A 530640-nucleotide genomic window follows, 5' to 3' on the forward strand; every position below is an offset into this window, starting at 1 on the left:
AACCGAGCGCTCAGCAATGGCACAGACCAGGGCAGCCTTGAAGACAAGAAGTCCATGTTGCTGAAGCCCATGCATAGCCTCTACCACTGACACTGTGGCTACTGTGTTGACAAGTCCATTCAGCAAGCACCGGGCTGGCTGGAGACAAAAGACAACTGGCATCTACAGAGTAAGCCATCTCGAACATCCTAGTGTCAAGAAGTTCTTCTGCAGAGGAGAATTTCTGCTGAGCATTTCATGAATGCAAGAGGGATTAGAGGAAAGAAATCTAGGGAGTATTTGCTTTTTATCTATTTTTAAAAGATTTTATTTATTTATTTATCACAGAGAGAGAGCACACAGGCAGGGGGAGCAGTGGGGGGAGGGAGAAGCAGGTTCCCCGCTGAGCAGGGAGCCCGACGTGGGGTCCCATCCTAGGACACTTGGGATCATGACCTGAGCCAAAGGCAGGTGTCTAACCAACTGAGCTACACAGGCATCCCAATTTTTAATCTATTTTTAAAATTCTTACTTTATTTATTCCTATTTTAGAATTCTTTTTATCTGTTTTTTAACAATTCTTAGTAATAAGAAATAGTCACATATCATTCCTATGACCAAAAATAAATTTTCATGAATTAACTATGGTAAAACCTTCCTGAGATGTGATTATCACATTCACCATGCTACGTGATGACCATGCCTACTATTTGTCATTTCTGTCAAAAGGCTCTGCCACCCCCACAGAGATTATAGCTCTCACTCCAAATGAGGCCCTATCCGTCAGCATTCTCAGCCTAGAAAGGGCAGCCAGTGGAGTGCTTTTTAAAGACTCTCATACTTCCTTCACAAACCCATTCCTTGTGGCAAAATTAAACTGAGGGTCTTTTGGAATCTATCAGGGGGCCTATGAGGGGCCCACAGGAAGTTTGCATGACAGATGGAACCCCGCCCTTCTATACCTAAAATTTTTTATCCTTTCTTTTAGACCAAATTCTTTCTGGCTTTTCAGTGTTATTTGGGACAGGCCAGCTCAGTGCCTTGTTGGAAGTGTGGCTGACTGCCTAAGGAACCACAGTGGCTGCAAGCACAATCTTATTACTTTGGCTTAGTCTGAAAATTCCATTTCCATTTTCCTAGTCAAGAACCCTCAAATGCATTCTGCCAATATTCCTCCCAAACGAGCAAATTCCTATCATTCTTGTGGATGTTAACACTCAACTATGGATGTGCCACAACTGAAAACTGTTTCAGATAAATCTAGGAGTTTGGGGTTCTCTAAGGCTTGGTTTCTGTCATATATCGCTATTCAAGTTGTCAAGACCCCTCTCCTCCCTAATCCAGCTTAACCTACCATTCATGTAAAATACATGGCCAGGTATTTGAATTCAAGTACTCAGGTAATTTACCAAACCACAGAATCAATCTTCATATTAGGTTTTCAGATACCTCAGCACTATGACTATAAGCTAGAAAAGACTTTTTTCCAGACCATCCCATAAAGGCTTGAATGTCATTCTACTAGGGCAACATTTTTGCAATTTGAGCACATCATCTGCTTGCTTTAAATCATCCATGCCATTAAAAGCATCCATCAGGGTTGAATCACCCCTCTTCCCCTTTAAATTGGTCTACGGCAATAGTTATCTGGTTCCCCAGAACTTCCTCTTCAGGGAGCACACAGTCTAATACGACCATACACGATAAGTTGATTAGCTATTTTGCCATTTCATAGTACAGAATGCTACCTTATCATCCCAGAATATGAAAGGAAGTCTCCGCCTTTTGCCTGATCTCTACATTATTACCATTTCCCTGAAGCTGTGTTACCCTCAATCCTCTCTCTGGAACCACTAGACAGTAAACTCCATGGAGGGACTATGTCTGTCTTATTAATCAGTATATCCCCAGCATCTAGGCTGTATCTGACACATAGTAGGCACCTAGTTAATATTTAACAAACTCATTAATAAAACGAAATGTCAATTCCTCTAAGAAATGTTATTATAGTGCTTATTACATGTTTTTCCTTCTGGGTTGAGTCTCTTAATACAGAAACCTATCTTGATCTTGGGATTATAGATTTGAGCCCCATGTTAGGTATAGAGATTATTTTTTTAAAAAGAAACAGAGGGGCCTGGGTGGCTCAGTTGGTTAAGTGTCCAACTCTTGATTTCAGCTCAGGTCATGATCTCAGGGTAGTGGGATCAAGCCCAAGTAGGGTTCTGTGCTAAGTGTGGAGCCTGCTTGGGACTCTCTCTCTCACCCTCTGCCACATTCTCTCTCTCAAATAAATAAATAAATCTTTAAAAAAAAGAAAAAAAATAACAGAAACCTAATAACAAAGACATCTAGTAAACTAGTAACAGAGGTACAGGAAAGACTTCAAACAATGCATATAATAAAACCACTGTCTCTACTACCACCATCAAAAGAGATACTGTGAAATAACTGAGAGCTTAAAAACACGGAAAAGCTGAAACAGCTTACGTTGCTAACACCTGCAGAACTGGTCTCCTAAGAGATAAACAAATTACTTTCATCCCTACCCAAAAAAAAAAAAAAAGCCCTTTTGGAAACAGCCTCTATTTCTTTTTATATCATTATAATAAAAGAAATTCCTTCAAATTTAAACTCATTAGGTATGAATGGGTATTCTTCATAAACATAACCATTACATCTGAAAATGTTAAGAGGCTGGCTTTTAATAATCCATGTACTTGTTAGGGCAAATCAATTCAATGAAGTTTCTGTTTTTCTAATATCAGAGATTTTCCAGGAGAGGAGTGTAGGTAATTTTAGTGCAAAGAGAGATTTGATGGGGGGAAAAAAAAACATGCTTGGATTGGGGCAATGTGATAATCAGAGTACGTTAGCACTACACAGTATGAAGGAGAGGGAAAGCAGGTAAGAACAGCAAAAGGATGCTAAGGACAAAATACCCCAATTTACAAACCACCTCCAGTTGCATCAAGACTTAGAACAAAAAAATCTTTTCCTCTTGTTTCTGCACCTCACCACTTCCTTTGTCTCCAGTTAGTGCTGCTGTTTATCTGCTTCTAAAGGAGGGGTCACAGGAAGGATTCTGAGAGGCTTCTTTTGAACATGAACTCCACTAAATACGACTACTATGCTGTTCGATTTTCTTACAGTCAGAAAACTGTGCATACCCAAGGCTCCGACTGGTACTACTGAGGCAACAATGAACTTTCTGCCACTTTGGAAGGTCTAGAATTCTCAGAAAAGCCTTGTGATGATTTCAACACCTGAATAAATTACCTGACAGAGAGCTAAGAACAATTCAGTGAGCATATGGAACATAAAACTAATTAGCCTGGCTCAAGGGGAAAAAAAAAATCACTGACACAACCAAACACTTTAATTAATTATCATATTGCCAATCTATAAAAATATGGTAGCTTTTACTCTTAAAAAAATAAAAGTTCCACTGAATTAGAACCAGTTCGTTGAATTTGTGACTGCTTTAATTTTATCACTTTTTGAGAAAGTTTGTATAAACTTACCCTTTCGTTTTATGATGGGCAGATTATAACACAGACTATTTGCCATGATTTAGTGTACGCTGTCTTTTTTTTTTCAATATTTTATTCATTTATTTTTCAGAGAGAGAGATAGAGAGCACAAGTGGGGGAGCGTCAGGCAGAGGGAGAAGCAGGCTCCCTGCTGAGCAGAGAGCTTGATGTGGGGCTCCATCCCAGGACCCTGGGATCATGACCTGAGCCAAAGGCAGATGTTTAACTGACTGAGCCACCCAGGCAACCCATCACGTCCTGTCTTTTCATTTTCTTTTTAGTCTATGGACAGTTGGTTAATCATAAAAACAGATCTCAACCCAGAAATCATTCTCAACTTCTTTCCTTCTGATAGAAAAATAGTTTGCATTTCTCCATCAGGAAACCAATGTTTGGAGGAAATGTGGAGTAGCTAAAAAAGTCACTTTGTTCTTATATTTTTTTTAAAAAGGCTAAAAGTGAAAGGAAAATGGCAATCACTATTTCCTTAATTCCTCTATATGGTTTGACTAACTTTTAGTAACCACAGCTCCTATGTTCAGTACAGATTAAAGGAAACCTTATATGTATATAGGCCACTTTAACTTTTCAGGGGATATAAATTCTATCAGGAATAAAATGTGGATTTAATCTTTACTTGAATCTCTGTGTTTCCCATAAAAAGAAATCACCAGGCACTGCATAGAAGAAGACCTGAAGACATGAACATATATATCATATCTGTGATGAGGAAACTGGGCGGGCAACCATTGTGGGTTTCTAGGTTCCCTCAACGAGCCAACTAGTATCTTTAAAGTTCTCTTTCAACCTGAGCTACCTGCCATCACCTCTATACAGCACTTCAAACTCTAGACATCACTTTCTCCTTTGAGCTTCCTTTGCCTAAATAAGACCCTTTTTTGGACATTTTCTGTTCTTGGTAAGATAGAGCGCTTTTTCTCAGATCACCCCATCCCAAGGGGAAGGTGGGATCACAGTAAGTCTCCCTACACTATAGGTCTCTGACACTGACTCCGCCTCCACAGGCATATGAAGAGGCAGTTTCTCTGCTGAACGGCTCTGGGTGCCCCAACCGCTGGTTCATGGATGCTCTACAGAAAGAGCTGCCTGGTTACCTGTTTGCCGGAGACATTGTACTCTTCTGCTAATGGTTTTCCCCGGTGCTGCTAATGAACCAAACAGGGGCCAGGCTACCATGCCCACTGATGGCTCTACAGCTACTGGGACCCACCAACAGGGACCAGTGCTGATGGAACTGCCAGCATCTGTGCCATGGATCCTGTCCTTTGACCATTCCAAAGCCTGGCCACTAATGCTGCTGACGTTTCTGCTGTTGGTGATACAGCCACTGTAATTTGTACACCATTTTTCTCTTTAGCTACCACGTTTTATCATTGTGAGTTGCAAAGCCGTGCCATAGAACTATATGCAGAAGCCTCCGCTATACTCAAACCATTTTTCTGCTACAGTGCGAGCTGACCGTCCTTAAATCAAATATGGGCTCCTGAAAAGTCTTCTTTTTTTAAAATAATTACACATTTACTCTGCCTTTTTAGGAAAAACTTAATTCCTCTCCAGTTGATTAAAATTTTAAAAAAGCTCTTCTTTATTGAAGAGTGCTATGTAATGATAATAGATGTAGTAGGAATAATAAAATCAGAAAATCACTGTTTGATAACCCCCACCATCCAATAAAATAATTGATTCAGACAACAATTACCAGTGGGTGACAAAAAAAATTAGCAAATGAAACAAATACAGCAAAATGCTAGCACTTACTGAATTAAGTAGTGGGTCAATTCTTTCAATGTTCCATGTGATTGAAAGTTTTTCAGTAAAAAGTTGGGGCAAGGGTAAAAGTCTCCCTTGATTTACAGTGAGGTGGGTCTCTTTCACGAGGATTGGTATTGCCTTAGGTACAAAACCCTGGAGTCAGTTAGGCATGCCCAAGATATACTGACTTCCACGGTAAACACACTTTAAGCCTTGAGCTAAGAACCCAGCTAGGCTGACTCATAATTTTGGTCCAGATGCCTCTTTCCCATCCTCTCAGTTCTGCTTCAGAGCTATTTCCACTTCCCATGTGTTTTAAGAGCAACGCCTGAAAACAAATATGAGTCTACAACCGCAAAGTCACAACAGAGGGCACGCCGGAACCATCTGGGAAGCTTTATCAAAGTACACGCATTCAGAGCCTGACCCTTTGAAGTTTCAGTTCACTAGTTCTTGGGTGGGGCCCAGGCATATGATTTTGAAAAAGTCTCCAGATAACTCTGCTATGACTCTCTGAAACAGAGAGGTGTTTCTTTGAAACTATACGTAGGCTTTTACCTGAAGAATCTATATACAGGAGAAGGGATAGGGGCAGATTTAGAAATGGAAAAGATAAATATCAAATTAGGAAGCCCAGAAAGTTCAAATTATTGGTGTGGTAGTCATTAATGCTGCTCACTGATGTCTAATTCTCCTCTTTCCTGAACCTCCAAAACGGCACTTTCCCCTTCTTACTTAAAGTTGGACCCCAGGGGGCGCCTGGGTGGCTCAGTGGGTTAAAGCCTCTGCCTTCAGTTCAGGTCATGATCCCAAGGTCCTGGGATAGAGCCCTGCATCAGGCTCTCTGCTCAGCAGGGAGCCTGCTTCCTCCTCTTTCTCTCTGCCTGCCTCTCTGCCTATTTGTGATCTCTGTCAAATAAATAAAATATTTTAAAAAAAATAATTAAAAAAAAATAAAGTTGGACCCGGCCATGTTACTGGCTTTGGCCCATGAAATAGAAACAGTAGTGTCACGTGTCACTCCCAAGCAGATGTCTTCAAGACATAGTACACAAGTCACCACATCCCTTTTTCCTGCCTTGGTGATGGTGGAAGTGTGTCAAGATGGATTAAAGGAGATAACTGGGTAAAACAATATGATTTCTGGCATATAACAGGTATTTAAGACACAGTATCTATTATATTTCAGTAGCTAATATGTCACTCCTTGGCCTCTCCTATAAATGGAGACTAAGCAGTATGGGAAAAGATAAAAAAAATAAATACTTGTCATGATCTATGTGAATTCAGTACCGTAAAAAGATAGGTAAGACAAATACAATAATCAATCCTACATTACTATGCTTACATTACTTAATAGCCAGTGTTGACTTCTTAAAATGGGTTTTTGAAAATAAAGATACAGTGTATCAGCAAATGACACCTATAAAATGCCCAAGGATGTAATAACTGCATCCAGGAGCTCCAAGGCCATTATGTCTCAAGGTCCAAGAAAAAAAAAGACTTCAAGGGTAGTGAAAGATATTTTCTGCTCAACTAGTCACAAATGATACACAGGGATTGATATAGTTCAATAAACTGATGTTCATATATTAGTTGATAAACTATATAATACCATATTTGATGTGAAAGTCTTTGCTCTGGGTCTTCTACGTGTTTATTTAACTTCCCCTTTTCTTCTGCTTCCTTATGTAATAACATAAGAGTACAAGTACAGATTTTCTACATAGACAATATTCTGCAAATGAAGAGTTCTATTTTCTCCCCAATCTGCACACCTTTGACTTCCTTTTCTTGTCTTATTCCATTAGCTAGGGCTTCCAGTATGATGTTGAAAATGAGGGATGATGAGCGTCATCCTTGACTTGTTCCTGATCTTAGAAGGAAAGCTTCATGTTTTTCACCATTAAGCATACTGTTCGCCTTAGGCTTTTGTACATCTTCCTTACTAAGTTAAGGAAGTTCGCCTCAATTCCTAGTTTACTGAGAGTTCTTATGATGAATGACTATTGGGTTTTGCCAAATCCTTTTTTTGATCTACTGATATAATTTTGTGATTTTTCTTCTTAAGTCTGTTGATGTAAGAGATTATATTAACTGATTTCCAAATGTTGAACCATTTTACATATAGCTGTGTGTGTGTGTGTGTGTGTGTGTGTGTGTGTATTTTTTTTTTTTTTGAGAGAGAGAGAGAGAGAGAGAGAGAGCATACATATGGTGGGGGGCAGGGCAGAAGGAAAGGGAGAGACAAAATCTTAAGCAGGCTCCATGTTCAGCATGGAGAGCAATGCAGAGTTCAATCCCACAACCCTGAGATCATGACCTGAGCTGAAATCAGGAGTTGGATACTCAACTGACTAAGCCACCCAAGCACCCATTCTTTTTATACCTAGGCCTGGTATTTTAGGTCATGCCTTCTATTTTAGGTCATTTATTATCAGTTCAATTTCTTCAGTGGACATAGGTGTATTGAGATTGTCTATTACATGACATTTTGATAGGAAGAGTTCATTCCATCCCTTTTGTTAAGATCTTTCAGGGACTTCATATTTACCTTCTAAGTTTGGCATGTACCTTTTAGTCTGCTGTCATCTCTTAACATTCCAACTTTCTGAATATCTTACTACTCTTACTACTTGCATTTTCCACAAAATATCAAGCTCTGTCATATGCCTATGTATGCATAAGGACTTTTCTGTGTTCCTAAAGTATACTTTTCTAATTTGTATTTATCCTACTAAACTCAGCTTTCCATAGAAGCCTTTCCTGATATCTCCTGGTAATTTACGTGCCCCATTCATCTTATACAATAGAAAAATGAAATTGTTCTTTAAAATTATAAGGAAAAAACCAAGAGTTTAAAGTTATTTGAAATTTTCAATGTAATTAAGATGTACAATGAAATAAACTATAAAATACTGGTTGTAGATTGTTTCCTTTATAAATTCAGTATCAAAGACAGATAGACACATTTTGACACAGCATATCAACAATGATATAAACACCGAACAATAAAATATCATTTCAAGATAAACGTTAAGTATATATCAAGACTGAAGGCAAACTCTAGTACTCATTTAGGTATACTTAGATGCTTAGATATATCACTTTCTTAGAAGTGTTTGTATATGAAACATTTGAGTCTTTTTGTTTATTTTTATTTTTCTGAATGGTTAACAGCTTAAACTCTTGAGTTATAAAGACTTGGGGTAGACACCAAATTACATTCTGTGAGACCTTGGGCAAGTGATTAAACCATCTCAATTTCCTTATGAGATAAAAATAAATAGTAACTAGTGGCGATGGTAATATTACTTGAATTATTTAAAATAATGTCATTATATAGGCCTCTCTTTCCCTCACGTACGGTGTTTGAAAAAAATTTGTTTTACCATGAGTCCTAGTACCCTGCAAATAATAACCCATTGAACCCCTCCTCCAACACCATTTTTCCTTACTCTTTTTTATAATTGCCAAAACAGTAGAATATGGGCTAGATGGAGCAACATTTCAAGTAGAGTAATCATTCTGAGTCAGAAACTTTCCTCTTAGTCGTTTTTAAAAATAAATCATGTCTAGAAAAATAATTGCTCATAATTATAGGTCCCCTAGACACACTTTGTAGGGAAACATAAATGGTTTTGAGTATTTCAGAGATGTGGATGTGAGAAGACAGGTAAGACAAAGATTTGGATCACCATCCTCATATGTGATATTATGTGCTAAAATGTGTTCTCTGAAAGTCCATACATTGAAGTCCTAACCCCCAGGACCTCAGAATGTGACTGTATTTGAACAGGGTCTTCCCCCCACCCTTCCTACCCTTTTTTTCTTTTTCTTTACCTTTTTTTTTTTTTTTTTTTAAGACAGGGTCTTTAAGGAGGTAATTAAGGTAACATGACGTCATTAGGGTGGGTCCTAATCCAACATAACAGGTGTCCTTGTAAGAAGAGGAAATCTGGATACAGATGCATACAGAGAGAAGATAATGTAAAAACATAGGAAGAAGATGGTACTTACAAGTCAAGGAGAGAGGCCTGGAACAGATTCTTCCCTCAGGCTCCTTAGAAGAAACCACCTCTGCTGACTCTTGATCTTGGACTTCTCACCTCCAGACTGTAAGAAAAATAAACTCTGTTATTTATTTATTTATTTATTTATTTATTTATTTATTATTTAAAGATTTTATTTATTTATTTGACAGAGAGAGACACAGGAAATACCTGCAGGGGGAGTGGGAGAGGGAGAAGGAGGCTTCCCATCAGGAAGGGAGCCCAATGTGGGACTCAGTCCCAAGACCCAGGGATCATGACCTGAGCTGAAGCCAGCCAGCTGAACCTAACAACTGAGCCCCCCAGGTGCCCCTAAACTTCTTTTACTTAAGCCATCCAGCTTGTGGTACCTTGTTGTGTAAGCCCTAGCAAGCTAATACCTGTAGAAAGGATTACTATAGCATATGCTCTACGAGGGAGGGAATTTTTGCCCTTTTTTGTTCATTGATGTATCCTAAGTACCTAAAGCAATGCCTGGCATATAATAGGTGCTCAGCAAATATTTGCTAAGTGAACTTCTTAATAAATAAAAGCAGATTAATAAAATCCTTCCTATAGATGCTCCGTTAAATACCATCAATGTTTCAGTAATACTTTTTATTCTCATAATACTTGAGAACCTGAACTCAATGCTCTTACCAACTCTATGTTTAATTGGTCTGCTGCCACAGCCCAGATATATAAAATCCTCTGGTGAAACTCTTGGTATGATTCAATTCCAGGAATAATTTCTTATAGACAAGAGCTAATAAGATTAAAAAATGCTGCTGCAATACAATACATGTGAATTAGTCCACATAGAGAAACAGACCAAACTTGTTAGTCCCATCCTGGGGAAAATACCACAGACAGACGGAACTTGCTGGTATTTGCTGTTCCCTGAAAAGGATCTGACTAGCTGATTTCACTAAAGCCATCGAGAACAGCCTGGATTCACAATTTAAAGGAAAAAATAAATAAGGATCCTCCTGTTGTTTTCATTAAAGCATGTCTTGTGTGGATACAGGAAAAAGACAGATTAAATTTCCTCTGACTTATTCAATTATATGACTTCATGGTGCATGTAAGTCTTTAAACCAAATCCATGTCTTAATATCATCACTATCACCATCAATCGATACTTAGTATAGTTCCCTGAATATGCTAGGGAAATAACAGCAAAATAAAACATAAAAGAAATATGGCGTCTATATTCTCATTCTAACTTATATGCACATATCCTTTAATAACAACTGAAACAAAAAAGTTACCAAAATTATAATAGTTCTTGATGTGGGGAACAAAGGCAAAAGAAAAAGTTAAATTTCTTTACAATTTACAGTTCATGACAAGTCCTTTGGATTGGCAGAGTGACCTTCCTCTAGAAACTCAACTGCTTTTATGTTAATACTCTGCTAAAGGCAAAAAACAACCCTCAATTAACATTATTCCAACCTAGGGGCACCTGGGTGGCTCAGTTGGTTAAGTGACCGCCTTTGGCTCAGGTCATGATCCTGGAATTATGGGACTGAGTCCCACATTGAGTCCCACATCCGGCTCCCAGCTCTGCGGGGAATCTGCTTCTCCCTTTGACCTTCTCCCCTCTCATGCTCTCTCTCACTCACTCTCTCTCTTAAATAAATAAATAAAATCTTAAAAAAACAAAACAAACATTATCCCAACCTCCAGGACCCTATAAGTATACTTCAACATATAAAAATTCCTTTGGGAACTTCCTTTTATCTTAACTCCCCCAAGATAAATGTTAGCAAGCATCCTCCAAGCATATGGCCCATTGATATACATCTGAAGGGTCTCATGACTAAGATTTTACTAGACAGTAATAAATGACCTTTTCCTAACAAGAGCTAGCCCCCTTGAGGTCCTAGAAACCTTGCTTCCAAAATTCCCTAGAGACTTGCACACACACACTATAGAGACTTACGCTATCCCTAACCACCTCCTGACTTGAAAGTATATAATCAGTCCCCCATCAGAACCCTAGTGCAGCTCTTTCTGCCCACTGGGTCCTGTCCCTGTTTTTTAATAACACCATCTTTTTGCACCAAAGACAGCTGAAGAATTCTTTCTTGACCATCAACTTCAAATCTCAACATCTTTCCTACATCACATTTATAAAGAATATGCATGAGAAAGCCAGAACACACTAGTTTCATGGGCAGACAAAATTCAGCATTTTAAAATCAAAATGTGGAAACATCATCCAGAAGATAACTTAAAAATCAAGTCAAAACTTTTTCTTAGTTCTCAGTCAGTGCTTGGGCCAGGAATTAGCTCCCCAACTGATGCAATCTGAAACCAAAGCCAAGAAGTGTTTACCTAAGTCTTTGTCCCAAAGGGAGAGAAGCTTCTTTTCTAAGTCTCTAGGAGTGATGCTGCTGGGATTGCTTTGAGACTTGAGCAAATGTAGCAAGTAGGAGTACAAACATCAAAATCACTTTGAAACACTTCCTTTTCCAGCAAAGTGAAAGCCAGATAGCTTTTCATGATATGCAATGTGTAATCAAGCCCTCCTCTACTGAAGGATTTAATTAGCTGGTGGTGCATTTGCTCCTTTTTCCTGGGAACCACAGCATAAACAGGAAGTACATGCCTCTGGGGCTTATTGGTTGCGGAATGGAAAAAATGAAGCTGTGGATTCTCTCAAAGATGATTTAGAGAGGAAGAATCATTAAATTACTGTACTCCTCTCCTTATCTTCTCCAGGAGGCTTATAAACCAAACGAATGCACAAGCTGTACTCCACAGGCAGGAAAATACAAACAGTTCTTTGCCCTTGTGTGACGGGAAGTCAACTTTACAGCTCTGTGTCAGGTTTTTATCACATACTCGGGTCTGCATCCCAGAGCAAAGATGATCAGCCACTGTCTTAACACCTGTTAGAACCGTGTGTGCTCCAGTTTCCATCCTGACAGCCACAAGGCTCTGGAGCTAAAATCAGAAAGTCGATCATTTCATATTAACCAAACACCACAGTGTTAGGTATTAAAGAACCAAACGCTGAGCCTATTAAAAAGAAGAACAATGTATTCCCCACAAGGGAGATCCTTGTGTTAACCGACTAGCTCGGCAGCTTGACTGCAGTGGTGGTTTTTCCCATCTACCCATGTGATACAAGGGCACAGAACTACACACAGACCTTGGGCTGCTGTCCATGTCCAGGCTTTGATAACTTACTAGTGAAGTAAGTTTGAACTATTGGGGGAAAGTGGGTTGAGGGTACCTCTCTGCACACTCTTTGCAACTTCTTGTGATATCTGCACTTATTTCGAAATAAAATGTTTTTAAAAGTGGACCTTCGGGGCACCTGGGTGGCTCAGTGGGCTAAAGCCTCTGCCTTCCGCTCAGGTCATGATCCCAGGATCCTGGGATCGAGCCCCACATTGGGCTCTCTGCTCAGCAGGGAGCCTGCTTCCTCCTCTCTCTCTGCCTGCCTCTGCCTACTTGTGATCTCTTGCTCTCTGTCAAATAAATAAATAAAATCTAAAATAAATAAATAAATAAAAGGTGGACCTTCTTGGGTACATCAACATACTTTGAACACTTCGCACTTGGACAAGTCATGGAGAATACAACATAGCCTGCCTGGTTTCAAGTGTAAGGCTTCGGCCGCCACCCAACACAGGGCTTGGGGCTGGGAATACCCTTTTGGATGCTTTGCCTGGGACTCCCTTTCCGACCTGCCCTGTCTCAAATTTAGGTCACACCTCAACGCCCACCTCCTCAGGGAGGCCTTCTCTGCGCCCCCTAACTAAAGTCGGTGCCCTCTGCTCTTCTGGGTACCTCGGTTCCTTCACCGTGTTCTTCGTGCTCTTCGTACGTGTAAAGATCTGGTAGTTAGTCGCCTGTCTCGCCCCTCGCCTATGAGCTCCATGAGGACTGGCCCCGCGTCTGCCCCCGCGCGCGCCGGAGGCTGGTGGCAGGTGCACGGAGTTTGTTGAATAAACGCGCCTCACTGGGATTCACTCCCTCCGGCTCGAGGGCGTCGCGTCGCTTCCTCCCCTTCGCACCCACTGACCCTCTCAGCCCCTGCGGCCCTCAGCCACACACAGGTGCCCCTTCGCCTCCTCGCCTCCCCTCGGACCCCACCAGCCCAGGGAGGGCGCCATTTTCCTCATACTCGTCTGCCCTGCTCTCGCTCGCGAGCACCTTCTCCTCAGGTCACCTCCTCAGCCCCCTCCTCAATATCTCCCCGCTCCCGGGTGCCCGCCCCTCCCTTCCGGTGCCGCCGCGGGGCCGGGACCCCAGCCTGGTGCCTCCCAGCCCTTCGGACCACGCCCCTCAGACCAGCGGGGTCGCGCGGGAGGCGCGCACCCCGCGGCCGCTCCGGAGGGGCGGGGGTGGGCGGGGAAAGGGGGCGTGTCCCTTATAGTCGTGGGCGTCGATTGGCCGGGCCGCGGGCAGGGGGCGGGACTGCAGCCTGGGTCTCGGCCCTGATCTCCGCCTGGGATCTCCGCGGCTCATTCTTCGCGGAAGCCGCCTCGGCGTGGTTGGTAAGGACCGGAGAGCGACGCCTCAGGCTCGGGCAGCATGGCTGAGAAGCGGCACACAGGAGACGCCGAAGCCCGGCGGCTCCCCGACTCCTTCAGGGGTGAGCCCCGCGCCGTCACCCACCTCCCCTAACCCTCCCCCTCGGGAACTAGCCGCAGCCCGGGTGTCCCAGGCTCGCCTCCGTCGCTTTTAAGCCGTGCGACCGCCGCTTTAAGCTTCGGTGACGCTGAAAATCGTGAATTCTCTTCCGCGGGCTGGGGTCCGTTTGAGGGATGTTAGGGTGCAGAGTGCACAGAGGCTTGCCTGGCACACGGGGGACGCACCCGCTGCAGGGCACGTTTCCAATACCAGAGCCATGGCAGGGGCTCGCGTGCTCCAGCGCTTGCCAGATGCCAGGCCCTGTGCCAGGGCTGTGCGTTCCTTATCTCGTAGCATGCGGGCGGGCAAGATGTGTAAGTGACTCACGGCCAGTGACGCAAACCTGCACCCCACACTCAGGACCCTGGGTCTTCCTGTCGCGCGACTCCCCCCTCCACCCCAATCCCCTCCAGCCAGCCTTTGCCCAGAGCGACTACCCCTTCTCCGGAACTGGAAAGAACTCCTGCCCCCCAGCCCCACCCCTGGCCTATTTCACATTAAGAAGCAAGACTGACCTGGGAGGTTTTGCCCTCCCCCCGCCCCTCACACATAGTAAGCTGTGTTTGTGCAAGAAAAGAAGAAAGTCTCTTTTCGGTATTCTTCCCTCTCTCTTCCCAGCTTCACCTTCTGCCGTTTTCTGCCCCCTCTTGACTCCCTTTGTCCTAGGGACCTCGCCTCTGGGGCTTTTGTTTCTCACTGGGAATTCTTTTAAGTATTCCCACCCTAGCGGGGCCTTCCCTGCTGTAATGGCAGAAACCTTGAGTGGTTCAGTGTTGTTGCCCTGGGAAGGAGCTAGTACCCTTGAGAAGGCTATCATCTTGAACCTTTATTGGCTAACTCCTTGGGGGTGAGAGTGGGGTTCCAATAGAGAGAGGTGACAATCCTCCCCCGGGGTGCTGAGTCCCTCCCAGGGGCTCTTAGTGATCCAAAGGAATTATTTCTAAGGATGGAATTTCAGACAGGCTGACATAGAGAATAACAGTTTAGGGGGGGAAGGGTGAGCTTTTCCAGCACCCCCACAAAGAACATGATATTGGACTTAACTGTTCTGACTAGTTGTAAAGCCAGCCTTGTCCACCCATCCAAGTGCCATTTCCGTTGCCCAGCGATCCTTCCCAAGAGCATTCCAAGCATTGTCTGTCACTTTTCTCTGCTAAGCACATTGGAGAGTTACTTTCCCAAATCAGTAGTGTAACGGGAAGGATGTATTTGAAGAAACCGAGGAAAAAGAGGTTGAATTACTTCAGAGTCACAGTTTATAACTAATGGAGCCATACTTTATATTGGGTTTTAGCTGACCCTAAAGCTTGGAGTCCACCTCTTTTGTAGTTGATTGTCATATCCTAGATGGGAAGGGAGGTGGGATACTTTCCTCTGTGCTCTGTCTGACCTTTTGGTGGGAGACAGAGGGACTATGAGGATAGTTACTAGCAGTTTGGTGAAAGCAGTGGGAAATCTGTTTGTAGATGTTCTTTGGGAATATGCATGATCTTTATTTATACTTAATATCCCTTTAGTTGGTTTTTCATGGTTATAGACCAGTTCTCACTTCTAAGTTCTTTTTCTTGGCTCTATGATTACCTTTTTTTTTTTTTAGACAGAATTTTTTTTCAGACTCTAATGAAAACTGCATCTTCCTCAGAAAATTATATATAAAACAAAATTTTGCTTAGTCTAGGTCACTTTTTTATTTTTAATATAAACTTTTGAGATCCAGCACTGGTGGAAAGCCATTACTAGAATTTGTTAAATAGAATTTAGTGAGTGCCTGCTATAGGTCAAACACAGCCTAAGTGCTTTACAAACATGATCTAATTGCAGTCTTCTAACAGCTCCACAAGGAAAACATTATCCACCATTTTACAGCTAGGAAACTGGGGCTTGGAATAGAAAAATCACACATGTGTGCCTCGGAGCCAGGTTTCAAACCCAGGCTATGTGATTTTCCATTTTCCCTACCCTAGAGCTATCTTCAAAATGTGTACCCAAGAGAGGACCTTCTCAGACATTGGTACTTCAATGAAGGTGAGAGACCACGAGGAAAGCCCAAAGGAATCTAACTTCAATCCAGACCTCTTGAATAAGACATCTCCAGAAGGCTGCTTCTGGGGGAGGCAGTGGAATATAAAAGCCCAAACTCTGTCCTTTTGTGATTTTGCTGACAATTAGTCTCAGGAATATAAATAGGACCAAACCTAGAGCAAGAGCCAGTGCATTCACTTTGTAATGAAATAGTGCAGGTGGATTGCAAAGAAATGTATTATTATAATTAAGAGACATGTCAACAGAATGTATCCCTTTGGGACAATGCCTGAAAATAAGCAGAATCAAGGGACTGATTTGTTTATTTCAGTTGTTACAGCTGATCAGATTGGGGAGAGTTTTGTAACTTCTTTAATAATTAATCTGAGTTAAACCATCAATGGTCATAAATTAACTCAAACCAATGACCAAGTCTAGTAAAGCTGGTGTGTGTGTGTGTGTGTGTGTGTGTGTGTGTGTGTGTATCATGACAATACATTGTTAAGTGTGGAAAGAAAGAGGTTAGAGATTACAGTCAGTGGAGAAAAGGAAGTATGTGTCAATTCTCCTTTCTCCATTCTTATTGAATGTCTGTCTATACTCTGAGACTTGTAAAGAAACTTAAACCCCAGGCATTTAGCCTGACATTTCAGTAGATTAGTCTCTGAAGATGCTGGCAATAAAGTCTGTTGTAAAGTATCAGTGAAAATCATACCAACTTTGTCCAGTTATAAACACACTTATGATAAGATGGTTTAGTGTAGTGAAACAAGAGTGGAATTGAGAATTCAAGGATCTGAATTGAGATCTCAATACCATCCCTTACTACCTGGGTCACCTTGGGTTAAGTCTCAGCCTCGCAAGCCAATTCCTCGTCTCTGTCCTGGGTATAATCTTACCGGCGGTAACTGTCTCCCAAGGTTTTAAGAATCAAATGAGGAAATTTACGTAAATGTACTTTTGAAACATTAAAATGTCAACTATTCAATCGGAGAAAGACAGCTATCATATGATCTCCCTGACATGAAGAAGTGGAGATGCAACATGTAGGAAAAGAATAAATGAAACAAGATGGGATTGGGAGGAGGACAAACCATAAGAGACTATTAATCTCAGAAAACAAACTGAGGGTTGCCAGGGGAGAGGGGTAGGGAGAGGGTGGTTGGGTTATGGACATTGGGGAGGGTATGTGCTATGGTGAGTACTGTGAAGTGTATAAACCTGGTGATTCATAGACCTGTATCCCTGGGGCTAATAATACATTATATGTTTATTTAAAAATATTTTTTTAATTAAAAAAAATGTCAACTATTGAGGTAAATCATTAATGGGGAAAACAAAGAATGAAGTTAACAATGACTATTGAGAAAATGTAGTAATTATGCAGGGAGTTTAAATTTATGGGCAAAAAGTTGTATGAAAGGGGCGCCTGGGTGGCTCAGTGGGTTAAGCTGCTGCCTTCAGCTCAGGTCATGATCCCAGGTCCTGGGATCAAGCCTCTCATCGGGCTCTCTGCTCAGTGGGGAGCCTGCTTCCTCCTCTCTCTCTGCCTGCCTCTCTGCCTGCTTGTGATCTCTCTCTGTCAAATAAATAAATAAAATCTTTAAAAAAAAAAAAAAAGTTGTATGAAAGATGGTCCAAGATGGTTTAGAACTTTATTGTCCTGCTCAGATGTAGTCTGTTTCTCCTCTAGAGATAGAGTCCCCAGGCAGATTGTTAGTCTTGATATTTTCTCAGCAGCGTTTGGGTCCCAGAAGGCAATTTGCTTACTAAAAAGTTTATGCCTATACACTGTATCAATATGATCTTTGAGTTGTAATAAAAAATAACGCTGCTATTTATTGAACACTTCCTGAGTGTCAAGTTCTTCTCATTGATTTTTATATGAGACAAGTATTGTTCTTTTCCCTTATATTACTCCTGAGCAAAGTTAGTGGTAGAAATGGAATCTGACCCCAGAGCCCCAAGCTCTTACCTACTGCTTAGCTTCTTGATGTCAGTTGAAGAACTGTACTTCTACCTGCCCCCCAACACATACACACACATTTTTTGTTTGTTTGTTTTTAAGATTTTATTTATTTTTATTTATTTTGACAGAGAGAGATCACAAGCAGGCAGAGAGGCAGACAGAGAGAGAGAGAAACAGGCTTCCTCCTGAGCAGAGAGCCCAATGCGGGACTCGATCCCAGGACCCTGAGATCATGACCTGAGCAGAAGGCAGAGGCTCAACCCACTGAGCCACCGAGGCGCCCCCCCACACACCTTTTTTTAAAAGGAAGCTCGATGCCCAATGTGGAGCTTGAATTCATGACCCTGAGATCAAGAGTCCCATGTTCTACCAACCAAGCCAGCCAGGCACCCACAATTTTTAGATAAAGTGATGTTGCCCTCCAAAGACTTTAATGAGAAAAACTCAATTGTAGATACTTTTAAGACGTCCAAGTAAAGGAGCTGGAGGGAAGAAGAAAAAAAAAAAAACCAACGGAAGAAGTAGGAGGGTTTTGTTCTCTTAATATGTTTCAAGTCTAGTCTAAATTTAATTCACTTAATAGCATTATGAAATTGTTTTTCTCCAGTTTTTCTGAATATAACTGTTACTGTCTTTCCGGCTATGGGCGATAGTCAGCCCATACATACTCATTCTGACAACTGCTTTGGGACAGAGAATGATTCTGAACTGTATTCAACAATTATTTACTTGGCAGATGGTTTTTGAGTACCTGTTATACTCTAGATGTCTACCGTATTAGCTCATCTACTCTTCACATTTAACCCTCTCAGGAGGTACTCCTATTAGCCCTATTTTTAAATGAGTAGATTAAGCACAGAATTAAGAAACTTTCACAAGATCATACAGATAATAAATGGCAGAGCCAGCTTTGAAGCCATCATGCCATGTTGTATTAAGAAGATCAAAATCTGGGGCGCCTGGCTGGCTCCATTAAGAGTCTGCCTTTGGCTCAGGTCATGATCCCGGGGTCCTGGGATAGAGCCTTGCATTGGGCTTTTTGCTCAGCGGGGATCCTGCTTCTCCCTCTCCCACTCTTCCTGCTTGTGTTCTGTCTCTCTCGGTCAAGTAAATAAATAAAATCTTAAAAAAAAAAATCAAAATCTATGAAGAAGACGGACCTTGAATAGGATAATTATAAGTACCTTGAATAGGATAATTATAAGTACGATAAATGTTTTTTAGAAATGGTTAAGTGAAAAAAGAAGGAAAGAAAGAAAGGAAGGAAGAGAAAAAGAAAGAGTGAGTTAAATGCTGTAGGCAATTTGGAGAGGGGGCCTCTTTAAGACTCAGGGGGTTCAAATTTAAAATTACTCATGACACCCTCACCTCTTTTTCCTCCTGTTTTATGACTAGAACTCTCGAATGAAGAAAAGCTACAGAAAATCCCCAAGATACTTGGGAAAGAAAATATTCACACTTACCTAATTTCCTTATAATCTTTTCAAGCTAGGCAAAGGACTCCCTTTATTTCAATTTGCATTGGAACTCTTTCTTGAATGGATCTGGCCATGCCCTTTTTCTAATATCTCATGGTAAACACATTTTGTGATTGAGATCTGAAAATACTTATCCAGTATCAGTCCTTTTGATCCAGTATTTGTAGGCATAGATGGTTTATAATACGGAGGGAAAAGGTACTCTCTCTGGCCTTGGTTTTTAACTTGATACCATCTGGCCTTTAGCCACTCCAGCCCAGAGGCTAATTTCTTCCCTAGAGGTTTAAGGATAAGGGCATTCGAAGAATTAGAAACCATGCCTAATTAAAATAATCATTTGAAAGACGGATTATAGTGTGCCCTTGTCTGCTTTGAAAGCCTCCGCACAAACGAATGCAAATTGTAATCTCTCCAAACTGTAATCTCTCCGAGTAAATGCCAACATTTTTTTTCAACATACACATATTGAGCCCCTACTGTGTGCTAATCTGAACCCCTCTCTCCCTCCATATGTTTTTCTCTCTGTAGTGTGCTGCTTCATTTTTGTTTCTCTCTTCACTTTTTTCCTCCATTTTTCTTCTTTTCCTTTTCTTCTATTGTTTCCTTCCCTTCCTTGTCTTTTTTATTTATTTATTTATTTTTGAAGATTTTATTTATCTTAGTGAGAGAGAGAACACGAATGGGGCAGGGAGGAGCAGAGGGAGAAGGAAAAATAATCAGAAATATGATATCCTGAATATTTATGCCTTTCAGAAAAATTCAAAAATTGCCAAGATCTTTCATTTCAACCTACTGTTGTTGATCCTTAAATGGTGCTGTTAGGACCATGCTGTTAGCATGTTTTTGAGACCAAATTCCCAGCCCTCTTATCTCCACCCCAACAGCACTGTTCTTGGCAGTGCATGAAGACGGAAAGTGCTTCACTTGTGTTCCAGGAAAGGGGAAGGAAAAGCTTGTCCTTAAATGTTGCTGTTCAGGCATTGCAACAATCCTTGGGCTCATCTTTTTCTTTTTGTGTGTATTAATGCAAATGAAACTTGAGTTAGATTTTCAGATATTATGTAAGACCTTTCTGGCCTTTCCCTGAAGAGGAAATCTAATCTTCTGAACTTTAGAACAAAATCTCAATGATAAATAGAATTTATTATTGCACATGATTTCCAGCAGCGTCAAGTTCAGTAGACCTTTAAGTAAGTCAGCTGATACTGTATCATTAACAATGTAGTGCTCTGAAATTATGCCTGTGCTACTCTCTTGAAAAGATTATTTTACTGCTTTTTTGGAAGCTAACCCAACAAAAATTACCATACAACTTGTTTTGTTTCATTTGTTTCATGGTTTTGTTTGTTTTCTTCTGTCTCAGCTCAGGAAGTCTTTTGCTTTATTACTCGGGGACTCCAGGAGGAATATTTCATACTTACTTTACAGATATTTGTGAATATTAGAAAGATAGTATGTAAGGAATCCACTTGTGGCTGACATGTGATAGACATTCAATAAATGGCTATTATTAGTCATAATTAAAGGCACTGCCAGAGTGTAAGAAATAATGTAAGAATTATACAATTTCATCTTTTCATCAAAATTAGTTTACGCAATAAAAATGGATGGAAATTTTACTAAGCATATATGCAATGCAGCAGAATTTCTATTTGAGAAAATTGGACATAACATAAATGTTCACTAGGTTCATGGAACAGTGGACTATTATTCAACCTTTTTTTTTATTAAATTGATCTATTTATTTTCAGAAAAACAGTATTCATTATTTTTTCACCACACCCAGTGCTCCATGCAATCCGTGCCCTCTATAATACCCACCACCTGGTACCCTGACCTCCCATCCCCCCGCCAACTTCAAACCCCTCAGATTGTTTTTCAGAGTCCATAGTCTCTCATGATTCACCTCCCCTTCCAATTTACCCCAACTCCCTTCTCCTCTCTAACACCCCTTGTCCTCCATGATATTTGTTATGCTCCACAAATAAGTGAAACCATATGATAATTGACTCTCTCTGCTTGACTTATTTCACTCAGCATAATCTCTTCCAGACCTGTCCTTATTCAACCTTTAATAATAAAGAATATGACGTGAAAAGATGTTCACAGTATAAGGGGAAAGCAGATTTAAAATTATTATATATACTATTATTTCATTTAAAAAAAAAGGATACAAAAGGTTTAGAGGATACATAGCAAGGCAGAAAAGTCATCGCCATCTAGAGATAAGGGAAGTATAGATAATTTTTCTTCTCTAATTTCTTTAGCTATAATTTCTAATTTTTATAGAAACAAGTTTGCTTTTACAATAAGAGGGAAAAAAGCAGTGTTTTTTTAAAAACATTGTCAGTTCCGGAGTGCCTGGGTGGCTCAGTGGGTTAGGTCTCTGCCTTCGCCTCAGGTCATGATCCCAGGGTCCTAGGATCAAGCCCTACATCGGGCTCTGCGCAGCAGGGAGCCTGCTTCCCCTGCTCTCTCTGCCCGTCTCTCTGTGTACTTGTGATCGCTGTCTGTCAAATAAATAAATAAATAATCTTTAAAAACATTGTCAGTTCCCTGGAGATAAGCCCAGTTTGAATATTGAGTTAAAAAGTGTTGATACATACACTCATACCCATTTTCAAAACTTCGCTTTAGTTAGTTAAAAATTTGATGCAGGGGCGCCTGGGTGGCTCAGTGGGTTAAAGCCTCTGCCTTCGGCTCAGGTCATGATCCCAGGGTCCTGGGATCGAGCCCCACATCAGGCTCTCCGCTCCTTGGGGAGCCTGCTTTCTCCTCTCTCTCTCTGCCCACCTCTCTGCCTACTTGTGATCTCTGTCTGTCAAATAAATAAATAAAATCTTTAAAAAAAAAAAAAATTTGATGCAGTTTTCAGAAGAGTTGGTAGTAAAAGAAAAAAAATTAACTGCAGCCAAGTAGTTTACAACCCAGTGTCATGGGATCCCTTATCTTTCAGAGTGTTCCCACGCAGCGGTATCAACCAGAATATCTCAGGAATGCTGGGTCCTCGTTATTGCCTTTTTATCACATCCAACTGGTAGGGCGGATCCAGTCTTCCAGGTAGTGAATTGAGAAACTTGGAAGAAATGAACATGAAATTTGGGGGAGTAACTGAGAATTTCTGAAGGGTTCGCTAATATCCTGGTGAAGCTGAAGCCTCACCTCTCAGAGGAGTGTGATTTGTGTACCTTTCAGAGTTCTAACCAGATGGGGAAGAATTTCCAGGCTTGAGAAGGGGCTAGTTTAGGCACTAGAATGGTATGAAGTGGTGCCATCCCCAGTGTATGCGCTGATTATTTCTAGCTGAGCATTTGAGATGCGAAAGACCAAGCCCAGTTTTTAGGATCTCCACTTCATTTCTTGTTACTCTTTGTTTGTAATCACATGTAATCCCATGTAATCACGGTGGAAACTGAGGGCACGTACACGTATGCACATGCAACCCATGAGAAAAGACTGGGCTGGGATAAAAGAAATATAGGAAACATCACTGCCCTCAGAGAGTTTATAGTCTAATATGTTCAGGACAGAGAGCTGTGAAATTTGCCTGGGAACACGAGGCTTGGGGCAGTATTTTAGAAGGCACCAAATGCTGTCAGAAAAGTATTTGTGGCCAGTCTGTTCCTTGTTTGGAATCTGCTCCACTTTGGAAGCCTAGACCTGAGCCTGGCCACCAGCCTGTTTTGCTATAAATAGGCACAGCTGGAAATAGGAGGCCTTCCTCCATAGGAATATCAGATTTCATTCTCCAAACTCCTACCATGTTCTCCCAGTTTGGATACTGTATTGGGAAAGTGCTCCAAACACGAAATCTTCTTTCATGAGGTTTTTTTTTTTTTTTTTTTTTTTTAATTCAGAGGCAAAGGACAGAAGGAATGACTTGATTTAGAACGTGGGCTCTGGGGTAGGATGACCTGTGTTTGAATCCCGGGTCCTCCTCCACCCTGTGGTCTTGGGAAAGCTTTGTTGCTTCAGTTACCTCACTTGTAAAATGGAGTTAAAAATACTTGGGGCACCTGGGTGGCTCAGCTGGTTAAGTGTCTGTCATTGGCTCAGGTCATGATCCCTGGGTCCTGGGATCGAGCCTCGCATCGGGCTTTCTGTTCAGTGGGGAGTCTGCTTCTCTCTCTCCCTCAGCCTCTCCCCCTGCTAGTGTTCTCTCTCCCTGTCTCACAAATAAACAAAATCTTAAAAAAAAATTAACTTCAACTTAACTTACAAAGAAAGAGTAAATGAGATAGGCATCTCGAGTAATTGAACACAGTGCCTACGACATATCGTCTACCAGAGGTGCTGGGATTATCATCAGTTGTAATAATGCCTGAGGGAGCCTTCTGCACAGGCCGCTTCTGCACAGGTCCGTGCTTGGAATATCCTCTCAGTAGATACATCGATGACCCCACAAACTATAGTTTAGAAACCTCCGGGAGATTAACTTAGAACACTTTTATTCATTTATGCATAGGACCTTTACCTCACAATGTGACGCAGGACCAGAAAACCATTAAGTCATCTGTAGCATTTCTGGTCTTGCATCCTGCATTTCAGAGCCCTTGATCTGGGTGCCACCTTGTGTCCCTCTTCTCCCAGGCTCTCAGCTTCAACTCTGCTTATTTCTTGGCCTTCTGTAGATTCAAAGGCCTGTCTCGCTGCCATCCTTGCCCTTCCAAGCCGTAACCATTGCCCAGCCTGCCTCCTCCCCTCTAGCCCTTCTCCCTCTCATTACCAAGACTGTTCCTGGAAATACTGCAGAAGCTTTCTGTGATTCATAAGGAAAGTGATAGTATCCCTGGGCGTTCTCCGTCCCTCTGCCCTCCACAGACAGGAAACAGACAGACACTGGGTACAGAAAGTGCAAAACATAACCCGGAAGTGAAGGGGGTTTCTCAGGATTGTAGGGAAAGGCAGTCCCTGGACCAGCCGCTCACACCACCTAAGAGAGCAAGTCCAGACACACTCCAAGAGATACTGTCTTCGAAGAGGAAGTTGGTAGAACACCTGACCCTTATGAGAGGAGATTTAGACCACTGATAAGAAGTTTGAGGTTGAATCAATGCATGCATTAAAAACTAAGCAAAGGGAAAAAGCAAGACGTTGGAGAAAAAAACAAAAAGTTGCATGGGACAGAAACATGAATCAGACATCCTAACCTGGCTTAGCATTGAATCGCATTTACATATTCATGAAGTGTAAAATTTGATAATGATCTAACCAAAATGATGATATAATTAGAAGGATGGGCATATTTATGGAGTGGGGGAGAAGCTAAATCCTCTTCCATCGTGGAAAGTCAATAAGTAATGCTCAAAATGGAGAAAGCAACAAGTGACAAAACAAGCATATTATTTAGAAACAGAGAAGTATAGACCAAAATACTCAGCCAACAGAGCAGTTGCCTTTGAGGAAAGAAATATTGGAAGAGGTAAGTGGGGGACTGCTCTCTTTTTGTATTAATCTTGGAGAACTTTGGGACTTTTTAAACTTTGTGCACGTGTAGCTGATAAAAAATTAGAACAGAAAAAGTATAGATGCAGGGCACCTGGGGGACTGTTGGTTAAGCATCTGTCCTCAGCTCAGGTCATGATCTCAGGGTCCTGGGATCGAGCGCAATGGTGGGCTCCCTGCTCCGTGGGGAGTCTGCTTCTCCCTCCCTCTGGCCCATCTTGTTCACTCTCTCTCCTCTGTCTCAAATAAATAGATAATTTTCTTTTAAGCACAGATGCATAGCAACAAAGGCTAAAAAAATAAGGTGAGAATAATAGAAGGGAGAGAAATAGTTCACAGAATTTATTTATAAAAATGTGTGTGGTTTGGAAGAATATTCATCATCTCTGGATCGACTAATCCCACTCCCACACCCGTCCCGCTGAAATTCTTGCAGTGTGGTGTGTATTATTACCTTCCTAGTAAGACAAGAGCTATTTCATGTTGCAGGAACGGAAGCAATTAGAAAAGCCAGACTATGTGTAAAGATGTTTGTGATACAAACATCTTTACACATAGTGTGTCTAAGCATCCGGGAAAAGGGTAATAAAGTATGGTTGGTGCACATGCCAGAGGAAATCACTCGCAGTTTGCCTTAGTTCATCTGTGCCCTCAGTTTAAATGCTCTTTGCCTTCCGTCCCCACCCTTTTGGTACCTTCCTTAACCGTTATATCCTTCCAGACATGCGTCTGACAACCGCCACAGTCCCCTACCCGCCCTACCCCACTGTCACCTCTGTCCCAGCTATGTAAGTTACTCCCATTCTGTGTTTCCAAAATGCTCTACAGTCTGTGTCGACACTCACCACCTAATGTTGTAATGATCTGTCTGTCTTGCCTGAGACAGGCAAGACCTTCCTGAGAGCCGGGATTGGGTCTTACTTTTACCATGTCAGTGCAGAGCACAAGGCATAATAAACGTTTGCAGGATAAAAAATAATGTGGGAAATCCTTATCATGTTCAGTAGATGAGAAAAAGTAGCCCCTGTTCTTCAGGGTTGTTACAAGGATTAGATGGGGAAATCCAGGGAACACAGTAGAATTCTAGGCATCGGTGAGTTCCGTGGACAGAGGAGGAAGGTGGTGGGAGTCTGCTATTAACAATGACAAGAGATGTGTATTTTTTGTTTTCACAGATAGCCCCAGTACAGGCCTTGGACCTTGTGGCTGGATTTTGGTGGCTGTCTCGTTCTTGTTCACTGTTATAACTTTCCCCATCTCGGTATGGATGTGCATAAAGGTAATAAAGAAGACGTCACTTGCATCTGCCAAGGGGTCAGCCCCTCACTACATAAGCCCCCCGTTGTGTGTATCTGTGTAGAAAAGAGAGAGAGAGGAGAGAGAGAGAGACCTGCTGGCCTGAATCCCTTTTCCTTCATCTCTCCCTTGGAAATTTCCCTCTAGTCACCTGTTGTAATGGAATCTGGGGACTTCTTTCAGCCATGGTCCAGGCAGCCCATCTCATAGGTTAGAGGAAGGATCCCTATCGGAAATGTTCCAAAGTTGGGGGTTTGGGGTGGTCCTGTCCAGAGTCAAGACACTGAGGACTGGCTGCTGGCTCCATTGTTCACTGTGTGACCTTTGTCGAAGTAGCAACACCCACTTCACAGGGCCATGGCGAGGATTAAAGAATGTCTCTAAACATACTTATCCCAATGCCTGGCATATGGCAAGGACCCCCCAGTTGCTGGTTATTTTTTCCATAAAGTCATTAGTACTTTGATAAATGACTATCATTTACATATTCCTAAGAAGGGAAAATATGCTCCAAGAATTTTCAGATAATTTTATAATTATAATTTAAGGAGTCAGGAGATAAACTGTGGGAAATTTAGTCGTTTTTATTTCTTGTCTTTATTACCAGGGCATGAGTAACTGAGTGAGGATGTTAACAGCTGAGGAGTGGAGTTATGGATTTGCTCCTATATACTACTCTGTACTTCCCAAATTTTATACAGTGAAATATCTATTGCTTTTATAATCACTTAAAAAAATAGTAAATACATATCCTGCTTGGTGTAATTCAGCATCAAACATGTTATTTATAGATACTGTATGGATTTTATTTTATTTAAGTTTTATGTGTTTAAGAAATCCCCTACGCCCAACAGGAGGCTCAAACTCATGACCCCAAGATCAAGGGTCGCATGCCCTAAAGACCGAGCCAGGCAGGCACCCTGATACTGTTCAGACTTTAGAGAAAAAAACAACACAGAGGCATCTAATCTGTTTAGAACAGAATATATATTTAACAAGCTGCCTATAAATACATAGTGTATATAAAGATTTGTACTCCTCATGTTTAATTATTATTTGTGTTTTTCATCTAGATCATAAAAGAATATGAACGAGCCATCATCTTTAGACTGGGTCGCATTTTACAAGGAGGAGCCAAAGGACCTGGTCAGTACTAGAATTCTGGGTCGTTGGCCTGGAGACCGAAGTTCTTCCTCTTGTTGATGTGGATTCCCTTACGTGGGTCCCTTCTCTGTTGACGTAGAAAAGAGTGCCTGTAACAGAAGCCGTGTGACAATAGCAGTGGGGCTGGCCAGTCTTGCTACAATTGCCCTTTCCTTCCCTGGGCTCCCCTCCCCTTCCCATCCCCGCCGATAAGATTGTGTTAAGCCAAGAAGAGCCACAACTGTGGAAGCTTGAGCATAGAATTCCTACTCACTAAAGGCTTTCTAGATCTTACTCTCTATGCCTTAGTTCTGGCAAACTTCCCTTCAGCCCCTACTGTATTCCAGGCTCTGGGAATTCAAGGGAGACTAAAACATAGCTCCTGCCCTCAAGGAGCTTGCCGTCTAGTGGACACCAAAAAGGAAGCAGTTACAATCCCGTGTGATAAGTACCATGACCAAGTCACTGCAGATAGCTGTGGAAACCCAGAGACAGGTGACGGACCCCACCTAGGAGGATGAGACCAGGCTTTGGAGGTGATGACAGCTTGGCTGAGTCTTGAGGCATGGAGAGGTGTTGGCCAGAGGGGCGGTATTCCCAGTAGAAATGGCAACATGGGCAGCATGATGTCGAGGGGGATATGGTGGGCCCAGGGAGGGAAAGGCCTGCAGGGGGCTCGGCCCAGCATGAGCATGGAGCTCGAGGAGAGGGGAGTGGCCGGAGAAGGGCACCGGGGCAGGCCATGCAGGACCTTATGTGGCATATTCAGGGGTTCGTGTGCTGAGAAAACGGGACAAAGGAGAGAATCCGGAAGATGCAGAAAGACATGGGAAGGATCGTGTTGGTCTAAGTAAAGACCAGATGGCCAGTGGTGGCGGAGTCAGGAGATGACGTCACGGGCCTCAGTGGCAGCATTTAGGAGGCACAAGGGAGCAGGAGGCTGGCATTCCTGGCATCTGGCTCGTGCACTGAGACGACCTGGCCTCTTTCCGTTGATTCCTTTGATTCTGTTAGGGTGAAGGGATGAGGCCCCAGTGTCTCTCGATAACGTTCTGTGTTTCTTTGTTGCAGGTTTGTTTTTTATTCTCCCCTGCACGGACAGCTTCATCAAGGTGGACATGAGGACCATTTCATTTGACATTCCTCCTCAGGAGGTAAGGTGGTCTTATGCCGTTGATAACAGATGTCATGTGTGAAAGTCGCTGGCCATGAGAGCAGCACAGAATAGGGTGGTGAGAGCATGGGTGTAGAGCCTGTCTGCTTGTCACCATTTTCCAGCTGTGTGCCTTTGAGCAAGTTCCTTAACCTCTCTGTGCCTTAGTTTCATCATCTGTAAAATTAGAGGTTAGAATCGTAGGACCTACTTTTGGGGACAGGGGAGAGAGAGCACACGTGAGCATGAGCCAGCAATGGGGACGGGTAGAAGGGTTCGATCCCAGGACCGAGATCATGACCTGAGCCGAAGGCAGACACTTCACTGACTGGGCCACCCATGCATCCCTAGTAGAACCTACTTCAGAAGTTCTTGTGAGGACTACCTGAGACCTTACACGTATAGTGCTTAGGCCAGTGGCTAATAAATTGTTAAGTGCCTACGTGTTTATTATTACCAAGGGTAGCCTCGTGTTAGCATTACTGTATCTGTCATCCCTTTTCCTACTGCACTTCTCTGCTGTAGGTTTCTGATACGAAATCCAGCGTAGCGCAACATTCTTCTTAAGGTTCTTCATTTTATTCTAGATACAGAATTAGGAGCTGCTCATTTGGCTTTTTAGATAAAGCATATAATGTTTTGGAATAGTCATACTCCATGCTCTTTCAAACTACTTTGTGAGGAGTATCACAGTTGAAACTCACAGCAGGATCCTTGAAAAGCACATAACTGCCGTGGGGCAAAGGGCTTCCACCAGACCAGAGTGGCAGAGCCAGGAGCGACGCTCAGCCCCTTGGGTTCCTCGCCAAATGCGTGTCCCGCAGCTCCGTGCTAAACGCACCCGACGCTCGGGTTCACTCCCTCGTGGCCTTTGACGGTGAGGGCCACCCTGGGCCACGTGTCCGGGGAGGCGTCGTCACCGAGGCTGATAGATAGCCTGGAAACAGGATGAAGGGACGGGCGGAAGAAGAGTGCCAAGTGTTTCCTGGCTAGAAGCCAGGTGCACCGCAGGCTGCTGGAGTCTGGCTCGGTCGCCTTCTCTTGGCCTCGAACCCAGGAACCGGCGTAGGAACCTCCTTGCTGGTGCCAATCCAGACAGGGGCTGAGGTCAGACTTCATCATCCATGTGCATGGAGGGACGCCGGCAGTCACCGTTACCCACGAGAACGGGGCTAAGAGCTGTGCTGTGTTCTCTGCACGTTTTCCCATCTTTCAGAGAAGACGGACCCTCAGAAGGAGCCTCTCGCAGGGTAGCTGGGAGTCCTGAGGCTCCGTCTGTAAATGCTGCAGACATCCGGCGGGCTTGCTGTAAGCTGCTGCCTTCCAGCGGCTCCCTCCTCTCCTGGGAGCCGCTGAGCCTGCAGCCGAATGGAACGTGGCAAGCCGTCCTTCTTCCGACCCCCTTGAACATAATATGAAGGAAGAGAAGTACCCTGCCAAAGATTAACAGTAGGCAGAGAGGCTGCAGCTTTAGAAAGCTCTAGCTGTGGCAGTTGCAGGGGCAAGAGCCTGTTCAGAAATGATAAGCGTTTGCCGATCATAGCGTGGGAAATCATTAATTTGCACGCCAATGTGGTAATACACTATTAGAAGTATTTTTAGATTATCAGAAAAAGAGAGGTGACTGCTTTCCTTCCTGACAGGACAGAAGAGCAATGCACACCACTGCCATTACTACCCACCCGTTACACAGCCCTTTACACTCCCAAAAGAGTCTCGTTCGGCTGGATCTTCAACTTCAATGCAATTTGCCAGCAGTATGCGCAGAATGGGACTGTGTTATTAGCCCCATCTCACAGATGAGGACTCTGTGGGACTGGCAGGCTAAGAGCCTCACTGGAGATGACCAAGCAGGTCCAGGAGGCACGGCTCAGGTCTCCTGACCCTCCTTCGCACACTCTGCCACAATCACTGTGTTCCTAGGATCACGTTTCAGTTCCTCGCTCCTTGATTCACTACCTGCTCTGTCTCCGGCACTCTGCCAGTGCGAGAGACAGCAGAGACAAGGTGCCCTAGAGAAACGCACGGTCCATTAGAGAAGCCATGAGGTCGACCGGCAGCACAGTCGCTGCGGTGAGGTGCAGGGGGGATCGTGGCTTGCCCTGCCTCGTTAGGGGAGTTTCACAGAGGAAAAGAGCTGTGTCTTGGATGATGTGTCATCATGTGCCAATCTGCTGGTGTGAGGGAGAGGAGAGGACATCCAAGTGGGGTGGGGACACCTGCACGAAGGCCTGGGACACAACACAATGCGTGTGGGACCTCCACCTTCTCCAGTGTGGCAGGTGTGCAGCAGGGAGCGGGAAGGAGTGAGACCAGTGGCCCGCTGTCAGAGGACCTCAAAACCAAACTAAGGAGCTGCCTGGAAGGGGCTGGGAAGAAGCCCGGACGCATGATGTCCTGGAAAGCATTTTTATGTAGCATGCTATAAAATTTATTTCTACCCTCACCTCTCCCTATAACAATAGTCCCCATTCCTTTTGTGTTTGACTTCACTGTGCTGCCTTCGAGAGTTAACCCAGCCTAGGTTCTGCCCCAGCGCCGGGCTATGTCTTGCGTGATGCGTCCGCCCTTGCACATGCTCACGCCCCCTCGGGAAATGAGTTCTTCTTGTAAGACGTAGTTCAAGTACTGCCCTGCCACCGACAGCTGTCCCTCCTTCTTTCTGCCACGGCTTCCTTGATTTCCCGCCCTCTCGGAAAGCACCGTGCCTGCTGCTGAGTGGTGTCTCAGAATTTGTTGAATGATTGAATTAGCGAATAAGTGAATGTATTTTACTAAAATTCCAAAGGCATAGTTAGCTTTCGGATGCTGCGTTGTCTTAGTCCCTTCAGGCGGCTCTAACCAAATCCCACACACTGGGTGGCTTATAAACCACTGAAAGGTATTGTTCACCCCATCGGAGGCTGGAATCCAAGGTCAGGGTGCAAGTGGGCTCAGCGCCTGGACGAGGCACTGCTTCCTCATTCATAGATGACCATGAGGGCTCAACCCTCATGACCCAAGCATGCCCCAAAGGCCCCACCTCCTAATGTCTGATGCCATCATGTGAGTGGTTAGGTTTCAGTGTCCGAACTTGGAGGGCACACTATACTCTGTCAAGAACACTTACTACAGAAAATTGGCTGGTATCTTAAGATGTTCTAGAGAACAACACTGCTTACAGTTCTCGTAAAGAATGAGTCGGTGGGCAGGTGTGAAATGGCATCCATCCTGTTACAGATCCTCACCAAGGACTCGGTGACCATCAGTGTGGACGGCGTAGTCTATTACCGCGTGCAGAACGCCACCCTTGCCGTGGCAAATATCACCAACGCCGACTCAGCAACCCGTTTGTTGGCACAAACAACTCTGAGAAACGTCCTAGGCACCAAGAACCTTTCCCAGATCCTCTCTGACAGAGAAGAAATCGCACACAACATGCAGGTAAGGCCATGAGTCACCAGAAATACCGAGATGTCGCCAGAGGGTTAGCGGTTGTTTGACAACTTTTGACTCATTCCGATCAGGAGAATCACTGACTGGCCTTTTTCTCTTCACTGAAGCTCGCTGGAAGGAGTATTTTTCACACAAAGATCTCATGGCTTAACAGCTCAGTTGCATAATTTTTTTTTTATTCCCTTCCACGTAGGGTTCCCCTCAGAATTAGCATTAACCTTTTTCATTTAGCGTAATAGTTCTGAGGCCATTCTGCAAGAAAGTGCGGGTGTCATTAACGCTTTGTTCTCTGCATGAGACCCATGACTTCCCTTGTAACTCATATGCATCCCGAGCTTTCTAGAGTCATAGATTATGAATTAAACCTGGCTAGTCCAAAAAAGATAAAGGACTAAAATCCGAGATCTTGTTATTTATCAATGTCATCGTGTATCAAATCTGTGACCTTAACCTGATGCCCACAACCACCACAGCAAACAGAAAGGAAGGTTTCATTCCTCCCGTTGCAAAGGGACCCTGATGAAGCAAAAAGATGTACTGTGACTTAATCACGTTAGATCAGGAGCCAGCGGGCCACCTGTTTTTATTAGTAAAGTGTGGTCAGGATACAGACATACACACTGGTTTATATATTATCCACGGCTGGTTTTGACCCACAATGGCACAGTTTAAGAGTTGCAGGGAAGACTGAAAATAGACAACCACTGTCTGGCCCTTTGAGGGAAAGCTTGCCAACCCCTGCATGAGCTTCTTTAAGAGAACCAGGATCAGCTCCCCAGTCCCCACAGAGGAGACCTAACCTCTCCCCCAGACCTCCGCCAGCGCCTTGTCCACTCCCCAGCCCAGTGGTCTGTCCTCGGCCGCTGGGCAGGGCTGAGCCTTCTTTGCTGGCCTTCTCTCTTCCGAACAGTGTACCCTGGATGACGCCACTGATGACTGGGGAATAAAGGTGGAGCGCGTGGAAATTAAGGACGTGAAGCTGCCCGTGCAGCTCCAGAGAGCCATGGCCGCAGAGGCAGAGGCATCCCGGGAGGCCCGCGCCAAGGTAGACTTGCTGTCTGCTCTGGTCTTGTCTCTTTTTTCTTTTTTCTTTCCTTTCCTTTTCTTTTCTTTTCTCTAGTTTTCTCTTTCTTTCTTTATCTCTTTTCCATACTTTGTTTTTCCTATTGAGTTTTCTTCTTAGTTACAAAACAGCAAAACCACAGTTGTTACAAAAATGGAAATAATCCTAAAGTGTATGTCAAGGTGAAAGCCTTCCTCTTGCTTCTGAGTCACATGCCCCCAGGGGCCACGGCTCCTGGCAGCTTAGTGTGTATACTGGCGCTTTCCCTGATGAGGGTGTTTGACTGCTGGCCTGTTTGTTTTACGAAAGTAGGCTCGTACCATGCCTATTCTCTGCTTTGCTTGCTTCACTGCACAACATCCTGTGAGCCCGGTGGTGTGTGCAGAGCCACTCAGTCTTCTGTGACCGCGTCTCCCATACCCTACGTTCCCAGACCCCCACTAAGCACAAATTAACAGTTCTGAGTTCAGAGCAACTGGGTATTCCCGCCAGTGTGCTCACCATCTGTTCCTTCCTATTTTGTTTCTTTCAAAGCTTTTATTTTTTTTCTAAGTCATCTCTACACCCAGCGTGCGGCTCAAACTCGCAACCCTGAGGTCAAGAGTCGTACGCTCTACTGACTGAGCCAGCCAGGCACCCCTCCTTCCCTATTTTTGTCTTCTCTTTCATTCTCTTTCTCAGGCTCTTCTTCCTTCTTACTGTTCCCTCTTCCTCTCTGTCCTTTTAACTTTTTTTCGCTCCTCTTTCTTTGATGTCTGCCTCCCCCCTCTTCCTTGGTCATCCCCATCCCTGCCCACCTCGGCAGCCTGCATGGTGGGGGCCCCCATGAGCGGTGTCGAGGAAATGTCTATTCATCTAATCTGGGAAAGAGGATTTCTGGAGCTAATATAGAAGCACACAGGGATAGCTTGCCAAACCCAAGGCTGGGAAGCAGACTCAAGTCTCCAGAGTTGGAGCCCAGGACCACATTGCGCTCAAGACCAAAGGGAGCTAATCATTCTACCCCTTGGACCCCACCTCACTGCTGACAGCTTGAGAGCAGGGTGTCTCTCAAGTTTCCATACCTCCCTGGTTGAACACTAAAGGGGACAGACCAGCCTTGATTCCAGATTCACAGCAGGGAGATCTTTGGTCAAAGTTTAGTCAAAAGGGCAAAGTCAGATGTTCATAAGCTCCCACAGCCCCTTGTGCAGATATGAGTGATGGAGGAAGAGGGTCAGTTGACATAAGAGGGCTTGCTGTGGACTTGACAGATCTCCCAAGATGCAAGGAGCAAACCAGTCTGTTGTTATGTTGGAAAATAGTGGCAGCTGGAGAGAACTGGCTAAGCACAGAACCCTAACCTTCTAGTAGGAAGCCTTTAAGATGTAAGTCAGGTGCTATAATTTCTTAGCCAACACCAAATAGAGTAGTAGCTCCTTTGACAGACTATGCCCAGAATTTTCTACTGACCAGGATTGCTAGGTTTTCCCAACGTGATAACTAATGCTTCTGAGGACAGCTGGTAATGCTGCGGAAGCCTCAAGGGCTCGCTCTCACAGTCATCACCCTGAGAAGACTAAGTGGTACTTCCGGTAACATTAAAGATGCCCTACTGTGTGCTAATAAGTATTTTGAAAATTAGGAACTGCTTTTATCTAGAATATGTCATTAACCAACAGCCCTGTTTCCAAGCCACATAGGCGACTTAGAATGTCAGAGCCTGAAATGTCCTTAGAGGTTATATCTTCTGGAGGCGACAAATAACCTGGCCCCGATGCTGCTTCTCCCACCTCCTATTCCCCTGCTGGTAATTAACTGCAGCACTGTTTTCCACTGAGCTTAGACTTGACCTCAGACTCCCGCTATTGCCCTCCAGGTAACAAGCCTCAACTACTTGGAATGGGCTCTAAAAATGAAATTTATTTGCCATCCCACGGTTCAGATGAAGAAAATTGAAGCCCAGAAAATTTCTGTGGTTTCCTCAAGGTCACAGGGTTGATGAGTGACCACAGAAATGAGAACTCCCCTCTGTTTCTCACTGCCTCCTTTGGACTTCCCGTGATGGGTTTGGTTGTCTGCAGGTGTTCTCACGAGCGAGGAAGGAAGTTCCCTGATAACAATGGGAAGAGACAGAGGAAGCCCGTTAGAATGCTGAGTAACTGTGCTCCCACTTAGATGAGACTGTAGGGACCATCTAGACTATTCTAGTGGACCTGGGCTATGCCTGTCTTTAAGATTAGGGTGAGCACATAGAATTACAAGGAGTCTCTCCTTTCTGTAAAATAAAATAACCCTGCAACCACCATAAGGCCAAAAATTCAAAATCATATATTCATGTTCTCATGGAAAATAGGGAGTCTGTTTCAATATGTAAATATGTATGTAAACTGGGAAATATGTTATCTGGGAAAGAAAAGGGTAGGAGAGCCTCTAGACTGAGAGACTTCAGAGAGAAATTCCTCAAGTTAATTAGCCATCAGGGAAATGCAAATTCAGATCCCATGCAGATGCCATGCTAGATATCCACCAGAATGGTTTAAAAAAGAAAGAAAGAAAGAAAAGAACCGAGTGTGGGGGAGGGAGGACCTGGTGCTCCGATTTTGTTAGCGAGACTGGAAATTTGGAAATTTGGAAATTTACAGTCTCTCTGGAAGAGAGACTTTGGAAAGCCCTCTGGCAGTGTGTATCCAACAGAAATGCACTCACGTGTTTACCAAAAGTCATGCGCTGGAGTGTTCACAGCAGCATTTTGTAGTACCCCGAACTGGAAACTGCCCATGTGTCCCTTGCCGTTGAATGGATAGAGTTTGCTTTATTCATGCAGAGGAGCACCAGGCAATGAAGAGAGTGAACGGAACATGGTTTGAGAGAAAGGAGCCCGGCACGAAAGAGGAGAGATTGTCCCGCAAGCTTGGCTGTATCTTAGTCAAACCTCTTTGTCAAGTGTGTAGACTAGCTCCGATTGACTTGAATGTAGTACCTTTCCCGCTTGCATCCTTCCTGATTTCCTTTCTCACGCCTCTGAAAAGAATGTCTGGCACGTGCTTTCAGGCTCATATTCCCGGGGCCTCGTCTTCCATTAATTGAGAGGGGGGAGTGCAGGAACGCAGAGTCCCCTTTCTCTGCCCTTCCCCGCCTGGCCCGCCCCAGCTCTGGAAGGAGAGACCACAGTACCAGCCTCACAGGCCTGAAAATGCCCAACTCTCACATGATGGATCAAGCGATAGGGAGTGTTGATCAGCATGGGGCTGCCCCACGAGCAGCTGGCTCTGCTCTCTGAGGTCCCATTCACAGCATCTATGCCGCCAGTGTTTAGACAATACGGCGTGCCCAGCCTGGTAGGTCCGGCTGCCCCGCCAAGAGACTGTGTGTTGGCCAGTAGTGGGAGATGAGGTAGCTTTACAGTTGGTCCATGTCCAGACCAGGGGGGGAAAAAGTGCCTAACTGGTCATCTGAGATGATATGGAAAAACCCATGTCATCTGTCCTCGGGGCCGAGCTCCGTTTTGCATTCTGTACGTACAGTGCCTGCCTTAGAGCACGGTTACGTGAGGCACTTGGCATGTACCTGGCTTCTGCCCCTTCTCACAGACCCAAGTAAGACCTCCTGATAAGCTGAGATTTTTATCCTCTAAACTGAGTGCCTTCTCTTGGTAATACGACATCTGATATCCCCCATCTAACCCAATGGGACCACCCAGGCACCCAAATCTAGAAACCCGGGGCCCTGCCTCAGTTCCTCTCCCTTCCTATGCCCAGTCAGCCTCCATGCTGCTGACTGTCCTCCTGAAGAGCCCCCCAGCCCCTTCCTCCCTCCATCCCCGCTACCGGCAAATCTCCCTGGTCACTCCGAGGCTGTCCCACTGGCCCCTCACCGAGTCTCCCCATCCGTCCCCAGGCATCTGTCAGCCTGTCCTCTCCAGCTAGACCTGGTGAGGTTCCTGCTGGAAACTTCAGCAGCTTCCCACTGCCTACAGCCTGCAGACCAAGCACCCCCGCCTCCCCTCGGCCTCACACCATATTCAGCCACTTACGTTTTTCTGGAATACACCAGCTTTTTTAAAATATACCACAGTATCTCTTCATGTGTGCTGCCTGAAGTATTCTTCAACTTTGTCCAAAGAGCAAAGCTTTTGCCCTGTCCTGTTCAACTTACTTACCTCACCACCTCACCTGCAAAAACTGCTTTCCCCTGAGCGCTGGCACCGAGCCTCGCACCCACCTCTGTCAACATTTGTCACACTGGAACAAAGCATCCAATTTCCCTGTCTGTGTCCCCTGCTTGACCAGGTGCTGAAGGAGGCGAGGGCATCCACCCTCTACCCCTAGCTCCTGCCCAGGGCTTGACCCCTAACGTGGCCCCCAACAGTAACGGTGTAAGTAATCATAACTCCACTGGTCCTAAGACCATTGCTTTGGATCCTGATTCTCACGGAAGTATTAGGAACCATGAATATTTTGAGATCCGTGTGCGAATATCCTAGTGGAACTGCCCAGTGAAGCTTGAGGATCCCGGTATCTTCAGCCCTCTTCTCGGAGGATCATGAAGTGAAAGGAACTGCCTTGATTTGGCTTCAGCTTTCTGTCTTCCTCACAGTGGCCCAAGGAGGCAGGTGCTCTCGCATTTTAAGAATAAGAAACCAGAGCTCAGGATGTTAAATTATCCCTGTGAGGACACTCAGCTGGTAAGGCTTTTGGTTTGAGATTGGCATGAAAGCCCATCTCATTCCCAAGCCTCCCCACTGCCCAGTGATGTTCAAGCTCTTATGCTCATTGAACCTCTCGAAGAATCTGGAAAAACTGTATGGTCCCATCACACATTTTAAATAGACCTGTAAAAATTTTTATTTGAATTGATACACTTGGCTGAGCATAATTATCCCTGGTTATGTTTTAAATATCGACATTTCACACTAAAACTGTGAACATCATTCTTTTAAAGGTACCCAGTGAAATTCAAATGACATAATTACTCCACCATCTATTTAAAATACTTAAATAAGGTTTTCGTGGTCAGGCACATTTTACTGTCCCTTCTTCTCCTTGAACTTCTGGTTCCACTCCGCCTCCTCCACGGATTTCTTTTCCTAATATGATATATTTTGTAAAGAGTCATTTTATTACTGTACCGCAACACATTTAGTATTGAAGTTAAAACTATTATAAAAAATTTCCCATGACTACAAGCAAGGCATTTAAATGTTTCAGAATGTCTTCTCAGTAATTTTTTTTTTTTTTTAACTAGAAATGCTTCTCTTAACAAGACAAAGAATTTAAGTCTTCATAGCCGGCTGTCACTTATTGCCAAAAGACTAAACATCAATTCCAGTCTTAACTTTTCATTTTTATAGATATAAGGAGTCAGAACTTTTGTTTACATAAATAAGTGGGTAGAAATGGAAGTTTTGTTGCAAGTCACGCATGCAATTCTTTGCACTGCCTCAACATTTATGTGCTAAAAAAAAACATCATACACCATCTTCATTAAAAAAATATATATATATTAAAGATTTATTTGAGACAGAGAGAGCCCATAAGCAGAGGGAGCTCGAGGGAGAGGGAGAAGCAGACTCCCTGCTGGGCAGGGACGGGGGGTGGGGGGGCAGTCTCCAGGCTCGATCCCAGGACCCTGAGATAGGAAGGCAGATGCTCAACTGACTGAGCCGCCCAGGCGCCGCTCAAGAAGTATTTTTAATGGTCATCCACTTTCAGTTCTGTAAGGTTCTCTTCCTTTTTTAGCAATCAAAGAACTGGAAATCCATTTTACTTGGAAAAGGATTCGTATCCAGTCATTGGTCACTCTCCCAACCTCTAAACGGTATTTCGAATTGTCTCTTGTCTGGTCCCCTGAAGCGTGTGAGAAAGGTCAGAGTAGAAGAGGATGTCTTGACCTCAGGCCCGTACTTGGGCAAATCAGATAGAGGATAAAGGACGTATGCAAACTGGGTAACTGGAAATCGATTTCTTAAAACCGTTTTTTCTCGGCCCTGCAAGGGTGAGTATACCTACCCAGGTTTGAAGACTGCTGTTTGAACACTTCCTTTTTCTCCATTTTACCCACTCCCCGGTCCTGTCGCGTAGGTCATTGCTGCCGAGGGAGAAATGAACGCATCCAGGGCTCTGAAAGAAGCTTCCATGGTCATCACCGAGTCTCCGGCAGCCCTCCAGCTGCGGTACCTCCAGACGCTGACCACCATCGCTGCTGAGAAAAACTCCACGATCGTCTTCCCCCTGCCCATAGACATGTTGCAAGGCATCATGGGGGCAAAACAGTGAGCCTCGGAGGCCAATGCAAAGATGTGCCCTTCCTTTCCAGGGTAGAGTGGGGACCAAATCAGCCCTTAACCTGTGAGGAGAGAGGAGGGCGGGATCTCGGCTCTCCTTCCGCTCTTTCCCTTCCCATATGTTGACTGCAAGGTTCTTAGAATGTGTAGTGATCCTAGCAACAGAGGAAGATTGTTAGCTTGTAAATACTGAGAAAGAGGAATGCAGGGAGGGGACTGGTGATTTAAAAGAGATAATTTCCTACTCCTTAAAATATTTAAAAGTTCATATATTTAGATCATCATGTAATAGGTTAAATCCCCTGTCTTTTGACTTTTCACTGGGTCATTCTGCACCCTCTATCTGCAGCCAGTCCAAAGGCAAGTAAATAGGTTATAACCACCACTTGACACCCTGGCTGGACAAATGCTTTGCAGAAAGCAGAGACCTTAGGCTACGACCAGCTTCTCTGGGCCACACGTGCCTTACTTTCGGGGAATCTTAAGGAAACATTCCTGCCATCCGCTCTCTTTCGAATCCCAGGCGGTGCTTCGAAATAACCCTCTGTCTCAAGGAGGCATTTTCTTGCCTGTACCTTTCAATACTGGAAGAGATGGTCAAGATCAGTGAGAAAGATGATCTTAACCCTTGAAAGACTTTTAAATCCACTGTCACAAAGATCTTTTAAGAATAATATGTTTTTTTTCTTTTTTTGGCTCGAAGCTTCTTTGAGCCTCTCTATGACCAAATGAGTCCTCTGTGCTCTTTCAAACCAGCTACATACTTGTCACAAAAGTGCTTTTTTCTCACTTTTGCCTATTTTCCTATATCAGGTTCTCAACAGTTTCTGATTTTTTAAACGACACTTTCTCTAAGTTCTATGGGCAACTGTTTATATACCCATTCGAATAGCTTGAGGACTAATACTTTTTAAAAAAATGTCTTCAGAAAGCCATTCTATTTTACTGTCTGCATGCTATTAACTCTTGTACACTGTGAAATATGTTGGCCACCAGTCCTGTTCATTAAATACTGTAAGGAATTCACAATATATTGGGCACATAATAGCCAATGAGCTTGGCAAGACACTGTCAAACTTAGGATATATATACAGATCTAGGTCTCTTCTATTCGTGGAATCCTTTCTTCATCACCAAGGTCAATGCTGAAAGAGGAAGTGGTCAGCCCCTCTGGACCACAGTTGCTCATTTTGCAGTAATAGGGAGCACCTTCAGTTTCGCAAATGGGGTGAATCTGAGCCACCTGGCATTCTTCCTGTTGGCCTGAAAACCCGGCTGGTGACATTCCTCCTCGAGGCTCTGAATTCACCTAGAGAAGTCTTCCCTGCCCAGAGCTCAGCCTGCATGTCCGTCCTTAGCTAGATCACTGTCAGTCCCACACCAGGAGTGTCCCCTCCTCAATCGCCCATGTCCAAGCTTATTTTAGGAAACCTTGAGCCCATGTATCCAGGTTCCAAGCTGAGTTTGATTAAGTGTATATGGAGCATTTTGACTTGGAACTCAAGTTACTCATTTTAAATAATGCTCTTCTCTCTTTGGTGAGGTTGCAACCCAGGAGGGCCAGGAAACAACTCCATACCCTGGCTGAAAATCTCTTCTCGGGTTCAGGGTAACCGTGCTTTCTGTTCCTGGAGTTTCCCTATTTGCAGAAACCAGTCTTCACCTCTCTGCCTTGTGGATTCATAGCCCAACAGGGTGGGATTAAATTGCTTGAGAGGGAGGGAGCATAAAAGGGGTCTCTAGGCTGAGTGTCGGTGTGAGAGGTTTTTCCACATGGCCTCCCTTTCCAATGCTGTACATAACAATAAAGTGTGCACTTTTACTCATTTTCTTTGGGTGAAAGAGTCTGCCTGCATTTAGTGTGTTGTGGATTTCATTTTTCAGAAGTGGCCCAGGAGATCCTCCTGTCCTGGGCCAGCTGCGTTGGCTTCTTGGTGTGCTTTTCATGGGCCAAAAAAGGAGGAGAGCTTACAATTGTCCATCTGTCTTTCTTGTCTAGGCTCCCTCTGGTGCACCTGCCCCCACACTTTCCCTGGGGAGTTTGAGATCCATGGACACCCTAAACCCATCACTAGTTTAATTTCCCTTTGCTTTAATCCAAACAGGACAGGACCTCCTGTCACCCAGTGGTCTGCCTCATCCCCACTGCTTTGCACACTGTCCAGCCCCAAGTGCACAACCAATACCTCCTGACCAGCCCAAGGCTGGACACGGGATTCAAATCCAGGCCAGCCTCTTCGGTGCCTGTCATGGTCCATCACAACGACACACACATTGTAGGTGACAAGACACAAGGTCACTTTTTTTTTTTTTTAAAGATTTATTTATTTATTTATTTGACAGAGATCACAAGTAGGCAGAGAGGCAGGCAGAGAGAGGGGGGAAAGCAGGCTCCCTGCTGAGCAGAGAGCCCAATGTGGGACTCGATCCCAGGACCCTGAGACCATGACCCGAGCCGAAGGCAGAGGCTTTAACCCACTGAGCCACCCAGGCGCCCACAAGGTCACTTTTTTGAGGGCAAAAATTGTTAGGAAGAGAAACTATGTGGTCGATGCGATTGTGTTCTCAATTCATCATTTTGCCTTTGAGAGAGAAATATGAAGTCCAGATGACTCCATTGCCTTAGGCAACTTCCTTTTTCCGAGCACAGTGGAACTCTGTCAAAAGACCACAGCCAGCAATAAACTCAAATTGGCCAATAAACCACCTTGAATGGCAGTAGAGGAAGTGAATTCAGGGACAGGTCCACTTGCAATTTGTCTTCCCACAAGTATCCAGGATGTGAGCTGGCTTTTCTAGACAGGCCTCCACCTGCCTCTTAGAGAAGGTTCTAGAAGTTCCAGGTAAAAATGCTGCTTTTGTTCCAGGAATCTGCTTTTGTCAAGTTAATCACTTTGTGAAAGTAACCCTTTGGGGTGAGGCAGGAGTTACAAGATCAGGTCCCAACCCCTTAGCATGGCAGTTGAGGTGCCCTGGGCCCTGCCCACCTCTCAGATGGGAGGCCTAGCCCTCCCCAGCTGTTCCAGCCCTACTGGCTGCTGTCTGTTTCTGAGCACGATGTTCTCCCTCAGCACTCCCACTGTATCTGCTGCAGTCTGCCTGCGAGGCAAGACTTCCCCACCTGCCTCACCTGGAAAATTCCTTCTCCACTCCCCTTGTCAGTCTGTGTCTGCAATGAATCACAATCTCTGGAGGTAGGGCCCCCGGGGCATCTGTGATTTTAAAAAGCTCCCTGGGCAATCTGAGTGAGCCCCAGCTCTGGAAATGGTAGCGTAAACACACACACCCTTCCTACCACAGAAACCTTCACACTGGTCTCTGTTCCACAATCCCAGGCATGGGAGTCTCATTCTGGAGGAGCAGGTGGCACAGAACAAAATGGGGAGGAAACGTGAGGAGAAAAGACCAGAAGGATAGAAGAGAGGAAAAGGGATCTGTTTCACAGCAGTTTCTTGCTCTGGTTTGGAACACCCACAGAGAAGGAGCTCACGGGAAAGTCTAAAAGGGACTTTGTGACACCTTAAGCGGGAGCAGAGATTCAGAGCCCTGGGGGACAAAGTGGGGCACAGAGCAAGTCTACAGCTTTGGGAGCCTCAGGGGCACCTTCTGTGACAGTAACTTCAGTAGCTGAGATTTCTCCAAATAGCTTTGGGGCAGCAGAATGACTCAAGGAAGGCAGAAGCAGCCAGGAAGATGCAGGCAGATTAGTTACAGGGTCCGACGGCTGGAAGAACGCACCCTGTCTGGGCTCCTAGGCAGTGAATGCAAATGGCTAAGGCCCCAGCTGCTGGCTTTGAACTCTGTCCCCACATGTGCACCAAAGGCACACCTCCCGATGACAGAGTGGAGTGGGGAGATAAGACACCGGCTGCTCCTGGGGGAGCGCAGCTCCTACCCTGGCTGGGACTGTGGCTCAGGTACACTCCAAGTCAAACAGGTACTTGCACGCCTGTGTCCACAGTGGTCTTCTTCACAACAGCCGGAACGTGGAAATGACCTGAGTGCCCATCATGGACGCATGGATAAACCAAACGTGGTGTATACACACAACAGGCTAGTATTCAGCCACAAAAAGGAATGAAGTTGTGATGTTTGCTACAAAACATATGAATCTTGGAAACATGCTGCTAAGTGCGACATGCCAGACACAGAGGGCAAACTTTGTACAGGAAAAGGCAAATTCATGGAGTCTGAAAGTCAAATAAAGGTTACCACTAGAGAGGAGGGGGGAACAGGAGTCACTGTGTAACGGGCACGCCATGTACATTGGGGACATGAAAAAGGTTTGGATACAGATTGTGGTGATGACCTCACAACACTGTAAACGTGTTTGATGTCATTGGATGCCGCTTACGAATGGTCGAAATGAGTATTATATGTAGTTTATACCACAGTAAAAAATAACAAAAATGGGACCATATGATTTTAAAAGTTTTTTTTTTTAGGGGGGATGGGGGATTGTTTTGGGGATTTTTGTTGGTTTTCCTTGCATTCAGGCATTCCCTGACTGCTCTGGCAGGCTTCCCCAGACTGTTTGGCCATCTGGGATGGGCCCCTCCCGATTCCCTTCCACGCAGGCCAGTCCCCTGGACCCATCTCCATGCATGTTCCACCTCATCCTGGCGTCAGCTTCTCGAAGGTCCAGGATTCACACTCAGGGTGAAGGAAGCTCATTCACCGGAGCCAAGGCCCCGGTGAGGCCCCCTCCCTGGGCACCCCCAGGAATCCCAGGACATAGGCAGCCACAGAAGGCTCACGTACTTCCGAAAACTTTTATTGAATTCGATTTCCCAAAAGCACAGATACTTGAGACAATTTTGCGAGGACCCTGACTTTTTGCGTGGCTGTTTTTGGCTACAGTAAAAACACACTCACACACACCAGAGCGGCCGTGCTCGCTGTAAGGTCTCCGATAGATGGACTGTTAGAAAAGGCACTGACGGGGGAGAGGGGTGGGGCCTGTCTTTCCTCAGGCCGCCAGTTCGGCCATGGCCCTGTCCAAGGGGTCCACAGACCAGTAGTTGTCATCCCAGCCGAGGAACCAGCCCACGAAGGACGGAGGCTCGAAGCCTTGCTTCACGACGGTGATGGGGGTCCGCCTGTCGCGATTGGCTGGGTCCGTCTCGATATAACGCTTAGCTGTAGAGAGACACGTGCAGGGAAAGGAAACCCCAGAAATCCTTAGTGCCCCCACAGGGAGAGGGGCTTCAGGGCAGGAATTGCCTAACGTGGCTTCTGGTCTTCCTGTCCCTGCACTAGATGCCACCATCCCTTAAGGGCAATGACCCCACGTGGCTCCTCCACCACCGTGCCCGTGAACCCCGGAAGACACAGGGTGACAGTTCAACTTCCTGCTTCACGAAGTTTATATCATGTCTCAGTCTCGCTCTCCTCTTTGGGGAAATACTAATGAACCAGCTTAAGGGCCCCAACTGCCAAATCAGATGTGGTCAGCTAGCAGGGCTCTGGTCAGAAACTCCCCAGCCCCATGCGGGAAGCTGCTCCCACCGCACCACAGGACACAGACCCACAGGCACATTCGGTCCTCACCAGAGCTCAATGCTTCTGTCTTCTCCTCTTCTTGGGAATCCTTTCCAACCCAGACAAAGACCTAGAGAGAGGTGTGAGATGAGAGGGGGTGTGAGGGTCCCAACCACAGGGAGGGGCCGGGGGCCGGACACAGGACACGGGCTGCCTCTAACAGAGTCCACAGAGCAGCACTGGGAGGCTTTGGAACCAGGTCTGCCAACTGACGGCCTACCGGCATGCTTTGCTGGCCACCGCCATCACATGCCGGTCGACGGTGTCTCTTCAGACAAGTTTAATTCCCAGCTTACATTAACGTCTGGACTTCCCAGTTCTCTTGAAAACCTGGAGGATCTGGCAACCAGGGGGCTTCACCTCCGCGTGGATGAAGCTGAGGGACAGCAGTTCCAGGTTGCCTCAGGCTCCAGCAGCCCGTGCCCCCCTCCCTCACCAACACCAACACCGAGCAGGAGCCTCGGGCGCGAGTCTGAGATCCCGCTCCACAAGTGCACGAATGGTCCCTCTATGGGCACCGATTTGCTCGGCAAGGGAGCGGCCAAACACATCTCTCCCAGCAAATACGCCTGAGCCTGCTCTGTGCCGTTTCTGTGTGTCTGGGCCACGCAGATCTGAGGCTTAGAAAAATACCAGGTTTGAGCTTGAGTACAAATTTTCTAATACAAACATTTTTATGCCCATCCAACATTTTTATTTTATTATTATTTTTTTAAGATTTTATTTATTTATTTGACAGAGAGAAATCACAAGTAGACAGAGAGGCAGGCAGAGAGAGAGAGAGAGGGAACAGGCTCCCTGCTGAGCAGAGAGCCGGATGCGGGACTCGATCCCAGGGCTCCGAGATCATGACCCGAGCCGAAGGCAGCGGCTTAACCCACTGAGCCACCCCGGCACCCCACCCATCTAACATATTTTAAAGAGCACCTGTCATTGACACACGGACATTAGGCAACAAAACATGGGGCTTGACTTCTCTCACTCATCTACAGAGGCGTCCCCTGCTCAACCAGAAGCCCCTTCACGGCAGGGAGTGTGTCTGTTTCACACCCACATGGGCTTCCAGCATTGTTCCTGGAAGACGGGCGCGCGCAGGAAAGGGGGGCTCAGTGAATGAACGAGCAGAGGAGCGGACAGATTACGGAGCCAGTGGAGCCATCGCTCACCACAGCTGGGGGCTCAAGCTGTGAGCACTCCAGCCCTCGCCTTCTAACTGGGCCATCCAGGAAGCACAGGCAGAGGGGAGACACACCTTTAGGGCTGCCTCCTAGAACTCGGATAGCTCTGATGGGAAGGGTTACTCACTGCCATCTCCCATGAGCATGTAAGCCCCACGAGGGCAGGGGAATGCCTGCTTTATGTACTGCTGTATCCCCAGCACCTAGAGCAGTGTCGGGCACGAAGCAGGGCTCAGTTAACACCGGCTGACCGAATGAACGGCACCGTCCCCTGCCAGTCTCACCCAACAGTCCTCCCTAGGAGAAGCAGCAGAGAGCTCAGAGCCCTCTAGAACAGGAGATGCACTCCGAAACTTCTGGGTGTCACTCTGTGGACAGCTGATGCCTGTGTCTGATATGCTAACTTCAAACTTCTTGATCAATAGATTTAAAGTAAGCGTTCACACTCCCCTACGGTCTGAGAGAGGATGCTGGTCATCTGACTTGCATTTATAGGGTGCCCTGGAGTTTGTAGATCTTATCTACACCTCATTTTATTGAATTAAGCAGAGTAGGTACCATCACTCCCATTCTACAGAGGCAGAAATGGAGGCCCAGAAGGGGGAAGGGTGTTTCCAGAAACACCCGGCAAACTGATCGTCGAGCTGGAAGTGTAGCGCCTCCCACTCCCTCAGCCCAGACAGCCTACACCTTCTGTCCTTCACCCACCTGGTCCCAGGTGTCCAGGAGCATGACGTCATCTGTGGCCAGGTCTTCCTGCATGAGCTCGCCAGGAACCTCTTCGATCTGGGAAGGAACAGAAGGGGTCAGGGACCGCGCACCAGGCCCTGGCATTCCCTCCGCTGGCTCGGCGCACTCGGTCTGCGCTCAGGAGGGAGATGCTCCAGCCTAGAGGGGATCCTCCCTCCCTGCTGTGCCCTCGAGGGCTGCCCCACCGCCACCCCGCTGCTGGCACCACACTCCTGGGAAGCCTGACTCCCGACGGGGAAGCAGAGGCAGAGACCCCTGCGGGGGCTCACCACAAAACGGCCGATCTTGTTGGAGCAGGCAAAGAGACGAGGAGGGTGGGCGTCCATCTTCTTGTCCTTCAGTCTTGGGGACGTGCGGTAGGCGGCCTTCCCGCCCAGGGCCTCCCAGAAGCTGTCTGTGAGGGGAGGCCGCGGCAGTTGGCCTCCCGGACACCACCTCCCCACAGTGCCGCTCATCAGATCCCGCAAACCTGCCCTAGAACGACCCACTGGTCTCAACCCTCCTCCACCCTAAACTCCCAGGGGGCCAGAGAGGGATGGGGCCTGAGGGAACCTGAAGGTGATGAAACAGAGACCGGAGAGCCAACCTGGCCCTACGCACACAGCCAGGACTACCTCTGGCTTCCAAATGACGCCAGCACTGCAGGCTGGGGATAATTATCTTTGCTCAACAACGGGGTGACAGAGGCTCAGAGAGGGTAAGCAACTCACCCAGCATCACACAGCTACTAAGTGGTAAAGCCAAGGTACAAATCCTATCTGACTCTATCCACCCCCCACCAACCCCGTTCTTTCCACTACACCTGCTCTGTCCACATTTGGCTACTGAAGTTCATTAAAATTAATTATCATTAAACATTAAGTTCCTCATTCTCATCGATTCCCAGCAGCCACATTTCAAGCGCTCAGGAGCCAATGTGACAAGCGGCCACCATATTGGCCCGGGCAGGGGTGAACATGTCCAGCCTCTCAGAAAGTCCCACTGGGCAGTAACAGTTATAGACTGAGCTGCCCCTCCCCATTTCTACTGAGCATCAGGCGGGAAGGAATGGGCTCAGAGCAAGAGAAGAGAGACTGAGGGCCGGCATAAAGATATTCCCACCTACGTTCTGGAAACAGAGCAGGTTTCTGGTAATTCTGTCCTCGGAGACTCTGAGGATTAGAAGAGACAGCTGTCCTCCTCCTGCCGTGAGCTTCTACTCCTGCCTGTCTTTCAAGGCTTCCTAGCAAGTGACCACCTCCTCCAGCAGCCTTCCTTGAATGCCCCAGCCCCCACTGAGCTCTCCTTTCTCTTAGCTCCTAAAGGCCTCCCTCTCACTGACCATAGCCCTCATTTGAATTCAACCTGCTTTTCTTGGACACACCTTCGGGGGCAGGCACTAGAAGAGGCGAGGATCTCAAGGGCCCCCCAGGCAGAAAGAAGGGAGGGAACCTAAGAGCTACAGTCCCCAGAGAACACCAGACCCCTCCACCCCCGACTCCTACCTGGCTCACTGCCTTCTGCCACCTGCACAGGTTGGGCCCGCAGTACCCTGAGCAGCTCCTGGGCCCCCGTCTTCTCCGCCTCGCTGGCTCCTGCACCCACCCACAGGTAGGCGGCCGACGGCGTTTTCAGGACAAAGGCATCGTTGGAGTTCAGCGCACCAGCCTTAGGAATAATCTGGGAAGGCAGCACTCAATTAATCAGAAACCAGACAGAAAGCCTTCAGCCCGCTCCTTACTATCCAGGAGACCCTGCAGCAGGACCAGCTCTTAGCTGGAGACCTGGAAGAGCACCCCCATCACAGCTGAGGGCACAGAGTTTCGACAGTGGGGGGTTTCGTTGATTCCCATGATTCACTAATGTGCTGTGGCTCAACATAGTCATTCTAGAATTCTGGGTTGCATTAACAGAAGTTGAGTGCCCAGAACAAAGGAGGGGATAGTCCCATTCTCCTCTAGGCTTCTCTGACCATCCTACAGGATTATGTTCAGGTCTGCACCTTCCATCATAAAAGGGATGGTAGCCATGTGGCATGAAATCAGGAAGTGTCCCCACGGGGAAGAACGGACTACCTCTTAGGCCGTAAGCTTCCCATTATGAAAGGTATGCAAGAAGCCCCAGGCATCCTTGAGACAAGAGGAAGTCTAAGACATACAATTCTGCTTCCCAGGCCAGGGAAGTTACAAAAAAGCTGCCTCTTAACCCCTGACCCCAAAGCCCCTGCCCCCAACCAGTCCTGTGCTCAGACATCTACTCATCAAGCATGGGAGGTTTCAAGCAGGCCAATCCCTCCTGGGGTCCAGGGCCTGGGCCTCACCTCAACGGCTCTGGTGGCTCCGGAGCTGCTGGCCCGGACCTGGAAGAGGCGGGTACTGGCAGGGGCCGTCTGACCGCCCTCGCGGGATGTGCCGCCCTTGTAGATGATCATAGGTTTCCCACCAAACAGGCTCATGAGGTGGGCGGGCTCCTTGCCTTGGACCACACGGCTCTGGCAGGACAACAAGACAGCAAGTCAGGAAGGAGAGCAGGGGCATCCGTGCTTCTGTGTGGCAGCAAGCTCACGCCCCCACCCCAGCAGTGTGGCCTAGGCGCTTCCTCCAGACCAGGCCAGCACGCTGGTGTCTGCACGCCCAGCACACAGGAGCTAGGCGGGAACAAGGGGGGTTCCCGGAAAGCTGGAGACAGCACCACTGCCTCATGGCCCCCAGGCACTGCCTTGGCTGCTCTCCCCTCCCATGAGGACCTGTCTTACTGACCCTGAGTCAAGTCCAAGAATGAAAGAACCCATGTTTGCAAATATTCCCTTAAATAGAAACCCCTGGGTTGTTCGTGGACATTCTTTCAGAATGGTGACGTCAACCCAGGGCATGAAAGATGGCAGAGTGGTAAGAATAGAGTTTTCTAGATATGGAGAGACCCCTCTTGCCCAGCCAGAGGAACCTACTAAACCCATAAGTCCCTTCACATCACATTTACCATGGAACAGTATCCTCTTCTGCTCAGGATTAAAGTCAATCCTCACCATGGCTTCTGGGTGGTCTGGTCCCTCTGAGCACCTCTTGAGACTTCTCTCATGGCATTCTGTCCCTTGTTCTACTGCTCAATGTCCCCACCCATCTCAGGGCCTTTGCATATACTCTTCCCTCTGCCTATAATATGCCTGCCCAACTCCTACTTACTTCTTAGGTCCCAGCAGAAAAGTACCTTCCTAAGGAGGTCCTTGTCTAATCCAGTTAGATCCTATCTGGGATCTGTATGTCCTTACACTTTACATGTATGTAACAGGGGACTATTATGGGCCAGGCATGGCTCTAAATGTTTTACCGATATTAACTCTTCATCCACATGGCAATCCTGGGCAGAGAGAGGATGCTTTGAGACTACACAGGCACAGAGAGGCTAAGTGACTTGTCCATGGTCACCCAGAGGTGAGACAGGATTCAACCCACAGGAGGCTGGCTCCACGTCTGCCCTCTGCCTGCACCACCATGCTGCCTCTCCAGCTCCTCTCTCCGTGTTGCAGTCTGTGATCACACATTTATTTGCCTGAGTGTCTGCTGAACACCTGTCTCCCCCCCAGACTGCAAACCGCATTGGCACAGGGGCGCCCCCGGCTGCAGATGGTGTCAGGCACCCCGCTGCATGAATGTGTGTGGGACCAGTGGATGGAGAGCCCCATAGAGGAGGGACCCAACGGACGAGGTGCAGGGTGGGGCCCAGTGGGGCATCAGGCTGGTCTCACCTGCACAGGGGACCCTCCAAGCTCCTCATCCAGCTGGGCGGTCAGGATGGCAGATGCAGCGACCTCATCCTGCGTGGACTGGGCACCTTGCCTGGAAGAGGAAGCTATGTTCAGCACCAAGATTCGCACAGAACCCAAGAGTGTCTTCTTGGCCCTGGGCCAAACCCACAAGTCTGCAGATTACAGGTAGTGAAACTGACAGGGAAGTGGATTCTCTCAAGAGCTGCCAGTGCCAGGAACCAAACCCACATGCCACATCCCCAGCTCAGCCTCTGGCCTTCTTCTGAGATCTGAGCAAAACCAACGGTCTCCCTTATCTTAAATGTGTCCTGCAGACCGGCCCGTGGGCTCATCTCAGGCTGGGCAGCCACAAGGGAAGGTGCCCTGAGATGCCAAGGTGGAGAAAGGTGGCCAGGACATTTCTTAGGGGGGAGAAGCAGGTCAGAAGAGCAAGAAGGGCACGAGCCCTTTGCGGGAAAAGACATCAGTACTTAGCCTCCCGTGAACCTGCTCAGAGCAGTCTGCACAGATGTCCACCAAAGGACCCACGGTGCTCGCCCTAAGAGGGCGGACTTGGCAGGGGCTTGGCTTTCCGCCCCACCTTTTCCTATACTGTCCAAACTCATAACTAACAGTGTTATCTGTAGAAGCAAACAAAATCTGACAAATCAAGGTGCTGATGTAGCTGCTGTTTTTAAAAAAAAAAATGCCGCCTTCTAAATTGTGTACATGTATGGATTACCTACTCAAAAAAAAAAATTATTTGAAGCTGCTTTTAAAAGTCTGACTTTGTCACATAGAGAGGCATTCTACAAAATAACCAACCGGCACTCTTTCCAAGTACCAAGGCCTTGAGAAAAAAGACTGAGGAGCTTTCATAGATTAGGACATGGGGATTCGTCTCTAAGGAGGCATGATGACTAAGAGCCATGTGGGATCCTGGGTTAGATCCTAGGCCAGAAAGAAGACGTGAGTGGGGTGACTGGTGAAATCCAAGTGAGGTCTACAGATTGGTAAATAGTATTGCACGCAATCTTAACTCCTTGGTTTTGATCACTGTACTGTGGTTAGGGAGGGAGATGCGTAATGGGTACATGGAAATTGTACCACTTTTGCACCTTTTCAGGAAGCCTCAAGTTATTTCAAAACAAAAAATTTAAAGAGGAAGACATTCAACCATCATCATAAAGTTTTGAGATAGTACAGCAAGAGAAACACACGCTAAAAATATACTAAGATGCTGTCTTATCTACAGTAAGGTTGACAAAGATCCAAAAGTTTGAAAACACAGTCCACCCGCGAGGCTGTGGGGAAACAGACACTCACTTGTGCCGCTGGGAACGTAAAGTGCTACAAAGTCCATCTATGGAAACTGGGCACCATCTATCAAAATGACAAGTGCATTTAGTCTTTGACTCAGCAATCTCACTTCTGGGAACTTACCCTACAGACATTTCTCTACACATTCAAAATGATATTTGTTTAAAGGTCACTAATCATAGCAATGCTTGTAATAGCAAAAGACTGGAATCAATCCAAGTATGCACTAGCAGGGAATCTGTCAAACAAGTGACAGTGTAGCGACACAACATAATATTATGCAGCTGTAAAAGGGGAAAAAAAAAAAAGACCAAGGAAGTACCCTAGGTACTGACATGGGTCGATCTCCAGGAAGTACAAAGTGAAAAAAACCAAAGTGCAAGACAATATACACAGGGTGCTGTCCTTTGAAGGACAGGGAAGGGAGGGAGCTAGCAATACAGTCCTAGTTGCAGGAAGAATTACCGGGAGCATATAGAACAAAATGAATGAAAGCTGTTACGCATGGAGGCGTGGGGACTGGAGAATCGGGTGAAGGGGATGGGGTGGGAACACGATTTCTCAGATGCCTTTTTATTTTGTCTCGATTTTTGAATGACGTGAATGCACTGCCCATTTGAATGGAATTCAAATAATTTTTAATTAGAAGACACGGGGGAGGAGAATGGCCCTAGGTATAGCACTTGGCGTGGAACTGTGGGAGGAGCTTCTGTTTGCTTCTCCCTGTTCACTGCACCTCCTACAAGGGTCATGTGCTATTTTTGGAAGCATGGTTTAAATGCTGTTTCAAGAAATAAGACAAGTGGTGTCACCCTGTAGATAGGAGGGCCCCCCGCCCCACAGTGTGGTCATTCCACCGCAGGCCTGTCAGCCCCATGACATGCTCGGGGCCCAGGTGGAGCCCCCCGCCCCCACCACATGCCTCACCAGTTGTAGATGATCTGTCCCTGACGGTTGCCGTGACGGTAGTTGTACAGAATGATGTAACTGTCCCCGCCATAGAACTGCCCATACGTGGAGGGGTCCACGGGCACTTTGTTGGAGCCTTCGATTCTCCAGATCTGCCAAGACAAGGCTGGGCTCAGACGCGGTAGAGTCCCCCCACCCCCGCCCCCCAACTCAGGCCAGCGGGGGAACCGCAGTGCGGTGGGTCGGGGTTATACAACAGGACAAGCTTTTTATACGTGGCTCCACTGGGGCTCAGGCTGAACCCCAAGAATTTGCCCCCATCACAGAGCCACTAGGATTCAAACCCCGGATCCTTACATGATGCCCCCACCCCACCCCCTAGCTCCCCCTCGGAGGGGTCAGCACAGCACAGGGAACTGCACAGTGGTACTGAGAACGTGCTTTCGGGGAGGGTAACACAGTGAGTGCCCACCTCCATGTGTCCTGAGATCAAGTGAGTTTACTCAAGGCAGTCTTGCACAGCACCTGGCACAGGGTGGCAGCCACTTAGCGGGAAGCTACTCTCATTTTAGAATTATGATTGAGGTGATTACTAATGATAGGGTTATCTGTAACGTTCGTGAGTTATCTGGATTTTACAGATCACCTCCAGAAGCAGAGGCATCCCTAGGTGACTTCTGAATGACCCTGCTGGCAGGTCTCTTCCCAGAGCCCTGGTGAGCTTTCCCCAAGCGGTCATGAGGTCCTGCAGCGCCACCTGGTGGTACCACAGAGACACTGAGCCCTCCAAGACCAAGATTCTCTGGACCTTGAAAATTCTAGGTTGAGGGAGTGGGATTAAACCCCATTTCTACAGGTGAGAAGAGTGAGGCTCAGAGAGGGCGCTCAGCCAGGTTGCCAGAGCTCTTTCCACTGGCGCTACCCGGAACATTTTGCACTGCATCCTTCCCTCCCACTGAATTAGTGCATGAGTGAACAAGTGATAATAATATCAGTGACAAAAGCAAGAATAAATAAAAATGAACACTTTTGCTGCTTCTAGCATGTGGAATGGAAACAAACAAACGAACAAGTAGACTCTACTTCATAAACATCTCTGAACCCCAGCCCCCACCTCTCCATCTTCACCGTGACCTTCACCGTGACCAGCCCAGGCTGTCATCTCTCGTCTACACTATTACAACAATCTCCTCAGGGGATCTCAACCTTCATTTTCCTGCCTCGAATCCATTTTCACAGCAAGTTTCAAAAGCACAAAACTGAGCTTGTTGCCTGTCTGCTTTTAAAGCAAGAAAACCCTCACTTGCACCTATTGGTTAGGGGATCAAGTCCACAGTCCTGGATGTGGCATTCAAGGCTTTTTCTTGAGGATGCAGCAGCCCTAGGCTCTTGGGACAGTTCCCTGCCTGGAATACCCATCATTCTTCCTTTCTTGCAGCAAACTTCGACCCACCCTCTGGGGCCCAACCGAAGTGTCCCCAGCTCTGTGAAGATTGCCCCAACTACCCCACCCCTTTTGCCCTTTCTCTGTTCCCATAATCTGTGTGCTCGCCTCCAATCTTCCACTGACTGCACAGGTCTGAGCAATCAGCTGTGGCTGTGCTTACACCAGGCACTCCTGCCAGCAGGGGGAGGTCTGAGACACTTGGGCCAGGGCCTGGCAAACAGCAGGTGCTCGGGGTATGTTGGCTGTGAAAATTAACTAAGGCAAAAGAATCCTACCCACCAAGACTGGGGTCAAAACCTCATAGAGGAAGGACCTCAGGGAAGCAGGAGGCAACGCATGAGCCAGAGATGCCTGGGAGGGAGCCTGGGAGGGGCCTGGACACACGCACCCAACCCCCCAGGCACCTGTTTCTGGCCTGTGCCATCGTCATCCATGCCGTGCTGGGCTGCCATGGCCGTGGATGTGTGCAGGGTGGCAGCATCGAAGGGCACACGCTCCACATTGGCGATGTGGCTGGAGAGGTAGGCCAAGCCTGGGCCGTCTGTCTGGTCTGGGTCCCGCCAGTTCTTGAAGAACTGCTTGAACAGTGGCGTCTCGCCACCCTCAGGAAGGACAGAGACCTGGACAAGAGAGGGAAAAGCAGGATGGGGCTGGGCTCAGGTCCCCCTGAGGACAGGGGCCTCCTGGCACAGGTCCTCAGGGCAGACTCAGACACCCAGTCCACACTGAGCAGGGGGAGACACCCACCCCATCCCAGCCCCGCCCCAGCTGAACTAGACCCAACTTCACTGTGCCGCTTGGCCCTGAGACTCACCTGGGTCTGCCTGGGGTAGTCCATCTTGGAGATGAAGTCAGAGGCCGTTTTGAGGGCAGCCTTCCTCTCCTCTGTGTTGGCCTGCCTGCCTGTGGGGGATGGGGGATGAGGCACCCAGAGTCAGTGCTATGTCCTAACGTCCAATGGTCCAGGAGAAGCAGTAGCCCAACCACCCTCGGGGCTGAAGACAGGCCAGCCCAGACCCCACCCCCAAGATGGCCACTCCAAGAGCCCCTGGGGGGTCCACCTGGGGGTCCTAACTGATGACAGTAACCACACCAACAGTTGTGGTCCATTTACGAAGCATGCACTCTGTGCTCAGAACTGTGCAAAGCTGATTTTATTTAATCCACGCAACAACCCTCTGTGAGAAAGATCATTATCATCCTGTCCCATTGACATAAAAGAAAACCAAGGTCTTAGAGAGGTTAGGTGACTTAGCCAAGGCCATACAGCATGGGGGAAAGCTGTGATAAAATTCTGAAGCCCACACACCACATCCTTGGGCCCCCTTCTTGCCCCAGTCCATCTGTCTGCAGTGGGGGACCTCCTCCCGCTCTCCAGTCTGAAGTTCACCCCGACCCTGAGAGCCTCCCCATGCCTACACATTTCCTGGACAGCAGGTGCCAGCCCCCAGTCCCCAGCTTTCTTATAGCCAATGCCGAGGGGTCCAAATATTAATAATAATAATAATAATAATAATAATAGCAGCTACAATTGCTCAATCTCTCTCCCCCTCTGCCCTCCTCTGCACCTGCTTCTGTCCTCCTCCCTGGACTAACGGTAGAGCATCCAAGCAGGATGCCGATGGGCCCTCTCAGAAACATCCGGGCCAATGTTTTACAAGAGCCTCTGACAATCAGTCCCACAAGACATTCCCTACAGATTCCACGAACCTCTAGCATATCATTTCCCAAATAAAAACCAAATCACTTTCATGAAAAGCCCCAAAATACATTAGCAAGTTTAAGGCTCTTAAAAGTCCTGCAGTCAACAAGCCTATTACCAGTGTTGCCCATGAACTTATCTGACCAAAGATCTATACACTTTTTTTTTTCTTCACATGATGCCAATTAGCCTCTGAGAGAACTGGTATTGTAACATACTTGGGAAACACTGTTTTTGGCCCAAATGGGACATCTACCCGGAGAGGGTAAGCCAAGTGCCCAAGATCACAAAGCAAGTCAGTTGCAAAGCCAGGGTTTCAAAACAAGACTCAACTTCTGTTCCAGAGCCTGCCATGCCCCAGGACACCATCAACACCCACTCTAGCCTCCCAGGGCTGCAGGACTCCCACCGAGGGCCTGGAAGCTGGTCAGAGACCCCTCTCCTTTCCCCAGTACCTTTCCAGACAAAGATTTTGCCATCTCTGCCATGGTCCAGGATGAAGCAGTCCTCGGACCTCAAGGCCCCCTGGGCGAAGGGGTTCTCATCAGCCACGAGGGAGACCGACATGGTGCCGGCACCATTGGAGACCTGAGGGGACGAGGCACAGGAACATGTGTGACCTCCACCACTTTAGCCTGCCCAGGCAGGACCCCCAAGCTGACACGTGGGTGGCCCACATCCCAGCTGCCACCTCAACCAACACGGGAGAGTAGGAGCCAGACCCACTTCCCCAAGCTCTGAGGCACACTCAGGTTTCCCTTCCCCGTTTCTGTTTGCCGCAGCCATACCTGTGACCCCCATACCCATGTAATGGGGAAACTGCACAGAAAGGGAAGGGGGTGCAGGTAGCATAGATCTGTATAGTTGGCCGAGGAGACAGCCAATCTCATTAGTTAAAAAAAAAAAAAAAAAGTTGGGACGCCTGGGTGACTCATTCAGTTCAGTGTCTGCCTTCAGCTCAGGTCATAATCCCAGGGTCCTGGGATCAAGTCCTGCGTCGGGCTCCTGGCTCAGCAGGGAGCCTGCGTCTCCCTCTCCCGCTGCTCCTCCCACTGCTTGTGTTCTCTCTCTCTCTCTTTGACAAATACATAAAATCTTTAGAAAAGAAGAAGAAGAAGAATATAAATGCAGATGCGTGTGGTGTCCTGGATTGGAATCGGGAACAAGAAACTGGGGAAACCCAAATCAAGTCTGTCGTTTAGTTAATAGTGTTGAACCACCGTCAACTTCCTAGTGTTGACAGATGTCTCTGGTTATGATAAAATGTTAAGGAGAAGCTGGATGAAGGGTATGTGGAACCCTCTGTCCTATCTTTGCAATTTCTCTGCAAACCCTTAGATTATTCCAAAATGAAAAGCTTTCACGAAATTAAAATGAATCTGTGCCACGCTAGTCAAAACCCAAAACACTGACAATCTCCAGTGTTGACAAGGTTCCCAGCAATCTGGGAGCCCTTCCAGAGTGCAGTTTAATAATGTATCAGAACTTTAAGTAACAAACGTTCTACATTTACTGAGTATTTACTACAGGCCGTTCTGAGCAATTTGTACAACTTAATAACTTATGTCATTACAGAACTCCTTTGATCCTTGCAGCAAAGCTATGATAGTTCTACTTGTATCCCCTTTTTATTCACAAGGAAACCAGGGCACAGAGAGGTGCACAGCGAGAAAGCCAGACCTGGGATTCAAAGCCAGGCAATCTGACTCTGGAACCAGCTTTTTCAATCACTGACTTATTATTCAGGCTTTAACCCAAAAAATCCATGACTGGGAACTTGCTCTAAGGCCATACTCAGCACAGGTGCACCGAGAGGGACTGTGCGCAATCAATAAAGGTGGAAACATTCTAGTGGCCATCAGTGTCTGCTGAGATTCTGACATTCAGAAAATAGAATACAAGAGAGCTACTACAAAGGACCAGTTAGATCGCCGTGCTAGAAAGATTCCTGGCCACGCTGAGAGGGGAAAAGAAGGTCACAGAAAAGCATGAATACTTTGGATCCATTTCTATCAAACAGAGATGGAAAAGTGTGTAATTAGATACAAAAAGATGTAATCTGGACCTTCTTTCACCAAAATGATAGCCGTGTAACCATGGTAACCCTTAAAAAAGGATGCGGGAGAGGCTGGTGTTTTAAAAATTGAGTTTCATTACTTTTATAATTAAAACATTTAAAAAATAGCACTTGTTATCTTAAACTATTGAAATTGCATTGACATTAATTTTCTTTTTATGTTCTGGAGTATTGCTTACTATTTTCTTCATGAATGTACATTTCTTTCTTTTTTTTTTTTTAGATTCTATTTATTTACTTGACAGAGAGAGAGAGAGAACACAAGTAGGCAGAGAGGCAGGCAGAGAGAGAGGAGGAAGCAAGCTCCCTGCTGAGCAGAGAGCCCGATGCGGGGCTCGATCCCAGGACTCTGGGATCATGACCTGAGCCGAAGGCAGAGGCTTAACCCACTGAGCCACCCAGGCACCCCATGAATGTACATTTCTTTACAATCAGAATAAAAATCAATGTGTTTTTTCCTTGGAGGTGATGGAAATCTGCACCCCCTTTTGTTGTAACCTTACCACAAAAAAGCCAAGGGCTTGACATGAGCATCATGGGCTAGGCTTCCACCCAGTGCTCAGCCATGAGGCCAGAGTTCCTCAGCTCAAGCTCAGCCTGAGTTTTTAAAATCACAAGAAATAAATTATAAAGAAAGTAACTACACACACACAGGCATGTCCCCATTTCTGTAGTATTTCCCCAAGTATTTTCCTAAATCAGTCTTCTCTGTGGACTCCTAGAAATCTTCCAAAGTTGACCTTACTCTCCTACCCCCATTTTCCAGTGAGGAAACTGAGACCTAGAGAAAAACTATGTGCCACCCAAGACCTCACAGATGAGCAGGATGTGACTGTGTCTACAGTTGATCAAATTCTCTTATTCCTGGCGCAGGAAAGCAGAGGAAGTAGACAGATGTCTGCTAGAGACACGTGGGAGCCAAGCCCCCCAGACCAAGGGCACTGCCCACGGCAGTAGAGCTCGGGAAGACCAAGTCTCCCGCCTCCCTGTCCTGGCCCCACGCCCAGGGAACAGAGCAGTGGAGGCTCACCTTGTAGAGTTTGGCCAGCTTGCGGTTGGCTGCGTCCTCCTTGGCCGTGTCCTCCGTACCTGCAGGCAGAGCTGGCTTGGGGCCCAGCACCTGCAGGAGATGAGGGTGGAAGAAAGCATGGCGTGATCTCCCGGTGGGTCACAGGGGGTGGCCTGGGCTCCTCAGACAGCTCCCTCCCCAGGCAGGCGGGGACCCCCGCAGGCGTCCACCATGACCCTCCACTAAGGGCAAGATGCCCTCCAGACATGTCCTACATCTTTTCACGTGCCTCCTACATGTGGGTCTCATCTAGAGCTACCCGTCAAGTCCTTCCCTCCCTGTTGCCTTCAGATACCCACTCTCCCACTTCTTCCCAGGCTTTCTTGGAGTGACAAACACCTCCCTCCACATGCCTTTACATGATCCCACTTAAAGCTCACACCCATGAGGCGCCGATGACCACTTTCACTTTACCGAGGAGGAACCTCAAGTCCAGAGAGCTCAAGTAACTTGCACAAACAGCTATGGGGGGGCTAAGCCAGAACTTGAACCTGGATCCCTGTGATTTCTCAGCCTATTTTCACTCCTCCATTCTGGGCTACTCCAGAGTCAACAGCCCCAGTTATGGCCCCTTCCAAGCCATGGCTGGTATCCAGCCTCTTCCCCACAACAGCCTTCTGCTCTTCCTAAAAACTGGAACTCAACGCCCCCAGACAAGTAGGAGCCAAAGGGCATAGAGCAGTGCTCACAGTCTCCTCCTTTTCCTGGTGAATTCTGCCTCTATTGATATGTCCTCAAAGAACAATGGCTGGCAATGCCATCCTGCATTTGCCTCAATGGGCCATAAATCACTAGGAATGATCCGAAGAGGAAAGCAGGGATTGGGTTAGTTGTCTCTTTCCCATCTGGCTGCAGGACCAGGATTGCTCTCAAGAGATGCCACAACCCTCCTCCTCAGTTCCGTGGAGGACCTAGCCTTTCCAGCTGGAGGGTGCGGCTCACAATCGCAGCAGGCGCCAGGCCCTGGGATTCCAGCCCCACCTCTCAGGGGAGTCTGGGAGTTGCCGGGGGAAGCTGCTCTTCCCCACTCTCTGAGGAGTTCCAGCTTAGTGGAAAAACAACTTCGCCTCCTGATTGCCTAACCCACAGAGGGACAAAAGGGGCAGCCCAGATCTGCGCTAGGCCCCACCCTGCACCCCTCGGGTATGGCTGTGCGTACCTGGAGCATCGCCTCAGGCTCAGCACCCTCCTCCGACACGTGCACTCGCGCCCGGCCACTGCGCTCGTTGTCCCGGATGCCCTTGGACACCTGTGTGGCCTTCAGCCTCTCAAATCGGTTGCTGTTGGAGCCGCACCACTGGTAGATGTCCTGTAAGACAGGGACCCTGCATCAGGCAACGCCCCAGCCTCCCATCAGCCCCACCCAATGGCGCGGCAAGGAGGGGACTACGCACAGTGGGCGTGATCCGTGTGTGCCAGCATGTGCGAGTACACAGCTTGGAATGTGTTTCACACACAGAATGTGCATAAAAATGCCCGCCGGCTGGTGGGAGCCGAAATTGTCACAACCACGTCGGAAAACCCTTCGGCTGCAGCTCCTAGAGCTCGGCATACAGCTATGCTGTGACAGTACCCCTCGCACAGGCGCACTCCATGTGCCCCCCGAGACCCACGGGAGAACACTGGGGGAGCACGTCTGGAGTTGCCTCGAAGGAGAAACCAAGTGCCCAGAACAACAAAAGCATAGATAAATAGGGGCACACCAGCCCAGTTCAAGGTGACGCAGCAAAGAGAATGGACCATCTGTGAGCAGATGCCGTAGGATAGAGCTCAGAAACAGAATGTTGGTCAGAAGTCGTCAGAAGAATGATTCCGGGGGCACCTGGGTGGCTCAGTGGGTTAAAACCTCTGCCTTCGGCTCAGGTCATGATCTCAGGGTCTTGGGATCGAGCCCCACATCGGGCTCTCTGCTCAGCAGGAGGCCTGCTTCCCCCTCTCTCTCTGCCTGCCTCTCTGCCTACTTGTGATCTCTCTCTCTCTCTGTCAAAATAAATAAATAAAATCTAAAAAAAAAAAAAAAAAAAAAAGAATGATTCCGTGCACATCCAGTTCAGAAGCAGGTGGAACCCTGCTATGCGGCTCAGAGTTCGGGAGGATGGATGCCCGTGGGCTTGAAGGGACTGGATGGGGACAGGGGAGGACTTCCGTGAGCTCATGACCTTCTGTGTCTTGATCCGGGTGTTGGCTACACCTGAGTGGGAATCCCACTCAGGATTCACACGCTCTTTTGTGGACCTATTATACTTTACTAAAAAGCTTGTGCTCAATATATTTGCCTCTGTTTGCATGGACATCACAGCACGAACCCAAACGAGGGGGCGGTGGAATGTCTGGCCACGCCCATTTGCTGGGAGGAGTGCATGTGGATGGCAGGAATGGGTACAAAGCATCACACGTCCGTAAGCTGGGCTGGGGTAAGTGCACCCCACACACATCACCATGCATGAGTGTGCATGTCCTTGAACAGCACTCCCAAGTCTGTGTGTGCAGACACTCATCATGGTACGTGTGTCTGCATCTGGTGGGCAAGAGCCGATAGATCTGGCACACGCCTGTGTCTGTGAGCGACTATGTGTAAAAAGGTCCATGAGATGTGCATAGGAACACAAGATGTTGGGGAATCTAGCCGCCGGTCGGAGTCTGAGTACACTGCACACAAGGTCTGTGCACCTGAGTGTGACAGGCTTGAGTGTGCCCACAGGGGAGTCTACACAGGCTGGGTGCCTCTGTCCTCTGGTCTCTGCAAGTGTGTCAGACTCATGCACAGAACACGTGTCCACACAGGGGCTGTTGTTCCCAGGGCTTGCTGGCCCCCGTCTTTGCGTGTCCCCCTCCCCAGAGTGGGGCCCGGCCATGCCAGAAGCATCTCAGGGGCCCCTGGGAAAGGGAAAGGGAAAGGAGGGGGGACTCACGTTGCCCAGGTCCAAGATGAAGCAGTCACCATTGTTGAAGCTCTCCCAGGACACGGGCACCTCGGTGGCTCGGACCACACGCCGCCCTTTGACCTGGAAGAGTCTCTGCACCACTACTTCATTGGGCACCACGTGCTTGAATCCTGACGCCACGCCTCCTTTCTGTTGAGTCAAGCAGACAGCCGTCAGTCCAGGGCAGCCGGGTCCAGGGAAGCAGATATGGGGGAGAGGGGCAAACTGAAGGAAATTCTGGCTTGCGGACCGGCGGCCTTCCGGCAGATTCCCTGGATGGATTCTACCTGCTGCCAGCCCTCTGAATCTCATGCTTTAGAAACAAAGACCCTTGGGTCCACTTGCCTGAATTGAAAAGCTACAGACAGTCCTTTCTCAACACCAGCATTTCCCAAGAAATGTTCTAAGAACTTTGGCCCTCCAAGTTATTCTGCAAGGAAAGGGCTGCAGGATGCCTGAAGCAAGGGGAGTGCTTCTTACTGGCTCCCAGACTATTCACAACGCACGTCAGCCTAAACAGTCTCTGAGAAGTCCTACGGTAAAGCAATGGCTTGTCTTTTGTTTAATACAACATTTTCCGACCTACGGAATCAAGAACTGGTTTCTCTACCACATCCTGCCTGCAGCTCCCGTGTTCTGCAAAACCATTTTGAGAAATGCTAATCCCAAGCTTTCCCATCCTTCCAGGCTCTCCAGGAAGATGCCTCCAACCCACGCCCCCCTACTCCCTACAACCTACACCACTGGACTGTAGCAAGTCGTGCCCACCTGGGCCTTCAGGGGCAGCTCTGGGTCAAGTACAGAGCACCGATCTCAGGGTCAAGTCCCACCCTGCCACTAGCGTGCTGGGTGACTCTGGGTAAGTCTCTTCCCCTCTCTGAGCCTCTCCTTTCTGTAATGGGGACAGAAATGCCTGCTCTGCCACTCTCTGCAGGGGCCATAAGTCCTAGGGAAGGGGCCTTCAGCAGGCCTGCCCTACTCTGGTCAAAACTGCCCTGGGCTCAGGAGAAACCAAGTAAAAGGGCCTGGCTTTCTCACCAGTGGTCCCCAGCCCCAGTATGACAAGTCAGAGATGACAAGGTCCTTACAGAGCTTCCCATTTTCCTCGTGGCAAACTGAAGCCCAAAGATGAGAAGGGACTCGCTCAAGGGCAGTCAGCAAGTGCATGGCAAAGCTCAGGCGGAAATGTCACCTCCCATACCCAGGCTGGCTCCACGTACCATGGGGGTGGAGGCGGAAGGGCTCTCGCCAAGGCCAGAAATGTGGCCTCCCCATCCAGGCCCCTTTCTGCCACTTCACTTTGCAGCACAAAGGAGTGAGTTTAAATTGGGCTCTTATTATGCCTATACACGGTAAGCAATATAGAAGTGCCGGTGCAGTGACGATGCCCACGATGCTGGGCATTCTGCACACACCATCTGTGAGGAAGGTGTCCTTATCCCCATCTTACAGATGAGGAAAGCGGAGTCCAGAAATGAAGGGACTTACCCAAGAGCTCACAGCTAGTGCATGATGGAGCTAGGATTCGAACCCAGGTGTGACTGAATCTATATGGCCCACATTCTTCCCCCAACATCAGGTTTTCTTAGAGCAAAGTTAACTAGGGTCACCCAGGACAGAAGGCAGAAACAAGCCACCGCTCAGAGCAAAGTGGGTCCAGTAGAAGCGTGGTTTCCCGCATTATGAGTGAAGCGCCCCCTGGTGCCCTTTCTTGGTAGCAGCACAAGATCTTTCAAGAGCATTTCCTTAGGCTGAGCCGGGCTGCCCAAGGTGTTCACAGATGCTTTCCCTCCACCCTGTTTCATGGGCCCTCTTGCTGGGGGGTAGGTGAGGAAGGGCAGCTGAGGAAGAAGATGCAAAGCCCTGCACTCACCTGGTAATGACCACAGAGGCTGCCACTTAATAAGCCCGTCCCCGGGAAGGGGGCACCTACTTGCACCTGCTTTACATACATGCGATTGGGTCCTCACAACAAGCCCCTAAGGGAGGGACCCTCATTACCTCACTTCACAGACTAGAAAACTGAGATCCAAAGAGGTTATTCAGGTTAGCCCAGGGTCCCAGCTAGTTGGTGGCAGTACTTTCAAGTTCGCCCCTCCAGGGACCCAGCCTTGCCCATCTACCAGCCCAGGTACTCCTTAGTGTCCGTAGACAGCCCTGACCCAAGGACTTTGTTGGGCCGGAGGTAAACAGGCAGCAGATCTGAAAAGCTTCCCAAAAGATGCTGGAAGGACACACCAACCATTTCCATGGATTCCTCAGAGGTGAGGAAATGGGGCCATGGCAGAAGAGAAAAGCCCTTAACTCTTTTATATACGCTTCTGAACTATTCCACTTGTTCAAGCATGCTTTTGTTATTTAAAAATAGAAACTTTTTTTAAAAAAACCAGAAAAGCATTTTATGTCATAAATCTCGGTTTCAACAAATTCTCTGTATGTGAATTTATAAAGTGAAAGGATGCCTGATATTTCATGACTGTGGACATGAATCTCCTGATTAATTAACTTCCCAATCTAGGAAATTAGACTTGGAAACACGAACAGAAAGATAAAAGCAAGCTCTTGGAAGACATTAGTAGATCTACAAGTACAGGGGGTGGAGATTTTCACTGTAATCTTTAGAACTGGTTGTTGTTCTATATGGTCTAATTATTAGATAGGCGGAGACTGGCATCACATTACTTGAACAAAATTCAACAGATGGTCTTAAAAGTCACTTTCCAAATTAAAGTGATGAAATAGGGGACCTGGGTGGCTCAGTGGGTTAAGCCGCTGCCTTCGGCTCAGGTCATGATCTCGGAGTCCTGGGATCGAGTCCCGCATCAGGCTCTCTGCTCAGCATGCAGCCTGCTTCCTCCTCTCTCTCTGCCTACTTGTGATCTCTCTCTGTCAAATAAATAAATAAAATCTTTAAAAAAATAAAAAAAAGTGATGAAATATATATATCAATATGCATATATTGATATATAAAATATATATAGAGAGAGAGTTCCCTATCTATACATGAATATACATAGTTATATGCTCATAGAGAAACATTACCCATTTGGTGTTGGTCTGGATCCAGGATATATATTATATATATACACAGATATATATAATTTTTGTGTATATATATACACATCTGTAAAGTTGAATTTGGTGTCTATCTTTAAAAGTAGAATCATGGAGAGCTTTTACTTTCTAAAACCTGTATTTCTATAATGTTTGACACTTTACACAAAGCTTGTACTACTCTTGTAGTCAGAGAAAGAAAAAAAAAGCTACAAAGTTTTACATTTCTTAAAATATTTAACTGTTTATAAAACAAAGAAAAATGTTTTGATTGGGGCTGGTCCCCTCCACCCCCTAAACTCTGGGCTCCTTATCTAAGAGATGGAAGGGAGGCTCGAAAGGGCTCGGTGGGGCCCGGGGCTTCTCTGACTCAGCTCAGCCCAGATTCTGTTTGAACAAAGGGTTTCATATAACGCAGCCACAAGGGGTCCCTCGGGTTCTGTCTGAGAGGGGGAGGAAGGGGAAGAGGAGGAAAGATGGACAGACTCTAGAAAGTGCGGTACTTTTAAGGATTGGGGGGTTGCAGAACAAGAGGGGCCAGGCCCTATGACAGCCCTTTCTAGTGGCTCCTGTCCCCTCCCTGCCACTTCTCACACCCCGAGGGCAGAATCGGTTCTGAGGAGCAGGCTTTCACAGGAACAAGTCTTGCGTGACAAGCTCCACTCCTTGGGGATCTATAATTGATGAGGGCGCCAGGCCAAGAACTTTAGGCCTGCCAAGTGCGGGGGCAGCTGGAGGACTTGCAGAAGGTGGAAAACAGGACCAGCTTTGGACCTCCCATTTCCACCAGGAGGAGCCTGGGCCTTTCAGGACTGAAGCCCCAGATCCGGTTCCAGATGCTCCCTGGAGGCTGCCCCAGAGTATGGCCCAAGAACATCCTGGAGAAAGCACCAGAGGGCAGAGGCGGCTTGCTACCCATGCAGATTCCTAGGCCCCATCTGCACAAAGATCAGAGACCAGGGAGGCTCAAAACATCTGCTCAGAGCCCCTCTGTGCTAGGCCCTTCACACTGAATCCCAGCTCCGGCTTTCACAAGCTCTGTAAACTGCTAACCTGGTTCAGAGACGAGCGGCTCTGTCCACACAGCAGCAACAATAAACACGCACAGTTGTGACAGGCACGATAAGCCTGTGAGAGCACTCCGCCACAGGCATCCGGCTGGCCCGAAGCCTCAGAGCAGTGAGAAGCGGTAGCCTTGGGTCCTGATCCTCAATCTCCCTGACTCCTTGTCAAGTGCTCTTGCCACTTCCTGCCCTAAGGACTGCAAAAAGGCCTGGTCCTTCTCCAGCTCTGGGGCCTGGGTCCCAACCTTCTCACCTCCTCTTCTTAATATACCAAGGCCTCATAAAGGAAGAAGGCGGAGCTGGACAGCTCAGCAGGAGGCTGCGGGTACGGATCAACTGGCAGACAAGGGGCGCTAGGGAGGCCCCAGGGCATCCAGCCCAGCTTCACCCAGCCCAGGCCCCAAGTCCCTGTTCCCAGAACACACCCTGCTGTTTGCTATCTCCGTCTCCCAGTGCTTTCCCGTTATCCAATCCCCTGTGTCTCACATGAGCAGGCCCTGTTCACACCCTGTTGGCACAGAGGACCCTAAGGCCCAGAGAGGGACGATGACTTCCCTAAGGTCACACAGCACATCAACAGCACAGGTGGGGCTTCACCTCTGTAGGAGAACCCGGCTCATGAGAGGCAGAGTGGTGTACTGGAAAGAATGCTGGGAGTCAGGAGATCTTGGTTCTCTAGTTCTGGCTCTGGAACTGACTTGCTGTGTGACCCTGCACCAGTTGCTTAACCTCTCTGTGCCTCAGTTTCCCTCCCTACCTTCCAATAAGATTTTTGGACTCTGACATTAAGGCCCATGTGGCTTTCAAAGCTTAGGATCCCCTCCCTATCCTGACCAAAGAGAACCACTGCTTTGGAAACCTGTGGCTTTCCCTGAGCCCTTTTATTTCCCAACTACCCTTTATCAAATCCTCTCTCCAGGCCTGAAGGGCAGGTACAACAGGCTCTCGTGTAACCAGAGAGGAAAGGGAGGCTCTCAGAGATGCCAAGTGGCTGCCCTGTCACAGCATATCAGGGCAGAGCCTCTCAGGGCTCCTAGCTCGGCTTTGCTTAGCACCACCTGGCTGAGGGTTGCTGGCGAAAAGCTCTGTGTTGACTCAGACTCATCAGGGTTCAAGTTCAAGGGGGATTCTAATGAGGAAGGTGGTCAAGGGTGCCCTTTCAAAAGCCTAACGTGCGGCCTTCTGTAGGCAGGGCCTAAGCACTAGTGGGTGCTGGAACAGGACCTGCTGGGAAAGCAATAGGCTGGGTCCCCACCCCTCGCTTCTGGGGTTAGGAAGACAATCCTGTGAAGTGATGAATTTTCTTCTCCCCATTTTAAGGTAAGAATCAGAAGCTCAAAGAGGCAGTGTGATTTGTCCACGGTCACAAAGTGAGGAAAGTCCAGCATTCAAACCCAGGACGAGCCAGCTCCAAAAGCCAAGCTCCGACCCATCTGCCACCCCACCCCACGAGGCTGAGAGATGGGTGGACCTAAGCGAGCTCTGCCATTGGTGCCTCTGTCCCTAATACCCGGGACCTACCTTGTACTTGAGGCCAGACTTGAAGTAGCCCAGGAAGGTGGCCGACTCGAAGCCCTGGACCTCACGGTGCTGCACGGCCCGGCCATTCAGGTAGTCATCCAACTGCACGGTGAAGATGGCGGCAGCCCCGCTCTCGTCCTGGCTGCACTCATTGCCTGGGGGGCCCCAGAGCAGTGTGAGCCTGGCTTCCCCAAAAGCGGTCCCAAACTCCCAAGGAAGAAGAGTCCAGAGCCCCCTTCTCTGGCCTGGCTAGAGAAGCTGGGCAAGCCCCTGCCTTCTGTGGGCCTCAGCTGACCCATCTGTATGATGGGGCAGTCAGGGCTGGACTGCATGGTCTGTAAGAGTCCTCTCAGCTCTGACACGTCCCCCATAGTCACCAAGCACTCGCTCCCCCACACTTACTCTCAGACCTCTAGGCGTGAAGTCGGGCCCAGGACCAGTGGTTCAATTCACAGATTAGGAAAGTGAGGCACAGGGGGGCGGGGGGAGGAGACAGGATTTATGTCCCAGCAGAGGCTCCTGACTCTGAAGGGCAAACTGACTGGGACTGAGCCAGGGAAGTTGGCCCCAGCTCTGAGCACCACGGGAACGTCTCGAACCCTCAGACACTCTCGTGAGGTCATGTGTTGTCACCACGTCCCCTCTACAGAGCTTCTGAGTGACCTGCCGGAGGGCAGAGCTGGCGTCTGACCTGGAACAGGCTGGCTCTGGAGTCTCGGGACACCACTAGCCAAGGGGCTGGCACACTTCTGATGCCCGGCGGTCGCTCAGTTCCCGCGGACGCTTCCTGGGGACCCTGCACTTTATAGGGGAGGGGGCGGCCTCACCGAGCCAGTAGTGGAGGTCATACTGCAGATTCCCATTCCTCAACTGCACCGTCTTCAGGATGACGTAGGCGTCGCCTGTGAAGAAGTCTCCATAGAGGTTGGGGGGCACGGGCACCAGGTCAAACTTCTCCACGCGCCAGATCTGCAGGCCGGGCTCCTTCCCCGCCTTGAGGAACTCGGGGTGTTCTACCACCATGCTGCTGGGCTGGAAGAGATGGGCGGAGCCTGAGTGGGGGCCGGGGCCTGAGTGGGGGCCGGGGCCCCAGGGCACGAGGGAGGGTGGTTTCCAGCCCCAAGAGCGTCTCACTTGAGCCTCTGACTCTCCCCGCCCCTGAGGCAAGTCTATCCCTGTCTCTGAGAGTGAGCAAACAGGGCAGAGTTTAGGCTCCAGACCCTGTCCCTGACCAGAGTCTGTCTCGCCTCCTCAGCTCACTGGTGATGGAGGGACAGAAGGCTCTACCTTCCTTCTCCCTCCCTTTCTTAGTGCCAATTGGATGGGGCAGCTGAGGCATGGAGAGGTGAAGTGATTCTGCCCCGGACCCCCAGCTAGGAAGTGGTAGCGCAGGAACTGCCCACAAGATCCAAGAGCATAAACTCTGGAGCCATAGGGAGACCCCCTCAGATGGCAAAGGTAAATCTGGGGGTTCCCAGGGGTTCAGCATGTTCCCTTCCAGCATCCTCAGCGGCTCTTAGAATTAGAAGGGTCCTCAGAGAGCTCATTATCCAACCCCATGCTGCAGATCTGGAAATTGAGGCCCATACAGGGGAGGGGACTGGCCCAAGGTCACACAGCCTGTTTGCTTTTTGCTCTTTGGAAGATTTCCCACGTCCCACCCATGTCCCCGTCACAGTCCCAAGAAGGGCCTAGACCGAGCCCAAGTGGCCTCCTGCGCTGTCTGCCTCCTCCCTCCTGCCCCCCCACCAACATCCCACCCCCAATTCCATTTCTTGGAAAAGGTGGAGAGGAGGCAGCCAGGGTCTGTAGGAGCCTGTTGGAGAGGAGGTGGTCAAGGAGGGGGGAAAGGCCGTCCGACATGCACAGGGGCTAGAGATGGAGCGGAGCAGGATGGTTAGCCTGGAGCCAGAGCGCAGAAGTCAGCAGGCACAGGTCACCTCGGGCCGGAAGAGGGATCTAAGGGAAACCAGATGGGGAGAACTTGGGCAGAGGGTGGAGAAACACAAAAGGAAAACAGGAGAGAGAAGGAGAAACCAGACAGGGCAGACATATCAGGGAAGGGAGAATACATAGAGTAATGACGATAAAGCAGACAGGGGTGAGGTCATACAAAAAAGCAGGGGGGAGACACTGGAGAGGGAAAAAAGGTATCAGACGAGAAAGAAGAACATGAAATGAAAGAAAAAAATCAGAGGAGGGGTCCCAGGACAAGACACATCCTTGTGACTAAACCTCTCTGTTGCCTGGGAGCAGGAGAGCTCTGGTTGGCTTGAGAAATCAGGGTAAGTGACCACCCTGCACACTTCCACTGCGGAGGCTCCTTGGCCGTGGGCCTAACAAATCTGTAATCATAAACCATGCAGTGGTCCCTGACTCTGCTATTTCCGACTTCCTGCTCCCTACTTCAGCCCACTCATGACGGACCCCAGGCCTGAGCCAATGCTGAGATGGGAGTCTAAGCCCTGAGGCTTTATAAATACCAAAGAACTATTTTGTTTCCACTACTGGTTACTGCATATAGTTTTGTCCGTTTCTATGGGAAGGCAACTCAGTACATTCTCTGCAAGTTATTCACAGACTGTCAGGGCCAGGAGAGATCCTAGAGACAAGCCTCTCGTGGTTCACACTGTTGGGGAAGGGAAGCGACTCATCCATGGTCACTCTGCCGTCTGGTAACAGAGCAGGGACCCCAGCTTCCAATTCCACGCTGGGTGCCGGCCTCCCTCATGTGGCACACTCAGGATCAGCAGTCACTGTCAAAGGCTCCACCCTCAGGCTGTTCAAGATCCTAAAGTGTCTTCTGAAACATCAGAGATTAAATGTTGTTCAAGACCAAAAAAAAAATCAGAAAGAAGAGAGAAATCAGGCAGAGGGAAAAAGAGAAATCAAGAGGCGGCGATGAGTAGGAAATCAAAAGGCAAAGGCTAGGAAACAAGAAACCCGGCCAAGGTGAGGTTAGCCTCTAGGGAGGGAAACAGCCAGGCGCCCTAAGGTTCCCACCCCCAATTCACAGGAGCCCCGGAAGCAGCAAGAGATACTTACAAAGCAACAAAACAGTTTTTCCATTCTAGACCTGAATTACTCCCCTTTTCCTAGCGCTGTATCTGCAAGAACTTACAATAGAGAGTTACTCCGGGAGCCCCCGGGCCCCCCGGGCACTCACCCGCGCCTGGGACACCCGCCCCTGGGTCGCCCGTGCCTGGACCGTCCCACGCGACGCCGTGGCCGCGAGAGCTGGCGACAGCGCGCCCAGCGCCAGCGCGCAGAGCAGCACGGGCACAGAGTGGTGCCGGGCCATGGCAGCGCCGGAGGCAGAAGACCCCAGTCCGCAGCCTCGGTCTCTCGGTCACCGACCCTATATAGCCGCCGGCCCTTCCCACTCGACCCGGGGACCGCCCCTCAGAGAGGGCGCGGGCCTGGAGGGGCGGGGATCTGGCCTGGAGGTTGGAGACGTTGAGGATCCAACCCGGACCGACCCGACTGGGCGTGGCTGTCCCTTCATCCCTGCTCCGGGGGCGGCAAGACCAAGCAAAGGGCCTGACAACAGCAGGCGCCAACGCAATGCACACTAAAGGGGTGCGTGCAGGTAGGAAAGGCAGAAAGCCCAGCTCAGCCTCCTGTGTGCCCCACACAAGCCCGTTCCCCTCTCTGCACCTAATATCTCCAGCAAAAATATAAAAAACTGGTTTCGAAGGCTTTCCACATATCATATTAAGGCTGATAGCACCTCACCTCCTTTACAGGTAGGCACTATGGACAGCCCCGTTTTACAAAGGGAAAAACTAAGGGTAGAATGGTCAAGTCAAGCAACTTGCACACAACTAGGAAATGATGCAGCCAAGATCTGAACCCAGGTAGTCCCGGGTGGAACCCGGGCAGCAAGCAGCTGCCCCCAGCCAGGGGCAGGAGTGCAGGGGGCTTGCAATCACTGCTCCAGTGAGCAAGACTCCAGAGGGAGAGGCAGACCTCTGGGCTCCTGAGACTGCAGGTGCTAATTTACTCCAGACTGCTTCTTTCCTTCTTTTTAAACAGTTTGTTTTTATTTTTTTAAGACTTTATTCATTTATTTGGGGGAGTGGCAGAGGGACAAACAGACTCCCTGAGCCCGGAGCCCAACACAGGCAGGACCTCAAGATCAAGCCGAAGTCAGACGCTTAACCGACAGCCACCCAGGTGCCCCAACAGTTTTTATTTTATTTATTTATTTTGTAAGATTTTATTTATTTATTTGACAGACACAGATCACAAGTAGGCAGAGAGGCAGGCAGAGAGAGAGGAGGAAGCAGGCTCCCTGCCCGATGCGGGGCTTGACCCCAGGACCCTGGGATCATGACCTGAGCCGAAGTCAGAGGCTTTAACCCACTGAGCCACCCAGGCACCCCAACAGTTTTTATTTTAAAAAGGTTTTATTTTGGGGCACCTGGGTGGCTCAGTGGGTTAAGCCTCTTCCTTCGTCTCAGGTCATGATCTCAGGGTCCTGGGATTGAGCCCTACATTGGGCTCTGCTTCACAGGGAGCCTGCTTCCCCCTCTCTCTCTATGCCTGCCTCTCTGCCTACTTGTGATTTCTTTCTCTGTATCGGATAAATAAATAAAATCTTTAAAAAATAAATAAACAAAAAGTTTTATTTTTATCACAACTTAAATTCACCTATTTGTACAAAGTTGTTCCCTCTCTACTCTACTCAGTTCTCCCCAGGAGCAACCTATTCTATCTACGTCCTTTAGCTGATGCTTTTGGACTTACCCTCCTGTCTTAAATACCAAGTGCTTGCTGGTTCTTGCAGTTGTTGGTAGTGGTTCTGTGGGTTTCTGTGGTTCCCCACCCCCCCAGAGGCAGAGGTCTTTTTTCAGTTCCAGATCTTATCTATTAGCTGCCCTGGGGAAGACAGGGATTTAAGTCTCTTCCCCACTCCAAGGCTCCCTTCCCAACCCTCCACTGTCTCCAGTGTTGTGTTAGAACAAATACTGTTCCAGGTCGAGGACACCTGCCTCCCACCTCCACCAACCCCTCTCTCCTCCCTCTGACCCCTCCGCTGGATCCACTTCTCGTTCCAAGTTCTCTTTCCATCCTCTCTCCCAAAAGCCTAGTGCTAAGACAGGAAGCAAACTGAGGAGCTGGAGACTTGGGTTTGACCCCCACCTCCACTGTGCCTCAGTCTCCTCATCTACTAAATGGGTATAATAGTTGCTGAGGATCAAATCAGCCTGTAGGTATGAAAATGGCCTCGTCTGCAACTCGGTAAATGGGGGTTCCTGTCCCCATTCTCCCCAAGCTGTGGTCACCTCTCCTGGCTCATCCTGAAGACCAGCTTCTATCGAATCAGGCTGAAGTTTGCCCTGCACCACCCCCAACTTCCTCCCACGTGAGAGTGTCTGTGGGTCAGATAAAGAGCTAAGGGAACACACAGAAAGAAGGCAATTCAGACTGTAGGGATTACAAGGAAGCTTCATGATAGAAAGGACTTGTGACCTAGGCCTCAAAGGACAAGGAGGAGGGAGATTGAGAATAAAAGACATTCTAGGAGGGGGGAACCGCATGGGCAAAGGGCAAGCAAACACAGGCCACATCCAGTGGGTAAGGAGGGGTCCAGCCTAAAACACAGGGAGCAAGGAGAGATGAGGGGGTGGCAGGAGTCACAGCAGCCCGTGTGTCCCGCTGGAGTCTGAACATCATCTCGGTGTCCGTGGGGAGTCCCAGGGAGGTGCCCGAGGTCTCGGGGCTGCGTGCCTAGGCCTGGGCTGGCAGAGTCTGCATTCAGAGCTCTTCTCTCTTGCTAGGGATTTGGAAGATTATAAAAACCCCACAGTTCCTATAAGCTCTTGCCGTAAGCATAAACCGGTTTCACCTCTCTGGATAGCAATTTAGCTCCCCGAATTCAAGGAAGACACAATGCAACAAAGTTCCACTTCCTTCAGTATTACTTACAAAAAAACACCAAAATATACGCGGCGCAAGGACGTTCACTGAAGCATTGTTTGAAGGAAACTGGAAAGGACCCTAGTGTCCCGGTTCAATAAATTATGGAGCCTCCATACAATGGACCGCTTTGCAGCTGTGAAGGAAGAATGAGCTGGATCTGACTGTGCCTGCCACACAGTAGGGAGGCAGGAAGCAATGAGAAACCTCTAAGTGCAAAAGGCCAACTGTATGAGGACCAGCATCTGGCTCCTCTCCTCTTTTTGGTAAGGGTTCCATTTCTGCACGCATCCTTAAAAAGTCAAGGAGGGGAAACCCCAAACTGTCCAGGAAGATTGCTTGAAAGGCACAAAGGGGGAGAGTTTCACCTGCGAATACGGCCGTGGCAGCCTGAGGCTGGAGGGAACGCCCAGATCACGGTCATCGGCCCGCGAGGACACCCAAGGGTGACGAGAACATTCTAACACTGGAAAATGGTGACAAATTGCAGACTCAGAAAATCTACCAAAAACCAGAGTACCGAATGCTTACAATGGACGAATTGTCATGGTATATAACTTACCTCTCAACGTACTTGCCTGGAAATAAAATGAGCTGCAGGGCTTGAAATAATTTACAAGAATGCATGCATCCATGGTCGTTGGGTTTTTTTCTCTTTTTAAGAAGAAATAATACCATTCGAAATAGACTTCAAGTGATGCCTGCTCATTAGACAGCTTGGAAAACACAAACAAAGTAGGAAGAAGAAATTTCCTCACCCTCCCAGTCCCCAGAGTGAAAGTGAGTCGGCAGCTGGCCTAGCTGAGCTGTCCTTCTGGAGCAGTGTGGTCCCAACCTGGCCGGCGGGTGATTCACAGAGGGCTGCTGTGGCTTGGCCTTGGCCCCGGGGGTCACTGACCACCAGCCCAGGGTCCCTGCCCTCCCCCACACCAGGTTACTGATTACAAAGGCCCTGCAGCTTTGCTTGTCACATAGCTTGGGGATCCTGGGTCCTGAGCCTCGGAGACCTGGCGAAGAGACCCTGGCCCTTTCCCCCTGGGGTGCCCAGAGCCTGGAAATTCTTGCTACCAGACAGTGGCGTGTGTGGGCTGTGATGGGGCACCAAGGCTTTACGCGGCTCCCCGCCCAGGGAGGATGCCTGAGTTCGAGACAGCAGGGGGATCGGAGTGCAAAAGAAAGGCCCCTCGGTAAAAAGGAAGAGGCGCAAGTGCTAGGCCTACCTCTGCCACTGATTTCTTGGGTGACTTTGGATAAGTCCCTGTCCCTGTCCACATGCCCCATGCAGTAGGACAGCATGCTGTGACTCTGAGATGCATTCCCAGAGACTGGCTGTGCGACCACATCCAGAAGCTGCATATCTGTGAGCCTCAGGGTTCCCATCTGTAAAACAGGTGCACTGGCAGGGGTCACGTCTACGGGACCCTCTGATTCAGACAGGCCAGGGCTCCTGACCTGCAGAAGGAGACACTACCGTCACCGATGCCCCCTCACTTCCGGGTCTAGAATCTCTGGGAGAAGAGAGGGAGGGAAGCGGTGGGGGAGGGGCAACACCAAGTCTCCTCAGCAACCAGGGGAAACAGGCATTCAAGTCCCCATATTACAGACTCAGGGAGCTTTAGTCACTGGCTCAGGGACACTCAGCTGGAAGGAGGCACTGCTGAGATTCCAACACAAGCCTGGCCGGCTCTAGTCCCCAAGAACTGTCTGGGGGGATCAAGCAGGACCGCCTGCCACCATCCGGCCCCAGGCAGGGAGCAACGTTTCCAGATAAAGGGCCCTAAACCAGTCTGTAAACCAGCCAAGCCCAGGCCCGGCCTGGCAGCCAAGAGTCTCTGAGGCAGCCAACCCCTACCCCCACCTCCAACACACACACACCTTCCAGACTGGGGCAGGAGGTCACAGGAAGGCCCTCTGGGCCTCCACATACCTGCGTGAGTACCTGGGACAAAGGCACGTCCTAGGAAGACCCCCCGCTGTGGCCCCTGAACTAAGGAGAGACTGAGGCACCCGGACTCTGAGCCACTCCCAGGCACTCAGGTCAGGCGTGGTTTCTTTGAGTGGGGGGTGGGGTGCAGGCTCTGCCACCACCTGTCCTGTGAGCCCTAATCCCTGTTCTCCTCTGGAACTAAGACATCTCCCCGACCCTCGATCTTGGCTGCTCCTGGCTCCCCACCACTGCCCTGTACCCACTGGACAGCTTTTCAGTGTCTGCCACCCGAAGGGGCCCGTGTCCCTCCCCTGCAGTTGGACCCCCTCTGGTCAGCTCCGGCCCTACTCCCTCTCCTTCTGTGACCTTAGGCTTGTCTTCGTGTCTCTCTGGGGCGTCTCAAGGCAGCTAGCAGAGACTGGAGGAGGCGACCTCACCCTCCGCCCCCGGCCACCATGTACAAAAGGCCCTTGGCTGGGCCTGGAAGACACCACCCTGTTCTTTTCTCTTCACCGAACACTGCCGTCCCTGACTTCTCTGGCGGCCGGCCACTCATGGGAAGCCCTCTCTCCCAGAGCTTGTTTGCCTCTGGCTCGGGGCTGTTCTCTGGGTCCTCCTGGGAACCCCCGCCCCTCTAGCCCTGGATTTTGCTAATTGGAACAATAGTCAGTAAACAGAGAAGCCGGTTATGAAACCCAGCGAAACTGGACAGGGCCTCAGTGCGATGTGCGGAGCCTGTGGACTTGAAAGCCCACAGGTTTCAGAACCTGGGAAATTCCGCTCCTGGGATCGGGGCCTCAGTCTCCTTATCTCTAGAATGGGAGAATGATACCAATCTCGAGGAGAAGCGAGGAGGCCCAAAGGCCTGGCACACAGGAGGAGCTCTGCAAAAGTCAGCATCCTGAACTGAAGCCTTGGCTCCGCACGTACACACGCGGAAGAGGAACGTGGCAGGGCGGGAGAGAGGTTACAGATTCCACAGTTGAGATTCTTGAGTTGAGGTCAGAGTTGTGTGACCCAGAGCAAGTTACCCTCTCTTCGGAGCCTGGGGTCAGCCGTCTGTAAACAGGGATAAGTGGGGCCCATTGAAAGGGTGGCTGGGAGCTCTGGAGCCCGGCGGCTGGCGGGAGGTACCCAGAAGAGGAGTCGTTAGCTGCAAGGTTCACTAGTCCATCCTCTTTGTAGATAATGACACCAAGAAGAAGAGTGTCATTTCTCGGGCGCCTGGGTGGCTCAGTGGGTTAAGCCGCTGCCTTCGGCTCAGGTCATGATCTCAGGGTCCTAGGATTGAGTCCCATATCGGGCTCTTGCTCAGCGGGGAGCCTGCTTCTCTCTCTCTCTCTCTCTCTGCCTGCCTCTCCATCTGCTTATGATATCTCTCTGTCAAATAAATAAATAAAATCTTTAAAAAAAAAAAAAAAAAAGAGTGTCATTTCTCGGAGTCTCACAGCTAGTACCTGGCCAGGCTCCCCTAGAACCCAGGTCTCGGCTCCCAGATCAGAGTTGAGCCCTGAGCCCAGGACAGGACAGGGTCCCCTGGAAGAGCCAGCTGGACCTCCGCCTTGGCCCCATCTACCCCGGGTGTGGATAGCTGCTGGGGAGATGGCCAGTAGAGCTTGGCTGAAGCCACATCCAAGAGGCCAACTATCCCAGGGACCGAAGCCACTGGCCCTTTCCCAGTTTCCGGAGGTAGCCCCACCTAGTGCCGAGAGCCAGCCAGGACAGGACATTGAGAGGGGGCCTGGCCCCACCACTTCCTGACCCTGTGCCCTGGAAGCAGCCAGATTTGGCCATGGCTGCAAGCCCAGCACCCTTCCTGCCAAAGGGTCCACTTTGTAGTCTGTCTCCCCTTCTCTGGGGGAAGAGCTGGCCCTCCGAGGCTTGGCAGGCCAGAGGCTGGGGCTGTAAACCGTGGCAAAAGCTACGTTCCAGCCCTTCGGGCACCCTGCAGCCCACTAATAGGGGACACAGGGCACAAACACAAATTAGCAGCAAGATAAAGAGGCCCAGTTACAGGCATTGTAGCTGCGGCACCAGTAGAAGATGGGGACCCAGTCTCCATCTGCAAACAGCTGGGGAGGCAGGGTCTATGAAGCCCAAACCAGAGCCAGAATGAGCAGAAGCCATGGGAAGCAGCTCTCTGTTCCACAGAGGAAAGGCTTTCCAAGAAGGAGAAAAACAATGGGTATGATTGTGGAAAGAGCTCCTGCCAGGAAAATGTGGGTGTAAATCCCTGACCTAGTGCTTCCTAGCTGTGTGGCTTTCAGCGGGTTGCTTCTGCTCTCTGGGCCTCAATCTCCTCATCTGTAAAATGGGGATTATAATACCTTCTTCCTAGGGTTGCTCTGAGAATTTAGTACAGTAAAATATATGTGGGGCTTCGCCAAAGTGTTTGGCATAGGGTATGCAACTATAAAGAAAGCTTTGGTTACTGTTTGCTGGGAGTTGGGTGAATTATCTCTCTGAGACTAAAGTTCCTTGTGTATAAAACTGGAGTAAAAATACCTTTCTTAGGGCACCTGGGTAGCTCAGTGGGTTGAGCCCCTGCTTTTGGCTCAGGTCATGATCTCAGGGTCCTGGGATCGAGCCCCACATCGGCTCTCTGCTCAGCAGGGAGCCTGCTTCCTCCTCTCTCTCTGTCCAATAAATAAATAAATAAAATATTTTAAAAAAATACATTTCTCAAAGGCAAGTGGAGGGGACTGAATGAGACCATAAATGGGGAAGATCCTAGGACTATGGCTGGTATAAAATAAATGTTCAAAAAATGCCACTTCCTTTCCCCTCTTCTAGAGAGGTAATGAGCTGCCCAGTGGTCACCCAGCCAAGAGGACTCAGGTGACAAAGTGAACCAGCTCATCTCTAAGGACCCTTTGGGCCCTGGGGCTCTAGGATTCTGAGAGAAACAGGAAAGGCAAAACTGTTTGTGCCATTTCCCCAAAGTCCCCTCCTGCCTATCTAGGGAACAAGCCTATCCTTCACCAGGACCCACCAAGCATGTTAGAAGCTCCCAAGGCCAACAAACATCATGGTGGGAACAGCGACAACAGGACATCAGAATATAGTGACATGTCCCTCCTGCCGCAGGCTCCAAATGAAGCCCTTCTCTGTCCCTGAGCTCTGCACAGCCAACTATGGCCAAGACCCCCGTGCTGGGCTCTGGCAAGAAGATCGAGCCCATCTACCTGGGTATCAGTCTGCACCTTGCAGGCAGAACTCTTGAGAAACACAAAGGGGGTGGCTGTGGGTCAGAGGAAAATGACAGAGTCCAGGAGAAGGGACCAAGCCCCCAGGAGCTCAGGATACCAAGAATGACCCACAGGATGAAGGACACACAACCTTCCAACAAAGGGGACACAAAGCAATGTCCTGTGTGAGTGTGAACACAGCCTAAATCCCTACTGCAAGGGGCGCTTAGGCAAGTGGCCTTTGTGCAATGCATTAACTTCCTCTTCTAGAAAATGGGGTGGTGATTCCTACCCTGTGGGGTGTCTGGGAGGATTGAAGGAGCCCCTGGCACTGCGCCTGGCACACAGCAGGTGCTCAATAACCAGAACATCCAAAGACAAACTCCCAGCATATATGCAGGCCCTAGACACATTGGAGACCTTCATCTCTGTGTCCTGGCAAGCAGAACAGGAGAGGGCTGGCGGTGCTCAGCCAAGGCCCAGAGACCCAGAAAGGCTGCTGGTACCAAGCATGGGGCAGCATCTCAGGAGAGGGCCTCCAGCCAGCACCTAAAGAGTCCACCCTGACTTCCAGCCCCTCCATGAGTCTCTCCTTATGACACCCTGCCTTCTTCTCTGGTCTGTCCCCACAGCAAAGAACTAGGCCTCTGGAATCACCATCTGATCCCAGTCCTATCACTCAGGACCCGGTGACCCTGAGAAAGTGACTCAACCTCTCTGAGCCTGTGTCCTTGGGTATACAGAGTGGACAGGTGAGAACTCATGGGCTTGCCAAAACTTGATACGAGTAGAAGTCAGTTATGGAAAAACTGCAAAGCCTATGACGTGATTAGAGATTCTTTGCAAAATACCTCAAACTTTGACCTGCAACAGAACTACCAGAGATTCAAAGATATTTTTTACTATTACTAATCCTTTTAATTTCAATCTTTTTTTTTTTTTTTTTTTAAGTAGTTTCCCCTCTTAAACATAAACAGAGGTAGAACAGTGGAATGCTTTTGTTCTCTTCCCGGCTCAGAAAATAATCATGACCAGCTGGAAGAATGAAACAAGATCCAGCACACAAAACCCAGAGCCTAGCCCACAGGAAGGCTCCGAAATGGGGGACCATCTTCTCTCCCTGGGGGTGTTTCCAGCTTCATCTATACCCAGGCACCTATCCTGTGACCAGCATCCTCCTGCAGGGGTCTGGCCCTCTGGGGGCTTGGGGAACCCGCTGTGACACTGAGCCTAACCAGAGTCATCCCACTGAGATGTTTTTTTACAGAAGGGCTGAGGCCAGAGGGGAAGTGCTCAACCCCCCCGAGCTCCTGGCTTCACATGCACTTCCCTCCCCCACGGCCCAGAACTGTCCTGCTTCAGGGTCTCCATCTTTCCCCTGCCTTCCACACTCCCATGATCCATGGAGTCTAGCCTCTTCTCTGCCTCTGCATGACCCTGGGCAAGCTCCTGCCTCTCTGAGCTTCAGTCTCCTCATCAGGCAACTGGGGCTCGAGTGCAGACCATACAACATAAGACCGTGCGCACCAGATGCCAGAGGGCTCAGGAAATACTAGCCTAGAGTCACAGCCTCCTCCGGACACTCGCAGACCCTCCACCACTCCAGCAGCAGCTGGTGGCTATCTGCTTCTCAGCCCCAGCAGCTGTGCGTGCTCTCTCCCCTAAGCCCCCGGAATGCAGACGTGCCTGCAGCCAGCACCGGCAGGCAGCCCGGGAGGGGAGCAGGGGAGAGGAAGGCTTAGAGGAAAATTACCCGGCTCTGGCCTAGCCAATGCTGGCCCTCACAGCTTACCTCCCAGAGAAGGGATCTAGGGGTCTGGCAGGCTCTTTCTGAGTCATGGTCTGTCTTGGCCCCAAGCCTTGACCCCTGTCTGAGCTCGTAGGGTGGTAGAGGGTACCCTGAGCCCCACTTGTCCGGGACACTCCCACTCTTTGGCAGCGAAAGAGACAGGGAGGAGGAGGCAAAAAAACAGACAGGCCTTTGTGAGAGGAGCAAATTGGCTCCTGCTGCTTTGTGCTGAAGCCCCAGGCAGACATGGAAAGGGTCCTTCTGAGACCCGGGAGCCTGTCCCGTTGCTGTATCTCAAGCCCTCTACCCTGGCTACCATGTCCCAGCATCATACACACCACATTCTCCATGCCCCACAGCAGCCCTGTGTTCCTCATGCCTTGTCCTGCATGTGTACCCCGATGCGTGGGGTGTGGACTGGGACCCAGGTCACTTCGACCGTACGTCGTGCTCCATGAACTTCTGTGTTCGATCCTCTGTTGTATGTACCATCTTTTGAAAAACGAGGTTCTGTCCCATGAAAGTGTGTGCCACAAACTTTGAGCCAGGCCCACGAACAGCCTCCCTCACTCCGTGCTGTGATTTCAGTCCGATTCCCAGCCCTTCCATCCATTACCCGAGCGACCTGAGAGCAGTCGCCTCTGCTCTCGGTGCCTCAGTATCTTTGGCTGTGAAATGGAAATGATATTAACACTCACCGCGTAAGAGTTGTTGTGGGAATTGAAGGAGATCATGCATTTAAACAGCTTAGCCCAGCACAGTGCACAGAGTCAACACAGTGTTTGCTAACACTGTTACAAGAACACCCAGGCATCTGTACTACCTCCTGTATGCTCCCCGCCGGGCTCCCACATCCCTGGCTCATACAAGGCATCAGACCTTCTACCACATTAGGGAAATTCAAACAATAAGGTACAAGAAGGCTATGATTTTCCCCTCTCCTACGGAGGAGAAATCCAAGGCTCAGAGAGGGGCAATAATCTGCCTGAGGTCACACAGCCAGAAGGAGTGAAGCTGGGAGGGGCACACACAGGTCCAAGCACCCAAAGGGACAGAAAGTAGATTAGTGATGGACCCCAGTGTGTGTGTGTGTGTGTGTGTGTGTGTGTGTGGACTGCCAGCAAGCAGGCAGAGGCATCATTCAGCAAGGATTTGGGGCGATGAAAATATCCTCAAACTGGATAGTGATAATGGTGGCTTAACTCTGAAAAATTCACTAAAAGTCATTGAATTAACTAAAACAGGTAAATTATGTGTATGCAAATTACGTGTAAATTTACTTTGACAACTGATGTATATTGGACTTCCAAAAAGCTGTGTTTTTTGTTGTTGTTTTTTTTAAAGCCCATGTACTTCCCGTGCACCATTCTGTCCAAGCATGCAGCAAGAAAAGGGACTCTCCTTGAATTAGGAGGGTGGTCAAGCAAAGGCTTAGCAACCGCTCCGAGGCCCAGCCAGGGAGAGCCTTGCACTGCAAGGTTCCCAAACACCTCTGCAGCCCAGGTGTGCAGCACAGTCACCTGGGGAGCTCCAGGAAACGTGGATTCCCAGGCTCCACGCCCAGCCTCTGAATCGATAGGTTAGGGTGGGGCCCGGGCACCTGGGATTCTGAGGCTCAGCCTGGAATGGGAGCCCTCATCATAGCCCAGCATCTCCTTTCATACTTGGGGAAACAGAGGCCAGGCAGGACTGGGGACTTATCAGACCTAGTGGATCAAGCAGTGGGAAAGCTGGGGCTGGAGCTGGGGGGGCCCCTTCTTGTCCTTTCTCTCGTTTCCCTCCTCTTCCCTGGCCCTCTGCCTCCTGGTGACTCACGGCTCTGAGTCAGACTGTGGCACCACAGAGTAAATTTCTCAGGAAAAACAATCCCCAAACAAAGCCTCCCCTGATCTGGGGAACAGAATAGGCCCAGGAGGCTAAAAGAGGGCGGGGAGAAGGACATAAGCTGGAGGTGGAGGCCAGGACCCCACGACCTGGGGCCTATTGACCACTGACTTGCATGGGGCCCTAGAGACGGCGCTTCCCTGCCCTGAGCCTCCGTTTCCCCACCCGTAAGTAACACCTACTACTGCACATAGAGGCTTATTGTGGACACGCAACACGGTAAGTATTTATAAGCTTTCTCTTGTTGATAACACTTTCCCCAAACCCACGGCTAGCATCATTCCGTTTCACAGGCAGGGAAACTAAGGTGCAGAGGGGTTTATCCAAGGTCGCACAGTTAGGAAGTGCAGAGAGGTGTCTGCATCTAGGCCTGTGTAAGTCGGAGGTCTTCTTCTCATGCCCACACCCCTTGAAAACACACCTACTGCTGCATCAGCACGCAGCTCATAGCTAATCAAACACAAGGCGGATGGCCACTGTGGCTTCCCCACCACAAATACCTGCCTCCTCGTGCCTTTGCTCCTGGCCCTGCAGGGAGCGCACATGAACTCGAGAAATCATCCAGTGGCTCTGGGCAGCAGGAGCGCAGGGCAGGTAGCATCCGGGACCCAAAGAGCCTTACAGCAGGACAAGTACAAGAACAAAGGGAGGTTTTTCTCTGGGGAACTGGGAACCGGCAAGTCAGGAGGAAGGAATAGCAAAGGCAGAGGCTCCAAGGCGTGACCCACATAGAGCGATGAGGACACTGGAGAGGTGTGGCTGGGGAAGGGGTCTGACTGCCATGAGTCCGGGCCAGTCCCAGACGGTAGGGAGAACAGGATGCCAGCTGATGTCTGCTCTGTAGCCGGCCTGGCTGGTGGAAGTTCTACGGGTCGGGAGTTGGGACTTCCCCTGGATCCCCTTCTTGGAGCAGGCTTCAGGGACCACCTCAGATCCCCTGCTACTCACCCACAGGTCAGACTCGCCCCCCAGGGCCTCTTCCTCGGCCATAGCTGGGCTGGGCAGAGAGCAGGCGGGCCTCTCCTTCCCAAGTCAACCTAATCACACAGGCCTATAAATAGAACCCTGTGGCTTAGTCCAAAATAGCTATGCCAGGCTCAGCTCCGCAGCCCTCACATGGGCACACACGGTTCCGGAAATGGTCCTTGACACACTGACCCATTAAAAACCAAAATGTCCTCAGGAAACTATTGTTTCACGCTCTAATTCACTTTCTCAAACATGAGGCAGTTGGCTGGGGAGAAAAGCCCACCCAACTACTGCTGATGTTTGGAGATGGCCCCTGTAAGCCCTCTCTGCTTCCTACTCTCTGGGGACCCTGAGCAAGCGACTACTCTCTATAGGCCTCAGTTTCCCCAAATGTAACTAGGTGTTTGGATGATTTTCTCTGGGCCTGTCTAGCCAGGATACTCCCTGGAAGTGTCTGAGAGAGCTCCTAGGCCCAAAATGCCCATTCCATTATTACCCCTTCCTCCATCGACTTAGGGATTTTTTTTTTTTTAATTATCAGCATTTAAAAAGTGAGAATTGCAAGAGGGAGAAATGAACAGGTCTGAGCCCTGCTACTGAAGGGCTAGGTGACCTTAGATGAGTCACTGTCTCTCTCTGAGCCCCAGATTCCTCAGCCATAAGAGTAAAGGTGCTAGTGGGATCAATACAGATTTGCGGCCATAGAGGACTCCCCAGGGGGCAGGTTATAACACGGATGGGGCTGTTACCAACCAACAGGGAAATAAACATAACTGAGCTATCAGTCTACAACAGGCTTGTGCTTACGACTTTATTTCCCCATCAGCTATCCGCAGCAGCCCTGGATCACCCCCATTTTCACAGCTGAGTAAACAGAGGCTAAGGGATTAAGGGATGAGAATAGCAAGTCAGAGCCAGAGTGACGTTTCAGGCTCAGACCTGTTGCCTCTAATGTCCAAGATGTAACTGCAGGGGGCTCAGAAGTGCCGACCAACGGGCACATAACCCAACAAGGGCAGGGGACAGAAAGGGGATAAGAGTATTTTACTGTGTGTGCACAGGTGGGTGGGTGAGTGGGAGTGGCCAGGTTTCACCCAGTGACACTCGTTCTCTCCAACCAGTTTACAATGTTGACCCTGCCCTGTGCCCTCCTCTCCACCTCCCACCTGTTCTCAGCTCCCACTGTGCAAATCAGTCCTCAGCTCAAAGCCCGTCCATGGCTCCCTGGCACCTAGAGGACTGAGACCCAGCATCTCCAGCCACTCCCCACCTCAGCCCCACACTCCTGCTTTAGCCACACTGCTCATCAGTCTCTAAGCACAGTGGCTCCAGGTGGCCTTTGCACAGGTGACTCCTTTGCACATGTGACACATGACATGTGTCCCAGTGCCCCCTCAGCCCAGTGCTTGGCGTAGAGTAGGAAAAGCCTTCCCTGACTCCTGGAGACCCTGTCCTCATCCCAGAGCACTCTGGGCCTCAGCCCCCACAAATGAGATGGGATCTAACTCACCTCCCCTCTGAAGTGCAGGAGTTCGGCAAAGGTTTGCGAGGTAAATGAAAAGACACAAAGAGGAGAGAGAATGCTGGAAAGTGCACATTTCCCAGGACTGACCAATACCAAGCCAGAAAGCCTCTACTGAGGCAGTGTTAGGACACCACGCTGTGGAAGAGCCAAAAATTACACCCTCGATGCAGATCACAGAGTGGGACCTACGCCAGCTCTTTCAAGGGCTCCCCCTAATAATGTGATCTGCGCAGGTCTCTCTCCTGCTTTCAAACGTCCAGCGGTGCCCCAGTGGTTTAGGATAAAATCGGAACTCGGACTAAGGCCCCTAAGGGTCTGCGTGCCTGGGGTACTGCTCCGTCTCTAGGGCCTTCCACAGTCATGGTCACACTCCTCTCTTCCAGTTCCTCCCGCGGTCACGCTCCTCTGTTCCTGTTCCTCCACGACCACACGCAACGTCCCACCTCACAACCACGTGTCCGTGCTGTTCCCTCTGCCTAGGGACTCCCTTCCCTGCTCATACAGCCACCTGCCGTCCCCTCTCCAGGTCTGGGCTTTCTCAGGGAGGCCTCAGTCCTGTGTCGGGTCCAGATGCCACCACGCCCACCCAACTCCACGTGCTATTAGAACCCTAGTCATCTCCTGCTCAGCCGAGGAACGGGTGATCTTTTATGTGTGTCACGGCTGACTGCTGTAAGTCGCAACACTGCACGCCCATGAGGGTTGGGAAAATCCTGCTCTTTGCTGATGCTCCAACACTGGTTCCAGGCCCAGGTATCTGGCGACGCACACACGACTGAGTGAATGAGCAAAGGAGCAAATGAACCTATAGGAGTAATGCAAGACCAGAAGGTGGTGAGAATCCTGGTGAATGTCGGAGGCAGGAAGACAGGGCCCTAAGAAAATCAGAGCAGTGGGAGATCAGCTGGGGGGCAGCCTCCCAGAGCAACAAGGAGCGAGCACTTTCAGAAGGAGAAGGTATTCATGCTCCAGCAGGTGGTACAGGAGACCTGAGGGCGTGCCATCGGATTTTGACACGTCGGAGGTCCCTGGGGCCCCCCGTTGAACCCCAGTTCAGCAGAGGTGGGCATGAGATGGGATGCACTGCAGGGGGACAGCAGTTGAAGGGGGTGGGGTAGCAAAGCTCTCATTAACAGGTACTCAGCTGGGCCCGAGCCAGCCTGGCCCCGGCAGGGTCTGCAGAAGTGGGGAAGACAGAAGACAGGTCCCTGTGTCCTTGCTGCCAAAAGCATCGGCAGAGTGTAACACTCTTTGGTGACAGATCACTTTGAGGCAATTCAGCTCTGGCTGAACTGTCAGGGCTTTGGCCACAAAGCAGGAGCATTAGAACCAAGACTGGCCCCAGATCCCTTCCTTCTGGACAGCATTACCCTTAGGGCACAGCTGGAGTGGGCCAAGCACATCTCTACACCTAGCCAGCCTTCTAGGAATCCCTGGGTTTGTAGACAAACCGCTCCCGAGACCATCAAAAGGCCCCTGCTTCTAAGCTCTGGGAAAGAGGAACAGCTCCGAGGAGGGTCACCACCCAAAGCCAGCTGGGCCACAACAGATGAGTAAACCCTAGAGTCATTCAGCCCCTTCTCCTTTTGGCCCCCAAGGGTGATGTCATGGGCTGGAGGGGTGTTTTCCAGGTTCTCCATACAGTTGCTGTTAGAAATTCACTTCTGCTCCGGGCATTGGAGGCTGGTTTTTTCCCTGGTAGTAATCCTTCCCACTTCGCAGCTCACAAAGCTCTTGAGCATCTGTGAGCTCATACAGTCCTCATGACAACCTTGTTAGGTGGGTGGAAGACCAATATACCCATTTTATAGGCGAAGAAACTGAGGCCTAAGCCGGGCCATGAAGTGGGTCCCCTGCTTCCAGCCCAGAACGCCGCACACCTGCCCCCTGTGTGTCAGCCTCCTACAGCGGGTCACCTGTGAGTCTGATAGTCAGGGGGGCCCCAACCTGCCAGCTGTCCCAGGTGGGTATGACTCATCCACCTGCCCTGTGACTCACACAGCTCGGCTACTCCTCCAATGGTCAACAAGCCTGGAGACTTGGCAGCCACAGCCCAGCTTTTTCTCATCTCTCCAAAGCCTCTGGGGAGAATTCCTGGACCTCCAAGGAATCCACCCTCTTACAGAAGAGCTAACAAAGTCCTTAAGAGGGAAAACAACTTCCCTACAGCCACACAGTGAGAGCACAGCACAGCGAGGAGAGGGGCCCAGGCGCCCTGGCACCCAGCCCACCCTTGCTTCTTCCCCACAGGATCACCCTCTCCCAGTCTCCCTCGAAAGGGAGGGTGAGGAACAAATGAGGCAATGAGCATTAACGGACTCTGGGCTTTACTACAGAAGCCTCAGGGATGCCCTCTGAATCCACGGTGGTGACAAGCAGCTGCTTCCACTGTCTCCTCCAGACGCCTCTGGGAAGCCAGAGCTGGGTTTAGGAGGACTCAGAGGTATCTGCTCTGCTCCACCTACCTTGCAGGGCTGTGAGGGGAAGAGGGCTGCTCCGTGTGGAGGTGCTGGGACCACGGCAGAGGCACAGGAAAGGCGGTTATCTGCACCACCTGTAAATAAAGGGCCAAGAATCTCAACATCAGGTGCTCAAGGTCATTTGGTCAAATCCCCAGGTGATACTTCCACTCGTCCCCAGCAGCCATCACCACAGTCACATGGTCTCTACTTGCACACTCCAAGCAACAGGGCACTCACTTCTTGCCCAGGCTGTAAGACCTTCTGTTGAAGAGTTTAGCTGATTGAAAGAACTGGCCTTAGGATGGGCTAAAATCTCTCTCCCTACGCCTTACACCCACTGGTTCTAGCTCTATCTGCTCAGATCCCCCAGAATAGGTCTGTCATCCTGTTTCTAATGGCTCCTTAGAGAGAAAGACAGTGATCTTGGGCCCCTCAAGTCTTCTACAAGTTGTGCACCCTCTTCCTTCCAACTTTTCCTGAGACCAGGTATCTGGTTCCCTCAACCCCTTCCCTGATCAGCTCCAAATGAATCTTGTCCCTACTGACAGCACAAGACCCAAAATTTGACTTTCAGGCGAACTCTATCCAGGACAGGGCAAGCAAACGCTCACCTCCATCATTCTAGACATCATGCCTTTATTAATCCAACCAAAAATCCCATTTGTATGTAAGGCAACCCCAGCGAACATCTGAATTTAGCTTATGGTCCACTTTAGAGGTATGATTCTGGATTCTGAAGTTAGACAAAATGACCCCTCATTTAACTAAGTGCATAACTTGATCAGGTTACTTCACCCTGAGTCTCCGATTCCTTCTCTGTACAAGAAGGATTATGTCAGAACCTATTCCATAGGTTATTATAAGGATTAAATGAGATAAGATATGTCAGGGATTTTGAATAGCATATATGTTTACTCTATTGTTAATTAAACCCCTAAACCTTTTTTCTAGAAATGGTATTTTTCTCATTCTGTACTTGGGCAATTTGGGGACCCAAGCTGTTTACATGCCTGTGCATTGCCCTACCATTGTAAGACCCTATTATTATTATCTGGCAGCAGGTCTTTCTCTCATCAGGCTGTGAGCTCTGCCAGTTTGCTCTGCCTCTGAAATCTGGTCCTGGCACATGAGGTGGCAAACAGCAGGACCAGTGGATTTATATGCTAGATGAGTGAACGAAGGACCAGCCACAGTGGCCCCACAGTGGATTGTGCATCCCAGCCCTTTGGCCCCCTGCCTTTCAGGGAGAAACTGGATGTTCACCCTTCCTCACTCCCCAGAGCCCCAGTCATCCACATTCAAGGGTCAGCTAAGCAAGCTGGCTCCTACCTACACTGGAAAATTCTCTGCCCAGACCAGCTTCTCTAAGCCAAGAAGAGAGTCCAAGATCCCAAATGCAGTGTGGCCCTATAGGCTGCGGGGATTAATATACCAATGAGCCCTGTTCTCAGCTGACAGCCAACGGCCCAGGCATTCCCAGTGCATTTCTGCATTGTGAGTGGCATACACAGCAAAGCAGGGGATCTGAAAAAGAGGCTGGTGTCCACGCCACCTCCGTGGGCCTTCCTCCGAGAGTTCTGCCTGGAATTTCCTGGTTCCACGGGGTAGATCAAAGCAGAGTTGGGTTGTATTGTGTTCCTGCAAGTGACTAATGACCTCTCAGTTTCTGTTAACTGTGTGAGGACAAGCCATTGAAATCCAGCCTGCTTCTCCTGTACACACCTCCAAACCACACCCTCATCCTCACTGGGGGTGCTACATTTCTTCCCGAATGTAATGTGCTCCTCCCCTCGTGTTCCCCATCTCAGCAACAGCAGGATCAACCACCAAACACAGCCCCGGCCAGATCAGACACCAGGGCACCACCCTCCTCCACCTCCCCTACTCTGTCACTCATGCCTTTAACACCACCTCCTCTGGCCCTGCTGGTTCTACTCAAGTGCATCCTCTTGTCCCCACCCCACTGCCAACATCCAGGTCCAGGTACCACCACCCATCATCTGGGCTTGGTTCCTAATTGGTCTCCCCCACCCCCCCTCTCTCCTACGGTGCGAGCCCCGACCACATCACTCCTCTGCTCAGACTACCATGATTCCCATGGCAGAGCCCCAAAGATAAAGTCCAAGGTCCTCAGGGAACTTGTCAATGTCCTTCACAATCTGCCGCTGCCGGTCCCATGAGCTTCAGCCTCTTCAGTTCTTGTCTTCTGCCCACACCCCTCCAAGCCCCAGCCCTACAAAGCTGCACTCTGCCCCCTGAGTCTGCATGTAATCTACACACAGAGTCTTGTCTGTTCTAGAACTCTCTTCCAACCCTATTCTTCATTTCTCCTTCCACTCATGATCAAGCCCAGTTTCCTCCAGGAAGCTTGCTCTAGCCTCCCCTCCCACATAGGGTGAGCTCCTCTGAGCCCCCACAGGCCTCTAGTCTTCCCTCTCACACTGGATTACAGTTTGATTCCCAGTTAGCTTCCCCCATTAGACTAAGATCTGCTCCCATCTGCGCCTAGCTTAGGGCTGGGGCCACCACAGCTCAAGAGTCACCAAAGGAAGAAGCTAGTAAATCACATGTATGCACACATGCATATACACGTGTGCACACGAGTAAACATATTCATGCACGTGTGCACATTCAGACAGCTAAAAGTGCAGGTGCTGCCACCTATGGGCAAAAAGAGCATTACACTCTTCCCCCAGCTCTGGAAGGGAGGAGGCCGGGAGATGCAAATTCAGCTGCGTTCTTCATTAACTCCCGCTAACTCCAAGTTGCTCTGTTTTCCATTCTGGACCTTAAGGCTGCAGCAACTTAAAAACAAGGTCCACAAACCACTGACTCTAGTCCACCGCCCACATGCTCCAGAGGGAGCCTTCAAGAGAGATGTTTCCTTCCAGCACTCACCATCCTAGTCTGGGGCCCTCGGGGCGCCTGTTTACTGAATTATATCTTAGAGAAGGGGAGAAGGCACAGTCTGTTAGCGCTGTCCACCAGTGTAGAGGCTGGCCTTTGGGTAGAGCACTCCCTGTTGGTGGTATTGTGCAAGTCACCAGGAACCCCATATGTCTAGGTGGCTGAAGAGGAGCTTTCTGCCCTGGGGGTAGGGGTAGGGGTAGGGGTGGGGGGGGGGAGGCTGAAGCCAGAAGTGTTTCTCTCCTAAAAGACTGCTCGCTGCATCATGGCAGGACTTTCAGATTTGGTGGGAGAAACACGGTATCAGCCTAGCAATCCCAGAAGGGTTCAAATGGCCACCCCAACAACAACACTGCTTTTCTGATCACTACCAGGATTGAACTCTTTACAGACAGCCTGTCTCATACTCATGATACTCTGCCAGGCAGATAGCATGGTTCCTATTTTGTGAAGGGAGGATACAAGCTCAGAGAGGTGAAGTAATGTGCTCAGAGTCACACAGCTAAGATGTCTGCCCAGTTCCCACCAAGGCAGGCTGCCTTCCCGACTTCTTGGTCTCGCTAAATTTTAGGCATTAAGGCTAGGTCTCTTGCATAAAGAAGCACACAAAGCTTTGGTTACTCTAGATCGGGGTTAGCAAACTTTTACTGTAAAGGACCAGTTAGTAAATATGTTAGGTTTTGCAGGCCCCATACCGTGTCTGTTGCATAGCCTTCCTTGTTTGGTTTTAGGTTTGGGGTTTTGGGGAGTTTTCTTGTTGGGGTTTCTTGTGTTTTTTTTTACAAATTGTAAAACAATGTAAAAATGACTCTTAGCTCAGAGGCATACAATCACAGGCTGTGATACAATATAGCCTCCCCAGAACTGTAGTTTGCAGCCTACAGACTCGAGAAAAGAATGTCTATAATCTTAAGTATAAAAACTTCTGATGGAAATAGTTAAGATGAATGCAAGTGTTTCTCCTGCTTCAGATGGCTTCCTGCTGAGTTGCTCTCTCCTCAAGAAGGGCTCTACCTCGCTCTGCAATTAGGCAGCAAAATATTTCAAGGGCTGTTCAGATTCTAGAAACTCAGCTGTGGACTAAACAGTTTGACTCTGCACAGAGAACAAAAGCGAGAGGCAAATTCGATGGGTGGAAAGAACCTCTGCCATGAGACATTAAAAGATATAGGCTCTGGTCTGGGCCCTTCACAAGGGATTTATTTATTTATTTATTTTTAATTTTTTTTTTTTTTTAAGATTTTATCTATTTATTTGACAGACAAAGATCAGAGGCAGGCAGAGACGGAGGGGAGAAACAGGCTCCCTGCCGAGCAGAGAGCCCAATGAGAGGCTCCATCCCAGGACCCTGAGATCATGACCCGAGCTGGCTTAACCCACTGAGCCACCCAGGCGCCCCCCTCACAAGGGATTTAGAATCTTACTGTGCAAAGTGTGGTCCCTGACCCAGCAACTTCTGCTTTACCTGGGACCTCATCAGAAATGCAGAGCCTCAGGCCCCATTCCAGACCTAGTTAACCAGAACCTGAACTTTCACAAAATGCCCTGGTGATCTGTGTTCACAGTAAGTTTGAGATCTGCCAGAATATCTTGCACGTCCAACTGCAAGAAAGGGTTTAAAGACATCTTTCTTTATGTCATAGTGTTAAGTCTCTGATCTATCATCTGCACTAGGGACTCAAAAAGCACCCCGTTTTGGACCATAGCCTGCAATTGGATCTTTAAATTAAACCTTTGGCTGGCAGAAAAGTAGGAGGAGGAGAACCAAAGAAGGTGCCACGCCCCCATTTCACAGTGGCAGTGGGGGAGAGGGGCAAGTCAGAGGGGGAAATGGCTTTCCCAAACCATGCTGCCAAGGAAAACAAGAGGCCTGACCACGATCAAGTTGCTTCATCTTCCCAGGCCTTGGGTTTAATAAATGAACTCTCATTTGGGTTTAGATGAGAACTTTTGAAATCTCACCAGTGGTGGACTAGCAACCGGGGACTCGCTATGTGTTTTACAACAATTGTTGTCTCTGGGCCCGAGTCTCCCTGAACGTGAAGTAAAGGGTGGGGCCGGGGAATTCCCAAGGTCTACCTGTAATCTAGAAACCATTTCCAGGCAAAAAGGCAGTGAGGAGCAGAGCCTTCTGCTGATGGTCACCACAGTCCCACCGAGGTCCCAGGGCTGATAACACCAAGTCAAGCCCGACCATCGTAAGCGTGGAGGCAGAGCAGTGACCTGACTCAAGTTCAAGGTCATATAGCAAGTCCCAGGCAGAAACTGGAAATGAGAACAGGCTTCTCTCTGCTTCCTCAGTCTGGAACTATAATTGTTATCCTTATCGACGCCGTACTGTGCAGATGTATTTCCTAAATAAAAGACTGAAGTACAATGTTCTGGGGAAATGGTCCCTGTGCCTTCTAGTAAAACAGCTAGAACTTTGATAATCAGCCTTTGGTGCTGCATCAAGAAGGCTGCTGCCCTCATGAAAGGCTGGTGGGAGTAAGAGTTGCTGTGGCCTTCTAGGCTGCAATTTGACAAAATGCTGCAAAAGCTGTAAAATGCATCATTTTGACCCAGTAACTCCATTTCTTGGGCTCTCTTTTAGGAAATAATGAAAGAAGACTAATTTATACATGAGGATGTTCATCACAGCATTATTTATAAGCTGCCTAAATGCCTGCTAACAGATGAAAGTGAACCATGGTATATTCCCACTTAGATACAACAGAGGGATGAAAAAGCAGGTTGGCACATATCATTTTAATAATAAAAAATAAAATTTCTTTTCTTTTCCACAACTAAAATGCATTATTTCATTTCTTTAATCCCCTGGACTATAAGAATGAAAGATTTTAAATAGAAATAGACATGTATTTATCTACTTAGGTAGAGAATACTTCTCAAACTCTTCTAAAAGTTAAATGTACAGTCCTTAATAACATGAGAAAATATTTATGTCCTCATGCTGGAAAAAAAGTCAGAATAGAAAAATTATAAAAGTGATATGACCACAATTATATAGGGGTAAAAAAAAAAAATGTGCTGCAAATGTCAGGAAGGAAATGCCTCCAAATGTTAGCAGGGATTATCTCACATTGGCAGAATTATGGACAGCTCTTATTTTTTTATTTGCTAAATTTCCTTATCTTAAGCATTCGTTATACTTAGAAAAGGAAGGGGGAGGGGGAAAGCCCTTGGAGGAAAGGAGGAAAAAGCACCCCATTTCTCATGAGCATGTCACCCATCCCACTTAGCCACTCCCCCAAAATCAACTAGTATGTATTGTGTGAGGGCCCAGGCTCACCATCTCACTTACAGAAAGGAGATTAAGAGCCAGGCCTCACCCTGAAGGCTCACATATACCGTCTAGCCTTTGCTTGGCAAATAAGCCAGACCCAGATGATATCCTCCTTGAGGCTGGAACATAATAATGCTATTTGTTTAATCAGTGTAGCAAGATAAATGAATCCACTCCCATTGGTGTGGCTCCTTCACTGAGTTCCCTGAGACCCTATGACTGAAACCATTTCTGGACCCCCCTGGGAAAGAGCAGGTTTCAGGGATCCTATTATCCCTTAGTCTAAGCACTGAATGCAAGAGGAACAAGAGGTTCCTTCTGAGGCAGAACAAGCAAGGCCCCATTAGGGCCTAGGATAGGGAGCCAGGAAGGAACCTAAATGGCCTCGAGGCCCCTAGGAGCTCCCACCTCGACTTGACCTTCCTCATCGACAGCTTAGAACCCATCACGACAACCTCAGGGCTATTGTGAGGTCAAAGAAAAGAAGGTAAATCACTATGTCTCTCTAGGCTGAGCCTCAGTTTCCTTGTCTGTGAAATGGAGTCAGTATCTCTTCCCTCACAGGGCTGGGAAAAGACTAAACAAGACAGTGAACACACACAGCAAGCTTGCTTCCTACAGTGGCCATGATTCTTACTGCTTGTAAGCGGGGAATAAGACCCATAAATGACTCTCAGGCTTCAACTTCCTTTTCTGCACTGTGGAGCTAACAATTGAGGCCACAGAGACCAAAGTCATGAACAATAGCTGCATCTCCAGCTGGTGCTGGTGGAGGTTAAACCTAACGACTGCTATGGGCTCACTTTGAGGTCCACATTCATGTGTTGAGCACAAAGCCCTCTGACTCAGAGACCATCAGAGCCAGCAAAGCCTGATATTATCCTGCCCACCCTCTAGTGCAGGGTGGACCCTGGGGCCCAGAGAAAGACATGCATTAGGACAAGTCACCCAGTACTTTGTCAGTGGCAAAACCAGGACCTAAGTCCAGGCCTTCCGCTCCCCAGCCTTGCCCACCCCGCCTACTGATTTTCTCTTTTCTGCCCTCAAATTGCTGATGTGGTCCCAGGGCAGGGCAGGGGAGAGCAAGCATATGGTAGGGGAGTGTGGGGTGGGAGGGGGGCAGGGACGACAGCAGGAACCCAGCATGCCTGTGGTCTACAAACTCACAAACCACATCAGGCTGAAATATGACACACGCTCACTCAGTTGAAAGGGAGGAGAGAGTTGTATTTAACATACCCGGGCTGCCTAAAAACTGCTCTCTCCCTTTCCCCTCCTGAAAAATGCATACCTCCTGGGACCTGCTTTTCCTTGTTTCTGCCAAAGGGCAGGGAGATGGTCCTGGCTGGGACCCCAACTCACGGAGTGACCTAGGGCGAGGGATCTTGTGTTTTCTCAGCCTTGAAACAGAGGGGAGACAGACGGACCTATTCTCTGGTGTCCTGTTGATAGCAGAGAAAAGGATGAGTTTCCCAACAGTCCTGCTGGGAGGCCCTTCGGATCTCTCTGATGCAGGGCTGAGCTCTGCAAGCTATGCACACAGCCACCATGAACACCCCAGCAGTCTCAGTATGCCAGGACTACAAGGAAACTTCAGGGTAAAATTCAGGGATGAAGAGCCAGGCTCTGTAATCAAAACTCCAGAAAGCGGGAGCCATCATCTTATAACGACAAAACCGGAGGCACGTTATTTAGACTCAGGTCCCTCATCTGCAAAAGGGGAAATAGTAATGCCTATCTCAGAAGAACACTTGTGAGAAATCAAGGGAATAATCAATGTCCCCATGATTGGAATACTAAAAGGTAGCTTTTTGTTATAATCATGCCAGCCAACATCACCCCCATTTTACAGATGAGGAAACAGAGGCCCAGAAAGCCAGGACTTGCCAAAGGTCACTTAGAAGAACTAAGGCTGCAAAATCACTCCCAAATCAGTGCTTCTAATTCCTCTAAGGCCTGTGGTTTCTCCTAAGTAAATACACACACTCAGAGGCTGTAAACACAGACTGTAAAGTTTGCTTGAAGAAAACCAGAGACCAAAGCCTCAGCAAAAGACTAAAGATCATGTAGAGAGATCATTGCAATAACCTACCTGGCAACTTATTATTTTTTTTTTTTTAAAGAGTCCAACATGGGTCTTGAACTCATAACCCTGAGATTAGGACCCGAGCTGAAATCAAAACCTAGGCTGAGATCAAGAGTTGGACGTTTAACTGACTGAGCCACCCAGGAGCCCCTGCCTGGCCACTTCTCAAGAAAGACCCAAATCACCCACAGCAGTAGCAGGAAAGTGACCGATGGCACTAGATGGCTAAGAAGCACAACACATCCAATCAACAGCTCTCGCCCATCCCGGATTGCTGAAGTGCACACACGGCTACGAACAATGGCTACCTCTGGAGAAAGAAGAAGGTCTGGAGGCATGACGTTTACACAACACTCTTCTTTGTGTTTGAACTTTAACAATATTTTTTCTCACTTCAAAAATAAGAAAAAAGAAAAAACAACTAACACTGCAAAAACTCAAAATAATTTAGCAGCCTTATCCAGCAGCTATGAGCCTATTGTTTGCTTTTCAGCGAAATTTATGGCAGGTTCTGAGACCTTTGGCTGGGCTTCCAGAATCTGCAACTCTGATCCACGCGGGTGGCCACTGCTCTGGTTCAGACCTGCACTCTCTTTCACTTGGATCATGCAACACCCTCCTCCGGATGCCCCTGCCTCTAGCTTGCCCGCTCCGATGCATTCCCTATATCAGCCACCAGATTAGTGAGAGTTTTTATCCTTGTTCCGCTCAAAACCTTTCTCTGCTTCTCATTGCCTTCAGGATAAAGTCCAAACCCTTGGTTTACAATCTTTATTTAGTCTCAATTTCTACAGCTGCACCCTTCCCTCATGGCCATTCTAGCCATGGACTGCTCAAGAAACCACAGTACCTTTGCATAAACTGTTCCTGTTTCTCAGAATGTCTTTTCCCTCAACCCCCTTACCTTCTGAGAACTTCCTACTTATTTCTGTGGTTGGGGTGGCCCAGACATAGTCACCCCTTTATGGGTTGATATAACTCTGTATTGAATGATTGTGTCGATCACTATGGATGGGAAGTATCTTGAGGATAGAGGGCTTTGTCCTCCTTGAGGCTTTTGGGCCCTCACAGAGCAAGGCACAGAACAGAGGCCCAGGCAAGTGTTGAACCAAGGAAGGAGAGAAGGAAGGAAATGCCCTGAGAAGCAAACCCTACAGCCTCCCCACCCACCCCCAGCTGCCTGCTTTCCTATGTTCATGTTAGCCTGTAATAAAAATAAAAAAAATAAAAAAAATTATGGAAATTTCTGGAGTAAAGTTTCCTTTCCTGATTCACACGGAAACCTTGCTTGCTGCTGTGTAACTCCCCCCGGGTGCCAACCCAAGCTCCCCGGCTGTTTACAATTTCCCTGGCATTTATAAATAGCAAGGCCTCAGAAAGGAAAATGGAATTTCAAAGGAGCTGGATGCTGCCTGACCTCCCATCCAATCCTTCCTCCTCTGCTCTAAGCCCCTTCCCCTTCACATCCCCAAGAAACACCAACCAGCACCCCCCAAATGTGTGGGAGGGGAGGGGCGCAGATGTCTTAATGAATGGAACACTCAAGAAAGAACAAAAAGCCCCACCAGCTAGAAGGACTCTGCCAAAGGCAAACTGGAACTGGGTCCCAGCCCTGCCCCTTCGTCACTGTGTGACTGAGCCCGTCACAAGCTCTCCAGGCCCTGCCGTTCTCCGAGCTGCGGAATGGTCACTGTAAAATGCGGTGCAGCCAGCGGTCCCAGTGCGTGGGTAAGAAATGTGGTCCTGGGAGAACAGGCCATACAGGATTAAGTCCTCGGAAAGTGTCTAGGAGCGGAGGTAAAGCAGAGGCTCCTCCCCCGAGGCCGAGACTTCCACGAAGCCCGAGTTACCCCCAGGACAGCCCTAAATGCCTTTGGCTCTTCAGAGTTCTGGGTGTTTTAAAGATACCCTCTCCGCTCTGCTTAAGGGCGGGATAAAGGGTGAGTGTATGTCTGGTCAGATGAAGGGCTACAATAGAAGCCAATGTCCCCTGTCCTCCCGAAGGCTCCCCCATCTTCCAAAAACTTGGGCTTGCCCCTGGCCACCGCCCAGAGCAGCCGGCCTGCACTGGACCAGGGGGACACTGCTGTGACCAGATTCGGGGGGGGGCGGTGATTAGTCCCCAGAAGAGACAGGCGCCCAAGGGAGAAAAGGAGAATCCAATCACTGTCGTCAACTCGGAGAGAAGTTTCCGTGTGAGTCAGAGAAAGGCACGTACTCTGCAGGGCCGAGGAGGAGAAGGCACCTTCACGGAACAAATGCAAGCAGATTTCAGACGAGTACAAGGAAGAAGTTTCTAACAGTTCTGGGCCCCAAAAGAGGAAGGAGGTGGAGGGCTCCTCATCGCCCGGCAGAGCAGGCAAAGGCATTATTACCTTGGAGTCAAGGATCCGCTGAGCAGACTCCCCGACGGAGCCACCGCCCAACCCGCGGACACGCAGCTACCTGCAAGCCCGGGTGGGGTACACCGAGCGCGGGGGTGACCCCGAGCCCAGTTCCCTCACCGGCGGGGGCGGGGTCAAGGCTAGCTCAGGTGCTAGCAACATAGCGGGGCCTGTAGGTGGAGGCCCGACCCCCTTCCTCCCCTGCCCTAGACCCCCAATCCAACCCTTCTGGTCCCCCGGAAGACCAGCAAGGTGAGGGAGGAAGCCCCTCTCCAGCGATGCCCAGCTGCAGGGACGAGCTCCAGACGCGGGCTGGCTCTCACCGCGGGGCAGGGAGAAGAAGGACCCAGATGCCCGGGATCCCCAAGATGTCCGGGGCTGCGGCCGCCCCCGTCCCCTACCTGCTGCTGAGGCGCTGGCGACGGCGGCTGCTGGGTCCAGCTGCGCTCAGCTGGTTCCGGACCGCGGGGCGGGGGCTCTGCGGTCGCTCCGACGCGGTGGGCAGGGCGCGGGCGGGAGCCGCCCTCGGGGCGGGGCGGGCCGGCCGGGCCGAGGGGGGCGGGGTGGGGGTGGGGAGGAGCGGCGGCCCCTGCCCGCAGGCTGCTGGGAGGACGACGACTCGTCTCCGGGCTGGCATTCGTCGAGGGCACCCTGTGTCTCTTTACCAGACGCCTCGCTACCTCCCCGCAAAGAAGGCACCCGGCCCTTCTAGGAATAAACCGAGTCTCGGAGCAAGGAGAGAAGATCTGCAGGAGGGTGGGGGGGTGGGGTGGGGGAGAGACCCCGGGAGCTCCCGGGCTGGCTGGGCTGAGCTGGGGCCAAAGAGCTCAGTTGGGGTGGGCAGCGTGCCACGCTCAGCTGGGATCCACCGAGGCAGATTTCAGCTTCAGTGAGTTAGGACTTCAGGAGGCAAAGCCCCCCTCAGGGGAGCGCGAAAGGGGCTACCCGCAAAAGCAGGGGAGGTGTGCAGGCGGCAGCTAGACCCACTGGACCAAATGAAAGAGAAAGTTTCCCAACTTCATTCAGAATGAAAGAACAAGAAATGCCAGGCGCATCCCTGTCCCTAAAACAGAAACTAAAGGGGCTTTGGAGTCAAATGGCCTTGGTGGGAAGTCTTGACACTTAATCAGTCCTGTAACTTGGGGCAAGTGACTTAATATTGGCAAAGTGTCATTTCCTCATTTGTTAAGTGGATATAATAATTGCCTCTTCATGGGGCTGTTGGGAAGACACAAGGACTCTCAGCACAGTGGCCTGTTCTGTGGATTCTCCATAAATGGAAGTTCTTAGCCAGTGTGATGCCAGATATTATTTTAGGTGATGGAAGAAATCCACATTGTCCAGAAGATGAGTGCAAAGTCACTTTTAAACAAATGCAGTATTCTCTTCATCTCAACAGCATCTCACATGTGTTGGAGAAACAGCCACGTGTGATGGCACAGGACGGCCTCCAGTAGTCCTGCTGCAAAGATGGGTTTTCCCAGGCCTCTCTCAGTGGCTCTGTGGCTCCAGGTGGGGAGGACTCCCAGAGCAGGAAACTGGACCAGATGACCACGATGTCTGTTCCCAGCCTGGTGCTAGCAGCAGCCCCATGTTCAGCTGGGAATACCTCCTTCTCACACAAGGTAAAATGTACGAAGTCAGTAATTGCCAGGTTCTGGGGATTGGAGCAGGAAAAGGTAGCATTCAAGGAGCAGAGGACCCAGGAGCACCATACTCACTTCCTGGTCTTTCCTTCTTTTTTTCTTTTGGTTTTTCCATTGAGTAGCAGCCAGGGAAGCCACACAGCCAGGGGAATCCCAGCTCAGCTCTTCCACTCACTCCCGCCTCCCTTTCTAAAACCCAAGTAATTACAGGAACCATTCTCTGGACACCTCTGGGTGTCTGGGTGTCTGTCTGGACATGCTCATGGGCTACCAACATTTATCCTCACCTCCCCACCCATACCCCAACCCCCAGGTAGATGTTACCAGGTCCAGTTTTCAGATGAGGGGGCCAAGGCACCTTTGGTCAAGAGAGATGGTTAAGTAGCTCTCCCAAGTTCACACAAGTAACAACAAACACACCTGAGTCCTTGGTCTTTCTCCTTTGCTCAATGTCCGATGTCATACGCTGACACCTTTCCTGGCTTGGGAAACTCTACTCAGTCCTACTTTCCCTAAGAACTGAAGCAGGGCGCTCACCCCAAAGAAAGGCTACACTCTCCCTCTGACATTCTCTGATTTTTCCAGAGGCTGCCTATGGCCCCCTGGGAGGCCGGTGAGGAGAAAGGCAAAAACACACGATTCGGCTCTGAGCTCTTTGATTATAAAACCTGGCACACACATGCCCCAGATTTGCCTAGTGTATCATTTTCAACGCCAGCAGCTTCTTTCTGGCCAAGAAGGGTAAACCTCTGAATCTGTGTCTCCACTGAACTGGAAAATATCAGATTGAGATGAAGGGTATTACAGAGAACATCTGGTCCAAGCCCCCACTAAAGAAATGGGGAAACTGAGGCCAACGGAGCACAGGTTAACAGAGCACATATAATCCTCTTAATTGCTCTACTTGGTACTGGAGAAGCACGTGAGCACAAGCTGCCCCCAGAAATAAAGAGATATTATGAGCATGATGCCAATGATGACAAGTAATACTTCAACTGGAGGGCCACGCAGATGCCTAGTGCTTTGCCTGGCAGACATTCACAGCTGGTCAGGATAGATCTTGGCCTGACCTTTTAGTCAAGGCCAAGTTGCAAAGGATGCTAAGAAGTCTCCTCTGCCTTGGTATCTTCTTTCTTTAAAAAAAAAATTATTTATTTGAGAAAGAGAGTGTGAGAGAGAGACAGCAGGAGAGGGGGTAGCGTCAGAGGGAGAAGCAGACTCCCCACTGAGTGGGGAGCCTGATGCAGGACTCAATCCTGGGACTCCAGAATCATGATCTGAGCAAAAGGCACACGCTTAAGCGACTGAGCCACCCAGGTGCCCCTCTGCCTTGGTATCTTATTCTCATTTCTTTCTAGACTCCTATTTGTACTCCTGTCTCCACTGGCTATGGGCATTAGTGAGGCCTTTTTTGCTCTAGATCCTCACCTTCAGAGTGAAGACCTTCTTGTTTTGGATAATATGATCTCCTCTCATGGAAGAACTTTGAGGTACCCTTTTGCCAGAAGACTGCCTCCCCCATCCTCCAGGAGTGGGGAGGGGGGAAACAAAACCCACCACCTGGGCTGTACAGTGGATAATTTGGGGTTGTTGATCCCCCTTGGATGCCTCTCCCCATCCACAGGAGTGGCCCTCACTTGGCATCTATGTTTATATACTATCCACCCCACACCAAACACAGTTGATAGTATTAGTAGACACCAGAACCAAGCAGGACTATCAGAATTTGGAAATAAAGTTTGGGATAGGGTGATTATGGTGAATTAACTGGGCCTGTGAGGGCTAGCCATCTCTGGAGGCTAAGACCGCCATTTTGAGGTGACCACCTTCCACAGAGAAAGCCAGTGAGGCCCACACGAAAAGGCAGGATGGATGTGAGTAAATCAGTGTGGAGAAACTCAGAGAGGAGAAGGTTGGATTGTCCAGGGAAGATTTTGGGATCCACTAGGGTTCTTTTGCAGACCTCTCCTGATGCTAGCCTCAGAAAAGTAAGTTATTAGGACAAGCATTTATTGAGCACTGAATGCTTTCTAGCAGGTTCCTAGAAGCAGAGCACAAGATCAGGAATTTGTGCAAGCGAATGACTGAAGAGTGCTCTTGGGGATCCTGCAGTATCCCAAAGAGACCTTAGGGCACGATGTAGCTGGGCCTCGGGGTCAGCCTGGATGTTGGCCTGAGCACACAGAGTACCTGGAAAGTGCTTTGACTCCATCGCCCGTCGGCTCATCTGCTTCATTGTTCTGCTTCCAATCGGACAAGCATCTCTGCTTTCCACAAAATGGCTTTTACCAGCAGGGAGCTGGAATCTTTGTCTGTGGCCCACAGGCTAACTTGGGTCACATGCCTACCCTTTATCCAGTGACTCCAGCCAGAGAGAAAGGCTCATATTGCACAAACCTGGCTGCTCCCACTGTAACCTGCAGATGGAGAGAAAGGGGGAGGGAGAGCCAGGCAGAGAAGATAGGATCACTAGACAGAGGACTCAGCGGGGCTTGAAAGGCTGGAAAGAGTTAAGACAGGAGGTAAGGAATGGGATGGGATCTTCTGCTCTGGGCACAGAATAAGCAAAGGTATGGCGGACGGAGGAAGACAAGCCTGGAAGAAGGGAAGAAGCCTGGGTCCCTCCAGTAATGTGCTAGAGCTAGCTTCAATCAGCTCCCCTAGCTAGCTGTTAAGTGTCCAGGAATTTTGACAACTGGTTGTTAAACGCAACCTGTCCGCAGCTGCACACAGCTGGCCCGGTGACCGGTGTCATAATAAAATTAAAACTATAACTACCAGGTTTGGGGTGCTTACTGGTCACATTATGCCAATTTATTATGTCAATTAAGCCTATAGCTACCTCCAAGTTAGGTATAATCTTCAATTTTTCAAATACATTAAACAGGCTCAGAAAAGATAAGCAACTTGCTTATGTTTCTTCAGTTGAGTGAGTAGGTCTGGAATCCAAGTCCAGGTGTGTCTCCAAACCCCAGGTTCTTTCTATAGCCAAATAGAAGAAGGTCAAGAGGAAGGTGAGGCTTCCTCCAGGCTTCCCATTCAGGATCAGGAATTATTTAATTTCATCTTGATCAGATGCGGGCCTGATGTTGGGCCCCTCCCTACAACACTTCATATAATGCTTTATGACAACGCACTATTTCTATGGACGGTATCTGGAGTTGTTTAAGAAATGTAGATTGAGAAGAAGGATTATAAACTGCTGTGCTTCAGAAATAAGAAGTATTTCATAAAACCCCGTACACACATACACACACCCATACTACAAAAAAAAAAAAAATCTTTGAGGCAGTGCTATTTTTGTATTCTTTCATGTACCCACAGAAGAAGTTCATGTTCTGTGTTTTTTCCTTACTTATTATTTACTTACTGCTTTTTTGAGTACGAGTTATGTGCCAAGCCCTGCGTTTAGGGCTAAGGGCATAGAGATGAATCAGCCATAGACTCAACCCTTACAGGGCCTGTGGCCAAGGAAACAGACAATTACAATAGGGTGTTATAGGAACTATGATAGAGGAAGCTCAGGTAGGGTTGGAAGGAGGCTGGGGGTTGCAGACAGGGTCCAAGAAGACTGCAAATAAGGAGATGGGCCAGGCCTTGTAGGACACCTCCCAGGGCTTCAGCTTCTTCGTCTGATAACTGAGTCCACCTCCAGGAGTTGTAGAAAAATGAAATTATCCATGTCCACCATTTGCTGCATAAAAAGGGCTCTGTAAACAGTAACTGGTATCATTACGGGAACCCCATAGTAAAGGCACAGAGATGCTTAGGATGAGTGAGCATGCGCTAGCATGTCTGGAACACAGGGTACTTGCTCTGAGTTCGAGAAGATGGAACCAGGCAGCAAGAGGCCAGCAGCACTCACAGGAGCCTGCCCCAGGCACTCCCTCCCTGGACACTAACCGCAAATTCCTCAGATTGAAACTATTCTCATTCCCAGTTCTGAGAGGGAGAGATCGAGGCTCAGAGAGGTGAAGTCACTTGTTTACGTTGCACAGCTGGGAAACGGCAGTGGTGGGATGAGAACTGAGATTTCACTCCAAAGCCAATCTCCCGTGTGGGACTGAGAGCGTGCCAGGCAGAAGGGATGGGGCACTGGGAAGCTGTCCGAGGCTCTCATGCAGGAGACGGACACTGTTGGGGCCAGCTCAAGAAGAAGTTTCCATGGAAGGGGACAGGGGCCCACTGGCCCCACAGCCCGAGCTGGCCAGGGATTTAGCAGAAGAGCTGGCTTTTGTTCTAGATGAATCAGCCCAGCTGTTTCTGAAAGCCCAGCCCCACTCTTCTGGGCTCAACGGACCAGAAGGCATTCAGCTGTCCCCGCAGGTCACCAGTGGGGTGGGAGGGGGCAGTACTCTGTCCACTGGACTGCACCATTTACAGAGAGTTATATTATCACAACACGAAACAATGGGCTTTTTTTTTTTTTTTTTTAATCTTATTCTGCATCTCCGGCCACAAGTTGTAGTGGAAACACAATCAGGCCAGCAAAGCATTACCTTCTTTGGAACACGGAGAAGCTAAAAAAAAAAAACAAAAAACAAACAAACAAAATGAAAACCACCCATAATAGCTGATTGGAGTATTGGATTAAGGTTTTAGTCAAAAGCTGGCCTGGGTCCTCCACTCTGTGCCTCCTCCTTTCCCTTCTCCCTATTCTGTTGTGTTTCTCTTCTTCTCCCCGGGGCCCCTTCCTCCCTCTCCTCTTCTTTCTCACCACGATTACTGCACTGGCAGCACTTTGCTAGAATCCAAAGAGCATTGCCTGGGGAATTCAGGCACCTGAGTTCACTCCCTGTCCTACCTTCTTCTTGCAGAATGGTCCAGGGCAAGGCACTCACTCCTCTGGGCCTCCATGATCCCATCTGCAAACTGGGATGGTGGAAGTAACAACCCCCACCCCAGGAGGGGTTAGACCTGGCTCACAAAACCAGGGATTTTTCAGCCCCTCCTTCTGCTGCACTGGCCCCAGGGAGAGCTGGAGGGCATCTGCCTCCTAAGATCTAGTAAACTGTCCTTCACAGTTAGGTCCAATCACTCTACCTTGTCTCATCTCACATCTGCCATTTCTAGACATTCACATCTGACATTCAGACACTCACAGTGCAAATGTAATCATTTCATTTCTTTGTTTTCCAAATCAAAGCCACAGACTTGAGAAACCCAGGTTTCTCAAGTGTTTCCCTGATGGAGCTTTTCGCTCCTCCTGAATGTTCCCAAATTCCAAGACGGAAGCGCCCCAGCAGGGACAGGCTCAGCCCACATCCACAGCAAGCAGTAGTCTGGAGTTCTGCTTGCTCCCTGGTGCACCGTCTTGCTATTTTACCCCAACCTCAGACAAATGACCCTGCAGATCCAGGTCCCTGGGCAGGTGCCAGGGACCTCCATGAGCTGTCCCGCTGCCTCACTGCTTAGCCCAGAAACACACTCAAGTTTCTCCTACAAGTTACTCCTACAGCCATCCTACGAGGTCCAGGCCTGCCAGTCTCCATACCACAATCTGTCTGCAGACTCGCCCTTAGGGAATTCCAACGTCCCTCTTTTTTTTCCTCCAAATGCCCTGTGTGTCCCCCTTCAAGGATGAGGGAGCAACCTTCGGGCAACTAAAGGTGAATTACCCCAAGAGGACTTTTAAGTTCCTTTTTCTCTAGCAATGAAAAAAGAAAAACAGTTACATCTTCAGCAAGCAACTTATGAACCTCTTTTATTTTTTATTTATTTATTTATTTTTAATATTTTATATATTTGACAGAGAGAAATCACAACTAGGCAGAGAGGCAGGCAGAGAGAGAAGGAAGCAGGTTCTCTGCTGAGCAGAGAGCCCGATGCGGGGCGACCCTGGGATCATGACCTGAGCTGAAGGCAGAGGCTTTAACCCACTGAGCCACCCAGGTGCCCCTATGAACCTCTTTTAAAGTATACAATGGAATCATGGCATGAAATACAATAGGTTTGGTTTTCTGGAACCCATGGAAAGCTACAGGAATCTTATGTGGCAAGGGCCATGGTTTGGAGAGTTTTACATTTTGTCCCCATCCCGACAAATACCAGCTTCGTCTGCCTGGCACTGGCGGCCACATAGACCTGGCCTTGCTTTGTCTCTCTGGCTTCGTCTCATCTCCTCCCCCCTCTGCCAATGAATCACGGGCTGCTCTCCCAGTCTGAGTGGATCCTACCTTCTGTCAGCAAAATCTCAGTTCTCTCTCTTGGGACGGCCCATCTCCACGATCCCCCCTTTGACTCTTTCCTACATGTACAGAGTCGGTTTGGAGGGACCCTCCTTGGCAAAGCCTTCCCTGACTGCTCTGGGCTGTATCATCTTAGCTGACCCTGCTGGCTCCCACAGTCCCCTGTGATGTGTCCATCAGAGCACCATCTGGAAAATCTGTCCCGTTATTCTTCATCCCAGAGCACTGCTTAATCCCCTTATAAATGATGGTTATTTTTAATTGTTTAATTACCAGATTGTTTACTGTCTCCCCCATTAGACTGTGAGCTCCTTGAGGACAGGGCAGACAGCTCATTCTCTTCTTGCCTGTGAAAGTGCCCAGCACAGCAGCCTGGACAGAGCAAACCCTCACTGCACACTCACCGGATTGAAGTGAAATGGCACTCGTGACACTGTGTTCTAATTTCTAGCCCTACCAACAAACCCCTCATGGGCAGGGACCAAGTGTGGCTGGCCCTTTTCTCTTTGTTTCCAGCACAGAACTTGGCACATGACAGGTTAGTAAATGTGGCATGAATGAATGAATGAATGAATGAGTGAAATGAGCGAAATTAGTTAAAAAGACTAACATAAAGGCAGGGTGAACAAATGATCAAATGAAGGAATTCCAAATAACTTTTCTGAAACAACCAATTGATAGCTGTTACTTTCACTGTTGGAAATAAATATACGTTTCCTCTCTTGATTCTGTTCACTAGTACTGTTGGAAAAAAAAAATCATAATGGAGTCGGTCAAGGCTAACCTTTAAAAAACAATCACCACAGAAATCCAATGACTGGAGCAGCCTCTTAATGAATAGACAAGACACTGATATCAATTTACATTAATTAGTAAGGCTAAGATGCCCTCTTAAAATGTCTGCTTCCTTAACCTTCTAGATTTGTATCAAATGTCACCCCTTAGCTTTTCCAAGTTTCATATTTAAAAGAAAAAAATTATTCCCTATAACAACACTGATGTGTATGTGTGTGGAAGAGGGGGGACCTACTGTTTCTTCTCTACTATTCCCACAGACCTTCACTTCTGAAACCAAATGTGAGGGGTTTTCCCCACACTGACCAATTCTGTGATGCCAGGTGGGTGTCCTACAATCCAGTTCAGGTCTGATACTGTCTGGAGATAGCATTAGAGCCTACCCGCAGGTTAGGGTTCGTTTCCACAAAACTGTCCCCTCCCCACTTCGGATGCCAAATGCTAGCATAGGTCTCCAGGCTGTAAACTCAAGGTTCCTACCACCCCATTCTCAGGTTCGATAACTTACTAGACCGGCTCACAGAACTCAGGAAAACAGTTGACTTACTAGGTTACCAGTTCCTTAGAAAGGAGACAACTCAGGAGCACCCAGATAAAGGCTTGCATAGAGCCAACGGTGGAGGAAGGATAAGGAGCGTCCATGCCCTCCCGAAGCACTAAGCTCTCAGCACCTCCGTGTATTCAGCAAACTGTAAGCACCCCGAACCCCACAGTGCAGGAATTTTAATGGAGACCTTATCATGTGAACACAATCAATTATTAACTCAGTCTCTAGTCCTTCTCCACCCTTCAGGGGCTGGTGGGGTGGGGATGAAAGTTCCAAGTTTCTACTCATGCCTTGGTCTTTCTGGTGACCAGCCCCCACCTGAGGCTCTCTAGGAGCCCACCAAGAATCTCCTCCTTAGAACAATAGATGCTCCTATGGACTGGGGAATTCCAAGGGACTTAGGAGCCCTGCATCAGAAACTAGGGTCAAAGAACACATATTAGAACAAAAGATGTTCTTAGCACCTCTATCACTTAGGAAATTACAAAGGTTTTTAGATCCCTGGCCAGAAGCCAGGAACAAAGACCAAAATATATATTACTTGTTATGTCCCCATATCACAGTGTTTGTTCCATAACCTATGTATATTTAAATGCTCATGATATTAAAAATACAGCAATGACTTAAAATGTCTTCAATATAGTCTTTAGTTTGGGGGCATCTGGGTGGCTCCGTCGGTGAAGTGGCCTGCCCATGATTTTGGCTCAGGTCATGATCTCAGGGTGGTGGGATCAGAATCTGAGCTCAGCACGGAGTCTGTTTGTCCCTCTCCCTCCCCCTCTGCTCCCCACTGCGCCCCCCCCCCCGCCCCTGGCATGTACACACTCTCTCTCTTCTTTCTAAAATAGATAAATAGGGGCACCTGGGTGGCTCAGTTGGCTCAGTTGGTTAAGCATCTGCCTTGGGCTTGGGTCATGATCCCAGGGTCCTGGAATTGAGCCCCATGTTGGGCTCCTTGCTCAGCAGGGAGCCTGCTTCTCCTTCTGCCCCTCCCCTCCACTTTCTCTCTCTCTCTCAAATAAACAAAAAAAAAAATCTTCAAAAATAAATAAATAAATAAATAAATAAAATCTTAAAATATACATATAGTCTTCAGTTTTAATTAAAGTAGCCATATTTCCTCCGCTTTCCTAAAGTCAGAACTCGGCAACTGATACAGGAATGACAATAATCAGAAACTTAAGCTCAGGATGTTCTAGAATTTTCTAGATGGGAAGTCCGCACACCCACAGTTATTTCTCTTTTTACATAGCTGTGACCACCATCTCTAAATGATCATACGCACAGCCTTCTTCCACCTTATTAGATTATTTAGCAAATGTTTTCCCTTATTGTGATATATTCTTTATTTTCTCCTCTAGAAAAAATCATCTAACCTCCTCACCCTCACCTGTAATCAGCTGTAATCACTTCCTCTCTTACCACACCTCGCCAGGGCTCTGGAGAGTTCAGTGGATGGGAGGAGGCTTTCTGGCAGGTGAGAGGGAACACTCTGGAGTCACACACCTTCATGGAACCCTGGTTCTGCCACTTGCTTGTTGTGCCACCTTGGGCAGCCTCCTTGTCATCTGGACCCTCAGTGTTCCCATCTGTAAACTGGAAATAATAGTGCCTTATGCATAGGTGGCGTAAGGATTCACTGGGTTTTAAAAAATGCACGTGTGATTAGTCATCCAGTGCCTGGCACACAGTGGCTCTTAATAAGCAAGAGCTGCTGTCATTATTGCTATCACCCTTTCTCTACTTTGCTTTTCCATGGCATTCATCCACCATCATTACATAACTGTCACCAAATGGTTTCCAGTTCTTTTCTCTTAGAGGTAAGGCTATCAGTACATCCTCAGGTAGACCACCTCCCCGCCCCCCGCCCTCCGCAATGATCTCTTCAGATTACAGTGCCAGGAAGAGCCAGCATGGCCGCCCAGCTGCTTCCTCTCACTGCCTGGTGAGCTCCTGATTCTGTTCAAGCCTCACCTTCGCGAGGCCTTCTCTGACCCCCGGAGGGTGAATCTCCCTGGCCCCACTTCACCTCGAACATACCACTCCTTCACAAGGCCTCTCCCTCCAACCCAATTTCCACCCGGCCCCAGAGGACTTTCCTAGGAAGACATGCCCAGCACTGCGTAGGAAAACAGTGGCTAGCGAGAGTGGTAACTGGCACAAGCCCACAGATGGGCAAGTGGAATAGTTATCATTCTCTTTGAGCCAGTGGTTCCACAGCTAGGAATTTCTTTTAACAGGTGTGCTCCGAAAATGTGCAAAATGGTATGGGTACAGGGTTCTCAGGGCAGTGTTCCCTACAGTAGCAAAAAAGCTTGAAATCAGCTACCCGTCTGCCTGTCGAGGATTATGTAAATAAATTATGTAATATGCAGTCACTGGAATATCATTCCCAAACTATACCTTTAAGTGAAAAAAAAAAAAAATGGTACAAATCAACACGCATGGAATGCCAGCACGTATGTGTGAAGAATAATAAGGAAGAGAAAGAACAGACAGAAGTGTTTGCTTGAACTTAAATAAAATACTTTATAAGTATACATAAGAAACTGGTGATGTGGGTCGCCTCTGGGGAGACTGATAGATGATGGATGGCGCTTAGAGGAGATTTTCTGTGTATACCTATTGTGGCCTTTGAATTTCTTTCTTTTTCTTTTTTTTAAGATTTTATTTATTTATTTGACAGACAGAGATCACAAGTAGGCAGAGAGGCAGGCAGAGAGAGACAGGGAAGCAGGCTCCCTGCTGAGCAGAGAGCCTGATTTGGGACTCGATCCCAGGACGCTGGGATCATGACCCGAGCTGAAGGCAGAGGCCTTAACCCACTGAGCCACCCAGGCGCCCCTGGCCTTTGAATTTCTAAACCATGTAAATCATCATCTGTTCAAAGTAATAACAATAACAAAGAAAACACAGGTTGTGAGACACAAAAATATTGCTAGATGAGCTTGTTACTAAAGAGATAGAAGAATTCACCTCCTGCAGAAAATTGCTCTTAGGTTGAGGAAAAAGCCTTATAAGGGCCTTCCTGTTGTGCCCAGAGCCCAGTCTGGAGGGGAAAGGTTAAAATCACTAGATAGTAAAGGATGACCTCTTCAGGTGAAGAGGTAGTTCTGATTTGAAGCAAATCTTGACCCAAGGAAACTGGAGTCTGGGGGCACTGGGAACTGGGGGAGAGAAAAGGAAAGAAAAAGGTCTAAATAAGAATAAGAAATAAGAATGGACGACCCTCAGGGCTGAGATGGCCCCCCCTCATGGTGTGAGGTTGAAAGCCTTTAGGGCCAGTGACTTGTTTTAGGGGGAGCCAAATCTTTCTCTTGTATGAGTGGCAGGGTGGGAAAGCTCAGGCTGGCTTAGAACCAAGCCAGGATGTAGCTGCCTCCCTTTCTTTGTCTCTAACTATTTTCTCTCCTGTTATGCAGCTTCTATGTTGAGTCCTCCCCACCCTTAAGAATAGAGAAATCTTTTCCCTTTTTGGTCTGTTTGTATCAATTGCTGATGACCTAGGCTGTAGACTTAATAGATCATCCACTCTTCTGTTAAAGAACTAGACAGCAGGAACTAGAACAGAGAAAGAAGGAAGGACTATGGAGGAGCCCAAAGGGAGAATGCAAGATTTAGAGATCAGAGGATTGGAGGAAGGGAAGAAAGTGACGGGGGAGTTTGCCACAAGTTCCCCCACTGGTCTGGTTGCTGATCCGGGCCAGTTTACTAAAAAGGAGGAAGACCCAAAGATCAGTTGAGGCAGGTGAATGGAACCAGCAAGGAAGGTTTCAAGGGACGTTGTTTGAGCATCAAGGAGCAAGGCAAGCGCAGAGGCGTTATCACAGATCACTCAGCTATGACCAGAGAGAGGACCTCCTGTTGCCCACACCAAACTGGCCTATGCATGTTGTTTCCGTGTGGGCAGCCAGTGGAAGGAGCACTCCATTAGCATCGGTAACTCACTGGATGCTTGCCTACCCATACCGTATGATTTCGACAGACATGAACCTGCTCACTTACTCCGGGTGACAGATACCTACATCATGCCCCAGGACAAAATCTATAAGCCCAAAGCAAGTAATGAGACCCTGGACTCAGTGGTGTGGTAACAAGAAAGCTCTGGACATCTGCCCTAGGTGGTTGAAGGAGAAAAAGAAAAGTGGGAGCTAAACTGAATGAGCTCAAACCATTCTGAGATGGGACAGTGGTTAATGACACTGTGGGCTCTACATGAAGGGGACGATCTGGACAGCACTCTGGCAGATCTCACAATGCTAATCACCAGCCTATCAACTTTTAAGGGCTACCCTCTACCTCTAGGGTAAATTCCAAATTTCTCAGCCTAGTGTATCAGGATAGGCGAACTTCTGCTGCAGTAACAAATAAACCCCCAAATCCTAATGGCTTCACACAACAAAAGTTTATTTCTTGGTCATGGTACATATCCCATGCATGTGCCCCACACAATCCCTCAAGAAGCTAGACTGATTGAGAAGCCACCATCCTACAGCTGCACCACTTGGAACAAATGGCCTCCCAGTCACTGTGGCAAGGCAGGAAGGCTAAGGGAGAACGTGCCTTTTTTTTTTTTTAAGATATTATTATTTTTTAAAGATTTTATGTATTTATTTGACAGAGAGTGAGATCACAAGTAGGCAGAGAGGCAGGCAGACAGAGGGGAAGGAGACTCCCTGGAGCCCAATGCGGGGTTCTATCCAAGCACCCTGAGATCATGACCTGAGCCAAAGGCAGACACTTAACTGACTGAACCACCCAGGCACCCCAAGATTATTTTTATTCATTTGACAGTGAGAGAGAGAGAGAGCTCGCACAAGTAGACAGAGCAGCAGCCAGAGGGAGAAGAAGAAGCAGGTTCCCCGCTGAGCAAGGAGCCCGATGTGGGGCTTGATACCAGGACCCTGGGATCATGACCCAAACCCAAGGCAGCTGCTTAACTGAGTGAGCCACCCAGGCACCCCAGAACTTGCTTTTTTAAATACTTTAGTCCAGAACTGCCATGTGTGACTTCCATTTACAGCCCACTGGTAAACCTAGTCACGTGGTTCTCTCCAAGTGCAAGAAGACCTGGAGATATTGGGGTGGAATTTTCTCTCAGCTTCCCAGCACGTCCTTGAAGCATGCAGCCCCATACCTTTGCTTAGTATGCAGGTTCCTGAATATAAAATGCCGCTTTCCCTGCTTCCCCATCTGCCAACATTCTACTTCTCCTTTTCAGCCCAGCTCAAATGCTACCTTCTCCATTCCTGATCCCTCAGGAATACAGTTAATTGACCCTTCTCAGTTCTGCCACATCTATTTTTATATACTTCCCTTAGCACTTAGGGTCCGTGGGACGGACTTCCTGGCATGTTTTGCAGCGCCTGGTACATTATGGGCACAAGACAAATATTGGTTGAATAAATGCTTTTTATTTAGAACTTTTCAGACAATAATTTAATTGTATGTCTTTCTCCACACCCATCCACCCACTCACAATAGGTTGTGAACTCTGGTTGATACAGACTAAACTTAACTTTTTAAAATTTTTTATATGTTTTTTAAAGATTTTATTTATTTCAGAGAGAGAGAGAGAGTGAACACTAGAGAGAAAGAGCAAACATGAGAGGGTGGGCAGAGGGAGAGGGAGAAGCAGGCTCCCCACTGAGCAGGGAGCCCATTGTGGGGCTCTATCCCAGGACTCTGGGATTGTGACCTAGAGGCAGACATTTAACCAACTGGGCCACCCAGGCGCCACAGAGACTAAACTTAATTTATCTCCACTCCCCCGTTACCTACCAACACTGGGAATGTTTCCAGCAAATTTTTTGGAGAGAATTGACCAATTTGTCCTATACTTAATTTTGAATAATGAATTTAAAAATAATTGCAAATAGGTCTTTTAAAAAATGAGCATCTGCTATGTGTATGCTATCCTTCAATTTAAAAAGTTACTCTAAAAAACGAACACTGGGGTTGCCTAGGTGGCTCAGTCTGTTGGGGGTCTGAATGACTCTTGGTTTCAACTCAGGTCATAATCTCATCATGGTTGTGGGATGAGCCCTGAGTCTGGCTCTGAGCTCATTGTAGAGTCAACTTCAGATTCTTTCTCCCTCTGCCTCCCCTCTGACCTCCCCGTGATCTCTCTTTCTCTCTATAAAAGAAATAAACAAAATCTTTAAAAAATAAAAAAACAACAGTGATGAGCAAAAAAAGGAAGTATTCAGAGAGTAAATTGCACAAACACTTCCAGATAGACACTTCCAGAAGGTTCGATCATTGTAACAGCATCTGTAGACAACAGTACTGAAGTCCCTTTGGGATCAGTAACATTGCCTGGAGCCAGCTAAAGCAAAAGGGAACCCAAGTGTAGAAACATGCTTGTCTCAGGATCAGGTGCAATCAGGTACCTGAGTGCTGGGGGAGCACGCACATCCCTCTTTCCTTCTTTCGTCTCTGCTTCTCTTTGAGCATATACTTCATTATTCTCACTCCCTAAAAATCAGCTTTTTCTCCTTCTCAGCCACTGGAACCATCAAGCAACAGCTAGCTATCTACTGGCCAACTCCTTTCCAGAAGGCAGGGGCTCCATCCAATTTCAAGACCCTGGGGAAGGGCTCTGATTGGCCCAGCGTGATCACGTGCCCAGCTGGCCCAATCGCGACCGCAGCAGGGTGGAGAGTTCCCCCACCATCCCCACATCCTGGGGCTATTTCTCACCCTGACCTTCTACATAGACTTACCAAACACCCGAAAACCGGGCCTGGGAAGAAAAAGCTGTTGCTGCCCACCTAAAATCAGGAAAAGGGAGAAGAAGCATTCTTGAGAAATTTGTTTCACGGAGAGATAACATAATAAATATAAATGTATAGTCTGAAAAGAATGAGTGAGAAGGACACATGATTGAGGAAGGAACTACAATGGCAGGAACCACTTAGAGTTGCTGTTATCCCCCAAATCTCTTGTGAAATAGCTCTCTGGCCCCCCAGTTCCGTTGCCTCAGGTCTTAACTTACCATCTTAGGTCTGAACTGTTGCAACAGCTTAACTGTGCTCAGTGCCTCCTGATCATTCACCACACCAGCTTCCAAATGCTCTTTCTTTAAATGACTTGGGATCCTGTCATTTCCCTGCTTAAAACCCTTCGGTGGCCCCCATCACCTTCCAAACCTCCTAGCACAGACTTCCCTGGTCTAGCACCAGCTTCATCCCACTCCCCTTCCCTAGACACCATCACTCCTCGCCAGCTCAGTGCGTTCCTATCTTCTCAAGCATTTACTCTCTCTCTCTGGTCCCTCTGCTCAGGGTGCCCTTCTCCTCCCATTACTTCTGCCTGGTGATGCTACTTACCCTCAGGGTCCAGTTAAATGTCTTCCCTCCCTCTGTGATGGCTCCACGTTGTGTCTCTTTTTTAGCTCTGGAGACATCTGTCTCCTCCACTCTGTTCTTTCAAAGCGCTAACCATGTCTCATTTATCTTCAAATCCCCAGTTCCAAGCCTAGAGCCTGAGTCATAGTAGAAATCAACACATGCGCATAGAAAGATGTAAGGAGAGAAGGAGGGAGAAGGGAAGGGAAGGAAGGGAAGAGAAAGGGCTAGAGGACGGACAGCGGGAAGGAGGAAGGGAGGAGGGAAGGATTAGGGTCTTGTTTTCTCCTCTATGACCTTGTTTTCTCCTCTGTGACCAACTTGGACAGGTTAGGGCCCTTCTCTGAGACTCCATTGCCTCCTTTATAAAATCACATCTATTCTACCTAACTCATGGGCTTATTGGAGATCAAGTAAGAAAAGAATGGAGAGGCACTTCATTTCTATGCAAACGTTCATTCATTATTATTAATTGGCTGTCGTGTAGTATTTATTCTCCTAACTACCTAAAGACTGCAGTGTTAGTGGACCAACTTTGTTGGTCAGGGCTCCCTTGCAGGGGTAGGAGTCAGGGTTAGTGAGGTAGATTTGGTTATGTTTATCAGTGACTTATTGCCAGAATCTTGTGAATCAAGTGGTGCTGACACTGTGATTCACTAGGATCACAATGTAACAAGTGAGTTAATTTGATGCCAGTATTCTATTTAGGATCACGTTCATACTTATTAAATCTTGGGTCCTGATTTTAATGAAAAACAAGGAATAGCCATAGCCACTGACCATTACTAATGATTTAACTCGAACAAATCTCTACCTACTTCTCACTCAAGATTCTGGATCAGTTTAGTGGGAAAGTGGCTTGAGCTGGATGCTGCAATGGGAGATGATGAAAAACTGCTTCGGTTTGCAACTACTTATCCATGGGAATCAGGATTTTCTCAATACTGTGCAACCAGAATAGAAGGCAGGAGGAAATTAGAAGCTGCACAGATGGAAGGCTCCAGCTGTCATGCTGCAGTTGTCTAGTAGACCAGGTGGGGCCCGATGGTGTGGTAGGAAATAGAACAATGTGGGACAAATGTTGGATGGTGGTGTGGCAAGGGTTCTCTTAGGTGGGAGTGAAGAGATACTTGAGTGCTAGTACAGCCCCTTCCCGCCCCTGCTACCCCAAGGCCATGGCTTGAGCACCTGTGGCCTGGCTGGTTCCTAACTCCCTGGGGACTATACTGGCCACTGAACTTGAGCTTGCCTCTGTGAGTACCCAGGAGCAGCAGAAAGCCAAGTCTTCTCACTTGTATCCTTGTCACATGCAGTCTTCTGCATTGCTAATTTGCTTTAGTCAACCGAAGTAAAGCCTGTCCAAGTCATCATTCTCACCCATCTCTATACTCCCTCTAAACTTCATGATCTGGCCTGACTCAACCAGATACCTTTTGTCCGTCTGCCCAGATACTTCCCACCCCACACCTCTGGGAATTGTTCTTGCCACCCCCTCCATTCACGGGAACACCACGGAAAAAACAGGATCAGCCATTTTGCACACACCTTGGACTCTGGCCATGATTAACCTAGAATTAGGCCCTTCCTCTTGGATAGGACAGCCTCAGCTTCTGGACCAATCAAACCCTTCCTCCAGAGTTTTTGGAACAGGGTCTGGCGGGGTGGGGGGAAGGGATCAGCCTCTATCTGGATAACTGAACTTGGGTGTGTAAAACCAGAAACTATGAATGTGCACGTGTTCTATGGTGTTGACTGGAAAATGAAGAAAGCTGGTCTGTGACGTGATAGAGCAGTGAGATTCGAGATGGAGACAGAATACTGCCAGAACTTTAGATTCTGAACTATGTTTCTCCTGCATCTCAGTGGCATTTCTGTGCTAGAATTCCATGAGATTGCCCTGAATGCCCAAAATAAATCTCCAAATCTTGCTAAGCTAAGCCAAGTTTTCTATTAGTTGCAGACAAAGAAGTCTCATGTATATACATTGAGAAACTCCAATTTCAGTTTTCTTCCCTCAAAACTTCCTCATTTCCTCACTAACTAGCTTTATAATTAGCCAGTTTAACAAATTTGAATTTATGCAAATGAAATATCTATCAGTCAATTTGGATGCTTCTGACTTCAGGCTTGCATGCTTATGGTCACACGATGGTCCTTTTTTAGTATGAAAAAATTTTTTTAAATCACTTAAAAATAGAAAGAGTAGTATAATGACTCCAACCTACTCATCACCCAGCACTCACAGCTATCACTACATAGTCATTCTGAATCATCTACACATTCACATGTATTTCCCCTCCCCTCAGATTATCCTGAGGCAAGTCCTCGACAAGGCATTATTTCTTCTGTAAAATATTTCAGCACATATCTCTAAAAGATACAAACTCTTTTTTTTAAAAAGTAGTCTCCTAGCTTTGCACAGTGGCAGTATTGTAGCCAATGAGGTTTATCCGAGGTGCAATTATTGCTAATTGATTATTGCTAATTAAAAAGTATTCTCCACAATATCACAATCACAGCTGAAAATATTGACAGTCATTTCCTAGTGCCACCAAATTTGCAAAAAGGTCCTTTCCTGATTGTCTTAAAAATGTGTCATTTTGCTAATTTATATTATTTTTAGTGATTATAGCAAGGAAATGTATATTTCCTCTAAAGATAAAAGGCATAACATATTCATACTGATAATTTCAATTGAAGTGGAGATCTATAGTTTTCATTCAACCTCACCAATCCTAATCTGTATTCATATGTCAAATTTCTCAGTTCTCAAGGATACCAACATACTTATTTTTAAATCCCATAATATGTATATCTTTCCATCTTTGGATATATCCCTCTAGGGGATATATCTCTTTAGGGATACAGAGTCAACTGATAGTGATTTATAGTCACTCAAAGTCATTCTGTGTGGTTATGTCATCCACTGAATGCACAAGTAGGATCATTTTTGTTTCATTTTACTTTAAATTTCTAAGGATTTTTAATTTAATTTTGTTGTAATTATATAAAAACTTACATGGCTCCTGAGTTAAATCTACAAAACAATGTATATTTTTTTAAAGATTTTTTTTTTAATTTGACAGAGAGAGAGAGAGATCACAAGCAGGCAGAGGCAGGCAGAGAGAGGAGGGGGAAGCAGGCTCCCCTCGAGCAGAGAGCCCGATGTGGGGCTGGATCCCAGGACCCCGAGATCATGACCCGAGCCGAAGGTAGCGGCCCAACCCACTGAGCCACCCAGGTGCCCTTGTATATTTTTTTAAAGTCTGGGTTCTACCTTATCCTTTCCTCTCTAATCACTCTCTCTGCAATAATAGTGTCATATTAAATTTTTATAGCTTCTTCTTTTATTTGTAGTTAAATGATTACATACTCTATACTTTATTTTCTTAAATTTCTCTTTTTACTTAAAAATATATCCTGGACATCACACCATAGTCATAGAGAATTTTTTTATTCCTTGGTACAGCTCCATAACACTCCATTTGGGGATTGTACCATAGTTCATTCTATTAGTCTTTTATTTCTTTCTTTAAAAAAAAATATATATATATATACTTTTTAATTCTTAAGTTATCTCTACACCCAACTTGGGGCTCAAACTCACAACCCTGAGATCAAGAGTCTAATGTTCCTCCGACTGAGCCAGCCAGGTGCCCTCAATTAGTCTCCTATTGATGGACATTTGGGTTGTTTCCAGTCTCTTGCAACTACAAACAGAGCTGCATGGATAGCCTAGTACAAACATCTTTTTGCATTTTTTGTCAGGGTATCTCTGTGATAGATTTCTAGAAGTGGGTTTGCTATATTGCTGCTCACCTATCAGAATGACTAAAATTAAGAGAGAAAAAATGTCATACTGAATGCTGATGAGGATGGGAAGCAACTGGAACTTTTCTACATTACTAACGGGAGTACGAAATGGTAAGGTCACCTTGAAAAACAGTTTGGTAGTCCCTTTGGAAATTCAGTATACATTTACAATACAACCTAGCAATCCCTTTCTTATATATTGACTTGAGAGAAATGAAAACTTATATTCACACAAAACTTGTCAGTACCTGAACATTTATAGGGGCTTTATTCATAATTGCCAAGGACTGGTAGCAACTCAAGTGTCTTTCACCTCGTGGGTAAGTTGGGATACATCTCTAAAGTCCAATGCCACCCAGCAATAAAAGGAATAGACTACTGGTTCACCACAACATCGACGAATTTCAAATGTATTAATTTAAGACAAAGGAGCCAGATCTAAAAAGCTACAAACCCCATGATTCTATTTATATGACAGTCTCTCAAAGGCCATACTAGAGGGGCAGAAAATAGATCAGCAATTGCCAGGCGCTGAGGTGAGGGGATAGTTCGACCACTACGGGGCACCACAAAGGAATTTCTGAGGTTGAAGGAACTGCTGCGCATCTTGTCTGTGGTGGTAGTCACACAACTGTATGTGTCTGACAAAACTCACATAATTGTACACTATAAAGAGTTAATTTTATATGTAAATTATACCTCAATAAACTGAGGTAAAAAAAATAAATACATGCACAGGTAATTTTGCTAATTAGTGCCAAAATCCCCTCTGTGGTAGAATGACTAATGGCTCCCACACATATTTCGGTCCTAATTCCAGTAACCTGTGGATGTTACCTTATAAGGCAAACAGGATTTTGCAGACATATTAAGAATCTTGAGATAAAGAGAGTATCCTGGCTTATGCAGGTAAACCCTAAATGCAATCCTAAGTGTCCTCACAAAAAAAAAAAAAAAAAAACAGGCAGAGGGACGTTTCACCCTGGCGAAGGCCGTGTGAAGACAGAGCAGAGATTTGCTAGACTGCTGGCCTTAAAGATGGAGGAAGGAGCGATGTGCCAAGGAATTCAAGGAATGAAACTCTGGAAGGTGGAAAAGACACGGAAACAGAATCTCCGCTGGACCCTCCAGAGGGAGCGGAGCTCTATTAACACCTTGGTTTCAGCCCAGTGAGATTTCTGACCTCCCAGAACTTTAAGAGGATAGTCTGTGTTGTTATAAGTCACCACGTTTGTGATTATTTGTTACCATGACAGCTAAAGACTAATACCCTCCATGGTGATTATACTATTTTTGTAGCCCCACCAAAAGTGCAGGGATGGGGGCGCCTGGGTGGCTCAGTGGGTTAAGCCTCTGCCTTTGGCACAGGTCATGATCTCAGGGTCCTGGGATTGAGCCCCACATCGGGTTCTCTGCTCCAGGGGGAGCCTGCTTCCTCCTCTCTCTCTGCCTACTTGTGATCTCTGTCAAATAAATAAATAAAATACTATTTTTTAAAAAAGGGCAGGGATGTCCTTTATTTAAGAATGAGGAGAATTTTCCCAGAGGTCCCAGAGCAGCCACGCCAGGACATCTCATTGTCCAGAATTGTGTCACATGGTCTTTCCTAAACCAATCACTGGCAAGAATGATCGAACTTCCTCCTACCCCTTGGCATAAGGCTGCAGCATTCTCTCCTGAGCCACACAGTTGCCTACTTCTGACCAACACCAGGGTTCTGCCCTCAAGGAAGGAGAGGGCTATAGATTTGGGTTGGCCACCAATGGTACCTACCTCAAAAATCATTTGCAGAAGGGCAGCTGGTTGGTTCAGTCAGTAGTGAATATGACTCTTGAGATTAGGGTTGTGAGTTCCAGCCTAATGTTGGGTGTAGAGACTACTTAAAAATAAAATCTTAAAAAATTTTTTTTTGCAGAAAAAGAAAACCCCTCTGTTCAATACACATTTTACAGGAATTTTTAAAAAAGTTTTTATTTATTTATTTGAGAGAGAAAGAGCGTGCTCAAACACAAGGCAGGGAAGGGCTGAGGGGGAGGGAGAGAGAATCTTGGGCAGAATCCATGTGGTGCACAAGCTCAAAGTAGGGCTTGATCCCATGACCCTGAGATCACAACCTGAAAGCCGAAACCAAGAGTTGGATGCTTAACCAACTGAGCCACCCAAGCGCCCCCATTTTGTAAGAATTTAAAAATCTAACTGGAGTAGATTCTCTGAGAGGCCATTAGCTGCACCTGATGCCCTGGCCCAACCAGGGTTTTCCTCTGTTTGACACCATATGGCTTTGCCTTCCTCTCTCCTCTTTTTTCCGAGGGTGCAGGGCCCAGCTGAACTCTGGTTGTGAGTCACCAAGGTTATATAAGGCCCTGTGAACAGAGCCTGTCTTCCAGAAAAATGTCCTACGTGCAATACGAACTCAAGTCCTATTAAGGGAATCTTGTTTTCTTCCTGTTTTAGCTTTTCTCTGATATAGTATCCTAGACTTTCAGAGCTGCAAATGCCCTTAGAGGTAGTAGTAGTAGTAGTAATAATAATAACAATAAGAAGAAGAAGAATTGCAATTACAACAGCTACCAGTTATCAAGCATTTATTATGTTTTAAGCACTTTGTATTTATGATCACATTTAATCCTCAGGTCTTCTTGGTGAATTATCATCCCCATCTGATAGATTTTGAAACCCAGGAAAAGAAAGGGTGAATTATTCGAAGCTAATGCTGGCACCAGGGTTCAAACTGAGATCTGTAAAGACTCCAAAGTTTTTTCTCTCAAACTCACAAAGTCCAAAGCCGTCCATTCTACAGATGGGAAGTGAACACTTAGAGTCAAAGGGTGGAGAAAAGGGAGGCACTGGGAGGCACAGGCATCTTGTTCAGTTAACGTGACCCAGGCTCACATTAACTTTTCTCACACTACCACAGGAACCAGTATTTACCAATCATCATGTAACGGAGTTTAATAAGAGAAAAGGTGTTTGGGTTTGTTCTGTTTTGTTTTGTTTTTTTCAAAATGAGAGTAACTATGATTGTCACATTGATCCAACATCATTGGAGGGTAAAACAAATTTTTAAATCACAGTTACAACATGAAGAGTGCCTTACAGTTTATAAAACACTTTCAAATACTTTGTCTCATATGATCCTTGCTACAGATCTCTGGAGGAGGAAAATATGATTATTCCACTTCACAGAGGAGGAAATTAAGAGCCCCCAAAGGTTATATTACTTGCCTGACATCTCCAAGATCATTCAGTGTTAGAGCCAGAATCAAAATTTGGGGCCTGTTCCTTGGGAGGGAGCTTGCTGGCAATGAGGGTCTGACATTTTCCTATGAATTTTAGGCTCTTCTTTTCAAGTATAAAAACATTAAGATTTTGATTGGCTGAGGTGATTTTTTTTTTTAGCTGAGATTTTTACACTGCATAAATCAACTTGATGAGAAATGACATCTTTAAAATCTCAAGTCTTCCCATCCTTAATTTTTTTATGCCTCTGAGTAGAATCTAATGTTTTGTTTTGTTTTGTTTTGTTTCTTAATAGAGACCATTTGCACTTTTGCTGAGTTTTTCCTTTACAAACTGCCTTGGTAGCTGATTTGAATAGCATCTTCAATTCTGTTACACTTTTTTTTATTAATTATTTTTATTGACATATAATGTATTATTTGCCCCAGGGGTACAGGTCTGAGAATCATCAGGCTTATACACTTCACAACACTCACCATTTCACATACCCTCCCCAGTGTCCATAACCCAACCACCCTCTCCATACCCCCCTCCCCCCAGCAACCCTCAATTTGTTTTGTGAGATTTAAGAGTCTCTTATGGTTTGTCTCCCTCCCGATCCCCTCTTGTTTCATTTTTTCCTTCCCGGCCCTCCAAACCCCAGACTCTGCCTCTCAAATTCCTCCTATCAGGGAGATCATATGATAATTGTCTTTCTCCGACTGACTTATTTCACTCAGCATAATGCCCTCTAGTTTCAGGGCACCTGGGTGGCTCAGTGGGTTAAAGCCTCTGCCTTCAGCTTGGGTCATGATCCCAGGACCCTGGGATCGAGCCCCGCATCCAACTCTCTGCTCAGTGGGGAACCTGCTTTAATCCTCTCTCTCTGCCTGCCTCTCTGCCTGCTTGTGAACTCTGTCTGTCAAATAAATAAATAAAATCTTTAAAAAAAATACCCTCTAGTTTCATCCATGTCATTGCAAATGGCAAAATTTCATTTCTTTTGATGGCTGCATAGTATTCCTATCTATCTATATCTATCTATCTATTTATCTATCTATCTATCTATCTGTCTATATACCACATCTTCTTATCCATTCATCTTTTGATAGACATCTAGGTTCTTTCCATAGTTTGGCTACTGTGGACAGTGTTGCTATAAACATTCAGGTGCATGTGTCCCTTCGGATCACCACATTTGTATCTTTAAGGTAAATACCCAGTAGTGTGATTGCTGGGTTGTAGAGTAGCTCTATTCTCAACTTTTTGAGGAACCTCCATGCTGTTTTCCGGAGTGGTTGCACCAGCTTACATTCCCACCAAGAGTGTAGGAGGGTTCCCCTTTCTCCTCATCCTTGCCAGCATCTGTCATTTCCTGACTTGTTAATTTTAGCTATTCTGACTGGAGTGAAGTGGTATCTCATTGTGGTTTTGATTTGTATTTCCCCGATGCTGAGTGATGTGGAGCACTTTTTCACGTGTCTATTGGCCATCTGGATGTCTTCTTTGCAGAAATGTCTGTTCATGTTCTCTGTCCATTTCTTGATTGGATTATTTGTTCTTTGGATGTTGAGTTTGATCAGTTCTTTATAGATTTTTGATACTAGCCCTTTATCTGATATGTCATTTGCAAATATCTTCTCCCATTCTGTCAGTTGTCTTTTGGTTTTGTTGACTCTTTCCTTTGCTGTGTAAAAACCTTTGATCTTGATGAAGTCCCAATAGTTGATTTTTGACCTTCCTTCCATTGTCTTCGGTGATGTTTCTAGGAAGAACTTGCTACAGCTGAGGATGAAGAGATTATTGCCTGTATTCTAAAGGATTTTGATTGATTCCTGTCTCACATTGAGGTCTTTCATCCATTATTAGTCTAGTTTTGTGTGTGGTGTAAGGAAATGGTTCAGTTTCATTTTTTTGCATGTGGCTGTCCAATTTTCCCAACAGCATTTGTTGAAGAGACTGTCTTTTTTCCATTGGACATTCTTTCCTGCTTTGTTGAAGATTAGTTGACCATAGAGGTGAGAGTCTATTTCTGGGCTCTCTATTCTGTTCCATTGATCTATATGTTTCTGTGTCAGTTGTTATGCTTTCTTGTAGTTGATTTTTTTTTTAAAGATTTTATTTATTTATTTGACAGAGAGAAATCACAAGTAGATGGAGAGACAGGCAGAGAGAGAGAGGGGGAAGCAGGCTCCCCGCCGAGCAGAGAGCCCGATGTGGGACTCGATCCCAGGACCCTGAGATCATGACCTGAGCCGAAGGCAGCAGCCCAACCCACCGAGCCACCCAGGCGCCCAACTTCTAGTTGATTTTTATTACATGATTTTTATTTCCATTTAGTAACTTGATACTTGGTTGAACATTCTTGTTTCTTTTTTTTTTTTAAAGATTTTATTTATTTATTTGACAGAGAGAGATTACAAGTAGGCAGAGAGGCAGGCAGAGAGAGAGAGAGGAGGAAGCAGGCTCCCTGCTGAGCAGAGAGCCCGATGCGGGACTCGATCCCCGGACGCGAGATCATGACCTGAGCCGAAGGCAGCGGCTTAACCCACCGAGGCACCCAGGTGCCCCAACATTCTTGTTTCTAAGAGCTTTTCTTGATCTCTACTTCTAAGGATAGAATTATTCCAAATGCAAATTATTAAAAAAACAAAAAACAAAAAACCCAAAACCTGTTCTCCTGATTCCACCATGAGCACTCCTTTTATCACATGACACTGCATTTTTCCAGAGCCCTGCATTTTCCAGATGACTAAATGGCTCCTTTAAGTGCCAAAATATTTAGAAATATAACTGCCTGAGCTGAAAAATCTTTCTCAAATGAATTACAATGTGTAGCAAACAGCTGTGGTTTTGCCTGCACAACACATCATTTCCCCCATTTTTTAGAAGCTACTCCTCTCTTTCTTTTGGGGAACAGTCCCTCCTGCAATCCGTGAGGTCCTGCCAAGACTGTCCATCACCCAATCTAATCCACATGGCCCTAAAGAGGCCCTGCTTCCACCACAGGCTGACCCAACTGACTCGTCTAAGAATTGGTATCCTGAGAGAAGGAACACCTGGCATGAAGGCCATTGGAATAAAGTCATTGAGAAGGCAGGCCCTAAAGAGATATTCATGAGTTTTTCCCTGGAGTTGTCCAGATTTCTATCCTTCCCAAAGCCTGTTTGTTCAAGTTCTCCTTTGGTTCTAGGAGCTACCCAATATCCTTCCTGTACATTCTCTTTGTTTGCTCAAGTTTGCTTCTATTACAAATGGTACAGGTATGGGTGCCCAAGAATCGGTTACAGACAATCATCCTGCTGCGGGTTGAATTGTGTTTCCTGCCCACGCCTACCAGAAAGAAAGAAAGAAAGAAAGAAAGAAAGAAAGAAAGAAAGACAGGAAGGACATTTTAACAACAGCGTTTCCAAACATGATCTTATTTGGAAATAGGGTCTCTCCAGAGGCAATCAAGCTCAAAATAAGTTCAGAGGGTAGACCCCAATCCAACATGGCTGGTGTCCCTAATAAGAGAAGATTGGAACACAGAGATAGGCACATGTAAAAGGAAGACAATATGGAGACACACAGGGAGCAGGCCATATCAAGACAGAGAATTAGAGTGATGTATCTCTAAGGCAAAACAAACAAACAAACAAACAAACAAACAAACAAAAACAACCCTCCCGGCACTGGCCAGAAGCTAGGAAAGAGATATAAAGAATAGCTCCTTCCTAGCACCTTTAGAGGGAGTATGGCCCTTCCAAACGGGTTGACTTCAGAGTTCTGGCCTCCAGAATGTGAGACAATGTATTTCTCAAGTTTCTGGTACTTTGTCCTGGCAGACCGAGAAAACATATACTGATCCTCAAGGAAATATAGACCATTTCTAATGATGTATGGCAGATTGCTAGGTGCTCACCAAAACGCTTCCCCCCTTTTTTGCCTACAAGTATCCTTCTAGCCAGGCACATCACTGCCTCACTGGATCATCTTTGCCAGTTTGCCCTGTGGTCAGAGTGTCCTTGTATCTAACTTCTCCCCAGTGGGATGTAAGTGACAGTGATATGTGGCATTGCTGGGTCTGAGCTCTAAGATATCTACCAAGACTCCCTCAATCTTTTTTTTTTTTTTTTTTAAGATCTTGTTTATTTATTTGAGAGGGAGAGAGCGTGTGCAAGCAGGAGCAGAGCAGGAGGAAAAGGGAGAGGGAAAGAATCTCAAGCAGACCCTGAACTGAGCCCAGAGCCCGACTTGGGGCTTCATCTCACAACCCTGAGATCATGACCTGAGCCAAAACCAAGAGTTGGATGCTAAACCAATTGAGCCACCCATGCAGCCCAAGTCACCTCCACTCTTTCCTTTCTTGCCAATTAGAACCAAGATGCAAGGGGCGCCTGGATGGCTCAGTGGGTTAAAGCCTCTGCCTTCAGCTCAGTTCATGATCCCAGGTTCCTGGGATTGAGCACCACATTGGGCTCTCTGCTCAGCAGGGAGCCTGCTTTCCCCCTTTCTTTCTCTGCCTGCCTCTCTGCCTACCTGTGATCTCTCATTCTCTCTCTCTCTTTCTGCCAAATAAATAAATAAAATCTAAAAAAAAAAGAAAGAAAGAAAGAAAGAAAGAAAGAAAAGAACCAGCTCAGCTCAGCTCCATAACCATAGATCCATCAGAGCTAAAGCTAAGCTCCCAATAAAAAGAAAAAGTAGAGCAGGCCTATTTCCCCTTGAAGTGAGTGGTCCAGAGCTGACATGCAACCCAGTGGGAATCCTGCCGTATTCCAGAATGGGAACTAGTGGTAGCTCATGGAACAGTGACCAAGCAAATAATCTCTTTTGGTCTCTTGGGGATTTCTTTTTTTTTTTTAAGTGTGAGTCCATTTATATAAAATATCCAGACTTTTTTCTCTTGGGACTTTTTACAAGCTGAAGCCAAACTCTCAGCAACCTAAAAGGGAGATGCATGATACTAAAACCGGCAAGGAGTCTGCTTCCAAAGGCATTAGGTATCTTCAACTGAGAGAATGACAAGCTCAAGTCTTAAGATGTATGCCACATGGCACAGCCTGACATTCAGAACATTTCTGCAGCCAAGTGAAAAATCTTTCATCAGAGTCATGGGCTTAAGACAGCTGGAAGCCAAACTCAGATTCTGGGAGTTGCTGAGTGTCAATGTCAGATGACCACGTGATTTTGCCAGGTTTCTTTCATGAAAAGATGCAGTTATCTGGAGGTCGGAGAATCCGAACCTACTAACTGTCTTCTGTCTGCAGTCTTTCCTATGTACTCCTCTTCTCTTGGAGAAGGAAGCTCACACTTTCCCTCATGCCTGATGCCTGCCTGTTGCTCAGCCAATAATTAAATCCATCTGGAGCAAGTGAATTGTTCTTACAGGAATATTTTACATTTATTTTTTATTTGGATTTGCTTTCCCAGTACTTTTTGGCTCTGCCATCACCATAGCCAATGGGCTTCTGGAAAGCTTTTCACCCAGTCATGGCATGACACTACCTCTTATTAAGGAATTCACTTCACAGCAAAAGTGGGAATGGCCTAATGCCCACAGGATTCATTGTCTGCCTAACGGATCCTGCCCATGACCCAGGACAGCTGACCTTAAACAACACTAGGATGGCTCACAGGAGCCACTGGGAGATAACTGCTTGCCCTCATGTGGAAGTGATCCATACTCCAAGTCCTTATTCCATATGTGATGCTGTTTCCCTGTGTCTCTCTCTTTCCAGGACACAGAGGGTGGGCAGGTACTGTTAATAGTCTCCCAGTAGCCTTTATCTAATGTAGTACCACTGATACCTGGCTGCATGACCACCCAAAGTTAAGACATCTGCCAGCCTTTTTGATCACTTTCCCTCCCTCCATCAAGCTCTCAACTGAATTGACTGGAAGTCTGATACCCACTGAAGTTATGGGTTTGGGTTTTGGGTTTTGGCAAATGCCAGTCTTCTTCCCTCTTAGAAACAGTCAAAATAAAAAGCTTCTGCATAGTGAAGGAAACAGTCAACAAAACTAAAAGAATGGGAGAAGATATTTACAAATGACCTATCTGATAAAGGATTAGTAGCCATAATAGATAAAGAATTTATATAACTCAACACCAAAAAGCCTAAATAATCCAGTTAACAGATGGGCAGAAGACTTGAACAGATACTTCTCCAAGGAAGACATACAGATGGACAACAGACACATGAAAAGATGCTCAGCAGCACTCATCATCAGGGAAATGCAAATTAAAACCACAGTGAGATACCCCCTCACACCTGTCAGAATGGCTAATATCAAAAACACAAGAAACAATGTCAGTAAGGACGTAAAGAAAAAGCGACCCTCTTGCACTGTGGGTAGGAATGAAAACTGGGGCAGCCACTGTGGAAAACAGTATGGAGGGTCCTCAAAAAATTAAAAAGAGAACTCCTACAATCCAGTAATTGCACTATGGGTCATTTACCCAAAGAATACAAAATCACTAATTCCAAAGGATATATGCACCCCTTATGTTTATTGCAGCATTATTTATAATAGCCAAACTATGGAAGCAGCCCAAGTGTCCATCAAGAGATGGATGGATAAAGAAGACATGGTGCATATATACACAATGGAATATTACTTGGCCAGAAAAAGAATGAAATCTTGCCATTTGCAACAATATAAATGGAGCTAGAGAGTATAATGCTAAGTGAAATAAGTCAGTCAGAGAAAGACAAATCCCATGATTTCATTTGTGTGGAATTTAAGAAACAAAACAAAGAAAGGGGAGAGAAGAGAGAGGGAGAGACAACCCAAGAAACAGACACTTAATTATAGAGAACAAACTGATGGTTGCCAGAGGGAAGGTGGATGGGCTGACTGGTGAACGAGGTGAAGGGGATTAAGAGTACACTGATCATGACGAGCACTGAGCAATGTACGGAATTGTTGAATCACCACATTGGACACCTGAAATTAATATAACACTGTATGTTAACTACATTGGAATTAAAACAAAAAACTTAATAACATTCTGAAAAATAATAAAATAAATAAAATAAATAACCCCACAAAACAGTGTCTTAGGTAGCCTGCAGTTTCAAAGAGCTTATCTTATCGGCATTCTCAGTTGAGGTATTTGATTTTGGGCTGGCTTGGATCTTGGCTACCTTCACCTAGTTATTGTTTCAAGTGTAGAAGTCTATGGTAGATAATGTCAGCCTAATACTCACAAATTATCTTGAGGATAGAAAAAAAGGCAAAAAAAAAAAAAAACCCCAAAAAACAAAAAACCCAAAGCTTCCTGCTCTCCTCCCAATGACCTTCTCCATGGAAGGAATGTTATTATGCTGTTGATCATGTTCTTTTCCTTTCATAGGGTCCTGTAGCTTTGTAGAATACTGTTATATTCTCACTTGCTCTTGTAAAAATCTATGACCTAAAGGAAAGAGGACAGGCCTGAACGTCTGGCAGAGCTGGATGGAATCCCTGCTTTGCTGCTCAGTGGCTCTGAATTGCCAATTAATCATGTGTTAAAGGAGGGGTACAATAACGTTTACCCTTTGCTTTTTTTTTTTTTTTTAAGATTTTATTTATTTATTTGACAGACGGAGATCACAGGTAGGCAGAGAGGCAGGCAGAGAGAGAGGAGGAAGCAGGCTCCCTGCAAAGCAGAGAGCCTGATGCGGGGCTTGAGCCCAGGACCCTGGGATCACGACCTGATGCCAATGACAGCATTGTTGGTGAAGCTAGCTTTCATGTATTTAAAATAGATGTGTCAGACACTAGACTAAGCTGTCCCTATGAATAAACCTATTTTACAGGTGGAAGAGTCTGGGATTCAACAAGGTGAAGTAACTTGCCTAAAGACAAACACAAGGGCAGAATCTGCCTGGGTCTTAAAGGAAAACTTTGTTCTTTCTGACTCCAAAATCTATGCTCTTATTCCCCAAATTATAACTTCCTCAATAAATAAAATACCCTTGGAATGTGTTGCTAAGTGTCTAAGTTCAAAGGTATGATGCAAATGTTTTCATCTCATTAGGCAAGCTCTGTGTGCAGTCTGCTTAAGATTTTTTTTTTAAAGATTTTATTTATTCATTTGACACAGAGAGATCACAAGCAGGCAGAGAGGCAGGCAGAGAGAGAGAGAGGAGGAAGCAGGCTCCCTGCTGAGCAGACAGCCCGATGCGGGACTCGATCCCAGGACCCTGAGATCATGACCTGAGCCGAAGGCAGCGGCTTAACCCACTGAGCCACCCAGGCGCCCGAGTCTGCTAAAGATTTAACTGGCTTTGGGATCATTTACATGTCTTGATAAAGTCTTTTCTGTGTTATAGCAATGTCTGGCCTATCAGGTAACTACTTTCCTAGAAATTTGGAATTGAAAGTCCTGAGCTTGATTAGGATCTCACAAAAACTGTGAGGTGGCAAGCCACTTCACCTCTCTGGGCCTTCTTTTTTTCCTATTTAAAAAAGGGTAGGGGCGCCTGGGTGGCTCAGGGGGTTAGGCCTTTGCCTTCTGCTCAGGTCACCGGAGTTCTGGGATCAAGCCTCATATCAGGCTCCCTGCTCTGTGGAGAGCTTGCCTCTCTGCCTGCTTGTGGTCTCTCTCTGTCAAATAAATAAAAAAATTAAAAATTTAAAAAATAAATAAATAAATAAAATTTTAAAAAGGTAAAGCAGACCGAGAATACCTTCTTGTGCCACAAAGCAAAGCAAGTGCTAAAAGCTATTGGGACCTATCACAGCACACAGGAGCTGCCTCCATGCAGTTCCCACTGGTCAAATCTGGGACAATTTGAACATCAAAATGAATAATGGTGATAAAGGACTGCTACACATTAAATAAAAAAGTAATCCATAAGTGCATAACAACACTCTAATAAAAAAAAAAGACAAAATAAGCTCTCTCTATTTGAATGGAGAGAGTTCTACTATATAGAAGATTGTCAGCTAATAAGTGTAAAAGAAATTAGGAAATCATCATTTTGTAATCACCATAGTAATAATCGATCCAGGTAAGATCATGCATGGATGTGAAAAACCATTGGTGAAAAATTGTTGGGGAATGGAGGAGTAGTCACATAGTTTAAAGTATCTCCCCAGAAATCACTTATTAATTCCAGAAAGAAAATGCACCTTTACAATGAAAACCATCTCGTGGACACCACATTAACCAAGTTGTGTAAGAAAAACTCCGCTGAGTCCCGTATGTCTCCTTTAGGACTCACACTGAACACTTCTCACATTTCTGGCCACCAAATGGCGGGATGGTGGGTGGGGTGGGGGGTGGTTTCACACCAGAAATTCTCTGTAACACTGGTTGGGTATTCTACAATTTAACTAGGATGAACTTTTGTCTGGGATGTGAGAATTGGAATTCTCGAGCTGGGAATGCCTTGCCCAGGCTTCAGTCACACTGGCCTTCCTTTGGTTTCTCTAGGTAACTCTGGTCCACCTTGTTCAGGCTGCTCCAGAGTTTTCCTCAGCTCCAACCAATCTACTTTCCCCCAATCCCTCAGATCCCTTCCCCAGAGGCCTTTCCTGAACATCCCCAAGGCTCCTGCTGCATTCTGGGGTTCTTTTCTCCAAAGCTCTGCTTCTGCCATAGAGTATTCATTTTTGCAAAATTATCTGTTCCATGGCCAGTGTCACCGTTAGACTATAAACTCCAATAGGAAGAGAACTGCTTCTCTCACATTCACACTGGTTTTCCCGGCACCTGCACGGTGTCCAGCATGCACAGGGATGAAATAAACACTGTTGAATGAATGAATTGATGAGTCCAGGAAATCTCTGTCGGTTCTCAGAGAAGGAAATGGGAAGGGAACACACACATTTTTTTTTAATTGTCTAATAAGTGCCAGGCTCTGTGCCAGGTCGTCTACATCTATCATCTTATTGATTCCTCAGAGACACTAGGAGATGTGGTTATCACTAGCCCCATTTTAGAAATGAAGAGATAAGGGATGTCGCACATCCTGCCAATGGACTGACAAATGCCAGCAGAGACAGGATTCAAATCTAGTGTGGTTTTTTGCAAAGATGCCCCCATAGCGCCCTTCATGCCTATACCCTTGTCTGACGCTTTTCCACAGATTTTGAACATATCACTGGAAATCAGAAAGAGCAAGAAGGCAGTCCTAACAACCATGCCTACATTGAGGAAAAATGCCTTTGTCCAAGCCACATTCACAGGCATTATCTTTTTCTGTCTTATAACGGGTCCAACAGTTGGTAAATGCCTACGTGATTTCTGATGTGCATTCTTTGTTTAAAAAAGTGGGATCTTGTGTACATTCTCCTTTTGTCTTTCAAACTCATTTGTGGTGGTTTGTTGTTGATTTCGCTACGCAGATGTTTTAAAGCATTTAGTAGTTAAATTTGTTACACCTTTCTTTAGGATTTGTTTTTATAAATCATAGAACTAAAAAAAAGTAAGTCATAGAACTAATTTATTCATATTTTTCCTATAGTGTACTTACTGATTTTACCTTTTTCTTAAAAGATTTTATTTATTTATTTGAGAGACAGAGTGCACACATGAGCCAGAGGGAGGGGCAGAGGGAAAAGGAGAAGCAGGGAGCTAGACTTAGGGTTCAATGTTAGGACTTGGATCATGACTTGAGCCAAAGGCAAAGGCTTAACCAACTGAGCTGCTCAGGCACCCCAGCTTCTTTTTTTTCTACATTTAAGTGTTTGGTCCATTTGTAGTAAGGTAGGAATTCAGGTTTTTTGTGTTTTTTTTTTTTTTTTTTCCCAAATGGCCTACCGAATTATACCATCTCCATTGACTGACTAACCCAAAGGATTTACTTCTGATGCGTCCCCGTCACCCTCTCTGGCATTCAGACGAAAACCAACACTGGTGTCAGGGAGGTTCATAAGAAAGGCTGTATTTATTCCTGAAAGAAATCAGAAATCCTGAGGATAGTCCCAGGACCACTCCTGACTCACAGGATGGCCTTGGACAGGTCCTTTCCTCACTCTGAGTTCAAAACTGTATGCTAAGGGGTCAAAGAGACAGAGAGTGCAAAGTGATCTCTGACACTGATCATTGTCCATCTAAAAGAGTCCTGAAGAATTCTTGCCTTAAAAAGAAGTGTCAATTAAAATAACACTAAGAAACTTTTTTTCCTCTTTTTTTTTTTTTTTAACATCTATCAGACAGGCAAATACTGAAAAGATTGATGTACTTACTCATTGTTGGCAAAGATGTAGGAGAAAATACACTCTCCCAAGTTGGCTGCTAATGGGAGTGTAAATTGATTCCCCTTTTTGGAGGGCAATTTGGCCACAAAATGCACATATTCTTGAACCCAGCTATTCCACTTGGAGGAATTCTGAAAAGTAGAAAATGAGATAAAGATATTCACTGAAATATTCATCATTGAGAAAAAAAAAAAACAACAACTGGAAACAACCCAAGTGTCCATCAATCAGAAGTTGGATAAATGATAATATACTGTCATAGTTAAGGGTGTTAAAAAGAAAACTGCATGCCCAAAACAGTCAGTGATGCTCGGACATGTCACCAATCTGGGGCTTAGTACCTAATCTCATTGTGGCCTTGACCTCCCCCAGAGATAGTCCTAACTGGTCAGTCAAGAATCGTATGGTTGGGGTGCCTGGGTGGCTCAGTGGTTTAAGCCTCTGCCTTTGGTTCAGGTCATGATCCCAGGGTCCTGGGATCAAGCCCCACATTGGGCTCTCTGCTCAGCAGGGAGCCTGCTTCCTCCTCTCTCTCTGCCTGCCTCTCTGCCTACTTGTGATCTCTGTCTGTCAAATAAATAAATAAAATAAATAAAATAAATAAAATCTTAAAAAAAAAAAAAAAGAATCGTATGGTCAGCACCAATAAGGTAATCTGTCACATCTCTCCATCCCCAAAACAAGATGAAGTAATCCACCTAATAAGACCCTCTTGTCCTCAAAGGAAGGTGACCTCACCCAAAATAATCCTTTCCTCTGTTTATGACTTCCTTGCCCTGCATTTAACAACCTTTCCCTTTCTGTCTTCCTTTGGAGAGCCCTTCTACTTGCTAGATGTGAAGCTGCCCAATTCATGGATCAACTCATAAAGCTAATTCAGTCTTTAAAATTTACTTGGTTGAACTTTTGTTCTTTTTTTTTCCCAAGATTATTTATTTATTTATTTGACAGAGAGATCACAAGTAGGCAGAGAGGCAGGCAGAGGGAGGGGGAGACAGGCTCACCACTGAGCAGAGAGCCTGATGCGGGGCTCGATGCGGGACTCAATGCCAGGCTCAAACCTAGGATCCTGAGATTATGACCTGAGCCGAAGGCAGAGGCTTTAGCCACCCACTGAGCCACCTAGGTGCCCCTGAACTTTTATTCTTTAACAGGAGTTTGAATTCTGGCTTCCCCACTTCCTAGCTGTGTGACATTGTGACTTAACATGTCTGTATCTGAGTTTTCTCATTAGTAAAAATGATGTGACAATAGAGTCTACCTCATAGTCTTGTTGTGAGGGTTAAATGAGGTAATACTATAAAAGCACTTAAAACAGTGTCTGGCACATAGTGAGCACCCCCAACATATGAGCTATTATAACCAAAATATATGTTTAGGTGAAAATTTTGTAAGTTTTTTGAGTGTTGTTTCCATGACATGTTGGGTGTTATCTTTGGGGGTTACCTGACTTTACAGAGGTCTGAATCTTTCACTGTCTTTAACCAGACTATTTCACAACCCTGTAAGTTACAGAAAAGTGATGGTAATACAAATTATTCTTGCTTGCAGAAACGCAAATTGATCTTGTCCTGTAAATGTACAGTTTAAGAGAAAATTCCACATACCACTTTATTGCCCTAAAGACAATAACTTTATTGCCCTAAAGATAATAACTAATGCAAAGTTATTATCCAGATCTATATGTAGATCCAGATCTCGATATATATGATTCTCCTTTGAAATGGTTTTAGTTTACTACTGGTTCTTTTATTAATTTTGAGTTAAATAAAATCTTTGACAAGTGTTCCTTTTATATTTGTATGAGTCATAATATTGCCTTTAAAAAAATTGTAACAGTATTTCTAGTCTGATCCTCTCCTCATTATAAAGATACATGTCTTTTTATTTTTAGAGAAAGCCTGGAAGGATGTACACAAAAATGTTTATGAAGAATATCTCAGGGAGGGGGGCACCTGGCTGGCTCAGTAGGTGGAGTGTACAACTCTTGAACTCAGGGCTGTGAGTTTGAGTCCCATGTTGGTTGTCGAGGTTATTTAAAAATAAAATCTTGGGAAAAAAAAAAAAAAGAATGTCTCAGACAGGGGTAGGTAAATAATATTTCAGTTGACTCTGAGTCTCTTCTTTATACATTTCTATAATGTCCAAACATTTCTATATTGTCCAAACATTTTCATGCAGAACATCTGTTTTATAGCATGTTAAAAAAATTCTTCTTTTTAAAAGACAAAACAGAAAATTCTCCTGCTGGAACCAGTCATTTGGGAAGGGAGGAGAGTTGTAAGAGGTCAAGTGAGAACAGCTTCCTCACTGTAGGAGCAGGTATTGAGGGGCACCTGGGTGGCTCAGTGGGTTAAAGCCTCTGCCTTCAGCTCAGGTCATGATCCCAGAGTCCTGGGATCGAGCCCCGCATCAGGCTCTCTGCTCCACGGAAAGTCTGCTTCCTCCTCTCTCTCTGCCTGCCTCCCTGCCTACTTGTGATCTCTGTCTTCAAATAAATAAATAAATAAATCTTTTAAAAAAATAAAATAAAATAGGAGTAGTTATGAGGTAAGGAAACCCCTTGGCAAGTGAAGAGACCAGCTTGGTCCCCAGCAGACCCTTTTTTCCTGAGATAGAACACATGGGCCACAAACCATCTGAAGTGGCAAAGTCTCAAAGTCTTCTTCGTGGCTGGCCTGCGGGTGGTCAAGTCTGAGGCTTGGACCTCACTGCTGGCTCTTTCAGGCTCTTTGATCTTGAACTGGTCAATTAATTCAGCCTCAAGCCACAGCCGACAGAAAATCAGCCCTGGAAGAGACTCTGACCCCTTCTTAACACTGATAGGAAAACAAACCTGGGGAGGGGAGGGAAACAGCAAAGTCACAAAGCAAATTAAGGATCATTCTAGTACTAGGACCCCAGCATCCCAAGTCCTGGCCCAATGAGCTTCTACCTCACCAGATTGGACTGATGGTGAAGGGACTCCAATGTTAAGCCAAGAAGACTGGCCCATAAAGAGTGGGCATGTTGAACAGAACAAGCCAGGGCCAAGGTCACTGCAAGAGCTGGGCTTTAGGAGGAGTATTTATATACAATTGGGTTTGGGGGTGGGGTAGGGTGTTAGCATACCCCTCCCCATCTGGGGGCTGGGCCAGGCAAGGGAGGCTACTCTTGTGATCTAAGACTTTACAGACCTTTAATAAATTGCCATTGCAAAGCTGCCTGCCATTTAAATTGCAGTCAAGGGGAAAATTGGCTGCACTTTTTTTTTTTTTTTTGAGGAAAAACAGTGTTAGGAGACATTTGTTATGTGAAGAGAGATGGAGATTCCCCTTGAAATGGAGCCCTTTAGGATAGTAAGGCAGCATAAAGGAAGGGTTAGGCTCCTGGTGGGTCTGGAGTATTGTGATGTCAAGGGGCTTTTCTTGGGGCTGGAGCTGGACTGGGGTAAGGGGCCTCTCCTCATAGTCCCTGCCAAGAACTGGGGAGAGAGCCGTCACCCCCCTGCCGGCCCCACCACCTCTGGGACCAAGGAGGCCAGGCCAGGCAGTGGACTCTGGCATCCAATCTTAAGTTCCTCATTATTATGTGCAGTGTTCCCCAGCCTTGAGGCCCAAAATTGCACAATTTTGCCATTTCAGTGAACTACTTACACTACTATTTACTTGGTATTTTTCTGTAAGTCTATTCACTTTTAATAACAAGGACATTTATATGGCAACATGGATGGGAAATCAACATCATTTCCATAAAAATGAATAGAAGGAAAACAAAACAGTGTGATTAAATTCTAGCTAGATACTGTTGCCTGCTTTCTCTTTGTTAAAAAGGGAGATTGGCACATGTTAGAGAAGTTTTACAAGGAAATCAGATACTATGAGAGCTTTCCTGAATTTAATCAGAGGGAATGGAAGATAACGGAAAATAGAGTAACTGCCTTACAATGTGGTTGTTATTTTTTTCAAAGATTTCCTTATTTATTTGAGAGAGAAAGAGAGAGAGAGAGAGAGAGAGAGCGAGCACGCGCACGCGCGCGTGTGTGTGTGGCGCGCGTGTGCGCGGGCATGTTGGGGGTGGAGGGGCAGAGAGAGAGGGAGAGAGAATTTCCAGCAGAGTCCCTACTGAGCACAGAGCCCAATGTGGGGCTCAATGCCACCACCCTGAGATCATGTATGGTTCAGTTACTTAATGCCTTCGTGTAAAACAGCTTCAGTGAGGTGTGGTTCCTCCACTATACTAGCCCTACTTTAGAAAATGCTGTGGACAGGACCCTGTTCTCCCAAAACTAGCTGAGTGACCTTGGGAAAGCTCCTCTACCTCTCTGAACACCCACAAAAGGGGTATGTTTGTAGAAATGAATCCAGAGGTTTCTGTAAGAGATAGTAGTGGTGATAATGATAAGGATGGTAAGGATGCTATCAGGGAGGCATTCATAAAACTCCTTAAGCTAGTGTTTGGTGTGTTTTGGGGAACTGAGTTAGTAGTCTGGGTCTCTGCTTGAGCAAAGAAGAGCAAAGAGAAGAGCTGCAGGCCACTGGGTCTGCAGAAACGATCTACCCAGCAGGATGGATTTGTGGAAAATGGAAGTGCTCCCTGGGTTCTCAGAAATGTCAAGGAAGTGAAACTGAATAAGGATATTGGACTTCTCGTGGTCATGCGGGATGGATGTTCGGACAGCACCAGCGGAGTACTAAGGCGAAGGATAACTGCTTAATGCCAACCAGTGAGGAGCTAAGTATTATGATTACTGTCCTCCATTTGACATAAAGGAAAATGAGACTCTATAACATTAGGCGACTGCCAGAAAATTCACAGCAGACCTATGCTCCAGGCCTTCATTCTTTTCAATATTTCAACAAATGTTCTGAATATGCCCTGGGTCAGGGCAGAGATGGGATAGATACACACATTAAAAAATAAAAGGAAGGGGCGCCTGGGTGGCTCAGTCGTTAAGCGTCTGCCTTTGGCTCAGCTTGGGATCCCAGGGTCCTGGGATCCAGCCTTGTATCGGGCTCCCTATTTGGCAGGAAGCCTGCTTCTCCCTCTCCCCCACCCCCTGCTTGTGTTCCCTCTTGTGCGCTTGCGCTCTCTCTCTCTCTGTCAAATAAATAAATAAATAAATAAATAAATAAATAAAATCTTTTTAAAAATGAGGATTTGCAAAACAAAGCAGAAAATATGATCTTATTTATGTAAAATTAAAAACAGTGAAGCTATATCTTCATGAATATGCACCCACATATAAAGGCTTAGAAATAGATCTGGTAGGGACACCTGGGTGGCTCAGTTGGTTGAGCATCTGCCTTTGGCTTGGGTCATGATCCGGGGGTCCTGAGATCGAGCCCCACATCAGGTTCCTTGTTCAGTGGGAAGTCTGCTTCTCCCTCTGCCTGTCTCTCTCTTTCTCTCTCCCTCTCTGACAAGTAAATAAAGTCTTCAAACAAAACAAAACAAATAGGAAATAGATCTGGTAGCAGTGTTAACCATTGGGTGGAGGCAGGTAGGGAAACAGGGAGTTTAGCTTTACCTGGATTGTTTGAGGTACTAGTAGTAGTAATAGTAGTAGTAATAATAATAAATTTCTATATTATTTGGGTTACTAAAAAATTTTTTTAAACAACAGTCATGGGCTGAATTGCGTCCTAGCCCCAATTATATGTTGGAAGTCCTAACATCAGTACCTCAGAATGTGGCTGGTTTTGGAAATAAGATGTTTAAGAGGTAATTAAGCTAAAATGAGGTTATTGGGAAGGGCTCTAATCCAACATGACTAGTGTTCTTACAGGCAGAGGAAATCTGGGACACAGACACACACAGGGAAGAACACGTGAAGACACAGGGAGAAAATGGGCATCTATGAACCAAGGAAAGAGGCCTCAGAAGAAACCAACGCCCTCATACCTTGACCTTAAACTTCCAGTCCCCAGAATTGTGAGAAATAAATCTCTGATGTTTAAGCCACCCAGTCTGGGATGTTTGTTATGGCATATGCTAATGAAAAAAAATATTCAATGACACCTGTTCACAATGGTAAGGCCGGTTTTATTCTGGACTATAGCGTTAGGTATAGGGGCTGTGATGGCAGTGGGAAAGAGAGATGGGCTCAACTCCAAGCATAGCATTGGCTACTAGGAATTTGTTGCCAGGGAGTAGTGGGGGTCAGGGGATGGAAAATTACTAAGAGGAAACATCAGGGATGGGGTTGAGGGTAGGTACTGGCTAAATTGACCTAAGAGAATTTTAACTGAAGACAGACCTGGTGTTTGGACATAACTTGATGCATGGTGGAGGACAAGGAATCTGGTCAGACAGTGAGGGTGATCAGGTCTCAAGAGATGGGGGTTCTTGCTAAAATCATTAAGCAGGGTTCTTGCAAAAACTGGATTCTGTAAGGGAATGCACAGGTGGGTCTAGGAGAAGGTTCGAGAGGCTAACTAAAGTTTGCTCAAGCAAAGAATTTTTGTCACTGCTCCAGCAAACTAATACAACTACCAAGGTAAGTTCCTGACTTCCAGGAGCTCCTAGCCTTGTGGTAGAAGCAGCTAGTAGTACAACCCCACTATGATACCAGAAAGCTGGGGAAGGTGCTACAAATGCAGAAGTAAGGTAGCACAGAACCCCAGGGTGGGAGGACCCTACTGGGTCTGCAGGTTTCATGGAGGAAGTGGCTTTTAAGCTGAGCCTTGAATGATGAATAGCAGAGAGAACCCAGGGGTGGGTTGTTGTGGGTGGGGAATGGGAAAGATGGGGACTGTTTCTGGAGGAAACACGTTAAGCGAAGACCTGGTAGGGAAGGTTTGTTCTGGGTCTGGTTAAGATGGGGGAGTTACACCTGAGCACAGGTTTTCCAAGAGGACCAGGAGGATGTAGCTGGAAGTATTCTCTGGAAGGTGCCATCGTCCACTGTTGGCCTTCATGGAGGGAGTAATATCATATATTTGCTTTGTAGGAAGACCACCCTGACAATCCATGAGCCAGGGATTGAAAAGTGATGGTCCGAGCACCTTCTGTGGAGCACTTTCAGTCAGGTCCACAGAAAAGTTTTGTTTGACTCAAACTGTTCTAACAGTCAACAGATTATAAATAATTAATTTGAACAAGTCAATCAATAATTTATTAATATAATTTGAATGTATATATTTAAAATAATATTACATAATTGTATATGAACAAATGAAATAAAATCTTATAATCACATTAATATATTGATATGTAAATTATAGATGTCAGTAAGTTGGAAGAGCTCATAAAATTTCAAATTTTTTGAAAATCTTTTAATAAATCGTGGGTTGAACCATGTTTGCACACAAGGTATGTTGCAGTCCTAACCTTTGGTTACCTGTGAATTTGACCTAATCTGGAAATACAGTCTTTGCAGATGCCATTAAGATGAGGTCATGCTGGAGCAGGAGAGCCCTTTAATCCAGAATGAACTGTCTTTATACAAGAATAAGGGACATGGACACATCAGAGGGAGAATGCCATGTAGATGATGACAGAGGCAGAGATCGGAATGATGTAGCTTCAAGCCAAGGAAGAGGAAGGATTCAAGGCCACCACCAGAAGCTGGAAGAGGCGAAGAAGGATTCAGCCCACTATCAGGGGGTGCAAGGCCCTGCCAACATCTTGATTTCAGATTCCTAACGCCCAGAACTGTGGGAGAACACATTTCTGCTGTTTTAAACTCCCCAGTGTGTGGTAGTTTGTGACAGTCGCTGTAGGAAACATACAATAAGGAACCCGTGTGCTCTCCTAGCAACAGTTGGCCAGAATCCCCTCCAAGGTGTCATCACCCATTCCTCCTAAGGTGCAGAGTAGCAACAGCTCAGGAGAGAGAGGAGGAGGCCTCAACTGATGTACTAGCAATGGGGAGTGAAAAGGTTTGTTCTTAGAAATGGCCATTCTTAGGCACCTGGGTGGCTCAGTGGGTTAAAGCCTCTGCTTTGGCTCAGGTCATGGTCTCAGGGTCTTGGGATCAAGCCCCACATTGGGCTCTCTGCTCAGCAGGGAGCCTGCTTCCTCCTCTCTCCCTGCCTGCCACTTTGCCTACTTATAATCTCTGTCTATCAAATAAATAAATAAAATCTTAAAAAATAAATGGCCATTCTTTACTTTGTGGAAGGGCATAAAGTAATATTTATTATTATTACATACAATAGATTCTCTTTTATATCATTACCATGAGTCAGGTCCAATGCTGAGGGCTTTTTTTTTTTTTTTAAGATTTTATTTATTTGAGAGGGTGAGCATGACCAGGTGGGGAGGGGCAGAGGGAAAGGGGGAGAGAGAAGCAGGCTTCCCACCAAGCAGGGAGCCCAGTGCAGGGTTCCATCCTAGGACCTTGGGATCATGACCTGAGCTGAAGGCAGACACTTAACCAGGCAGACACTTAACTGACTGAGACTCCAGGTGCCCTGCTGAGGGCTTTTATATGTTGTACCACTTCATCCTCCCCACAATATTATATAAAATCCGCACTCTACAAATGAGAACACAAGGTTTGGAAAGGTTACACAGCTAGAACTACTATTACCTACTAGGTGCTAGATCCTGAACGAAGCCTTTTATGTGGGAGCTCACTGAATCCTCGCAACACCCTTGGAGGTAGATACCATTAGTAACTCCAACTATTCCCCTCTACCCTGTCGAGATGAGGAAAGTGAGGCACAACAGGTTGAGTAACTTGCCCCAGTTAGTCACCACTGCAGCTGGATGATGGAGATGGCACTCCGTGTTTCTCTCTGATCCACAGCTCTTGCTCTATAAAGGTGCGGACTTCCTGGTTGTCTTTCATTCATTTGCTCATTGATGAATGCTTTTGCGTCTTACTCGTATTTGAAGGGGGCAGCTGGGTGTAGCCGAGAGAGCACAGGCTCAAGTGCTCAGAGACCTGGGTCCCCGTCTAGCCTGGGCTTCAGGTTCCCCATCTGTGAGATACGGGGATTCTACTGGTCAATCTTGAAGGTCCTTCTTGCACCAAGAGTCTATATTTCTGTGATTCCCCACCTTTGGGAAGAAGTTACCCATCATTAGTACAACGGCTGAGGATGCGAACTCATTTGCCAATGTCTCAGCAAAATGGCAGAGCCGGGATTTTAATCCAAGGGCACCTGACTCCAAAAGCCTCTCCACTTCCTCCTGGGTTCGGAAAAGAAAGGAACTAAAACAGAGAGAGAGGACATACTGCTGCCAAACCAGATCCATGTGAGCAACAGAACTGGGACCGATGTCCAAAGCCCAGGAGTTCTGATGGGGGAGCTGGCCTGGCGCGGGCCTGTTACACCCTCTTGTGGAGCTCGTCTGCAATGCTCTGGCCTGCCAGCTTTTTCCTTCTGATACCAGAATAGACGTAGGAAACCAGGAAGCAGGCAGTAGTCGTCCCAAGAGATCTGAGAACCAGTGACCCCAGCTATTCTCCTAAAACAAAGACTGAAGGATCTGTCATTTAGTGAAGCCCAGCTGCCCTATGTTCATTTATTGATGAAGCAGATTATTTGCTGCTTCTGTTTTTACGTCTTGTACATACTTGTATCAGGTACAAACAGTAATCCAATAGAAATGGTACCTTTCGTCCTTAGCTCGGGGTGATGGGTGATTTAATGAGGGTGATTAAACCTATCAAACCCAGAATACATATGAAGGCAAGAAAGAATTCTTCCTTCATACACCCTTTTCTCTGCCTTCTCTCCAATATCTGCATGGGAAAAGAATGTTGGGCAAGATTGGAGAATGAGATAAAGACTTTTAAGTATAATCATTAAAATTATGTCTGTCTGCCCTCAACAGTTTCACATGCATCACAGATATTGTGTTCTGGGGATTATTATTATTTTTTAAGATTTTATTTATTTATTTGACTGACAAAGATCACAAGTGGGCAGAGAGGCAGACAGAGAGAGAGAGAGAGGAGGAAGCAGGCTCCCCCGAAGTGGGGCTTGATCCCAGAGCCCTGAGATCATGACCTGAGTCGAAGGCAGAGGTTTTAACCACTGAGCCACCCAGGCACCCCTGTTCTGGGGATTCTAAAATAAGTAAATCCTCACCTATGCTGAGGTGCAGTGAGGGAATAGTACCTCTCCCCACAGTTGAAGCCAGAGGCAGTGTCCAGAATCAGGCTTGAAGGCTGCAGGGATGTCCTCCAGGAGCGATCGGACACCCTGGCCACCCAAGAAGGGTGAGACGGGGGGGGGGGGGTTTATGGTGGAGAGGAACTTTAGATATATTTCTAAGCTTCTCAACAATCCAATAAACTAGGGGCTACCATACCTATCATACAGATGAGGAAACTAAGGCCCAGAGAGATTAAGAAGCTTGCCTAAATCTGAGAGCTAATAGGCTGTGGAGTTGGGATCTAAATCTTGGCAAAGCGATAGATTAGCAATCCAGAGTCTGGTTTCTAGTCCAGGTCTGAACCTGTTTGCTGAGTGACTGTTGTGCAAGTCAGTTAACATCTCAGGTCTCTGTTTTCTCCTCTGCTTAATGGAGGTTTGGCTAAAAAGGTGTCCATAGACCCCTCCTGGTCTGCCAATATAAGAGTCCGAGCAGAAAAACAGGAAGGGGACCCCAAGGGGCTCTGATGGATGGGAGGAGAGAGCAGCTCAAGTCCAAGTGCAAGTTTTCCTCACTGTATTTAGTATTAGTCACTGAAGAATGAATCACTGGTGAGTGAATGCCTTGTTAATTGTGATGTGGGATCACTCCTGAATGGATCTCACAGCTTTCTCAGTAAGAGGAACTTCTGGGACCTCAGATTCCCTTATGCAGCAGATTTTAAAGTTTTAAACAGAAGTACCATCCAGAAAAACCTTCCAAAAACTAACCGCTATGTGAGTTTTTTTGGGAGGAGGGGTTACTTAAAGAGGGGATTGTCAGGGGATAGAGCCTACCTCCTTGGACCTCAGAGTATGCCAGGGAGGCTCAAATAGGTGGGCTCCAGCCTCCCTCCATCCCCTCCCAAAATGTGTGTGTTTGGGGTGGTACAGCAGGCATAGGAAAGGGAAGGCTCAACCCATTTTGCCCTGGGCCCTACTCCAGTCAGTCTTTCAGATCACCTGAGCCAGCAGCTGCCTGGTTCCCATTCTTCCTCTCTTCTTTCTCTCTCCCAATTATTTCTTATTATTCAGCAGAAACCCTTCTGATCTCCGTTGAATGCCATGAGAGCAGATAAAGTTCTTCCTTGCCCAGTTTACATGGAGAAGCTGCTGCAGGAGCTCTTCATTGGCCCTCAGACATCATACTGGCAGCTACAGTTTCCCGTGGGTTTATTCATTACCAAGCACTTGGCAAAGAGCTTTGCATGCTTTACCTCATTTTCTCTTCACAACTATCAGCGGAATTAGACACTCCTGTTTCCTCCTTTTGGAGGCAAGGAAATGAAGAATTAGAGACTTTACGGAATCTGTCCAAAGACACAGAGCTCCTCAGCGGCCAGGCTGGGGCTCAAATTCAATTACAGTGTTGGATAATTTCCGACCTGTCAGTGTGGATCCTTCTTATGTTTTTTTGGCTGTGTTATGGTTGTTTCCTCCGTTATTTCTAAGCCCTGCTCTGTGTTCACCATGGATGGTAGAGGGGAACCCCTTCTTCTCCAGTCTGGGTTTCAATGGGGAAGGGTTTTTTCTAAGCACATTTCCTGCTTTCTCTCCCTGCTTCATGCATTCCTGGGTAGATGAGGAACTGCTTCCTTTGGTAAATCTGAGAACACCTGGTTGTGCTCAACTCAGCATTAATTCATTGTCATCCTTATTGGGAGGGAGTTGTTCCTGGGGCTCTGCCCCCTGTCAGCTGTGGGAGCTGTCCTGGTCCTTGCAGCCGGGTTCTAGGATTCACGATTCGTGGTGCCCTTCAGCTACCAGCCCTGAAAGTTTCTTCTCCAACCTGGTTTACTGTCACTAGTAAAGGTGATCTTTATTGGCTCCCCTCTGCTTTTTTTTTTTTTTTTTTTTAAGATTTTACTTATTTATTTGACAGACAGAGATCACAAGTAGGCAGAGAGGCAGGCAGAGAGAGACAGGGAAGCAGGCTCCCTGCTGAGCAGGCAGCCTGATGTGGGGCTCTATCCCAGGACCCTGGGATCATGACCTGAGCTGAAGGCAGAGGCTTTAACCCACTGAGCCACTCAGGCGCCCTTCCCCTCTGCTTTTGTTTAATGTCCTAACTTGGTTCAGAATGCAGGCAAAGCAAATGGAATGCCATTTGCTCAGTGTCCTTCAGAGAGCCCAAAAGGGGCATCCTGGAGGCATTAAACTGATGGGAAAATTTCGTGGTCTGCTGCTGGTTCCAATCCTTACCTTGGTTGAGTTCAGAGTGTAACTCCAACTTCCCCAGGCTTCGAGCTCTCATGGCTGCCCCCTCCTAAGCAAAAGGTGGTGTGGCCGAAATGGCTAGTTGTTTCTCTGTATCTGTTTTTTTCTCCCTCTATTAATTCTAATTAATTCTCTCCAGTATCTCTTGCAGGCTAGGGGTGGCCATGAGACTCATCAATGCAATGTGAAGAGAAGTGATGAGAAAAACTTCTGGGTCATATATTAAAGGGAAGTCCCTTACTAATCACTTCTTTTCTTCCCTTCCACTGGCTAGAATGGAACATGATGGTGGCAGCTGAAGGAAGTATTTTGAACCATGAGATAGAAGCTATGATTTTGGGGTGGCAGTGCAACAACCAAGGAAGAGCTTAAAAACTGCCACCTTCAAGCTGCCACATCTGCCCTTGACTACCTCTCCAGACTTCTTAGTGAGAGAGCAGTAAACCTCTGTCATCTGAACCCACATATCCTAACTAACACAGGCAGGAACCCAAGAATTTGCTTCCCAATTTTGGGAAGGGGTGGAGGGATCTGGCACCTGATTCCCACGTATGAGGGAATCAATGAATGTGGGGGAGGATGGAAAGACTGGACATTTGTTGCGTGCTTAGTGTATTTCAGATACCGTGCCTGACACTTTCAGCCACACTTTCTCAGTCGATCTGAAAGACAATTCCGTTGGGTTACATTTAGCATTCCATTATGTAGTTGAGGCTCAGAGAAATGAAGTAACTTGACTACGATCACATAGCTGAAGGCAGAGGCTTTAACCCACTGAGCCACCCAGGCACCCCAAAATCCCAGTTCTTGACAGGACCTGCCAAAATCTGTGGCATGGTGACAGTCACCATCACTTTGATACACTTGGGTCACATCACACATGCTTTTAACTTATGCTATTTCAACTAAATGTGAAGGTCAACAAAGCAACAAAGAAAATTTAAATACTACTCTGTATGTGATAAAAGAGCTGAATCTGTGAAACTGCATTATGTTAAATGTTTGCTAGAAATGGAGCTAAAGTCACTGCAGATCTCAAAACCGTATTCTTTCATCTACGGCATGCCACTTACTCACCCACCCAACGTAGCACGACACAATGCAATCTCACCCCTGTTGGAGGACAACCCTCTGTGGGTCTCTTCCGTTTCTGCACATCTTGTGAGCAGAGGCACCGACTGTCCTTTGCCCCACACTGTTTTTTCAAAGGTGTTTGTTTAGCAAACAGCCTTCGAAATTAGAGATAGTTTCCCTCGGAGCAAAGAACAGAAATGCTTACTCTCCACTATGAAAGAGTTGGTTTCCTTAAGCCCAGAGTTCCTTTACTGTTGTGTGTTCAGACAGCCAGAATGGAGGCAAAAGCGTTGATGTTCATGCTGCATGCAGTGCTGTGGAGAATATAGCCCCTTGTCTCTGACCCAGAAGTTTCATGTCTTCTGCTTCTATCCACGAAACTACATTATGTTAAATTTTTAGCTTGCAACTCAGGTAAAATCCCAGTTCTTTTTTTTTTTTTTTTAAGATTTTATTTATTTATTTGACAGACAGAGATGATAAGCAGGCAGAGAGGCAGGCAGAGAGAGAGGGGGGAAGCAGGCTCCCTGCTGAGCAGAAAGCCCGATGTGGGGCTCGATCTCAGGACCCTGGGATCATGACCTGAGCTGAAGGCAGAGGCTTTAACCCACTGAGCCACCCAGGCACCCCAAAATCCCAGTTCTTGACAGGACCTGCCAAAATCTGTGGCACGGTGACAGTCACCATCACTTTGATACACTTGGGTCACATCACACATGCTTTTAACTTACGTTATTTCAACTAAATGTGAAGGTCAACAAAGCAACAAAGAAAATTTAAATACTACTCTGTATGTGATAAAAGAGCTGAATCTGTTAATTTCTTAGTAGATCTCAGTTTTCATGTAGACCTCATGGTGTGCTCATTTGGCCACAATGATTCTAAAGTCTGAAGATGCACATTTTTTTCATGTAACATGGTCTCTAATTCCAAACCACCCACTTCTTCTGGCCACCAGTCGAAGAGATGGCTATCAGATCTGACACTAGGGGAAAACTAAGAGATGATCAGTCAGTCTCTGGTGTGGAACTTTCTTGAGAAATTTTAAGTACACTTTTCATCTTATATAATTTTGCTGTTGTTAACTTTAGAAGTCATGCCCTAATAAGCTGTAATGCCAGAGGATTATATTTTGGGGGGGCTGGTACAAAGTGGATGGGTATGTCAGAGGAGAGACAATTTAAACGGTCACAATGTTTCTTCTACAACTAAGTAGAACACATACTGTATCCTTATATTTATGCATCATTCTTCTTTTGTATCATGGATTTGCATCTAATCCTTTCTTCTACCCAGAGACTAAAGAGTCTTATGCACTTGATTTTTACTTCTCTGTCAATCTGCTACATCTTGAAGTTCATCAATTGCTATTTTTTTGGGGGGGGTGATGCAGTAATATTTTTTGATTGCTAGTTTTTACTTAATTGAATTATGTATCATTGGAGAGTAACCAACTAAACTTAAAAATACATTAGGCTTTTAAATTAGGTAGCACATGTACACAGTAATAAAATTCAGAGTATAAATTGTGCTGGTTTTGCTGTATCTCCAATATTACCCAGGAATTGGAATATCAGTATTTTAATATCTGGTTCTGGAATGGTGGCAACTCCAAAACCACTAGATAAAAAGGGGGTAAATGTATGGGGGGGGATCTATAATCCAAGATATGACTATGAATGAAAAATCTAAAATAAATGAGTAAAATTAATGAATGAAATTAAGTCTTTAATACCAATAAGGAGATTAACTTTTGGTTTAAATAAACACCACAGATAGGTCTGAAAATAACTTCAAATTTCTAGCCTTTGGAAAAGGCTAACGATAGGAAAACATCCATTTTTTACAAAAGAAATTATAAACAGGTAAAAATGTAACAAGAATGAGTAGATACGACAAAGCATCAGTACCTGGAGCGATCTCTTTCATCTCCCTAGTAATGGATGACCTCGCATACATTTGCTTTATCTTCCAGCTGACTGCCAGCATGTGTCATTTATGCCACATCCCGAGGATGAACGTCTCTTTGCTGCACTCCAATCTAGGACTGAGAAATCAAGGTATGTGTGGGTTGGTGTGGCAGTTTCAGGCCTTCCCCTTCTAGAGCCCTCCATCATGCCATCCAAAGCCCCCTGCCATGTGGTCTCTCTCGTGTTTTCCTTTGCCAAGGATACAATGGGGCAGAGCATATCAGTTAGTCCAATGCCCAAACGGATATGGGGGTGGTGGTGGTGTCAGTCTCCTCTTTCTATAGGCACACCCAATCTTCACTAGTGATTCTCCTGGAGTCTTCTCCCTTGCCTCTAGGAAGTGATACAATCCCCCATGGAGAGAGAGGAAGGGACGAGTCTTTCTATGACATTGTTCTTTCCTGAAGCCTGACTTCCCTCTCAACTATCCATTCTTTCCACTGATCAGTGGTGATGGTTTGTCTGTGGGGAGAGGGAGTGGGAATGGTGGAGTGGAGGTAGAGGTTGGTGGAAGGGCTGGTTTCTCGAACAATGACTCCTCAAATGTTCTCCTGGAAGATAGCTAGTTCCAGTCACTGGCAGTGGGTTCCTTATGGACTTTAAGAGTTTCAGAGTTGGGCCTCAGCAGCAGTTTCAGGACAGTAGGAAAAATCCCCCTCAATGTCCGTTTCCACAAATATATATATCCTACCCCCCCACCTTCTTTCATAGTTTAACAGATGTTGACATACTATTTACTTTCCTTTTTCTTGTTGTTTTCACTTGAAGTATTTCTTAGAGTACCGAAACACACTCACATGCCTTGGTCTTTAATTGCTGCACATATCCTACAGTATGGATGTATTAAAATGTATTACAATAGCTCTCTAGTGATCGTTTGTGTCTAGTCTTCTACAAACAGTGCTGCACTCAATATTTTGTGTATCCATCTCTTTTCATATAAGTAGTCTTTAAAAAAAGTTAACTAGAACCCTGATAGGCATCCAATGGACAGTTCTAATTATGCTGCAATTGGGCACACACAATCTCTCCTTCAAAAATTGTGTGACTTATTATAAGAAGTGACCATTTCTATAGTCTTCAACTGTACTGCTTAGCATGAATAGGCACATCTCATGCACAACAATGTTTCTCTTCAACGCTGCATTCCAGGGTAATGTCTTCCACATAGATTAAGTAACAATCAGGGATCTACACCTAAACTGCTACAAGTGGAAATAATTTGCATCTAATCTTTTAGATTAGAATGGTGTTTATGAATGCGTACTCTAAAGTCACATGTGCCTGAATTCGAGTCCCAGCACTGCCAATTTTTATGTCTTTTATAAAGTCTTCGACCTATATGACATATTTTTCTTATTCATAAAATGGGGCAAATACAGCATTGACTTCATGGGGGATGATATAGAGATTAAACAAGAAAGTATTCATCATTCTTAGGCCAGTTCCTGTTTCACAGTAGGTGTTCAATAAGCATTAGCTAGGTTTCAATTCAGGTGACAACTGAATATACAGAAACTTCCTAGTCAGACCTAAACTCACAGCTGGGCAAATAATGGCAATTGGTTCACAGCTTTCTTTTTTATTTGGCATAGGCAAATTTCTTGATTTCAGAGATGTTAAATTATGACCATAAAGAAACTATACTTATTGGAATTAAAGGATATAGGAATAGAAGTATAGAGCTATAGGGCTGGAAGGGATTTCCATTTAACCTTATATTGGATTATTATGTAATAGCCATCCCTATGTATTAAAAACTTATATGTCAAGCATTTTGAGTATATAATAAAATAATGAGGTATCATTATCCTCATTTTGCAGAAAAGACTGTGGATCTGAGAAATCAAGTGACATGCCCAATGGTGAATCATTAGTAAGTTGAAGATCAAGGATTCACACCCAATTCTTTCTGAAAATAAGAGATTTGTAAACTACCATACACTTTTCAAAGAAATCTCACTTACTTAAGGCAAAGCTAGCTTATGAAAGCTCTTCAGTGCCGAGAGAGAGAGTCTGAACTTCATTTTGGTGGACTGAGGGAGGGCAGTCCTATTCATTAGACACAACAAACACAGTCCCTGGGGCCCTGCAATAGTTTTAGGGACTCACAAAAATGTTTTAAGTGCTTTCAAAGTCGGAAAAGAAAGATGAACTTATGGGTTAAAGAAAATGTTTTGCTGTAGAACATTAATATATTCATCTCTATGCCAATTTAGTTGTAAAATATGAACTATATGTGTATCAATATAAATATTAGATATATATATATTCTCCACAAACACAAGGCCAAAGTGTCAAGGTTCCACGAAAGTCAAAGCTGCCTTGTGCTGAGATGCTCTTAACTTTCTGGGAGAATGCAACGGCAGACTGAGTTGGAAGAGCAGAGGACTGGTGGGAGGTGGTTAAATTGTGAAAAATGCCTTCACGATTTTTTTGCTCCCATCAAAGAGAGGTTATAAAGGACAGAAATGAAACACTGTAAGTGCCACGTTCTAGCTGCATGATCGTGGACTCGTGACTGGATCAACATAAGCCTCAGTATCGCCATTGATAAAATGGGGATAAGCCCCTCCTGGGATTGTTGGACAGGGACAGCGAGCCTCGTTCACCTCTGTGTACGAATCGCTCAAAACATACCTGTTGAGTGAACGCAGTAAATGTGTGCTTAGCATTGTGGCCAGTGTAGCACAAGCGTCCAGTAAGCAGTATTTGCTGGCATTAAAAATAGTAAAAAGTCCACAAAGTAACAACCCCAACCCTTTGAGACCCAGTCGTACTTCAGCAAGCTCCACGCAAACCTGCGCAGTAACTTCCCTCGGCGGCGAGCACGCGACGGCGCTTGCGCATAGGCGCTCTCCTCCGCCCCTACAGGCGCCACCGCCAGTGGGGCGGGCCTCGGCGGCGGCGCGACGAGTCCAGAGGGAAGGGCTGAGGAAGGGGCGTGACTAGCGGGCCGGGGCCCGGCCACCCTCTTCCGGGCTCCGCCAGCTGCGCGCGCATTCTCCTCCCCCCTCGCTTCTTTTGTGGTCCGGCCCATTGCGAGGGTGACAGGAAACCCTGTGCAGGGAGCGCCGCCATCTTGGACCTGCCCGAGGAAGATCCTGAGGGAGCCGCAGGAGCAGTCGCTGCTGCCGCCGCTACTACCGCCAGTGCGTCTGCACCTCCTCCGCCAGCCCGCTACCTGCCGGGGCCTCGGCCGACCGCCCCCGCCCTTCTCCCGCTGCGCCTGCACTCCTCTTCCTCGTCCTGACGCCCCCCTCCCGCCCGGAAAGCTGCCCAGCCACCAGCAACCCCCCAGGTAAGCCGGGCCCTCCGCAGTGTCCGTCCGACCGAGACCTCCTCGTCCGGCTCTCCGGGGGCCGGCGTGCGGACGACGGCGAGCTGGGCGGCGGGCGGGTGGCGCCGCAGGACAGGCCCTGCCAGGCCGCGGCGAGCCGCGGGTCGGCGGTGGGCGCCGCGGCGCCGGGCCTGACGGGACTCCCGTGCGGGGGCGGGGGTATCCCCGCGCTGCGTTCGCCCAGCGGAGAGCTCCGGGGCGTGCGGGGAAGGGTGTGTTCTGCCTCGCCTTCCCCGCCTCCTCGGCCGGGCTGGGCTGACAGACACCTTCCGCAGGCCCCTCTCGTCCCTGCCGTTCTGGCGGCTGCAGACCACCCCCGCGGTATTTATCCACGCGAGGCACGGCGCCTCGCAGCCCACGAGCCCAGACGTGGCACTCCCCGTCCCGTAGGCCGCGTCTGCCCGGAGTACAAAAGACAGCCCCTCGCTGCCTCGCCGGCATCTTGGAGGAGCTCCGGTGTCCTTGTCGCTGTGGGTAGACTGTGGACTTGGGCTGGCGAAAGGGTCCGTGCTGGCGAGGTTCTGCTTTGGGTGAGGCCCTGCGAGGCCTGTGACATCCTATAAGGCGTCGAGCTTAGGTAGCATGGGGAAGCGGTGAAGAAGACGGAAAGTTTTTTTGGCATTTCTAGAATTTAAGGGAAGAAGGCAAAGCAGGCGTTTGTTTTGATGGGTTGCGCCTTGCCGTGAGCCAGGCGCGGATTTGGCTGTCCTCACCGCGGTGCTTCCTGCTAAGCCTAGCCCTTGGTGATAAGTCAAGTCACCTGCACTTTACAAGTGAGGAAACTGAGGCTGGAAGTTGCGATGTGACTGGCTAATGATGGTCCGGACACGCTGGCCTCTCCCACACTTGCCTCGTGTTTCTCGGCTGCACTCAAGTTAGGCCAGTGTCCCAGGCGTGACCACTTAAACTGTACTTACAGCTTAATTCCTCTTTCCCTGTGTTTCCGTGGGATGACAACTGACGACTCCTTTGTAACTCAAAGTCTGTAGTGTCAGCTGCTCCACTGCCGGTCCTCATTCTCCCAGCCCCAGAGGAGAGGTGGCAAGATTTTCATTTCCCATTGGAAGAAGAAACGGGGCTTCCCAGAAGGCAAGTGCTTTTCTGGTGGTTCCACAAAAGTGTTAGAGCCCACTTGAACCCTTGCAAAGTTTACTGTCACGAATGTCTTTTCTTATATGTGGTAATTGAACACAGACTTGACCCTGCAGATATCTAGCTCCCATTCCCTCTTCCCCCAGCACTTTCCGAAATTTGTCTTCAGAGTTCTGCTTGGGCCCTTTTATTTGTTCATGCCTTAAGTCATGTGTAGTTAAGAGTTCTGGAGGGTTCCTACTCCAGTACTGCCACTTTCTAGTTTGAATGACCTTAAAGCAAGTTACTTAGCCTCTCCGAGTCGGTGTCCTTATCTATACAGGGAATAATTGTACCTACATTTTAGAATTGTTTTGAGGATTAAATAGGATTAAAAAACCCTTAGCACGTTGCTTGGCATTTAGTTAAGTACCCCATTGTCTGTAACAGTGCCAGGCATGTAGTGAATGTTTAATTTTTGTTGAACAAAGAGGAGCATGGCTTCAGAGAGTTGGACAGTTAGACCTGGGCCTTAGTCTTTTTTCCCTTGGTAGTGTATGACTGCGGATATCTCAAGTCTCTGAGTTGGTTTTCTTACCTGTATAATGAGTTTTTACTATTAAAGATTGTTTATAAAATAGGTGGCATGTATTAGGCACTCAATAAATGTTAATTGTTGTAAAGATGGAAGACCCTTTTAGATTCTAATAACCTAAAAAATTCCTTGAAATTAAAGCTACATTTTAAAAAGTTTTTGCTTTTTATATTTCATGTTAAACTTTATTGTGGCATACTTCAACTGTGCAACAGAGTTTGGAGTGTTTTAAAGCTAATCTTTATCAGTATTAAATATCTTTGCATAATCTTATTAAGATTTTGTACTGTTGGAGTAAACTTTTGATTAAGGCAAATATGTTAAAATAGGACTACTGAGAGATGTTTGTTTCTTTCTTTTAAAGCTTGAAACAGTTTTGTGTGGTTAAAAGTAACAGACATGGTTGGAGACAGCAGGGTACAAATAGAGGTATGGAAGATAGGGTACTTTTAAAACATTTTATGTTCTAGATAGTTTTAAACATATACAAAATAGAGTGGTAGAATGAGGCTTCATATACTCATCAGCCAGTATCAACAGTGATCAGTCTTGTTCATCAATATACACCTTAACCCTTTCCACCAAATTATTTTAAAGCAAATTTCAGACATGATACTACATCAGGAAAATTTTTGATATTACTAACCTTTCAACGCTAGGAGTAAGTACAGGGTTGTGTTTTTTTCCTTTAAGTACTTTCATTCTGTGAACAGAGGTGAAGTATTGGAGTACTACTTTTTCATAGCACAGCCATCATAACAGGGAAATTTTGTGATTTTCTTAACATAGTAAGTAATCCAGTTCTTTTTCTTATATTAATTTATGTAAAAGTGTGACATTGAATGTCTTGTCAAAAGTGAGTTTTTTAGAAGTGGGTGTCAGAAATGGATGGGTTATTTTCAGAGGTTGCATTACTGTTGAGGAAATTGACCATTCATTTAGATTAGATTAGATTATTAGAATAACTAATAAAGTTTTGTGTCCACTGACTGACAAATCAAGTAGCAATCCACGTTAGACAGTTTGTAAGCAAATCTTTGTTTAAACTCTTTCTGTTCTTAAGTTTCATGAAGACAGGAATAATGCATTTTTTTATTATTATTTTTGATCATTACTATATTGTCAAAGCCTAACCCAAGAGTTTGCGCTTAGTAAATGTTCAACAAATATTTTTGTATTGGAATCACAAGAGCAGTCTATCTTGATTCTGGTGTTTATTACAAAATGTCTTACATGTAACAAAAACAAAAAACCAAGCTTACTAATTTTAACAATGAAGATCAGATTTTAAATCACCTGGAATATTTTGTGGGTTGTTTTTGTCTTGTGTTGTCTTGAATAAGTTATGTAAAAATTACATGGAAATGTCATATGTCCTAAGGAGAAGAATAAAATAGCTGTAAAACAGTTGTGAAAGGATTAGTCAGACATAGTGCATAAGTTAACACAGTAAAAAGCCAAGCTCTAAAAGAAAAGAAAAAAATACTGTCAATTATTGGAGTGGTTTCTTTTTTGTTTTTTTTTTTTTTTTTTGAGGCTGATCATATGATTAACTTCATATGTTGTTCCCTGTTATTGTAAATGTGGAAGTTACGTTGAAAGTATTATGAATGGGAGTTTTTTGGATTTTTTTAAATTCTTTTTTTCTTTGAGATTTATTTATTGTAAAGAGCGTGCACAAATGCGAGATGGGGAAGGGCCAGAGGGAGAGAATTCTCAAGCAGATTCCCTGTTGAGTGTGGAGCCCCACTCAGGGCTCCATCCCAAGACCCTGAGATAACCTGAGCCAAAATCCAGAGTGGACTGCTTAACTGACTGAGCCCCCCAGGCACTGCTTGTTTTTGTTTTTCTTTTCTTTTCTTTTTTTTTTTTTTAAAGATTTTATTTATTTATTTGACAGATCACAAGTAGGCAGAGAGGCAGGCAGAGAGAGAGAGAGAGGAGGAAGCAGGCTCCCCGCTGAGCAGAGAGCCTGATGTGGGGCTCGATCCCAGGACCCTGAGATCATGACCTGAGCCGAAGGCAGCGGCTTAACCCACTGAGCCACCCAGGCACCCCTGTTTTTGTTTTTCTTAAATTTGTTTTGTATTAGAATTATATATAAAAATGCTTTAAAAATATTTAAGTTATTTTCTCGGGGCGCCTGGGTGGCTCAGTGGGTTAAGCCGCTGCCTTCGGCTCAGGTCATGATCTCAGGGTCCTGGGATCGAGCCCCACATCAGGCTCTTTGCTCAGCGGGGAGCCTGCTTCCTCCTCTCTCTCTGCCTGCCTCTCTGCCTGCTTGTGATCTCTCTCTGTCAAATAAATAAATAAAATCTTTAAAAAAAATTTATTTTTTTTACTACTTTGACTACTTTAGAAAATTAGCAGTGAATATAGTATATGCTTATCCTGTTAGTGCAGTGTTATAAAGAAAGTTAATAATTCCTTCCTATCCTTTTTCTGCTCACAGTCCATGTATTCATTTTTCACTGTTTGGTGTGTCTCCTTCCATATTATCTATATACAAGATTGAGAGAGAGACTGGGTGTATGTGTGTGTGTGTGTATTTAAAAATGAGAGAAGCTATTGCATAAAATTCTGTCAACTTTTTTTTCACTTAAAATCATGGATATATTTTCAGGTTAATACATTTATATCTAAATGGTTTTGAACTAAATGCATATTATTTCATCATAATAATAACCACTCAGATGCCCCTGTTTCTTCAGTTTTTATTTGGACTTAGTGATAGTAACTGCAGAGTTGTGAGAATTAAGTAAGAATTGTATGTAGGGAAAAGTAGTGCTGATCATTTCAGTTATTAGTATTGAAACCTCAATTTCTTCAGTCATTTCCCTGTTAGATTGTAGATTGATTGTTTTCCAGTTTTTGTTTTTTTGTGGGTTTTTTGTTTTATTTTGTTTGTAAAAATGCTATATTAGATCCACTTGGACCTATAACGTTATGGATTGAAGATTTTGTATCTGTGGGCTACTTTTTCATCAGAGGGTGATTTGGATTATCTTTAAGATTTTAAAATGCATTGTTTACCTCCTAAAAATGTGGCAGTTCGTAAGCAGATTGTATGAAAGTGCTTTAGCCTTCATCTCTGTCTGCACATTTCAAATCCAGTCATTTATATGTCTGTATCTGTTTAACTGTGTGGAGACCATGCAATTTTATTTTGGGGGCAACAGTGATTAGTATTTAATGTGCATTTAGTAACCATGTAGAGCTCTGTGTATGGGTCTGCAAATAGGTCCATCATTTTGTTCAGTGTAAAACACACTGCAGAGTTGTATATCGTAGCATACCCCATTTTTAAATTTATTCCTAACCTCGATGGTGGTGTGTTTCTTGTGTTCAAGAGTTAATGCTAATCTCGAAAAATCCTTTGTTAAGGCAGTATTAGGCATAGTTAATATTTAAAGGGGCCACACAACAATCATCAGTGTTCAGTGTGCATTTAGTAATCATTTCTCTTGACAGCCAGAAAGTTCAGAGCTAAGTTTTACACATGCACATGTAAAACTATAATTGTAAATATTTAGTGTAATTATTCTCCATTTTCCTTCGATTTTGATTTTTTGGTCCTATCGGTCCACGTGTGTGTGTGTCATTCTACATATATATGCCTTTAATAAGCTACCTTAGATAGAGAAAATCATGTTCTTTGGAATCGGACCTGGGTTCAAGTTCTAGCTCTGCCATTTACTATTTTGTAACACAGGCCAAATTAGTTAATTTCTCCAAACCTCAATTTCTTCAGGTTTTTTGGGGGCTTTTAAAAAGATTGATTCATTCATTCATTCATTCATTCATTCATTTATTCAAGAGAGAGAGAACAAGTGGGAGAACCAAGCAGAGGGAGTAGCAGAGGGAGAAGCAGGCTCCCCACTGAGCAGGAAGCCCAGTGTGGGGTTTGATCCCAGGATCCTAGGATCATGACCTGAGCTGAAAGCAAATGCTTAACCAACTGAACCACCCAGGTGCCCCTGTTTCTTCAGTTTTTTTACATGGACTTAATGATAATAACTCTGCAGAGTTGTGAGAATTAAGTAAGAATTGTATGTAGGGAAAAGTAGTGCTGATCAGCTCATGGTTTACTCTCAACAAGTGTTACCTTCAAAAACTTTTTTGTAAGTAGATATAATTTGGATTAATGTAATTATTTATCCATATCTGTAAATCCTGATTACAACATATCACCTGAATATAATTTTTTTAATACTACTTAGAGTATTAAATTAGAACAAGGTGAGTGAACTGAGAAAGGTTTGTGTTCCTAAGTACCATGAAAGGACTTCATGGTGCATCTTATAATTATGGGGGAGGCTGGATGATATAGTGGATAAGAGGGATTCTCTGTAGTTAAAACAGTCTTAGGTCCATTATAGCTCTGTGACCTGGGCATGGTTACTTACCTGTTGAGTCTTCATCTGTAAAATGAGGATTATACTCACTGTTTTATAAGGCTGTAGTAGTAAGAATTAATTGAAATTGCATGTGAAGTGTTTATTAGTACATTGCCTGGAGAATATTAAGTGCCCAATAAATGGTAACTGTAACAATTGTTTGTTACTAGTTTACAGGTTGTTCATCTTGTATTTAACCAAGCTTACTGTCTGAAAGTGGTACTCATAAGGAAGTCAGAGGCATTGAATCTTAGCTGCCTATGAATTTTATTCTCATGCTTTTGTAACACATGGGGAATACATTTTAATCACACCAGCAGTTGTGCACAAGTTACAGAATATTATTAAGGTTTTTTAATTAGTGGAGATGGTACTGTTAGAATGGACTCATGTTTTCAGAGTGTTTGAACTATACCAATGGTTTTTGCCCCTGTTCCCCCCTTTATGACTTTTGATTAAAGCAGAAGCATCCTTAAGTAATAGTGGCCAAACTTTTTTCCCCTTCCAAAGCTAGTTAAAAAGTACATTCTTCACTTCAACAGTGGTGTGTTTCATTCATGTTCAAGAAATGATGTTGAGAAATTCTTTTTTAGAACAATATTAAGCCTAGTTAATATTTAAAAGGGGCAACTTGAGGGACGCCTGTGTGGCTCAGTTGGTTAAGCGATTGCCTTCGCCTCAGATCATGATCCTGGAATCCTAGGACTGAGTCCCGCATCAGGCTCCCTGCTTAATGGAGTCTGCTTCTCCCTCTAACTCTACCCCCTCTCATGCTCGCTCTCTTTCTCTCTCTCATTCTCTCTCTCAAATAAACAGAATCTTTAAAAAAAAATAAAATGGGCCACTTGAATATAGTTTTACTGCAAATACCTAATTTTGAGTGAATGTAACCAATAAAGTCTGGGAGTATATTTAAACCTAGCTTGTATCTAAGCTTATAATAAGAGAGGGAGGGCCTGTTGTGTTAGTGGCTACAGTGCTGGACGCTTCTGCCTTCATTGTCTACTGAAATTAAGTTTGAGTAGCTTTCCTTTTTTTTTTTTTTAATTTAAAGATTGTATTTATTAGAGAGTGAGCAGGCACACGCATGAGAAGGGGGGAGGGGAGAGGGAGAAGCAGGTTCCCTGCTGAGCAAGAAGCCAGACCTGGGACTCAGGGCTTGATCCCACAGACTCAGGGATCATGACCTGAGGGGAAGGCAGATGCTTAACCAATTGAGCCACCTAGGCATCCCAGTAGCTTTCTTTTTTAACTTTGCTTTTAGGGTTCATTTTTAAGAAACTTGAACCAGAAAATTGTGTGGTGAGGTGAAGACAGGGCACTGTATTTATTCTGTGAAAGTGATCATTCTCTTTTATTTGGGAATAGTTTATGCTAATTAGTGCTTGGTAATTTAAAAAAATGTTTTAAAATTAGTCATCTTGTAGATATTTAATGAATGCTGTGTCATAATTAGCAAGTACACAAATTAATACAACTGGAATTGGCTTTTAATTTCATGATTAGCCTTTAGAGCATTTCAGTGAGAAATTAGGGTTGTAGAGGCCTTGGTTTTTTTTTTTATTATTTTTTTTTTTTTTGAAGATTTTATTTTAGAGAGAAAGAGCAAGATAGAGTGAGCACGAGTAAGGGGGAGGCGCAAAGGGAGAGGGAGAAGCAAGATCCCTACTGAGCAGAGAGCCTGAGGTGGGTTTCCATCCTAGGACGCTGGGATCAAGACCTGAGCCAAAGCAGACATTTAACCAACTAAGCCACCCAGGTGCCCTGTGGTTTTGGTTTTAACAATAAAATGGAAGGAAGCAAAGTGTATATAGCTACAACTTTGAGTAAGAAGAGAGAGAGGAATGGGAAAGTCAGAAGGGGAAGAGCATGAAAGGAACAGTAATTTCAAGGTGAATAAACGATTACTTTTCCCCAAGTTTGAGTGGGAAAAGAGGAGCTTAAAAAAGGAGCTAAAAATTAATTACAGGGTTCTGGAAGAATGCAGGAAGAATCCTTAAAAAAGGAGCTAAAAATTAATTACAGGATTCTGGAAGAATGCAGGAAGAATGAAAAAAATATTTTTATTGTGAAAGATTATTCTTTTCCTTGTGTTTAGGATCTGGTTTAGAGATTTGGTGAATAGTCTACACCAATTTTAGCCTCAGGACCACATTTATTCTTAATAAGCTTTGAGTCCCCAGTGTCTGCAAAAAGGGAAACAAGTTATTACGTTGTTCAGATTCAGTTAACTAGAAAAACTCCCTTCCTGAACGAACTGGTTAAGGGAGTTTTCAGTGATGATGAAGATGGATTATCAAAGTGCTAGAACATTTCAAGCTGGAATGGGTAGTAGGGCATCCACTTCGGTTAAATGTAATCCTTACAGTTAAGTGGCTATATTATGTTAAGTTAAGACTATATTGTGTGAACAACTTTCCTTTCCCTGATAACAATAATTCACTTATTTTATTTATTTATTTATTTTTAAGATTTTATTTATTTATTTGACAGACAGAGATCACAAGTAGGCAGAGAGGCAGGCAGAGAGAGAGAGAAAGGGCTGTGGAGCAGAGAGCCCGATGTGGGGCTCCATCCCAGGACGCTGAGATCATGACCGGAGCCGAAGGCAGCGGCTTAACCCACTGAGCCACCCAGGCGCCCCAGTTCACTTATTTTAAATACATACTTTTTCTATAGGTTAAATTTTATTATATGGTAATTTTGTTAGTCTTAGAAAAAAAATTTCCGCCATCGTTACCTTATCTGGCTTGTATAATGTAACAATTGCCCATAACAGTAAAAATCATATTTTAAAAATTGGAAACCAATTTTTTTAAAAAATGGGGTCAAATCTTTGTGTGTGGGCATGTGCACATGCAAAATTTTTATCTTTCCTTAAACCGAAAACTGGTTTGACTAGAATAAATGTTACTTGAAGTTACTACCATTACTACATTTTACCTCTTGTTTCTCTAGCACCTAGCACAGTGTCTGACACATTCACGGCATTCATTTGAATAAATTGGAGAGTTTTTTTTTTTATGTTGTTAAAAGTAGAGAGAAATAAGAATTATTTAGGTTAAGTATACCCGAGGGCAAAGAGTAGGCTGGGATCTTTCTGAATATTGTCTAATATATAAACTTGCAGATTTGACAACCATAAGTTGTATTTTATGCCATTATTTTAGCTTTTAGAATAGTATATAGTAGGCATTTGATACATTGTTAATCTTAAGATCCTGTATTAGGTTGAACCTAATTGAAATTGCAAATAATTGACTTTTTAAAAAGTCAGTAGGAACAACAGTTTCATGTGGTTTTTTTATCTAATTCTGACTGTAATTTGGTTTGGAAATAGTTGGACTGGTCTTTTTTTTGGATGTTGTGCTAACTATGATTTAAAGTGGAGTAAAAAAGTTACTTTTTATAACTTTTAAGAGTTTTATGTGTTTGTAAGTTAGTGGTTACTTTTTATAACATTCTTTTGTAAAATCAGAGTTCTGAACAAGTTGGCCATTAGTAATTTACTGGATCAGTTAACAGGAGTGGGGACTTCAAAGGAGGAAGACTTTATAATGATATTTATCTCAAATATATAAAGATTTCATTGTTTGAAATTTTCCATAGTAACTTTTCTTACTGGATATTCCCTAAAGAGAAATAATGGAATTGTTCTGATATAATGGTTTCTGATATTTCTATGGATAACACACGAGAATGTTAATGTTCATCCAGGAGAATTTGTGCATTTGATCAGTTTGGAAAATGCAGTTTTACTCTGGCTTATTGTAATCAATATTTTGTTTATAATCAGTATGCTGTATTTTATATATCTTTTAAAAACTGGCAGTGACCAACTGGAGAACTTGTGTATATCCTTCTGAAGTAACACAGTTTTCTTTGTTTTTAGTGCCACCATGGCAACTGCACCATACAACTACTCTTACATCTTTAAATATATTATTATTGGTAAGTTTATTTAATTTATGCTCTTGCTCTACAAAGAAAGTTAATATACAAAATATTTATATACTAATGCTTAACATACCACTCCAGAAGAGTGAGTGTTTTTTGTTGTTATTTTTTTAACTGCAAAATTAAAGCTCCTTTATTTTTGTGGTAGCGATGTACTTTTTGTATTGTGGCCCTGGATACTTCTGTAGTACACTGATGGGTACCTTTTGAAGTGATATTGATTGTTCTTGAGGGCTGCCTGAAAGCTTGTTAATCCTGGAAGTGGTACTAATTTCCTAGGAGCACTGATAACTTTTCAAAAATACCATGAAAACCCTTGGAGCCACCTGGATTCCAAAAATTGATAGAGAACATTGAGTCAGAGTAGTTGTGTAATATACATAAAATATAATACTGGTGGTTTTTCTGCTAAGTTTCAAGATGTTGCTCAAATTAAAAGATAAGATTGTTTACCCAGGTGTAGTTGTAAGAGTTTGGTTGGAAGTACACATACTTTTCAGTTAATTCTTCATATTAGAACAGTTTGATGTAATGGTGGGCTCAGTACTTCCTTGATGAAGGGTTAAATGCCTATGTAGTACAGTTAGAGAGAACATCTGTTACGGATTTCATATAATGCACATGCTTATCTTTTGTGGAATTTTTTTTTTTTAAGATTTTATTTATTTGACAGACAGCGATCGCAAGTAGGCAGAGAGGCAGGCAGAGAGAGAGAGAGAGAGAGGGAAGCAGGCTCCCTGCTGAGCAGAGAGCCTGGTTGCGGGGCTGATCCCAGGACCCTGAGATCATGACCTGAGGCAGAGGATTAACCCACTGAGCCACCCAGGCTGTAAGAAATACAGGGAATATAAGAATATAAGAAGAGATAGATGGGATCTAGTCAATCAGACTTCCAAAACTTACTATTTTTGCTTGTTACATGCTGCCCTGTTTGTTGTGTCCTTATGTCTTTTGCTTTTATGCATGAATTAAGGGGGAAAAAACAATACAAAACTTTGAAACAGTTCAAAGTAAAAAATGCTTCTCTTAACAACAGTTTCTTTGTTAAAAAGCACTTCCCAGCTGATAGTTACTTGCTAACATAATTTATAATTTAATTCTGTCACTGCTGAAGATTGGGAATAATCAGTTTGTACATCACAGTGAAAAGTGACATGTAGGATTTTTCGAACTCATCTTTTCAAGTGTCCCAGAAATTTGTGATGTGATATAGTAGGGGGTATAGCAATCATTACATATAATTATGAGTATAAAATTGAGAAATGTAATTGGCAATTGAAACTTTTCTTTCTTTTTAAACAGGAGATATGGGAGTAGGAAAATCTTGCTTACTTCATCAATTTACAGAAAAAAAATGTAAGTTCACAATAAGGTTAAGTAATAAATTTATACTCACTTTCCTACCTTTTAAAAAGTGTCATTTTCATTACGCTCCATGCATTTGATAATAACTTTTCTGCATATATACATTTTTGTCTTTAGGGAGGGAATTTTTTTTAAATAGAAGCATATAAAATGAAATACACCTGCATGTATAGAGTGTTAATTTATATACCATATATAATTTGAGTTACTTGTTTAGGTTTTTTTGGTGGTAGAAAATTTTTAAAAATTATAATGTCAAATTTAAATAATATTTTCTCTGACTCTCCATTTTGGAAATTTGCTGCATATGTCACTTGTTAACTAAATAATAATAGATTGGAAATATTTAAATGAAATTCTTTTTATATCAAGACTGGTTGATTAATATTTGAAGTATAACTCTGTCTTGGGGAGGAGACCATGTTATTTTATGTAACTGATAGGCTAAATATAGTTGAAACTAATTTTATGGCTTTTTTTTTTCTTAATGTAAATTTTATGACATCGCCAACAGTCTGTGTATTCTTGTACCAGAGAATAATAGGTTTAGGTTTTCAATGGCCTAATTATAAGGAAAGGACTAATAAACTTGTCCTGTTGGATTGGAATTATGTAACTTGCCAGTATGTAATTTTAAGTATATATTAAATGTGTTTTTCTTTGAGATACTGATAATATTTTTCAGGAGAAAAATTTGACAACTTCTAAAGTCTTAAAGCCATTGATTGTTTTGTTATATGTTAAATAGCATAATGTTGGTGTTACGAAGAACTTACTAAAAATCTTGAATTAGCAGATTCTTTTAGTCCAGGGATCAGTAAATAATAGCGTGTGGGTCAAATCCAGTTACTGCCTGTTTTTGTAAATAAAGTTTTATTACAATACAACTATGTTCATTTTACTTAGAGTCTTTGGCTGCTTTTGTGCTTCAGCAGTAGAGTTCAGTAGTTGTGGTTTTGGCTACAAAACGTAACTATTTATTATTTGGTCCTTTACAGAAGTATACTGACCCCTGTTCTAGTGCAGTCAGATTCGACTTCTGTGTTTTTGCTAATATTTTTTCAGTGCTAGCTTCGTCCACATACAGCCTACAAGCATTAATATGTTATTTAATAATCCAGTGGCTCTTCTCCTTGCTGGTCTTAATCTGAAGCTTTCTGGAAGTTAGATTATTATATGTCTTTTTTCTCTCTAACAGTTATGGCTGATTGTCCTCACACAATTGGTGTTGAATTTGGTACAAGAATAATTGAAGTTAGTGGCCAAAAAATCAAACTGCAGATTTGGGATACAGCAGGACAGGAGAGGTTTAGGGCTGTTACACGAAGCTACTACAGAGGAGCTGCGGGAGCACTTATGGTGTATGATATTACTAGGTAAGAGATTAATACTTTTCCAAACTTCATACTTGAGAAAAATCTGCTTTAGGCACTGTGGTTTGGTGTGTGTGTGTGTGTGTGTGTGTTTATTGATTTAGACATTCTTAGTTTGTGATTGTGTGATTTTAAATGAGCTTATTTGAAGCTTACGGTTATTTCTCTACACTGTTGTGTAAGACTTGATGTAACATGTTGATTTCCTTTTCTGAAAGTGAATATGACTGAAGAAAAGCTTTAGGAGATGCTGGTGGAGCTAATAGAAGAATACTATTCTGAAAAGCAGCATCAGTTCAATTATATGAGGTGAAATAATATTTTATACCAAAGTTTGTTCTTTTCACTTCAGTAGAAAGCAAACAAGTCTTGAGGAGTTAACTCTATTCAGTCTCTGGTGTTAAAGTTGACACCTTTTCAAAATAAGGTCAGGGAAGGAATTAAGTAGTTTTGCTAATGCAACATGGTAGACTGTAAAAAGTTCTTATGCTTGCATCTGAAGGTGTTTGAGGTATTTGTTCATTTACTTAAATTCTTTTTTGTTCTAAAATGAATTAAAATGGTTTATAGTACTTCATGCAGCAGGATTAAATTTATTTCAGCTTGGCTATTTTGGGAAACTGAAAGCACTTGATAAAAAGTAAAAAAACTGGACCGTAAATATTTGGCTTCAGAAAACAGGGAAAATTGTGCCACTTCATTAAACTGTGCTAAGCTGGAAAATGAACTGGATCACCTTTCATATTAATGCAAATGCCAGCTTAAAGCAGTGTGCCTCTTGTCTTGCTTTTTTGGGTGAGGTAGGGATGGGTGAGTAGGGCCAAAGGGACTTTCAAGCATATTTCCTTTTGAGAAATGGTTTATACTGTTTTCTCTTGAAGAGTCATGATACAGTGTACATTAACATATTAACATCCTGAGAAGTTCTGCATTAATGAAATTCTTTAACTTAGTTTAGTGTTTCTTAAGCTTATTTTATTAACACACTTTGGGAAATGTGGACTTAGAATGAAGACAGTGGCAGATTATAATTATAGTGCTTGAAGTTCATTGAGTTCCAGAATTGGTTAATCTCACAGCAAAACAGAGCAAAATAGCCTTAATGCTCTTCTGAATAGGCGAGCAACTGGTCACATGATTTCTTGTAAATAGTTTTGTGGGAAGATTATTAAAGACCTGGCCTTCTGTGCAGGACATCCTAATAAGGGATGCATTCCTGAAGACTTTGCATAATTAAAAACTCCATTGCTGATAAATTTAAATGTGGTGATGTGTCTTTAAGAGTGTAACAGTCTAAAGTGTTGTAGTTTGTTTTGCTTTGTGCAAGTGTGCTTGTGTCCCCCCCCTCCATGTTTACTGATAATACAGTTGACATATAAGATTGTGTAAGTTTAAGGTCCAGGGTGATGATTTGATACATGTGTATGGTTTGCTTTTAAACATAACCTTTTAAGCGTAGTAAATACTTCTGGTAAAAGTTGTGTCTCTCTGAATCTTCAAAAGTACTTCTGGTGGGAGCACCCCAAATGTCCATTAACTAAGGGATAGATAAACAAATGGGTATACTCATACAGTGAAGTATAATCTGACCATTAAAAGGAAAGACTCTCTGATACATGCTATATACAGTGGATGAATCTTGAAGACATTTTGCTAAGTGAAGGAAGCCACATGTTGTATGACTGCATTTATATGAAATAGCCAGAATAGGCCAATTCAGAGACAGAAAGTGGATTTCCGTGGTGTGGAGATTGAGTGCTAATGGGTGCAGTGTTTCTTTTGGGGTTGATAAAAATGTTCTAGAATTAGATACGAGTGATCACTGCACAACTTTGGTATAAATACCAAAAACCACTACATTGTATACTTTAAAAGGATGAGCTTTGTGGTAAATTCATTATATCCCAATAAAATTTTACTGAAAAAAAAGTACTGCACACTTTAGACAGGTGCTTTATTAATATTTCACAGTGACACTGATGTTGTATCCATAACATTGATATTTTTTCTTTTTTTTCTATTCTTCTTCACATTTTAAAAACTTGAAAGTTCTACTTTAATAATACCTTTATTCCTGGCATTAACTGTAATTGTTACAGGATACTTCCTAAATTGACAACATAGCTTATCATGGCAGTTTGTTTGGCTCTATCAGTTGTTTGATAAGTCATTTTACATGGCAAAGTTAGGGATATTTTTTACTTTTTTTTTTTAAGCACTCTTGCCACTAATTAATGAGTATTGGCATGTTGCTATAGTTAAATAGATCTGAAATTATGGTGAATTTTAAGTAAATAACAATTACCTAAGAAATTAGTAGCAGAGGTTATGGGCATATCTAAATAGTAACAGTTTATATGGTCTTGATACTTAAAAAGGATATAGATTTTTCTGTTTACCAAAGTGGTGGCAGTTTGTAATTCATTCTTGCTGCCAGCTTTGACATTTTAAAATTTATCAAAATAAGTATTAATGTTTTGGGATTTGTACTGTGTAAGTTTTTGTGCACAAAGTAGGATAAATCTGTTGTGTTAAAGCAAGGTATGCTAGTAACTACAGATTTGGAACAGTAAAATGATAAGACTTGTGCTTTTAAAAAATATTTGAGTATTAGAAGATTTTACCTAGAAAATTTTAAAACATTGGGAAAATGTTTTGATTTGACCCCCTTTTTTTTAAACGGTTAGGTGGTGTTTTGTGTATAACATAAGTTAGCACAGTGAAAAGAAAACCGTACAACTTCTTTTTAGTCTCTACTGGGAAAGGATTAAATGTTTGGAAAATCCAACTTTATATTGGTACTGGCAGCTGGAGTTCATGGAATATATTCACAAGACTAAATTTGAAACATTTTGAGGACACTATGTGCATAAAGAAAGAGTTCAAGGCCTGGCTCTGAAATGCATTTAAATCTTTGCGAGCTTCTGTTTTCTCACCTGTTAAATGAATAAGATGGATTAATGTTTTGTGAATGTATATAAATCAAACATTTTTAACTTTCAAAATTTTATTTGACCCCTTTGGTAAAGTCTGATAAATACTTATATTCTATGTACTGTATATAATATTACAAATTATTTGGATTTGCTTGTCCTCTTTGGGCCTATTTGGCTAGTGCAAATGAGCCTACGAGCTTCTAAACTCTTGCTTGGAGAAATAGGGCAGTCTGAATCTCAGAATGATTTAGGTACTAGTAAATAAGAATAAAAAGTTAGAATAAACTTATTTTGTTATCTGGGGGCTTGGATTTCCAGTCAAATACATTAAGTGCCATTTTAAAGCTGGTTTTTATGTTGTCATAGTTAACTTTCTCTTGGAAGAAAGGTGAGTTTTATATCAGTGTATAGTAGTGTGAACATCTTGGTTTCTAATACCAGACAGATGCAAATATGTTTGTCAGTGAACATATTCGCTAGACATTTTGATATTATTTCTCCCATTTTGTGATTGAAAATATGGATGATTTTTAAAAATCCTAGTTTTTACTTCAGATTAGAAATTCTTAATTCAGAATTGTTTCCATTAATTTTCTGTGTTTTTCCTTGCCCACTGTTTATGAATGTGCCTTTAAATGTAAACAGTTTACTTCTGTATATAATTAGCAAAGTTGTTAGATAATGATTTATTTATTTAAAATAATAGATTTGGCTAGACTTCTGGAAAGTGTGGGTTTACATTCCACAGTCAGTTTTTGATGAAAGGGAATATTATAAATATTTATTTGAAATTCCTTTTTAAAAAAATTGAAATGACAATTGTATGTGGAAGTCACAAATGTAAACTTTAATTTTTGCAGAAGAAGTACATATAATCACTTAAGCAGCTGGTTGACAGATGCAAGGAATCTCACCAATCCAAATACTGTAAGTTGAATAACATCTATTATATAGAAAATGTAAGATCTGTGCTAACCCCAGAAGAAGAGTGGTTTGCTAGTAGGATTTTTGTATAAGAGTACCAAGAGAAGATAGCATTTTTTTTTCAGTACTAATTACCCCAGGTTTTGCATCTTACATGTGGTGTTTGTTCATGTTTGTGGTTTTAAAAAAAAAAAGTTATGAATGGGGTGATGTTCTCATGTCAGGTGAAGACAGTGAAATCTGAAAACAATCAGTTTAAAAGGGATCTGCATTTATTTCATTAAATGTTACCGTTGGAAGAAACTGGGCAAAGTATAAGTGGTCTCTGTTATTTCTTAACAACTGCTTGTGTATTTACAGTTATCTCAGTAAAATTTCAGTTAAAAACAAAGAGTTCTGCATGCTTTAAAAAAATTAGTTTAAAAATTTTTTTCTTTTTACAAAAACATCTCAACTATATTGTAATAAATTAAAAAAAATTAAAAAGCCATTGTGCTATATTTTCCAAATGAAAATTTAAAAAATTTGTTTTTAAATGAAAATACAGATTAGTTTCTTCGCCAGACTGAGAAGATATTTATTGAGATTTTATTTATTTATTTTTTAGAGAGTTTATTTATTTGACAGACAGAGATCACAACTAGGCTGAGAGAGAGAGGGAAGCAGGCTCCCTGCTGAGCAGAGAGCCCGATGTGGGGCTCAATCCCAAGACCCTGGGGTTCATGACCTGAGCTTAACCCACTGAGCCACCCAGGTGCCCCAATTTATTGAGATTTTAAAGGCCAACCAACATGCTAGACTTTATAGTATTCAAAGATAAATGTGGTCCTTGGCCCACAAAATGTTACAGTCTAGTAAGGGGATAGCTGTGTGTATACAAATAACTGCTGAAAAGCAGAGTGAGATATGAGGTAGAAATAGAGCTGCTGGTATGTGCATTGCTCTAAGTACCCAGGATAAGCAGTGCCGTCTGGAGAAACCAGCTTTACAGAGAAAGGTATGTTTGCATTGGGACTATAGAGGTGAGTAAGGTTTTAATAAATGCTTAAGGGGGCATTCCAGGAACAAGCAAGGGAAGGTACTTAGGTGTGACTGACTGAGCTTCTTCAGAGCAAGGCCTGTGTCTCACTTAGCTTTGTACTCCACTATTGAGCAGAAGTCTGATTCAATAAGTAGGTAATCAGTGGTAAGATTGGCTTTTATCAGCGAACAGCAATAAATTGTACTGAAAGTTAACATGATTTGCCTTTTTTTTTTTTTTAAAGATTTATTTATTTTAGAGAGAGAGCCTGAGCAGGGATGGGGGAGAGGGATAGAGAATCCTAAAGCAAGCTCCCAGCTGAGTGTGGAGCCTGACTCCGGGGTCTCTATCCCATGACCCCAAGATCATGACCTGAGCCGAAATCCAGATCCAGCCACTTAGCAGACTGAGCCAACCAGGTGCCCCAAAGTGGTTTGCCATTTATGCTAGGGACTGTGCCTGGAACTTTCATATCCATTATCCCCTTAAACCCACTGTACGTATATGTACAGACCTATAGATGAACATTCATAGTAGCTTTATTTACAGTAGCCAAAAATTGGAAAAAACCTAGATGATCATCAGGAGGTGAATTGTTAAAACAATCTGGTACATTTGTACTGTAAGATACTCCTCAGCTACAAAAATCGGAAACAACCCAGATGGTCATTAGGAGGTGAATTGTTAAACACTCAGTGGTACATTCATACTGTAAAATACTCCTCAGCTACACAAAGAAATGAACTATTGATACATACAGCAATTTAGATGGATATCAGGGGCATTTCACTCATTACACATGAGTGAAAAAAGTTAATCTCAAAAAATTACATACTGTATGATTCCATTTATGAAACATTCTCAAAAAGACAGAATTGTGGAAGAGAACAGATGTGTTGTTGCCAGAGGTTAGCAAATGGGGGTGAAGGATATGAGTGCTGTGCCTCAACTAGAAAGGGCACAAAGCAGTTCCTTTCTAGTGATGGAACAGTTCTGTGTACTAATTGTGGTGATATAAATCTATATCTGCAGTAAGTTTGCATAGAACCACACACACACACACACACACACGAGTGTGTACAACTGGTAAAATCTGACTAAGGACATAGATTGCACCAATGTCAGTTTTCTGGTTTTGAGTCTGTAAGATGCTACTATTAAGGAAGCTTAGTGAAAGGTATATAGTAAAGCTCTGTTCTATAGATATTTCAAAAAAAATGTTAAGAAGCAAACAAAACTCATTGTAGAAGGCCCTTAGAGGAGCATAATGACAAATTAGCCATGTCTTTCCTGCCTCATTTATGCCTCTTCAAATTTTACCAGATCTTCAAAGGAAAGTGTTAGGGAGGAAGATCTTTACCCTTCAAGATTCTTCTGGCTTATCTAAGAAATTAATTGACAGAGTTGTTACAAGTTTCTGGAGATTGAGTCCACCCCTCTTCCTCATACTGAGAGGGAAACACCCTTACAAATGGAGATTTTTCTTACAGATGTAAAGGTCTCTTAAAGGGTAACTTCTGGGTTTTCAGAGCTTTACTTGTGTCTTCTGCTTAAAAATAAGCCAGCTTAAGATAAATATTCCAAAGAGGATATTTTGGGATGGCAAAATTTGCTCCCCTACAGAAGAAAATCTCTTAACATCCAGCTCGAATGTTACGATTTCTGTAACATTGCCTTCAGTTTCTATGTAGAAATTGCATATTTTCCCATTTTGTTGGTGTATTTTGTACCTCTGTCTAGTTAGCATGCCACTTTTATGTCTCCTTTCAGGCTGACGGGAAGCACAGCTTGGAAGTTATTAAGAAATTGGGAGAGAAGGCAGTGTTTCCATTCAGCAAATGTCTAAAAATTTTTTAAATTATCTTTTAAAAACTGCTTTATTGAGATAATTAACATAATTTACCCATTTAAAGTGTGCAGTTCAGTGTTGTTGTTTTTTTTTTTTTAATTTATTATTGAAGTATAGTTGACATTTGTTTTGAGTACCTGCCATCTAATGGCCCTGGAGTAGGTCATTGTGATTTTACCAGCCTTGATTTAAAAAAACAAAATTGGGGGCACCTGGGTGGCTCAGTGGGTTAAAGCCTCTGCCTTCGGCTCAGGTCATGATCCCAGGGTCCTGGGATCGAGCCCCGTGTCGGGCTCTCTGCTCCGCAGGGAGCCTGCTTCCTCCCCCCTCTCTCTCTCTGCCTGCCTCTCTGCCTACTTGTGATTTCTCTCTCTCTGTCAAATAAATAAAATCTTTAAAAAAAAAAAACGGATTCCCTTTTTCATGTGTTCTTACCTTATCCTTTAAAGGACTAGCAGACTTCATGTGAAAGTGCCTTTCCCTCCTCATTGGGCCTTTGTCCTCACTGATTGAAGAATGCTCACGTTTGTTACGCTGCTTAAGTGTTCTTGTTCAAGGTTTACATTCAGATTACAATGGTTCTTCAGCTCTTTGGACATCATTTTTAAGGAGTAGGAGAGTTAGGGGCTACAGTTTCACATGAGGAAAAGTTAATGGTAGAAATCACTTTTGGTTGAAACCATCCATTCCTACAGTATCAACATCTGGATTATCACATCTGTTGGGAAGGGAAAGGAGGGGGAATCACGAATTGGTATCAGATAAGCTTGTATGTAGACAGAGACAGTTTATCCATAATGCCCTACCCGCGGTCCCCAGAAACCACCATAAAGATCAAAAAGCTCTATTTCCCTAAGGCTGCAAACTTTTTTCTTAGAGCTTTGTAGAGCTGCCTTTAACTTTGGCCTGACTTCACTTACATAAATGATTCCAGAGTAGGTGTATGTATATGTGATATTTTGCCTTGGATTTGAACTTGTTTGCATGTGGGTCCCCCCACCACCTCCTCCCACCACCACTGTTCCCCATGGAACGCAGACCTTTGTTTTCAGTTGCTACAAACTTAGTCCTTCTCCAGGGCTAGTGTAAAGACAGTGTTTGAAGGTCATAGTTTGGGTTTTCTCCCTCGGTTCTAAAGTCCTTCTAAACCACTGACTCCCTGAGTGACCTTTGACAAGTCCCATTGCCTGATTTGATCACTAATTTTCTTACCAGTAGCCCGAAGGAGTTGAACTGGTAGTTTAACTTTTTGAGGGTCCCAGAGACACTCAAAAATCAGATGAAAACCATGAGCCTTTTCTTCCAGCGAAATGTTCTTTTTTATAGCATTCTGTGCTTAATTTCAGTGTATTCACAGATTTCCTGGAGCTTGTGCATGGACCTTTTAGTAATCTTACTCAGATAAATCATAACCTTTGGCCTAGACCAGGGTGTTCCTCATGGGCTGTATTGTTTTTGAATGGCTTGCAAGCTAAGAATGGATTTTACATTTTTAGAAGGTTATTTAAAAGAAAAAGTTAAGGGGCGCCTGGGTGGCTCAGTGGGTTAAGCCTCTGCCTTCAGCTCAGGTCATGATCCCAGGGTCCTGGGATCGAGCCCCGCATCAGGCTCTCTGCTCAGCAGGGAGCCTGCTTCCTCCTCTCTCTCTGCCTGCCTCTCTGCCTACTTGTGATCTCTCTGCCTGTCAAATAAATAAATAAATAAAATCTTTTGAAAAAAAAAAATAAAAGAAAAAGTTAAGAAGTATGTGCAAAGAGACCATTTGAGCTCCACAGACGTGAAATATATACTCTTTGCCTATATAGAAAGTTTGTCAGCCCATGGCCTAGGTAATTGCTGACCTCCCTCCTAATAGTACTGATTTCGTGATTCTCCTTATCTATGTGCTGGATGATTGCTGGTGCTTGGTTTCCTTTTTAGGCCTATATGTTTTTTTCTATCAAAATTTTTGGATTTCAGAATTTTCATGGTTGATTTTAAATGGTTGCTTTTGTTTTAATATGTCTTTCTTTTGGTCACAAATTAGGTAATAATTCTCATAGGAAATAAAGCAGATTTGGAGGCACAAAGAGATGTTACATATGAAGAAGCCAAACAGTTTGCTGAAGAAAATGGTGGGTTTAAGACTTTTAATGGCTTTTTGGGGGTCATTCATGGGAGGGGTGGCATTTTGATACTGCAGACTATTTGACACTTTTCTTTTAATGCCAACTACTTAAATCTCAAGAATGAAGAAGTAAAGTATGGGGGTAGTGCAAGTATTTAATGACAAATGTTAAGACTCCCCTCATCTCAAACCTAACATACTGTTTCATAAAAGACTATGGTAGGAGTACTGATAGCTGATAGGAAACCCTAATTCAAATGTTATTGGAGAAAATGTCCTTTTGAGTTCATTTGAAATGTCTTAATTATAGTCTGAATTTTAATTTTTAGGTTTATTGTTCCTTGAAGCAAGTGCAAAAACGTAAGTATGACTAAAATTAATCATTTTCATTTACATTCAGTTACATTCAAACTTCTCAAAGTAGAACCATACATGTCGAAAATGTATAATGTATTTGCTTACATATAATAATACATGTATGTGTGATGTTTATTGTGGGAAGACAGTTAAGCAGGCATCCCTTTGCTTCCTGTTTCACATTTCAAAGATAATAGTTTTTGCTACTTTATCTAAAAGATTGTACTGTGATTATTCCCCTGGTAAACCAGGTTAATAAATGAAACTGTGTTAGCATTCCAGAAGTGCTTGACTTTCACAATGGAGGTTGAATTTGGCATCTTGGACTCAAGCTTGGGTATTCTGTGCATTTAGTACTTCCGATTACAAAGCATGGCTTAAGGAAACAATGTCTAAGAATAATCAGAAACATAATTGATGTTTTCTAATTGTTACTCCATGTCCATTATCAAACCCCAGGATTTAAGTCAGAGTTCTTTATTTATTAAGTCAGAAATTCCTTGCTGGGTGAGAAGCTAGCCCCTTTTGGTTTAGCTTCAGCCATGTTATTAGTACTAAGAGAACTGAAATGAGACCATGGTCGAGCACAAATATGTCACCGTCACAAAATTAAAAAATATAGTTGATGCTTAGCTAATCAGACCATACAAATCCTGGAATCTCACTTGTTTGGAATACCTTCTTGCTATTACAAAAATGGCCTGTCCTCACTTTTCCTTATATATTAATATATGACATTTTAATGATTATAACACATTCAGTTATCCAAATAGGGTTTATAGAAATAGCTGTTAGTATCTTGTTTATATGCTTTCCACAGAAAATATTTCCCCATGTTGTTCTCTTAGCTCAGTCTTTTGGTAATCTTTTATTAGATGACAGTGGCTAAGTTGAAGATATCATGGCAGTTGACTAAAGGTTAGCAAAAGGTCAGTGTATAATGCCTTATCCTTTGTAGAAAGCTGTGATTCTCCAATAAAGTTGTCATTTGCCTCTTAGGGGAGAGAATGTAGAAGATGCTTTCCTTGAGGCTGCCAAGAAAATCTATCAGAACATTCAGGATGGAAGCCTGGATCTGAATGCTGCCGAGTCTGGTGTACAGCACAAACCTTCAGCCCCACAGGGAGGCCGGCTAACCAGTGAACCCCAACCCCAGAGAGAAGGCTGTGGCTGCTAGTGACCTCTTTGCCGTCGCTCCCATTTGACCTTTCACCTCTGTCTGTTGGAAGCAGTACTTTTTACTGCCTCATTGTCTTCTGTACATCTTACTGGGTTTAATTAAAAAAAAAAAAAAAGAAAAAACAACTCTGTTGTAAAAACAGTTTAACACAATACTAAACTGCTAAAACAACTAGATGTAATCAGGTTATCAAAAGGCAAGTAGAGTAATAAATCTCTCCTGCATGGTAAATCTAGACTTTTTTTTCCCCTTGATTGTCCTCGTGATAGATATGTCACCAGTACATGATTTAAACTGAGCACTGATGCTGGACTTAAATGATTTTTATCCTTCCTTTTTTTTTTTTTTTTTTTTTGGGCAAGGCTTTGTCTTACTGTATGGTTTAATTTGAGGATATCTTAAGCCTTTCTCCCCATCTTTAACTGTTCAAGTATGTCTGTTGTAACCAATAAGTTTATTGCTGTGAAATGACTTCTGATAGAGAATGGGTTCTATAACTGCTTTTTTTTTTGTTGGATAAATTTCCTGTTGCGTGGGTGGCATCTTTCTCGTGGAGGTTTGCTTCTGTCTTAGCCTTGCACAGGGAAAATATCCATTTATCTTTTCTCTTGTGCTTAATTAATAGCTTTATCTTTTTTTTTATGCCATTTTATCCTTTTCTCTTTAGCAGAAAGTAAATATGTATAAAATTTGAAGGAACCGAACTAACAATACATTCTGTGTATATTATTTTAATGAAGAAAATAAATTGATTACTGGCATTGGAACAGTATAAAATACCAGTTTGTACAGTATGACCTATATGTGACCATGTTACTCCCTTCCATTTCACACAAGGAAATACACAACTGCAGTTCACAAGTAATACTGGCTCCACCCTCTGGTGCTGGCAGCGTTTGGGGACATTATGCTGGAAAGAGCTCCTGTAGCGTGAGAGGATTAACACTAGCAGATTCTGTTCCATCTTTGCACTGTGGCTTACCTGCTGATTTTCTTAACTGTTCTTGTGCAATCGACAATGTGCTAACCTGCTTTTCTCTTTGTAAACATTTTGCATTACAGGCTGCATTTCTTGCCTTACTGTATAGAAAAAGAAAAAAGGCTGGGTTTATTATTGCACATTTTAAGCTTTTATACCTTTATCTTCTTGGAATGGTGAGATTGTGTACCGGACAGTCAGAACCACAGGTCTGCTGTTAAGGGATTTTAAATTGTGCATTTTTAACACTACAGTGAAGTAATTTAGGATACCCTTGTGTTCTTAGTATGAGGGGCTATTTTATGTCCTGTTGGCATAAGTTGTTTTGTAAAAGGGAAAGTGTTTCTAACGGTGTTTCAGTGTTTGTGCTGATACAAAGTAAGTTATTACTTTGCACTAGGTGGTTTGGCCACTGAAAGAATACTGTATTGCAAGGGAAACAATCTCTTTAGACAACAGACTTATGTTTTACCAAGTTCTTTACTTCTTTCCATTGATTTCTGATTCAGTTTATGGTCCAGATGGAGAATTGAAGCTATTTGAAGTAGGATAGGTAAACCTTACTATATTCTATAAAATCATTCAGCTCAACTGCTGTGTTTAAAATACACATTTTAAATCCCTCTTTACAGACACTAAAGTGAAAATAAAAAATACAGCTTTCTGGGTTGTAAACATGTGGTAGTACTGGAGTATTGTATAGTCAATGTTAAATAAAAGCCAAAACTGGAATGTGCAGAAAATAGGATTTGGTTAATTTGTGGACTCATCTTTATTTTTGTCTTTGTTTAACTTTTTAAAAAACAAGATTCCTGGAGTAGATTGGTACGTTCTGTTAAAGACTTACAGTGACCCATTTTGCTTACCCTGTTGCTTCACAAGGGACTCGCCCAGGGACCATGACCTGCTGGTGTGTGTATATATTTACAAAAAAACAAACCAACCACCCATTGGGATATAAGGTAGCAATCACAAACTAAAGACTGCGGCTTGTTTAGGTGCAATACCCTGATTCCCAAAGTTAGTTACAGTGGGTCTTAATTGTTTTTGTGACAGGATTTATTCAGACTGCTGTACTCTTCATTTGATGTAACAAAATGCTATTAATCTAAATATTTGTAAATAAAGTACCTGTATCTAGATTAAATTAAAATGGTTTGCATTATTTTCTGAACTACAATAGGATTTCATATTTTTTTCAGGCAAACAATTATTTGGCAGAAGTTGCCAGTTTTTATTGGCGAATTGTCCTTACTATATGAAGAGAAGTCTACATATATAGCATATAACTCACATGACTCAGTAATTGACTTAGTTTTGTCCTTGTATTTGGATCACCCTTGCAGTGTTTTCAGTCAACCTTTTTCAGTGTGAGATCAGCACACTTGGTGCCTGATAGTGTTCTCCCTTGACTGTACTTGGGGCCAAATTCTGTTGTTTGCATGTGTAATCCCCTGTAATAAACTTGGGTGCTCAAAAATAGAAGAGCAAATTGTCCTATTGTAACATGCATGTGCCAGACACTGGGAAGTACACTTTGGAGAGAATGTGAAGTTCTTTTAATCTTTCATCAATGAGAGTTTACTACATGTGGGGTCACCTGCTTCTGTGGGTTACTTGTTAACCTTGCACCTGTGTGGAGGCCCTCTTGATTAGTAAATTGGTGCTCAGACATTCCAGTGCAATGTTCAAGTGTTTCATGGATAGATAATAAAATGTTCGATGCAGTAAACTTGATTAAAAAAATTTTTTTTTGGTGGTAATGTTCACATAATACTGGATATAGTAAAGTTTCTTTGGAAAGAGGTCTTTTGGAACCAGGTGTTTGGTTTCACATATTAATTACCTCCCCAATTCCAAACTATAGTTTTGAGAACTTATTTGCTCACATATCTGTTGTTTCAGGTGTGATCTTTCTATATAGATGTGTGGTTTAGGTCACTCCCCCTTACACAGAAGATCAAATGATTACCTTCCATTCCTGTCAACAGGGGAATAGGGTTCATGTGGCAGTTTAGAAAGAAGATATTTTACCCTCACTCAGCACATGGACAGAATGGGGAAAAGTGTCCCTAAGGGATTTCAGTAATTGTGCAGAGGCCTGACTTTTCAGCATTTTGCTAAGGCCTGTGAAAATGAAATAAGAGAATGTTAAATACAAAAGATACACACCAAATCCAATTTTTATTTGGAAGTAGATACTTCTAGAACTTACTGTGTGTTAAATTTTATGCCACTTCCATTGCCTTTAGTGTAATTCTGTTTATCCCATATCTTAATTAATGGTCCAGGTCTGACCAAATTCTTGGGTCTATAACCCTCCTTGGGGTAGAGAGGGATGGTTGCACCACACCATACTGTATGGTTATGGTTCATAAGCTGTCTGCGGGCCTAAAAACAGGCCTTGGGAGTATTTTAAAACCTGTAACATGTAGTTTCATACTTCCCTTACTCATGAGAAGAAGTCTACTGCCACACAGTCTTTTGTGACAGTTGCTATTGTTTTTAGAGAAATAATGTATTTGTAGATCATGAAGGAGAGCCATTAATTACAGTAGTTCAAAGATTTAAAAGTCAAACACAATTTGAATTTACCACTGGGTCAGATTCTGCTAATTTTCCATCAAAGAATATTTTGGTTGAGGAAAAGCACCTCAGGTATAGTAGTTTTATAAACGATATTTCCATGTGGTGTATGTTCATTGACAGGTACAACAAACTTCAATCTCTGGGCCAAAGATGGAGAGCCATTTGGAAATTGCTGTTCTCTTGGAACGCAGGTAAACGTTTGATGGCTTTACTGTAGATCTATGAAATGAAAAGTCAGATGACAGACTATTTTATCTTTTATTTTCATATGAAAATAGATTTTAAACAAAATCCAAAAATAAAATTTGACACTATAAATGAAAGGCTTGAGTACATTCTTTTTCTTTGTAGCTATAGATTTAAACCAGTTTGTAGCCTCAAATTTACAATTATAATCACTGGTTTTATGGCAATACATTTCAAAGCTAAAAAAAACAAACCCCCAGCCATCCAGGTTTAAACTGTATACAACTCTTCCCATATGTACATGTGATTTACAAAAACCCCAGCGTTCACAGCATGTGAGCTAAGCTATAGTGGAGGTGCAGTGCTGGAGGTCCCCGCATCTGGAGCAAAACCAAGCGGCCTTCCAGTTCATGGTGAGGTAGTAGAGAAGGGATTTCCTCCCAAGAGTTCCTCACCCGGCTGAGCAGTTCTTTTCCTGCAGAAACAAAGAGGATGCCTTCTTGGAACAGTAAAAACAAGTCTTCAGTGAACAGAACTAAGTGACAGCTCATGATGGCTAACAGGTAAAATACGTATTTGAGTACCTCTCTGGAAAAATACTTGGGAGATGAGCCACTGTACAAAATTATTCAAGAGTAAAATTAAGGGGCGTCTGGGTGGCTCAGTGAGTTAAAGCCTCTGCCTTTAGCTCAGGTCATGATCCCAAGGTTCTGGGATCGAGCCCTGCATCAGGCTCTCTGCTCAGCAGGGAGCCTGCTGCCTCCTCCCTCTTGTGCCTGTCTCTCTGCCTACTTGTGACCTCTGTCAAATAAATAAAATCTTTAAAAAAAAAAAGTAAAAAATCTACTGGACTGTAAGATAAGCTAGAATTCAGGATATTCCAACTGAAAGTGGTAGTTAAGAGAACTCTGTAACATGTACCCTGCAAGCAGGAAGCTGGGGATGGCATCAGTGTCGGTAACTGTCTAGTAATTGTGACGGACCTTGTAGAACTTGGAAGGAGCTCTGAAAAGAAGGGAGATGAAAACACAGCTCAGAAGCCAGCCCCTAACTCCAGCCTAGTTTAAGCTTTCATCTCTTAAACCTGGATTATGACCTCAGACTCCAAAAGAATTCTAGCAGACCTCCCCCTACCTGCTGCGTCTCTAACACCACCATTACTCTCCTGCATCCCGAGCGCCTGAACTCTTCAGGCTGTCACCCCAAGCTGATAGCTAAACCTGGCACCCAAATCCCCATGTACTCCTCTTCCACGACTGTGGGCTGTCTCATCTCTAAACCCACCTTCTTTGCAATACTCAGTGCCTCCTGATACTCTTAAGACCTGCCCTGAGGTTCATGATGGTTTTGGCCTGTGCCTGATTTGGTCCCACCATAGAAGGTTTTAAGGTAATCACATTCAAATCTTGGATCTGCTGCTGCTGAGCTGTGTGCCTACAAAAGAGGCAGCTCTTTCTCAACATTCCTCGTGGCTCAGCTATATGCTATCCTGCTCTGTGGTAGTGACAGATGAGCCCCGAAGTCCTGGTTTCATCTTCTGCTGTGACATTTTTCATTTTACACAATTTCTTCATCTAGTAAAGGCATACTTCCTACCTCCTAGGATACAAAGACTACATGAGATAATACATGTAAAGTGCTTATTAATACACACAGACACTAAAAAATGGTAGCTATTATCTATCTCTGGGTCCCTACTGACCGATTCCCTGAGTCTATTTCATGTTCCTCCTAAACGTTAACCTTCTCAAGGTCTCACACAGAAAGGCTCTGTGAACTTTAGGGGTTGTAGACACCCTGTGCTAAGAGGTTTGAGTTCAAACTTTTGCTGAGGAAGAATAGAAGGCACAGCCAGGCATCCTTTCCTGAGATGCAGGGAGATGGACAAACTAAACTAAGAGACTAAACTGTAACTAAACTAAACTAAACTAACAGACTAAACTACAGACTAAACTGTAAACTAAGCATTTGCAGCCTAAATGCTCTACGGATGGAGTAGAGAACAAGGAAATCCAGCAATGGAGCTCATCAGGAGAATTCCCTATATCCCTGACGGCTCATCCAGCCTCCAATTTCAGGCCATTCCCTAAGCCATCACCTTGTCCTCTTCCTAGATCTACCAACCACTCCATTCCATTTTCCTAGGGACCAGTTTTGAAAGCAAATCTGTCTTCAGTTTTCCAGAGACCTGAAGGTGGCATTTGTGGCATTCTGAGTCTCCACTATATAGATTAGGGACCCTAAATTTAGCTTCTTATGTTTACAACAGCACGTACTCTTACCTGGCTTGGTCCAGGTTGAGAGTCCTCAGCCAGGGAAGATTCCAACTGAGACAGACCAGGTGACGATGTGGAGTCTCTAGAAGTGCTGGTGACCAATTCCCCTAAAGCATCCACTTGTCTTCTCAAGCTGTGTAACGTGCCCTCTGTCTGCCGCTTCCCCTTAATTAGCACTTCTGCTTGCTTGGACATACAGTGTCGAAGCTGGGCCTGAAAGCATTATGGTAAAATTTAGGGTTTTACACAGAAGAAATGAACTCCATAGCTTCCTCATGCTTAACACTGATGGGCCGATCTGATTATCATAAAGTAGGAATGGCTGCTGAAAATGCCTTTGTCCTAAAAAAATATATAAACGTAGAAGGTGCTGCTGGCTTCTCTCTGTGCGTAGAACTTGTACCATGCTGTGCTGTCATTAACTGGGCCTTCCGCTCAGTTCTCTCCCTTACAACAATACTTAGGATTTCTGCATCCCTGGCCTCCCCGTTAAATTATGATTCCTTCTCTCCCTTTCCTGCCCAGACTTAGCAGAAGACTGGTTTATACTTGATATCTTCAGTGCCTCTCACAGTGCATTCAGTCTTCAACCCCACGCTACTTTCTGGCTTGCCCCCCTGCTGTTTCTTTCAAAGGATTCTCTGCAAGTCTACAGCAGTTCTGTCCAACAGAACTTTCTGTGATGATGGGAATGTTCTGTATCTGTGCTGTCAAATATAGCAGCCACTCAATAGTGGCTATGGAGTCCCTAAAACTGTGGCAACTGAAGAACTTTTAACCTAATAGAATTCATTTACATTTAAGTAGCCACATGTGGCTGGAAGCTGTTGGATGTCAAGGACCTCCACTCCCTCAACACAGTGCATGGCTCCCTCCCAGTTCATGCTGTGTATGAAGCCTTTCTCCAAACACATTCTGCCCTCTCATTCTATCTTCCTTTCCTTTTTCCAATTCCCACCTGTAGTGTTAACCCCCAAATCTTTAGGTCAATGCTGATCGCTAAATCCTAGACTCTCTGAAAGCTGCCTATGGAGAGATTGGCCCTGGATGTCTCACAGGCCTCAAGACTCCACATGTTCTGAGCCAAACAACTTTCTGACACCCAAAGCCTATCTTTCCCCCAACCACTGGTCTATGAGCCTCTTGTTTATCACTGTATCTCTATTTTCTGTCCCAGGTCCTTAGGTTCTGTCAGTTTTAGCTGAGGCAAAGAAGCATTACCCAGAACACTGGGCTTAACTCCACAATTCATGGTTTGAATGCTAACCCCTGCCACTTACTGTGTGATGCCAACTTCTCTAAGCTTCCGCCATGTAATCTAGAAAGCTGCTCATGCCGTAACAGAGGGAATGGCAGCAGTATGTCGTGATAAGCAATTTCCCACTGTCCTCAACATGCCAACCATCTCATACTGTACTGTTTTAAAGGGCAACCTTGAGTCGATCTTCACGGTGACGCAGTCTCTCTCGGAGTGCTTCTCCACGCCAGTGTTCATCCTTTTTCAGAGGGAAAGGGAAACATCAGCGTCCCCAAACGTTGCTAGCCTTTCCCTCCTCCCGCCTTCCCCAAGTTCCACATGTATTTTTCAGCTTATCTGGGGGGAGGTGGGAACAAATTATCCTATAGCAAAGCCCAAAGAGCAGCAGGATATATACTTACCATTATGTGAGTCTGGGAAAAATTCAATTTTTCTTCAAAAGGTGATGGTCTCTCACTCACAGTGAATGGAAAGTTCTCTTTCAAGCTTTCTAACCCTCCTTCTAGGTTTTCATTCCTTTCCAAAATAGCCTCCAGATCTGCTGGTAGTTCTGGGAGAAACTGGTTGAGATTCCTCAGGCTTGTTCTGATTTCATCTTTCACCTCACATTTAAGTGTTCGCATTGCGTCACTGATTTCCATCTGTCTTCTTTCCAGATCTTTTTGGTTTGTCATCTGAAGAGTGAGAATCAGATTCGAGTGGGTAATGTTTGGGACCTACTTGGAATTGAAATGCTTAATGTGTCATGTACTTATGGAACTTTCCACGTAGGATTAGACTCTCCCAGTCTAAGTGTGAACTGCTCTGAGCCTGGTTACACCACAGGGTATCAGAGGTTTCTGCTGGGTCATTTCTTCCTTCCTAGGCATTTGGGTCTTCTAGACTTGTTTCTGACGTAAAATCTAACATTTCAACACAGCTCTTTGGAACATGATAAAATTTCATGCTGAAGAACTGCTATTTTTCTTTCAAAAACATAAGATGCTGAACTTAAGGGGATTTTAAAAGGACATTTTGAACAAATGCTTTTCTCTTATAGAGGTGCATTTCTAAATTTTAAGACTAAAAAAACAGATTTGATTTAAAGGACATTCTTATAATCAGCTTTCATAATTTCTAAAAAGAAATACTCCTATTAAAAGAGCTACTTAAGAAACAAAAACTGCCCAATGGGGAGTGAGCATGTCTACCGGGCCTTCTCTGTTTCGGGCGGCCAGCAGGGGCTCCTGGGCACGCACCTGTTTCTTGAGCTCTGTGTACTCATGCTGCATCTGGTTGAGCTCCTTCATCAGGCGCCTGGCCCGCTCGTGGTTGTCCTGGGCCACCTGTTCGATTGTCGCCATCTCTTTCTGCATGCAGCTGTTCTCCTGCTTTTGCTCCTAGTGCAGGAGGAAGGACACGGCTGGGCTCTGGCACATGGAGCTGTGCACTGCTGCCTTACACACTCACTAGCTCTGTAAGTCCGTTTCCCATTGGGGTTCTAGCTGTAACGTGGGGATAACACTGCCGGCCTTTAGAGGCTGTGGTAGAGCTATAGTACATAGGTGGTCAGAGTCTTTTATCTGTTAGCCCAAAGTCTGAATCATAGCTCTGCAACATTACCTTTGATAATATGTTCCTTTCCTTTCCTGAGCCTCCATTACTGCAACAGGAACAACAGTCATCCTCACAGAGTTACCCGGAGGATGAAAATCTAGACCCCTCCATGTTATCTTTACAGTCATGCTGCTGATCACTAGTGGTAAGCGTGTCACCCTCTGGGAAACACCCATTTCCCACTGTCTGGGAAACACACACCCATTCACATACATCAGCTCCTCCAGAGGGTGTCAGAAAATCCATTCCTGTGACAGTCTCTACCACTGCCCAACTGCCTCCACCCAAAATAGATTTCTGTGGACTTAGAGTATCCCCTCCCCCCCATTTTTTAAAAAAGATTTTTATTTGACAGAGAAAAACAGTGAGAGAAGGAACACAAGCAGGGGGAGTAGGAGAGGGAGAAGCAGGCCTCCCACCAAGTAGGGAGCTCAATGCGGGGCTCAGTCCCAGAACCCTGAGATCATGACCTGAGCTGAAGGCAGCCGCCTAACGACTGAGGCATTCGGGCACCCCTCACCTCCCCAAATTTTATCCCAAATAGATTTCAGGGATAAAAGCATGGCAGATTGATCTCCTTGGTTTAAGGAAAATTAAAGCTAATCTGACTAAAAAGGGCAGGATGAGAAAAATCTGTGAGCAGTGACTGCAGATGGGCAAACATGTTAAGCCGTTTCCCCCCCAGAATGCTGCAGCCCCTGTCAGTGGAGGTGTGAGCTGCGGCTCCTTGCTGAGAGTGCTCTCTGCTTCGTGTTGACACTGTCTGTTCGGCTTCTCGAGGGCGACAGCCCACTATCAGCTTCAAGATCACACTGTGCATCAATACACACAAAACAGCTGAGTTAGGAACTGGGCTGCCAGGTAATTTGTTTTCTCCACACCAAAGCAGCGTTTTAGTCTAAAAATGTAAATGTGGTGCTTCCTCATGAGCTGTCAGGGCAGTGGGTACTCACCAGAAGGTTCTTCTCCAGCTGGCTCCGCTGGATCTTCAGTGCTTCCTTCAGGCTGGCAACCTGCTTCTCGGCTTTCTTTCTTTCTGTCAAGAACTGGTTCCGTAAGAGGCTGAAGTCTGCCCTCATAGAGTCTGTCTCTTTCTGGAGAGCCTGCAGCTCACTTGACTTTTCCAGTAACTGCTGTTCCCGTTCTGAAAGCTGCCGTTCTGAAATGAGCATTTTTAGTAGTTTGGGTGGAGGCCCTGGTCCAGCTATGGGCAGGTAGGGAAATGCCACTCACTCGGGCATCACTGGATCTTCCGAATCCCCCCGACCCACATCCGAGGCCCAGGTAAAAGCCCTCACGAAGGTGCCTCCTGACAAAACTGGGCCCTAGAGGGTTGAATCCCAAAGTGACAGACAGCTATTGTCTTCCCTTTATCAGGGACCAGTGAGAGCAAACAGCAATCCTGAGGGGCAGGAGACATGGAAATAGATGGCTGAAGTGCTTCTTATAAACCCGGGTTTTAATAAAGGGAGTGCACACATACTTCTCCTTCACGGGAGGCAGCGTGGTGGAAACAACACGGGATCTGGAGTGGCATAAGCCCTATATTATACAGGAGAAGCCTACTTCTGGTGTTCCATGAGAATCTTATATGCAAATGCATAGTGCACATTAAGTACTCAACAAATGATGCTTACAAAGAACAACGACAGTTAAAATAGATTTTTCTACCCACACTCTGGAGTAACACCCTGTCCAGATTTCACTTTCACATGTCAGGTGTGGTCAGACTCAACACATATGTTAGTTAAGTTTCATTTTCACAATGAAATGGCTGGTCTAGGGCACCTGGGTGGCTCATTCGGTTAAGCGTCTGCCTTCAGTTCAGGTCATGATCCCAGAGTCCTGGGGTGGAGTCCTGTATGGGGCTACCTGCTCAGCAGGGAGCCTGCTTCTCCCTCTGCTTGTGCTGTGTCTCTCTCAAATAAATAAAATCTTTAAAAGAAAAAAGAAAATAAAGAAGCGGCTGGTCTGGATGTAATCAAGAGTTGGGGAGGAAGGAGTAATAACCCTTCCACCAAGTTCACCAGAGAACATTTTCTGACCATTGTTAAACCCTGAAGCCTAAGAAAGAAAAAAATCACTTATTGCTGTGGGAACTATCATTTACCCTGGATTTCCATGTCATTGTCATTGATACATGGCTCAAGAGAGCACAAACAGACCCAAAAGCAAATACCTGTATTTTGGTACCATTCACTATGACAAATTTGGACACAAGTAGAACTGTTGATAATTGTTTTTTGATTGGGCGAGATGAAATGGATCATCATTTCCAAAGCTCAAAACAGCGTTCTTCACAGAAAGCCTTCAGAGTGCCTTCTAGAACTTCTTTGCCTTAACATCTCTCTGCCTTGAGGCACCATTCTTGAAGTAGGCAGTATGGTCGGATAAAAAGACCACACAGTCTCAGGATCAACTCCCATCTCCATAAAGACAAATGCCTTGTATCTCTGAACCTGTTGTCACCTCTCCTGGGGCTAGCAGGATCCAACGGGGCATCTCCTTGCCACTCTGCACCTCCTGACCCCTTCTGGGCCGTGGCCGGGCTCAGGGTTTCCTCTACACACCTGGCAAGACAACCAGTGCCGCCCCCCTCCCAAAGCGCCGTATTTGGGAACACATACTGGTCTGGGAGAGCGTTTTCTCCAGGGTCTCGCTGCTCCTCTCCTCTTCCTGCAAGGTCCTCACACGCTCCTCAGCCAAGAGCAGCTTTGAGAGCACCTGGTCCAGCTTGCCTTTCTGCTCGCCCAACTCCCTTTCCAGCTGCTGCTGCTGCTCCTTCAGAGCCACTTTACTGGCTTCTAACTTTTTTTCTTCACATTCTCGCTCTTTCTGGAGTCTCTGAAACATCTTAATAGAGAACAAACAGTCATAATATAACAAATACAGTATATCCCAGATGAGGGAACCTTCGCGGACGCTAGCCAGGTTCCAGCTCCAGAGAAAGCAGGAAACAGCCCAGTGAGAGACAGTGAGTTCCCTTTACAGAGGTGATCGTGCTGGGACTGGAAAACTATCTGGCCACCACGCGAGGAAAGGATTCATGCGGCCGGTGGCATGGGGCCAGCAAGATTCTTTACAGGACCCGTGTTCTGTGGTCTTAATGGTCCCAATATTAATACCGAGAGAGCAAAACGCTGGTGTAAAATCCTCCTGGTTACACAGGGCGGTTAAGGGAAGTAGTCCTATGGGCGATCCTTCACAGCTTCGGCCGGGAGAAGCTCACCCAAGTGACAAAGTGTTTTTTCTGTAAAATCATAAATGTGTGGTACCATTTCTTGCTGGGCTAGCTTAGCCTTGTTTTCTTCAATCTCGTTCCGAAGCTCTTGAAGCTGTTGCTGCTTTGTCTCCCCTTCTTTGCGGCAGTCTTCAGTCTTCTTCATCCACTCACCGATACCCTTCTCGAGCCTGGTCTGTTCACTGAGCAGCATGTCCTTACGCTGGGTGCTGTGAAGCACATCCTTTACGGGAAAGAACAAATGGAAACTATTAACAAAGCCATCTGCCCTAGGGCTGGCAAATGCCCCTCCTGAGATCCAGCAAGTCTGACAAAATAAACATGAAAGTCCCACATCATTTATTCTCTCAACAAACTTATTTAAAGCACCCAGGATGCAATTCAATCATCAGCTTTCCTCTTTTTAGTGTCTAAGAAGAGGACAGAAGATGTCCCAACCTAAGAGACCCAGTTCTTCTGAACTTCAGCTGCTTCATCACTGAGGTGGGAATAAACAACACCCACTTCACAAGATTGCTAAGAAGATTAAGGAGCGCTGTGACTAAGGCTTAATTCTCATTGAAAATAAACCTAAAGTCATGGTTTTGTTACTATTTGAAATATTTATGTGGGTTGAAAAGCTCAGAAAATAATTTCTTATTTATGCAAGGAATCCAAATTAAACTTTTTGGAGAAATTTATTATATATATATTTTTTTTTAGAAATTTACTGTATTTTCAACAACACAGAAAATACTCATTAGAGCCTACTGTGTAAGAATTTTTTAAAGATGGACTACTTCAAGTTTTACATCTTAGATTACTAAAGACAGATGGAAGAAATCAGATGTCCAATCCAACCCCTGGTTTACATAGTGGAAACTGAGGCCCAGAACTTGCTTGAGGCTCTCTGAAACCGAAATTACTGCACTATTCTCATAGGATGACAATTATCTTTAAGACTATCCAAAGTAAAAGGGTCAAGAATCAGCTTTACTGAACATCTGACAAGATGGAGGCCCAGGTACTCTGAAATTGGCAGTTACCCTGCTGCTCAGAGTAACCAAATCTGAGCCAAGCTGTGTGGGCCTTATCTTTGCCAAGAGTAAGAGATGGTCCATCTGGTGCCTGAAGCCCCTAAAGGGGCTGGCTGAGCGTTTTAGGCTCTGTTCTAGCTACCATCTTCCTTATTATCTTTGAGTAAAACTTTGAAAATAAATGAGAAAACCACTGCTCTGCATCAAAAGTTTCGTGTATATGTGTTTGTGTCTTAAAAATGGCCCTATGGAACCTGCTGGTATGAAAAGGAACCAACCTACTTGATTTGACTTTTATTTTAACCAATTGTCTGCATACCTTCAGGATACTACTAGAAGATTACATTTGTTAAACTTACCTGTTTCGCTAGGTTCAAATGGTCTTGGACATCCGCTAGTTCCTTCTGTAGTGAGTTTACGGCTTCTTGTTTTTCTACAGAAATAACATTTACATAATATAAATACACTTGTATGCATTTCCCCAATTCCCATCAGCCCCCAAAAAAGTAGAGTGGAAGTGAATATAAACTCATTTCTGTTAAGTGTATGGCTATGCATTTACTTGTCAAAAGGTCAAAAGAATGAGTTAATATGCACAACCTATATCTGGGCTTGGAGCTCAGGTTTTTAGATTTACATGTTCAAAACCTCATCATAAAAAAATGTATAGTTAATACCTAGTGTTGACAACGTGCATGGTTTAAAAATGAACACCTTCTACATTGCTGGGAGAAATGTAATTTGGTACAATCTTAAAGGGAGATAATTTGGGAATAGATTTTATATGTGTGCTGGCTTTGTCACTTGCTAGCTCTATGACCTTGAGGAAATCACAGAAAACTAAGCTTACATTTTCTCCTCTGTAAATGGGTGAAAGAGTTTCTATCATAAAAATGTTATAAGGATTAAATGAAATGCACATAAAATACTTGAATCGTGTCTGAGACACAGTAAGTGCTTAACAAGTATAAATACGTTGTTAGCTAGACTTATTTAGTAATTTCTAATCATGGATGTTTAACAAAGTTTTGATAATAAAGGTATTATCTGCATCTTTCTTTTTTGTTTTAAAATTACACACACACACACACACACACACACACCCCAAGGAAAAATCTGGAAGGATATTCACCACACTGTTAATAGGAATTACCTCTGAGGGGTGAGTCATTTTTATTTCATCTTTTTGCGTGTTTTTAAATTGTTCTTTAAGGAACATGAACTATTTTTTTTAAAACAGCATTACTGAGATATAATTCACATACCAAGCATTTCACCCATTTTACAGTGTGCAATTCATTGGCTTTAAGTATATTCACAAAGTCAAGCAAACATCACTACAATCTAATTTTAGAACATTTCTGTCACTTCTAAAATAAATCCCATGCCCATTAGCATGAATTATTTCTATAATAAGAAAAGGAAACAAAGAAGAACCCTTGAGGTGGGACCAAGGGGCAAAGATGGTTTCCATCTCGAATGGACAAGTGTTGGACAGCCTGGGTCAGTCCCCATGGAGATGATCTTTGGTAACAGATTCCTTCTGAGGAATAGCTGAGTTCTGGTTTTGTTTTTCAAGACTGCTTCAGCAAGAGGTGAAAAAGAGAAGAGGCTATGGAAACCCCTCTGATTCCAGACATGCTGATGGAAGAGAGCCAGCAGGAAAGCCTCCCAGAAGAATGGGCCTCGTCCTCCCCCAATGGCTGGTGGATGAGGAAGGTCACTGTCTGCTCTAAGAAGCAAACAACTGAACAGACACATTCATGGCAGAGGGCTGACCATGCTGGACTGACTGTGTACGCCTCAACAAGGACAGCTCTGTGTCCTCACAGATGAGTGAGGGCGCGCTGGGAGTTCCCCACCCAGGGATCCGGCGTGGCTGACGTGCAGCTCCATACATGCACATATGTGTGTCCCTATCTTCTCTGCATAGTTTGCAAAAGTATTAATATAGTTTTAATAAGGAAATATTTTTAGGTTACAAAACCTGACTTCTCTTTGTATAATTAAACTCCAAATCTGGAAGAAAATAAAAGGTTGTCTATTCAGAGAAAAGAAAAGAAAAGAAAACCTAACCAAAGGAAGGACACCCTCCCCTCCCCGGCCACCGCGGAGGGGCAGCTTCATACCTTGTAGCTGCTGCTGCACTGCTCCCAAGTCTTTATGCAGTGAGAGCTTCTCTCTGTTAAGTTGGTCTAGCTCCTGCTGCAGCTTTCTGACATCCAATTCCAATCTTTCTAAGTTTGCCTGCTCCATTCTGCTATCGTCTTCTGCAGCTGCTAAAACCCTACCGCGCAAGCAGAGTAAGTGAGACTATCGAACATAAAAGGTCCAGCCGCACACAAGACACAGCCAAGGAACATTGTTATCCTTTCACTGGATGGTTATAGACTATGAATGATTATAAACCTTAACACTCTTCTGGGGCGCCTGGGTGGCTCAGTGTGTTAAGTCGCTGCCTTCAGCTCGGGTCATGATCTTGGGGTCCTGGGATCAAGCCCCGCGTTGGGCTCTCCCCTCAGTGGGGAGCCTGCTTCCCTTCCTCTCTCTCTGCCTGCCTTTCTGCCTACTTGTGATCTCTGTCAAATAAATAAATAAATAATCTTAAAAAAAAAAATCTTAACACTCTTCAACTCATTTCCAAAAGACATCTTATTTTCAGCTTTCTAAAACACGAGGTTTTTTGAAAAGTGACTCACTAAAGTTTTATAAAAATCAGAATAACAACAAGGACAACACTCAGAATTCCCCAAATCTCACAATTAAAATAGATGGCTAGCTTCTGATAAGTGAGAAAACAGGAAACACAACTGTGCGATAGGATTTGTCCAAAAAACAGATGTACACGAGCCGGCTTTCTTTTACACGACCAGAGTCCTATAGTGTAGGCTGGTTTCTGTCTGGCTTCTGTCACTGAGAGGAGTCACTGTGAGGTGCACCCATGTTGCTGTGTGTGTCAGTACTGCATTTCCTTCTCTCTCTCTTTTTTTAAAGATATTTATTTATTTATTTATTTGAGAGAGAGAGAGAAAGAATGAGAGGGGAGAAGGTCAGAGGGAGAAGCAAACTCCCCATGGAGCTGGGACCCCCCGATGCGGGACTCGATCCCAGGACTCCAGGATCATGACCTGAGCCGAAGGCAGTTGTTTAACCAACTGAGCCACCCAGGTGACCCCTGCATTCCCTTCTTATTGCCAAATAGTACTCCAGGATATGTTTACACAGTCATTTGTCTAGCCATTCACCAGCTGATGGACATTTAGGTTGGTTCCAGGTTTTGGCTGTTTTAAATAAAGCTTCTATGAACATTAAAGTACATCATTCTTTGTATGTACACACACTTTCACTTCTCATGAATAAATATCGAGGAGTAGAATGGTAGCTCTTCTGGCCAATATATGTAAGAGTTTTTAAGTAACTGCCAAATTATTCTCCAAAGTGGTCTAGCATTTTTACACTTCCACCAACTGTGTATGAAAGTTCCATGTCATTTGGTATGATCAGTCTTTAATTTTAGCCTTTCTAATAGGTACATAGTGTTATCTCATCGTGGTTTTAATTTGCATCTTCCTAATGGTTAATGATGAGGAACATCTTTTTTATGTATTTATTTGCCATCCATTCATCTTCTTAAGTGAAATGTCTGCTCAAATCTTTTGCCCATTTAAAAAACTGGATTGTTTGTTTTCTCATTATTGAGTTATGAGTTCTTTGTATATACATGCTCTGGGTACAAGTCCTTTTTTGAAAATACATGGTTGCAAAGATTCTTCTCCCAGTCTGTGACATGTCTTTTCATTATCTTGACAGTGTTTGAGAAGTTTTGATTTTGATGATGTTCAATTTTACCAATTTATTCTTTTATGGACCATGCTTTGGAAGTCCTATCTAGGAAATTCTGCCTAACCCAAGGTCACAAAGGTTTTTTTCCTATGTTTTCTCCTAGAAGTTTTAAATATTTAGGTTTCACACATTTATGTTTATGGTCCATTTTGAGGTAATTTTTATGAATATGGGTGTGGGCTGAAGTTCATTTTTGGGGTTTTGAATATGCAATCATTTCAGCAATATTTTTTGAAAAGACCATCTCTCCTCTACTGAAAAAGATGCCTTTGCATCTTTATCAAAACCATTTGTCCACACATCTGTGCACTTACTTTTGGACTTTCTATTCTGTTCCACTGATTGCTTTTTCTGTCTTTATACCAGTATCATAGTGTTTTGATCACTATGGCTGTATACTGAGTTTTGAAGTCAGGTAGTGTTAGCCCTAAACTTTTGTTCTTCACGGTTGTTTTGGTGTCATAGCTAAAGTTTTAGATCCTATTCCATGTCCATCCTGTGTATTTCCACATGAATTTCAGAACCTGATTGTCAATTTCTATTTTGAAAGCCTGTTGGGATTTTGACTGGGATTGTTCTGAATCTATAGATAGGTTTGAGGAGAACCGAATCTTAACAATATTGCCTTTCCACCCACAAACAGGTATTCTCTCCACTCAGCTACATTTTCTAGCATTTGTTATTTTACCTTAAAAAATCCACAACAAGTTATTTTAAAATGTGCTTTGGAAAAAGAAAAGCCCAAAAGGAAATCCACCCAAAAATGCTGTTGGTGAGCTGTACTGTGATACTGAGTTCGTGGAGTACTTTCTTTTCTCCATTTCCATTCCCTTCTTATAGTGTGTTTATTATGCTTTAGTCTTCAGGAAGGGATCTGGCAAGCTTATTGGGTTTTGCTCTCACCGTTTAGTCTGTGCCAACTTCTTTTCCCAGCTATCCTGTTTTTCTTCAAGATCTTCCCTTTCTTTGCACAGAGACTCAATACACGACTGTAATGCTCGGGTCTCGGCAGTCATCCGCTCTACTTCCCGTCTGTCCCTCTCGAGGAGCTGCTTCTGCCACTCTATCTCCCCTTTCTGTTGCACGGCTGTCTGCTGCAGATTCTCTAACACCAGTCTCTCCTAAAACAGATAAAAGCGGACTCACACATGCTCAAGAGAAAGACTGCAATTGGCTAAGGGTAAAACGGCTTTGTTTATTACCTCTAGCACTTCAACCCGAGTTTTCTCTAACTCAGACACCTTTTGGTCATGCTGTAGCTTCAAACCTTGCAGCTCATTGTTTTCAAGTTGCAACATGTCCAGAATATTCTTTAGTTCTAAGAGAAACAGAGCATGAGCCATGCTATTAAATGTAGTTGAAAACATTTACAAAATAAAACAGAAAATAATGCTGTTGATACAAGAAACAATAGGTCATCAAAACATATCTATTATGCTGAATTAACGGAGTTAATTGTGTTTTTAAAAAGATTTTATTTACCTGAAAGAGAGAAGGCGAAAGAGAGAGAGAGAGAGAGCCGTGCGCACAAAAGGGGATAGGAGCAGAGGGAGAAACAGACTCCTCATTGAGCAGGGAGTCTAGAAGCACAGCTCGATCTCAGGACCCTGAGACTATGACCTGAGCCAAAGTCAGAGGCTTATCCAACTGAGCCACTGAGGCAAGCTGGAGCTAACTGTTTAATGGAAAAAAAAAAAAAATCCCTTTAAATATTGCTAAACATTAACTTATTAAATTTTGTTAAAAACATTTTAACAAAAACATTAACAAAGTTCTAGTTTCCAGAGCAATTACCTCATCTAAATGAATTTTAGTCAAAATAAATGGGTAAAATGTTAAAATACATAAGCTGAGATTCGAATAACAATTTTTTACTTTTTAAAAAATATTTATTTATTTGACAGAAAAAGATCACAAGTAGGCAGAGAGGCAGGCAGAGAGAGAGGAAGGGAAGCAGGCTCCCTGCTGAGCAGAGAGCCTGATGCGGGGCTTGATCCCAGAACCTTGGGATCATGACCTGGGACGAAGGCAGAGGCTTTAACCCACTGAGCCACCCAGTCGCCCCCAACAATTTTTTATCTTTTAAAATAAAGATTTTCAAAAAAATATATAGATTTTCAAGTATTAACTCTCTTCTCTGATTATACAGATATTTGCTCACTGTGGAAAATTTCAAGAAAAAAAGAAACAAATGAAAACCCATTATTATCCCACCATCCAAAGATAATCACTACAGCAATAGCAATTTGATTTATTTCCTTCCAGGAGTGTGTGCACACACATGCACATAACTTCCAAATAAATTGGAATTATACTCTATATCCAGTTTTACATCTATTTTTTCAGTCTTCATTCCGTAAATTGGAATTATGCTCTATATTCAGTTTTACATCTATTCTTTCAGTCTTCCCATCAGCATTTTTTGCATGCCATTAAATGTTGAAAATATGGCTTTTAGATTGGCCAAATTTCCAAATTTCATTATAAATTTTGCTGCAAGTAACCAACTCAGGTAGCTTAATTTGTGAAACAAGGAAATCAAGTGTTACTAAGTAAATACAATACTGCTGCAAGGTATATAAATGCTTCCTTTCTCTCAGTAACTAGAAATGGGCTACATGGTTCAATAGGCATGAATTTTCAGATTTGAAACATTGCAGGATTGGCCCAATTTTCTCTGTCAAATAGCCTGTTAAGTGTTCTTCCTTCTCCACACCCTGGTCAGTAATTATAATGACTACTGTGCTCTTAAATAAACTTTATCAGTAAGCTTTGAATGGCAGAAAATACTGTATTCCTTTTACAATACTGCTTTTCTTTGCTCATCTAAAACAAAGCTGAACTTTAAAAGAAGTTTATTCCACCATTTGTATTTTTTTCTGTGATCTCGAATAGAGATATTTCCAAACTCCAACTTTATATGATTGCTTTCCTTTAAACTTACCAGTTTTATGTTTAGACATTTGTCCTAAAACTACCTGAAGATTTTCTTCCTCTTTTTCAATTTCCTGCTTTATGAATGCAAGTTGAGTTTTTTTTTCACTAATCTGGACATTCAGTTCTCCTTTCTGAAAACTGAGTTCTTCCAGAAGAGATTTTACTTCCTGTGCCAAAAAAAAAAAAAAAGTCAACTCCACTTTACAAAATTATGAATAGAAATTACCCTGAAATCAATTTTTTTATTAACTATCTCATTTCATAAAAATTCTAATCTGGAAACAAGTTCAGTTTTGCCTTTTATATCAAGAAGAGCACTGTATTCTATTTTACACCAACATATTTCTGTATAATAGAAGAAAGTAAGTCACACATTACCTTCATTTAAAATGCATAAGCAGTATTGACTCTGTGTAAGGCAATTTGTCATAGAAAGAAAAGGCTGAATCTGGTACATCTCCTGCCCTCAGGAGTCTGAACACCTTGAGGAGATTTAGGCAAGGAGTACAAACATGATCATGAAAGCCTAAGATGCCCTAGGAAATGTGCAGAGTGCCCCCAAACTCAGGAGACAGAGAAAACTCCTTCCAAGGTAAAGGAAAAGTCAGGGAAGTCTTCTTAGAGGCATATCAAGCTGAACCATGAAAAATGGGTAGGATCTGAACATTCACAAAAAAATTCCTGGAGAAGAAATGGTATGAGAAAAGGCACAGTGGCAGAGGGAGCTACCCACACAGCCAGAGCCCAGATACGTAACACCACATCAAACTGATGCTACAGAAGGGTCCAGATTCAGAAATTTATATTTGCATTTGGAGGGGAAACCAATGAAATCTCAGAATAAATCTCCAACATCATCCTAGGACTCTTAAGAAAATCTAGTGAAAAACACACCCGAATGTGATTGCACTTCTCAGTTACTTCGGATTCTCCCAGTCTCAGAGCTTCCTGGAGGTCAGCTTTGGCCTGGACCAGGCTATCCTGGAGGAGATGCAGCTCTTCCTTTTTATGCCCTACCTGCCTGTCCAAGATGGCCATCTCCTGCTGCTGACCCGACACCTGCATTAAAGAAAAGGGAAGAATGCAAAGCTTGTCAAAGGCCATGCAACCTTCAGGGCTTGCTATGATGGAGAATATCCAGTCCAGCTAACGGTCGTGGGGGAAATTAGGAACTAGCCTAATTGTAATTATCCCAGCTACATGAGTCAGGAGGGCCAGGCCAGGGGTTCATGCACAAAATGCCTGATAAAGATCCTGAGCTCATCTACATAAAAGCACTCAAAGCACAGCAAAAATAACAATATAATAATAATAATGATTATCCCTCAGCTTATGGTTTTCAAAACACATGTCTATACCTTATTCCATTTAACAACTACCTTGGCAATGGAAGTCAGGCAGGGATTTTAAAAACTCATTTTGTAAATTAAGAAAAAATTATTTACAATTTTAAGGATAGTACACACGTATTTATTTAAAAAGCAGAAAATGCAGACATGTGAAAGGAAGAAAACAGAAGATATTCATAATGCCTCCTTATCAGATGACTGATTTGTACTTTGATATAGACTAAAAATACAAGCACAAGTGTTCATAAGCACATTTAGCGTAAGTGATCTCAGGGCGCATCCTGCTTTGGGGCTTGCTTCCTTCACTCAATAACATATTCTATTGATTTGGGATCCAAATGTGGATTGGACTCTACTTTTTTTTTTTTTTTCAAGATTTTATTTATTTATTTGAAAGACAGAGATCACAAGCAGTCAGAGAGAGAGGGAAGCAGGCTCCCCGCTGAGCAGAGAGCCCGACGTGGGGCTCGATTCCTGGACCTTGAGATTATAACCTGAGCTGAAGGCAGAGGCTTATCTCACTGAGCCACCCAGGTGCCCCTGGACTCTACTCTTTTTTTTTTTTTTTTAAGATTTTATTTATTTATTTGACAGAGAGCACAAGTAGGCAGAGAGGCGGGCACAGAGAGAAGGGGAAGCAGGCTCCTGGCTGAGCAGAGAGCCCGACGTGGGGCTCGATCCCAGGACCCTGAGATCATGATCTAAGCCAAAGGCAGAGGTTTAACCCACTGAGCCACCCAGGTACCCCTGGACTCCACTCTTAATCACTAAAAGATACAGCCTCATTTGTGCTTTATATTTTCTTTTGTATTTTCCAGTCTTTTCTACAATCGAACAGGCATCACTTTTTATAATCATACATTATGATGTGGGTTTCAAAGCAGCACAAGCTGGTTTTTCAAGGCATCTGTTTCCCTACCTGCCTCCTCAGCTTTTCCAGCTCAGCCTTCTTGGCCTGCAGGAGGCTCTCGGACTCTTGAAGGACCTGCAGGTGGTGATCCTCACTGTGCTGCGCGGTCTCGATGTCCTTCTGCAGCTTCTGCAGCCTGCAAACACCAGCAGCAGCACTAGAGCGGGGCCGAAGGGAGGCTGGACCCCCAGCGCCGTCTTCCGGCTCGAGCCCCGTGTGCCCAACAGGGGCTGTACTTACTCTCCCGTCAGGACCTCCTTCTTCTTGTTGAGACACTGGAAATCTGAATCTTTTGCTGCCACAACTTCATTTATTTCTTTCAAGATTTCCTCCTGCTCCATTTTGTGCTGCTCCAAATCCTTTGTGTCAGCCTGGAGCAACCTAAAACACACTGCCTTATTCTCCAAGGCCCCTTAGACTTAACCAGCCAGTTACCATAAGGCGATTATTAGCCTGTCAGAACCAAACTTCTCATCTCACTGAACAGCTGAGGGACTCCACCTACCTGAGCTGCTGGTCGGCTTTGACAAGGTTAACAGCGGTTTCCTGGGCTCTCTTTTCTAACTCCTCAGCATCTTTCTCAGTTTGCAATAAATTTTTCTTGGCATCGGCGAATTTCTCAATGGCATTTTTTGTCTAAAAAAGACACAGTCATTGAAAGCAATTCAGTCACCATTCTCCCTCACAGCTATTGTGGTATAATCTGGTACAACTCTTTCAGAAAACAAGGCAAGACAAGAAGACCGGTAAAGATGTTCATTCACGCTTCTCCAATTCTCAGAAAAGAATTCAGGAGTCAAAACTACTGCACAAAAATACTCACTGTAGATTGGTATACGACCTGACAAAAAATGGATTTAGTAAATGACAACACATCAACACAACAGAGTACTGTGTAGCCTTTAAAATGACAACATAGCAACAAAAGTTGATATTATTATGTTGGCTGAAAAAAGTTCTTTTAAAAGGTACACTACTCTAAGAGCAGCTATGTAAAATTATATCTGTGCCCACAAAGACAAAAGGGCTACCCAAAAGAGAAACAGTCCCTTGAGGGTAGGGAGGCAGTGAATCTTTTTACTTAAAAATAGTCTGTATAGGGACGCCTGGATGGCTCAGTTGGTTGAGCGTCTGCCATCGGCTCAGGTCATGATCCCAGGGTCCCAGGATTGAGCCCCACATCGGGCTCCCTGCTCGGTGGGGAGTCTGCTTCTCTCTCTGTTTGCCGCTCTCCCCATGCTTGTGCTCACTCTCTCTCTTTGACAAATAAATAAAATCTTAAAAAAAAATAACCTATTATTAGGCTATTTTTTTACTTAAAAATATCTCCCAATTAAGTGACAACAAACGGATTTTATCAATATTCCCTCCTCTTAGAGATTATTGCTGTACTGTATTATCATGCTAAATAAAACCTCACTGACTTAAAGACAAACACAAATACTAAATATTTTTATTGAAGTATTTAAAGATCTTCCTATAAAAGATTTGGCAAAACCAGATTTAAAAAAAAAAATCAACTTGGTTTCCTTTCTCTGTCTAAAATAAGAGGCTTAAAACAATGTCACCACAGGTCCAAAAATAGTGTTTGGTTTGCACTTGGCTGAGCAGTGACTCACCTTCAGGCAGAAAGCTCCAGTTCTGCAGTTGCATTAAACTCATAGGCGGATGTTAAACTAGTCTACTAAATATCCCGTGTGGATGAAAAGGGTTGGCAAGCTCCTAAACAGCTAGATATATATATTTTTTCATTTAAAACCAATCAACATATAGTGCACTATTAGGTTCATCAGTTGCACACAGCCCCCTGCTCATCACATCACTGCCCTCCTGAACGCCCGTCACCCGGTTTCCCCATCCCTGTCCTCCTCTCCCTTCCAGCAACCCTCAGTTTGTTCCTTAGAGCTAAGAGTCTCTCGTGGTTTGTCTCCTCTTTGATTTCATCTTATTTGATTTTTACCCCCTTTGCCTTTGTTCACCTGTTTTGTTTCTTAAATTCCATATGAGTGAAATCATCTGATATTTGTCTTTTTCTGACTGACTTATTTCACTTAGGGTAACACCCTCTAGTTCTAACCACGTCATTGCAAATGGTTAAAAGACCTCATTTTTGATGGCTGAGTAATATTCCACGGTATCAGACAGCACATCTTTCCCCATTCATAACAGCCAGATATTTCACTGTCCTTCCTTCCACGCCAGAGCTGGTTCCTATCAGTTTCATCAGCAAAGCACTGGACAAAATGCACTACATGCTCCAGAAAGTCACATTTCTAAGTAGTTTTTGGTCTGTTTCTAGGTTAAGTTTTAACACACCTGGCATCTTTACAAAACACATCACCTTCTCCCACCCTCCTCCCCCTTAAGAAGCTGCCTCCCTGAGTCATTTTGGGAGGCTGAAGGGGAAAGAGCTCACCAGCCTCGGTTCACTTACTACCTGTCAACTACCAATAGCTTTAACATTCTTTTATATACCAGTGGTAAATTCTTCTCTAATCCTGCTCAGGCCCATGTTCTCTCACGATCATGTAACGTGTGACAGAAGAAGGAACTGGTCATCTGAAAAGTCACCAGGATGTTTTCCCATTCTTATTAAAGCCATCACTCACAGAATTTCTTTAATAAATCCTTCATTACAGTCCCCAGGTATTAGATTTCTATTCATTTAAATCTGTCCATGTTGAAATAACAACATACAAATGGTAGTTCCTGAAATGCTCCATGTGGGTCTGGGACTTCTACACTCTGGAATTCTCCTCAGACTAAGAAAGGTCTCTTGGTGAAGCAGAACTTCAGCTGTGTGCCCCTGGGCTGGCTACCAGCCTCCCTGCGCCGCCTTGCTGAACTGAGCTAACCACCACCTTGCAGGATGCCAGGGAAGTTAAAGGAAGCGGCATTCATCAAACAGCCAGTGTGTGGCCGGGACAGAGCCCCAGTGACGGGGAGCTCCCTTCTCCCCTTGATTTCCCCCTGTGCTGTAGTCTCAAGAACACGACCTCAGACCAAAACATACTTGACTTTGCAATGTCCACTTGGAGAACAAAGTAATAGTAGGAAGAAGTCTTCTGAGATAACACTGCTATTTTAGAATATAAGACTGACCTATTTAATACACAGAGCTAGCTGAGCCCAAACAATTTTAAAAGACACACACAGGATAAGGAAGTAGGGTGTGTCAGGAACTCAATGACTTGAGCAGCATTCAATATGCTACTTCACTTAGGGGTGCCTGGATGGCTCAGTCAGTTAAGCTGCCTTTGGCTGAAGTCACAACCCCAGGATCCTGGGATCTAGCCCCACATCTGGCTCCCTGCTCAGTGGGGAATCTGCTTCTTTCTCCCGCTCGCTCTGTTGCGCCCCCAACACTCTTGCTTCCTCTCTCCCATTCTCTCTAAAATAAATAAAAATCTTTTAAAAAACATGCTACTTCATTTAACCCTTACTGAACAGCTTTCCTATTCTCGGCCTGACAGATGAGGAGTGCAAAGCTGGGGACTTAGGGGGCTGATGCAAATTCTCACAGCTTTAACAGCGGCCTGAAACCCGTCTGCCTCGGGGGACCGTGTTCTGGTCTGTTTTCTTCCTAGTCCTTCATGCCGCCAACAGTAAGCTGCCTCACCCCAGACCACAACAGAACATACTTTCTCTCTCGTGCACGAAAGTTCCGTTTCGGCCTCCGCCAGCAGCCGGTCGGCTTCCCTGAGCTCTGCGCGGCGCTTCAGAAGGGTCCTCTCGAGGCACTCAATTTCATCGACAATATCTTCATGGTGTTTGAGTGACTTCTCTGTTTCTAGTTCATTCACAAGACTTTCAACATTTCCATCAATGAAGTCTCTAAAAAATCATATGCCCACACATTAAGACACTTTAAATGCGGACGATAGAGACCCTTGTAGCCTGATAAGAAGACGTATGATGATTTTCTAATTTCATATGAGAAGCAGTGGGAGAGACAGCTGCGTTTGACTACGTTCAAGGCCTATGTTTACACTTTCATTCAACATGGTATGCTGTTGGGGGTGACTGGGTGGCCCAGTCGGGTAAGTGTCAGACACCTGATTGTGGCTCTGGTCGTGATCTCAGGGTGGTGAGATCAAGCCCCGTGTCGGGCTTCGTCCTCAGTGTGGAGTCTCCATGAGAGTCTCACTCTCCCTCATCCTCCCTCATCCTCTGCCCCTCCCCCTGCTCTTGCATGCATTCACAATCTTTCTAAAAAGTATCTTTAAAAAAAAAACCAATGGTACACTGTTCACTGTTGGCAGTAAGTACACAATATGTATGAAGTATGATGTAGTTGTTTCATCTTTTTTGACTCGTCTTTATTTTGGTCAGCACTTCTCAAGACAATGTTGATATTTCTATTCTTCTGTGGTATAAAAATAAAACTATTATCATACTAGTCATCCATTCCCTTCAAACTGTCTGTCAAGTCATAGCTCATCAGCTGCCTCAAAGATGACCTAATTTTGTGATTTACTCTGTTCTGCTAGAGTAAAATTATAGTGACAGTATTTGACAAATCAGAAAGCAAGACACAGGACTCACTAACTCAAGGCTAATATGTCAAAATTATTTGCAAATGGAAACCGTGACAGAAAAACATGCAAATGAATTCATCAACATTAACAAATTCTTTCTCTTTAAATGAAGACACACAGATGATCTTTATAGTCTTCTTTGGACATTTTTGTGTTATCCAAATTCTTTAAAATGATCATTTAATATACTTTTAAAACTAGGAGAAAGGGTAGTTATCCCGCTGCCTTATTTCCTTCCTCAAAAAAACCTCACAATAAAAACCCTCTACCCTATCACATACCTACAAAAGTAACAGCATAATCATCTTTGAAAACTTCAGACATCTAGTCCCCATCTTTTCTTGGTGTGACCCCTGCTTTTCCCTGCCAGGTCTATTAGCCAGTCACATGTGAGCTCCTAGAAGGCAGAGATCACAGCTCACTCACCTTGGCGACCTCCACAGATCTCTCCCCAACCTTGGTGCCTGGGCCAGTCTGGCTTACACGACAAAAAACTGGGGAACAATCATAACTCATGGACTACTGCAGAAGATGGGCTTCTACCTATCTGATGCACTCAGCAGATACTGCATCTGTTAACGGGCCCTGTGCCAGATGCCAGGGCACAAGGAGGGAAGCCCAGCCATTACCCTCCTGGGCTCCTCACAGCATGGCATCAACAGTACTACGCCCAACGTCGCCAGCCCCAAACTGCGGGAGTCAGAGATGAGAAAGGCTTTGTGTGAGAGATGGAATCCCTGACCTTCACCTGGAAAGACAGGGTGGGGTTAGGCGCAGACAGAGAAAGCATTTTAGGCAAGGACATATGGGAGTCAGGAGAAGATGTGGTGTCTGAGGAACCCACAGAAAAGCAGACAGCGTGTGTGGGAGAGAAGGTAAGAGACAGGCAGGGTTCAGATCTGGAGGGTGGGGTGCATTGTGTTGGGACTGCATCACATGGGAGAGTGGCATGCTCAGATCTAAGCTACATCGAGGGTAGAATGGAGAGGCTTGACACAGAAGGCCAATGTGGAAGCTATTACAACAACCAAGGATGACATGATTAAAGGCCAAGGCAGCAGTGATTAAAGAAGGGGACTGGCTTGACAGCTCTTTGTGTATATTTGTAGGACCTGGACACCAACCAGTGGCTTGGGAAAGTGCAGAAAGAGGAGCTAAGGACACTGGGCATGTTTTTAGCCAGAGTAACTGGGGAGGGTGGATGGCCGTGCCATTCCCCAAGAGGGCCTACAGGAAGAGCTGATTGGGATTACTGGCCAAGAGAACTCAGACTTGCACTGCCCCCCCTGGGAGTCGCCTCGAGGCTACTACTTTAATTGAAATTCAACTCTATTCCTCACTTCCATTAGCCACATTTCAAGGGCTCAACAGGCACATGTTGCTAGTGACCACTGTTCCAGACAGCATAGATCTGCAGCATTTCCACGATCACAGAAAGTTCTACTGGACAACACTGATTTAGGTTATCTTAATGAGCCAATATCACAGTTGGAATATACATAAAAATTGGAATCATAAAATAAATCATAAAAAATAAAATGGAATCATAAAAATAAAATGGCTAATAATTACTTTCGCTGTTGATGTTGCTGGATAGTTCTATGTAATTCTTCTACTTCATACTCTAAGTCTTTCTTCTCTTGCAAAAGACCATCAATATTACGGTGCAGTTCTTCCAGTTCTTTCTCCGAGTGCCGCTTAGATGCTCTCATGCACGGTTCCTGTTTCTCAGATTTTAAATGCTGCATTATGTCTTCTAATTTAGAAACTTCATTCTCCTGAACAAAGAAAAAAAAGCAGTACTGAGAACATCACTTGATGTTTCTCTTCTTTCCTGCCAAAAGCTGCAATTAACTGTGCTCAAGATGCTACCTACAACAAGAAAACGGTGGTAGCTTCTAGGACTTCAATGTGAGAAGAAACATTAAGTCAGGCCAATTTTCCACATACCACAGAAGAAACTGATGCAGAGAGCTTTTAACTTCCCCATCGGCCCAACTATGGTTGATACACATTCCCCAAGCACCTCTTACACATAATCTCTATCTCCAGAGGACAGCAAGTAGCAGAAGAGAGAGACATAGGTCTCTCCCTCCTCTGGGCCCGGGGAGGGGAGCTGTCTGGAAGGCTGCCCAGAGGGAGAGGTTTTTTGCCTGTGTTTTGAAGAATAAAGGACATGGGGAAGACCTAAGCTGAAGGAAGAACACGCAAATGCAAAGAGGTCTAGGAGGGCACGTGAGAAACTACAGGACATCTGGGCACTGCTCGCGGGTAACAGAACCAGCTTAAGAGGGGATCAATCACATGCCAAGCCGACTGCACTGCTGTAAACACATAAACACATGTGCGCTGAGACTCTGCAGGCCTACGTGGGTGACTAATGTTTGAACCACGTGAGCACCTGCAGGCCCCTGGCAACCAGCCTGACCGATTGTTTGTTCTGGTCCTTGTCTTCCTCTCAATCTCCTGGTAGGAAAAGGAAAATCTAAAGAGCTCTAAGTTTCTTGAGTTTGAAGGAGGAGTTTGTAGTGCATTTTACTTCTTTAGAACCATAGAGTTAACAAAGCAAGCTAGGCATTAGCAAGTAATCTAGCCTTAGAATTACTAGTAATCTAGCCTAACAAAATGAAATACACTAAAAATTTATGCAGTTAGGTCAACTAGACTGTCTACAAATGTTAAGAAATGTTATGCAGTCATAAAAATGCTGCTTAAAAACATTTGTAAAACCATGGGGAGGGAGAGCGCCTGGGTGGCTCGGTCCTTAAGCATCTGCCTTCGGCTCAGGTCATGATCCCAGGGTCCTGGGATGGAGCCCTACATCGGACTCCCTACTCAGCGGGAAGCCTGCTTTTCCCTCTCCCACTCCCCCTGCTTGTGTTCCCTCTCTTGCTAGGTCTCTCTGTCAAATAAAATCTTTTAAAAACCACGGGGAAATGCCTGTAATGTTAAGTGGGAAAAACAAAAAGCTAAGAATTATGAAAAAAAAAAAATCATGAATCTCACCACCCAGAGATAATCCCCACAACCTTGCTGCTCATACGTGTGAATACGCAAGCACATACATGTGGATGCATGTCCAGGTGCGAGGACATGTGTGTACAAGCACAGGCACTACTATGTGAATATACTTCCATGTACACATCAGTACTTGTCCTAGAAAATATAAAATAAGCTCTCCAAAAATGGTTAATTTCTGGACTGAAAGCATTTTTTGTTATAAGATGATTAAACAAAGCATTTGCAGACTGGCCTGGTATCCTAACTCTTGTCCAGAAGAGTATGTTAATAGGAGAATGCTTACTCCATCCTAAACACAAATCTTATGAACACATTTGGGACATAATCTGTTCATAAATAGGTCAAATCATTACATATATACCCTTATTCAGTCTCCTGTGGAAGCAGTGTGGACAGGGGATCCTGTGTCTTTCCACTTACCAAGTTATGGTGTTCCGGGACGTTGCAATGCAGCACCCCCATGGGGATGAGAGGTACAGAGAAGTGGGGAGGTGGAGGCCCATACACGATGGGAGCCCCAGCGGGAGGTGGGCCATAAACAACAGTGCCGGGGCTGAGAGGTTGGCTACTGCTGGGCAAGGGAGGAGGGGGCGCATATAGGGCCGTGCCCTGCGGTACAGGCGAACCGTCGGGAAACACAGTGTACATCATGTATCCATGAGGAGGTACAAATGGGTGGTCCTCTCGGTCCTCTAGCTCGCTCTCTTCCTGGCTATCTCCTCCGCTGTCTGCATCTTGAAAGAAATAAACGGAAGAGTGTTTTACCCCATGGCTTATTAGATAAACAAATTTAGCAGAGAATGGCAGCATTTAGGCCCAAATCCCCAAGATGCGAGAATGAAATTTTGCAAAAAAGGTCAAAGCGGTTTTGAAAAGTTGATCAAAACAGGGATTCATATATTTTCAGTGGCTGAAAATTGAGTTTTTCTTATGTCTATCTGTTAATTTCCTTTTTTTGGGGGGGTTCTTCATTCATTCATCTATTCTGCAACCATTCGGGTGCCTGCTTCAGGCTATAGAAGAGACCAACAGAGATACAGAAAGGAGCAGTGAGACCCACAGCTCTCAGCACTCACCACGATCATGATGCATGGCCCTCTAAGCTGCTGGCTCTCCTGGTTATCTCCCTGACAGGCAAGATCTACATTTATCACTGCTGACACACAGCCTAGCACACAGCAGGCACTCGATAAATAACTCCTGAATAAACACATTCTCCGAAGGTGGCATTCCCCTTTTACACTCAACAGTCTCAGAGGAGCGGAACACTCTGCCTAGGATCACGCAGCTAGCCACTGCAAGAGCGAGGACTGACTCCCACGTCTGACTCTTCCTCTCGGAGCTTCAGAAGATGGACCTGTAACCCTTCATTTTAGCCGAGCTAACCACCACCATGACACAAGAATGGCGGCACCTGCCATGGCCCAGGAGTGCAGGCGAGGCAGCATGGAGGAAGGCTCCATAGAGGAGTGTTGTTTGCGGGCCTGAATCTTGTTGAAGGTTGAGCAGGAATAGATTAGGAGAGGAAGGAAGGACATTCTTTATTTTTTCTTTTTTTAAGATTTTATTTATTTATTTGACAGAGAGAGAGAGATCACAAGTAGGCAGAGAGGCAGGTAGAGAGAGAGGGGGAAGCAGGCTCCCTGCTTAGCAGAGAGCCCGATGTGGGGCTCGATCCCAGGACTCAGAGAAAATGATCCGAGCCTAAGGCAGAGGCTTACCCTACTGAGCCACCCAGGCGCCCCAAGGAAGGACCTTCTACTAAACAAGTTTAAAACAGGGAGGTGAGCGGCACACGGCATGCTGTGGGGATCTTAGGCAGCTGGGGTGGCTGACTTCAGGACAGTAATGGGAAGTGAGACAAGAGGTCACTGGCCAAGGCCCAGCACAGAAGGTCATGCAGAGTAAGCTAAGGAGTCTGGCTTGTGTCTTATGGATTTCAGGGAACCAATACAAGAGACACGCAACTTCCCTTCTGTGATTTAACTTACCTCTATTTGAAAACGATTTATGTAACCCACTCCTGATGGGAGAATACACCCAGTATCCCGAAACAGGTGGAGGCCCACTGTCCTCTTTTCCATCCTGCTGTCCATGACGTGCTTTTCCAACAGGAGTTGAGGCTGTACACTTTAGGCCGACACCAGAGTCCTTGGTGGCCTGGGAACTGTGGCTGGAAACCTAAAATAGATGATAGAAGAGCCCATTATTTATCAGAAATGAAAAGGCTGAGTTGGAGAACAAAGTTGAGATGTGGCAAAGTTGAGAAAGAACTGGTTTCTTTTCATAGACTCTGATTCTCATTTTTCAGACAGAAGACAAACATGATTACCCAGTCAAGTCAGATAAATGGCCTGAGTGTGGCCTCTCTGCGCCAGTACTCATCTTTCCTGGGGGCTTCTCCCCTTTTGCCTTGTTCTTGATGGCCCACCAACAAAGACCAAGGAAACCAGTGAATTTTCAAGGCCATCTGGGATATTAGTCTCCTGCTGTCTTGACGGCCCACCAATGAAGGCCAAGGAAACGAGTGAATTTTCAAGGCCATCTGGGATATTAATCTCCTGCTGTCCTGGGAGCCTGGCGTGGGCCAAGAGGCTCTACTCCGCCACCCTCCCTCCCTTCCAGTCATAAACAGGTCTGCTTCCCAAACCCTCGGCCAGCTCAGCCTTACCACGTTACATCTAACCTACACAGATTCCACCTCCAACCATGGTTGTCAAGGCTGTCTGGATTCTGGTTAAGTCAACACAGCCCTGGGATCCTAGCATGTCAGCCCCTTCCCCCTGACTGTTGCCTGCCAGCTGATCCTAGCAGGGTGTCACCCAGCCCCTCTGCTCTGGATGTGGGCCACTTACTGTCCTCTCCTCACTTTCAAGCCCCAAACCTTGGCTTTTTGTCTCCTGAACATCCCTCAGTGCCATCTCTTCTCCAGCTCCACTGCTCTAGCTCCGGCTTCTGTCCCTCACAGAATGAGTTCACATAGCGCCCCTGCACCGCCCTGCCCTGCCCCAAGTTCACCCACCGCAATTCGGGCTCCCACACTCAGCCCAATTACTCCTCCTAAACTACGCCTCTGATCACAGTACACACAGCCTCAGTCCCCAAGGTCTCCATAAGTCAGTGCAAGAGATTTTGAGGCCCTTTTCAAAAGCATGAGCCCAATCTACTTTTCCAGACTCACCTTTCACTGTTCCCATCCAACCGTCCAGCCCCACAAGGCTACTCACCACAGCTAAACCAACTCCCCCCTCCATACCTTCCTCCCTCCTAAAAGGCCACCCCTTGAGGGTTAAGTGCCAACGTCGTGACTGTGTGTGATGCCTTCTTTCCTGAACTTCCTCACTGAGGGATCCCTAACACTTCTCTATACCAGAGCACACAGGTCAAGTCTGTTGTCACGTGCATGCCACTGTGGTAATCACACAGGTGTACCTGTCTCCCCACCAGTGCATGAACTCTTGGAGAGAAAGGGCTAGACCATTCCTCACGGCACACCCTCCCCACCCCACATAGCACCTGACCTAGATTTCAGTGAACACAGAATGAAACGTCAGCTAAAATCAAATGAAATCCAGGCACCCAGTTTTCTATCAGATTCTGCACAATTTTATACCCATTTCCAACAGGGTGACCGGGCTCGTCACCTTACCCCCTTGCAGTATCTTCTATCAGGCACCCACAACATGCTACCTGAGCAGGAATGGGCAATGGCAATACTCTTGAGAAGGCCCTATTTTCACCTCAAATATTAAGGACCCTTAAGAACCTCAATGCATTAGCTTAGACATATTATTCTTGACACCTTCTTCACAAATTGGGAGAAGAGAGCATTGTCACATTTCCTTCAAGAAAATTCAGTATACACTCCCAGCATCACAGACGTCCTACTTTTGATGATGATGGTGGTGGCATAAAGTACCAGTAGCCTCGTCTTTTGAAAGGATCTGTCATGCTGCTGATGTAATCATTCTGATGAGAAACCTCACGTCGAAGTTCGGCAATTTCTTCCAAAACATTTTCAAAGCTTCCTTTGTTATCTGCGAAGGAATGCCGGTCTGTGAAATTGGGCATGAAGTCATCTATTTCACGTACACGAGTGATGCCATGGCAGCCAATGACTTTGATCAGCTCCTCAAAGCTGACTTTTCAGCCTGTCCCATGGTAGTTTAAGTATTTGCTAACACTTAAAGAGGACAAATAAACCCCTCTGTTGTTCATTTATAAACTGAACCAGAGAAAGAAAACAGATCTGTAAACATTGTTTCTTTTGAAAATTCAAAAAATCTCTGGTCTCATTGTAATCAAGTTTCTTAAAACTCCACTTACATAAAGTGTTTTTTAAATTCTTTGCTTTTATTCATTAAGCTAATTATCACAGCTTGTAAAGCAAGCATGGAATTGATCTATCTCAGTTAAAATAAATTTGCTATGGTGAAAAACAAACGGGATGATCTTTTTTTTTTTAACGTGATTTGACTTGATTTTAGAACAACTACCCAAATCAAAGCCCGATACTTTACCAGCCCCGGTGAGGTCCAGTAAATTCCGCAGCCTTGCTATCTCTGTCCTTTGTCTCTCCATTGTCTCATTGAGCTTCTCCATCTCCGCCACCTGTGAGTGCGCTCCTCCAGTGCCGACATCTATTTTCTCCATCTGATTTTGATACTGTTAAAATATCACATACACAAAGTTGTCCACGAATACTCTTTCCCAGATGCATTTATCCTTGCAACTCGATTTAATACTTCTAGAACTTTTACCCATGCTTTCCTCATAAGGATGCCACGTCACTCCATGTATTGAAATCGCACTCTGCCTGGCACGCTTCCAAATTCTCTGAGCGGTCACCTCCGCTACTTTTGTCTTTTAGGAACCGACACAGGCCCATACAGAGGAGATCTCAGAGACTTGGCACTGACCTGCTCCTCTTTATCTCTGAGAAGGTTCTGCAGGAGTTCGATCTCTGCTTCCGCTCGGGTCAGATCCCTGGCCGCTTGCGCTGCCTTTCTGCTGAACCTCTCAGTCTCCTGCAGCTCCTACTGGGACAGAGGTAGGGGAAAGGCAGCACAGCTGTCATTCGCTGTCTTCTTCAAGTCTCCCCTCCTCTCAGATCGACTTCTTTGTTCTCGCCCAATTGCCAGGCTGGCTACCCCATGTGTGTGTGGCACTGGGTCCCACCCTGTCCTGCGCTGTTCCCATCACTTGGCAGCCTGTTCCACCCCTCCATGGGGCCAGGTGGCCGGGGGGGCTGCATCAGAAAGAGCCAGAGCTAACTTCTTCTTCATTAATCTCCAGTCTTCCATGACTGGGGACTCTCTGGACTCCCATTATTAACTTGTCTCTCCTATGAACTATCATCTTCATCTCAGGAGCATCTGTACCCTTCAAACTGCTGGAGACAGCATTGCAGTCAGAAGGCAGAATAGCCCAAGAGGTCACTATTATCTGAGTGCACAAGATGAAAAGTCTGGGGTTCAGAAGAATGACAAGGCCAGCCTTTGAAACCTTGGTTCAGGTGTGTACGCACACCCATCTCCTGAGGCAGAGCTCTACACTCTGAGGTGGGGAGAGTATGTTTCATTTGATGGTTCCTGTCAGGGCTCAGGAAAGGGCAGGACCCAAGGCAGGGCTGTGATGAAATACAATCCATAGGTCTGACGGGAGATAGACAACTTTCCAGTGGTTTCTAAGATAACCAAAGTCTATAACAAAAGAGCAATAATACAAGTGGCTAGGTTTTGGGGCAGCAGTGCCTGTGGAAGCTTGTTTTAGACACGTGGACTCACCTCTGCTCGTTCCTGGTTAATTTTCATCACAGTTCCATGAAGGGACTTGAGCTGGTCTTTGGCAACGGTGAGCTCAGCCGTGGCTAGCTTATCTGAGGCGGCCACGGCTTTCTTTAGTTTCTTCAATTCTCTGTCTAAACCAAGAAACCGTTCCTGAGACTTGGCATCTTCAAGTTTCTTCTAAAATAAAAGAAACATTAAACTCATGAACTCATTTAGACTCATGAACAGTGAGTCATTCGGCAGCAGTGAATGAAGACACAAGCTCCATGAGGGCAGGGACTCTGGTCACTACTACCCAGCCCACACCTAGAATATCTGGCACAAAGGAGGTACTCCATAAATAGTCATTGACTGAATGAATAAATAAAATCAACTAAAAATTGTGTGGTAAACTTAGAATGAAATCAGTCTTCTTAGTCAAGAACCATAAGCGATCAATCACAGATTCATTTACTCATTGGAAAACCATTTACTGGTACCATCACCAAGTGATGGACCAGACCCTTGTGACTGCTGAGTCAGGCCCTGGGAGATGGTGGTAAGTAAAGCAGACTGGGCTACTGCCCTCAAGGAGCTTATGAGAGACAGATAATAAACATACGCTCAGACAAATATATAACAAAATGGTGGCTAGTAACTATCAAGGGACAGAACAGGGTACTTTTTGAGAGAACAGCAAGAAAAATGGAGATTGGTGGGGAGGGGCAGTCAGAGAGAAGGATGGAGAAGCGTGGTCCAGGAGAGGGAATGGCATGTGGGAAGGCTAGGAGAACTTGGCATTTTTGAGGAACTGAAAGAAGGAGCCTGGTGAAAACAGGAGGGAGCAGATAGAGGTAAATCTTGTCAGGCCTCATAGGCTTAAGAATTTAGGTATTTTTCATAAAAACTACAGAAGTTCCTGAGAGGAGGGAAATGGCTGGGTAGGGGACAGGGGACTAACAAGAGTCAATGCCTGTTTCTGAAAGAGCACGGTGGTGGCTCTGTGGAGCAGGCTCATTGGTGGGAGCGGGAGCTCGGTCAGGTGGCCGTACCAGTTGTTCAGAAGAGAGATGATGGCTAGACTGGGGTGGTGGTGGCATCAGAGAAGGAAAAAAGGAACTATATTCCAGATATATTTTGGGGACAGATACAATAGGACTCGGGAACTGAAAGGTTCTTGGTCAAGTATGAAGCAAGTCACTCGCTGGGGCTAGGAGAAGGGAGTGACAAGGTATGAAACGGTGGAGCACAGGAGAGTGAACTGACCAGAGAGAAGGGTAACGCTGCCCATTTGAGGTTGATGACCAAGAGATTATAATGATACCGTATGCCTGGGTGGGTGACATTTTTCTGCAGAAATGCTCAGCATGGGTATCAGTGCAAAGAAAGCATATAGCTGCAGTTCTGTCAGGCAAGTGAGACAGGAAAAAAGGACAACGGATTTGAGGATATTTGCAAAATTGGCTATAGTGGGGGGCCACGGAATTTAGGTCGGGCGATGACGAGGAAGGTGGACAGGAAAGCCTAATAGACAGAAAAGGTAGGGCTCATGCCCTGGAGTTGTCCATGACGTTGAAAAATTGTCAGTGTGGGGTCAGTGGATAGAGTTACGAGCAGCATGGGATTTCAGAGGTGGCGGGCACAGTCTCTGAACTGGCCAAGGGGGAGGATGTGACGATGGGAGAAGACGGTTGAGGTGGGATGGAGAAGCAAAAAGAGGCCAGCGTGTCAGAAAGGAAGCTGAAGAGTTAAAAAGTAATTTCCCATGGATGTGTCCAGTTGGGCAAGGGGTTTTAGAAGAGGCGAACTCAAGCCATCAGCACACATGCTCTAAGGTCACTCCTCACATGCCAGCTCGCTCGTTTTCATCAACCACATCACCTGTTTCAGGCCCTTGATTAGACCACATGCATCCCGGTCTCCCCTGGGTCCAGTTGGCCTCTGGGCCAGCAACCTCTGGACCAGGCCCTGCACAGAAGGCCTGCTCGTGGGGGGCAAGACCGAGGCGTGGGGACAGAGGTGTAACGTTTTTCCGAGTCTTCCTACCTTTTTCTCTAACTCCCGGAGTTGGGCCAGAATTCTCTCCTTCTCTTCATCAGCTTCCTGAAGTTGGAGATCTGTAAGGCCTTGGATTTCCTCCATACTTTTTAGATTTTCTTGCAAATAGTGAATTTCATTCTCCAACTGCTGGATTCTTGCTTCGTGCTGCCTCTTATCGAAACTAATCTGTGAGGAAATCAAGTTTCAAAGAGGATTTTTAAGCAAAATAAAATCTTTTTAGAGAATCACATTTCATTTTACTAAAAGAGGGTAATGAAATGTTGTACTAATGAGTTACAGGGCATGGTTTTATCTTGAATGTTCTCTAGAATCCACTTTAATGGATGTATCATTGTTAAAAGAATGACAGCCAAAAAATCAGATTCTGGCACGATACCACACCCCAGCAATGTAGTGTTGTTTGCCTGCATGCTCAGAAATATTTCTTTCTCACCTGCTTCCAAAACAAGGAAAACACAGTCACAAAGAAGCCTGACTGATATCAGTAATCACATTCACAGCTGACTTTTAGTCACAGGCAGTTTGACTGGTTAAGAGTGAAAATAACATGTATTTACTTGAGAAGGAAGCACTGCAATTTGTTGAAAAACAGGAATATTGGCCAAACACTTCCCTCCAGCTGCCTCTCGCCCGCTCCTTACCCGTGCTTCCAGGGCCCTCTCGCAGGCGTGCCTGAACTCTTCTTGCCCGCTCGCCAGTTTCTCTTGCTGCAGGGCCATTTCTTCCTGGAGTTTTCTCTCCCTTACTTGTGCTTCCTGTCTTTCCCACTGGGAGCGTGCAAGGATTTCACTGAACTGTTTCTGCAAATCAGCAAGACTTTTCCCTAAGACATCTGAGGAAGTATGGATTCTGGTAAGGGGAAAGAAAAGATGGTGTGAATTTTATGACTGGTGTCAGATGCCGGGTGCAAACATGCTAGTAACAGTGCACGAGGAGAGAGAGCTGTCTGGAAGCCTGGAACAGGATCATCAGTCACAGCAACTCAGTGCCTCCTAAGTGTAAATCATTGTTTTAGCTGAGGACCGCTGTCACTCTGAAATCACAGGCTCCTAGGGGGCCACCAATGTCTGCTCAAAGAATAAATGTCTGTTTCATGTATTTAAATGAGTCTTGCTTTTGATATTTATTTTCTACTTAAAATGCATAATGTGGCTCTACTTCCTGACCATATGCAATGAACTTCCAAGAAAGTGTTACTCTTAAAACTTTCTGCTTTTTAAATTAAATAATACCAAAAAGTATGAAAGATTTAAAATGTAGAAAAAAGATCAGTTATAGGCAGTTTGAACGAAGCAATCTTGTGTCTCAATCACGGAAACAGGACACAGGAACGCTTACAAAAGAATTCGGCCATTAACAGAACTTGGGAAGGTGAGTCTCTATGCACCTCTTGTTCCTCACTCAGCAACCTCAACACCTGGAGGTCCTGATTTTTCATTACCTCATTTCCCCAGCTCCTGACTTCAGTTTTTTCCTTAGCTCATCTACGCGAGCGGCCACTTCTTCTGGACGAATCAAACCATCAACCACATGGTTCAGGTGACTCTGGAAATCTTTAAGTTGCTGTTTTAATAGGTCATTGTCATCCTAGGGTCAGTGGTGAAACGGGGAGGTAAAAGTTACCAAAACAAAATTTAAAATACACACATATATCCATACACAGTCTATAGTACTTGTCATATGATAGTTCTATTCAGTTCTTTAAAAAATGCTTTCTATTTGGGCTGACAATATCCAAATCTATCCACCAATGTAGTCACAAAAGACAGAACCAGGCATTACAATGTTTCCTGATGTGATACAAAAATAACTACCTATAAACACTACCTATGAATGTCTTCTTGCTGAGAAGTAATTAACTTGAATGTAAATAAACCTCCATATGTAACATAAGGACATATGAATCAATACCAGAAAAGACACAACCGGTAAGATCTAGAATATAGGAAACTATAAGGACAAAGACCTGGTTTTCTTTAAAATATTACAAAGGGGGAAAGAAGGAAGAAACCTATAGACTAGAACAGACTGAACAATCAAGTCAACCAAATGCAACGTGTGTACTTCATTTGGATCTTGATTCTGCACAACACTTGTAAAAACTGAGAGAGAGAAGGGTCATGGGACTGGGTCCCGCGCTGGGCTCCACACTGAGTGTGGAACCTGCTTAAGATTCTCTCTCCCCCATCATCACACTCAGGCTCTCTCTCTCTCTGGAATGAAACAAAACCAAAGTGTGTGGGACACCTGGGTGGCTCAGTTGGTTGGGCGGCTGCCTTCGGCTCAGGTCATGATCCCAGTGTCCTGGGATCGAGTCCCACATTGGGTTCCTTGCTCGGCAGGGAGCCTGCTTCTCCCTCTGCCTCTGCCTGCCATTCTGTCTGCCTGTGCTCACTCTCTCTCTCTCTCTCTGACAAATAAATAAATAAAATCTTAAAAAACCAAACTGTGTGAGATAATCTGAAAATCTGCATAGGATAAGGCATTTGATATTAGGGAATTACTATAATTTCAAGATATAACATGGTATCAGTTCATGCTTTCTTAAAAAGCCTCTGTATAGTATTTACGGATAAAATAAGATTTTCAAATTTCATTTATTATGAGAGAGAGAGAGAGAGTGAGCATGAGTTGGGGTAGGAGCAGAGGGAGAGGGAGAAGCAGACTACCCACTGAGCAGGGAGACCAATACAATGCAGAGCTCAATTCCAGGACCCCAGGATTATGACCTGAGCCACTCAGGCTCCCCAAGATTTTCAGAGATTTATTTCACAATAATTCAGTGTGTGAACAGGTGTGAGGCAAGTGTTATGGCCGGCATTACAGAGGAGATAGGGCTGGCCGTGCACTGATAACTATTGAAGATAGGTAATACGTGCATGAGGATACATTTTCGTATTCTACTTTTGTATGTCTTTGAAATGCCCGTAATTAAAAGTTAAAAAAAAAAAACAAAAAAAACAAAAAACACTTTGCCATGAGACTCTGTCTGCCAAGCAACTAAAAATGAAACATCTAATACTGAAACATCTCTAATAGCTTATAATTCTCTGTGGGAATATTTGTTACATGCCAGCATATTTTTATTATTAACAAACACAAATATCCCAAGAATTAAATTCACACAACACCTCTTTCAAGTAAAAAGAAATGGTTAAAAATCACCTAAAATTGTAAAGTAAAATAGTTCTGCACCCTAAGGTGCTGACTGTATTCTCCAGAATACCTACACTCCATCTGAGTGATTAATTTACTTCAAACTAGTGAATTTCTCTTAACTATGGTGGAGAATTCAGAATTGCAATGAGCAGGTTAACCACCTCTCCCATGAGGAGCCTGTTATCTGTAAACTGTCCTGCCTACTGTCCTGAGGGGCCCAGATTTGTACCGCTGTCTAATCTTGGCCACAGGTGATCTGACCCAAGGCCAGACAATCCGCTGACTAGTCAGAAAACAAGTTCTCACGCTCTCCAAAAACTGGACCTAGATCCAGGACATCAAGTCCATGAGAGCAGGCCTTGTAAAGATAAGTCAGCTCAGGGCTGGAGTCCACCGGGCACATTCAATGCCCACAGAGATAAAGCAGAGAAATGAGAGAGCCACGTAGCTCCTGAAAGACAGAGCAGCTCTGTCTCCTTTCTGGAGCTCGTGTCAGTAGGTTTTGGTTCATTGCAGCTAAATGATTTTCTGACAAAGATAAATGCAGAGTGAGTTTAACCTGAACTCTGTATCAGGAGGTTAGCAGGCTAATGACCTAGTTACAAATAAGGTAATCTCACAGCATGGGCTAAGTGTTCTGGAAAGCTGATTTCAGTTCCTAACTTGGAGGAGAAGTCTCCAGAAGACATTTTAGTCCCTTCCTTAAGAGATGTATACTAAAGTATTTATGGGTGGGTATGATGTATGAGATTTTCTTTTGAGGTATTCCAGCAGAAAAAAAAAAAGTGGACTGACTGAACCAAGAATGGCAGCATGATGACTGGTCAAGCAGAGAAAACAAAAGGACATAAGACTATTCTGTTTTTGTGATGATTTGAAAATTTCCATAGTGTTCTACTGAACACCTGACACACAAGTCAAATAAGAATGGAAAATCTACACACACTTTATGATATTCACTTCAAATATTCAGCTCATAGCATTAAAAATTAAATTCTAGGTTATTACATTTCCTTAAACTTTGAAAAAAAAAATATTCAAGGCATTGAAAGGAGAGAATTTGGATGAGCTTATTCCAGCCCTGCATGGAAACCTTCCCTAAAACCATAGCCATTCTGCCCCTTTATTTCTGATGAAGTATGACACATGCCACCGCAGTCAGCCAAGTGGCCCTTGGCCTCACAGACCGAGACCTGAGTGCTGATCCAGGTACTTGTTTGCCCAGACATCTGTGCCCTCTGAGAGTTTAATTATCTGGAAAATCCTGTCCACCTGCTTCTCTGGCAGTTTGTTAGGCAGATTACTGTGACACTGGCAGTAAAAATACTCGGCCAAAGCAAACTCCCATAGATGTAAAGTGACTGCATTTTATTTTAGAAAGACTCATTTCATTTTAGAGAGAAAGAGAAAGAGAAAGAGAAAGAGAAAGACACAGCATGCACGTGCCTGGGCACACACAAGCAGGGGAGGGGGAAGCAGACTTCCCACTAAGCGGGGAGCCTGACAGGACCCAGGGCTTGATCCCATACCCCCAGGGCTCAATCCCATGACCCTGGGATCATGACCTGAGCCGAAACCAAGAGCTGGACGCTCAACCAACTAAGCCCCTCAGGCGTCCCATGACTGCCTTTTTAATAGCATCCTTTCTGAGGAGAGGATTATGAAAACTGTTTACAGTTAAGAAGTTCTGCAACCCACTTTAGTTAAATTCCTGGATAATTACAAAGCTATTTCAGCAGAAGAAGAATGCATCAATCTGATCCTTTGAGCTCAGCCTGGTGACAAATCTGCTTCTCAGAGAAATGTCAGGTAATGCTTTCTCCTGTGAGTTTGCACAGTCCTCACTGTGTACACCCGACTGGCTCCATCTCTTCACACCCCCAAAACAAGCCGAAGGACATGTGTGTCAATAATCTTACAGCGATGGGCTCACAAGGGGCACAGTACCGTCCTACCCAGAATCTTTCTTTTCTAATAATTCAAGTTGCTCACTACAGGTTGGAGCAGGTTAAGTGTCTGAGGGTGTCCTACGTAAGAATATATCCTGAACAGACATGTCTCTACCTGCAGCTGTTTGAGCTGTGTGCGGAGCTCGCTATTTTCTTGGTCCTTTCCTTCTGAGAGCTGGGCTTTTCTGACTGCATTCTTGAGGGCTTGCTTTTCCTTCTCAAGTTCCTCTTGAAGGGCCGATTGTTCTAACTATCACCATGGGAAGCAACAATATGAAAACAAACATAAACACAAAACATAACATTTTAATCTATAAAGGCATAAATATATTTATATACACACACAATCCCTTGATAGCTATGGTTTTATAATAATGCGGTTTTATGTTTATATGTTCAAATTTCAAAGCCCATGCCTTCCTCAGCCATTAATAAGAAAGAGTAGACATCAGAATTGGCTCAGCTCAGATATACCAAATAGCATCTCAGGGGTGGGCCCAAGTACCTACTGTATTTAGAAGTTCTGTGAGTGATTCAATAGTTACTGCTCTTCCTTCCCTTAGAACATTATTTCTCAAACTGTGGTCCTCACATACCTGTATCAAAATCACCTGGTGTGCTTGTTAGTCATGCAGATGCCCAGATGACATCTCAGTCTCAATGGACCAGAAGCTTGGGGGGAGGGAGCAGGGATCTGCATTTAATAAGCTTCCCCCTCCAAAAAACAATAGTAAGTTTCCCAAGTGATTTCATACAGCTAAAGTAAACCAATTAGAGATCTGCAGATCAGAGAGATATCTGTCATGCTCCGTAACTCTCAATATATGGCTTGAAGACCAGGTCTGGTAGTGTTCCTACCAAGAAGGGGAATATCCCTCTTAATACCAAGTAAATCTGTAAAAAGCCTAGGCTATTATAATATTTTTGTCATGACTTATGAGAAAAAAAAGGACGATGGAAATACAAAGGACAACAGAAGTCAAGCTAATAAAGTCTGGCTTGAAAACTTAAGAGAATTTAAAAAAAAAAGAAAAGAATTTATTTGACATGAGATGCCATCTAGAAAATTTATTATTATTTAGAAATTTGTATTTCCTGTTACTTCGTTTCCCCCCAACTTCCCATTTTATTTTTTTTTTTGGTACTCTGATCTTGTCAACTCTAGTTTTGTAAAACTTGATACTCTTGAGAAATATAATCCTGACAATTGTCAGATGGTCATTTGATATCTCATAAGGGATACAAATTAACATAATTACTATAATAAGCATGACCTATTTTTATTTCCTTTCTAATCACATGAATGCTATTTTACATACATTCCTGGGATTCAAACTATCTTATTTTATTTCACTTTCATCCAATAAGTGCACGTTGACCCCTTTTTGTGCCAGGCCCTGAGAGAACAGAAACAGGCATACACAGTCTGGGTAGTCACTGTGCCCTGAGCCTAGTGGGAGAGACGGGCAATCTAAGCTTATCTAAAATTTTTAGATTTAAAAATCTAAAATGCTTTGAGCACAGGCTACAAGAATACTAAAGTAGGATCCTGAACCCAGATTTCCAGCAGGCACTAGAGGTGGGTCACAGTGGGCTTCCTGGAGAAAGATGCAGCCTGTGTGAACAAGAGCTGAACAAAATTAACATTATTAATTTGATAAAGAATATGCCATAACTGGCTTCCATCTGCCTCTCTCTCTCTCTCTCTCCCTCTTCCCTACCCTTCTTGCTCCTGGCATCCAAGAGGCACACTTTCCACACTTCAGATGCGCTATGCCCCTTCTTGCGTCAGCCTAGAACACTCATTCCTTACCCCTACCCTTTTCACGCCCCCTCCCTCTGCGCAGCGAAGTCCAACTCATCCTTTGAGTCTGGCTGTGAGACCTTCCGCTACGGCAGTCTTCCCTAACCACCCCTCCCCTGCGACAGAATGCGATCCCATTCTTTCTCCCACAGCTGTTTCACTACTGGACTGTCAGCTCCCCAAGGACAGTGACCACATCTGTGCTGTTCACTGCAGCATCCACAGGACCTGCCGTCACTGGCCAGTCAGTAAGTGGTCACTGAATGAATAATTATTCCTGATTTGCCGGTACAATTTAAACAAGTGGATACTTCATCCAACCGAAACAGAAAGTAGCAAAATGAAATATAACACTAACTTAAAAGAGGTCTCTCTTTTAAGAGATCTCTCTTTTAAAAGAGGTCTCTCTTTTAAGAGGTCTCCCTAGAATTTATTGAATACCAATTGCTAGAGGTGCTTTCGAGCCCAATATTTCCCTTATCCTCACAAGGATCCATTTTATAGACAAGGAGGCATTTTTCAGAGGCTCAAGAGCTGGGAAGGGATTTGCATGCTCACGCAGGGGCACACAGGGGCACACAGGGGTACTGTCTGAACTCAGAACATCTGACTCCAAAAATGTACTCTTCCCATCATTCCGCACACATTATGTTAAAAAATGTTTCCTCTTACATTAAAGAAAGGCTGATACGTTAACTGCATTCTAGATGGCTTTATGCCCCTACTTACCTGGCTGAACCTTTTAAGTTCTTCCAACTCCTCCTTGAGCCGGCTGGCTTCAGCATCCCGTATTTTCAGCTGAGCCTCTAGCTCAGCCTCATAGGCACTGAGATCTCCCTGGGTCTGCTGCAGGGTCACATTCACCTCATGCTGCTCCTGGAGGGCACTTTCTAGTTCTGCGAGCTCCTGTAAGGATTCAGTACATTTATGGAACCCTCCCTGTGCTGCATAAGCACCTGCAAGTCATTATAAGTAACTGGAACACCGTGAAACAAATTGGCCAGCCAATGCTGGCCTGGCCCACATAGTTTTCATTAGCAATACAATGAAACTGCAGGCTGTGCATATCCAGGTTGGAAAACAAAATCCTGACTAAATGTAATCAGAAAAATCAGTAGGCCACCAACATGTTTTCCAAAGTAATCAGCTGTGTGACACTTTCAATGTGACTGAATACATTGGGATAAAATGTAAGGCCTATTTTCCATCAGACCCTGGAACAAAAGTTTTCACATTTACTCTTTCATTGTATCTTCACAGCAACTGTGTAAGGCACAGTCATATCTCCATTTTACAGAAGAGGAACTAGAGAATGAATATCTAAGTAAATTGCACAGGGCAGTGTAGCTAAGAAAAGATAGGCTATGAACCCAGATGTCTGACTGCAAAAACCACACCCTTTCAATTAAACCACAGCATGTTCATTTATTAGAAGAACAAAATGGGATTAGCACTCTCTAATCTAATTAAGGATGATAGAGTAACTTGAATGAGTGCTGACAAGAATATAAGTACATATTGATTAGTGTACTGTAGTTCTAATTCATTTTAGTCTATCTGTTTTTTTTTAAATTATCTCAGCTTTTATCTATTTATTTGGGATCTCTTTTTTTTTTTTTAAAGATTTTATTTATTTATTTGACAGAGAGAGAGCACAAGTAGACAGAGAGACAGGCAGAGAGAGAGAGAGAGAGGAAAGCAGGCTCTCCACTCAGCAGAGAGCCCGATGCGGGACTCGATCCCAGGACCCTGAGATCATGACCTGAGCCGAAGGCAGTGGCTTAACCCACTGAGCCACCCAGGCGCCCCTATTTATTTGGGATCTTGAAGAACTATATCAAACTATCCTAACTTAAAGAGGAGGATCTTGTGATGGGAACTTCTATAGGATTTCTCAGGGGTGGTCCAAAAACCATTTGGCTTCTCAATTATTTGGGTTGCTTGTACAAAATGCAAATTCTACTTATAACCAACAAAAGTCCAGAGTATATAAAGAATTCCTGCAAGTCATTAAGAAAAAGACAATCCAATAGAAAAATGGGCACAAAGTATGAAAGGGAATTCACTGAAGAGGAAGTCTGAATAGCAAATAAACAAAGGGAAGGTGCCCAATCTTTCAGAAATCAAAGGAAAATCCAGTTATAACAAGATATGAGTTTACATGGAGCACAGAGGAACAAGTTAAACCATAGAAAACAACAGACCAATTTAGCATGTGGGACACTCTACAGGACCACTAGCCTGGCTTCTACACACACATCTGCCTGCACAGCTACCAAAGACATTCTTGGCACAACTGGGAAAACTTGAATACAGTTCGGATATTAGATGACATTAGGGAATTATTATTTTTTCTATGTATAAAAATGGCACTTTAGTGACGTAGGAAAATGTCCTAATTTTTAAGAGATGTGTACTTGAGAGATGATGTCTTGATATTTGCAATTTTCAAATAACTCAAGGGCAAAAAAAAAAAAAAAAAACCAGCAAAATATTTTTTGAATCTAGAAGAACACACAGATATTCAATGAACTATTCTTTTAAATTCTTATAAATTTAAATTCTTATAAATTCTTTTAAATTCCTTAAAAATTCTTATAAATGTAAAATTTTCATCAAAAAGATACCATTTCAAACTCAGCAGACTAGCAAACACTAAGACTGACAAAAAGTTAAATTTCCTGAATGTGATAATTATTCTGTGTTAGATACTCTATGTTAGAAAATGTCCCTGTTCCTAGGAAACACATGATGAAATATTTTGAAGCTAAGAAGGGTGATGTCCACAACTAATTCTCAAATGGTGAGAAAAATTTGTATATAAAAACATGTAAAAATTATATATGAAAGAGAAAACGAGTGTAGCAAAAATATTAATTGATGACTCTGAATGCATGGTACAGTGTTATCTGTCTTATTCTTCTAATTCTAAAATTTAAAATTATTTCAAAATAAAAGCTTAACAAATAAAAGTCAGATAACACTAAGGCGTTGGCAAGGATGTGATATAGTGGTAGCGCTGCCATTGCTGGAGTAGAAACTGACTGAATCCCTATGAATGGATTATTTGACAACGTCTAGTGAAATTGAGGAGGGCACATACCCTCTGACTTATGCTCCAATCTTGAACATAGTCCCCTACGCTCAAGATGTGTGCAAGGATGTTACATTCAACATTATAATAGCAAAGACCAGAAACCACCTAAATATTCTCCAAGAGGAGAATGAATAAGCAATAAATTTGTGGTAGTACCTATAATGGAATGCTATATACACAAATAAAAATACACAAACTAGAGCTACATGCATCAATGTGTATAATTCCCCAAAACATAAACAGGAAGGAAGGAAAAAAGTAGCCAAAGAATATCATATAAATATATATAATATATATATATATAAAGAATATCTTTTATATAAATCTTAAAATTATGCAAAACAATGCCACATATTGCTTATGGATGGCTACATATATAATAAAAGAGATGCAGGGAAATAAGTATATTCAAGATTTTGTTACCTCTGTATGGAGGTATGCAGAAGGTTTCATATCTGCAATGTTTTATTTCTTAAGCTGAGTTTAGAGTACATGGTGTTAAATATAATTTTTGACACTTTTATCTGCCTGAGAATTTTTGTAGTATTAAATATATGAATTCAAACTTCCAGAGCAAGTCCTACTAGGGATGAAATCTGGGAATCTGGGTTCTCATGCATGATAACAGTGTGTTACACAACTGAAACAGATCATGTGAGATCTCTAAATGAGTGGCAGTAAACCAGGTACGGAAGGATAGGGTTTAGAACACTGTGTCTTGTTTTGTAAAATAAAGTTAAAATTATGAATAACAATAAGAATCAGAAAATTATGTTGTGCTTAATATGAACATTTAATATAGCAACTGTAATAGCTATAATTTCCTATTTGTTATAGTTCTTTGATAACAACACGTTTCAGGGGGAGCGACTCAGCTGGAATAATCTTCCCTTTCTTAGTAAAGGAAAATAATGATTCCAAGTGTGTCACTAAAGGGATAAACTCCATTAAATAGTCATTAATACTTTTTGTCACTTCAAATTACACGGTTGCTAACTTCCAATCACCTACTTCTAAGGCTGAGGAAACAGGCAAGAAGAAACAAATCATACCTTCCTCATATTTTCTGCATCTATGGCCACTATTTCCAGTTGGTCCCTCTCCTGCTCGACCTCACTCAGTCTCTGCAGCAATGTCTCCTTCTCATCCTGTAGCTTTCTGCACTCGTTCTGGGCCTGAGCGGCCTGGCCTTTGACAGTCTCTAGGTATTCTTGCAACCCACTGATGACACTTTCTAAATCCTTCTTCAGGGCTTCGTTTGCTGCTATTTGTCCTACACAAAATGGAAAAAAGCAAGGTGATAATGTACATAAGAAAATCCTTTCAAGATACAGAATTACTGCACTTCGTCTCCTTAGTTGTTACTGGCTAAGAAAGAAATTCTAAGCTTTCAATGATTTTGCACCATCTTGTTTTTCTTTTTCTTTCTTTCTTTCTTTTTTTTTTTAAAGATTGAGCCCGATGCGGGGCTCGATCCCAGGACCCTGAGATCATGACCTGGGCCGAAGGCAGAGGCTTTAACCCACTGAGCCACCCAGGCACCCCACTTGTTTTTCTTTTTCAAGATAAAATGATCATTTTCCCTCTATTATCCAAAGTGCAGGAGTATTAACTAGTTATAGAATAAAAGCAATATAGTCAATGGGCATTGCTTACAAAATGCTCAATTCAGGCTGTAAGAAGTTTAAAATAAAACAATGAAGGGGTGCCTTGCTGGCTCAGTGGGTTAAGCCTCTGCCTTTGGCTCATGTCATGATCTCAGGGTCCTGGAATCAAGCCCCACATCAGGCTCTCTGCTCAGTGGGGAGCCTGCTTCCCCCCTCTCTCTGTCTACCTCTCTGCCTACTTGTGATCTCTCTCTCTCTCTCTCTTGCTCGCTCGCTCTCTGTTAAATAAATAAATAAAGTCTTAAAACAAAAAACAAAAAAGGTTCCCAATAATTCAATTAAAAAAAAAAAGAAAAAGAACGAAAATAAACTTTTCCTGGGGCGCCTGATGGTTCTGTCATTAAGCGTCTGCCTTCAGCTCAGATCATGATCCCAGGGTCCTGATCAAGCCCTGCATCAGGTTCCCTGCTCAGCGGGGAGTCTGCTTCTCCCTCTGCCACTCCTTCTGCTTGTGTTCCCTCTCTCCCTGTCTCTCTTGGTCAAAAAAGTTAAAAATATTAAATAAAATTTCCCAAGTAAACAATGAAAAATGTTCAACAAAACTGTGAGTGCTTGCTGCTAGATACACAAAACAAAACCACTCAACATACAAGACTAATCCAAGATGGGCAGCATAAACATGTAACTTGGAGACTTACAAAAAACCACAAACCACATATTGGGAACCATGTATTGGGAACCTACTGTGTGCCAGGCACTTTATGAACACGACCTCATTTAATCTTCCCAACAGTGATCAAGACAGAAATAACTTGTCCCAGGTCCCACGGCTGATAATGGCAAAATGAGAACTGGGCTCTTTTTACCCCATCCTGGGCCCTCACTACTACAACCTGTATTATCTTCCTCCTCCATGGATATGGCAATGTCACAATCTAAATCTGCATTGCAAATGTAGATCCTAAAATTCCTTCCACACTCTCCTTAGAACTAGGCACTGAATGCCCTGGTGTCAACAGGCTCTTTGTTCCTGAAAGGATTACAGGCTTTGGACAAAGACAATGACATGCCAGAGCTTATCGTGATCATGTACTGACTTCTTGCCTACTGAATGCAATGATCTGACTCACTAGGAAATAGATGCAACAGAACTGAAACCAAAAAGATGTTTTACTTACAGTAAACATTTTTGGGTACTCTGCAAATATTTCCCTATCAAACACTGGTATGAACAGCTGAAGCATATTCAGCTCACATCTGGATTAACGCCTGCCACAGTGTCATCTGTCTTTTGTTAATACTGAAGCATCTTAAAGTTTTAAATTAAATACTGACTTACTATAAATTATACTTCAATTCTCACCTTCAGTAAGCTGTTGTTCAAGGTCCTTAATCTCTTCAGTTTCTTTGGCAATTCTGGAAAGTATCTCATCCAAACGGCTTTCAAGTTGTTTGTACTGCTTACTCATAATGTCAAGTTGTTGTTCTTTACCTCTTTTCTGAGCCTTCATATGGCACTGAATTGAAAAGAAATCAGCAAAATCCTGAGTCCCTTAAATTCTTTTAAAAATAATAATGCTTAACATTTCTAAAGGAAGAATGGAAAATAAAATGTAACAATTTGAGTCTGTGCCAGGCCCTCTGTTGTCTTCACACAGTTTTCATTTAAACCTCAGGATAACTTGATCTGGAAATCATCTCCATTACACAGATATGACAACTGAAAATCAAGGAGGTTAAATTTAAACGAGTTTTCCAAGGGCATACCTACTAGGTAATTGTAGCCAAGTTCAATATTCCTGGAACTGCACGCATCTTTTAATGCGGTTTCAAAAAAGTTAATTATATATATACATATATCCATAGAAAATTACTATATTCCAAAATGTTAACAAGAATATATATGGGGAATGCTTGGGTGGCTCAGTCAGTTAAGCGTCTGCCTTTAGCTCAGGTCATGATCCCAGGGTCCTGGGCTGGAGCCCACTTCTCCCTCTCTCCTTGCCTGATGCTTCCCCACTTACGCTTCCTCTGTCAAATAAATAAATAAAATCTTTAAAAACATTTTTTTAAAAAGAATGATATCTAGGGGGAGGAATAACAGGAGTTTTTTTTTCTTTTTTAGGAGTATGTTTAATATTTTAAAAATTTTATAATAGTCATATCTTTTTAATCAAAAAAGCACATTAAACGTACTTTAAAAAATGGTTTCTTAAGGAAAAATAGAGACATGGAAGAAATACTTACTTGGGATTGAGGTTTATTCTCAATTCCTTATACAAAGAAATGCTTTATTTTTCAGTTTGATACACAAGGGGCTGAGAGAAACCTCCAAGACCATTCAGCCCAGAGAGTCTCAAGATGAAGGGCCTCCAGAGGCACACTCCTCTATTTCAACATATACCCCCGGTAGGAAACAGAGCTTTCCTGTACTCACACAACTATTGGCACCGTGACAGTCATGCATTCAGAAGCTAGAGTAAACTGAAAAGACTAGATTATATTTCCAGGTGTGCTCAGGGGAAAAAACCTGAGAACCAACCGGTCTAGTTTAACCCTTCCTTTTACATGTGAAAAAACTGATTCTCAGATCTACCAGTGACCTGCCCAGGTCTGCTCTGAGGCAACTGTTCCTGTGGAGACAAAACAGTTCCCTCACACTCACACCCTCATGCCTCAGGTTTGCCCCTACAGGATCAGAGGAACAGAACAATAGAACAAGAGAAAGTTATCAGGAGAAACAACTCCATCACAGTCAGAACCAACTCCAAGCTCTCAAGTCTAGTACTCATTTGATTATAAAAGAATTTTTTAGATGTTCTGCTGCCTCCAAAGACAAGAAAGAAAAGTCCCTTCATTTGCAAGGAACAATGAATGGCAGGCTGCTCAGAACGTTTCTGTTACACTATTGTAAAACTTGATGGGATTTTCAAAACTCTTCTTTGCCTGCCTTCCCAGAATACCCATCTGAAATCTTTCTGAGAAGGTAACTGCAGATACCTCCTCAAATTCTAAGTAAATTTAGGGTTTTAATGGCTCACGAAAGAATTTTAAAAAAACAAAAAACAACACTGCCTTCATATCTCCATCATTAAATCTTTAAAATTCACCATTAAAAATTCCACTGAAATCTCTTTACACGCAGGACCCAAAAAAGGCTCAATATGCCAATGATCTGCATTAAGCACATGGGATCAAAAGTACATTCTGCGATTTTTCATGACCATGGAGTTCACAAACGAGTTATAGAAACAGGAACTTACATCTCTGACTCCTCCTCGTTTCAAGTCTTTTGCACAAAGAGAGAGAAAATCGTCATACCTTAACTTAAAATTTGTCCTGTTAAAACTGAGCCGTTGAGAACAGGGAAACTGTGGGCGGAGAGCTTTCTAAAGCTGTTTTCAAAATCACGTGCACTTCCCTCTCTGACAGCCACATTTTTGTAAGCGCCTTCGAGCCTCACTTCCCAGAGCTTCAAACCACATTCCTGGCGGAGAGTGAGCGGCAGCCCAGCCCGTCCAATCACGAGCAGCCTCTGCAGGCAGGCCCCACCCCCCACGCTTTAAATCACAACACAGGAAGCTCCCAAGGGCCAATCACACACAACCTTTGCAACAGATTACTACAGGCTGATTGCACACAGAGAACAGTTAGCTACCTTTCGCTTCCACAGGGCATTGCCAGGTAGGGAAGAACAACACAAATCTTCCTTTATTGTTTGCTGCTGTCGTGTTTGTGCCTCTAGCTATGTACATTTTTTATAGCTAAAATGGGATTTGATTTTTAAATAGTACTTTTTCCTTTTGAAACCTAGTTAGATGCTTCTGTTTGTTGAAAACTTGACCGGTTTGTCTCTGAGCTAATTTTAAAAATAATTAATCTCTGGAGTCCTGTAATTCCCTTGTGGGGAAAGGGTCGCTGCAGTATCCTAGCATGGGCTCAGCCTTTTCCTAAAAGATGAATTTAGGAAATCACTTAATCTTTTAAAATCACATTTTCACCTTCTGCAAATTAAAAAACAACAACAACAACAACAAAAGTCACCAATCCTGCATATGCTGTGATGAAGTTCCTCACCAGTGTATGCAAAACCCCCAACATCATGGAACACTTTATTGGCACCTAATGTGTTTGTTCTCTATCCTATCTCAGAGTCACATAATGTTTTCTCATCTCTCAAGCCTTTACTTTTAAATTCTATTTGCTATTCAGAGAGGCACTTTATCTGATTAGATAATAAAAGTTAACTGAATAAAAGTCTCTCCATCCATAGAAAAATATGAAGGGACCCCACACTTGATTTTCCCTTTTGCTAAAATAAAATGTTCACATTCTATCGAATGGGATGCCTAACAAGGAGCCTAACACCAGCCAAGAAGGGGACTTTGTGCAACCTAGAAAAAGATGCTCCCTCTGGGTGAACAAATTAAAGAGACACCCTCTGGTGCTTTGACTAAAGCTGTAACCTTAAAAACAAACCGTCAGTCATTTTAACAATACCAAAAAGCAACCTCAAATCAGGTTTGTATGTTTCATCCCCACCAACAGAGACTGACTACATTCAAAATGTGGATGTCATTCCTGTTTCTCATTTAACTCCTTTCTGAATGTAATTCTTTATAGATATCCAGGATGATTAGATGCCCTTTCTGCCAAGAATGTCAAAGTCACTTTTTAAAAGCAAACATACAATCTAGGTTCTAAGTAGACTCATAGATCACAGAACTGGAGGAGGCAGCAAAGGAGCTTCAGGTAGTGCCTACAGGGTGGGTTCCTTCCTACCTTCCCAGATGCAAACACTCACTAAACACAGGGCTGGCCTCTGGGAATTCAGATAAATAGTAGGATATAGTTCCTGTCCTTAGGAGCCTTAAATAGTGTGGCAGACTTCCAAACAAATTAATGCAAGAAAGCAAGATATTACTGACCATATTAGACATTACTTAAAATCTAATTTTTCATATAACAAAATTCTTTAAAATGATCAAGTCCTCTTTTAGTTTCAATTTTAATACTTAGTCTTAAGCTTTTGTTAGAAAAGAATGTATTTCTGTGAATGATAAGGTTACCTTTTGTCAAAATTAGCTAACCTGCAAAAAAAAATTTACCTATGATATTTTATTGAAATATTTAAAGGGATAATCAAATAACTTGACAACTATTTAAAGTAATGATAGTGCATTGTCCTTACCACATTAAATTCTCTTAAATCAGAGATTTTAAAGTTCTTTGTAAAATAACCTTATTATTCAAAGTATAGCAGTGAAATATGCAGGAAGTATTTTTACTAATATTTTTACAAATACTAGGTAAAATGTAAGCCATTAGTAAGACTTCTTAGAGACAGAGACAAGAACCTACTCCATCAGGCAGGCACTGGACCACCTCTGCCCACATATTAGGAAGACACACTCTAGAGAAGTGTTTCCTTATTAAGGACAAAACAAAACAATATGAAACAACAAATAGGTTTAATGTAATATTTGCATAAAGGATTAAAAAAGAGGAGAGAAAGGAGTCTAAATCCCTTTCAGCTCTCCCATATCACCACCTTGCTCTTAAGAAAACAAAGCAATAAAAGAGAAAGGGTAAGAGGTTTGGACAGCACCATGGAGCAGGCTTCTCTTGCTTTGAAATATAATAATATTCAGCCATTTAAAATATAAGTGTACCATGCATCTACCATTCTACTGAAAGCTATCTCTTTCAAGTCTTAGGTTTTGTTTTCAACACAGAGATATATATATATACTTCTATATATAAGTATAAATGCACATATATTATGTATATATAGACATATGGATATATAACACATACAGATATATATGACATACATGCATACATAAACATATCACTCAAATTTGTGCATTAAACTGAAAGACTTTCAGAAAGAATTCTGAGGCTAAAAATGAGGAGACATAATTTCTAGATGGAATGATATTCTAGTCCCTAGAGAATAAGCCAAAATCTCTTAATTTACTTACATGTTTTGGGTCTCTGGAATCCAGGCTATCTATAGCTATTTGGAGGTCCTTGATCTCATTCTGCTTTTCAGCAATTTCTTGCCTCTGCTTTTCCATCTGCGTTTCTAGATCCACAGCTTCTTGGCGTAATTTATTGAGAAGCTGTATTCTACCACTCAACTGCTTGAGAAGAAGGTCTTTCTCCGATTCTGAAACCTAATCCCCCGATACCCCAACATACAATTAACAGAGGATAGCAACAGTGATTAACAACCTTAAAGAAAACTTCTGAAATTTAATAAGGTATTCTGTGCTCTGCCAGTTTTTTTAATAAAAGTAAAATGTAGAAGTCCTCTAGGCATTCCATTCATATCTTATACTTTTATCCTTATTACGTGCAGAAAATCTTTATTTATGTATTTCATAAGAACAGGTAAAAATTAAGTTGTCATTCTAGTATAAGCAACTTATAAATTATTAATAGTAATAGTAACCATAATATTAATGGTAGTTGACTTTATATAGCACTTGCCCTTGTTATAAGCATGTCAAGCAAATCAATAGTGTAATGAAAAATTGAGGCTTATATGTACTCATTTAAAATAACTTTTTTCAGCCCTCTAGCTCAGAGGTTAGAGCACTGGTCTTATAAAATAACATTTTTCAAGCGCATTTTGTAAGCATCCATTTATTTAAAAATTATGTACATTATTTACAAAAACATTTTTTAAATTATTAAAATCATTCTTGATGGCTCCTTGTGCCTCACCTCCCACTCTCAATCCGTTTTCTTTTAAGCTTTTATTTACTGAAGTAATCTCTATACCCCATGTGGGGCTTGAACTCATGACCCCAAGATTAAGAGTCCAGTGCTCCTCCAACTGAACCAGGCAGGCACCCCTTAATCCATTTGTAAGTCTGATCAGTTCACCTGCCAAATTTTGCTGACAGTTTATTTCCATCCACATCCATTGCCCCCCTAGCCTAGGCCACTACCATCTCTTGCCTATACTGAAGAACAGCCCCACAGAAGATTCACCTGTCTCCCTCACCCCACCTCACTCTTGGGCAGTAGCTAGTGTGACCTTATACCAATACAAACAAGATCAGCCATTCTACTACCTCATGTCCTTCAAAAGCTTCCCATTACCTTCAGACTAAAATTCAAATGCCTTACTCTCTAACATAGGACAGCCTATGAAGCCTGGCATAATCTTGGACCTCATCTTCCACACACTCTCCCCGCCGCAGCAGAGAAATCATTTGTGTGAAGGTCTTTGCACCCACTGTCACCTCTGCTTGGAATACTCGATCCCCTAATGCTGCGTCGCTGGCTCCTTCACCATCTTTGGGTTTCAGCCCAAATGTCACCTCCTCAGAGAGGCCTTTGTGGCTCCACAATCTAAATTATATTCCTTTTATTGTGTCTCCTTTCTTTTTCCTACAACACATATGTTGTTTAACTATATTTCCTATTTCTTTTTTTTTTTTAAATACTTGTTCATTGCCTATTTCCTATCCATGTGGGAGGGAAATAGACCTGTTTTATTCATCACTCAGGGCCCAGCCCAGTCAGGGACTAGAATATAGTAAAATTCCAATAAACTTGAATCAATTTCTAGTTACTATATAATTTTAAAATCACAATATAGTGTATCTTTTGAAAAAAATCTACATTTTGGACTTCACATTCTTGTTTTACCTACTATGGTGTGAATGCAGTTATGAACATAATTTTGAAATACTGATTTTAAAAGTTGCAAATAACTGAAACCTTTTACACACTTAAAAACTGTCAAGATACTTCCTTTTTAAATACTCCCTGTGCAATTACATCATGGGTTTGAGCCGCTAATATCTTCGTGCCATACTTTGGTAATTTCTGAGAGTAACATCTCCATCTTTTTGTTCACCATATTTTATATCACTTATACTTTTGCTGCTTGTGTTTGATAATGTTCATGTATCGTAAAGATGTCTTCTGACTCTTAATCTAGGTCTCAGGATCTTAATGGTGGGTAGTGCTTAATTAAATTAGAACAGATATAATAGGACACATCAACCTCCCTGGGTAAAATAGACACTTTCATAATAGAGTAGACTGAATATCTCTTTTTATATAAGTTAAAAGTAATTTATTTCTGTATGCTTTATAAAAAATAGAATGTCATCATGAATGGAAGGAAAATGTAACTGGAAAATACTAGAACCATAACTGAGGCTGAAAATTGTTACTCTGTAGTTAATTAGGCAGCACTGATTGAAAATTTGCATAACATGGTTATGAAGGGAGAAAACATATTCCATTTTTTTCATTTCTTCCTGCATTGCTACTTGGTATTTACGTACTTTTTTAAGTTGTATAGCTTCTTCCAGCTGTTTAAATTCTTCAGTAGCTTTTAAAATTTGTTGTTCCGCCTTTTCTATTTCATCATGTAGTTCTGATAGTCGAGTTTGTGCTGCAAATTTAAAAATCATGAACACAGACACACACGAGAAAAATTCGGCATTCTCAAATTTCTACCAGACTTTTTTCCTTCACAATAACATCTCCCTCCCAATTAAATTGTCATTATAGATTACAGAAATTCTTTAAAAATTAATTTATGATAGTTTTCCACTCAGTTAATCTCTAGAATAGTTTTATGATATGCTAGAGAACTATAACTGATCATTTTATTCGTAAAAGTCTTAATATAAAAAGGGTTTTACTTGATACATAAAATACTAAAGAGCTTTTCTGAGAGAATAAGGATTTATCCATAAATATGCATTTACATGTCACTAAGTTATAGTTAAGATTCAAGCTATTACAAAAACTCTGTGGTTAGAGGTTATTTCTTTATATGGGGCTTCATATCAAGAAATTCACCACTGAACGTGTCTTCATGCTGGAGGTGATCTCAAATCAATTACTCTCTATCTCAAATTTCCAATTTCTCTCCTTCCCTCCCTCTCTGCCTCCTATAAAACTAGGAGCTAGTCTACACATATATCTGATTTATTTCTGCTTTCCTCTTCCAGAGCTTTGTATAGGGTGTATGAGATGGACAACTCAGTCTCTTTTCTCAACCCCTCTCCAAGTCAACCTCTCTTGGCCTTCCATGTTTTCCATTTAGCTACCAACCAAGGGAAGATGAACTGCCTCACTGGATTGGTGAGAGCCCCACAATGTGCCACGATTACTAGGGGGATACATAAACTCAGATCTGCTTTCTCCTTCCATATCCATGCAGCTCACTGGGTAAATGGATTTAGAGTATGCCACTGGCAGGGTACCTAAGTGCCCTCTTGGATTGACTTCTTTATGACTTGCCAGGAAGTGGTAAGATTCTTTCAATTAGATGTTTTGGGACAGGCTGGAAAGAGTCAGAAGCTGGTCTTGGGCCGAAGTCTAAGGAGGATGCACTGATCCCCCTTATCCAAAGTGCTGTTTTAGGTTTTGGCTACATGCATAGTAATCAGTAAAGTGGTACTTGCTACAATTATGACCAATTATATCTTTGAATGTGCAGCTCTGACAGTGGGTAGGACTTGCTGGCAGGTCAAGATTTAAGCATTCTTGGATCCCCTGCACCTGCTGCCACCAAATTACTGTCAAGACCCATTCTCAACCATAACAGAAATCATTAAAAAATCATTTTCTCAGGATGTCTGGGTGGCTCAGTGGGTTAAGGCCTCTGCCTTCAGTTCGGGTCATGATCCCAGAGTCCTGGGACTGAACCCCACATCGGGCTCTCTGCTCCGCGGGGAGCCTGCTTCCTCCTCTCCGCCCGCCTCTCCGCCTACTTATGATCTCTGTCAAATAAATAAATAAAATCTTAAAAAAAAAAAATCATTTGCTCAATGAATCACTACTTTTTCAAGGCTTTTTATGTAAATAACATAATAAATACCTTTAGCATGTTTAATGAAAAGAATTATAAAACAAAATTTGCCTATATATTCAATCTTTTTACATTTTTAAAAGAATTTAAAATAACTTTTGTTAACCTGCACTTATTTTTTTTTCTTTGTCTTCCAGTTGTATGTCCAGTGATGTGTGGGCTCTTAAGTTCACATGCTCATTTCTGAGTTGTGCCCCTTCATCTGGCTCCATCTTCTCGATCTTTACCGTCTGGGCATTTGCAATAATATAACTCTCTGTAGCAAACATATTTCTCTTGTATCTGGATTTGCCAATATAAGGGCTTTCATCTGGGGTTTTATCAATTTCGACATACTAAAAACAAAATAAGTAAATATTTATGGTTCAATAAATAATTTCTAAGCAGCCAAGTGACATTATTCATTTTATTAGTGAAGAATATATCACAGAATTGCCTAAACATTAATCCTACATGCCTAGAAGTTGAAAAATATATACCATTTATCCCACTCTTAATATGCCAAAAAAGAACTGAAACAAAAAAATGGCCTCTAAGAATTCCTCCTCCTAGCCCCCAAAGTGGGTTTAGGTTGGTTGATTAAAGAACTGCCTATAGTTATGTGATTAATAGCATTGTTTAATCTCTCAAATCAGAAATTTAGGTGTTTGATTTTGGTTTCTTAGCTGATATGTAAGTAAAATCTCAGTCTAATAAATTTTAGTAATTGAATTTTTTATGAGATAATATGGTATCAGTTGGAATCACAGATTCTCTTGCAGCTTTTTACCTCTTCTGGACACTGCTTTAACTTACTGAACCAAAAATTCACCGATTCAACCAAAATTTGTTTAAGAAAGTGGAGTGGTTATTGATAAAAGTCTCAAACATTTTCACCATCTGCCTTCCCCCACTCTACTCTCTGTTGGCTTTAACTTTGGATTACTAAAACGTTAAACTCTAAGTAAATAAAATAATAAAAGTTAAACTTACCTCTGATGGGTAATAATTTAGTGGTTCAAATTTGGCATCAATTTTATAAAAGGCCAATTCCTGTTCCATCTCATACTGTTTCTGACATGCCCGTATTAGTTCCACAGTCTTCTGTTTTAGCTATAGGCCCAATTTGATATGAAACAACATACAGTGTCAGTAAGTTAGTATAATGGTACAATGGCATAGCAAGTTCTAATCATAACTAATAATTAGATTGTTTTAAAACCCCACAGCAAATAGCAGAACATTTACAGTATTTTATCTTCATTCTAAAGTATTGTAAAGAACGCAATATAAAATTATCACTTCATAAAAGATCACATAAAAGACCTTTGAAGTTTATATGCTGTTTCAGGATACAATAAATAAATATTTTAAAAAATCATTTAAATTTGCTTTACCCAAATATGAAAATAATTCTGTACCAATTATTTTTAAGTACTGTATTAAGTATTTGCTTCATGATTTTTCAATACTGAACACTAATTTAACTTACTCTGCAAGTTAATGACAGCTTCAAATTATGGATAGAGATGATATTTGAGATTAATCACAAAGGAATCACAAGAAGGAGTAAGAAGGGTGGAAAAAAGAAATTGGCTTTAATTGTACTGTTGTTCCTGCAGTATCTCAGTGTTCTGAACATTATTCTTTGTATTAGAGGATAAAGGATGTGAATAAGGTCAATCAGATCCCAATATATAGCCTTAAATTTTTAATAAATTAATTCTATAACAATTACAACTTTTTATTTATTCTTAAAATTTTTGGAGCTAGAAGAAAATAGATCATCTGATTTAATTATTTGAATTACAAATAAAGATACTGAGTACTATTGGTAATTGTTTTGTCAAAAGCTACATATTAGACTAGTGGCAGAAGCTAAATATTTTATTAACTACCAGTATCAGCCCCCTTCCTACTAATCTAATCCTGTGAGTTCATTTCAAAGGTCCACTAAGTGATTTTTGCCTTTTCTAAACTACAGCATCAGATAGTAGATACCAGACAAAAAACATGCAGAAATATTTCATCAATATGAAAATGCAAGCTGAAGAGAATAAAAAAATAAATAAACATGAACATTTTACAAGGCCCGGGAACTCAAAGTCGTGCACGATTTAGCTTACAGTCATCTCCTGATTATCCACCCAAGTAGAAGTAATGCTAAGCTGGATGACAGGCAGTCTTGATCTCTTATCTCACTGAATCTTTACAACTACCCTATGAAATTATAAGAGCTGCACCAGGAGGTTAAATGACTTGGCCAATTTCACAGCTCATAGTGAAGAGGCAGAGTTCAATTACAAGTCTCCTGATTTCAAAATTAATACTCCATCTAATATACGATGCTGCCTTTGATGTCTTGCTGCAGGGTGTCCAGCACATTACCCATTTTGATGCTTTTACTGACTGCTTTTAAGTCCCTGAATCTCAAGAAAGCAACTCATAACCAAGAGCATAAACTCATCTCAGGCTTTTCTTCCCAAAGATCATTGGCCCAAGTAGGGCCAAACAAAGGCAAATGTGACTGGAACCATGGATGATGTATGGACTGGCCTCTGAGGGCAAATAATATATACTCTGTGCATTTTAAAATTACCTTTGTGTCTTTTATAGTGCTAGACTTAGCATTTAGTAAGCATTTAATAAATGTCTGCTGAAGAAATCATAAATGAGAGCACATTAGGAGTCAAAGGACCTGGAAAGTAGGCTAGTTGCAGTATTAGCTGTGGATGATCAAGAGTTGACTGCAGTTAACACATTTACCAATAAGAAAAATGATACAAATTCTTTCCCTCACATTCAAATCCACTGTCCTATGTACACATCCATTAAAAAAATTACACATACACACACAAGCACATTTTTTGAGAAGGCAAGCCAGTTTCCAAACTTAAGATGTATGTAAACATATTAATACAAGTTATCATGCAAACTATGAAAAACATAGTGTGCAATTCAGCCCTGAAGGGACTACCTTTAAGGAAGAATAAAGAATCGGCAGAAAATGCTCTGCAAGAAACCAAGACAAGAGCTAAAAGGAGAAAAAAGCAAACAGAGACCATCACCTGGAGAACTTTGGAGAGTTAAGCTGTAGTAATAGAAGCTGTTCTTGATTCACAACTTACCTTAGAAAGATAATGTTATTAGAACCTGTATCATTTTTATATGGACACACATTTTATCATCATTCTATGTTACAGATTTACCACCTTCCATTACTTTGCTTAATTCAATTCAAATTATTTTCATATTCATTACCTTATTTAGTCCTCACAACTCTGTGAGGCTGGCAGGACAGGTAAATCATCCTCTTATTAAAAATAAGGAAACTGAAGAATAGGAGGTAAATAATTTGCAAAAGGACAAAGTAATATTAACATTGAAGTTAATTAATATTTGTTGGGGCAGGAAAGGGGGACTATAATAGTTTAAATGGCACCAGAAGTTTTACTTTAAGGTTACTACATTTCTTTTATAGGTAAATGACCTATGATGTGAAGCGTTACTTTATGAAACCAGAAAGCATTACCTAACTGGGGATGATATCACCAAATATTCTGCAGAAGATAATGGAAAATATTTTTCAAATGCAGACTCTTAGAATAAGATCCAGAATTCTTTTTGAAACAAAGAATAGTCTTTTGGAATACTGAAAAAACAGGTAAAACAACATGAATTTTTAAAATGAGGGGAGGGGATTGGGGTGATGGGGTAACTGGGTGATGGACATTAAGGATGAGCATTGGGTGTTATATAAGACTGGTGAATCCTTGAACTCTACCTCTGAAACTAATACTATACTATATGTTAATAGTATTTAAAATAAAAAATAGCCTGTTGATTAAAAAAAGAAAAAAGAAATTTAAAGAAGAAATACAAAATAGCTAGTAAACACATATGCGATACTCAAATAGCTAGTAAATACATATGGAATATTCAACTCTCCAGCAAATTTTTAAAAAAGTGAAATTAAAGCAATGAGATTCCACTTTTTTCCTATCCTATTTGTAAGTTCAAAATAATAATTTTCAGTGAGGAATTGGGCTCTTTCACTCACTGCTATAGAAGTATAAAGCAGGCAAACACTTTTAATATTTGCCAAAATTTAAAATGCAAATTACCCAGTAATTCTACTTGTAGTGATTTCTTTAAAATTGTTATTTTTTTTTTAGTAACCTCTACCCTCAACGTGGGGCCTGAACTCATGAACCTGGGACTGAGAGTCACATACTCTACTGACTGAGCCAGAGAAGCACCTCAAATTGTAGTGATTTAAACCAGGGAATTACTGTTGTGAATGCATAAATACTTATTTACAAAGATTTTCTCTGTAGTATTGCTTCTAATAAAAAAAAGTGGAGGCAACCTAAATATTCATCAATAAGAATGGGTTAAATAAATTATTGCATATCCATATAATGGAACACAATATAGACTTTGAAAGACATAAAAAAGATGTGTGTGTGTGTGTGTGTGTGTGTGTGTGTGTGTGTGTGTGTGTGTGTACATGTGTGGGCATGTTTTTTTAACTTGGAGAGGTATGGTACATATACCGTTTTGTAAAAAAATAAGATGCAGGGGCGCCTGGGTGGCTCAGCAGGTTAAAGCCTCTGCCTTCGGCCCAGGTCATGATCCCAGGACCCTGGGATTGAGCCCCACATCGGGCTCTCTGCTCAGTGCAGAGCCTGCTTCTCTCTCTCTCTCTCTGCCTGCCTCTCTGCCTACTTGTGTTCTCTGTCAAATAAATAAATAAAATCTTTAAAAAAAAAAATAAGATGCAGCATTAAAAAATATAGTAAGGTTCTTTTTCATCACAAAATATTTAAAGGTATATATATTTAATTACATATACATTATATAACTACAAGCATATATTTAAGCATAGAAAACAAAAAGGATATATATCAACATCCAGGGAAGAGGGAAAGGGAAGAGTGAAACCTTTATTTTCTACTGTATACATTTGTGCTGTCTAAATTTGTTATGATAAATATATATTAACTTTGTATGTCAATAATGTTTTTAAATGGTTAATGATAAAAACAACGACATAAAGAAGAGCAGTGTCTTCTAACTAAAAATAGTTACTGAAAATAAACCCAGCAAAAACAATTGACAACTTATAAAACATTCATTCACAACAAAAACATAACAACATTATAAGTAGAAAAAAGAAAATTAGCAGCTATAATAATTTATAATTTGGGGATAGTGCAAAGTCAAAAGATGTGACATTTTGCCCAGGTTTTCTTTTCTTCTTTTTCTTTCTTTTTTTAAGATTTTTTTATTTGACAGAGAGAGAAAGAGCACAAGCAGGGGGAGCAGGAGAGGGAGAAGCAGGCTCCCCGCTGAGCAGAGAGCCCCATGTAGGGCTCAATCTTAGGACCCTGTGATCACGACCTGAGCTGAAGGCAGACACTCAATGGACTGAGCCACCCAGGCATCCCTTGCTCAGGTTTTCAAGGAGTTAACTAACATATACCAGGGAGTCCGCACATAAAAAATATTATTTTATCTTAGTAATAAAAGATGGATTTTATATTATAAAAAAAGATCAGTAACTCAGGAAAATTTATTAAATGTTCACAAATATCAAGTAATACCATAGTAAGTATGTTTTTTATATTTGTATTTTATTCTTTCATTTTTTTAAAGTTTTACTTATGATTTATTTTTAAGTAGGCACCACACCCAACACAGGTCTTGAACTCAAGAACAAGAGTTGTACACTCTACCAACTGAGTCAGCCAGGTGCCCCTATACTTGTATTTTACATACAAATGTTAAGTGATGGCCCAGAGTTCACTGCTAAGATAAAACTGATTGTCACATAAGTTTCCAGTGATTTTAAGTAATCATCAATCCACTCTATTATGGAACAGAGAACAACAGATGTATAATATAAAGCTATTGATAATTATCAGATTATTAATATCATATATAATATGCCTTCAGCATATGACTGACATATTTGAAAACTACCTTCAAATAAGAGAGATATGAAGAAAGCCACAAATGTTCTGAACAGTTAACTGACAGAGCTGCGAAAGCTGCCCTTTCATCATGTCCTCCTGATATAAGTCACCTTTTTTCTCAGGCAAAGAAGAGCTCAAGAAAGAGGCAGTCAAGTACTCAGATTTCAAGTAACAATTTCCATCTCTACAAAGAGAAGGAAACACTTTTCTCTTGCTAGGAAACAGAAATGCTTAAGCAGAATTCTTGTCAACAAAGCAAGTCATTCAAACCAGAATGCCCATCTTGAAAGGGGGATGCAAAAAAGAAAGAGCACTATCTAGGATTTCATTAGTCATATGAGAAATCAAATTCTCTAAGTTATGCACAGATCAGAAAAAGAATTATTATAAGAAAAAAAAGAGGAGAGTAGCAACAGCTATTTTTTCCTCCAAGGAAAGTAACCTAATTATTTAACAAAATCAGATTCTCTGGGTTGAAAAGGCCTTTTATTCATTTAATCCATCTGCCTAGCAAATGCCTTTTATCTTTTCTCTAAGCCCTGGTCATATATGCCTGTTTCAGTGACAGCAATCCCATTCCAGAGTTATTACATTTGTCTCAGGACAGTTATTAGAAATCTCTCTCTCTCTTATTTTTTTAAGAGAGAGAGAGAGTGCCCGTGTGCGAGCTTGTGGAGAGGTGGGTTGCTAAGGGAGGAGGGGTCAGAGAGAAAATCCTAAGCAGGCCCCATGCTCGGCCTGGAGCTCCATCTCATGACCTTGAAATCATGACTTGAGCCAAAATCAAGAGTCAGATGCTCAACTAACAGCCACCCAGGTGTCCCTAGAAATTCCTCATTGCTAAATGAAAAATTGCTTTGTTATAATTCTATTTGCCATTTCTTAATTTTATCTCAGGAACTTTGGTCCCTCCTCCACGAAACAGACCTTTGACTCTCTGAAGATAACTGTCAGAGCTCGCTAGATCCTCTCTTCTCCAGCTTGAGCACCCCTGTTGCTTTAGCCACTCCTCACAGGGCATGGTCTCAAGGCCTCTGAAGTCTCTCGGGCTGGCCGAGATATATATATATATATATATACGTACACATGTACACATATATGTATGTGTATGTATGTACATATACTTATGTATGTATGTGTATTATATGTATATTATATACATGTACATACATATATATGTGTGTATATTATATATACTACTATTATATATACTACCTTATAGCATCATACTTGATACAGGGTTCTACAGCTTGCTTTTCTCACATAGCAATATGGAGCGGACATACTTCCATATTAGGACATACAGCTCTATCTCATTTTAATAGCAACACAATTATTCTATCAGATGGATATCCACTGAGGGACATTTCAGCTATTTTTCATTATTTTACTAATATAAAAAATACTGTAGTGAATGACCATGTATGTATGTGTATATATACAGTTATATGTGTATATATGTAGATATATACAGTCTTGCTACAATTTCTATAAAATGCATTAGAAATGTATATCATATATAACTATTGTATATTAAATAAGTATATATATATCTAATATATAGAACATAGGATATATCCCTTTAATAAAATGTATAAAATAAAATTTGGACAATTTTGCCAATTTGCCTTCTAAAAGTTTTTGCCAATGTACAGTCTCACCAACAATGTTGTTAAAAATAAAATATAAACATCTAGGGGCAGTCTGACCAACTCTTCAGTCAGGGGGCTCCACTGTCCTCCTTTATTTTGGATACCGTATTTCACAATTTACTGCAGGCCAGGATAGTATTCATCCTTTGGGGACCCATGTCACACAGTGCACGGTAAACTACAATTTGTAGAAACTTCTGCACAAATTTCTGTTAAACCACATCTTCCCCATTCTATGATCAAGAAGTTTTGTTTTTAGACCCAAGAAGAAAGAATTCTCTATTTCAAGAGAATATAGTCAAAGCAATGTAAAACACAGGCTTACCAATTCATTTTTTGTGTTTAGGTTACTCTCCATCTCCTCATAGCTCTGTTTTTGTAGCTTGGCCTCCTCTTTCAGTGATTTGTTCAATTTATCTTGACTTTTAATTTCCTCAAGGAACCTTGTCTGTTCGCTCCTCAGCTCTTCAATTTCCATTATCTTCTTCTCCAGATCTCTTTCCAGTCTTTCTATCTCATCTGCCAACACAAATTTAAAAATTTATTAATCGTTATATTTTTTTACTTGAAGAAAGGTAAGAATACTTCTCAAATAATTGTCTTAGAATAATAAAAGCACAATTCTACTTTGAAAATTATTCGGTATGGTTTTGGGGAAAAAAAAGACAATCTTGACCTAGCAAGTGATTTATATCAAAAAGTAAGAAGGCATTATCATCTGGATAACAATTTTAAAAGATAACGCATTAGAGGGCACCTGGGTGGCTCAGTCGATTAAGCATCTTGGTTTCAGCTTAGGTCGTGATCTCAGGGTTGTGAGATCTGGCGCAGTATCTGGCTCCACATTCAGTGAGGAGTCTACTTGAAGATTCTCTCCCTCTACATCCACCCCCGCACCACCACTCTCTAGCTCTCTCAAATAAATAAATAAAATTTTTAAAAAAAGATAACACTTTACTTCCAAGTATTTCATTCAATTAGGATGTTGGTAAATGAGGTTTTTCCCCAGGTCTCCTATTTAAAAACTTGCAATATTTTATCTTATCTGATAGTAATAATTACACTTTAAAGGATGCTGCAAGGAGGTTTGCAAAATACTATGATTTTAAAAATCCTTCAGAGGCTTCCTACTATGGACAGGATAGCTTCCAAAACTTACATGAAGAACTTAACAAAGATATTCATGATTTGGTCCCAAACTCCCTTTCCGGCCTTATTTTTAAGTACACCCAAATGTAGCCTTTCTGAAGTGACTCCACTTCTTGAGATTTGTGATGTCTCTCCTCTTACCTGAAAGCTTTTTTTTTTTTTTTTTTAAGGTTTTATTTATTTTAGAGAGAGAGAGGGAAGGGCAGAGGGGAAGGGAAAAGGACTGGCAGACTCCCTGCTGAGCACAGAGCCAGTCACGCGGCTCGATCTCACAACCCTAGATCACTACCCGAGCCAAAGCCAAGAGTCGGATGCAGCCTTTTTTTTCAAACCTCTGTCTGGAATTTTCTTCCTCTATCTCCTACTGGCCTATTTTGTACTATTCTGGTCTTAGTTTTGAAAAATATTTTGAGAGGTAGGCCCTGACTTTATGCTCTCCACAGGTGAGATGCTTCCCAGAAATGCTCTCAGGTTACCCTGTACTTCTTCTTTTTTATTTTTTTTTAAAAGATTTTATTTATTTATTTGACAGACTGAGATCACAAGTAGGCAGAGAGGTAGGCAGAGAGAGAGGAGGAGCAGGCTCCCCGCCGAGCAGAGCCCGATGCGGGGCTCGATCCCAGGACCCTGGGATCATGACCTGAGCTGAAGGCAGAGGCTTTAACCCACTGAGCCATCCAGGCATCCCTCACCCTCTCCTTCTGCTGTGCCCTTCATCACACAATGAGTTATAAAATGTGATCAAATGGCTAGGCATCTGCCTTTCCCACTAAAGCTTTGTAAAAGCAGAAACTGCATCTGTCTGGCTCACTGCTGGATGCCAAGAGCCTTAAAGGCTTCTAATAAATATTCAGAGTCATAAATAATCCTAAGTAAATGAAACTTTTCCCCCAAAAGTGTATTTATGAGGACTTTCCTTTGCATTATTTATATTTTTAAAGATTCCAAACATAAACTTTAGGGTAACAAATACTGAGTTGGGGGGATCCAAACTAATAAAAATTTACCATATTTCTCAAGGATTGTATCAAACTGTTTTTGTAAACCAAAGTGGACTAACATCAATTTCAAATGGTTGGACCTACAGACACATTTCCCAATGCTCTAAAATAGCTATTTCATACTTTCTTCTTTCTCTTCAAATCTCCCATAGTCCTTCCATTTTCTTTCTCAGCTGACGACCTCATTTTTCACCAAGAAAAGAGACCCCACCCATAGGAGCTTTCTCATTTTCGCACCACCAAAGCAACAAAACTTTGCATCTTTGCAGAGATGCACACATCTTTGCTCCCTCCTGAATTAGAGTCCCTCTTATCAAGAGACAATCTTTCCTCTTTTCCTCTGATGTCATCTTGTCTTTTCAAGGACCATAAGAATTGAGCCATACTGGTCTCTCCACTCCACCCTCAAATATGCTCTTCCTTTCTCTGGGTACTAGCTTTGAGGTTTACTACATTTGCTTCTGTCCATTTCCTGGTTTGGAAGCTACTGGTGAATTTTTTTTTTTTTAACTTAAACTCTTTTTTTTTTTTTTTTTTAGATTTTATTTATTTGTCAGAGAGAGAGAGGGAAAGAGAGCGAGCACAGGCAGACAGAATGGCAGGCAGAGGCAGAAGGAGAAGCAGGCTCCCTGCTGAGCAAGGAGCCCGATGTGGGACTCCATCCCAGGATGCTGGGATCATGACCTGAGCTGAAGGCAGCTGCCCAAACAACTGAGCCACCCAGGCGTCCCTAACTTAAACTCTTTTTAAAAATCCATTTATTAGGTACTAGGAGAGAGAAATTGTGGGAGGAAATTTCAAACCTTCACCCAAATGTGTCCCTTCCATTCATTCTTGGATCATTTGTTCGAACCACTCCTTAACTGCATTGGTTAAGATAATTATGTATTGCCTATCTAAAGCACTTCTCTGTCCTCATCTTACTTTTTCTTTATTCTCTGCAACATTCAACCTAGCTGACCACTTCCTCTCATGAAATCTTCTTGGGGCTTTTACAACCCACTGTTTCCTGGGGTTCCGCTTACTCAGCCTCTCTTTCTCAGTCTCCTTAGATGGCTCACCTTGCTCTTCTCAACCCGACTGAGAAAGCCAATCAATTCCAGTGGGATTAAAAATCCCTGTTAGGCTGACAACCACCACATTTATAACTCTTTGAAATCCAGGCTCACATTTCTAACCCTCTTCTAGGTTGTCTCACAGACATTCAAACTCACCACTCTAGAGTCTCCCTTTTGTATACATAATATCACCAATCCAACCACTTACTCAAGCCAGAAGCCTGGGAATTACCCAGTTCATTAGAAAGTATTGCTGGGCACCTGGGTGGCTCAGTGGGTTAAGCCGCTGCCTTCGGCTGATTCTACCTCCAAAACTGATCTATTCCACATCCACCATCTAAATACAGGCCACCAACACTTCTAGCCTAGATTCCTGCAATAGCCTCTGGACAGGTCCCCTTATCTCCATTTGTCCTGCTCCAAATCATTCTCCATTCTGCACTAAAAAATAATCTTTAAAAAAATATTTTAATTCCAGTATACTTGACATGCAGTGTTCTATTAGTTTCAGGTGTACAATATAGTGATTGAATTCTATGCATTACTCAGTGCTCATCGGGCTAAGTTATATACTCAAGATAATCTTCTTAATAAGTGATCATGTCCCACTGCTGCCTAAAAATTCCTAATAGTTTCCTACCTCACCTGAAATAAAACCCAAGCTACAAGTCCCTGTGTCATCTCTCCCTTCCCCCAGCTCTCTCAACTTTTTCTTGAGCTATCATCCAGTCATACTGAACCTTTACTTCCTTCATTTACCAGCAGCTTTCCAACCTGAAAGTGCAAGCTGGTCGTCTCTCTGAATGTCTTTCTTTACATGGCTAATCTTCTCCTACCTATGTTGTCAGCTTATATGTCACTTCTCAGAGAGTCATTTCTTTATACCACCTTTGCCCAAAGGGGGTTTTCTCCTCTGCTACTTTATCTGGGTTTGCGTGCTTTTTGTCTTTCTTTTCCATTAAAATACCATCTACATTGAGGCCCATACCATATGTCTTGTTCACCATTGTGCCCTTAGTGCCAGATATAATGCCTGGTTCACAGTACGTGCTCAATAAATATTTAATCCTTAATGATATTAATGTATAATTGTTGTATAATGATGCTTATGCTAATTTATTTATGGGGGTATTTTCCAAAAAAATTTTAATAGCATTATAAAGCTCAAACTTCAATATATTTTTCTAGATAACTTCTCAACATAAATTCCTCCCCCGCCCAAATTTAGTTTTTTTAAATGTCACTTTACCTAAACTGAATCTCTCAAAAGCTTCTTGTCTGTCCTGAGTAGTCACCGGCTGACCTTCCAAACTTTCTAAAGAGCGAAGGTGAAAAATAGTAAACTGCATGTAATGAGGAAGGGTCACAATTGGATTTTCAAGAAGGATCAGAGATGTCAAATCTTGAAGTGGTTTCAGTTTGCTTACATCTTGGAGCTGAAATGATATATAACATTAGTATTAATGTAATTTAGTTTTAAAATAATAAAACATACCTAAAGAAAATAATAATCAAGAAAATTGCTACCAACATGGCAAGGAACCTATTCATAGAACCTATTATCCAAAACTAGTGGTGTGAGGGGAGGAATGGAAAGTATTTGAGTATCTATAGTGTATCAGGGCAGTATTAGGCATTTTCCATATGCCATTTCATTTATGACTCCTCATAACAATCTATGATAGAAACAACATCTTAATTTTGTAGACAAAGATATTACGGTTAGAAGAAGTTAAATAACTTCCCCAAAGCTCAGTGCTTACAAATGAACAAAACAGGATTTGAATTCGTCCATGTAACTTTAAACCTATTATTTATGGATTATACTGACTGAACACATCAAAAATATAAATGGCTATAAGAAAGATTTGGAGAATCTTCAGATAACAGTTATAATTGATAGTTAAAAGAAATTAGTAAGGATACAGGATACTCACATTTTTTAAAAAAGATTTTATTTACTTATTTGTCAGACAGCAATCACAAGTAGGCAAAGAGGCAGGCAGAGGTGGGGGTGGGGGAAGCAGGCTCCCCGCTGAGCAGAGAGCCCGATGCAGGGCTCTATCCCAGGACCCTGAGATCATAAGCTGAGCTGAAGGCAGAGGCTTAACCCACTGAGCCACCCAGGTGTCCCCAGGATACTCACATTTCTAGAAGATTTTTATGTTTATACAAAGAAGAACTTTAAAAGGTTAAGAAATAGGGATGCCTGGGTGGCTCAGTCATTAAGCGTCTGACCTCAGCTCAGGTTATGATCCTAGGGTCCTGGGAGGGAGCTCCATATCAGGATCCCTGCTCAGTGGGGAATCTGCCTCTCCCTCTCCCACTCCCCCTATTTGCATTCCCTCTCTTGCTATCTCTCTATAAAATAAATAAAATCTTTTAAGAAATAATTAAGTAAAAATAAAAGGTTGAGAAATACTACTCCTAATACCCCGTATAAATAAATCTCTCACAAGTGAATGCATATCACTCTTACTGATGCCAATGTCAAATATAAATTGGGATGAGAAAGTCATGAAAAATTAGAAATGATTAATAAATATTTTTGAATGATTTTCCTGTTAAATAAATTAGTTGACACTGAGTACTATCTAACAATCAACTACTTGGAGGAATATTTACAGTAAATTTCAGATTCACGGCTACCTCTTTGCATCACATCATACACCTCAAGAGCTCCAAGGTCATGCTATGCCACATGGTAGAGGGTTTGGGCTCTGAGGCTCTTGGACTGTTGCAGTGAAATGGTACAGAATCACCTTACCAGACCTTTATAAAGATGAAATAAGAAAGCATAGACATTGCAACCTGCAGAGTAATTAAACAAATGTTGTTCATCATTATTGGCTTCCACTGGTGAAGGTTTAAGGAGATATTTAGTGTTTTAAAGTTTTTCTTTTTTTTTTTTTTTTAAAGATTTTATTTATTTATTTATTTGACAGAGAGAAATCACAAGCAGATGGAGAGGCAGGCAGAGAGAGAGGAAGGGAAGCAGGCTCCCTGCTGAGCAGAGAGCCCGATGCAGGACTCGATCCCAGGACCCTGAGATCATGACCTGAGCCGAAGGCAGCGGCTTAACCCACTGAGCCACCCAGGCGCCCCAGTGTTTTAAAGTTTTTAAAACATTTTCACATCTATCATTTTATCTGAGCCCCATAACACCCTCGCAAAGAAGGCAGGGTAGGGTTTGTTTTCTCCAATTTAAACAATGTGTTTTGGAGAGATAAAGGGCTTTTCCAAGGTCACAGAAGGCAGGTCTAGACCCATATTAGAAAGCACATCTTTTACTGTCTTCTCTATGACTGGTGTTCTTTAAGTATGGTTTTTTTCAATTTTAATATAGATTAAGTAAATTAATGTTTTTATTTACCAAATACTTATTAAACACCTAATATATAAATAGAAGAAAATAATAAATTATACTCCAAAGGAAAGCATACACGATTACTAGATTATGCAAGCCATGATAACAAAGTTGCTCCATAATAAAGAGCTAGGGATTAAACCTGACACTGACAATAACTCTTAAAACACCTGACACTATAATTAAGCTTAATTCATAAGTTTGAAAAAATAAAAAAATAAAAAAAGAACTCGGTTTCTGGCATTCAGTGACCTGGACTCTGGCACAAGTTGTGTGACTTGGGTAAGAGACCTAACCTGAAAATGGGCAAAAGACGGTACTACCTAACTGATAGTATTAAAAAAATAATCCCTTTACTGCCTCTCTAAGTAAAGTTTTCTGAGGCTCAAATGAAATGATAGATGCAAAAATCCTAAGAGATCAACTCTCAGTTACCATGGAACCAGGCAAAAACAGAAATCCCTACATTTAATTACCCTAGAGTCCTAGGTTATGCCTAAATTTGATGTCTGGTCAAAGGACCAAGAAACTTCAAAGAAGAAATCTCTCTTGGAAAAAAAAAAAGATTTTATTTATTTATTTGACACAGAGAGAGAGAGAGAGAGCATAAGCAGGATGAGCGGCAGAGGGAGAGGAAGATAGTGGCTCCCCACTGAGCAGAGAACTCAATGTGGGGCTTGATCCTAGGATCAAGACCTGGGCCGAAGACAGATGCTTAACTGACCGAGCCAACCAAGTGTCCCAAGAAATCTCATTTTTCAAAAACTTATATTTTAATATTTTTTCAACAAGTCTAAAAATTTGGGAAAAAAAATTCTTGCTACTTTGAATAACTTACCGATGATATCTTGTTGCCTTTCAGATTGAGGACTCGCAAAGATTTTAACTTCTTCCCTAACCATACTGGGATACGTTCAATTTCATTTCCTGCAAGGTTTAGCTTTTGCAGATTATACATATTTTCTATGCCTTCAATTTTGCTGGAAACCAAAGGATAAAATCAAATTTAGTAAATACAATGATAGAGTTCCTCAATTGTTTGCTTAAGAATAATAGCCTTGGTTTTTATGTGGGGTTACTTTCGTAATTATAATTTGTTAACCTTTTTTATAAATGAGAACCAAACAAAAGTGGCTAAACAGAAATTGACCAGAACAGCTAAGCTGCCAACTTTTCATTACTGGGTCTAGGAATCTTACCTATCTTACTATCAGACTTTAGGATCCCACAACACAAAAAAGGAGAGTCTATCCATGGCATTACCACTACGCACAAGGAGCAGTACTAGCGGACAGCCAGGGTAGAACTGAACCACTCAATAGTACACTTTCCTATGTTGTACACAGCCCTGTACAAGAGATATCCTTATTACCCTAAGTCATCACCAAAAGATTAGCTATGACACAGCAGGGTATGTCTGCCATTTTGAACTGATGGACTCTCTAGAACACTATATTTATGAACATAAATATTTTAGTTAGAATATTTAAATCAATAAAACATTTATCATTCATATTGATGAATTTTCACTGATAAGATATTTTCCCAATTTAATTGATTACAATTTAATTGTCATTTTAAGTCCCTGGTAAATTTTCTATGGACAAATATTTCCAAACTTCTTTATTTTTATTTTACTGAAATTATTTTTATCAGGATTAATTTTTTATACAAATTTCACATTAAGGATTTGATTTCGTTTTTTCCCCTCTTTCATTTTCTGCCATATTAGAGCTTCTGCCACTGTTAGCGGTTTTGTTTTGTTGGCTACAATATCTTCCAAGTCTAAGGTGGGGGGAAGTATACAGGTATAAAGATTTTTAATATTTGATAATTGCATCATTTTGTTTTTAATAAGTGTTCTATGTGTGGTTTTTGCTACTGTCAGTTTTATTATGTTTATTTCTCAAGTAATACATATTATGAAATGGAAGCATAACTGAGTGTATTATAGCAATAAACAAAGAACATCAGGATAAACACATAGGATTAAAATACATTGAAATATCTTTAAGATCAAAATGACAGGGTTAAAACACTGCTTCATGTCACCTTTCTTAATGGAATAAAGCAGTGAGTGGATCAAAGACTCTATTTGTGAAAAGTTCCTGTCAAAATGGAATTAAAATAAAATTTGGTGTTCGTGTATCTCCTTCTTTGATAATGCTAGAAAGATATTATATTGTACTTCAGCAGTGCCAAAACATGGAAGCAGTTATCACATGTGAAGGGCTAGATTAGCACTGAATGAGGATCCAAGTGCCTGCTGTTTCAAAGAACTCTTGCAATTCAGTAATGTGGGCAACATCGACCTACCTCTTCAACAAAGACACCACTGCAATGCTACCTAAAGAAGCACTTACTTACCAGATTTTGTTATATGATAAGTTGAGTTCACGTAATTTTGACAGCTTGTCCAATTTCTCAATCTTCCCTATTAGATTATAGCTGAGATTCAGTACTTCAAGTTTAACGCATTTTTCCAAATTTTCGATATACTAATTGGAAACAAATGAATAAATACTTTATATGACAGGCACCTTAACATAAAGTACATGTATGTATGTGCATCAGGGGCTGTTTTGATCAGTCACCAGAGAATAATAAATGCTTCCTGCTCTCCTGGACAATCCCTTGCTACAGCTTCCTTCACCCAGGAATAGAAGCTCTCCTCGCCCCTCAGTGGACAACACTTCCTATGTATCAATAAAATCAAGATGATCCAACAAGTCCACGTCAACTTTTCTAAGCCTCTCCGCCCTCTCCTTGAAGTTGAGCTAGGTACTCATCCTCTTGGGCAACCTCATCTACCTTCTCCCTCCACAGTCTTGCATCTTTAATCTCTTTCACTCCTGGATCTTCCCCCTCAAGTATAAAACATCACTATTTCATGGATACCCGTCATACTTACTACATACCACATGTACCACTGGGCAATGGATACCAGTGAGCTAGACCACGTTCTCACAAGAATTGTGTACATTTGCTCCTTCTGCCTTCCATTTATTCTATTGGGAAGGCAAAATATCTTATGCTTTTATCATGTATTCAAATAGCTCTCCCCAAGGTGGTCATCCACACACCCATTCCACAAATATTTATCAAACATGGATTATGCGCCAGGGCTGTTCTAGGTACTAGAAATACACTGGTGAGTAAGGAGACCAAGGTTGCTTTCATTCACAGAGAAAGCCCCTACATAAACAACATTTCAACTGAAGTGTACTAACAAGAAAATAAAGATAACGTGATGGGGCAGCATGCAAGGCACCAAGGTGGCAGATCTGTCTACTGTGTTCACTGCATAGGCATAAATGCCTGGCACGCAGTGGGCACTGAATAAATATTTGTTGTTGAAAAGAATGAGTCATGGAGAAGGTAGCTAATGGCAACTGGGTGGTAAAAGAAGGCCTCACAGAGGAAGTACACTGAACTGAGACCTTAATAACAAGAAACCAGCTGTGTGAATATCTCGGGGCAGAGATTAACAGGCAGAGTAGAAAAATACAAAGGCCCTAAAAGACGGAATTTGGTTGGTTTGAGAAATAGAAGGGCTTTTTAACTGCCAAATCCAAAAGGCTTTCTTTTCTTAATCATGTCTTTAAAAAAAATTTTTTTTTAATTATCATGTTCATTTAGTCAGCATTGAGTACATCAGTAGTTTTTTGATGTAGTATTCAAGTGACTTCTAAGTATTCATCCTATTTAATGATTCTGTGACATTTTATACCATCCATTCCTGCTTGAAATTCTCCCTCCTTTGGCCTCCATTAATCATACTCCTAGATCTTCTGTTCTAATAGCCCCTTCAGACTTCTTCACTGGGTATGCCTCTCCTGTGGGTACTTTCTCTCTCTCTCTCTGACTCCCCTTCACTATTTCTCCTCTTAATCCCAGGCATTCCTCTAGGAAGCTCTAAGTTCCCAGAGATCAGAAACTAAGCTTATTTACCTGTATACTTATTCCCACAGCCTAACATAATGCCTGGCATATAATAACCATTCAGTAAATATTTACTACTTTGATTTCATTTTTGCAACTTGTAAACTCCAGAATGTCTTCTTTTTCCTTTTTAATTACACAAGACATAAATACACTCTAATAAAAATTTCAAACGAAACGTAAGAAGCCCTCTTCATGAAGAACCCAGGCCCCTGAAAAAAATCCCACTGATCAAAGGTAACCATTGTTAAGAGGCTGACATATAAACATCTGTATCTTTCTATTCATTTACATTCATATAAACACATATAGAAAAACAGAATTTTTAGAACTTACTATACAAAATGTTTTAGAATTTTTTTCATTAAGTGCACTGCAGACATTGTCCCACATTAATACATAGAGCTCTAACTTAATTTTTAAAGAAACTTAATAGTACCTCATCGTCTACAGAACCATAATTTATTTAACCAGTTCCCTATTGATAGAAATTTGGTTATTTCCAATTTATTCTATTTTAAATAATGCTTAATAAACATGACTACATAGGGGCGCCTGGGTGGCTCAGTGGGTTAAACCTCTGCCTTTGGCTCAGGTCATGATCTCAGAGTCCTGGGATCGAGCCCTGCATCGGGCTCTCTGCTCAGTGGGGAGACTGCTTCCCCCTCTCTCTGTGCCTACCTCTCTGCCTACTTGTGATCTCTCTCTCTCCTTGTCAAATAAAATAAAAATCTTTTAAAAAAATGACTATATAGATACTTCTGGATACCTGTGCATGTAATATTGGTAGAATAGACATCAAGGAGTAGAACTGCTGGGTTAGTAAATATAAATTCAGTAAGTATAAACTCAATTGCTGAATCAAATAAGCAGACTTGATATTTGGATAAATTCTATCAAACTGTCTTTCTAAAATGCAGGAGCTTTGTGTAGTCCCACTGAGACAATATGATAATACTCACTTCCCACATCTTTCTGAACACTGAAATAATCCTTTTAATTCTTGTCCATTGACATACAAGAATGAAAATCTTATCAAACAATTGTTTTCCTATTTTTTGATATTAATAAAGTTAAACATATTTTCATATTATTATTAGCCATTTATAATACTTTTGTGAATGCCTTGTTCATATCCTTTGCACATTTTCCACTGAGTTGTCTCTCTTACTGAATTGTATAAGCTCTTTATATTATATGGATATTGTTATATATGTTGAAAACACTCCCTGAGAGTTTAACTTTTTAAAAGATATCTTTCATTAAACACTTTAATCTTTATGAACACTAAATCTGCCAATATTTTTCTTTGTGGCATTAAGGTTGGTGCTTGCTTAAAGGGCTTTCCCAACTCTAAGATTTAAAAGATACCCTCCTATATTCCTTCCTAATACTTCTATAAGCATTTTTGTGGGTTTTGTTCTGGTTTCACTAAATCTTCAACCTTCTGGAATTAATTTTTGTGACTAATGTAGTAGACATCTAAGTTTATATGTTTTCCAATTAAAAAGTTTAAGTTGTCTTTTACAATGTGTTCATGTGTACAGTTTACAAATAAAGTAATAAACACTCCAGAGCAGAGATCAGCAAATTTTTTATCGAAAAAGCCACATAGTAAATATTTTTGGTTTTATGGGCCATAAGGTCTTTTTGACAACTATTTACCCTTGCTACTGTACTGCAAAAACAGCCACAGACAATGTGTATACAAATGAGTGTGACTGTGTTCTAATAAAGTTTTATTTACAAAAATAGGTGGCAGGCCTGATTTGGCCTATAAGTTATAGTTTGCCAACCCATCTCTAGAAAGAATACAGTAATGTATAGAATAATAAGAGCTTATGAATGTGAAGATGTCATACTTATGATACAGAACTTTCACTGGAAACAATACAAGGTCTGCTACAAATTAGGTGACATTAGGATGAGATGATACTATAAATCTAATAAAATCTTTTAATTTTTAGTTTTAAAACAGAGAAAACTTTTTAAAAAATGCTGGTAACCTACCCTAAATTTCTTGCCACCATCTTTAGCAAGTGAAAGGTTCAGAGACTTCACCAAAGCCAAATTGTCCTGTTTAGTAAGTTTTTTAACAAGGGCCTCTGTAATATATCGAACTCCTGCATGTGAATCAGCTTCTGAAATGACAGAAACAGATCATCATCAGTAGAACAGGACATCTCTGAAAAACAAATTATTTTGATGTTATATAACCAAAAAAAATTTTTTAAGCCATACAAATATAAAAAGAGCTGGTTAGTTCTAATAACTGCAATGTTTTAATAATATTTTATTTTATGTAGCATTATAATAATTGCATACATCTACAGTAATGTCAGTAAGTTATGCTTCACAAATATTAGTTCTGTGCCAAGCTTGTACTATATACTTTACACTTACAATTTAATTTGTACATTTAAAATAAAAATTACTAAAAAAACTACTGGACCACGAGGGGAGAATTTGAGAGATAACTGATACCATAAGATGAAATAATATTAGAATAACTGGGATCCCAGAAGAAGAAAGCGAGAAGAGCGAAGAAGGTATATTGGAGCAAATTATAATAGAGAATTTCCCTAATATAGCAAAGAGAACAAGCGTTAAAATCTAGGAGGCACAGAGAACCCACCTCAAAATCAATAAAAATAGGTCCACACCCCATCATCCAATAGCAAAACTTACAAGTCTTAGTGACAAAGAGAAAATCCTAAAAGCAGCTCGGGAAAAGAAGTCTGTAACATACAATGGTAAAAATATTATTTTGGCAGCAGATTTATCCACAGAGACCTGGAAGGCTAGAAAGAACTGGCATGATATATTCAGAGAACTAAATGAGAAAAACATGCAGCCAAGAATACTATATCTAGCTAGGCTATCACTGAAAACAGAAGGAGAGATAAAAACCTTCCAGGACAAACAAAAACTAAAAGAATTTGTAAACACCAAACCAGCCTACAGTAAATACTGAAAATACCTTCAGGAAATCTCTTTCTCTAAGCAGAGAGAGAGCCTAAAAGTAGTAGACCAGAAAGGAACAGAGACAATATACAGTAACAGTCAACTTACGGGCAATAAAGTGGCACTAAATTCATATCTTTCAATAGTTACTCTGAATGTAAATGGGCTAAATGCCCCAACCAAAAGATAAAGGGTATCAGAATGGATAAAAAACCAAAATCCATCAATATGCTGTCTATAAGAAACTCATTTTAGACCCAAAGACACCTCCAGATTTAAAGTGAGGGGGTGGAAAACAATTTACCATGCTAATGGATGTCAAAAGAAAGCTGGGCTGGCAATCCTTATATCAGATAAATTAGATTTTAAGCTAAAGACCATACATAAATAAGAGATGAGGAGGGACACTGTATCATATGCAAAGGGTCTGTCCAACAAGAATATCTAACAATTTTAAATATCTATGCCCCTAACATGGGAGCAGCCAACTATATAAACCAATTAATAACAAAATCAAAGAAACACATCGACAATAATATAATAATAGTAGAGAACTTTAACACCCCCCTCACTGAAATGGACAGATCATCCAAGCAAAAGATCAATAAGGAAATAAAGGCCTTCAATGACACACTGGACCAGATGGACAGCACAGATATATTCAGAACATCCCATCCCAAAGCAACAGAATACACATTCTTCTGTAGTGCAAATGGAACATTCTCCAGAATAGATCACACCCTGGGTCACAAATCAGGTCTCAACAGGTACCAAAAGATTGGGATCATTCCCTGCATATTTTCAGACCATAACACTCTGAAGCTAGAACTCAATCACAAGAAGAAAGTTGGAAAGAAGTCAAATACATAGAGGCTAAAGAGCATCCTACTAAAGAATGAATGGGTCAGTCCAAGAAATTAAAGAAGAATTGAAAAAATTCATGGAAACAAATGATAATGAAAACACAACTGTTCAAAATCTGTGGGACACAGCAAAGGCAGTCCTGAGAGAAAAGTATATAGCGATACAAGCCTTTCATAAGAAATAAGAAAGGTCTCAAATACACAAACCTAACTCTACACCTAAAGGAGCTGGAGAAAGAACAGCAAAGAAAGCCTAAACCCAGCAGCAGAGAGAAATAATAAAGATCAGAGCAGAAATCAATGAAATAGAACCAAAAGAACAGCAGAAGAGAACAACGAAACCAGGAGCTGGTGTTTTAAAGAATTAATAAGGTTGATAAGCCCCTGGCCAGACTTATCAAAAGGAAAAGAGAAAGGACCCAAATAAATAAAATCATGAATGAAAGAGGAGAGATCACAACCAACACCAAAGAAATACAAACAATTTTAAGAACATATTATGAGCAACTCTATGCCAGCAAATTTGACAATCTGCAAGAAATGGATGTATTCCTAGAGACGTATAAACTACCACAACTGAACCAGGAAGAAACAGAAAACCTGAATAGACCAGTAACTAGTAAGGAGACTGAAGCAGTCATCAAAAATCTCCCAACAAACAAGAGCCCAGGGCCAGACGGCTTCCCAGGGGAATTCTACCAAACAGTTAAAGAACAATTAATATCTTATATCCTGAAATTGTTCCAAAAAATAGAAATGGAAGGAAAATTTCCAAACCCAGTTTATGAGGCCAGTATTACCTTGATCCCCAAAACAGACAAAAACACCATCAAAAAAGAGAATTACAGACCAATAACCTTGATGAACACAGTTGCAAAAATTTTCACCAAAATACTAGCCAATAGGATCCAACAGTACATTAAAAGGATTATTCACCAAGACCAAGTGGGATTTATTCCAGGGCTGCAAGGTTGGTTCAACATCCACAAATCAATCCATGTAATACATACATTAATAAAAGAAAGAACAAGAACCATATGATACTCTCAATAGATGCTGAAAAAGCATTTGACAAAGTACAGAATCCTTTCTTGATGAAAACTCTTCAAAGTGTAGGGATAGAGGGTACCTACCTCAATATCATCAAAGCCATCTATGAAAAACCCACAGCGAATATCATTCTCAATGTAGAGAAACTGAGAGCTTTTCCGCTAAGGTCAGGAACATGGCAGGGATGTCCATTATCACCACTGCTATTCAACATAGTACTAGAAGTCCTAGCCTCAGCAATCAGACAACAAAAAGAAATTAAAGGCATCCAAATTGGTAAAGAAGAGGTCAAACTATCACTCTTTGCAGATGATATGATACTTTATGTGGAAAACCCAAAAGACTCCACTCCAAATCTGCTAGAACTTGTACAGGAATTCAGTAAAGTGTCAGGATATAAAATCAATGCACAGAAATCAGTTGCGTTTCTATACACCCACAAAAAGACAGAAGAAAGAGAAATTAAGGAGTAAATCCCATTTACAATTGCACCCAAAATCTTAAGATACCTAGGAATAAACCTAACCAAAGAGGCAAAGAATCTGCACTCAGAAAACTATAAAGTACTCATGAAAGAAATTGAGGAAGACAAAAAGAAATGGAAAAACATTCCATGCTCGTGGATTGGAAGGACAAATATTGTGAAAATGTCTATGCTACCTAAAGCAATCTACATGTTTAATGCAATCCCTATCAAAATACCATCGCTTTTTTTTTTTTCAAAGAAATGGAACAAATAATCTTAAAATTTATATGGAACCAGAAAAGACCTTGAAAATCCAGAGGAATTTTGAAAAAGAAAGCCAAGGTTGGTGGCATCACAATTCCAGACTTCAAGCTCTATTACAAAGCTGTCATCCTTAAGACAGTATGGTACTGACACAAAAACAGACACACAGATCAATGGAACAGAATACAGAGCCCAGAAAATAGACCCTCAACACTATGGTCAACTAATCTTTGACAAAGCAGGAAATAATGTCCAATGGTAAAAAAGACAGTCTCTTCACCAAATGGTGTTGGGAAAATTGGACAGCCACATGCAGAAAAATGAAACTGGACCATTTCCTTACACCACACACAAAAATAGACTCAACATGGAAAAGACCTCAATGTGAGACAGGAATCCATCAAAATCTTTGAGGAGAACACAGATAGCAATCTCTTCAACCTCAGCCAGAGCAACTTCTTCCTAGAAACATCGCCAAAGGCAAGGGAAGCAAGGGCAAAAATGACATATTGGGACTTCATCAGGACCAAAAGCTTTTGTACAGCAAAGGAAATAGTCAACAAAACCAAAAGACCACTGACAGGATGGGAGAAGATATTTGCAAACGACATATCAGATAAACGGCTAGTATCCAAAATCTATAAAGAACTTATCAAACTCAACACCCAAAGAACAAATAATACAATCAAGAAATGGGCAGAGGATATGAACAGACATTTCAGCAAAGAAGACATCCAGATGGCCAACAGACACATGAAAAAAGTGCTCCACATCACTCAGCATCAGGAAAATACAAATCAAAACCACAATGAGATATCACCTCACACTAGTCAGAATGGCTAAAATTAACAAGTCAGGGAATGACAGATGCTGGAGAGGATGTGGAGAAACGGGAACCCTCCTACACTGTTGGTGGGAATGTAAGCTGGTGCAGCCACTCTGGAAAACAGCATGGAGGTTCCTCAAAAAGTTGAAATTAGAGCTACCCTACAACCCAGCAATCAAACTACTGGGTATTTACCCTAAAGATACAAATGTAGTGATCCGAAGGGGTGCATGCACCCAAATGTTTATAGCAGCAATTTCCACAATAGCCAAACTATGGAAAAAGCCTAATTGTCCATTGACAGATGAATGGATAAAGAAGATGTGGTATATTTATATAATGAAATATTATGCAGCCATCAAAAGAAATGAAATCTTGCCATTTACAATGACGTGGATAAAACTAGAGGGTATTATGCTGAGTGAAATAAGCCAATCAGAGAAAGACAATTATCATATGATCTCCCGATATAAGGAATTTGAGAGGCAAAGTGGGGGGTTTGGGGAGTAGGGAAGGAAAAAATAAAACAAGATGGGATCGGGAGGGAGAAAAACCATTAGAGACTCTTAATCTCACAAAACAAACTGAGGGTTGCTGGGGGGAGGGGAGTATGGAGAGGGTGGTTGGGTTACGGACATTGGGGAGGGTATGTGCTATGGCGAGTGCTGTGAAGTGTGTAAACCTGACGATTCACATACATGTACCCCTGGGGCAAATAATACATTATATGTTAATAAAAAAAATAAAATAAATAAATAACCGTGTATTGAGCATATATTTTTTTAAAAATAAAAAAATAAAAATTATTATTTCCATTTTTTTTAAAAGATTTTATTTATTCATTTGACAGAGATCACAAGTAGGCAGAGAGAAAGAGAGGTGGAAGCAGGCTCCCTGCCGAGCAGAGAGCCTAATGTGGGGCTCGATCCCAGGACCCTGGGATCGTGACCTGAGCCAAAGGCGGAGGCTTTAACCCACTGAGCCACCCAGGCGCCTCTATTTCCATTTATTTTTAAAAATTATAATAGTTTGCTCAAGATCTTGTGTCTAATGATGTGGAAGTCCAGGACTTGAACCCAGGCAGAAGAATCCAAAATTTATACTTTTAATCATATGCAGCATTGAAGTTTTAGCAATTTTTTTTTTTCTTAGAGAAGGAGAGAGAGAGGTAGAGAGAGAGAAGGGGTGCAGAAGGAAAGGGACAGAGAGAATCTTAAGCAAACTCCACACCCAGAGCAGAGCCCAAAACAGGGCTGGATCTCAGAGCCCTGAGATCATGACCTAAGCCAAAATCAAGAGTGGGATGCTTAACCAACTAAGTCACCCAGGTGCCCCTAGTGTTTTGTTTTTGCTGTTTTTTTAAATAGTTATCCATTTTTTACAGTGCTAAATTACCTAGTTTTTTTGTTTTATTTTGTTTTAATAAACTGTCACTAATCTGCTTCTTTGGGTTTTTTTTTTTTTTTAATTCCAATCTAAACTTCAGAAACACCAGAATTCTTAAAAATCCTTTTTTTTTTTTTTTTTAAATGGTGAGAATCTCAAATTTGTTGCTCTTTTAAACAGAGAATAACCCAAAGTAGTAACTTCATGGACAGCACACCCTATCCTAAGCCTGGACGTTGCTGTCAAATATTCCTAAAGCCGTCTTACATTTTCAAAAGCAGCTTTAAAAAGAAAATTCTTTCTTTAGGAGTCAGAATAAATTAATGCTGCATTCAGATCCAGGCTGTATGACAAAGTTTCCCTATGATTATTTACAATAAGTTAACATTACATTTATTTTGGTTCAAAATTATATGCTTTTTTCCCTTAATTTGGGCTGTTCTAGGAAAGAAAATGACTAATATTCTAAAATATTAATCAAATTAGAGTCAACTGTGTACCAACTGACAGCAAGGGTATAGTTTAAACTCAATCGCTGATCAAGTTTAGTAATCAAAACTGAGCAGAGAGATAGCTGTGATTTCATTAGCAAAGAAATCACATAGTTTTCATTCACATTCAGTTACTTTAAATAGTCTTTTAGAAAAAAATAATGTATTTCTGAAAACAGATTCCCACAAGAATAGACTGCTTTTATGAAAAAAATAAAAACAAAACCTTGGAGAAACATATACATGTCCCTTATGGGGACATGATAAACAGTTTGCCAATAAGCAGACTGGAACAACCCAAGGGTAGATCACGTTTTTGTACTGAATTAATGCACTTCACTCTGAAGTCAACAGATATGCTTTTCTTCTAACCAAGGATGATGGCTAATTTGGCATATGAGCTTTAAGATACTCTCCCACCACAGGAAATAAAGCTTCCTCTTTCGAGAAACTTCCCTCTCCTAACCCTTTTAGACAGCTTCACCCTCACCCAGAGGCCTCCATCCTCCACTGTCCCTATACGCTTTCTGTCGGTATAGGTATATGACAATAGGTCATGTTAGTACAAAGATATATATTTCACTTGGACCAAAAATGTAAGTTCAGTAATTTTCCATCTCTACTCTAGAATATGTGTTCAAATTCGTAGATTAAAAAACCTTATCTTTGGGACACCTGGATGGCTCAGTTTGTTAAGCAACAAACTGAGGCTCTCAGGTCATGATCCTGGAGTCCCAAGATCGAGTCCCACATTGGGCTCCCTGCTCGGTGGGGAGTCTGTTTCTCCCTCTGACCTGTCTCCTCTCATGCTCTCTCTCTTTCTCTCTCTCTCAAATAAATAAATAAATGAATAAATCTTTAAAAAATCAAAAAAGAAAAACATTACCTTTATGGTCTTGGTAGTCTGAAAGCACCGTGTTTTCATCTGTAATCTCAACTTGCTCATTCCATTGTCCTCCAAAATGAAGAGTCTCAGATCCACTTAAAGGTGAAAGTGACCTAGATCTCATACTGGACATAAGGGATGGTGTACTAGGAGAGTGAGGTGATGGTGGCATCTTTGCATTGGAAAACTTTCGCTGAGAACCTTTCTTCATGGCAAGAATAAAGCCAGGTGTCCATCAAAACCTGTAAGAGTTTTCAGCATATTTAACAAGGTCAATTTTTTTTTTTTTTTTTTAAAGATTTTATTTATTTATTTGACAGAGAGAGATCACAAGTAGTCGGAGAGGCAGGCAGAGAGAGAGGAGGAAGCAGGCTCACCGCTGAGCAGAGAGCCGGATGCGGGACTCGATCCCAGGACCCTGAGATCATGACCTGAGCCGAAGGCAGCGGCTTAACCCACTGAGCTACCCAGGCGCCCCTAACAAGGTCAATTTTTTAGAGCTCTCAAAACTATTATCTACTTCTAGAATTTTTTTTACATTCTGCACCCAAAGTGGGACTTGAACTCATGACCCCGAGATGAAGAGTCACACATTCTACCAATTAAGCCAGTCAAGTACCCTTATTTCTTGAGTTCTGAAGATGACAAACTTATAAACTCAGAGGCTACAGATGCTAGGACCCATACTACTCCCAAGCTGATGGAAGCAGACACTGCTTCAAACACTGCTGATCACATTGCCAGAGGGAAAGAGACCTCCAGAGGCTCTTGTACTGACACATGCTCCAGCCAGAAGTCTTCCCTATCTTTCTCTTCTCTACTGGACCAAACTAATCACAGTATCCCTCATACCCAAAATGGGTCCTAGAATGTAGGCAGCTGGAAATGTTTGACAACCAGCAGTATTTAATACTGACAACTACTCTCTCCTTCCTGTTAGAGTTTCTTCTTTCATTTCTGGGACACCACATTCTCCTGGTATCCCCTTACCTTTGTGGCCACTCCTCAGCTTCCTTTGCTCACTCATAGTCCTGTATCCAATCTTCAAATATCAGAACTCCTTAAGTCTCTTTGACTCTCTCTGCAATCTCACTTTAGATGATCTAATACACACCCATGGCTCCCAATGTCACCTGTATATTGATGTTTATATCTGCAATCCAACCTCTCTCTGAGTTCCAGACTCCTGTTCCCAGCTGTCTACTTGATATTTCATTGCCATCCTACACTTAACACATCCAAACTGAATTTATCACTCCACCCATTCCTTCCATATAGAACAACACATGAATGGTAAGTGCACAGCTCCATGAACTGTCATACAGTGAACCACCAGTATCCAGATCAAGAAACAGAATATTACCAGAACCCCAGAAGCCACTTTGTACCCCCTTCCAATCATTAGCCAACATACATGGGTAATTACTAACCTGATTTCCAATACGAGAGATTTTTTTTTTAACTATTTAAGATTTTTATTTTTAAGTATTTCTACATCCAACATGGGGCTCGAACTCACAACTCTGAGATCAAGAGTCACATGCTCTTCAGATTGAGCCAGCCAGGTACTCTATAATCTATTTTTGAACTATATGTAAACGAAATCATAGAATAGTTTTTATATATGCCTCCTCTGTTAAATATTGGGTTTCCGATATTCATTCACATTTGTCTCATGCTATTAGAAGAACATCTGATTGCTTCAAACCATGTGCCTACTATTGCTTGTCCACAAAATCAATTTTGTTGAAGTTCAGGTCTTCCAGAAGGAATGAAAGCACTTATTAGGAAAGGGATCTTAGTCAAATCCCTTTACTTTTCAAAAGAAAATTAAAGCCCAGAATGGTAAATGACAAGGCGAGACACTATAGTAATGGTGAGAATCAGTTCTCCTCTCAAACTAATTTGTAAGTCAAATCATGTAACTAATCTAGTAGAATGTAGGTTCTATGAAAGTAGTCATATTGTTCACTGATTTATTCCAGGCCTAGGGCAGAACTTAGCAGAAAGTAGATAATTAATTTTATCTAATGGAGTACTCTGAAGAACTGATAAAAGGCACTTATTTAGTACCTCAACAAAAGGATATCTTCTTGTGCTGTATTAGTCCTCAACATCAAGAGTCCTAATGCACAAGGTCAGGTTTATGCAAAAAAGATTTTCATGATGTAAAATTACTTTTGTAAGTATAACCATTGTAAAAATCATAAGTTTGACAAAATTTAGACAAAAAAATCTTATAAAATGGGATAGGTCTTCAGCAAGGCTGTACTAACAATGATCTTATTTTTGCTCAATATCTATAATCTCCCCAACTCTCCTGTCTTAAAATGTGAAGACAAAACACAAATTAAGTTTTAGAAAAGTTGGGGCACCCAGATGGCTCAGTCAGTTGACTGTCTACCTTTGGCTCAGGTCATGATCCCAGGATCCTAGGATTAAGTACCGCATTGGGCTCCCTGCTCAGCAGGAGTCTGCTTCTCCCCTTCCCTCTGCCTCTTACCCCCACTTGTGCTCTCTCTTGTGCTTACTCTCCCTCTCTCTCAAATGAATAAATAAAATCTTCAACTTTTTAAAAAGATTTTTATTTATTTATTTGACAGAAATCATGAGTAGGCAGAGAGGCAGGCGGGGGGGGGGGGGCGGGCAGGAGCAGATTCCCCAATGTGGGGCTCGATCCCAGGACTCCAAGTTCATGATCCAAGCCAAAGGCAAAGGCCCAACCCACTGAGCCACCCAGGTGCCCCCCAAAATCTTTAACTTTCAGAGAAGTTTTCAGTTCAAAGATTTTGGGCAGCTCCAATGTTAATGCTATATAAATTATAATTAGAATGAGATATTATAATGGTTTGATGTGTGAACACCTTCACAAAGTACATAGGTATTGTTATACAGGCTGGGATTATGAAGAAACTTATTTGTTACATGGTTGGAACATACATAATATATAGAAAAGAGAGGTGCCATTAATATAGTCAGTCAATTAACCAATAATTAAGAGATATAATATCTTTCCTTGATGATACAGTCATTCTAGGAATGCTGATCTTACCCAAAACATGTCTAGAATTCCTCTCTGGGTCTTGCTTTGAGAATTATTAATACATCTCACCAGAAAATCAGACCCATTTCTTCAGCTACACTTTGTTTTAATTTTCCCGGGTTGAACATTAACTTTACCATCTGTCAAATATTGTGATAAGCTCTTACACGTATCATCACATTAGGAGGATTAAGTATAACAATTGTACAGAATAGGTATTATCATCTCTAAAAAGCTTAAGTAATTTGTTCAAAGTCCCATAACTAATTGGCTAATCCACAGCTTGAATCCTGATCTGGTTTCAAAGCCCACGTCTTCATTACCGTGCCATATTGCTGAGTTTTCAGGAGTCCAGATCATGTTTGATTTGCTCTCTAAAGCTTAGCATGGTGCCTCACACAAACTAGACCAGAATAAATAACACTAAATGACCTTGATCAACGGATAGCACATAAGCAATTCCTGAAGGAAAAACAAAAAATTTAATATAATAGCATCACTGAACTCATGATCTAGCTTCTTATGGTGATGAGTTTGAAGAGAAAAAAATCTGCTACATTTGTTTTTAAAAAGTGATTATTACTTCACGTATACATTATTTCACTTAAACATTACAGTATGGCCAACTGCCAGTGCCAAAAGTCCAGTTTACTTTAAACTGCAAACTTCTATGTGTCCTTACTTTCTTTCTCATTTTTTCATGATAAACCATCCATATAGATCAGAAAAGCCACCTCCAATTCACGTAACTGCTCTTTATGCCAGTGACAAAGCTTTTGGTCCTAATTTCCCAAGTGTGGCAAAAACTTCTATCGTTACTATCACACCACTCTGCCATGGAAACAAATCTCTTAGTAATACTGATTCTGTACTGACTTGTAAGGGTGTCTCTTTCTAAATAAGAATAATATACTCACGTTGCCTGGGTAGCTCAGTGGGTTAAAGCTTCTGCCTTTGGCTCAGGTCATGATCCTAGGGTCCTGGGATTGACCTCCGCATCGGGCTCTCTGCTCAGCAGGGACCCTGCTTCCCCCTCTCTCTCTGCCTGCCTCTCTGCCTACTTGTGATCTCTGTCTGTCAAATAAATAATTAAATAAAATCTTTAAAAAATATATATATATATATACTCAAACTTGAGGATAGCTAAGAGGCATGTGTTTTAAAAATAAAATTGTGTAAATAAATAAACAAATACAATTAAATATATTTATTCCTGAGTTAAATGTAGGTTTCATGAAGGCAGGAGATAATAAAAATAAAAGAAGGGAGTGACAGGGACCAACTCTCCCTTCTGTGTATATATCTTTTTGTACCCTGTAACAGGATAGAAAATTATATAACTAGAATAGGATGTTGCCACATACTACAAAGACATGCTTTATATATACATATTTTTTTAGTTTCTTGGCTTAAAAAAAAAGCTCATCTTATATTTTTAGGCAATGCAATTATTCTGTATCCCACATCTTAGTCCTCTCTCTAAATTCTTACAATACTGAACCATCCTGAATTCTCTTCATAACATCGTAATGACTAAGACCTTTCAGGCTTCACTAGACTATTATAAGGAACTCTGTTACCTCTCTTGATCAGAAAATATCTGCTTTAGATTTATAGATTAAAAAAACATATTAGAATTGATTTCTGAAATCTAGGTCAGTTCCTTTCTTTTACAAATTTTAACATGAAAGATTAAGTGATAGTGTCAAAGTCACAATGTATTCCCGGATCCCGTCCCTGGGTTGCCATAGCTCCTGTAAGGCCTGGACATTGAAACATACCACAATCTCATAAAATATCTAACTCAGTAATAGCGAACTGGACTGTGTTTGAGAATGGCTAGCATTATTTCAGAGACTAGCACCTAGATGTAGTAAATGGTCAACTACAATTTTAAGGGAGAGATGGGGAGATTGTCTGACGCTAGATGTCATTTGTAATCACATTAAGACCAAGCAATAAAAAAAGAAGATGATGATTATGATGACAGTTGAGAGGTACAGCTAGAGTGTAGGAAGGGGTAGAATAAAGAGAAAACAAAACAAGCAAAAAAGTCCGGAGCTGGAGACATATTCTGAAGGCCCAGAAGGGGGTCTGCAGTATAAGAGAAAGTTACTGGAATAATGGGATTACCAGAGTCATATGACTGACAGAAACAAGCGATAGCCACATTGTTGCAGAAATGATTATATAATTATTTATATAATTATTACTTCACGTATACATTACGTGAAGAAACACCATCCATCCTGTCACTCCCCTGCCCTGACACATAGCTTCTCAGAGACTATACCTCCCCCTCTATTAGGCCTTTCCTCACACTTCTAATTGTCCATCTTCTTTGATCTTTTCCAAATAAGACAGACCACCATTATCCCCAAACCCTCCCTCTCTCTTCCCAGTCCACTCCAACATGCAAAAATCTATCCCAATTTCTTGACCTCCATATCCTTCTATCCTTCTTTCCATCCTGTAGCCTTTTAATCACATCTCAGTATTTTCCCTACAATTCTACTTCATCCCATACCCTCTGACCCATTTAAATACCTTACTCTTTAACTTTCTCTAGTCCTTTCAAATATGATGATTCCCATTCCTCACCAAAGGCAATCCTCCCATCCTGCGCTTGTCAACCTCTGCCTCCTATCCTTCATCTCATTCTCATTGCCAAGTTTCCCCACAAATTCTGTTCCAATTTCCCAACATTGTATTAGCCTCCATTTATCTGTAGTTCTTTCCAGTACCCTACCTCAACACTTCTATATTCATCCTGATTCCCCAAACTACTCATCTTAGCAAATATCTTGACATCCTAATCCATTCCAATACTCTTGCTTCAAATTATTCTCCTCCTCCAACAAAACAGCCAAACCTCGACACATTCCTCTTTATCCCAATATGATTGCTTAACTACTAACCTTTCCCTTCTAATACCCCGACCTCCCTCTTCATTCTATTAACATCCTGGGTTCTCCTCTCATGTCTCTCCATTCTACTCAGGTATCCTAAAAGCCCATGTTGCCCATCTCTTCCCATTAATTTATTTATTCAGTAATTCAATTTTATTGAGTAACTTTTATGCACTGAGAACTGTGTGAGGCTTTAAAAACAGAACTGAGAAAGTAATGTTTCTACACTCAAGATGCACAAAAGGATTATATCTCCCTCTTATACATGGTCTTTGCACCAAGTAATCTCCTTTATAACATCTTACAATTAGAATTATATAATCATTTCTGCAACAACGTGGCTATCGCTTGTTTCTAAGCTACAAGAAAGCAGAGATTCTGTTGTTTGGTGTACACTAAATATTTGTTGAATGAATGGAAAGAGGACTGTACTAAGCACTCTAAAGACATTAGCAAATTTAAATTCTCACAGATGATGTATAAGGTCAGAATTAGTAACCTCTTTTACAAGCGGCAGTGTTTCACAGAGAATTAAGAGCTTGGGTTCTAGGACTAAACAGCCCGAGTTCAGATCCTGCTTCTCCATTTACTGTGTGACATTAGGCAAATTACTTAACCTCTCTGATCCTCAGTTTCATCACTTTTAAACTGAAGATGGCTACCTCATGCAAGTTATTTTAAATTCTGAATTAGTTAGTACCTGAAGGGCTTAGAATTGAATTTGAGACATAGTGTAGACTCAAAGGTAACCAGAAGTTATTTTTACAAATGAGAAAAGGTGCACAGGAAGATTAAGGAACATGCCCAAAGTCAAGAGCAGGTTAAGTAACACACAAGGTGGCAGAATCAAGACTTGAACCCAAGTTTTGACATGAAAATTCACCCATCCTTTAATCATTATACAACAAAATATTTGCTTTTCCGTTTAACATTTTTTCCCGACACCCTAACTCATCATTGTCCATGCATTGTATGTACTCCGTACGATACCACGACACGACACTCAAACCGTCCTTTATCCCTGTCATTCCCCAGAGACACCTGGGACACCCCAGTCCCTCCCCTCTCCTCTGGGTGGCGGGACCCCCTCCCTTCTCGGCGCCGCACCCCGACGTCCACACTTCCCCACACTCCGGTTCTCTATGCCCACGCGCCCCCGCCATCCCCACGCGTGACCTTCTCGGTATCATCCGAACCTCCCTCTTTCATCCTCCTCTCCACGCCCGTTCCGGGCCCTCCCCTCCTTCTCCTCCAATCCCAATTCCCAGGAACACGCCCCCGCGCCCAAATCCATCCCCAGCCGGCCCACCCCACGCTTGGTCCAGGCCTTCCCGCCTTCGCCACCGGCCCCCACGGCTCCGCCCCGTGCCGAACAACGGCCTCGACCTGGCCTGGCACTCACCGCCAAGGAGCCGAGCGGAGCAGGCCCGCGGGACGAGGCGTAGCTGGGGACGCGCAGCTTCTTCCTTCTAGGCGTCCAGCGACGCAGCGGCCATTTTATTGTGTTATGCCGGTTGCCCAGGGGCCGGCGCGCGGCGTAGGCGGGGCCTGCTGCGGCCACGCCCCTCCCTGAGCCGTTGGGAAGGCGGGGCCCAGCTTCCCGCTGTCTTTGCCGCCTCTGCCTCGGGTACTCGGGGTCGCGAGGCTTCCTAAAGGTGTGAAGCCTGTGCGGGGTCAGGGGGAGAGGTCTCCTGCTGCAGCCGCCGACTAGCCCATCTCCCTTCCTTGAGGCGAAGCCGCCGCTGCCTCACGCCGAGGCTCGGACACGCTTCTACGGGGCGGCTGGGCCAGAGGCGGACCTGAGGGACAGACTTCGTGCTGCCGCCAAGCTCCCGCCCTTCCGATGCTGGCAGCAGCTTCTCCTTGCGCGGCCTCCTTCTGAGGCGAATCGTCGCCTTCAGGGACCAGTGACGTCAGACGTGGATGAAACGCCGGGCTTGGACTCGGCTGCCACCTGAGGTTAAGGGTGCGAGACCAGCCAGGGAATCTGGACAGCGAATGTTCCCGTGGGCTGTGGAGAATGTTCCTCTGGGGACAGAAGCAAAAGCGAGAAGCCTCTTAGGAAACTTCAGTTAGGGCTTGCCTGAAAATACTGCATTTCACCGCATCCATCCAGCAGTTATTTAAAGAGAATTTAGCAGAAACTGTGCATTTAAGGGAAAAAAAAAATTATCGTCAGGGCGCCCAGGTGGCTCTGTCGGTTGAGCTCAGACTCTTGATTTCGGTTGAGGTCATGATCTTGGGGTGGTGAGATCGAGCCCCAGGTGGGGCTCCTTGCTCAGTGGGGAGTCTGCTTGGGATTCTCTCGATTTCTGTCCTCCTGCCTCCCACACTTGCTTCTAAATAAGCATAACATCTTTAAGAAAAACCAAAAACATCGTCAAGGACACCCTCCTCCACTCCAGCCTCCCATTTCCCAGCTTGTAGCTTGAACCGTGTCCCCACCAAAGGCTGCACCATCTCCAGAAATGTCCAATGCAGTTACTACCTCTCTTTTACCATAATCTTCGAATTTTAAGTCCTTTGTTCAAAAGACGCCCATCCCAGCACAATGTTTAACCTCATTAGGATACCCAATCCCTCATTCTTAACCATTTGCTCTCCATCAGTTTCTAAATTCATCCGAGAGTTCATGGTCCCATCTTTGTAACAATGTTTTGGAAATTCCTTCTATCTGTGCCTCAGTTTCCTCATCCATGAAATGGGGTACTCATACCTACTTCCTACAGTTTTCCTGATAATTATGAAAGTTAAGGCCTGTGAAAGAACTTAGAGAAGTGCCTGCCCCATAGTAAATTCTCAGTATGTTTTAGTTATTAGGCAAAGTTTCCCATTGTGATATTTCATCCTAGGCCTGAAAGAGGAAAAGAATTTAGTCAAGGTGTAGGACAGTGGGGGGAGAATTTGCTTGGCAAAGGGAACAACTTGTGCAAACCTCAGGAAAAGGGGAAGAAAGAACATGACAATCAGCTGGTTGTTGAGTAGATCATTATAGTTGGTGCAAAAATCTGGAAGGAAATTAAAAAGAAGATGGGAAGAGGGGCCATATGTAAGCCACATTGGGCACTTGTAGTTTTTCCTCAAGTCAGAAGTGGATTCACCTCAATAGGAAGTTTGGGTGATTCCAACAGGGGGCACTATGCACATTCACATGAATGAAGCTCCCCACCTGTCTCTTACTATTTATGCAACACAGAAGGAAGCTGTTGGAGTTGTAGAAGAGCCAAAATTCCTAAAAAGCTCCAGATTTTAAATTTTAAAAGGAATATCTATTCATTTTTTATTGCATTTAAATGGATATTTGTTAGTTTAGAATGTGTACATCTCTGAAATTCAGTTCTCTCATTTTTTGTTTGTTTTGACATTCATTTCTTTTTCTCTTTTTCACCAGAGAACTGGATTTATTGCATAACCTCAGTGCTCTGCCTCGCAGTCTGTAATGATATTCAGGTGGGTTCTGTTATCAAATCATGGTGTGTTGGTTCATTGTAATGTTATAAAAATATACACAAAATATACAAAATACAAAACATATAAAAATATTAAAATCCATCAAAAATACACACAAAATCCAGAGGATAGTGGAAAATACTTTTCCTGTGGCTAGTCCATATCCAGTTAACCTTGATGGATACTCTCTAGTCCCTTATTGCCAAATTTTCCTCCTTCATCCAGATACAGTACCCTCTACTAGTGTCTAGCATGAGGGTGTTGGACAGACCTCGGGCCTTAGAGATGTCAGAGGGGAGACCTTTCTCTAGGTAACTAGAATATTTACTGCCTCTTTTTGCATGCTAAAAGAACCTCCCTCCCCAAAGCAAGAATGAGGATAGGAAAGGAGTGAGGGTACCTCATTCATTCCATGCTAATTTGTATTTAACTCAAAATACGAAGTTGTTTCTCTTCTGTTGCATTTATTATACAAATATTAGCTATAGTAGAGTTGCTTAGCTGTTCCTTAGTTCTTTCCTAATGATAGCAAAGTTACTTTGTTTGTTTGAACTTGCCTCATTTCGAAACTCAGTTTAAAGATTTTGCAAATTTGCTTTAGAGGATTCTAGGGAAGAAGCTTCTGTTATTGTCATTTCCTTCTGTGACTTTAAAATTTAACTAAATTACAGATGTATTTTACATTAAATTCTTGTGAAATCTTACATTTACATTGACATGGATGGAATTGGAAGGTATTATGCTAAGTGAGATATGTCAATCATAGAAAGAATTATCATATGGTTTGGCTCATATGTGGAATTTAAGAAACAGAACAGAGGATCATAGAGAAAGGGAGGGAAAATAAAATAAGATGAAATCAGAGAGGGAAACAAACCTTAAGAGACTCTTAACTATAGGAAACAAACTGAGTGTTGTGGAAAGGGAAGGGGGTTGGGAGATGGGGTAACTGGGTGATGGGCAATAAGGAGGGCATGTGATATAATGAGCACTGGGTGTTATATGCAATGAATTAATAACTGAAATCAACATTAGAAACTAATGATACATGATATGTTAACTAATTGAATTTAAATAAAATAAGAAAGAAAATAAAATAAATGCTTTTTTATGTCACATAGTAAGGTAATTTGCAATATAAAATCATGTGCTATGTCTAGATGCAAATTTTACATTAGATACTTATGAATATTGATGTGTGAAAATAACCTAACTTCATATAATAACATAGCATGACTTGTCTGCAAAATACCAAATACCTAGGACTTGGTTTGCAAAACCACTGATAATCTCTTCTCAGTATACTGGGTTCTTTTGTTTTTATTGTTGTTCATCTCTGCTTGCTTGCCTCTCTATGTGTTTTGTCTATATGTATTAAAACTCTTATTATGTTCCAGATTTGTGGGAATGCAGGGGTGAGTGAGATAGACACAGTTTTAACCCTGAAAGAGATTGCAGTCTAGTGGGAAATACAGAAATGTAAGATGCTCTGATAATGAAATAGAATTTTAGACTTGATGGTGTTCCATGTGAATCCATGTGTGGGTTGGGTCCAGATAGGAAGGCCTACAATTTCCAGTGATTTACAACAACCCTATCCACGTTAACCTTGGGCTATTTCCAGTGCCAATGTTTGTAATGACACTGAGACTTGAAGAATTTGAGGCCTGCCCTATGAGTTCAGATCTAAAGGCCTAGACAGGCCTCTGTGCTCAGGTCCAAACCAGACCCCACTCAGGCAAACCTTGAACCCCTCTGTCTCTGAACCATACCACCTGAATCAAGGCTGTTATCTATTATTCAACTCTTTAGGGTTGGAGTGGCTCTCCCATGTGACCAGAGAATATTTAAGTCCAGAACAGCCTCCAAATGCTATTGGCTTATATGTAGCTTTGAAATATTTTAATCTTAGGGGATGGTCTCCTAGAAGAGAATCTACTTCTAGTACAGTGGTTTAGCCTTAGCTGTATATTTAATTATCAGAGGAGCTTAAAAATTCTCATGCCTGCCCACCCCACCTGCTCAGAAGAGGTCTTGGTTTAATCGGTCCACGATATGGCCTAGGACTTTTAATGTGCACATAAGACTCAGAACCATTACCCTAGTTCATGGTGGAAACAAAAGAAAGAAGCATCATTTGACAAAATCAACATGTGAGTTCTTCAATTTGTTCAGTTCCTTTGTTCAGTAAATATGGCAAATATGATTCGGCCCTGCCTGCCAGACATGACTACATTTCATTAAGGGAATCCAGACAAATAGAATATAAAAAGGGATGGATAGAACTGTGTAGGAAGTGTTGAAACTCAGTTAAGAATATGGTCTTCAAGGCACACACAGAAAGAGGCATTTATCCTCTTCAAAGTAGATCAAGGAAGATATCTTAGGGAAAAAAAGGGATTGTAAACTGAGACCTGAAGACAACCAATGGGAATTGCTCACATAAGGAAGCTGGGAAGAGCATCTAAGGCAAAGGGAATAAACAGCCTGTCAAAAACCAAAGATACTTGAGAAAGTCACTACTTCAGGAAACCAGAAAATCAGCAAGACTAGAGCACAGTTGGAACAATAAAACCATAAATTAAGTGCCACAGCCAAAGGGGCTAGATGAGCCATATTAGGTGTTAAATCTGTAGATCAGTTTGGGGCATATTGCAATATTAACAATATTAAGTCTTCTGACTCGTAAACTTGGAATGTCTTTCTATTTAAGTTTTCTTTAAATTCTTCCCACATGTTTTATAGTTTTCAGAATAAAACTTTTATACTTCTTTTGAATTTTTTTCTAAGTATTTTCTTTCATGATATTATAAATGGAAGTGTTTTCTTTTTTTTAAGTTTTTTTTAAGTTTTTTATTTATTTGACAGAGAGAGATCACCAGTAGGCAGAGAGGCAGGCAGAGAGAGAGAGGGGAGGAAAAAGGCTCCCTGTGGAGCAGAGAGCCCAACACGGGGCTCTATCCCAGGACCCTGGGATCATGACCTGAGCTGAAGGCAGAGGCTTTAACCCACTGAGCCACCCAGGTGCCCCAGGAAGTGTTTTCTTAATTTCATTTCAGTTTAATCATTACTGCTGTATAGAAATACAATTGACGGGACACCTGGGTGGCTCAGTGGGTTAAGCAGCTGCCTTCGGCTCAGGTCATGATCCAAGCGTCCTGGGATCGAGTCCCACATTGGGCTCCTTGCTCGGCGGGAAGCCTGCTTCTCCCTCTGCCTCTGCCTGCCATTCTGTCTGCCTGTGCTCGCTCTCTCCCCCTCTCTCTCTCTGATAAATAAATTAAAAAAAAAAAAAGAAATACAATTGACTTTTGTATATAGATATAGTATCCTGCAACCTGACTAGACATATTTCTTAATGTTAATTTTTTTTTTAGTGAATTCCTTTACATTTTCTATATACAAGATTACATTATTTACAAATAGAGATAGTGTCACTTCTTCCTTTCCTTCCTTTTATGTATTTTTCTCACCTAACTGTCCTGGCTAGAACTTCCAGTATAATGTTGACTAGAAGTGGGTAGAGTAGGCATCCTTGTTTTTTCCTGATCTTAGGAGGAAAGCATGCAATCTTTTACCATTTAAGTATGATGTTAACTGTGGGTTTTCTTAGATGCTGTTATCAGGTTGAAGAAGTTCTATTTCTAGCACATCGAGTATTTGTTGTTTTGTTTTGTCTTAAATCATGAAAGCATATTGAATTTGTTTGGTAAAATGCTTTTTCTGAATCTGTTGAGATGACCATGTGGGTTTTGTCCTTCATTCTGTTATTACGGTATTTTACATTAATTAATTTTGGGGTGTTAAACCAACCTTACATTCCTGTGGGATTTATCGCACTTCCTCATGGTGTATAATGTTTTTATATCCTGGATTTGCTTTGGTGGTATATTGTTGAGGATTTTCGCATGTATTTTCATAAGTGATATTGGTCTGTAAGACACCTTATGATGTCTTTGGTTTTGGTATCAGGGTAATACTGGTCTGATAGAATGAACTGGAAAAGGTTCCCTCTTCTTCTATTTTTTGTAAGTTTGAAAAGAACTGGCATTAATTCTTCTTTATATATTCAATCTAAATTCACCAGTGAAGCCATTGGACTTGGGTTTCTTTTTGTGGGTTGTTTTTAAATTGCTAATCAAATGTCTTTACTTATTAGAGGTCTTTTCTGATTGTCTCTTCTTCAGTAAATTTTAGTAGTTTATGTATTTCTAGGAATTTTTCTATTTCATCTTTTTTTTTAAATTTCATCTGTTGGCATACAATTTTTCATAGCATTCCCTTATATTCCTTTCCATTTGTGGAGTATTAGGAATAATGTTTTCTCTTTCATTCATTATTTTAGTAATTTGAGTCTTTTTTGTGAGCTTAGCTAAAGATTTGCTAATTTTGTTGATCTTTTTAAAGAACCAACTTTTGGTTAGGTTGATTTTCTCTATTGTTTTTCTATCATTATTTCCTTTCTCCTGCTTGCTTTGTATTTAGTTTCCTCTTCTCTTCCTACTGTCTTAAGGTGGAGGTTAGGTTGTGATTTGAGACCTTTCTTTTTCTTCTTTTTTAAGATTTTATTTATTTGAGAGAGAGTGTGTGCTGCAGGCACACAAGCAGGGAGAGGGGCAGAGGAAGAAGCAGGATCTCTGTTGAGCAGGAAGCCTGACAGGCTGGATTCCAGCACCCTGGGATCTTGACCTGAGCCCAAGGCAGATGCTTAACCGACTGAGTCACCCGGGTGCCCCGAGATCTTTCTTCTTTTTTAATGTAGGGGTTTATAGCTACAGAGTTTCCTCTAAGTACAGCTTTCATTTCATCCCATATATTTTGGTGTGTTGTGTCTTCATTTTCACTCATCTCAAAGTATTTTCCAATTTCCTTTGTGATTTTTTTCTTTGACCCATTGATTAGGTATTAAGTTTAAGATGCAAATTGCATATCCAAGTGGAGATAATGAATAAGGCAGTTAGATATACAACTCTAAGGCTTAGAAGAATGGTCCAGGGAATGAAATTTAGGTGTATTGATGTATATAGGCAATATTCAAATTCATGTGATTGCATGAGATTGCTTAGTGAATGAATGTACATTAAAAAATAGAAAAAAAGCTGGAACCTTGGGGCTTGTTCCTGAAAGGAACATTCAGATATCAATTGGAGATCTAAATTTAGAAGTCATCAGTAGAGAGATGGTCTTTGAAATAATGACTTTCTTGTTTGTGAACTAAGGGAATTACAGTTAGCCATGGTAAGTAATTTAAAGTAGCCAAATAGCTCAAGTGAAGAGCCTGCTGAATTCTGTAACTTTGATAGGAACACAAGTACATACTTTTCCTCATTCTCCCTTTGAATATTAAACCATGCAGCAATGATTCTCAACCAGGGACCATTTTGCCCTGCTCCCTGCCAGGGTACATTTGGTGGTGTCAGGGACATTTTGTTGTCATGGCTGGAAACATTCTGCTAACATCTAGTGGGTGGAGGCCAGCCATACTGCTAAACAGCTTATAATGTTCAGGGCAGCTGCCTAAAATGTCATTAGTGCTGTGGTTGAGAGACCTTGAGATAACACCACTTGTATAATTTTTCTTCCCATTTGTCTTGTCACAAAGTTGAGAGGAAAAACTCTAAAAATTTCAGTATTAGGGAATATCAAATGTTTGTGGCCTGTTTGAGAAGTACTGATATAGTGTAAAATTTGAGCAGACACTTTTTTTGGCTCCAAACCTTTGTCACTGTGTTTGTTTCTTCTTGGTGAAGAAGATTATCACATTGATAATGTGAGTCTGTGCATGGGACTGAGTACAAAACGAGGAACATTGTTCTTTTGTGGCCTAAATATTGACACCTATGTGAAAAAAAAGGCATATGTTAAGTATGCCCTTGAAATAAAGTGTTTTTTTTTTTCTTTTGGATGGCTTCAGTTACTGAAACAGTTGGCCAAAAATTAAAACAGAGTTAAAATCATTCTCATTTCTTTTTTTTTTTCATTCTCATTTCTGATGAGAGTATTTCTGATACTATTTTTCTGAAAATGTGCTGGACTGGATCTATGCAGCTGCAATCTTAAGGTCCTTTTACATTAAATCATTCTTTTCAGTACATTGTTGCTTCCTAATTTTCCTATCATTGCTCTTGCTTGAAATGGTTCAAGATTCAGTCAATGGTTTAAATATTAGCTCACTGGTGCTTTTCAGAAGAATATGTTGCAATAGTGCATGTGTCAGCAACATTACTTTCATGAGAATGTTCATGAACTACCCACACAAGTCCATCAGTCCCAACAAAATTATAAAGTCAAACATTACAGTTGTAAAGCTCCTGCTTAACACACTATCAAAATCTAAAACTTTTGTGGTATATCTGTTTTTAAAGTTGCTATTATGAATGTATGTTTAACATTTCAGGATTTCATGTATTTCTGCTTGCATTTTACCTTAGAGAACAATTTCATTAATGCTTTGCATTAAATGTACTACCTCTATTCTTTTCATGGAACAAAGAACATTAGTAGGTCATAAAGAGATGGCCAACATCCCCAGAGTCAGAGCAGTAAGGTCAAAATATCCTTGTTTGTTTCCCATTGCGTACAATATGAAGTCCAGACTCATTAACATGGCATTCGGGACCATATACAATCTCACTTAACCTCCCTTCAATATTATCTTTCTTGGCCCACCTGCAAATTCATTCATTTCATTTGGCAACAACTTTTTGAGTGTCTAACTGCTCTTGGGTACTGTAATAAGCTCTGGGGTGTGTCCCCATTGTATATGTTAGACCCTTTAACTGTCCTCATTGGAACTTATAGCCTAGACAGAAGAACAGTCAAGTGAAGAGGCAATTACAAAACACGATAATCTAACCCCTAGGCATCCCAGCTATACCTAGAGACTTGCAGTTCAGGATGGGACCAGGCATGCAATTGAACGCAAATTTGAGAAAGCCTAAGAAAACAATAGCTTCATATCTCCCTTGGCCATGTCCTAGTCATTGATATTGGTGAATCATTTCTAGTCCTAGAGTTCCTGGGAACATCTCAGCATTTGGGAAGCTGCCTTGGGATTTCAGACCTGCACTAAAGTGGATCAGTACAGGCCTTATGGTCCCCAATTCAAACCAGGCCCATTCCACGAAGCTTCAGAACTACTTCTATATCTTAGACATTCTGCATGAGGTACAGGATGATAGTCCCTTCCCATGCTCCATAAATTTAGAACGTAGAGCCCGAGATGGGGAGGCAATCTCATGCAAGTGGCTTCATTGCAAGACTTCTCTTGAGAAAAACCTGTGAGCTGTGAAGGAAGCTACACAGAGCACGGCAGGAGTTAAGCAAAGATGTGGTGTCACCTGAGGTCTAGTTTTAGCCTTTTCCCACGGGGGCTCTCTAGCATGCATGGTACCACCAAGTTGTCCCACCTTGAAGCAAGGGTGCTAGGCAATGCCCCTGAATCGGTTACTGACTATGGGCCAATCCTTGAGAGAGGATGTAACTTCCCAAGCATTTCTGGGAAATGGATGAAGGAAATTACCTGGAGAAGGGGAAAATTTTAGCAGCCAACACTCACATCTGTAGGGTGGGTGCACCAAGCCCAGGAAAGGTTATCTGGTCATGGGATCAACTGCATCTTCTATATCTACACCCAGAAAATGGGCCAGAACAGCTTCCAAGTGTTTGTCTGTCTCCAGCTTTGAAACATCTTTCTAGATGCTCCCATTTGGTGTCTTTTCTGGTTTACTTGTCACAATCTGCTTTATACTTCGAATTCCAAAATTACTTATGGACATTAAAAGCTTGTGATTTAAATTCTTAGGTTTTCGGGGCACCTGGGTGGCTCAGTGGGTTAAAGCCTCTGCCTTTGGCTCAGGGCATGATCCCAGGATCCTGGGATGGAGCCCCGTGTCAGGATCTCTGCTCAGCGGAGCCTGCTTCCTCCTCTCTCTCTCTCTGCCTGACTCTCTGCCTACTTGTCATCTCTGTCAAATAAATAAAATTTTAAAAGATCTTTTTAAAAAAAAATAAATTCTTAGGTTTCCTTCTCAGTGATCCCACTACCTAATGTTAATAATTAACCTGAAGACAAATTCAACCAAATTCTTCAAGCTGAGTTTAGGAAAAGGAGGGCAAGTTCAGGAAGGGTCCTGTCAACAGTTTAATTCTACCCCAGCCATGAACATTTTTAGTCTATATTTTTTTCTACTTGGGAAAAAGTTGGGTACTGGAGCAAACGTACATGAAAGATCCCATTTTCTTTTCTTTTTTTTTTTTTTTACAGATTTTATTTATTTGACAGAGAGAGATCACAAGTAGACATAGAGGCAGGCAGAGAGAGAGAGAGGAGGAAGCAGGCTCCCCGCTGAGCAGAGAGCCCGACGCGGGACTCTATCCCAGGACCCTGAGATCATGACCCGAGCCGAAGGCAGCGGCTTAACCCACTGAGCCACCCAGGCGCCCAAAGATCCCATTTTCATTTGCAATGTATTTTGGTTATAACTTTAGAGAAAACAGAACTCAATCACTGCCACATGAAATTTTCTATTTCTGAAAACTGCAGTTGAATTTCTTCTTTTATCTATTGTCCTATGCCAGTACTCTGTTTTCTACATGAGTACTTTGTGAGCAATGTATGACTTGTATTCTAAAACGTTGTGTTTTTCCCAAGCCATTAGCCTTGCCCCAGGGAAGAGTAACTTATTGATATTTTGATTAAAAATGGATTCTTTGAGGGGTACCTGGGTGGCTCAGTGGGTTAAGCCTCTGCCTTTGGCTCAGGTCATGATCCCAGGGTCATGGGATCGAGCCCCACATTGGACTCTGCTCAGCAGGGAGCCTGCTTCCCCCTTCTCTCTCCCTGCCCCTCTGCCTGCTTGTGCGTTCTCTCTCTCTCTTTCTCTCTCTCTCTCTCACTCTCTGTGAAATAAAATCTTTTTTAAAAAATGGATTCTTTGAAAGGCTGATGCATAATCCTTATTTGCATTTCTTATAGAGGACTCTATTAAACATATCCAGGCTGCAACTGATCAAAACTACTTCTGTGGGCACCCTTGAAATCTCATTTTTGGGATGCTATCAGGAAGCTATCCTGGCCTTATCATAGATAATAAAATTTTGAGAAATAAAAAATATGTTGTTTGGTATAAGAAACATTGCTAATCTCAATTAATTCTCCTAAGTGAAAAATGTTTTAAAAATTATGTTTTATTAACAGATTGACTATATTTTATTGTTTCAACAGGTATGTTGTCTCAGCACCTATTGTATTCTATGTTGGAACCTCTGAAAATGTAGTAATTCAAGTTCATGGATACACAAACTCATCTGCTGTGACCACGGCTATTAAAAGTTATCCTGATAATAGTTTTACATATTCTTTTGGCCAAAGTAACTTAGCTCCAGAAAATAAACTCCAAAGTTCTGCAAACTTAACTGTATGTATTCTTATAATAATTTCTTTTATATGTCAAATGTTTCTTTATATAACACTCATTGATCATTTTTACATATGTGGGTGTAAAAATGTGTTACATCATACTATTAAGTGCATTTACTAGTTGATAAGAGATAAATGCCATATGTTTATAAAGGTAAGTAATTGGGAAATGTTAAATAGGGAATCCACTTTTGATTTAAGGATAAGGTAAAGAAATGTAAAATGAAATAAATATGAAGCAGATAAAGGTTATTAAGGTAAAAGGATTTGATGACATGACATATGTGACCAACACATAAACCTGTTTAAAAATTGCAAGATGAATACAGTAGTCTGCTCTTATCAGCTGTTTCACTCTCCAGGGTTTCAGTTAACTGTGGTCAGCTGTGGCCCAGAAGCAGATGATCCTCCTCCTGATGTATCATCAGAAAGTCAGTCGTAGCCTCACACTATGTCACAACACTTGCGTCATTCACCTTACATCCTCTTATCACATAGGCATTTTATCATCTCACATCATCACAAGAAGAGTCAATACAGTAAAGATATTTGAGAGAAAAAAACAGACCACATGCACCTAACTTTTATTATGACATATTGTTATAAATTGTTCTATTTTATTATTAGTTATTGTTAATTTCTTGCTGTGCCTTATTTATAAATTAAACTTTATCATAGATACTATGTATAGGAAAAAACTGTATTTATACATAAGGTTTGGTACTATCCCTGGTTTCAGGCATTCAATGGGGCTCTTGGAAGTTACCCCTCTTTCATAAAGGGGGACTGATATACTAGAAAGAGATTATTTATATGCTTAAATTTTATATATTCAGAGGAAAAATAGAGGAAGAGAAAGACATAGATGTAGGTTTGATTCTGTTGATGTAAAAACTTCCAAGAGGTGAATGGAGAAAAATTTGAAGATTAGTCTTCCTAAATTATCTATAACATTCTAACCTCTTTGTTTCCTACAAAAATTAGTTTTTTCCTAAAGTATGTACTTATATTTTTATAGGCTTTAATTATTTTCTTATTATAGGCTTTTATTGTTTTGAATCAAACAAATTTTCTTTCAAATGAATTTGTGAACAATGTTCAAGGAAAATTAGAGACATGTCCTTAATTACTATATGTAACATAAAATATGTTACTATATGTAACATAAAATATATATATTTTATATACTGTTACTATATGTAACATAAAATATATATATTTTACATATGTGACCATATGTAAAATATTGGAAGAGGGCTACATACTAATTATATAATGACCAAAGGACATTGAATGGACATGAAAAACATTAGCAAAAGAAAGGTCTCAAAGTATAAGTCCATACAGAACCATAAATATAAGATATTTTGTTCATTTATACTACCATGTGGTAAGTCATTTAATCCTCCCATTCTCTCACCCCTCTATTACTCATAAGCTGTTGATCTTTCTTAATGACTTGATTATTTTATCTTTTAAAAACTGAATTTTTTAGTGATTGTCATTTTTAATAGACATTAAATTGGGATCAATTTTTGAAGTAATTATTCCAAACTAAATTTGATAAGAAAAATATATTTACTGTTTTATTTTACAAAATTTTCACATTCGTTGTGTATAAATCAGATCACTTTCATAGCTCACTAAAAGGCAAATGCTTTTGCTATTTTAAGATTATCATATATTTTTCTCTGTTAACATTTTTTTTTTTTTAAACAGATACAACCAAGATTTATCTGGAGTACCCAATGCAGTTTTTTCTACGTATATTTAGAACTTGTATCTGATCGTTTTTCAAAAGCAACAAAAATTCCACCATGCTATGACAATGGATTTCTTTTCATTCAGACAGACAGATGTGTTTACAATTCAGACAAGTCAGGTATAATAAAAAGGGAATTTTAATTTCTAGGAAAAAGGAGGATGACCACTTAAATGATTGGGGGAGGGGGAATGAAGTTAATTCCCAACTTTATATCATCAACAAAAATAGAAGAGTTGATGAACTAAAGGTTAAATTGTACATTATAAAAACAAAGAATCAGCAAAATATAAGCATAATTTAGAGGTAGAGGGAACTTCCTTAGAATGATGCCAAGTTTTCTATCAAAATGGTTTTTAAAAAAACTTGAAGTGAACTTAAAATTAATACAAGAAGATGAATTTTAACATGAAAAAATCCCACTTATTCTCAATATCATATTTTATAAATAATATTTCAATTTCATATTAACATAGAAAATTATGAACGGGATTGCAAAGTCCACCTAGCAATGTTTTTCTCCCATGTTTCCATTGGAAACGGTTTCAGTCTTCTTCCAGTAAATTTCCTCTTACAAATTATCTCAAGGGAAGGAAGGCAGATTAGGTTCTAATGGGTATACCGAATGCAGCAGCACTTTACAAATTGTCATTAAAGATGATGGCAATGGTGATGATGTTAATAAGGTGACCAAAGATAGAGGTCGCCTCCATAATTTTAGCAATGGGACAAGTTCCCTGCCAGTACACATTAACTGCTCCTTAGACACTCAGAACTGTTTCTTGGATGCCTGATCAGAAAATCACTACCTACCTAAGGAGAGATGCCGTGGCCTGTGAGACTCTCACCTTCTATGCTTCAAGTACTTAATGATTTTTGCCTGCATCTTATCTGTTAGAGAATGCTTCATTGAATCTGTTGACACAATTTACTGCTTCCTTTTTTCTTACTCTACTCTGTAATAATTTCAGATACCAGGGAACTGCAGTCTTTCTTATCTATCAGTGGTTTAAAAATATAAAGGGCCTAATGAAAATAATGAGTTGAATCATATTTTAAATGCATAAAGTGAAATATTTAAAAGAAAAGAACATTTTTTCACTTTAATATAAAGTTCACATCCAATATTCTAATTCATCTTGTCTATTTTTTTTTTCTTTTTTAAAAGTAAGCTTTATTATATCCAATGTGGGGCTTGAACTCATGACCACAAGATCAAGAGCCACATGCTTTACCAACTGAGCCAGCCAGGAGTCCCTAATTCATATTCCCCTTTAAACTTGGACTTTACATTTGGACTTTTTCAATGTTTATTTTTTTATTTTAAATTGCATGACCCTCGTGTTATAAAGTTATTAATAATATTGTCAGATCATTTAGAGTTGAACAGAGTTTCTAATAATGACAATTTTTTCGTATAGTAGAAGTTTGAATTATTAATTGGATAAGGAACTAAAACTATCACAAAGGAAAGTTACCTTAACTCTTATCATGAGTTTGCCTTTAACTTAAATCAAAACTTAATCTTGGCATTTTCATTATATGAACAGTTTTCATTAACATAACACAACTCAAAAGTGACATTAATTTATTCAATTTTAAATAATAGCAGACATTTATTTAGCATGTATTATGGGAAACTTGGTAATTTTATACTTATTTTATCCCAATTGATAATTTTTGTGTGTAAATTAAATGTTAGTTAAAAATATATTCATATGGCTCCATTAAAGAACACCCTTTAGGGGCACCTGGGTGGCTCAGTGGGTTAAGCCTCTGCCTTCAGCTCAGGTCATGATGCCAGGGTCCTGGGATTGAGTCCCGCATTGGGATCTCTGCTCATCGGGGGGCCTGCTTCCCCTTCTCTCTCTCTGCCTGCCTCTCTGCCTACTTGTCATCTCTCTCTGTCAAATAAATAAATAAATTCTAAAAAAATAAAAAGCACCCTTTATTTATTGTTTTAAATAAATATAAATCATTATCTATTTATTTATTTTTATAAGTAATTATTTTTTATTATTAACATACTATGTATTATTTGTTTCAGGAGTATAAGCCTGTGATTCATCAGTCTTACACAATACACTGTGCTCCCCACTACACATACCCTCCCCAATGTCCATCACCCAGCCACTCGATCCCTCCCATCCCCCTCCTCTCCAGCAACCCTCAGTTTGCTTCCTGAGATTCACTGTCTCTTACAGTTTGTCTTCCTTGCTGGTTTTGTCTTGTTTCATTTTTTCCTCTCTTCCCCTATGACCCTCTACCTTGTTTCTCAAATTCCACATATCAGTGAGATCATATGATAATTGTCTTTCTCTAATTGACTTATTTTGCTTAGCTTAATACCCTCTAGTTCCACCCATGTTGTTGCAAATGGCAAGATTTCATTTTTTGACGGCTGCGTAATATTCTGGTGTGTGTGTGTGTGTGTGTGTGTGTGTGTGTGTGTACGCACGCACGGCACCACATCTTCTTTATCCATTCATTTGTCAGTGGACATCCGGGCTTTTTCCACAGTTTGGCTATTGTGATCATTGCTGCTATGAATATTGAGGTGCAGGTGCCCATTTGGTTTACTACATTTGCATCCTTGGGGTAAATACCCAGTAGTGCAATTGCTGAGTCATAGGGTAGCTCCTTTTTCAACTTTCTGAGGAACCTCCATACTATTTTCCAGAGTGGCTGCACCAGCTTGTATTCCCACCGAGAAGATAGAGGATCATATGGGAAGGGAGGGCAAAATGAAACAAGAGGAAGCCAGAGACCGAGACAAACCATAAGAGACTCATAATCTTGGGAAACAAACTGAGGATTGCTAGAGGGGAGTGGGAAGGGAAGGATGGGGTGGCTGGGTGTTAGACATTGGGGAAGGTATGTGCTGTTGTGAGTGCTGTGAATTGTGTAAGACTGATGAATCACAGATCTGTACCCCCGAAACAAATAATACATTATATGTTAATTTTTAAAAAGATTTTATAATTGGGGCTTAACATTAAAAAAGTTAAAAAAGAAAGAAAGAAAGAAAAGAAATGCAACTGATTTCTGTGCATTGATTTTATATTCTGCCATTTTACTGAATTCCTGTATGAGTTCTAGCAGTTTTGGAGTAAAGTCTTTTGGGTTTTCCACATAAAGTATCATATCTGCAAAGAGTGAGAGTTTGACTTCTTTTTCTGACTGACAGACTGACAGAAGACTGACTTCTCCTAAAAGATATTCTAAGATTTATTTTTCTTTCCCTTAGGATTTTTTAAGAATATCCAGATATGATAAATATGTGGTCTGTCACTCTTCCCAGGGTTTCTTTGATTATTAAAGGTAGCACTGACATTTGATCGAGGTTAATTTGGTTGGCTGTTGGATTGGTTTTTCCCTTAGGAGGAGGATTAACTGCAGCACTGATGATCTTTGTAGAAGAATGCCATTTCACTTACGTTGGACTTACACTGAATGTGTAGTTTGGGGTGATATCTGGCTTTATACCTGTATATAATTATTTCAGTCTTTATTTTTTTTAAGATTTTATTTATTTGACACAGAGAGAGAGACATCACAAGTAGGCAGAGAGAGAGGGGGAAGCAGGCTCCCCATCGAGCAGAGAGCCTGATGTGGGGCTCAATCCCAGGACTCTGAGACCATGACCTGAGCCAAAGGCAGAGGCTTAACCCTCTGAGCCACCCAGGCGCCCCTATTTCAGTCTTTCTAAACAAAGCTTTGTAACAAACACACCAACAACGTATTGTCATCCATTTAAATAAGTATTTCCAATGTTATTTATCTATATAACAAATAAAAGAAGGCAATATTTTCCTCACATAATGACCACACACAGCAAATAACTGATGACCCATAAGATTTGAGAACTGATCAGTTGTTGTTCAGCTATCATGACTTGACTGATGCCCAACAGCCTCCTTTACTCTCTCTGATTCCAGCTTATCCACTTCTCTAATTCACTCTCCAAGCTCTGCTGCTCACGTGATTATGTTAAAATCCAAATCTGATCATGCCACTTCACCACCTAAAACCACTTCTCCATAACCTATCAGGCAAAATCTGTGTAGATTAAAACACTCGCATCCACTGTCCTTGCCAACAGCTCCAGCTCACCTCCCAGCTGCCCTCGCCACTACCCTTTATTGTGCCCTCTCAGCTCCAGCACTACTTGCTCTTTGCAGTTTTCTTACCTTTTCCTGGAAATTCTCTTGTAAAAAACTTTTTCTGTAAATCCAATTTAGTTGGCATATACTGTATTACTAGTTTCAGAGGTAGAATTTAGTGATTCATCCATTACATACAACATCCAGTGCTCATTACATCAAGTGCCCTGCTTACTGCCCATCACCCCTTCTTGATCTCCCACGCCTGACAAAAGGTATTTCACATTGGACAATCCAGCTCAGATGCTGGGTTCTCCAAAAAGTGTCCCCAAAGAATTAAATACTTGTTTGTATTCTTACTGTAGTTTGTACACACTTTTATTGAAGGACTTATATCTTCAGTGATCATGTATTTGTTTATATATTTCTCTCCTCTTCTAGAATGAATTCTTTGAAGGCAGACAATTTGTTATTTATCCCCATATTTATTCTTAGGACTGTGCCATGCACATGATAGACACTTAGAAAATAGACAGTTTGGACTAGTGGGTTTTAGTATTCTGGAAATTCCTTATGTTTGAACGTTTTTAAAATTACTTTTCTTAGTAGGGTTCACTGAGTATAATATAATTTTTATTTGACAACTTATCACAGCCCTTTAAGTTTATATAACTAAGGCAATGAAAACAAAACATGGGAGTATATATTAGGTTGAACTATGTCTTTGTCTATACAGGCTTCTAAAACAGAATAACATAGACTTGGTGACTCATAAACAACAAGCATTTATTTCCCACAGTTCTGGAGGCCAAGAAGTCCAAGATCAATCCACTGGCAGATTTAGTGTTTAGGGAGAGCCCATTTTCTGGTTCACAGATAGCTCTTTCACTGTAACCCCTCATGGCAGAAGGGATGAGGGAATTCCCTGGGGCCTCTTTTGTAAGGACACTAATTCCATTCATGAGGGCTCCATCCTCCTGACCTAAGCACCTCTCAAAGTTCTCACTTCTAAATGCCATCTCATTGAGGATTAGATTTCAGTGTATGAATTGGGGGGGGTGGACACAAACATTCAATGGATAGCAAATCATATGGATGCGCCTATATCCAAATATTTTTGACCTACACAAACCGCTATTTCATATTGTTCAAACTTAATCGATGTATAACCATTGTTCTGAGAATGGAGGAGTCCCTTGTTATCCTTTGCTCTTTTCTTAACCTTCTCCTCACCCTAGGCCACTGATTTAATTTTGTTTCCTTTTAATTTGCTTCAAGAACTTAAATGGGAAAACCGTAAACGTTTCTGATTAATAGATCATGTTATATTGGTTCCAGGTTAATTAAGGCACACCTGTGTGTGACAGCTATGGAATATTTCATTTTCCAGGCATCAGCTGGAGTTGACGCTAACTGATTCTCTGGCTACCTGGGAAATTCAAGGTGTTGGCACTTCAGATAAAGGTAAACAACTAGTATGTTATACTGAATTAGGGAATAGTTTTCTTTGTAATATTTTTATCTTTTTATTGACAGTTTCCCCCAGAACTTTGGCAATGGCATATTTTAGACTCTAATTGTAACCTAGTATATAAAAAGAAACATCTATGTCTTTGAACATATTTTGTTCACTTAATGTTTTTATAAGCCATCGTTTGGTGAGCAACATTTCAAGTTCTTACTTTCCTAAAACCTTTCTGATTTGCTGGGAGGTTCAAGTGAGGGATAAGAACAGGATTCATTACTGAGTTCTCCCTTAAATTATGGGTAACCATGCAAATCAGTACAATTTGTAAATTATTTTTAAGAATCTTTGATTTTTTTACAGCTCAATATTTCATCCATTAAATGGTTTCCATAATTAATTAGTGACCCTTCTGCTACACTGAAAAATAAGAGGGAGACAGACTGCTAAAAAAACAAACAAACAAACAAAAAAACAATGCAACATTGTAACCAGAGCACTAACAACAGCAAGGAAAGAACAGCAATCTGATAAAGTTACAAAGATACTCAATTCTAGCAAAAAACATTATAGTGCCTATAGTACTTTATCTTAAAAATAACAACTTTGACAGAAAGCTGTGTGAAGGAGGGCTGTGGCAGCTGAGTTATGGAAACAGTGAAATGTGTGGACTTCTGGGGAGGCTGATGGCCACATGGAGCCAAGATGGAAGTATGTGGGTTGAATGGACGTTATGTCATAATACTCTGTTACTCATTTGCTGTGTGCATTCAGCAGAGTAATGTACTTTGTGTTCGGCTCCTATTAACATGGTGGCAAAAAATACCAAAGTGTTGGAAGAAAAAACTGCATATGAATCAGCAGGATGCCTTGCTATCATTCTCTTACTTTGCAGTCATTATGAGCTAAGTAATATGCAGGCTTCTATCTGTAGCAGAACAGATGATAGCTAAAAAACAGTTGTGTGTATGTACTTAATACTTTTATCCAGGGCCCTAATTGGAATTATTCCAGGGCCATTGGAAGTTATTGATGTTTTGTTGTTGTGGTGGTGGTGGTGGTAGTTGAAATTCATGAACTGCTAGTGGAAATGTGAACACTGACTAGATATTTGATGATATTAAGAAAGAGTGTGAGGTTTAAAAAAAGGAAGTTATTTTCTTTGGGAGATACATACTGAAATATTTACAGGTTGAATAAAGTGATGCTGGGATTTGCTTCAAAATATTCCAGGGAGTGCAGGAGAGATGCGCACAGAGGGAAGAGCACTGGCCAGAAGCAGACTAAATGACCCTTCCTACTGCGGTGAGTTGATGGCAGACCTACAACTGGGACTTTGGTCTTTTGACTTCCAGGCCTGTGTTCTTTTTACTTTAGAAAAAATTGGTTCCATATGCTTCAGATCAATAAAATTGGTCTTGAATAAATTGTGCTAATAAATAATAATAATAAAATAATATAATAATAATAAAATGAGTATGTAATCCAGGAATTAAAGCCCCTCATCCCATTCTGGAGTGCCCATATGGTTAATACTATTTTATCTTTCAACGTTTAGGTTAGAGCCATTTTCTTGAGGAAACTTCCTTTAGCCCCAAGCCTAAGCTCTGATAGAACTGTTACTTTCCAGTTTATTATAGTTAATATCTGTCTCTCCTACTAAAAATAACATTTACTGAAGACTTACTCAAGGTCAGATTTTGTCCTAAGCTTTTTACAAGAATTAATGTGCCTAATTCTCACCACAACCCTATGAACTACATATTTTACTTGTTCTCCCTTTACAGATAGGAAAACTGAGGCACAGAGCGATTAAGTAATTTGTGCAAGGTCCAACAGTGAGTAGCAGAGGCAGGGCCCTAGCCCAACAGTCTGATTCACAAGTCCACACACTGGAGCTCCCTGAGAGCAGCAGCTGTCTCTGTTTGCATCCTTTGTGCTCACCTGGCAAGAGTGTGTACACACAACATAACTGTGAAATAAATGCCCAGTCTGACTGCCAGGTCAGGAATGGCTCCTATTTGACTGTGCAGCCTTGAGCAAGTCACTTGCCCTCTCTGAATTCAGCATTTACCCTCACCACCATGCTTAGAGTTGTAAAGCCCAATAAGATCATGGAGGTGAAAATGACTTGGATAAGAATGAATGCTTAGATAAAGGATGACACAGTTAGGATGCTTCATAAATTGTGTTCTTCTAAGTACTTTAATATTTGAGAGAATCATAGATTTGGATTCAGTTTTGATTTAAAAAGCATTTTAAGAAAGGTTAAGATAGTTAGAAGTCTTTTTCCTGAACATTATTTGCCTTGGTCAAACACATTATTTGGTAACCATTCTCACTGTCTTGAGTAACTTGCCAGTGATGATAGCTAGTTGCCTTTTATTTATTTTTTTTAAAGATTTTATTTATTTATTTATTTGACAGACAGAGATCACAAGTAGGCAGAGAGGCAGGCAGAGAGAGAGAGAGAGAGAGAGAGAGAGAGAGAGAAGCAGGCTTCCTGCGGAGCAGAGAGCCTGATGCGGGGCTCGATCCCAGGACCCTGAGATCATGACCCGAGCCGAAGGCAGCAGCCCAAACCACTGAGCCACCCAGGTGCACCCTAGCTAGTTGCCTTTTAAATAGAGGCCTCACATAGATCTTAAATTCTTCCTTAATCTTTTAGAGTATGCTCTATTTCATTTCTTCCAAGGTGCAGCTTTCACAAGATTTATGTATATTATTTAAGCCTTAAATTAAGGCCTCAAGTAGAATAAAAGCACACTCAACATTACTTGGGAATTGATTTCCATTTTTTAAAAAAGATTTTATTTATTTATTTGACAGATAGAGAGATCACAAGTAGGCACAGAGGGAACAGAGAGAGAGGGGTGGAAGCAGGCTCCCCACCAAGCAGAGAGCCCGATACGGGGCTCAATTCCAGGACCCTGGGATCATGACCTGAACCAAAGGCAGAGGCTTAATCCACTGAGCCACCCAGGTGCCCCTGATTTCCATTTTTTAATATATTTTTTTAAGATTTTATTTATTTATTTGACAGAGAGAGATCACAAGTAGGCAGAGAGGCAGCAGAGAGAGAGAGAGAGAGGGCGAAGCAGACTCCCCACCCAGCAGAGAGCCCGATGTGGGGCTGGATTCCAGGACCCTGAGATCATGACCTGAGCCGAAGGCAGAGGCTTAACCCACTGAGCCACCCAGGCACCCCTCCATTTTTTAAATGTAATGGGGTCACTCACTTTTGATTGGCTGTCCTAATTATAAACCCATTCAATAAATGGTTACCTAAAAAAAGAAAGGTTGTGAAACAGACAGTCAGAAGCAGTGAAATGCACTTACTTCTTGTGCCCTCATGCTTTCATTTGCAGCGAGGGCCCTGAAGTAAGCCCTGTACTAGATAGAGGTCCAATCCCAGGCATCAGCTCCAAATTCTGGCATTGTAACCAAACCTTCAGGTTTCAGCTCCTTGATTCCTCTAAATACTATAGCAACTTGAAGTTATGGATTCCAAGTCATTCTATATTAAAAGCAAGTAAAAAGAGGGAATCTTTGAGAGACAAATTCACTGGCAGTGTTCGTTCCACCCACATTTATTACCATTGACTCAGGTGTAAGGCACTGAGACGGGGATATTCAGAAGTGATTCCTGAAGCACAAAAGCTACAGAAATATTCCCAAATACTCTCTAACTTTGTTATCAATATGTAAATTTCATTTTTGCTGCAACTGGGGTCATTTTGTAATAGCAAGATCTGCTTGACCAAACTTGACCTGATGCCCTGATTCGTGTTGGCTGGCCCCTGGTCCTTGCTCTTACCTTGCCTATCTTCATGGTGGTCTGTTCAGCAGTGGCTACTGATGGCCAGAGAAAAGGTCTCCTTAGCTGAACACATGCTGGCAGAAAAATTCACCTTTTCCCCTCTAAGAACAACATTTTAAAATGAAATATTTAAAAAGTTTTTTTTTAATTCTGTCTTCTATTACAAGAGAATACTCTATATTGCCAAAAATAATAATCTTTGGTAGTTCTACTAGAATTCAATATCACATTTCAATATCCATGAATATGGAATGCAAAAGGTGAAATACTTATGTCAGAGAGACTGCTAACTAACCCAGAATTAGTTCTTCCTTTCTTATTTATTATCAAAACCTGAATTCCAGCTGGCCATATTGCTGCTCAGTTTCTCTGGAAGTTGGGTACAGCCTATTCCCAAGTTTCCTGATGAAATGTATTTATGGGACTTCAAGGAAGACTGTTCAAAGAAAGTTGATTCAACAGGAGGTGTCTCTTTTCTGCCTTTTTTTTTTTTTCAGCCCTCGACTCAGAAACAATGGTTGGAGCTCCAACAGCCATCTCAGACCATAAGATAACACTGAAGATGAAAGCTAGATGATAGCATGGTGGATGAAAAGGTAATGACCCTTGCCTCTGATGACATTTGGAAATACCATCACAGTCTTGGACTTCTTTTATGTGAGAAAGAAATAAACATTTATCTCATTTAGCCAACAGTTATTCTGGTTGTCTGCTATATGCAGCAGAAACTAATTCTAATTATTGTAAACTCTTTTTCTTTCCCTGGCCCTACGTAGCTCTCCCATCATAATGCTGATCACTGTTTGGTCTGTTTGTTTGGTGGTCTGTTTTCAACACTAGACCTCAAGCTCCTTGAGCGTCCTGTCTAGTTCCCCACTGCCGCCCCAGCACTAGCTCAGTATCTGGCACATTTTAGATGCCCCCCCAAAATTTGTTGAATGACTGACTGACTGCAGGCACACCTAAATCTCAATTCTCCCTCTTCTTTTCCTCTCCCCTATCCTTTATATATAATCCTGACTGCCAAACTTCTCCAACTGATTAAGCCATCCTTCATGTCTTTATATCCCCAGTGATAACCCAGCCATCTGTCATTCTCATCCCAGCACCTCAGCCCTCTCTGCCACATTCTTCATTCCCAAGTCAAGGATGCCTTGGAGGCACGACATCAATTTCCAGAAGGGTCAAGGACCTGACATTTAACAGGGAGAGCTAGGATGCTAGTATGGATGTTCTCTCCAAGTTCGCTTGAAGCTAGATCCCACATGGCACCTGGAGCTGAGGTTCCAGGGACCCTGAGGGAACTCTGAGAGGTAATTCCAAACCTAAACCATGGTCTTAACAGTTCTCAAGGTCCCTTAGTCATGGCTGGGTCAGGACTTGATGCAAGGCCCCCTCTCTTATAAGAGAAAATTAGTGCTCCCTCTTTCCCAAATCCCTGTGATCTCAGGCCCAGGGTCTGTGCCCAAGGCCTGGCACAGTAGCTGCTCAGATGAGAAAACCTGCTCACGCAAGTGAAGCGGGTTGCCAGTGATGTCCACATGGAGCTGCTTTGTTTGTTCCTCCCACAAAGGAGGAGAAAAGCCTTTTAGAGGCCCCACCCTCAGACCAGCCAGATCGAATTAGTCATTCCTCAAGATTTTATTTTCCTAAGGGAAAAATGCAGAGCTCCCAGAAGTGATTCTATGTGGTCTAGAGGCAGTACGTTATTAAGATGCTGAGTACATATGGTCTGGGATTTAGCATCTACTTCTCCTTCCTAGTATCACTAATCTTCGAACATCTACCTACTCCCTAATCCAGTAAACCTGATACCTAGTCTATTTCTTTCTTTCTTTTTTCTTTAAAAAATTATAGTTTTATAGCTTTAAAAAATTATAGTAGAATATATATAACATAATGTTTGTTATTTTAACCATTCAGAAGTATACAACTCAGTGGCATTAAATACATTCACAATGTCATGTAACCACTAACATCATTTATAGCCAAAACTTTTTCATCATTTACTACAAAAACTCTGTACACATTAAATGATGATTGCTCCTCTTGGTCTCTTTCTTGATCAGGGACCCTGCCTCCATCCTGGCCATCCGCTGGGCTCAGCCATATAGTTAGGTAGGTCCTACCTATTTGCCAACAATCCTCCTTAATGTGATTTTCTGCCTGGCCTCTTGAGGAATACCCAGGATGACCTATCTGTTATGATATCACTTTGCTGGACCACAATACTGTCTGTCTTTCTGGTCTTGTCCCTTTTAGAAAGTGCCCTATAGGCACACTGGCTGTTGAAATGAATGCTCTCTAAGCATCTACAGACTAGGACACAGTCTGTCCCACCATTGAGAAACTGGCTTACTTTTATTTATTTTTTTAAATTTAATTTTATTTTTTCAGTGTTCCAAGATTCATTGTTTATACACCACACCCAGTGCTCCATGCAGTATGTGCTTTCCTTAATACCTACCACCAGGTCCTCCCCACCCCCTAACCCCCTCCCCTCCAAAACCCTCAGTTTGTTTCTCAGAGTCCACAGTCTCTCATGGTTTGTTTCCACCTTCGATTTCCCCCAACTCACTTCTCCTCTCCATCTACCCATGTCCTCTGTGTTATTCCCTATGCTTCACAAGTAAGTGAAACCATAGGATAATTGACTCTCTCTGCTTGACTTATTCCACTAAGCATAATCTCCTCCAGTCCCATCCATATTGATACAGAAGTTGGGTATTCATCCTTTCTGATGGAGGCATAATACTTCATTGTAAGTATGGACCATATCTTCTTTATCCATTCATCTGTTGAAGGGCATCTCGGCTCTTTCCACAGTTTAGCGACTGTGGCCACTGATGCTATGAACATTGGGGTACAGATGGTCCTTCTGTTCACTATGTCTGTGTTGTTGGGGTAAATATCCAGTAAAGCAATTGCAGAGTCATAGGGTAGCTCTATTTTTAATTTCTTGAGGAATCTTCACACTGTTTTCCAAAGTGGCTGCACCAACTTGCATTCCCACCAACAGTGTAAGAGAGTTCCCCTTTCTCCACATCCTCTCTAATACTTGTTTACTGTCTTGTTGATTTCAGCCATTCTAACTGATGTAAGCTGGTATCTCAGTGTGGTTTTGATTTGAATCTCCCTAATGGCTAATGATGATGAACATTTTTTCATGTATCTGTTAGCCATTTGTATGTCTTCTTTGGAGAAGTGTCTGTTCATGTATTCTGCCCATTTTTTGAAGTGATTATCTGTTTTGTGTGTGTTGAGTTTGAGGAGTTCATTATAGATCTTGGATATCAGCCCTTTGTCTGTCATTTGCAAATATCTTCTCCCATTCCATGGGTTGCCTCTTTGTTTTGTTGACTGTTCTCTTTGCTGTGCAGAAGCTTTTGATCTTGATGAAGTCCCAAAGTTCACTTTCGCTTTTGTTTCCTTTGCCTTTGGAGACATTTCTTGAAAGAAGTTGCTGTGGCTGATATTGAAGAGGTTACTGCCTATGTTCTCCTAGGAATTTGATAAATTCCTTCATCATGTTGAGGTCTTTTATCCATTTCGAGTTTATCTTTATGTATGGTATGAAAGAATGGTCAAGTTTCATTCTTCTATACATAGCTGTCCAATTTTCCTTGCACCATTTATTGAAGAGAATGTCTTTTTTCCACCGGATATTTTTTTCTGCTTTGTTGAAGATTAGTTGACCATAGAGTTGTGGGTCCATATCTGGGCTCTCTACTCTGTTCCACTGGTCTATGTGGCTGTTTTTGTGCCAGTACCATGCTGTCTTGGTGATCACAGATTTGTAGTAAGGCTTGAAATCAGGCAATGTGATGGCTTACTTTTAGATCTTAAGTCCTAACTCATGCCAGTCTGTGAGTCTGCTAAAAGTGACTGGGCTATTGTGTCCTCTGACAACCATCTCCTTCCCAAGCACTTCAGCCTCCTGTCATTCTCCCAGATTGCAATCCCTTTGCCACTTCTCATTTGCCTAGTCCCCTGTCCTTCTATAGCTTCAGTAACTTCTAGAAGTATCCTAGAGCCAAGGTCAGCAGTTTGATGTTGTCTCTTACAGCCTCTTAAAAAGTTTCTCATCTCCTTGACATTCTTTGATCACTCTGCCAATGCCCTGCCCTGAGTTATTTGAAGAGACTCCACGAGACGTGTTAAGAGAATCGCCTTTGGAGGGAGATGTGAGTCCCCTCCTGGCTTAACTACTCCAGAGCTGGCTTTGTGGGCATGCAATTTGTGCAGTCACATGGGGCCCAGCATTCAGAAGGGCCCTACTTGCTGCTGAAATTATTAATAACTTTGTCTTTGAATTCATGTCTTGTATGTCTGACAGGGAAATGGAGCATGCGTGTGAACAGAGGATATAAATGTATTCCTCACTGCCTCATTCACACAGAAAATTCACAATACCGCATGAACACAGAATTCCAGTAAGCCCACAGTGTGCAGAAGTTTAGTGAGACTCAAGGTGAGTACAAGTATGCATGCCATGTCTATGACTGAGCAAGCAGGAGTGCTGATAGCCCCTGGAGGCCACATATTCCTTTGGGACCAGGACTTGGTTTGAAGGCAGAAAATCACTGGCATTCTAAGAAACATGAATGATGGAGGAACCTCATCATATTCTTTCTTGTTCATGTTATTAGCCAACAACTTGCACTAAATATGACACAGAAGGAAGGGGAAGGACAGAGTAACCCATAACTCCTTTTCCTTTCAGATCTTCCCTGTTCTTTAATAAACAAAGGTGGAGAGTGTTGGTAGAATACAAACATACTGAAAAGTAAAATAACAGTTGAGTCTGTTTTGTGCTGCATTTCAAATGTTGTGGTAAGGTCGAAGGATATATACATGTATGGAGTATGAAAAATGAACTAATTCTGATGATTCTACATATGAATTAATTGCATTAAAAGCTGACATTACACAAAATAAATATGAATGGTAAAAATCATGCCATTAATTTAAACTTCTAAGTTATCTTGACTTAGAATGACCTTAAATAGCAAATTAAAAAAAAAAAAAACACCATGGCAAGTTGAGGGAGAGACCACAGAAGAAAGGAAAAGTCTTTTTATGTTTTAAAACCTTTAACAGCACTTTTTTTTTACTTTTTGAACAAGCAAATCTACATTTTCACCTTGCAGTGGGACCCTCATATTGTACAGGTGGCCTTGACTATTTCTTTCTATGTGATTCTGGGTTTCTTTCCTTCTTTTAAACCCTTTCTGATCATATTTCTTTGTCTGTAAAATGGGAATAATGCCTAATCATGTCAACCAACATCAAGTGGCCTTTGCTGCTGCGAAATCATTTTATTCATTTCATATTTTCTTTCTATCTAACTTCCATGAAGATATCTATGAGGCATTCTGATGAGGGGGAATTGATGGATAAATGAAGGAAAAGAAAATTACATAAAATAGAAGCGGAGCACCTAAGCTTTTGAGAGGTTTAGCAGTGATTTTTAGAGAAAAATCCATTAAAAGGTTCTGTGACACTTGGCTCCCACCCAATTAGTGGAGACTTTTGCATGTTTGTAGGCAGAAAGAAAGGAGTTGATAAAGCAGGAGAAATAAGATGCTTAAAAAATAATTGGAAGAACTCCTTATATGTTTATATGATTTTCAATGCTCAGAGACTTCATATTTCAGCATTCTTATAAGAATGCAAGGTAGGTATTGCTCTCTCCAGGAACCGAAGAAGCTAGTTCTCAGAAGAGACATGAAATGAGAAGCTGGAGGCTACCCTGGAAAGGCATTCATTATGTGTTAGCCGCAGCCATCAACCCTAATTATTCCAGCCCGCTTTGGGACCCTGTCAAGTTACTACCAGCAGGTGGCGCTTTCAGGTAGGCCTCTGAGCCCTGCTGTTCTTCAGACATTAAAGTACACTTGTAAATTAGAGTACTGTGGGTTGATAAGCAAGGGCCCATTACTGGTGGTAGCGAGTGCAAGGAGCTTTTAGAGCATCTTTAGAAAAACAGCTATTCTAGTGTACAAATTAACTATTGCTACGTAATAATTTACCCGCAACTACATGGCTTAATGTAACAACAAACATTAACCGTCTTCAGTTTTTATGGGCAGGGGATTCAGAAGTGGCTCATTGGGTCATTTTGGTTTGGGTTCTCTCAAGAACCTAAAATACAAGATCATCCACTGTTGGATTTGAATCACCGTGTTCCCTTGGATGTGAAAGTTATTCTCTGGTTGGTTATTCTCTGGCTCTTTCCACTTGTAGCCTTGTCAGGTAATCTTCCCAATCTACCATCTGCTTGGTTGTCTCATTAGCTAGTCTTACCTCAGCACTCTATGAGGAGGGAGAACCAGATATAAGTCAGACTAGTCCTCCACTTAATGTCATACGTATTCCCATGTTGTACCCTTGAGCCTAGAATATACAATGGCATATAAATAAGAATCAAGATGTGTGGATCAGGCTCTATAAAGTATTACAGAGTTTATGAAGTGGAGTATCAGTTACAAAAAGCTGTAGAAGATATCAAAGAGAAGGTAAGACTTCAGCCTAGTTTGGTATGTCTCTTTTCTTTTTCTTCCTACCCCAACACAATCAAATCCCCATCTCTGCAAGTTACTAGATGAGTTTCCTGAGGCAAACCCCTATATTTCTCTAAGCCTCAGTTTCTTCGTTGGTAACCTGAGCATTATAGCACCCTTCAGAATGGTTGCTTATATTAGAGACAATTTTTGTAAGTTCATTATTGCAATAATTGATACATGTTAAGAGCTAGTAACTGGTAGCTATTGTGTTGTCATTATTTGGATAAGCTCTTTACAAGCTAGGAACATGTTCTCTATGCCTGACTCTCATAAAGCACCTATCAAAAGACACCGGAGTTTAATAGGCCTTGTTGAGATGGTGAATTAACATTCTTGACTTTCCTTCTTTTTTAAACAAAAGATTTTATTTATTTATTTGACAGACAGAGATCATAAGTAGGCAGAGAGGTAGATGGTGGGGGGAAGGGAGCAGGCTCCCCAGCTCGATCCCAGGACCCTGGAATCATGACCTGAGCCGAAGGCAGAGGCTTTAACCCACTGAGCCACCCAAGCACCCCTTGACTTTCCTTCTTAATTACTAGACCTACTCCTAGGAAGTAAGAAAATGCTTCAAACAGTATCTTTCATTAGGGCCAGAATGAGGATGATCTTTTTGAGGAAAGACCTCTTACAGCTGATGAGGTAAAGTGGTAGGGTGCACATAATCTGCTAGTGGAAATCAGTGTCACAAACAAGAGAAAAATGTATTTAAATACCTCCTGGAAAGTTTCTGGTCTGTGGGGACCTTTTTGTGCTCTTTGCTAAGTTAGAATATCAGACTCTCTAGATGTAGCAATTAGATGGAATCGTAAGAGGTCAGTCACCTAATCCCATACCTTTAGTTGACAGTAAACTAACCAACGAAGTAGGGGCAAAGTTCTCCTGGGTGTTCGATGATAAAGATACTCTTTCATCCTGAGATTCATGTGACCATCAGTGTGGTGTTCTACCTGGCAGCATCCAGGAAAATAAAACTATATCAAAGACAGATTGCTACAATGCTGTGCACATATTTCCAAAAAGAGTGGAAGGTCACAAATCTGTCTTAGCCAAAAATAATAATTTTTAGGTAATAATTTTCAGATGGTCCATTTTCAGACAACCATTTTTCATGCTGTTTGTGAAGAACTATATATACATGTCTCATTTCATTTTCCCATATGCTCGATGAGGCATTATCATTTGATCTCATAGACAATGAAAGTGAGGCTCTAAGGGTTCATTAATTTGCCTGAAGTCACATACCGACTTAGGTAGAGGCAGGATTTGAATTCAAGCCTGCTTCACTTCAAACCATCTTTTTTCCCCCCAGTGAAATAGTCCAAACTTTTAGGCAAGTACAGCAACTGATCTATCAAATGCCACTATAACTGCCACTAAATTTCACTGAATTGTTTGTAAAATATTGTCATGCTGACTTCAGATCTTCCTTTAAAACATAAGATAATGTGTACTGTAGAAGCACTCTATAAATCCTTTTCCTACCCCTTCCCCTTTTCTCCTCCTCTTCTCCTTTTCTCCTTCTCCTCTTTCCAGTATATATAGCTAATATCCTGATGTAGTATTTATCTTTCACAATCATATGTTTATGTTATTACTACTGATGCAAATGTCTAGAGACAATAGCATTGCTTTGATTTTTTAAAACTTTCTCTTTATTGTGTTATGTTAGTCTCCTTACAGTACATCATTAATTTTTGATGTAGTGTTCCATGATTCATTGTTTGTGTAGAACACCCAGTGCTCCATGCAATATGTGCCCTCCTTAACACTCATCACCAGGCTCACTCATTCTTCCCATCCTCCTTCCTTCTAAAACTCCCTATTTATCTCCTGGAGCCCATAGCCTCTCATGGTTCATCTCCCACTCCAATTTTTCCCCCTCCATTTTTCCCTTCCTTCTCCTAATGTCCTCCATGCTATTCCTTATGTTCCACAAATAAGTGAAACCATATGGTAATTGAGATTCTCTGTTTGACTTACTTCACTTAGCATAATTTCCTCCAGTTCCATCCAAGTTGATGCAAAAGTTGGGTAATCATCCTTTCTGATGGCTGAGTAATATTCCATTGTGTATATGGACCATATCTTATTTATCCATTCGTCTGTTTAAGGGTACCTCGGCTTTTTATACAGTTTGGCTATTGTGGACATTGCTGCTATGAACATTGGGGTACATATAGCTCTTCTTTTCACTACATCTCTATCTTTGGGATAAATACCCAGTAGTGAAATTGCTGGGTCATAGGGTAGCTCTATTTTTAATTTTTTGAGGAACTTCCACACTCTTTTCCAAAGTGGTTGTACCGACTTGCATTCCTGAACTGGTCTCTTTAGCCAGATGTGTGAAAGTTTTCTGAAGTAAACATCTAGCGTTTTCACTTTTCCATTAAACTCTCCCAGGCCTCTTGCAGTCTGTGGTGAATTCTGAGCAATGTTGGGGTACCAGAGTCTCAGATGTGGTATACAAGTACAAGATTGTGAAGGAACAAGGGACTTAAAGAGGATTTGGTGTTGACAACCCAAATCATGTGGGAGAAAAGTTTAATTTGCAGCTAAAGCAGTGGCTCTTGGGCATAAGGAGAAATGAGATTGTTTTCTCCTCCTATAACCTGTATAAATAGGTTAATCATCATCATCATTATCATAGTATTTGACTGTTTAGTCCCCTGCTAGGAACACCTTCGTGTCATTGTGACTTTGGGGAATAATAAATAATTAAGCTACTTGGCTGGAGAACCAAGTAGGACCCAGATCAGGAAGGGCCTTATGAAACTAAGTGAAGTCATTTGGGCTCTGTCCTGAGGGCAGAACTGATGTGGCATTTAGCAGAAAGATCGGTTGACCACCAAAGTTTGTGCTAGACTGGATTCTCTTCTTTTAAAGATTTTTATTTGTATACAAGCCAAAGACTCCCTAAAAAATTTTTAAATGTGAAGAATCCACCTCTGAGTCATGTTTAAAAGACAGATGAAGAGTTTAAACACACTTGAAAATCTGTGAATTGAATTTTGGTTTTATTGAAGACCTTTGAGATCCATTATTTTATTTTTATTTTTATTTTTTTAGAGAGACAGAGCACATGGGTTGGGGAGAGAAAGGCAGAGGGAGAGGGAGGGAAAGAACCCTAAGCAGGCACCACACTCAGTGCAGGCCCCAGGTGGGGCTCTAACTCATGACCCTGAGATCATGATCTAAGCCAAAGGTCAGAAGCTTAACTGACTGAGCCACCCAAGATCCTTTATTTTAAAAAAAACATTTTCTACAAGGAAAGCATGCCAATGGTTTTCAAATATCATTTATCAGTATTGACTCTATAATACAAACAAACTTCCTTGCACTTAAAATGCAAATATTATTCATGATGATTTGAGTATTCTTGCTTTCTCCAAAGTATCTTTTCCCGAAAATGATGATAGAAGGACTTTGTTTGTTTTAACTTGGTCCGTCTTTCACAACCCAGTTTAATCATTATACAGATTCCCTTTTGAAACAAATGGGCTAGATTGCCAGACAGTTGTGGCAGATTTTTATCATTTCAATAACATTTGCAAGAAATATCACTAGTGAAATTTGTGTATCAAATTTTCCTTTGTGGGACTTTTTTTCTAATAAGTTTAATACTGAAGTGTTGGTAAAGTAAAATCTTATTAATTCAAAGCAAGGAATGCCATGTAACCATAAAACATCTGACTTATAGAAAAATGTTTAGAGAATCTGTTTTGTTACTTTTAAAATAGAGTGCTTAATCATGATCTCAGGGGTCTGGGATTGAACCCCGAGCCAGGCTCTGTGCTCAGGGCAGAGTCTGCTGGAGTTCTCTCTCTCCCTCTTTCTCACTATCAAGTAAATCTTTAAAAATAATAAAATAAAATAGAATACCTATTATATAGTAAGGTAGAAATGAGTACAAATAAAAGGAAGGTTGTGTATAAAAATTTTCTAGTGAACATAAAACATAAAAATCTCAAAGATAAAATTTTATTTCATCCAAAATGAAACAAGATGGGATCGGGAGGGAGACAAACCATAAGAGACTCTTTTTTTTTTTTTTTTTTAAGATTTTATTTATTTATTTGACAGAGAGATCACAAGTAGGCAGAGAGAGAGGAGGATGCAGGCTTCCCACTGAGCAGAGAGCCCGATGTGGGGCTCGATCCCAGGACCCTGGGATCACGACCCGAGCCAAAGGCAGAGGCCTTAACCCACTGAGCCACCCAGGTGCCTCCATAAGAGACTCTTAATCTCAGGAAACAAACTGAGGGTTGCTGGGTGGTAAGACGGTAGAGATAGGGTTGGGGGTTATGGACATTGGGGAGGGTATGTGCTATGGTGAGTGCTATGAAATGTGTAAGCTTGATGATTCACAGACCTGTATCCCTGGGGGCAAGTAATACATTATATGTTAATTTAAAAAAATTTTATTTCATACTGTAGTTACTAGATTCATTTGTTATAGGAAGCTTTTTCTTTGTTTCTTATATTACAATTATTAAAATCTTCACTGAAAGTATAAACACGAATTTATTTTTTTAAAAAAGATATTCTGCATCAGAATGAATACAAACTTCAAATTTGTGTAATATAAATTAAGAGATATTAGAGGCTATCCACTCCCTACCAAATATTAAAGTATTTGCTTGGCTGTCTCCTAGGGAATGATGTCAGGTCCTCAGCACAGCATTTTCATTGCCTGTCACAATCTTTCCTCTCCCTAACGTTCAGCTTCTTCTCTAGACTGGGACAGGCCAAGGAACCATTCTACAGAGCTTCTTTGCAGATCCATCTTATCCTTAGGCCATTTCCAATGCCACTGATACTACTACTCAGGATTTCTCTAGAAAGACTACCTCATGAGCCTTGTCCAAACCAGACCCATCCCCAAATCACCTCATTTTGAAACTGAATCCAAGTGGGTCTTTGTCAGTATCAGAGTGGATCTACCAAAGGTGTGCTCACAGATGATACTTCAGAATGATTGTCCTAATCAAGAGCAGAAAGGCTAAAGGCAATGAGACTTACTAGCTTCTGGCTTTGAGCCATTCATTGCAGTGCCAAATTCCCCTGTTAGAGTACCCTTATTTGTATTAATCAAAATAAATCTCTCGTTGTAAATACCTTTACATCTGGGCACTAAAGGGTGTTTCAGTTCTGATTAGTTTCTCTTTCTGACATTAATAATTAACCAGTAAACTAATTTACCCAAATTCTTCAAGCTCAGTTTACTTAAAAGGAGAGTAACTTCAAGAAGGTTATATCCATGGTTTACTGCTAACTCCAGCCATGGGCCTTTGGGGCATACTTTGTTTTTTAATCTTCCTGGGTAAAAGTTGGGGACAGGAACAAACGTAAGTAAACGAACCCATCTTCATTTTTCAATGCATCTTAGTGGCGGTGAGTGCCAAATTTAACAGTGTTAATTTGAAAATAAGTTTCTACTTCCTAGAATACCAAGTGAATAGTCTCATCTCTGAATGAGAATGTCATGGAAGCATCTTGATGTGATGAATGGCTAACAATACGTCAGCTTTATGGGAGTGTTATTTATAAAAGTTTACATAAGTGATTGTTTGACTTCCTCTTCTAAAAAGCACAAAATAAACTCAAGATGATGAGGTTTCTTGCCATTGATTGATTATTTGTATTTGGTACATAGTTTTCTTTGTGTGTTCCAGTTACTAAACATAGTAAAGCAAGTGTTATTTTGGGTTCCATTCTAATACTGTGGTTTGAAAAAAGGTTGTAATTATTTCTAAATTTGTGAGTTCTTCATAAATTTTAGTGTTATGATTGAAATATTGTGCATTTTAAGGTATGCCTTAAAAATACTAATTTTGTATCTAGAAATAACATTTTAGTACTGAGAAGGAACTGGAGAGTATCTAATTGAATCTACTCATTTCACAAATAAGGATAAATCCAGACAGCGGGGAAAGTGACATGCAAAGATCATGCTGCTGGAAGGAGACAAAAGCAAGGCTTTTATTAAGGTCTCTTTCATACCAATTCAATTTTTTTTTCATTTTGTCATAAATATATATACACAAATATGTAAAATATAAATGTATAGCCAGGCTATCATAAATTTATAACACTCTCCCACCCCAATCTGATTTTTTCACACAGCCACAATCACCCCATTTCCCAAGTAGTTCTTGTATATCCCTTTTTAAAAGACAATTGGCAGAAGTTCAAGAAATATTGAGATTAGTGGGTTCAAATCAGTGGTAGAACTAGGACTAGGACCCGGGTCCCATGACTCTGAATTCTTTCCACTACACTGTACTGGCCTTTAATGAGCATCTCTTCTCTTCTCTTTGAAAAAGTGAGTGTACCATTTGTGGCACGGCAACCAGTTTAATTAATTTGATTAACTGATTGATTCAACAGAAATTCATTGAGCACCTACCAGGTGATAGGCATTGGTATATAGTAGATGGTATAAAGCTTGCATTCTAGTGGGAGAAGCAAATCATGGATGGATGAATGAACCAATAATGAAGGAATAAATAAAGTCAGGTGGTTATTATGCAAGGAAGAAAAAAATAAAAGAGAATCCGAGGATAAGGAAATAATGGAACATTACCCAAAAATGTAGAAAGGAAGGGTTTCTTTAAGGAGGTGACCCTCAAACAGAGCTTGAAGGAAATGAGGAGGGAGCAAACTATATAAATATCTGGGGAAAGAACATTCTAAGTAGAAGCCAAAATGATATTGTTGCCTCCCTGCAAGCTCAGTAGCCTGATCTTCTTAAACTGCTGAAAGAAAATAAGAAAAGTGTGATATATTATTTCAGTATGACTTTTTTATGTGATTGTGGTACTGATAAACCAGTAAGGACCAAAATCTGTATGAAGGGTGATTCCAATGCCATCTTTCAGGTACTTCTAAATACTGAATATTTTGTGTTTTGTCACTGCCACCACCACATAGAAAATTCAAAATTAAAACAATTTTAACTGGAAAAGATAAAACTTCTCAGAATGCTGAAACTGAAACAGCTTCCCCGCCCCCTAGATTTTTCAGATTACAAAACTCTTGCTAAATCCAGTTTAGTATAGCAATTGAAATTGTTAATTCAGGAAAAAGGCTGCTTGGGTTCAGTTCCTAATTCTATAACTTAATTGCTTGACCTTGGGCAAGTAAATTATCACTTTTCTTCATCTGTGAAATGAGAGTAATAATAAGACCTTTCTCAAAGAGTGACAGAGTGGTTGTAACAACACAATGAAAATACGTATATAGATATTCCTTAAAACAGCGCCTAGCACAGGGTAAGATTTCAGGAAATGTACCTTATTACCACCAGAGCTTAACTTTTCTCATTTTCTGCTGTTCCATAAGTGTATGAGGAATTCAGATGATGGCTGGAACTCTGGAGAATCTTTCACCTCTTTTATAATTTGTCTATAAGTGGTTCCAAATTAGTTGTCATGTAGGAGACTGCCAGATGTTTTAAAAGGATGGAATTGTTTTCAAGCTAATTTCATTGTTACTAAAGACTTGCTGACTTTTTAAATGTCCTAATGTTGACAGTTCTGCAAGGTGGAGTAGCAGGTGGCCTCCAGGCCTGTTCTGTCACTTGAATTAGTATCTATGACCTTTTGGGTTGAAGCACACTTCTCTCTTCCTCTATATTAGCACATGTAGCTCTCACTATTCAAATGAGAAAATTTCATGATATTTAATTAATAACCTAGTTTGTATTTTTAAGTTTTCTTTTCTTTTTCTTTTTTTTTTTTTTAAAGATTTTATTTATTTATTTGACAGAGAGAGATCACAAGTAGGCAGAGAGGCAGTCAGAGAGAGAGGAGGAAGCAGGCTCCCCGCTGAGCAGAGAACCCGATGCGGGACTCGATCCCAGGACCCTGAGATCATGACCTGAGCCGAAGGCAGCGGCTTAACCCACTAAGCCACCCAGGCGCCCTTAAATTTTCTTTTTAAAAACAATGAAAATACACACATTTAAAAATGTCACTTTAAAAACTTGTATAGATTCATTACTATTCTTGTATAAACCACATGAAAAATAAAACTGGAAGTAATAGCCTGTGGTTGTGAACATAGCTTGTAACCTTGACCTCAATTATACACTTTTAACTACTGAAAGACCTGAATATAAAGTTCTGCCTCATTCACTTGTAAGCGATGTGACCTTGGTCAAATTATCCTCTTTTTACTTGCAAAATAGGAATAATATTAGTATCTACACTATTGGCCTGTTGTAAAATTAAGAGAGTGTATATAGAGTGCTAATGCAGCCTCTCCTCTCCTCTGGTAACTATTCACTTAATGATATCATTATTGTTGTATGATTGTTACTATTTTCAAAGACCTCCATCACTCCTTCTGTTTCTAAATGCCTTCTCCCAGCTCACCCTTACTATATCGTTTTCTTTATCCACTCATGGTGTAACACAATACTTCTAAAATTACTTCCTTTTAACTAATTTAGTGAAATTAATGAATCTTAACATTTATTGAGTACAAATCATATATGTAAAGCATACATACCTACAAAGTAGGTATGTATGTATGTATCTCATTTCCTCCTTACTGCAAGCTGGTCAGGAAGGTGGTATTTTCACAGGTAAATTATTTTGGTCTTAAAAGTGTTGGTGGGGGGCGCCTGGGTGGCTCAGTGGGTTAAGCCGCTGCCTTCGGCTCAGGTCATGATCTCAGGGTCCTGGGATCGAGTCCCGCATCGGGTTCTCTGCTCCGCGGGGAGCCTGCTTCCTCCTCTCTCTCTCTCTGCCTGCCTCTCTGCCTACTTGTGATCTCTCTGTGTCAAATGAATAAATAAAATCTTTAAAAAAAAAAAAAAAAGTGTTGGTGGTTTTACCATGGTCATTCAGCCAGTAGATGACAGAGCTGCAATTCAAGCTCTGCTTTTTTCTTCATTGAGCAAAAATACTGACTCTATTTACATGTTCCAGACGGATCAAGAAGATGTGGTATACAGACAACAGCATTTCAAGTCTTTCTCTGCTGCAGTAGCTCAGGGAAGGTGTTATTATTTCTAAATGTTAACTGAATCTCCAGTTCTATTTCTCAAATCTTAATTCTAAGGTACTACTTCTGGGAAACCATGCCGAGATTATCATGGATCACTGAGAAATTTTGATTTTAAAATAATCACTTTTAAGTTGAGAAAATATGCCTATTTGAATCTCTCAAGTGAGATGAAAAAATTAGAAATATAACAGAATAAATCACCTACTCTTTTCCTATTTCAACAGGTATGTCATTTCGGCACCAAAAATGTTTCGTGTTGGAGCATCTGAAAATATTGTAATTCAAGTTTATGGATATACCGAAGAATTTGATGCAACAATCTCTATTAAAAGTTATCCTGATAAAAAATTTAGTTACTCTTCAGGCCATGTTACTTTATCCTCAGAAAATAGATTCCAGAACTCTGCAAGCTTAACAGTATGTATTTATTCTTCATTTTCTTTAAACAGAATATTCTCAGTAAAATGTGTACCAAGTTTGAATGTTGATAACATAGAGATTTGGCCATTTATATCACTTACCACTATGTGAATACTAAGTGATGTCAGTCACCAGTGATAATATGGATGAAACAAAGTTTTTTTGTGTCTGCTTTTTTAGCAATACATGTAAATTATGAAGTTTGTATTAGAAAATAAAATTGCACCAATGTAAAAATATTTGGAAATAAATTGAAAATGTATGTTTACTATGAAAACTATCATTACAAAGAAATAGAAAAATATGAATATGCATCTTGATCTGTAATGCATTGCCTGCAAAAACCCAAGGCTGCTATCTGGTATTTGTCAATTATCGCTTCCAAAACTAATGAAATTACTGATTACTAAACTGAATAGCTCTCATTGACAACCTATAGTTAATATAAAGAACAATATGGATCAAATAACTTTTCCTTTTATTTTGATACTATCATGTACCTTGGTTAGAGAAGAGCTTGCAACTCATTTCTTATTTAAAATTCTAACTAAAAATTACTTTTATACTCAAAATATTTTTTTAAAGTCTGATAAAAATTCAAAAATAAAAAACCCAGAAAATCAAAGACTACTAGACTTGAAAGGGGCTCTGATGTTCATTTAGACCAGTATTTCTTTATTTTTATTATTTTTTAAATATTTTACTATTTACTTGACAGAGAGATAAAGAGCACAAGAAGGCAGAGCAGCAGGCAAGGGAGAGGGTGAGGGAGGAGAGAGAGAAGCAGGCTCTCCACAGAGCAGGAAGCCTGACGTGAGGCTCAGTCCCAGGACCCTGGGATAATGACCTGAGCTGAAGGCAGGCACTTAACCAACCGAGCCACCCAGGCAACCCTAGACCAGTGTTTCTTTAAAGTGAACTCCTTAAAAAGAATTTGAAATTTGAAGTTTGAAAACAGTTTAAGATTAGAATTATATTGATATTTAGTACTTCGAATATATTTTGTAAATTTGTTTTGATTTCATAATTATGTAAGCCTTGTAAGCATAAGATTATACGTAGTCTTAGGCTGTACATATTTAAGTATCATTGTAATAAAAATAAATTTTTATTATATTATAAATAATTAAAAGTCAGCACTGAGAGTCCTTCAGAACATTTTATCCTTTAAAAAGAGGTCTGTATATTACTCTGTATATTACTCAATATACAGACTCAAGTCTGTATATTCTAACCAAATGTAAGAATTTTTTATTAATGTTCTTGATTATAAATGTTTGAATTTCTTAAATACTTCCCCTTACTAGATTTAAGAATTAAAATTAATTTCCCAATTAATTTCAGTGGACACTTTCTTTTTTTTAAAGATTTTATTTATTTATTTATTTGACAACGAGACAGAGCACAAGTACACAGAACAACAGGCAGAGGGAGAGGGAGAAGAGGCTCTCTACTGAGCAGGGAGCCCAATGCAGGGCTCCATTCCAGTACCCTGGGACATGACCTGAGCCCAAGGCAGCCTCTCAACTGACTGAGCCACCCGGACACCCTCAGTAGACACTCTTACCTGATGTCACTAAGATATTTAGTGTGGCTATTACCTTTAAATGTAAATAAATCAAATTTATCTAAAATAAAAAAAAATTCAGTTTATGAGTCACAATAAGAGGTAGGTACCATGCTGGACGACATAGATATCGAATATTTTCATCATCGCAGAAAGTTCTCATGACTTGTGCAGACTCAAATAGTTAATTGAAAGATTAAGTAGAGAATCATAAAACTTGATACATATCTTCAGCATTTAATTTTATCCTAACATTATAATGTATCTTTGTTTGCCAGTTGTTTGATGTTATGCCAAGGTCTTTTCTTTAAACATGGGTCCCCTGGTTGGAGTGTCAAATCTTATTTATTACGTGTCACACCTTTAACGAACCAACTTTGTTGACAGTTTCTGTTCCTTTCAAGTGGAGAAGGAACTTAAAGACACTGGCAAGGCAGTCTGAGAGCAGAATCTTTATGGGCTGTTACTGCCTTCCAAACTTTGACGGCAAGCTCACGTTTGATTCCATAGCAGTTGATTTTAGTGATTAACTTTTATCCCAGGTGCCCAGAGCCTGAGTTTTCATAGAAACACTTTTCTTTCTTTTATTACTACTCTTTATGTATTATATTTGCATATCATGCAATGTAAAGTGGATAATTACGATTACGTACACCAAACAAGAAAGCATGCAGCTCAACAGGTGGGAGCAGAGGGATGGAGATATAGTACAATATATCCCGAACATCAGTCAGGATACCGAACTGAGGGAGTGGACAACATTCTAATCCAGTGCTGGCCAAGTGAGAGTTTGTTAAGAAGCTTCTGTAGTAGTAGTTTTACTAAATGTATATAAAATCTAGGAAACATGCAAACCAAAAGATTTTTTAATTGCTTAAAGCTAAATTTTATCTATGATATTTGACCCTGACAGGGTTTGGATAAAATTTATTCACTATTCTGTCTCTACTACTTTTTTTTTAATTTTTTATTTTTTATAAACATATATTTTTATCCCCAGGGGTACAGGTCGGTGAATCACCAGGTTTACACACTTCACAGCACTCACCAAAGCACATACCCTCCCCAATGTCCATAATCCCACCCCTCTTCTCCCAACCCCCCCCTCCCCCCAGCAACCCTCAGTTTGTTTTGTGAGATTAAGAGTCTCTTATGGTTTGTCTCCCTCCCGATCCCATCTTGTTTCATTTATTCTTCTCCTACCCACTTAAGCCCCCATGTTGCATCACCACTTCCTCATATCAGGGAGATCATATGATAGTTGTCTTTCTCCGCTTGACTTGTTTCGCTAAGCATGATACGCTCTAGTTCCATCCATGTTGTCGCAAATGGCAAGATTTCATTTCTTTTGATGGCTGCATAGTATTCCATTGTGTATATATACCACATCTTCTTTATCCATTCATCTGTTGATGGACATCTAGGTTCTTTCCATAGTTTGGCTGTTGTGGACATTGCTGCTATAAACATTCGGGTGCACGTGCCCCTTTGGATCACTACGTTTGTATCTTTAGGGTAAATACCCAGTAGTGCAATTGCTGGGTCATAGGGCAGTTCTATTTTCAACATTTTGAGGAACCTCCATGCTGTTTTCCAGAGTGGCTGCACCAGCTTGCATTCCCACCAACAGTGTAGGAGGGTTCCCCTTTCTCCGCATCCTCGCCAGCATCTGTCATTTCCTGACTTGTTGATTTTAGCCATTCTGACTGGTGTGAGGTGGTATCTCATTGTGGTTTTGATTTGTATTTCCCTGATGCCGAGTGATATGGAGCACTTTTTCATGTGTCTGTTGGCCATCTGGATGTCTTCTTTGCAGAAATGTCTGTTCATGTCCTCTGCCCATTTCTTGATTGGATTATTTGTTCTTTGGGTGTTGAGTTTGCTAAGTTCTTTATAGATTTTGGACACTAGTCCTTTATCTGATATGTCATTTGCAAATATCTTCTCCCATTCTGTCAGTTGTCTTTTGATTTTGTTAACTGTTTCCTTTGCTGTGCAAAAGCTTTTGATCTTGATGAAATCCCAATAGTTCATTTTTGCCCTTGCTCCCCTTGCCTTTGGCGATGTTCCTAGGAAGATGTTGCTGCAGCTGAGGTCAAAGAGGTTGCTGCCTGTGTTCTCCTCAAGGATTTTGATGGATTTGGATTCCTTTCTCACATTGAGGTCCTTCATCCATTTTGAGTCTATTTTTGTGTGTGGTGTAAGGAAATGGTCCAATTTCATTTTTCTGCATGTGTCTGTCCAATTACCCAACACCATTTATTGAAGAGGCTGTCTTTTTTCCATTGGACATTCTTTCCTGCTTTGTCGAAGATTAGTTGACCATAGAGTTGAGGGTCTATTTCTGGGCTCTCTATTCTGTTCCATTGATCTATGTGTCTGTTTTTGTGCCAGTACCATGCTGTCTTGATGATGACAGCTTTGTAATAGAGCTTGAAGTGCGGAATTGTGATGCCACCAACTTTGGCTTTCTTTTTCAATATTCCTTTGGCTATTTGAGGTCTTTTCTGGTTCCATATAAATTTTAGGATTATTTGTTCCATTTCTTTGAAAAAGATGGATGGTATTTTGATAGGAATTGCATTAAATGTGTAGATTGCTTTAGGTAGCATAGACATTTTCACAATATTTATTCTTCCAATCCAGGAGCATGGAACATTTTTCCATTTCTTTGTGTCTTCCTCAATTTCTTTCATGAGTACTTTATAGTTTTCTGAGTATAGAGTCTGTGCCTCTTTGGTTAGGTTTATTCCTAGGTATCTTATGGTTTGGGGTGCAATTGTAAATGGGATTGACTCCTTAATTTCTCTTTCTTCTGTCTTGTTGTTGGTGTAGAGAAATGCAACTGATTTCTGTGCATTGATTTTATATCCTGACACTTTACTGAATTCCTGTACAAGTTCTAGCAGTTTTGGAGTGGAGTCTTTTGGGTTTTCCACATAAAGTATCATATCATCTGCGAAGAGTGATAGTTTGACTTCTTCTTTGCCAATTTGGATGCCTTTAATTTCCTTTTGTTGTCTGATTGCTGAGGCTAGGACTTCTAGTACTATGTTGAATAGCAGTGGTGATAATGGACATCCCTGCTGTGTTCCTGACCTTAGCGGAAAAGCTTTCAGTTTTTCTCCATTGAGAATGATATTTGCGGTGGGTTTTTCATAAATGGCTTTAATAATATTGAGGTATGTGCCCTCTATCCCTACACTTTGAAGAGTTTTGATCAGGAAGGGATGCTGTACTTTGTCAAATGCTTTTTCAGCATCTATTGAGAGTATCATATGGTTCTTGTTCTTTCTTTTATTGATGTGTTGTATCACATTGATTGATTTGCGGATGTTGAACCAACCTTGCAGCCCTAGAATAAATCCCACTTGGTCGTGATGAATAATCCTTTTAATGTACTGTTGAATCCTATTGGCTAGTATTTTGGTGAGGATTTTCGCATCTGTGTTCATCAAGGATATGTCTCTACTACTTTTTAAATGGTTAAATACATACACTCATTTTTGTGTGTGTTCTAATGAGATGACAGTGGGATTTGGAAAATCAACATGTTTTATAACCTGAAAATTATACTCCATTCCATCAATTTTTTCTTTTACAGATACAACCCAAACATTTGTCTGGAGGACAAAAGCCAGTTTCATATGTGTATTTGGAAGTTGTATCGAAGCATTTTTCAAGATCAAAAAAAGTGCCAATAACTGATGAGAATGGATATCTCTTCATTCATACAGACAAACCTGTTTACACTCCAGAACAGTCAGGTAGGGTATAAGATGATGCTTTCTCTGGTGCAGAGCAGGCGATTGACATATTGTAGAGATCTTTTAACACTTGAAATTAAGTGTAAACAGGTTTCCAACTTGCTTGAGTCTCAACTCTCAATGACTTTTACACTTATAAATACATTTTAATTTAAAATTTATATGGAGATTGCTAAATATGTAATTTAAACTTAAATACAAATTTTAAGTTCATATGGAACCTATAAAATCAATAGGTTATCTTATTATTATATTATAATAATAATAATATTATATTATCTGCCCCATTAGTTATTTCCATGAAGAGGAAAGCTTTTTAAAATGGTGAAATGTTGTGTTATATCTTATTTATTAAACAAGTGTAAGATGTAATTGCAGATATACTTTTGGCAATGGTAAAATAATTTATTATAGAACCAGGTTCATAAAAACAACTTCCTTTGACTTTGGAACTATTCTTCAAATTCCAAAAATAAACCCAACCCTAGGGGATCAGATGTTTCAGCAAAGAATAAACTAAATCACAGATATAGATGAATATTAACTTTCTGAGGGGAAACTACCCAAGAAAATTTCTAATAGAACATGGCTCTGTATTCATGGTTCCTTTGTTAGTGGGAGAAAGGGCAGAATAGAGAGAATAAAATTTACCTCACAGAATTGTTGTGAGAGGTAGGTGAATTCATATGAGTAAAGCACTTAAAACAGCGTCCAGAACAGAGTAAGCACTAGGAAAGTGTTTTCCATTACTATCTGATCTGTGGAATAGCACAAACCCGTATTTACACAGAAGAAAAAAATTACTTAAAAGTGGTCTCTTAGTTAGAGACTTAATCTCACAAAACAAACCTAGGGTTGCTGTGGGGGGGGTGGTATGGAGAACGTGGTTGGGTTATGGACTTTGGGGAGGGTATGTGCTATGGTGAGTGCTGTGAAGTGTGTAAGCCTGACGATTCACAGACCTGTACCCCTGCAGCAAATAATACATTATATGTTAATAAAAATAATTAATAAAAAAAATTTTTAAAAGAATTTTAAAAAGTTGTCCCTTAGCCTGGGTGGCTCAGTGGTTAAGCCTTGGCCTTCGGCTCAGGTCATGATCTCGGGGTCCTGGGATCGAGCCCCACATCAGGCTCTCTGATCAGTGGGGAGCCTGCTTCCTCCTCTCTCTCTGCCTGCCTCTCTGCCTGCTTGTGATCTCTGTCTGTCAAATAAATAAATAAAATCTTAAAAAAAAAAGAAATTGATTAAATCTACCTATTTATAGCTCTAATGTCCTAAACCACGCATTTAATCTGAATATCCTGGAGGGATTTTTAGTATAAGGGTCTTTAGAATAAAGGTTTAAATCTTCAAGGCTTTGTAGGATAAGGACTTTGTTGACCAAAATCCCTCAATTCCATGCAACCTGTGTCATGCCTTCCTCTCCAGCTTTCTCAGTCACCATGTTCCCCCTCATCTGTGTAAACCAGCCAAACGGACCTCTTTCTGTTTGCATTCTCAGACTCTTCCCCCTCCTCCCCTCATGTGAAGGTCTGTATATCTCTGCCTGGTACATTCATTCCCCCCAAGCCCCACCCCCACCCCCATCCCCACTTTGCCTGATTAACACCTACGCAACTCTTACATGGCATCCTTAGAGGGCAGCCTTCTCTGACCTCTCTGACCACTTCAGATCTCCCTCTTCTGTGTTCTCAGGAAGCCAGGCAGTGCTCTTTGTCATGCTTCCCACCCCGAATTGTACATACTCTTGTGTAGTCATATGTTCACTCTCTGCTCCACTCCACTGGAAGATATCCATGTCTGATTTGTCTCACCACCATATCTTCAAGTACAGCATAGGTTCCTGCACATAGAAGGCATCAATACATTCTTTTTAAAAGATTTTATTTATTTGACAGAGAGAAAGAGAGAGAGGGAACACAAGAAGGTGGAGTGGGAGAGGGAGAAGCAGGCTTCCTGCTAAGTGGGGAGCCTGATACGGGACTTGATCCCAGGACCGCGGGATCATGACCTGAGCTGAAGGCAGCCCCTTAACCAACTGAGCCACCCAGGCACACGCATCAGTACATTTTTTAAAAACCTAACAAGCCATATTTTTGGTACTAAAGAATTATATTGATCTTGCCTCTGATACACTGTTCCTATGAAGACAAGATTAATTTTCTAATCGAAATACAAACTGGGTTAGAAAGCAGATAAGCCTGTGAATCACCAGGTTTACACACTTCCCAGCACTTACCAAAGCACATACCCTCCCCCCTGGGGATAAAAATATATGTTTATAAAAAATAAAAAATTAATTAAAAAAAAAGAAAAGAAAAAGAAAAAGAAACTTTAAACCAGGAAAAAAAAAAGAAAGCAGATAAGCAGTAGACATAAAAATAATAATACTAAAAAAAATAAGCATTTATTGAATAGTTATTATGCCCCAGGCTATGTAAAAGCTTTGTCTCATTTAGTTCTTATAATATTATAAAGCAGATTTTAACAGTTATATTTTAAAAACAGAGAACTAAGATTTAGAGGGATTAAGTGTCCTACTCCAGGGCCGCTAGGAAGTGGTAGTCGTGGGAGTGAAATCAAAGTTTTGAACTCCAGGGCATGAGCTCTTACTTTTTTCTGACATTCTGCCTCTGCCAGCATCCCAGTGATGCTCAGGGATGAGCTGGGTATGTCCATAATATAAGAGGGAGGCCCAAGATGAGAGAAGAATATAGGAGGGAGGACACAAGGAGGGAGAAAGGGAACAGCAGACAGTGTGTGTGTGTTGGGGGGGCGGTATTTACTGAACAGTTTGCTTTGACCTTATGGTTTTAGTGAAACCAATTTTGGAGAGCTTAATGTGACTTCTTATGTAGAGCTTTACATAATACTGACTCTTTAAAGGGCTATGGTTCCAGTTCAGTTTTATTTAGAGAGTAAAGTTTTCGCCATGAAATGATCTGAGTATCAGTAAATGAACATGAGAGAAATCATAATACGTCATGTTGGAAGGAACTAGAATATCATGTCTCAAGCAGCTAAGGGTTCACTTCTAAGCAGATGCAATTGTCTAAAAGGCAGGAATCTTTTAATGGGCAGAAACAAATGAAGAGAATAATTGTTCTCGAGTTCTTGCCATTACTCATTTAACAATTTAATTATAGGATCTGGCTTAATGAATCTAACAAAACCATACAATTTAAAGCTGCCTTTAGCAACAATAAGGGATACTTTGGGAGCCTTGTTGGTTTTAATATGTGTAAGAGTGTATAATATCAAAATCAAACTGTCTAATTTTCCATTAAAATCTATGACTCTAATATAAGACAATATAGGATACTCTCATATAACCATAAAGGAGAGATTACTATTTTGCTACTATGAAATTCTCAATAAACAATGGCCTAATGTGTGTTCCCAAAAAGTTGTAAGAAAATATATTTTGATAAAGTGGACTGTACTTTAAATTCACTAGGAAAAGTATCTCTTTAAAGGAATCCAAGAGGATTGTCTTCAAAGGAAAATAATCTTTAGTAACATATGTGTCTGTAAAGTAACTTTTTCTTTCCTTTAAGTATGAATTTTTGTGATGCAATTTTTGTGATTTTTTAAAATTATACTCATCTCTTTTAAGGATGATTATTGCAAAAAATCAAAATACCCTTGTGTTTAGCAGAGGTTTTGATGATATCAATTGTTCTTACAGTAAAGGTTAGAGTTTACTCACTGAATGATGACTTGAAGCCAGCCAAAAGAGAAACTGTCTTAACGTACATAGTGAGTATTTTTTAATTTAAATAATAATTTAACTCATCTTTAGGATAAGATACATTGTTCCATAACCCTGCCCTAATACCACACTAACTCATTCAATGTTGGATAAATCGTTACCTGACATCTTCTGTAAGTAAAACATTGTAAGTCTATACCTCTACAATAGATAAATGTAAAGCACTCATGAAAATTCACTTGCAGCAAGTTGATTTTGAACTAAATCCTTTAAATATATCCTTCATGGCTTCTTTCTTAAAGGGCATAAATCAATCACTATGAATTGATTGATTATTATTGAATATTACATATGATATTTTTTATTTGTACAATTTTAAAGAATTACAATCTGGGCACTTACACTTAAGAAACTTTAGTAACATACTGGCACATGTGAAAAATAGTGTTAAACCTGAGATAAGGATCAGCAGTTATCAACCCTTTTTCAGCAATGACATAATGACATGTGTAGCACATGACATGCCCAAGGGCAACAAGCACCCATGGTCTTACCCAGTTTGTGTCACAATCCTACAAAATTTTTGTAGGGAAATAACTGTTCACCTATTAACAGTAGGTATATTACCCACGGCCCCTCCCTGCAGACTGCAGCAATTTTTCTCCTACTAACCACCCTAGAAGATGAAAACCTTACCAGAACACAAGTAAAGAAGAGGAATGTATAGGGATAACTTTGAATGCTTTATAGCCTACACAAATCACAAACCTTTCACAAACTCTAACGTCTAACTATTTTATAATGAATTACCTGTGAAACATCAGAGTGGGCCAAGACTGTGGTTGATAACTATCAATACAGACCATAAAACCCCATAGTCCAGAAAAAAGATTAGGGAGGCCAAAGGACCCATCAAGGAAAAGGAAAGATTTGGACTTGGCCTGGAACAATGAGTAGAATTGAGAGTGGTAGAGAAGACATGAGCAGGTTGCTGGAAAGGAGCACAGACAGCACAGTCAGAGGTAAAAGGGATTGGACAGGAGGAAAGCAACCTGATTCCAGGGCAGAGGCATCCCTAGCAACAGAGAGGTAAGTAAGATTTGAAGGTTAGACTAGGGCCAGACACTTGAATCACCAGATCTGGAAGTGAAGACTTCACATAGCAGGTGGTGGGGCGTTCCTGCAGACTTACTGAAGTGACAGGACCAAGGATAGAAGGGACATGTGTAGCCGTGAGCACCACTGCGGGGGAAGTAAAAGAATGTGCAGTGTGGGAACCCTGGGCTGGGCTGCCGCAGAAGTCCCGATGCAGGGAGAGGCGTGCTACCAGCAGCAGGAGAAACACAGAGGGTGGCCTCCCAGACTGCCTGAATGAGGCTGGGAAGAGGAAGCTGGTGAGAGTAGCACTGACCGCTGCAGGGAAGAGGATGGGAATTCACCAGTCCACAGCAGCCGTCTGAGTGTGCTGGCTTGTCCTAAAGCTGTGAGTCTCTCCCTCTGATACCCAAGATTTGCGTGTAGGAATAGATGTACACACTGAGTAGATACCACAGAACAAAAGCACACTGGAGTATAAACTAAACAAACGATACAGTGGGACAAATGACCCATGGGCTCTGAGGGCAGACCAAATGGAGTTAAGAGTCATGGCTGACAGCAATCCTTTTCTGGAATAGAATAGGTTTCAGTTAAAAGAATAGATGTGGATTTTTACAAAATAGAACTAAGAAATAGCACACGTTTTCCAATGGCAGCAGGGAGGACTAAGAAGTGAGATACTAAGAAGTGAGATAACCAATAAACCGGCTGACTGGTGTAGGGAGTCTGGAAAGGATTGAAGGAAACTGTCCAGCTCACATGTCCTTTTTCTGTCAGAAAATACTAGAGGATGTGGACAGATGCTTTTTATTTTATTCCTCCTGGTTGAGCTTAAGTGATTAAAAAAAATATATATATATATATATATATATCTCCTGGCACCACACAAGGAAGAGTGGGTGCCAGTCGTGCCATGTAGGAGCTGCCCCAGGAAGAGAGGATTGAGGAAGCTGATTCCAGAGCCACAGAGATGCAGTGTACAAGAAGTGTCCTGAAAATAGTGCTCAAGAGATACCATCTTACAAGCACTGTGCGTGATCAGCTGCAGGGAAAAAGAACAGCCCCGCCGATATTTAGATGCTAATCCTGATCCTTGGCAGAATAGACCTTGGTAACTTCAGGGGAAAATACCTTAAAATTCCAGCCATGAATTCCACAGTCATGACCCATGGTGGTAAATTTCTGTGTTACGGTCAAAATGAACCTCTACACGTAGTCCAAAGAAAGTAAAATACCTTGTTTTGATAATTTTCAAACCCACATACAAAGGGGAGTTTGTGGGGAAGCTTTATGAAAAATTTCAGGTTTGTTTAACCATTTTGAGTGTTTTACCAAGTTCAAAATACCCATAGTGCACAGTTATAAAATGTCTAGCTAGTTAAAGCATTAAAATGCTTTAACTAGCTAGACATATTTGCTCTGGAAAACTTCAAATGAACAGATATGAAATTCAGATTCTGGTATCTATAAAGCCTATAAGTCCATGTTTGGTTAGTTGTAACATCTATTATTATTATATTTCTAATTTTAGTCATGCAATAGAAAGTTGAGTCTCTTCTGGATAATTGTGGCGAGGATATCCTGGATACCAATATACACCTTCTCTTCCTCCTTTCCTCTCTCCATCTGTGTGTGTGTGTGTGTGTGTGTGTGTGTATGCACACACATGTAGCAGGAGATGGAGAACAGTTTCAAAGAGGGAGGGAAGTAGCTTAAATGAACCCTATTTGCCTTCCACAACATTTAAGTTATCTTCCTCCTTTGTATTTAATTTGAAGACATAGATCTTTGTTAGTAAATACTCCTATAGGTCAAAAAAACTATAATCAGTTGATTTTTTAATGTGGTTTATATGCTTTGAGGTTGTTTGTTTTTATTCAAAGGATCCCGAAGGATCAGAAGTGGACATTGTAGAAGAAAACGATTATACTGGAATCATCTCTTTTCCTGACTTCAAGATTCCAACTAATCCTAAGTATTTTAAAGTGTTTGTTAATACAGTTTTCTCTAGAAAACACATCTGGAACTTTGGATTGTGAGAGAGATAACCAGTCAAATGGAGCTGCCTGTTGTTAAGAAGGGTGTAAGCGTGAAGGGGAGTCCACTTGGGATAAGCATGGGCTGCTATACGGAATTGTTGCATCACTATAGTGTATGCTGAAACTAATATAATACTGTATGTTAACTCACTGGCATTAAAATAAAATAAAACAAATAATCCATCAACCCTCTACCCTTCAAGGAATCTAGTAGATTTTTAGTCGAAAGGGCTGGAGTGGTCCCATGCCTTCATCTGAGAGTTATAAAATATTGGTGCTCCATAGTCTTTGTCTGCATAGATTACCAGAAGGCAGATTTCGAGAAGGAGAAGGATTTAAGAACAAGTTCTAACAGAATACAATGTAATAAAGATTTGGTGAACACATTCCTGGTATGTGCAAGGCACATAGAGAGTGAGATACACAAAATAGAAATGAGTAATCCACGGTCCCTGCCTTCAAGGAACTTATAATACCATAGGACAAATAACTGTACTCATAAATGGTTAAATATAACTTTAAAACAAAACCACCTTGTGGTTATTTTTTTGCCCTCTGGAAGGGAGCTCACAGTTAATTTGTTGTTTGTAGTTAATTCACTGAAGATTTTCTAGAAATGTGAGTAAAATTGGGAATTTAATTTTTAAATTACATACTTCCTTGAAAATACTACCTGCTCTATATCATAGAATTGATCTTATTATTTTATAACTATTATCATTTATCCAACTATTATCCAACTGTATTTTGTGCCATTTGTTCCTTCACAGATTATGTGTCAGGCATGGTGGCCTCTCATGAGCCCTACTTTCCTACCCCAGTACCTTTGCACATATTGTTCCCTCTGCTTAGAATGTGCTTCAGCTTGCTCTTCAGAAGGCTGACTTCTCATTCCTTAGGACACAGAGTAAATGCTCCCTTTTCAAAGAGGCTATCCCTGGATACATAATTTAATATAGTCCCTCTCCTTTTCTAACTCTCTTATTTATTTACTTCATGGCTACATATCTCAGTGTTACACTTATTTACTGGTTTGTTTGTTTATTTGCCTTCTTATTTTGTCTGTTTTGCTCACTGTTGTATCTTCAGAACTTTAACATAACAGGCACTTGACAAATATTCATTGAATTAATGATGGTGGTAGTCATAGTATTAAGTGTATTGTTTGCATAACCAATGTGCAAAATAAATATGATCTTTTTCATTGCACAGATGAAGTTAAGCAACTTGCCCAAATCTAATCTGTCAGTAAATGGAGAATTGGAAATTGGAATTGGAAATCTCAAGGACTGTTAGCTCTATAAATGCAGAAATTCTTCTATTTTTTTCACTTTTACCTCTAGTTCTTACCCCAGTGCTCAGTAAATATTTTTAAATGAAGATTGTTAATTAAATCAGGTCATTTTCCTCTTTAAATAAACCATATTTTGTCTCTAACCATAACTTCTTTTATGTGAGGTGTGAGTTTTATCATCTGGAAAAGCTTGACCTGTTATATGTTTCTAGAGACATTAATATGATGTCCTACTATAGTGTGATTTTAGTATTATGTTAGTGTAACTATGTTCCAGGATTAAATTAATCTTCAAAGATTTCATAAGCTCTTCAAATCAAAGCTATTGACTATATTAAGACAAAAACGCTTGAAAAAAATGACAGAATATGAAAAACTCATTACTTAAACATTTTTATTATCCTGAAAACATTCAGTTATTTCTGTTTATTACTTAAAGTTCTGCACAAATAAAATATGTTACTTAGGCTAAATACATCTCTACTTTCTCCTCCCTAAAACAGGAATCAATTAGATTTCCTCTGGATAAATTAAAAATATTTGATGACTTCTATAATTTTAAATATTTTGTCTCCCCCAGATATGGTGTATGGACAATCCGAGCTAAATATAAAGAGGACTTTTCAACAACTGGAGTGGCGTATTTTGAAATCAAAGAATATGGTAATTTGTGACAAAAGTTTATTCGTAAAAAGTTAGTGTTTTTGCAGTTATGTTTTTCATTAGTGAACTTAATGCAGAATCACTCCCAGATAAAGATGAGGCAGCCTGGCTGGGATGATTACAAGAACTCGTGGAGCTTGAACAAGTCCAGCAAACTCTCTGGACTTGTGCTCCTCATCACAGAGCCAGAAGAAACCTAGTGACCCAGGAAGCTTGACAAGTTAAAGGCAAAAATTGTGATTTTTGGAGAAACTTAAATAGGCAGAGATGAGGTAAGCAGAACCCAGTAGGACTAAGATTTACTCAAATCATTGCAACCATTTAGTGACGGAAAAGAAACAACTGGATTTCCATCCCCTGAGTTCAGTACTATTTTCCTTCTGGCTCACAAATCCCTAATATATTTATCTGGAAATCTAAGACATCCTTATTTTGAAATCAATCGTATTGATGGACTAATAATTAACATATAAAAAGCTTATCTTTCCATTTCTTTTTTTGTTTTTAAGATTTTATTTATTTGTTTGACTGAGAAAGAGAGAGAGAGCACAGCAAAGGGAACGGGGCTCAATCTCAGGACACCAGGATCGTGACCTGAGCTGAAGGCAGTCAGCCATCCACCTGAGCCACCCAGACTCCCATCTTTCCATTTCTTGTAGTTGTTTTAAAGCATTTGTGTGTTCTGATATCGAATTTAACTTTCGTTTGTTTGAAGTCATTTTTTATTCCTCCAGGAGACTTATAATGATACAGAGAATAAATACACAAATTTTAACAATGAGCAAAAAACAAAACAAAAAAAAACAAAACAAAAAACAGTGACCAAAAAAATTTGTTACACTGAAACAATTTTAAAAGATAATGGGTTCTCAATAACCTATAATCCTAACTGAGCTTCCTTCCTCTGAGTATTTTTACTGCTTCCTGTGTATATCTAGAATTCCTCCACCTCCTACTGTCTGAGGCCACCCTCATCAATTCATCACCAGGCCCCTGCCTGGACTACTGCAAAAGCCTCCTAACTGCTATCTCTTCTTCCAAGCTATTCTCATTTGGTATTGGCCAAAATCTTTAAATGCAAATCTCATCATGTTATTTCACTTTTGAAAAGTCCCCAGTAGCTCCTCATTCCTTTGCTAATGAAAATAAAAATCCTAATTTTGAGCTGGTCCTGCCTTCCTCCTCTTGAGCCTCATTTTATACTGTGCATCCCCTTACTTCCCTCCAGCAGTGGGGACTTTGGATATGATGTTCCATCTGCCTAAAATACTTCTCCCCTCCCTGATTACTTAGCCAACTCCTACTCATCTTTCAAGTCTCAGCCAAAAAACCGTTTATTCAGCAAATCTTTTCCTAACTTCTCTTTCTTAGGAAGAATGAATTCCCTATACTTATATATTCGTTTTCATAACTATGGTTATGTTTATCTGTGTATAAACTCTCTTCACTGCTTGACTGTGAGCTCAGTAAGGACAGGGTTTGTGTCTTTCTGTTCACTGTGATATAGCCATTAATAAGAGTGTGCCTGCTCTATAGTAAGTAGGTACTAGATGTAAGGATGAAGTGTTTTCCTCCACCTCATACATACACCTGTCTTCATCTTTGGTAACACAGGAATGCAGCCTAGAGCAACAAAGTGCATTCTTCTTTTAGACTTCTCTGTCTAGGAAATATGACCCATATCTGAAGCCAACTTTTGTTAAACTTATGTGTCGATCTTTGTCCACAATATCAGGGCCACTCAGTTACCCAATTTTCTATTAATGGTTGTGCTGGCTAATAGAATTAGAATCCATAAGCCCTGGTACATGGTCTTAGTTAGTCTAAAGAGAAGGCAGTGCCACTTTGACAGGTGAAATTGTTTTCTCTTGGGCAATCAATATGAGAGAGAGAGAGAGAAAGAGAGAAGGAGAGAAGGAGAGAGAGAACTCCTTCCTTTCTACCCTAATTTTAAATTTTGCATGGGTGTTCTTTCTTTGAGCTAATTGTAAGCTTTCTCTCTCTCTCTTTAAAAAGGTTTTACTTATTCACTTGAGAGAGAGCATGAGCAGGGGAGAGAGGCAGAGGCAGAGGGAGAAGCAGACTTCCTGCTGAGCTGAGAGCCCAACATGGGGCTCAATCCCAGGACCCTGGAATCACAACCTGAGCTGAAGGCAGATACTTAAGCATATGAACCTCCCAGGCTCCCCAAGCTTTCTCTTCTTGACTAAAGTCAGAGTTTTATGTTGGAATTTGGAAACCAGATCGGTTTCTGGTTGGGTAACCGGATGAGTTATGTCCATAAACCATAGGTTTATGGGTTATGACATAAAAGGGAACTGTTAAATAAGCAAGGGTTTTCATTTTCCATTTTCAATTTAATAAACCCTCATTGAGTGTATACTATATTTAAGACTCATGAAAAGGGTGGTGGGGAGAGACATTCAAAGATACATAGAGTACAGTCTTTTCTGTTTTCAAGGACCCCATACTCTAGTGAAGGAAATAATCAATTGACTATACTAAATGTTGTAATCAAAGTAGAAGCAAAATACTTCTGGTACATAAAGCTGGAGAGAACTCTCACTGGTAGAGTGAGAGGTCCCCCACGGATATTGTTGGCAATGATGATGATGGTCTTGATGATGACAAGGTCAACGGTGTGTTGATGTTACAGCTTGTCCAACTATACCAGAAAGAAGGCTACTCTCTCCCTGCTGAGCAGGGAGCCTCCTTCTCCCTCTCCCTCTGCTGCCCCCCCTGCCTGTGCTCTCTCTCCTTCTCTCACTCTCTGTCAAACAAATAAATTCTTTAAAAAAGAAAGAAAGAAAGAAGGAAAGAAATAAAGAAAGAAGACTACTCTAACTTAAATGCTAAAATTGCCTCTTTGTTTTTATTTTCAGTGATGCCACATTTTTCAGTCTCAATAGAACCAGAAAAGAATTTCATTAGCTATAAGGACTTTAATGATTTTGAAATTACAATAAAAGCGAGGTAAGAATTTTTTTTTCAGCTTATCTTGCTAAATTGAGTGCCAAGTCTGGTTGGTGATTGTTGATTAAGTGAGAAGTGTGATTCCTCCCCCCTCCCACACTTTACTGTGATATCATTGACATGTAACATTGTACACGTTTAAAGTGTACAATGTGTTGACTTAATACACACATATATTGCTGTGATCTGTGATTTACTATGACTTTGGGAATTGACTGATTGAGGAGCTATCAGGTCTATAGTTTATTTACTCATTTCAATTTTCTCTGATTCTGATTTTAACTTTTTTGGTTACTCAACAGCAAAAAACCAACCAACCAAACAAACAAACAAAACTTAAGGTTTTAAGTCCAATGTGAATGTTTAGGAATCAGCATGACTTAGGATACTGGGACTGAGATATGAAGCCTTATTTCTTGTCTTTTTTTTTTTAAAGAATTTATTTATTTATTTGACAGAGAGAGATCACAAGTAGGCAGAGAGGCAGGCAGAGAGAGAGAGGAGGAATCAGGCTCCCTGCTGAGCAGAGAGCCCGATACAAGACTCGATCCCAGGACCCTGGGATCATGACCTGAGCCAAAGGCAGTGGCTTAACCCACTGAGCCACCCAGGCGCCCCATTTCTTGTCATTTTTTAATGGCTTAAAAAAGCTACATGACTACTTCAAGACCCAACGCTTTAAAACAACAACCATTTACGAGGCAGCTGGGCAGTTCTACTGATCTGGGCCAGGCTGAATGTCAGCTGGGCTCACCTGTGTGCCTGCCATCAGTTGGCAGGTCACCTGGGATCTGGCTGGTCTAGGGAGGTCTTACTCACATGTCTGACAGTTGACTAAAGTGACAGAGACAGCTGAACTCTGTGTATCTCTCATCACCCAGGAGATTAGCCTGTAGTAGCAGCAATGCCCACAGAAAGAATATGAAGCATGAAAGTCCTCTTGAGGTCTAAGCTTAGGACTGGCTCACCATCACTTCTACCACATTCATTTGTCCAAATCAAGTTAGAAGACCAGCCCAAAGGAAATACCTTTCATTGGCAAGGAACTACAAAAGTGATAGATTTAAGGGGCAGTGGAGAACTGGAGTTAGTTTTGCAAGCAATCTTCTGCGAAAACACAGGTCATTTAAAAATGACAATATAGGGCACCTGGGTGGATCAGTCAGTTAAGCAACTGCTTAGGTCATGATCTTAGAGTCCCAGGATGGAGTCCTGCATTGAGCTCCCTGCTTCTCCCTCTGACCTTCCCGCCTCTCGTGCTCTCTCTCTCTCTCTCTCAAATAAATAAATAAGATCTTTTAAAAAATAAAAATAAAAATGACCATATAATGTAGTTATTAGTAACAATAACCAATTTATATAATAGAATGTGTTGGGCATTTTTCTAAGTACTCTGTATATATGAGCTCACTTAATCTTTATGAAATCTCTGTGAGTCAGATACTATTTCTGTCTCCATATGACAAATACAAAAACAGAGGTACATAAATACTAACTTATTTGCCCAAGATCACACAGCTAGTAAGTTATGTGGCCTGTATGGTTTCAGAATTCAAGCCCTCAGTACTACCCTATACTGCCTTTCTTACTAGCATTTATTCCTAAGATGGCGTGTTACTTAGTCTAAACCAACACAAAGGCTCATTTAACAGAGAATTCTAGAAACTGACTTCTTTTAAGGGAAACACTTACTTTATTTGTCCAGACTTCGGACAAGGAAGATTAGCTCTTGCTACAGTGTTTTTTGTTATGCAGGAAATTTCCTTTAGTCTCACTTTAATTCCAAACTAAAAAGGAAATATGCAGTTATAATGTTTAAAAAAGAACTTATATTACAATGAGATTGGGTATGCTGCTTTTAAAGATGTAAAAGAAAATAGAGAACTGAGCCCCACTGATACCAAATCATTAAGGAAGCAGTGTATCCTGATTCTGGACCTGAGAGGTCTTTTGATCTCCCCAAGATCTGTTTTTTTTTTTTTCATTTAGCAGAGAGTAATAAATATCTGCACTTTGGTTTTATTTTTATAGCTTTAAGAGGATGAAATGCAATAGTGGATGGAAGAAACTTGAAAGTGTATCAAATGCTTTATGTAATTTTAAATTGTTACATTAGATCTGAATTTTATTGTTTTAACCATGTTAACAAAATAATTTTATGTATTATTGTTTGGCAGATATTTTTATAATAAAGTTGTCACCGAAGCTGACGTTTTTATCACTTTTGGAATAAGAGACAACTTAATAGATGATCAAAAAGAAATGATGCAAAAAGCATTGCAAAACAAAATGGTAAGATGTTAAGATGGGTTCACTTGTACCTAAAGACACATCAGGAAGGCTGGAGAAAAGTCACTTCCAAATCATCTAGTCCAACCCCTTCATTTTACATAGGTGTGGAAATCAAAACTAAGATGCTCCCTTGGCTTCTTCTGGTCCTCAGGATAAAGTCCATTGTCCATGACATCAGCCTCCCTTGCCAGCCTATCTCATGCCCTGTTTCCTCTCCCTGGCGCTGGTCACTCCAGTTCCTGGAACTTACACTAGTCTCACTTGCCTCCAGGTGCTTGCAATGCCTCTGCTTCTACTTGGGAATGCTCTTTCCCTTGGTCCCTTCTGCCTCTTTGTTCCCTGGCTAATTCCTTCTCAAAGTCTCAGTGTTAGCTCCCTATCTCTGGGAAATCTCCCTGACTCCTGTAAACTAGGTTGGCTGCCCCTGCCAGGTACTCCCTTAGGCCTTGAGCCTCCCTTAGTGGAGTATGTTTCATGTTTTATTACAGTGGTTCCCAACCAGAGACATTGTTTACCCCCAAGGGGACATTTAGCAATGTTCAGGAACATTTGTGGTTGTTACAACAGGGAAGGGGGGTGCCACTAGCATTTAGTAAAAGAGGCCAGGATGCTGCCAAACTTCTGCAATGCACTGAGCAACTCCCAGCAGCAAACAATTCCCCTGTCCAAATGTCAATAGTGCTGACATTGAGAAACCCTTTTTTATTGCAATTATCATTCTCTACACCAACCTCTCTGTGGATCTTAATTTTTCCCATTATATGCCCAGAGCCAACCTGAGTCCAGGCAAAGAGTAGGCGCTCTATAAATATTTGTGAGTGAATGAATTCACTGGGAAGTTATTTGTCTAGTTAAGGGTTAGTGGTTGCCGGAGCTCATATTAGAGCCCTGATCCCCTTTTCCTTGTTCAGTGTTCTTGACGTTATGCCTCAGGTGATAAGGACTCCTGCCATTCTGCTCCCTCTTGCATATTTGTGTGGTTTGTATCATCAGTTATTCAGCCTAAGCTTTTCCAAAGAGTTTTATTTATCCAAGATATAAAGCAGACACCTCTTTTTACTGTAAGATTCTATGCTGGACACTGGGATATGAAGGTAAATAAGACAAAAATCCCTGGCCTTAAGCTACTCAATTTTAGAAGAAAAATAAGGCAAAATCTATTTTACTGTTTTGGTTAATAATTAAATGTTGTAATATGACTTAACTCCATCTCCCTCTCTCCATTGTGTGTTTTTAAATAAGTGGTTCAGTATGTAAGCAGTGAGGAACAAATTAAGTATCATAAAACCCAACAAACTCTCAGGAGCAAAAGTAAGCTGGAGAGCAGGCCCCGAAGTTGGAAGACGACTCAGAGATCGGGGAAAGGAACGTTTGTCAGCTAATGCAAAAAAGACCCGTTGAACCACATAATGTTTACAACTCTTCCTATACATCTAGACCCATAACTTAGAAAACAACATTTTGGACTTATTTGTAGACTTAATCATTCACTCTTCTGGTGACAATAGATCATTCCTCTCATAGTTGCTTTCTACTTAGAAAGCTAGTAAATCCATATTTTGTTAATTTTTCTCTGTTAACTTCCCTGAAATACCTCTTTCATTTTCCGTTTTTAAAAAGTTGATAAATGGAGTTGCTCAATTCACATTTAACTCTGAAACGGCAATCAAAGAACTGTCCTATGGCAGTCTGGAAGATTTAAACAACAAGTACCTTTACATTGGTGTAACAGTCATAGAGTCAGCAGGTAAGATTTTTTGTTGTTTAATTTCTCTTGAATACTATCTAGACAGCATACTAAAAGTGTAAATAATTTCTGTAATTCTTTTGTATTTTATTTTCTTTCTTACTTAAATTTTACTTTTCATACCATTAGAAGCTGAGGTTAGAGTAGAGCTCTCCCACACTCTAGTCACTGGGTCTCTATCACTCTTAGTGCAAAATGGGGTAGCATCTGCCCAATCGATATTGATATCCTGATATCTGGCTTCAACCACTAGAACCCCAGTGATCTTACCTGGTAAGAATAAAAATCTAAATGATATATATATGTAAAAATGTTTGATAAAGTACTATGCAAGTGAAAGATACGCATTATCATTTAGTCTCCTTATCTGTACAATGATAAAAGCCCCTTTTAGCTGTAATATTCAGGAATTCTATCTAAAATTGGAGGTAATGTTTCTAAAATGGGTGCAGTGATTACATATACCTCATAGGGCTGTGGTGAGGATTGGAGAGTCAATATATGCAAAATACTTAAAACTGTATACGTCACATAGTGAGAACTCTATAAGTGTTAGCCCCTCTCCTCCCCCTTCCCCTTACCTCCTTTTTTCTTTCTTCTTCTTCCTATCCACCTTCCTCTGCCTCTTCCTTCTTCCTCCTCTCCTTCTCCTCCTCCTTCTTTTCTTCTTCCTACCTACTACTTTCTTAGCATCCTTAAAATTTTATCTCATTCTCTCAACCCAACTCCAGTGGTTTTTAATAATTATTAATTATTACTCCAAATTAGGTCAATTTGTCTTACTTCTGGTGTCTTGATTAGTAATATTCTTTATATTTTCAGGTTTACAGTGAACCCTTAAACTAACTTGAACAATTTAACCACACTAGCCTTTTTTTTTTTTAATAAAATGAGAATTAGACAAGGTGATTCTTAATGTTCCTTCCTCTTCTTTAAATTTTTCTTCAAGGGTCATAGAATAAAGTATTGAGATAATTATTCAATTATTGAGTACTTTGTATATATAAGATGATCAATAGGTATTAGAGAATGATGCTTCTTGCCCAGAATATTATTTTTTACGTTATTTTAACATATCTTTTTTAAAAAAAGATTTCATTTATTTACTTGACAAACAGAGATCACAAGGAGGCAGAGAGGCAGGCAGAGACAGAGGGGAAAGCGGGCTCCCTGCTGAGCAGAGAGCCCGATGTGGGGCTCGATCCCAGGACCCTGAGATCATGACCCAAGCTGAAGGCAGAGGCCCTAACCCACTGAGCCACCCAGGCGCCCCCATATCTTTTTTACTTTCACTTTTTCTCAATTAATTTCAAATAAATTCCATTTAATCAATATTTGTGAGATATTCAAATAGTATTGCTAAACATATAGGCTTACAAATATGGATGACATATAATCCCAGCACTCAAGTGGCTTACAAACTAGCATCAGCTGTAAGACAGGTAAACAAAGGATTTTGTTATAAACAGGAATTCTCTTTGTGCTCTAATAAGCAAAGTACTTGATGCTACTGATCTCCAGAGGAAGGTGAGTTCCCAGGTGACTGTGTCCTGAAGACAGCCTTGGAGGATGAGTAGGGTTTTGAGGCAAGGATGGTAGATGGGAGAGAAATGGGACACCCTCCATAGAGGGCATGTACCAAAGGTAGAAGGCAAGACTTGATCTTTGAGATTATCCAGTTGATTATCCAGTTGGCTAAAGTATAGGATATATATAGAGAGAGAAGTGTTAGGGATGAATACTGGAAAGGAGTTTAGGGATACTGGAGCTTTGTGCGTTACTGGGCTCCTGCTAGTGAACTCTCAGGGCTCCCGTTACCTCAAGCACTCTTCTTCTGTCTTATCCAGTTCTGTCTGTATCATGTGCTCTATAGGTGAAACCCTGTAAAGCTTAGTTGTCTAGTCCTTTCCTTCTCTCCATAACCCCTTGTACATATTCAACTGAAACTCAGGTCACTAACAAAAAGTGGTGTCCCTTCCACACACTCCTCCTCAGTCCAATCCTGGAGTCTCCTTCCACAAGGGGTGACTCTACACACAAGCCTTGGATGTAAGGCTTTGGAAATTCCCGAGGTCTAAAATTTTCTCTGCACTGTTCCTTTGAACCAAGACCCAGGTCCTACTTACTCCTGATGAATGAATGCAGGAATGGGGCCCGTGAATGAATAAGTCTATGGAGACATGCACAGTTAAACTAGATCCCCATACCGAGTGGTATAATCCTCAATGTGATGCATGTCATTTCTTTAGGTGGATTTTCTGAAGAGGCTGAAATTCCTGGCATCAAATATGTCCTCTCTCCCTACAAACTGAATTTGGTTGCTACTCCTCTTTTCTTGAAGCCTGGGATTCCATATTCTATCAAGGTAAATGAAAGAATATTGCTAAATATAGTTATCTTTTTCTGTTTACAAAAACCCTGAGGGTGTCAAACAGGGAAGGGATGCTGGAAGAGGGAATCACAGAGAAAACTCACCTGTTGGTTTTTGGAGCGGGGATTGGTTGTGAATGTAGAGGGGAGGTAGGAAAATGCAGGCCAGCTTCAGCCTCAGGAGTGATTTCAATGCTTAGAGCAATCTTTAGGCATTCCCTTAGAAAGCATTGCATTAAATTATATGTAAATAAAACACCACAAGTCTGTAGTTTTAAAAAAACATTAACATTTAAAATTATTTGGTGACATATTCTTCAGAAGTCTTAAAACAGGAATATCATTCCTTGAAAATAAAACCCCTTTCTCTCACCATTTTTTTACTTCCGGTGTCATCTTTTTTTGCCTTCCTGTGCTTTTCAGTCTGCTCCTGTGGTCCTTGGCAGTAACTCTGTCTCATGTCCTCTATCCGTACCATTCTCCATTCTTTCCATTTTGGCTCCCTGGGTCCTTGCCTGTCTGTTCTCTCTGTTCTTTGTCTTTTTTTTTTTTTTTCTTCTTCATCCTCCTTCCCTTTTAATATTTTCTCACCTCCCTCCCCTTTTCCTTTTTTAAAATGCTCACAGTATAGTGTTAATACATTCATTTGACTTTCTAATTATATTTTATTTACTGCCATATATTTTGTTATATGTAATACATGTTATATTATATTTTTAAGATGGAAATTTTTGTTTCCTACTTTAACTTAGGAAGCTAGAACAGAGTGTTTTATTTTTTTATTCTTTAAAAATGTGTTGCTTTTAACAACTATTATATAGCTTTAGAGTAAAATGTGTTTTATTAACTTTAAATTGGTGTCTGCTTTTTTATGATGAATTTTAGGAGACTAATGAGTGGAGGTTAAAAGTACATTTTATGATAAGGGCATTCTCCACGTGATGTCTAATGATAAAGATGTAAATATTACTTTATTTGTACTTTTAGCCTCAGGCTCTCTCTTTATGATGGCAAATTATCTGATCTATTTAATAAGATAAATTAATTTTTAAAATGTTTTGCTTTTAAAAATCAACTTTGGTATAATTAAAATGTACTTAACACTTACTGTCTTAAGAGAGTGACTTAAATGGCCACTGGCTTTTTTTTTTTTTTAAGATTTTATTTATTTATTTATTTGACAGAGAGAGAGATCACAAGGCAGGCAGAGAGAGAGAGAGGGAAGCAGGCTCCCTGCTGAGCAGAGAGCCCGATGTGGCACTTGATCCCAGGACCCTGAGGTCATGACCTGAGCTGAAGGCAGCAGCTTAACCCACTGAGCCACCCAGGCACCCTGGCCACTAGCTTTTAAGAAGAAAAGATTTGCCAAGCTAAGGCAAGCTTTGGACATGCTTGTAGCTTCTTTCATTAGTATAAACATGTTACAGTATATGTTATTATAGGGTACATATGATAATACATAATAATATATAATAAAATGCCACAAATATAATAGTATTATATTGAATATATCTATATTATTTTAAAATATTTTCTATATTTTCTATCACATATAAAAAATAAAATAACATAAAGCATATCTTTGTTGAAATTATGTGTGGCCACATGGATGGCAATGAGAGGTAGAGAGAGGTTAGGAGGAAAAAAAAGATGAATTTATTGTTTGTCGTGTCTAAGAAAATGATTTCCAAATGTGATTGCCTTGTTTTTCTCCTTTATCCAGTTCTAAACACACTGAAGTGTCACAGAAGTTAGGTAGCGGAAGACCTTATCACATCTACTTAATAGACTTAGTAGAAAGATATTTATGTCCTGAGTCTGCTTGACATACAGGGAATCCATTAGAAAATGACATAACTAAATGGAACCAAACCTTCCTCCAAGCTAAGAATATGCTTCTCTTTACTAAAGTAAACATGAATGATTCATACTTTTGTGGGGAAGAATAAAAATTATTTCAGAATTGTTCTGCTTTTTAAAAAAGTAGTGATGAGCGCTGAAATGGATTTGGACTATTCTGACAAACAGGTGCAGGTTAAGGATTCGCTGGACCAGTTGGTAGGAGGGGTCCCGGTGACCCTGAGTGCACACACCTTTGATGTAAACCAAGAGATGTCTGACTTGGAGCCAAAGAAAGAAGTAACACGTTCCAGTAATGGAGTAGCATCATTTGTGCTTAATCTTCCATCTGGAGCAACGGTGCTCGAGTTTAACGTAAGCTGAATTCTCCTGTTGAATTTCTAGGACAGCGTGTGCTTTTGACTGTGTGTTTTGGCTAGAGTGCCCAACAGATGTGGCAGATTTTAAATGTGAGTCCAGAGTACAGATTCACAATTTTGCATCCAAAAACATAAGAACCAGAGACAATATGATAATCCGTTGAATGGTCCTTGAGGAAGATTGATCTATCATTTTTTAGTGGGGAATTATTTTCTCTTATGTTAGTAAGTCTTCATTAGAATCTAGAAGCTTCAGAATAGGTACATCAGTGGAAGCCAGTGGTAGAAATAGTCTCCCCTTCACCTGGACTTTTTATCTTTTTTCAGGGACACAAAAGGGTCAAACAGAGAAATCTCCTTTTTTTTTTCTTTTCAGCGTAACAGTATTCATTGTTTTTGCACCACACCCAGTGCTCCATGCAATCTGTGCCCTCTCTAATACCCACCACCTGGTACCCCCAATCTCCCACCCCTCTTCCCTTCAAAACCCTCAGATTGTTTTTCAGAGTCCATAGTCTCTCATGGTTCACCTTCCCTTCCAATTTCCCTCAACTCCCTTCTCCTCTCCATCTCCCCTTGTCCTCCATGCTATTTCTTATGCTCCACAAATAAGTGAAATCATATGATAATTGATTCTCTCTCTGCTGATTTATTTCACTCAGCATAATCTCTCCCAGTCCTGTCCATGTTGCTACAAAAGTTGGGTATTCGTCCTTTCTGATGGAGGCATAATACTCCATAGTGTATATGGACCACATCTTCCTTATCCATTTGTCCGTTGAAGGGCATCTTGGTTCTTTCCACAGTTTGGCAATCGTGGCCATTGCTGCTATAAACATTGGGGTACAGATGGCCCTTCTTTTCACTCCATCTGCATCTTTGGGGTAAATACCCAGTAGTGCAATTGCAGAGTCATAGGGAAGCTCTATTTTTAATTTCTTGAGGAATCTCCACACTGTTTTCCAAAGTGGCTGCACCAACTTGCATTCCCACCAACAGTGTAAGAGGGTTCCCCTTTCTCCACATCCTCTCCAACACATGTTGTTTCCTGTCTTGCTAATTTTGGCCATTCTAACTGGTATAAGGTGGTATCTCAATGTGATTTTAATTTGAATCTCCCTGATGGCTAGTGATGATGAACATTTTTTCATGTGTCTGATAGCCATTTGAATGTCTTCATTGGAGAAGTATCTGTTCATATCTTCTGCCCATTTTTTAATATGATTGTCTGTTTTGTGTGTGTTGAGTTTGAGGAGTTCTTTATAGATCCTGGATATCAACCTTTTGTCTGTACTGTCATTTGCAAATTTCTTCTCCCATTCAGTGGGTTGCCTCTTTGTTTTGTTGACTGTTTCCTTTGCTGTGCAGAAGCTTTTGATTTTGATGAAGTCCCAAAAGTTCATCTTCGCTTTTCTTTCCTTTGCCTTTGGAGACATATCTTGAAAGAAGTTGCTGTGGCTGATATCGAAGAGGTTACTGCCTATGTTCTCCTCTAGGTTTCTGATGGATTCCTGTCTCACGTTGAGGTCTTTTATCCATTTTGAGTTTATCTTTGTGTATGGTGTAAGAGAATGGTCAAGTTTCATTCTTCTACATATAGCTGTCCAGTTTTCCCAGCACCATTTATTGAAGAGACTGTCTTTTATCCACTGTATATTTTTTCCTGTTTTGTCGAAGATTATTTGACCATAGAGTTGAGGGTCCATATCTGGGTTCTCTACTCTGTTCCCCTGGTCTATGTGTCTGTTTTTATGCCCAGAAGCCTCCTTTTTTCCTAGCTGCATAAACCACTCTAACTTCGAGCTCAGTTAATAGGCTTCTCTCCCAGAAAATTCCCAGTTTAAGTTCCCAATCCCAAATAAAAAATGAGTAAGTTGATAATGCACATCAATGACTGCAGCACGCACGCATTCACTGTCATCTGCTGAGCACTTACGGAATATTGAGAGATTTGTGTAGAACACATTTACCACCCAGTTAGCTCCATAAGTTAGAGAACATACTCTGTTATTTTGCATCTGGGGAAAGAGAGGGGACTAGTAACCTCTCTTGTGATTAAATAACTTCTCCAGAGTTAACAAATGGAGGCCCTGGGAGGCAAACCAATGCCTATCTCACTCCAGAGCATGAGCTAGTACTCCTTTTGTTGTCAAAAGTAGACACTGCTGCCAAGATATCATTCCTGTCCTATTCCATATTTATAAATATACCTCTGTGCCACCACTTCACATTAAAACTGGACCAGAGAGTCTGTGTGATGTTCATTTACAACTCTTGTCCCCAGTCCTCAAGACCTTCCTACAACTACCCTTCTCTTACCCTGCCAACCCATAAGAAGAGGAGTCCCCAGATTGCCATGACGTTTCAGGAAGGGTGCTAATATTTTTTCTGGGAGCATCTCTCCCTCTTCCATTCACCAGACTTTCCTACTATAGCTCATAATCCCATATTATTCCAATTATTGTCCGGAGTCTGGTAAAGTTAGTTGATACCACAGCTGTACAAACAGTGAAGTAATGGAGTCTTTTTTTCCTTTAGTATTGGTGTTGTGAAATTTAGAAATTTATAAGGCAAAGAAAGAAATTTAAAAGGTATTTTTCATAGAAAATATTTCGTAACAGTCCACATATCTTCTTGAAATTTTCTTTTCAGGTCAGGACTGATGACCCAGACCTTCCAGAAGAAAATCAGGCCAGCAGAGATTACCAAGCAGTAACATATTCATCTCTTAGCCAAAGTTACCTTTATATTGACTGGATTGACAACTATAAAGCTTTGCAAGTGGGAGGATATCTGAATATTATTGTTACCCCCAGAAGTCCATACATTGACAAAATAACTCACTATAATTACTTGGTAAGTACAGTAATGATAGATTTACATCTGTCTATTCCCCTACCTGAATATCTCTCTTTGTTAACAGAGGAACATGAGAATGATCCCTCACATTTGTTTTTACAAAGCACTTCCAGGAACATAATCAAATTTGATAATCAGCTTTTCAAAAACCTCTGAGATGAGCCATGATTTCATGACCATTTCCTAGATGATGAAACTGAGGAACAGACAGGTTAAGAGGTTTACTGTGGTCACTCAGCTTGGAAAAGGAAGATTTCGATTTGAATTGGGAACCTCTGACTCCTTGTCTGATATGCCTTTCACTAAGGAGAGACTAATTACTCCGTAGAGAGAGCCTGGTTAAGTTCTCACGTTACTTCTGCCCTAGTTCATGGCCAAAGATACATGCCTAGACCTATTTCTAATATGTACTTTTCATTGGCATACAAGGGGGCCCCAAATCCTGCTCTTAAGAGTTGAGTCATATGATTCCTACTCCAATTCTATAGTTCAGCAGCATCCCAATTACTTTGCTTATATTAAACAACGGTAACAAATCAAGGCTGAAGGTAGGAAGGTAGGACAGAAGGTAAGAAAAAGGTTAAGGGCTTCCTAACAATTGTCAAAGAAATGGGATATGTTATTCTGATGGCCAGGTCAAACAGATGGTGAAGGCTTTTTCAACATTTTTGAGGAAGAAATTAAAAAATAAATGAGGAGCACAGATGTCATAGTGACTGATGAAGAGTTATGGGACCTGTATAGGGACTGTGTAACAAAACCATGTATGAAGTCCTGCTGTCCAAGGACAATTTAAGCGACCTTTGAGGACATTTTGGCTTCAATTGTAACCTTTTTTTTTTTTTTTTTAAACCATATGCCTCCAGTTTAGAACCTAATCTCTGGCTTTAAAACTTAATTCCTAAATAATATGTACTCCTCTTACTCATCAATTTTTTTTAATCAATAAAATGAAAAAGATTTTAGCAACAGTGTGCTGACTTTACATAGATTTGGGGTTAAATATTAGCTCTCTGATTTCCTAGTTATGTGATTTTGAGCAAAATCAGTATGACATTTAGTTAATTTCTGAGCTCCAGTCTCTTTATCTCTCTGCACAATTGGGGTAATATTCATGCCCTGGTTCTTATGAGAAAGAAAGGAATTAAGTAAACATAAAAGGTCCTGACACATAATGGGCTTATGCTTGTTAACTTTCTTTTTCTTTAATGTAATTTCTGCTCCAGTTCCAAGCTCCATCCTGAAGCAAATACTTTGTTTTTAATAGTTACTACTGCTGTTTTATTTTTAGATTTTATCCAGGGGCAAAATTGTTCACTTTGGCACAAGGGAGAAACTTCTAGATTCAACTTACCAAAACATAAACATTCCAGTGACACAAGACATGGTTCCTTCTGCCCGTCTCCTGGTCTATTACATTGTCACAGGAGAGCAGACAGCAGAGTTAGTGTCCGACTCCGTCTGGTTGAATATTGAAGAAAAGTGTGGCAACCAACTCCAGGTGAGTCACAAATTGTGAGTCACTATCAAATTTTCTTCTGTGTAAAGGAGACTGTAAATGTAACTACTTGTGAAGGTTTGTCTCACGCAAATGAACTTTTCTTTTTCAAATGATCTTTTAGGTTCATCTCTCTCCAAAAGCAGGTGCATATTCTCCAGGCCAACATGTATCTCTTGATATGGCAACAGAGTCAAATTCCTGGGTGGCTCTATCAGCAGTGGACTGTGCTATATATGGAGTCCAAAGGAGAGCCAAGAAGCCTCTGGAAAGAGTTAAGTAGTGCTTGGCCTTGGTTGCTGGTGCATGGGTGACTGTGCAATGCTTCACAAAGTATGGCCTAGGGTAGGTTGTGGGGAAAAATTACGGAAAGACCAGGCCTGCTTTTCTGTAATATATGCAAAACAGTGGTTCTTAGAAAGTTAAGCCATCTCCTTGTCAGTTCCTAAAGCATAGATTTATCCTTTTTTGTTTTTCCAAGTATAGAGTTAAGCACTTTAAAAACATATGACCATGATGGCAATTATATTCATGGGACAAAAGTGCCATCGATTGGGAGAGTTTTGATATAGAAGAGCTGGGGAGGGGTGCCTGGGTGGCTCAGTGGGTTAAGCCACTGCCTTCGGCTCAGGTCATGATCTCAGGGTCCTGGGATCGAGTCCCACATCGGGCTCTCTGCTCGGCAGGGAGTCTGCTTCCTCCTCTCTCTCTCTCTCTCTGCCTGCCTCTCTGCCTACTTGTGATCTCTCTCTGTCAAATAAATAAATAAAATCTTAAAAAAAAAAAAAAGAAGAGCTGGGGACTTTATAGTAGCAGTGCAAGAGAAGCCTGGATAGGCAGCCTACTTTTTTTTTTTCTAACATTTTATTTATTTATTTGACAGAGAGATAGAGAAAGAGCACAAGTAGGTAGAGCGGCAGGCAGAGGGAGAGGGAGAAGCAGGTTCCCCCACTGAGGAGGGAGCCCTATGCGGGCTTAATCCCAGGACCCTGAGATCATGACCTGAGCCTAAGGCAGACACTTAATGACTGAGGAACCCAGGCGCCCCTGGCAGCCTACTTGTTTTTTTTTTTACTCCCTTTAAAATCTGTGGCACAAAAGAATGTAAAAATTATTCAATTTCCTTAAATTCCCATATATCTCCCTTAGGCCCTGCTACTATTATCTAGGCTTGAATCTCTTTGAATAAGTAAGAAAAAACTGTACAGTTAAAAACAGTCAGAAAAGAAAAAAAATTGGGGATCAAAATTAAAACTGGAATAAGCTTCTCTGAACAAGTTGTCACCCATGTAGAACCCAGAGTTTCTCTCCCCAAAACATAAGAGGTCGTGCTCCTTTTTTTTCTTTAGCAACTTAAGAATTATTTTGTCTGGTAATTCACTAATCCATGTACTTATTTATTTACTTATTTATTTATGTCTTATTTATGTTATATTGAAACTCTGCATTCTGTGCACAAAATAACTCTCACCAAAACTTAGACCTTAGTTCTTGTTTTAATTTTCAGTAAGTATGTGTTGACAAATATGAAAGATCAAACTAAAGTAATGAAGTTGGAAATTTGGTCTTTGACCATTTGACAAATGAGTGATCTGATTTGTTATAACCATGTGACAACTTCAGAGGAATGATTTATACATCTAAATAGACTTAACATGTTGCCTTTAGTGAATTCCTAAGAATTATTAAATTAGCTCATAACCTTTGGACAGGTGTTTCAAACCTTAGAGGCAAGTGACCTGGGCTGTGGAGCAGGTGGTGGCCAGAACAATGCAGATGTTTTCCGTTTAGCTGGACTCACCTTCCTCACCAACGCAAATGCAGATGACACCCAAGAAAATGGTAAAATGTTTAGCATTTTTTGTTTGCTCTTCAAATTGATTACTGAAATTTACATTTTCCTCCTGGACATCGTTTATGTAATTCTCTTCCATAATATTCCCTACGAGGATCTTAGAGAGACATGACTACATAACTTCCCAGTACAAAATGTTTTACTGACCATTAAGATAAAGTACAGTTTCCAGTGTAGTTCTCAGAGTCTTCCATGATCTTCTCCCCAGCTCTCTCCAGCTATCTTTCATCTTGATCTACCCTACCTTGCATTTAAGCTGTCCAGAACCAAGTATGGTGGTACCATGCTTGGTGGCCTTTTGGGTGGCACTATACTTTTGTATATCTTTAGGCCTTTCCCCATCAGGAAATAGTGATATCCTATTGTGGAAATCCTTCCTGATGGGGAAAGGCCTAAAGGAGTACAATAGTATAGTGCCACTCACTTAATTACATATATCCTTAATTATATATAAGGAAATATAATTTCCCTTATATTGGTCTGAAGAAGCTGGTGAAAGAATCACCTCCTCTTATCAGGCCTCTTCCCCATGCAGAACTGATCATTCCCTCCTCCTTACACAGGAGAATACCGTAGGGACCAGCTCTGTTTACAAGCAGCACAGCAAGCAGTGTGTAACGCATCACGGCACATTCTTGCGTGCAGTTATGTATCTTGTCTCAGCCACTGCACTGTGAGCCCTTTAAGGACAAGGACTGCATCTTAATCATGATCTTTCTGTGGCTTTAGAATTGCTCATAATTATATTTGACCTATTACCCATAATATTATAGCACAAAGAACAAATAATAAAAATAGCGTACCCAACAAAAACTTTGCTTACTTTAAATGCTTGGATATTTCTCTATAATCAGTGGATCAAAAACATTGGAGGATTTAAAACCAAACTCAAATCAAACAAGTCAGACTCTATAGATGACCCTTGATTGTGAGCTCCTCCAAGATAAAACAATACATATTAAGATGTGTGGTACACCGTGCCTAGTTGAAAACAGGCTCTCATGAATAAAATGAATGACTTGTGAATGTTTTATGTACTTGAATAACTTCATGGAATTTTCTTGAGATTTTATCTCCTTCCCCCCCCCTTTTTTTTTAACAGATAAGCCTTGTGAAGATATTATCAGGCCAAAACGAATGCTGCAAAAGAAAATAGAAGAGGAAGGTACTCTAAAATTTCATGTGATTGTGAAAAGGTTATGATCCTATTATTCAAAAGCTATAAAGAACTAATTATTATGTAATTTTCCTTAATCTAAATAGAATAGATGAAAATAAAGTTATGTACAGATGTCTAGCTTACCTCTTCAGAAAGATTAATCCAAATAAATCTAATACTTCGTTTGCTATAATTTCAATCGGAAGAAAATAAGTATTATTTCTGTTTCTAAAATCTAAAAGATTAACTTTTATATGTTACAAACATTTCCTTTCTACAGACTTCATTCAACAACTAGAATTATATTCCTCCATTTTATTCTGACAAAATCCATGATTCGATTATCTTTGGAATGTACCTGGAAACCTATTTCTTATATTCTAGATTTAACAGCGAGTAGTATTTTGAATTGTTCTTTGGGAAATTAGTCTAATAGAAATTATTTGTAAACAAATATTTACGTAGAAATATGATCATTGGCAATGTTAAAATAGGAAGAACATTGAACTGGAAGTCAGTCACCTGAGTTCAACTAATAATCATGCTTCAAGTAATAATAATTTCTTCCCCCATTCATATGTGAGTTATTTTAATTTTAACCTTTGTTCTAAGTTCTAATGATATTAAAAGGAAGACACTGAGTAATTAGAGCACTTCTCATAAACGATGATGCCACTAGTGATGGTCTACAAATCACATCACATAAGAAAAAATATTTAAAATAGGATCTGTAACTTCAAGAAGGAAACACTTGTATAGCGCTGATAGCTATCTTGAAATATTTGAAGGCTTCTCAGTTAACTTATTTTGCTCAAAGTGTACTGAACCCAAGGTGCCCGTTTCAACAGTATTTAGCGTAGTCGCCAGAAGCTCTCTAACCATTTAGTGTGAATGAAAATGATCTACCTGCTGGGGCCACATTCTCCCCATTCCTAGAGCAGCCATCCCAGAACACCTGGTCATTCACCTAGCCATGGCTCTTGTGGGGCAGGGGGGTCGTGTGGCAGTAGAACCAAGTACCTCTCGAGGTCCCTCCTGAGCCAGAGGTGTTATGACTCCATGCATAATCAAGGACGTTTGCATCATTACCATTGCAGCTGCTAAACATAAACATGCCATATTAAGGAAATGTTGCTATGACGGAGCCCATCTTAACTATGATGAGACCTGTGAGCGGCGCGCTGCCCGGATTAAGATAGGCCCCAGATGCGTCAAGATTTTCAAGGATTGTTGTATCATCGCCAGTCAGATCCGTGACAAAGAGTCTCACAAAGACATCCAGTTGGGAAGACTGCGTAAGTTTGACATTTTTAAAATCAGAATTCAGCCCCAGTTGGGGCATCTTGTGTAATTTTGTGCTGATAAAAAAAAAAAAAGGGCAGTTTTTGCATAGTATTCCATTGTGTATACTATGCAGCCATCAAAAGAAATGAAATCTTGCCATTTGCGACAACATGGATGGAACTAGAGCGTATCATGCTTAGTGAAATAAGTCAAGCAGAGAAAGACAACTATCATATGATCTCCCTGATATGAGGAAGTGGTGATGCAACATGGGGGCTTAAGGGGGTAGGAGAAGAATAAATGAAACAGGATGGGATTGGGAGGGAGACAAACCATAGGTGACTCTTGATCTCACAAAACAAACTGAGGGTTGCTGGGGGGAGGGGGGTTGGGAGAAGGGGGGTGGGATTATGGACATTGGGGAGGGTATGTGCTTTGGTGAGTGCTGTGAAGTGTGTAAACCTGGCGATTCACAGACCTGTACCCCTGGGGATAAAAATATATGTTTATAAAAAATAAAAAAATTTTTTTAAAAAGGGCAGTTTTTAATGCTTTATTTACAGTGGAAATTAGAAAGGATGACTTGTAAATGCCCATCAGAAGGAAATCAGTTATTGTTTTTGGCTGTCGAAAGAGGTACATATAGTATAGAGCAGAGCTCACAAACCCATGTCAAGAGTCAAGATGAGTTTAAACCCAGCTCATTCTATAAACTTAAATGACTATATGTCCTCTCTGAGCCTCAATCTCCTCATTTTTCAAGAAAGAAACTTGAGCTACATGATCTCCAGTATGCCTTTGAGTTCTAGAATTGACGTTTCTGTGATAGTACAACCAATAAAAATGTTGTTCATGCCTATACTGGTCAAACCCAACCAAAGATTTCTAAACCTAGCACAAGGTTAGGTGTACTTATATAGAGGATGAAATCTTTTTCTGTTTCAACCATAAAATATGCCTTCAGAATTTATAGACCTCTCACTAATAGGTTTTCAGAACTTTCAGGACTTCCATTCATTTATGTATAGTCAAAACAAAATGAACAAAAGCAGACTGACATCTCCTGTTTCAGAATCTGATTGTCTCTCTTAACGGCATGTCTTAAATATCATCCATTCAAGTAGATATATTTCTGTAAACATAAATTCTTATGGCCATTTGTCAAAACTGTGTTATTAGATATATTTAAGTTGTTTTCAGCTTTTTGCTTATTACAACAAGCACTTTCACAAACACTCTAGTACATAGGATGTACTAGAATGTTACTCATTCTAGTACATAGGATGTACTAGAATGTTACTAAGAATGCTTTCCTTGTTCTATTTTTCATCTGGTTTGCTTCCACTGCACAGAACCAAATCTCTGCTACTCCCTTCCACCTCTGGTACTCTGCTCTGTCCCTTGTTCTAGATGATTTGACCTCCCAAAACTCCCACAGGTGTTGCAACTCTGCAAGGATCTGCATGAGTTTCTCTCCCTGCTCTGCAGCCTGCAAACTGCCTCCAGACAGTAAACCTGGACAATTCTAGGATTCACCTAGCCTGTCTCCATTCTCTCAGGAATCATAGCCCTGGGCCACTTATGCTGTAATGTCTGAAAACTATTGCCTTATATGGTGTGATTCGTTTTTAGGGATTTTTGGTTTGGTTTGGTTTTTGTTTGTTCGTTTGTTTGCTTTTAGTGTGTATGTGTGTTTTAAGGCAGAAGAGTAACTCCTATAAGTGATCTTGGACAGAAGCAGAAATTCTGTCTATTTTTATTAAGGGAAATATAAATAAATTTCCCTCAGGTAAAACTCCCTTATTTTATAATATAAATACAATTATTGTAATCATAAAAATGCAAATAGCTTTATGGATTGATCCGTGTATTTTATAATCTCAGGAACACTAAGCATTTAGCAATTTAAGAAACAAATCATTAAAGATATTTTTATGCTTTATTTGTTTTGTCAGTACCAAGGTCTTTAAAGTTCTATTTTGAAATCACTAAACAAAATATTTCATTGACCTTTCAGAAACTACTCAAGTTATAGTTTAATGTTCATGCTTTAAAATTTGGTCCTAAGTAAAATTCATGTTGTTTTTTCTATAATCACACATACTTTTCCCTCCCAGATATAAAGACCCTGTTACCAGTAACCAAGACAGAAATAAGGAGCTATTTTCCAGAAAGCTGGTTATGGGAAGTTCATCAAGTCTCCAAAAGGTATTATACTTTAACATTCCTCTGGAAAATGTGGGAAAATACAAATGTTATGGCCAAAAATCTGGAAGCTATCTATTTCCCAATGTTTAAGGATTAAGATGCTATTACCATTTGGTCAAATTTTGTTTTATTTGTTTCACTTTTTTTTTTCTTTTTTAAATGTGTGCTTGCTCTAGTAGCTAGCTCCAGCACAAGATTAATGAACTCTTGGTGAGGAAGGGTGCTATTCCATTTAATTTCTTTCTACTTCAGTAAGGCTTTACTGAGAACAATATACTTATACTGATCAAATATAGTAAGCAGCCATTTTTATCTTGAAATACCTATACTACGTAATAAATATTGATTAATAAGAAGAAAGGTTCTTTTCCTATTATTCAACACATTTTTATAGAATGCCTACTCTGTCCCAGGCACTGAAAACAGGGCTGAACAGTGCTGAGTCCCTGAGCATCACCCTTTCCTGGGGATTCAAAACATTGATTTCCAGGTGCAGCATAAGCCCGGAGGCCCAAGCCGGGCATCGGTCTTCAAATGGGTCTCCTCATCCCTACCCTTGTCCCCTCTAGTCCTTCCTCCATTTCAACTGGCATTGTCTTTTGGCTAGAACTTCCTCTGGTAAGCCTTCCCACCACTCTCCCAACCCTGCCAGTGACTGGATTAATTACCCCTCCCAATTAACCATGTTGCATGTAACATATGGTATTATAATGGCCTATTTACCTGCTTCTCTTCCATATTAAAATGATACTTCCAGGATGAAGACTAAATTCAGTTAAATTTTATATTCAGGACCTGGCATAATGTCCAGCTTGTAGAGGCACTCAAATAAATGTGTTGAATCAATGCACACTGCCTCTGAACTTTTTAAATGCTTCATTGGTACAACTATTACAGTGAATTGCAATTTATTTACTTAACTGCTTCTTCTACTAGACTATAAACTACTTGAGAACAGCATTTTATCTTGTAAGTGCTATATACTCAGTGTTGGTGCTATGCCTGACACAAAGCTGGTGGACAATAGCAGTTTGTTGAATGAAATAAATAAATATATTAGCTTAATCTTAATCAGAAATTTTTAGTTACATTGATTTTGTTAGGAGCAATGTTAAGATGCATGACTTTGCTTCCCTATTTTAGAACATACCACACAATAAATTTTTTTTTTATGTTTTGAATTTGTAGTGTTTCAAAGGTATCTTTCTGAATTTGAATTCTCATCATAAAAGTGAAATATTTAAAAACATTCAACACATAAGAGAGTTAATGAGTATATTTTTCTTGCTTGATTTTTCCTTAATTCCTGGTATATCTTTATTTTGTTCTGCTTTTTCTCTTTCTTCTAAAGTAGTGTGAAGCAAAAATTCTATTAGTGAATGGTAGTAAATTGGGCTAATCTCTATATTTGAATATTAACATTTTAACTTTCAGAAGCCAACTGCAATTGGTGTTACCTGATTCTCTAACTACCTGGGAAATTCAAGGTGTTGGCATTTCAGATAGTGGTAAGAAAGCTTAAGTTATATACTCATTTAAGGAATGATTTGATTAGCAAAATGTAGTTAGTTTTTTTTGTTGTTGTTATAATCTATATAGTTCACCCAGGACTTAAGTGGTGTCATTTGTTAAATATCCTTTTTAATGTATTACAAAAAGACTTGGATATGCACATATTTTTGACCATATTAATTTTTTCTCCTGTTCTTCTGTTAGCTATCATTTTTTTAATGCTGATGTCAAGTCCCATTATCCTTTATTTTTCTCCATGACTTGGAGTTTGAGTAGAGTTAGAAGCAAATGTATGACTTCTCTGCTGGGCGAATGCCCTTTTGTGGCAATTTAGTACAGATATTTTATTAATAACATTTGAGTTGGTTTTGTTTGTTTTTTACTTAAATTCTTTGTTCCCACAATCAAAATTTTATACCCATTAAATAGAGTCAATAATGAGTATCTAAAAAGAAATTTGGTACTTAAGGTAATAAACATTCTCATGCCTTAGGTAGAATTAAATCTTTGTTAGACAAATGAAGCTTTCTATTAATACCAATAATTACTGAAATAGACATCAATGAGTAGAAAATTTAAGGACATGACAGTACAGAGAAGAACATGATATAATATTCCTTCTTCCTTGAAGCAAAGCAAATGTGAGGTATAGTAGTACTAATTAAGGCATTGTAGAATTCCCTAATATGCCTCCATTTTGCTTTCACTTTGGACTAAAGGTATATGTGTTGCTGATACTCTCAAGGCACGGGTGTTCAAAGACGTCTTCCTGGAAATGAATATACCATATTCTGTTGTACGAGGGGAGCAGATCCAATTGAAAGGAACTGTTTACAACTATAGAATGTTTGATATACGGGTAAGTAGGTATTTCTTATAAGTTTGAATAAATGGGAAAAAAAGAATTCTCTGATTTTTTAAGAATTCTATTAATGGAATTATCACATACACAAAAAACAAAAATTTTACTCAATGAAGGGATAAAGAAAGGAGGAAGACTTAAGACAAATTTTCTTTCTTTTTTTTTTAAAAATATTTTATTTATTTATTTGACAGAGAGAGATCACAAGCAGGCAGAGAGGCAGGCAGAGAGAGAGGAGGAAGCAGGCTCCCCACTGAGCAGAGAGCCCGATGCAGGGCTCGATCCCAGGACTCTGAGATCATGACCTGAGCCGAAAGCAGAGGCTTAACCCACTGAGCCACCCAGGCGCCCCAAGACAAATTTTCTTATAACTCTAATTTAAAGAAGAATACAAGGGCCACCTGGGTGGCTCAGTCAGTTAAGCATCAAAATTCTAACCATGGTTGGACAACTTGTCTTCTTTTTGTTAGCACACAGCTAAAGGGTATTATACAATAGGGTGACTGATTTCCCTTGAAAACTTTATATGGGAGCTCACTAGAGTCTGAAAATCTAACTATATTTTTTAAAAAGCTCTAATTTCGTTCTTAAGAGATGAGTATTTTAGTGGTTTCCAAAAGTTTTGCTTACCTACGCTCTAAATATTGGGGGGTGAACTATGTACCCCATTGACACATTTTTAATTAGGATCTAAAGTTTTTCACCATAAAATGTTAATATTTAAATATTGGTTATAACAAACTTTAAATGTATACAGCAAAATCTAAATACCATAACATTCTATTTAAAAATGCCCAAATAAACTGTTATTAACAACAGATTAGATATCAATTCTTCTTCTCTGCGAACACATATTCCCATTTCTCTCTCTTAATGTTATGTATTTTATGCTTGAATATTTTCTATTGATCACCCTCATAATTCGATGCAACAAAAATATGTAGATATGTTGAAATTGAAATTTTTTGAATTCTTTTTTTTAATTTAATTTTAAAAATTTATTTATTTGACAGACAGAGATCACAAGTAGGCAGAGAGGCAGGCAGGGGTGGAGGGAGCAGGCTCCCTGCCTAGCAGAGAGCCTGATGTGGGCTCGATCCCAGGACCCTGAAATCATGACCTGAGCCGAAGGCAGAGGCTTTAACCCACAGAGCCTCCCAGGCGCCCCTGTTTTTGAATTCTCTAAGACTCTTAAGTGTCTAGTAATTGCTTGTGGATTTAGTTAAAATTATGAGAGGATTTTGATACATATTGTCCTCAAGTTATATATTAATGTAAGGGAAATCGACAATGCTGAATCTTTCACATCTCTTTGTCCTTTTGCTTTATTCATTAGATCAGTGGCCAGCTATTGGCCATGGACCCAAACTGACTTGCTGCCTCCTTATGGCCTTTAATCTAAGAATGGTTTTTACATTTTTTTTTTAAGGATTGAAAGAAAGAAATTTTCATGGCACATGAAAATTATATGAAATTCAAATTTCAGTGTCCATAAATAAAGTGTGCTGCCACACTTATCTGTATAGGTATCATCCGTGGCAAAGTTGAGTAGTTGTGACACAGACCACTAATGTGGTGCTTTCATTGCCTTGTGCTGCTGCTCAAGGCACTGCCAATTGCAAAGACACAATTGTAACTCAACAGGCTTTTAATGTCCATATGTCTCACTGCACTGCCATATTTTGTTTAATTTTTAAATTATCAATCATTTTATCTTATCAAAATAAACAAGAACATCTGTGATATCTCAGAATTAATCCCTCTTAATTAGCTTTCCTTGAGTATAGGTCACATTTTCCTATTTCTTTTTACCCAGTAATTTTGGATTAGACCATGAACCTTATTAGTGAAATGTTATAGTGACTCTGGAGTCAATCAAGTTCCTGTGGAGATCTTCTATTCTTCTTTTTTGTTTTTCAGCAGGCATTTGTCTGAGTTCAAGCCCAAACCCTGAAATTTCTGTTCTGTTCTGTTCTATAAGCCTTGGTTTGGATGCATGGAATCTGTGCTGGGTGTTGTTCAAGGGTTGGCCAGGTTTAAGTAAATTTTATATGCTGAACTTGGAATGCCTTCACTTTTCAGCTCTGGTGGCTGTTTAATATTCTGTCTCCTGGTTCTTCAAGCCCATAGATGGCAGTTTCTGCCAGGGCCTTAGGCACTCATCAGGGCACTACTGGGGCCTTCCCTCAGGTAAAAACTGTAGTCAACAGGAATCTCACCCAGTATCATTCCTTCCTTCCAGCTGCTCCCTTCTCTTCCACTTTCTAGTACCTTTAGGTTGTGTGTGTGTGTGTGTGTGTGTGTGTGTGTAGTCAAGAGCTTATAGTTGTGTTTGCAGAACGGTGTCCAACAGGATCTACTTGGCCATCACTGAAAACAGAACTGCTGCTGTAGGCTTATTTAATTGATATTCTATTTTTGAAAACTGAAGATATTCAGTTTTAAACATTCCTTTCTATTCCCAACTTATTAGGAATTTTTGTAATGAATTTATGTGGAATTCTGTCAAGCCACTCTTCTCCTGGGGGAATGGGCAACCCAGTAGGCTTCTTTAACTCCTGCCCCATCCACCCAGGTTGTTGTATTTCCCAAAGAGATAATTAAGAGGGAAACGGAGCACTTCGTTTTTGAGAAATTCCTCAAATTAGTCCTTGAATGTTGGCACTCTTTCTTGTTTACCTGCTTGATTTATTCTGTATCCTATGATTTTACGCTTTGGGATATAGTTAATTCTGCCGGTTCACTAGATTTGGGAGTGAAGATGAAAAATATTCATTTTTAACCGAAAGTAGGTAGGTACTATTATTATTATCTGCATTACAAAGATGAGAAAATGAGTAGTTAAAAAGATCATGTGACCTGATTTTATCATACAGTAAGAGGCAGAGCCAAGATTTGAACCAAGATCTTCCTAGAGCCAAAGTCTGGCTGTAAAATGGAGTACAAATGGGGAATTAATAAGCGACAAGATTGGAAAAGTAAGGTGGGGACATATTGGTCAGGGCCTTGAACACCAAGAGATGGAGTTCTCAGTCTTTCCTAAAATCATTGTTTGTTAAATACCAAAGGCTAAGCTAAAAGATACAAAGAGGAGTAAGACACATAAAGTGCCCAAGCCTGGGGTTCCCACCGCCTAAGGTACAAGCATGTAAAGAGACCATGTAACAGATGATACATGACAACATGAACAAAGAACCTGAGAAACTTCACACCTGATTTAGAAGGTAATGATCCAAAGAAGATAAGACATTTCAGAGCCAGGGCTAAACTTGGCAGACATCCCTTCACGTTGCTAAACTCTACAGTAGCTTGTGTGTGTATGTCTGAAAATCTAACATGAGCTTGCTCCTCTGCCTTAGAATCTAAGGGGTTATTTAACCCTGTAAAAACTCAGGGACAGTTTTGTATCCAGACGAACGACGTCAGGGCACACTTTCCTTATCATAAAGTGTTTTAATATAATGGTTCACTGGTTATATTTCAGTTCTGTGTTAAAATGTCTGCTGTGGAGGAAATCTGTACATCAGGAAGCCCAGCTATCAACCACCAGGGCAGCAGTCCCTCCAGATGTGTGTCCCAGAGAGTAGAAGCTTCCTCCAGTCATCCAGTGACCTTCACCGTGCTTCCTCTGGAAGCTGGCCTCCACAACATCAACTTTTCACTGGAGACTTCACTTGGAAAAGAAATCTTAGTAAAAACATTACGAGTGGTGGTAAGAAAAATGTGCTTTTTTTTCTGATTCTTTTTAATAACACTTTTTTCATGGGTGGAAGGGATTAAGAGTATACTTATCGTGGTGAGCACTGAGTAGTGTATGGAATTGTTGAATCACTATTGTACACCTGACTGCGTATCGATTATAATGGAATTAAAATTTAAAAAAAGAAAGAAAAAGAATGGTAACAAACACTACTTTCAGTCTGGAAAAAAAGTTGTCAGCAGCTTATCATTAAGTGGATCAGAAAAAGAACACAGAAAAACAATATAAATATGAATATAACAGAATGCTAACATTTGGGGAAAACAAAGTAGAGGATATCTCAGGTTTTTGGTATGATTCTTATAACTTTTCTTTCAGTCTGACATTATGTTTTAAAAATTTAAATAAAACAATGGTACTTCATGATTGTAGAACATATGGAATAATGAAAAGCTACAGAGAAGAAAATTAAAATCACTGATAACTCCCACACCCAAAGATAGGCAACTTTGACAGTTTGATATATAGCCTTCCAAGGTTTTCCCCCAACACATTCAAAAGGCGTGTCTTGAAATCTATGTGCCAGACATTGTGCCAGGTACTGGAGATCCAGCAATAGATAAGACACAGTCCAGGCATTTATAGTTTAGAATTTATAGTCTAAAAAATGTTTCATTTACAAATAAGTAAAGAGACTAAAAAAGGAAGAAAATTATCATTTATTAAGTACTATTTACCCACATAGTCTATTGAGTGTTTTCGTGTTATCCTAGTAAGATTAAGGTTCTTGCCAAGAGTCACATGATTAGTTAATAACAGAACTGGGTCTTCTTAGGTCTTCATTCTCTGACTTATGTTTTTAGCCACGCAATCACTTCGGTAGACATATACTGACTTATTTTGTACAAGGCATGTCCTATGTATCCTTGCATGGTAGTTCCATGCACAGACTAAGGAGACAGGCTGCCTGGGTTTGAATCCTGGCTCCACCACTTGCTAGCAGTGTGACATTGGATAAGTTTCTTGATTTCTCTATGTGCCATTTTCTTCATCTACCAAATGGGAGTAATAATAGTTTCTACTTCATGAAGTATTTTTTTTAGGTTAAACAAGATAATACATACAAAGCATTTAGGTCAATTTCCTGGCTTATGATAACTTCTATTTAAGTATTTGGTCTGGTTATTATGCAAGTAGCCAGAAAATCTTATTCTTGCATTTGTGAATATAAATATTTAAACATATTTTTGCCTTTAAATTTTTTTTTCAATTGGAAAGTGTCCAAGTTGATCCAAGAATTCAGGTCATATGAATTTAATTTTATTTTTTCATCATTTGAAGGGGGCAGCTGAAATTCAGGGAACAAATTAAGGCTTCACTGAGGGAGTTAAATTTAATTATATTCTTTACTGAGTGTTTTCTGCCTTTTTAGCCAGAAGGTATCAAAAAGGAAAGTTATGCTGGTGTTACTCTGGACCCAAGGGGTATTTATGGTAGGTATTTTACATGTTGTCTTTTGCTCTAGAAATTAAAGTGTCTAGGTAAACTGAAACGTTGTTTTTCAAAATGTTAATTGTCTGGAATAAGAAATATTCATTTCTTAGCTCATTGACATTCTTGATAGCACGTGTTGTATATAATCTGGATGGGTTTAGAGCAAAGAAAAAGAATTCCATTATTTTTAAGTGCAAAGCATTGAAATTGTGATAATTGCATGAGTTCTCTTTGATATTAGTCATTTTGTATCCATCACAATGATAATTTATACTATTTTCTTATAGAACCATCAATCCCAAGGAATACCTAAGAAAAAGTCATTTCCATACTTCTTTAACACACAGTATTTGAAAACACAATAATGCTGATTAATCACTTAACTAACTCATTCCTTGTTGTTCCTACTATCCTACCTTTTACCCTTCAATAAAGATATTCTGAACCTTCTCACGGTTAGAATTTTGCAAATATCCAAGCACTTAATCAAGGCTCATACACTTAAATATACACGAAATCTAGAGTGGGTTCTAAATTTAGAATGGGTTAACAATTCTGTTCAACAAAAAAAGATAGCCTGTCATAGTTCTTATTAAATGGATTAAATTTACCATATTATTGCCTTGAATCATGTTTCTTTGCTTACAGTCATATAGCAATGAGGGAAAAAAGCTTACCTATAAATCAAGACCCTTATACCCAGAGAGCCATTTCTGAGAATTGCAAAGTAAAGCAAAGCAAAGAATTCAGATCTTTACCTTTAAATCAGCTGAGTATCATAAGCTAAGGATGATTTCAACAGTAACAGGAAGAAAAATCCATCTTAAATGCATGTATCCAGATGCTCCCATTTTTTACTTAATTTTATCTTCACTTAGACCTTCTTCCAGCCTGTCCATTGTGAAGGATCTGTGGGTAGAGATATTACAAATTCTGAGATTTGGAGCCTCATGAAGTTACTTATATCAAGCCGCAGAGCCAGTGTGTCTTTATTTTCTTCCTGTTTACCTTGTGCCTCCCATACTGACATTACTGCAAACAGATTTGCAAAATGGCCCTGTCTGGTACATCCCAGGTGTGGACATCAGGGCCACACAATGGGAATGATCTTTTATCTGGGAATAAATCTCTCAGTCAAAAATCTTGGTAAAAAAATTGTATAATAAAACCTATGCCTCTTTCCAATCTTGCCATATAACCGTTTCCCTTATTGTTTTAGACAACTTAGATTTAGGCAGCTTTATAACTTTCTAGAGAGCTAAATAGGGTAAAGATTACAATTAACTTAGTCCAGTGAGTTTGGAGAGTTTATTAAATACTTCCAATATTTATGTGTCAGAAATGCTATATACTTTATAGAATTCCTTTTTTTTTTTTTTTTTAAGGCTAACGTGTATTTGGAAAAGTAGATGGACAATAACATCACTGGAAATTTGGGGGAAAAAATCAGTGAGGGAGAAGAAGGTATCAACAAATTATAAAGTGATAGGAATGAAAATAGTGTGGCATCAGCTTAAAATGAGGACTAAATGTAGAAACTCAATCCAAGGAGCCCGCATCTTTCGTTCTTACTTTCTCTCCCCCACAAGCCTTTGCCTCCAAATCTTCTTTGGGTTGCAGGGAGTTCAGCTCCTCACCACCCCCCACTTCTTGGCACACCACATCACTGGTCTGGGCAGGCCCCCTGTGTTTTCTTTCCTCCCTTCATTCCTTTCTCTTTTTTTAAATGTTATGTTAGTCACCATACAGTACGTCATTAGTTTTTGATGTAGTGTTCCATGATTCATTGTTTGCCTAAAACACCCAGTGTTCCATGTAATACGTGCCCTGTTTAATACCCATCACAGGGCTCACCCATCCCTTCACCCCTCTCCCCTCTAAAACCTTCAGTTTGAGTCCCAGAGTCCATAGTCTCTCATGGTTTGTCTCCCTTCTCTAATTTCCACCCACCTTCATTTTTCCCTTCCTTCTCCTAATGTCCTCTGTGCTATTCCTTATGTTCCACAAATAAGCGAAACCATACGATAATTGTCTTTGTCTGTTTGATTTATTTCACTTAGCATAATCTCCTCCAGTCCCAGCCATGTTGATGCAAAAGTTGGGTATTCATCCTTTCTGATGGCTGAGTAATATTCCATTATATATGGATCACATCTTCTTTATCCATTCGTCTGTTGAAGGACATCTCGACTCCTTCCATTGTTTGGCTTTTGTGGACATTGCTGCTATGAACGCTGGGTGCATATAGCCCTTCTTTTCACTATATTTGTATCTTTGGGGTAAATACTCAGTAGTGCAATTGCTGGGTCATAGGGTAGCTCTATTTTTAATTTTTTGATGAACTTCCATACTGTTTTCCATAGTGGCTGTACCAGCTTGCATTCCCACCAAAAGTGTAAGAGGGTTCCCCTTTCTCACAACTCCTCCAGTATTTGTTGTTTCTTGTCTTGTCAATTTTTGCCATTCTAACTGGTGTGAGGTGGTATCTCAGTGTGGTTTTGATTTGAATTCCCTGATGGCTAATGATGTTGAACATTTTTTCATGTGGCTACTTGAATAGACCAATAAACAGTAACGAGATTAAAGCAGTGATCAACAACCCCCCCCCCAAAAAAAAAACCAAGAGTCCAGGATCTGATGAATTCCCTGGGGAATTCTACCAAACATTCAAAGAAGAAATAATACCTATTCTTCTGAAGCTGCTTCAAAAAATAGAAAAAAGGAAAACTTCCAAACTCATTCTATGAGGCCAGCATTACCTTGATCCCCAAACAGGCAAAGACCTCTTCAAAAAGGAGAATTGCAAATCAATATTGCTGATGAATATGGCTGCCAAAATTCTCAACAAGATTCTCCCTACTAGGATCCAACAGTATATTAAAAAGATTATCTGTCATGACTGGGTGGGATTACCCCTGGGATGCAAGTGTGGTTCAATATTTGCAAATCCATCAATGTGGTAGAACATGCTAATAAGGGGGGAGAGAAGAACCATATGGTCCTCTCAATTGATGCAGAAAAAGCATTTGACAAAATACAGCATCTTTTTCTGATTAAAACTCTTCAGAGTATAGGGATAGAGGGAATATTCCTCAATTTCATAAAAACCATCTATGAAAAGCCCATTCTCAAATTCAAAAAGCGAGTTCGAAAAGCAAATATCATTCTCAATGGGGAAAAGCTGAGAGCATTTTCCTTAAGATCAGGAACACAGTTAGGATGCCCAGTCTCACCGCTGTTGTTCGACATAGTACTGGAAATCCTAGCAACAGCAATCAGACAACAAAAAGAAATAAAATGTATCCAAACTGGCAAAGAAGTCAAACTCTCTCTCTTCCCAGGTGACATGAAACTTTATGTGGAAAACCCAGAAGACTCCACCCCCAAATTACTAGAAATCATACAGCAATTCAGTAATGTGGCAGGATACAAAATCAATCCATAGAAATCAGTTGCTTTCTTATACACTAACAATGTAACTGTAGAAAGAGAAATTAAAGAATCGATTCCATTTACAATAGCACCAAAACCTTACCCTGTAATAACCTAAAGAGGTAAAGGATCTATACTCTAGAAACTACAGAACACTTGTGAAGGAAATTGAAGAAGACATGAAAAGATGGAAAAATATTCCATGCTCATGGATCGGAAGAATAAACATTGTTAGGATGTCTATGCCACCCAGAGCAATCTATACTTTCAACACCGTCCCGATCAAAATACCAATGGCATTTTTCAAAGTGCTGGAATAAACAATCCTAAAATTTGTATGGAACCAGAAAAGACCCCAAATCATCAAGGAAATTTTGAAAAAGAAAAACAAAGCTGGGAGCATCATGTTGCCTGATTTCAAGATATATTACAAGGCATGATCACCAAGACATCATGGTACTGGCACAAAAACAGACACATGGATCAATGTAACAGAGTAGAGTCCCCAGATATGGACGTTCAACTCTATGGTCAGGAAAAAATATCCAGTGGAAAAAATATCCAGTAGAAAAAAGACAGTCTCTTCAATAAATAGTGCTGAGAAACTTAGACAGCTATATACAGAAGAATGAAACTCAACCATTCTCTTACACCATACACAAGAATAAACTCTAAATGGATGAAAGACCTCAATGTGAGACAGGAATCCATCAAAATTCTAGAGGGGAACATATGTAGTAACCTTTTGGACATTCTCCCTTTATTCCTGACCTCTGATCCCATTTCCCTTCCTTTAAATGCACCCACTCAGATCCTATTCTCTATCCTACTCTATTTCTTAAATTTTTAAACTCAACATTCTGTTTTAAAGGAATACACTCTGCTTCTTACAGTGTTTCAGAGTATATTCCACCACAATTTTACTTATCTGTCCTATAGGGACAGATTCCCCACCATTGTGAGCAATACTGCAGTGAACATTATACATCTCCCTTTACAGATCTGTCAGCATTAATCCAGACTGTATATCCAGGAGTGTGACTGCTGGGTCAGAGGGCATACATATGTTGAATATTATTTACTGCTGTCCTGTTGGTCTTCAGAATGACTGTGTTATTTACACATCTGCCAGCACCGCGTGAACATTGTCATCTCTCTGCATCCTCACCAGCACTTGTATTATTGCTGGGGTATTGTTACTCTAAAATGTGCCATTTATGAGAGGCATAGGATGCTGTCTCATTGTTTTAGTTTGGATCCTTCTGAGTACAAAATATTTATTGGCCATTTGGTCTTCCCATCTGTGAATTTCCTATTCTTACCTTTCGTACCTTGTTCTATTTTCCTTTTGGGTTTTTTTTGGGGGGGGGTCTATTTCTAATTGATTTTTGTCTCTGGTGTACTTTTTTTGAAAAAAGATTTTTTATTATTTGAGAGAGAGCGAGCAAGCATGTGTGAGCAAGAGGAAGAAGGGTCAGTGGGAGAGGGAGAGAGACTCTCCAGCAGACTCCCTGCTGAGCACTGAACTGAATGTGGGGCTCTCTCTCATGACCATGAGATCATGACCTGAGCAGAAATCAAGAGTCAGACCCTTAACTGACTGAGCCACCCAGGCAGTCCTCTGGTATACTTTTTTGAGCAATAGTGAACCCAAGTGGGTTTTGAATAGGAATCCTTTATTCTGATATAGCCAATTCATTATAATTTTACTTTATAGCTATTATATATTTGGGGGGTAATCTTTAAGAAGTCTTTTCCTGCTCTTAGTTCACAGAGATATTATATATTTTACCCTGTTGGTTTTACAGATTTGACTTTTAAATGTTTTAATCTCTCTCATATCTATCTTTATATGTAATGTCTTGATGGGCCTTTTTTTTTAAGATTTTATTTATTTGTCATAAAGAAAGAAAAAACACAAGCAGGGGGAATGGCAGGCAGCAGGAGAAGCAGGCTCCCTGCTCAGCAGGGAGCCCAATGCAGGTCTCCATCCCAGGACCCTGGGATCATGACCTGAGCGGAAGGCAGACAGATGCTTAACTGACTGAGCCACCCAGGTATCCCTTGATGAGTCTTTTATCATGATTCCTGACAAAGAGTAATATTGACTTCTGTGAGTTTTAGTTTTCACTTCTGTACCTTTTCAATCCGCTAGCAGAATTGCTAATAAGAATTGAAATAGCCAAGGGCAGATATCAATAGAAAAACTAATGGAGCATTAAATTTAGATAATTTCAGACAACCAACTATCATTAAGTACAATGTATTGTTTTCCAGAATCTTTGTCTATATTATTCTCACCCTTATTAAAATCCTTTGAGGAAAATATTATTACCTCTATGGAACTGATGAGCACATCAAGGCACAGAAAGGTCAAGTGTCTTGCCCAGTGTCACATATAGAGGACTCCTTCTGAGTTCCATGCTCTTTCAACCACACCGCAAACTTCTTAAATGTCTTCACTGAGTTTTATTTTAATATTATATCCTCAGGGGCACCTGGGGGCCCTGGTTAAGCGTCTGCCTTCTTTTCCAGTTATGATCCTGTGGTCCTGAGATCAAGCCCCGCTTCAGGCTCCCTGACCAGCAGGAAGCCTGCTTCTCTCCCTCTCCCACTCTTTCTGTTTGTATTCCCTCTCTTGCTGACTCTCTCTCTCTGTCAAATAAATAGATAAAATATTTTTTTTTAAATTGCATCCTCCGTATTTATTAAAATTTAATTAAGAAAGAAGTTACCTGAGGAACATTCCTGTCTCTTCCACAAAGCCATGTACTTGCCCCATTAAGTGGCAAAATGTCACTATTTTCTTTTAGCATCTGCCCTGTGCCAGGGACAGTGGTAAATGCTGGGACCACAGCTTTCAATAAGAGATGGTTCCTGCCCTCAGAGCTTTCCCGGCAGGACAATGAGAGGTGGGGGTCTCTGTGGTGACTGCTGTTGGTCCACAGTAAAACTTCTGAGATCAGATCCAAGCTTCATCTCTGCCCGCTCTGTGGTCTGGAGCAATTTGCTTTCTAAACCTCAGTTTTCTCATCTATAAAATAAAAACAATAACAATAGACCTAGCAAACAGGGTTGTCATAAGATCCAGTATAACAATGCATTTAGAAGATTAGCAGAGTGCTTGGTGTTCTATCAGTAGAATGATAAATACCATTTTTATGAAATAAACCAATGATTAAAGTAGAAAAATGCTCAGATAACAAGTATGCTAAAACTCTGTTATTGCACATAGAGAAAAAGTGTCTAAGTTAAATCGAGAGAAAGTGGAAATAATTTCAGGGCATGCATCCCAATGGAGCTAATCTTCAAATATCCTTGACTGAGCAATTACATTAGTTATTTTTAAGTTTCAATTCCAAGAATAATTTTCTCTCTTGGACAAAACGGCATGCTCCCTTTTTCTGGTGGAATAAATTTATATAACCTATTTATTTCCTATCTTGTAATGACCAGGAAGCTTACAGTTAAATTTAATGCTCTAAGGAGATTATATAGGCCTAGGGTTTGATAAAAATCCTTGATTATTTTTAACTTACTTTTAAAATTTTAGTATAGTTATTATAGGAGGGACTTTTATTTTCTTATATTTTTTTTAGATTTTATTTTTTTATTTGATGGAGGCAAAACAAGAAAGGGAACACAAACAGGGGGAGTGGGAGAGGGAGAAGCAGGCTTCCCCCTGAGCAGGGAGCCTGACTTAGGGCTCTATTCCAGGACCCTGGGATCATGACCTGAGCCGAAGGCAGACGCTTAACAACTGAACCAGCCAGGTGCCCCAAAGGGCCTTTTATTTTAAGACAATTCTTTGGAAGCTAGTATATTATAAATAACCTGCAACTGGGATTCCTTCAAGAATTCTGGGTAAACTTATGAGATTCTACCTCACACCAGTCAGAATGGCTAAAATTAACAAGGCAGGAAATGACAGATTGTGGTGAGGATGCCAATAAAGGGGAACCCTCCTACACTGTTGGTAGGAATGCAAGTTGGTGCAGTCACTCTGGAAAACAGTATGGAGATTCCTCAAGATGTTAAAAACAGAACTATCCTATCACCCAGCGATTGCACTACTAGGGCTTTACCCCAAAGATATAAATGTAGTGATCTGAAGGAGCACCTGCACCTTAATATTTATAGCAGCAATGTCCACAATAGCCAAACTATGGAAAGAGCCCAGATATCCATCGACTAATGAATGGATAAAGAAGATGTTGAATTTATATGCAATGGAATATCGCTCAGCCATTTTAAAAAAAAAATGAAATCCTGCCATTTGCAGCATGGATGGAACCATAACTTACTATGCTAAGCAAAATAAGTTAATCAAAGAAAGACAATTATCATGTGATCTCATTCATCTGTGGAATTTAAGAAACGAAACAGAGGAGCACAGGGAAAGGGAGGGAGAAATAAAACAAGATGAAATCAGAGAGGGAGAAAAACCATGAGACCCTTTTTTTCCCCCCCATAAGAGACTCTTAATCATAGGAAACAAACTGAGTGTTCCTGGAGGAGAGGGAGGTAGGGGAATGGGGTAACTGGATGATGGATATTAAGGAAGGCACTGGGTGTTATATAAGATTGATGAACCACTGACCTCTACCTCTGAAACTGCTAATACAGTATGTGTTAATTAATAGAATTTAAATTTTTTAAAAAAGAATTCTGTGTAACTCTAATAATTTTTTTTTTTAACTTCAGGTGTCATTAGTCGACGAAAGGAGTTCCCATACAGGGTGCCATTAGATTTGGTCCCCAAAACAAAAGTCCAAAGGATTGTGAGTATAAAAGGTAAAGTGACAAATGCCATTTTTATTTTTCATTTCAGCTTATGCTTTAAATAACAAATATCCTCATGATTATTTTGTTTCTCCTCTTCTCTACTCAGAAGCATGTACAAATCCACCTCTGGGGAAACCCTGCTCTTTCTACCACCTTCAAATCCCCAACCGCTTTTCTGACTGTTTTCTCCCATTGGCCTAATTTAAATGGAGAGTCTCCCATGATGAAGGGTGGGGGTTATCACTGACCCAAAGATTTCTCTCAAACTTTCCATTTCCATTTCCAACCACTCTTGCTCCAGAGAGGGCTTTGTGACCTATAAATGGCGCCACCAGAGTTGTGCTGCTCTGCTGAAATATCAGTCCCCGAGTGGTTCTTTCCCCTCAGGTACATTTGCAGAAGTGGCAGCTTCAGTGAGTTTCCTCTGGTCTCTAACCTTTATAATTCAGTCATATGTCATCCAAACAATAGAATGTCCTGACTAACTTTATCTCAGATAAAGCCCTGGGCTCAGAATGTTAGTACTGTGAGAGACTTTTTAAATCATGTGCAATCCTGGTGTTGGATATGTGAAAATTTGTTTGCCTAGTATCACACGGTGGCTTTTGGACAGAGTCCCCACAGCACTCACAGAACACTCACAGCCCAGGCGTTTTGCTTTGCTTTGTGGGAGCAATTGATTCATAGAGTTTACAATGTCTAAAGCTGTCAGGTTGGACGAGAGCAAATTTGCCATATCTATGCCATATCTATGCGGTAATCTGCCTGCTACGTTATACCATCTTAGCACCATATTCCAGGGGCATTTTTAAACCTGTTCTTGGTGTTTCTTTTAAATCCATATTCCTCACTAGATCTTTTCTGTCTCTCCCCAGCTAAGAAGTTAATTCAACTGCCTAGATAAAAAGAAAAGAACAAGGGGGCGCCTGGGTGGCTCAGTCAATTAAGTGTCCGACTCCTGATTTCAGCTCAGGTCATGATCTCAGTGTTGTGAGATCGAGCCCTGAGTCGGGCTCTGCACTGGGCATGGAACCTGCTTAAGACTTTCTCTCTTCCTCACCCTCTATCTCTTCCCCACCCCCCCGCTGCCCCACTGCTTGCTCTCGTTTTCTCTTTCTCTCTCAAAAAAAAAAAGGTAAGAACAGGGATAGTTGCTCTTCTCTCTATTTAAAATATATCATTACTCAGAAGTTGTTAGAAACGGATTGTGCCTTTACCTTGATTTGTTTGTTTATTTGTTACAGGACTACTTATAGGTGAGGTCATATCTGCTGTTCTGAGTCAGGAAGGCATTAATATTCTTACCCACCTCCCCAAGGGGAATGCAGAAGCAGAACTGATGAGTGTTGTCCCTGTATTCTATGTTTTTCACTACCTGGAAGCAGGGAACAATTGGGACATTTTTCCTACTAATTCATTAGTTAAAAGATGGAACCTGGAGAGAAAACTTAAAGAAGGTAAAAAAAAAAAATCTATTTTACATATTGTACATAAAAATGTTGTGACTTTTAAACTAATGGTGTAATTAAACTAATATTTAAGGTTTTATGAATTACACAGAGCATAATCATAAAAGCATTTTTGTAAAAAGAAAATTGTGAGATAGACACAACTATATAAATAAATACTATTTTCTGTAGCATTTGGCTTAACTTAACAAAATGCCTGGATGAGAGACAAGACACCTGCATTCCAACCCCTACAGAGCACTTCCTTCCTTCTTGAATGAGCTCAGAATGTTCTCCTTGATAATTCCCAATTCAAACGATTCATGATTCAGATACTTCTTTCGAGAAGTTTAACACTAGCCGCAGAGCACGTGCTTGCTGCCCAACACCAAAGGAAGTTTACCATTCCAGGAGCTAATAAACACTCTTTGTGTAGAAGTAAAAACATGTAAATATTAAAAAGTTTGCATTATCTGAGAAATTAAAAAAAAAAAAGAAAGAAATGAAGGTCAGTGAAGCACTATGTTCTTTTTCTGGTGCCTCTTAGGATTGGTGAGCATCATGTCCTACAGAAATTCTGACTACTCTTACAGCATGTGGAAGGGTGGAAGTGCTAGCACCTGGTGAGTAGAAGGTTTTGATTTGCATTTTCATAAAATAGTTGATTAATTAACTAGAGAATCTTAATGGAAATTCCATTTATCCATTTGCTCAGGCTGGAAGTGTAGTTCTCCTTCATTGCCTTTTTTCTCTTGCCAGTCACGTCAGATCCAGCAAATACTTCTGGTTGTACCTTCAAAATGTATCCGAAGCTTGACTACTCCCTACAAACCCCACCATGCTGTCCTGGTCCAAGTCACTCCCATTTCTTACCTGGACTATTGTACTAGCCTCCTCTGCTCTTTTTTCTTCCGCCTTTCCCCTCTTTATCTATACTGAACATAGCAACTGGAGTGACCCTGTTAAAACATAAGTTAGATCACATCACTCAGAACCATTTGGGAGCTTCCCATCTTACCCAGGGTAAATAAACCAAACTTACTGTAAACCCCAAGGCCCTACATGGTGTAGCTTCATCTCACCTCTCCAACTACATCCCCTACTATTCTCTTTCCTTCCATTCAAGCCCTACTGGCCTCTTCGATGTTCCTTGAACATATGAGGCATTCCACTTCAGCGTCTTTGCAACCACTGTTACCTCTGTCAGAAATGTTCTTCAGGTATCAGTGTCTAGTTCCCTTACCTCCCTCAGGTCTTTACCAAAACTTGCCTTCTCAATGAGGCCTCTACTAATCATTCTATCAAAGTTGCATTCCATTCCCATCCCAACATTTCGTATCCTGCTCCTCAACTTTCCCTTTCTCCTTAAAATTTATCATTAACATTCTTTCTTTTCTCACCTGTTACCTGTCTTGCCACTAGAATGTAAGCTCCACGTGGGCAGTCTCAAGAATTCCAAGTGTCTGGTACACATCTGACATGTAGCAGGTGCTCAGTAAGTCCTTATCAGTGAAGCATAATATCTTCCTTATTTCTGATGACTTGAAGGCAAGACTGTCTGAATTAACTGAAAGTACACATTGCAATCGATTTTCAGAAAAAAATATTATCATGCACTGACAAAAGTATGTAATGAAAATATAGTGTTCCAAGTGCTTTATAAATTCTACTATATGAAACACTTTTAAGGATTTTACAATCTGGAATAACTGACTTTTAGATTATGCCCTGTAACTATTGAGAGTCTCTCGGATTTCATCCTTCACCTCTTATTTTCTGTAATCTCTCCTTGTGCAATCTCATCTTTGCCCATGATTTCCATAATTTTCCTTGTGCAATCTCATCTTTGCCCATGATTTCCATAATTTCTACACAGATGATTCCCTAATCAATGTTTCGAGGCCTAACTTCTTACCTAAGCTCCAAATCCACATTTCTAGGGATCTGAGAGCCAAAGGCCCTTCCAACATAATCCATGCCAAATTCAGTTTTTTGTTTTGGTTTCCTTAATCTGTGGGCGGCAATACTCTATACAAGTTTGAATCATCCCTTTCCTTTTGGCTCTATATCCAACCAGTTATCAAGTCCTTACCTTAGAAGAGGGTCTAACCATATGCGGGCGGCATGTTTTAAAAGACATGTATACCTCTAGAGCATGCCTTCTAGAGGATACCCTCCAGGTTGCAAGGGTTAGGGCTTAGAAACCAGCACAGCAACAGCTGGGAACTAAATGCTTAGAGGATGAAATGCCCCTCTCCCCAAGAAGATGCAGTAGCCTTTCAGTAAATATCTGGGGCCTCTCGAGAGTTCTCGGCAAGACTGAGTGGATGTTGTTCAGCCAAAAATGCAGAAATATTTGGGTACTGTCCTAGACTGAACTCCACAAGTTCCTTGAGAGAAACACACACAGAATAAAATGGCCAGTATCTGAATACCTTCAAAATATTTTTTGAGGAATACAAAATATAATACATCATTCATTTTATTTTATTTTTAAAGATTTTATTCATTTATTTGTGAGAGAGTATGAGCGAGCACAAGCAGGGGGGAGGGCCAGAGAGAAAGGGAGAAACAGGTCTTCTGCTGAGCAGGGAGCCCCATGTGGGGCTTAATCCCTGGACCCTGGGATCATGACCTGAGCCGAAGTCAAACACTTAACTGACTGAGCCACCCAGGTGGCCCAATATATTGTTCATTTTAGTCATTTTAGAAAGAAAAACGAAAATAAAACATTTTAAGTGAGAGGGAAAGTCAAGTGGTCTCAGAAGGGAAGGGCTGAAGGGCAGGTGGCTGTGGGTGCTCAGAGAGTGAGGGAATGGGAGCAGAAGAGTGGGGGTGAGATAAAGAGGTATTGCGGGGTTATGAATTAGATACATTCTTTAAGAGATATTAGTAGCAACTGAAATTGCTTCAAAAAGCAAAAAACAAAAACAAGAAAACCTCAGTAATCATGATAGTTAAAGCTTCCTTGTGAGGTAGTGAGTTCTGCGTCAATGGCGTGGCTCAAGAGGAAATGGGGTAAACACTCCTGTGAATGTTGGGGAAGGAAATTCAGGCCTCAGACAAGACTTCAGATTAACCAGCTTGTACACATTGTACAATCTAGAATTTTAAGATCTTTCTCTTCTAGGGCTCGTGTTCATACGTCAGTGCCCTGATTCAAAACGATTTGCTTCACCACTATTGTCTTTAACTTTAGAGTAATTTTGTTTTTAATCATCAGGCATCAATTTTTTAGTTTGTGTGCTGGTTAGCAATGTTGAAATCACAAAAGATGTATTGTTCACATTTGTTGACTGAACGTTTTTGGAGATCTTCCTAAAATCTTCTCTTCCCTTGTAAAATGGTGACAACATATTTTAGAATTGTATGATTTAAAATGCTATTTTCTTTTAAAGAATAAATATCATTTTAACTAAAACACACATAAGTTGAAAGCCAAAGGGATTGAACATCTAAATATTAGTTTTTTGATTTTGTCTTTAAGGTTAACAGCTTTTGTTTTAAGAGTACTTGGACAAATAAGTAAATACGTAAATCAGAATCAGAATTCAATTTGTAATGGTTTATTGTGGCTGGTGGAGAATGCTCAACTAGAAAATGGATCTTTCAAGGAAAATTCTGATTATCAGCCAATAAAATTACAGGTAAGGAAACCAAATATAGAGATTAGCAACAGTTTTATTTACAAGTCTGAGTTTTGTTCTCATCCTATTTTAGAAGCTTGAAGAAGGGAAAAAATATATATGCCTTTAAGAAAGTCCTGTTGTGTACAGGCAAAGAATATGAAAGTTCTTCTTGCAATCCTCTTCACACAATTCAGTACAGGTCAGATGAGAGATGCCTTTGACATCTCATATGTCACAGGCACTGGTGGTCCACAGGGTGTAAGTACTAGAGATCTTAGAACAGATAAAATGTACTCACCTGTCTACATACCCTTGGTATAGACTCCATACTTAAAACTCAGAGCTTTCTTACATATCAGGGCTGCAAGGTGTTGTCATGAAAGATGGGACCCTATTTATATCCTGTTAGTAAGAGGGATTAGGGTCAGGTTTATTAATCTGTGCAACAAAGTATTGTATGATGTTAGAAACTACTTATAAACTTGAATTACAAAGTAATTATAGTATCTCTCCAAGATACCAGTACAGTATCTTTTACTCCCTTCTACTCCTTAGAATGTTTCTTTAAAATTCAACGGTGTTTTTAGTTTGGTTGATTGGTTTTGTTTGTTTTGTTTCATTTTTGTTTTGTTTTGTTTTGGGTTTTTGTTTTTGTTTTTGTTTTTGCCTGCCCTAATCTAACCCCCTTCTGGCATGATATCAGGCATAAATGGGTAACAGGAAACTCCTGTCCTTCTGTTGCACCAATAGCAGACTAGGACTCCCACAAGAAACAGAGGGCAACTGACATCATCCAGGTGCTACCTGAAGAATAAAATACTACATTAAATTTTTTCTAAAGATGCCCAGGTATCCAACCACCCATCTGTCTATATTTATTGAACGACCATTCACTGAGCACCTAATACATGCAAGGGTCTATTTAGAACACAATCAGGGAGAAAGTGTGGGAAGGATAGACGGCCACAAAGCTCACACACTGGTAGGGAAAAGTAGGTTATATCTACTAGCAACTCTAATCTACATATAACTGTGTGTGTTCCTTTACATATACAAGAAATACTTACTGAATGTGTACTAAGTGCTAGATGGTAGAGACACAAGAGTGAACAAAACAATTGTGATCAGTGAGGCCATAGGGCTTATGATCTAGCAGAGAAGTCAGATGTCAGTAAGTAATTTCAAGTGTTTCATATATGTTAGGAAAAGGGAAATACAGTTTCGTTGAAAGCAACGGCTCCAATCTCATATGGGAGAACTGGAAAAAATGAGTTGGCCAGGATCCTGGGAGCTAGGTAGGAGGAAGGCAGGAAGAGTGTTCCAAGCAATGCAAACAGTGTGCCTGGCATTTTGAAGTGAAGAGAGAGGGTGGTTCATGCAAATAACTGGGGCCAAAAGAGCGAGGGGGTGAGTGGCATGAAATAAATCTGGAGAGTTAAATAGAGGACACTTTGGAAGATCGTATAAACATTGCATTGGAATGTGACTGCTCTAAGAGGAAATAATATGGGAGAACAAAGTCTGAATAGTGCTTCAGAGAGGGAGTTGTTTTTTAACAGGTTTTGAAGGAGGGGGAGAAATTTGTGGTGAAGAGGTATGAAGTGGAACTTCAGTGGGAAGGGGAGGGAGAGAAAGGCATGTGAAGGTATGCAAGTGAGGAAGATCCGGATCTTCCTGAGAAATGGCAAGCAGTCCAGCTGGAATGCATGAAGGGAGAAGGGGAGCTTAGAACCAGGTCGTTTCATTTTAAGGACACCGTTTCACTCTCCATTTAAAACATTGCTTATTTTTAGGGTACCTTGCCTATTGAAGCCCAAGAGAATGCCTTATATCTTACAGCCTTTACAGTGATTGGATTTAGAAAGGCTTTTGATATATGCCCCACAATGGTAAGTAAGAGTTTCCTTCCTCTAACACTGATAGATAATCAAGTGTTTCTATACCATTTAGTGGGAGGGGCCGCCTTGAAAATAAAGTTAGCTCCAAAATCAAAAGATTGAAGAATTATGATAGGTATTAGAGACCCTCTGGCCCAACCTACTTGTTGACAGTTGCAAAAACTAAGACCTGTGGGTAAGGTGGCTTTAATTGTCCAGTATCACTGGCTACTAAATTATGGAGTGGACAGTAGAACCAAGAACTTGTGCTAAGGAGAAAATGACGTGGTATCCCTAGCTTCCTTCCAGTGTCTCTGGTAATATTACAACATACATATGACTGTTATCCTACAGTGGAGGCGTTTTATATCATGGAACTACCAAGACCACACGATAGTATATTTGTTTCTTTGGGGTGTGCCATTTCATTTGCTTAGAAGCTGAGGGGAAGAGGAGAAGATTCACCTGAGTGAGTCAACGTGGAGGACTCCAAGGGGTAGCAGAGATGTTTCTCTGATCTGGGAAGAGACAGTCCCTGCCATGAGGTCAAACACACCTGCCTGCAAATCAGAAGCAAATTAGACAATGTCCTTCAAACGAGCCTACAGAACAGACATGGAGGAACCCAAAGGTGGTTTGCAGGACTTCATCCCCAAAACAAAATAATGTTTTTAGTTTGTTTCAAGATAATTGTTATTTAAACTTAATAAGACAAAATAATCAACAAGGGACAAGTTCCCAGGGCCCTAGAGGGCCAGTCGACACCTAGTGGTACCTGAGCGAGAAACAGTGGAGCTGGAGAAGAGCTGGGCAAGTGGATTTTGTCCTCATGCACGTATCCAAAATAAATACTTCAGTTGTCTCAAGATAAAGTAATAGAGACAATTTCCCCAGAAATTCTTAGGCTCAAAAAGCATTCTGGCAGCTTGGTTCTTTTCCTTCTTTTTATGCTTTTATTTACTAAAATTCCTTTTGAAAATATGAGTCTGTCCCAGCTATGCCAAGGCAGGGACATGAGGAAAGCTGTGTCTGTGCTCTGCTTCTTCTTCCCAGAGACTACATCTGATATGGGAAGGAGAAACTAAAGGGAAAAATCTCAACAGAGATGAGAACTGAGGGGCAAAAACTGGACCCAGTTTAGAAAAGCACATTTTCCCTCTGAGATTGTACTCTGCTACTTCTCCTAGAGAGATTGGCTTCAGGGAGATACCATCCACTTCCATTAAGTCATTTCTCACTCTACCCTTCATCTTGCCTGCCTGGGGATGGTGCCACCTGGGGGTAGTTCTCATCAGTTGACAGGTTGAGGCTTGACAAACCTAGATATCTTTTGCTCTTGTTTCCAGAAAATCAACACGGCTCTCACTAAAGCTGATTCCTTTCTGCTTGAAAATGCCCTCTCAGCCCAGAGCACCTTTACACTGGCCATTTCTGCTTATGCTCTTTCCCTGGGAGACAAAAGTCACCCACGGTTTCAACCAATTGTTGCAGCCCTGAAGAGGAAGGCTTTTGTTAAAGGTATGACTTGTTTCGTACGTTTATTTGACAAGTGTTTACTAAGCATATAGAGTCTGCTAGTTCTGGGAAGGAGGTTAGGGTTTGCAAAGTTGAATAAGACACCATCTCTGTCCTAAAGGAACAAATCATCATAATACAATATAGTTAAGTGCTGTTATTCACTCATTCAGCATATGCATTGAGCACCTCCTATATACCAGACACTGTTCTAGGTTCTAGGGATAAAGCAACAGACCAAAAGAAAAAAAAAGTCCAGATCCTCATGGAACTTACATTCCAGTTATGGAGAGACAGACAAACATGGTAAGTAAAATATTTCAAAAAGTGAATAGGTTAGTGATGACTGATATGAAGAAAAGTGAAGCAGGGGAGGGAGAAGGTTGTAATTTAAACCTCCCTGAGAAGCTAGTACTTGAGTTGAGACCTGATGGAGGTAAGAAAGCAAGCTGGGGCTATCCGAATGATGTTCCTGCTGGAGAAGCAGCATGTGAATATGCCTGAGGCAGGAGGGCGCCTGGAGCTCCAAGAATGGCAAGGAGGCCAGTGTTGCTGGAGAGGAGTGAGATGACGGGGACACCAGGGAAGGAAAGGGGGAGGGAGTGAGGGAGGATCATAGACGGCCTTGGAAGGGATCACAGGAGCTCCACAAGACCGCTGTACAATGTGCATGGCTCCCAACCAGGCCAGTGAACGGAGGCTGAAATTCAGCTTGTGAATTCCCCTAGCCAGGCACGCTGGGTTGGGTCTGCTTCTGCTCAGACCAAGGGGTGCCTATGTCTCATTCACATCCAGGTGCTGTGGGGCCCAGTGGAAGCCCAACCTTTAACTTCCACTTCAAGTAAAAAAAGAAGGCACTGGAGGACTTTTAGCAGAGAGATGTGTGCTCATTGCCAGTTTATTGCACTTTCCACTCTGGCTTATCCTGTATTGAGTTGGCTATATGTGTATTTCATTTTGAAAAATAAAGGTACCACTTCCTATGGGTCAGGAGTAAAGAGATAGAAACAGGCTAACAGTGATCGCTGGCCAGTGCTCCTATCGCAGCACAGGCATAGTTGGACACTTCTGAGCCCTCTCCTGGCTGAGGTTTTCTAAAAGCTTGATACATGTAACATGAAGTGTACTACTAGGTACAAGATTTGATTTTTGTCATAATTTAAAAATGACTGAATCTTAAAAAGATAAAATAAAATAAAAAGAAAAATGACTGAACCTCAAAACCACTTGTACAGTGCTTTTAAAATAATGCAAAAGAATATCTTAGGTCTTAGAAGATAGGGATCATAAAATCATAGAATTTAAGAAGAGGTCTTAATAATTCAAATAATGTTTGCGCTGAAAGCATCTTCAAAAACCAAAATTTTCATTCTAACTACAACAAATCTGAGTTTTTGAGAAGGAGGGGAAACATTGTCCAAAGTCATGCAAATAACATAATTGTGAATTATAAACTGATACATCAAAATCTTGACTAACCTTCAAAGATGATTTCCAAATATGCCTTATTGTTTTTTTAGAGATAATATATTTTTAAAGGATGTAAAGTGACAAGTCTAAATTACTAGAGCAATAACAAATATAATTTAGAACCTAGTTTATGAAAAGAATTGCATATATGAAATTATCTTTAGTGCTTTACATTGGGAAGAGATCATAAAAGACTGAATTAAGGCTTTGGTCATGATCTCATAATTTCTAGGACACAGAATTTTTTTTTCCAATCAGGGAGAAAAGTTTCCAATTTACCTCATAGTGTCAATAACAACAGTAAGCCTTGCTCTGTGGATGGTGCTTTCTGGTGGACTAAGAGTTACATTTGGTATCTCACCTGAGTTTCGCTGCGAGGAAAAAAGTACCATATACACTTTAGGTATTAGAAAATTAGTCCCACAGGACTAAAAGAATCTGTCCAAATTGACATGGTCAGTTCCTAGAAGGGTAGAGAGTAGAACCTAGGCGTACTAGTTACCAGTTTATTGCACTTCTCACTTCACGACACTGTTCTTCCCAAGTACACGTGGGCTCTCCACGATGACACTTTCAAGTCAAGACAAACAGCACTGTATTAAGAGAACTTATTTTGTATTGGTCTCTTTGAGGAAGTTCTTCCTACAAATGAGTAAGAAATTTCCAGAACTCAGAAGGCCACTACCAGAAGAAACTTCTAGAAACCTGCTAGAATTAATGTCAAATTCGCATTTTTAATTATACTAATGAATGTGATTTGCTGATATTCAGGTGAGCCAGTCGTTTATCGTTTTTGGAAAGATGATCTTCAACAAGATAGATCTGCACCTAACTCTGGTACAGCACATATGGTAGAAACCACTGCCTATGCTTTGCTCACCTTTCTGAGCTTGAAAGATATAAATTACGTTAACCCGATCATCAAATGGCTATCTGAAGAGCAGAGGTATGGAGGTGGCTTTTATTCAACCCAGGTAACATTTCTTTATCTTGTTTTATCCTCCTGGAGACATTTGTCCTGCCACCCACATCTCACCTATTATATGTTCCACACCCATTCTGACCTCCATGCTTTTGTCCACCAAATGAGCATACCTTAGATATGAATCAGTCACTAGAACCAGAGGGCCCTTAGAGATTATATGCCCTGATAGCCTTCTTAGGGAAGAAAGTCATCCCTAGGAGGTTCATTCATGGAGTTAGGGGCAAAGCCAAAATCAAAACTCACATCTCCTAATTCTAAATCCCATACAATCTTTACGATTCTTAATGATCATGAAGGGCTAACAAGGCTATCAACATCCATCACATCCTGTATAATGACCATGTGGACAAATGTACTGATATTCCCTCCCCCCAACATAAATAAAAAGTGAGAGAGATACTGATTGTTATAATTTATTTACCAATGTAAACTCATTTATGTATGTATTTTCTATGTTAGAGCTATTAAGTAGTTGAAGAACATGCATCTGCATTCAAAGTTTAGCTCAAATACTGGCATCTTTTCTGTTCCTTGGATGTTTGGATGATGACAGAATGTGTTTTATATGTTTGTGTATTACAAAATTTAGAGTTAGAGGGGTCCTTCAGGATTACTTTAATCATTATCTAATCTGGGGAGGCAAATGGGTTTTCATCTTAAAGACAGGTGTAAGCTTAGCAAGGAAGAGTGTCCCATTGGTGAGCGCAACATCAATACAAGCAGACAGGGTAGCCACGTATTTGACATCTCTGAGCTAGTCACATTTCCCAACTTTATAGACGAGGAAGATGAGACCTAGAAAAGTAAAGTTCATTCTTTTATTCCTTCAACAAATACTTGTTCAATAGCTACAATGTGTACCTACTAAAATGTAATGGATGCCAAGAAAGACTTGCCTCCACATTACAGTGGGCAGAAAGAGAAAATTAAAACAGAATTATGGGGAGGGAGAGCTCATTTCTGGCCTCCCTGTGGATTTATTTAAGGTGAGACTTAAAAGATAAAATGGAGGCATTCTGCAAAGAGTGACCTGCCTGAGGTCACGCACTCGGGATGCATGGAGAGCCTGGACCTGAGGCCACACTTCCTTCCTTTCCCTGCCAACAGCAGCATCCTTACCCTGGAGGGAGAGACCTTCCTCTTACCTCCACCTGGGGGCCCTTCACCAATTCCACTCAGTCAGCTGGAGTTTCCGCACAGCTTAACATACCCCCACCGTCTCCCAAGAAAGGGTATTTGTAAACACAGGGGATATGTAAATGAGCTAAACCTATTTTTGTGCCTTGCTAATTGTTGATAGGATACAATCAATGCCATCGAGGGCCTGACAGAATATTCACTCATGATTAAACAACTTCGCTTGGACATGGATATCAACCTTTCTTATAAGCATAAAGGTGACATCCACCATTATAAGATGAAAGAGAACAGTTTCCTTGGAAGGCCAATAGAGGTAAATGAAGGACTTTTGATAATATTTCGTAACTGGATGGGGCCTTTGAAATCATGTGTTCCACTCTTATTTTACAAATATATCTATTTACTACTAAAAAAGTCACTGATACCTGCTATGTCCTGGGCACTGGGGAGTCAAAGGCAAAGTATATGAAGAAACTGTGTGCTCAGGGAGACAGTTATTTTAACAGACAGTGAAAAATAAGAGCCTTGACAGGGACACGGAAGGACAGAGCAGGGCCTCCTGACCCAAGGTGAGAGGTAGGGATTTGTCAAATGCATCCAGGGGTGCAGGATAAATCTGGAAGAATCAGAACGACTTAGCCAGGTGAAGAAAAGGGAATAACATTCCAAACAGAGAGAACAGTATACAAAAGGGACAATGATAGAGGGAGAGAAAACACATCCGAGCATCCACCAATGGTTCCAGCTGGCCCTGTGACACATGCAAACTGTGGCATAGCTGGAACTGGCCTTTAGGTCCTCCGACAACTTACCCCAGGTACCCTGCTGGATTTTTTTTTTTTAAGTGGGCTCCATGCCCAGTGCGGAGCCCAACATGGGGCTTGAATTCACAACCCTGAGATCAAAACCTAGGCTGAGATCAAAAGTTGAACACTTGGGGCGCCTGGGTGGCTCAGTGGGTTAAGCCTCTGCCTTCGGCTCAGGTCATGATCTCAGGGTCCTGGGATCAAGCCCCGCATCAGCTCACTGCTCAGCGGAGAGCCTGCTTCCGTCCCCACCTCCGCCTGCCTCTCTACCTCCTTGTGATCTCTCTCCATCAAATAAATAAATAAAATCTAAAAAAAAAAAAAAAAGCCAGACACTTAACCAACTGAGCCAACCAGGCTCCCCTAGATTTTATTTTATGAAAACATTGATGGCCTATGAAAATTTCCCCCTCAAAAGAACACATTAGAAAAACTAGTGTCTGCATTAGTTAGAGTAGCTGCCAGTAAACAGCTGCTAACACACATTTTTCTAATTACTACATTTTAGATGTTTTTAAGTCATATTTAAATATGTGAATAATTGGAAATAGTTTTTGACTATCTGTATCCTCTACAAATCTATGTTTGGAAAAAGTGAATAGGCATGAGAAATAAAATTTAATGCAAAAATTACAAACTAATGGCCCATAGTCAAAAAAAAAAGATAGGTATAGATATATAGATAGAGATATAGACATATTCCAATACTTAGATGTCCATAGACTTCAGGGTACCTGGGTGGCCCAGTAGGTTAAGTATCTGCCTTCAGCTCAGGTCATGATCCTAGAGTCCCAGGATCAAGTCCCGCATCAGGCTCCTTGCTCAGCAGGGCGTCTGCTTCTTCCTCTGACCTTCTCCCTCTCATGGTCACTCTCTCTCATTCTCTCTCTCTCTCTCAAATAAATAAATAAAATATTTAATTAAAAAATCCATAGACTTCAAATAGCAATCTGCTTCCAAACTCCTTTGAAAATCCATAGGATCTGGCACAAGGTGCTGGCAGCAGCAAGCATTCTTCAATCTGTCCCAGTTCCCGCCAGTCAAGGGACATGTGTGTATGCACTTTGTCTGTACTTTGTGCTTGGGCTTCTGCAGGCCCCTGGGTTGGTAATGTGTCTTCTTTCTCTGGGAACCTGTAGAGTTCACCAGAGACTGACATTCTGAGCCAGTGGTCTAAGCTCTCATGAGGAGATCTTGACCTGAACAGCACGGTAGACCCACTGAACTTGGCTGGAATTAATTCTTCTCTGCAGGGGTAATTCTGTAAGGGGCCCCTTGCTATTTTTAAATAATTTAAACCTCAGCCCATGATGATATTATCTTTATAGAAACCCAGGCTAGTAATACCAAGTTTGGAATTCTCTATGCCAGCATTTCCTGAAACATGTTACCTAAAAAAGTTTCCCACACTCAAGAAAGTGTGGGAAACTGTACCTTAAATGAAGTTAAACAAGTTCTTTCATAGATGATACCCCATCTTTAATACATATGTGACTAAATGTGGTGACTCTGGGTAAGAATGGGCAACGGAGGTGCATGGGGACAAGGGCAGGGCAACAGTGTTCATTTCCCAAACTTATATGTCACTTAGGTTCATAGAACTCATTCCTCATGTAGCATCTTGATATGCTGGCTTTTCGATAAATGATACTATATTCCATCAGGGAAATAAGGAAGTTGGCCTTTTTATGTACATTTACTAAAATTTAGAAAAAGGGCTGATGACTTTTCATGGACACCAAATCCCTTTTGCACCAGTGTGCTAAGTAAGGGAATGGCAGGCTACAGATTTAGTGAGAGCAAAGAACCAGCCCTTTGGGCCTCTTGCACAAAATGATCTCCCTCATGCTTTCCACAAATCAAGGGGCATTTATATAATTGAGTTCCTTTAAAGAAGAGAATTCCTTAATCCAGTTCGTTCCTTCACTCTCCTTCTAGAAAGATGGGAAGAAGACCATCAGCACCTAAGGATTTGGCAGGCTTAAGTGAGGTGCTAGGGGTCTGGGTGGAGTGCCAAGTCTTTTGTTAAACAGAGACCGGTGGGAAGTGGAGGAGGCAGCCATCATGAGGCACTGAAAGGCATTTACAAAGAGATGAAGAGCCAGTTTTATCATAACCATATATAAGTGAAGGTGTAACTAAAAATAACTTCTGATATGTTGGTATCACTGGCTTACTCAGGAGATCTCAGACATCATATTTACATGTAAAAGGGAAAGGGGAATTTCCAGCACTTTTTGTGTCTGTGTGCACAGGATTTTCACTGTCTTATCCATTTAATCTCACAAAAGCTCTGAGAGAGGAACCTGGCAGGTGTCCATGAACTCTTTTCATTGTCCTGTCCTCCCTCATCATTGAATAAGAAAAGAAAGCATGGTTTCTCATCCCCTTTTCAGGTGTCTCTCAATGATGACCTCGTAGTCAGTACTGGATATGGCAATGGGCTGGCCACAGTGCATGTAAGTATTTCACTGAGAGTCAGTTTCATGCACAGTGATGTGTCTGCTTGGACCAAGTAGCATAAAAGAAAGTTAGGGACTTTGCCACAAAGTTACAGAAATCCAGGCTTGGGTAACCATGACTAAAGTAGGATTCATTTATTTAATTCTTTTTGCTATCTTGGTAGCTGTACTCACAATTGCTTTTTGCAAATGGTTATGTTAATCCTTGTATGCATATAGTCTTTGTATTTGTGGAAATTATATATATAATTATACATATAGATACATAATTTTATGGTTCTAGACGTAAAGGTACATATGGTGCATGTGTGTGGACACATACACGTATGTATCCATGTTTTCTGTGATTTGTAGCATAGTCACACCTTGTTTATCTAGCTTCATTTAAGATGGATGTGTATATATAAGGGCTTAAGTTTCTTTTATTTTAGCCATAGACTGTGTGCACTTGTGTAGACAACTTAGAAAACTTGTACTGCCAAATGGCTGAAATAAGATCAACTACATATTCTAAGCATAATTTGATATTCTACTGATGATTTTAATTACGCTCTTATCTTTTCCACATTTATCCCTTCAAAGACTTTATAAGATTGCATGGTTGGGTTGGTAGGGAGGTGGTTATCCACTTTTCTGTCACTTCTAGTTGCTCTCAACATACCTACCTCGGGTAGCACCCCTGTCCTATGCACACCTATAATTTGTTGTTTACCGTGGGTGGTGTGGGAGCTGGGAGAAAACCACACTTCCTAGCCTTGTAGTGTTATGCATAAAACTTATTGTACAGGTTCAAAGGTGAGAGGCTTAGGAACTTTTCTGTACAGTCAGGTGCTCAGATTTGACTGCATGAGATTTGGCAAGATTCTGCCAGGCTAGATATCATTTTTTTTTTCCCTACTTGGGCTAGTCAGCCATGTTTCAAATTGTGGGGTTTGCTGAAAGTCCGGCTATTGTGAAATGAGTCTTCACTGCACCCAATTTGCACTGGATTGTGGAAATGATACTTCAAGCATCCCATCTGCAGGAAAACAGTACTGCCATAATGCCTTCCCACTGTCCCGTTATAAATAGAATATTCTTGCTCACTCATCCCGATGCAGGTAACAACTGTGGTTCAAAAAACTGGCACCTCTGATGAAATTTGCAGCTTTCATTTGAAAATTGAAATCCAAGACATGGAAGGTAAAACAGCATGATTTACACTGTAATTTTGTGCCCCTCCCTTTTTTCCTTCCTGTGGTCTTCATCTCCCTCTTCTGGCGGGTTGGTTCTCCCCTCCATTTCAAAAGCAAGTCCTTTTGCTCCCTCTAGTCCTTCTCTAACCATGGCCCCAGGATCAGAGGGTGTGCTTTCTTCTGCCCTGAGAACTTTGATGTGTGGCTCAAAGACCTATCCCTACAAGGGATAGGGGATTTCTAGCAACCAGTGAATCCAGGCATCAGCTCTTTCTCCCTACAACCTTCTCCAAACATGCTACCTTAAATAACTCCTTCCTTAAATTATAAGTTCTTTGAGAGCAAAGAACTGTTATAATTATTAATATTGTCAGTAGCCATGAATTTCCATTAAAATAACCAGAAGTGTCAATTTCCAAGTGATAAATCATTTTTAACTGTGTTCAGAGACCTTTTCACTAATTATTCTGTTCTAACGGGTGCAAAACAGCTAAAAATGGTTTACCGTCATTTTGTTTGCTTGTTTGTCCTGTGTGCTAGCATCCAGCTACAGAGGCTATGGTGACTCGGATTATAAGCGAATCATAGCCTGTGCCAGGTAAGCCTGTTTTCACAAAGGGGAGCGAAGACTTCAGGGTCTGGGTTGTGCCATTCTATTATGTCTTTACACCTTCTTGAATTTTAAGATGGCTGGAAGACGCAAAATTGTGCACTTTTTTAAAAAAATTATTTATTTATTTGACAGATGGAGATCACAAGTAGGCAGACAGAAAGGCAGAGAGAGAGAGAGGAGGAAGCAGGCTCCCTGCTGAGCAGAGAGCTGGATGAGAGACTTGATCCCAGGACCCTGGGATCATAACCTGAGCTGAAGGCAGAGGCTTTAACTCACTGAGCCACCCAGGCACCCCAATTGTGTGCTTTTTAAAGTGCAAGACGTAATGGGTGTTCTTAGATAGCTACTTTGTAAAACTACTTTGTTTTTACTCATAGTTTTTGGCCTCCCATTTTTGGCCTTTTTATTCAAACACTATAATATTATCTTCTTTCTATCTTCCAGAAAGGTAGAGAGGAGATTGAAGTATTAGGAAAAGAAAAAGAAAAAGACTTTCTTATAAGCAGTTTCTACTCTCCTACTTAGAAAAATCATATTCACCCAGCAAAATCCCTAGCCCTTATTAGCCAGTGGTTCTCAATTCAGGCTGCACATGGAAGTCAGCTGGAGGGCTTTTAGAACTATCTAAAACTCAGGCCTTACCCCTAGAGGTTATTCTGATGGTAGCCAGCCTTGAGAACCAGGGTCCGGGGATCAAACCCCACGTTGGGCTCCCTGTTCAGCGAGGTGTCTGCTTCTCCCTCTGCCTCTGCTCGCCTTCCCCTTTCTCCTTCTCCTCCTTTTGCCCCTCCTCCCCCTGCTAGTGCTCCCCCCCTCAAATAAATAAATAAATCTTTTTTTTTAAAGCATATGTTTTTGAAATTATGTACACATACCTTAGTGATCACACAGAGTAAAACAGTGGTGGACCCATGATTAGAACACAGACCTCTTCCCTCTTCCTTTCATAACCCCTCAGTACCTCCTGTTGTGCTGTTTCCTTAACTCTTCACAGAAATCTCAACAACTGATTTCTGTGGTTGGTATTCTGCTGATTTTGCATGTAATCACAAATGATGTCAAAGCACTTAGAAATTCCATAGAGCTGTATAATAGATTAGAGCAGAAAAGGATTTGGGGGGATGACACAATGAACCCAGAAGCTGAAACACAAAGAGGTGAGGTGACCTGCTGAGTTCTCACGGAGTTGGAGGTAGAGGCAGGGCCTCAAGCCCCAGACCTTGACACTCAGGTCAGGATCTAAACCACCTCTTTAGTCAGTATAACCTAAGACCACTGACCTCAATGAACAGCACACTGCTTCTCACCACCTCCTTCCCAGCCATTTCCCATCCTTGTCCAGTCTCTCCTTTTTCAGGATTCCCGCACTGGCCAGCCTGCTCACAATACCTCCTTCCGTCCTTGGCCAGTCTCTGCCCTCTGTTCGCTCTCAAACACCCTTCTTCATTCCTTCATGTCTTCCCGCTAAGGTTTCCCTTTCCCACCCTCCTAACTGCCATTTCTGCACTTGGGTACCTCTCTTCTGGAGGAGGAGGCATGATCACAGTTGTGTTTAAATTCCAAACACTGGTCACAGGGAGATGTGAGCAGACTTGTTGAAGGCAGGGCCAGAATCCTGCATGGGACCCTACAGTGGGCACAAAGGAGGGCTCTGATGGATCAGTGGGACCCCTGGGGGATAGCCTCTAACATGAAGTACTCAAGTGACCTGTGGCAAATCGGCTTGCTTCTCTGGGCCTCTTCTGTAATGCAGGGATACTAAACTATCTGTTCTCCAAGTGTCTTTCAGTTCTTATGTCCCACAACTCTGCGATACATAAAAAGGCTCTAACAAGATGGGATTGGGAGGGAGACAAACCATAAGTGACTCTTAATCTCACAAAACAAACTGAGGGTTGCTGGGGGGAGGGGGTTTGGGAGAAGGGGGTGGGATTATGGACATTGGGGAGGGTATGTGCTTTGGTGAGTGCTGTGAAGTGTGTAAACCTGGTGATTCACAGACCTGTACTCCTGGGGATAAAAATATATGTTTATAAAAAATAAAAAATGAAAAAAAAAACTCATTCATTTAAATTCATTGACAGGAGGCCTAATTCCAGATTGCTAATATACAAAAGAAAGCAAATAGAGATGTAATATTGAATTTTCTAATTTTTTTGGCTTTTACCAGTTGGGAACAGAATGTTCAAAAAAGCCAGGTAGAATATGCTTTGGCTCTGTGAAGTTAAAGTAGGTTGGATAAAGTCCAAAAGTAACTGTGTAGTACTTATTCATGTGAAAAAATCTTTGCCTTCAAATATTCTCTCTCCTGACTTAAAAAAAAAAAAAATGCCTGCATACAGTTTCTGTATTCAGGGGGTCTCTTTCCTATAGTTAGCTTTTTACAACCTCTCTGTTGTATCCGTAAGAAAAGAAAAAAGGATTTCATTTCTCTCCTTCTCTCTGAACAAAATGCCTTTGGGGGAGATTGCTGTCTTTGGCAGCAGGAAAAGGGCTTCTCGAAAGGAACATTTCTGTTCCATGGTTGAAACAGTCACCATGGCAACCAGTCATCAAGGCTCCAGCAACTTTTCATAGACATTCTCCACTCAGGAGGCCTTTTTCCATTCTGTTGACAGAGTATTTGCATCTGTGAGCAAGAGTTCTCTGCTCCTGGTGATACTCACCCATTCAATTAGGGAGATGTCCAGATGTCATTTTACAGTTCCAGTTTGTCTTATAGTCTGTTGTTAATTGTTAATTTTGTGAAGAATGGGACTAAATTTTTGTAAACCAGAGATTTTATGATATCTTTAATTATTACAGTAACTAGTACAAACAAAACATCTAATAGGGTCTGCCCCAATAGGTGTGATTGGGAAAAAGAGATCCCCTGCCACCTCGCTAACTCACATAAAACCTCCCATTTAACTAATTCTCATTCCTTCAGGTGAAATCAGTTTATCTTCCCACTATGAAGCTGTCTCCCCAGTTTCTTCCTTTAATCCTGACAGATCTTCCAGGCTCCACTCTCAAATGTCCAGCCTTCTCTCAAGCATCTTGAGATGAAGCTGGAACCTGAAACTCAAGCTTTGCAGAACCGCCCTCGCTTTGCCCCCATCCCTGGTCTTCAGCCCCTGACCTGCCAGTTTACCCCTTTTAAATCTTCTAATTCCACTTAATGGCAGCACTAATCTCTGTCTCTTAAAACAAAGCCTCAGAATTATAAAGGTAAACTTGAAACACAAGTTTATACTTCTTCACAGTTTATTTTACCAAGAAAATGAACTCCAGAAAGGGAAAACAATCGGTAGAAATCTCTCAGCAGAACTGGGGTAAAACTCAATTTTCCTGATTCCCCAGTTCACTGGCTTTTTTTTTCTTCTCTTATCAGAAAAAAACAAAAACAAAAACACACCAAATCTCTCATTTTACCGCCTTTGCCTTTTTCCTTAGCTTCCTCCTGAGCACGATTCCTAGATGGAGGATAGTCCTTAAAACATTTTTTTTTAAATAAAGTATCTATTGTGGAAAATTTAGAAAGTATAGAAAAGCATGGAAAAGAAAAGAGATAAATCACTTACGATTTCATCATCCAGAAGAGAGTAGCTGCTAACATTTTCAGGTATTTCCTTCAAGCTTTTTCCTAAACATGCTTATTGAGTCGCTTTTGAATATAGAACAAATTTTCTTTTTCAAGTGTGCTGCATTAGAAAAAGAACTGGAATGAGAATCAAGAGATTTATGCAGCTCTGAGGTGAACTAGTCATGTGACCTTGACAAGTACCTTACTGTCATCCTCAGTTTCCTCAACTACTTTGTTAAAAGCTTGGGCTGAATGACCTCTACAGGTCCATTTAAAGTATCGGTCAAGGGACACCTGGGTGGCTCAGTTAAGTGTACGCCTTCAGCTCAGGTCATGATCTCAGCATTCTGGGATCAAACCCCACAGCTGTCTCCCTGCTTGGTGGGAAGACTGCTTTCCCTCTCCCACTTCCCCTGCTTGGGTTCCTGACCTTGCTTTCTCTCTCTCTGTCAAATAAATAAATAAAGTCTTAAAAAAAAATAATAAAGTATCAGTCAAGAGGTGCCTGGGTGGCACATTTGGTTAAGGGTCTGACTCTTGGTTTTGGCTCAGGTCATGATCTCAGGATCATGACCTTAGGGTAGTGAGATAGAGCCCCGCATTGGCCTCCATACTCAGTGCAGAGTATGCTTGGGGTTCTCTCACTCCTTCGCCCTCTGCTCACGCTCACTCTCTAAATAAAGTATTGGTCAAGTGAGCAAAAAGTTAGAATAGATAACTCTAAGATCTCTTGCAACACTAACATTTAGAGGTTGCAATGCATGTATTATAGTGAGGCAAGTAAGGGCAGACACAAATTAAAAATTAAAACCTAATAAAAATATATGTTTATAAAAAATAAAAAATTTAAAAAAAAATTAAAACCTAAAGAATCTTGTCCACTTATTTATTCCATTTCCGATCTCTCATTTATTTTAGCTACAAGCCCAGCAAAGAAGAATCATCATCTGGGTCTTCCCATGCAGTGATGGATATCTCTTTGCCTACCGGAATCAATGCAAATGCAGAAGATTTAAGAGTTGTAAATGTTCTCTTTTACATATTATTATGGATGCTTGGTTTTCTTTATTACATTCTTTTACAGATAAAGCTATTTCCTTTCATTTTAACATATTTTATAATTTATTAAATTATATATACAATTCTGTGTATAATATATATAATAAAATATAATGTATTTTAATATATCACTTTCATAGAATCACCTACAATATTCTTTCCAAATCAATAATCTACCTAAGTTTTAATTTTCCAAAGTAAAGTGGGTGTATATACTTGCATGGTCTGAACAAAATGTAAATGCATAGGATTACATGTTCAGACTTTTTCAAGAGGAGGAGCTGCTCTTCAACTTTTTTGATAGTGGATTACTTCCCCACGTCTAACATCCCAATATGGGGTGAATGCATTTAAACAAAATGATCAACTTAAAAAAAAATCATGAAATTAAATCCAAACTTTCTCTTTCCTCTCCCAGCTTGTGGAAGGGGTAGATCAGCTACTAACTGATTATCAAATCAAAGATGGACATATTATTCTGCAACTGAATTCGGTAAGTTCCACCTCCCATCAATCCCCATTTCCAATCACTATTCAAAATTTTCAGGCTAAAATGTTGAGTTTCTTCTCCCATAATTTGCTCAAACCTTGTAATTGTCAGATTCCTTCTGATGAGTTCCTTTGTGTTCGATTCCGGATATTTGAACTTTTTCAAGTTGGGTTTCTGAGTCCCGCTACTTTCACGGTGTATGAATACCACAGACCAGGTAATCAACTCTACTCTAAAATTTCTTCGGAGAACTACTTTGCCTTCATTACAGTATCCATTGCATCTCTCTTTTTTTGAGAAACTCATGTACCCCCTATTTCTTTAATTCTCCCAGAATCAACACAGTGTTGGGTATATAACTTGTTTAATAAATGTTGAATCAATGATCCTACATTTGATCACTGAGCTTTTTCTGCGAATACTAAGTAATCAGAGAGCTCTTTGGTTCACAAGACAGACAACTCCATTTTAGGCAGTTCTACTTGTTTAAAAAATTCTAAGAATGAACCAAAGTCTCACACCCATTCATTCTAGTTTTATCTTCCAAAATCACATGGAACATACTTGGTCCCTCTTCTTCTATTCTCCTAAACAATTACAGCTCTTTCCGCAGACCCTTGTATAACAAAATTTACTTCCTCTCATTCATGGAAGTGTCAAATATTTTAATTCTAAGAAATAATATTGAACAGTAAAATTTCAAGCACAGAAGGGGAAATCATTTTGAAGGAGAGTAAAGGGACATGCGTCAGGAGAGGCAATGCATAGTTTAATCTCCTTGCATCTAAGTTAGAAAAAGAAATTTTGGAATAAGTCATCTCCAAAACCCCATGGGAGAGGCTCACTGATCCATAAATGTGTTGTGTGTTAATCAAGTCACCTCTCCTAACTATGCTTTCATTGCCACAGATAAACAATGCACCATGTTTTATAGTCCATCCCATGCCAATCTTCAGCAAGTCTGTGAAGGAGTAACGTGCAAATGCGTAGAAGGTAAACTTCATTTAACATGTTCAGACTGCATGCTTGTTTAAAGCAGCACTCATAATTCAGGACTAATCTGGAAGAAGCTATTTGACAAACTTGTTCCTCTCAGCTGACTGAAAGCTGGTTGATTGAATACTGTAAAACTACTTTTCAACAACTTCTGAACACCCTGGTAGTTTCTACTGTACAGAGATGGAGAAACACCTGCTAGACAATTTGTTGGATATTAGAGGAATAACAGGATGTGAAATTCTTGCTTTTTACCTTGTCTTTTTAATGAAATAGGACCACAGCTTAAGAGAACAGAGGCTCAGGACTGAGCCACTAGCCCTATTCTTTTTCTTTTTCCTTAACACTCAGTGACATCTCTGTTTATTGTCCAGCTCCCTTCAGTCTTCTGTAAATCCTTTCCCTTGGTCAAGGAAAGGACCCAAAACTCAATAATCATCAACTGACTCCATGAGGGTCTGGGTTGGTTTGGGATTTATTTTGTTTTTCAAAAAATTTAATATCTATACGAGGTACTTATTGTACCATTTTATAGCTCTAAATCAGTCCAGTTATCATTTTGGTTCCTTCAAGAGACTTTTAATTATACTCAAAATGGGAAAATTTCCTCCTTTCTTTAATGAAAGCATATACATTTCAAAAGAACTGAATTGAATTTGGAGCGACTACCCATTCTAAGCCTCATGTCCCAGATTTTGTTTTTGTTTATTTCATTTTGTTTTTGCTTTATATAATGTCTCACTTTATGGAAAAGGAAAAAAATGGTATTTATAAGATTATACTGAGTTGCCAGGGCTTGTGAAAACTGTGTTTACTGCCAAAGGGAGTGCCTGCCTCTTTACGATAACCTAACTTTTACCATTTTTCACAAAATCCAGCTGACTGTGGACAAATGCAGGCAGAATTGGATCTGACAATCTCTCCAGATACTAGAAAAGAAGCAGCATGTAAACCAGACATTGCCTATGGTAAGTTCAAAGTTTTGTATAGAGTTCCGTTAAACAAAGTTTTATGAATACATGATCCATTAGAGAGCAACAACTTTTTATAGTGACTATTTGGATACTACATTCTATGTTCCCTTGAAGGAAAATGTCAGTTTTCAGCATTAACATGCAAAATTATCTATCCTTCAGCAAGGAAATGTAACTTTCATTTAAAACGACAGGAGTGACGTACACACCCAGCCAAGATACTTTGCGCTATTAGACCCCATCAAATTAAACAGAGAGAACTTTTGAGAAGCCCTGAAGGTATAAGATTTCACTATTCTTCCAGTCAGTTGAGCAGAGGCAGACACAAAGATGGTTTGGGGGCTTAGAATTTTTTTTTCAAACTCCCTTCAAAGACAAGGTAAAAATATCAATACTAAATCATTTTAAATATATACAGAATTGCAGTGTTCTGCTTCAAAAGGAGCATCTCCTTCTGGATGTCCAGAGCTCAGAGCTATGTCAAATGCCCAGGACAGTTGTGGTCTTCTCTTAAGTTCAGAGAATTAGCTCCTTTATTTCTGTGTGTGTGTGTGTGTGTGTGTGTGTGTGTATGTGTGTGTAAGTTCCATATATATATATATAAAATTTTAAATTCAATTAGCCAACTTACAGTACATCATTGGTTTCAGATGTAATGCTCAATAATTCATCAGTTTCATATCCAACACCTAGTGCTCATCACATCATGTGCCCTCCTTAATGCCCATCACCCAGTGACCCCATGCCCCCAGCCACCACCCCTCCAGCAACCCTCAGTTTTTTTCCTAGAGTTAAGAGTCCCTCATGGTTTTTCCTCCTTCTCTGATGACTTCCCATTCTATTTTCCCTCCCTTCCCCTACGATCCTCTGCCCTACTTCCTACGTTCCACATATGAGAGAAACCATATCAAAATTGGTTTCTAATGTTTATTTCTGGCTTCTTTTTTTTTTTTTGAAAGAGAGAAAGAGAGCATATTGTACACTATCTCAAACGTGTGGGGGGGGGAGAAGGATATTATCTCAGTACAGTTAATTCAACACTGTGTGTTTACTGACTGCTTTCTTATATCGTTTCTCATTGGAGTCCCATAAGACCTGTTTGAGGTAACAGAGAATTATCTGTATTTTGCCAGTGAATAAACTAAGTTTCAGGGAGATTGAATAATTTGTTCAAAGTCATGTAGGAATTAAGTAGTAAAACTAGGATGCATCCTGCTCTTCAGTATTATTTCCATTATATTACACTGATCTCGCTTACTGGAAATACAGCCATCAGAATAAATTGGGGATGATTTATAGTCTTTCTTTCCATAGAATTCATCTTGATTTTTTTGTGTATTTTTTTAAATTTATTTTTTATTTATTTTCAGCATAACAGTATTCATTGTTTTTGTACCACACCCAGTGCTCCATGCAATCCGTGCCCTCTCTAATACCCACCACCTTGTTCCCCTAACCTACCACCCCCACCACCACTTAAAACCCCTCAGATTGTTTCTCAGAGTCCATAGTCTCATGGTTCACCTCCCCTTCCAATTCCCCCCAACTCCCTTCTCCTAACTCCCCATGTCCACCATGCTATTTGTTATGCTCCACAAATAAGTGAAACCATATGATAATTGACTCTCTCTGCTTGACTTATTTCACTCAGCATAATCTCCTCCAGTCCCGTCCATGTTGCTACAAAATTTGGGTATTCATCCTTTCTGATGGAGGCATAATACTCCATAGTGTATATGGACCACATCTTCCTTATCCATTCGTCTGTTGAAGGACATCTTGGTTCTTTCCACAGTTTGGCAACTGTGGCCGTTGCTGCTATAAACATTGGGGTACAGATGGCCCTTCTTCATCTTTATTTTTTAAAAAAAGATTTTACTGGGGTGCCTGGGTGGCTCAGTGGGTTGAGCCTCTGCCTTCAGCTCAGGTCATAGTCTCAGAGTCCTGGGATTGAGCCCCACATTGGGCTTTCTGCTCAGTGGGAAGCCTTCTTCACTCTCTCTCTCTCTGCCTGCCTCTCTACCTACTTGTGATTTTTTTTTAAATCTTTTTAAAAATATTTTACTTATGCATTTGAGAGAGTGAGCAAAAGAGAGAGCATGGGTAGGGGTGGGGTATTGTTGTGGGAGTAGCAGAGGCAGAGGGAGAAGCTGACTCCCTGCTGAGCAGGGAACCCAGTGAGGGGCTTGATTCCATTCATTCATTCTGAGATCATGACCTTAGCCAGAGGCAGATGCTTATCTGATGAAGCCATTCAGTCATCCCAAATTCAGGATATTTCAAAATTTGTTTTAAGCTACTAATTCAGTTGGCCTTTGGTTCTGGCACAATGAGCTCATTCATTAATCTAGCTAGCTGGAATCTCAAAAACGGGCAAACATTTTGGGTCATTCACTTCAACTCTACCAAAGCAAAAATGAAAGGATCTTTTCTCAGATACATAGAAGGGATCGGTCCCTTCAAGATGCTCATTCCAAACCTGAGATCAAATACCATGGGTTAAAAACTGATGCCTGAATGAAGAGAAAACAGGATAAAGAATGTCTCGTGTCAGATAGCTGCCAATCCCAGCAAAGATGAGTCAGAAAACCAAATCCTATCAAAATTCAAAGATCAGAGCCATTGGAGGTATCCAAACAATCCAGGCAAGGGAACAGGAGGCCCACAGGACAGGCCTGAATGATAGATAAAGGCCCCTCTGTGGACAAATGGAAAAGGAAGGGGCCTTTCCACATTCCCCATGGGCATGACTCCACTAATCTTAAAGGATCAAAATCCGAACTTTACATTTAACAAAGACATATCTTGTTTGTTTAGTGTGCTTCTCTCTTTTAATTTAATGCTGCTCTTATCCTAATCAGCCTGTTCTACAACAGTGGCTAGGGCTAATGATTCTTAGCAGAATAAACCATTAGTCATGATCAGTAGACTCAGATTGGGAGTACTTAGGAAGGTTTTTTGGAAGAAATGAGATTTACCTCAGGGAGCTCATAAGAGTTTGCTATGCCTCATTTCTCATTTGTTTGACAAACTCTGGCTTCTACTGGACATGGCATTAGCGATATTAAGCATGAATTCTTGTGTTGTTTCTTCTACCAGTTTATAAAGTTCGTCTCACATCTATTACTGAAGAAAATGTCTTCATTAAGTACACTGCAACCCTCCTGGATATCTACAAAGCTGGTGAGCATTCATTCATTCATTCTTTCACTCAACAAATATTTAGTACTTACTATGTGCCATTAATGGGCGTTATATTGATAGACTAGGCATTGTATTAGACACAGAGGATACAACTCGTATAAAACAGCCAGAGTTCTTGCCTTATTAACATTTATATTCTGTTCAAGGAGACATGTTCAGAAAGAAAGAGAGACAGAAAGAAAGAAAGAAAGAAAGACAGACAGACAATGAACAAATAATTCTAAATCATAACAAGTACTATATCTGAGACATGTAATTAATGTGGGAAACTCCTTCAGTGTGGTAACAGATGGCGTCTTTTGGGAGTGATATTAGGAGTTAGCCATTCTTAAAGGGGTGTAGTGAAGAGCGAACCAAATATACAACCGCCTGAGATAGCAAGTAACCTGGCACCATCAGGGAGCTGAAGAACCCCAGCAGGGGTCAGAGGCAGGAAGACACTAGTATGAGGTGAAGCTGAGAGGTAGGCAGGAGCTGGGTCATACAAGCATTTATAACGCATGACAAGATATTTAGATTTTATTCTAGAAGTCCAAAGGGAAGCTAACAAAAGGTTTGAGGTAGGCAAACAAGATGATTTGATTTATGGTTTTAAAAGATCATTCTGGCTTCTTTTGTGGGAGAGATCGAGAGTAGAAACAGGGAAACCAGTTAAGAGCGTCAGTGAAGTACAAAGCTGTGGGTTAGATGCCATGTGAGGATAAATGAGACATTTAATAACCAATACAATAAAATGAATTCACATGTAAAAAAAATATAAAACATTTTAAAATTGTTCCCTTTTATTCTCTAATTAAACTAAGCTATAAATATTATAAAACTTCTTGTCAAATTATATAGTCACACAAATCGTTCATTAAATAATTCTAATAATTCCAAATAAGCTTTTTAGTTTTAGAAATTGTCAGTCTTATTTTGCTTGACTCACTACAGGATTGCCCCTCTCTGAGCTCTGATTTGACAATAAGGAACCACATCAAACCTCCAACTATATCTTTTTTTTTTTTTTAATTTATTTTTTATTTTTTATAAACATATATTTTTATTCCCAGGGGTACAGGTCTGTGAATCACCAGGTTTACACACTTCACAGCACTCACCAAAGCACATACTCTCCCCAATGTCCATAATCCCACCCCCTTTCTCCCAAACCCCCTCCCCCCAGCAACCCTCAGTTTGTTTTGTGAGATTAAGAGTCACTTATGGTTTGTCTCCCTCCCAATCCTATCTTATTTCATTTATTCTTCTCCTACCCACTTAAGCCCCCATGTTGCATCACCACTTCCTCATATCAACTATATCTTTATCGAATTGATAGTCTTTACAAAACCTATAATCTCAATAAGTAATACCTCCTAATAGCAAAGGTACTATCTGTGGTCCTGAAGTCTCTCTCAGCTTCTATTCAATTGGTAGTAATTGCATTCAAAATGTTTCTAGTCCTTCAGAACTGTATGACATTTTTATGTATTCAGTGTATCTCTATTATCAGCTAAGTCATGACAACAATTTATTGAATTTTTGAAATTTGAAAATTTATTGAATATTTGGTTTTCCTAACTTTCTTATTTTTATTCCCCTTTAACCCTGAGAGTTTTACAAACATCATAGACAAAGTTTTAGGATTCACAATTTTTTTTAAAAAAACTTAAAAGTTCATCCTATTTTTTACTTTTGCCATTAAAACAAAAATATTTTCATATAACCCTTAAGTGGCTTGATTTTGTTTTATATCAAATTTATAATCATTTTATCTTGCTAAAAGCTTGTTCCACTTTCATAGTTTCCTTTATTTTTATACGATTTCACTATTCATTCTCTAATCTGTGAGCTTATTAAAGTTGATATATATTTTATTGAACATCTGAAGACTGTATTGACACATTTGCTAGACTATCATGAGCAAGTCACCAAAAAGCGTATCTATCCACTTTGTAAATATTTGCTTCTATACCACAATATTTATCAAAGTGAACCAATCAGGCTTGACATGATTTCCAAACTGTCTTTGTGATTCTAGCACTACCAGCTGACTGTCCAAATTCCAATATTTTTCCAATTTTCATTATTGCAATTTTTTCATTATTGAAATTTTTAAAGCTTTTCCTATTATTACTTAATTCTGCCTAGATACGCAGAACACTAAACTTACAAAGAAGTAGTTACAGTGAAATGATCTGGCTTGGCTCCTATCTTTGTGGTGTCCAGAGACACTTGATACCTGCTTGATAGGTAATTCAGTCAACACCTAATTGAACAGCTGGGAACTTCAGAACTTTTGCTGAAACTGGACTCTTCCCTGGCAATCTATTTGTACCAATAAGGTGTTCACATAAGTATTCCTCATTGACTCCTTTTCTCTCTAACAGCTTGATATGTTATTCAGTTGTTCTTTCCAGTACCTTGAAATCAGCAAAACCCATTAAACGATCTTCAAAGTCCCCAATTTTTTATTTTACATTATTTTAAACACTTTTTATATTCATTGATTTTTTTCAATAGTGGTTGAACTTTTATCACCTTATTTATATTTTCCAAAAAGTTGTGTTCTCAGTGCTCGCTTCAGCAGCACATATACCAAAAAGTTGTATTCTCATTTTACTAGGTATAAATTTTGCAATAAGTAGGAGTGTAAACCTAAATTGCAACTTTATGTTTATATTAATTTTTTTCTCTTTTGAAATTCTATCAAGTTTTTCAAGTATGAAAATGCTTCATCATTTTTAGCCATAGACTAATAATACTTTCCAAATCTTGATTGGCTTGATCGATACTCTCATAAAAATGTGTTTCTGGTTTTTATTATTTTCAATGTTTTACTGTTTGAAATTGATTTGTGGTGTTAACCTGTTTTTTTCCCATTGATGATCACAAATTTTCTGAATCATAGTTGTCATTCTGATGAAAATATGTGTTTAGGACTCTGATCTTTTTGCCGTCTAACTTTGAATGCCATTTGCACCCAGCTTTCACATTATAAGTAAGAATAAACCATTCCTATTTTTACTGAAATAATCAAGTATTCTTCATTCCAGAAATACAAGTTATTTGTCTTATTTTCTCCTAATTCTTACATAGTATCAGAAGACATCCCAGGCTGTTCTGAATGTTGGGCAGTATGAGATGATCCCTAAGCTGTAGTTCTTTATCAATATCACTTCTTCTTTGTTCTCCTGTCCATTCAGATTTATGACATTTAAAAGGAAATGTTAGAAATGTTTGTATACTTTATTACCTCTTCATTCCAGGTGTTCCTTTTTTAATTGTATACATTTCAAATTTATATAACTATCAGAACACCACACATTTACCACTTACCCAAAAATTGCTGCACATGAACAATAAGCCAAGCTAAAAGCTAAGCTATTTAGAATAGAGGGCAAATAGGCAGTTCAAGGATAATGATAAACTGGTGTTTCCCTTAAAATACAGGGTGTTCTGAGTGACAATATAAATGGAAAAAAAAGATCAATGATTGTGACAGCTGAGGTTAATTAACTATTCCCTCTTCTGGATATACTTGAGACATTTTTTTTTTAAAGATTTTTTATTTATTTATTTGACAGAGAGAGATCACAAGTAGGCAGAGAGGAAGGCAGAGAGAGAGGAGGAAGCAGGCTCCCTGCTGAGCAGAGAGCCCGATGCGGGACTCGATCCCAGGGCCCTGAGATCACGACCCGAGCCGAAGGCAGCGGCATAACCCACTGAGCCACCCAGGCGCCCGTACTTGAGACATTTTATAACAAAAGGTTTTTTAAAATAATGATAAGGCCTGAGCAGCCACACTTCTTACCATGACAGGGGCTGAACTGGTAAACAGTGCTGGGAATGCTGCTTAGATATCGCTGCCAGGGGAAGTCATGTCCTGAAGGTCATCAGGAAAGTGTAAGAAAACCAGCTGGAACTGATGTGTGCATGCTTATTAAATATCACTAATTAAAGCTTACCATATATGCAGTTACTATGAAGCATATGTCCAGAACTTTTTCAGGATTCAATAATTAGGATCACTCTGTCCGAGTCAAATAACTGATCATCAGTCCTGAATCTATAGCAACGAGTCAGATCCAGTCCCTGCCTCAAGAAGTTTCCTGCCTAGCTGAAGACAGATAAATGGAATAAAACATTGTGATAGAAATTCAAGTATAAGGGGAGTGGAGGAGACAGAGAGATATTTATGACAAAGAACACAGAGAGACAGAGAGATATTTATGACAAAGAACACCCAGGAGTATTTACTGGATACCTCGAGAATTGAAGATGTGTTTCCAGATGGGTAGAAATGCAACAGGACAGCATGGGAAGGAATGCATTCCATGTAAGGGAGCCACCTTCTTGACTACTCCTGAGTTCTTTGAGAATCCCAAAGTTATCCTCTTTCAAACCCTCCAGAGTCTTTCACACGTCTTGTACTTCTCTACAAAACTATCCATTGCCAGCTGCCAAATACTTTTTGATTTTACTATATAACAAGTGGAGATTAATGTTGTTCAACCATAGAGAAGTTCTTTTAATTCCTGGTTCTAAAGAAGTAATAGTAAGAAGCACTAATATAGTGTTTTCTGTGTTGGAAGCACTTCTCATGTATTCACGACAGTTCTAAGAAGGTGGGTTTTATTGTCATTCCCAGTTTTCCAGATGATGGGTCTGAGCCTCATTTGTCCAGGGCCACACAGCTGGCAAATGACCGAGAGCCTGATTCCAGAGTCTTAACCATATGGACATCGTCACTCTCCAATAGCCACTTATATTACGTTTATACTCAATAATTAGCCATGAGGAACTGGAATTGTTAAGAGTTTATGCTCGTGACATCGTAACATGAATGTGATAATCTTACCTGTGTGCCTCTCAGGTGAAGCTGTTGCGGAGAAGGACTCTGAAGTCACCTTCATTAAAAAGGCCACGTGTACCAACGCTGATCTGGAGAAAGGAAGGCAGTATTTAATTATGGGTAAAGAAGCCCTCCAGATAAAATACAATTTCAGTTTCAGGTAAGTCATTTTGGAGTTCCTGATCTTTCCTTCAAAACTAGGTGTCATTTATTCTTAACTACACGTTTCTTATGTGTCAGGCTATTAACCAACAAACCATTAGAAGCCTAAACGCAATAATGTCAGTTTACACTTGATCTTAGCCATAAGGCCAAGAATCAGTGAAACAATGGGAATTTAAAACAAAGAGCCACGTAAAACCATGAGGGCAACTGATCCCTCACTGACGGATAAACCAAGTGAGGACCCGGGTCTGAGGATGCCTCTGAAGGTGCTCACCCAACCCCCTCAATAAGGGGGGTTACTTACTGCCCCCTCAGTAAGTTCTCAGACTGTTCTCTTTGTAAAGAGAGAAATGTTTAAATACTCATTTTATTGTCTCTTTTAAAAAAATAGATCTTGAGGGGCACCTGGGTGGCTCAGTTGGTTGGGCAACTGCCTTTGGCTCAAGTTGTGGTCCCAGGGTCCTTAGAGTTGGGCCTGCTTCGGGCTCCCTGCTGGGTGGGGAGACTGCTTCTCCCTCTCCCTCTGCTGCTCTGCCTGCTTGTATTCTCTTGCTCTCTGTCAAATAAATAAATAAATAAATAAATATTTTTAAAAATAAATAATAGTTCTTGAAATAGATACCATTCCTGCCTTTAATCGTGGGAGCCCTCAAGTGGCTTCCTGAGATTTGGGGGTTTGTGGTCCTTCCCAGGGGGAGGCCCGTGCAGCAGAGCCTGGCTGACAGCATGGCCTCCTGGGGCCCGGACAGCCTGAGCAGGCTAAGCTCTGTGGAATTCAGCTCTTCTCTGTCTGTGGCCATCACCACAGCCATTTCACTGTCGTTTTTTCTTGGCAGGTACATCTACCCTTTAGATTCCTCAACCTGGATTGAATATTGGCCTACAAACACCACTTGCCCCTTGTGCTCAGAATTCGTGGAGAAATTGGATAAGTTTGCTGAAGACATCTTTTTAAATGAATGTGAAAACGCCTGAAGAGGTTTAACTATGCACAGTTTTCACTGTGGACTCCTGCTGTTGAAGTGTCTTCCTTTCCTTTCTTTCTTTTTTTAAACATTCACAGCTGGTCTTATTTGGAAAGCTCGCTTTACTTAGGATTAGTGGCACTTACTTTTATTAAAGAACGATTTTAAGAACTGTAACTTTCTGAAATACTGTGGCCTTGGGGGCATGGACACAAGTACTCCTGCCAAGGTTATCAGACACCAGAAGCAATAAAAATTGGAGCGCCTCCCAAAACCTGCCACTCAGGAATGTTTGCTGGGGACGAAAGAATAGCCCCATTGAAACGTAGTATCTTACAATAACATGGCCTTTGCTTGAAAGAAAATACCAAGGAACAGAATATTGATCGTTAAACCCTGACTTTGCTTTCAAAATGTGCAAAAAACGAAAAAGCATGTTATTTTATGCTAGGGCTGCTTCAAACGCACAGTCAGGCAAATTGAAAGGTGGACAGAGGCAGCGACGGAGACCTGGAAGACCTAATGTCAAAGCCTTCAGCAAACTGGGAAGGGAGGAGCCTCTGCACTGGTTCTCTCCCCTCCCAGTGTCCATTCCTTGCCTTCATGGGGATCCCATTCCTCCCCGCCCCTCCCTCCCAGCACTCAGTCCTTTCCCCCAGCGATGTGCTCTTGCCAGGAGTTGCTACCCTGGAAGGCAAACCTTAATGCTTGCAACCCAGGGAAGAGAAACCGAGTGGGAATCAAGAGACCTTTCCTCTGGCCCTCACCAGGTCTCTGAGCCCATCTGAACTTTGGAAAAGAAGATTTGCAATAGGACGTTCATTTTCAAATGACATTTTGTAAGCACTTTAGACCTCATGAATTTTCACCTAGATTCCCATTTAATGTCTCAAGGACCTCACAAGGTGCAGGGATTCTTACGAACCTCACTTTAAGGATGAGGACATTGAAACTTGGAGGAGTCAAGCCATTTTTCCAGCCTAGTAAAGGGCAGAGTTGGAGACCAAGCCCCACTTCCTCTCGGTCCGCACACATCCTTCTTCCACATCATTACACCAGTACATTGCTTGTGAGGTTTAATTTTCTAAGACCAATGCGGGATGCGGCTGGAGCTTCTTAGGTAGAGTTTAACAAGGTGCACCGAAATCTCACAAGAAAACATGAAGATAAACTCTGGATATAGTACTGATGGTGACTAAAATGCATTCCCATCTTGAAAAAGCTGCATTTTACCACTTGGGTGAAATGACATAAGGTTTACAATGTGCCTTATAGGTAATAATATTTTCCACTTCCAGGAGCTAAGAATTTATTTTTGTTAATGACCGAGCTCACACTGTAGGGACTCCCTTGGCAAAAACAACCCATGTGTCAAATATGCCTTAATTGTGCCAGCAAGGGTGAGGTGCCCCTCTAGAGCAGACCTAAAGCATCTCCTGTCACCTTCTAGCTGAATGCAGCGCTGGGAGGCACCAAAGTCTCTGAGCTGTGGAGCTTTCCAACATCAAACCAAGTCTTTCTGAGTTAGCCTGGTACCATTTACAAATCCACCAGATCCTCTTCCGCTCACTCTTGTGCATTTTAACGTGCTTCTTTAGTGGGGCTTTCACAACCCTCCAAACAGTCTGGGGTCCCCCCTGAACCCTGCATTTCCCTTCCAAGTCACTTGCAACTACTTCTTTAAGCACGTACAAGTGTTTATGTAGTGTGCAGCTTCCTAGCACCCCTGTAAGCTCTGCGTGGGCAAGTCCGGATCTGTTCTGTTCACCACAATCTCCGCTGTGGTGAGCAATGCTGGGCACATGGCAGAGACTCATTAAGTGTTTGTGGATTCCACTGAGAATGGGGCATTAGAAGGTCCAAGTCCAGTCTTGACTTTGCCCCCGCAGGGGCTTGGGGCAAGCCTCTTCATCTCTTTGGTGGCTTGTCAAACAAGAAGTTGCATAGTCAAAGGCCTTTCTATAGCTCTTAAGAAGATATTTTATAATCTTACATTGCGAAACAGAAAACAGAACCACATGGCATTGAAGAAGGACGTGTGTTTTTTTTCCTATGAGTATGAGGGGAGCTCGGCGAAGGGCATGAGTGCAAGAATGGGGCGGGGGGCTTCCTGAGGCCCTCCTGAAAAAGGGAGTGCAGGATTCGCGTAGGTAGAGGGAGGCAGAAGGATCTTTGTGGTTGAAGGGAAAAGCATAGGCAGGTTTCCACTGGGGTAATAAGAAGACTTAGGAGCTACAAAGGAAGCCTACTCATTGAATAGCCATACATTTAATTTTTAAAGTTTTTATTTTAATTCCAGTAAGTTAACATACAGTGTTGTATTAGTTTCAGCTGTATGTTAGAGTGATTCAGCTATAGGTTTAACGTGTATTAGGGAAAAAAATACAACTAGCACCTCAAAGCTGTGATATACAATTTTCTTTGAAAATAAATGTATTTATCAAAAAGTAAGTCTATTTAAGGAAAAGTTTTAAGTAAACAAAAGTATAGGTTGTTCTTAGGTCAAAAAATCATGAGTTTGGCATGTACAAGACTGATGTTTAGGAAACTCTGTCTTCAGAAAATATGTGGAATTGACAATGAGCCAAGCTTAAGGCAGGCGACCTCACTCCGTATTTCTCAGTGAGGGATTCTGAGCCAAAGTCATGTTCAGTCTTACTTTCCATCCTCCGTGATGCTAGTTTATTCAGCAACATCCAACAAATATGTCTTGATTTAGTTCTAGGCACTTGGTACCCAGATTCCCACCCTTATGGAACTTAGATTCCAGCTGCGGAGACACACCATGAACAATAAAGACAGTAATTATGTATCTGACCCTGACTGTTAGAAGGTGATAGAGCTTGGGGAAAAGAAGAGGAAAGCAGAGTAAGGGTGCTGGGGAGTGATCAAGGGAGGGGTTGCAGGGTTTTTTGTTTTTTGTTTTTTAACTTTAAAAACCTTATTATATATTATTTTTTTATTATGTTCCGTTAGCCACCATACAGTCCGTTATTAGATCACGACCCATACCCTTCACCAGTTTTAAATAGAGTGATCTGGTCAGAGTAGGTTTCAAAGTGATACCTGAGCAGAGACTTGGAGGTGGCGAAAGAAGGAGCCATGTGGTCACCTATGGGATGAGTGTTCCAGGCAGAGGGAGCTCCAAATCCCCACACGCGAAGCAGGAGCAAGCCTGGTGTCTTATGGGAAGAGCCAGGAGGCTGGTGTAATGGAGGTAGAATGAGTAACCGGGGAGGGAGGTGGAGAGCGGAAGCCAGCGAGGGCATAGGGAAAAGATCCCGCAGATCTTGGAAGTGTAATAGCTTTATTCAGAGGGAAGGGGGAGCCGTTGCAAGGTTTTGAGCAGAGGGGTGACAGCAGGAGTAAATTTACAGTGCAGTAAATTTACTGCAGTAAATAAGGCAAGAGATGTGGCGAGTGAACAAACAGAGCTTATTGGCTCTTCAGTGAAAGAGAACGAATCCCAAGGGAACCACAGAGCTTCTCAAGAAAGGATGAGAGAGAGAAATTCTTACAGGATTTGGGCTTGTGATGGATTCCTTTAGGGAAGGTTTAAGGAAGCAGGGCTTTGCTGTGGATTGGACGCTCTCAGGAAGTAGGAGTCATCCTATGAATGAGTATCTGAATTCTTACCTAACTTGAAGGAAAGGAAGTAACAGTCACTCACATTAGCCAGGAAAGGGGGCGTGTTTGATCGTTTTTGTGGTTTGGATAATGTTCTTATTTTCTACTCAAACATGATTATGGAAAAGTCTCTTTTTTTTCTCATCCTGCACCATTGTGTCTGATGTGATGTCTTTGTGTTCCATGATGTCACCACAGCCTGACTCTGAATACCAACCAGGTCAACTCCTAGGGTCACCAAGCCTGGCTCCCAGACTAACACCCGGTTATCTTCTCTCTCACCGGCCTTTTTTAGAACACGTACATACACAAGCAAGGCACAGATTTACATCCAATTTCAGAAGCCCTGTGAAAGTCTTCGTGTGGGCCTGAGGACAGCCTCAGGAGCTGGGCCGCCACATTGGAGAGATTCCCACAGACGCGAGGCAGCTCTGCGTCATGTGTCCACAGCTTTCCCTATTCCTGAAACAAATTGATTCAGCACGCTCAGTGCAACGTGAGGCCCGTGTCACCAGGGACATGATCTTTCACTTTGATTGGGAGGTTGAAATATCCCTTCATGGTTCTGAATCAGAAAGGAATTGCGAAGGAAGAGAGGAACGAATAGAGGAGAGAGGGTAGAGGGGAGAGAGGGGAGGGGAGGAGGGAGGGAGGGGCTGGTTTTAAGACCAGATGAGAACTCCATTTCTAAGAACCTTCTGGATTCTTCTCAGCTGGCAGGGTCCCCACCCTGACAGACATGTTGGCAGAAGCAGATCTGTTCCTTGGAACACAGTGTCTGCTCCTTCACTGTTTCCATCATTATAATCAGATATGTGTGCATGACACACACAATCATGAATTATACGATCCCGAAATGTCCAGACCAGGAAGGACCTAGCGTTCCTCTCATCCAATTCCTTTCTTTTCACCTGGGAAAACGGGCCCAGAGGAGCAGCCAGCTGGTGGTCAGAACCCCATTAAGTGGAAGGGCTGGGCCATGAGCCCGAGGCATCTGACTCTTAGCCCAGCGTTCTTTCCATCGCGCAAATGAGAGGAGGTTACAGAGAAATCGATTTTGGCTCCGTCCAAAGAAGCATTTTCTTAGAGCCAGAGCTGTTCAAAGACAGAGGAGGCCGTGTGGGAGGGACCAAGTGCCTGATCCCTAGCCCCTTCCAGGAGTGGTACAGGAGACTCTCAGTGTGGGAGGTGTGCCCCGATGATGTCCAATGTGCCTTCAGGTCTGAGAGGACAGTAAGAGAAACAAAAATGTCTTCTTTACTTCCTTAAGCCCCGTCTTCACATTTGAAAAATAATTCCCACTTTAGGGGATTTCTGTGAGACTTAAGTGAGATAATACAGATCTTGCATATTAACTGATGGGCATGGTGCCTGGCACGGCAAATGTTACCTGGTTAATAATACAGCCTTGGCACACAACGGATGATGAACTTAACACATTTCTTCCCTGGCATCATGCAGACTGCATCACGTGGCGTACCTGTCGACCTTTCACAACCCTGTGGTGATGGTCATCATTCTCACGTTCAAGAAGGAAACAGCTGAGGATCTGGACAGTTAACCTGCCCTAGGTCACACGCCTTCACAAGTGGAAGGGCATCTTTTGGACCTGGGGGCCCAGGCTCCTAGCCTCTGAGCAGGGTGTCCTCCTCACATACTGGAAGGGCAATACATTGCCATTGTGTAATCTTGGCAAACTTCTGCCTCCCTGGGTTTCAGTGCCGCCCTCACCCAGAGTGTGTTCTGTTAGATGCTCTCTAAGGTCCCCCTGGCCCCGCCACGGTAGGAGACAGGTGGGGCGGAGTGCGGCCAACCAGGGCTCTGCATACAGGGCACGGGGGCAGTGGAAACACAGGATGTGCAAAAGTGAAGCGAGGTAGCACCAGAGAAAAATTTCGCATAATGCGTCCTGAGATCATTTTCCACATGGACACAACACAATTTGAAGAACTTTCAATCGACAGGTGCCCCCACCTCCCCTCAAAGGACTCGAAGTCTTCAGTAGAGTTGATGTTTCCTCCCCCGTGAACCTCCTATGTAGAATCATAATATACAGAAGTTTAAAGATCTCCTGGAGGGGTGGCGAAGTGGTTCAGTCTTGATCTCATTTTCTAGAGATCATCTAATCAACCTCTCCCAATTTCACGGATGAGGACACAGGCCAGGAAGGAGCAGGGCCTCGTCAGATCTCCCACAAGGGAATCAAGGCCAGAACCTTGTATTAGCACCCGGTGCCTCCTCCCACCAGCTGGGCCTAACAGGCAAACAGAGACCTGAGCCCCAGGTGGGGTCCAGCGCTACCATTTTCAGCAGGTGAGATGGGAGAAGTCAGAACTATCCTAGAAAGAGGGTTTTCTATTTGGCTAAAGTTCGGGTTGTTGGGTGTATGTGTGTTTTATGCATTTTGTATTGGTGTTTTAGGGGTGGTAGATGGAAAGGGGGATTGGTTGAAGCTGACTGGGGCCAGAGAGATCAGAGTTGAGGAAAGAATTATTTGGTCTAATAATTTTTTTTTCCAAATAGAGAATCTTTCAGAAATTAGATCCAGGACTGAACTTGAATTCTCTGAGAACAGAGGAAGAGAAAGGAGCTATGCCCAGAGTAGGAGGAGAAAGTAGAAAGGAGGGTTCCTGGATCTGCTGGGGCCTTGGGGCAGGTTGGTCATCATCCAACCCTCATCCTGCCATCTCCTTCACTGCTAAAGGCAAAAGGCCAAAGTGTGGCCTGCTCATTAATGCTGAGTGTGGAAATCAAAAATGGTCCTTTGGTTTGGCTGCAGTGTGTGTGTGTGTGTGTGTGTGTGTGTGTAAGAGACGGGATTTATTACTATGGGGAAGTGATACAGTGAATAAGTAATTGTTTGTGACCTTGGGAATATTCTTGAACCTCGGCAAGCCTCTCAGTTGGCCCCTCTATGAAGACAGAGTAGCATCATCCCCCTTGGAGGGTGGCAAGGGTTAGAAATAGTAGCCAAATTTCAGCCCAGGGCGCACAGTCTGTGGTGGCCAATGGCAACCAGGCTGGCTGTGGGATTTCTACCTCTCGGACCTCTCTATGCCTCAGTTCTCTGCTTTGGAAATGAGGTGAGACTCTCCCAGCTCAATTTACAGGGTTGTTGCAGGATGAAATAAGATCAAACACATGAAAGGACTTTTAAGCTGTAGAATTCTGGACAGATATGGAAAATAGCATTCATAACTGAAAGCTTTTTTGTGCTCAGATACCACCGGCAGAGACTGCCTAATAAGCTTTTATAAGACTGGCAAGGGGTCCACTATCTTAAAAAGTGATCTACACCAGTGCCTTGGATTTTCCCATATTCCTATGAGGCTTCCTTCCTTTGATCCTGGAGGCTGTCAGTCTCAGGGCCATGCTTCACCACGTGCAGTCCCCTGACCAGCAGCTTCCCCGTCTAACATCACCCATTAGAAGTGCAAAATTCTCGGGTCTCACCTGAACCTACTGAACAGAAACTCCGAGTGGAGCCCAGAAACCTGTATTTTAAAAAGCTCTCCAGGAAAAGCATGGACACCTCAAAGTTGAAGAAGTATTGTTTTGGAGCTTGGGGAAGTAGAGATTCCGATTCTTTAGGTCTGGAGGGCTTGAGAGTCTGCATCTCCCAGACGATGCCCTGAGTGTGGGTTCTCAGACATAACAAGGTTCGAGAGTGTCCTACAAAGTCAGGATTTTTGCATGAATGAAGTAACGCCTTAATAACCAACATCTTAGTTAAGAGTAATTGTGCAAAGGTCTTGGGTTGTGGGAATGGGTTGCAGAAAAGGCTGAGGGATTCTGGGAGCAAGAAAAACGCGAGGCGGCAATGAGAGAGAGAAAGAGAAAAAGAGAAGGTAGGAGATCACCGAAGGAGAAGTAGGCAGCCCGTGCAGGATGTGCTCAGGGCAGATCTGGGCATTTATTAAATCCATTCACTCACTAAGTGTTGTCTCTGTGTTGGGCACGCTCTGTATTTTTCACACTCATCAGCTCACTGAATCCACTAACAACCCAGTGAGGCTGGTACTATTTCCATTTTACAGCAGAGTAAACTGAGGAACAGAGAGGTTAAGTAATTTGCCCAAGATCACTCAGCTAGTAAGTGCTGGAGCCAGGATTTAGAACGGAGGCAGCGGGACTCATTAGCAGTAGACTATTCTACCTCAGATATGGTTTCCGCCACCAGGAAGCTTACAGTCCCCTGAGGATTACAGGCTACGACTAATAATGGCCAACCCTCGGGTGATGCCTATTGCATGCCAGGCACCCTTCTGAGCCCCTTACTCGCAGCTGCTGTTTTAGCGCTCATAGCGATGCGAGCAGATGGGGCAGGGCGCTGCTGAATGGGCCTGGCCAAGTGCAGAGCTGCATGAAACAGGTCTCTCTGCTCCTGGAGGTTTGTGCATAGAGGTGCGCAAACACCTAAAGTCCCAGACTCCCTGTTCCAAGCACAGAAGCTCCCATCCAGACATAACCTTTGCAAAAAGGGCCTCCAATACCAGGTCCAAGCCCCCACTTTGTGTCCTCGGCCTCCGCCCCCTCACGGCTTCCCGACCTGGCCTCTGAACTAGGCCTCCCTGGGCTGAAGAGCAGGTGTACTTGTCAGCTCTTGGGCTCACCCTGGCTCCCACCACCTCAGCCAAGTTCATACAGCAGGTGAGTCCCCCTGTGTGTGCGGCCCCAGACAGGCCTGCGAGGCCAGGCTGTGGACCCTCTTGACGGGCACCAGAATGAGGGGCCTGTTGGACATTTGGTCCCTGCTGCTGCTGCTGCTGCCACGGAGACAGCCCACCAGGGGCAGCAACTCTACCCTGCCCTCCCTCCCTCGCCCACATACCAAAAATCACTACCTCGGAACCTGGGATTCAAGAAGTTGCCCAAGAAATGAAAACTGACCTCACATCTTTGCAAACCACTTTGACAACACATTTCAAGAGCCAAAATATGTGTCTATCCCTCCTTGATCCAGTGATCCTCCTCCTGTTGGATTATTTACAATAAATTTTCAAAAGTAGGGGGGGACGGTTCTACATAAAGATCATCCGTACAGGATTAATTATTCATTTAATAAATATTTATTGAGTTCCTCCTGTGTGCCAGACACAGTTCTAGATGGTGTAACCGAGACAGCAAGGTCCCTGCTCTCCTAGGAATTACATTATAACAGTGGGGAAGGACTATCAATACCTACATAGATGAGAAAAATAATCTATTTACAAAATCCCCTGCAGAGAATTAAAATAAGAGTCTGTGATAGAGAATAACTGAGTTTGAGCGGGGGGTGGGGGGGGGGTCGGGGACAGAGGTCTCTTAAATGTTGGTAAATAAGATGACCTTCAAGCTGAGATTCTCCTGAGGAGAAAGAGCAGCCATATGAAGGTTCCAGAAAAGGAGGCTGGTGGCCCAGGGAACTGCAAGAAGGCTGATCAAAGGATCCAAGTGATCAGAAATGAATTTAAAGGTGAGGGAGGGGCCAGATCACTAGGATTTTGTAAGTACGGGTGGAACGTTTGAGCTTCATTCGATTGCTAGCCCTGAGCAAGGGCACGAGACTGAATCATAGATAAGAAAGGAGCAGGGAGACCAGCTAGAGCTATTGCAGCGATTTTGGTGAATAGTGGTAGGAGCTTGAACTAGAACGGTAGACATGGAGATTAAGAGAAATGGGTAGAGTCAGGATATTTGTAGAGGCAGCTAAAAGAGTTTGCTGAAGGAACTGGGATGGGGGTGATGGAGGCAGAGAAATCAAGAATTATTCATGGTTTCTCAACTGAGCTACCACAGGGGCCAATTATTCAGTTGGGGAAGGCAGGAGAAGATGAAAATTTGAGAAGTGAGAAGGGCAGATGTAATGGGTTGAACTGTGTCCCCCTGAAAAAGATAGGTTGAATTCCTAACCCCCAGCACCACAGAATGTGACCTTTTCTAGAAATAGTCATTGCAGATATCATCAGTCAAGGTGAGATGAGGCCATACTGGAGTGGGGCAGGCCCTTACTCCAACGTGACTGGTGTCCTTAGGAGAAGGGAGACATTTGGACACAGAGACAGAGACACACATGGAAGACAGCACGTGAAGACACGGACACTTGAGGAATGCCAGCCACGTGAGGACGGGACAGAGATTGGACAGATGCTCTACAAGGGCAGGGATGCCAAGAATTGCCAGCTTGTCATCAGAAGCTGGGGTGACACGGAGCAAAGATTCTCCTGCCGAGGCCTCAGAGGGAACCGACACCTGGAGTTCAGAGCTCTAATCTCCAGAACTGTGGGGGAATACATTTTTGTTGTGTTAAGCCATCTAGTGTGTGACACTTTGTTCTGGCAGCCCTAGGAAGCCCTGCAGAAGAGAATGAAGGTTCCACAGGGAACTTGTTATGTTTCCATGAGAAGCTGGGTAGATGCCCACATGGAGATACCAAGCAGCCATCAGATCCACGAGTCTAAGCTTATGTTGTACAAAGCAATTCACCAGACCTTAGTGACATGCTTTGCATGATACATTAAATACGACATATGAAGTATGGCCTGAAGAGGTAGACATGATGACACAGATGATGGTACACACATTCTATGAAATATTATGCTGCCTCTGAAGGGAATCATTATAAAGACTAGATATAAAGACTAGACTACATAGACCTGGAAAAATGCTTATGACAATGTTACACACACAGGACCCCGTGATTGCCATTCTGTAGTGACCGTGGGTGAGAAGCAGGTGTCAAACAGTCTGATTCTGATCCTAGTTCCAGCTCCTGGGAACAGCCTGGGATAAGTTGCATGTCACTGCCTCCCGCAGGTTATGTTTGTTCAATATACTTAAAGCTGCAAGTTAAGTGAACACGAGGCTAAATTGCAAAGTGCTGAGTTGGCAAAGTAAAGAAGCAATTGGTGTGGAAGTTGAGTTAATCCAGGAAGACTTCCTGGAAGAGCTGGCCTTTGCAAAGTAAGTGCGTGGCCTGGGTCAGAGTGCCTCCATAGGCCAAGCATTGCGGCAGCATCAAGGGATGGACTCAGTAAAACCTCCAATAAGTCATTCTCTGTGAACACACTTGTGCTGGAACTCTTACCATACACAGAGTGTCCTGATGGCTTATCCCTGTCCCTTCATTCCTATGAGAGTGAGTTCCTGGAGGATTGGTGCTGTGTCTTGTTCCTCTCTGTATTCTTAAGCACAAGCACCTGGCAAAGGGGAGATAAAAATTAAGGTCTATTACATTTACTAGAACATCAGAATCAGAATTTGATTGTTATACAGGAATGTGCAACAAAGGACCATTGATAGAGAGTCCCTTGACCTGTGGACATGAGGCTCCTTAAAATCCCCTCAAGGTAAGGATCTGAAGCCTGAAGTAGAGCTAACTTTCAGTGCCTGCTCACCGACTTTAACTAAGGTGAGTACAGGGACTTACTTCGTTGCTTTGGAAGACAGAAGCAAACACCATGAGCTAGAATAATATAACCAAAGAAGTCAACCTATTTTACAATAACAAAGAGAATCAATACATTGAGTAAGTAATATTCACAGTGTATAATCATAAGTCAACTTAATTTCATTTCCCAGTCCCACAACAGAGAGATGCCCTTTCTCTGCCCTTTAATGACAAGTTGGCATCCTACAACTTTTCTGATCACTCTCAGGAGGTAAAAAGTCCTGTGATCACTTTCGTCACCAAACAAACTCTGTTCATAAGTTAGATACTCAGTCCCATACAAAAGCAAAATTCCTAATTTGATTTAAGATTCAATCTTTTCTTTCAACTGGGCCTTGTTGCAGGTGGGACCCCTATAGCTGGGGATAAGGGCATGGACAGCTGCTGTTCCGCCCCCCCACCCCAGACTTCCCTCTCCAGTTCACTAAATGTGACTTCTGACTTCTCCAGGGCTAGAGGGGTCAGGGTTTGGGGAGGTGAGGAGAGGCAGAAGAAAGGAGAGCAGAAGAGGTCTTACCTGACCAACGCTATCATACAATGGCTTTAAAGCTGACTCTAGGGTAGACACATCCCTTGATTTTTCAGACACTCCCCCCACAAGCCCTGAGGACCTTCCCCTTACGTGGGCATGGCACTGCCTTGAATCCCATTGTTCACGCCTTCTGCAGTCCTAAAAGTCCAGCAATACCTTCAGTTAGTCCCCCCGTCAGACACATCTGAGAGGCCTTCATATCAGCTCTTCCAGGGCATGGCTCACTTATAGTCCATGGGAACAGCATCCTTTGCACAAACCATCTTGAGGCGTTTAGGCTGATCTGAGCGGTGCCACCACTCCTTTGTTTGCCCAGGGGCACCCATCTCTCATTCTTTAAACTCTCTGGGGGCTGTCAGGGGTCAGTCCACTTGTCTCCCCCAGATTACCCCAGACACACATTAAGCTCTCTAAGTAGATTCCATGGAGCATTTCTCTCTCTCTCTCTCTCTCTCTCTCTCTCTCTCTCAGTGTAATTAACAATGTGACATTAGTTCCAAGTGTAAAGGAGCCCCCCTTTCTTGACTCAAGAAAGGGAGACACACAACTGTTCACTCTAACACAATCTTTTTCAGCTCAATGGCAGCACCGAGGGTAATAGAGGGCATATACCTTTGTGTGTGTGTGTGTGTGTGTGTGTGTGTGTGTGTGTGTGTGTACACGCACACACAAGTACACCCACACATACACACGCACTCACATAGGGGAATCCAGCACTGTTTCTCAAGAGTTTCATCTATTAGGAGAACTAGAACATGAATGCATAAGGTTAGCGCAAGGCAGAAGAGTTCCTGTTGGACACCATACAGAAGGCTCCATGGAGAAAGCAGCCCTGAGCTGGGTCTTGAAGAATGACTAAGATATGCATAAACTGAAATGAAATCTTTTCAGAGAGAGGGAATTATATGACTGAATGTCCAGTGGAGGAATCAAGGAGGTGTGTACAGATGCCATTAAGTAGTTTGTTTAAATGAGACAAGTGAAAGATAAAGCCAAGCCAGACCCAAAACAAACAAAATAAGGGGTTTGGATTTTTGCCTACAGGAAGTGAGTTTTGAAGGTTTTAAACAGGATAGCAAAACGGACGATGGGTTGAGAAGGGCAGTGACTAATTCTTGGTGAAATGTGGTCTTCATTTTCTTGAGTCATTAACCAGGGTCCCGTTAAGAAGAAAAACAAAACAAAAACCTTCCAGGACTTGCTTTCTTTTCCAGGAAAACCCTTGCCCTTTGGAACTTCTCATGAATTTAGTTTATAAAGACATCCAATCCTGTTTTTACTCTTCGATAAGGGGCCTTGGCACAGCTGCCAGTCCCTGTGCCCTCCTTCCAGCTCTGAGGCCCTCGACCTCAGGCTTTGTGGGGCTGCTCAACCCCTCTCCCCATGGCCCCCAAACTGCCCTCTAGAAGAGCCCAGCGAGAGAGGTGTCGCTTTCTGACAGGAAACCTTGCCTCAATGAGCCCACCTACAAAGGCTTCACCCTGGGCCCTTTGAAGCCCAATGGGAAAAATCCAGGAGGCTGCAAAGCCAAGAAATAAACAGGTTTGGATTCAAATCCCAGCTTTCCCCTTACCTGATCTCGAGACCTTCCTCAGCCTCTATGTGTTAATCTGTAAAATGGAAACAAAACCACTTCCTTAGCCAACAATGTTGCCCATGAAGATGAAGCAAGAGGGAATTTGTGAGCATAACTTGCACATAGCAGACGCCCAAGGAGTATTCCTCCTTCTCCGTCTCCCAACATCTCTGTGTCTTGGTTTCCTTGCCAATTAAATGTGATAGGGATTTAAGGATAAAGCTGAATCTGATGAATTTCCCAAACCTCCGCTACCTGCCTCACCAAGGAAAGCAGAGGGCCTTTCTCTGCCTTGTCTGAGCTCTGGAAACTTTTCTTCTTTTATGATATTCAACAATTTTTTTTTTAAAAAAATCACAAACCACTTAGTAGTAGTACTCATTGACACAAACTTAGAATGAGCCAACCTTCCCCAACCTCTCCCCATTAACACCGTCTGACTCAGTTTCCCCTTCTTTAAAGTGATTGTGTCTGAGACAGGCCCCTTCTTTTGCTCTCTGCAACTGCCCCGTAAGTTGGGAGGATGGGTCCTGACAGAGGACATGCTGAGTATAACCTCTTGGCCATGGCCCTGGGGAAAGGCACCCAGCCAAGGAAAATACTAGTGGAAAAAAACGAAGAAAAGATTCCAGGTTTATGAGTCCCAGACCTTGAAAAACAAAACTGCTGAGCTGTCTCCTGAATTAGGGAAAAAGAACACCACAGCCGCCTTGAGATTTCCAGGAAACAATTTGTGAAGCCTTTGGGCAAGACTGGCAGGGGGACTCAGGGAGGCCCAGCTGGGTTGGCTCCGCTGGGACGTAGCGGGTGGGGGTGGGTGGTGTCCCTGTGGAAATCTGAGTGTTCAGGTGTTCCCGGGCACAGTGGAGTTACAGGACTGTGCGCGGTTTATATGTGCCTGTGTGTGCACACTTCTTTATTTGCCTGTGGGCAACCCCCCGAGCATTTAATGAGCACTCTCTATGTTCCACTGGGCACAGCACAAGGGGACGGGTGTGCAACAACAAAGAAAATACAGTCCCTGAGCACAGGCAGCTGAGTTTAGCAAAGGATGCAAATTAGCAGGCATTTCGGTTCAGAGTACAAGCATCTGGGAGGCAGTTTGTACGGCCATTCAGAACCCTAGCTTTGCCGTCAGGAGCCTGGGATGCAAGTCTAGCCACCCACTAGCTCCACGACTTTGGAGATCTCTGACACTCAGTCTCCTTAGCTGGAAAGTGACCATATGAAAATGACATCCTGGGAGATAGCATGCATGTGTAAATGTGTGATGTGTGAGGACCCGTCTCCATTCTGCGCTTGCAAGGTCTGCCTCTGGATAAGCACATACAGTGTGCAAAGTCTGGGTGAGCTGGGTGCAGGGTGTTAGCACATCTGCTTATGTCATGCATGTGGGGTGTCAGGCTTTAATCAGAGGTCACAAATAGTGGCCCACAGACACAGTTTTTGGGGACACTCACCCAGTTGGGGTCTGGTTTCTGGCTCACGGAGTATTCTAAAAATCAAGACAGACATTCCACATACAAATCCCGATTTCCAGTTTCTCCTCAAACCTTGGGCAAGCTGGCCATCCTGCCAGCATTTGCATGTGTGTGCCTGTATGCCATGGGTTCTGCTTCCCATGGATGTGTCCTTTCCAGGAGCACCTCCCTCCTGGCCGGTCTCCAGGTCTGTCCTTGGAGGGGCTCCAAGGTGGTTCGGAAGGCCTCGTGTGCAGACATGTTCTCTATGGAAGGAGAGGCAGGACTGGGAAGAAACTGGCGCCAGGACCCCAGCTTCTCCGGGCAGCTCCAGTTTCGGTCATCAGAGAGGCAGAGAGAACTGAGGACCCTACCCAAGGCTCCAGCTGTATGGCTGGACACTGGTTACCAAAGACAGTAACCAAGGGTGGCAGCTGGAACAATGGCTTTTCTTATCTATTTGATTTTGCATTTCAAAAATGCCTGAATTATAGCTCCAAAATGATTAAGACAATGACCTTCTCAGGAAGTGTTGCTGAATGTATATACTCTTATTCTTTTTTAAATGAGCAAATAGGGGGTACCTGCCTGGCTTAGTCAGTAGAGCATGCAATCCTTGATCTAGGGGTGTGAGTTCAAGTCCCACGCTGTGCGTAGAACCTACTTTAAAAAATAAATTAATGATAAAATAAAATGAGCATAGAGGCTCAGGGTATAAGCTAAAAATGTATTTGTTAAAATACATTTTGGGAACCTATTGCAGATGTGAAAGGTAGGACTGTCATCTTCCTACTATCCCTGGATCCCCTGAAGATGGCAAATCAGTCCCTCATAATGGGTATTTACTGGACCCCCACTGTGTACAACATGCAGTCTGGACAGAAGGGAGCCACCCAGATGAATATGCCCTGCTCCCAGGCCTTCGGGAAACTCAGTCTTATGGAGAGACGCCCACAGAGAAATGAATGCAGAAACAGCAAAGGACAAGGTATTACCGAGAAATCTTCAGACCTAAGAACACCAGAACACAGAGGAAGACCCGTGACTTACTGTGCAAGCTTGTCCCCCTCTCTGGTCCCCTTTTTCCTTCTGTAAGATAAGAAGGTCAGAAGAGATGAGAGAATACCGACCCCGCATGCACAGCCCTGCCCAGCCCCCAGCTGTGGTTTTTTTTTTTTTTTTTTTTTTTTTTTTTTTTGGAGAGAGGACATGCTGTAGCCCCAGCTTCTCATTCTCCGCCCCACATTCTTGTTTCCAAGTCTTGGCTTGTGCTGGGAATCCATCTGGCTTGAGCTCTGAAATTCATCAGAGGAGGTTTTTCACATTGCTTTCTCTTTAAGAAAAAAAAAAAAATGTCTGGAGTCTCCAAAGATGAGCCATCTGGAGGAACCTCCATCACAGGGGTTCCTGGTCCAGGTGGGGAGAGCAGCCCCCAGACAGGTGGGAGAGTTTACCCCTTCTGTAGCACCAGGACTCGCCATGAAGGATTCCTCTGAGCTAGTTCTCCCACTTCACAGATGGGAAAAAGGAGGCCTGAGGAGAGGAGGGACTTGCCTCAACGTTCTGATTCCTAAGCAAAACTCTCCTCGTGCCCTGGTTTTTCTCTCAGACTGAGTCCTCAGGACAGAGGGGGATGAAGACCACCAGGTCATGTCCCTCCTCAGCCTGATGTTGACTCCTGTTGAGCTCAAACATTGAGTTATTCTTGTTCTGCACTGACCAAAGGCCCGAGAAACCCAGTCTCACACAAGCATGTGTAAAGAAAGAGCGGTAATTCTGTAGCCCAGAAAACTGTCTTGGAGACCTGGGATATTCACCTTTAGGAGGGTCTTTGTTGCCAGCGTCCACAAAAGAAGGAATTTCATACGTATAGTACCAATCTGTTAGAGCAGCGTGCACAGATGACAAGAGATAGCGAAGAGAAGAAGTAGGTGGTCTAGTATTTAATCCAAAGATGTTTGCCTTCCTCTTTATTGGCATCTTGGGGGCTTGTCCTTATCGAAGTGTCCATCAGCCAAGCTCTTTGCCTCAAACACATCACTATTCTCATGAATGTCGTGGGCACTTTTATCATAAATGGAAACTCCCACCGTGGTTTCAAAGTGGCCGGTCCTGCAAATCACTGGAAAAACCCAGGGACACCTCTGATGCCTACAGTTCAAAGAACGTCAGAAGCACTCTGTCCCTCACCTTAAAATCTAGAGATCTGTTGAGAAAGTGAAAGTCGCCCAACATAGAAACTCCCTTCAGCAAACAACCCCAGATTTCTTTTCGAACTTTTGTTAGAATGCCATCTCTCTCTTCACAATACCCTAAAAAAAAAGCCAAGTCAAAGATACTTAAATTTTTTTTGATGATGGTAAAATCATCATTTATGATATTCCCTTTAACTAAAACTGTTTGTGGATAGTGTCTTGCCTGTTAGTCTCCTACTGAACAAATGTTTATTGGATGCCTCCTAGGGACTAAAGCCAGGGGAAACAATAATGAAGAAATCAAATACAGCTCTACCTTAATGGACTTAATTAATTTAATTTCCTATATTCCCTGTTACTCATATATTCTAGTGGGGCAGAAAGAAAAAAAAACTTATAAACAGGCACATTTTGTAAATTGCCAGTTATTTTAAGTATATGAAGAACCAAGAAACGTGGGATGTTTTTAAGCATCACAGCAAGGGAAAGGGGGCATGCTAAGGGTTATCGTTTTCACAGGATCATTTGGTGCGTATCTTTGTTTTGTCATTGATATCCCTTGTGCACTGCATAAGTACTGACTCTGGATTGAAGAACCCAGTATAATTTGGTCTCCTTCTCTCCTAAGTGACTGCTAACCTGTAGTCATCCATTTTATTAAATTTCTTGGCTCAGGGGGCGCCTGCGTGGCTCAGTAGGTTAAAGCCTCTGCCTTCAGCTCAGGTCATGATCCCAGGGTCCTGGGATCAAGCCCCGCATCAGGCTCTCAGCTCAGCAGGGAAACTGCTTCCCTTCCTCTCTCTCTGCCTGCCTTTCTGGCTACTTGTGATCTCTGTCTTTCAAATAAATAAATAAAATCTTTAAAAAAAATTTCTTGGCTCAGGAATTGACAGTCATCAGAGGAGATTAAGATAATGCTAACAGGAAAGCTGTTCACTTTTTTTTTCCTTAAGACTTATTTATTTGAGAGAGAGAATGCAAGCAGGGGGAGTGGGAGAGGGAGAGGGAGAGAGGATCCTCAGGCAGACTCCCCACTGAGCACAGAGCCTGACAGGGGCCTCGATCCCAGGATCCCCCAGATCAAGACCAGAGCAGAAATCCAGAGTCAGACCGACAGAGCCACCCAGATGCCCCACCACCTGTTTTTACTGGACATGAGCTGTGACAGACAAAGCGTGTTGCTGGCAATGAAAAGAAGGCATTTGAGGGCAAAACTGGGAGCACTCAGTGTTTGTAAGGAGAGGGGGTATAGCCCATTCTGGGTTCCGCATTTTAAGCATTGATTGTAAGGACCTATTTAGCCAGAGCGACTCCATCTTGTTTAAAGCCATTTTGATGTTTGTGCAGTAAAACTTAAACTGACCCTGTCCCCCTCCCCCCAGAGAAACTTACTTAGAAGCAAGTCTGGGAAACCAGTAAAATAGGGTCACCTAGTTCCTAATAACAGAGCCCAGAATACAAGGACGAGTCGGGCCAGGTGGAGACATCCAATCAGTTAGAAACACACATACTTTTTCCCTAACCACCAAAGAATGTAAACCCCGTTCGGGCGCCAACCTTGAGCACCAATTCTGACCAGAGTAATAGGTTGGGTCAAACAGCTACTATAGGGTAAACTGTAATTCAATTGACCACCTGCGTATGACCTAACATGACTACAATCTCGTTGGCCACCCATGTGTGGTCAGACTTTTGCTCTATAAAAGGTAGTCTGTAAGACGGGGAGGGATCGCCCTCTTCGGAGGCAGCCCTGACCCATCAGTCAGTCAATTCTTGAGCCTGTAAGCTGGGGGTGGGGGGGTCGCTCTCTTCAGAGACGGCCCTGGCCGGTCAGTCTGACTTCTTCTAATGCTTGGCATAGAACAGAGCTTTGCCTAACTTTCACCTCTCTCAGTCTTGTTCCCCTGACCGATCAGTCTAACTTCTAATACTTACCATAAAATAAAGCTTTAAATAACTTTCACGTTGTCTCCGTCTCGTTTCGTTTAATAACGGACCTAACACCAATGACAAATAAGACCCTGCCCAAACGACTGTCATCCACTGACGGTCCTGGCGGCTGGTCCGTGCACATCTAGGAGGCAGCAGTGACCGGGCCAGAAGCCGTGCCTGCTCCGCTCACAGGTGCAGCGCGGGGCCCGGCTTACGGCCTAACCCAGTGTAAGGGTTCAAGCGAAATCCATAAAAAGGTCCGCAACGACTGGGACCCGCCCTCGACCCCTCCCCCGCCCCCTGCCTCCCCCAGGACAGACTCTGATTTCCTTCCCCTCTTCCTCCCGCTAAATGGAGCCAATGACTAACTCCTCTCCTCTCACTGAAGAAGACATCAACTTGCCTCTTGCTGAGGAAATGTCAGGAGTTAAGGGGCCGGAGAGAGGGGGCCGGCATTCTGAGCCGGAGTGATGCGCCAGGTGGCTCCACTTCACCCACCTGCACCCGAGGCCTGGATTTTGTGAAGTGGAAGTGATGTGGGCAAAGGGTCCAAGGGGCATCTGTCCCACTCTTCTTCTCATCTTTGCTGTGACCACAGACCCCAATCCTCCAGAGGCTTCCTTAGGCTGCAGTCTGATCCTGCCTTCTCCCAGGGCCAGGCTAATGTCTCCCTCCTCTCGTGCCCTGGCTCACCAGCAGCCAGAACCACAGCACGGGCAAAGGCACACTTGTCAGTGTACGGGCTGAACAGACTGAAACAGCAGAGGCAGGTCAGACCAGGAGAGAATCCCTGTTTCCACATTCGGAACCTGAACATAACTCATTAGGCCCATGATTTTTAAACCATGTCCCTGGGACCCAGAGGTCAGGATGGGGAAGACAGAAGCCCAGGGCAAAGGTTCTGGGCCGCCTGCTCTGCTTAACAGAGCATCTCTTACTCTAGCGGGTTTGTATATTTGGATTCCATACCGAAAGCATTCAAAGACACAGTCCTACAGCTAATACAAAGTTTGAAAAACCCAACACATTCTATGAACTGTAAGGTCATTTGCCTCTATCAAAAAAAATCTATGAACTGTTATTTTTTGAGCCATTATCTAAGCACTCGTTTATTCATCTTCCAACTCCTCCTGGTTTAGAGGCAAGGAAAAAAACGAACAGAACACAAGTCTGACTCCTAGTCCAGTGCTCATTCCGATATATAAATAGATGCTCCAATATATCACTACAGATTTCCAAGTGGGGGGCAGAGAGAGGAAGATACAGCTCCTTTTCCTCCCAGCACCAAACTCTCAGAGCTTTGTCAGTTTTTGCCAGTTTTCTAGACTCCAGAAGCCAGGCTGGGGACATAATGGGATCACAAAGGCAGCGAGGCTAGGCAGGCAGCTTCAGCTTCAAGACCCTGGTGGCTGAAAGATAGGGACGAAACTGGAGAATGGAGCCTTTTGGTGCCTCTGTCCTAGGACCAACACAGCAGACAGGGATGTGAAAGGGGCCGCCGAGGCTCAGATGTTCCCCACTTCCCTGATTTGCTTTCTGGTTCCTCAGTCACGGCCTCACACTCAGACCACCAGATCTTACGGCATAGCCAGATGGACTACATTTCTTTTTAAACTTATTTTTAGAGAGAAAAATTTTCTCTCCTGGGTAGAGATGAGTGGTCTCCGAAAGGTCTCATTTCCTCTCTGAGTCAGGTTCAGCCTCCTGAGGCTTGGCTTTTAATTTCTTCAGCCGTGCTATTCCCTGAGCTCTCGGAGATCCTCTGGTGATGCCCCCTCCATTTCAAGAGCCCCCCAAAATAAGCCAAATGACTACAGATAAGTTTTTGGTACTTTCCAAAATTAAACTATTTCCCTTGGTAAATTTCCACCAAATGAGCTCATTAATTTGAAAACAGGAAGTGACACATGAGGAGTGTGAGATCAGGTTGCTTGTTCACTTACATTGCTCTATTTTGAGGGCAGAGAGGACAGGGTGGTTGGGACAGAGGTGGGACCAGAGAATGGCTTTTACAGGTCCCACATCCTTCTTGGACTGGACCAAACTTCAGTGAATTTTTAAATCAGAGACTCAAAACTCAATCCTTTCCTCTTAGAATGGAAAGCCCCTACAGAGACCACCAAGGGTCAGCTTCCCACAGACGGCCTCTGTGGGAGGCCCTGGAGAACCTCTGCTTGTTTGCAGGCAGGTGTCTCTCCTCCAAATAGGACCGGAAGCCTCTCCTTTCACCAGCAGGGCTCTCTGTCCTGCAGTACCAGCTGCTCCCTCAGAAGCCAGAAGCTCTGCTCTGGATGGATAGGAGGCTTAACTACCTCTCATGAAACACACACACACACACACACACACACACACACACACACACACACAGAGACCAGGGATGCCTGGGTGGCTCAGTCAGTTAAGTGCCTGCCTTCAGATCAGGTCATGATCCCAGACCTGATCCCAGGGTCCCAGGATCCAGTCCCACATGGGATTTGCTCAGTGGGGAGTCCGCTTCTCCCTCTGCCTGGCCCTGCCCCTCCTGGTGGTCAGTCTCTCTCTCTCTCTCTCTCTCTGACAAATAAATAAAATCTTAAAAGAAAGAAAGAAACAAAACAAAACAAAAGAAATAAAACACAGTTCCCAAATCCAGTTGGGTATCAAGACAAAAAGAAAAAAAGAGAGAGAGAGAGAGAGAGAGCGAGGCCCTGGTACATAAAGAGAACGTAATGGATGCCTCTGAGTAACTGAAACAAAACCAAATCAACAAAGTGGACAGCCTCACTCCTCCTTCAGCTACCGGTCCTGCAGATTTTAGAGGTCTGATGCAGGAGTCTTTGACAAACTGATGAAAAAATAAAGATTGTTTGTATCTTTTAAACAAAAACTCCACCCCAGCACTAAGTTCCATAACTATTTACTGATATATATACACAAGTTCATAAAGAATAAGTGCCCGTGAGCGTGCGTGCGTGCGTGCGTGCGTGTGTAGATGCAATCCGACAGGGTTCCATCGAGTTCGAAGAAGGCCGAGCGCCGCTGGAGCCGCTTTGCACCGACCGCCCCAAACCAGGAAGCTTGCGCGAGCCTCGCACTGCGCCGGGCGCTTTGCAGGAATCCAGGAGAGCCAGGACCGGGGCTTTTGCTACTGCTTCACCCCATCCCCACGCAGGATTTCAGGCAAGCGGGAGACGGGGTGGGGGTCAAGTCCCAGGTCTGTTTTCGTTTACTCTGCAAACGCTTTCCTGAGTTCTGCCTCGGCGCCGGGGCCACGGCGGGAGAGAAGGACAAGGGCAACAGTCAGTACCCACGCTGTAGACGCGGCCGCCAGCCTCAGTTTCCCCGGGGGGGCGGGGCAGGGACGCGCTCGCCCCGCCCCCGGGGCGGCCCCGGGAGCGGGAGGAGGCTGCGCGAGGACCCGCCCCCGCCCTCCCCGGCTTCCGCCTCCCGGGCCACGTCCCCTGCGCCCCACCGGAAGCTCCCGGCGGGCCTTGGGGAGGCGGTGGCGGCGGAGGCGCAGAGGTTGGTGGGGCTGCACCCCGCCGCGGCTCTGCCCGAGGCTCTGTGGCCCCCGCCCCCACGCTCCCCGGCCCGGGACGCCCCAGCTCCCGCTCGCTCGGGCGGGGGCTCCCCCAGTGCAGGCCTCCCCGCATGGCCCGTGACCAGGACGCCACCGCTGCAGAGCCCGCCCCCGGACTCCCTACCGCAGCGCTTCCTGCGGGCAGCCGGGGCAGCCCAGGGGTTCGCCCATCCTTGACTAGTCGCCCGCGCTGCCCCGCCCTCAGCACGGGGCACGCACCTGGATCTGTGGCAGGAGCGAGGGGACAGTCACTTGTCCCGGGGCGGGGGTGCGGGGCGCTGGCGGGCACAGACAAGCAACCCAGCGTCGTTGAGCCGGGCAACCGGGGTGGGGGTAGGGGGAACAGGGGCCTGTGCTCAGGTTGGGGATGCGTCGGGATCGCAAAGCTGGGCGCCCAGCCCCATTCTGGGGGCAGACCACCGAGACTCCCAGGAGTCTGGTCCAAGTGCACCCCAGAGGTCAAGTGGAAGGCTGGTGGGGGGAGGCGGCACAGAGAGACTCCAACCTTGCGGATCCCTGCGGTGGAGTCCGGGAGATGGGACCAATGGAGGTTCAGAGTAGAAGAGAAAAGGGGTGGAGGAGAAGATGAAGAGCAGCCAGTGGGTGCAGAAGCGGGGTGGTGGGGGGGGAGGGAAGGAAAGGGATTTGAAAGTAGGGGCCAAGAATGGTGTCAGGTGCTGGCCAGAGGACTGTTAGATAGAAACTGGGACGGCCCATGTGCACCGGTGTCCCCAACAATGAGAACCTTGGGGAGATGGTTTCAGAGACTCAAGGGAGGAATTCTCTGCATAGACAGTCTTTCCTACAAGTTCTGTTTAAGTGTGGAGAGAGTGTAGATGTGGGAGAGGACTTTGGGGAAAGGGTAGAATGTGTGGTTAGAGCACAGGCTGAGTTCAGGAATCCCCACGCACCATCTGTGGGACCCTGGGCAAGTCACTTAACTGGTTTGTAAAATGGGATGATGAAGACAGTCCCTGCCTCAAAGGGGTCATAGGATTAGGTGAGGTGGTTAGAAGTACTTAACACAGCACTAAAGTGCTGCACCTAGTATTTCTCCCTTTTATTATTGGAACAGCTTGGGGACATCTTGATGCTGATAGGGAAGATCTGGTAGAGAGGGAGGCATTGAGGACAGAGGAGAAAGGAAGGAGACCAGGGAGAAAGGGACCCAGAACCTGGTTGTGGAGGTAGGTGCCAGTCTATGCCACAGGAAGGGGAAGAAGGAATGCAGGGAGCTTTACAGGTTTGGGGTATGTGGTTAAGGGTACGCCTTTCTGATAGGCCTCCTCTGAAGTAGGCCTCAAGGTCATCTGCTGAGAGGTTCAGGCCACAGCTGGCCCAGGTGGGGGTGGGCATCCCAGTTTATACCTGTAGCAGTAGGTGGCTATGTCCTCTTTGCCAGCTGCCCAAGTATCACTCCAGGGAATGGGGGCAGTTGAATTTTTCTAGGGGCAGAGGACATCTGGCCTGCCTTGCCCACTTACAAGGCCCACTTACAAGGCTCAAGTGAAGCTGGTGGATGTGGAAACACTTTGGGAGCATAATGTACCATCTTCATTCTTTTCTTTGATCTTGAGGAGCTGGAAGGGCTGTGGCCATTATTGGGATACAATGTCAGAGCCTTCCAAGCACTTGGCTTGGGCCATGCACCATGTGAGGCTTCCGCCCACCCCCTCACTTGGTCACCACAACAGTCAGGTAAAGTAGACCTTATTATTCTCCCCCACTTTACAGATGCAAAGACTGAGGTTCAGAGAAGTTAAAGACCATGTCCCGGGACCTACAGCTAGTACGTGGAAGACTTAGGATCCCAACTCAGATCTGTCAGACTTCAAAGCCCAGGATTTGAAACCACCATGAAAATTTGCAAAACCCAGCAGGATGGGAAGAGGTGGAGGGAATCATCTCTTGCATTTGGTAGATGAGAAAACAGGCTGCATGCTCTGACGCCCAGTCCCGGCTCTGTCAGCCCCACCAGGTCACCTTGCTTTCCTCTCTCTTCTGTGGGTAGAAAACACAGATCTTAGGGTTCTCAGACCTTGTGCCCATGCCGTTTCCCAACCAGGGGCTTGTGACTTTGGACGAGGCCTCTTGTTTCTCTGTGCCTATGTGTTAAATTCCTGCTGTTAAATCCCCAGCAGGTCACTTTGAGGAACAGGAAGGAAAATGTTGCCCGGCCCACAGTAGACATTGCCAGAAGCCACACAGCCGTGGATCTCCCTCCCACTCGGCCATGAGGCCAGCTCCCTGTGACCTAGTATTTATTGAGAGCTTTGTTCTCAGGGCTGGGGAAGTGGTGGCGCCTGACCCAAGTGTGTGGCCACCTATGATTTCCTGAGTGGGGAAATGGGGGGAGGGCCTGAGCAGTTCATGGTCCCGAGGCTTTGCTTCAAAGGAGCGGGGAGGGCCCGGTATCATCACCATGACTGATGAGGAACGCCATGGGCAAGGTCGGAACATCAGAAGCCTCCCAGCTGCCTCGGGTTGCCTTGGCCATCGGGGTCCCAGAATCTTAGAGCCCAAAAGGACTTGGAGACTGCCTGTTACAAGTCTTTTTTTTTTTTTTTTAAAAAAAAAACAAACAGATGGGGTTATCAAGACCCACTGTGAGGAAGTGACTTTCACCTCGGAGAAGCTCTGGCCAGGACACAGCTAAAGCGTCTGGAACTTGTGTTTTTGGACCTGCGTCCAGAACCCTGGGGATTTCCACCAGGGCAGCGAGCACCCCCACCGAGAATTCTAGGCTCTCTCAAGGTCCCAGGGAACACAGAGGAGCCCCCAGCTGTGACTCTCTGCCGTTGTCCCCAGGGAGGAGGAGGAGGAAGCCAGCAGCTGCCCAAGGTGCTCAGACAGGGAAACTCTGATGGCAGGCAGTTCCTGAAAATCTGGGGCCCACTTCTTTTTTCTCTCTGACTTGTTTTCTTTTTCTCTCTCACTTTAAAGAATGACTGGACACTCCTAAAGCCTTCTGTCACCATCCAGGGGATTTTTTGCACCACAAAGGGTAATTCCTGCCCCATCCCTGCTGTGACTCAGCTGTGACGTTGAACCACACAAGCCTACGAAGAGATAAAGTCATCAGACTCCTGCTCGCCAGACAGAACTCACCTCTCCCCTCCGCAGCTTCCACAGCTTCCACAGCTGGTCTCCTCCCCACAGTCGCGTAGACCGGGAGCCCCTGGCCAGCCTGGGACCCCAGGATGGCCTCTGGCCCAGCCAGCAGCCCCCGCCCGGCCCCCGATGAGAACGAGTTTCCCTTTGGGTGCCCCCCCACCGCCTGCCAGGACCCACCAGAGCCCAGGGCCCCCTGCTGCGCCACCTGTCTCTCTGGGAACGTGAGGTGAGGGCCCGGAGGAGCAGGGCTGGGTGTGGAAAAGGTGTCAGGGAGGGGCCCCCGATGGGAGGCAAGGGTGAGAGGAGCTGGTGGCTTTCGGCAGGTGACTTCACCTCACTGGGCCTGTTTCACACCCTTTCCTTGTCGTCCCTGGCTCCGGCCAGAGTGATGGCGGGAGCAGCAGCCACGGGAAGGTGTGTTCGCTCCCACAGCAGAGGCCGGCTGGGGTGGAGGGAGGGAGAGAACCTCTACCCTCAGTGGGGCCGCTGGCTGACTGGGGGGCCTGGTGCTGTGGGTCCAGCACCCGGAAGCCTCAGCTTTTTTGTCTGTAAGAGCCCTCCAGAGCTGGTTGCTACCTCCCGGGGTTGGTACAAGGCCCAGCCAACAGTATGTGGGAAAGTTCTTAGAAGAATGAGTAGACGCTCCCTTGGTAAATGCTGCTGTAAAGTCCACGTCCTTCCACGACAGCACGCATCACCTTGTGCTGTCCGCTGGCAACCCTTTCACAGCTAGATTTATCCATATAGTATATGAAATGCATGTCTCTGTATAAATATGTGCTTATGTAGAGTACACATTTTATATGTGTATAGAATATATATAATCATACATTTTGTATAGAATATGTAAAAATATGTATGTTTCTATGTACAGTATGAATATCTCAGGTGTGACATTAATATGATCGCCAGCATCCTATCTTAAGCAACTATTACGCACCTACTGTAGGCTAAGCATTGTTTCCTTGGATTGTGGGAGGAGCCTGGCAAGGTGGATACTGTTATTCACCTATTTTACAGATGGGGACAAGGAGGCCCAATAGAGAGATTAAGTCAGCTTGGCCCAGGTCAGATTCCTGGCAGAGATGCTCCTAGTGTCTGCCATGCGCCCCCAGTGTGACCTTTGTTTGGGGTTTTACAGCATCAGAAGGTGGGAAAACTGAATCAGGCAGACTTGTGAATTTCAAAGGCTCTGACAAGGGCTGCTAGAGGAGGGGAGAGGATGTGGCTGTGGACGAGCCAGGTGGGGCGTTGGGGGGGGCGGGGAGCAAAGCTTGACTGCTTGTACCATCGAGCTGTTGTTTCTGGGTTCATCTCAGGCTCTTGCCATGCGTCTCTTGGCTTTCCTCTCCATTCCTCCAAAACGTGCCAGAGCCGAGGATGGAGCTCTCTGGGTGTCGGAGGGACCCAGGCCTGAGGCCAAAAGAGCTCTGCCGGGCTCCTGACTCAGTGTGCTCTTGGCCGACAGGCATGTCCTCGTGGCCTCAGGGCCTTGTTTTCCTCCTGGGTAGGATGGGCCTGTAGGTAGGAGCCAATGGCTCTCGCTGTGGGTGGGCAACACTTGGGAGCTTTCTGAAAGCACATAGGGGCGTGGGTCACTCTGCTCAGGGTCTGACACCCACTCCTGGTTAAGAAGCTGGGTTAGTTCTCCGAGCCCCCTTCTTTGGATTGACTATGGTCATCTGTCATTCCTGAAAATCAGAGACCCGAAGCCAAGAAGAGCACATTTAGCCACATATGGGCCATCCCTTATCTGGGTGCCCCGGGTCGGATGTATTATCTTTCAGATTTTAGAAAAGTGAGGCAGTACATTGCTACATCATTCTCCCAGCAGAAACTGGGGCAGTTCCTTATAATCCAGCATAATGTTTCCGCAGCGAGACAGAAATAGACCCCTCAGTGGGTAAGTATGGGTGACGACAGCCTCTGGTCACCCCAGGTCAGTTGGCTGCCAAGTAGGCTCACAGCAGACTCCCAGGAGAAATCGGGGACACCCAGTACTTCCGAGGCTTGGGAGTAGTGGGTCTGGGATGGGGTAGAGCTGGCTTACTGACATCAGCTGCCACCCCAAGCAAGACCCAGGCTTTTAGAGCCATCAGGATGGAAGGTGGCCCCAGGAAGTCATGGATGCTTCACTCAGCAGGCTTTGTTCATGTGTCCCCAGGACCAGCGAGGACCAGATCTGTCCAAAATGCAGAGGAGACGGCCCCCAGTCTGTAAACCCGGGAAGCCTTCAGTCTCAGGACAAGGTACGTGGCACAGCCAAGAAAGGGGATTTAATTAATTTCTCCTCTTGTCGAGGTTGAAGCCATTAGGCAGCTGCCCACAAAGTCCCAGGCAGACACCTAGCTGCCCGTCGTCCAGGGTCGGGATTAAATTCAGGTTGTAAGCAGTGAGGAGCCCGCTGTTCACCATGGCAGAGTGACTTGTCAAAGGCACCTCGCTGATGTGCAGCAGATTCAGGGTGAGAACACCAGTCTAGACCCCGGCCTGTGGGCCAAAGCCAGCTTGCCACCTGGTTGTATCTGACCCGCAAGCTAAGAATGGTTTTTATATTTTAAATGGTTTGAGAAAGTCAGAAGAGTGGCATTTTGTGACACATGAAAATTTTTATGATATTCAAACTTCTGTGTCCACAAATAAAGTTTTATTGGTACACAGCCCCAAACACTCATTGATGCATGGTGTATGGCTGCTTTGGCCCTGCAACGGCGGAGGTCAGTAGTTGCAACAGAAGATGCGGCTCCCAGTGTTTGCTCTCTGGCCCTTCACGGCGAAGTCTGTCCTCTTGATCTAGACAGTTCTTTCTGCTCCGTGTGCCCTCAGAGAGGGAGAAATCCTTCTCAGCTCACCTGTGGAGCTCAGCCAAGCTGTGCTTCTAGGAATAAGAAACGGCTTTGGCAGTGTGATGGGCCAAAGAGACATCCTTACGTGCCACAGTCTAGAACCCTAGCCCTTCTGAGTTGGAAGAGCCCTCACAGGTCTGTCTGTCCAGGGCAGAGGCTCCCACAGGCCAACCACACCTGGTCCGTTCCTGCCAGGACGTGACAAAGTGATAAAAGTAAGGATATTGTAGTGAGTTTTTAAAAACTGAAACCTTTTCGTTCGTAGAATCAGCCTTTGTTCTGGGGTTATATCCTCCCTGTACATGTCTTTGTACAAATGAAATGATGGTGGTAGTTAATGATAGGATTTTTGATAACGTCTTTACTTGGTAAAATTAAAAAAAAAAAAAAAATGGCAATCTTCATGTTCATCCAACAACTTAAAAAAAAAGTATTGGCCCAAAGCTGTAAGAACTGCTGCTCGAAATCTAGCCCCCGGTCTTACACCTCGGGCCCCCAGCACCCGCTGGGGAGTCTCAGCACAAAACTCCCTAGTGTGTCTCACCATTTGGCCATCCTCCCTCTCAGGGACTGCTTTCAGCCAGAGCTCCCTCCTTGCCCTAAAACCATAGCCCAGCGCCCAGGAGCCTGGTGTCCAGGGACGGCATTGTACGTTCTGTACGAGGCCAAGATCGTGCTCATGCCTGTTTCTCCATCTGTGAAATGAAGAATCCCAGGTGGTCCTACAAGGCCAGTCCAGGACCTGTGATGTCCGGCTGACCTGTCCATGGCTGGTGCGAGGAAGCCAGAGGCGGACAAGTCTTCACACCTTCTCTTTTCTCTGTTCTGGGCCGCCCCTCCCCCCCACTGCCTTCAGAGAGCTGGAGGAATTTCCTGCCCCAGCAGAGCTGGCCTTGAGGGCTCTCCCACCTCTTCTCAGCAGCCCCGCCCCGGTGGGCCCTCAAGGGAATAACATAAGGACCCGATGCATTTTGCCAGAACTCTGCACTCGGCCGCATGGTTAAGAGCTAACTGGTCAAACTGACCCGTGGAATGGCTTCCCAGGCCTCCCCGTCTGCATGTCTCAGGGAGCTCACTCGAGAGCCGGCCGGCCGTACGCAGCTCTCGGTCTGGGCCGCCGTGCTCCCCTGCAAAAGGGAGCCCGTGTGCTCCCGGCCTTCTGAGGCTCCTGCCCGCTCGAGTGCACCAGGAAGATGGTTTCCAATTTGTCTTATTTTTCCCTCTTAACAAAATTAATGCGCTTTCTTTGTACAAATCTCAGGTAATAGAGGGAAGAGCTCTTTTCCATCTCGTAATCCAGTGGTTTTAATTTTTCATCTTGGTGAACGAGAAATCCGATGAGAGTACAGGTGCTCGGATTAAGGGGGAGCCTGGCACCCGCTCCTTTTCTGCTGTCCCCACCCCTGAGGGGCTCTGGCAGCTCCTGGAGCCCTGCAGAGCGCAGTGGGAAGCTTGTTGCCTGAAATCAAATGAAATGATTCCGATGGTAGACTCACAGATGCTCTGACAGCCTTCAGGGTGGGAGTGGGTGCTGCCTCCAGGGGGCAAAGGCGCAGCAGGTCTCTTGCCCTGGCTTCCCCACCTGGTGTGATCTTCACGCTCTACCCCCCCCCCCCCCCGTGCCCAGGGAAAAGCCGGGGTGGGGGTGGGGGTGCGGTGTGAGCCAGTGGTCTCACACCCGCTCAGAGCCACAGACCAGAAAGACCAGAGACTCCTCTGGCTCCTGACCCCAGTGGGAACTTTGGGGGACTTTTGAGCAAAGGAAAGCAGCTGATTAGAAGTCAGTCCTCTGCATACGTGGTCATTCTGAAGTTTGTGCCTGAAGGACAACCTGGGGGATGGGGGTGCGGGGTGGTCAGAGGCTGGCCCAGTCAACCCCAGAGGCTCCCAGCCTTGTGACCTTTTCCCGTGCCATCTGCTTATCAGCCTGTCCTCAGCCTCTGAGTTCATTAGATGACTATCTCTCTCAGAAATGCTCACAGCCGTGGACTTGGGAGCTACTCTAAGACCCAGATATTAAAGGATCACTGCTGACCTAGTTAGAGGCCAGGTTCTCGCCTGGAATGACCTTCCTCTAGAAGTGACAGTGGAATAAGGAGCAACCAGTGTCTGGAAAAGAACATTCAATTCTGTGTGCCTGTGACCCTGCGAGGGGGGTTGTTTCCTTCGCTCTCTTGCCTCAGAGATCACTCGAGGAGGCCAGAAGCAAGCTGGCCTCTGATGCCAGTGGCTTCCAGTAAGCCACAGGCTTGTGACCCCGTGAGACAAGTTCTTTGACCAAAGGGGACTCTGATGCTTGCGCTGTGTTCCTCTTTGTTTGTACTGAGCCGGAGTCTGTTTCTCTTGGGGCCACGAGAGGCAAGTCGGTCAGCCTTCCTGAAGCAGGCCCGCATCTGTAGGAGGACACTGACCGTGTCCCTCGTGAGTCTGTCCCCAGTCTCTGTGCATTTGGGGCAACTGTTTCTCCCCTTTATTGGCGTCCCTTGAAGTGTGTCGATCCTGTGACATCCTGGGTCATGAGTGGCGGTAGTATCCCTGTTTTGCCTAGACTTTAGGTAATATATTGAGGCTTAATGAGAGGGTGTGCCTGGATCCACGTCCTACCACGACAGGAAGGCAGACCCTGCGCTCCTCGGCCGTTCCTTGGCCGTTCTCGGCGCTCCTCGGCAGTTCCAGACCCTGCCTCCTTGGCCGGTGGCACCTTCTCTTGGTGGGTCACCCCAAGTGTTGTATGCAGGTTTAAGTAACACTGTCAGCCCTGAGATCTGGAGTCCACCAGGTGCTATGGAAAAACGGGAATGGGTAAGAGTGCTTTCACCTAGGACACTGAGGCAGGGCTTCCTGGGGGAGGTGGCCACTGAGCTGAGCAGAAGTTGCCAGAGAGGAAACAGGCGATGGTGCAGAAGAGGGCAGGACTGGCAGGCAGACCCAGACTGACCAGGTCCCCCTTGTCATGGTGAAGGACCTCTCCCTCAGCCCCAGGTGATCCCCGAGCAGGACCCGAGCCAGCCTCCATGTCCAGGGTGGCAGAGGGGTCACTGGGGTCAGTCTCTTCGTGCTCACATTCTCAGAAGTGCACAGGTCCCCTAGTGGAGGGTGGGGGACCTCTTGATGGGACCCCCTGCTGACCCCATCACAAAGGGCCTGGCGAGCACGGTGGCCGGGAATAGCACACACCCCCAGACTTCTCGGACACAGAAGGACAAGTGTTCCCCCAGGGCTAGGATTTTGTTTTCTGTTTCTGTTTCCTCCGCAGAGAAAATTCCACTGGGAATTTTATTTTTAGCAGTTTGCAAGCCCTGAGGCCGCTCGCAGGGGTCACTTAGAGCACCAGACAGACCAGGCTGGGCCCAGGACAGATGCCCCATTCTTCCTCTGCGGCCCTGGCCTGATTCCCTCTCCCAACCCCTCCGTCCCCACCCTTCGGGTAAGGCAAGGACTCCCCGGTTGGGAGGAAGGACCCCGGTCATGGACTGTAGGTCTCCGGCCGCTCCTTCGCCTTTGCCCTGAACTGGCACCACCCCCTGCAAAGCGCTGGCCGTCCCTGAGCTTCGCATTCCCACTTTGACGAGAAGCAGAGCCTCTGAGCTCCAGCCTCCTCCTTACGGCGCTGTGGGAGCCGCCGGGACGAGCTCTCCCAGCTGCTGAGAAAGCGGCAGACCCTCGTAAGGTCTCGTAACTTGACCGGCAGACCCGGATCCAGGTGGGTCCTCAGGGGTCGCGCTTCCTGTGACCACAGCCCGGCCCCTCCTCAGTTCTCCACCTGTACCGGGAGGAAGCTAATCTCAGCCCGCCCGCCTCCAGAGCCACTGCAGGGATCTTACGAGAAAACACACAAGAATGCTTTGGTCCAGTTTAAATACAACTAGGTTTAAGATGTTCCTCGTCTCCCCAAGGAAATCCAGTGGCGAAATAGGGTTTTATAGGATTAGTTATTAAGAGTTCAAGATGTGGGGCACCTGGGTGGCTCAGTGGGTTAAGTCTCTGCCTTTGGCTCAGGTCATGATCTCAAGGTCCTGGGATCGAGTCCCGCATCGGGCTCTCTGCTCCACAGGGAGCCTGCTTCCTCCTCTCTCTCTCTGCCTGCCTCTCCGCCTACTTGTGATCTCTCTCTATCAAATAAATAAATAAAAATCTTAAAAAAAAAAAAAAGTTCAAGATGTGAGAGGGGCGCCTAGGTGGCTCAGTCAGTTAAGCATCTAACGCTTGATTTTGGCTCCAGGCATGATCTCAGGGTCCTGGGATCAAGCCCTGCATCAGGCTGTACACTCAGCGGGGTGTGTGCTTGAAGATTCTCTCCCTTTTCCTCTCCTCCTGCCTCTCTCGCTGCTCAACCTCTCCCTCTCTCGCAGATAAATAATTCTTTAAAAAAAAAAATTCAAGTGGGGAAAATTAAATGAGAAGCATATATATGAGAAGAAAAAAAAAAAAGATACCCCAAGGGCAGTGTTTAATCCATGCAATAAAAATACGAATAATATACTCCCATAGCTACTGCTTGTGGCTAACATTGAGTGCTGTGGCAGGCAGAACGGTGTTCCCCAAAGCTGTCCACATCCCAACCCCCAGAACCTGTGACTATGTTACCTTCCATGGCGGGATTCGTCTGCTCCAGCTGCCATCCTAAAACACCTCAGACTGGGCAGCAGGAACAAGAGAGATGTCTTTCTCACAGGTCTGGAGGCAAGAAGCCACAGGCAAGGGTAGGTTTTGTCCGAGGCCTTTCTCCCGACGTGGAGATGCTGCCTTCTTCGGTATCATGTAGTGTTCTCCCTGGGTGTTCTCTTGTTCGCCAGGACACCAGTCCTGTCGGAGCAGGGCCGTGCTGCTGCCCTTGTTTTCACTCCGTCTCCTCTGTAAAGACCCTGTCTCCAAATCTCCAAATGTAATCCTGTTCTTGCGGGGGTGGTTCCCTACAGATGAGCTGGGGGATACAGCTCTGCCCATAACAATGGCAGAAGGGACTTTGCAGAGGTGATTAAATCAAGGATTAAATTGAGATGGAGAGATGATCCTGGATTATCTAGGGGGGTCCAGGGTCATCACAAAGCTCCTCCTAAGAGGGAGGCAAGAAAGAGCCGGAGAGATTGGAAAATGCTGTCCTGCAGGCTGTGCAGATGGAGGAAGGGGCCGTGAGCTAAGGGATGCAGGTGACCTCCACCTGGAGAAAGCAAGGAAACGGAGTCTCCCCTAGAGCCTCCAGAAGGAACACGATCCCATCGACACCTTGACTGGAGGCTTTGCCTTCCTGACCTGTGAGATAATAAATTGGTGTTGTTCGAAGCTGTTAAGTTTGTGGTATTTTGTTACAGTAGCAGTAAGTAATGCCAGCGCTTAAGAATATTGTCCTACGTGATCCCTGCAACTTCATGGGGGTGGGGGGGGGGTCCTATTATCCCTATTTTGCAGATAAGGAAACTGAGGCAGGGAGAGGTTAACAGGTCTCCTAGGACCAAACAGCTAGCGTGTGAAGTGACTGAAATGGGCTTTGCACTCCTCCAAGCTGACTCCAGGGCTGGCTGCCTTGACCTCTCAGGTCCTCCCGAGTCACCCTGCCCATGCTCCGTCAGCCACTGGAGGCCGGCCGTCGCCCACACCCCCATCCATGCATCGTTATACACCCAGACTGCGCTTTCCAGGCCGCAGTGGGCTTTCGGGACACCGGCAGGGCTCTGCAGCCAAAGGAACACGGGCCCCTCCACCTGCGGGGATCTCTCCAGTTCTGCCCTCAGTTTTCTCACTTGCACCGCCTTACCCGCTGGGACTCCCTTCAAGCTTAGAGTCCAGGAACTTACCCTGGTCCACTCACCCAGGAACCGGGTCCACAGCCAAGCCTCAGCTGACCATCGGTCCTCACCATTCTCCCACCTGCTAGGAGAGGCTGCATCACGGCTGCTCCCCGAAGCCAGCACGGTCTCTGCCAAGGCCGCCCTCTGCCCCCGCCCCAGTGAAACATCTGTGTTCTATTCCTTGTCAGGAACAAGTTGTGCTGGAAGCCCAGGGCAGGGGATGAAGGGGAGGGCAGCCGTTTGCTGAGCTCTGCTCTGTGCCCCAAAGCAGCGGTACTCATTAAACCCACAGCTCTTGCTTATTTTACTTTTAAAAAATAATAACTAGGGTGGCTTTATACTTGCTCAGCCCGAAAGATCTCTCTACCCACTCCTTGCATCCAAATCTGCCTTCTTTTTGCCCCCATGAAAGCATTAAAAAAAAAAAAAAGCCCTTGGAAAATCAAGATTTTATTGCTATGCAATAAAATCCACTGCTCTTTAAGCGTACCGTACCGTTGGATGGATGCCAGGAAATGTATACAGTTGTGGGATTGCGACAGCACAGGGGGTGAATGTTTCCACGCTGGATAAAACCTCCTTGTGCCCCTGGCTAGGCCATCTCCCCAGCGGCAGCCCCAGGAAGCCACGGATCTACTTTCTGTCACTCGACTTTCTTTTCTAGAATCTCGTAAAAACAGAGTCCTAGCGTGTAGTCTTTGACGTCTTGTAGTGCTTGACTTCTTTGATTTAGCAATAATGCTTTTGACATTCCTCCATGTTACCGCATTTATTCATATTTTCCTCCGTCTGATGGCCAGGGAGCGTTGCACAGCACGGACAGAGCACACACTCGTTTCCATCCACCGTTTGGTGGATATCTGGATTGCTTCCGGTTTGGGGCTGTTATGAATAAAGCTACCGTGAACGTCACATACACACACAGGTGTGCGTTTCAGCTTCTCTCAGGTCGATTCCTAGAGACAGAATGTGTGGGTGGTATGCTCCATATGGGCATGGTTTGTAAGAAAGTTGCTTTTTAAGTATGATTTAACTTTATGAGATACTTGCATTAATTTTTCCAAAGTGGCTGTTCCATTTTGTGTTCTCAAGTTCCTCTACATCCTCACCAAAACTTGATGTTATCATTAGATTTTGCATTTTTGCCCATCTCTTGAGTCGATAGTGTATTTCCCTGTGGTATTTCATTGTAATTTGCATTTCTGGGATGACTAATGATGTTGAGTATCTTTTCATGGGCTTATTTGTCATTTAAAGAGTGCCTTTTGGGAAGTATCTGTTCATTGTTTTGGCCATTCTATTAGGTGGCTTGTCTTATTTGTTGAATTTTAAGAGTTCTTTATATATTCCGGATACAAGCCCTTTCTAAATAATACTTTTTGGAAAAAACTTTCTACCGATATCCCATGGGCTTATCCTTGGTAAGAGACAGTGCTCTGATGTGGGACAGTGAGTGCCCTGTGGCCAGATCCCTCGCTCTTCCTTTTTGGGCACATTTCTTCCCCTTTGTCAGCCTCGCTTCTTCATCGGTAAAATGGGAACAAAAAAAAAATCCTCTTCTGCCATCCTCGTGGTGTCATTGGGGGCCCGGGAAATAGTGTGATCATTAAAGCATTTTGTGAGCTCCTCAGACCTATGAACAGGTTAACAGTATTGTCTAGTTGCTGCTGAATACTGAATCCTGTCTGCGTTGCTGCCCTCAGGCTGTCCTTTTTCTGGAAGGGACGGCAGTGCAGAGCAGACGTCACGGGTGGATGGCTGAGGAGGGAAGCAGATGGGAATTGCGAGGAGAGCCCCCCTGGGCTTCAGGCAGTGGGAGATGCCCCGTCATGCCGCCAGCATGTCCCAAGTGTCTCCTCTGTAATAGACACTGCCCCGTACTGAGAACACAGCTGTGACCCTCAAAGATCCCCCAGCCCAGTGGGGGCAACCAAACAGTGAATGATCGTTGGAAAGCCAGGTGGGACATATCCTGACAGAAGACACAGCAACCCAGGATCACAGCAGAGGTCTTGATCCTGTGTTAAAGGAGGAGTCCCAGAAGGGCTGATGGCTTGAAAGGTGGAAAGGAGTCAGCCAGGCAGAGAAGGAACAGCGTGTGCTAAGTCACGTGGGCCAGCCCAACTCCTGCCCCGGGGGAGCCTCATGCTTGGCAGAGAACCCCAGTGGTGGCCACTGGGGACCCCTGTAACATCTGGTGACGATTATTGTTTCTAGGACCACCCTGAGGCGGCTGAGGCTGAAGCTGGGTGCCCCTTTGCTAGTGTTGGCTGCTCCTACAAGGTAAGCATCTGGGTGTGAGAAAGGAGAGGGGGCCACTGCAGTCCCAGAGCTCTGGATGTCCCTTACATTAATGGCTCTTCAGAGCAACAAATCCCACTATAAGTCATCTCCATACTTAGGGAAGTTCTGAATGTCTCACCTGACCACTGTAGCATCACTAAAATACGCGCTCCCCCAACCCCCATGCCCCTCTCCGTGGTCCTGAATAAACACCGCTCTCATGGGCAGGGCAGAATTGTTGCTCCAGAGACTGCGACGCGCATGGCTCACCCTGGGCATGTCTGATGCCAGGGTGCTGGTCCAGACCCCTCTTGTGACACACAAAGCATCTTCCCGTTTGCTGGGTAAATGGACCTGACTTTCCTTGGCAGCCTTTGGGTAGCTGAACTCTCCCCCATTCCCTAGTTCTCCTCAACCTCCTCCGTTTTCACTGATCAGCCCCGCTCTCTTGGTAGGGGAGCCCAAAGCTCCTGCAGGAGCATGAGGTCACCTCCCAGACTGCCCACCTGAACCTGCTGTTGGGGTTCCTGAAGCAGTGGAAGGCCCAGCAGGGCATGGGCCTGGAGTCCGGGCCCATGGCCCTGGAGCAGAATCTGTCAGACCTCCAGCTGCAGGCAGCCGTGGAGGTGGCGGGGGACCTGGAAGTGGACTGCTACCGGGCGCCCCACACCGAAAGCCAGGACGAGCAGGCCCTGAAGCACTTCATGAAGGAGAAGGTCCTGGCTGAGCTGGAGGAGAAGCTGCGTGTGTTCGAGAACATCGTCGCCGTCCTCAACAAGGAGGTGGAGGCCTCCCACCTGGCTTTAGCCGCCTCCATCCACCAGAGCCAGCTCGACCGCGAGCACATCCTGAGCTTGGAACAGCGGGTGAGCGTGGGAGGCAAGCTCCCTTCAAGGTGGGCTCCGGGGGTCCCTGGGCCCCGTCTTGTCTCTAGAGCAGTGGACCGGCAGCCTTCCTTCTGAACATTCTCCCTGCTCAGAGTGGTTGCCTCACCCTGCCCACCCCCCAAATGGTATCGTGTGTTCCAAGACCCTCGAGGAAGAGCACTGAATCCCAGGTGACAGCCAAGGTCAAGCTCCCCCGCCCGGTGTGCTTCATTTGCTTTGCTTGAACTTCCCTTGTGATAGGGTCCTCGCTTCCCAAGCATTGCGTTCCACCGGGGGACGTTTTTCACAATGAGAAGGTGCTTCCTCACACTGAACCAAAATCAGCCTCCCATGTCTTCCCGGCATTGTTCCTGGCCCTGCATTTCAGGGCCTACTGAAAACTTCTGCCTTCCAGTCCTTGTGGAAGCCCTTCAGAGAGAAGCAGTCCCTGCATATTTCCTTCTTGAAGCTCAACACCCCCAGTGCCTTCACCCCTTCCTCAGAGCAGCCGTCTTCATGCTGTCCTCATGGGCTATGGCTCAGTCTCTGAAGGATTCCACACGCTCAGAGTAATGGTCTCAGACCAACTCCAGAAAATCCATCTACCTGACAGTTCTTGATTGAGCAGGACAATGTCCTCCCTTATTCTGGAGCTTATACTTTTCCTAATTTAGCCAGTCATCATGTTAATATTGTTTTCTTTTCTTTTATTTTTTTTCCTCTGTCCAGCAACATTCTGTCACTGTCTCATGTTGTGCTGGGCTTGGATTTTAGTTCTAGCACCACCATTAACTTGCTGTGTGGGTCTGGGCAAGTCACTTCCCCTCTCAGAACTTCAGCTTTCCCATCGGGAAAATCAGGGATTCAGTTTCCTCTAAGAACACTCACTGCTATGCCTGCCCTCGTGACCAAAGCACACCCAAGAATAAGTCTGTGTTTTTTCAAATGTCAGTGGGGAGCGTACCAGTTACGTATGTAACGCTTGCCCCAGTGAGAAGGGCTCCCCAAGGCCAGCCAGCCATGCCTTCAGTGCGTCAAGAACCTTCCTGACTGGTCCCACGTTGCACTGTGCAAGGCCTGAAGACAGAGAGAAAATGAGCATGGGCGCAGCCTCTGTTAGGGGAACCTGCCTCTCTGGTAGGAAGGGCAGAAAGCCGTATCTTAAGAAACTTCAGGAAGTGCCCTGCAGAACACCGCTGAGAGACCAGCGGAGCTGGGGCGGTAGTGGGAGGCTTCCCAGAAGAGGGCTCCATGAGCCAGGTTCCTGATGGATGAAGAGGAGCTGGCCAGGGGACCAGAGAGGGGCCATAGAGGTCCAGGCGGGAGGGACGGCACAGACACAGGCAGATCCATGTGCCTGAGGGAGGTGTAGTCAGGAAGGCATATTGGGGGCAGAGCTGACTCTGTCACCTCCATAACCTCCATAACCCCACCCCGTCCCCATGCTGTGCTCTGGTGTCCCCCACTGAATGGGCTTCCCCACAGGTGCTGGAGCTGCAGCAGACGCTGGCTCAGAAAGACCAGGCCCTGGGCAAGCTGGAGCAGGGCCTCCGCCTCATGGAGGAGGCCTCCTTCGATGGCACCTTCCTCTGGAAGATCACCAATGTCACCAGGCGCTGCCACGAGTCAGCCTGTGGCAGGACTGTCAGCCTCTTCTCCCCAGGTACCAGCACCCCAGGGGCGCAGCCCGGCACGGAGAGGCAGACTTCCCTGGGCCCAGGAAAGCCGCAGGGACAGCAGCTAGCTCTGTGGCATCCTGGCCACCTACTGTGCCAGGACCGTGGAGGTGACAGGCTCGCCGCTCAGCCCCATGGAGCATGGGCGGCTTGGATCGGGCAGGCCTTCTGCCTCCCTGACGTCAGTCATATTCTGCAAATAGGAATACGATTGTTGTCTTCTTCTGCGGATCTCGGTGTGGCAGAGGGAGTGTTCTGATGGAAATGAGAGGGTCACAGAGGATGCCCCCCATGGGCACTCCCCGGAGGACCCCCGTCCTCAGAGCACCAGGGGTCTGCAGTAAGGCCAGAGGAGAATGAAGCGACACACACACTTGTAGGTCGTGAGTCGTGTGTGAGCGAGCGCTGGGAAAATCCGTGTGGTTCGTCTCTGGGGCCCCCAGGGGCCTGGCGCCCTGTCGTGAAAGGAGTAGTCACTCGGATTTTTCTTTTGTTTCTTGGGTTTTTTAAAAGATTTGATTGATGTATTTGAGAGAGAAAGAGAAAGAGAGAGAGCACACGAGCCGGGGCAGAGGGAGAGAGTGAGTGAGTCTCCCCACCAAGTAGGGAGCCCATTGCAGGTCTTGATCCCAGGACCCCGGGATCATGACCTCAGCCAAAGGCAGACACCTGACTGACTGAGCCACCCAGGCGCCCCAGTCCATGTGTCTCTTAGTTCATCGGTCTCCACTGATGTAACGATGCGTGTACCTATTCATAAAATTCTCACACCTGCGTGTTCTTCCTCTCCTCCCACGTGTACGCATCTAAGTAAGTTAGGAGGATTTCTGTGGATGACGATTTTCAGAGCCTGGCACGTTTCTCCAGGCTTCACACCCGTCCTGTCCCTCAGCCCCTCTGACACACCCTCCACCAGCAGGGCTGGGATCCAGGCAGGCCCGGGCCTTTGCCCCAAGCCACAGAGCAGGGCTGCCTCCCGCTGCCAGGCCCCTGCCCTCGGGAGCAGCCCCCTTCCTGGGGTGGCCTTGCCTCCCCCACAGTGCCCTCCCCACCCCGCCCTTCTTTCCAGAGAGGAAAAAAAAGCAGCAGTGTCTCTGACTTCCTGTTCCACCAAAATGGAAGGGGACAGATGAGTCAGACTGTCAACCCATCCTTCCTCCCCCTCTTCCTGCCTGCTCCCCCAGCCTGGCCCCCCCAGCCCTTTCCAGAGGGGCCCTTGTGGTGACAGCCACTGGCACCCACACTTGCATGGCCCTTTCAGTTGCCCGCAGGCCACTCTGCATAATTGGGGGGGTGGGTATGTGATTCATCCCCTGGGGGCCTTCGCCAAGGCAGCTGGTAGGCATGGGAGCTGCCCCGGGCTCCCCCAGCTTGCAGTGGTTGGGGCCACTTGGCCTAGGGCAGCAGAAAGAAGTCAGCACTGTGAGGTCAGAGTCCTAATTCTGGCTCTGCCTTCAGCACATTGAGCCCGGGCCCAGCCACTTCCCCTCACTGGGCTTGGTTTCCCCGCAGCGAAATGCAGGTGGGTTACAGGTGTGGGGCAGGGCCAGCAGCAGCACCACCGCGTTAGAGATGCCTGTTCTCGGGCTTCTCCCGCAGCACTCGTGCATCAAACCCTGGGCCCGGCACTCTGTGATTTGGACGGCTGGTTGACAGCCCCTGGGCTAGATGATCTCCAAGAGCCTGGCAGGGCCTCCTTGCCGCTCTGTTGAGAAGAGAGCCGTGCTCCAGCCCCAGATTTCTTAGTTTTGAGCCAGACTTTGGGCATGCCTAACCATAGGTCCCGGTTCCCTGGTCTGCGAGAGCGACACTCTCCAGCTCTGTCGGTGTTGACTCTGCCTTCCACATTTCAGCTTTCTACACGGCCAAGTACGGCTACAAGCTGTGTCTGCGCCTCTACCTGAATGGGGACGGGACGGGGAAGAGGACCCACCTGTCGCTCTTCATCGTGATCATGAGAGGGGAGTACGATGCTCTGCTGCCCTGGCCTTTCCGGAACAAGGTACGGGCTGGGCAGGGGAGGGGCGAGCCCGGGTCCTGGCCCTCTCTGCATTCTCGGTTTCACTTTTTACAAAACAAGATCCTGAGTCCATATCTAGTATCGATGGGCATCATGAGTCCAGGGGCTAACAGGCCTGGAGCAGTGCCTCCAGGAAGGCGTGTAGCAGTGAAATTCACCTGGAGGAGGTGCTGTGGGCCAGCCTGAACTGGCAGCGTTTCCAGAGAAAGGGAAGGAGGCCGATGCCACAACAGCTCTGTGAGAGTGGCCGGAACCCTGACAACGCAAGGCGCTGGTGAGGCTGTGGAACAGCCAGAACTCCCAGTCACGGCCGGCCGGAACACGAGACAGTTTGGCAGTTTCTGACAAAACGAAACATACTCTCCCCTTCTGACCTCAAAGCCACCCTCCTTGGCCTTTACCCAGATCAGCTGAAAACTTTGGTTCTCAAGAACCTGCCCACCAGTGCTTACAGCAGCTTCGCTGATAATTGCCAGAACGAGGAAGGAGCCAGACTCCCCTTCACTGGGTGCCTGGAGGCATGACTTGCAGGCGTGGAGACAGAATCTCGTCAGTGCTAAGAACACAGGAGCCGTCAGGCCGAGCAGAGACCCAGAGGACCCGGAGAGGCCTCTCCCTTCGTGAAAGGAACCAGTCCAGAAGGGCATGCACAGACTGCGTGATCCCAGCTCTGGGACGGTCTGGGAACGGCACTGCCGTGGAGACTGGAGAAATCAGTAGTTGCCAGGGGCTGGGGGTAGGCAGAGAGCGGCGTATTTTCCAGGCAGTGAAGCTCTTCTGTGTGCTAGAATTCTGGGTACGGAGCATAAGACCCAGAGTGAACTGTGGACTTCAGGTGACTCTGACCTGTTCATTGCTAGTAGCAAATGCTAGCACCGGGGGTGGGGGGTGGGGGGCGTGGCGTGCAGGGGAGGGGAGGCCGTGTGGGAGCAGAGGGCGGGTGGGCAGTCTCTAGAGTTCTCATTCACTTGGACTGGGCACCAAACACTGCTCGAATAAACAAAATCTATTTAAAATATTTAGGAGGACAGTAGTGGGGAGGCCCTCCCTGCTCGTGAACCAGCAAGCGGGGGAGGGGAAGGAAAGGGTGGGGCCAAGAACACTGGCCTCTGCTAGGATGGAGGGAGATAAGGGCCAGCAGGTGGGCCAGGGTGGGGATGCTACAGTGGTCTGGATATGAGTCACTCGGGTCAGGGGTTCCCAGACCTGCCAGGGAGGGTTTTAACATACCCAACGGCTGGGTCTCCAGTGTGTGGTGAGGCCTGAGCATCAGGGTTTTTGAAACCTTCCCAGGACCTGCAAAAGTGCAGCCCAACCTGAGAACCAGCGTGGTCGCCATGGGTGTTTCAGGGACGTGCGGCAGAGAAGGGGGTCTGTGTCGCTTTGAGATCCTTGGCGTCTCCGGGTACGCATGCATGTTTTAGGACATAGGTTGACAGACCCCCCCACCCCGCCCCGCAGAGAAGGCCTTCCTGTTCTTGTCCCTCTACCTTATCCTGGGAGATCCTAGCTGTAGCTGATGGGTCAGACGTTCCAGAGCCGGAAGGGGCATCGTAGGTTATGGAGTCTGGCCTCCTTGGCAGTGCCTGGTCCCGCCTTCAGTCCCCAGCAGCCAACCGGAATGGAACGTAGCTCTGAATTCCCTCTTTCCTGCTGGATAGAAAATCTGATTCCTACTCACAGAGCATCCCTGGAAGACGTCCATCCCTGGGGGCCTTGCCACACGCCAAACGCAGGCCTTATATTGTTTCTTTGGCTCCTGATCAGCCTAAGCTGGGTCAGAGGGGCTATACGGGGGTCCCTTGTTGCTGCTGCCCAGAGCTTGACCGTCCCCTGCCCCCGGCCACACAGGTCACCTTCATGCTGCTGGACCAGAACAACCGCGAGCACGCCATCGATGCCTTCCGGCCCGACCTGAGCTCCGCGTCCTTCCAGCGGCCCCAGAGTGAGACCAACGTGGCCAGCGGCTGCCCGCTCTTCTTCCCCCTCAACAGGCTGCAGTCACCCAAGCATGCCTACGTGAAGGACGACACCATGTTCCTCAAGTGCATCGTGGAGACAAGTACTTAGGGCAGGGAGGGCCGTGCCTGCCACCCCCGACCCCCGAGGGAGCACCAGAGTACGCTGCGGGGTTGGTAAGCTGACTGAGGGCCTGTCCGTGGCCCCCAAGATCCCAGGCACCATGCTGGGCTGGGCCGGCATCACAGGCAGATGGACCGTGGCTCGCCGTCAGCTTTGGTGGTGGCGGGGCCCTGGGCTGGGCCACAAAGGTCCGGAAGGAGGCCGTAGATTGTTGTCCTCTGCACCGACCACAGTGATGCGTGAAGCCTGGAAACCACTCCAGCCCTGCACGTTGAAGCAGCCTGTGACCGAGACTGGGAGGGAAGAGGGACCGGGGCTGGGGCAGGGATGGTGAGCACGGGGAGGAGGAGAGAAGCTCCCTGAGCGGAGCAGCGCTCTGGACGGCAAGGTCCCTGTGCTGGGGTGGGGAGGGTGGGGCAGCATCAGGTTGGGACCTGGGTTCGAAGACCTGCAGGTTCCTTCCTGCCCAGAAAGTCTCCAGATCTGGGCCTCCTGGTACAGGAGGGACCTAGGGCTGCAGGGGAGCTAGAAACATTCAGGAGCCTCAGGCTTCCAGGTTCCTCCATCCCCCTCCCTGCCCCCACGTGGCCAAGCTGGCCCGCCCCACACCTGCCACCCCGCATCTGGCAGCTCCGCTCCCCAGCGTGCAGGGGCCTGTGTGGGCCCCTGGCCTGTGCCTCTGCTGGCAGGACCCCCCTTCGCCTCTTGTAGGTGAAACCAGGTCCCTCAGCTCCCAGGAGCAGCCAGAAGAGAGGGGGAGAAAGAGGGGGTCAGAAAGCCTCTGCTCGCCTTCCCTTGAAGGCCCCGCCTTCAGCGCTTTCCTGAATCACATGTCACCTAATTAACCGGGGTATTTCTTTCAGTCAGCTGTTTGGGGCCTCTGAGGCACTGAGCAGAGGTTGTCCTTTTAAATATGTATTAAACCAAAGAAAGAGATGGTTTTGATTTCTGTTGAAGTTTTCATGCAGTGCCTGGTTGTTAGTTGGTTTGAGCAGCGCCAGATCTGAAAAGCCCACTGCCGAGTCCTGGGCGGTACCGTCAGTCTCACAGAGGACGCCCCTCCTCCGGCAGGAGCACCCGTTCCGGGCCTCGGACTCCTCTTCTCTGTGCTGGGGGAGCCTCCTCAGCCTGCCTCCCGTGCTGGGTCCTGACAACCTCAAAGGGGCTGCCACACCGAAACGTCTGCCAGGAGCCCCAGCATTGCTGCCCGCCTGGCCTGGCCCGGCCCACACTTGTCTTCCCACAGGGCAGGCCTCACCCAGCCAGTCCCTGCAGGGACCCTCCCTCCCACTTCACAGAGACTCTGAGCCTTCGTGTGGCCCCGCGGGGCTCCGGCTCTGGGCCTCGCTCCTCTGCCCACCAGCCTTCCTACAGCTTACTTGCCCTCTGCTCACAAGGCTGCAGTAGACGTCACTCCTCAGACCTTCAGGGTTCATATCTGTAAAATGGGTCAGCAGCCCTGCCTGTTCTCCCTAGTGTAACACCCGTAACATATCAGAAAACCCAGGTCCAGCCTGGGCCCAAACCTGATATCCCGTTGTGCCGGAGCCTCTTTATTTGAACGTGGGGGGCAGCCCCTCCCCAGCCCCGGGCCAGCTCACGGGCTTTTCACAAGGCCCCAATACAACAAGGGAACACACTAGTGCTTTGTATGTGCCGTGGTACCTTGCCACACGTGACAGGATCCGGAAGTGTCAGGGCTTCTCACCCTCATCAGGGTGCTGATGGCCAGTCCGCAACGGAGACGGACCTGCTTTCCCTTGACAAGTGGGGGTAACAAGCAAAGGTCCAGCCCAGCAAGTTCTGGTACCTTCTGCCTCAGCACCGGTGTCCTAGCAAATACGTCTCCATCCCTGCTCACTGAGTGCAGAGCTAATGGGATTGGGGACAGGCTGCTACTAAACCATTACTTGGGCCTTTGCACACTTGTTTCTGAGGGGAAGACACACGTGGTTGCTCCTAACAGTGTGGGTCGCAGCCACTGTTTCAACAAAGGCTTCCTGAGACCCACCTGTCCCCCACTGGCTGGACACTGGGGAGGACAGGTAAGACGTGCAGCCCTCAGGAGCCTCTCAGTCCAGTGCGGAAGCAGGTCCGTAAGTAGATCATCGAGACTGATACGGAAGAGTCGCTGCGAGAGAGCACTGGGTCCTGGATCCACTGGGTGAAGCAGGGAGGGAGGGCTTCACTGAAGAGGTGACATTTTAAACTCTGCTTTAAAATATTTTGAGATCCAGAGGATCCCTGCGCGGGGGAGAGGAAAGTCCTCTGGGCTGCGGGTGAGGGGTGGGGTGGGTGAGGCAGAAGCATGGGGTGGGGGGGAAGCAGAGCAGGGGCTGCATGCAGAAGTCATGGGGGGGGTCCCAGCTGCCTGACAGTAGGGGACGTGGGGGAGGGGGGAGGGGCTCAGATCACGGGCCGGTGGTCCTTTGCGCTGTTCACAGCAGGACCAGACGGTGAGTTCCAACAGATCCTCAGCGAAGCCCTGAGTTGAGTGCCTTGAGCGCACTCAAGAGTTCCTTGGGGAGGAAGGGCCGGTGGGGGTGGGGGGGACCAGACGGAGGCCACAGTTTCACGGGACCCTCACTACTGCCCTGTGAGAGGCGTGAGAGCCCCGTTGGAAACACCGGGAAGCTGCGGCGGAGGAAGCCGGGTGCACGGCCCCGGGATCAGGTGGGAGCAGGGGAGGCAGCTGGAGTCAGGAGTCGGGTCTTTCGTGGCTTGTTATTTTCCTTCCCCTTCAAGCTTCATTTTGGCTGAAGTCTGGCTGCTGCTGCGATGAGGTCCGGGCCTCACGGAGGCCTCGGGAGGCTGCGGGTCCCTGCGCGACTAACAGGGCCAGCCCCGCGCCCCTGGGAGAGGAGCGTGAGCACGGCCAGCGCCCAGCACGTCCGCACGCGGCCGGGGCTCGCGATTCTCTGACAACCCCGAGCGGCTCCCACGGCTGCTTTTACGCCTTGCATTGCTGACTGCTTACCATGAGAGACACTCTCTAGAAGTAGATTAGGGAAAAGAAAGTACAAAGGTACTACACAGGAGGGAATAAGTCACCCATGAGCCGTGTCCAGAGGGAGTAGGAGTCTTAGTAAATTTTCTTTGTCTTTTTGAAACAGTGCGTACAAACACACACACAAACTTTTATTTTTTTTATTTTTTTTATTTTTTTGAGCGCGTGAGCGGAGATGTGCAGAGGGACAGGCCAAGAGAGAACCCTCAGCAGGGTCCATGCCCAGCACAGAGCCCAACATGGGGCTCCATCCCACAACCTGAGATCATGACCTGAGCCAAGATCAAGGGTTGGTTGCTTAACCGATTGAGCCATCCAGGGGCTCCCACATGCACGGACTTCCTAAAATGCAATGAAAGTCATACTAATTACAGCTTTATGCTCTCCTGTTTTCATGAACATCCCGCTGCTACATTGTGCCTCTTTTTGTAGGCAAAGGCACCACAACTAAGCAAAGGGAAGTAACTCACTTAAGGCCATTTCAGATAAGTGGTGGGACAGGGGTTCACTTTTTTGATGCGATTCACACTCAGATGGGAAAAGTGAGGCACAGGCAGGGGAGGCGACTCACATGAGGTTGCATTCCTCCTGAGGGCTGAGCCCCCACCAAAGGCCTAGACTCTTCTCTGTCCAGCATCCAGTGCCCAGCAGTGCTTGGGGAGATCCCAGGAAAGGATTCTCTTTGTGGGTGTGGAAGAGACAACAGGTCCGGAACCTGGAGGACAGGACACCATGCCCACAGCCTGGGCCTGGGGAGAGGGAACCGTCCTCAGCCTTCAGCAGCTGAACCTCAGCAGAGCACATAGGACATGCTGTCCCCTCCTGACCCCTGCTTCCCTGCTGAGCTCGAGAGCAGAGACTGGCCAAGCCTCAGTTTCCACTTCTGCCACGTGGGTGAAAATTCTAATGCCCCAGTATTGCGGTGGGGGTGTCAGGGTTGCTGAAATTACTGGCTTTGGGCACTATGGGGTCCCGGTCGAGTAGTAACAGAAACAAGGGTCCCCAACAGCCATGGAGTGCCTGGGTTCTGGCAGCCCTCCAGGACCTCGTGGAAACCCCATGAGGAAGCATGGTGGTTATCCTCCCCGTGTGATGGACGAGGAAACCCAAGCTCTGAGAAGTAAAAAAATCACACCCGCATGGTCACACAAGGCCCAGGAGTCAGAACTTGAACCCAGATCAGTCTGTGCCAGGTCCAAACCCTTCAGGCCGGTGACTGGATCAGCATAACGTGGTGGAAATGGCACAGCAAGCGGAGACCCCTGCGCCCTCCTCCCCCACTCCCCTCTGCCCCGGGGTGAGCCCCGCTTCTGGGCCAGTCCCCCGGACAGGCCGGACGTGACTTCTATTTTTAGCAGCTGTACTTGCTGCCTCCACACAGCTGGCTCTCATGCTTGCTGGGTGTTGGCCAGCCCCACGACCGCCATCTCCCTGCCAACAGGGGTCTAGGGAGAACGCGACTCCACGGTTTGGGGCCTTTCAGGACTTGTAACCAAAGCTTTTGACATCATGGCAAGGAAACATTATCATCTGCACGTTTCCTATGACGAGGCCAAGGCTAAGGGGTCTCTACGAGCAAGGAGGGCCTGAGCTGCCCAAGGCCTGATCCTGCCTCCTGAGTGTGGGGCGCTTGCCCGGTCTTGGGCAGCCTTTCTTCGGGGGATATTTTAAACCTTGCAAAGTATTCTAACCAAGAGAAAAGGACAGAAGCAGTTTGGAAGGAGGGGGTAAGTGAGGGAAGCTTAGCCGTGCAGGCAAACTGGGTCAGAGTAATAAAAAAAAAAAAAAAAATCCACACAAGCATAAACGTGAAACGATGCTCAGAGATCCCTGCAATTAACATGGTCCTATATTTCCTTCCAGACAGAGATATGGGTATCAGTATAGAAATTACACACACACACACACACACACACATACAAACTTTAATATTGACATATGTATATATCATTATCTTGCCTTTCTTTTGAACAGTTTTCTGTATCATTAAAAAAAATCTATGTAAAATGTTTATTTGTGGCAATGTTGTATTCCATTATATGGAGGGGACAGAAGTCATTTTGTCTTCTTACTGCTGGCTAGTTCAGCTTCACCCCACTTTTTTTTTTAAAGATTTTATTTATTTATTTATTTATTTGACAGACAGAGATCACAAGTAGGCAGAGAGTCAGGCAGAGAGAGAGGAGGAAGCAGGCTCCCTGCTGAGCAGAGAGCCCGCGGGGCCTGATCCCAGGACCCCAGGACCACAACCTGAGCTGAAGGCAGAGGCTCAACCCACTGAGCCACCCAGGTGCCCCAAGCATCTACATTTTGTTCTGCGTTATATAGGAAGTTGTCACTGGGGACAGGTAGGTGATGGGGGACACAAATATTCCGGACTCTGTTTACATCTTCACCTGAGTCCTAAATTACTCTAAAATCAAAGGGTAAAATGTAAAAACAAAGTGGAGAAGACATCACTTAGATTTTCTTTTAATTTTTATGGACTGTTTCCTCCATCAGAAATTTATTTTATATGCAGCGAGAGGCAAAGGCTCTCACTTAAAGTTTTTAGATGGATGACTAATTGTCCTAGCCTTCCCCTTGAACCATTCCTTCTTTTTTTTTTTTTTTAAATATTTTATTTATTTATTTGACTGACAGAGATCACAAGTAGGTAGAGAGGCAGGCAGAGAGAGAGAGGAGGAAGCAGGCTCCCCGCCGAGCAGAGAGCCCAATGTGGGGCTCGATCCCAGGACCCTGGGACCATGACCTGAGCCAATGGCAGAGGCTTAGCCCACTGAGCCACCCAGGTGCCCCTGAACCATCCCTTCTTGACCTCCTGATCTCAGTTGCCATTTTTATTATCATACACTGAAGCCTATAGATGGTAAGGACTGTTTCTGGGCTCATTGTGTTTTTCTGGTCCTTTTGCCATTTCTTACAGTCTTACCACTCTATTTTTATTTTTATAGCTTTATAGTATGTTCTAAAATGTGCCATAACAGGTGATATTTCCTGTCACCCATTTAATTATTCTTTTTTTAAAAAATTACTCTGATATTTAAACACACTTTGATTTTCTTATTCTTTCAGATACAATAAATATGATTGAATATTTCAAAGATTTCCTGTGGGAATCTCACTAAACTTGCAATGTCACTTGAGAAAAGTTGACGTCTGTACAATATCGTTTTCCCACCCAAGGCTATCCCCATGAAGGGACCTCCTTTCATTGATCTTTGTGTTTCTCAGTAAGGATTTGTAGTTTTCCTCCTATAGGTTTGTCATATTTCTTGTTCATTTCCATCATAGGTATTTCATAGCAGAGATCTTTTAGAATTATATTTTCTATTTGGTTTTGTGGCTATGTAAGTGGTACAGATATACAGGGCTCTCACCACCTTCCATATCCAGTTTCTTAACTGAATCTCTTCTTAATTCTAGTAGCTTTTTCAGTGAATTCTCTTGGATTTCAAGAGTGATAAACAGAATCTCCTGAACCCAGCATAATTTTGTCTCCTTTCCAACAGCAATAACACTTGGGAGCCAAGAGGACCGTTCGGTGGATAAACACAAACAGGTGACTTATGATCTATGAATTTTCATTCCTTTATAAGTAAAAACCAAAAATAATACTAATACATAAAATAATTACCTAGCCTGTTGTGGGGCCATGAGAATCAGATAAAGTGTTTGATGTAAACTCCAGTTTCAGAGTCCTTAAGAAACGGTGGTGTCTTAAAAAAAATTTTTTTAAATAATAAAATAAATAAAAAAAGAAAAAAAGAAACGGTGGTGTCTTTTTCTCACCACCCTCTTGCTCCACAACATCTGTGGTGGCTTGCATTTGCAAAACAACGTCAAATAATAGTAGTAGCAGACATCCTTTTGGATTCCTAATTTTCGCTGGAAGGCTTCTACCCAACGAGCCTGTTAATCAAGCCATCATGCTCTTACAGCCGTAACATAAACACAGCATGAAAATCACAGGTTCCTCTTTAAGGCAATCATGCTCCCTTAAATTTGAAAGCTCAAAAGCCTCTGATAATTTCATGTGTCAACTGTACATCAATGAAGCTGGAAGAAAAAAACATGTTTTTGAAAAGCTTGCTGGAAGTTTCTATGCTTTGTTTTCTTAAGGAGTCAGTTCCTTGATGAGTTTCAGTAACTCTGGAATCCAAGCTAGAAAAAACCCAGGAGGCCAGGGTAAAGGTTTCTGCAGGGCCTGTCTCCCTCTGGGGTGCAGACAGAAAGAGCATTGGACCTGGAATCCTCTAACCTGGTTTCAGGCCCTGCTAGGTCCTTGTCCAAAGTCCCATCACCAGCTCTGAGCCCGGCTGCCTTGGAGTGTGGAGCTGAATAACCAAGTCCCTGACCGGTGGGAGTACGAGGGGGCTGGGATCACACATATAAGGTCCTGACACGAGAAAGTTCCCCAGGTGTGATCAGTAGGAGGGAAATGAGCACTCTGGGGACTGTTTATTTAAGGGGGGAGAATTTCTAAAGCCTTCGCCCAATACATTGTTCATTAAGTGTTTATTCATCCCATCTACTATGTTCCTGGCACTGGGCTAGTCTCAGTAATCAGTGGTCAATGTCTCTGCCCACAGAGCAGTTAAGGAGACAGACAACAAATGAGCACAAATAAATCGGCCTTCCACAGGGAGGGCCAGGCATGGGCCTCACCGGGAAGCGCAGGGCTGCCTGCCAGAGCGGGCCCCTCCTCCGGGTCCCCTCGGGTCCAGCCGGCACCGCCCAGCACCCGTGGCCATAAGGAATGCATTGAGCAGTGCCTGCATTCCAAGCACGGGGTTCTGCTCCCGCTGGAGCCTGTTCCAGGCCCTTGCCAGGCCCTCCCCAGGCAGCTTCTCCTGGCCTGGAGGTCTGATAAGGGAGCCCCGCCCCCGGGGAAGAGGGCGGGCAGGGGCGCGGGGTGGGGGGGCGCGGCGGGAGGGAGTGTGGTAGCAGATCTCCATTGCCCCTGCTAAGTGCAGGAGAGGGGGGAGCTGGGCCTGAGACTGCAACGTGGCACCAGCCTACAGGGAATGGGCCAGGTGGCCCCAGGGCTTCTGGAATCACAAGGATCCTGTTGCTCTGTTGTAGAAAACTAACAGAAACATTTCAAATAGAAACTCCTAATGCTGGCATTTAGGGCCCAACCAACTTTCTAATCCGGTTTCCCAGAACTTCCCTGTTGGAGCCCTAGCCTTAGGGTCTGTGGCTGGTTCCCAGCCCACCCCAGAACAGCAGCAGGCACAAGTGGAGGGAACCGCTCAGCACCAGCGCCATGTCAGGCACGATTCGCACGCTTGTCCCATTTCCTGCAGACATCCACAGGAAAAGGTACAGACAGCCCTCTTCACAGGTGAGGTGACAGGCTCAGAGCTAGACCCCAGGCTTTGCCCTTCCTGCTACCCCACTGGTCTACAAACTGTGCTTCCAGATCACCCCGAGGGCTTCTCAGAACAGGGTGCTGGGCCCACACCTAAATTTTGTGACTCAGTAGTTCTGGGGAGCGGTTGGATAATTTGCATTTATCCCACATTCCCAGCTGATGGTGATGCATTCTTTAGCGGACCACACTCCGGGAACCTCTGCCCTACATGCCAACGAGAGTGCCCCCCTCTAGATCAATTTTCAGCGTCTAGGCAGACTTTACATTCCTCATAGGCAAGGATCTATGAGGAATTGCATTACTCGTAACGGTAGTACAAGGTTACACTCCTAACTGTCCACCTGATGTCCCAACCTCAGAGGAATGTCCCCCAGGTGCTACCTTCAGTCCTTTGCAAGCGCTCCCCCTGAACACCACAGGACATAAACCTCCTACAGTAGGGGTGCAGCCAGCAAGCCATGAGAGCAAATGATGGTTCATGGTGAATTTGCTCCTACGTGATCACCAGGAGAGGGGCCGGCCAGCTGGGAGGCAGGGAAGGAGCTGGAAAGCTTGGGGGAAACAGTGAAGTGAGAAGCTTCCAGAAAGGGGGGTGTTCCAGACTAGGGCTGCGTAGCTGAGTGATGAAAGGAGCAGCACAGAGTCTTCAGCAGCAGAGCATGCTGGAAAGAGAGTGTTGGGGCAGCAGCAGACTCTAGACTGGGACAGGAAGCCACTTGCTGTCGGCACTGGAATCAGGGCTCCCTGGACCAGGTAAGCAGAGACCAGGGACACAGAGCTGAGGAAATGCAGGGCTTCCCAGAACTCATTTCCATTTTATTCCCCAGCAGGTACATGTGACTTCATCAGACTCAAGCCAGCTTGAGCAGAGCGAGAGTTTCTCACTCACACTGCACCTTCTTCATTAGGCTCTTAAATAGTGACATCATAGACAAGGGCATTTCTTAAGCACCTGTTGTGTACCAGGCTCTTTGCATGCAGGATCTCATTCAGTCCTCCAACAGCTCTGGTGAGCTGAGTGCTGAGATTATCCCCATTTTGCAGGTGCGGAAATAGAAGCTAAGAGAGGCTAAATAATTCGGCGAAGGTCCCGGGGGCTAGGAAATGACAGGCCTATTTGTCCCCTCTCTAAACTGTTGCTTTCCACCCCATCATCCTGCTCTCATTTCCTGAACACCTGCTCTGGGCAGGGCTCTGGGTGCGACTCAAGATGAATCATCTGAGTAGTCACTTATTTAACAAGTCTTTTTCTTTTTTTCTTTTTCTGAGCACTTACTACTTCGTATGGGCTTATGTAATTAGAGCATGCCTTATTCCAGAAAACAGAAACTAAAGGTGCAGGTGTGGTCACGTGACGAGCGACAACTAGAAAACCAAAGCTGAGATGGTCAGAAGAACCCAGGAGTGAAGCAGGCACGCAAAAGGCAGGACCTCAAGGCCATGTTCCAGAGACAGGCCCCAGAGCTCAGGTCCCCTGAGCTTTCTCAGCCATCAAAACCCGAGCCCACACAGTTCAGAGTTCATGAACCTGTTGCAGAGGAGAAATGTGACTCTCTTAGGCCCCAGGGCCAGAGAGGCCTTCTCCTGGTGAGCTGGCGAGAAGCGAGGGAGTGCCGTGGAATGTAAGGAACACTGTCCCCAACCATGTGCTTCCGTGCTCGTCCCAGGGGCTCTTTCCTGGATGCTTCTCAATGCTGGCCCTAGTCCCACAACTGCTGTGCAGAGGGGAGAGGGTGACAGCACAGGGCAAGCATGCCTCCCCGGCTTAATCTGTACACAGAGTTTATAGGAAACATTTAGGGCAAACTGTCAGTCCACTAGCTGAATGCAGGCCTCAGGGGGAGCTTTGTTTGGCTTGAGAAGGTGTATTTAAATTGATTGAATTACAAAGGGACACACAGCAGCCCGATGTTTAGAGCAGGTTTATCCACAAGAACCAAATTATGGAAACAGCCCAAGTGTCCCCTGATGAACGGAAAAGAAGCAGGGCTACGTATACACAATGGAAGATTACTCAGCCGTCAAAAGGAATGAAATCCTGCCTTTTGCCGTGACAGGGATGGAGCTGGAGAGTATTATGCTAAGCGAAACAAATCACCCAGAGAAAGACGAATGCCATATGGTTTCACTCCTAGATAGAATTTAAAAAACAAATAAACAAGCAAAGGGAGAAAAAGAGAGAAAAACCAAGAAGTAGACTCTTAACTATAGAGAACAAACGGATGGTTACGAGAGGGGAGGTAGCCGGCAGAGGAGGGGACAGGTGATGGGGATTAGGGGTACTTAGGTGAGCCCCCGGTGTTGTAGGGAAGTGTGGAATCACTGTAGTGTGCACCTGAAACTAATACATATGTTAACTGACTCGAGTTTAAATAAAAACTTTAAAAAGTTGTATTGAATTAGTTGTCAAGTTTAAATAGTTAAGAGTTCACAGAAAAATCCATATTTTTTTTATTAAGAAAGGGGGGGTGGATTTGACAACATGGGGCCCACATTTCCAGAGGACAAGAACTGGCCGGGGCTGAGTAGTTTCCCAACCCCTCCCCCCCACCCCCGCATGGTTCCCTCAAGGCCCTGTGTGTTTTTCACTTCCTTGCCTGGCTTTGCAAGCCCTGGGGAGCTGACAGTCCTGAGCGGCTGAGCGGTGCCACACAGGTGTGACCTCAGCATCCCTGGTAACTTCTTCCCACTGCGGGTCCGGGTCCTCGATGTGCTCCTTGGATTTGGGGTGGGGTTCAGACTGTCATCTTTCTCCCAGGTACTATGAAGCAGGTGCTCCCTCCTCATCGGCCTGGCAGGCTGAGGGAGGGGGCGCGGGGGCGGGGGCGCAGAGCAGCTCAGCTCCACTGATCCAGGCAAGAGGAGGAATAGTGCTTCTTGCAACACAACTTGCGGCAAGCATGGTGGGGCTGGGAGTTCAAGGTTATCCCGGCCAGAGGTGCCCCGAGTGCAACTCCTCTGAGTTGCTGGAGAAATCCTGAGTCAAGTGCTATAGATCACAGAGCTGTTCCACCTTGGCTGCACATTAGAACCATCTGGGGACATTTTCAACCTGTGCACACCAATCCCACGCCTAGGTCATTCCCCAGACCAGTTAGAACCCCTGAGAATGAGAACACAGGTGTCTGCATTTTAAAGCTCCAGAGGTGATCCCAGCAGGCTCCAAGGAGGGAGGAGCAGGACACAAAACTAAGCACCTTCTCTCAGCCAAATCAGTATGGACTGTAGAGACACAGAGGCGAGCAAAGCTCCTGGAAAGGGAGTGGACGTCACAGTAAGTGCGGTGAGTGCTCTGGGGGAAGCCACATGGGAGCACCTAACCCAGCCTGGGAGGCTCAAACCATGTCCCCCATCCTCTGCAGGAGAGGCCTGGCTAAGTCTGGGGAGTAAATACCATCCAGCCGCATAAAGAAGGGGAAGGAAAATCCTAGCCAAAGCAAGGGTACAGTCCAAGACTCTGAGGCCCGAATGGAGGGGGGCAGAGGTGGAGCCGAAGGTTGTCTGGCACAGGAGGATCAAGGTTGGGGGTGGTGAGCGTAAGAATCCACGGCAGGGGGTGGGGCGCGGGGAAGGGGCAAATCACAAGGCCATTGAACTTGACCCTGAAGCTAAGAGGCACCTCTGGAGGGTTTTAAGGCAAGGAGTCATAGAGCCAGAAAAAACCCATGATGAGCTTGAGTTACCAAGGAGGGCTTCCTGGAGGAGGTCAAACTTGAGTTGGGTATGGGGAGTAGAATTTGGAAAGTTGGCAGGGAGGGAGAGGTGGGAGCATTTTGATAACAGCCACTGCAGTTAAAGCTCTTGAAAACCCTTCCCTTCCCCACACCCTTGGAAACTCTTTGAATCACACAGCCTGCCTGTGTTAAAGATGTGTTCATCTGTTATTTGAAATTTGTGGTTTCTCTTTAAGAGATTCTGGGCCCCATCCTTTGACTGGGAACCAGGAAGGAATGAAGAATGTATCCTCTTGCCCAGAGAGCTAATTACTGAAATGCTGTGGGCCTCACAGGGTATATGGCGTCACTGATCTCTTCCCCCATAACAGCCCCTCATTTCTAACTGGTCAGTTTTCAGTATGTTTTTATGGGCTGCCCCACAGCCAGTTAGAAGCTTTCTTCCCATAAACTCTCCCTGAATCAAGTAGCCAGGTTTCACATATTAAAATGAAAGTGTCAAAGGGATTGTTTAAAATATATGTGTGTATTTAATATACATATGCATATTTCCATATATATATACATACCTCTATCTATCTATCTATTCTCATTTGTGAAGCCTCAGCTCATGAAACCCACATCAGAGTCCAATTACATCTGCTTTTTTTTTTTTTTTTTTGCAAAGATGCTGGTCAGGTTAGGATGTGGATAAAATCACTGGATGGCTTGTTTATCCATTCACTCAACAAACACTTACTGAGCATTTCCTAGGTGCCAAGCTGTGAACTGGGCACCAAGATGAAAAGATGCCTCAGGCATGATTGCTCTATCCCTACAGCCCTCTAGGACTCAAAATATTTTATAATTATGTTTACACATGCAACTTTGTGAGCTGTTCCTGCTGTTATTCTCTCTACTTTTCAGAGGAGGAAATCGAGCCTCTTGGAGGTTAGATAACTTGCCCAGCATCGTGATGCTGATCAGTGCTCTAACATGTTCTTCGGTCATCCAAGTTCACATCTAAGTTCTATCCATTCTCCCCTGTTGATTTTCAAGCAACACCATCTAACCATTACTGGCTTAAGTAAGAAAATAGCTCCAAAGGTTTAGCTGTTACTTGTAATCTGTCCAGTGTCCACCCCCACCTAGAACCCAGGTTCCCCTTTGGCGGGGGGGAATTCTCCATTGTAAAGAAGGAAAAACAAAACAAAACTAGCACTCATTCCCCATAGCCACCATTACTATGAAAGCATAGTGAAGCCAAATTCTTTGCCAGCATCATCTCCTGCCTGGATAGAGAGTAGGCATGTGTGAAATACAGCCTCAGCCGGTCAGGTCCTTGTTCCTTAAGCCGACTCTTGAGTGAGTGGTGAGGGGACCCTTGCAACTAAAATTCACTCTCCGTAGAAGCCCCTGGGTCAGACTGTGCCTGCAGGATTCCATTGGCTGGGATTCCCATGGCTCCCTTGGCTCTGCCCTTTGTTCAAGCCTGTTCTCCAGCGTCTTGTTGGTTCTGTGAGCCCTCACTGTCTTCCCACAAGTCCCTCCTCACTGAAGATGGCCCGAGACAGTCCTGGTGACCTGTAACCAGGAATCCCGACTGATACGAGGCCACAGGTCCTCCTCCCGTTCACTGAGCTAGCCGGAAATAGCCACCTTTCGTGGTGCTGTGGGCACTGACCCAGGAGATCCTTACCAGGAAAACCATTGTTGAAATGGAGGTGCTCTGAAAATGTTGACACAGCCTCTGTTGCCAATACCAAAGACAAATCCTAGCTGACAGACCCGGTTGTCCAGGCTCCTGCCTGTGTTCCGATCAGCCAGAAATAGTCCCCTGTTCGGTCTCACCACAGGGTTCCAGGCCTCTCCCTCTTCCAGGGGCCACCAAGCTTGATCTTCTAGAACCCCATTCTTGTCTGGGTCCTTCTGGCCCCTTCACAGTCATGAGTGTGGAGAAGCAGTCTGAAGTAAACCCTGGGGGTATGGTCTGCAGAAGGAGGGATGGGCTGGGGGATACGGACAGATGGACAGAGTGCCAAAGGGTAAGGAATTGGGGAGAGACCTACATATCGTCAGGGGCTGATCAGTAATCTGTAATCATATATAATATATACATATAATATAATATAATATATAATATAATATATACATATTATATATGATTACATATACATATATAGGTATGATATATATATGATGCAATATATTTATTATATATATATATATATATATAATGTCATTCATTCATTCGTTCATTCATTCATTTAGAGATATTTTTTCAGGGTTGTGGGACTGCCAAGTCTAAAGTCCACAGGCCAGGCTGGAGGGCTGGCAACAGGCAGAAGTTGGTGCCACGGTCCTAAAGAAGCATTTCTTCTTCCCCAGGAAACCCCAGGTTTTGCTCTTAAGGCCTCTAACTGATCAGATAAGGCCCACCCATGCTACCAGGGGTAATGCTCACTTAAATCAGCTTACTGCAGATGGTAAGTAACCACATCGACCACATACCTTCTCAGCCACACCCAAATCAGTGTTGGATCAAACACCTGCGAGCTCTGGCCCAGCCAAATGGGTGCATAAAATTAACCACCCCAGAAGGGCCAGATCAGAGGGGTGCCTCCGGCAAAGTCCCATAAGCGCCTGCTTCCCCACCGCTCTGGACCCTCTCTCATCTTCTCTTCTAACCACCCCCACCTACCCTGGGCCTGTCCAAGCCTCACAGGTGACAGCCACATCTGGGAGCTCTTGAACTCACAGCCTCCTACCCAGGGTGGCTCCCGCACAAGCTAGGCTGCCTCCACATCTGGCCTCAGATGTCTCTTCTTCTCCGTGGCAGGAGGCCTATGGGACTTTGAATTGTAATCTTGGAAGAAGCTTCTGTAAGACACAGAGCTGAGGGGTCCTAGCTAACCTTGTTGGAACTACTGCCCTCCTTTAGGCCCAAAGATCAGGGAGCAGGACAGACCAAACAAAGACAGAGATCAGACTTGAGCATTTCTTCTGAGGGCAGCAAAAGACTGAGGGTTATCTTGAAATAGCTGTAGAATTCTGGTGGCGGAATCCAGGCTCTCTGGGCTGAAAAGTCACGTTGATGTTCCCCCCACCCAGGCAGAGACTCCCTCTGACATTCATGAGAATGTCACCCAGCACAGAACATTCTTACCACAAGGGTTTTTAAACAAGTTCTGGCAATAGAGAAACTCAAGGACTGCTGGAGATCTGACAAAAATGATGTGACATAAATCTCTGGGCAAGGAGGCAGAAGGCTTGATCATGGCATGGCTCATCTGCTGATTGATTGCTTGACCTTGAACAAATATTTTCTTGATGTCCTTGAGCAAGCCTTACCTGCTCTCCAGACACGAGTTTCCCCAGATGAGGAGTTGGACAACCTGACTTGGAAGGTCTTCTCCAGCTGTCGTGACTCCCTGCTCCCTGAGTCTGGTATCTAGCATGTCCTAGTTATGTGGCTGAGGGCACATCACTTCACCTCAACCTCAGATTCATCACTGCAACATGGGAGAATCATAATGCCACCTTGCTCTTCTTGTATAGCGGCCTTGGGGATGGAGTGAGTGATGTGAGGGTCCCCTGGGTAAACTACAAAGCACAATTCATCTATAAAGTATTATCATAAGATGAAATATTGTATGAGGTATTTAAAGTGTCTTAAACAGCACAAGCCCCTATGACAGACTCAGTAGCAATGTTCATAGGGGACAAAGGGCGTGGGGGTTAAAGGCTCTAGAGCCAGACTACTGGGTTCGAGGCTCACCTCTGCCAAGTTTACTGTTTCCTCACGGGTGAAATGGAGTCATGATAGCTCATGTGAAACCCAGGGCTATGCCTGGCATGTGGCATATGCTCCACTCCCTTGGGGATCATCATGAATATCCCACCATAAAGCAAAGGAGACAGAGTGGCTTGAATGTTATCTGTAATCCCCTCTGAAAGCATAGATGGCATAGATGTACTAAATAGCCAGTGCTCTTGCTTTGGGCTTGAATCCTGTCTGTCTGTCTATCAATTCTATATTTTACAGTCATGTTATTTGTATCATATCTATCAAAGTTCTGTTTGAAGGTGGACCTATTTCACACAAAAGAGAAGACAGAATGGTCCGATGATAAAAGCAGCGTTTGGTGGTCTCATCTTTATACAAGAGCCTTTGTGGAGAAAGACTAGGAACTGCTCATCCCAAACATTATATTTAACCGGTGAGGACGTCGGAAGCCCAGATTAGGAAGTGACTTATTTAAGGCCACCCAGAGAGGGAGAAACCAAACTTCCATGCCGTTCATAGAGTGACAGTGCTGTCACAGGAGCCTTAGAGATCCCTGGTAGTTGCTCAAGGCCACCACTCCTTGCCTTGACCGCTTTCTTAATGTTGATGGGTCTGTCTCTGCAATCCCAATGGCCAGCTCTGGTCCAGACGCCCACCGCACATTGCCCTAAGTGTGGAATTCAACGAATGTTGAATTGTGAATAGAGCACACTTAACAGAGAGGGAGGCTACATTTCAGAGGAGGGAAGGGACCCAGCGATGGTCCTGCCGCACGCCTGTGGGGAGGGCTGTTAGGATCCCATGGGTCTCAGCAAGGTTTTTTTTCTCCCCTCCTGGGCTCAAAGAGGGGGCAGAACCTTGCCTTCTCTCATTTCCCCAAAGAAGCCACAGGTAAAGGTGTTTATGGCTTGGCAGCTAACCAAGACCACAAGGACTTCAACAGGTCAGAGTCTGACCTTGTCAAGTGTCGTTGTCATTGTTATTTTTTGTTTTTTAAATGGTGTTAACAATCATGCTTTCTACTATAATTTGAAAACACTTGACACCTCTGTGCCAGGGACGTTATTAACTGACCCCCAAATCTGGGCAGCGAAACACAGACGCAACTAGCTGGCTACCTGGCTTCAAGGGTAAAAGTAGCTTTACTATAGCTGTTTGTCAAAATTGTATTGCAACAATAATTATCCATATTTGTGAAAAGAAGTTTTTCTTTGTAGAGCACTCGAAAAATATTTCTGGAACAAAATTATGTTCTCTCAAAATAAGTTAGTGCTGTACTTTGAAAGCAGGTGGATTTATGGTGTAGGAACTATGTACACCTCTATAAAGCTGAAAAGATGGAGAAAATCACAAGTGACTTTTATTTCTTCCTGTGCCGTTCCCTATTTTCCAAGTTATCCTTAATAGGAAAAACTAGAACAGCGCAGTATACGGAGAAAGTTGAATACAGCAGGGAGGGTGACCTCCCCTGGAGGTCCTTTGGCCTTTTGTCGTCTCCTGGGACAGGCAGGTGCAGAGACACAGTTGCGGAGAAGGGGACCGCTCCTCCCTCCCTCCTGCATGTGACCCTGGACAAATCACATCACCTGGCCTCCATATTCTCCCTAGGAAATAGGTCTGGAGGGTGCCCTGCCAGGGTCCCAATCTCTGGCAGGCCTCCGTGACAGACATGTTAGGACATGGTAACCATGATGGCCCCACATACGTGACAGCTAGTGTGATTACCAACCCCTCTTTGCGCTCTCATCAAGATCTTTAAAATTACCCAATATTTCAGGGGCGCCTGGCTGGCTGAGTTCGAGTCACACGCTGGGTGTAGAAATGACTAAAAACAAATAAAGGAAATTTCCAAATATTTTAAACATACAAAAAACAGAGAAAATGTTTTGAGCTTGAGAAGGAGAAGGTCTTCCGAGAACAGCTATGGACGGGCCACCCAGTTCTGTCAAATGTTGGCTGCCTTTGCTCCAGATATTTTTAGTTTCCTAAGAAATAGACCACCACAGTTAGAATTAAATCCTCTGTGTGTCTCTTTCTGATCTCATTCCCAATCCTCCTTTCCAGAGGTAACCACTAAGATTAATTCAGTGTCTTTGATTTCTCATACACATTTTAACATTTTTTGTATCTGTGTCCCTAAATATATTATATATATATATGACAGTTTTGAGTATTTTGGAATACTTTTTTATAGGACACTGTACCTATTCCACAACTTGATGCTGGACTTGTTCTTTTTTTTTTTTTTTTTTTTTTCCTTTTAGGAAACATCTGTGTTGAAGCTTATAGTCTTGGTTTATTTTTATACCCCATCTGTCACCCATGTATGAAGAGATCATGATTTATCTGGACATCTGAGGATGGACAATGAATTAAGGTCTAAGTTCTCAGCATCACAGGCAGAGTGAGTGGAGTGGAGTCACTGCATGGCAGGCAGAGGCAACCTGGACTTCATTAAAGTTTGTCAACCCTTGTCCAGTGTAGCTGGAGCCCCTGACATGCTCATCAGCAGTGTATGGGGATTCCAGCCGTGCCACATGCTCAGCAACCCCCCACCTCACCCCATGTTGACAGACCTCTCGCTCTGCCTGTCTGGTGGGTATGAAATGAGGTAGCACAGCTCACAGCTCTCTTCATTTGCATGTCTCATGTGACCAGTGAGGCCGAACTTCTTTTCATATTTTTGGCCATTTAGATTTCCTCTTTTGTGAATTGCCCATTGCTATCCTTAATTTATTTTTATTTTTAGCAGTTGGGTTGCCTTTGTCTTATTTGTCCCCACTTGCAAGCCGCTCCTCCCAGATCCCAAAGTAAATTCAGATCATGGCACTTCCCACAGTTCTCTCTAGAAGACGCACAGCTTAGCCTGTCACCTTGCCCAGTGGCCTTGGTTGGCTGTGGGCTGCGGATCGAGCACAGCCCCAAAGTCCGCTCCACCTTCTCTTCCAAGCTCCCCTTCCACTGCCTCCCTCCACTCCTGAACTCCAGCCCCATCAACACAGCCTGCTCTGTCCCAGGCTTCCTGCACATACCATTTTCCCCACCTGGAAGGCTCACCTCCCTATTTCCAGATTCTACCTACACGCTGCCTTTCCCAAGATATTTATACCCTCTTCTCAATTCGAAGTCAGAGCTGCCTCTGAACAATCACTGGTGATGCTCTCTACCCTTCTGGTGTAGTGCTTTAACAACTCCGCACTTTGCATACCCCTTTTTCCTCTACAGAAGCATCTGCTCCTTCATTATGCTATTTTAATCTTCATTCATAATCTGATTTTAACCTCATCAATGCAACCACCTGTGAGATGGAGTAGTGTTCATAAGTCCTTTGAACAGATGAGGAAATGTGGCCTAAAAGGGAACCAGCTTACCCAAGATCCCATAGGGGCCCGGAGGCAGAACCAGACAGGAAACCAGGACTCTCCCAATTCCACAATCTAGATCACTGCACCACGCCCCTCATATGTGTATGTGTGTGTTGATGTCTGCATGTGCCCACACCTGATTTCCCTTGAAACTGTGGGCTTCCTAGCTCCCACTTTAGTCCCCCTGCAAGGGTGCCCTCAATGAATATATAATTTCTTGAAACTACAGTAATCGCAGCACACCCACTGGGTACCAGGGGCTGTACAAATATAAACTCTAATCTTCACAGCAACTCTCTTCAGATAAGGAAACTCAGGGTCCTACAGCCAGTAATCCGTGCAACTGGCCCTTCAGACCCAGAGGCAGCCTCTTCCCCCCCATCAGCTCTGTCCATCGCACCCTAAAGGCAGAGCCAGCCAGCCGGAGAGATCATCCGCCCAGGCTGCGAGGCAAAGGGCCAACAGTGGGCAACCTGACAGTGAGCAAGGAAGGCTGGGATGGGGGTGTCCACTGACCACACCCATGATGCACACACTGGCCCAGCCTCCCAGGGGGATCTGCAGAGCGGGATGGTAGCAGGTCAGAGGAGGCTGAAGGACAGGGTGGGGGGTTCTTTGCAAGTGTTCTCCACCCCACCCCCCCAACAGAGAGTGAGTCTGGATAGGCACAGGTCTGCCCTTTATGCCCTGGGCCAGGACACTTTCTGACTGGAGCCATGTCCGTTGCCTCTGTCTATTTCTAGGTCGCTGCATGTTGTCTTTCACAGTGTGAACTATTTATACGTTGTGTTTGCGTCTGTGATATTTGCGATTGTATTTTTGCGTTGTGTTTGTGCGCTATATGTCATTGGGATACTTTCTCTCCCGTGTCTGTGTTGTTACTGTGTGTTGGGTCTATGCCTGCTGCTCGTCTATATTACGCGTATGCTCTGTTGTGTGTCTATGCCCTGCACACTGTGTCTCTCCTTGTGTGTCTCTATGCCTGCATCCTGTAAGTGTCTCTATTGTGTGCTGTATGTAGCACGCGTTGGGACCTTGGGTCCGCGCTGGGTGCGCCGTGGACCTTTCCACGTTCGGCGGGGGCCGTGTCGCGGTGCCGACCGTCCACTCGGCAAGTGCAGGCGGCAGTGCGTTCACGTGTGGGAGCCCCGTCCGGCCTCCCCGGGGTCGCGGCTCCGCTGGCAATCAGTGCGCGTCCGCACCTCCCCGCAGCGCGTCCGGGCCCGCGGGAGGTCTGCGCCCCCCGCACAGCCTGCAGGGTTTCCTCCGGCGGCGCGCGGCGGTGCTTCCGCGTGTGCCCGCGGCGTGGCCAGGTCGCGGCGGGCTCCGCGTCCCCGTGCTGTCGCGCCGCGTGCCTGCGCCTTGGCGAGCGGGGCGGCGGGGATGCGCGCGCGGGGGGCGGGGGGTCGGGGACGCGCGGGGGCGGGCGCGGGCGCGGGCGGGCGGCGCTGCGGGGCCCCGCGGCCGCAGGCTCCAATGGCGAGGCCGCCGCGGCCCCCGCTAATTACATAAGCGGGACGTCAATAATTCGCGGGAAAACGCGAAAAAGATGGCGCCCCGCGCCCGGGGGGCCCCTTCCTGAGCGCCCCGGCCCCTCCCTCCCCCGCCTCCCCCCCTCCTCCCCGCGGCGCCCCCGCCCCGCCCCGCCCCCGCCGAGACCCCGACCCCGGCCCCACGGGCGGACACTCGGCCGGGCAGCCGCGGGCCGCGCGCAGCCGCCTCCGCCGATGCGCCTGGTGGCCAGACTCCAAGTGGGACCGGCCGACACGCAGGCTCGCGGTAAGTGCAGCGGGGACTCCCCGCCTGACGCTTTGCTCCCGGCACACGTCCCTCTTTGCGAAGTCTCCCCGGACTTGGGCGAACCGAGCGCCTCGGGAGGCGGCGGTGGGAGGCGGGGGGGGGCGGGGAGTTTGGTGTCCCGGGGAACTGCATGCCTGGGGCTGGAACGGGGGTAAGCGGCGTCTGTGGAGCGGGGGAGCTCCGCTCGGGTCCCCGAGCCTTTGGGGGCGGGGGGCGTGGGTGACAGGTCGCTGCTCCCTGGCCCCAAATCTTGACTTTTCCCGTTCGGGGGCGGGGGGTGGTGGTGGCGGCGGGGGTGGAGACCTACAGAGGCATTTGGGATTTTGCTCACGTCTGAAGTCAGGCTGCTGCAGGACTGGGACAGGGAGGCTTGGCGTCGGAGCAACCGAAGAGAGGAGCGCTTGAACCCGAGGGGGGGACCTCTGCAAGCCCCCCCCCCCGCCCCGAACACCCTTTTTAAAAAAAGCCAACGGCCGCCCTGGGAGAGGCCCCGGCGCATGAATCATCCTCGCTTCCTGCCCCCGCCCGGCCCCGCGCTCCGGGTGCCGCGGATTTGAACTGGACGCCGACGGGAACCCGCAAACAGGCATTTCTTTGCAGATGGGTTTGAATCAACCAATCACAGCCGGCGGGGGCCCGCTCCGGGAGGATGGAGGCGCGGGGAGGGGGCCGCCACCCGGGGGCCCCCGCCCGGCCAGTGGGGGCGCGGCGACCGGGCCGGCTCCCAACGGTGCAGCGGGGGAGGAAGTGTCAGTTTGTGAACCTGCGGGGCCCCGGGCCCGGGCCCGGTGGGCGGGGACTTCGCAGCGCCCGGGAGCCAGGTGGCAGGGAGAAGGCTGGGATTCGGGGCAATTACCTCGCCCAAGGCCTGCACTGCTCTGCCGTCCAGAAGAGGGCAGAATGGGGGTGTGGGGTGGAGCGGAACGTGGCCACAGTGTCGTCTGGGGAGCCTGGACCTCAGCAGTGCCCTGCCTGCCCCAGGGCCCCTGACAGGCACACACATGTCTTCAGTTTCATATACCCACTGACACACGGCCGCAGACATCGTGAAACACAATCTCACAGGAGTCCACATGCACTGACACAGCAAAACACACAGGACTCTCTCCCTGTCTACAAACACCAGGTGCCCCCTGCCACAGCAGGGAGAAGGAGGGGACCAGGGTAGGGGGTGCAGGGAACAGAGCAAGGCTGTGTTCCTCTGGGCTCAGCGGAGAGTGTGTGGAGGGGCATAGAGCCAGGTGAACCCAGAGAGGGGAGGAGGGGGCCAAAGCTTGTGAAGACACTGGGGAGCCACAGAAGGTTTCTGGAAGGGAGAAGTAAGAATTGGTGGCCGTGTGGAAGTGTCTGGTGGGAAGACAGGAAAGCAGGGAGTGACGTACAGTGCGTGCCGGTGGTCTCATTCCCCATCCCAGCACCCCGCGTAAGTGAGCACAAGGCTTGGGAAATAGTTATGGGATGAGTGAATGCCCAAGCAAAAGAGAGGCCTGAACTCAGACCAGGACAGGGACATGGAAAAGAGGGGCCAGATGCCAGAAATCCCCTGGGCTTGAAGTTGACCAACTGTGGCAACTCACTGGTTGGAAAACTCTAAAGGCGCTCGGGGGTTTGGGGGTTCCCATTAGTGGTCCCATTAGCAGGAAGAAGAGAGCAGTGGGCCAGAAGTGTGTTCTACAGGATGGTAGGAGAGACAGGTGCTGGGAGGGTGGCTTGTGTTGCCTTACCTGCTAGCAGCACATTTGCATCTGAGTAGAAACAGAGTGAGTTTAAATGTCCCAGGACTGGTTTCCATTAAATCACTGCATAATTGAGAGCAGAACGGGAGATTATGAAGACACAGGTGGACCATCTATACCCGGTCACAAGTCACCTAGGCGTTTTCCTTCCTAGGTGAGCTTCCTCCGGCCAGATCTCAGGGCAGGGGTTGGGCTGGGCTGGGGTGGGGGGTTGGTAAGCAGCGAAGTCTTCTCGATGCTTCCCTGGAAAAGGCCCTCCGCTCAGAACATGTTTGCTTAAGGGATGAATCTTCAGGCTCCTAAGCCTGGGAGTTCAGGCCACCTGGACATGGAGACTGCTCTATGGTTGGGGGAGAGATTCTTTATCTTTAGAAGACAGCATGGTATGGGTGGGAAGAGAGGCAGGGTTTCGAATCAGCCCACTTAGGGCACCTGGGTGGCTCAGCGGGCTACAGCCTCTGCCTTCAGCTCAGGTCATGATCTCAGGGTCCTGGGATCGAGCCCCGCATCAGGCTCTCCGCTCGGCAGGGAGCCTCCTTCTCCTTCTCTCTCTGCCTGCCTCTCCTCCTGCTTGTGATCTCTGTCTGTTAAATAAATAAATAAATAAAATCTTTAAAAAAAAAAAAAAAAAAAAGAATCGGCCCACCTGATTATGAGCTTTGGCTTGGCCTCTGCTGCACTGGCCACTTTCCCTTGCCAAACTTCAGTTTCTCCACCCATAGAATGGGAATAATAAAGTCTCCCTCACAGGACTGTCACGAGGATCCCATGAGATGGTAGAAGTGCCTGGCACGTAGTACCAGAGGTTGTGTAAATAGTAGTCTCCTTCCCTCCCCAGGTGGACTGCTGAAGCAGGAGAGCAGGGAATAAAAATCCTCTTCTCTTTCTCTTCCAGTGTCAGGGGAAGCTGATGGAGAATTGCTCTCTGGACCCAGGGACTCGGGACTCCTATGGTGCCACCACCCACCTCCCCAACAAGGGGGCCCTTGCAAAAGCCAAGAACAACTTCAAAGACCTGATGTCCAAGCTGACAGAGGGCCAGTATGTGCTGTGCCGCTGGACCGATGGGCTGTATTACCTCGGGAAGATCAAGAGGGTAAACCTCTCCTCCCTGGTCCCAGTTTCCAGGTGTAACCTCCGGCCTAGGCCTCCCTTCATGCCCCTCCTGCTCAAAAGATGATCCTGGAAGGACCCAGAACCTGCTTTTGCAGGTGCCATCTTTAGGGCCAGTGTCATCCAACCAGGTCTTTAGAACAGAGCTCTGTGTGCCTGGAGAACAAAACAACATCAGGTTGAAGGGATCTCAGAGGACCACCTAGCCTGTGCTGCCATCTGCATTCCCACCGGGTTGCGGCCCCCCAGACCCTGACTGTGGCCCCGGGTTCCGGCGCGAGTTACCTCTGGAAGTGCTGTCCTCCCTCCCCTTCGAGCCTAGCTCTGCTTTCGGGGGCACAAGGAGCAGGTGTAATCCCCCTATCCTGTGGGGACAAAAACGGGAGTGGAAGACCGTGTCCCAGTGGCTTTTCCCTGGCCACTTTTTTACATTGTCCCTCCCTGTTCATGCCTCAGGTCAGCAGTTCTAAGCAGAGCTGCCTTGTGACTTTTGAAGATAATTCCAAATACTGGGTCCTGTGGAAGGACATACAGCATGGTGAGTACTCCCAAGAGCTCGGGCTCCCTGGCCCCATCCCTGGCCCTCTCTCCTCCTCCGCTTGATTTTTTTTTCCTTCTCCTTCTCTCTTGTACTGCTTGTGTCTGGCCTTGTTCATGGACCCCTATTCCCCAACAAGCCCACCTGAGCAGATAGGATGGCTAGTTGTGTGTTTACATGGAAAGGCACTTCTGACATCCATCATGCCCTTGATCACTCCCACGTCACGAGGGAGGCAGGCAGGTGGAGAAGGTGGCTCAGGGGAGGTGCCGGCAGAGCAGGGATGGCACCTCATCCCCAACTGCACAAAGCTGAGGGTCAGGCTGGGGCTAGGAACCTGGGCGAGGGGCCCAGGCAATCAAAACTGGCACCTCTAGATGTGAGCACGGTGTGCCCTGTCCACATGTGAAGAAAACTAGTGGAGGCGGCCCTAGTCTTGGTGGGAAGCCAAGAAAGCAGAGACGGACCGGGCATTGTGGAGACAGACATGCTTGGACAGAGCTGGACCACCTTCGAAAGGGAGCTGGGTTGGGTCCCCTCCCTGAACACAGAGAGCTGACGTTTTCCCACTCTGGTCGTCATTTGTCCTTCCCACAGACATGACAAACGCCACTCAGCAGTCCCAACACTCCTATGCTTCCAACACGGAGCTCCAAGTGTAGGCTCGGGAGACCTCAGGCCAAGTTTCAGCTCTGCCACTCGCTAGCTACATGTCCTTGGGCGAGTGACGCCACTTCCCTGAGCCTCAGTTTCTTCCCCTGAAGAAAGGAGGTGATGACATTAGTGTCCTCACAGGCTGGTGACATGAGAACCCAAGTGTAGCACTTAGCTTAGCACTGCTGAGTTCCAGGGTGGCACTTCTGAAAGAATTTGTTACTGTAAGAAAGGACTTCAAGGAGCCTGCCAAGTAGAGGCCACAGAACCCAGCCGGGTCGTAGAGGTTCCAAACCACCCCTGTCTCCAAGGTATCGTGATTGATGCTGACGTGGAGACTCTTCTCCAAGTGCCCCGTCACTCTCAGTTTCTTCTACAAAGGTCTAAAGCATGGGAAGCTCTTCTCTTGAGCTACTCTCCCATCGAAGGCGTAGGGAGCCAGCAGGGGAAGAAAGACACCGGTGCTGGGGACACTGGACAGGCTAACCGTGCTCACCTGTTAGGAACAGCCTGTCTTCCCAGCCAGATAACTGTGCCCCACAGGCAGGACAGTGTCCCTCTAGCATCACCCAAGATGAGAGCACAAGGCTGAATAAGCCAGTGTTATTGATTACTTAATCAAGCTTACTACTTTATTGGCTTACATCAGCAGCTCACTTCCCTGAGCGGGTGCGGGTTCACTACGACTGGCAGTGGCACATTCAGGAATAAGAGGCAAGAGACCATGTATTCAACAAATGTGTCTTGTACACATTATGTGTTACACAAAGTAGAAGGTCCTGGGGACTTAGTGATGAGTAGATACCATTTCTGCCCTTAAAAAAATTTGAGTCTGCCAGGAGGACAAGACAGAAACATGTATCAGAATGTATTAATATATATCAAACATTTCACACATAAACACACATATTCTTCAACAGTAACCAAAAGTAAAGAAAAAAAAAAGAGATGAGAAAGAACTTGCACATAAAAAGCAGTTGAATATACTTAAAATTGTTATGACATTTTTATTTAAGAAACAGTTGGAAATATGAACACTAATTGAATTTGTTGGTTGATATTAAGTTGTTTTTAATTTTTAGGTACAATAAAGGCACTGTAGTTATGTTGCATTTTTTTTTAAAGAGTATCCTGATCTTCCAGAATTACATACTGAAATATTTTCAGAAAATGGTTAGGTATCTGGGAATTGATTCAAAATAATACAAGAGGAAGAAATAGATGGGATTATAGTCAAAACAAGATTGGCTATGAGTTCTTAATTGTTAAGAACATGGAGTTTCATTATAATCTATTATTGATTACATAAAAAACTAAATTAGGCAGAAGAGGAAGCAGGATATGGTCAGAAAGAACAAAGGAATTGATGTCAAACAGTCATGGGTTCGAATCCCTCCTCTCCTACTTAACTTCTGGGACTTAACCACTCTGAGCCTCAATTTCCTGGTCTTTAGAATGGGCTAATGATACCAGGCTGCTCCAAATTGTTGGGGCAATTCAGTGAGTGGGCCCACGGGCCCGGTGCTAGGTCCCACACCGAGTAGAGGCTTAGTACCTAGATGGTAAATTTTTAAACTCTTCTAATTCCCTTGAGCCAGACCTGACCCAGGAGGGTTTCTCTCCCTTTCAGCTGGTGTTCCGGGGGAGGAGCCCAAGTGCAACATCTGTCTGGGGAAGACGTCAGGGCCACTCAATGAGATCCTCATCTGTGGGAAGTGTGGCCTGGGTGAGTGTGGTGAGCAGAGCACAGAGGAGGTCCTGACCAGAGGTTCCCCAGCCCCTGCTGGCCAAATGGACATGCCTCACTGTTGGGATCTCAGCGCTCTTCCTGTTTCTGTTGGAGCTCCAAGAGTGACGGGGCTGGTCCTGGGAATGAGGGCTTGGGGAGGTGACCCTTGGGGAGAGCTGGGGCTTCTGGAAAGTAAGACAAGATGTGCAGGTTGGAGCTCCCCCTAACCCAGTAGAGAGAAAGGGTGGAGAGATGGGACACAGAGGCTGAAGCCAGGCTGTCTTTGAGTTGCCTGCTTGGACACCGGCTTGCCTGCCTTGGTGAAGATCGCCGGCCGATCCCCTGGCAGCTGGCAGGCACCCAGCTGCTCGGACTTGCTGCGCCCTCCCCAGCCCCGTGGTCTTTGGGTTGACTGGCACTGGCCTGGGGGCTGCTGCTCCCCTGCCGGCACTCACCACCCACCCTCTGCTGTAGGGTACCATCAGCAGTGCCACATCCCTAGAGCGGGCAGTGCGGACCGACCCCTGCTCACACCTTGGTTCTGCCGACGCTGCATCTTCGCACTGGCTGTGCGGGTGAGCCCTCCTTCCTCGCACTCCCTGCCTTTCCCCACTTCACCGGGAAGCCTACACGCCCTGGGCTCTGGGTCACAGAGCCTGGGCTTTGGAGGCAGACAGTGCTGCTGCCGCTGACCAGCAAGTCATATGTCCTTGGCCAGGTTCTTTAACCCCCCTGAGCTTCAACAGATGGTAAAATGGATCTGGGTTTGGTGCCAGGGGTAGGAAGCCCCCAGTAAATGGTGTTTGCTATCAAAAGACAACACCCATGTAAGTACCCCCCCCCAATACATATTGGTTATTATTGTTACCTATATTGTTACCTAAAATGCTGTTACTAGGAGAGCCTCGGGATGGAGAGAGGGTAGATAGATTTGGGATCGATGAGGAAAAACTCCTTGCGTTTCTCACTACGCTGGAATACCTGCGGGTCCGCGGGGTCAGCATGTCCCGTGCTAGCCGCAGCGTGCAGACTCGTGTGGTCGCCCCGCACCGTCACCCCCCACAGCCACCAGCACCCTGCCGGGACCCCCACGGCTGAGTCAGACCCTTATCTCCCTGCAGAAAGGCGGCGCGCTGAAGAAGGGCGCCATCGCCAGGACGCTGCAAGCCGTGAAGATGGTGCTGTCCTACCAGCCGGAGGAGCTCGAATGGGACTCGCCCCACCGTACCAACCAGCAGCAGTGTTACTGTTACTGCGGCGGGCCGGGAGAGTAAGGCTGCGGGGGCAGGGTCTTCCCCCGAGGGGCGGGGACCCATAGCAGGGGCGGGGCCGTGCAGCAGGGGGCGGAGCTAAGGCCGCCGGGTGGGGCCTGGAGGCGGGGCTCGAGGTGACCCGGCTTGCGCTCTCAGACGGCACCTCCCGGAAAGGGTGGGAGGTATTGAAAAGAGTGTCCGGATCTTCCCAGCCCCTTGGAGCTGTGCGCAGCCCCTGGGCCCAGTTCTCATCGCGTGTTCCCGTTACATGGGATTGTGAGCAGAGCAGCGATTAGATAATTCACATAAAATCTCACCCGGTGCCTCGCACTTGGTCAGCACTTAATACATGTGAGCTGTTACTGCTGGGGCACGGAATTGAGGATAAACCTTTCCATTCTCAGAGTCAATGAGACAGGCTCCTGGTGAGATATTAAGGTATTTTTCCTTTAGAAGTGTGCAAGCAGGGGGTGGGGGTCATGTGTCAGGCATGCTGTGGAGGGGATTCTTGTCCCTACTGTAGGGCAGGAGTCTTCGATTCTTCCTGACCTGGCTGGGTCCATGTAGCCATGGGTAACTGAGCCTGCTCCCTTGGACTGACTGGACCAGACATTGTGGCAGGAACAACAGAAGGGAGAGATGGGGTCTGTGTCCTCAGGATACAGCCCACAGGATGCATCAAAGTCCTGAATCTTATCCTCAAGCTCTGTTGACAAGTAGTAGGGGTCCTAGAGGCTGAGTTTATCCAACCTTGCTGGGTAATTTGGGCAAGTCCCTTAAAGTGCTTCATCTCTCAAGTGGGGTTAACAACCTTGGTGTCAACTTCCACGCGTGTGGGAAGGTCTTTGGGATAAAAGGGAGAAATGCTTAACGAGACCTTTACAGAATTGAGACAGTGGCTCTCAGTGCTTACCAGGCAGAGCTGCTCAGGGTGATTGTTAAAAATGCATCTCCCAGGGGTTTCCTGAAACACCGAGCAGGTCTCAAGGGGACCAAGGGATCTTCAGAGTTTAACCCAGACCCCAGGCGCGCGCAGTCCAGGGACCTCACCTGGCAAGCTGCAAACAAAGCATCAGTTTTCATTAAGGAAGTGCCACTTTGCTCTTCCTTCCCGCTCAGTGAAGCAGTCGTTGGATGGCCATCATAGGGTAGACAGAGGACTGAGTAAGAAAAGCCAGACACGGTGCTGCCCTTGGAGCTTACAGGGGCTTTAAGGCTCCCACGACATCTCCCGGGCAGACCCTTCCATTTCGGTGGTGTTTGAGAAGCGATGTGTGTGGTGCAGTGCAGAGATGGGGCTCTGGTGTGGCATGAGGAGTGCAGGTTTTGAAGGGAGAAAGCCAGGATTTGAGTCACCATACCCGACTCGCGTCCCGAGTGACCTGAGCAAGCCATTTAAGCTCAGAGTCCCCCGTAAAATTAGGGCAGTGGCCCGTCTTTTACCAGACGGCAGGATGAACCGATGGAACGCATGCCCGGACCGCCCCCGGTGCAGGCTCCGTCCATGCTCGGTGACTGTGAGTTCTCTTCCTTTTGCCCCTGGCGGAGTGTGCGTTGGTGCAGGGCCAGGCCGCTGAGGCCGCTGGCTGGCTGGGAGCTCGGGCTTGGCTGACCCTGACTCCTCTGGCTCTCCAGATGGTACCTGCGGATGCTGCAGTGCCACCGGTGCCGGCAGTGGTTCCATGAGGCTTGCACCCAGTGCCTCAATGAGCCCATGATGTTCGGAGACCGGTAGGTGCTCGGCTGGTCGGGCTCAGCCTGGGGTGGGGGTGGGGGTCATGGGGAAGGATTGGGCGGGAGAGCAGCAGGGGGCAGCGGCTCTTCCAGCTTGCCTGCCGGGCCCTGTGCACGCGAGGTTCTCCGATGGTGGGCCCCTGTCTAGGAGGGGCAGCTTGGGGCAAAGGAGGTCTTCTCAGCAGAGGAACGTACCATGCCGCAGCCCCAGATGCCCCGATTTGTGGGGAGACCTTAGACACAGTCCCACCTTCCCTAAGCCCCAGTCTCCTGCAGTGTCTGGGGAAGGAGGAGAGAGGCAGCCCCGCCCCACCCCTACCTTGGCTACTCGAGGGGGAACTGGGAGGTGGATGATTGATCTGGCTTCTGATAAATGGGGCTAAGCTAACAGAAGGCTTCTGTGGGTTGCCCCAGATATTGTGCGTCCTGGTCAGTGTGTCGTGTTGGTGATTGTGTGCATGCATGTCTCAGAGGGGAAGAGGGTCCCCACTCCAGCTCAGCCTAGCCCAGCTCGCTGCGAATTCAGCCGCACTCCAGGATAACGACGTGGGGGAAGGAGGGGTGGGGAAGTCTCTCTTGGTCTTTGTCCCGCCCCCTCCTAACCCCCATCTGCTATAGGGCCACTAGCCCTTGGGACAAGGACGGCGCCGACTGTGGGAAGGCAGGAGGGCAGTGCGGGGCGGGGGTCTGGGCTAGGGTAGGGTGTCAGCCCCTCCCACCACAGGCCCTTCTCCGCCCGCCCCCAGGTTCTACCTGTTCTTCTGCTCCGTGTGTAACCAGGGCCCGGAGTACATCGAGCGGCTGCCCCTCCGATGGTGAGAGGGTGGGGCTTGCGGCCCACCCACGTCCCTCCCAGCTGCTCCGCTCCCGCCTCCCCCCGGGAACAATTCCATTTCCAGCCACCAGCTCCCAGCCTTGCCCCCGCCCTTCAGCCGGGACACAGGAGGTCCCGGCCCTGGCCCGGCAGGCCGCCGCCTCACCCCAGCCCCACCTCCTCGCCCCCTTGCCCAGGGTGGATGTGGTTCACCTGGCCCTCTACAACCTGGGGGTGCAGAGCAAGAAGAAGTACTTTGACTTTGAGGAGATTCTGGCCTTTGTCAACCACCACTGGGAGCTCCTGCAGCTCGGCAAGGTATGCAGGACCGTGGGACGGCAGAGTGGCGGGAGGCAGCTCTCCAGTGGGCTTCCAAAGCTCCCAAGAGGGGAGCGGGTTTGCCCAGGACTAGACCGGGATCTGGGGAGCTGAGGGCTCGCTCTTCAGCAGCCCTGCCTGTCTGTGAGGGCTGTGGGCTGGGGCAAAGAACCAGAGCCTCTTAGCTGCTATGTCCCTGAATCTACGCCTCTGAGCCCGTGCCCTGCAGGGGGCTTCCTGGCCCAGGCTTTGCCAGCGGGCGGGTTGGAGTCTCACTGACTTAGCAGCAGGGAGCTAGGTGTGGATCTGGCTAGCGCGGGGCTCTCTACTGAGGTGTTACGATGGAAAGTGAAGTGGGCCTGCCCCCTGCTGGTCTCACTCTGCATAGCAGAAGTCGTCCCACGGGGCCTGGGGCCTGGGACCCAGGGAGCAAAGTAACAAACCAGAGACTTTCAGGACATCAGAGGTGGAGACTGATTTGCTGAGCTGAGCTGGGACTAGAACCAAGCTCTCCCATGGGGGGCCATGCCCCCTTTTCCCTAACAACCACCTTAGAGTCCTTTCCACCAATCCAGAGTGAGGTATCTTCTCTACTGAGTGCCCCAAATCTCTCTTTGATAAGACAGGAATTTACAAAAAACAAAAGATGACCTTTATGCTTTGCAGAAGCTTTTCATATAATGACATCTTCATTTATAGTATCTGATAATTTATAAGACATAGATACTGTTGGGGCACCTGGGTGGCACAGTCAGTTGAGCAGCTAATCCTTGGTTTTGTCTCAGGTCATGATCTCAGGGTCGTGGGACCGAGCCCCACATCAGCCTCTGTGCTTGGCAGGGGGTCTGCTTCTCATTCTCCCCCCGCTTCCCCCACCCCGTGGGTGTGTGTGCACACACCTTTTCTCTCTCTAAAACAAATAAATAAATCTTTAAAAACTGATACATATTGTAAAGCCTTAAAAATAGGTAGAGCTAATATTTTTAATAACTTTTTTCAATTTATAAAAAGAACACACATGTTCCTGGTAGAAAAACTGTTAAGTGCTAAAAAGTATAAGGAAATAGACTTTAAAGATTTTAGTTATTTATTTGACAGACAGAGATCACAAGTAGGCAGAGAAGCAGGCAGAGAGGAGGAAGCAGGCTCCCTGCTGAGCAGAGAGCCCGATATGGGGCTCAATCCAGGACCCTGAGATCATGACCTGAGCCGAAGGCAGAGGCTTTAACCCACCGAGCCAACTAAGGGAATAGACTTTAAAAAAAATCATCCAGGGGCACCTGGTGGCTGAGACGGTTAAGTGTCTGACTCTTGATCTCAGTTCAGGTCTTGGTCTCAGGGACTTGAGTTCGGGTCCCATGTTGGGCTCTGTGGTGGGTGTGGAGCCCACTTAAAAAAAAAAAAGCCATGCATATTCCGCCATCACACTGCACAAAAACAACTGCTACTGACGTCTCCCATCCTTTCTTCTATGTCTGCTTTTCCTTGGCTTACATTATATAGTAGATAAAATTTTAAATCATTTTTTTCAGTTTACATTACATCACAAATACTTTTCCATATTCTGAGTTTTTGTCAACATTTGTAATGGCTCCATTGGTTTCCATCATGGTTTACTCACTGCGTTCCTTCTGGTTGGGCGAGTAGTCTCTTCCCCACTTTGCATACTTCCCGGTCATAGGACTGATGCACCAGGGAAGGTTTTTGTACTTAAAGCTTTGTTTGTATTTCATGTTCCATTTCTATGATAGAGCCCATGGTGTATCATGACGGGGTCAAGAGCATGGACATTCTTAAACCTTTTTTTTTTTTTTTTAAGATTTTACTTATTTATTAGAGCGTGCATGTGCAAGAGAGAGAGAGCAAGGCGGGGAGGGGTAGAGAGTGAAGGAGAAGCAGACTCTCCCACCGAGCAGGGAGCCCGACGTTGGGTTGGATCCTAGGACCCTGGGATCATGTCCTGAGCTGAAAGCAGATGTTTGACTGAGCATCCCACCCACCGCCGGGTGACCCACTAAACCTCTTGATCCATCTAGGACAAGAGTTGACTCTCCGCATTTCCAGATGGAGAAGTGAGCTCAGAGAGGTGAAAAGATTTAGAATCCTAGAAGAAGTCAGGATCCTCACTCCGAGATCAGGGGAGGGAGGGCACAAGGGTCCTGTGCTGGGTCTGATTCTCCTGCTGGCTGCTCCTCCTCAGCTCACCAGCACCCCCGTGACGGACCGAGGACCACATCTCCTCAATGCGCTGAACAGTTACAAAAGCCGGTGCGTGCAGGGGAGGGAGGGAGTGCGTGGGGCCCCCAGCAGGTGGGATTGGGTGTAAAGCATCTCCCTGCCTCGTGGCCTTTGCTCAAACTGCTCCAGCCTGGGTCTCCCTCCCCTTCTCTTTGACTACCCATGAGTCCTACCCATTCTTCAAGATTCAGGGAGCACCCCACCTCCTTTGTGATGCCTCCCCGACCCCTCCAGCAGCATGATGTGTTTGGGTCCTGGCTTGGCTCCATGGAGGGTGCACCCCTGATCTTTGAGGGCCCCTCCTGCTCCAGCCATCTGTGGTTCTGAGCCAGGCACAGAAGGATCCGTTCATCATCTCCTGGCCAGGCTGCAGCCTCCTACCTCATCCTCGGCTGTGTCTTCCCCTCCGGACTGCTGACACCTTTTCAGAGCACACAGCTGACACATTCCTTGTTGCCACTGCAGGGAGTGCCCAGAATCCTGAGCGCGGCATTCAAGGCCTCTCCTGAGCAGACCCTGCTCACGCCTTCTGCCGCTGATCTTTTGCCGTATTTATTCTGGGTGTCGGCCATTCTGAACCCACCACTCTCTCACTCAGAACCTTGGCTCCGACCCTTCTGCTAATTAGAGTGCTCTTCCGTCCCTTTTGCTCATTTGTTCCCTGGATGGCTATTTGTTGCAGCGTTACTCTGGGCCAGCCCTGTGTAGGTGCCGAGGATGCAGTGAGGAATAGCACATGGTCCCTGCTTCTGTGAGGCCCCTCCAGACATCTCTAGACGCAATCATCCACTCTATCATCCACCTTCTCGTGGTCTGGGGCCCAGACACAGTGCTAGTCTTAAAGAGTGGGGTCTCCTGCCCTCCCTGTGGACAGTCTCCTGAGGGTAGGCCTGTCTGAGTCACCTCTGCAGCTCACGGTAGCTCAGCCAGTGTTGGAAGGAGGGAAGCGCCTGGAGGTGTTTGCAGTCTCCTTGGGGAGACCAGAAAGCAGAATGGCGTAGAATCCAGTGTCTGGGCCATAGCAGTTCCGCTGGGGGCTGGAGGAGGCCCTCCTGTAGGAGGTGACCTCAGGGCTGGTTGAGGCATGGGAGAAGGAAAGGGAGAAGAGCGGCAGGAACCACACATGTGCAAGAGGCAGGACAGGGAGGAGCCCTCAGCCACATGCCCAGCCACCCTCCGGGACCCCCGGTCCCACGGGCCTTGAGGAATCAGCGTCTCCATGGACAACCCTGGGTTATAGCTCTAGGCCCAGGGAGGCAGAGCAGGTTATTTTAATGCTTGACTCTCCTGACCAGGAAGACGATGGACCGACAGACTCCAGAGCTTTCTCCTTCCCCGGCCCACCCCCCAGGTTCCTCTGCGGCAAAGAGATCAAGAAGAAGAAGTGCATCTTCCGTCTGCGCATCCGTGTCCCCCCCAACCCCCCAGGGAAGCTGCTGCCGGACAAGGGCCTGGGGCCCACCGAGAGCGGCGGCGCCTCTGAGCTGCGTAAGAGAGGAAAGAGCAAGCCTGGGTCAGTGCCCGGGGACTGAGCTCGGGGGTCTCTGCTCCTCCCAGCTCCGGCCCCAGCCAGTGGGCTGTGCGGTGGGCCCAGAGAGGACGGTGGCATCCACGCAAGCAGGGAAGACTCCAGCAGGGAAGATCTCCACCCGGATAGGCCCTACTGGAGGCACCAGAGAGGACCAGTTAACAACCGAGCTGGGCCTCGGTCCCACACCCTGGGCTCCCTCCACCGTGGCCCCTGTTGCCTTGCTTGGAGGGCAAGCCAGGTCATGGGGCCCAGCCTTGCTGGGTTAGGGCTTAGGCAGAGAGGGAAGGGGAAGTGAGTGTGTAAAGGGTCCCTGGCTCTCCTGGCCGAGCTGAGCGCCTTGTCCTGGGCACTGGGGACAGAGCAACCTCCTCTCTTTTCTCCCCACCATACCCGCCCCCCACAGCCTCCCACACCCACTGTCCGGAAAGAGTGCCTTTCCCCACCTACACTGCTGTGTCCCCAGTCCTGTCCCTCCTCCCTCTGGGCCTTCAGGCTCTGACCCGGCCCCCCTCTCCCCTTTCTGTCTCCACAGTTTGTTGCCTCACGAATTCCAGCAGCAGAAAAGGCGAGTTTATAGAAGAAAAAGATCAAAGTTTTTGCTGGAAGATGCTATTCCCAGTGTTAGTTTCTTGTTTTCTTGCTTTCCACATTCACACACAGGGTCAACCCATATCAGGGATTCCTGTGCAGGGAACTGAGCCCCCCAGGCCCGGGGGCACTCTGCCACATCCCTTAAAGGAGAAGCCAGATCCCTGCCAAAGGCCAGGCACTGCAAGACCACTCCCTTGTCTTCCCAAGTTCTCCCCAGAAGCCAAGGGGGGCGGGGCAGGGGAGGTAATGTCCTTGCCCCCACAGTCCCGTGGGGTCACTGTGGACCAGAAAGGGCCAGTAACTCTCCTGCAGTCACACGTCAGCCACTGGCCGAGGCCAGCCTTGGACAGGTGCCCAGAGCACTCCTTCCTTAGTGGCCAGGCATTGGCACCACAGCCCTCCGCGTGGGCAGGGACACTAACGGTCCTCACATGTCCCCCAACCTGACGGCGTGCGAGGCACTCGTAGGCAGCCTCTCACTCTGCTGTGCGTCCCAACCCCTTGAGCCGGGAAGCATGGCAGCTCTTCTGTCCACCTTGGGCAGTTCAGACGACTGAGGCCCAGAGATAGGAAGGTCATGCAGTCAGCTAGAGACAGAGTTGGGGGCAGGACCGGGATGGTCCAGCTCCCTGGTCAGCCTAGGACGAAAGAGTGGGTGGCAAGTCTTACGCTGGGGAGGCCCAGTTCTCAGAGAGCCTGTGTGGCCCTCGGCGGAGAGAGGGTGCTCTGGGAGGTGGCTCTGATGCTCACTGACCCTCATCCCCATCCATCCTGTGTCCACAGAGCGACTTTACCTCAGCCTGGAGCACCAACCACCACCTGGCCAGCATATTCGACTTCTCGCTGGATGAAATTCAGAGCTTAAAAAGGTAGCCGTGTGGGGCGCCTGGGTGGCTCAGTTGGTTAAGCAGCTGCCTTCAGCTCAGGTCATGATTCCAGGGTCCTGGGGTTGAGCCCCGCATCTAGCTCCCTGCTTAGCAGAGAGCCTGCTGCTCTCTCTCCCTCTGCCTGCCACTCTGCTTACTTGTACTCTTTCTCTAGCTCTCTGTCAAATAAATAAAATCTTAAAAAAAAAAAAAAAAAAAAAGTAACTGCGAGGGACCCAGCAGAGAGCTACTCTAAAGTGTGGCGGTAGAAGCAAGCAGTGAGACCTCCTTCCCCCAGCAATGAAAGAAGGCTCTGGAAGGCACAAAGCAGAGAGCCTTTCAAGAAATGGAAGCTCCCTCCAGGGTCATTCCAGTTAAAAGGGTCCAAACGGCATTAGGCCACCTTCATGGGCTGCCTGCGGCTCCCACATTCGCGCAGTCTCGGCACACCCTCGGCACACCCTCCTCCTGCGGGAAAGCTCCAGGACTCCCAGGGACGGCTCCCCAGAGCAGGATCAGAGGCCAGGCCATGTGGCCTGGGCCCTCCCGTCCTCTCCAGCCCCTCTCCTGCTCCTCCCGGCCCTCAGATACCAGAATTGCTTAGGTCATCCCACATTCCCGTTCCTCCAGGAAGCCCTCCTGGACACTACCCAGATGTGCGGACGCTCCTGTGTATTCCCACAGCCCCTCGTGCTTGGTGCACCTCAGGGGAGGGACTGCACAGTCCCCCGTTTCAGTTCCAAAAGGATGAAAAGTCATGTGGTGCTTCCTGTTGGAGGAGGAGGGCTTCGGCCAGACAGGCCCGGGCTCCAGCCCCCTCCCAGTGGTTACTAACTGGGCACCTTCAGCACAGTCCTCCGGCCTCTCCGAACCTCCTCACCTGGGACTGCCTGGCTGGTAGATGGGAACAGAGGCTGGAAATGGAGGCCCTTCGGGTCTGTGGAGTAGCCAGGTGTCGGGGCCAGGCTCATCAGGGCTCCCGTCACCGCCGGGGACGGTGCCGAGGGGAGGCTTTCTCTAGTGTCCCGGGACTCCTTGGACTTGGAGGGCTGGCAGGGTGCAAGGCGGACAGGCAGACGCACGGCGGGGGGCAGCTCACCCTCTCCTCCCTCTCAGTGCCAGCTCAGGCCAGACCTTCTTCTCAGATGTGGACTCCACTGACGCCGCCAGCACCTCCGGCTCGGCCTCCACCAGCCTCTCCTATGACTCCAGGTGAGGTTCCTGCGGGACGGACTCGGCCTCGGTCCTTCTCCCTAGTCGCCCCCCGCCCCGCCCCCCCGGCCCCATACCTCCTCAAGCGTGAGGACCTGACCCTCTCTGCTCGTAAGTCTGGGTCTGGAACCGTCTGGTTTTGAGTCCTGGGGTGCAGACAGGACTGTATATGGCCACTCGGGATGCTCTGCCTCAGCTGCAGGGGATGTGACACTTGTCACTGGGAAGTTTCCATGCTAGGGTCCTTGGCCTTTGTGTGCCATGGCTTTGCAGGTCTCTGTATGGTGTCCTGCTTCTTGGCTGTCTACCTCTGTGGGGGTCTGGGAGAGGGAACAGAAACGCCTGGGGATCTGGGCAGGGCTACAGTGTGTCTGGCAGGAGCCGGTCCCTAGCGGTGCGGGAGGCTCCTGCACCTGCGTGCTAGGACATTGGCCTCCTGGCGTCTGTGCGCCCGCGGGCATCTCGGGGTGCCACCTCTCTATTTGTATTTGGTTCCTCCTGTTTCTTTGGTTCTCCGAGCTCTTCGGGGCTCGCTTTCTGTTCCAAAACACCTGTGGACACGCACCTCTTCTTTTATGTGTGTCCGCCTCTCCACCAGCTCTTTCTGTCCCGTGTGTGTGTTGCACGCACACGCACGCCTTTCTCCAGTCCAGGCTCTGGGGACAAGGTCCATTAGTGTGTCGGTCCTGTCTGCCCACACCACTGGACGCCTAGCTGCAAACGAGTCCAGGAGCACCCAGGGAAGGGACCAAGTGGCACCAGCAGGGCCTCTGCAGGCATGCTTTAGTGGGGGGCACACCCTCGTCGGAATTCCGGGCTCACTGCTCCCCCGCAGCCAGTTTTTCCTCCTCCCGAGCCTCCTCTGGCCTGTGGGGAGGACCCAGGGACATACTCCATCCCCCGCCAGGCCCCAGGGCCTGGCCCAGTGCCCGGTGCCCGGTGTCCGGGGTGCTCGGGAAGAGGGCTCGTCAGGACGATCCCACCCCGTTCCTGTCGTCTCCCTCTCCCCATGCTGACCTAGACGGACGGTGGGCAGCCGCAAGAGGAAGCTGGGGGCCAAAGCGTACCTGCCACTGCGGGCAAAGCGGCGGGCAGCCGAGCTGGGGGGGCGCTGCCCCTCAGATAGCAGTGCTGAGGCGGCTTCGGGCCCCGAGCGGCTGGACGAAGGCATCGACAGCCACACCTTCGAGAGCATCAGCGAGGACGACTCGTCCCTGTCCCACCTCAAGTCCTCCATCACCAACTACTTCGGCGCGGCCGGGCGGCTGGCCTGTGGGGAGAAGTACCAGGTGCTGGCCCGGAGGGTCACGCCCGAGGGCAAGGTTCAGTACCTGGTGGAGTGGGAAGGGGCCACCCCTTACTGACTCGCTCCGGGAGATGCCCGCAGCCGGGAACCCCACGGAGAGACCGTTCTCTCCAGGCTGGGGCGGGGGAGGAGCGCGACAGCTCCCACGTGCCTGGCAAGAGGCCCTTCCCGCCTGCCTGCCGGCCCGAGGCCTGCGCCGCTCTGCGCACTGCGCACCCGTCCTGCTCCCGGGCCGCCTCAGCCTCGTGACCCCTTTGCCTGTGTCTCTAAGGTCCCACTGGCTGTTACTCGGTGTCTCCACACACTTCCTCAGACTGTTTACCTGTAACTCCGAATCTGTGTCCCCCTGGCTCTCTGACCCCTTTTTCTGAGGCCCAGGTCTTTCTCTTTGTCCGTGTCCTTCTCACTCCTACCCCATTTGGGGGTGTGTGTTTACACACCTACACACGCACGGCTGTCCCTCTCCTGGATGTCCTTCGCACTGGACCCACGGGCAGCCAGTCGACCCAGGGATCGCATTATAAGAACCTTTAAGCACGGCTGAAGGTGGAGAAGGGGACGCGTCTCGGAGCTTCTCCCTCCCGCTTTCCTGCCACTCCCTGCTGCCCTTGGCCGGGGTGGCGAGCGGGGGAGACTGCCTCTGGGACAGCCTGTGAGGCAGAGACCGTGGGACTCTCGGGATCTGAGGTGTGAAGAGGCTGGGTCTCTGCCTCAGAAGGCACCGACTCCAGGGCCCCCTTACTAAGGCTGAGTAGAGGCTCTGAGTGTCAGCTTCCCGGGTCCCAGAAGTTGGCCTCTCCTTGGCCACAGCCCCTCATAGTTGCCAAGGAGCTGCACCTGGCCTTGCTGGAATGGAAGTGGCCTTGAAAACCTGTGGGACAGGGAGAGGAAGTGGGAGGAAAGGAAGCCACATCATGCTAACCTTCAGACTGTCTCCTGTGCCTCCCACACCCCCCCAACCCACCACACAAGCCAGACCATACACACTGGCACAGAAGCTCCCATCACACGTGTGCTTTCACCCTCCTGGAGTACACAACACACACACACACACACACACCATATACACATACACACCCCAACACACACACACACACACACACACACACACACACACCATATACACATACACACCCCAACACACACACACACACACACACACACACACACACCATATACACATACACACCCCACCCCCTCCGGTGCCAGCCTGGTTCCTGCCCTTGGCTCTCCCTTGGCCCTCTTCAGCGGCCGTGTCCTGCAACTAAATGTGAAAGTCCAGCCTCTGCCCCCTTCTTTCAGCCATGATCCAGCTGTGACCCCGCAGGAGGCACAGAGGACGCCTACTCTCTTCCCTAGCCCCTGCTGGGCCCTGAGATTGACAATCACTTTTTGGGACAGGTTGGGATTTTTAAAGGGCTTGTGCTATTCAGTCCCCTCAAAGGAAAGTCTTTGTCAGTGAGAGTAAAAATAGAATTCTTAGAACTGACATTACAACTCATACCCATCTGGAGGAAAACCAAAAGTGAGAAGGAGAGGGGACCCCTCATTTTTGCTGCTTCCAGAGATATTAGAAACAGACTCACATGATTGGAAAGTAGAAAGAAGTGCCTTCACTAGGGCAGGGGGTGGACCAGATGGGGACCGGCCTTGCCAACCACTGCTGTGGCCTCCAGCTTGGCTGGGTTTTGCAGGCTGCCAGCTGCAGGGCGAAGGTAGATGAACAGAGGGGTGGTGTGGGGGTAGCGGGCCTGGGGAGCTGGTTTTTCCACTGCTAGGCTCAGCCCCTCCCCACCTGTGAGCATCAGGGAGTCCCTGAGATCGTCCAGATGCCCCTTGCCTCAAACCTCAACTCCTACAGTGCCTTTCACAGAGGACCTCACCTGCTGCACGTGGCCCACCCACTTCCTCCTGCTTCCCTAGCATCAGCCATGCAGGGAACAGCGGGGGGTGGGCCCCATCCTCCCTCCTCTCAGCCCCATAGCTGCCGCCACTGAAGCCCCCAACTGGGGCCAGATGGAAGGGGACTGAGAAGCCAGCCTCCAGTCTGGCAGGGGTGTGGGATCTGGGATCAAAATCTGTGGCTTCCTGCCTGGCTTCAAAGGGTACAGCAACCCCCCAGGCCTGCTTTCTAGGCTTCTGAGAAAGCATAGGTTGAGCAAGGCCTGCCACAGTGCACCTGCACCTTCTCTACTCATGCTCTGGAGAGGCTCTGGGCTTGAAGAGGGGGAAGCGGGAAAGGGGGGTGTCTTCCTCACTTGGAAAGTCAGCATAAGGCCTAGCAAGGCCACCTTGACTCCACATCCCAGCATTTCATTCATACCAGTTAATAGCTGCATTACTGCCAACTGACCTTATAATAACCCTGTGCACCTTTGGAAAGATTTATGGTTTTGAATTGCTGCTTTTAATAACATTTGTTATATTAAAGTTATAATTAATGTGTCTGGTTTATAATTTAAAAGCTCCCTTTGAAAAATTAACTATCCTTCCCCTAGTGAATGAACTGTCCACTGTTGGGTACCAGGAGGAATTATCTGGTTTCTGGTCTCGGTTTCCTGGAAACAGAGGAGGAATGACAGGATCCCATCTGGCCACCTGCCACTCCCTCAACTGCCTCCCTGTTCTCCCCACCCGCCGGCCTCTCACCCTTACCACCAACAGGACGTGGAACTTTTTATCTGTGAGTGTCTGACCCATGAAAGCAAAAAGCATTAGCTGAGGGCCGTGGAGAAGTAAAAGATGGGAAATGGCCTTACAAACAGACCTTATTAAAATACATATACAGTCACTGTAAAACTACTTACTGCTCACAGGCACACAGTCCTAGAAATCTACAGTCACTTCAAGGCCTGTCTCTGCTGGTTCTAACTTACAGCACTTTAGGCAGGTTCCTTAGCATTCCTCACCCTTCCAACGCCAGCTGTGACCCCTGCGGAAGTCAGCTCCCAGGTTAAAGAGGAAACCATAGAGATGTAATGGGTTAGGACCTTAAGCTTGTCTAATTTGAGAAAAACGGGTATGTAGGGAGAGGGAAAAGTCAGCAATAGCGAGATGCAGGCCACAGGTTCAAGTGGATTCTGTAAGTTCAGGGGTAAAGTGTAGCCTGTTAATCCCCCTGGATTCTGCACTTAGAATTCTTAATTAATTCTTTTTTTTTTTTTTTTTTTTAAAGATTTTATTTATTTATTTGACAGAGAGAGATTTGACAAGTAGGCAGAGAGGCAGGCAGAGAGAGAGGAGGAAGCAGGCTCCCTGCCGAGCAGAGAGCCCGATGTGGGACTCGATCCCAGGACCTGAGATCATGACCTGAGCCGAAGGCAGTGGCTTAACCCACTGAGCCACCCAGGCGCCCAATTCTTAATTAATTCTTAATTAACTGTGGCCCCCACTTTTTTCCGTCCTGCTTTCTGCTTTGGACTTTTAACTGCCCTTAGAACAAAATCACAGCTGGAGCCAGGGTTGGGTGAGGGGGTGGGATTATTCTTTGGACTGAAATCACTATAATGGAATGAAAAATGACTGGTCTGCAGTCTCAGGAGACCTGAGTTCCAGTCCATGTTCCAAAGTGAACAGCCGTACAGACCTCCTCGGATCAGTGGTCCTTCTCGGGGTGAAGAGAGCCTGGTTCTTTGTGGTCAAGATTACTGATCCAGATTTATGACAAACATTTACCTTCAGAGCTTAGGAGCAAGAAATTAGAATTCTCAGCAATTCCCTAAATCACAAGTTATACTTAAAATACTTGAAACATTTTTCATATTTTCTCCATTATACATACCTCAAAAAATTTTAACCAATAGGAGTTTTAAGCTCAGTAGTATTTACAAAGAACTGTAGCCTGTAGGGACTATTTAAACACTGGAAAATGCCAGGGAACGTTATCAGATAGTATTCAAAGAATATTCCAATATCCTAGCAAGGTTAAGAATACACAAAATCATGTGTCAAAATTGCTCAATTAAAATTTATTTTGCTTCCAAAGTTAGTGTCTTCAAACAAAGCTCACAGAATTTGTTTAAAGTATACTATGTGCATAAAGTTATCTGCAAAAATAACTCACAGTTTGCAGCAGACACAGCTAGACAGACACACCTGGGACACAGCAACAACCCAAGACTGACTCATTTCTCCCATCCTGGTTCCTTTCTCCCTCAACTCTGCATGCTGGTGTTTCCTGCTCTTTATTTTTAATCTGATGATTTCTTCAAGCCAGTTAACATCTCTATGCTTTTAAGCTTTAGTATTCACAGATAATTTTAATATTTTTTTCCTCATTTTCTCAAGTGATTTTTTCTGGAGAGTCTGGATTCAAAACAGACTTTTCCTGAGAAATGCTGGGAAGGCGTTCCTGTATGAAGCTGCTAGTCTAGGGCCGAGCCCAGCCCACAGCAGCACTCTGCGGGGACAGTGTGGTCTAGGGTAAGTAAGCTGGGAGTCACGCAGATGGGAAAAATCACTGAACTCCCCTAGATCTGTTCCCTCATCTACAGAATTAGATCCTGTCACCAGCCTCCAGATCTGTGGGGAGAAGGAAATAATACCATATATTTTTAAGTGCCAGACCAACTTACTGCATGGATGTTTTTGGACCCAATAACCCTTCATTTAGAGTTGGCTACAGTAGGCTCTCTAGTTGTTTGGCCTATAAAGGGATATGTCCAACCTCTCTGAAGGAGACAGTAAGAGCGTCAGATCAGGAATTGGACACGTGGGTTCACAGCCTAGCTCAGCCAAGTATTTTAAGTGTCATGCTCTCTGATCTCAAAAGTCAGTTACCAGCTGAGAACACTGAATTAGAAGGATAAAATAATGAGGAGAATCTAGGAGAGCACTAGGCAGAGAGCTGACATTTGTCCTCTCCTCTCCCATTTCCTGTAGCCAGCTGTGACACCGAGGCAGAGGAAGTTCACCGAGAAGCAGTTTTCTGTGCATAGCACAGAAAATGGCCCGGTGAAGGCCAGAAATAGAAAAATCTCCTTTGGAATTAGTCCCACTTTAAGGAAGTTCAAAGAAAAAATGCTGGGTTTTGCCAATTCCATAAATTAGTAACTGTGGGCTACAGAGAAAGCTTTATTCAAATCCTTGAAACATCAATTTGGGACATACTAGCCAAATCCTGTGCAAGAGATCAAATAGATCGAGACATGCCCTTGACCTTGAGCAGCTCACGATCTAGAAACAGGAGGCTGACTATGATACACGAGGGTAACGGGGACACCGAGGCCGGAGAGCTTCCTTCCAAGCGGGGGAGCCGGCCTCACAAGGAGCAGCCAGATTTCCCAGGCATTCATGCAGGAGGCACTCTGGGTCGAGGGGAGGCCTGAACACAGGAATAACTTCACACAGCACATTGGAGCCATCTCCTTGCCAGCATGGGCACGGAGAAGTGGAAGGTGAAGATGGAAAAAGTGAGGTGAGGCAAGACTGTGAAGGGCCTTGAAGGCCAGACCAGGAATCTGGGCTCTAACCCGAAAGCAACAGAGGCAATCCCTCTATGGCCCCCAAAGCATTTTCACTAAGGTTTAAGATTTTCCCGTGTATCAGAAACATCTGTTGTAAAAATGGACATCACCATTATCATTCTCTGTCCTCCTGAGGCAGCTCCAAGATCCCCACTGGCTATCAAAAAAGGATCCTCTGGATCTTTGGAATAGCATCAGCCTTAAGACCCAATAAGGGCTTCACAGAAGGGCCCTGGGAGGGCCTCCATTTTGTATTTGGAGGAACTTAGGTTTAAGAAGTACAGCACAAGTCAGAACTACAGCCTGGCAATAAATACCCTTCCCTCTGGGAAGACCCAGGATTCCACAGAGGTCTGTGGACTCCCATCCAAACTGCCCCTGCATCTCCCCAGAGCGAGGTTACCTTGTTGACAGATTCATGGAGGAGGCTTAGCTCAAGTCTTTCTTCTCACCCAACAGGCCCTGCCTTCTCTGCCCTCTTCCACCTGAGACCCAGGAGCAGGCAGAGAAGTACCAGACACGGGGTGAGCAGTCTTGATCTTCCCATCCTTAATGCAACACGCCAGCCCCTTGCTGGACCTCAGTGCAGTTCCAATTCCCTTTGGTAATCTATAAAATGGGAGACTGGTTTAGACCACTGGTTTACTAGCTATTAACCAAGAAAATTTAAACAAAAACAAAAAACAAAAATCTTACAAGGGAGCTTAATATATAAAAACGATGAAAGGTAGTTGAGGTATGGGTGAGGAGGTTGAGGTATGGGTGGGGAGCCTCATAACCTTGCCCCCACCCAGGAAGCACCCAGGATACCTTCCACCAACCCCTAAGGCCCAAGGGAACAAGTCTGGAAAACACTGGTCAGGCAGGTCCCCAGGGGGCCTTCCACTTTAGGATGCTCAGTTTCAACACTCATGTGACAAGGTTAGTACCGTGGGCTCAGAATCTATGTCTCCAAAGAGCAAGGTACCAGAACCTTCAGATACCTGTCACATTCAGGCTATGGGGGAGTCTAGACCTGCTTCTAAGCCGTGGGGCTGTGTCTAATACCTAATATTCCCCAGTCCTACCCACACTCATGAAGCCCCTCGGGACTCAGGAATAACAAAGAGCATCTTTAGTTGCAAGAAATAATCCTGCTTGTCCCTGAATTTCTACCATTAGCAATTCATCCTTTTGGCTAAAGCGCTTGCCAGTTCCCCTAGAAGGCGACACTCCTCCCACACACTTCGGGTGAACAGGTCACCAGGCTTCTCCTGAGAAGCAGGAGAGTCCACGCATCCTGGACACTTAGGTAGGCCCAGTGACGGAAGGAGCAGATGACAAACCTCACCCTGAGCGCCACCTCCCCTTGGCCTCCCCACATAGCTGTCCTTGCCTTCCCACCTGCCCCCCGGCCACCTTTAAGCCTGAAGCACTTGAGAGAAATTCCACTAGGTTCTTCCAGCTTCAGGGGCTCAGACCTTCAGCTCAAGTCCCAGTTCTTCCATGCTGACAAAAACACAGAATCCAGGGGCTCTAGGAAGCAGAGAGCGGCCCTCCTTCCCCAGAGCGCAGCTGCTGCAGGCTAGAGGCAGCCACCAGGAGACACAAAAGCCCCGCCGCCCTCAGTCCTCCTCCACGCCCTCCTCCAGCCACTTGAAATAGTGGACGTCTCCTTGGTCCATGGGAAGACTGAAGACTTCTGGGATTTCAAAAGGATGCACCAACCTTTGGAAAGAAAGCAGAGGCCTGTGAGTGATGAGCATTGGAATCAGCCTTTGCAATTAGACCCGACTGGGGAGAGCCTCACGGGAGCTGCTCTGCGATCTGCCACAGACACCCGCCCGGCACTGTGGTCCACTGCTCCGGAGGCTGCTTCCCCCCTGTCAACAAGTGAGGAGTTGGGTCAGGTGGCTTTAGAGTCTCACGGTCATGGGTTCAAATTCTAAGTCTGCCCCTCATAGCTTTGGAACTATGGACAGATCCCTTAATTCCTCCAAAGGCCCTAGAAAAGAGGAGATAAAATGTCCCTCCGTGACTAGCCTGCCGAGAATTAAGCGTGGTGAGGCACACACAGGACGCGCTCACCTGGATGCTGACCAGCCTTGCGTGCCCTCGTTAAATGTCACTTCCCACCTTCATTACTCTCCCACACTCTTCACTGCGCTTCCCCAAGCGACCCTCCCTCCCCTACACCTCTGGATGCTCTTCTCCACCTAGAAAGTTCTGTTGATCACTTAAAAGCCTATCTATCGCTCAAGGCCCAACTCAACCACTGACCTTCCCCAAGGGATCTTCCTTGACCATCCAAACCCACAGGGATCTCTCCTTTCTCTCCATTTCTTTCATCTGGCCCTCAACCCACAATGTGAGTTCTTTTCACTTCCCAGACCGAAGATATATAAAGCCTTGGGCCTCAGTCCCTCATCTGAAAAATGGGGGTGATAATCCGCTCCCTCCTTTCCCGTGAAAGAGGCACTGTCCAGTTCTCATGAGGCAGCTTACTTAGTAAATCACGACACACGCACACATAAACTTTTGGGAGTTGGGGTAATCCTATCCAGTGACTGGGGATAATGCATTTTCTTATTTTAGGGACACATATCAACGTATGTGTTTGTTTTATTGTGTGGGGGATGAGAGGCAGAGGGAGAGGGAGAGAGAGAATCTTAAGCAGGCTCCATGCCCAGCACAGAGCCTGATGTAGGGCTCGATCCCAGGATCCTGAGATCATGACCTGAGTCGAAATCCAGAGCTGGGTGCTTCACTGACTGACCCACGCAGGTGCCCCTATTGCTATTATTTTAAAGGAACTAAATTTTTTTTTAATTTCTCAATTTAAATTTCTAATACAATAAACTTTAACATAACCCATGTAAACAAAGCTCCTCTGGGTCCTTGATGATTTTTTAAATGTGTACCAGGATCCTGAGACCAAAATTTTGAGAACCAGTCTCAACTAATTCATTCTAGCCTCTCATTTTACAGGGACAGGACATGCCCAGGGTCATGTGGGAGGTGGGTGACTAGGCTCTAGGTCTCCTGCTTCTCAAGCTCCTTCACTTAGTCCCCAGTACATCCCTGGCTGAGAAGAGATGCCAGAATTACCTGATATAGCTGGACAGCGCGTGGACCTTGGAAGTCTTTGTCTTTATTAGCTGTAAAAGAAAAAACAACAACAAAAACCGTGCTTTAGGGAGGACCTCAGCCCCAGTCACGCAGCTGCTGAGTCATCCGGCCACTCAGGAAACAGCAGTCCTCCAGGTGACCAGGCACGGGCGCATTTGCAAATTGCCTTAGGGTATCTGATATGGAACAAGAACCTCAACTGCTTGATCTTTGCTAATTTTAACTGGAACCTGAGAAAAGGCCTTGGTCTCACTCTTCCCCTATTAAGGCCCCACCCCCCCAAACCTCACTCACCAACAGGATCTCAGTGGCTTCTTCGATTTCTCCATTCCAAAAGTACCTGGAGAAGAGAAAAAAAATTACGGTGCTCACAAGATGAGCCCAGCAGGATGCCAAATCTGGCCCAGTCAGGTGACTTACCAAGGTGGAAACCTTTTTTTTTTTTTTAAGATTTATTTATTTGACAGAGAGAGAGGGAACACAAGCAGGGGGAGTGGGAGAGGGAGAAGTAGGCTTTCCGCTGAGCAGGGAGCTCACGGTGGGCCTTGATCCCAGAACCCTGGGACCCTGACCTGAGCCGAAGGCAGCCACTTAACAACTGAACCACCCAGGCACCCTCAAGGTGGAAACTTTAAAATCTTCCCAAACCCGGGGTGCCTGGGTGGCTCAGAGGGTTAAGCCTCTGCCTTTGGCTCAAGTCATGATTTCAGGGTCTTGGGATCGAGCCCTGCATCGGGCTCTCTGCTCAGTGGGGAGCCTGCTTCCTCCTCTCTCTCTGCCTGCCTCTCTGCCTACTTGTGATCTCTGTCAGGTAAATAAATAAAATCTTAAAAAAAAAAAAAATCTTCCCAAACCCACATTAAAATATCTGGAATTGGCCAAAGTCCCTGAAGGTCATCTAGTCCAACCATTCTAATGCATGCTCCCAGCAGCTGCCTAAACATTCCTGGGGGTGAGAGGCTCACCATCTCTTGAAGAAACCCATCGCTCTACCTTACAGGCTTTCACATGAGACATGGTTTTCTTTATGGAATGCCAACACCTGCCACCCAGTCGTCTTCCCCAACTTCCACATGAAGAGCCACCTCAGGGCAGCCCTGCAGAAACTCCTATGTTATCTCTCCTCCAAACTGGGCTTCTCCAGCCCTTTGAGTTTTATTTTTATTTATTTATCTGAATAAGAGAGAGTCTCAAGCACACTCCACGCTAAGCATGGAACCCAACACAGGGCTCAATCTCACAACCCTGAGATCACGATCTGAACTGAAGCCAAGAGTTGGACACTTAACCGACTGTGCCACCCAGGCACCCCTTCAACTCTTTCTATGCTCATCCTATACTTCTGGCTTCTAGGCCGCTCCTATCCTTTGGACTAATGCTACATTTATTATTTACCTTCAAAGTGGAGTGCCCACAAATGGAGAATTAAAAAAGCACAGGAGGGGGGAAAAAAACACAGGAGGCTTCAGGGGACAAGTGAGCTTTATAACATATAGAAACAGGTCCAAAAGTTAAAAAAACAAAGTCAGTAATGATGTTCAGAAAAGAGTACAACAACAGTATCAAAGGAAGGGAAAGAAATTTGTTCTGAAAATATCTACACTGACTCAGGGCGAGGCTGAGATGACCTAGGCCACAGGTGCTATGGTGAAGGGGTCAATTATAAAAAGGATGGACATACAAAGGGAAGGTGAGGCTGAAATTCTGCTCTAGTTCCCAAGCACTGGTTCCCAGGCTGGCTTCAGTGAATCACCTACAGAATTTTCTAAAAATTCGGTGACCTAAGCCCCACCCTCGGAAGAATGATACAGCAGATCTAGAATGGAGCTCAAGAATCTAAAACACAGCCAAATTTGGGAATTACAGCTCTAGATGATGTGAGTCCCTGAGGCCATGACATTGTTGGGGGAGGGGTGTGGAGGGAACTTCCATTATAGAGCACTTTTCTGTTTCGACCTTCAGAGTAGATATTATTTCTCTCTCCTCACTGCCCCCAACCCCAACAACAAGGGGAGGAAGGAGATGAGAAACAGGCCGATGGGAGACATCAAGGCACAAGACAAATCCTGCGCAGCTAGTACTGGGAACATATTTTGATGAGGAAGATGGAACAGACCAGAATTAACTCAGGTGAGGGTGTTAAAGAAATGAAAGGCAGACAACACAGAAACAGCCTGTCACATAAGCCAACCTTCAGACTTTTCCAGATAATTCAAATGCAGTGGGAATTATTTTCTTTGATATCCCTCATAGGATTACTCAGGGATGGAATGCCCAGTCGGGCTTCTTTCCTAACAGCAAGCTAACTAATTTAAACAAAAAGTGCAAACAAGGTTCACTGTTCTTAAACTATAGCTCTTTTCCCGCCCTTCTCCATGCACAGACCATTTTTGCTTTTGTTAGGTGACAGAAATCCACTAGGTGACTTCCTCTGAATACAAATTAGCGTTAAACAAATATCTTTGAGTTGTTCTTTGACAATTTCCCAGGAGCTGAATGCTCTTTCCACCAGCCAGGACCTGACCTAGCACCCCCACAGGCCATAGCAAAACTCACAGTGAGGATGCCTTGGGCAGGATGTTCACAGAGGCAGCCAGCTTCTTATCCAGGCTAGCCCTAAAGCAAACAGACACAGTCATCGTCACCAGACTGAGTACCCAACATCTTAAGAACAGGGACAAGGGACAGGAGTTAGGGGAATTACCCAGGAAACCAGAGTCTAAGTAGAGAACCATTTAGTGCCTCTTCCCCCTCGAACCAACACACTCCATAACCAACAAGCACAGAACTTCTAAAGAAAGCACAGTTTATAAATCCTTCCCTGGGCTCGGGAGAAAAGGAAGGGAGCTGCTATGGTGAAGCAGAGTCTGAGGGACAGGCCCAGGCTGTCTGCGGAAGGGAAACTGGTCAACACTGGGCGCAAGACCTGGATTCTACTCCGCACCCTGCAGTGGATGCGGTGTGAATTTAACCACGTTCTTTCTTTCATTCCAAGAATAAGTATTTGAGCACCCATCCAAGACACACATGTCCCCCTCACTTAAGCTGACCTTCCTGCTGTACTACAACAGGATCAGTTCGGTCAGTGGTTTCCAACCCTTCCACGGTCATTTTACTCTATCACCATCTTCTGCTTTTACCTCTCAGGTATGTGTCAGGCTGATCTGTAGATACTCACGTGACCACACAGAACAGCTATAACTCCAAGTAAGAGCAAACAACAACAACCACAACAAACATACCTTGTGTTTGGAAAATATAGGCTCTCTTCACCTTTTTTTTTTTTAAATTTTTTATTTTTTATAAACATGTGTTTTTATCCCCAGGGGTACAGGTCTGTGAATCACCAGGTTTACACACTTCACAGCACTCACCAAAGCACATACCCTCCCCAATGTCCATAATCCCACCCCCTTCTCCCAAACCCCTAGCAGAGCCCTAAGAGCACAGTCATCACTTTGCAGACCTCTAAGATTTTTTGGACAGACCACGGGCTGGAGCTCCTGGTCTGAAGTTCTGATTCCCATGAGGAGCCCCAGGGAACACAATCAGATGTGCCCGAATCAGCGCAGGCGTCACAGAAACAGGAGCACCGCCAAATCATTGATGCAAAGAAGCATTCCCAAGCATCAAAGCCAGAAGCCCTCAGAATCAGGCAGGCCCTGACAACCCTTTCTTGGGTCTTGGGCCACCAAGGGGGACCAGTCTCTGTGCTCTGAAGTGCTTGGACCCTGCCAGATAAACTTCTTTGGAGCCCTGCTCACCGATCTCTCCTATCTTCAGCTGCTGCCAAGAGAACTGACCTACTTTCTCTTCCAAGAGTTCCAGGCTCAATGGTGCTCTATTTAAGGCTCCACATTAAAGTGGCATTCCCCTAGAAAGTTCCAGAGCTAAATAAACCCCTGACTGTAAGGAGAGGCACATGGCACAAATCTGTTTAAGCAACTGTGGCGAGTCTTACTCACTCAATTGTCCACTGAGAAATTACATTTTATTGCTCCTGAAGATGGCAAGGAAACACAGGGAGTGAGTTAAACCTTTTAAAAAAAAAGTAATCCCTTTGCCTCCAAGGCCCAGAATGTAAACTCCTCAGTGACTGGTCACAGCAGCCTGTCCATAGATAAAAGAAATATGGAGGACTGTGTTATTCAAAAAGACCCTATGGCCAAAAACAACCCAAAACAAAAACAAAAATAAAACCAGAGAACATGAGAGCAAAAGGGTACATTAGCTGATAACACACACACACACACACACACCCAAGACACACAGGGAATTCCAGATGGGAGCTGGAGCCCTCATTCTCATCTGAGAACAGACGACAGAGACACATGGAACTGTTAGGGCCTCGAGAAACTGCCAAGACTACACAGAAACTGCCACACACTAGTGAATCACAGACCACAGACACGGTTTGGCTCTTACAGTATTTTAAAAAATCTTGACTTTGTTACTAATGTTTACTATTAGGATATTTTACACTAAAAAAATACAGATTGTCTTTCTTCTCACCAGAAAGTAAGTCTTGTAACATTAGAACTACAGTCCGACAAGGTCACATTTAGCTAGAGCTGAGCAGTGGCTACTCCCTTGAGGCGTGACATCCGCTTCTCAGGCCCACACAGTTCCCACCACTCTCCTTCCTCCCAATACACAGGGAGCGTCAGGGCTGCGCTGCTTTCCACCATCACCGGCCCTCATGACACTGCAGCCCACGTTGCTTATTTAGTGAGCTACAGGCCTGATCTAATCCACTTCCCCCTATACACAGGAGATGGAAGCCCAGAGAAGGAAGACTTGCCTAAGGTCGTACGTGCAGTTGGCAGCAGAAAGGACCCTACAATCCAAGTCTTCTGATTCAACACTCAGAATTTTCAGCCTGGCTCCAGTAAGAAATGTTTCTAGTTATTTTTTCTAGCTAAGAATGTGTCTTTCAATGAACCAGGAACCAGAACTGAACTGACCCAGAACTGAGAGGCAGCAGACTAAACTCAAAAGAACACTACAGAAGACAGACCGCCGGCCCGGAGCTAAGGAACCCGGCCTCGGTGCTGGTTCTGTGGCTAAGCTGGGGTTCCTGCCTGCTCCTGTTCGTGAGGCCCTCCCCATCGTGTACCATTTATTCTCCTAGAAATCTTGGCAACTAAACCTGTCTGCCTCTTTTCTATTGAAACCACCAAGAAAAAAACACTGAACAAAACACAGAGAGCTCCACAGCCACATCCCTAAAGGCTCCACTTCAGACCTGCAGGCTAAGTGCGTGGACCAAACCGATGCCGCAGCCACTTTGACAGCAAACCTTAGAAACAACAGGGAATGCTCAATGCTCAGCCCTGCCAGCACACAGTAAGAACGCCTTATGTACCAGCGACGGCGAGGAAGCCCCCAAGGAGAAAAGACCACCCTGAGACATGAGGGGGAGCATGCAGGCCAACTGCCACAGATGAGAGCGATGGTCCCCGTCTGGAGGCGACGAAACCAGAGCAGGGAGGAACACGGAGGCAACCATCCACGTGAGTAGCTGGGATGCCATGGCCGGAGCAGGTGGACCCCTGAAATCTCCCAGAGCCCAGGCGCCAGTAATGGAGTGTCTGTCGCCAGGCAGGATCGCTAAGTGTGCCAGCAGAGCAGTTGCGAGGGCCCCCCGCCCGGACTCACACTGAAGACGGTGCTGCCTAATGCCAATCCCTGGCAGCCCTTCTGCACCGCCAAACAAGCATGACTGAGAAGATGAGAGAGGTCCCAATTAGTCACAAGGAACAGAGGAAGATCAATAACCAAGAGAGACAAAAACTGAACAGAAGAATTTACATAAAAGAATCAGTTAAGAGAATATTCAAAGCCAAAATTTTAAAATAAGTATAATTATGTATACTTGAAAGTTGCTGAGAGCAAATCTTCAAAGTTTTCACCACACACACACAAAGGTAACTATCTGTGGTCACTGGTGTGGTAACAGCTAACCTTTCTGTGGTAATCATTTAGCAATATATATTTATATAAAGTATCATGGTGTACACCTCAAATTTATACAATGTTATAGGTCAATAGTGGGTCAATAAAGCTGGAAAAAAATTTAAAATACATTAAGTATAATTAATATCCATAGAGAGATAAGGCAAGGTTATTACATCCATTAAATATGATCAGACAATTATAAAATAAAAGCAGTTGGTTATTAAAAAATAGTGAGAAATCTCAAGAAGGAAATCAATTAAAAAACTATTTAAAAAAATTATAATTGTGGTGGGGCGCCTGGGTGGCTCAGTGGGTTAAAGCCTCTGCCCTTGGCTCAGGTCATGATCCCAGAGTCCTGGGATCGAGCCCCGCATCGGGCTCTCTGCTCAGCCGGGAGCCTGCTTCCTCCCCTCTCTCTGTCTGCCTCTCTGCCTACTTGTCATCTCTGTCTGTCAAATAAATAAATAAAATCTTTTTTTAAAAAGTTATAATTGTTTAAACAAACAAAAAAAAATAGGAGGGCTGAATAGCAAAACAGCTGATAAACAAAGTAAAGACTACTCCAAAATTCTCCCAGCATGCAGAATAAAGAAACAGAAAAATATAAAAATTCAGTCCCAGAGAACAAAGTCAGCATCTACCTAACTAGGAGTTCCAGTTAAACAGACACAGAAGGACACAGAAAATATAGAGAATATTTACCAAATGAATAGCTGAACACTAAGAAACTCCTAAAGTCTATCAGAGACCAAAAGCATTACCTACCAAGAATGAGACCTCGATAAACACCTGACTTATTATTCTTTTTTTTTTTTAAGATTTTATTTATTTATTTGACAGACAGAGATCACAAGTAGGTAGAGAAGCAGGCAGAGAGGCAGCAGAGAGAGGAGGAAGCAGGCTCCCTGCCGAGCAGAGAGCCCGATGCAGGACTCGATCCCAGGACCCTGAGACCATGACCTGAGCCGAAGGCAGCGGCTTAACCCACTGAGCCACCCAGGCGCCCCGACTTATTATTCTGACTTGCGTCAGAACCTTGGATGCAAGAAGGCAATAAAGACCTCTCCCCAGGGAGACACAGATCCATTACTGAACTGGCCTTTTGACTAGTTAGGCTCCAGTCATTAGAGTCCTTTTCCTCCCAATACCCCACCTCACAGATGTCATCTGATGTTGGACATCGGACTCGGAGTGGCTGACCCAAACAGTTTAGCACATACCCGAGTTATACCAGAAACATCAAAGGGATTTCAATTCCTAGCTGCTGAATATTATGGCCATATTTCTGGAATAACCATGGGTTCTTTCAGACAAGTGCTAGTCTCCAAATGTAATATTAATGATGGAAAAACAGACATTCTGGCTGGGGGGAGAAAAATGGAATAAATTGCAAGGTTAATCTGTGACCAAGAATTTGGAAGCTGTGTGTCCCCAAAGACCAGATTCAGCATTTTAAAACACCATAACTTAGTCTACCATCAAATTTCAAGATGGCTGAGTTAAAGAGGAAGGCAAGTCTTTCACCCTCCAGACCCACTAACCCTCTTCAAAGTCACATCTATAAAAAGGAGTGAGGCGGGACATTCAGATACAACAAACACTTAGTGAGCATCTGCTATGCCCAATCTGCTGGGGTAAGAACTGTACCTATTTCATATCACTTCACCCTTATATTGCTCCTGTGAGCTAAGTGGCATTAACCTATATTGTAACTCAGAAAACTAACACTTTGAGAAAGAAAGTGTGGCCTGAGGTCACACAGCTACGGAAGTGGCACAGCCAAAACTCAAACCCTGGTCTCGCTGTAAGGCCAGTGCTCTTTGCACCACACCAGAGCTGCTTTGAGAAATTCACCAAACACTGGGGCGCCTGGGTGGCTCGGCCAGTTGATCATCCAACTCTTGATTTCAGCTCAGGTCGTGATCTTGGGGATGTGGGATCAAGCCCTACCACTGGGCTCCACGCTCAAGGGGAAGACTGCCTGGGGTTCTTTCACTCTCCCTCTGTGTCTCCCCCTGCTCACATACTCTCTTTTTCTCTCTAAAATAAATAAACAAATCTCTAGAAAAACAAAAATAAAGAAACGAAAGAAAGAAATTTGCCAAATACATGGAACAGCCTCCTCTGCTTCACTTGCATGGTGAGCGCCTCCGGGAGCAAGCTAAGAGAGTATCACCGAGAAGAGAGAGAGCTGGGCCAAGAATTTGAGGACTGAAATTCTCAGCCTGCAGAGCTCCCCCGTCCTCTGACCTTAACAACTTGGGCAAGCCGCTTAGCTCTCTGGGCCTCATATCTTTTAAATGCTCTCATGCACACTCAACATTTTCCAGCCCAGCAGCAGGATCTGATGGGGGATCATTCAGCAGTGCTTTTTTTTTTTTTTAAGGTTAGATTTATTTATTTAACAGAGACACAGCAAGAGAGGGAACACAAGCAGGGGGAGTGGGAAAGGGAGAAGCAGGCTTCCCACAGAGCAGGGAGCTCCATGCAGGGCTCGACCCCAGGACCGTGGGATCATGACCCGAGCCAAAGGCAGACGCTTAACCGACTGAGCCACCCAGACGCCCCCAGCCATGCTCTTCTTATGACCCCAAGCAAAGAGCTGTGTAGTGGACACAGTAGAGCATCCTGAGAGCTCCCCCAGCCTCCCGGGGCAGCACCTGAGCCCCTTCACCATACCTGGCGATATCTCTAGCAATTTGCTCATTGGGACAGTTGACAAAGACGATGGAGTAAGTGCCGGAGACATAGCTGCCAGCGACAGCTGAACGGAGCTGCAGGCTAAGGGTCCTGAGCATGGGGTATGACAGGAAAGCAGTTGCCAGGATCTACACAGTATGAAAAGAAAAGCACAGGTCAGCAGGGACATGGCCAAGGCATGATCTGCCAGAGCTCAAGCAAACCGGAACCAAAGCTAAGGGGCATTTTTTAAATCCCTATCCCCCATTCATAAAATAATTCCTGGTATCACTATCAAGCTTTAGCGCTTAAACAAAGTTTCTGTGCCTAAATATTTTCCTCTGCATTTTGCAGGTGATAAGAAAATGGAGGCTGATGAGCAGAAATCCATTCTTACTGTATAAAACTGCAACCGGAGGTAATGGCGACCAGAATCCTCTGAACTGCTATTATCCTATGGGGATTATTTATGAAAGATCTACTGATTTTGTACAGAGTCAATTTCACCTCCAGTCATTTGTGCCTGGGTAGGCACTGTGGGGAGTCCAGTGGAAAAGGTAGCCTAATTCAAAGTAATGTGACCTGTGCTGCTGTAACTGAGAGGTGGTAGGACCTAGAGGAAGGCTATACCTGAGGGAGAAGAAGATTCAAAGAGAAGGTACTATCTAAGTTGGATCTGAAATCGTAAGTAGGTTGTCAAGTGGAGAGGGAGGTACTCCTAGTAAATGATAATATGTATAGACTCAAGAGGTATTTAGGGATAGATGAGATATCCAGTCTGCAAGTACGGTATCACAGGGAAGTAAGACTGGCTAGCCTTATAAAGAAAAGGGTCTGACAGAGGTATTTAGGGTTTGTACTCACGGAATAGGGAGCTTTTGGAGGTTTTTTAGGTAGGAGAGTAATAAACATGGTCAAGCTGGATAGAGTAACGTTAGAGAGAGGAGTGACCAGAAGGTAGTCTACTTATAAGGCCACTACAATGATCCAGGAAACAGACCTCAAGATCTTGAGCAAAGAAGATGGCAGTGAAAATATGAGAACAGAAGACACTCAAGATACAATTGTTCTTACTATTTTAATGATAAACATTTAAAATAAGAGGCACTGGAAACAACTGGAGAATGGCTTCTATTCCAGGGCTCTCTGCTTAGGGGAGATCATGGAGCCACTAACAGGATAGAGGGCAACTTGCAAGGAGGCCCATGGTGACCCAGGCAAGGCTGAACAGAAGTGCGCTCCTCCTGCCTCCCAGCCCAGAGCTCAGGCCTCACTCAAATAAGCCTCAGTCCTCCCATTCCATCCACATTATTGCCTGCGGCCTGGCTCCTACTTCCTGGCAGGGCCTGAGAACAGCTATGTGTGGAGCTTCAGTTTGACTAGAGGCCTGTCTGGGTTGGGTTTTTCATTCCCTCCTACTACCTCCACCACCTCCAAATCAAAATACCAGTCCTTTGAACTAAATCAGTGACCACGCAAGAACAAAAGAACCAGGCTTTTCAATGAAGCTTTTATTGTATGCGTGTTTTTAAATGACAACTCAGTTAGACTGTAAGAAAAAAATAAAAGCACTAGAGATCAGGATTTAAATCCTAGTGCCAGTACTGCTAACTGCCTGTGGCCTTTGACAAGTTACCTCCTTTCCCTTCTATAATTGTTATTTAGAGAATGTACATTCTGACACTCCTGCTGCCTACCTCAGAGTTGTCATGGGTTCAAACCAGATAGGAAAAAGACTTTGTAATCATTGATCCAATAAAGAAAGGCCCCGTGCTTTGCTCATCACTGTACTCCCCGCACAGTTCACGGCACACAGAAGGTTCATGATAAATACTTGTAAACTAGTGAATTAATAATACACCAGCAAGATGTGGCTATACAGACTAAATAGTGGGAACACCTGGGTGGCTCAATAGGTTAGGTGTCTGCCTTTAGCTCAGGTCATGATCCCAGGGTCCTGGGATGGAGTCCCACATCGAGCTCTCTGCTCAGCAGGGAGCCAAGTGCCTGCTTCTCCTTCTCCCTCTGCCTGCCGCTCTGCCTACCTGTGTGCTCTCTTTTTCTGCCAAATAAATAAATAAAATCTTAAAAAAAAAAAAAAGACTAAATAGTGAAGTAGGTAGGGCTTTTGAGTCACCCACTGTTGACTGTGAATACTGGAACACTGAAATGCTCCAATGACTCTAAAGTATCTTCCAGCAAAGACTCTGGACAAAAAGGTTGGCCTGTCCCCCAACCAAAAAAGTCATTCCTAAGGAAGATCTGGAACATTCCGGCCAGTAGGCATCAGTGAAAAACTGAGCTTATAGGATTAACTATTAACTCACCTAAAATGTATTGAGATTCTCATATGAACTCATAGTCAAAATGCTAAGAGGTAAATGGGCCCCCAGGTATCTAAGATAATCCTTCATTTCACAAACAAGGTAACTGAGACAGAACATACAGAAACTCTGGGACAGAACCAAGACTTGAATCCAAGACTCCTGCATCCCACTGTGGGTTTTTTGAAGTGCTGTGAGCATGTCTAAGAATGGGTTTAGTGGGGTCATTTCAGCTTCACATACTCCAGTGGTTCTCAACTTGGAGCAATTTTGCTCCCCCGGGGACATCTGACAATGTCTGGAGACAACTCTGACTGTCAGGACTAGGGAGGAGATGCTCTTGGCATCTAGTAAGTAGAGGCCAGGGTTGCTGCTCACATCCTTCTGCTGTTCCATTGATCCCAGTGAAGTAGACAGCTGCTTACACAGGTGTCCCCCACTGCGCATGAGCTCTTCAGTCTCATTCATTTTCACATGCGTAGGACTTGACCACCCTTGATTAGGAGGTTTGAGAAATGTTTGTAGACCTAGCAACAGTGTATTGGAAGCATGAGAGGCCAGTTTGGAACCAAAGGTGGACTACAATATATTCTGTAACATATTCTGTGACATATGAACACAAACTTGACAAAATACACACATCACAATATTCCCCAACAGAAACATTATAACGGAAGAAGAGTCACTAGAATTTTTAGTCTTTATAACACTTTCATACTTACCTTTTACTAAAGACTTTTTCTAATTTACATTCTTTTAAAATATTTTATGTATCCTTTTGGTTCCTATTTCATGCTGCCTTTTTTTTTTTTTTTCGGTCCTGTAATATTTACATAACTTTAGGAGGTTAACTGACTTTACAACCTCTGTTAAGGCAAAGGAGACCTCAGAAACCACCCAGTGGTTCTAACCTTATCATTGACCTAATTTAAAGGAATCTGTGATACTCTGGCATTGAGTGCTACATTGTGTTTACCTATACATTTTCCTTGTACAAATCCAGAATTTTCATATACTCCACACACACACACACACACACACACACACACACAAATCAAGAAAACCTACAGTTCCGAAAAGGTTAAGAGCTACTGATTTGTGCCAATTTTTCAGATGAGGAATGTAAGGGCCAGAGAAAAGAAATCACCCAAAAAGTGAGCAGCAAGACTTGTGACGCTCTCCTACAGTTCTTCCCACCTCCCACTCAACCACCACCACCACACCACTGGTGGCACTCTGTGGCCACTTCCAATTAACATTTTCCTGGAGGATTTCCCCTTCCACCTCCTACCTGCCTGCTCCCAGCTCAAAATCCCAGGAGCAGAAAAAAGAAATGCACCTTCTCCCCGCAACCCCCAGGTTGGAGGGTTAGGGACGAGAGTTCACAGGGCACAGGGCACTCACCAGGAGGCATATGAGGACAGAGGGCCGCAGGTAGCCTGGCAGAGGGCACCGGGAGCCCAGCCTGTCCATGGCGTCGCTGGTAATTCAGTAGCACAGACTTAGCAAACTGCAGCCTCGAGCTGAGCTGCAAACTTATGGGCGGGCACTGAGGGCCTCCACTGCACTATCCCCTCACCACCTGCTGCCTGCCCCACAGCCCAGCCAGGCCCCAGCAGCTTGGCCGGGAGGAAAGAGGGGAGGGGGCAGGGAAAGGGGGAGTAATTCTCACTAGGAAATTCTCTTCCTAGAAACGAAAAACCCAGACACCATATGCTGACCTACAACGCCTGCAAAATGAAGAAACTAATTTACCCATCCCAGTCTAACAACAACAACAAAATGATTAAGATCCCCACATGTATACATATAGAGATCTAAGTTTCTTAACTATATGAAACTTCCAGAAACTATGGCACACAAACACTAATACACATACACAAAACTCTTCCACTTTATAGGGGCCCACCCTGCCAACAAAAACAAGTGAAACACACAAAGACATAACGGGTGCGCACACCCACACCCACAGCTGCCTTCCTATCCCAGAGCCCCTCCTCCTCACAGGATCTCCCATCTAATCCTCCTTGGCTTAAAATACTCTTGTTCCCACCTGCTCTCCCTCTGAACTCATTCATCTTTCTGGCCAGCTGCTTCGTGCAGATTTTTGCAGAGTTCAACCCACAGTCCTCTATTTCCCCTAAGGCACTTTGTATACACTTTTGTTCAACATCATCAACGATGCGGAGTTGCAAGCAGATAAGAAAAAGCAGCAAGCTAATGACTGACTGTTCCCTTCACGAACGCAGAGTCCACTGATGCCAGGATGTGCAATTTTTTAATACAGCTTTTTAATGTGAAATATCTTAATATCTAAATGATATCTCTGGGGCAGGGGAAAGGACTGAGTACACAAGGCCACAAGTAAACTTTTTTAAGTTAAGGAAACTGTTCTATATTTTGATTGTGGAAGTGGTTACACAAATGTTTAGAAGTTCTACACACTATACACTTACATTGGTGGATTCTGTATCATATGTGAACTGTACCTTAAGGAGCCATGGAAATGCTGGAAACCAATTCAAAATTGCTGTGTGCTGGGTACAAACAAAACACATTTGTTAGCCAAATCTGGCCAGCAGGCTGCTGGTTCACAGCCTTTGTGTTTATTTTCATTATCTGTTTACTGTATGTCTCATTCCTTGGGACTCCAACTTCTTAAAGGCCCACACTTCTCACCAGTGTCTGACTAAGTCGTTAATAAACGAGTTGCAGCCCTGATCTCAACACTTACATGGTTAGCTGTGAAGACTCAGGACAATTACATTAACGCTCTGAGCTAGTGGGGGGCGGGCAGTAAAGGAAGGACTAATACCACAGATACATTATACCTAATACCAGATACTAATACCTTCACAGATCTACAGTGAGGAATAACAAAGAAAATTCATGTAAGAATGTTGTAGAACACGTACGCCCATGTCAGCTTTTCAAAAGCAAGTAGTCTCAGGACTCCTGGCTGGCTCAGTGGCAGACAGAGCATATGACTCTTGATCTCAGGGTTGGGAGTCTGAGCCCCATGTTGGGTGCAGAGATTACTTAAAACTGAAACTTTGAAACAAACAAAAAAGCAAGTAATCTCATACTGACTACCATGGTTAACTCAGAAAATCTCCGTTTGTGATTGAAGAACTTAGTATCTGTGGGAAACTGGGTTAGAGAAAATGAAGCTGTGGCCCTAAGAAAAACTTCATATTCAAAGTCCAGTAAAATAAGTCAAGACTGTGATCTTTTATACCTATTACATTAACAAGAAATGTAGCCACTGTTAATGACCATTTACCTTAGATCCTGAGATGATTTCCTGAGATGATGTCCCCAAGTTTAGCACAGGACCCCACAGAGCTTATACTCAATTACTGTTTGTTGAATGACTAAATGATATGGATGTGTGGCTGGTGATGATAAGGATGGTCATGATGAAGGTAGATGTTGGGGCAACAGGGGAAGAATGGCAAGAGATGAACTGTCATTTGGAAAGAAATGCCTCTGGATTCTCTTCTTCCTTTAGTTCAGGCACATCTACTCTCTCCAGATTCAGTTCCAAGGTTAGATTCCAAAAGTCCAATTCTGCATTTATGGCTTTGGCAGATTCTTCAGATATAGTGAGAGTCTCAGTGCTACTGCCTGAGGATCCAGGATCTTCTTCTGGAGGCTTCTTATCGTCTTTCCTTCTCTCTACCTTCTCCTCTTTATGGGATTCAGATTCGGATTTCGACTCGGATTCGGATTTCGACTCGGATTCGGATTCAGACTCCTCTTCAGACTCCAATTCTGTATCCATCGTCTTCATCCACACTACCTCTTTGTTCGTGTCTTTTTCTTCCTTCAACTCCTTTGCTTTATTCTGAAGGTTCTTTTGCACCTCTTTATAGGTATATAACAATTTATTTAAGTCTTTTTTAAAGGCCAAACTTCGGTCGAGGAATGGATCCATATCAATTGCAGCATCAATGAGGTCTGAAGCCTGACGTAAGACAGCATTCAGTTTCCTTAGATTCATCTTAACCTCTGGTTCTGGGGACTTATCTTCTTCCGTATTTACTGATACAGACTCTCTCTCAGTTATGGCCAAAGCTTGAAACTTGAGCAGTTCGTTAATTTCACCCTCTTCAATGTCAAAGAATTTAAAGTCCATCCGTTTTGCAGACTCTATGATTTTCGCAACTTCTTCGTTAGCTCTAGGGAAACATGCATAATCATTCACAACATCATCCCAAAGTTTCCACCAGGCTTTATTAAGAGCGGCCGGTTTTATATCATCCATTGCCTCTTTTATCACTACCAACGCATCGGCAATGTTGTACTGTTGCCATGTTTCTTTTAAAGTAAGACAAGGGTTCTTTTCAATACAGTCAGCAAAGTGGTCAAACATATGCTTGGTGTAATACCTCCTAAATGCTTCAATTATACCCTGATCCAAGGGCTGAAGATAGCTAGTGCCTTCCAGAGGGAGGAACACAATATCAACGTTAGGATGAGCAAAGAATAATGAGTCTGGGTGATTGGGACCTCTGTCCAGAATTAGCAACACTCTGAACTCAAGATTTTTTTCTATTAAGTAAGTCCGGGCCTGATGGATAAAACAATTATGAAACCAATCCAAAAAGAGGGCAGTGGTTAGTGATACTTTGGGGTGTGATCGCCAGAACACAGGAAGGCGGTTTTTATCTTTTTCCAAAAGACAACTGGGATTAGGGTCTTTATAAAGCAGCAAGGGTTTTATCATTTTGTCACCGGCAGCGTTGGCACAAAAAATGAGGGAAATCCTGTCCTTGGCTTCCTCTAAGCTTTCGGGATTTTTGTCTTTTTCCCTAAAAGTACGTGAGGGCATGCACTTCCAAAACAGGCTCATCTCCTCGGCGTTGAAGACCTGTTGAGGCACATAGCCCCTGGCCCTGATCAGTCTCTGGAGTTGTTTGGAATACTTGGGCGCCGACTGGGCATTTAACGGTTCTTCCTCTCCCATCAACCTCGAATTTCGCAGGCTGTAGCGATTTCTAAACTTCTCAAACCATCCCTTGCTCGCATGAAACTTATCCGGGTTGCCGTTGCCAGTGGTTTCCACCAGCTGCTTGTAAATGCGTTTGGCCTGGCTGCAGATGGCCTTCAGCGTCAGAGGCCGGCCCCCTATGGTCTGGTCCTCCACCCAAAAGGTTAACTCGGTTTCCATCTTCTCGATGTTGACGTCCCGGGGAATGCACAACACCTTGGAGCAGACGGGCGAAACACTCTCCATGCTGGCCCTGATGGCCTTCTCGTTTTTCTTAATGGTGCGCACGGTTGACTCGTTGACGCCAAACAGGCGCCCCACGTCGGTGTTACTCACGCCTTCTTCCAGCTTCTCGAGAATTTTCATCTTGTCTTCCAGAGGCATGACCCTCCGCCTCCTCTTGATTCCTGTCTGGCCCGGGAGCAGGATGCCCATGGCCTCCGCGCCGCCTGGGGTGGCCTCGGCCGCTGCCCAAGCCGCGGCGGCCTCCACCACCGCCGCCCTCGCCGCAGCCGACAGCCCGGCTTTGGGGCCGGGAGGCCGCCCGCGAGGCCGTTTAACCTTCTGTGGGTCCTCATAGTCACCACTCCGCTTGCCGGGCATCTGACGCGCCTTCGCTCTCTAAGGGAAATACGCAAGCCGACCGGAAAGTCGGCCTCCGCGACCCACCGAACGGCGCCCACGATGACGCCCGGCCGCGACCCCGCAACCACCGGCGACAGTTGGCCCAGCCCCTGACGGCCCCCGTCTCGCGAGGCTTGGCGGCCCCCGAGCGCGCGCGCTGCCCGCCGGCCCCACATCGCTATTGGTGCGGCCGGGGCAGCTCGCAGTCCCGGCCGAAACCCCGGGAAGGGAGGCTGCGCCCCGCAGATCTCGCGAGGCTAGGAGCGGCGCGCCGGGACGTGGGAGCGGCGAGCCGCGAGCCGCGAGGCGGAAGCCCGCGGACCCGCGAGCCCCGGCGGGAGGGGCGCGATGGCTGCTCAGGCGCTGGCGCTGCTGAGGGAGGTGTCCCGGCTGGAAGCGCCGCTGGAGGAGCTGCGCGCGCTCCACTCGGTGCTGCAGACCGTGCCGCTCAGCGAGCTCCGCGAGCAGGCGGCGGAACTGCGCCTCGGCCCGCTTTTCTCCCTGCTCAACGAGAACCATCGGTGAGACGACCCCAAGCATAGAGACGGGGGTGGCTGGGACCAGGGGAGGGGCTCTCGCCGGTCGCAGGGAGCGTAAGGAAATCGGTGACACTTCAACGGAAGGGACCCCGGGTCGGGAGGTCAGACCCGGCGTGCAGGTCCAGCCTCTGAGTTGTGTGCCCCTGGCCGCCGCCCGGCCTCTCTGCCTTCATCCTTGAAACAGGAATTGGAGAGGGAAAGCGAGGTTGCTCACCTAGGAGGAGGCTCCGCAATCGAGTGTACGGGTTCGTGACTCTTGTCCTCGTAGGAAGGGGTCCTGTCCTGGCAATTTGGCAAGGCCCACCCATATTTTAAATTCACGTATCTTTTGATCCGTAGGCATGGAACAGGCAGGTATGCTCGCACTCGAAATGTCCTGTATAGAGAGAGAGAGATGCATGACAGAAGGTGACAGCAAAAAACTAGAAACAGCCTAAATATCCATTAAAAGGGGTTGGAAATAAATTAGGATACATTACTGTGTAACCCTTTGCAGCTAGTAGAAAAATTGAGGTAGATCTATATATGTGGACGTGGAAAAATCTCTAATACAAGTTGTTGAATGAAAAAGGAATATTATAGGAGTTTATGGTCTCATTATGTGTAACGTTTTTAAGGATTTCAATTGCTGCCCCTCCCCCGCACTACACAGACTATTGTAACATTGAGAATATCTGAAAGGTACAGCAGAATCTATTAATACAGAAGTGGGACCTAGGATGGCAACTTTTTTCATTTTATGCCCATCTGTACGGTTCGATTAAAAAGCACTTTGCAGGGGCGCCTGGGTGGCTCAGTGGGTTAAAGCCTATGCCTTCAGCTCAGGTCGTGATCCCAGGGTTCTGGGATCTAACCGGCATCAGGCTCTCTGCTCAGCAGGGAGCCTGCTTCCTCCTCTCTCTGCCTGCTTCTCTGCCTACTTGTGATCTCCGTCTGTCAAATAAATAAACAAAATCTTTAAAAAAAAAAAAAAAGCACTTTGCATTTGAGCGTTTGATCATTTAAAACAGTTTACAAATGTTTGTGATCCAGAAATGTAAAAGTGATCCGTCTCCTTGAAAAGGTGAAAAAAAAATCACTGGATCAACACTGGCTAATTTCAGGGGCTTTCTTGGCTATATCCTGCTGAGATTCCTCCCTTTTTTATACATGTTACGCTTCATTAAGTCCGTTAGTTAACATTATCTGGTTTTGCCTATGAAATATCTCTTTTCTCTCCTCTTTAATTCAGGCCCTCATTTTCTCCCTCTTGCTAGGTCTCTTGCATTAGTCTGACTCGCTGCCTTTAAGCTTCCTTGTCCAGCACATTCTGCCCACACAGCAACCACAGTTAACTTCTTAGGTCATTTGTCCCAAGTCTTATCCATGGTTTCCCATTGTCCACAGGGTGAAATCATGACTTCTTTTTCTGGCATTTGGGCCCTTCCAGTATATTTCCATGTACTTTTCCAGCCTCATCGTTTCCCTCCACTCCTGTACAAATATTTCATCTGCTTCAGCTACCATGTGGCACCCTTTACTTTCCCTTGAGCATGACTTGGCATTTTCCTAACTTCGTTCATGCCGGTCCTTCTTTTTTTTTTTTTTTTTTTAAGATTTTATTTATTTATTTATCTGACAGAGAGAAAGAGAGAGAGAGGTCAGCAGCAGAAGCAGACTCCTTGCTGAGCAGGGAGCCCACTGTGGGACTTGATCCAGGGACTCCAGGATCATGATCAGAGCCAAAGGCAGTCATTCAACCAATTGAGCCACTCAGGCGCCCAATATTTTCCATTTTTGAAAGCCCAGGTAAAGTGCTGTCACCTCCAAAAAGTCTCATTTGGCCACTCCAGTTTCAAGTGACCTGTCCTCAGACCTCCTGAGAGACATTATCATTATTTCTGTTAATGATGCTTAACATTGTTGCATTATATTATAGTTCTTTATGTGTTTACTTCTAGTTTGAAAATTCTTTGAATGCAAGGGACATATTTTGTTCATCTCTGCATCTCTCTTAGGGTGTAGCACACAGTACAATATAAGCCAAATAGAAGATTATTCTCATAAATTTTAAAGAGGCCACCTAATCCAAACAGTTTATATCATGGATGAATAAAATTTCAAAAGTCATACCGTAAGTTACCAGAGATAGAGTAGGAAGTGAAATGAATGGGAGTTTGAAGAATAAAGTCCATGGGGGTGTGTTTTGCCTAATGAAGGAGCAGTGCCCAAGGAAACAATTTTAATTTAAAACAGGGTGATTCAGAACTGGGTACATAGTAGGTACCAATTTGTGGGAATAATTCTTTTTTTTTTTTTTTTTTTTTTTTTTTAAAGATTTTATTTATTTATTTGTCAGAGAGAGAGTGAGCGAGAGCGAGCATAGGCAGACAGAGTGGAAGGCAGAGTCAGAGGGAGAAGCAGGCTCCCTGCGGAGGGCAAGGAGCCCGATGTGGGACTCGATCCCAGGACGCCGGGATCATGACCTGAGCCGAAGGCAGCTGCTTAACCAACTGAGCCACCCAGGCGTCCCTGTGGGAATAATTCTTATGCAGCTAGTAGATTGGCAGTCTCTAGATCTAATCCTGTTATCCTGGCAAAACCACCCAGGTTGCTATATATTGGTTCAGAATCTGACCTAATAGATGTATATCTAGAAACTTGACAGGAGTTTTTGTGAAATAAAGTAAGTCCTAAGATTATTGCTTTACAGCATGGAGATTGATTGTATGTGATTAACTCTTTGGCTCTTTAGTAAAAAGGGCCACATGTGACCTGAAATTTTTGTCCTACACTGTTCAATCTATAGCTGCTTTTAAAAATAAATAGCTTTATTGAAATGCAGCTTGAATAAAATAAGCTGCACATAATAAAATAAACAATTTGAGGGATTACCTGGGTGGCTCAGTTGGTTAAGTATCTGCCTTCAACTCAAGTTATGGTCCCAGGGTCCTGGGATCAAGCCCCGTGTCGGGCTCCCTGCTCAGCAGGAAGTCTGCTTCTTCCTCCTCTCCCTCTGCTCCTGCCCCCAGCTTTTGCTCTCTCTCTTGCTCTGCTCTCTCTTTCTCTCAAATAAATAAATAAAAATTTTAAAAAAGAGTTTTATATAAATGAAATCCCATAGTATGTACTGTGGTTTCTTTTATTTATCATAATTATTTAAAATTTTTTCATGTGTGGTGTGGATGAATACTTCATTCCTTTTTATTGCTAAGTAGTAGTCCCTTGTCTAGATGTACCACATTGTTTTCTCTACCTGCTGGTGTACATTTGAGCTGTCTTCAGTTTGACTCTATTACAAATAATACTGTTATGAATATTTGTGTACAAGTCTTTACATAGACATATTTTTTTCTCTTTGAATTAATACCTAGGAGTGAAATGGCTAGATCGTATGGTAGGTGTATATTTAACTTTTTACAAAACTGCCTGTTTTCCAAAGTAATTGTACCATTTTACATTCCCACCAACAGTGTATGAGAGATTATAAACCTAAATATAAAACTTGAAACTATAAAACTTCTAGAAAAAAAAAACCCGGGAGAGGTTTTTGTTTGTTTGTTTGTTTAATCTTGGATTGAACAAGGATTTCTTTGGTTTGACACCAAAAGCAAGATCCATAGAAGAAAAAATTGATAAATTGGACTTCGTCAAAATTAAATACTCTGCTCTTCAAAGGTCACAGTTAAGAGAATAAAAAGGCAAGTCAAAAACGGAGAAAAATCTTTGCAAAGAATATGTCTGATAAAGGACTTGTATTCAGAATATACAAAGAACTCTCAAAATACAGTAATAAGAAAAGTATCCAGTTTAAAAATGGGCAAAATATTTGAACAAGAAGATATATGGATGGCAAATAAGAACATGAAAAGATACTCAATATCATTAGTCATTAGGGAAATGCAAATTGAAATTACAATAACAAAGCAATTCAAGTATCTACCAGCAGAAGAATAGATAGACAAAGTGTGGTATATACAGGCAAGGGAGTATTAGTCAGCCTTAAAAGGGAAGGAACTTCTGATACATGTTATAACTTGGAGGAAAGTTGGAGACACCATTCTAAGTGAAATAATGCCAGTCACAAAAGGACAATACTGTGTGATTCCAATTAGATGAGGCACCAAGGGTAGTCACATTTATAGAGAGAGAAAGTAGAGTGGTGGTTGCTAGGGGTTCAGGGGAGGGGAGATTGGGAAGTTAATGTTTAAAAGATGCAGAGTTCGGGGGCTCCTGGGTGGCTCAGTCGGGTAACTGTCTACCTTTGGCTCAGGTCATGATCCTGGGGTCCTAGGATCGACTTCCATGTTGGGTTTCCTGCTTAGCAGGGAGTTTGCTTCTCCCTCTCCTTCGCCTTCTGCCCCCAACCCCTGCTCATGCTCTCTCACGCTCTCTCTACCAAATAAATGAATCTTTAAAAAAAAAATAGATACAGAGTTTTCCATTTGGAAAGATGACAAGGTTCTAGAGATGGTTGATGGTGATGGTTGCACAACATGAATGAACTTTAATGCACAGAACTGTACATTAAAGAAATGGTTAAAATGGTAAATTCTGTGGTATATCCAGTCAGTTTTTTAAAAAGGAAAAGAAACCCACATGCATTAACAGTCCTTCCTCCCCCTTTCTCCTCTCTATCCCTCCCCCAGTCCTTGACAACCAGGAATCTATAGGTTTGTCTGTTCTGGACATTCATTTAAATGGAATCGTCATCAAAAGGAAGTTTTTTTTATATTTGGCTTCTTTCACTTAGCATAGTATTTCCATACTTCATCCATGTTGTATAATATTCCACGGGATGGATAAAACTGGTTTGTGTTTATCCATTCATTAATTGATGGACATTTGGGTTGTTTCTCTTGCTGTGAACATCCATGTACAAATTCTTTTTTTTTTTTTTTAAGATTTTATTTATTTATTTGACAGACAGAGATCACAAGTAGGCAGAGAAGCAGGCAGAGAGAGGAAGGGAAGCAGGCCCCCTGCTGAGCAGAGAGCCTGATGTGGGACTCAATCCCAGGACCCTGAGATCATGACCTGAGCCGAAGGCAGCGGCTTAACCAACTGAGCCACCCAGGCGCCCCCCATGTACAAATTCTTGCATAGACATACAGTTTCAGTTATCTTGGGCATAATAAAGATTCTTAATTATTCCCTTAGGTGTAGTTATACAAAGTGGAATCCCTAAGTTAAAAAGGTTATGTTCATTTTTAAGGCTTTTGCTATGTATTGCTTAATCAACTTTTAGAAAAGTTGTGTCAGGGGCACCTGGGTGGCTCAGTTATTAAGCGTCTGCCTTAGGCTCAGGTCATGATCCCAGGGTCCTGGGATCGACCCCCACATCAGGCTCCCTGCTCAAGGATGGGAAGCCTGCTTTTCCTTCTCCCACTCCCCCTGCTTGTGTTCCCTCTCTCTGTGTCTCTCTCTGTGAAATAAATAAATAAGATTTTTAAAAAGAGAAAAGAAAAGAAAAACTGTATCAGTTTAATTGTATGCTCCTATTAACAGTATATGAGTGCCCAGGCTATTTACTTGTACTGCCCATTAATAGAAAAAAAAGTTATTCTTGAAACATCTTCTTTATCCACAACTGGTAATCATCAAGTTCTGATTAATTTACCTCTTTAATTGCTCCTGAATCTTTTCCCTCTTCTCTATCCCTTCTTAGTATTCCCTCGTTTCATTCCCTTATCACCTGCCTTCTAACTGAAAAATTCTAACTGATGCAGAGTGACTTCCTCAAGTTAGATCTCATCATGTTACTTTCTGCTTAAAACCACTTCTTGGGGGGGAGACTGGGTGGCTCAGTGGGTTGGGCCTCTGCCTTTGGCTCAGGTCGTGGTCTCGGGGTCCTAGGATCGAGCCCTGCATAGGGCTCTCTGCTCAGTGGGGAGCCTGCTCCCCCCCCGCCCCTGTCTGCCTCTCTGCCTGCTTGTGATCTCTGTCTGTCAAATAAATAAAATCTTAAAAAAAAAAAACAAAAAACACTACTTGGCTTGCCATTGCTTTCTGGAAAAAGTCTGAGTTCTGTAGCATGACAAAAAAGACCCATCAGAATCTGGCTTCTGTGCATCTTTCCTGTTTTATTGCTCCCCATTCATACACTTTCTTTTTCTTTCTCCCCACTTCTCCCCCATTCTTCCCCCTTGTACTTCCTTGAATGTATAACACTGCCTCATTCCTCTGTTCCTCTTCATGTGTCCTACGTGGAACACTTTTGTCCTAGGTAATCCCCACTTTTTTTTTCTTAAAATTTAGCTCAGCTGTTACCCCTCTGGGAGGGCTTCCTAATCCCTGTGTTCTTTTTTGAGCTCCCATAGCTTCCCACCCCAACCTCTAACATTTATCCACCTAATTATAGTTGCCTTTCTGTTCTCCTGTATTTTCCATTAGACTGAGTTCATTGAGGCTAGAGAATATATATTATCCTTCTTTGTAGCCCTAGCACAGGCATGGCACATAATAGGTACTTAGTAAATGTTTAATAAATTAATAGAAGTTAGTTTTTTTTTTTTTTTTAAGATTATTTATTTATTTATTTATTTGACAGAGAGAAATCACAAGTAGACGGAGAGGCAGGCAGAGAGAGAGAGAGGGAAGCAGGCTCCCTGCTGAGCAGAGAGCCCGATGCGGGACTCCATCCCAGGACCCTGAGAACATGACCTGAGCCGAAGGCAGCAGCTTAACCCACTGAGCCACCCAGGCGCCCCATAGAAGTTAGTATTTTTTTTAAAGATTTTATTTATTTATTTGAGAGAGAGGGAGAGATAACGAGAGAGAGCGTGAGCAGGAGGGAAAGGGAGGCTCCCCATCCAGCAGAGAGCCTGACATGGGGGTGAGACTTGACCCCAGGACCCAGGGTTCATGATCTGAGCCGAAGAAGACAGTTACTTAACTGACTGAGCCACTCAGGTGCCCCTGAAGTTAGTATTTTAAAGGAAAGTCTGTGTGGGGAAGATCCTCATTAAGCCAGGCTTCAGATATTAATAGGTTGTTACTTCATACCTGGCAGGACACAAACTAATGAGATCTGTGATGTTTTCTTTAGGGAACAGACCACTTTGTGTGTATCCATTCTGGAGAGATTGCTCCAAGCTGTGGAGCCAGTTCACGTGGCCCGGAACCTCGGGGCTGACCTTCAGAGGGGACTGACTCACCCCAATGATTCCGTAAAAATTCTCACTCTATCCCAGGTATGAAGGTTTACTAGCACATAATAAGGGAACTGACATTTAATGACCACCTGCTCTGGACTAGCTCTGTGTTGGGTGCCAAAGACAGAGAGAGGGAGGGCAGGGCCAGATTTGCTGTACGGAGACTCGTGCCTAGGAAGTATCTAGTCTATTCCAGTGTGCATAGCTAACTACAACCAGGAGGATCCAAGCTAGAGGAAGGAGTTCTAGTAAGTATTGTCCGAAATACTCATTCATCAGATACTGACTGAATTCCTTTTCCATGGCAGGCGTTGTACCATATACTGTTAGAACTACCAAGACAAATAAAGCCTGTTTCTTCCTTCAGGGAGCTCCTAGTCTAGAGAAAGTCATTGCCATAGTAGGTCTTATTATAGTGGCAAGGAAAAAGTAGTCTTGTAAAGGTCACTAAACCAAGAATTAAGACAGTGACTCTTAGAATCCTGGTAACCAAACTATTCTACTATTCAGGTGAAGAGCTGCTGCTGAGGTTTATCTTAAGTTGTTAGCGACCAAGCAGTTAGTTATTCAGTAGACATTCAAGTGCTATTTCTCCTTTTCTCCTCTGGAAGTATGAGTTAACAGAAAAGGAGAAAGTATTGATTGATTCTCTAACCATTTATGTGCTAGATACCATAGTAGGTACTTTCCTCTTTAGTCTCCTTCAATCATCATAATTATCCTTCAATTAAGCATTGAATCCTCACTTACAGATAAGAAATTAGGTTCAAAGAAGTTAGTTAATTTGCCCGAGGTCAGTACAGCTAAAAATGGATAGAACTAGAATTTGTATTGTCTTCTGTCACTGAAGTGTCAACTTTTTACCGTTAATTTTTTTTCTTTCTTTTCAGTAATGTGACTATACATGAGTGTGTTCAGCTTTAATGAATTTGAGTCATTTGGAATTTTTAATGGCTTGTCTTATAGCTGTAATCAGTAACTTCTAAGATAAATGAACACTAAGGAAGTTTCTGATGGCTTTTTTTATTTTAGGTTGGAAGAATTGTTGAAAATTCTGAAGCTGTTACTGAGATTCTAAATAATGCTGAATTACTAAAACAGATCGTTTATTGTATTGGTGGAGACAATCTGTCTGTAGCTAAAGCGGTAAGTCACCTAAAACCATCAACTTAAACAAAGAGTATCCTAAAAAACAAAGAAGGCCTTCTGGATGGAGAGGTGAAAGTTTAGGATGAATGAGTTGTATAGTTGAATTCCCAAACTCATATAGATGGTATCAGATAAATAAATGGTGTCAGATAAATACCAGTAAACCCCTTCTGTTTTCTGGAATACACATATCCAAAGTACCCATCATGGAGCTTATATTAGGTCGCTTGAGAAGACAACAAAATTACATCATTGTTTTCTAGAGGGGATACTATGTATCTTTTTCAGTTTTAAATAACAATAGCAAAAACATAGTGAATGCTCATTGTGCAAGATGCATTCCACACACTAATTTCACTAATTTCACATCAGTCTCATGAAGTAAATATTAATAGTCTGCATTTATGATTTAAGAGATATTTTCTTTCCTTATAAGGCCATTAAGTCCTTATCAAGAATATCACTAACCCAAGCTGGATTGGAGGCTTTATTTGAAAGCAATCTGCTGGATGACGTGAAAAGGGTAATGAAAACAAACGACGTTGTTCGATACAGAGTGTATGAGGTAAGACTGAAAGCATGCTTTTTTTTCTCAAAAGTGAGTACAGGAGTGCAGGGGAAGGGGCAAAGGGAGAGGAAGAGAAAATCTTAAGCAGTCTCATAGCTCAGCATGGAGCCCAACACAGGGCTCAGTCTCATGACCCTGAGATCATGACTTGAACTGAAATCAAGAGTCGGACGCTCAACCAACCTAGCCACCCAGGCATCCCTAAAAGCACACTTTCTGATGCCTACAATTCAGAATGCAGTAGTGCTCACGCTGGAAGGCAAGATGGCTTGTTTGCCATGCATTTACTGGGTGTGTTAGGCCCTATATTAGATGCTGGGGATGTGGGGCTGAACAACCACCCTAGTATGTGGGACAGTCATATAAAAACTATTTACAGTGCACTACATAAAGTACTATAATAAAGGAGATAATGTTAAAACTAAACTTTGAAATGATTATAGTAGTAAGATGAAGAAATGACTCTGATTTGCACCCACTTTGTACTTAACATTGTGATAAATCTCCAGATATATTGTCTTCAATTTTTATAGTAAACACTATACATGATCATCATTAACCTCACTATTTTTTTTTTTAAAAAGATTTTATTTACCCATTTGACAGAGATCACAAGTAGGCAGAGAGGCAGGCAGAGAGAGAGGAGGAAGCAGGCTCCCCACGGAGCAAAGAGCCCGATATGGGGCTTGATCCCAGGACCCTGGAATCGTGACCCGAGCTGGAGGCAGAGGCTTTAACCAACTGAGCCACCCAGGCGCCCCTAATCTCACTATTTTTTTTATCTTTATTTTTTCAGTATTCCAAGAGTCATTGTTTATGCATCATACCCAGTGCTCCATGCAGTACGTACCCCTCTTAATACCCACCACAAGACTCACCCAATCCCCCACCCCTCTTCTCTCCAAAACCCTCAGTTTGTTTCTCAGAGTCCACAGTCTCTTATGGTTCGTCTCCCCCTCCCACTTTCCCCCAACACCCCTCTCCTCTCCTTCTCCCAGTTTAACCTCACTATTGATGGAGGAGCTAACTGAGGCCATACAGTTAATAGACTGCATATTCAAAATGGAACTGCTGACAGTCTAATTCCGTGTTCAAAACACTTTCTTACTTTGCATTTCTTAATACCATGCTATCCTGGTTTCCCTTCTGCCTCTCTGGTTATTTCTTCTCAGTCTCCTGGCTCTTATCCTCTATTGAACTTTTAATGGGTGGAGTTCATGAAGGTGATTTCCTGAACCTTATTTCCACTGTATATTCATTTCTAGGCATTTTTATTCATCTTATGATTTCAGTTCCCATCTATATGGGATGACTCCATAAACCTCCAATACAAACCTCTCTTCTGAGCTCAGACCCTCATGTCCCAACAGCTTACTCACTGTTTTCTCTTTAGACCTATGTCTCCTAGGCCCCTCACACTCATGCTCAAACCAAACTCCTGTGTTTCCTTACCCAGCCCATGCTCCCATCAAAACTAGCCACAACACCCTGGCCCTGTATCATAGTCAACATAGTTGGGTATTAAACCTTGAGCTCATTCTCTGTGAGTCCTTGTTTTTCCTGCTACATAACCATTAGGTCATCACACGGGGTCAGTTTTACTTAAAGCATGCACTTCTCTTCCTCCATACAGCCACCACCACCCTAGTCTAAACTACCAGGAGCTCTCACCACTAGTCTATTTTCACATGCTGTCAGGATGATCTTTTAAAAATTCAAATCTGGTTGTCATTCCTCTACTTAAAATCCTTCATTGTCCTATATCTCTCTATAAGCCCTCAGGACAACCTTGTGGAATGAGTAAGTGAATGACTGACTGATAGAATGTATGAATGAATGAATGATTTATAACTGTCTTTTTGCTGATTTAGGCTTTTGTACCCTGATTGATGAATTGATGATTTCTTAAGGAAAAAAAAAAGGTACAGATACAATCAGATATAGTAGAGTATTTATGTTCCAGAGTAATTCTTACATGTTTTATGAAGTTTCTCTACTTATGGAGACAAGTAATGGACTTTTTTTTAAAAATTCAGTTATATAAAGTACCTAGTCCTGTGTTTAATTTAAAATGATATCTAACACATGAAAAAATGTTCAACACCACTAGCCATCAGGAAAATACAAATCAAAACCACATGAAATACCACCTTACACCAGTTAGAATGGCAAAAATTAACAAGACAGGAAAAAACAAATGTTGGCGAGGATGCGGAGAAAGGGGAACACTTTTACACTGTTGGTGGGAATGCACGCTGGTACAACCACTCTGGAAAACAGTATGGAGATTCCTCAAGATGTTAAAAATAGAGCTACCCTACAACCCAGCAATTGCACTGCAAGGTATTTATCCCAGAGATACAGATGTAGTGAAAAGAAGGGGCACATGCACCCCAGTGTTCATAGCAGCAATGTCCACAATAGCTGAATTGTGGAAGGAGCCATGATGCCCTTCAACAGAAGAATACATAAAGAAGATGTGATATATGTATATATATAGATATATCTATATATACGTATACATATATATACATATATATGTACATATATATATACATATATATACATACTATATATACGTATACATATATGTACATATATATGTATATGTATATACATATATATACACATATATATATGTATACGTATATATAGATATATCTATATATATACACATACATACAACAGAATATTCCTCAGCCATCAGAAAGGATGAATACACACCATTTGCATTGACATGGATGGAACTGGAGGGGATTATGCTAAGTGAAGTAAGTCAAGCAGAGAAAGACAGTTATATGGTTTCACTTATTTGTGGAACATAAGGAGTAGCATGAGGACATTAAGAGAAGGAAGGGAAAAATGAAGGGGGGAATCAGAGGGAGAGACAAACTGTGAGAGACTATGGACCTTGAGAAACAAACTGAGGGTTTCAGAGGGCAGAGGAATGGGGTGACGGGGTAACAAGGTGATGGGTACTAAGGAGGACACGGGTTGTGATGAGCATGGGGTGTTATACGCATCTAATGAATCATTGAACACTACATCAAAAACTAATGATGTACTACACAGTGGCTAACTGAACATAACAAAAAAAAAAAAAAAAGAAGAAGAAGAAGTAATATTAAAGGCCTTGGGCCAGGGAATTTTGAAAAGAGTAGAGTCTTCCTTATGTTAGAAGAGGCTTCATTTCATCTTGTCATCAGAAGAATCTGAGAAAGGGCAAGAAAACCTGTTTGGTTATAAAAATCCAATTAACTGTTTTAAAAAAATGAGATCTAACAGATTTGGGGCTGTTCTGACCTTTTTGCTTTTTCTGTTTCTTTTTTGTTCAGTTAATTGTGGAGATTTCTTCCGTGTCAACAGAATCTTTAACCTACTGTACCACCAGTGGATTGGTAACTCAGCTCCTCAGAGAGCTGACTGGGGAGGATGTGCTGGTCAGGTGTGTTGGTTGAGAGAGCTCTTAAAGCAAAACGTCTTTTTTTGGAGGTCCAGGAAACAGCTTGGGACTTAGTAACCAGAACACTGAGATCATGGCCTGAGCTGAAATCAAGTCAGCTGCGTAACTTAGTGAGCCACCCAGTTGCCCTGATACCAAGCACTTTTATCAATTTTTAAAATATGTGGAAATGACATAATTGTTTGAGGAAGTGTTCGTGTTTTTTAGAGATGCATACCAAAATATGCAGAGATAAATGGCTAGATGACTAGAATTTGTTTTAAAATAATTCGGCAAAAATGGAGGGAAAAAGATGAAAAGTAAAACGTTATTAGAAATCTTATGTAAGGGGGCGCCTGGGTGGCTCAGTCATTAAGCATCTGCCTTTGGTTCAGGTCATGATCCCAGAATCCTGGAATCAAGCCCCGCGTCGGGCTCTCTGCTCAGCGGGAAGCCTGCTTCTCCCTCTCTCACTCCCTGGGCTTGTGTTCCTTCTCTCTGTGTGTCTCTCTCTGTCAAATAATAAATAAAATCTTAAAAAAAAAAAAAAAAGCCTTGTGTAAGGCAAGATCTTGATGGCTATGCCCATAGTCAGGATTATAGGTACATGGGGGCATACTGCACTGATCTCTTTACTTTTGTATATGCATGACATTTCAAAATAAAAATTAAGAAAAATTCTTTAGAGCAGGTCTGTTATAGTGGAAATAGTAATGGGCCTCAAGTCAGATCAAAATTTAAGTCTAAACTCTATCTTGTAATAACAATGTGATTCTGAACAAATCCCTGCAATTATCTCATCCTTGTGTCCTCATCTGAAAAGTAGAGCCAGGTTACTGACGTTCCGATTAAAAGAGTTAAGTAACATAGCCTATGAAAACAGTTTATAAACTATGTTAACCATATGCAAAATCTTGGCATTTCAGAGCCACCTGTATAGAAATGGTGACATCACTGGCATATACTCATCATGGACGACAGTACCTTGCTCAAGAAGGAGTAATTGATCAGATTTCTAATATAATTGTTGGGGCAGATTCAGACCCTTTCTCTAGTTTCTATTTGCCAGGTAAGAAATACTGGTTTCTGTAAAGATGACAGTATATGTTTTTTCTGAGTTATCTCTGACAGGAGAGGCCAGGGATTATTTTCTTTAGAGCAGATTCCCTTTAGATGATACCTGCAGGCCCTTAATGAGGTGGAATCTATTGCCATGGGAGCCATGCCTTTTTAATTCTGATTTTCTGGAAATACCATTGCTTTTTAGAGCATTAGGATGGTTTCCTTCAAACCTCAGTCAAAAGCAACATAAATAAAAATACTACTACTGTATATTCCACAGATTCAGCAACTCTGTCTTAGAATCTTTATCTAATACAGGATCTAGTCCAGCCATGCTGTTCTAGGATATGGCCAATTAGCTTTGCTCGAGCACTTGCAGAAATTGGAACTGTATTCCTTCCTTAGGTAGCCTGCTTACTTCACCAGTGAATATCTCTGTTTAAGAATTTCTTGGGGCGCCTGGCTGGCTTAGTCAGTAGAACATGCGACTCTTGATCTCAGGGTCATGAGTTCCAGCCCCACATTTAGGCATAGAGCTTACTTTAAAAAAAAATTTCTTCCTAACGAGCATTCCGAACTTGCTTTCCTAGAGTTTATATCCAGTGGTCTTTGTTCTTTGCTCTTCCCCCCTGCATATGACAGTGCTTCAGTGCTTGACTTCAGCTCCACTGACAGCCTGGGGTTTCTCTTCTCAGGAACACACATCATAGGTCTTTTGGTATCTTTTTATGGGCGATCTGATTGCCAGGCAACCGAGTAGAGTACTATAACCATTTTCCCCTTCCTGGCCAGTAGTTTATTACCCTCCCTGGGAAAGCACTGGGCCCACAATTTGTATGGTCTTCCTCCTCTATTAACATATATTTTTGTAAATATCTTTAGGATTTGTGAAGTTTTTTGGAAATCTGGCTATCATGGATAGTCCTCAACAGATCTGTGAGCGTTATCCTATCTTTGTGGAGAAAGTCTTTGAAATGACAGAAAGTCAGGACCCCACCATGATTGGTGTAGCAGTGGACACAATTGGAATCCTGGGATCCAATGTTGAAGGAAAACAAGTTTTACAAAAAACAGGTTGGTATGACTTATTTTGGCTTTCTTTAGAGATATCTTCACTTTTGACAAGGATTAAATATATAAGCTCACTTGCTGGTGCGTTAGCTACATTGTAGAAACTACTCTTACAGAGGACAGTCTTTTTACTGTGACTTTGGATTCATCCCTAGAAAGTCTCAATTACTAATGAATTTTTGTTTATTTTTTTATTTGACTAGACCAAGTACTGTGTCCCCTCTGTACCTTCCTTGATAGTATTCATGGTTCAGAGACCGTGGACTGGAGTCAGACCTGGATTCATGTCCCAGTTCTAACACTGACTTCATTACTGTAGGCCCGGTTTTCCTCATTCATTCATAAAAAGAGTAAACAACTGCTTCTTGGGATTGTGACTACTTAATGAAAACACTAAATTTGTTTTATGTTTGTAATATCCAGGAAGAAAAAGAAACAAAAATTTGTTAGAAATTTTTTGTTCAGAGTGATACTTTATGGCAGATCCATGAGTATCATTTTTTTAAAAATTTTATTTTTTTCAGTGTTCAAAATTCATTGTTTATGTACCAAACCCAGTGCTCCATGCAATATGTGCCCTCCACAATACCCACCACCAGGCTCACCCCATCCTCCACCCCACCAAAACCCTTAGTTTGTCTCTCGGTGTCCATAATCTCTCATGGTTTGTGTCCCCCTCTCATTTTCCCCAACTCACTTCTCTTCTCCATCTCCCAGTGTCCTCCATCTTATTCCTTATGCTCCACAAGTAAGTGAGACCAAATGATAATTGACTCTCTCCGCTTGAGTTACTTCACTCAGCATAATCTCCTCCAGTCCCATACATGTTGCTACAAAAGTTGGGTATTCATCCTTTCTGAGGGAGGCATAATACTCCATTGTGTATATGGACCATATCTTCTTTACCCATTCGTCCATTGAAGGACATCTTGGTTCTTTGCACAGTTTGGCAACTGTGGCCATTGCTGCTATGAACATTGGGGTACTGGTGGCCCTCCTTTTCACTGCATCTGTGTCTTTGGGGTAAATACCCAGTAGTGCAATTACAGGGTCATAGGGAAGCTCTATTTTTAATTTCTTAAGGAATCTCCACACTGTTTTCCAAAGTGGCTGCACCAACTTGCATTCCCACCAAGAGTGTAAGAGGGTTCTCCTTTCTCTACATCCTCTCCAACACTTGTTGTTTACTGTCTTGTTGACTTTGCCATTCAAACTGGTGTAAGGTGGTATCTCAATGTGGTTTTGATTTGAATCTCCCTGATGGCTAGTGATGATGAACATTTTTTCATGTGTCTGTTAGCCATTTGTATGTCTTCTTTGGAGAAGTATCTGTTCATGTCTTCTGCCCATTTTTTGACGTGATTATCTGTTTTGTGTGTGTTGAGTTTGAGGAGTTCTTTATAGATCTTGGATATCAGCTCTTTGTCTGTACTGTCATTTGTGAATATCTTCTCCCATTCCATGGGTTGCCTCTTCGTTTTGTTGACTGTTTCCTTTGCTGTGCAGAAGCTTTTGATCTTGACAAAGTCCCCAAGATATCATTTTCACTTTTGTTTCCTTTGCCTTTGGAGATGTGTCTTGCAAGAAGTTGCTGTGACCGATGTCCAAGAGGTTGCTGCCTACATTATTCTATAGGAGTTTGATAGATTTCTGCCTCAGGTTGAGGTCTTTTATCCATTTCCAGTTTATCTTTGTGTATGGTGTTAGAGAATGGTCAAGTTTCATTCTTCTACATATAGCTGTCCAGTTTTCCCAGCAGCATTTAGTGAAGAGAATGTCTTTTTTCCACTGGATATTTTTTTCTGCTTTGTCGAAGATTAGTTGACCACAGAGTTGCGGGTACATATCTGGGCTCTCTACTCTGTTCCACTGGTCTGTGTGTCTGTTTTTGTGCCAGTACCATGCTGTCTTGGTGATCACAGCTTCGTAGTAAAGCTTGAAATCAGGCAATGTGATGCCCCTAGTCTTGTTTTTCTTTTTCAACATTTCCTTAGCAATTCAGTGTGTCTTCTGGTTCCATACAAATTTTAGGATTGTTTGTTCCACCTCTGTGAAAAGTGCTCGTGGAATTTTGATTGGGATGGCATTGAAAGTATAGATGGCTCTAGGCAGTATAGACATTTTGACAATGTTTATTCTTCTGATCCATGAGCATAGAATGCTCTTCCATCTTTTTGTTTCTTCTTCGGTTTCTTTCATCAGTGTTTTGTAGTTCTTCGAGTACGGATCCTTTACCTCTTTGGTTAGGTATCTTATGGTTCTTGGTGCTATAGTAAATGGAATCGATTCTCTAATTTCCCTTCCTGTATTTTCATTGTTAGTATATAAGAAAGCAACTGATTTCTGTACATTGATTTTGTATCCTGCCACATTACTGAATTGCTGTAGGAGTTCTAGTAGTTTGGGGGTGGTCTTGGTTTTCCATATAAAGTATCATGTCATCTGTGAAGACAGAGAGTTTGAGTTCTTCTTTGCCAATTTGTATATCTTTTATTTCTTTTTGTTGTCTGATGGCTGTTGCTAGGACTTCTAGTACTATGTTGAACAATAGTGGCGAGAGTGGACATCCTTGTCATGTTCCTGATCTCAAAGGGAGGGCTGTCAGCTTTTCCCCATTGAGGATGATATTTGCTGTGGGTTTTTCATAGATAGATTTTATGAGGTTGAGGATGTTCCCTCTATCCCTGTACTTTGAATTGTTTTAATCAGGAACAGGTGGTGTATCTTGTCAAATGCCTTTTCTTCATCAATTGAGAGGACCATGTGGTTCTTCTCTCTTCTTTATTGATTTGTTCTGTCACATTGATTGATTTGCGAATGTTGAACCACCCTTGCATCCCATTGATAAATCACACCTGGTCATGGTGGATAACCTTTTTAATGTAGTGTTGGATCCAGTTATCTAGGGTCTTGTTGAGAATCTTGGCATCCGTATTCATCAGAAATATTGGTCTGAAATTCTCTTCTTTGGTGGGGTCTTCACCTGGTTTGGGGATCAGGGTAATGCTGACTTCATAAAAAGAGTCTGGAAGTTTTCCTTCTGTTCCTATCTTTTGAAACAGCTTCAGGAGAATAGATATTTCTTCTTTGAATGTGTGGTAGAATTCTACCAGGGAATCTGTCGGGTCCTGGGCTCTTGTTTTTTGGGAGGTTGTTTGTTTGTTTGCTTGTTTTTTAAAGATTTTATTTATTTATTTGACAGAGAGAGAGGAAGGGAAACAGGCTCCCCACCAAGCAGAGAGTCTGATATGGTGCTCGATCCCAGGATGCTGGGATCACGACCTGAGCCGAACACAGAGGTTTTAACCCATTGAGCCACCCAGATGCTCCTTTTGGGAGGTTTTTTGATCACTGCTTCAATCCTGTTACTAGATATTGGTCTATTCAGGCTGTCAGTTTCTTCCTGATTCAGTTTTGGAAGTTTATAGGTTTCCAGGAATGCATCCATAGGTTGCTTAACTTATTGGCTTATTATTGTTGATAATAAATTCTGATGATTGTTTCTGTTTCCTTGGTGTTAGTCATGATCTCCCTTTTCATTCATAGTTTTATTAGTTTGGGTCCTCTCTCTTTTCTTTTGGATTAATTTGGCCAGTGGTTGGGACGCCTGGGTGGCTTAGTTGGTTAAGCGGCTGCCTTCGGCTCAGGTCATGATCCCAGCGTCCTGGGATCGAGTCCCACATCGGGCTCCTTGCTCCGCAGGGAGCCTGCTTCTCCCTCTGACTCTGCCTTCCACTCTGTCTGCCTGTGCTCGCTCTCACTCGCTCTCTCTGACAAATAAATAAAATCTTTAAAAAAAAAAAAAAAATTGGCCAGTGGTTTATCAGTCTTATTGATTCTTTCAAAAAACCAGCTTCTAGTTTCATTGATGTGTTCTACTGTATCCCTAGTTTCTATCTCATTGATCTCTGCTCTAATCTTGATTATTTCTCTTCGTGTGGGGGGGGTTCGCTTAATTTGTTGTTGATTCTTCAGTTCTTTGTATTCTAGATTTTTCATTTTTTTTGAGGGAGACTTGGATGGCTATGTATCTCCCCCTTAGGACTGCTTTTGCCATATACCATAGGTTTTGGACCGAAGTATCTTTATTCTCATTGGTTTCCATGAATTGTTTAAGTTCTTTCTTGATTTCCTAGTTAATCCAAACATTCTTAAGCAGGGTGTTCTTCAGCTTCCAAGTGTTTGAATTCCTTCCAAACTTTTTGTTGTGATTGAGTTCCAGTTTCAAAGCAGTGTGGTCTGAGAATATGCAGGGAATAATCTCAATCTTTTGGTATCAGTTGAGCCCTGATTTGTGACCCAGTGTGTAGTCTGTGGTCTATTCTAGAGAAAGTTTTATGTGCACTCGAGAAGAATGAGTTTTCTGTTGTTTTAGGATGGAATGTTCTGTATGTATCTATGAGGTCCATCTGGTCCAATGTGTCATTCAGTCTCTTATTTCTTTATTGATTTTCTGCTTGGATGATCTGTCTGTTACTGACAGTGGCATGTTAAGATCCCCTACTATTAATGTATTTATATCAATATGACTCTTTATCTTGATTAACAGTTGTCTTATTTAGTTGGCTGCTCCCGTATTGGGGGCACAAATATTTACAATTATTAGATCTTCTTGGTGGATAGACCCTTTAAGAGTGATGTAGTGTCCTTCTGTATTCTGACTACAGTCTTTAGTTTAAAATCTAATTTTCTGATATGAGAATCTCTACCCTATCTTTCTTTTGAGGCCCATTGCCATGAAAGATGCTTCTCCATCCCTTCACTTTCAGTGTGGATGTATCCTTGGGTTCCAGATGGGTCTCTTGTAGGCAACGTACATCCATTAGTATATTAAAGCACTCTGAATTCTATACAAAAAATAATATGGACAAAAAAATAATATGGGCACTGTAAAACCTTTATGACATATATCTTGAATTGAAAATTGAAAATGCTATTATGTATCACAACCAGTATCCTTGTGATACATACTTTTCTAAGTGCTTTTACCTATAACATTTAATCCTTTTACGGTCCTGCAAAGAGCATACTCTGGCGTTCTTATTTTATAGATAAGGTAGCTGAAATTCAGAGAAGTTAAGAAAACTTTTAAGATCACACAGACGGGGTGGGGCAACTCATACTCAAATCCAGGTCCTTTGATTCCAAATCCTCTGTAATTTGTCATATATATATTACATACGAATGTGTGTTTTAGGTTTGTCATTTAGTCTCTGACTGCATGTTTAATTTTTGTGTCAATTTAGGTTGGTTTCATTATATATGAAAGCATACTTTTTTTTTTTTAAGATTTTTTTTTTTAAGATTTTATTTATTTATTTGACAGACAGAGATCACAAGTAGGCAGAGAGGCAAGCAGAGAGAGAGGAAGGGAAGCAGGCTCCCTGCTGAGCAGAGAGCCCGATGCGGGGCTCGATCAGGATCCGGGATCATGACCTGAGCTGAAGGCAGAGGCTTTAACCCACTGAGCCACCCAGGCGCCCCTGAAAGCATACTTTTAAAAAAATCCCATTGTTTACTTCATACCCATTTGGATGCTATTAATGACAAAAAAAAAAGACAACAAAAACAGAAAATAACAAGTGTTGACAAGGACGTAAATTGGGAGCCTGGTACATATTTGGTGGGAATGTAAAATGGTACAGCTGCTGTGGAAAACATTACGGTGGTTGGTTCCTCAAAAAATTATACATAGAGGTGCACCTGGGTGGCTCAATTTGTTGAGAGACTAACTCTTGGTTTCAACTCAGATCATGATCTCAGGATCCTGAGATTGGGCCCCACATCAGGCTCCACACTCCGTGTGGAGTCTGCTGGAGATTCTTTTGCCCTCTCTTGCCCTCCTCTTCTGCTCCTCTCCCCAGCTTGAGTGTGCTCTCACTCTCTCTTTCTCTCTAAAATAAATAAATAAAATCTTTTTTAAAAATTTACTTAAAATTACCATCTGATCCAGCAAATACACTTCTAGATATACACCCAAGGAAATTGAAAGAAGGGACTCAAAATTTATTTGTACACTTGTCTTCATAACAGCATTATTCATAATAGCCAAGAAGATAGAAACAATCCTATTCATTGATGGACGAGTGCATAAACAAAATGTGGTGCATACAATACAACGAAACATCCAATCTTTAAAAGGAATGACGGGCACCCGGGTGGCTCATTTGGTTAGGTGTCCAACTCTTGATCTCAGCTCAGGTCTTGATCTCCAGGTCAAGAGTTAAAGCCCTACACTGGGCTTCACCTTGGGCGTGGACCAGTGTGAACCAAAAGAGGGAATGAAATTCTCATACATGGTATATAACATGTAGGGGCCTTGAAGACATTATGCTAAGTACAATAAGCCAGACTCAAAAAGAGGAGTATTACATGATTCCACTTAAAAGAGATACTTAGAGTCATTGAATATGCAGAGACAGAAAGTAAAATCCTGGTTATCAGGGGATGGAGGTGGGGGAAATGGGAAGTCACTGTTTACTGAATACAGAGTTTAGATTTGAGATGATGGAGTTCTGGAGATGGATAATGACGACGATTGCATAACAATATAAATGTACTTAGTGCCACTCTGAGCTGTATACTTAAAATTGGTTAATATTAATTTTATCAAAATAAAAAACATTTTGTTATCCTTCAAAGGAACTCGCTTTGAACGCTTGCTCATGAAAATAGGATATCAAGCAAAGAATGCCTCGACAGAGCTCAAAATTAGGTGTTTGGATGCAATTTCGTCAATTTTTTATATACCGGTAAGTAAATCAGGAAGTTAATGAAGGGCAGTGGGATACGTTTGGGAGAATAAATCTGTATAAATCAACAAAATACTGGTTAACTTAATATAAATGTTACTCAACTTTTAATAAAAGAAGATAGCCCTCAGTATATGACTAGTGACAGTTTTCTTTTGTTTTGGTTTTTTAAAGATTTTATTTATTTATTTGACAGACGGAGATCACAAGTAGGCAGAGAAGCAGGCAGAGGGAGAGGAGGAAGCAGGCTCCCTGCTGAGCAAAGAGACCCACGCCAGGCTCCATCCCAGCACCCTGGGATCATGTCCTGAGCTGAAGGCAGAGGCTTTAACCCACTGAGCCACCCAGGCGCCCCTAGTGACAATTTTTAAGTTAAAGTGGAGTCAGCCAGGTCAGAACTGGAGAGAGAGGACCCTAGAGCTTGCCTAATCAACCCCATCAGGAAAACGAGAAATGACTGGGGAAGTGTGAGCGGGGTTTGGGAAAGTGTGCTTCAGTCTTAGAGATCAGAGAGCAAACTCAGGACATGTGCCGTCAGACCCAGGTTTCCTGACTTCCAAAAGCTTGAGATTTTTCTTTTCGGTCCTTTAGCCAGAGCAGCAGACTGATGACCTCCTGCGGATGACAGAATCCTGGTTTTCTTCTTTATCTCGGGATCCGCTGGAGCTCTTCCGTGGCATCAGTAATCAGCCATTCCCCGAACTGCACTGCGCTGCCTTGAAAGTGTTCACGGTACGCATCCTCTTCTTTTTCACAGGTCCTTCTGGTACAAAGCTGGCTCAGCACATGAGTACTTAGAATGCGCCAGTACCTCTGCCATGGCCTGAGATATACCAGTGCATAGTGCACGTTCTGCCCTATGTGCTTAGTGTGGGCTAATGAGGGAGACAGGTGTGTAAATGATTGTTTCAGTTAAAGGTATTGGGTATTATGGCAGAGATTTAGGCAGGATTCTATGGGATCACAGAATTAATTCCAGATTCCTTATGTGCCATCAAGCGAGCCCTCTACTAACCCAGCCCTGGTCCTCTTCCTGAGCTTTATTTCCTGCCATTTCCCCTTCTGGCACTTAATGCTCTAGTGACACCAGACTGCTTGCTTCCCATCTCTGGACCTTTTTGTGCCCTCTACATTCAACAGTGTTCCCCAACTTTGCTTGGTAACCTCTATTCTTAAAGGACTAGCTCAGGTGTGTCTTCAGCAAGCTTTGCCCAAACCCACAAGGTTGAGTTAAGCCATGTCAGCTCTCATAAAAGCTGTTTATTCATTATTTTAAAATTTGGTAAACATTAAGTAGAAATTTTTGAAATCACTTAAAGTCAGACCTGTTTTGTGTATTTCCTTTTAGTGTTAGTATTTATTTACTTTTTTTTTGGTGAAGTTTTGTTTTTTAAGATTATATTTATTTATTAGAGAGCAAGAGCAAGAGAGTGCACAAGCAGGGGGAGAGGCAGAGGAAAAGGGAGAAGCAGACTCCCCGCTGGGCAGGGAGCCTGATGCAGGGCTCAATCCCAGGACCCTGAGATCATGACCTGAGCCGAAGGCAGATGCTTAACCCACTGAGCCACCCAGGCACCTCCTTTATAAACATGCTTAATGTTTATTTAATTTTTTCTTACTCTGTATCGTAGTTTACTTACCTGTCCCTCCCACTATTAGACATTTATATTATAACTTTCACCCTATGATAAACATCTTTGTAAACAAAGCTTTTTAATATTTAGATCTTTTTTTTTTTTTTTTTAAGATTTTACTTATTTGCAAGAGAGAGAGGGGAAAAGAGTACAAGTCGGGGGAGTAGTAGAGGGAGAGAGACAGGTAGAGTCCACGCTAAGGATAGAGACCAACACTGAGCTCGATCTCATGACCCTGAGGTTATGACCTGAGCCAAAAGTAAGAGTCAGATGCTTAACTGACTCAGCCATCCAGGCACCCCTAGATTATTTTCTTAAGTTAGATTTTTGGAGGGGTATTTATTTAGGCAAAAGTATCATTTTTTAAAGATTTATTTTTATTTATTTCAGAGAGAGTGTGAGTTGGGGGAGGGACAGAGGGAGAGAGAGAATCTCAAGCAGACTCCCTGCTGAGCATGCAGCCTGACGTGGGCTCAATCCTAGGACCCTGAGATCATGACCTGTGCTGAAATCAAGAGTCAAACGCTTAACTAAGCAAGCCACCCACGTGGCCCAAAAAGTAACATTTTTAAGGTTAATGTGCTATCCAAGTAACACATATAATTTCTTAAGGCTCAGAGGAGTTGTAATCTTTCTGCTTTCCATTTCAGGCCATCGCAAACCAACCCTGGGCACAGAAACTTATGTTTAATAGTCCAGGGTTTGTGGAATATGTGATGGACCGGTCTGTGGAGCATGATAAAGCTTCAAAGGATGCCAAATATGAACTGGTGAAAGCACTTGCCAATTCCAAGACAATTGCAGAAATCTTTGGGAACCCAAATTATTTGAGGCTCAGAACTTACCTGAGCGAAGGTCCATACTACGTGAAACCTATTTCCACTACAGCCGTGGAAGGAGCTGAATGATTTCTTCTAGAGTACAGACCATTTTTGACCAAAACTTCTCCTAAGGCATTTGATTTCACCTGTATTTTACAAAAGAGAGGCTTCCCTTCCCCCAGAATTATCATGGAGTGTCTAATGTTATTGTATCACTATGTCTGTGGTGTTTCTACATGGAAGCATAGTGTGGAACCAGGAAAGCAGGCAAACTTGGTCTTCGTGGCACCGGGTATTTTTCAGATTCCTTTGACTGCCTTAATCTTTCCAAGAAGATGGTGTTTTTGTTCTCCCAGAAAATTTTCATGGACTTACTCAATGTCTTATTTAAAGTTCTGCTTCAGATGGAATGGAACCAAATTGTTTCTGAATTCACTTTACCACTTTTTTTTTTTTTTTCTTTTTTGGTCCTTTCACTTTTCTGATTCCACTGTCAAAGTGTTGAGTATAAATATTCTTTGAAAAACAGTATAGAATCTTGAAATTATGTTCTCCATACTAAGAATAAAGACTTTTAATATGATGTCCTTGGGTTTTTTGTTACCATTATATCCCTTTAGAAAATGGACAATAAATAAATCTTTTAAAAATGTTTCTAGTATTCTTTGCTTTTTTTGTTGTTTGTCATTGACTTTTATTCCGTTGTGGTTTGCGGTTTGGAAGGATTGCTAACATGCTAAAGCAAGAAGATTCCCCAAACTCTTGTTTTACTTATTGGTGGGTCAGCATCGTTGAGGGTTTCGCTTTTAATCTTTCAGAGCCATCAAGTCAGAAATGAATTGACCAGAGAGAGAGAGACGCTGACTCCTTAATTACCAGAGTCTGATGGCAGGGCACTATACAAAAACCAGGATGCCATCTCACTGATTAACAAAGGATACACTTTTCATTGACAAAGAGAAAAAAAATGTTCCCACCTATTTCCATTGTGCTGCTTTCTAACTGGAAAAGTACTCTGCACACCAATCACCAGTCAGAGGTTTTGGCATAAGTGTTTTATCAAGAGTGTGATTCAGAATCGAGAGGTAGATCTCTTTTAAGCCATAGTGATGTTGATAAACCATTCCCACTCTGTAACGAAGTGGTTCACAGGTGCCCGGAATTCCCTTGTCCCAGATTAATCATCTCATTTCTATCATCTCTGATATCCCTCTGTGGGTGTTTTGTTTGTTTCCATGCTCATTGTTTCTCTACAGCTAATACCACTAGCTAGGCTATAGCCAAGTCTTTCCTAGCCTGAGAAACATTCTATCTCTAAGTTGACTTTTGTTTAATCTCATTCATGATGTTGATTTTAGTCATTTAATGTCCAAGGTCAGAGAGTTGCCCTCTCTCCTATGTGTGACCTATAAACTCATTCTGATTTTGCACCTGTGACTTTTTTTTAAAGATTAAATAAAATTTGCAAATTATTTTATTTTGCATTTAATCAATAAACACTATTGACTGCTCATTGTGTGCTTGGCATTGGGAAAAGCGTTAGACATTGTCCTAAGTGCTAAATTCATTGTGTTGACATTTTTATATCTGTTATTTCACTGACGAAGAAACCCAGGCTCAGAAAAATTAAGTAGGTTATCTCAAAATCACACAGGTAGCAAGCCACGAATAGTGGAAGAAAAAAGAAAAAAATTCTGTTAGATATAGAACATTAGTGTATAGTAAGTACAATAAGAGAGAAAAACAGGAAACATCTACCCTAGACTTGAAGGAAGGATTTCCAGAGAAGGAAACACCTGAATCTTGAAGAACCAGTAGGATAGAGTCAAGTGGAAAACAACAGAGAGTAGCAGGAAAAGCAGAGGTCCAGATATGAAAACAAGAAACATTTGGAGGAACTGCAAGGCAATATGACCAAAACCTGGAACTTAAAAGGGAAAAATTACAAAATTCTTTACCATTATTACTAACAGTGACTACTATTTCTGACAGATTGCACACTCCAGAGCTAGAATGTTAACCTGGCTTCCTGGTGGCTACTCAGATGTGTTACTTGATTACATTTTGAAGATATCAGCAAACAAATGTTTGTGAAGCATTGTTCTAAAAGCTTTTCAGGGGCATCTAGGTGGCTCAGTCGGTTAAGCATCCAACTCTTGATTTCAGCTCAGGTCGTGATCTCAGTAAAACTGAGCCCCACGTCAGGCTCTTGGTTCAGCGAAGAGTCTGTTTGTCCTTCTCCCTCTGCTTCTCTCCCACCCCGATAAATAAACAAATAGCCTTTCATCTATTAACTCATGTTGCTGTCCTTCCTCTCCCAGGAATAAAATACTGTTATTACCCTGTTTACGCATGAGGCCAAGGCACAGCAAAATTAAGGAACTTGCACAAGATCACAGAGCAAATAAATGGAGCCAAGATTTGAATCTAAGCTATTTAACTCAGAGCATACATACGTTTTTAAATGCTGCCTCTTCCTCTTATTGGACACTTACCATGGGCCAAATCCAATGCTAAATGATTGACAGATCTCATTTAGTCCACAAGTCTGATTTTATACATAAACTGAAGTCATTTGTCAAAAAATACGATCTAACAAGTGTAATGGCAGGGATTTTCAAAGTGTGTTACTTTGGGGACACCTAAAATCCCAAGAACCCCGGAATGGGAGCTATTGATCTAGGACCTGGTCTTTATACAAGAGAAATCAGAAAGTGTGTTGTAAGTTGAATTGTGTCCCCCCAACAAGATAATGTTGAAATCCTAACCCCTGATTCCTAATGTGACCTTATTTTGAAATAGTTTTGGTGGTGTAATCAAAGTACAATGGGGTCATATGGGTGCCAGTCCAATGACTGGTGTCCTTAGAACAGGGAAATTAGGACACAGCACAGAGGGAAGATTATGTGAAGTCACAGACACACAGGAGAAGGCCATGTGAGAAGATGGAAACGGAGATTAAAGTGATCTCTCTGCAAGCCAAAGAATGCTAAGTATGGCTGTCCACCACCAGAAGCTAGAAACGACAAGGATTTTCCCTTCTATAGGCTTTAGAGAGAGCGGGGTCCTGCCAACACCTTGATTTCAGACATCTAGCCACCAGAACTTTGAGCAAATACCATTCTGTTCTCTTAATTCACCCAGTTTGTGGTACTTTCTTACAGCATTCCTAGGAAACTAATGAAGAGTATACACATAACACAAAATGTGAATTTGTTGCATCCCATCTGTAACGCAGTGTCTAACTAGGACTTGATGAAAAGTGCTTTATGAAGAGAGATCCAAGTCTTTGGTATGGTTTAAGTTAACATATACTAGGTGGTTAATGCTTTTAAATTAAGTGTAATTCCACCACCCGGTTACCAAAATGTTTCTTGCTTACATCCAAGATGAAAATTTTGTTCAACACATTCCTTAGTGTTCTCTTTCAATTCTGAGCATTCTCAAAAATCAGTTACCCTTTCTGTTGGTGAGTCACTAGAGTTCCACAGAATATGATTTTGACAAATACACTTAACTGTAAAGAGAAACAAGACTTCTGGTTATAATTAATGTTCTCTCATTTCTGGATAAAAGTTTTGTTTTTTTTTTTAAGATTTACTTCCTTTTTTTTTTTTTTTTGAGAGAGAGAGAGAGAGAAGCATCAGGGAGGGGTAACTGAAGGAGAGGGAAAAAGAGTCCACGCTGAGTGCAGAGCATCATGTGGGGCTCGATGTCACAACCCTTTGATCATGACCTGAGCCAAAAACAAGAGTCCGACGCTTAAGTGACTGTGCCACCCAAGCACCCCAAAAGGTTTTATTTTGAAAAGAATCATACTCTATCAACTTAAATATCATAAAATAAAATCTCAGTATGATGTACTACATCACAGCACTAATAACCTTTTGAAACTTGCTAAGAGAAACTATAGAAACACAAGGAAGGAGGGACGCTTTTTGTAGCAAGGTATGAGTTAATTTACGAAGAACACATTTATAAGAAAACGCCAAAAAAAGAAAAACCCACAAAAATCCCTCCTAATCACCAAAATACATGTCATAGTTTTTTACGGTATTCATGTGAAAACGTTTAAAGCTGTCAAGGTATGTCAGAAGTTTGCAGGAAATGAGCCCATAGTAAGTCTCAAACAGAGTGCATTCTTTCCCACTGCTAATTTCCTCCCATGCCAGGGGTATTTCAGCATCTGTAGTTTCCAAGGATGTAAAAATGAACTTATAGCAACATCTGTTGTATCTGATGTGCTTTTTCCCAGAAAACCTTGAACTGTGGATGGGTATAAGGCCAATGGACTTGGCACAAATCCCTACAAACACATCAGCAGGAACCATTATGGGTACTTCGTTGAAAACCACATACATCATCCGAGCCACATCTTGGGACATAATAAAGGTTTCACCACTGCAGTAATCTGGGTAGTACTTTTCTGGATATTTGCTAAAAGGGACAAATTCTTGACTATTGGGGTCTCTGTTGGGTGTATCCTGATGGATAACTCTTCCCACATAGATATCCTCAAGGTGTTCTTTCAGATTGAGAAGATAGTCTACCAAACTTGGAAGATTGACAAACATCTCTTCATCAACCTTGAGAATGAATAGGGCATTAGGGCAAAAAGTCACAGCCCATTGCATCATTGTGATGATCTTCAGGGTTTGGTTCTCAGAAGTGTCCAAGAAGATTCCTTCAATTATATCATTATTCTTATGGGACTCTTTGTCTATCTCTTGCTGGGTAGTTACCAAAACAGGCATTCCTAAAGCAAACAGTGTGAGAATGTGGTACCCTTGGACACTGGTCACATTACCCCAGGTTTTCCTGATGAGGTCCCGCCTTGTTCCATTTCCTGGGCTACTGAAGATAAGAGAGAGTAAAAATATATTCTTCCCTTTACACACCTCCGACTGGCTCAGGATATAATGCTTGGAAAGGTTACTTCTTAGGGGTTCCACGTTCAATTTTCTTGCCTTATCCTTTGTTTCAAGAACTTTCATATCTACATAAGGCAAAGCACGCAAAAAGTATTCTTCCACAAAATCAGCCCCAAAAAGCAAGGCATGAAATAGGATAACATTAAATAGAATGAAACACCACTGGTGAGTCCGAAGTCTGCAGAATGTCACCTAAATAAGAAAAAAACACATGTTCATTCAAACTTCATCTCCATTCTTGTTTTTGCCCCCACTGAATGTTATAAGTACTCCTCACAGCACTTAGAAGTACACTATTTTAAGGGTTTCTGACTTATTTTTGCTCTAAGCCTCTCCCACTATATCATGGCTCCTTGGACAGGTGATATCATGCCTCTTTCTTCTTCAGTTCTGCAGAGTTCAGTGTTTGGTATGAGATAGAAACTGAATAAAATGTTAATTGGTTGTTTTCTTCCTCATTTGGATGAAAGCCTTCTTATTAAATGCAAGGCATTGGGTCGGTCGCTGGAGAAGCAAAGAGGAATCAGACACAGACACATGATATAAAGTAGCAAGTGGCATCATTGTGCTAAAAACCTATAGGAAAATACATGATGTTCTCTCAGGAAGTGAAACACTTGGATCGGTTTCTTCTCTAATTACAAAGGTCAAGGGCTAATTTTCCATGAAGTAGTTGCTTTTGTTGCCCAGTGAACAATGGCTACTATAAAGCATTTATATCCTTCCAGTATGGTTTTCCAGTTTAATCCAATACTGAATTCTGACATTGTCTGTTTTGGCAAGGTCCCCTAATCCATCCGACACATCTATCAATATGGACAAATTCCCGCTATCTGCATAGCACCCCTTTGGAGATCTAGGGCGGACCTATGCCAAGTTTACTCCACATCATTGAAGAAGATGGAAACTTTCCATCTGGAAGGGTAAATACAGTATTGTAACATAATAAAGCAAGGGAAAATTAAAGGAATTAAATTTCTACTGGAGCTTCAATTGACAAAGCTTCTCATAATAAAAGTAACCTCTTACTGAGCACTTGCAGTGTTCCAGGCACTGTGCTAAGCACTTTATATGCCTTAATTAGCCCTGGTAATGCTTTCATATAGGTTATCTTCAAAATTAAGGATCCAGGTTTCATAACTTGCCAAAGAACACTCAATGGGTAAGTACAAAGAGTAATGTCATGATTTGAATTCAAGTCTGCAAAATTCCAAAGCTCACTCTTAACCCCTGAGAATCCTGACTCTCTTCTTCTCCGTGTCCACTGAATTGGAAAGGAACAAAACAAAACGAACCCCTGCAATTATCATCTGAACTCCTTTCCATTTGCTCAATTGCTAATGATTTAAAAAGAGAAGAAACTTCACTTTCCTCAAGCCTGTTTTAATAGACATCAAATGCTTCAAAGATTTAAGAAGCTTACCTGCATGTTGTCTGTAAGCAATTTCAGGGCTTTGGAAATTATTGAGTCCAGATGCCAAATGATGCCCGAATGTAGCTCAGCATCATTCCAGTCTAACAGCAATTGAAGTAAAGTGCTTGGTGCCCAAGACTTTGAGGATAAAGTTTCTTCCTAATCAACTTGAGCTTTTGTCCCAGAATACCTGCTGGCTGCATAGGAAAGCAAGTGAAGATCATGTTACAGCTAGAGTGAATCCAGAACAAAAAACAGAGAACACAAACCTGTTCAAATGCTCCCAACCTTGTGTACCTCTTGAAACGGACTCCTTGCCTTTATGCTGAATTCCTGGTGAAGTAAGTGTGGGAGTTGAAAGAGCAGTTCACCTACATCACCCCTCCACACATCATTACACAAGGAGAAATGTCGTACAGTCTGTTTTGGAGTGTTTTCAAGAAACTAAACAATTGGAATAGTTCCTGCTCCCTAGTATATGCACGTGCAAGACATAGACTAAAAACATCAAGGAATAGTCATCCCTAATGGGTGCCTACTTTTCTTCTGAAGAAACATCATATGGTGAGATTTGTTTAATGTTTGCCATTTTCCTAGGGCATGAATGTGTAGGAATTATTCCAAACACTGCTCCTACCAGCAAGCTGAAGAAAAGAAACAACATTCAGCATATTTTCATGTTCTTGTCACATAAGCAGTTGTATTGAGCATTCTGTTTTTAGGCAGGGCTTTATTTCATCTTTGTTTTTTCTCATGCTGATCTTCCTGCCTGCCACTCACAGCATTTTTTTTTTAATTGTTTGGCTAGGAAAATCTTATTACATTCAAAGTTGACTATGCTTCCTCAACCACTGTCATGCAATCTTGGAAATTTGTTTTACAAAGTGGG

The 530640-nt window shown here is 43.7% G+C and overlaps 12 protein-coding genes, 3 long non-coding RNA genes, 1 other non-coding gene and 1 pseudogene across 55 annotated transcripts; 9 read left to right on the top strand and 8 right to left on the bottom strand.

The window, feature by feature from the left end:
* The first annotated feature begins 13779 nt into the window (after nucleotides 1-13779).
* On the top strand, nucleotides 13780-41063 carry STOM (stomatin). The gene is made up of 7 exons (XM_032308859.1): nucleotides 13780-13928; nucleotides 26056-26159; nucleotides 27250-27322; nucleotides 28391-28473; nucleotides 31692-31895; nucleotides 32818-32952; nucleotides 39033-41063. The coding sequence occupies exons 1-7, from the start codon at nucleotides 13868-13870 to the stop codon at nucleotides 39225-39227; spliced, it is 855 nt and encodes a 284-aa protein (XP_032164750.1). The 5' UTR covers nucleotides 13780-13867; the 3' UTR covers nucleotides 39228-41063.
* A 2929-nt stretch (nucleotides 41064-43992) lies between these two features.
* On the bottom strand, nucleotides 43993-98360 carry GSN (gelsolin). Of its 4 annotated transcripts, XM_032306955.1 has the most exons (18): nucleotides 98246-98360; nucleotides 87185-87273; nucleotides 68343-68547; nucleotides 67516-67670; nucleotides 61865-62026; nucleotides 60112-60261; nucleotides 58914-59003; nucleotides 56262-56394; nucleotides 54919-55007; nucleotides 54509-54724; nucleotides 52676-52809; nucleotides 50429-50519; nucleotides 49004-49174; nucleotides 48189-48363; nucleotides 46974-47098; nucleotides 46663-46740; nucleotides 44786-44846; nucleotides 43993-44374 (listed from the first exon to the last, which is right to left on the bottom strand). In XM_032306955.1, exons 3-18 carry the CDS (start codon nucleotides 68536-68538, stop codon nucleotides 44205-44207), a joined length of 2196 nt encoding a protein of 731 aa, XP_032162846.1. In that variant the 5' UTR covers nucleotides 68539-68547; nucleotides 87185-87273; nucleotides 98246-98360; the 3' UTR covers nucleotides 43993-44204. The 4 variants fall into 4 exon arrangements, with proteins under 4 accessions (XP_032162846.1, XP_032162844.1, XP_032162843.1 ...); XM_032306953.1 differs by lacking the exons at nucleotides 87185-87273; nucleotides 98246-98360 and adding an exon at nucleotides 83174-83197; XM_032306952.1 differs by lacking the exons at nucleotides 87185-87273; nucleotides 98246-98360 and adding an exon at nucleotides 70682-70909.
* Nucleotides 86693-87199, top strand: LOC116570913 (annotated as a pseudogene).
* Nucleotides 98361-108396: 10036 nt separating the features above from the next.
* On the bottom strand, nucleotides 108397-151861 carry LOC116570930 (translation initiation factor IF-2-like). 4 transcript variants are annotated; one of them, XM_032308560.1, is made up of 5 exons: nucleotides 150691-151861; nucleotides 147851-147987; nucleotides 132568-132710; nucleotides 113746-113793; nucleotides 108397-108616 (listed from the first exon to the last, which is right to left on the bottom strand). In XM_032308560.1, exons 1-2 carry the CDS (start codon nucleotides 151689-151691, stop codon nucleotides 147933-147935), a joined length of 1056 nt encoding a protein of 351 aa, XP_032164451.1. In that variant the 5' UTR covers nucleotides 151692-151861; the 3' UTR covers nucleotides 108397-108616; nucleotides 113746-113793; nucleotides 132568-132710; nucleotides 147851-147932. The 4 variants fall into 4 exon arrangements, with proteins under 4 accessions (XP_032164451.1, XP_032164447.1, XP_032164449.1 ...); XM_032308556.1 differs by having other exon boundaries at nucleotides 150551-151861; XM_032308558.1 differs by lacking the exon at nucleotides 113746-113793 and having other exon boundaries at nucleotides 150551-151861.
* On the top strand, nucleotides 116780-116917 carry LOC116571286. Its single transcript, XR_004277832.1, has one exon. It is a non-coding gene; the product is annotated as a U4 spliceosomal RNA (small nuclear RNA).
* Nucleotides 151104-176017, top strand: RAB14 (RAB14, member RAS oncogene family). The gene is made up of 8 exons (XM_032308561.1): nucleotides 151104-151211; nucleotides 161206-161264; nucleotides 162573-162626; nucleotides 163834-164011; nucleotides 167805-167871; nucleotides 172765-172852; nucleotides 173175-173205; nucleotides 174202-176017. The coding sequence occupies exons 2-8, from the start codon at nucleotides 161213-161215 to the stop codon at nucleotides 174377-174379; spliced, it is 648 nt and encodes a 215-aa protein (XP_032164452.1). The 5' UTR covers nucleotides 151104-151211; nucleotides 161206-161212; the 3' UTR covers nucleotides 174380-176017.
* A 2344-nt stretch (nucleotides 176018-178361) lies between these two features.
* Nucleotides 178362-268237, bottom strand: CNTRL (centriolin). Of its 8 annotated transcripts, XM_032308545.1 has the most exons (45): nucleotides 268093-268231; nucleotides 260739-260980; nucleotides 253553-253683; nucleotides 249968-250098; nucleotides 248439-248580; nucleotides 245483-245669; nucleotides 241351-241544; nucleotides 236373-236429; nucleotides 234389-234508; nucleotides 233523-233751; nucleotides 231879-231988; nucleotides 229551-229745; nucleotides 224930-225083; nucleotides 223012-223232; nucleotides 219592-219768; nucleotides 217174-217308; nucleotides 213392-213537; nucleotides 212592-212799; nucleotides 211936-212115; nucleotides 209908-210087; nucleotides 209041-209157; nucleotides 208642-208786; nucleotides 208010-208158; nucleotides 206113-206302; nucleotides 204542-204855; nucleotides 202673-202878; nucleotides 200204-200396; nucleotides 197068-197198; nucleotides 196803-196943; nucleotides 196572-196698; nucleotides 195198-195362; nucleotides 194311-194470; nucleotides 192569-192684; nucleotides 192270-192487; nucleotides 189653-189810; nucleotides 187883-187956; nucleotides 186542-186730; nucleotides 185894-186119; nucleotides 184220-184425; nucleotides 182909-183049; nucleotides 182072-182344; nucleotides 181846-181908; nucleotides 180419-180625; nucleotides 179058-179141; nucleotides 178362-178611 (listed from the first exon to the last, which is right to left on the bottom strand). In XM_032308545.1, exons 2-44 carry the CDS (start codon nucleotides 260947-260949, stop codon nucleotides 179085-179087), a joined length of 7074 nt encoding a protein of 2357 aa, XP_032164436.1. In that variant the 5' UTR covers nucleotides 260950-260980; nucleotides 268093-268231; the 3' UTR covers nucleotides 178362-178611; nucleotides 179058-179084. The 8 variants fall into 8 exon arrangements, with proteins under 8 accessions (XP_032164436.1, XP_032164439.1, XP_032164437.1 ...); XM_032308548.1 differs by lacking the exon at nucleotides 236373-236429; XM_032308546.1 differs by lacking the exon at nucleotides 179058-179141.
* An 18583-nt stretch (nucleotides 268238-286820) lies between these two features.
* Nucleotides 286821-392653, top strand: C5 (complement C5). 2 transcript variants are annotated; one of them, XM_032308555.1, is made up of 44 exons: nucleotides 286821-286890; nucleotides 288125-288196; nucleotides 291209-291307; nucleotides 295048-295182; nucleotides 306517-306709; nucleotides 311884-312046; nucleotides 315738-315808; nucleotides 318743-318834; nucleotides 320773-320855; nucleotides 323738-323828; nucleotides 326006-326120; nucleotides 327741-327867; nucleotides 330117-330232; nucleotides 332266-332451; nucleotides 335109-335312; nucleotides 336607-336816; nucleotides 336938-337087; nucleotides 338526-338655; nucleotides 339771-339833; nucleotides 340925-341122; nucleotides 343229-343319; nucleotides 344754-344827; nucleotides 345551-345690; nucleotides 349178-349405; nucleotides 350826-350886; nucleotides 359024-359113; nucleotides 360349-360561; nucleotides 361100-361175; nucleotides 364040-364199; nucleotides 365975-366070; nucleotides 367405-367576; nucleotides 369815-370017; nucleotides 371329-371481; nucleotides 374371-374433; nucleotides 375537-375618; nucleotides 376152-376209; nucleotides 380708-380810; nucleotides 381267-381341; nucleotides 381450-381555; nucleotides 382248-382331; nucleotides 383213-383302; nucleotides 386408-386491; nucleotides 391368-391506; nucleotides 392348-392653. In XM_032308555.1, exons 5-44 carry the CDS (start codon nucleotides 306539-306541, stop codon nucleotides 392484-392486), a joined length of 4950 nt encoding a protein of 1649 aa, XP_032164446.1. In that variant the 5' UTR covers nucleotides 286821-286890; nucleotides 288125-288196; nucleotides 291209-291307; nucleotides 295048-295182; nucleotides 306517-306538; the 3' UTR covers nucleotides 392487-392653. The 2 variants fall into 2 exon arrangements, with proteins under 2 accessions (XP_032164446.1, XP_032164445.1); XM_032308554.1 differs by lacking the exons at nucleotides 286821-286890; nucleotides 288125-288196; nucleotides 291209-291307; nucleotides 295048-295182 and adding an exon at nucleotides 302475-302625.
* A 10542-nt stretch (nucleotides 392654-403195) lies between these two features.
* LOC116570554 lies at nucleotides 403196-408259 on the bottom strand. The gene is made up of 3 exons (XR_004277471.1): nucleotides 408151-408259; nucleotides 405638-405674; nucleotides 403196-403281 (listed from the first exon to the last, which is right to left on the bottom strand). It is a non-coding gene; the product is annotated as an uncharacterized LOC116570554 (long non-coding RNA).
* Nucleotides 408260-414665: 6406 nt separating this feature from the next.
* TRAF1 (TNF receptor associated factor 1) lies at nucleotides 414666-436407 on the top strand. 8 transcript variants are annotated; one of them, XM_032306921.1, is made up of 10 exons: nucleotides 416679-416764; nucleotides 416928-417236; nucleotides 417372-417627; nucleotides 417730-418126; nucleotides 420065-420149; nucleotides 428753-428818; nucleotides 429274-429684; nucleotides 431170-431347; nucleotides 433214-433362; nucleotides 435232-436407. In XM_032306921.1, exons 4-10 carry the CDS (start codon nucleotides 417987-417989, stop codon nucleotides 435448-435450), a joined length of 1248 nt encoding a protein of 415 aa, XP_032162812.1. In that variant the 5' UTR covers nucleotides 416679-416764; nucleotides 416928-417236; nucleotides 417372-417627; nucleotides 417730-417986; the 3' UTR covers nucleotides 435451-436407. The 8 variants fall into 8 exon arrangements, with proteins under 8 accessions (XP_032162817.1, XP_032162816.1, XP_032162815.1 ...); XM_032306923.1 differs by lacking the exon at nucleotides 416679-416764 and having other exon boundaries at nucleotides 416787-417236; nucleotides 417730-417790; nucleotides 417910-418126; XM_032306926.1 differs by lacking the exons at nucleotides 416679-416764; nucleotides 416928-417236 and adding an exon at nucleotides 414666-414728.
* On the bottom strand, nucleotides 415637-426827 carry LOC116570188. The gene is made up of 2 exons (XR_004277309.1): nucleotides 426542-426827; nucleotides 415637-416787 (listed from the first exon to the last, which is right to left on the bottom strand). It is a non-coding gene; the product is annotated as an uncharacterized LOC116570188 (long non-coding RNA).
* A 16221-nt stretch (nucleotides 436408-452628) lies between the features above and the next one.
* LOC116570092 lies at nucleotides 452629-456996 on the bottom strand. The gene is made up of 2 exons (XR_004277275.1): nucleotides 456783-456996; nucleotides 452629-453271 (listed from the first exon to the last, which is right to left on the bottom strand). It is a non-coding gene; the product is annotated as an uncharacterized LOC116570092 (long non-coding RNA).
* Nucleotides 454876-456429, top strand: LOC116570091. 2 transcript variants are annotated; one of them, XM_032306706.1, is made up of 2 exons: nucleotides 454876-455302; nucleotides 455673-456429. In XM_032306706.1, exons 1-2 carry the CDS (start codon nucleotides 455150-455152, stop codon nucleotides 456153-456155), a joined length of 636 nt encoding a protein of 211 aa, XP_032162597.1. In that variant the 5' UTR covers nucleotides 454876-455149; the 3' UTR covers nucleotides 456156-456429. The 2 variants fall into 2 exon arrangements, with proteins under 2 accessions (XP_032162597.1, XP_032162598.1); XM_032306707.1 differs by having other exon boundaries at nucleotides 454876-455254.
* Nucleotides 456552-474249, top strand: PHF19 (PHD finger protein 19). Of its 8 annotated transcripts, XM_032306698.1 has the most exons (15): nucleotides 456552-456602; nucleotides 459083-459283; nucleotides 459757-459838; nucleotides 462123-462218; nucleotides 462696-462796; nucleotides 463343-463491; nucleotides 465110-465205; nucleotides 465955-466023; nucleotides 466220-466340; nucleotides 468541-468608; nucleotides 469930-470091; nucleotides 470642-470729; nucleotides 471484-471569; nucleotides 472683-472778; nucleotides 473800-474249. In XM_032306698.1, the coding sequence occupies exons 1-15, from the start codon at nucleotides 456582-456584 to the stop codon at nucleotides 474140-474142; spliced, it is 1779 nt and encodes a 592-aa protein (XP_032162589.1). In that variant the 5' UTR covers nucleotides 456552-456581; the 3' UTR covers nucleotides 474143-474249. The 8 variants fall into 8 exon arrangements, with proteins under 8 accessions (XP_032162589.1, XP_032162587.1, XP_032162588.1 ...); XM_032306696.1 differs by lacking the exon at nucleotides 456552-456602 and having other exon boundaries at nucleotides 473377-473908; XM_032306697.1 differs by lacking the exons at nucleotides 456552-456602; nucleotides 465955-466023 and having other exon boundaries at nucleotides 473377-473908.
* Nucleotides 474250-478031: 3782 nt separating this feature from the next.
* Nucleotides 478032-499232, bottom strand: LOC116570087 (protein CutA homolog). 11 transcript variants are annotated; one of them, XM_032306694.1, is made up of 6 exons: nucleotides 496902-497074; nucleotides 491295-491443; nucleotides 485214-485273; nucleotides 482952-482997; nucleotides 482637-482686; nucleotides 478032-480158 (listed from the first exon to the last, which is right to left on the bottom strand). In XM_032306694.1, the coding sequence occupies exons 2-6, from the start codon at nucleotides 491411-491413 to the stop codon at nucleotides 479984-479986; spliced, it is 450 nt and encodes a 149-aa protein (XP_032162585.1). In that variant the 5' UTR covers nucleotides 491414-491443; nucleotides 496902-497074; the 3' UTR covers nucleotides 478032-479983. The 11 variants fall into 11 exon arrangements, 5 of the variants coding, with proteins under 5 accessions (XP_032162585.1, XP_032162582.1, XP_032162583.1 ...); XM_032306691.1 differs by having other exon boundaries at nucleotides 495023-497074; XM_032306693.1 differs by having other exon boundaries at nucleotides 480047-481256; nucleotides 495023-497074.
* A 331-nt stretch (nucleotides 499233-499563) lies between these two features.
* PSMD5 (proteasome 26S subunit, non-ATPase 5) lies at nucleotides 499564-523989 on the top strand. The gene is made up of 10 exons (XM_032306705.1): nucleotides 499564-499756; nucleotides 506802-506946; nucleotides 507940-508053; nucleotides 508493-508621; nucleotides 511960-512069; nucleotides 512993-513135; nucleotides 514011-514202; nucleotides 520842-520951; nucleotides 521543-521683; nucleotides 523236-523989. Exons 1-10 carry the CDS (start codon nucleotides 499584-499586, stop codon nucleotides 523491-523493), a joined length of 1515 nt encoding a protein of 504 aa, XP_032162596.1. The 5' UTR covers nucleotides 499564-499583; the 3' UTR covers nucleotides 523494-523989.
* Nucleotides 523990-527425: 3436 nt separating this feature from the next.
* Nucleotides 527426-529766, bottom strand: LOC116570914 (putative UDP-GlcNAc:betaGal beta-1,3-N-acetylglucosaminyltransferase LOC100288842). Its single transcript, XM_032308529.1, has 2 exons — nucleotides 529761-529766; nucleotides 527426-528529 (listed from the first exon to the last, which is right to left on the bottom strand). Exons 1-2 carry the CDS (start codon nucleotides 529764-529766, stop codon nucleotides 527426-527428), a joined length of 1110 nt encoding a protein of 369 aa, XP_032164420.1.
* Nucleotides 529767-530640: the final 874 nt, after the last annotated feature.

The sequence above is a fragment of the Mustela erminea genome, chromosome 12 (genome assembly GCF_009829155.1).
Source record: "Mustela erminea isolate mMusErm1 chromosome 12, mMusErm1.Pri, whole genome shotgun sequence".
NCBI lineage: Eukaryota > Metazoa > Chordata > Mammalia > Carnivora > Mustelidae > Mustela > Mustela erminea.

Coding starts and splice junctions, on each gene's coding strand:
- STOM (XM_032308859.1), top strand. CDS start 13,868: ATGGCTGAGAAGCGGCACACAGGAGACGCCGAAGCCCGGCGGCTCCCC. Junction 13,929..26,055: donor GCTCCCCGACTCCTTCAGGG/GTGAGCCCCGCG, acceptor TTGTTTTCACAG/ATAGCCCCAGTACAGGCCTT. Junction 27,323..28,390: donor AGGAGGAGCCAAAGGACCTG/GTCAGTACTAGA, acceptor TCTTTGTTGCAG/GTTTGTTTTTTATTCTCCCC.
- GSN (XM_032306952.1), bottom strand. CDS start 70,816: ATGGCCCGGCACCACTCTGTGCCCGTGCTGCTCTGCGCGCTGGCGCTG. Junction 50,520..52,675: donor GGACAGATCATCTACAACTG/GTGAGGCATGTG, acceptor TTCCTCTTCCAG/GCAAGGTGCCCAGTCCACGC. Junction 44,847..46,662: donor TCCTGGACACCTGGGACCAG/GTGGGTGAAGGA, acceptor ACCTCTCTCTAG/GTCTTTGTCTGGGTTGGAAA.
- LOC116570930 (XM_032308558.1), bottom strand. CDS start 151,691: ATGCCGGCGAGGCAGCGAGGGGCTGTCTTTTGTACTCCGGGCAGACGC.
- RAB14 (XM_032308561.1), top strand. CDS start 161,213: ATGGCAACTGCACCATACAACTACTCTTACATCTTTAAATATATTATT. Junction 161,265..162,572: donor CTTTAAATATATTATTATTG/GTAAGTTTATTT, acceptor CTTTTTAAACAG/GAGATATGGGAGTAGGAAAA. Junction 172,853..173,174: donor ACAGTTTGCTGAAGAAAATG/GTGGGTTTAAGA, acceptor TTTAATTTTTAG/GTTTATTGTTCCTTGAAGCA.
- CNTRL (XM_032308545.1), bottom strand. CDS start 260,949: ATGAAGAAAGGTTCTCAGCGAAAGTTTTCCAATGCAAAGATGCCACCA. Junction 208,159..208,641: donor ACTGGACCTCACCGGGGCTG/GTAAAGTATCGG, acceptor ATTCCTTCGCAG/ATAACAAAGGAAGCTTTGAA. Junction 200,397..202,672: donor CAGCAACATCAACAGCGAAA/GTAATTATTAGC, acceptor ATGATTTTTTAG/AGACTTCATTGATGGAAATG.
- C5 (XM_032308554.1), top strand. CDS start 302,561: ATGGGCCTTTGGGGCATACTTTGTTTTTTAATCTTCCTGGGTAAAAGT. Junction 360,562..361,099: donor GGAGAGAAAACTTAAAGAAG/GTAAAAAAAAAA, acceptor GGTGCCTCTTAG/GATTGGTGAGCATCATGTCC. Junction 371,482..374,370: donor TCCTTGGAAGGCCAATAGAG/GTAAATGAAGGA, acceptor TCCCCTTTTCAG/GTGTCTCTCAATGATGACCT.
- TRAF1 (XM_032306926.1), top strand. CDS start 417,987: ATGGCCTCTGGCCCAGCCAGCAGCCCCCGCCCGGCCCCCGATGAGAAC. Junction 418,127..420,064: donor TGTCTCTCTGGGAACGTGAG/GTGAGGGCCCGG, acceptor ATGTGTCCCCAG/GACCAGCGAGGACCAGATCT. Junction 431,348..433,213: donor TGTCAGCCTCTTCTCCCCAG/GTACCAGCACCC, acceptor TCCACATTTCAG/CTTTCTACACGGCCAAGTAC.
- LOC116570091 (XM_032306706.1), top strand. CDS start 455,150: ATGGGGGTGTCCACTGACCACACCCATGATGCACACACTGGCCCAGCC. Junction 455,303..455,672: donor CCCCACCCCCCCAACAGAGA/GTGAGTCTGGAT, acceptor TGCTGTATGTAG/CACGCGTTGGGACCTTGGGT.
- PHF19 (XM_032306696.1), top strand. CDS start 459,098: ATGGAGAATTGCTCTCTGGACCCAGGGACTCGGGACTCCTATGGTGCC. Junction 459,284..459,756: donor ACCTCGGGAAGATCAAGAGG/GTAAACCTCTCC, acceptor TTCATGCCTCAG/GTCAGCAGTTCTAAGCAGAG. Junction 470,730..471,483: donor TGGAAGATGCTATTCCCAGT/GTTAGTTTCTTG, acceptor CTGTGTCCACAG/AGCGACTTTACCTCAGCCTG.
- LOC116570087 (XM_032306691.1), bottom strand. CDS start 495,091: ATGGACAGGCTGGGCTCCCGGTGCCCTCTGCCAGGCTACCTGCGGCCC. Junction 482,687..482,951: donor AAGCCACTGAGATCCTGTTG/GTGAGTGAGGTT, acceptor TTTCTTTTACAG/CTAATAAAGACAAAGACTTC. Junction 480,159..482,636: donor GCGCTGTCCAGCTATATCAG/GTAATTCTGGCA, acceptor CCCATTTTATAG/ATTACCAAAGGGAATTGGAA.
- PSMD5 (XM_032306705.1), top strand. CDS start 499,584: ATGGCTGCTCAGGCGCTGGCGCTGCTGAGGGAGGTGTCCCGGCTGGAA. Junction 508,622..511,959: donor TTCGATACAGAGTGTATGAG/GTAAGACTGAAA, acceptor TTTTTTGTTCAG/TTAATTGTGGAGATTTCTTC. Junction 514,203..520,841: donor ACAAGTTTTACAAAAAACAG/GTTGGTATGACT, acceptor TATCCTTCAAAG/GAACTCGCTTTGAACGCTTG.